The 417,254-nt window shown below is 45.1% G+C and overlaps 9 protein-coding genes, 1 long non-coding RNA gene and 4 other non-coding genes across 55 annotated transcripts; 7 read left to right on the top strand and 7 right to left on the bottom strand.

The window, feature by feature from the left end:
* Positions 1 to 6,572: 6,572 nt before the first annotated feature.
* On the top strand, positions 6,573 to 54,849 carry LOC105474359 (thiol S-methyltransferase TMT1A). 5 transcript variants are annotated; one of them, XM_071071718.1, is made up of 7 exons: positions 6,573 to 6,694; positions 6,958 to 7,099; positions 7,954 to 8,053; positions 8,620 to 9,504; positions 36,743 to 36,842; positions 43,367 to 43,501; positions 53,104 to 54,849. In XM_071071718.1, the coding sequence occupies exons 4-7, from the start codon at positions 9,007 to 9,009 to the stop codon at positions 53,166 to 53,168; spliced, it is 798 nt and encodes a 265-aa protein (XP_070927819.1). In that variant the 5' UTR covers positions 6,573 to 6,694; positions 6,958 to 7,099; positions 7,954 to 8,053; positions 8,620 to 9,006; the 3' UTR covers positions 53,169 to 54,849. The 5 variants fall into 5 exon arrangements, with proteins under 5 accessions (XP_070927819.1, XP_070927816.1, XP_070927817.1 ...); XM_071071715.1 differs by lacking the exons at positions 36,743 to 36,842; positions 43,367 to 43,501; positions 53,104 to 54,849 and adding an exon at positions 14,260 to 16,076 and having other exon boundaries at positions 6,586 to 6,694; XM_071071716.1 differs by lacking the exons at positions 6,958 to 7,099; positions 36,743 to 36,842; positions 43,367 to 43,501; positions 53,104 to 54,849 and adding an exon at positions 14,260 to 16,076 and having other exon boundaries at positions 6,603 to 6,694.
* A 1,324-nt stretch (positions 54,850 to 56,173) lies between these two features.
* On the bottom strand, positions 56,174 to 127,741 carry LOC105474356 (solute carrier family 11 member 2). 8 transcript variants are annotated; one of them, XM_011728968.3, is made up of 17 exons: positions 127,718 to 127,741; positions 88,240 to 88,311; positions 85,396 to 85,544; positions 82,324 to 82,449; positions 81,802 to 81,921; positions 76,740 to 76,846; positions 75,762 to 75,832; positions 75,591 to 75,658; positions 72,647 to 72,802; positions 71,466 to 71,624; positions 70,371 to 70,457; positions 68,893 to 69,012; positions 68,288 to 68,437; positions 67,692 to 67,765; positions 66,863 to 67,016; positions 64,446 to 64,499; positions 56,174 to 58,198 (listed from the first exon to the last, which is right to left on the bottom strand). In XM_011728968.3, the coding sequence occupies exons 2-17, from the start codon at positions 88,271 to 88,273 to the stop codon at positions 58,121 to 58,123; spliced, it is 1,707 nt and encodes a 568-aa protein (XP_011727270.2). In that variant the 5' UTR covers positions 88,274 to 88,311; positions 127,718 to 127,741; the 3' UTR covers positions 56,174 to 58,120. The 8 variants fall into 8 exon arrangements, with proteins under 8 accessions (XP_011727270.2, XP_011727264.2, XP_011727267.2 ...); XM_011728962.3 differs by lacking the exon at positions 127,718 to 127,741 and adding an exon at positions 106,724 to 106,982; XM_011728965.3 differs by lacking the exon at positions 127,718 to 127,741 and adding an exon at positions 104,882 to 104,987.
* Positions 88,545 to 88,607, top strand: LOC112425295 (U7 small nuclear RNA). The gene has a single exon (XR_003016365.1). It is a non-coding gene; the product is annotated as a U7 small nuclear RNA (small nuclear RNA).
* LOC112425287 (U6 spliceosomal RNA) lies at positions 91,631 to 91,738 on the bottom strand. The gene has a single exon (XR_003016357.1). It is a non-coding gene; the product is annotated as a U6 spliceosomal RNA (small nuclear RNA).
* On the top strand, positions 115,941 to 116,044 carry LOC112425286 (U6 spliceosomal RNA). The gene has a single exon (XR_003016356.1). It is a non-coding gene; the product is annotated as a U6 spliceosomal RNA (small nuclear RNA).
* Positions 127,742 to 128,260: 519 nt separating the features above from the next.
* On the top strand, positions 128,261 to 140,606 carry LOC105474358 (LETM1 domain containing 1). Of its 11 annotated transcripts, none has more exons than XR_003016347.2 (9): positions 128,261 to 128,414; positions 128,969 to 129,120; positions 131,999 to 132,114; positions 133,672 to 133,754; positions 135,725 to 135,911; positions 136,035 to 136,136; positions 136,241 to 136,393; positions 137,887 to 138,008; positions 139,541 to 140,606. XR_003016347.2 is itself a non-coding variant. In XM_011728970.2 (9 exons), exons 1-9 carry the CDS (start codon positions 128,293 to 128,295, stop codon positions 139,609 to 139,611), a joined length of 1,083 nt encoding a protein of 360 aa, XP_011727272.2. In that variant the 5' UTR covers positions 128,261 to 128,292; the 3' UTR covers positions 139,612 to 140,606. The 11 variants fall into 11 exon arrangements, 10 of the variants coding, with proteins under 10 accessions (XP_011727272.2, XP_011727273.2, XP_024646327.2 ...); XM_011728970.2 differs by having other exon boundaries at positions 137,912 to 138,008; XM_011728973.3 differs by having other exon boundaries at positions 128,262 to 128,307; positions 137,912 to 138,008.
* On the bottom strand, positions 140,021 to 164,734 carry LOC105474353 (cysteine and serine rich nuclear protein 2). 8 transcript variants are annotated; one of them, XM_071071714.1, is made up of 6 exons: positions 163,657 to 164,262; positions 159,965 to 160,053; positions 157,110 to 157,346; positions 154,191 to 154,450; positions 148,663 to 148,959; positions 140,021 to 144,524 (listed from the first exon to the last, which is right to left on the bottom strand). In XM_071071714.1, the coding sequence occupies exons 3-6, from the start codon at positions 157,258 to 157,260 to the stop codon at positions 143,601 to 143,603; spliced, it is 1,632 nt and encodes a 543-aa protein (XP_070927815.1). In that variant the 5' UTR covers positions 157,261 to 157,346; positions 159,965 to 160,053; positions 163,657 to 164,262; the 3' UTR covers positions 140,021 to 143,600. The 8 variants fall into 8 exon arrangements, with proteins under 8 accessions (XP_070927815.1, XP_011727261.2, XP_011727260.2 ...); XM_011728959.2 differs by lacking the exons at positions 159,965 to 160,053; positions 163,657 to 164,262 and adding an exon at positions 164,475 to 164,734; XM_011728958.2 differs by lacking the exons at positions 159,965 to 160,053; positions 163,657 to 164,262 and adding an exon at positions 164,365 to 164,495.
* On the top strand, positions 164,377 to 169,693 carry LOC139356761 (uncharacterized). The gene is made up of 3 exons (XR_011609156.1): positions 164,377 to 164,506; positions 166,930 to 167,032; positions 169,471 to 169,693. It is a non-coding gene; the product is annotated as an uncharacterized lncRNA (long non-coding RNA).
* Positions 169,694 to 176,181: 6,488 nt separating this feature from the next.
* On the bottom strand, positions 176,182 to 259,522 carry LOC105474352 (transcription factor CP2). 5 transcript variants are annotated; one of them, XM_011728947.2, is made up of 16 exons: positions 258,693 to 259,522; positions 231,531 to 231,575; positions 202,979 to 203,130; positions 202,053 to 202,129; positions 200,702 to 200,807; positions 194,974 to 195,080; positions 192,616 to 192,768; positions 191,031 to 191,141; positions 190,233 to 190,321; positions 187,874 to 187,922; positions 187,388 to 187,481; positions 185,673 to 185,763; positions 182,772 to 182,896; positions 181,584 to 181,726; positions 178,790 to 178,841; positions 176,182 to 178,000 (listed from the first exon to the last, which is right to left on the bottom strand). In XM_011728947.2, exons 1-16 carry the CDS (start codon positions 258,812 to 258,814, stop codon positions 177,966 to 177,968), a joined length of 1,551 nt encoding a protein of 516 aa, XP_011727249.2. In that variant the 5' UTR covers positions 258,815 to 259,522; the 3' UTR covers positions 176,182 to 177,965. The 5 variants fall into 5 exon arrangements, with proteins under 5 accessions (XP_011727249.2, XP_011727248.2, XP_011727250.2 ...); XM_011728946.2 differs by having other exon boundaries at positions 176,182 to 178,003; positions 258,693 to 259,521; XM_011728948.2 differs by lacking the exon at positions 231,531 to 231,575 and having other exon boundaries at positions 176,182 to 178,003; positions 258,693 to 259,520.
* Positions 252,479 to 252,585, top strand: LOC112425280 (U6 spliceosomal RNA). Its single transcript, XR_003016350.1, has one exon. It is a non-coding gene; the product is annotated as a U6 spliceosomal RNA (small nuclear RNA).
* Positions 259,523 to 273,453: 13,931 nt separating the features above from the next.
* Positions 273,454 to 307,179, bottom strand: LOC105474351 (POU class 6 homeobox 1). Of its 8 annotated transcripts, none has more exons than XM_071071704.1 (12): positions 306,879 to 307,178; positions 296,503 to 296,630; positions 294,070 to 294,164; positions 291,794 to 291,989; positions 287,069 to 287,190; positions 285,943 to 286,168; positions 285,164 to 285,417; positions 284,399 to 284,527; positions 283,234 to 283,437; positions 279,166 to 279,307; positions 278,432 to 278,600; positions 273,454 to 277,430 (listed from the first exon to the last, which is right to left on the bottom strand). In XM_071071704.1, exons 3-12 carry the CDS (start codon positions 294,115 to 294,117, stop codon positions 277,085 to 277,087), a joined length of 1,836 nt encoding a protein of 611 aa, XP_070927805.1. In that variant the 5' UTR covers positions 294,118 to 294,164; positions 296,503 to 296,630; positions 306,879 to 307,178; the 3' UTR covers positions 273,454 to 277,084. The 8 variants fall into 8 exon arrangements, with proteins under 8 accessions (XP_070927805.1, XP_070927806.1, XP_011727242.2 ...); XM_071071705.1 differs by having other exon boundaries at positions 296,503 to 296,610; XM_011728940.3 differs by lacking the exon at positions 296,503 to 296,630.
* Positions 307,180 to 328,224: 21,045 nt separating this feature from the next.
* On the top strand, positions 328,225 to 333,287 carry LOC105474347 (DAZ associated protein 2). Of its 2 annotated transcripts, none has more exons than XM_011728935.2 (4): positions 328,225 to 328,382; positions 329,802 to 329,920; positions 330,330 to 330,498; positions 331,833 to 333,287. In XM_011728935.2, exons 1-4 carry the CDS (start codon positions 328,370 to 328,372, stop codon positions 332,153 to 332,155), a joined length of 624 nt encoding a protein of 207 aa, XP_011727237.1. In that variant the 5' UTR covers positions 328,225 to 328,369; the 3' UTR covers positions 332,156 to 333,287. The 2 variants fall into 2 exon arrangements, with proteins under 2 accessions (XP_011727237.1, XP_011727236.1); XM_011728934.2 differs by having other exon boundaries at positions 330,330 to 330,575.
* A 1,509-nt stretch (positions 333,288 to 334,796) lies between these two features.
* SMAG (small cell adhesion glycoprotein) lies at positions 334,797 to 361,170 on the bottom strand. Its single transcript, XM_011728936.3, has 5 exons — positions 361,080 to 361,170; positions 360,794 to 361,015; positions 359,787 to 359,858; positions 336,192 to 336,269; positions 334,797 to 335,560 (listed from the first exon to the last, which is right to left on the bottom strand). The coding sequence occupies exons 1-5, from the start codon at positions 361,168 to 361,170 to the stop codon at positions 335,382 to 335,384; spliced, it is 642 nt and encodes a 213-aa protein (XP_011727238.3). The 3' UTR covers positions 334,797 to 335,381.
* An 11,441-nt stretch (positions 361,171 to 372,611) lies between these two features.
* Positions 372,612 to 413,068, bottom strand: LOC105474404 (bridging integrator 2). 2 transcript variants are annotated; one of them, XM_071071702.1, is made up of 13 exons: positions 412,830 to 413,068; positions 403,335 to 403,415; positions 394,886 to 394,940; positions 394,484 to 394,578; positions 393,825 to 393,920; positions 391,440 to 391,547; positions 391,036 to 391,121; positions 388,639 to 388,714; positions 387,392 to 387,474; positions 383,946 to 384,696; positions 380,688 to 380,768; positions 377,615 to 377,686; positions 372,612 to 373,102 (listed from the first exon to the last, which is right to left on the bottom strand). In XM_071071702.1, exons 1-13 carry the CDS (start codon positions 413,004 to 413,006, stop codon positions 373,073 to 373,075), a joined length of 1,791 nt encoding a protein of 596 aa, XP_070927803.1. In that variant the 5' UTR covers positions 413,007 to 413,068; the 3' UTR covers positions 372,612 to 373,072. The 2 variants fall into 2 exon arrangements, with proteins under 2 accessions (XP_070927803.1, XP_070927804.1); XM_071071703.1 differs by having other exon boundaries at positions 383,946 to 384,693; positions 412,830 to 413,066.
* Between the last annotated feature and the right edge of the window lie 4,186 nt (positions 413,069 to 417,254).

The following is a 417,254-nucleotide window of genomic DNA, read 5'->3' as shown; positions in this document are numbered from 1 at the left end:
TCCAGACTTTTCTATATCATTTTCTTCCTTTCTTTTTCATGGCTGTCTCCTATCCCTTCTTTGTATGCTACGTTAAGGGAGTTTTTACAGCCTGGGGAGATGATCTTCTTGAGTAAAGTTAGTAAGTGCCTTAGTAACCAGGAATGTAACTTTAAAAATGGCTGCTTCTGTGATTTCCTTGAGATGGGGGATTTCAAGATTTCAGTCTAAACTTTCACCTAGTAAGGGCATTTTTGACCCCCAGTAATAGGCATTCATAGCACTGTATGGGAGGATATTCCACCCAAAGTGAATCCCCTCCTCTCCATTTGGGTTTTCTAAGAGCTCAGCATTGACAAACTAATTTTCTTCTGCTGGGTGGCATATTATGGGGGTTGCCTATTAAGACACAGATATCTCTTTCTAACCTCTGCCTGGAAAGAATTTGGAGTCAGAGTTTTTACATTTCAAACCCTAGAGCACCACCAAATGGGATGGGATTTTTCATGGGGAGCCTTGTCAGTTCTTTGCCCAAAAACTCTGGTTCCCCGATTCCTTTCATTGTTACATCCCTCTGTCAGTGCTCAGGCCTCATGCTCTATTTGTAGACAGTAAAACTCCCCTTTCAACAGGTGGGAGGGAGCCACCCTTGCAAGACAGATTTTAGCCTCAGTGCTATCCCCATCAGATATTCTTACATTCTTCTGAAGCATCTGTTCTGCATCCAGCTATGTTGGCATCCAAGAAAGGGGTCTTATGTTTAAAAGTCAATTGGTCCCATTCTCTAGGAAGTCATAACTTTGCCTGGGTAGTAATAAGGGGGTGTAAGGGAAGGGTTAAAACACACTCCATTAAAGGGTCTTGCCCAAATTCAACTACTGCATAATCTCTCCCCAGCCCCTGGGGTAATCTGGAAGCCCTATTGGCCAAGTGGGTCTAAGAAACCAGCAGTATGGAGAGCTAGGGCCTCACCCAGATAAACATGACCTTTCCTGCTGACTAGCTTCTCCAGATCCATGGGTGGCACCTATCATGGTTGCCGGGACCCAGAGGAGATGGGAGGAAAGAGAAGGGGGATACCCCTTCTATCTTTCTCTCCACACAGGGTCACTCTGAAAGGAGGAGGGAGACTAAGGGACACGTTCTCCCCTCTCTTTCAAGATGGGTAATAACCCGTCTTTAGCCTGCGCTTCCCTTGAGTACAGCCTGGATCAGTGGAATTCCTCTGACCCTCAGACTCTAAAAATAGCGCCTCATATTCTTTTGTACTCAGGCATGGCCATCTCACCAAGTGCAGAACTGGGGGAGGCCTGGTCTCTTCAGGAAAGTGCTTTTTTTGGGGGGCGGGGGCGGAGTCTCGCTCTGTCACCCAGGCTGGAGTACAATGGTGCAATCTGAGCTCACAGCAACCTCTGCCTCCCAGGTTCAAGTGATTCTCCTGAATAGCTGGGATTACTGGTGCCTGCTGTCACGCCCGGTGAATTTTTGAATTTTTGCATTTTTGTAGAAACAGAGTTTCACCCTGTTGGTCAGGCTGGTCTTGAAATCCTGACCACAGGTGATCTGCCCGCCTTCGCCTCCCAAAGTGCTGGGATTACAGGCATGAGCCACTGCGCCTGGCTGCTCATTTCAATACTATCCAACAACTAGATATTTTCTGCAGGCAGGAGGGCAAACGGTCTGAGGTCCTCTATGTGCAAGCCTTCTTTGCCTTTTTACCAGTTTAGCTTTTGACTTCTCTCTCCCTATGCAAACCAGTAAAAGGAATAATAAGGATCGCTGTTTACATTCTCTGTAAAGTTTTGATTAATGAAAAAGGATTTGTGAGGTCAGTCTTAAGCTGTAGCCAATGTGGTGTGCTTTGCATGTCTTTCTGTATGGTTCTGTTAGAAAGAGGGGTACCTTAGGATGGAATGCGGCTCTAGAGCTCCGTAAGCCTGCTGTTCAAGCCTGCCTGGTAAACTGGTCAGTAACAAACTTTGCTGTAGGCCTCCATCTTGTTTTACATCCTTGGAAGTGTGACCTGTAACCAACCATGTGGCAGTACTTTGTTTTAATCTCCACCATTTTACAACGATGGCCCGAGTTCAATCCTGGCTTGGAGAATGAGTACCTTTGGGTTAATGTCTGTATGACTTTTGCCACTCGCTGATTCTCTTCCCCTCCATTAACAACTACTAGCTTCCCTTCTTAAATCTTCCTTTCTCTGAGTTGCCTTTAAAGGTTCTAGATTTTGTAAAAGTGTGGCCACCGCGTAGGTTCACCTTGTCCACTGCCTCTAAAGAACTGATTTATTGGGATGGGGGAATTGAAATGGAGAGGGGTGATTCATGTGGGGCTGGCTGTGCGGGAGACCACGGTTTTGTTACTGCTCTGGTCAGTCTCCCCAGGCATTCGGGGAGCAGAGTTTTTGAGGACAGCTTGGTGGGTGGGGAAGGCCAGTGAGCCGGGATTGTTTAGGTTAGAGATGAAATCACAGGGAGTCAAGGCTGTCCTCTTGTGCCGAGTCAGTTCCTGGGTGGGGGCAAGATCAGATGAGCCAGTTTATCAATCTGGGTGGTGCCAGCTAATCCATCAAGTGCAGGGTCTGCAAAATATCTCAAGCACTGATCTTAGAAGCAGTTTAGGGAGGGCTAGAATCTTGTGGCCTCCAGCTGCATGATTCCTAAACCATAGTAATTAATCTTGTGGTTGGTTTCTTGGTCCGACAAAGGCAGTCTGGTCCCCAGGAAAGGAGGAGGTTTGTTTTGGGAAAGGGCTGTTCTCATCTTCGCTTTGGACTATAAACTCTAAGTTCCTCCCAGAGTTAGTTCAGCCTATGCCCAGGAATGAACAAGGGCAGCTTGGAGACCAGAGGCAACATGGAGTTGGTTGGGTCAGATCTCTCACTGTCTCAGTGACAGTTTCACAATGGTGGTTTCAAAAGCTGCTTACCACCCCTTTGAAAATAGCTTGTACAATCATGGTTAAATCATAATCTTAATTGAGGCTTGTTGGTTTCACCTATGAGATTACTTTTGGTAAAATTCAAATGCCAGAAATCTTAACCACTTGGTGTGGCTAAAGTCAGGCAACAAGGGATTTTAAAGGATTTTCTTAAAGAGCACTCAGCTGAATTAAAAGTGGATATCCAAGCTACAGGCATATTTAAAAGGCCTTTATGTTTTTCTCTTCTTGGCTCTTGGTTTTCTAGAAAAGGTTTTTAATCAGTCACCTACGTTCTTCTTTTCCATTTTGTCTTGCCACTCTTAATGCCTGTATGAGAGGTCCCAAGATAACTTCTGATGGCCTGGGACTCCTTGGGAAAAACAGAAAAGGCTCCATGGATTCCATTTGGGGAGAAACCTCTGTTGTCCTCATGGAACCCCAGGAATCAGAGGCAGACAGATCCCTCTCAAAATCTGTTTTATTCTTCTCCAGAAACTGCATGCTTTTGATATAGGAGTTAAGAAGAATTCACATAGGCAGATGGTAAGGGTATGGGAGCCCTCGGTAAGGCTTTTCTCTTCAATGAAATCAGCCCCAAATCATTTTCTAAGAAAGAAGAGCCTGTAAAGTCGAGCTGCAGACATAGACAAGAAAGCTGGGAGCTTGCACAGGTGAATGTCGGCAGGAACTACAGACCAGACATGTTCAAGAGGGTGGTTCCATCTTCCCTTCTGGTGCCGATCAACTAGAAAGCCCATTTGCGTAAGATTAGGGTAGGGCAGCCAGCCTTCCCTGCGTGCTATGTAAATGTCATACCTGATCAAACCAATCTGTGAGCCCTACGTAAATCAGTCACCGCCTTCTCCAACCTGCTTATAATATCTGCTGTGGTCTGCCACCTACCCACTTTTTTCAGATCTCTCTCTCTCTCTCTCTCTCTGTTTCTCTCAAGGAGCTACTCTCCTCTCTCCTGTCTTCTATTAGGCTTTCCACTCTTCAACCCACCCACATGTGCCTGTATCTTGAATTTTTTCTTGGCCTGAGACAATGAACCCCAGTGTATATACCCCAGACAATGTAACCATTTCACTCTCCTAGCCCCGCTCTTAAGGGCCCCACTTGGAGGCCAATAATCCAATTAGAAGATTGGCAAATGAAAAATCTTATAATGACTAGATCCTCTGTCTGTGTAGCTATATATGTGTTGTGTATGATGTCTATAAAGAGAGTTCTGATTGGCTTAAAGAAAAATAAGCACTTAAATATGTTTTAAAGATAAAAGCTATCTTTTAGTTCACGTGACTTTAAGAAATAAAAATAGTTTTAAAGATAATTGGTACAAATGTCGTCAAAATGTAAATAGGTGTAAATCAACTAAGTCAGATACCAGGTTTGCTAAATGTTTCAAGGTTGTAAACTGTCTGCTTTACAACTCTGTAAGGCCTAGGGACGTACAAAATTAATCACGCCCCTGACTATATTGGAAGAAGTCGGACTTTATCTGCACCCAGTACACAATTAAAACAACTTACTAAGTTTTAAAGTTAAAAATTGCTAAGAGTTACCATTATAACATGTAAATGAGACTACTGAAAATAGATTTACATGCAAGGTGTGTAAGAACAGTAAAATGTGTTTGTGGTAAAAGATTATAAAAACGCATGGAAATGTAAATATTGCCTAGGGATAAAGGATTGTTTTGAAACCAATGTAAGGGTAAAATCTTGTTTTCTCTCCCTTGTATCAGATTTTCATGTAACAGTGAAGAATAATGAAAGATTTTCATTTGCCCGGTGGACAGACTACCAAGAAGAGGAAAGAAGACACGAGGCAAACTGTTTGGAAAGCTAAGTCTTCCTTCTTAATGAGTAAAGATTTTTGCCTTGTTTTAAAATTTTTGAGTCATCATTTTGGCAAATTAAATAACTTATGGTGACCTGGAACTGTATTTCATAACATCAAGTGTTTTAAACATCTAACATTTAACTTTTCACAATCAAACTTCAGTTTCAAAATTGTCTTTCCTGACCCCCTAGCTTTTCGATGCTGCAGAGGGCCCCTGAAGCCTTAAACAGGATTATTTAACACGCTTAGGTATGTGGAATTGCCAAAATGTTTAATCTTCTTCAGGTTATAGTTTAGTGAATATTGATATGTGTTCTAAAATTGTATGGGAGGTCTAAAATCCTAATGTCTGAGTACATGCTATCAATCAAAATTAAGGTTATGTTAAACCATTGTAAACCACAGAAATAACCATATTTGTCAATCGTGTTTTTAACTGTAACTACCCTAGAAATTTTATCATTCACAGACAATTGTCTTGTTTTAACCTTCTTCAAAAGACAGCTTACAATCAGCTACAGGACTTCAACAGCTGCTCTCACATGCACGTTTCTGATAACTCTGGAAATCGTGACACGGGAGTGAAGACATACACACTACCAGTTTAGATTCTTTAATGGTAGTAGTTTAATCAGATATTCTGGCTGGGCGCGGTGGCTCAAGCCTGTAATCCCAGCACTTTGGGAGGCCGAGACGGGCGGATCACGAGGTCAGGAGATCGAGACCATCCTGGCTAACACGGTGAAACCCCGTCTCTACTAAAAAGTACAAAAAACTAGCCGGGCGAGGTGGCGGGCGCCTGTAGTCCCAGCTACTCAGGAGGCTGAGGCAGGAGAATGGCGGGAACCCGGGAGGCGGAGCTTGCAGTGAGCTGAGATCTGGCCACTGCACCCCAGCCTGGGCGACAGAGCGAGACTCTGTCTCAAAAAAAAAAAAAAAAAAACAAATCAGATATTCTATGTCTTCTTGAATCAATTATGGTATTTTCAGTTTTGCAGGAAATTATTCAATTTATCCAACTCTTCAAACATATTAGCATAAAGTTGTGCCTAGTATTCTCATATAAATTTTTCTATAGTATCTGTACATGTGCCCCTTTATTCCTATTATGTCCTTTTTTTCTTGAAGTCTTATTGCTTTTTTTCATTGATATAAATTTACATATAAGTGCACAAACGTTAAGTATACAGCTTGATAAATTTTTACATATATATGTATGGGTGTGTATATACATATCTGTTTAACTTCCAACAGAATCAAAGTATAGAACATTTCCAATATCCTTAGAAAGCTATTTTGTGGCCTCTAAGTCAATAACCCCACAATGTCTATATAAGTCAGTTTGCTTGAATTTCATGTAAATAAAATGCTACAGTATGTACTTTTTTCCTTTAATCTGTAAGATTTTTATTGTTGTATGTATCAGTAGTACATTTGTTTTGTAGGGCTTTTTGAAAATTAAGTATTCTATTATTTGATTTGACCATTCAATTTCATTTTTATTATTTTTGTGAGACAGTCTCATCTCACTCTGTTGCCCAGACTGGAGTGCACAGGCACAGTCTCGGCTCACTGCAACCTCTACCTCCCAGCTTCAAGCAATTCTCATGCCTCAGCCAGGCTGGTCTCAAACTCCTGGCCTCAAGTGATCCGCCTGCTTGGCCTCCCAAAGTGCTGGGATGACAGGTGTGAGCCACGGCGCCCAGCCTAACAATTCAATTTCATCTGTCTCAGCTGGGCTTTGTGACCCAGGGATTGTTCTTTGCTAAGAGTTCCAGAATGCTGTCAGGAGCAACATTCAGGCTGTTTCCCTAAACAAAAACAAAAGGTAAGTGCAAAAGAAAAAAAGAAAAGAGTGTGTCACCAGAAAGATAATGATGTGGTCTGATTTGTAAAAGGACATATCTATAGCTGGAGATAAATGGCAAAGTTGTCCAGTCAGGTAGGTTTCCAAAAGTAGTTTAATTTTGTTAATGATTATGTCTGGGGGTTACTTTGGTACTTTTCTTACAAGCAAACTTTGTGGCCATAGGCCTTTCCATTTTAAAAAGAATAATTAAATTCTCTACAAAATTACTTTCATTTTCCTTTGCTGAGGGCTTTAGAATCTTCCAGTCCTGTGGAGTTGCTCAAAAACAGACAGAAGGGCAACCCGCTCGGGTCCCCTTCCACACTGTGAAAGCTTTGTTCTTTCGCTCTTCACAGTAAATCTTGCTGCTGCTCACTAAGAAAAAAAAAAAAAAAAAAAACAGAAAACAGGCCACAGACAGAAAATGGGCCACTGACTGCCTCAGGATTAGGAATGCAGAAGGGAGGATCACAATGGAGCGACAGGAATCTTTTAGAGGTGATGGATATGTTAATATGTTCATTTATCTTGGCTGAAGTGATGGGTTCATGGGTATATAGATATTCCAAAACTTATCAAACTGGACACATTAAATATGTAAAGTTTGTTATATATCAATTCCACCTCAAAAAAGCTGTTAAAAATGGAATAGATACAATATTTATAAAATACATGCAGGTTATAACAAATCATGAAGCAACAGAACACTCCCTATATCCACCACCCAGTTTTTTAAAGTAAATATTACTACTTAAAAAAAATTTTTTTTCTGTGTTCCCTAACCACCCTAAAGCTCAGGCTTTTTCTTTTCTTTTCTTCTTTTTTTTTTTTTTTTTTTTTTTTTTGAGAGATAGGGTCTCACTATGTTGCCCAGGCAGGATTTGAATTCCTGGGCTCAAGGTATGCTTCTGTCTTAGCTCCTCAGTAGCTGAGACCATGGGCACCCACCACTGTGCCCAGATTCAGGCTTTCTTGTAAAAAGCAGATGGATGCTTGAAACTATTTTCTGAATGCCTTTGGCTCCCAAATGTGAATATTCTGGAGAATATTTTTATCCAAATCAGCGGAGTAATCGAGTAGTTAGGCACATTTTGAAGACGGAGGCTTGTCCTTTAAAAGAAGGGCAGTCCACAAACTGACTTCCTTCAGCCAAAAAATTGTTTTAAAAGGGGGAGTGCAGCCCAAAACAGTGATTTTAAAATATCAACAAAAAGAGTCAAACTCTGTAAAATATTTAAAGAGATTTATTCTGAGCCAAATATGAGTGACCATGTCCTATGACACAGCCCTTGGGAAATCCTGAGCACATGTGCCCAAGGTGGTGGGGGACAGCTTGGTTTTATACATTTTAGGGAGACATGAGACTTCAATCAAACACATTTAAGAAATACATTGGTTCGGTCCAGAAAGGCAGGACAACTCGACGCAAGGAGGGGAGCTTCCAGGTTACAGGTAGGTTTTAAATTTTTCTGGTTGACAATTGGTTGAGTTTATCTAAAGACCTGGGATCAACAGAAAAGAAATGTCTGTGTTGCAATAAGAGTTGTGGAGGCTGAAGTTTTATTATGCAGATGAAGCCTCCAAGTAGCAGGCCAGAGAGCAGAGACTGTAAGTGTACTTAAGGTCTGCATTGATGTTAATGCTGGAGAGGTATAATGAGGCATATCTGGCCCCCACTTCCCATCATGGCCTGAACCAGTCTCTCAGGTTACATTTTAAGAGCGCCCTGGCCAAGGAGAAAGTCCATTCAGATGGTTAGGGGGCCTTAGAACATTATTTTTGGTTTACAAAAATAATCCTGTTGTTGAGTTATGAACACTGAGAGCCTCCGCCCAGAAGGTAAAAGGGAGAATTCTTGCTGACTGTGGCCGGGCACGCATGTCCTTTCACTTCCCTTTTTAGAAAAAAACCGGGTTTGGGCGGGGAAAGTAAGGGGGTTGTGTTATGATAAAAGGCTTGGCAGCAGTCTTCTGGTGTCGTTTGACCAGGCTCCACCCACGAATTCTGTTTTCTTTTAGAGGTGACTGGAGAGCCCGGTGGGGTGTAAGTACTCTGTGCTTATAAAACTCTAGCAGGAAGCTAGCAGTCGTCTCCAAACCCAGAGAAGGGGAAACAGGAATCGATTAGGAATAAAGGATTATAATCAACTTTCCTTCTGAGGAAACGCTGGGAACCTTCTCATTTTGCCTCATGAAAACTAAGCTGAATCGACTGCTGCCAAACATCTATTAATTAGGCAAAATAGGCCTCTTGCCCGTGCTTTGACTTTCCAGCACAGCCCGTTCTTTTTCTCCTCTGCAGCTGATTGGCTCTGGAGTGTGGCCAGAAGCTTCTCTCCCGCAATTAAAGGAGTCGGGTCTCTAACTGTTGATCTGTTTGGTTTTTCTTTTCCCTCCTTCTGAGCAATGGAGCTTACCATCTTTATCCTGAGACTGGCCATCTACATCCTGGCATTTCCCATATACCTGCTGAATTTTCTGGGCTTGTGGAGCCGGATATGCAAAAAATGCTTCCCCTACTTCTTGGCGAGGTTCACTGTGATGTACAACGAACAGATGGCAAGCAAGAAGCGGGAGCTCTTCGGCAACCTGCAGGAGTTTGCGGGCCCCTCCGGGAAGCTCTCCCTGCTGGAGGTGGGCTGTGGCACGGGGGCCAACTTCAGGTTCTACCCACCTGGGTGCAGGGTGACCTGTATTGACCCCAACCCCAACTTTGAGAAGTTTTTGATCAAGAGCATTGCAGAGAACCGACACCTGCAGTTTGAGCGCTTTGTGATAGCTGCCGGGGAGAACATGCACCAGGTGGCCGATGGCTCTGTGGACGTGGTGGTCTGCACCCTGGTGCTGTGCTCTGTGAAGAACCAGGAGCAGATTCTCCGCGAGGTGTGCAGAGTGCTGAGACCGGTGAGTGAAAGGGTGTGAAGAGGACTGGTTAGTAGCAGCCATTACCACAAAGGGCAGGCCTGTCGATTTTAGGTGGCAGAAACAATTTTAACATAAAAAGTAAACTACTAGAAAAGACTGTAGAATTTTTAGAAATCCTAGAGTGGGAGATAAGCTATAAAGAGAAAGATTGATAAATCTGAATATAAAAACTTAAAACTGCTATAAAGAAAAAAACTCCTGGCCGGGCACGGTGGCTCACGTCTGTATCCCAGCATTTTGGGAGGCTGAGGCAGGTGGATCGCTTGAGGTCAGGAGTTTGAGACCAGACTGGCCAACATAGTGAAACCCCATCACTACTAAAAATACAAAAATTAGCCAGGCATGGTAGCAGGCGCCTGTAAGCAGGAGAATCGCTTGAACCTGGTGGGGCAAAGGTTGCAGTGAGCCGAGATTGCGCCACTGCACTCCAGCCTAGGCAAGAGTGAGACTCCGTCTCAAAAAAAAAAAAAAAAAAAGAAAAAGAAAAAGAAAAAAACTCCCCAAAACAGTTAAAGTACAAAACAAGCTTGGAAAAAATATTTGCAAGGGATGATAGACAAAGGGTTAACTTCCCTCATGTTAGAAGATATTACGTGTCAATAAGATCAATATTTTTTCAATAAGAAAAACAAAAGGGAAAATGGCAAATAACAGGAACAGAAATGTAAACCAATTACAGGACAAAAAGTGCTCAAACTTAAAGAGTTAATTAAAGGAAGATATTAATTTTACCTATTATACCGTTAGGGACTTCTTTTAAGGTCAGTATAGTGTTGGGGTGGGTTTGGGGGACTGGACACCACCATACATATTAGAAGAGGTACCCTCTGTGGATGATATCTAATATCAAAATTTAAAGCACACATACTCTTTTATCCACATGCAAAAACTTATCCCACATGCAAAAACTTGTCCATACACAAGAATAGTAAGTAGCATTTGTAATAGCACAAACTGGAAATAACTGAAATGTCTATCAATAGGATGCTATGTAAGTGAGTTGTCATATTGTATAAAGGAACACTGTGCAGCTGTCAGAACAAGAAGAGTTATCTGTGCTGATGCTTAAAAATCCCCAAGAGATAATGTTTTAATGAAAACAAAAAGCAATCAAGCCACAGAATGTTAGGTAGAGCATAGGCCCACTGCGTGCCCATTTTGTGAGGGGGAGAGAGGATATACATGTATGTGTATATGTTAATGGAAATGACAGACAAGTAACTATTAACATTGGTTACGTTTTGGGAATGGGATTGGATTCAGGGAAAGAATTACTTTTCATTTTAAACCTTTCCATAAAGTCTATAATTCTTTATACCTGTATGTGGTTTTCACATATTACCCTTATTATTTTTAGCTAGTTTAAAATCGTTTTATATTCTGAACAAAGTTGAAGATATGGATAGCTTAACATTTGAATTTACTATTCTGGGGGAAAGGCATGTTTTGTAGTCCCAGTTTTTATTTTTTGTTGAGACAGGGTTTCCCTCTGTTGCCCAGGCTAGAGTGCAGTGGCACGATCATGGCTCACTGCAGCCTTGACCTGCTGGGCTCAAGCAATCCTTCCGTCTCAGCCTCCCCACCCTCCCAGTAGCTGGGACTACAGGCACGTGACACCACACCCCGCTAGTTTTTGTATTTTTGTAGAGATGAGGTTTTGCCATGTTGCCCAGGCTGGTCTCAAACTCCTGGGCCCAAGTGGTCTGCCCACTTTGGCCTCCCAAAATGTTGGGATTACAGGTGCGAGCCACCATGCCCAACCCTCAGTTTTATTTTCTAATAAAGGAAGTTTCTCAGGAATAAAGAACTTGGAGACAGGGTTTGGAGATAATCATACGATCCTGTCTTTGGCTCAATATCAGAGTAGTAAATAAAAAAGGACTGATTCTTATACCCAAATGCTGGGTTCTTATATCCTACGACTGGACACCAACTGGCACATTAGTAGATGTTTTGCTTACAGTATTACTAATCTCCCAACACTGCTGCAAGGCAGGTAATTGTTATCTCAGTTTTACAGTGCCAAAAATCAATTGACCCCTTAAAGGTATCACATTCATGATAGTCTTCCTTAGCTCTTGCCAAGCACCCACTCTCTGCTGGATATAACAAGAGAACTTGATTACATTTTCATTTAACCCTCTCAACAGTCCTCTAAAGTAGGTATCTTCACGTTAGGACAAAGTAACAGACTCAGAGAGATTAAGAAATTTGCCCAAAGTTACACAGCTAGTAAATTTGGCTCTCTTTAATGCAAATGCAGATATTCCTTTTTTTTTTTTTTCTTTTGAGACAAAGTCTTGCTCTGTCACCTAGGCTGGTGTACAGTGGGACGATCTTGGCTAACTGCAGCATCCACCTCCCAGGTTCAAGTGACTCTCCCTGCCTCAGCCTCCCGAGTAGCTGGGATTACAGGCACACACCACCACACCTGGCTAACTTTTATATCTGTAGTAGAGTTGGGATTTCACCATGTTGGCCAGGCTGGTCTCCAACTTCTGGCCTCAAGTGATCCACCCACCTTGGCCTCCCCAAAGTGCTGGGATTACAGGTGTGAGCCGCCATGCCCGGCCAAATGCAAATGCAGATATTCTTACCACTGTACCACAGTGCTTGTTACTGGGGTTTTCATCTTTCTGATTTCAACATTTCTATCACTTTTGCTGGCTCTTGTTCCTCTACCTATCTCCTCCCATTGGGGTTCCTTTCTTGGTGATGCAGGATTTTTGCTTCTTAGCTCAGCTAGGTCCGGGTTCTTGTCTCACAACCAGGAAGAAATAAGCACGTGAACATGGAAGAGTGAGTGGAGTAGAATTTATCAAGCAAAACAGAAAGCTCTCAGTAAAAAGAGGAGTCCTGAAAGCAGGTTGCTGGTTGCGCCCTTCGCAACTGAATACAAGGGCTTTTATGTAAAAGCTGATGGAGCTGGGTTCCCTGTTTGTAAAGGCGTGAATTCCTGGTGGCTCCACCCCCATTCCCCCAGCGTGCATGTGGGCCCTTAGTCCACTGCAGGCATGTTTAGGCAAGCCCCTGTGCAAGTTCCCTTATCTGCACAAAACATCTCGTGTAAGCATTTGTGGCACTGGTCAGAAGTTCTCCCGGGACCCTTCCCTACTGTCTGCCTAAAGGAAGCTGGCTAACTCCTTTCATTGGTTCATTTCACTTACATACACTCCCCAGCCATCTCATATACCTCCAAAATTCTCAAATACCACATATACACAGATGATTTCCAAATCTAAACATCTATCCCAGGTCTCTCTTCTGACCCCAAACTTGCATATCCAGCTGTCTACTCAGCAGTCTCCTGGATAGCTCAGAGGCACCTCTTAACATGTGTAAACCAGAGGGCAACACTGACCTCCCCAAACCTGCCTCTCCTCCTTTATGCTGCCCTATCCTATGAAAATTTTTTTTAAAAATCAGGGCCGGGCACAATGGCTCACGCCTGTAATCACAGCACTTTGGGAGGCCTAGGCAGAAGGATCACTTGAGCTCAGGAGTTTGAGACCAGCCTGGGCAATGTGGCGAAACTCTGTCTCTAAAAACAAAACAAAACAAACAAAACAAAAAAACAAATTAGCTGGGTGTGGTGGTGCGTACCTGTCATCCCATCTACTTGGGAGGCTGAGGCAGGAGGATTGCTTTAACCCAGGAGGTGGAGGTTGCAGTGAGCTGAGATTGTGCCACTGCATTCCATCCTGGTTGACAGAGCCAGGCCCTGTCTCAAGAAATAATAAACAAATCAGGAAATTCCAATTTTTCTATTCCCAACATAGGTCTTACACTTACCCATATAATTTGGGGGAACTCCATCACTAAACTGAATTCTGTCTGTAAACTCTGCCTGAGGGGCCAAGACTAGGATAGCTAGTGGAGGCCAAGAAGAGTGGGGCAGTTACCACGATTTTTTGAGTTGACTGTCTGGTCCTTTGCTCCCTACTCCCCTCAGAGGGAGATAGGTAGAAAACTTCTGGAGATGGCCCCACCCATAACATGTAATAACATCTATTGTGCCTGTGCTTGACCAACATTTATAGGACTCCTCAATGAAAGCAGCAGTTGCTAATTCCTACAAGCAGTAATTTACATTTAGCATCCACTGACTGAATAAAATACCTAATGACAAAATGTTATCTTGAATTCAGTAATGATTTTAGATGAATCAGAATTTTCATTAATCATATAATGTACATATTTGTGGAAATGGCACAAAAATTAAAAACACGGTTATTCAGTCTCAAGAGTGAGCTTAGTGTGGAGTGACTCTCCTGCTCAGAACTCGACGGTTCTCACAGGTTTGCAAGTCAGTGCCAGAGAACAGTTTTCTTTTTTTTTTTTTTTTTTTTTTTTGAGACGGAGTCTCGCTCTGCCGCCCAGGCTGGAGTGCAGTGGCCGGATCTCAGCTCACTGCAAGCTCCGCCTCCTGGGTTTACGCCATTCTCCTGCCTCAGCCTCCCCAGTAGCTGGGACTACAGGCGCCCGCCACCTCGCCCGGCTAGTTTTTTTTTTTTTGTATTTTTTAGTAGAGACGGGGTTTCACCATGTTAGCCAGGATGGTCTCGATCTCCCGACCTCGTGATCCGCCCGTCTCGGCCTCCCAAAGTGCTGGGATTACAGGCTTGAGCCACCGCGCCCGACCCAGAGAACAGTTTTCAAAAAATAAATTAAAAAAGCAGAAATGAAAAAATCTTTGAAATGTTTTTTTTTTTTCTTTCTTTCTTCCCTTCTCAGGGAGGGGCTTTTTATTTCATGGAGCATGTGGCAGCTGAGCGTTCGACTTGGAATTCCTTCTGGCAACAAGTCCTGGATCCTGTCTGGCCCCTTCTGTTCGACGGGTGCAGCCTGACCAGAGAGAGCTGGAAGACCCTGGAGCGGGCCGGCTTCTCTAAACTGAAGCTGCAGCACATCCAGGCCCCACTGTCCTGGGAGATGGTGCGCCCTCATATCTATGGATATGCTGTGAAATAGTGTGAGCTGGCAGTTAAGAGCTGAATGGCTCAAAGAATTTAAAGCTTCAGTTTTACATTTAAAATGCTAAGTGGTAGAAAAGAAACTGGTTTTTTTTTTTTTTTTTTTTTTTTTTTTTTTTGGCGGGGAGACAGTTTTGCTCTTGTTGCCCAGGCTGGAGTGCAATGGCGTGATCTCTGCTCACTGCAACTTCTGCCTCTGGGTTTAAGCAATTCTCCTGCCTCAGCCTCCCTAGTAGCTGGGATTACAGGCGCCCACCACCATGCCCAGCTAATTTGTATTTTTAGTACAGACAGGGTTTCACTATATTGGCCAGGCTGGTCTTGAACTCCTGATCTCAGGCGATCCACCCGCCTCAACCTCCCAAAGTGTAGGGATGACAGGCGTGAGCCACCGCACCCGGCTCAAGGTTTTTTTGTTTTGTTTTGTTTTGTTTTTGAGACGGAGTTTTCGCTCTTGTTGCCCAGGCTGGAGCGCAATGCTGCAATCTCAGCTCACCACAACCTCCACCTCCCGGGTTCAAGTGATTCTCCTGCCTCAGCCTCCCAAGTAGCTGGGATTACAGGCATGCGTCACCACACCGGCTAATTTTGTATTTTTAGTAGAGATGGGATTTCCCCATGTTAGTCAGTCTGGTCTTGAACTCCTGACCTCAGGTGATCTGCCTGCCTCAGCCTCCCAAAGTGCTGTGATTACAGACGTAAGCTACCGCGCCCAGCCCGAAACCTTTTTTAGGTAAAGTTGAATTCCGTCCTTAAAAGTTTCTGTTATATCCTAATTAGCCATTTTCTATTGTCTCCCAAAAAATTCACATCAAAAAAACAGCTTTGAACTCCCCCTTCAAAGGAAACAGTCGACTTTCATAATTAACATCTACCATTCTCCCCAAATCTTGTTTTATTCATTGGCTTGAAATTTTTTCCAATTGCTTTTTTTTCTTTTTTTTTTTAAAGGTTAAGAGCAGAGGTTTACTAGGCAAAAGAAAGAGAATAGCTCTCTGCTGCAGAGAGGGGTCCTGGAGAAATGGGTTACCCCAGTTGTCTTATTTAAATAGTTACCCATCAGATTTTAATTTCATCTTCTCTTTGAGAGCTTGGTGATAAGCAGTACTTACATCACTCAAAAGAAGACTTTGAAAAGGGAGTGGTGAAAAGGTCTCAATCATTTATTGATTGAATTAAGAAATACTAGCTAATTAAAAGTCCGAGTCTAAACAGCACAGAATTTTTCTTTTGGCTTTTAAATTGTGTTTTAAAAATAGAGACAGGGGCTGGGCATGGTGGCTCATGCCTGTAATCCTAGCACTTTGGGAGGCCGAGGCGGGCGGATCACGAGGTCAGGAGTTCAAGACCAGCCTGGCCAACATGGCGAAACCCCTTCTCTATTAAAGATACAAAAAAAAAAAAAAAAAATTAGCCAGGCATGGTGGTGGGTGCTTGTAATCCCAGGTACTTGGAAGGCTGAGGCAGGAGAATCTTGAACCCGGAAGGCAGATGTTGCAGTGAACCGAGATCATGCCATTGTACTCTAACCTGGGCGACAAGAGCAAGACTCTGTCTAAAAAAAAAAAAAAAAAAGAAGTAGAAACAGGGTCTCACTGTGTTACCTAGGCTGGTCTTGAACTCCTGGGCTCAAGTGATTCTCCCACCTTGACCTCCCAAATTGCTGGGATTACAGGCTTGAGACACTGCACCTGGCCAAAATAGCTCAAGTTTCTGAAAAACAAATCTGAACCTATTTGTTATTCTTAGCGTCACTAGTCTGGCTTTCAGAATTGACATACAAGGTTGCCACACCTAGTTCTGCCCAGTTTTATGTCTTTTATTTTTTTATTTTTTTATTTTTTTTGAGACGGAGTCTCGCTCTGTCGCCCAGGCTGGAGTGCAGTGGCCGGATCTCAGCTCACTGCAAGCTCTGCCTCCCGGGTTCACGCCATTCTCCTGCCTCAGCCTCCCGAGTAGCTGGGACTACAGGCGCCCGCCACCGCGCCCGGCTAGTTTTTTGTATTTTTTAGTAGAGACGGGGTTTCACCGTTTTAGCCAGGATGGTCTTGATCTCCTGACCTCATGATCCGCCCGTCTCGGCCTCCCAAAGTGCTGGAATTACAGGCTTGAGCCACCGCGCCCGGCCTTATGTCTTTTATTCCAGTATTCCACCAAAGTTTGTTTTCCTGCATTCCAGTTCTAAAGTCTTAAGATAAAGATTGTACTTGATACTTTAGTATATCCATAAAACTATTTGAGGCGGTTAAGGTTCTTGGGTTCATTTTCCTTATTACATTTTCCTTAATACTTTGCCGAATATTGTAGATTGTAGGCAATGAAAAAGCCCAGTATAATTAGGAAAACCTTGAATAATTAGGTGTCCTAGGTAAGAGTCCCTAAACATCAAGCAATCTGTGAGTCTGTAAAGAAATAAACAAATATTTTTTGCATTATTCTTACCTAATTCCACCTGTTTGAAGATGATTTCTTTGTTCTTTGCAACTATGGAAGCTGTGAAAATCATCACAAGTGCCTCTGAAAGCAAGTGTTAGGTTGGTTAGAGGGTTTAATATTTTCTGCAATGGTTTGTATGAATTTTAATGAATGTAGTATATTTTCTGAGATGATTTTGTAAAAGTACTATTTTCAATATCAAATCAACCAATAAATTCACATTTGTGTTAGAAACAGAAATATGGTTTTTATCTTTGCTGCCTTTGGTTTTCTTAATGTCTCTGGGAGGCTTTTCCTTCATTGTGGAAATTGTAGCTATTTAAACATGTAAATTTTTCTTTCTACAGTCAGGTAACTATAAACACAGCTAATAGATTTTACACAAAGCAGTCCTACAAGTATCAGAATGGGTTTTGAGAAGTTCAAGTCCATCATGTTATGTTTGGCTACTTTAAAAAAGCAAAAAAGTTCAAGTCTAAAGATCCCATTTGTTAAATCCACAGAGTGGAAAGAAAGGAAGCTTACTATTTCAAATGTCTCTTGAACATGAAGAGTTGCTGATGCAGTGAGTTTGAATGCACACCTAATGCTTCCTAAGCTCTGGAACATGAATCTCCTTCCTTCCTCTGTTATCTCCCCAGAATAGGAACCTCCTTAATCCACCCATCTCACTATTGGTCAGTCTAGTGATTGAGAAATAGGAAAAGCCACAGGTTGAAATGGTGAAATGTCATTACGTTGAAAGATAATACCAAAGTACAAAGTCCTAGGCATAGTCTTATCAATTCCCTCTTGTCTAAGTGGCGTGGCAAACATTATTGTCACTTTTCAGAGAAAACTGAGGTGTAGAGAAATAAATAAATGAAGTTTTTTACAGTCATTCCACAAGTTACTGAGCAAGTCTTAGAAGCCCCGACTCCCCACACCACGAAATCTCCTTTGATCATCATCGCTGCCCTCACACCTTCTCACCACTTTCCTCCTCGAGCCCAGAGAACACACATTTATAATCATTTTAGAGCCTGAGGAAACGACTTCAGCCTGTGCAAAAGGGAGAAAGAAAAAAAAGGCAAAACACATCCAGTGTCTTTTAGGTCCTATACTGGTTAGGAATCCTTTGATTCCAACTGACAGAATCCCAACCCAAATAGGCTTAAGCAGAAAAAGAACTCTACCAATTCCAATTAGTGAAAATCATATGGGCAGAAAGCCTCAGGCACAGCATGAACAGGGCTCGGAAAACATTACCAGGAACCAGATGATCTCTAGGGTCACGTCTGTCCTCCCCTCTGCTCTGTTAGGTAGTAAGTTGGTAGAAATGGCTCTGACCTTCGTGCTTCCAGGGCACAAGGCCAGTTAGAAAGAGCAAGCCTACTTTTTGTGGCCAGACCAGACCAATCTGATTTAACCTTTATGTAACAAAGTTGTGAGTTGTTTTTCAGTTGCCAATGGACCCTCAGGTCGTGTGCCCTGAGCACGCCCAGATGAACCAAGCCTTCAACCACAGGGGGAACCTAAGCTAAGTGCTCAGTCCAAGGATGGGGACTGAATTAAGACCGATCAGACGAGCTGTGGTATCACCCCATGGCAGGATCCACTCAGATCATGCCTCCCCGCATCACCTCATTGCAAGATCCAGTCAGATCATGCCTCATTACCCTATACTTATAAAACCTGATGAAGCCCTCAGCTCTGGGAGATACTGCTTTGGGAATAATCCCTGGCGTTATCCTTACTTGTTGCAAGTAATAAAATCCCTTTGCTAAATGCTCCTTGGTTGTGGTCATTGGGTTGAATTTGGAATGGATGCTAGGAAGGCACATAACAAATATCCATTATAAACCCGTTGCTGGATTTCACTGAATTTGGATCAGACCCTGTCTGTCTTCCTATGGGAGATCATATAGTACAATGCTTAGAACTCTGGATTTTCACTGGGATGACTGCTTGCAACAAAGAAAGTAAAAGACAAAATGAAACACTGACTTTGGCATCAAAGTGACGTCGTCAAGTCCTGGTTGTGTCATTGGTTGACTCTGTGACCTTGAGCAAGTTATCTGTTTTTTCATCTGTAAATGGGGGTATCTACCTAAAAGGTTATGCTGAGGAGTAAATGAAGCAATGCACTTGGCACTTAATATAGGTTGACTTCACTCAACAGATATTTATTGAGTGTCTACTGTGTGCTCTGCTCTTAGTGCCTGGCTTAGAGCCCTGAATAACTAGACATATCCCTGCCTGCATGGAGCATACAATGATGACAAATGTTTTCTATAGATGAGGAAGCAGCTCAGGGTGCCCAGAGAATGTAATCTGACCTACCCAGGGGGAGAAGCTCTGAGGCTTTCTTGAGGAAGTAACATCTGAGCTGAATTCCAAAGAATGAAAAAAGAATATTTCAGCCAACTAGAATAGCTCATGCCACAGCCAAGCAAAAGGAGGAAACATACTATATCCAAGGAACTGAAAGAAAGCAGGCAGGGCTGGGCACCAGAGCCTCAAGGGCAGATTCTAGGATGGTTACTATTTCCATCAGCTTCTTCCTAAATCTTGTTAAGACCCTAGGACAATGAGCCAAATGCTTATTTTAATGCCTGACACCCCCCCCCCCAAAAAAAGATACATTAGAATGTCTTATATTTATATTCTGAAACATTTTTTGTTCCCAAGTGTTCTAATATTTAAAATTGTTTCATCTGAATTTCTACATATTTCAAACTTGAATAGAAATTAAAGCAAATATTGGCCAGGCGCGGTGGCTCGCGCCTGTAATCCCAGCACTTTGGGAGGCTGAGGTGGGTGGATCACGAGGTCAGGAGATCGAGACCATCCTGGCTAACACGGTGAAACCCCCGTCTCTACTAAAAATACGAAAAAAAAAATTAGCCGGGCGTGGCGGCGGGCGCCTGTAGTCCCAGCCAGGAGAATGGCGTGAACCCGGGGGGCAGAGCTTGCAGTGAGCAGAGATCGCGCCACTGCACTCCAGCCTGGGTGACAGAGCAAGACTCTATCTCAAAAAAAAAAAAAAAAAAAGAAAGTAAAGCAAACATTGCATAATAGTTCCTTTTGTGCTCTTGATTGTACCATCAGCCTTCTCCTTTGGTCTTGCTTTAGAAAACACAGAACTTAACATAACTGAAATTCTTGTTTATCTGTTAAAGTAATTAAGAGTCTGATGAATCACAGCAAACCAGTATCAACGAAAGCGAAAAAGCAAACTGTTCAGTATCACTTTAACTCTCTCCATATTTAAAACCAGAAGCATTAGGCTACATTAAAAAATAAGAATTCCCTGTTGAACTATGGAGCCACTGGTTAATCCCAGTGCCAGAGAAACGGAGCAGAGGTCACGTGAACCAAGGGGAAGGAAATAATGAACCAGGCAATGTGCAAGGTATTATTTTGTTTCAGAAACTATCTTGGGAACCTGCAGATAACTACATGGAAACATATATATGAACTAGGAAAATTGCCATTCAGAATTTACCTTTGTTTTGTTGTTTTTTGAGACCGGGTCTCCCTCTGTGGGCCAGAGTGTAATGAGGTGGTGTGATCATGGTTCACTGCAGCTTTAACCTCCCAGGCCCAAGTGATCCTCCTGCCTCAGCCTCCTAAGTAGCTGGGACTACAAGCACACACCACCACACCTGTTTAATTTTTTTATTTTTAGTAGAGATGGGGTCTCACCGTGTTGCCCAGGCTGGTTTCAAACACCTAGGCGTAAGTGATCCTCCCTCCTCAGCCTCCCAAAGTTCTGGGATTACAGGCATTAGCCACCACATCCAGCCCCAGAATTTATCATTCTTAAAAGTAAAAAGCTTGATGGTCTTACTTGAGGCTACATGTTTCTCAATCTTTAAAAATGTATCTGACACTGCCTGGCACAGTGGCTCGTGCCTGTAATCCCTGCACTTTGGGAGGCTGAGGCTGGCAGATCACCTGAGGTCAGGAGTTCAAGACCAGCCTGGCCAACATGTTGAAACCTCGTCTCTACTAAAAATACAAAAAGTTAGCTGGGCATGGTGGTGGGCACCTGTAATCCCAGCTACTCGGGAGGCTAAGGCAGGAGAATCACTTGAACCTGGGAGGTGGAGGTTGCGGTGAGCCTAGATCCCACCATTGCACTCCAGCCTGGGCAACAAGAACAAAACTCCGTCTCAAAAAAAAAAAAATGTATCTGACACTGATGTCAATCTTCTCTTTGGAATAATCCTTTTATTCCATGTCCCAAATATCTAATAATTTCCATTTCTTAAGTATCTTCTTTCTGCAAGGCACTATTTGGATCTTGCTATATTGCCCAGGCTGGTCTCAAACTCCTGGGCTCAAGCAATTCTCCTGTCTCAGCCTCTCAAAGTGTTGTGATTACAGGCGTGAGCTATAACACCCAGCTGGCACTAACTTTTTAAACAATTATTTCACATAATACTTACAACTCTGCAAGACAGGGATAATTATCCCCATCTGACAAATGAGAAAACAGATTTTCAGAGGTTATATTTCTTGTCCAAGGCCATGCAGTGAGTGGCCACACCAGTGTTCCCGTGCAGCTTGCCCGACTCAGAAGCCCAGGCCTCCCTACTACACTGTATTGCTTCCCAAGATCGTCTTCTGAGTCCAAGACCTCCGTATTTGTCTCTTCCCTCCTCCACCATTTCACTGTGATGGTCTTCTGAGACTCATCTGTTCTGTATTATTCTATGTTCAATCCCTTGACCCTTTCTTCCACTCTTAGGTCATGAAAAACCACCTGTGAAGATTCCTAAACCTCATACTTTTGCCAATCCTTTGATATTTAGAATTTAACACAGCAAAACCAGAATACACTGTATCCTTCCCTAAATAAACAACACTTTCTAACTTCTCTACTATCTATGATTATTTCTGTATTATTTAAGGATCAGATAAAGTGATGCCCCTTCTACAAAGCATTCTCTGGCTATTTCAAGAAACTTCCTCTTTGAGAAATCTCTTTATCACTAACACCCAGGGGTGTGATTTCACATCACCAATCTCTTCTTTGTTTCTTCTACATGTCAGACACATCGCTTATTATACAGCAGGTGCCCAAAAAGTATTTACTGATTAAATCATCGTAAATACTGCCTTTTCTTCTGACAAGGATTTTTTTGGTGCTGCTTTGCTAGTCGGAGACCTCCATGGCTAGTGATGCCCCTGCCCAGGGCCTTACTCTGCCCTGGGCTTGCTGCAGGAGATACCTGACCCCCTCAGCCCAGCAGGGCTGCACTTGGCTTGTGTTCTGGCCCAGGTCCTGCAACTTTCTGTGGGATCTGTACTCAGCCCACAGCTGGGCCAGGCATGCCATGACCTGCCTCCAGCTTGGGCATTGGCATCTGCACGAGGGGAATGTGGTGACATCAGAAAAACTTGGAGGCACCATTGACCCTGAAGCCTCGAAGTGGTGTTACAGCATGTCACAGCCCTGGCTTGGGGAGCCCTTAGGTCTGGACTCCCAGAAGGGCCACAGCTTTTCTCTCCTTCTCATTGCCCGCAACGTGGCAAGCAGGAAGGGTGGCAGAAGGGTGGTGTGTGTTCAGTCCATTTGTGTTATAGCTCTTTCAGTCCCACCATTCGGTGGGTCCCAAGTTCTTGTCCTGCATCCAGGAAGAATGAGGTACATGGACAGCTGGAGGGTGAAGAAGGCAGAAGGGAGCTTCCCTGAGCCACAGAACAGCTCTCAGGAGACCCGAAGTGGGTAGCTCCTTTCCACAGGCAGGACATCCCATCAAGTGTGCAGCCCTCAGCACAGAGGAGACCCAGAGTAGGTAGCTGCTATCTGCAGGCAGGTTGTCTCACTGAGTGCGGGAGTCTGGCTGAGCCTGGGGTTTTCATGTGCTCAGAATGGAGGAAGTGCATGCTGATGGGTCCATGGGCAGCCATGCATGGGCCTGGTAAAAGCATTATCTGATTGGCCAAACGGTTATCAATGAAGTTCTCACTCTGAGTTGCAGATTCTACCTGGAACTGGCAGCCTGGCTCCCAGCCTTCTGGCTGTCCCTGGCTTGAAGATGGGGTTTCACTGGGTACCCACCCCTTCCAGCCTAGGAAACTGATCTGCCTCCCTCCGCCATCAATATGCCCTCCACAACGCCCAGGCTGTCTGTGCCGAGGGGTGCCTGCAGGACCCTTCCAAGCTTCCTTCAGCACCCCCATCCCGCCCCCAAACTCCTCCGTGTCCAAAGTCTGGAAGGGGCCCAGGTGGCAGAGGGCTGGCAGGAGGCTGGCGTGTCAGTGCCGCCCTGAGTGCATGCACCCCCTGCTGGGTTGTGACAGTGCTGGGGCTCGGCTACAACTTTGTTCCACACCAGAGCGAGTACTGGGAGTGGGTAGAGGCCAAGAAGCAGGCACTTCCAAGCCTGTGGGGGGAGGGGGCTTCCCAGACCTCCAAGAGAACAGGGATGCCCAGGTCCAGAGCTGTGGCTGGCCGGCTGCAGCTGTTCCCAGAAGCGCAGGGCTCCTGCCCCACCAATTCAGCAGGGCACAGGGCTCTTGCCTGTTCCCAGCCCCTGTGGGCTCTGCAGAGTGTGCAGCCCTGGCCATGCCTCCCCTACTGTAGCTGGCATCCTTGTAGCAGCCGCTCCAGATGGCCCACTACAACCATCACTTCTATATACCTCTCATTTGTCCCTTCCACTCCATTTCCACAGCTATCACCATCACCTTAGTTTGAGAACTAGTGCCTGGATAACCATTTGTATAAGTTGACCAGGGATGGCTGGAATGACAAACCAGTTGTGTGAGAACTTGCCAGTTATTGCCTACTCAAAGGATATGATAGGAAAGTAGGGAAGACACTAAGTCTAGATAAAATAGTAGAAAAACACTCCTTTTGCAACTGACTCAGTCTTCCTTGCCCTTCTTTGTCCAATTCACCCCACTAACATAGCACGGCAGAAAGAGAAGCCTAGCAAGCAATTTTCCCGGGGTACAAAGAAGTGGCTTCCTGGATAAGCACCAATATCTGATCTAAAGCATAGTGTCTAATACCTAACAATGCTACACATTGGTCTCCACACCTCCACACCTTCACTCCTCCTGTCTTCCTACTCACCATTTCCAGAATAAGGACAATCTTTCTTCAGTAACAGTTTATTTTTATTTATTTATTTTGAGACAGAGTCTACTCTGTCACCCAGGGTGGAGTGCAGTGGTGCGATCTTGGCTCACTGCAACCTCCGCCTCCCAAGTTGAAGCAAATCTCCTGCCTCAGCCTCTTGGGTATCTGGGATTACAGGCACCTGCCACCACACCCAGCTAATTTTTGTTTTTGGTAAAGATGGGGTTTTGCCACATTGGCCAGGCTGGTCTCCAAAACCTGACCTCAAGTGATCCGCCCACCTCAGCCTCCCAAAGTGCTGGGATTAGAGGCATGAACCACTACGCCTGGCCTTAAATAACAGTTTAATTTGGCTATTCCCACAACTCAAAATTATGAAAGTACCTACTAATGATAAAATCCAATTTAAGCTGCTCATCTCTGTATTTAGGGCTGTCAGAGCTGTCTCGACACTTTTGCCAGCTTTGTGGTACAGTGGAAAACCATGGGGTTTGAAGTCAGAACATTTGAATCCAGATCTCATCATTGCATCTCACTAATATCATTATTCACTTAGTAAAAGAGGACACCACCTCCTACATCTCCCAGGATTCTTATGAGGATGAAATGAGATAAACACAAAAGGTGCTTTGTAAACCACAAAACTGCCAGTGTTGAGCACTGGAACTTCTCCACACGGTCTCTCACTCTAGTCAAGGCCTGCTTCCTTAAGCATTTGTAAGAGGAGCAGAATATTTATTTTTCTATCAGAAAAGATATTTTACTTCTATAAATGTAGCCTTGAAATTCCAATCATCTGGATTTTTTTTTTTTTTTTAGGTTAGTCAAGTGAAGCAGTGGGAGTGGAGAAGGAACAAAAATCTGTAACTGGCTGTGATCAGTTCACTGTAAACACTACTGCACTCAAACCAACCCATCTGGATTATTATACATTATAATGTTTTCTGAAGATCTGGTGTATTTTAAAGACTTCTGTCATAAAAAAAAATAGTTGGCAAAATTCTATTTTTGCACCTAACAAAAAGTTCAGCCCCCTCATGAGAAGTACTTGCTTCAATTGCTACAAATAAGTTCCAGACAGACTGCTTGTGGATATAAACATGGTTTTCTAAATCTCTCTAATCTTGGCTCCCATCTTATCTGTCAAGCCAAACAGGTAGTATTAGAACCATAAAAGAAGCACCATCTGATTCATTCTATCTTGCCTATCAGGTTATGGGAACAGATTACTAAATCTAATCCCAGAGGAAGAGCTTCTTTGATCTTATTGTCCACTGAAGTTTAGAAATAAATCTAAAATCCTTACTAGAAAAACAAAGGCTTGGCCAGGTTTAATGGCTCACATCTGAAAACCCAGCAGTATGGGACGCCAAGGTGAGAAGATCACACGAGCCCAGGAGATTAAGACCCAACTGAGCAACACAGTGAGACCTCATCTCTACAAAAAAATTGTTTTCAAAAATTAGCTGGGTCTAGTGGCACATGTCTGTAGTCTCGCTACTCAGGAGGCTGAGGTGGGAGGCTTGCTTGAGCCCAGGAGGTCAAGGCTGCAGTGAGCTGTGATTAAGCCACTGCACTCCAGCCTGGGGGCAAAGTGAGACCCCATCTCAAAAAAAAAAAAGAAAGAAAGATAGAAAAAGGTTACAGGCCAGGCGCGGTGGCTCAAGCCTGTAATCCCAGCACTTTGGGAGGCCGAGGCGGGCGGATCACAAGGTCAGGAGATCGAGACCACAGTGAAACCCCGTCTCTACTAAAAATACAAAAAATTAGCCGGGCGCGGTGGCGGGCGCCTGTAGTCCTAGCTACTCAGGAGGCTGAGGCAGGAGAATGGCGTGAACCCAGGAGGCGGAGCTTGCAGTGAGCCGAGATCGCGCCACTGCACTCCAGCCTGGGCAACAGCGTGAGACTCCGTCTCAAAAAAAAAAAAAAAGAAAAGAAAAAGGTTACAATATTAAAATAAACAGATGTACATCTATATCTATAAATATAAATGATGTTGTTTACCAAGTAGCTTGCCAATGCATACAATCCCATCTGCCCCAATTTTTCTTTTCTTCCTTTTTTTTTTTTTTTTTTTTTGGAGATGGAGTCTAACTCTGTCACCCAAGCTGGAGTGCAGTGGTATGATCACAGCTCACTGCAGCCTCAACCTCCCAGGCTCAAGTGATCCTCCCACCTCAGCCTCCCAAGTAGCTGGGACCACAAGTAGCTGTGCCACCATGCCTGGCTAATTTATTTATATTTATTTACAAAAAACAGAGATGAGGTCTCACTGTATTGCCCCGACTGGCCTTGAACTCCTGGCCCTCAAGCAATCCTCCCGTTTCAGCTTCCCAAAGTGCTGAACCACCATGCACAGCTGAATTTTTTCATTTTTTGTAGAGATGGGGTCTCCTTATGTTACCCAGGCTGGTCTCAAACTCCTGGGCTCAAGTGATTCCCCCGCCTCGATCTCCCAAAGTGCTGAGATTATAACCATGAGCCACTGCACTTAGCCTGCCCCAACTTTTTAAATGGGAGGAAACAGTGGAGAAAGTGAACTATTAATACATTGTTAACCTGTCACTCCACATTTTTGCCATTGTGTTTTATTTTTTTCCTTTCATATTCTGGGCTCCTGAGTAAAATTCTATAAACATTGACCTTATGTTCACACAACATTTGGACGGCAGGTATGCCTAAAAATGTGAGAATTAGGTAAAAATGGTGCGTTCTAATGCCAATTCTTAACTCTTATGCAGGGAGGGGCGGTGTGGTCATCGACAGCCTTGAGAATCTGATGAAAGGTGTAGGTCCTCTCCCTAGAAAAATGCTCCTACAAATGAACGAACCATTTCAGGAGGAAACAGATAAAACAAAAGCTTGTCGAAGCATCTTGTTATCACTTCCAAAGCACCACATACAAAATTTTAAACTCAAAAGTCCCATTCTCTAAACCCAGTCTCCTAGCCTTTTACACCTCCACTAAACCCGATCCTCAACTTAGAGACTTCCAGTGCCTCCACTCTACCTGGTCTGTCTCTGGCTATCAACTCGCACTGATTCCCTTCTCCCGCCAGGCTGAACTACAGAGCAAATCAATTCATTATCACTCTCCTATTCATGCTCCCTTGTTTTTCTTTTTTGAGACATAGTCTCACTCTGTCACTCAGACTGGAGAGCAGTGGTGCAATCTCGGTTCACTGCAACTACCACCCTCCAGGCTCAAGTGATCCTCCCACCTCAGCCTCCTGGAACCACAGATGCGTGCCACCACGCTAGGCTAATTTTTTTGTATTTTTGGTAGAGATGGGTTTCGCCACGTTGCCCAGGCTGGTCTGGAACTCCTGAGCTCAAGCAATCCGCCCACCTCAGCCTCCCAAAGTCCTGGGATTACAGGCGTGAGCCACCACGCCCGGCCCATGCTCCCTTGTTCTATTGCCATACAAATCAGCCAATTTCTGAGCGAGCAGGGCCTTTTACCCCAAATCTGCTTCTTGTTCTATATTTTTTAACTTAGTGAGTGGCAAAACCATTTTTGTTACTGGAACTCAAACCGGAAACCAGGACACCATCCTAGCTCTCTCCCTCTCACTTACTGCCCACCAGTCAGATGTGGTCTCTTCCTTTCTTCCTCCATTGCTTCTGCACACAGCGCTCTTTACTTGGCTTAACTGGCCTCCAGTCTGACCTCTTCCAATCTATTTTTTATGCTGCTACCAGAACCTAAATAAAAAATCACTTCCTGCTTGAAATCCTTTCATGGCTTCTCATAGCTTTCAGATTAATTTTCAAAATATTTAATTTAAAATGCGAGGCTCGGCTGGGTGTAGTGGCTCATGCCTGTAATCCCAGCACTTTGGGAGGCCAAGGCAGGAGGATTGCTTGAGTTCGGGAGTTAGAGGCCAGCCTGGGCAACATGGTGAGACCTCATCTCTACCAATAAAAAATTAGCTGGGCATGGTGGTGCACACCTATGGTCCCAGCCACTCAGGAGGCTGAGGTGGGTGGATCAATTGAGCCCAGAAAGTTGAGGCTGCAGTGAGCCCTGATGGTGCTACAGCACTCCATCCTAGACAGAACCAAATGCAATTTATTTATTTCTTTTTTTTTTTTTTTTTTTTTTTTTTTTTTGAGGTGGAGTTTCACTCTTGTTGCCTAGGCTGGAGTGCAATGGCATGATCTTGGCTCACTGCAACCTCCACCTCCCAGGTTCAAGTGATTCTCCTGCCTCAGCCTCCCAAGTAGCTGGGATTACAGGCACCCACCAGCACACCCAGCTAATTTTTGTATTTTTAGTAGAGACGGGGTTTCACCATGTTGGCCAGGCTGGTCTCAAACTCCTGACCTCAGGTGATCGCCCACCTTGCCTCCCAAAGTGCTGGGATTACAGACATGAGCCACCACGCCCGATCAAGATGCAGTTTCAAATACAAAATCAAATAAAATGCAAGTATCTTGTGATCTGGCCCTGTTGGTCCTCAAGCTCTATTCTCCACACGCCTCCCTCATGCCTCGTTCTATACATAATACCATTTGTGCTGTTTGCCTCTGTGCATTTCCACAACAGTTATGCCCTCTGCCTGGAGTACCCATACCCTCCCTTCATCTGAAATTTACTAGTTCTCAAAAACATCCATAGTCTTCTCCAAAAATGCCTTTCTTAATTCTGCAGTTTATTAAGTGCTCTAGATATACTCCTGTAGGCCCATGCCTCTATCCTCTCGCCCTTCCAGGGGGCTCTAATGTTGGTTTACTCCTTTGCCTCTCTTAACTCTAAGTGTGTTGATGGCAACATACTTGTTTTATATAACATATCTGCAGCACTCAATCAATCTTTGTTAAATGTACAAATAATCCCAGGCATCTTGTAATTTACCTTCAACTGCCACAAAAGCCAAACCTTGACCCTCTCAAGTCACCCTACTCATGTCCATACTCCTCCCTCTCAACAGATGACTTCGCATCTCATTTCATAGAACAAAAAAATGAACCACTGAGACTGGAAATGTAAGAACCTCACAGATCCCCTCTCCTGACCTAAGGATGAGGTCTCCTCCCAGGCTCTGCAACAATACCCCTGGGCTCTTGATTCCTCTCTCCCAGGCCTGTGTTTTGCTGAGTCACACTCGTTTTGTATCTTCACTGTTCCCCTCTCCAGGAATTCCTTCCCCTGTGCTCAAATATCCTAAAATCCACACCTTCCTCCAGTAAAATCAAAACAAAACAATACACCAGGCCAGGCACGGTGGTTCACTCACATCTGTAATCAATCCCAGCACTTTGGGAAGCCAAGGAGGGCAAGTCACTTGAGGTTGGGAGTTCAAGACCAGCCTGGGCAACATGGCAAAATCACATCTCTACAAAAAATACAAAAATTTGCAGGGCGTGGTGGCATGTGCCTGTAATCCCAGCTACTTGGGAGGCTGAGGTGGGAGGATTGCTTGAGCCTGGGAGGTTGAGGCTGCAATGAGCCATGATCACAACACTGAACTCCAGCCTGGAAGACAGAGTAATACCCTGTCTCAAAAAGAGTGGGGGGGAAACACCCAAAAAACAAAGTAACACACCACAAAAAACTTAGTTTTACCTTCTCCTCAAGTTACTGCCTTCTCATCCTCTCTTCACTGTCAAATCTTTAAAAATGTTAAATCCGGCTGGGTGCGGTGGCTCATGCCGGTAATCCCAGCACTTTGGGAAGCCAAGGCAGGTGGATCACGTGAGGTATGGAGTTTGAGACCAACCTGGCCAACATGGTGAAATTCCATCTCTACTGAAAATACAAAAATTAGCTGGGCATGGTGGCGTGCACCTGCAGTCCCAGCTACTCAGGAGGCTGAGGCAGGAGAATTCCTTGAACCCAGGAGGCGGAGGTTGCAATGAGTCGAGATTGCACCACTGCACTTCAGCCTGGGTGACAGAGCAAGACTCTGTCTCAAAATAAATAAATAAATAAATAAATAAATAAATAAATAAATAAATAAAAACAAAGGCTTCATCCTATGTCTGATCTGTGTAATATTTGATTCTCGTGTTCCTTCTTAAGATGTTCTATTCCTGCAGCTTCTGGACACCATTCTGTCATGGGTCTTTCACCCCTCTACAGCTGCTCCACTTCTACTTCCCCAGTATTCCTTCCCTAGTCCTGGTTATTCCTGTAGACTTCTTTTTGTGGGAGTTCATTGGATCTGTGACTCATCCACCCTTTCCTATCCTGTGGGACAGACTGACTACACAGAAAAATGTTGGGCACCTGTCACTTGTATTAGTTTCCTATTGCTGCTCTAATGTGTTACCACAACCTAAGTGGCTTAAAACAACACAAACTTTTCATGTTACCACTCTGAAAGACAGAAGTCCAAAACGGGTCTCACTAGGCTACGATCAAGGTGTCAGCAGGTCTGTGTTTCTTCTGGAGGCTCTGGGGGAGAATCTATTTCCTTTTCCAGTTTGTAGAGACCACCTTCACTCCTTGGCACATGGTTCCTTCCTTCATTTTCAAAGTCAGCAGCGTAACATCTCCAAATCTCTCAACCTGACTTGATTCTCCTACCTTCCACCTTCTTGTAAAATCCGTTGTAATTACATTGGCCCCACCCAGATAGTCCAGGACAATCTCTCAACTCAAGGTCAGTTGATTATTAGCAACCTTAATTCCATCTGCAACCTTAATTTCCCTTTGCCATGTAATATAAAACACTCCCAGGTTCTGGAAATTAGGATGTGGACATTTCTGGGAGTGGTGAAGAGGCGATATTATTCTGCCTGCCACACCAGCTAAACCAGCAAATATATAAAAGATAATGGGACCTTCAGTGAGGCATCAAACTGGTCTAAAATAGACAAGATGAACTTAGCATGGTGGCAGGTGCCTGTAATCTCAGCTACTTGGGAGGCTGAGGCAGGAGAATCACATGAGCCTGAGAGGCGGAGGCTGCAGTGAGCCGAGACCATGCCACTGCACTCCAGCCTGGGCAACAGAGTGAGACTCTCTCTCAAATAAATATGAAAGACAAGATGAGAACAGTGTGAAATGGCAGAATAGTTGCAGGAAGAACTGAATGAGGAATACAAGGGAACAAAATACTGCCCTTACACTCTAGGTTTCAAAAAGAAAATTAGACTGCATTTTACAGAATAGCTCACATTTGTCTCTGACACATCTCCCCGTGTTAAAATTAAAATTTCTATTTCTGGAACCTTCCCTACATGATCACTTGACTCAGAATCCTTTGATGACTCTAAGCATATCTTCTAATCCTCCCCCAATCTCTTCACAACTTTAAAATTATGAAACCTAGCAAGTAAGTTTTTGAATATGCAAAATGACCATCATACATATGAAAATATGTTCAATTTCAGTCATAATACAAGAAATGCTCATCAAAATTGCTGTAAGGTACCATTTCTCACACATCAGATTGGTGAAAACTTCTAAAGTCTGACAACACGTTCCGTTGGGCAGGCTGTGGAGAAAGAGACACTTCCATAGACTGCTGGTGGGAATGCCAATACATGAAACCCTTGTAGGGAAATCTGGCAATGTCTAACAAAACTAAACTTTAATTTTCCTTTGACCCAGCAATTCCACTGCTGGGAATTTACCTTCAATAATATGAAAACACGGCCGGGCGTGGTGACTCATGCCTGTAATCCCAGCACTTTGGGAGGCTGAGGCAGGTGGATCATGAGGTCAAGAGATTCAGACCATCCTGACCAACATGGTGAAACCCTGTCTCTACTAAAAATACAAAAATTAGCTAGGCATGGTGGCATGTGCCTGTAGTTTCAATTACTTGGGAGGCTGAGGCAGGAGAATCCCTTGAACCTAGGAGGTGGAGATTGCAGTGAGCTGAGATCGCGCCACTGCCCTCCAGCCTGGCGACAGAGTGAGACTCTGTCTCAAAAAAAGAAGAAGAGATGAAAACACATGTGCACAAGGTTATTCCTTGGGACACTGTTTGCTGTAATGTCTCCAGCCTACATGCTCACTCACATCTAGGAGAGTACTTAAACGATGCTACACCCATACAGTGGAGGACTACGCAGCTATAAAACACAATGAGGAAAAGACCCCTAGGATGTGAAGTCCTCCACTCTCTGCTTGTAGATTTCCGATGCTTTCTTCAGGATCGTTTCCATTTGACACTTCTCTTGCATCTTTCTAAGGCCATCTGGGCTGGGGTCCACTTGTCCAGACTGTGTCGCTTCTCCCCCTTGTTCTTTTTGCTCATTGCCATGGCTTTCAGGAATTTTGCCTTGTCTTTGTCCTTTTCTTCTTCTGCTTGATCACGCTGAGCTCTGCAATGCCTTTCAGCTAAAGGGGTCCCTTCTGGACCTGCTTATAGGCTGTCATGGCACCGCCCCCCCCACCCCGCCCCACAGTTTGGTAGATAGACTGCCCTGATTATTTAATGATCAAATTGTCCCAGATTTTGCTATTGGAAGCCCCTTTAAGCTGGCTCCTGTTGTCTATTGATATGTCCCATTATTCTTTGAATGACTTTTTTTTTTGAGATGGAGTCTCCCTCTGTCGCCAGGCTGGAGTGCAGTGGTGTGACCTCGGCTCACTGCAACCTCTGCCTCCTAGGTTCAAGCTATCCTCTGGCCTCAGCCTCCTGAGTAGCTGGGATTACAGGCATGTGATACCCCACCTGGCTAATTTTTGTATTTTTAGTAGAGACGGGGTTTCACCATGTTGATCAGGCTGGTCTTGATCTCCTAGCCTCAAGTGACTGGCCCGTCTCGACCTTCCAAAGTGCTGGGATTAAGGCGTGGGCAGTGAGACAACACAGCCTAGGTAGCAGAACACCACCTAAGGCAGGAATGGAACATACACCTTGTCCCTTTCTGAGCCCCTTCCCCCAAAACCCCACTTACAGACACTTCTAATGTGTATTGCCAGGGCAGGTATTTCTAATCAATCATGGTTTTCTTTGTAAAGGAACCCAGACACAGTCTGCCTCATAACCCTCATCTCTGGGCTCCAAGCAGCCTCTTGTATTTACTCAGAGTTAGCACATCACCTGGAGCCTACTTGGCATTCCAGCCTTAAGGACACCTCAGGGGTGACAGGACCAAGGCAGAGCCCCAGTGTAAGCAGACATGGGTGCAGTCAAATGGGAGGGTCCAGATACCAGTGCTGACGGGCCAGGGTCTTCAATGGCCTACTTGACCTAGATGAGAATCAAACGACATGTGCTACTGGGAGAAACTGTCTCTGCTGATATAGATATTGAATGAATAACAAAGGCAGAAGAGAAAAATCAAGTATGGAGTTTGAGGTTGGCCTATGTAAACTACAGAATAAAGCAAAAACCAATTATTTTAAAATACAATAAAATATAAATAAATAATCACAGTGATGGATTATAAGCCACTGAATAAAATAGGAATGCAAGAATCCAAACTGATAAACGATTAAATAGAGAAGAAAGAAAAGCTATTCCTCATTAGAACACCTACTAATAAATGGTTTTTTGTTTGTTTTCGAGATGGAGTTTCCCTCTGTCACCCAGACTGAGTGCAGTGGCACAATCTTGGCTCATTACAACCTCCACCTCCTGAGTTCAAGCGATTCTCCTGCCTCAGCCTCCCCAAGTAGCTGGGACTACAGGCACGCACCACCACGCCCAGCTAATTTTTTTGGTATTTTTAGTAGAGATGAGGTTTCACCATGCTAGGCTGGTCTTGAACTCTTGACTTCAGGTGATCCATCCACCTTGGCTTCCCAAAGTGGTGGGATTACAGGCCTGAGCCACCATGCCCGGCCATAAGTGTTTTTTTTTTTTTTTTTTAAAGTGATTATTTAGGAAAAACACTATTTAGCAAACTAAAATTAATGGATTCAAGCAAGGATCATCAACGGACACTGAAATTAATGGTTAAAAGTCTGACAAATAACAGGATATTTGTGTAATATTAAAGTACCTATTCAGAAACTACTTATTAATTAAAAGCAGGAGAAAAAAGTGACCACAGTGGAGAACCAGGCAGACACCACGTTAATCCACATGATCAAACCAGTGGTGTGCTAGAGCCCACTCCTACCAACCCAGGAAAGGGACATTTCCCAACCTTGTGTTCCATGAAGACAGACCCTATTTAGAAACTGGCCATGGTGGGAATATTTACAACACAGAATGGGGCAATGGCAAATGCCACAGAACAGGGCAATATCTCCCCCTCCAGAGCCAACTGAGTTGTTAAACATTTATCAGCACCACACTGGATCAAAGTTAACCACCACCAGGCAATTCAACTTTCTGTGCCTCCTGACACTTCACACTAAGAAGAGCACAACATCATTTTTGTCATATTCTGCCCAAAATGTATGACCTCAATCTAGTGAGAAAACACGGAGGGGAGTCGGGGAACACGGGACTAGATTGAGAGGCATCCTACAAAATAACTGGCAAAACATCAAGGTCGGCTGGGCACGGTGGCTCACGCCTGTAATCCCAGCACTTTGGGAGGCCAAGGTGGGTGGATCACCTGAGATCAGGAATTGAGACCAGCCTGACCAACATGGTGAAACCCCACCTCTACTAAAAATACAAAAAAATTAGCTGGGCGTGGTGTCGCACCTCTGTAGTCCTAGCTACTCCGGAGGCTGAGGCAGAATTGCTTGAATCCAGGAGATGGAAGTTGCAATGAGCCGAGACTGAGCCATTACACTCCAACCTGAGCAACAAGAGCGAAACTCCGTCTCAAAAAAAAAAAGAAAATCAAGGTCAAGACAGACAAAGATGATTAAGAAGGTGTTTCAGACTAAAGGAGACTAAAGAGACAGGACAGCTAAATGCAATATATGATCCTAATCGGATGCTAGATGAGAAAAAAATTTTTTTTTTTGCTATTAAGGACATTATTGGGACAACTGGTGAATATGAATAAAATCTTTAGATTGAAAAACAGAATTATATCAATGTTAAATTTCTGATTTTGAACACCATATTATGGTTATATAATAAAAGAATGCCCCAAATGCATACAAAAGTATGTGGAAGGCCTAAGTCTGCTACTGTCAGGTGGTTCGCCAAAAATATTTTTTAAAGAAAGAAACATGTTAATAAAGGAAAATGCGGGTACCAGACACAGTTCTTTGTACTATTCTGGGTACTTTTCTGTAAGTCTGAAATTATTTAAACATGAAGTTACAAGGGAAGAGCCATGACCGCTACCTGATCCTCTGCCCTCATCTCTAGGTCCACCTGGCTGCAGTCGGAGGGAAGCAGTGAGCAAGGCGTTCTCCGAGGTCTCAAGGGGCCCCAAGGCTACGCGGTCAGAACAAAAGCGAAAGCGACGTCCACCACTGACCCACCTCAAGAGCCACAGCCCCACTCAGGTCTCACGCGCAGGCGCAGGGACTGGCCACAGGTGCAGCGACGTCACGTCTTTCCCCTGGGGGCGTGTGCAGCTCGAGGCTTTGCAGGAGGCGCACCTGCGATGGCCCCACCGCCAGGTGAGCCCAGAGGGCTCTCATCGCTTCAGCTGGAGATTCCAACTGCAGGGCGCGCACCTCCTCTGCCTAGGGCATGTTTCTGAAGGATGGCAAGAATCCTGGCCTCTGATGGCTATCTTCTCCCCTTCCCCTCCAAGCCCAGTGTTGTGACCCTGTGCCCTCTCTCCCCTCAATTTTGGGCCCAGGAGTCAGGTACTAAGACTCAGTCACAGAGAGAAGTCAGGAGCTCCCTCGTGAAGGCAGACTTTAGCAAATGCATCTTCTTCCAAAGCCTTAGTGTTTTTCTTAATGTTGGCTTCGAAAGCCTAGTTTGTGGCCCAGGCTGCTACTGGTGAGTTTCTGGCAGGGTGATGGAAATCTTGGCCAATACCAGCCGACCACTCCGCCAGCCCCCTGGGGCGTGTTTCTGGGCTTTCCCATTATCAATTAGTTGGAAATTGCACATCATTGTGTCCTGGCCTGACAACAAACACCTGTTCTGATCTACAGCCTCTTGCTGAAGGAACACCAGGAGATAGACAGCAGGTGGTGGGGTACGCTACAGGTATTGCGCTTCTTAAGCTTTTGTTTTCTGATGAGGCCTCATTCATAGGATGAAGCCGCTGTATCTGAATTCTGGGGTGAACACAATAAGTTGCACAGGGAACAGACTCAGGTGCTGCTAAATCTGTTGTGATCATAGTTGCTTTTGCAAGTTTCTTCGTTCATCTTATGTAGACAAGCCAGGCTAGACAAGGAATCCGTTGTCTAGCATAGCAACTGGCACACAGTAGGTACTTACTTGGTAAGTATCTGAATGACTTTATAATGCCCTGCACATTCTGCAGAGTTGGAGTGATCATTCTGCCGATACCTGTAAATCTGGAAGTATTTTTGCCTATGTTGGCACTGCCATACTTCTTTAAAATGATACTTTAAAAAGAAACTGTTCTTCAAATACAGTGCTTGTGGAAGAAGTCCTGAGGTTCCCAGTGATCTCAAATGCTGAGCAGTGGAAAGGAGACTGAATAACAGAATTATGATCTGTGTTTTTACTCTGTATTCATGAAATCTGATTATCATTTCCTCTCTCTATGTATTTTTTTCTTATCCCCTTCCCCTGCAAAATGAAAAAATTCTGTAGTGAAAAGTGTGAAGGAAAGACAATTGTTTATTTCAGTTGAGCAGATAGGCTTATCAAACAAATGAAGACAAAAAAACACATAATCAAGAGTATGATGGGAGACGAAAAACAAATTATTTTTAATGATTCACGGCAACCACATTTATATCCTATTGTTACTAGAGAAGAAAATGTCTTCAGATAACCAGTGGTCAGCAGAAGAGGATGAAGGCCAATTATCCCGACTAATCAGGAAATCTAGAGGCTCCCCCTTTGTCCCTGTAGGTAAGTACAAGCCTTGACTGGATGCGGAAAACTGTAGTAACACAATGATGCCTTACCCAGTGCCATTGAGGACTGAAATGTTTCTTATAATTGAATTTTTTCAGATAATTGAAGCTACCCTCCTCTAGGCATGTGTTGAACTTTCAGAATAGTTCCTAGCACATGGTAAGCCCCCAGTAAATGTTAGCTGTTATTTGAGGCATCAAATTTTATTCTATTTTATCCATTTTGTTAGAAGTCTACCTAAAAGTATTAGTTCCTAGCCAGTCAGATGGAATAGATTGAATGAATATTAACATTTCAGCCATAACCTAGGACCATCAACAGCAGCATCAGTTTATTATATTTAAAGCCTATTAGGGACTATTGAGATGCATATGTCTCTTTGTCTTGTAAGTAATCTAAACTTAAAGTTCTTACGTCTTCTGTTTATAAATTTTCCTGTTTCTTTCTTACTACTGGGCACATTAAAAACTTCTGCTTCCAGGCCGGGCGTGGTGGCTCACACCTGTAATCCCAGCACTTTGGGAGGCCGAGGTGGGAAGATTGCTTGAGCTCAGGAGGTGCAGGTTGCAGTGAGCCAAGATCACACCACTGCACTTCAGCCTAGGTGACATAGTGAGACCCTTTCTCAAAAACAGCAAATAAACAAACAAACAAAAAACCAAAAACTTCTGCATCTAATGTTTTTCATGTTCTGTGACACCAGAAGTTAGATACCGAAGCTTGAAAGAAGTGTGAGTCAATTCAGAGGAAAGCTCTGAGTAAAAGCCTGGACCTATCTGAACACTTGTGAGCATGAACTTTGGGGTGGTCGTTTTGGCTGCTCAGTGGCCGTCTGTGTTGGCTTCCTGGTGTGCTCCAGATGTTGAGTTTGATGGCAAAATAAATTCTGGACTAAAGAAGTGATACTATAATTAGGCTGGGCACAATGGCTCACGCCTGTAATCCCAGCACTTTGAGAGGCTGAGGCAGGTGAATCACTTGAGGTCAGGAATTCAAGACCAGCCTGGCCAACATGGTGAAACCCCATCTCTACTAAAAATACAAGAGATTGGCTGGGCGTTGTGGCACGCACCTGTAACCCCAGCTACTCAGGAGGCTGAGGCACCAGAATCACTTGAACCCGGGAGGCGGAGGTTGGGCTCAGAGCAAGACTCCATCTCAAAAAATAAAAAAGAGAGATACTATGATTAGATCACCTAGTGATCTGGACCCTTAGCTGTTTATCCTTTCCTCACACATATTTAGTATGTTTACATTTTCAACAAGTATTATGTGTATGTGGACTTAAAAAAAACCACAAAACCTAAGCACCAATATTATGTTATAAAGTCTGAGTTTTCTCTTTCTTCTCCATGGATGTATACTGCAGCCATACCTGTTTCCTTGTGTTCATTTTGTCTGGAAACTATTAAAATAATTTACTTAAATCTGACTGACATAAGTTTGCAAAAATATTAATTCCATAAAAATGTCTAAATAGGTACGTCAGATGTTCCCATTGTTACTGTGACTCTAGCAACTTCCTGTCATTATTTACATATCAAGAAAGAATCAAATTTTACTTTACAGTAATATTCTGTTTAGAAGTTTCATTTAAGACTTGTAATAGCACCCGTAAGAAATGGAAGCAAATAATTTAATAGTGATTTATCTTCCTTAGCATTTTTAACTAAAAAAAATTCAAAAACTCAATGCTACTTGAACAGATCACTCTAATGAACAGAGATTAATTAATGAACAGAGACAAAGAGACATATGCACCACTGTGCCTGTTGTACATTAAATTATTTTTCCAGAGACATTTAGGTGATTAAAGTGGAAAGATAAAAGTGTTTCCAGTTAAATTCAATTACAAACAAACTAGAGACACTATACGGAAAACAGTAAAGGTTCTGACTTTAATCTCTAAAAGAAACAAAACCAATTTAAGTAAGAACAGAACTTTCATTTGATTAAGGGAAGAGAGCCAAGTTTTTGCTAAAAAATAAATAATGATAAAATTTGGTAGGCTGGGCACGGTGGCTCATGCCTGTAATCCCAACACTTTGGTAGGCCAAGGTGGGTGGATCGCTTGAAATCAGGAGTTTGAGACCAGCCTGGCCAATGTGGTGAAACCCTGTCTCTACTAAAAATACAAAAATTAGCTGGGCGTGGTGGCGGGCGCCTGTAGTCCCAGCTCCTCAGGAGGCTGAAGCCGGAGAATCACTTGAACTCAGGAGGTGAAGGTTGCAGTGAGCCAAGATCGCGCCACTGCACTCCAGCCTGGCAACAGAGTGAGACTCTATCTTAGAAAAAAAAAAATTGGATATATATCATTGAATAATTTGTTTAGCTGTTGTCATTTTAACACTATCTACTATGTGTATTTCCCTGCTACAGGATGGAGGGTCCTATGCAGGTAATTTATAAAACATTTTTTATTGGTTATCTTAAGCAACTTCCATCATTATAAACACATTTGCATTGTTCAAAATCATCTTACAATCACTGTTAAGGTCTCTGCATGCATTATATCTATTTAAAGTATGTGTTGACAGATTATTTGGCTTTGCTTGTTTCACCTAACATATGTACATTTCTGTTTTAATACTCCCTACTCTTATTTATTTTTATAGCAATGGCAGTTTTTCTTCTGTTTGGGCCATTTGGGTTATTTGGGTTTTCCTCAAACATAGTGTAACCCTGAACATCTTTGTGTCATTTTCTTGATTTTTCTTTTGGTTACTTCCTTGGAGTGTGTTCCCAGAAGTAGAATTTCCAGAGCAGGAAGCATGTTCAGTTTAATATCATTTGTTATGTATTTCCAGAGTTCTTTCCAGAAGGACTTGGCTGAACTGACAGAGTTTTCAGGGTTTTACCTGTTTCCTCATGTGTCTACCATCATCAATTTTTTTTTTTTTTTTTTGCTGTTTTTATGTCTGTAGCACATTTGTCATTTTTATTTCATTTATTGTGAATCAGCCTATAATGTAATGATTTACTGATTCTTATTTCCATTTATTAAATGGATCATGAAAGAAGAAATATATCCTTACCCACCCATAGACACGCATATGCCAACATAGTTATTCCAAACATGCTATCCACATAAAAATTACTTGCTTTTTTTTTTTTTTTTTTTTTAAAGACACAGTTTCCCTCTGCCGCCCAGGCTGGAGTGCAATGGCGCAATCCTGGCTCACTGCAACCTCCACCTCCTGGTCTCAAGCGATTCTCGTGCTTCAGCTTCCTAAGTAGGCATGCACCACCATGCCTGGCTAATTTTTGTATTTTTAGTAGAGACAGGGTTTTACCATGTTGACCAAGCTGGTCTCAAACTCCTGACGTCAAGTGATCCACCAGTCTCAGCCTCCCAAAGTTCTGGGATTACAGGAATAAGCCACCATGCCCAGCCTGCATTTCTTTTTTTTAATTGACCCTTACATTTAGATTAAACTTTGTGTTTCTATTTACTAACAACAAGCATATGGAAACTGAAACTAAAAACATAATGCCGACCAGGCGTGGTGGCACTCGCCTATAATCCCAGCACTTTGAGAGGCCAAGGTGGGCAACCACCTGAGGTCAGGAGTTCGAGACCAGCCTGGCCAACATGGCAAAACCCCGTGTCTACTAAAAATACAAAAATTATCCAGGCGTGGTGGCACACACCTGTAATCCCAGCTACTCAAGAGGCTGAGACAGGAGAATCGCTAGAACCTTGGAGGTGGGAGTTGCAGTGAGCCAAGACCACGTCACTGCACTCCAGCCTGGGCAAAAGAGTGAGACTCTGTTTCAAGAAAAAAAAAAAAAAAATGGAGAGACCACTGTGTTCATGAATTGGAGGGGTGTGTGTGTATGTGTGTGTGTGTGTAGTAGAGGCAGGGTTTTACCATTTTGGCCAGGCTGGTCCCGAACTCCTGACCTCAAGTGATACTCCTGCCTTGCCCTACCAAAGTGCTGGCATTACAGGCATGAGCTACCGCGCCTGACCCTGTGTTCATGAGTTGGAAAGCACAGTATATTATTAAAGACGTCAATTCTCCCCAAGTTTATCTATAGGCTTAATGTAGTTCCTGTCAAAACCCCAGCAAGGTTTTGGTAGACATAGACAAACTTATTCTAAATCTTATATGGAAAGGCACAAGTCCTAGAAAAGCTAAAATAATCCTTTTTAAAAAAAGACAAAGTGGAAAGAATCACTCTGGCTGATACTAAGGCTGACTATATCGCTACAGTAATCAACACAGTGTGGTACTGATGGAAGGTCAGATATATAGATCAATGGGAAAGAACAGAGAACCCAAAAAAATAGGCCGGGCACAGTGGCTTATGCCTGTAATCCCAGCACTGCAGGAGGCTGTGGTGGGCGGATCACTTGGGGCCAGGAGTTCAAGGCCAGCCTGACCAACATAGCGAGACATCATCTCTACTGAAAATACAAAAGTTGTCCAGGTGTGGTGGTGCACGCCTGTAATCCCAGCTACTAGGGAGGCTGAGGCACGAGAATCACTAGAACCCAGGAGGCAGAAGTTGCAGTGAGCTGAGATCGCATCACTGCACTCCAGCCTAGGTGACAGAGCAAGACTCTGTCTCAAAAGAAAAACAAACAAAAAAAAGACACACACTTTTACTGTACAAATGTTTTCTCACTGTGTATTTTGTCCTTGTCATATTCTATTACCTCTACCATATCCTCTTTTTTCTTTCTTTTCTTGAGACAGAGTTTTGCTCTTGTTGTGCAGGCTAGACTGCAATGGTGCAATCTCGGCTCACCACAACCTCCACCTCCCAGGTTCAAGCGATTCTCCTGCCTCAGCCTCCTGAGTAGCTGGGATTACAGGCATGCGCCACCACGCCTGGCTAATTTTGTATTTTTCGTAGAGACAGGGTTTCTCCACGTTGGTCAGGCTGGTCTCCAACTCCTGACCTCAGGTGATCCGCCTGTCTCAGCCTCCCAAAGTGCTGGGATTACAGGCGTGAGCCACTGTGCCCGGCCCCATATCCTCTTATAGATGTTATAAATACACCATTCTATTTTCTTCAGTTTTTGTTGTTGTATTTTTATTTTGTTTTGCATTTAACTCTTACTTATCCAAAAATTGTTTTCAGGGTCTAGTGAGAAATACAAATCCAAGTTAGTTCTTCTCTATACCAATAAGTTGTACTTATGGCATTTATTAAATTATTCCAGTATCCGGGTTTTTTGTTATTGTTGCTTTGGTTTTTATTTTGAAATGAAGTCTTGCTCTGTCACTCAGGATGGAGTACAGTGGTGCAATCTCAGTTCACTGCAACCTCCGCCTCCCGGGTTCAAGTGATTCCCCTGCCTCAGCCTCCCAAGTAGCTGGGATTACAGGCACGCACCATCATGCCTCACTAATTTTTTGTATTTTTAGTAGAGATAGGGTTTCACCGTGTTGGCCAGGCTGGTCTTGAACTCCTGACCTCAAGTGGTCCACCTGCCTCAACCTCCCAAAGTGCTGGGATTACAGGCGTGAGCCACCATACCTGGCCCAGTATCTATTATCTGGCTATTTTTGTTTTGTCATGCATTAAGTTCTCAGTGTTTTAAATCTTTTTCTAGAATCTTTCCTATTTAGTTGATGAGTTCTTTGTTTCAGCACCAGTTACATAGAATCTTAGTTGTCACAGCAGTATATTCACCCCTTGACGTTTGTAGGAAATACAGAAATATTTGTATGGGCTTCTGAACTTTTCTAGAATCACAGTTCTTGCCAGAGTTATGCTTCTCGCGCATATATTCATACCTTTTCATCTCTCACTAAAGTTTATGGTTTCACTTTATATAGAAGAACAAATTTTTTCTCACTCTACTGAGTTTACTCCTTATTTGGTTACAGGAAGAGACGAGTCAAGCCAAACACTCAAAAGCTGTGGGCACTGAGATGTTGGGTTAGTTCACTTACTGGCTAAGTGACTTGCCACAGATAATAACATTGTAGCATGCACAGTTTGAAATCATTCCTCAGGAAATTACAACTGACTAGACAAGTTATTACACTGTATGGTTCTAATTTTCCTGGGAAGAGTCAAAACTGCAAATATTGGACCCAAGAATATTAAGGGCTCATTTTACAGTCTGGTAGATCAAATCCAGCTTGGTTCTTTGAAAAATGTTCTTTGCTGAGGTCTTTCCTGCTTATCTTCCAGGTTCTTATCCTGTAGACATTCTTTCATTTAACTCTCTAAGCACTTGAAAATTCTTGCCTGCCGTGTACTTAACCCATACTTTTTTTTTTTTTTCTAGAGACAGGGTCTCACTCTGTCACCCAGGCTGGAGTGCAGTGGTGCAATCATAGCTTACTGACGCCTTGAACTCCTGGGCTCAAGGGATCCTCCTGCCTCAGTCTCCTGAGTAGCTGGGACTACAGATGTGTATCATCATGTGTGGCTGATTTTTTATTTTTTGTATAGATGGGGTCTTGCTATGTTGCCCAGGCTGTTTTCAAACTCCTGGTCTCACACAATGCTCCTGCCCCAGCCTTCCAAATAACCCATACTTTTAAAATTCACAGGTATAGCAGGCTTTGTGTCTGTGGTGTCCTATGGTCTTTACAAGTTAAAGTACAGAAGAGATCAGAAAGTGTCAATTCATCTTATTCACATGAGAGTTGCTGCCCAAGGATTTGTTGTCGGAGCTGCGACTCTAGGTAACCTGCTTAATTTGTATCTTATGTTCAGGTGTCTTTGAGAGTATATTTATTTTATTCATTCACAATAGAAGATGAATATTGGGTCACAATGATATAATGAGAGAGGGGTAGGAAAGATTAATCTTCCCTTAGTTGAGGTTGTGGCCCAGTTGTGCGCTTAATTTTTTATGATTGCAGCTGACAAAAACTGACAAAACTCATGGTAAACAACTAGGGCAATGGGCTGTTCTTCTCTTTAGTGAAGGGAGTGGTGAATAGTTCCTATCCTATAACTCAAGAGCAGCAGTTACAGATAGATCACAGCCTATATTGTGGCCATGAGCCCCATCTCATGGCTAAGAGCAGCGATCATATTTCCCAGCCTATCTGAACAGCAAATGTAGTTATTAGATTAACTAGGAAGAAGACATTTTTAGAGCCCACAAATCTCAACTGCCTTCTTCTTTCCTTCCAAGTTTCAGCAATAGGCAAATCTATTTTTATTAGTCCATAAATGAAGCAAGACCTACCAGTCAAATCCAAAGAAAAGGTATAAAATTGTCTTCATTAAGTCAGGTTATACCCACAGCTAAATCAGATAGTTCTAACAAGAAGTCCATTTTAGGACCTAAAGTAATCTAAATTTGTTTATTCTACATTAATGAGAACAGGTCACAATATTCTTAGGTGCCCGTCATGCTGTGCAGAGTCGAGTCATCCTGCCTAGGTTGGAGATGATAGAATGATGGGCATGGGGCTTGCAAGGAAAGTTATATGGTAATAATCTTATTACTGTGAGCCGTAATGTGCTCCAAATACAGGAAGCCTTACTGCAAAGTTACAGTCCTCCTTTTCATCATTCAGCAAACATTTATTGAATGCCTGCTATGTGCCAGACACTGTTTAGAAATATGACTCGGTCCCTACCCTTAAACAGTTTAGTCTCCTTAGAAAGACAGACCAAGAAAGAAAGAAGACAATATAAAGTTATAGATGCCGTAACAGAAATAGCACAGGCTGGCCAGGCGCGGTGGCTCACACCCGTGATCCCACCACTTTGGGAGGCCGAGGCGGGTGGATCACCTGAGGTAAGGAGTTTGATACCAGCCTGGCTGACATGGCGAAACCCCGTCTCTACTAAAAAAAAAAATACACACACACACACACAAATAGCTGGGTGTGGTGGCACATGCCTGCAATCCCAGCTACTTGGGAGGCTGAGGCAGGAGAATCGCCTGAATCTGGGAGACGGAGTTTGCAGTGAGCTGAGATCATGCCATTGCACTCCAGCCTGGGCAACGAGAGTGAAACTCCATCTAGAAAAAAGCCAGGCGCGGTGGCTTATGTCTGTAATCCCAACACTTTGGAAGGCCAAGGCAGGAAGATCACTTGAGGTCAGGAGTTCGAGACCAGCCTGGCCAACATGGTGAAATCCCATCTTTACTAAAAATACAAAAATTAGACAGGTGTGATGGTGGGCGCCTGTAGTTGCAGCTACTTGGGAGGCTGAGGCAGGAGAATCACTTGAACCCGGGAGGCAGAGGTTGCAGTGAGTCGAGATCATGCCACTGCATTCCAGCCTGGGTGTCAGAGCAAGACTTCGTCTCAAAAAAAGAAAAAAAAAAATAGGACAGGTTGCTATGGAAGCACAAACACAAGGGAGTGGTATTTAACTAGGGCTGGGAGGCCAGAGGAGGCTTCTCTAAGGATGTAAACCATGTACTGAACCAAGAATAAGGAGGAATTAACTAAGCAGAGAAGGACCTCAGGATTCTAGGCAGAGGAAAAAAAAAAAGGCACAGAGGCCGGGCGCGGTGGCTCATGTCTGTAATCCCAGCACTTTGGGAAGCCGAGACGGGCGGATCACGAGGTCAGGAGATCGAGACCATCCTGGTGAAACACGGTGAAACTCCATCTCTACTAAAAAATACAGGAAAAAAAAAAAAAAAAACTAGCCGGGCGTGGTGGCGGGCGCCTGTAGTCCCAGCTACTCGGGAGGCTGAGGCAGGAGAATGGTGTAAACCCGGGAGGCGGAGCTTGCAGTGAGATGAGATCCGGCCACTGCAGTCCAGCCTGGGCGACAGAGCAAGACTCCATCTCAAAAAACAAAACAAAACAAAAAAGGCACAGAAGCATGGCGTGTAAGTGGAACTCTACAGAGCTTGGTAGGCGAATCAGTGTTTGATGAGAAAAGCAAAACTACTAGTAGTAATGTTTAATGAGGGATTTATTACAGGTATTTGAACTTATATAATTATGAGGCTCTTGCTTATGAATCTGGAGCTTGGGCCTGAAGTCAGCAGGGAAAGGAATTAGAAAAGAAAGGAAAGTAGGTCAGGCGCAGTGGCTCACACCTGTAATCCCAGCACTTTGGGAGGCTGATGCAGGTGGATCACAGATCAGGAGTTCAAGACCAGCCTGGCCAACATGGTGAAATCCCATCTCTACTTAAAATACAAAAATAAGCCAGGAGTAGTGGTGTGTGCCTGTAATCCCAGCTACTTAGGAGGTTGAAGCAGGAGAACTGCTTGAACCTGGTAAGTGGAGGCTGCAGTGAACCAAGACCGCGCTACTGCACTCCAGCCTTGGTGAAAGGGCAAGCCTCCATCTCAAAAAAAAAAAAAAAAAAAAAAAAAAAAAAAAAAAAAAAAACAGAAAAGAAAAGAAAGGAAAGTAGAAGCAAGGAAAATCCAGAACCTGCAAAGATGAGCTAGAACAATACACAGGACAGACTGGAATCCTTGTGGGTTTTCAGCCATCTCCAAGCCTCCACATTCACTGATGGAGATGAAATATAGAAAACATTCTGGAGCTGGCAAAGGGGTCAGGGAAGGTGCAGGAGAAAATTCAGCAGGAGCCTTGGTGGCTGTGCTCGTGATTGCTGACCCCTGCTAATAAAGTGAGCCAGCACATGAGCAAAACTGTACTGCAACAGTGTCTTCCAGACACAAGAAGAATTTGACTGCTGCATCATTTCCACCTTCTAAATCTCATGCAGGATGTCTCTTTTGCACTAACCCTGGTAATAAAAGGAAAGGAATTCTGGAAAATGCAGTTACAGGCTACTTCAGTTGACATAATACAAGCCTACCACTGTCCAGCCCTTGTCAACTTGACATCCATATATACCTCTTTTAATTACCCTTAACTTCCAAATAAAGACAGTGGCAAAATCAGCCACCCCCTGTGTATCCAAAAGCATGCTAGTTCTCTCCCAAAAGAGGATACAGAATCCCTTCACACATCTTTGGATGATGCTGATTCCTCTTTGAGCTGAATCACATTCTCCTTTGATATCCTGTGACTTAAATCCTGAGATATAAGGTTGAATCCTATTAACACTTCTTATGTTAGATGATAGGTAAACAGAAGTGGGGAATAGAAAAAAAACTTGGCTAATCTATACACAAATGCATCCATATCAAAATAAGGAAGAAACACTCCTAAATATCACAGTCTGTTTCTGCAGCTGGTCAGATGGTCATAGCTAGTATTATATCTATATTCATCCACTACACATTTCATATCCCTTTTGCTTTCAGCAAGTACCTTGGCTACTCATGGTTATTTGACTGGTGGGGTGACCCAAACCTTCATTCCTTCATGCCTAACCTGGATTATTAGGCATCCTGCCTGTGTTGGATTTAGTTTTCCATTGTCTTCCATCACAGGACATGGGAGTACCAAGAAGTGCCCTAAAAGATATAATGCATTCCAATTTCCCCTTGATATTCAGGTCAAATTAATATAATGAACTAAAGTGATGTCCTGTATGATGAAGAAATGATCAAGGACCCTGCAGACTAGATTATGACATAGGGCTGGAGAGTTCACAGAGCCCTGAGATTAGGCAGTGAAAGCATACTGTGGACCCTGCCAGGTGAAAGCAAATGCTTCTGATTATCTTTACTAAAAGACATACAGAAAAAAGCACTCAACCAGATTAACAGCTGCATATCAAAAGAAGATGTTATGTTGATTTGCTCCAGCAACAAAACCACATCTGGATAAGCAGAGTGACCACCTGATTAAGTTTATAGGAATAGTATCATTCTCCAAGATCCATCTGTCTTCTGCCAAATAGGCAAACTAAATGGGGATGTTTTAGGAATCACCACTCTGGTATCATTTTTCCAAACCTTTTTGTAGAGACAGGGTCTCACTATGTTGCCCAAGCTCAAACTCCTGACCTCAAGCAATCCTCCTGCCTTGGCCTCCCAAAGTGTTGGAATTACAGGCGTGATCCATTGCACATAGCCACTCTAGCATCTTTGAAGTCCTTGATGATGGCACTAATCTCTACAGTCCCTCTAGGAATAGAGTAATGCTTTTGTTTTACGTTTGCGGTTTTTTTTGTTTTTGTTTTTTGAGACAGGGTCTTGCTCTGTTACCCAAGTTGGAGTATAATGGCATGATCATGGCTCACTACAGCCCCAAACTCCTGGGTTCAAGCAATCCATCCACCTCAGTCTCTTGAGTAGCTGGGACTACATGTGTGCACCACCATGCCTGGCTAATTTTTAATTTTTTTTTTTTGTAGAAATGAAGTCTTGCTACATTGCCCAGGGTGGTCTTCACCTCATGGGCTCAAGTGATCCTCCCACTTCAGCCTCCCAAAGTGCTGGGATTACAGATGTCAGCCACCGTGCCCAGCCACTGGTTTACTATTTTTCCTTCCACTTGGCTTTTCCTACTATAACAGCCCTTACTTTGCAGGTCAGGGGACCAGTGTAAGAATTCTGACAGTTGATGAGTATGTCTATTCCAATTACACATTTCAGAACTGAGGAATAACAGATAGTGGGTTCAGAGACCCACCAGGCTTGACTATGAAGAAGACCCACAGCAAAACTCCATTAACCACCTGACCTCCGTAAACCCCTACTTTGACTGGTAGGCCACGCTAATTCTACCAAAGTAGAGATTAGTGTCAATTCAGAAGTAGGATTCAAAAATCCCCCATAAATGTGATTATTTTCCCTTCGTTGGTGAACAGGTGCCCTGGTAAATGAGCACAGGTCCCCTTTGGGGAAGGATAGAAGGAAGACTTATAGTATATATATTTTTGTCTGTTGAACTGGGTCTTTCCTTAAGGGGATCTGGCTCCCTCTTCATCCAAGGGATTTCTGGGCCTGTGAAAATGTCTCAATTCTAGGAACTGAGTCAATTCCTTGGCTCTTTATTGTGGTGACTTGAGTTAGACTTTTATTCACCAAACCTAGAGCTTTTCTGCTTCTGCCCATAACTTTCAGTTCTAGGGATACTATAATCAGTTAGCCAATGCCAAAGATCTCTGTGGCTTACTTACACTATTCTGATGATACTTAGGCTTTGCTGCCCATCACAACAATCATGCTTTCCTTGTCTTTGTCAATCAAATGCTACCACTTGACACCCATAGCCTCAGGATCCCATCATCCCCATTGAATTTAGGGAGCCCAGCAGTTCGCACTGTCATTTCTGGCATACAGAGAACAGTCACCACAGGACTCTTGCCAGCGCTACCCTGACAAATGTCTTTCTCACAACCTTAGTTTAAGGTGTGGGGAAGCAGGATAAATTCACCCTAACATACCTACCTCTGTGGCAGTTTCTGAACCTCAGCACTACTGACATTTTGGGCTGGATTATTCTTGTTGTGGAGGATCGTCCCATGCATTGCAAGATGCTTAGCAGCATCTCTAGTCTCCACCCATGAGAGGCCAGTAGAATTTCCTCTCACGTCCACACCCTCAGTTGTGACAACCAAAAATATCTCCAGACACTACCAGATTTCCCAGGGGAACAAAACTGCCCCTGGTTGAGAACCATTACTCTACCAAGGAAGTTCTGGCATTTCAATTTCATTTAGTGTAGATTACCTTTTGGTCCAAGTTTTGGTCATTCTCAGACAGGATAGAAGGACTGCTTCTATTGGCAAAGGAGTCTCACTAAAATGTTAAGTGTTCAAAGACCCATTTCATTGACATCTGCCACATCTTCCCAATTTTCAGTGTCCCACTACTTCTAAAGCAATGGTTTAACTTTAACAGAAGTGACTCTGTGAGGTTGGGGATTGAATTTGTACTGTGATGAGCCACTCACAGGATTCGGGAGGCCGAGGTGAGTAGATCACTTGAGGTCAGGAGTTCGAGACCAGCCTGGCCAACATGGTGAAATCCCATCTCTGCTTAAAATCCAAAAATTAGCCGGGCATGGTGGCGCGTGCCTGTAATCCCAGCTACTTGGGAGGCTGAGGCAGAATCACTTGAAACCAGGAGGCAGAGGTTGCAGTGAGCCGAGATCGCACCACTGCACTTCAGCTTGGGTGACAGAGAGAGACTCAGTCTCCAAAAAAAAAAAGAGAAATAGGGTCTTGCTTTGTCACCCAGGGTGAAGTGCAGTGGTGCGATCACGGCTCACTGCAGCCTCAAACTCCTGGGCTCAAGAGATCCTCCTGCCTGCCTCAGTCCCACATAGCTGGGACTACAGGTAAACATCATCATGTCTGGCTAATTTTTAAATTTTTTGTAGAGGTGGGGTCTCCCTATGTTGCCCAGGCAAGTCTCAAATTCCTGGGCTCAAATGGTCCACCTGCCTTTATTTTTTGTAGAAATGAGGGTCTCACTTCATTGCCCAAGCTGGTCTTGAACTCCTGACCTCAAGCAATCCTCCCACCTCAGCCTCCCAAAGTGCTGGGATGACAGGCATAAGCCACTACGCCTGACCTAATGGGTGATAATTTAAGAAACTATTTTGCTACTACATGCCATGGACTGTTAGCATCCTCTTTATAACTGAAAACATGGTCATTAATGCCTTTAAATCTAAACAGATCAGAGAACCAATTCCAGATAACCCAGAACCACTTCAGAGAAGCTATCATCCTGGTTCTGTTCCTCTGGAAGCACTTATAATTCCAAACTGTATCAGTCAAGATTCAGACAAGCAAAACTACCAGTAGTGATATAGAAAAAGCAATTTAGGCTGGGCGTGATGGCTCACACCTGTAATCTCAGCATTCTGGGAGTCCAAGGCAGGAGAATCACTTGAGCCCGGGAGTTTGAGACCAGTCTGGGCAACATGGCAAATACTCTGTCTCTACAAAAAATTAAAAAGTTAGCCAGGCAAGTCGCATGCACCTGTGGTCCCAGCTACTCGGAAGGCTAAGATGAGAGGATGGCTTGAGCCCAGGAGGTCAAGGCTGCAGTGAGCCTTGCTCGCACCACTGCACTCCAGCCTTGGCCACAGAGCGAGGCATCGTCCAAATAATAATAGTAATCATAAAAGAAGGAGAAGGAGGAGGAGGAAGAACGGGAGGAGGAGGAGAATGAGCAGGAGAACGGAGGAGGAGAATAACGGATTTATTAGAGAGATACGACCTTAAAACATTTTTGGAGTTGGCTAAACAGTTTATGTGAAGCTGTTGCTTATGTTTCTAATACTGGGGACTGAAGTCAGTAAGGCAACAGTTGGGAAGGAAAGATAAACTGGAATCTGCAAGGATGAGCTAGAACCCAAAAAGACAGAAGAGAACTTGAGTCAGACTCACTGCCTCCCAGCTTACCGTAATCTCCACTCCAGTTCCACCAATTCTCTTTTTTTGCGGGGGAAGACAGGGTCTTGCTCTGTCATCTGGGCTGGACTGCAGTGGCGTGATCACAGTTCACTGCAACCTCAAACTCGTGGGCTCAATTGATACTCCCACCTCAGCTTCCCTAGTAGCTGGGACTACAGGCATGCACCACTATGCCCAGCTAATTTGTTTGTTTTGAGATGGAGTCTCACTCTGTCCGCCCAGGCTGGAGTGCAATGACGCAATCTCAGCTCACTGCAACATCCACCTCCCAGGTTCAAGCGATTCTCCTCACTCAGCCTCCTGAATAGCTGGGATTACAGGCGCCCACCACTACACCTGTCTAATTTTTGTATTTTTAGTAGAGATGGGGTTTCACCATGTTGGCCAGGCTGGTCTCAAACTCCTGACCTCAAGTGATCCACCCGCCTTGGCCTCCCAAAGTGCTGGGATTACAGGCATGAATGAGCCACTGTGCCCCGCCCTAATTTTTTAATTTTTTTGTAGAGATGGGTCTCGCTATTTTGACGAGGCTGGTCTCTAACTCCTGACCTCAAGTGATCCTCCTCCCTTGGCCTTCCAAAGTGGTGGGATTACAGGCATGAGCCCCCACCACCCACCTGCGTTTATATTGTTTATAAATAAATGCACAGTTTGGCTGGGCATGGTGGCTCACGCCTATTAATCCTAGCAATTTGGGAGGCCGAGGTGGGTGGATCACCTGAGGTCAGGAGTTCAAGACCAGCCGGGCCAACATGGTGAAACCCCATCTCTACCAAAAATACAAAATTAGCTGGGTGTGGTGGCGTGCGCCTATAATCCCAGCTACTAGGGAGGCTGAGACAGGAGAATTGCTTGAATCTGGGAGGCAGAGGCTGCAGTGAGCCAAGATCGCCCCACTGCACTCCAGCCTGGGCGAGACAGAGAGACTCTATCTCAAAAACATAAAATAAGTAAATAAATACACATTTTGAGAGGCATGTTCAACATATTTACTTAGGTAAATTTGGAAAGTTTAGAGACCACCTACCTGTGCAATGTAGAAATCTCATACGTGAGGCCAGGCACAGTGGCTCACACCTGTAATGCCAGCACTTTGGGAGGCCAAGGCAGGCAGACCACCTGAGATCAGGAGTTCAAGACTGGCCTGGCCAACATGGCAAAACCCTGTCTCTACTCAAAATACAAAAATTAGCTGGGCATGGTGGTGGGTGCCTGTAATCCCAGCTACTCGGGAGGCTGAGGCAGGAGAATCGCTTGAACCTGGGAAGCAGAGGTTGCAGTGAGCTAAGATCATGCCATTGTACCACTCCAGCCTGGGTGACAAGAGCAAGACTCCATCTCAAAACAAAAAAACCCAAAATGTCATACGTACAATAATGAATATATGGGTTTCACACTCAGAAGAGGGATCTAATTTCAAGATCTGATGCCTTCATAACTGAGATGGGTATAGGCTGCTGGTGGTGGTATGTGAGTTGTAGTTTAAATCTGTAACTCCCTAACTTGCTTTTGGGTGTGCACATTTGCTGACATCCTTGGAACTCACTAAAGCAGCTCCTCTCTTTCTTACCCTATTCCTCCTGGCTACTTCCCCCTTTCTGCATGCCCCAGGACTCTGTGGAAGCCATACATACCATCTGTCTAAACTCACAGGCAATTCACCCACTAGATCATAAATCCCTAGAAGCAGGAAGTCGATCCATTCACCATTTGTTTTCCTCGGGATACTGAGTACAAGTAGAGACTGAATAAATGTTTGCTAATTGAGATGACTACTATTTTTATCTTAACATCTGGTCAAATTTTCCCACTTTCCTAACATTTCACCAATATTTTGGTGGCACAATAACATCATAAATTTAAGTTGATATTGATTTTAAAGGGCTCCTAGAGTTTTTTCTAGAGTTACTTGTATGATCCAAACCAAAAACTCATAGGAAGGAGGGCCTTTGTTTGTTTCTGTTTAAATTGTGGGCTAGTTTCATAAAAATACAACAAGTGGAAGAAATTCAGTGTTTGTTTCCCATGGATACTCAATTGATATACATCCTTCTTTTTCTAGGTGTTCTCTATTCTATGTATAAGGATCACATTAGACCTCGATTCTTCAGTGAGTCCAAAAAATGAAGCTACATGCTGGAAGCAAGGAAGACAAGAAGCTTCTGAAAACTATTTATTATGAAGAGTAAATTTTCAATATGTAGCCAATTTTACTACAGAAGTGTTACAGAATGCTCATAGCCTTTGTATTTCAAGTCTCAATGTTTTAAGAAGTTGATTTCCAGATCAACAATCATAAACAGTCAACTCAGATATCCTGTGTTGATGTCTTTCAGAACCTAGGGCATGATTTTCTGACTTAATTTTTTAAAATTTTGTAGTTAGTGGCAGAACATAATCTGCCACTAATCTGTCAAACTAATGATAATCTGCCAAACCAATCTAAAAAATTAATAGTTATACAATGGTTACAGAAGACTTCTCTTTTCTTTTTTTTTTGAGATGGAGTCTTACTCTATTGCCCAGGCTGGAGTGCAGTGGTGTAATCTCAACCTCCGCCTCTCAGGTTCAAGTGATCCTCCTGACTCAGCCTCCCGAGTAGCTGGGATTACAGGCGCCCGCCACCACACCCGGCTAATTTTTGTATTTTTAGTAGAGATGGGGTTTCACCATGTTGGCTAGGCTGGACTCAAACTCCTGACCTCAGGTGATTCGCCCGCCTCGGCCTCCCAAAGTGCTGGGATTACAGATGTGAGCCACTGCGCCCAGCCACAGACTTTTCTATATCCATGTTAAATGTGACACCCTATTCATGACTTAATTCTCCCCAAATAGGGCAAAGTAATTACGGTTTCATAAACTCCTTTTTAGAATGGGTAATAATTACATCAGAGGAGAATGGTCATGTTGTTACATAAAGTTGGTTCACCATTTTACATCTCATACAGAAACTTGACCATTTTACCACAAACACATGTTTAACATTTAAATATTTTTTATTCATTTTTAGACTTTAACGTATTTCTAAGAATACAAAGGTAAACTGCAAACAAATTTCTTTTTCCTGAGATGGCAAAAAGGATTTAGTCCAGAAGCGCTATTGCTAATGTGGTATGACACTGTAGAAAACACAAGAAACCAAAGCAGATGTTAAAGGTTAAGTATACCTGTGGCCTTTGAACTCCTCTCTAACTGCCCTCAGGGTCTAAAAAATTAACTAGGCTTTGCTGAAGACATAACTGCCTTGACTTAACCTTAATCCCAAAGACTTCAAGCCTAGGAGATAAAAAAAAAAGTCACTGAAATAAAATCAAGAATATATGCAAGGTAAGATGATTTCTGGTGGGTACTTCCTTTTCCTCAGTGTTTCCTGTAATGGAGGTTTACGCTGACAAGAAGGTGAAGTCCAGTATTTGGGGACAAGAAAGATGTAAGAATATATGAAAATATGTCTGCACTCTGGATATTAACCTACTGTTCTGTGTATTATATACATTTTTCTCCATTGGCACAGATAATTATTTTAAAAGTTGTCAACTGTATCCATCATGAAGCTCTTCTAGTGCTACCAACAAGTACATATATTTTGGTCAACACTGTCCTCTTTGGAAAATAGGCAAGGAAAGAATCCAACTGCTTTATTCCATTAAAGTAAATATTCCAGCAGCTGGATCTAATATGTTCCATTAAGGTCAGGAAAACTGAGGACAGCTGGCATAGAAATAACTCATCCTTTCATGTTGGTTGTGCAATGAAAAGTATTTTCTAACCAGGCTACTAGAAATATTCTACCTTCTCAATATGTACTTAGCACTAAAAATAGATTAAGAGTTTAATTAGAAACTAGCTTTTCTTACAAAACCCAATAGGTTCCACAATTTTGTAATCTTACTCTGAGAGAGCTAAAGTAATATATTTGTTGCTTGAAAAAAAGCAAAGTATTCATTTGTTAAGAGTAGCTATGCATGAGAACCTACAAACTGTGTTTAAATTAAAATATAAAATCACATTTGGAGAAAAGTTAGGAAGCATGCAGGATGTGAATTCACCCACTTCAGCTTGGGTAAAGTGGGAGGGTCACTGCATGAAGACCCTATAAACAGATAACATAACAATACTTGAATTTGCAAAAGACTTCCTGGGCAGAGTTTTAGTGGCCTCATGTTGTAATGTCTGAAATTGAGAAGGCTGTTTATATCAGCTACTAAAACCCCTGCCTCTCTTACCAATGAAACTACTTCATATGCCTGGATACACTCTACCTGCCTTTTATATTAGGCTGGCACACAGTTATGTAGCAGCGACTGCTCAGTAACAATTACTTAATTGTACTTTTTCTGACATTCTGTGTATACATTGTCAGAACATCCTTTTACAGATTGACTCCATAGTGTTGAATGGCAGGAATTAAGTGAATGCACTCAGGTTATTCTTAAGATTGAATATATTAATATCTGCATAAGTACACTTATAGTAATCCAGATTTATTTACCACAAATTGGAGAGTGAGTAAATATTCTTAACTTAGAAAAAAGCTTACCCAAGATTCACTCTTAGTTATCAACCTCCTCTACTGGCTTTGACATGATTCAGTTTGCTATGACATTTTCTGATTACAGGAGTTGTGTGACCTGAAGGGTACACTTGTAAACCTGTATTCTCTGTTCCTAGTAACATACAGTTAAGGACTGGTAAAGAGCTATAGAAATTCCATAAGTACTTAACCAACCACCTCACCTTTCTATGAGTTTCACAACAGGATGTTTTTATTTTTTACCTTACTTTCCCCAACACTCTCTGGTAATGAAATGACTGAGAAACAAAACCGCCCAGAGAGGTGGGGGAAACCCAACAAACTGGTTCATCTAGAGTTGTTGTCCTGTATAAAGAAACCAAAACACTAAAACTTATTTTAAGAGTCTCTTTTTCAAGTAAAAGCATATAATTGATGTTAATTCAGTCTCAATTTTAAGATCAGAAGGACTATAACCTGAGTTGCAGGGTTGGCTGCTCTTATTATCTGAAGTTTTAAGAGGCCCTGAAGTAGAAATGAGGAAATTTTAAAGTGTCATTTTAGAAATACCCCTGCCTCTTTAAGGGCCAAACAATTATAAACGAAGATAGGCAATGTCTGGATTTTTAAAAAAGTTTTATTGAAATGTAGTAAGTTCTAAAATACGGCAGAGAGGTCATATATTTAATGCTGAAAGGGGAAAGTGATGCTCAAAGTCACACAAAGGCTGCAGGATTTCTGACTCAACACCTTTGGGGCTAGAAAGAAATGAGGAGTGGGCTGGATGTGGTGGCTCACACCTATAATCTCAGCACTTTGGGAGGCCAAGGCCAGCAGATCGCTTGAGCTCTCGAGTTCAAGACCAGCCTGGGCAACATGGTGAAATCCCATCTCTACAAAACACACAAAAATTAGATGGGTGTGGTGGTGTGTGCCTGCAGTCCCAGCTACTTGGGATGCTGAAGTGTGAGGATGGCTTTAAGCCTAGGAGGCAGAAGTTGCAGTGAGCTGAGATGACGCCACTGCATGCCAGCCTGGGCGACAGAACAAGACCCTGTCTTAACAACAAAAAAGGCTGGGTGCAGTGGCTCACACCTGTAATCCCAGCACTTTGGGAGGCTGAGGCAGGCAGATCACTTGAGGTCAGCAGTTTGAGACCAGCCTGGGCAACATGGTGAAACCCCATCTCTACTAAAAATGTGATGCCTGTAATCCGAGCTATTCAGGAGGCTGAAGGAGGAGAATCACTTAAAGCCGGGAAGTAGAGGTTACAGTGAACTGAGATCACGTCATTGCACTCCCACCTGGGCGACAGGGCAAGACTCTGTCTCAAAAAAACAACAATAAACAACAACAACAACAAAAACAAAAAGAATTAAGGAAACAACTTCCTGTTTAGGAAGGTGGGTGAAAAAAAAAATCTCTACATGTAGGCAAGCAGTTTGTGATATGTGGACTAATCTTCCAAATCTCATTCTAGTACTAATCTCATGCCACTTGGTATAAATAGGTATTTTAAAGTGAAACGTTTAGCATTCCCTAGGAGATTCAACAATACAAATATTAGCCACTCCTAGAAATAGACTTTGGATCTAGAAATGGTGTTTGCTATGTTAATGGGAATAGTGGGAAGAAAATACACTGGCAGACTATACAAATATTAGAAGGAAGATAAATATCTTCACTATCTTATGTCAGGACTTACAAGTTAAATGTTAGAAGTTTCTTCTTTTTCTGCCTAAAACCTGAATGCCAGAATGAGCTGAGTTACAATGCAGCAGGGAAAACTGATCACTGGTTAAAGTGTGGTTTCTGGATCTTGTTACTGGGTATTAAAGCTCTTTGGCAAATGCCTTCATATCTGTTTAATGACTAGAAAACAATTCAAGAAAAGTGACAACAAAGACAATAATTACAAAACAGGCTGATAACCAGCGTTAACTATGATTGCCAAATAGAAGAAATGTTTTTTAAGAAACGATGTGTTAATATGATGTGTTAATATCAGTAGATACAAAGGATATAATCTGGTTGATTAAAATCAAAGTGAAATTTAACTGACCTAGTAAAATATCACTTTACAAGATAGTCAATTTGACCGGTTCATTGTGAAGAAGAGCATTATTCTCTTTCCTTTCTCACTTGTGATCCAGACAAAACAAATATCTGATATATCGAAACAATATTAAAAAAAAAAAGTACAAAAGCTCTATCAGTGTCATATAACCTTAAAACTCTACCCAAACTGAGTTGCTCAGGTTTACATAAATATATATACATATATATCTTTTAAATCCCAGAGTCCAAGACACAAGCCCATAGGGGTGTGTGGCTCTCAGAGGCCAATTGTTTAACTCTGGGAGTGTAAGACTGTTGTGAGGTGGGTGGTCTCTGACCTACATTTATAGCTGTCAGTTTTGAACACCCTTCCCATGAGGAAATCTTTGCCTTTTGTTCAAAACGTCTGAACAAAACTCACCTCTGAACTAACAGAGATGTTAACAGGACACCTGGCACAAAAAGGGCTTAGAAAAACGTGTTCTCATAGAGTCTCTCAGGCTGTCAGTCATCTAGACACAAGTGAGTCAGCATCCATGGCATTCAGAAGATAGAGTTCAGGCTGAGCTGTCAATCCCAGATGGCACTAAGGAAAAAAAGATGGAAGAGGGTTAGACTGATTTTCACGTATTTATTGCAATCAGCATTTAAGTACCTATAATTAGCACATCAATTTAGGCCTTTTTTCTGTACTGCTATGTTGATTTTTATTTCAGAAAAGAAATGGCTTACAGATACATACATGAATGGTTTCTGATATGCAAAATAACAGGTAGGAGCTGAAATAGTTAAGGACTAAGATGGTACCAAATGTCCTCAGCAAAATTAGCACTCTGACTATTCTTGTGTCACAGTCTGCCTCAGGATGGGTGCTGCAAATCAGGATAAGAACAAACATGCAGAATGCTTTTGTATTTTACTACTGTGTGAATTAGAAATCAAATTTCCAATGGTTTCAATCCTTAGCCCTATTATCCTTTGGCACTGGAGCAGAGAAAAGTCTTTCATTTAAAAAACAAAAACATGAAATGGCATGTACTAAGAGGGAGAAAGATGACCTATGGGTCCCATATGTTTGTCAGGCTGAATAAGAATCACCGAAGCTGCTTTTAAAACACAATTCCCAGCTGGGCCCGGTGGCTGATGCCTGTAATCCCAGCACTGTGGAAGGCTGAGGCGCGTGGATCACCTGAGGTCAGAAGTTCAAGACCAGCCTGGCCAACATGGCGAAACCCCTCCTTGACTAAAAATACAAAAATTAGCAGGCCATGGTGGCGCATGCCTGTAATCCCAGCTACTCAGGAGGCTGAGGCAGGAGAATCACTTGAGCCTGGGAGGCAGAGGTTGCAGTGAGTTGAGATTATGCCACTGCACTCCAGCCTGGGTGACAGAGCGAGACTCCATCTCAAAAAAAAAAAAAAAAACACACAATTCCAGACTCTGCTCCTAAAGAACCGAGTCTAGATGGTTTGTGTTGGGACCTGTGCGGTTATTATTTTTTTTGCAGAGACAAGGTCTCACTATGTCACCCACGCTGGAGTGCCAATGATACAATCTTGGCTCACTGCAACCTCTACCTCCTGGGCTTCAGCCTTCCTCCCATCTCAGCCTCCCAAGTAGCTGGGACTACAGGTGTGTGCCACCACACTCAGCTAATTTTTTTGTAGACAGGGTTTTGCCATGTTTCCTAGGCTGGCTATGAAGTTATTTCTTTTTACTTTTTCTCTTCCTCGAATACACCTTGGAACAACTTTGAGTTTCATTTTAGCCCTACTGTTATTACTTAGAGCTTTTATTGTTATCCTTTGGCACCAACAACCTCTAAGTTAACGCTGAATGCAGATTATAAATTTATTGGCAGCAACTATCCCTATTTTAGTATAATAGAAAGGTACTGGAGTTGGGTTCAAGCCCTTAACTCTACCATTTCCTACGGCCTTCAGCATGTCACATATACTTTTGGAGCCTTATTCTACTTATTTGTAAAATGTGAATAAATGCTACATTTGAAAATGCCAAGTACAGCCAGGCACAGTGGCTCACACCTGTAATCCCAGCACTCTGGGAGGCCAAGGCAGGCAGACCACTTGAGGTCAGTAGTTTGAGAGCAGCCTGATCAACATGGTAAAACCCTGGCTCTACTGAAAATACAAAAATTATCCAGGAGCAGTGGCTCACACTTGTAATCCCAGCACTTTGGGAGGCTGAGGTGGGTAGATCACAAGGTCAGGAGTTCAAGACCAGCCTGATCACATAGTAAATCCCCATCTGTAAAAATACAAAGATTAGCTGGGCTTAGTGGTGTGCGCCTGTAGTCCCAGCTACTTGGGAGGCAGAGGCAGGGGAATCGCTTGAACCTGGGAAGTGGAGGTTGCAGTGAGCTGAGATCGCACCACTGCACTCCAGCCTGGGCAACAGAGTGAGACTCTGTCTTAAAAAAAAAAAAAAATTAGCCGGGCATGGTGGTGAGAGTACTCAGGCGGGTGAGGCAGGAGAACTGCTTGAACCTGGGAGGCAGAGGTGGCAGTGAGCCAAGATCGCACCACTGCACTCCAGCCTGGGTGTCAAAGCTAGACTCCATCTCAGAAAAAAAAAAAAATGCCAAGTATACCAGTATACTATCTCGTGTTAGTCTTTAGCACATATATTTAACACATATAAACTGCCGTGTGTAACCTCACAGGCTTGTTGTGATGACTGTGTGAAGACAGATTAGACCAAATGATGCCCAAGATAAAACTATTTCCAACTAGTGGGCTAGGAAAACACTATATTACACTGGCTTTACGACATGGAAACAGCTCTTCAGACATCAGCTTGCTTAATTCAGGCTTAAGTAAATAATAGCAATTAAATATACTGACAATTCACTGAAGCCTTTCCCAAGTGAGCAACGGTGGTAGGCTTCTTCAATATGTAGTAAGCAAGGGTTGCAGTATTAGAACTGTGATGCCCACGGAGTGTCACTTAGATGACTTAGTTGATAGACTACCTTCATTGGAGATGTTTGTTATATTGTTCTGAGACACTGAGAAATGAGAATAAATGGCCTGGGAATGGGTTAAAATACTTCCACGGGCAGACAGCTAATACAAATGAGTGAACTTTTCAACTAGTAACTCTTGGCTATTGCTGGGATAGGACCATAGAGGACCCTGTCCATTCTCTACACTTGCCAAAAGCATTCGAGCTTACTTTTAAAATTCTGCACAGGGACCAAAATCTACCAGCTGGCAACTTCTGGCTAATGCATATTCTAGCACTAATCAGAGTATGAAACAAATGCTTCAGTGTGTTATGTTCCTTGTGCTGATAAACAATAAAGCTTGGCGACAACCCAACATGAAGGGTATACTACATATCATACAGGATAGTTTGGGAATGAAAACATGGATTCTGGAGTTAAGCTATGTGAGTTCAAATGCCAACTGTGCATTTCATTAGTAATGTAAATATGGGCAAGTTACTTTTGGCCTTCCAGTTGACTCATCTACATAGAGGCTGATCCTCTTGTTGTTACAAGGATTAAATGAGATAATACAAGTGTTCAGGCCGGTCTTAGAACACAGTACTGAGTGAGCCATTATACATTCATAAGCTAAGGGGCTGAGAGACGCTGACACATTTAGAATCACTGGTCCTACCAATGAAGAAGCAGAAGGTATTCCAGAGGGCGGAGCTAAAGGAAATGTTTCCAAACAGGATCCTCACATTGTTTTGCATCCTATTTTAGTTCTGAAATTAAATCCAAAGTAAGGAGAGGGCACTAAATGAGGAAGGACAACATGGAGAACAAAATTCTTCCTAGATAAATTCCACTGTGTTACTTACAGGGAAGGTTTACAACAGAGAAAGGGAAAATGAAGTTCTGGTGACACGCCTGGGACAAATCAACTGCTGACTCAAGTTTTCCTGTCATGTGTCTAGTAAAGTTCACTGTGCCTGAGCTCTGCCTTTGTTTTTAATAAATGATGGCAATATTTCCATTTATATCAGGCCCGCCAAAATGTTCCTTGATCTTTAAGCTAAACGAGTTTGGTTTCTCTTCAAATAGTAATTTTCATTGGCAGCACATATAGAATGTAAAAGTGAAACAGTGAAATAAACTATAGGTAGAAAATATTCAGCTTAGAGAAAAGCAGAATAAAATTTTTTTTCCCAAGTTTAAACATGGTAATGATGTGACCTTTAGCTATGTAAAACTATTTGACTAAGTGGGTAAAGGGAAATTAATGTCCTGGTATCTGCAATTAATCCAAGCCTTCTGAGGACTAAATCCATTTATTTCTCTATCCTTTTTAAGGAGAAAATCCTAACAGTGTGGACTTAGTGTGCCATTCCAGGTGGTAGTTGCTGGTTCAGTATTTTTGTATCAAAGTTGTTGAAACCCTATTAATAAATTATTTCAGGGTTAAAAAAATACCCAGGAAACCAAATTGGAAAAAGAAAATTTTTTTTAATTAGAAACCAAGTTTACATATGGTTAAATGGTTACTAAAAGCTCAGTTGTAACCACTCCTAACACCACTAGCAGAACCTCAAGGGAGCCAAGAGCTCTTCCCTTTTCCCTTGTTAATTTCCAGTATAATGTAGCAGCACAGTTATTTCATGTCACATTTAAGGAGAACAAGAATCAATTTATATAAAGTACAATTGTGTATCCTTAAACATTCCACATAAACACACTGCCAAAACTCACTGGATATGCTGGAATTGGATATGCTCACTGGATATGCTTAAATTTCTTACGTATTGTTTATTGCACCCAGAGTACTGGTTAAAATGCACTTTCTCTCTATGAGGATCAAATGCAATAAGGTATGAGGGTATTTTTAACACTGTGAAGTACACACATAATATTGTAAAATGCCATTTAATTGGAAGGAGTTTTCTATCATTGCAAGTCATATATATAACTTTTAAAAGAATACTAGCAGCTTTTACCTAGGCTCCTAAATGCTTATAAATCTGAGACTGACTGGACCCACCCCGACCCAGGGCAAAGGTACATTTTACCATATCATCTTTATAAATAATTTATTTTTTTTTGTCAGTTTGGCCTTTCCTACCGCAGCCAGGTGAGAGCTTAAGATGTCAGTCCCCAATATCTTCACAGAGCACCTTTATGACCAGTTTGGGGAATTACAACGGTAAGGGGAAGAGGCAGATATGAAGAGGAATGGTTAGGGGAACTGTCATTCATGACTCTGTGCTGTATTACTTGAGGGGCTAAGAAAAATGTATGGTCAGTGAAACACAGCAGTGTACCCTTAGATGCCTTATGACCATCCATCCAGTCTGTGCTTTTTTGACTGTGTGCAAATATCAGTAATAACGCTTTTGGGGGCTCAGATGAACAGAGAACGCCAATCAATCAGGACTCTGGAAGGAAAGCTCCAAAAACGAGAAGTCCTTCAACACCATTTCCCATTACTGTTCTCACCAAGTCAATGGCTGTAAAACAGTTTTGATTATTTATCTCCATCAAAGTGATTTGATTTGAGATAATCACACAATCTCAGGCTCGGTCTGAAAGTAAAAGCAGCAGCTTCATGCTGAAGACACCCATTTCCTCTGACTCCCGAGCTCCACCATCTGGTCTCAAGATTTCTCCCTCTGAGGAAACAGCTGTAGAGAGGCAGCCCAGTTCAGCCTTGCTGAGACAGTGAACTTTGCAACCATACTGACACCTACTGACTTGCGGAGAACGCTGAGAAAGACAGTGTGCTTTGCAACCGTTAAGTCCACAGCTCCTGAGATTGCCTTGCAAGTCATCTTGGGCGTGAAGCAGAGTGGTGCATCAGAAAAACATGACGATTCTGGTGAGAGGTGGCCTTTAGGAACAAAATAGACGGCTCTCCTTCCCCCTTAAAGTCTTTTCTCCCCACCCTCAACATTTCATGAGAACATCAGTTCATAAATACTACCATCTTTTTCTATCACCACCCTCCTGGAGAAGGAAAGTGAAGGTTTTACAACTACATGTGCTCAAGAGTAAATATCATCAGGAAAGCTCTACACTAACAGGCAGGTTATTAAGACTCCCAAGAAATCCTCATAAGCTTTTCAATCTGAGGAAAATCCTGAGAAGGTAGTTAGTAAGCACCACCTAGCGATGTGGTGCTAGGTTTTGCTAGTTGTCAGTTTTTCCCCTTCTTGTTTTCTCACCCCTCTTAACTTCCATTGAGAAATTAAAGTGGAAATAAGTTCAAAGAACCCTAAGCCTGATAGAGCAGGGTGTCTCTTAATTTTATATTTCATATGGATGAAGCTATTCTAATTGAGAATTTTGTATAATTAAAATAATTGAAAAGGTATGTATAAGGAAAATTTCTCAGCCTTTAAAAATCCATTACATTTTGATAAATAAAACTTGCATACTCATTCTGTAGTTTGAATAATAAAAAATGTATTACATTTTCCAATTTTTTTTTTTTAACATATAGCCTGGTTAAGAACCATGCATATCCTTGTCTCTCCCAAGGATAAATTGAGCTAGCCTTTGGGCAACTACTTAAGCACTTAGTGTTGGAATGACAGCAGCAAATGTCAGCTTTTCAAAGATCCCACCCTAGTCCAGTTCCAAGGTTACGAGGTCAGGAAGAAAAAAATAATTCCATCTTTCAAGCATACATGAAACAAAGTCTTTTCCAACCAACGGTTGAGTCATAAATGCAGTCTGTGCAACGGCACATACTTTTGGCTATGTTCACACAGTAAACCATAGAAACACACTGGCTCTGATGGCTACCTGCAGAAGACAGACTAATCCAGTGTTATTTAGTGTAGCCACGGGTGGCTTCTTCTGTCAGCAGGGCTTTAGAGATGCTTACCGTATGCCCACAGTCCAGGAAGGACATGCCCAGTGCAATCAAACATTGCCAACCCTGAAAGACAAAACATGGTCATCACTCACCAGGCTCTTTGAAAAGCCATGACTGCTCACACAGCACTTCTCAAATGCAAATCTGCTCCCTTCCTTGAACATCCAGCTGTGCCCATCTACCACCAAGGGTAGCGCAAGTCATTCTCTCAACCCCGCCCCCCTTTCAAAAAATCATCTGCCTTCCTCAACAAAGTTTGTCCATATTATTTTTAATATTGAATTTCTCTGTTCTTACTGCTTTGTGTCTGTGGTTTTCCTTTTTTTTTTTTTAATCTTTATCATTATTTTGCGTTTTAGAGACAAGGTCTCCCTCTATTGCTCAGGCTGGAGTATAGTGGTGCAATCATACCTCACTGAAGCCTCGAATTCCTGGGCTCAAGCAATCCTCCCTTTTCAGTCTCCTGAGTTGCCAGGATTACAGACGCACATCACCATGCCCAGCTAATTTAATTTTTTTTGTAGCGACAAGGTGTCTTGCTATTTCTCAAGCTGGTCTAAAACTCCTAACCTCAAGTAATCCTCCTGGCTCGGCCTCTCAAAGCACTGAAATTACACACATGAGCCACCTCGTCCAGCCTGTTGTTTGTTTCTTTTATCCAACTATAAGTTCTCGGAAGTCCACTTTTCCTCAGTCCTCCCCATGAGGAGGAGAATGACTAACAGACTAATACAATTGGTGTAGTCTCCTAAGCTGCTCTATGAAGTTCCTGTTTTGAAGCTAAACAGCAGTAATCTACTCTAGAATCAGCCCTCTCCTCTAAAAATAGGCCTTCAGGCCAGAGGCAGTGGCTCACACCTGTAATCCCAACACTTTGGGAGGCTGAGGTAGGTGGATCACCTGAGGTCAAGAGTTTGAGACCAGCCTGGCCAACATGGTGAAACCCATCTCTACTAAAAATACAAAGATTAGCCAGGCGTGGTAGCATGTGGCAGTAGTCCCAACTACTCAGGAGGCTGAGGCAGGAGAATTGCTTGAACCCAGGAGGCAGAGGTTGCAGTGAGCTAAGATCATGCCACTATACCCCAGCTTCGGCAACAGAGAAAAACTCTATCTCAAAAATAATAATAATAATGGGTCTTCAACAAGCTCATTAGCCTTAGGCTGACTGAGAACAAACTGGCACCTTCATATCCAATTTGCATTACGAAAGGATACCCCTAACTTCTACAGTGAATTTTTAAAAACAATTCCTGTCAAGGATATACTCAGTTACTTGGTTTTCCTTGAAGTTAAGTTCCTAGATCACAGGATCAGTACAGTCTTTGTGTGCCCAAAGTTTATCAGGAAGAAAAAAAGAAGAGATATATCAATCTAGGAAATAATTTTTCAACATTTACTGAAGTAATTTTCTCAATAAAGTATCTAACGTGTGGCACACTGGTGTGGGGAAGTGTTCTAGAGGTTAACAGCAGGTTTCCAGCCTCCATCTTTAGCCATTCTCTGCAGCAAAAATGATATAAATTCTGCTATTCCTTATCCCCAACTCCTGTGTTTTTTCAAAGAAACCTATACAGAACAGGGAAATGGATCTGTTGTTATTTTGGCTGTTTTTCATTAATATAAGCAATGTTAAAGATGATTTGGAAAATAGAGAATATATCTATAATTCTACCTTCCTACAACAAATTATATTGCCATTTTTATATAATTCTAGACTTTAAAAAATTTTTTTTATAATTGGAATATAAATTTTACATACTTTTTCATGTAGCTATAGTTTTATAACCACGATTTTTAAAAAATGACTCTAGAATGAGAGTCAAGGAAAGATTATCACTATTTACTTATTTGCTTGGACAGCTAGTAAGTGATGGAGCTGAGGGGGGCTGTGTGCCGCATGTGTCCCACCCCGAATCTCTAAATCACACTGCATGCCCCGTTCTCTACCTCTGTTTTGTCCTGTCCTCCATTCTCTGTACTGCTACCCTTCTTTTAGTTCCTCAAACATACTGTACTCTCTTGTTAGGAATTACTAAGAATGGAAACCACAGAAGTGACAGAAATTGAAAAAATGACAAATCTTCGTAACCAAAGTGAATTTTATGGTTAGAAATATTATTTTGTAAACAGCTGGATTTGACAATTTCATATAAATTGTCTCAATCACCTGGAGGTAGATTGTTATGTACTATTTTGGGTCTGTTCATTTCTCTTTTTTTGTGGAGATAGAGTCTTACTATGTTGCCCAGATTGGTCTCTAACTCCTGGACTCGAGTAATCCTCCCGCCTCAGCCTCCCAAAGTACTGGGATTATAGGCAAGAGCCACTGTGCCCAGCCTGGGTCTGTTCATTTCTGAATGTCAGTGAACTCCACCTCTACCATCCCTGATACCTATGCCCCTGCTCTTCCAGGCTGGACTTACCAAGTAGAACACAAAGCCCAGATAAGCCACGCTGACCACAGCAGCCACCACATACAATGCCACATGCCCTAGTTCCTGGACATAAACCACTACAAAGTACATATTGATGGAACAGATGATAAGGACCAAGATTCCTCCTGCAATCCGCCAGCCTCTGTAAAAGAAATTAGCACAGTCACTGGTGGAATAATCCAACTTGGCCACAGACAGAAAAGGAAACTGCATCCTGTGGAGTAAACAGGACGGGAATTAGAGGCAGTTCAAAATGAATGGAAAAACTGTTCTTAATTTGAAAAAAAAAAAAAAAAATGATTCTTCATAAGTCTAAGTTAAAATCACCCAAAGTTAGATACTGATAGGGAGAAAGAGCGGGGAAAAGACACCAACAAATAATCCCTAATATTTAAGTCCCTAGAGATGCAACAAGGCCTAGAAATGCAATGAGTCATTTTATTAATGTTCCCAGAAATGCAACAAGTCACTTCAGATACCTCATATCCTTTGAAGATATATATAAAAGGTACTAACTTACGCCTTTCTTGTTAAGATCATTTAACAAAGAATTAAGGTGCCTCAAACTTCCGTGGCTGAAGCTGAAGAGTTATGCTGTAAAAGCTGAACTTTCTTTCCCTTCCAAATGAAAGATGTGCTTTCTCTTCCTTTACTATATTCACAGTTTCCATTGTCTAAGCCAAAGAGGAAGCAGTTAGCAATCACCTCTCAAAGCATATCACTTCCCTCTATGTCTCACGTCTGACTGGCCTACTGCATGAAGATACCCTTTCCCCACATCAGCATCCCCTTTGGGAACGAAGAAGAGTACACTCACAGTCCATTGGCAAAGTCACTCATTACTGGCCGCAAGCTCGTAAATGTGAGGATGGGTATGAGGGCAAAGGGAAGCTGGAAAAGAAAGAAGATCAGATGGGATTACTATGGGTCCTTGTATCACCCTAGAGAACAGCACAATTAATGAAATGGAAACATAAATGCTGCCTCAACTACTCCATGAGAAATAATTACTCCTATCATCCCAACATGCTTTGGGCATTACACTGAATTCTGTAGAGCTGTCATTAAACTAGCACACAAACCGTTGTACATGACTTGTCTCTTTAACCTCCACAAGACCTAGCACAGTGTCCTATATGTTCATTTAATGTTTGCTTTGCATTAATGAACTACAATTTTGTGTTCCATGTGTAAGTAAAGCTCGTAGTTCGCATTCAACAGGTTTAAAAAACCAAACCATTTCCACAATCCTTTTAGATGCCAAGGATTTCATATACATTTACTGCAGACCACAACCATGCCTCTGCCTTCCTCTCAATATCCCCCCAGCACCCAGCTAGGCTTGGTACCTAAGGGCAGTACATAATGCTACCTGAATAACTAGGATGTGAGTTTCCTCAGCTTCCTCCTCACCTGTAAGCTCTGTAGAACATTCAGGAAGTCATTCATCCCTGTTAGATGCTCTACATCTTGGAAGACAGCAACAAGCAGAGTGGGGATGATGGCAATAGAGCGAGTCAGAATCACTCGGGCAAAGCGTGACCACTTTAGGTTCAGGAATCCCTGGAAGAAAACATAGGAGCAGGATGACTGTCTGCAACAGGAAACAAAAGTTTTGGGGAGGCTTAGGAGAGACCTCAGAAGAATGGGATTGAGAAGTGACAAAAGGGGCCAGGCTCAGTGGCTCACGCCTGTAATCCCAGCACTTTGAGAGGCCAAGGTGGGTAGATCACCTGAGGTCAGGAGTTCAAGACCTGCCTGGCCAACACGGTGAAACCCCACCTCTACTAAAAATACAAAAAATTAGCCGGGTGTGGTGGCCAGAGCCTGTAATCCTAGCTACTCAGGAGGCTGAAGCAGGAGAATTGCTCAAACCTGGGAGATGGAGGTTGCAGTGAGCTGAGATCACGCCATTACACTCCAGCCTGGGCGACAAGAGTGAGACTCTATCTCAAAAAAAAAAAAAAGAAGTAACAAAAGGGTTGTATTATCTCCCTCTATCCTATACCAGCACATACCTCCATGACAAACTGGCCAGAATAGGTTCCTGTCATGGTGGAGCTCTGTCCTGCAGCCAGGATCCCCACGGCCCAAATGTAGAGTGCAGCAGGCCCAAAGTAACATCCCAGCACAACACCCTGTGAGAGGCCAAGATAAAGGATATGATTGTGTCAATAATCTGCTCAGACAATATCCAAAACAGCGGCTCCCTGTGGCATTTCTCCCTTCTTCCTTGCTATGCACCACCCACGCCAAGTGCCGTGTTGGGCACTGTGCCAGTAGCTAGGCTCAAGTCCTGACCTCATTCTAGAAGCTTTCAATCTAAACTTTACTGGATGTTCCTTCGTTTCTCTGCCTAGTCCTTCCTCTTCTCCAAGCTCCTAAACCTCCATCTTAAATATTAAAAAAAAAAAAAAGAAAAAGAAGAGGTCTACACCACATTCCCCAAATTATATTCCTTTACACACTATTCTGGAAAATGGCAATAGAAGTACAGGGAAATATCAAATAAATTTGGGAAATGCTACACACCATATATTCTACTGTTGGAGGATCACAATGTAACCAGCATAAAAGAACTAAGAGACTCCCGTAAAAACACTTTACTAAGAACACTTTCTTGGGGCTGGGTGGGGTGGCTCACACTTGTAATCCCAGCACTTTGGGAGGCCAGGGTTGGAGAATCCCTTGAGCCCAGCAGTTCGAAACAAGTCTGGGCAACAAGGCAAAAACCCTGACTCTACAAAAAAAAAAAAAAAAACAAGGCCAGGCATGGTGGCTCACACCTATAATCCCAGCACTTTGGGAGGCCGAGTGGGGGTGGATCACCTGAGGTCAGGAGTTCGAGACCAGCCTGACCAACATGGAGAGAAACCCCATCTCTACTAAAAATACAAAAGTAGCCGGGCGTGGCAGCACAAGAACAAAACTCCGTCTCAAAAAAAAAAAAAAAAAAAAAAAGCTGGGGTGTATACTGCATCATTTTTTTCTTTTTTCTTTTTTTTTTTTTTTAAAGATAGTCTTACTCTGTCGCCCAGGCTGGAGTGCAGTGGCCCAATCTCGGCTCACTGCAACCTCTGCCTTCCAGGTTCAAGCGATTCTCCTGCCTCAGCCTCCTGAGTAGCTGAGATTACAGGTGCCCACCACCACACCCAGCTAATTTTTGTATTTCTTTTTTAGTAGAGACAGGGTTTCACCATGTTGGCCAGACCGGTCTTGAACTCCTGAGTTCAAGTGATCCACCTGCCTCAGCCTCCCAAAGTGCTGGGATTACAGGCGTGAACCACCGTACCTGGCCTGTATAATGCATTCTTTTCAACTGAGCCTCTATTCCTTCCCATTTAATCCAAAATGCTTGTCTGGTGTCTGGAGTTCTGAAATAAATGACACTCCAGAGAAGATATGCTCACATCTAAAGTGAAGTCACAAAAAAGACCAGATACTATGCTAAAAATATTGATTCAGGAACAAAGATCACAAATCCAAACATGCTTACCCCTTTGTAGATGTCCACAGCCAGTGTCGAGTTATCTTTAGGAAAGAGGCCAGCATGAGGACTGCTGGTGTTCGTACAGACTTCAACCTAGAACCCAAAGCAGTTCAAAAGCAACTTTTGTTTCAGAAGCAAGGACCAAATAAGAGCTTTCCTACATATCATACACAGTCATCTATGAGAGGTAGGCTGGAGGGAAAACATTGAACACTGGATATATGCTGTGATGTGGGCAGAGACTGGCAGCAACGTCATCTAGGATCTTCCTCTATAATCCTTCTACACCCACAGGTCATCAAAAATCTTCACTGAGTTACAGTGTGCATGATAATAATGTACAAACGCCGGGGTACTTTAAATGATTACAGGAGGAGAGGCTCTGAAGAAGGCTTCAGACATGAGAGAACATCCAGAATAGAATCCTCAGTCAAAGCAGACAGAGGAGTCAGAGGTTCCATAGATGGGAAACAAATGGTGGTCAAAACTACATAGGCAGTCCAGGCACAGGAGCTCACACCTGTAATCCCTATACTTTGACAGGCCGAGGTGGGCGGATCACTTGAGGTCAGGAGTTTGAGAGCAGCCTGGCCAACATGGTGAAACCCCATCTCTACTAAAATTATAAAAAATTAGCTGGGTATGGTGGCAGGCACCTGTAATCCCAGCTACTCAGGAGGCTGAGGCAGGAGAATCACTTGAACCCAGGAGGTGGAGGTTGCAGTGAGCCAAGATTGTGCCACTGCACTCCAGCTTGGATGGCAGTGCAAGACTCCGTCTCAAAAAAAACACTACATAGGTAATCAGAAATCAAGATTGATACAGAATTCAAAATGACAAGACAAAGTCTGTCATCGTCACAGTTTCTGTTTTCTGTTTGTTGACTACTCCCAAACAAAAGCTGAGAAAGAGGGTCCAGGCTTGGTTACCCCCATACTGTAGACTCTGACTGGTGCATGGTGATTTTGGGGGGCAGAGGTGAAGCTACAGATTATTTTTCCTGAACATTAACACTAGAAGGATGTATTTTCCTTCCCCATCCCATTGCAGTCTTCACTTTACCCTCATATTCACCACCACCCATAACCCCGGCTTACTCACCACCTGCTCATTGGTTTTCCCAAAAAATGCTTCAGCAAAGACTGAGACAACAAAGACGTTGATGATGAAGGAAACAAAGAGTGCAATGCAGGATTCAATAAAAAAGTACTTATTGGCTTCTCGAACTTCCTGCTTATTGTTCCGGTTTACCTGTCTAGACTAGAATGACAACAACAGCAGTCACTTTTTGACCAGTTAGAACAAGTTTCCTTATAACATTTCAGGAGTTTGGAGTCAGCTGAGAGATTTAGGGGACAAACAGTTGACCAGACAAAATGTGAGAGATCCAACACTCACCTACATCCTAGTTACTGAGCAATTAAGAACTTCATATCGGGGGAGAAAAAAGAACTTCATGCCCTTTCGTTGAACTGTACATTCCCCAAATAGGGAACAGAGACTAAATGACTACTGAGCTCTCAGTTACTCTCAGTGGCTGGAAGGACCACTGACCTATAAAAACAACCTGATTTCAGTCCTAAGGTGTGCATATCCCTATTTATAAAGGTTTCTGAAATGTCTAAGCAAGCTATTACATAATACTGATGGTAAAAGCCTGTTTGGGCTTCTTTACTCCTGACCTCCATAAGCCCACTTGAGCTTTTGAAATTTAAACACAAGAGACTTGATGCACTTCTGACATTTTATGAAAAACTTTAGTCCCAGCTGGGTGCAGTGGCTCACGCCTGTAATCCCAGCACTTTGGGAGGCCATGGCGGGTGGATCACTTGAGCTCAGGAGTTCGAGCCCAGCCTGGCCAACATGGTGAAACCATGTCTCTACTAAAAATAGAAAAATTAGCCAGGCGTGGTGGTGCATGCCTGTAATCCCAGGTACTCGGGAGGCTGAGGCACGAGAATGTCTTGAACCCGGGAGGCAGAGGTTTGCAGTGAGCAGAGATCACGTACTCCAGCCTAGGTGACAGAGCAAGACTCTGTCTCAATTTAAAAAAAAAAAAAAAGAACTTTAGTCCCACCTGCTTTATGCAGTTAGTAATCTCTGGTCAATCTGGTGATAAAAAATATCATCTAAGTATGTGGAGTTTATAAATGTCCAGCCTTGGAAAATACCTTGCTCCTTCAATGTCCTAACAATTGTAAACTAACTTTGTGTCCCTTGCAATTGAAGGAAAAGATCCCATGAACTGTCTACGAGGTGAAGGACATAAGGGCCTTGCTCACCTTGACTAAGGCAGAATGCAGGTACATGTTGTGTGGCATGATGACAGCTCCCACGATGCCCACAGCCTGTTCAATCTGTGGAGTGCGACAGCCTGAACAGGATGGTACGAACATGCCCTTGAGTACCTGGCTCTGGCTGGGTTTCACTGTAACATACTATATACCAACATAACAATGATTAGCCTTTACAGGAACGTGAAACAGGGGAGTAACACAGTACTAGGGAACAGTTAGCATCCCTTACCCCTTAAAACCTCTTCTTCTTCTTTCTTTCTTTATTTTTATATTTTTTGAGATAGGATCTTGCTCGTCACCCAGGCTGGAATGCAGTGGCATGAGCACAGCTCACTGAAACCTCAATCTCCCAAGTTCAAGCAATCTTCCCACCTCAGCCACCCAAAGTGCTGGTATTACAGGCCACCACACCTGGCCACAATCTTTTCTTCTGCAACTACCTAAGATAATGAGGAATACAGGATCATCATAGGACCAAGCAACATAAGGGGCTTACTACCAGGGGCCAGAGAATTCAAGACTGAGTATCCAGACAGTTTACATCACATCTTAGATATATGAAACATATGTGTATGATACGTAATTAATATTCTAAAGAAAGGGCTGGGTGTGGTGGCTCATGCCTATAATCACAGCACTTTGGGAGACCAAGGCAGGCAGATTGTTTGAGCCCAGGAGTTCAACAGCAGCCTGGCAACACAACGAAACCTTATCTCTACAAAAATTACCTTGGTGTGGAGGTGTATACCTATAGTCCCAGCTACTAGGGAGGCTGAGGTGGAAGGATCACTTGAGCCCAGGAGGAGGAGGTTGTAGTGAGCTGAGATTGTGCCACTGAACTCCAGCATAGGCAACAGAGTGAGACTCTGTCTCAAAAAAAAAAAAAAAGCCAGGCACCTTGGCTTACACCTGTAATCCTAGCACTTTGGGAGGCTGAGGCAGGTGGATCATCTGAGGTCAGGAGTTCAAGACCAGCCTGGCAAACTTGGTGAAACCCCGTCTCTATGAAAAATACAAAAATTAACCAGGCATGGTGGCAGGCACCCGTAATCCCAGCTATGTGGGAGGCTGAGGCAGGAGTATCGCTTGAACCTGGGGGCCAAAGTTGCAGTGAGCCGAGATCATGCCACTGCACTCCTGCCGGGGCAAAAGAGGGAGACTCCATCTCAAAAAAACAAAAAAAGGCCGGGCGCGGTGGCTCAAGCCTGTAATCCCAGCACTTTGGGAGGCCGAGACGGGCGGATCACAAGGTCAGGAGATCGAGACCATCCTGGGTAACACGGCGAAACCCCGTCTCTACTAAAAACACAAAAAATTAGCCAGGCGAGGTGGTGGCGCCTGTAGTCCCAGCTACTCGGGAGGCTGAGGCAGGAGAATGGCGGGAACCCGGGACGCGGAGCTTGCAGTGAGCTGAGATCTGGCCACTGCACTCCAGCCTGGGCAACAGAGCGAGACTCCGTCTAAAAAAAAAAAAAAAAAAGAAAAGAAAAAAGAAAAAGCTGCTAAGGGACTTGTGCACGGTGGCTCACACCTAAAATCCTAGCACTCTGGGAGGCCAAGATGGGCAGATCACTTGAGGTCAGCAGTTCAAGACCAGCCTGGCCAACATAGCGAAACCCCATCTCTACTAAAAATACAAAAAGTTAGACAGGCATGGTGGTACACACCTATAATCTCAGCTACTTGGGAGGCTAAGGCACAAGAACCACTTGAACCTGGGAGGCAAAGGTTGCAGTAAGCCAAGATCATACCACTGCACTCTAGCCTGCATGACAGAGCAACGCTCTGTCTCAAAAATAATCAATAAAAATCTAAAAATTAAAAAAGAATATAGAATCAATTTTTATTATCCATACTTAGCATATTTCTGTTCACCCACGTTCATTTAAAAATCACTTGATGTTTGCCACTAGTACGTATGTAGTAAGAGCTCATCCTTAAACACTCTCATATATATTTTTCCCCAGTTCAGGATTTCTCTTGGAAGCCTTAGGCCAAGAGGCATAATCGACCCATAGATTACATATATATATATATTTTTTTTTTTTTTTTTTTTTTTTGAGACGGAGTCTCACTCTGTTGCCCAGGCTGGAGTGCAGTGGCCGGATCTCAGCTCACTGCAAGCTCCGCCTCCCAGGTTTATGTCATTCTCCTGCCTCAGCCTCCTGAGTAGCTGGGACTACAGGCGCCCGCCGCCTCGCCCGGCTAGTTTTTTGTATTTTTTAGTAGAGACGGGGTTTCACCGTGTTAGCCAGGATGGTCTCGATCTCCTGACCTTGTGATCCGCCCGTCTCGGCCTCCCAAAGTGCTGGGATTACAGGCCTGAGCCACTGCGCCCGGCCAGATTACATATATTTTTTAAAGTTCAGCCAGAGCCAGACCAGTAAGCAGAAATCAGTTTATAAGAACTGTACAAAGAAAGGTGCTAGTACTACAAATAATGTTAGTGACTGTAAGGAGTTTCTGGGTTGAGGCACAAACCAGGAAATATCCAGGATATCTCACATAATTCATTAACTGTTTTAATATTGGGAAAGTTCAAGCTGCAATTAACATAAACCAGGATGAGCAAAAGCAGAACTCCTCTAAGTTAACAGCCAAGAATAACCCTGCAAACCCCTCCTTAATTAACCCTATCCATGGCTGTTCTGTTGTCAGATGGTCAACTTGGGACCAAGGAATCTTGTCTAGAAAGCCCTAAAATATCTAGTCATTTTAAACCTGGAAGTCCCTGCAGGCCTTTCTGCATACTAATGTTTGCTATGGATCATATTCCTTCAAAACTGGCCCAGGGATAAATTGGCTTTTGTTGATACACCCACTATAACTGAACCATACTAGCATTATTACTGTCTTTTATAATAAAAGGCTAAAAAAAAACCCACAAAAATTTATTTTAAGAAGCTAATGAATACCCTGTACCACTTGCCTCATATCCAAATGTGAGGGCCATAATAGTGATGAGAAAGCCAAAAAACGCTTCGAGCTTCCGTAAGCCTAAAGGAAAAAAGGCAGCAGTGAGCTCAGAGAAGGCAGACTTCCCCATCTGCCACATGACAGAGAGCAGCTCCTTCGACCCTCCCATTTCCATTCTCCTTACCATATTTGTCCAAGAAGAGAAATACAAAAGTATCTGCAATGGTGATGAGAACGCCACCCCACAGAGGAATCCTAGGTCAGAGATGAGATATGGAAGTCAGACAGAAAAAAAGGAAACATTGAAAAATAGTCTCTTCCCAACAGCTCTCCAGATAAAGAACACTTGGAGAAGCTAGGACTTGAGGGAGGAGGGACAATGGCAGAAAACAGGCCTTGGGTAAAGTAAGGTAACAGCATCAACTTAATTACATTCATTTAAACTTTAATTGAGAGCCTACTATGTCACTCTTAGGATACAAAGCTGAAAAGTGTGGGTCTTACCCTCATGGAGTTAGATGGATAGAATTTTATAGGATTAGATAGATAGTATCCAGTGGGGGCCGGGTGTAGTGGCTCACACCTGTAATACCAGCACTTTGGGAGGCTGAGGTGGGCATTCCTAAACCTGAGGTCAGAAGTTAGAGACCAGCCTGGCCAACATGATGAAACCCTGTCTCTACTAAAAATACAAAAATTAGCTGGGCATGGTGGCAGGCGCCTGTAATCCCAGCTACTCAAGAAGCTAAGGCACGAGAATTCCTTGAACCTGGGAGGCGGAGGTTGCAGTGAGCCAAGATCACACCACTGCACTCCAGCCTGGGTGACAGAGAAAGACTCTGTCTCAAAAAAAAAAAAAAAAAAAAGAAAGAAAAAAGAAAAAAAAAGATAGTATCTAGTGGGATAAAACAACATACAAATCAATAATTGCAATACAAAACGCCACACATTCTAATAAAGGTAAGCATAACTCATCATGGGAAATGGAAGATGTAGAGTCTACATCTACCAGGGGAGAAGAAATTGTTTCCAGAAAGATTCCACAGAAGAAATAACAATTGAGTTGAATCTTCAAACTTAAAAATGAATTGGGTTTTTGTTTTTATCTCTGCTTTGAAATCCAGCAAAACATTGATTACTTTCTAGAGAAAAACCCCCTCACCTTCCTACAGACAGAAGATTGATGGCAATGGCTGAGCCAATGACTTCTTGCATATCTGAGCCGATGATAGCCAGCTCCACCATCAGCCATAGGATGATCCGTGGGACCTAAACACCAAACAGTAGAAAGACATGGTTCTGATTAATCACTTCTAAAAAATTCCTCCACAATTTGGAATTCACATTTTGGCACTAAACCATAAACAGTCCTTTATAAGCCTCCAGACTAGAGAAGAAATACCAGAACATGCCTCCATTTGGCCAATCACTGCACTGTGGCTCTCAGCTGGAGAAGGAAAACTGTGCTACCACGTGGCAGAGCCTGTGAACGAAGGTCAAGGCAGTAATCTCACTTTTTTCTTTTTCCTTTCTACTTGAGAAGAATGTAATTTCCATTTAATTTCCTAAAAAGAATCCTAAAATTTTTAGAGGAGAATAAGGATGCTAATACGGTCAAAATATGGGTCAAGAAAGAATATTAAATGATTGCAGAAGAGCACATCTATCCTGACCATAGCTGGGAAGACAAAACAAACATGAAAAGGTTGGGGTAGGCGGGCACAGTGGCTCACACCTGTAATCCCAGCACTTTGGGAGACTGAGGCAGGTGGATCACCTGAGGTCAGGGTTCAAGACTAGCCTGGCCAACATGGTGAAACCCCGTCTCTACTAAAAATACAAAAATTAGCTGCGCATGGTGGTGCATGCCTGTAATCCCAGCTACTCAGGGGTCTGAGGCAGGAGAATCGTTTGAATCTGGGAGGCAAAGATTGCGGTGAGCCGAGATGGTGCCACTGCACTCCAGCCTGGACAACAAAGCGAGACTCCATCTCAAAAAAAAAAGGTTGGGGTCGACCAGGCACAGTGGCTCATGCCTGTAATCCCAGCACTTTGGGATGCCAAGACAGACAGATTCCTTAAGCAAAGGAATTTGAGACCAGCCTGGGCAACATGGCAAAACCCCATCTCTACAAAAACTACAAAAATTGGGAGCTAAATGGTAAGAACTTATGGACACACAGACAGAAACAACAGACACTGGGGTCTACTTGATAGGGGAGGGTGGGAGGAGAGAGAGGAGCAGAAAAGGTAACTATTGGGTACTGGGCTTAATATCAGGGTGATGTAATAATATATACAACAAACCCCCATGACACGTGTTTATCTATGTAACAAACCTTCACATGTGACTGCTCTGCCTACGGAATAGCCTTTCTTTACTCCTTTACTTTCTTAATAAACTTGCTTTCACACACACAAAAAAAACCTTCACAGCCGGGCACGGTGGCTCACGCCTGTAATCCCAGCACTTTGGGAGGCCAAGACGGGCGGATCACGAGGTCAGGAGATCGAGACCATCCTGGCTAACACGGTGAAACCCTGTCTCTACTAAAATACAAAAAAAATTAGCTGGGCATGGTGGCGGGCGCCTGTAGTCCCAGCTACTTGGGAGGCTGAGGCAGGAGAATGGCGTAAACCCAGGAGGCGGAGCTTGCAGTGAGCCGAGATCGCGCCACTGCACTCCAGCCTGGGTGACAGAGCGAGACTCCGTCTCAAAAAAAAAACCTTCACATGTATCCATCTCCAAACCTAAAATAAAAATTAAAGAAAAAAAAAATTATCCAGGCATGATGGCGTACGCCTGTAGTCCCGACTACCTGGGAGGCTGAGGCAGGAGGACTGCCTGAGCCCCAGTGGTCAAGGCTGCAGTGAGCTGTGATCATGCCACTGCACTCCAGAGTGGGCAACAGACAGAGCAAGACTGTCTCAACAAACCACCACCACAACAACAAAAAAGGTTGGAGTCACCTTTAATGTAATACCCAAGCAAGTGAAAAAGAACAGTATGCAAAAGGACTCAAGGGAAGATAGTTGGAATTGGGTGGCATATAACGAAGTTACAAACTAATCTGGCCAAACAATAGAGCTAAAAATCAAATTCAGTTATGCTGACTCACTGAAGCCAGAAAAAACACCTCCAGATAGCTAGGATTCAAAACATTTGTCAGGTCACCCATGGTAGCTCACACCTATAATCCCCGAACTTTGGGAGGCAGGCAGGAGGATTACTTGAGCCCAGGAGTTCAAGCCCAGGCTGGGTAACATGGTGAAACCCTGTCTCTACAAAAAATTTTACAAATAGCTGGGTATCATGGTGCATGCCTGTGGTCCCAGCTATTCAAGAGACTGAAGTAGGAAGGCTGCTTCTGCCTGGGAGGTCAAGGTTATAGTGAGCTATGATTGTGCCACTGAACTCTAGTCTGGGTAACAGGGCAAGACCCTATCTAATTAAAAAAAAAAAAAAAAAAAAAGGCCAGGCACAGTATCTCATATCTGTAATCCCAGCACTTTGGGAGGCTGAGGCAAGCGGATCACCTGAGGTCTGGAGTTTGAGATCAGCCTGGCCAACATGGTGAAACCCTGTCTCTATTAAAAATACAAAAATTAGCCAGGTATGGTGGTATGCACCTGTAATCCCAGTTACTCGGGAAGCTGAGAGAGGAGAATTGCTTGAACCTGGGAGGTCAAGGTTACAGTAAGCCAAGATCACACCACTGTACCCAAGCCTGGGTGACAAAGCGAGACTCGGTCTCAAAAAAAAAAAAAAAAAAAAAAAAAGAGAGCAGGCTGGGCGCGGTAGCTCACACCTGTAATCCCAGCACTTTCGGAGGCTGAGACGGGCAGATCACGAGGTCAGGAGTTTGAGACCAGCCTGGCCAACATAGTGAAACCTCATCTCTACTAAAAACACAAAAATTGGCTCAGCATGGTGGTGCACGCCTGGAGTCCCAGCTACTCAGGAGGCTGAGGCAGGAGAATCGCTTGAACCCGGGAGGCAGAGGTTGTGGTGAGCTGAGATCACACCACTGCACTCCAGGCTGGGCAACAGAGAGAGACTCCATCTCAAAAATACCTAAACAAGGCCAGATGCAGTGGCTCATGTCTGTAGTCCCAGCACTTTGGAAGGCTGAGGTGGGCGGATCACAAGGTCAGGAGTTTGAGATCAGCCTGGCCAACATGGTTAAACCCTGTCTCTACTAAAAATACAAAAATTAGCCAGGCATGGTGGCAGACACCTGTAATCCCAGCTATGCGGAAGGCTGAGGCAGGAGAAACGCTTGAAACTGAAGGCAGAAGTTGCAGTGAGCCGAGATCGCGCCACTGCACTCCAACCTGGGTGAAAGAGTGAAACTCCGTCTCAACAAAACAAAACAAAACAAAACAACAACCACAAAAACAACAAAAAAAGCAGGCCGGGCACAGTGGCTCATGCCTGTAATCCCAGCACTTTGGGAGGCCAAGGCTGGTGGATCACCTAAGGCCAGGAGTTCGAGACCAGCCTGACCAACATGGTGAAGCCTCATCTCTACTAAAAATACAAAAATTAGCCAGGCATGGTGGCACATGCCTGTAATCCCAGCTAGTCAGGAGGTTGAGGCAAGAGAATCACTAGAATCGCCTCACTGCAAGAGGCAGAGGCTGCAGTGAGCCAAGATCACACCACTGAACTCCAGCCTGGGCAACAGAGTGAGACTCTGTCTCAAAAAAAAAAAAAAAAAAAAATTATTATTACAAAATAAGCAACTATTAACATGTATGAAGAAAAAGAAGCTAGGCTTGGTGCAGCAGTTCATGCCTGTAGTCCCAGCACTTTGAGAAGCTGTGGTGGGAGGACTGCCTGAGCCCAGGAGTTTGAGACCAGCCTAGGCAACATAGCAATATCTCATCTCTACAAAAAAAAAAAAAATTAATTAGCTGGGTGTGATAGTCCTCGCCTGCGGTCCCAGCTACTTGGGAGGCTGAGGTGGGAGAATTGCTTGAGTCTGGGAGGTCAAGGCTGCAGTGAGCCATGATCACATCACTGCACCCCACCATGGGTGACAGATGAAGACTCCATCTCAAAAAATAAAAAGAAAGAAAAAGAAGCTAGAAGGATTATCAATTACCAAGGTTTTGTCTGTTTTTTAAAAATGTTACAGGTACATAGTAGCTGTATATAGTATCAGGCATATGGGATATTTTGATACAGGCATAAAATGTGTAATAATCACAACAGAGTAAATGGGGATATTACCAAGATTTTTTTATTTTTTTGAAAAGCAGATAAGGATACTTTTTGCTCACATCTAGGAAAAGAAACAAAACAAAAGACAAAGCTAAGTTAAAAATATCTTCCAGATATAGTGTTCATTCTTGCCTTAGGCAACGGTAAGAAAGGCCCAAAATGGGCCGGGCGCGGTGGCTCAAGCCTGTAATCCCAGCACTTTGGGAGGCTGAGACGGGCGGATCACGAGGTCAGGAAATCGAGACCATCCTGGCTAACCCGGTGAAACCCCGTCTCTACTAAAAAAATACAAAAAACTAGCCAGGTGAGATGGCGGGCGCCTGTAGTCCCAGCTACTTGGGAGGCTGAGGCAGGAGAATGGAGTAAACCCGGGAGGCAGAGCTTGCAGTGAGCTGAGATCCGGCCACGGCACTCCAGCCTGGGCCACAGAGCAAGACTCCGTCTCAAAAAAAAAAAAAAAAAAGAAAGGCCCAAAATGTCCAGAAGGAAGCTGTAGAGGACAGTGTAGCCCCCGGGGGGAAGGGAAACCGAAAAATAATTATTAGCAAATCCAAAGATCCTGCCACATATAGTTTGTAGTAAAAGGAAAAAAACTTACTTTTACAAAGTGATAGCAAAGTCAAACAAAAAAAGAAGATATATAAAATGCAAACTGATGGAGTACCATGGAGGTATGAATAAAAGTGCTTAAAGAGAGTATCCTCCTCCCTGTGGGCTGGGCATTGCTAGATACTGGAAGAAAGAGTGAATTGTAACACAGTTTTTCTAAGAAAACCTTCTAGGAAATGCGAGTCTTAAGTTAGATTTTGAAGGAGCGGGGAAAACATGGCCTGGCAGCAGGAGGAGCTACAGTATTTCCCTTGGTACCATCCGTCTTCAGGGCTACTGACCCCCAAGTCCTTGACTGTCTCACTATATCATGAGGCCAGCACATACTGCCAGACACAGAGATTTCTAAGGCATGAGTGAGAGACAAACAGGACAGTACATTGCTCACCTTGGGATACTGACGGTGGCATACTTCAGCAAGATGCAGCCCAGTGACCACTCCCAGTCTAGCTGCAAGCCGCTGGAGCAGCAGCCCCACAAGGGTGGCCAACAGAAGGATCCAGAGCAACTAAGAAGAACAAAATATCCTGTAACACTCATTGAACAACTGAGCTTTGTTTGTTTGTTTGTTTAGTTGTTATGCAACATGAGTGGTAAATACTGCATTCAGAAAAGAGCCCAGGTCAAGAATCAAATGACTTGAGTTTTATATCAGGTTTTGCACATGACCTGCTAAGTCACCTTGTACCTTTCTGAGCCTCAGTTTCTCCTATATGCAGTTTCTCCTTTGTTCAAGGAAACTATGTGGATAAAAATAAGATCAAATGGAAAGTACTTTACATATAAAAGCCACTGCCAATGAAGTATCTGCACGTAGCCCCTGAGGTTAGTATCCAACATGCAGGGTGGAGAAAAGGATGTGAGAGTGTATTGTGTGTTTAAAAGGACAGGGGTAGGAGTAGATGTTCACCTTAAATCCAGCCACTGCTCCAGACTGCAAATCGGATTCAATATTTCCTGGATCCAGGTAGGCAATGCTCATAAGAAAGCCTGGTCCGGTGAAAGCCCAGAGTTTACGAAAGCTAAAACAAGAGTACTATACAAGAGAGGAAAAGAGATTAAACTGAACATCACTATTGAACTACTGATCTAATTGATCTGTTATCACATATGAAGCAACAACACCAGCCTCACAAGAAAAAAGGATTTACAATGTCAGATATTGCATGTGTCCAAGTTTCACTTCCATTTCACCCACTTTTTATTAAGAAGCTGGCCACTTCTCTAAGTCAGAGCCCCTCCCTTACCTGCGGGTTCCATCAGCCTCTTATTCTAAAACTAGAATAACAGTATCGGTATCTCTGTGCCCAAACACTTCCCAAAAAGGACAAGAGCCACCATTTTAAAAAGGAAACAAGCCACGTGTGGTGGTGTGTGGTGTGTGCCTGTAGTCCAGCTACTCGGGACAGTGGGGAGAGCAACAAAAATAAAATGCTAAGCTTCCCCAACCAACTGAATGGATCCTCTTCTTGACCAAGGGCATTCCAAAGAAAACCTGAAAAACTAGTTCAGGCCATGATGGGAGGGAGAGGTCAGACAAACCTCATTATACCCCCTTCCCTTTGGAATTCTGACACCAATGACTAGCATTAAAACAGAGATCTTGGCCGGGTGGGCGCAGTGGTTCACACATGTAATCCCAGCACTTTGGGAGGCTGAGGCGGGTGGATCACCTGAGGTTGGGAGTTCGAGACCAGCCTGACCGACATGGAGAAACCTCATCTCTACTAAAAATACAAAATTAGGCAGGCATGGTGGCACATGCCTGTAATCCCAGCTACTTGGGAGGCTGACGCAGGAGAATCGCTTGAACCAAAGAGGAGGAGATTGTGGTGAGCTGGGATCGCAACATTGCACTCTAGCCTGGGCAACAAGAGTGAAACTCCCTCTCAAAACAAACAAACAAACAAGCAAAACCAGAGATCTTAAAACTGATAAAACACATCCCTTATAGCAATAACATGCCAAATTCCAACCAGACTCTAGCATACCATCACATGACAGATAACAGGCCCTGAAAGAAATCAAAGTATTTTACTCCAAAATATATGTCTTTGTATATTTTGAAATGACCCTGCAAAGCCATCTCTTATGAGCAAAACCTAGAATACGTAGAGAATCTCCTTCCCTTTCCAGGTCTTTTCCTGATCCAGGAGAGAATTAACTAGTAGTCTGGTACCTTTTTAAGTCTGATAAAAGACATTTACATCTATTTTCTCTGAAGCTTGTTACGTGGAGGCTTCACCTACATAATAAAAACCTTGGTCTCCACAACCCCTCATTTTAGACACTCCACAGCCCCTCATTTTACACCAGGTCTTTAGAAAATAACTCTTTCAACCAATTTCTTTTTTTATTTATTTTTATTTTTGTAGAGACAGGGTTTTGCCATGTTGTCCAGGCTGGTCTCAAACTCCTGGGCTTAAGCAATCCTCCCACTTCAGCCTCCAAAGTAGCTGGGACCACAGGTGTGCACTACCACACCCAACTATTTTCTTTTTTTTTTAAGTAGAGACAAGGTCTCATCATGTTGAACTCCTGGGCTCAAGCAATCCACCCACCTCAGCCTCCCAAAGTGCTGGAATTACACGCATGAGCCACTGCACCCAGCCTCAATCAACTTCCAAGCAGAAAATCTTTAAATCCACCTTTGACCTGAAAGGTGCCCCCTCCCCACTTCAAGTTGTCTTTCCTGATGGAACCGATGTACACCTTACATATATTGGCTGATGTTTGCCTGTAACTTCTGACCCCTAAAACGTATAAAATCAAGCTGTTACCCAACCACCTGTTCTCGGGACTTCCTGGGGCTGTGTCACGGGCCTTGGTCACTCATATTTGGCTCAGAATAAACCTCTTTAAATATTTCACAGAGTTTGACTCTTGTTTGTTTGTTTGTTTTGAGATGGAGTCTCACTCTGTCACTCAAGCTGGAGTGCAGTGGTACAATCTTGGCTCACTGCAGCCTCTGCCTCTCAGCTTCAAGTGATTCTCCAGCCTCAGTCTCCCGAGTAGCTGGGATTACAGGCACCCACCACTATGCCCAGCTAACTTTTGTAACTTTAGTAAAGACAGGGTTTCGCCATGTTGACCAAGTTGGTCTCGAACTCCTAACCTCAGGTGATCTGCCTGTCTCAGCCTCCCAAAGTGCTGGGATTCAGGTGTGAGCTGCTGCGCCCGACCTGTTTTGTTTTGGTTTTTGTTTTTGACAGGCAGTCTCATTTTGTTACCCAGAATGAAGTGCCATGGCATGATCTTGGCTCACTGCAACTTCTGCCTCCTGGGCTCAAGTGATCCTCCCACCTCAGCCTCCCGAGTAGCTGGAACTACAGGTGCACACCACCATGCCCAGATAATTTTTGTATTTTTTGTAGAGACCGGGTTTCACCATGTTGGCCAGGCTGGTCTTGAACTCCTAGGCTCAAGCGATCCTCCTTCCTTAGCCTCCCAAAGTGCTGGGATTATAGATGTGAGCCTGGGCCCAGCCAGAGTTTGACTCTTTTTCATCAACGAACAAGAGGAAGGATAGCTTGAGGCCAGGAGTTCAAGACCAGCCTGGGCAACATAGTGAGACCCTGTCTCTAAAAACAAAAATAAAAATAATGAGCCTGGCATAGTGGCATGCCATCTATAGTCCCAGCTACTGGGGAGGCTGAGGTGGGAGGATCACTTGACCCCAGGAATTCAAGGCTACAGTGAGCTATGGTTGTGCCACTGTACTGGAGCCTAGATGATGGAGCAAGATCCTGTCTGTAAAAAAAACATATAGATAGACAGACAGATAGATAGGTAGGCAGATAGATAGATATAGATAGATGTGTGTGTGTGTGTATGTGTATGTATATGTGTATATATATACAGTTTTCAGAGACTTCCAGCCAAAATTAGAGCTGAGGCTGCTGACCCTGAGCCATCCAGCAGATCTTTCACTCACAGGTTTTCCCCAGACCATAGTGCTCTCCTCCAAGGACCTGATACTAACCTCTTCCTCAGGAATGGAGATCTTCTCATTAAAGTAAGTGGCGAAGTACTCCTCTGAGTCCCCAGGGGACCGTGGAAGAGAGGGATTACTAGAGACAGGGTTGACAGTACCAAGACAGGCAGACTCCCCATGATCTCCAGAAACACTGTCTGAATTAACAGATTTGAAAATAAATTAGTAAAAAATGAACAAAATACACTAACAATTCATCCTTACTATACTGAAATTAAAATTAAATAGTTTAATACCTAAATGCACAAGAGACCAACCTGACTCTAGCTCAACTTATTTTGAATAGTTTATTTTTAATGTATATTTTATAATAAGTAATACATTCACATGGTTAAAAATTCAGGAAGTAAAAAATTTAGCCTACACTAAAAAAGTTATCTCCCTCCCCTCCCCCAGTCACTCAGCTCCCTAGATGAGTTTTAACTCACAATGGTTTTCCTATTTCCACACTTCTACTCCTACTTGGGAATTTTTAGAGCCATTTCATTTTCCTCTAAAAACACTGACATATGGGCTCAAAATATTACATTCCCAGACCAGCTCCTGGTAACCTAAAATCCTAGCTTTTAAAAGAAAAGAATTAGGCCCATCTAGCGAAATGTCCTCCCCACCTCCTATATTTGGTAGGACTTACTCAAAGAATTGTCCTTGGACATTATACCTCCGTCAGACTTCTCAAAAAAGGTGCAAGTTACAAAATCCTGCTACAATTCAGGCTAAACTCTGAAGCTGCAGCAAAACCACCAAGCAGGAACCCTTTGTACTCTGACTAAGGCTTGCAGTAAAGTGCCGCTGGTCACGGGGTACTGGCACCCTCGTGATGGCACGGCTCATCTCAGACTGATATCAGCGTTTCCCTGAGTTCTGCATTTTGCAGTCAATCTTTTTTTTTTTGAGACGGAGTCTCGCGCTGTGTCACCCAGGCTGGAGTGCAGTGGCACGATCTCGGCTCACTGCAAGCTCCACCTCCCAGGTTCACACCATTCTCCTGCCTCAGCCTCCTAGTAGCTGGGACTACAGGCGCCCGCCACCACGCCCGGCTAGTTTTTTGTATTTTTAGTAGAGACGGGGTTTCACCATGTTAGCCAGGATGGTCTTGATCTCCTGACCTCGTGATCCACCCGCCTCGGCCTCCCAAAGTGCTGGGATTACAGGCTTGAGCCACTGCGCCCGGCCTTGCAGTCAATCTTAAATACTGGGAAGCAGAACGTCTGGGAGAAAAGGGATAACCTGCCAGAAATACACAGAGGCTAGTTTGCTTCAGCCATCAAATGGCTATTTTGAATCACAAAGCTCTAATCTCTGCGTTTCCAATAAATCCTTAAAACCTCTAATTTAAACAAATAAGAGCTTTCTTCCTTCGGGAGCTGACTCATGTCATCTTAATTAAGCAGCTTTGAATTCATGAAGAAATTTATAGAAAAGGAACAGAAATTCCAAAGAAGAAGCTCAGATTTAGGAAGAAATAGTCAAAGCACTCAAGAAGCTCCAATCAAATACAGAGCGTAAGGTACTCGCCCTGTATTTTACCGCTCCATACACATCTGAAACACCAGGAAGTATCATGAGCAGTCAAAGCACACCAGAGGTTTTTATCCTGGGTCTGGGAATAATATTGTCCTTGTAAGCATTACTGCCAGAAACCAAATTACAACTAATCTTGGCTCAACTCAGAATTATAAAAAAGATATGAAGCAGGCCGGGCGCGGTGGCTCAAGCCTGTAATCCCAGCACTTTGGGAGGCCGAGACGGGCGGATCACGAGGTCAGGAGATCGAGACCATCCTGGCAAACACGGTGAAACCTCGTCCTACTAAAAAAACACACACACAAAAAAAACTAGCCGGGCGAGGTGGCGGGTGCCTGTAGTCCCAGCTACCCAGGAGGCTGAGGCAGGAGAATGGCGCGAACCCGGGAGGCGGAGCTTGCAGTGAGCCGAGATCACGCCACTGTACTCCAGCCTGGGTGACAGAGAGAGACTCTGTCTCAGAAAAAAAAAAAAAAAAAAAAAAGGATATGAAGCAGGTCTCTGGTTAAAAATCTGTTTTCAGGGCTGGGTGCGGTGGATCATGCCTGTAATCCCAGCACTTTGGGAGACCGAGACGGATGGATCACCTGAGGTCAGGAGTTCAAGACCAGCCTGACCAACATGGCAAAACCCCATCTCTACTAAAAATACAAAAAAAATTAGCCAGGCATGGCAGCAGGTGCCTGTAATCCCAGGTACTCGAGAGGCTGAGGCAGGAGAATTGCTTGAACCTGGGAGGCGGAGGTTGCAGTGAGCTGAGATAGTGCCACTGCGCACTAGCCTGGAAAACTAAAGCAAAACTCCGCCTCAAAAAAAAAAAAAAAAAAATTATGTTTTCAGGACAGGCACAGTAGCTCATGCTTGTAATCCCAGCACTTTGGGAGGCTGAGATGGGCAGATCACCTGAGGTTAGGAGTTCAAGACCAGCTTGTCAACAGGGCGAAACCCTGTCTCTACTAAAAATACAAAAATTAGCCAGGCATCGTGGCACGTGCCTTTAGTCCCAGCTACTTGGGAGGCTGAAGCAGGAGAATCACTTGAACTCAGGAGGCGGAGGTTGCAGTGAGCCGAGACTGCACCACTGCACTCCAACCTGGGCAACAGAGCAAGACTCCACTTCAAAAAAAAAAAAAAAAAAAATCCATTTTCATTTACAGCCTAAGTCACCAGATGGTGACTTTTGAATGGAATTGTTAGACTAGATGATGATAGATGATGACAAGAGGAAAAGTATGATAAATTTCTGTTACCAACATAAATCTAATTACAAATAAAATTAGGCAATAATACAAAGCAGTAAATTACCATCTGACATCTTCTGTTCAAGACCCAACACCATGGTGGATACCTGAGTGGCTGAATTCTTAGAATACGATTCTGGAAAGGAGAAAAGGGAGGGAGAAGAATTAGCAAGAACAAACTAACAAGTTCAAAACCAGCAGTTTGTTACTCTGTATGACTGAATCCTTACTATGAAAAAGAGTAATTCTTCTACTGAATTAGGTAACCTTGAAAATAATTACAGTTTTCAGATTATGACTGACAGATATTTAACAAAAATAGAAAAGCCTTAGTCAGGATTTTGCTGGCAAGACTTCAAAACCAAATTGAAGTGTTACAGCTCTTTTAGAATGTGTCTGGGCAGGGTTTCTGGTTTTCACTGTGAAACCCTTCACGGATGGCGAGGGGCGGTGGACAAATTGAACAGGAGGTATTTTAGTGAGACGGCAAATACCTTTTTTTTTTTTTTTTTTTGAGTCAGAGTTTTGCTCTGTCGCCGAGGCTAGAGTACAGCGGTGCAATCTCAGCTCACTGCAACTTCTGCCTCCTGGGTTCAAGTGATTCTCCTGCCTCAGACTCCCAAGTAGCTGGGATTACAGGTGCCTGCCACCACGCCTGGCTAATTTTTTGTATTTTTAGTAGAGACGGGGTTTCACCGTGTAAGCCAGGATGGTCCTAATCTCCTGACCTCATGATCCGCCCGCCTCAGCCTCCCAAAGTGCTGGGATTATAGGCATGAGTCAACGCGCCTGGCCAGGCAAATACTTCTTTAATTAGCATCTACACAGAGGCTGCTAGGCAAGTATCCAGTCTCTGCCTTTGCCTCCAAATTATCCCAAGTGTCTGAAGCCAGACACATTTCCCCCTATTTTATGAGAGTTTTTTTTCTTTTTTTTTTTTGAGATGGAGTCTCACTCTGTTGTCCAGGCTGGAGTGCAGTGGCACAACCTCAGCTCGCTGCAACCTCTGCCTCCTGGGTTCAGACAATTCCCCTGCCTCGGCCTCCCGAGTAGCTGAGATTACAGGCGTGTGCCACCATGCCCGGCTAATTTTTGTATTTTCAGTAGAGACAGGGTTTCACCATGTTGGCCAGGCTGCTCTCAAAGTCCTGACCTTGTGATCCACCCGCCTCAGCCTCCCAAAGTGCTGGGATTACAGGCATGAGTCACCACGCCCAGCCAAAGATATTTTATGAGTTTTTAAGGACAGAGATCTATAATTCTCTTTGGTCTAAAATATGTAATTTAAGTTCATGGTCAGTCTTCTAGAAAGGGTGGGAAAAAGCACCATACGAGCATACTGGTAGTGGAGAGCCACTATTTGGCAGCCTCAAATGTTCCTGAGAAAGTAAAGTCTACAGCTATAATGTTCCAGACCTCATTCCTCAACCCTCTGACAACTAGAAGAAACTAGTCACCCGCGGCCCAGCCCCTCCTGGGCTCTTCAAGAGAGCTGAAGCACCAGCAGGATTAAGCACAGTGTGCAGGATGCCAGCCTTTGTCTATAGGTCCTGTACTAAGCAACCTGCAGTGGGGTGGGTGGAGTCGGGAGTGGGGTGGAAGTTCCAGATGTCCATTATCCTGTTAAGTTTAATTGGGAGGGAGGATGTTAGCAAGCTCACTTGGGCACAGATCTATGGCATATTCTCCATTGAGCCTCACCAATAAGGCTATTTTTTTAAAAAAATTTTCAATCTTATTATTATCTACTTCTCAGTTGATTTCAAATTTAGAAAGGGAAGGACAACATAGTATTTATTGATAAGCCCCTCCTTAAATCCCAATAATAACTGTCCTACTGGAGAAGTGACGAAGCCTCGCTTAATGATATTTTACTGCTTAAATCTAGTCTTTTTTCCACCCTTGTCCCTTATATGTTGTTCCTACACGAACAATCTTCTACTTGCTGTTTCGGGTTTTGGGTAATCTTTCTATCTACCAACATATTCTGTACTTACAGAATTACAGAATTCAGACCAGAAAGGAGCTTTTTTCTTTTTAGGTTTCATCTGTCTTCTGGGGCTCATATACCACCACCTGCTAATTTGGAAAACATAATCCTTCCTCTCTAGAGTCACCAACGCCAAGTATTATATTACAACGGACAAGTAGCCATGTCTCTCCTGTCAGGTTTTAAGCCACTAGATGACTAAACATCAGCCAACAGCCCCCAATAATACTGACTAAATTCAACCCCTCTTTCAGTCAATTACAATAACACCTCTCCTAAAGGGGATTTACATATATGACCACTTAGAGTAGCAGTACTCACTTGGATTCCGATCACAGCACAGCCCCTTCATTCCCGGCAAAGGCTTTTTACTTTTGTTTTACATATAATTCTAATAAACTAATGTTATCAGGTTATTTTAACCCACAATAAATTGGAAACCACAAATCGGATCTGGAACTATGCATAGCTCCTCTAGGAAAAGAGGAACTTGGCACACTGAGGAATCAAAAAACTCAAGTACGTCAATTAGTCTTGGGCAATTTGGTATGAGGCAAACAATTCTTCCTTATAAGTCAATCAGTTCTGAGAATATTATTACAAGTATAACAACTCAAGTTTCCAATTGTGGCCCTGATCACAATGAGGTAAATGAATTAAATTGCTTTTTTTTTTTTTTGAGACAGAATTTCACTCTTGTCACCTAGGCTGGAGTGCAATGGCGTGATCTCGGCTCGCTGCAACCTCTGCTTCCTGGGTTCAAGTGATTCTCCTGCCTCAGCTTCCGAAGTAGCTGGGATCAAAGGTGCCCACTACCAAGCCCGGCTAATTTTTTTTTTTTTTTTTTTAGTAGAGATGGGGTTTCACCACGTTGGCCAGGCTGTAAATCACTTTTGTAATGATGATTAATATCCCGTTTAAGGCATTGGAAAATCAGCTGGGAATGGTAGTGCATGTCTGTGGTGCCAGCTACTGGGGATACTGAACTAGCAGGACTGCTTGAGCCTGTGGGTCAAGGCTGCGGTGAGCCATGATTGCACCACCGCACTCCAGCCTGGGAGATACAGCGAGGCCTTGTCTAAAAAAGAAGAAAAAGAAGACACAGAAATGTCTCATACATCTGAGGAAGATTTTTATCCAAAATAGGCAAAACAGTCCTTAAAAGTTTTTAATTTTTTTTGAGATGGAGTCTCACTCTGTCGCCCAGGCTGGAGTGCAGTGGTGTGATCTCAGCTCACTGCAACCTCTAACTCCTGGGTTCAAGCGATTCTCCTACCTCAGACTCTCGAGTAGCTGGGATTACAAGCACATGCCACCACATTCAGTTAATTTTTCTATTTTTAGTAGAAATGGGGTTTTGCCAGGCTGGTCTCAAACTCCTGACTTCAGGTGATCCACCCGCCTCGGCCTCCCAAAGTGCTGGGATTATAGGCATGAGCCACTGCCCCAGGCCAAAAATTTTTCTTTTAATATAGAACACTTCACAAATTTGCGTGTCATCCTTGTGCAGAGAGGCCATGCTAATCTTCTCTTGATTGTTCCAATTTAGTATACGTGCTGCTGAAGCAAGCACCAAAATAGGCTTTTAAAAGTTGTATTTTAAAAGCAAACAATTAAGGTAATAGTGTGATCTTCCCAAGATTGTAGTCTGCAAATATTTTTAGACAGAAATATTTCATGATAAAATGTTAAATAATTGGCCGGGTGCGGTGGCTCACATCTGTAATCCCAGCACTTTGGGAGGCCGAGGCGGGTGGATCATGAGGTCAGGAGATCGAGACCATCCTGGCTAACACAGTGAAACCCCGTCTCTACTAAAAATACAAAAAACTAGCCGGGCGTGGCGGGCGCCTGTAGTCCCAGCTACTCGGGGGGCTGAGGCAGGAGAATGGCGTGAACCTGGGAGATGAAGCTTGCAGTGAGCTGAGATTGCGCCACTGTACTCCAGCCTGGGCGACAGAGCGAGACTCCTCTCAAAAAAAAAAAAAAAAAAAAAAGTTAAATAATTATTAGTGGTATTCTAAGTTCATTCCTATACCAAGTACATACAGAGCTGTTCAAATACAAAAAGTTTCACTTCTCTCTGAAATCTCAAGAATGAATTATTTCAAGAAAGAAAACAAATTCTAGATTCCGGCCTTTCCAACAAAGCTTTTAGTCAGCGAACTACATGTTTCATTACAGTGCCTACAGAATAAAACTTGGGCTTGGGGTCAGACATGGTGGCTCACGTCTCTAATCCCACCACATTGGGAGGCTGAAGTGGGCAGATCACCTGAAGTCAGGAGTTCAAGACCAGCCTGGCCAACATGGGTGAAACCCCATCTCTACCAAAAATACAAACATTAGCCAGGCGTGGTGGCAGGTGCCTGTAATTCTAACTACCGGGGTGGCTGAGGCATGAGAATCGTTTGAACCCAGGAGGTGGAGATTGCAGTGAGCCAAGATCGTGCCACCACACTCCAGCCTGGGTGACAGAGTAAAACTCCGTCTCAAAAAAAAAAAAAAAAAAAATTAATAAAACTAGGGAGGGACCGGGCGCAGTGGCTCACACCTGTAATCCCAGTACTTTGGGAGGCTGAGGCAGGCGGATCACCTGAGGTCAGGAGTTCAAGAACAGCCTGACCAACATGGAGAAACCCCATCTCTACTGAAAATATAAAATTAGCTGGGCATGGTAGCGCACGCCTCTAATCCCAGCTACTCGGGAGGCTGAGGCAGAAGAATCGCTTAAACCTGGGAGGCGGAGGTTGCAGTGAGCCGAGATCGTGCCACTGCACTCCAGTCTGGGCAACAGAGCAAGACTCCATCTCATAAAAAATAAATAATTAAATAATTAAAAAAAAAAAAAAAAAAAAAAAAAAACTAGGGAGGGAATAGAAAGGGCCAGGCCAGTTATGCATAGCATTTAAGTCTCCATGAAAATTTATGACCCATATGGAAGCAGTAAGTTAATGTTAAGACAGTTTTGCTCTCCAGGGCTGTAGCACCAGGTTGTTTCAGTTACTTTGTCACATTAGGGAAAAGATCCAGAGTTAGGACACAAGCAGCCAGAATCAACCCAGCAACACTTTGATAAGTAACCATCACAATTACGATTAATACTGGTTTGATATTCTAGCTCACCCCTAACCATAAAGCGTCACCTTCTCTTAAACCCATTAAGTTTCTTCCTATTGAACAGCAATTGACAGAAAAAAAAAATGGCACTCATGGTTAAATGTAATATGACTATTTTATCCCATTCTCCTGCCTCAGCCTCCCTAGTAGCTGGGATTACAGGTGCGTGCCACCATGCCCAGCTAATTTTTGTATTTTTAGTAAAGACAGGGTTTCACCATGTTGGCCAAGATGGTCTCAATCTCCTGACCTCGTGTTCCGCGCCCCTCAATCCTCCCACCTCAGCCTCCTGAGTAGCTGGGACTACAGGCACATGCCAACATGCCTGGCTAATTTTGTATTTTTTATTGCGATGAGGTTTCACCATGTTGCCCAGGCTGGTCTCAAACTCCTGAGCTCAAGCGATCCACCCATCTCAGCCTCCCAAAGCGCTAGGGTTACAGGCGTGAGCCACCGCACCCAGCCTATTTTATCCCATTCTCTAACAAAAGTTGTAAGACTGGCTAGCTGTAGTTGCTCATGCCTGTAATCCTAACACTTTGGGAGGCGAAGGCAGGTGGATCGCTTGAGCCCAGGAGTTCAAGACCAGCCTGGGCAACATAGTGAAACTCCATCTCTACAAAATATACAAAAATTAGCTAGGTGGAGGCCGGACACGGTGGCTCACACCTGTAATCCCAGCACTTTGGGAGGCTGAGGCAGGTGGACCACCTGAGGTCAGGAGTCTGAGGCCAGCCTGGCCAACATGTTGAAACCCCATCTCTACTAATAATACAAAAATTAAAGCTAGGCACAGTGGCTCATGGCTGTAATCCCAGCACTTTGGGAGGCTGAGGCGGGCAGATCATGAGGTCAAGAGCTCGAGACCAGCCTGGCCAAGATGGTGAAACCCTGTCTCTACTAAAGATACAAAAATTACCCGGGCATGGTGGCACGCACCTGTAATCCCAGCTACTCAGGAGGCTGAGGCAGGAGATTCACTTGAACCTGGGAGGTGGAGGTTGCAGTGGGCCGCAATCGCACCATTGCACTCCAGCCTGGACGGCAGGGCGAGACACCATCTCAAAAAAAAAAGAAATAGCCGGGTGTGGTGGTGAACGCCTGTAATCCCACCTACTGGGCAGGCTAAGGCAGGAGAATCACTTGAACCCGGGAAGTGGAGGTTGCAGTGAGCAGATATCGTGCCACTGCACTCCAGCCTGGGTGACAAGAGCAAAACACTGTCTCAAAAAAAAAATTAGTTGGCTGTGGTGGTGGGCATCTGTAGTCCCGGGAGGCTAAGGTGGGAGGATCACCTGAGTCCAGGAGGTCAAGGCTGCAGTGAGTGGTGATCAGGCCACTGCACTCCAGCCTGGGTGACAAGGCAAGACCCTGTCTCAAAAAAAAAAAAAATGTTGTAAGACTGTTTTACAAGATAAAAATGTTAACAAAATTTTATTTTCTGTCTAAACTTTCAAAAGTCTACATATTCTTTGATCTAGCAATTTTACTCCTAAAAATGTATTCTTAAAAAAAAAAAAAAAGCAAAAAGTACTCATCAACGAAATATGTACAAGGATATTTCCCACAGCATTGTTTGTAGTATGAAAAGACTATAAACAACCTCAATATTAGTAGAGGACTGGTTGAATAAACCATGCACATTCATTGGACACAATACCATGCAACCACTATAAATAAGATGATCTATCACGTATTGATAGGAAACAATCTCTAAAATATTATATGTTGTCAAGTCAAAAAGCCAATTTGTTGAGCAGCATGTTATCATGTATGTAGCAAAAAGAAAAATGAGAAAACACACACGTACACATACAATCCCCAAAGGACACACCAAAAACTGGTAATAAAGGCCATCCCTGCGAGAAGGAAGGAGTAGGAGAGCCCAAATGAGGTCATGTGAAAGGAAAACCTCTCACTGAATACACACTGTATACCTTATGCACATAAAAAAAAGTTTTACCAGGTACATGTATTATTTGCCTTTTAAAAAATGTCAAGGTCATATAGATTCACTCAGCTTCTCAACAAACACTTTAGGGATGTTCAGTTGAACTCTCTGATAAAGCTTCTGCAATAGATAATCAGAAGTCTACAGCTGTCTAGTTGGCAGGTATTTACTGCCTTCAGTCTAACTTACTACTAGTTTGTTTTAGTGCCACCTAAATGCAAAATATTAAAAATCCCCTCTCAGAAAAGCATTCCTGACTCCTTAATTTGGCTTAAGTGGCTTCTCCACATTCCCTGAAGGCACCCACTGCTTACCACTGTCATTACTCTTACCACATTTTCTTGAAATCATCCATTCCTTGGTACCACTCTTACAACTTTTCTGCAAGTTTGAAATTACATGAAAATTAAGTTACCCCCCAAAACACATATTAGCTATAATAAATTCTAACATCTAATTAACAGTAATTCTGTATATTCGCTTAGCATTTATAAGAACTCTAGAAGAACAATTTGGGTAGCCCAAACCTGTTTTAAAAACTGCCCCTAGGCGGGGCGCGGTGGCTCAAGCCTGTAATCCCAGCACTTTGGGAGGCCGAGACGGGCAGATCACGAGGTCAGGAGATCGAGACCATCCTGGCTGACACGGTGAAACCCCGTCTCTACTAAAAAATACAAAAACTTAGCCGGGCCAGGTGGCGGGCGCCTGTAGTCCCAGCTACTCGGGAGGCTGAGGCAGGAGAATCTCTTGAACCCGGGAGGCGGAGCTTGCAGTGAGCTGAGATCTGGCCACTGCACTCCAGCCTGGGCGACAGAGCGAGACTCCGTCTCAAAAAAAAAAAAAAAAAAAAAAACTGCCCCTGGCCGGCCGGGCGCGGTGGCTCACGCCTGTAATCCCAGCACTTTGGGAGGCCGAGATGGGCGGATCACGAGGTCAGGAGATCGAGACCATCCTGGCTAACACGGTGAAACCCCGTCTCTACTAAAAATACAAAAAAAATTAGCCGGGCGCGGTGGCGGGTGCCTGTAGTCCCAGCCACTCAGGAGGCTGAGGCAGGAGAATGGCGTGAACCCGGGAGGCGGAGCTTGCAGTGAGTGGAGATTGCACCACTGCACTCCAGCCTGGGCAACAGAGCAAGACTCCGTCTCAAAAAAAAAAAAAAAAAAAAAAAAAAAAAAAAAAAAACCTGCCCCTGGCCAGGCAGGGTGCTTCATGCCTGTAATCCCAGCACTTTGGGAGGCTGAGGCGGTGGATCACTTACGGTCAGGAGTTCGAGACTGTCCTGGCCAACATGACGAAACCCCGTCTCTATTAAAAATACAAAAATTAGCCAGGCGTGGGTGCCTGTAATCCCAGCTACTGGGAGACTGAGGCAGGAGAATCACTTGATCCTGGAAGGTGGAGGTTGCAGTGAGCCGAGATCATGCCACTGCACTCCAGCCTGGGGAACAGAGCAAGACTCCATCTCAAAAATAAAATAAAATAAAAACTGCCCCTAAGAAACTTTGAAATACTGAATATTAATATATACAACTTAAACATTTTTTTTTAATCTACGGTTAAAACCAAAGTTTAGGCCGAGTGCAGTGGCTCAAGCCTGTAATCCTAGCATTTTGGAAGGCCGAGGCGAGCAGAGTTCGATGCCAGCCTGGGCAACACGGCAAAACCCCATCCGTACAAAAAAAATACAAAAATTAGCTGGGCGTGGTGGTGCGTGCTACTTGGGAGACTGAGGTGGACAGACTGCTTGAGCCTGAGAGGTTGTGACTGCAGTGAGCCGTGATCAGGGCACCCCAGCCTAGGCTACAGAGCAAGACTCTGTCATAAATAAATAAACAGTTTGGGTTTGAAATCATTCGTTTTTGTATAAAATTCCCCTATAGAGAATAAAGGTACACAAAACTATCTCACCAGTCTTACAGCTGAAAAGGTCTCCCGAAAATTAATTGTAAGGTTTAGAGAGGAATGTTTTTAAATACAGTTCGTTAATTCTTTCCTCCTTTTTTTCATCACCTTCCTCACCTCAATAAAATCAAAGACAACATTAAATACGGAAAGAACTTTCACAGAATCAGCCAAAAAGGTGTCTACATGGAAGTAACTGATGAAATAAATGCTAGCAAGAATGTGTTCAAGCTACATGGCAAAGCCACCTCTTCCTCTTGACACTGTTCAGTTCATTCTTCCTTAGGCACTGTTCAGTGCCAGAGACATGCTAGTGACAAAAGAGAAACTGCTAGGTGCACACATCAAGGCTTAGTGACACCCAAAGTGTTTATTAGAGAATAACAAATAATTCTGATCTTTTCAAAATTCTATTTGTCCTAAAGAAAATGAAAAGGTTTCTAGATTCTTCTAAAATTCTCTTTTCCCTAATGGTCTATTTCAAGGCCAAAGTACTTGACAGTTCTACTGAACCATTACTGTATTATTAACACAACACCTTGTTGTACCAGGCGCTCTTCATGAAGGTGGGCTCCTGCCATTTGGATGACTGAGAGTCAACAAAACTTTTTGAAATATTCTAGCAGTTCAAACAGAGCTAATTATTTTCTGAACCCTATGTATTTTAATGAGGAAGGTTATTATCACTTTTTTAAAATAAGAGATTATTACTCTTCCTCTATTTTTCCATTGTAGGTCATGATGAAGCAACATTTTGTGAGTCTTCTATTAAAAATATCCATCCAATTAGTTTTTTAGTTTATTTGTTTGTTTGTTTGAGATAGGGTCTTGCTCTCTGTTGCCCACACTGGAGTGCTGTGGGCATGGTCTCAGCTCACTGTAGCTTCAACCTCCTGGGCTCAAGTGATCCTCCCGCCTCAGCCTCCCTAGTAGCTGGGACTAGAGGCATGCGCCATGCCCCACCAATTTTTGCATTTGTTGTAGAGACATGGTTTCACCATGTTGCCCAGGCTGGTCTTGAACTCCTAGGGCCAGGGGATCCATCCACCTCAGCCTTCCAAAGGGCTGGGATTACAGGTAGGAGCCACCGTGCCCAGCCCAATTAGTTCTAAAACTCAATCTGCTCCCATTCGAGGTGTGGGGAAAGAAACAGCTTAGAATAGGCATGTGAATTTCCAAATTGTTCTTGAACGTGTAAAGTCTGGTATTGTTTTTTATCTTATGTTTTGAGACAGGGTCTTACAGAACAATTATTTACATATTTCCAGCCTCCCAGGCTAGAGTGCAGTTGCACAATCCTAGGCTCAAGCGATTCTCCCACCTCAGCCTCCCAAGTAGCTGAGACTACAGGCATGTATCACCACAGCTGACTTTTTATTTTTTTGTAAAGGTGGGGTCTTGCTATGTTACCCAGGCTGGTTTCAAACTCCTGGGCTCAAGTGAGGTATTATTTTTTACATTGGAGTAAGTTTATCCTGTTTTTCTCTTATTAAAATGAATTTGATATAAAATGATACCTAGAAAAAAAGTCAGGTTGAAGACTGATTATGTGTACTTCATGGTAAACAGTGAAAAGCCCCTGTGGTAAGCATTCGTTTTAGAAAAAGGCCTCAAAACTCTAATCCTCTCTATTCAAGTGGGTAATACTAGAATATCTTCAACCAAAAGCCACACAAACACACCCAGTTTATAAAGTACAAACAGTGCTGCTATTATACAATGCGCTTAACATGAACCAGTCTCTCTCTCTCTTCAGATACAGTCAGGCCTCTGTAACCCTGGGTTCCACATTTGTGGTTTCAAACAACTGCAAATCAAAAAGATTTGGGGGTTAAAAATGGTTGCTTGTGCCTGTACTGAACATACACACCATTTTTTCTTGTTATTATTCCCTAAATAATACAGAACAATTATTTACACAGCAATTACATTGTATTAAGTATTATAGGCCCAGCGCAGTTGCTCACAGCTCCCAGCACTTTGGGAGGCTGAGGCAGCCCAGAAATTTGAGACCAGCCTGGGCAACACAGTGAGACACTGTCTCTACAAAAAATTTAAAAATTAGCCATGTGTGATGGCCACATGTCTGTAGTCCCAGCTACTCAGGAGGCTAAGGTGGGAGGATCTCTTGAGCCCAGGAAGTCAAAGCTGCAGCGAACCGTGATTGCACCACTACACTCCAGCCTGGATGACAAAGCAAGACCCTGTCTAAAAAAAAAGTGGGAAGTGGGAGATTATAATTGATATAACTAATCTAGAGGTGATTTTTAAGTACATGGGACAATGTACATAGGTTAAATGCAAATACTACGCCATTTTATGGGGACTTAAGCATCATCCCAGGATTTTGGTATGCGTGTGAGTGAGGTCCTGGAACCAATTCTTTACAGATACCAAAGCGTACTTTGCATGCCCTAATAATAATCTCAAAATTAGAGACATCCTATGTAATTTGGAAAACCACAATTTTGGGCCAGGCACAGTGGCTCACGCCTGTAATGCCAGCACTTTGGGAGACTTAGGGAGGTGGATCATTTGAGGTCAGGAGTTCAAGACCCGCCTGGCCAACATGGTGAAACCCCATCTCTACTAAAAATACAACAATTAGCCAGATAGTAGCGGCACGCGCCTGTAATCCCAGCTACTTGAGAGGCTGAGGCAGGAGAATCGCTTGAGCCTGGGAAGCGGAGGTTGCGGTGAGCTGAGATCATGCCACTGCACTCCAGTCTGGCTGACATAGTGAGACTCTGTCTCAAAAAAAAAAAAAGACAACCACAACTTCAACTCAACACCAAATTTGCTGTTTCTCATCTGAGCTGGACTTCTAAGTCTGTTTTGTAGCTGAATGAAAAACGTGACATTGAGACCATCTTAAGATAAAGAAAAAAGAAAGGCCGGGCGCGGTGGCTCAAGCCTGTAATCCCAGCACTTTGGGAGGCCGAGACGGGTGGATCACGAGGTCAGGAGATTGAGACCATCCTGGCTAACACGGTGAAACCCCGTCTCTACTAAAAAATACAAAAAACTAGCCGGGCGAGGTGGCGGGCGCCTGTAGTCCCAGCTACTCGGGAGGCTGAGGCAGGAGAATGGCGTAAACCCGGGAGGCGGAGCTTGCAGTGAGCCGAGATCGCGCCACTGCACTCCAGCCTGGGTGACAGAGCCAGACTCCGTCTCAAAAAAAAAAAAAAAAAGAAAAAGAGAAAGTGGAGAAAATGTTAGGAAGGAAGAAGAGGAGTGGGGAGGAAGATGTAGGGAGGAATAGTACAGTTGATAATGAAACCAGCTGCCTGGGTGTCAAAAACGATAACAGTTGGGAGAAATGTGGCCAGGCTGTCAAGGAGTACTTATCTTTTCGACAAAAATATCACACATCAACCAGAGACATCAGAATTGGAAGGGGCTGGTACCCATTAAATACAACTCTTCACTCTCTCCCATCAGTGCTGTTGAGGTTTAACCAGCTTCCAAATCTCCCTGAATGCTCACAAGTCAGGGTCACTAAAGTCTTACTTCCAGTGACTATAGCTTCGTGTTTGTTCTTCCCAACTCTCACAGGGTGAGCTTCCTCTGAACTTCCTCCTAACCAGAAGTTTACAGCAGTGTGTTTCCTTTTGGGGGACAAACCTGGCCTCCTGATCTGACACCTCTATCATGGAACAAAATGCCAAGCTCTGTGGACAATTTCAAAGACCCCTTTCTACTTGAATAAGAAAATTCCCTATTAGACTGGCCATGGTGGCTCACACCTGTAATCCCTCAGCACTTTGGGAAGCTGAGGCAGGAGGATTGCGTGAGCCCAGAAGTTTGAGACCAGCCTGGGCAACAGAGTGAGAAACCCAGTCTCTATTAAAAAAAAAAATTACTTTTTTCAAAAAAAGAAAATCCCCTATTAAACCAGACTATACCTACTTCTTGCCTCAGAAAATATGTTTTGCCTTCACACTTAAGTAGCTTTTCTCTGACATATATGAAGAATTTTCATTAGATTACATTCAACCCATTTTTCCTAATGATGGATATTGGCTCCCAAATGATGCAGATTGACCTTAACAACTTTAAGTAAATATTGTCCTCAAAGTTTCTTTTCCTAAAAGCAAAGAAAAATTAAGACAACATATACTACCAGATTCTCCAGCCTTTAACAAGCCTCCTTTTGCTCTTTGAAACCTGGTAAAGTTTTAATAATTAACTTGTAGCTTTCTTCTTTCATCTCCTAGGAGTTTTAACAGCTATCAGCTTAGTAGAGATGAGACCAAAACAAACACAAACCTCATACAAAATGACTTACCGGCAATAGGCACCAGAACAAGACTAAAAACCCTAATTTGTTCCTTATGCCAAAAAATATAAATTACTTTAACTTGAAATTAGAAGTGGAAGAGAAGTTAGGCAATAAATATATTTTGGTCATTCCTGGCCAATTGTTTTATATTCCATTATGATTTCATTACAATATACTTTATTATATACATGTCATTTTATTGTATCTAGAATATTCCTGATGATGCCTGGAAGGCTCTTCTTTGTGTCTCAAGGGGCCAATTAATGTAAATTGCTCATTAAATGTTTGTTAAATTATAAAAAGAATAAATGGCAAGGCTGGGCAACAGTGGCTCATGGCTGTAATCCCAGCACTTTGGGAGGCCAAGGCAGGACTGCTTGAGCCTAGGAGTTCAAAACCAGCCTGGGCAATATAGTGAGAACTCAACTCTACAAAAAAATTAACAATTAGCTAAGCGTGGTGGCGCAAGCCTGTAGTCCCAGCAACTCAGGAGGCTCTAGTGGGAGGATCGCTTAAGCCTGGGACGTGGAGGTTGCAGTGAACCAATATTGCACCACTGTACTCCAGCCTGGCAAGAGAGCAAGACCCTGTCTCCAAAAAATAAAAATAAAGAATAAATGGCAGCCAGTAAGTGAGACCCGGTCTGCATCTTCTAATCCATTACATTCCGCTCATTCAAATGCCCCTACCTTTTTTCCCAGAATGTTTTACTCAAACTACAGAGCCTCATAGAGATGATAATAATGACAATATTAGGGCAGTAGACTTCCCTTTCTGCCTCAAACACACTCACTTCTTTAAAGGTGTCACTCCCATGCCTCTTAGGCAAAAACAGATTTCAAAGACATTGTCCTTCACTCTCACCAGGCCAACTTCCAACTTTAAATCCTAAAGAAGTATTAAACTGGTTGGGCACTGTGGCTGGCACTCATGGGCTCAAGACAGCCTGGGAAACCTAGTGAGACTCCATCTTCACAAAAAAATTTTTTTAATTAGTCAGGGGTGGTGGCATGCACCTGTACTCCCAGCTACTAGGGAGGCTGTGGCAGGAGGATCACTTGAGCCTGGAAGGTCAACCCTGCAGTGAGCTATGATCATGCCACTGTACTCCAGCCTGGGTTACAGAGCCAGACCTTGTCTTGGGGAAAGAAAAAAAGTCTTGAACTCTCTTATTCCAAAACTAAACAACTAAACTTATATCATCTGCACTTCAACTAAATTTGGCCAGCATACTGCTGCAGTAAGCAATTTTTTTTTCATAAAGTTTCTCATTTTCTGACTAGTTCCTAATAATGCTATGTGTATGAATAGCAGCTTCCTTGAAGGGAAGAATTAGAAGACAAAGCAGTCTTCCACTAGAGTATCCCAGATAGCACCACGAGAATATGAGAGGGCTTTTTAAGGTCATAGGAAGGACAGAAATCTGTCAGCAGACATTTGTATGTATGTGCATGGTGAGGAGGCAGAGAATAAAGATGTCTTTGATTCAACAACACTCACCCAAATACTTAGCACTGAAAGTCAAACAAGAAAGATCCGGCAGGGTCCAGTGGCTCACGCCATCCCAGCACTTTGGGAGGCCGACGCAGGTGGATCACTTGAGGTCAGGAGTTCCAGACCAGCCTGGCCAACATGGTGAAACCCCGTCTCTACTAAAAATACCAAAAAAAAAAAAAAAAAAAAAAAAAAAAATTAGCCGGGCATCAGGAGGCTAAGGCAGGAGAATCGCTTGAACCCAGGAGGCAGAGGTTGCAGTGAGCCGAGATCGCGCCATTGCATTCCAGCCTGGGCAACAAGAGCGAAACTCTGTATCAAAAGATCCTACTTTGTAGATATAATTCTCTAACTTTCACTGAATCATAACGGAACCAAAGCTGCTTACTAGCTTTGTAGAGTAATCCAAGGGACCACTGCTGATTTCCTAACAGTAGAGTAAGATTAGATTCATAAGAAGTTTCCCCATTCCTTAACAAGAAGTGCTGCCAGGCTACCCAGAAATTCCCCTCCCGAGTCCCACTGCTGCCGTTCCGGAAACATGAGAAACCAAGTATGCTGCAATCATGGACTTTTTAGTACTGGCTCCAAAATAAACTGCGAGGGCCAAGCAAGACTGTCAATGAACTATTGTCCAATGAAAAAATAAACAACCGAAGGTCTCAGGTTTCATTTACCTAACACAGGTATCACCATAAATGACCTAGTATAATGACAGTTTCCAACCGTATTTAATAAAACAAACACGCAGCAGAAATCCTTTAGTCACTTGTAACTACACTATACCCTCAGATCAAAGTTAATCATGTCAATGGAAAGTATAGGCCGGCGGGTTCCCTGGTGATAGGTCATGATACTCTGAGCAAAGAGTAAGTAATAAGGTTAGAATTCTTTAGAAGTGTTGAGGGGAAAGAAGGTAACAATAACAAAAACTCCACGTCAGGAACTGTTCTAAGTACTTTGTTGTTTATTAACTAATTTCATACCAACAATCCTCTAAGATTGATATTATCAATCCCCATTTTAAGTACGTGGAACAAAAGAACAAAGAGGCAAACAACTTGTTCAAAGATTTACAAAGCCAAGAAATTATGCGAACTGGTGACGCTTCGGGTTCCAGAAGTCAATGTATACATAGCTTCTCCAGTTTTCACCAACAGTGACTAAAATTGGGGCCAGCGAGTTTTTAGAAGCCTGTCTCTCCTTGCAAACTCTCCTTCCAGATAATTTTTGCTTTTGCAAGAGATGTCACATTTAAGCGGTAGCTTTAAAAGTGGGGACACATGAAACGAACGGCTGGGAGAGCCATCCAGCCCACTTACATATGTGCAATATTCCCCTGCAGAAAAACCCTGCTCATTGGAGCCTGGAATCCAGAGGGTCCCTGAGAGCTGCACAAACAGCCTTAAAAACCAATCTACCCACAACCACGGAACCGCCTATGCAGGCTATTCACACAGAAGGCGCTCCCTGGAAGTCGGTTAGGCTATAATGAGTCTTTTGTTGAAGCGGGGCGGCGGGAGGCCCCGGAAAGCAGCCCGGCCCCCTGCGGCGCCGACAAGGAGGCCCCGAGAGACCTTGCCCTGTGCCGGTCGGCCTCTTTCACGGCGTCGAAGCAGGTCAGCGCACCCCGACCACGGGCCGGCGCGCCATCCGGTGCAGCTGGGAGTTGGGCCATGTGTCCTAGGCCGCGGCGGGGAAGGGGCGAGACCCCCGCGACCGTCGGCGTTCCCTCCCTGCCCCCATCTTTGGGTCTTCCTCTGAATGTCGCTGCTCCATCAGTCCTGGACTCCGGGCCTGAGGCCCTCCCTGCCCACACCTCCCCTCACAGCCCCGCACGGCGAGCCGGTTTCGCATCCTAGTCCCGGACCTGACCCCCGACACGGGCCCTCGAGCCGCCCCGCGCCCCTCCCTGTCCGCGAGCAGAATCCGTGACCCCTGACCTTGCCTTCCCCTCACCTTACCAGGTCCGCAACCACCTGACACGCCGCCCCCGAGCTGACGGCTCCATATTCCGGGAGCCAGCGCCAAGCTGGCCAACGCCCTCCCCTCCCCGCGATTGGCCGATAGGACAGCAGCCGCACATCCCTATTGGTTGGAGTCCCCGCAGCGGCCGGGACGCGTGGCCCGCCGACTGAGGACCGAGGCTCCGCCCACGCGGAGTCTGAATGGGGCGGCCCCTGGGGCCCCCAGCGGGAGCTGCATGCTGCATAGTTGCTGCTTGCTCTGGCCAGAACCACACAGCCCGTGGGCTGGGGAGCTCCCGTCCGCTAGCAGTCTGGGGACAGATAAGATTCCTGCCCTAGTTCGCCGTGGCGCCACGTTAGGTACTGACAGACAAGCTACGAGGTATAGCTCTATCCTGTAAAGGGTAGCCAGACCAGGCGCGGAGGCTCACAGTTGTAATGACCAGCACTTTGAGAGACCGAGGCGGGAGGATCACTTGAGTCCAGGAGTTCGAGACCAGCCTGGGCAACAAAGTAAGACTCGGTCTCTACAAAAAATTTTAAAATTAGCCAGGCAAAGGCCGGGCGCGGTGACTCACGCCTGTACTCCCGGCACTTTGGGAGGCCGAGGCGGGCGGATCACCTGAGGTCGGGAGTTTGAGACCAGCCTGACCAACATGAAAAAACCCCGTCTCTACTAAAAATACAAAATTAGCGGGGCGTGGTGGCGCATGCCAGTAATCCCAGCTACTCGGGAGACTGAGGCAGGAGAATCGCTTGAACCCGGGAGGCGGAGGTGCGGTGAGCCGAGATGGCGCCGTTACACTCCAGCCTCGGAAACAAGAGCGAAAACTCCGTCTCAAAAAAAGAAAAAAAAATTAGCCAGGCATCATGGCGCCTGCCTGTGGTCCCACCTGCTCGGGAGGCTAAGGTGGGAGGATCACTTGGGCCTGTGAGGGGGAGGCTGTGGTGAGACAAGGTCGTGCCACTGCACTCCAGCCTGGGTGACAGCAAAACCCTGTCTCAAAAAGAAAGTATAGCCACCTGACAGGAACATTTCCTCGCGCCCCAAGAGCCACATCATAGTATCTGCTGCCCCACCAAGAGCACCCCACACCTGGGAGGAACCGCGACACATCAGCTAGTGCAGCCAGTTCCACCGCCTCCGGTGTCCTCCCAAGCCTCCGCAGCGAATTGTTTTCCTCCTTCTCGCCCAGTTGCCTCGATTCTCCCCAGACTTTATCCTACCTACCAAAGCAATCCCACTCTATCCCCAGTTTCAGCCTCACGCCTTCTTTTGTTCTGAAGATGACTGCCAGACTGGTGAAGAGGGAATAAATGGCCTAACAAATCACCGTAATTTTCTACAATGTCGTTTACAGCCACCAAAAACATTAGATTATCCCGCCACCCTCACTCCCCGACCCCCCGCACTGCTTACAGCATTAAAGGTAACGGAGCTTCTTTATTCACGTAAAAACGGCTAGGAGAAAATTTCATTAGTAAGAAAGTCTGAGAAATGAGGAAAGGAGTGTGAACGGCCAAGAGAAAAATTCAAATAAAGTGCAACGTAAAAACAAACTCGGGGACTAAAAAAAAAAGGCGGGGAGGGGCTTGCCTTCCTGGAGCAGGTTGTTTTTCATACAGAATTTCTCCTGGAGAAAAAAGAAAATACACAAATTAGTTCTGAGATTCTCGCTACAGTACATCTGTGGAGTTTCAGAAAGGTTTGATGAAGTTCCTCCAAACCAGAACCTTTCCTTTGGGAACTTCTATTATAACTAGAAAATAAAATTGCTAGAGCTGTACTTGTCACCCTTTCAGGTCTGCTCAGCTGGGCAGCTTCCCTGGGCTACTTACTTAGCTCACAGTGTGGCGCTGCCTCCGTCTTAAGCTGCTTCTTCCTCATGGTGCAGAACTAGTTTGACTTTCCCAATGCCAGCTCCTGCCTCTATATATGAAGACAAGTGCGCCTCCCTCAGTTAGATAAGGGCACTTTTGGGTGCTCTAAGCAACACAGCTTTCTAAAGACTGGCAAGGACTTTCAAGAGGCAAACCACGCCCTCCAAAGCCTAATCAGATTTCATCTTTGACCTGTGTGAAAAGAGAAGCATTATATATCTGCCACTCCTAGATATTAATTAATAATGTATTGAGTTCAAAAACTTTTATTCTAAGATTTCATCTCTGTACCATTTGGCAAGAGCAAGAGCAGGTGGCAAACCTGTGAGTGCCAGTGGTTGAAAGGGGTGGAGTAAGATAAATTGCTTCCCTTCTCTGCTCCTCTTGGAGTGAAGCTGGTTCAGGCTCCACAGGTGCACTAGGACTCTGCTCCTCTGAGACGTGAGGTGAAACCATTAACCCCAAGCCTGACAGTCCACTTGTATTTTCCGCATAGGTACGTGCAGCACTGATGCAATTATGAGGAGTCTCAGAGCGTGGGTGGAAATGCTGCCTGCTCTTTTATCCCTCGGGATCTAAAGGACCCGCTGGCTTCAGCCTGGTCAATCAGTGATCCACGGGCAGACATCAGAGCCACGCAAACTCCGGACTTGGTGCCTGATGAAAAAGAAAAAGAAAGGAAAAAAAACCCAGAGACTAAAAAGAGAAGTCCAGGGCAAGCCTAGAATTTCTCAATCTGGGAGGAGGGGAGCTGAAAGAATGGGGAAATTTTGCCTCAGGGAAATAACTTAGATAACAAGCCGCAAAAGAGAAGCATTGGGATGGGGTAAAAAGCAAGAGAGAAGAAAACAGTTGCTGCTTTCAGGTAGCAGGCAGTTTTCTAGTAGCTTTCAAGAAAATCTGCTTAGTACCATAAAAACATAATAGCTTAGAATGGAAAAGAAAGAAAAGCAGTAATCGATTCAAATAAGTCAAGGCAGGCTTCCAGCAAGTGGTTCTGGTTCTTACCTAGAACAACCATTGAATCTGGAGAAAGAATTATGGATCTTCTGCCCCGGGACCCAGATGAAAGGTCTCTTTGCTTCAGGGCTCTCTTAATCATGAAAGTCAAATAACTACAACTTGGCCTGTCTCCTGTCTTTGTTCTACATCAGGTAAGTTCCCCAAGGCAAAGCTGTCTCTGCAGATTGGGCTGGGGGCCAATTTGTTCCACTTGAGGGGAAAATAGAAGCACCTGTAAGATCACCCAGGAACTAAAGTCTCAGAAGGAAAAGGCCTATTTGAGTTCAGGAATTCTTACCCTAGGCAACATAGGGAGATCCCATCTCTACGAAAAATTTAAAAATTAGCTGGGTGTAGTGGAATGTGCTTGTGGAACATCCTAGCTTCTTGGGAGGCTGAGGTGGGAGGATCACTTGAGTCCAGGAGGTCAAGACTGCAGTGCGTCATGATCATGCCAGAGCACTCCAGCCTCTGCGACAGAGCAAGACCCTGTCTCAAAAATCTGTGTTATGAGTATCAGGTTTAGACTATGCCAAAGGTCATGTTGAGGTCCGGAGGTAGTGGATGGATGAGCAAAAAGAACACTTGGGGGGCCATAGACAGGTGAAATATGATTTTATTCAGCAGCAGCTCTCATCAACAGCTTTCTCACACTGTCTGCCCTGTCGCAGCTGCTTAGTCCGGCTCCCACACACAGTTGCGTGCCCCCTGCCTTCAGGGTCAGCAGCTTAACTCTCTCTGGGCACGAGCAAGCTGAGCTGTGTCCTGGCTCCCCTCTGTTCGTCTGCAAAAAAACACACTCCATTTTTGCCTTCCTGGTCCCTAATTTATACTTGAGTAACTGACAACATTAATTGAATTTTTATTGTGTACCAAACACTATATTTAACACTTCACAAGCATTAATCCTCATAGTAGGCTGGCACAAAAATTCATGCCTGTAATCCCAGCACTTTGGGAGGCCGAGGCAAGCAGATCACTTGAGGCCAGGAGTTTGAGAATAGCCTGGGCAACATAGCAAGACTATGTCTCTACCAAAAAAAAAATCCTCATAATAAACTAATGGGGCAGGAACTATTATTTATTATTATTCTCATTTTGCAAATTAGGAATCTGAGACTTAGAGTATAATTTGTCTAAGGACACAGCTAGTTAGTGGCAAAGCCAGGCTTTGAACACAAATCTGTTAGACCCACGAGCCGAGACTCAACCACCACACCGTATCACCTCCATCTTGTACACCTTAAACAATTTCCTTCCATTCAAAAATTGAGACAAGAACAACATAAGGTAGTCACAGAACAGAAAACTCCAGAAGTTCAAGACTGCCATGAACTGTGATCATGCTAATGCACTCCAACTTGGGAAACAGAGCAAGACCCTGTCTCTAAAAAAAAACAACTAAAAAGAAAACCTGTGGATTGTGGCCAGGCACAATGGTTTATGCCTATAATCCCAGCACTTTGGGAGGCCAAGGCGGGCAGATCACTGGAGCTCAGGAGTTCGGGACCAGCCTGGCCAACATGGTGAAACCCTGTTTCTACTAAAAATACAAAAGTTAGCTGCGTGTGGTGGGGGCTGCCAGTAGTCCCAGCTACTTGGGAGGCTGAGGCAGGAGAATCGCTAGAATATAGGAGGCAGAGGTTGCAGTGAGCTGAGATGGCGCCACTTCATTCCAGCAAAAAACAAACAAAACAAACAAACAAACAAAACAAACTGTAGGTTGCAACTAGTATATTTTTTCTTTTCTTTTCTTTTTTTTATTCTTGAGTTGGACACAGCAAGAAAACAGATGTATATTTATTTTTTGTAGAGACAGGGTCTCCCTATATTGACCAGGCTAGTCTCAAACTTTAGGACTCAAGGGAACCACCTGCCTTGGCCTTCTAAAGTGCTGAAATAAAACAGAATTTTTTTTTCTTTTCCCGAGACAGAGTCTTACTCTGCCACCCAGGCTAAAATGCAGTCGCGCAATCTTGGCTCGCTGCAACCTCCACCTCCCAGGTTCAAGCAATTTTCCTGCCTCAGCCTCCCAAGTAGCTGGGATTACAGGCATGTGCCACCACATCCAGCTAATTTTTGTATTATTAGTAGAGACAGGAGTTTCACCATGTTGGCCAGGCTGGTCTCGAACTCCTGACCTTGTGATCTGCCTGTCTCAGCCTCCCAAAGTGCTGGGATGACAAGCGTGAGCCACTGCGCCCGGTCAGAATTTTTAAAAAATAGAATAGAAAATATCAGAGAATGTCAAAGGCACTAAGGTAAGTGTTGTTTTGTGCAACTTTAAGAGTGTGTGCCTGTGTGTGTACGTGTGTACTGGGTTACTGTAAAATATATTTCTTGGCTGGACACGGTGGCTCTCACCTATAATCTCAGCACTTTGGGAGGCTAAGACAGAAGGATCACTTGAGCCCAGGAGTTCAAAACCAGCCAGGGTAACACAGTGAGACCCTATCTTTACAAAAAATAAAAAATTAGGCCAGGTGCGGTGGCTCACACCTATAATCCCAGCACTTTGGGAGGCTGAGGTGGGCCTATCTCTTGAGCTCAGGAGTTTGAGACCAAGTGGGCAACATGGCAAGACCTCATCTCTTAAAAAAAATACAAAAATTAGCTGGGAGCGGTGGCACATGCCTATAGTCCCAGCTACTGGAGAGGCTGAGGCAGGATAATCACTTGAGCCCGGGAGGCAGAGTTTGCAATGAGCTGAGATCGCACCACTGCACTCCAGCCTGGGCAACGGGAGTGAAACCCTATCTCAAAAAATAAATAAATAAAAATAAAACTTAGCCAGGCATGGTGGTGCAAGACTGTAATCACAGCTACTCAGAAGGCTGAGGGAGGAAAATCGCTTGAACCCAGGAGGTGGAGGTTGCAGTGAGCCAAGATCATGCCACTGCACTCCAGCCTGAGCGACAGAGCAAGACCCATCTCAAAAAAACAAAAAATCAGCCAGGCATGGTAGCCTGCTCCTATAGTCCCAGCTACTCTGGAGGCTGAGGCAGGAGGATCCCTTGAGCCCAGGAGTTCAAGGCTGCAGTGCACTATGATTGTGTACTTCACTCCAGCCTGGGTGATAAGGTGAGACCCCATCTCTTTTTTTTTTTTTTTTTGAGACAGAGTCTCACTTTGTCGCCCACACTGGGGTGCAGTGGCACGATCTCGGCTCACTGCAACCCCCACCTCCCCGGTTCAAGCGATTCTCCTGCCTCAGCCTCCCGAGTAGCTGGGACTACAGTCTTGCACCACCATGCCCAGCTAATTTTTGTATTTAGTAGACATGGGGTTTCACCATATTGGCCAGGCTGGTCTCAAACTCCTGACCTCATGATTCCTCCTCCTCGGCCTCCCAAAGTTCTGGGATTATAGGCGTGAGCCACCACACCCGGCCTGAAACCCCATCTCTTTAAAAAAAAAAAAAATTAGCCAGGCTCAGTGGCTCACACCTGTAATCCGAGCACTGTGGGAAGCTGAGGCAGGAGGATCCTTTGAGCCTAGGAATTCAAGGTTGCAGTGAGCTATGATTATACCTCTGCACTCCAGCCTGGGTGACAGAGTGAGACTGTGTTTCAAAAAAAAAAAAATTATTAAATAAAAAAAATATATGCCCTACCTCACATAATTGTGTTAAAATTGAGTGATATGTAAATACAAGATTATTTTATAAACTATAAAAATGTTCATAAGTCTTAGGTAAAAAACTGTATATATTATTAAGTAAACAAGTGAAATTCGATGTAGTAGAAAGTATGCAGCTAAATGTGCATTATATGATTTTGTTTTGTTGTGTTTTGTGATTGTCAGTGACAGAAACCCAATTCAAACTGCTTGTGTTCAAAAGGAGCTGAATCATTCACATAAACTGAAAAACCCAACAATACAGCTCACTGTAGGCAGGACTGAAGCTGGGGACCCAGATATCACCAGGCCACTGTCCACCTGTCCCTTTCCTTTTTTCCTTCCCCCCACTCCTCCTCCTCCTCTTCCCCACCCCCTCCTTCTCCTTCTCTTTTTTTTTTTTTTTTTTTTTTTTTTTGTAATAGGGACAGGATCTCATTTTGTTGCCCAGGCTGATCTCAAACTTCTGGCTTCAAGCGATCCTCCTGCCTCAACATCCCAAAATTCTGGGATTACAGGCTAGAGCCACTGTACCAGGCCCTGTTTCTTTCTTTCTATTTCTCACTCTCTAGTCTCTGCTTTAGAATCAGTGTGGTTTTGTTCTCAGGGAGGTTTCCCTGCATGGTAGAACAATGACCACCATCTGCACTGGGCTGACTTGATCCTTTTTCCTATAGTTCCAGCAAAAGTCCCAGGGAAACTTACTTGGGAGGCTGAGGCGGGAGGAACACATGGGCCCAGGAAGCAGAGGTTGAAGTGAGATCGCACCACTGCACTCCAGCCTGGGCAAGACCGTGTCTCAAAACAAAAACAAAGACAAAACAAAACAAAAAAGATGAGTAGTGTCCTAGCCTAGACTTCAAGAAGTCTTTCCAGACTAACACAGAAAGCTCTGCCTGCTACCTAGCTTGAGTCATGAGCCAGTCCCAAACCAAAAACAGTAGCCATGGGGTGCCTGGGACACAAGCTGATGCTTGGAGGCAGGGTGGGGTCAGCCCTGCTTGAGTCACCTAAACTGAAAAAGAGGTTGGTGGGGGAGTCTTCTCAAGGGGCAGAGTAAGAGATTCAGAATGATTACACTTTTTTTTTTTTTGAGACAGTCTCACTCTGTCACCCAGGCTGGAGTGCAGTGCCTCGACCTAGGCTCACTGCAACCTCCACCTCCCAGATTCAAGCAATTCTCCTGCCTCAGCCTCCCAAATAGCTGGGATTACAGGTGCGTGCCATCAAGCCTGGCTAATTTTTGTATTTTCTTTTTTGTTTTTTTTGTTTGTTTGTTGTTTGTTTTTTGAGACAGAGTTTCACTCTTTTGCCCAGGCTGGACTGCAGTGGCACGATCTCGGCTGACTGCAACCTCCGCCTTCCGGTTTCAAGTGATTCTGCCTCAGCCTTCCAAGTAGCTGGGATTACAGGCGCCCACCACCACGCCCATCTAATTTTTGTATTTTTAGGAGAGATGGGGCTTCACCATGTTTGCCAGGCTGGTCTTGAACTTCTGACCTTGTGATCCGCCCGCCTCGGCCTCCCAAAGTGCTAGGATGACAGATGTGAGCCACCCCGCCCGGCCTATGACGGTACTTCTAATGCTGAATAGGATTAGTCTGGAAAGACTTCTTGGAGTCTAGGACACTACTTATCTTGCTGTTAGTTTCTTCTGTTTAATTTTCTCATATACCAATCAATGCAGTAAGGATATATAACATATATGTTCATTTAATTCAGTTTCATTCACTTAACAAGTGCACTATTTGTAGAGGATCTACTATGTTCCAGGCACTGATTCTGGGCAGTGGGATATAGCAATGATAAAGACATAAAAAGTTCCTGTTCTCTGAAAACCTATATTCTGTGGGGCAGACAGATAACAACTAGTCAATAAGTATACATCAATAAGTACAGATCATTAAATTTTATTAAAAAACAAATTTAAAAATCAGGAAATGGAGCAGCAAGAGCTATAGGTGGGAGATCAGGACTATTTCAGAAGAGATGGTTAAAGACCTCACTCAGTGACTTTTGTTTTTTGTTTGTTTGTTTATCTTATTTTTTGAGATGGAGTCTAGCTCTGTCACCCACACTGGAGGGCAGTGGTGCGATCTTGGCTCACTGCAATCTCTGCCTCCCAGGTTCAAGCGATTCTCCTGCCTCAGCCTCCTGAGTAGCTGGGATTACAGGTGTGGGCCACCACACCTGACAAATTTATATATATATGTGTGTGTGTGTATGTGTGTGTGTATATATATATATATATATATATATTTTTTTTTTTTTTAGTAGAGATAGAATTTCACCATGTTGGCCAGGCTGGTCTAACGCCTGACCTGGTGATCCGTCCGCCTCAGCCTCCCAAAGTGTTGGGAATACAGGCGTGAGCCACCGTGCCCAGCCACTTTTCGTTTTGTTTTTTGAGACAGAGTCTCACTCTGTTGCCTAGGCTGGAGGGCAGTGGTGCAATCTCAGCTTACTGCAACCTCTGCCTCCTGGGTTCAAGCAATTCTCCTGCCTCAGCCTCCTGAGTAGCTGGGATTACAGGTGCATGCCACCATGCCTGAGTAACTTTTGTATTTTTAGTAGAGATGGGGTTTCACCATGTTGCCCAGGGTGGTCTTGAACTCCTTACCTCAAGTGATCCACCCACCTTGGCCTCCCAAAGTGCTGAGATTACAAGGGTGAGTCACTGCATCCAGCCCATGTACATTTCTTAATGAATATGTATGAAATATGTTAACCTTTTTTTCTACATTGAAACAATTTTTATGACAGTGATATTGAACCGCAAAATCCCTGAGGCCTTTCTAATATTGATCCAGCTAGGTAAGACATTTATGAGTCTTGTTGAATGTGCAAATGTATTTAAATTGAGAGTGTGGGTGGGCGCAGTAGCTTATGCCTGTAATCCCAGCACTTTGGGAGGCCAAGGCAGGGAATCACCTGAGATCAGGAGTTGGAGACCAGCCTGACCAACAATGGTGAAACCCCATCTCTACTAAAAATACAAAAATTAACTGGGCATGATGGCGAGCCCCTGTAATCCCGGCTTCTAGGGAGGCTGAGGCAGGAGAATCTCTTGAACCTGGGAGGCGGAGGTTGTGATGAGCTGAGATCACGCCATTGCACTCCAACCTGGGAGACAGAGTGAGACTCCATCTCAAAAAATAAAAAATAATAAAAATGAGAGCACTTTGAGGCAAGGGCTTCCTTTCTTTTATAGGAATTGAACACAGAGGAAGTTCAGTACATGGTGCTAGTGGAACAATGGGGGTACCACAGTGAATAGCAATACTGATGAGAGGGCTCCCAGGTGACCCTGCCAAAGTTGGGTGGGGAAAATTTTCCTCAAAGAGTTTCCTTAACTCTGTCCTTTTGCTCTAATTGCTGTGGACGTGCCAGGCAGCACAAAGTGGCTCCTGAGGGTGGTTCCTGCTGATGCTGGGTAAAGGTCCATTTATTGAGAGCTGAGTACTAACACAAAGAAAAACCTCCTCTGATTTCAAGCATTAGTAAGGCTTATGTTGCTTGGAGGAGAAAAAGCTCGGAGTGGGGCACATGTGTGGAGGATGGAAGAGGAGAGGATGGGAGAAGTCAGAAGAGACCCACCTTCCCTAGTTGATTGATGACAGTTTCCCTGAACTTGGAACCCCTGTAACAAATACATACTAAGCACTGCTCGTCACCCAGTGATGCCTTTATCCTTGAATTGCACTTTGATGTGTTTGATGTTAATTCTTTACTATCTACAGTAGTTCTAGATTGCTCTACCTTTTTTATTATTATATGGTTTGTCCTTTGCTTATCTGCTTTATTAATTTTCAGAGTATAACTTCTTAGACTATATTTGTGAATAATACATTCTAAATTTAGTTCAGTGTCTACCTTAATTGCCCATTGCAAGCAATCACTGATAAAAACTTTTCTGTTTTTTTTTTTTTTTTTTTTTTTGAGACAGAGTCTCACTCTGTCACCCAGGATGGAATACAGTGGCGTGATCTCAGCTAACTGCAGCCTCCCGGGTTCAAGCAATTCTCCTGCCTCAGCCTGCCGAGTAGCTGCGATTACAGGTGCATGCCACTATGCCCAGCTAATTTTTGTATTTTTAGTAGAAACAGGATTTCACCATGTTGGCCAGGCTGGTCTCGAACTTCTGACCTCAGTTGATCCGCCCACCTTGGCCTCCCAAAGGGCTGGAATTACAGGCGTGAGCCACCGCACCCAGTCTGATAAAAGTTCTTTGATGATGCTTTTTGATGACTGCAATTACAAAAATCAAAGGCTATTTCTTGGCTGGGTGTGCCCGGCCCTCCCACTTGCTTCTTTAAAGGCCTTCTAAGAACTATTCTAAGCCTGGGGCCTTTTGTATTCCCCTTCTCTTCAAGAAAAACACTCCGAGGGAGGAGATGAGAAGCAGAGTCCCAAAGTTGGTGAAGAATCACATAATGAGGGGCTGAAGTATTGGAAGACATAAAATGACAGGCAAAAATAAACTCCAGGGCAATTAAATATCTAAAGTTGTAAAAACAAAACAAAACAAAATACGAACCAACTTCAAAATTATCTGGTGCTCACTTTGACAGCACATATACTACAACTATAACAAAACAGAGATTAGCATGGACCCTGTGCAAGGATGACACAAAAATTCATGAAGCATTCCGTATTTTTAAAAAAAATTTTTTTTTTGAAAAGGCCGAGTACAGTGTTTCACACCTGTAATCCCAGCACTTTGGGAGGCCGAGGCAGGTGGATCACCTGAGTCCAGGAGTGTGAGACCAGTCTGGGCAACATGGTGAAACCCTGTCTCTACAAAAAATACAGAAATTAGCCAGGCATGGTGGCGCATGCCTGTAGTCCAGTTACTTGGGAGGCTGAGGCAGGAGGACCGTTTGAGTCCAGGATGTGGAGGTTGCAGTGGGCTGAGATTGCACCATTGCAGTCCAGCTTGGGTGACAGAGTGAGACCTTGTCTCAAAAACAACAACAACAGCAAAATTATTTGAAAAAATATATAGTATTTTTATAATCAACATAAAATTTTAACAATAAAATTATGAAAAAGCAGAAGTAAAAATTGATCATTTTGACTAAATTGACTATTATAAATATTTAAAACTACCATCTAAAAAACTTTTTTTTCTTTTTCTTTTTGAGACTCTGTCACCCATGCTGGAGTGCAGTGGCCCAATCACAGTTCACTGCAGCCTTGACTTCCTGGGCTCAGGTGATCCTCCCACCTCAGCCTCCCAAGTAGCTGGGACTACAGGCACATGCCACCACGCCTGGCTAATTTTTTCCAAATTAAACTGACAATGGTATTTGTTTCACATCTACAGGACTATCAATAATCTAAAATCCTGACCATTTTAAGTGTGGGTGAGGACGTGGAAAAATTAGGACTCTGATATCCTGTAAAACTGATACACCCACTTTGGAAAGCAACTTGATAATACCTACTCAAGTTGAAAATGCACTTATTCTTTGATCTAGAAAGTCTACTTCCAGATAAATGCCTTAGAGCATCGTTTTTCAATCCATTAGTGAGTCATAAAATCAATGTAGTGAGTCATGTCCAGCATTTTACAAAAATGAAATGAAATAGGACAGAATGCAACAGAGTAGGAAATAGAGTGCATATAGCAAGGGCAGGTATTATTTTGTAAAATTTTTATTTCATCTATGAACTGGGTCTTAATATAAAACATATTTCCATAGTGGTTTCAAAAAAAACCTCTAGGCCGGGCGCGGTGGCTCAAGCCTGTAATTCCAGCACTTTGGGAGGCCGAGACGGGTGGATCACAAGGTCAGGAGATCGAGACCATCCCAGCTAACACGGTGAAACCCCGTCTCTACTAAAAAATACAAAAAACTAGCTGGGCGAGGTGGTGGACGCCTGTAGTCTCAGCTACTCGGGAGGCTGAGGCAGGAGAATGGCGTGAACCTGGGAGGCGGAGCTTGCAGTGAGCTGAGATCCGGCCACTGCACTCCAGCCTGGGCGACAGAGCCAGACTCCGTCTCAAAAAAAAAAAAAAGAAAAAACACCTCTAAAAACATTCCTTAATAGAAACTCTCATCCATTAATTAGCCCTAGGAGACCTGTTGGAGGATATTCCCTGAAATGTAGTGTTTCTAATAATGAAACACTAAAAACAATGTAAATGTCAATCAGTAGCAAATGGATAAGCAAATTGGGGTGTATTCATGTGATGAAACACCATTCAGCAGGCTAAATGAATGAACTTGCCGGGCCAGTGGCTCATACCTGTAATCCCAGCACTTTGGGAGGCTGAGGTGTGTGGATCACCTAAGGTCAGGAGTTTGAGACCAGCCAGGTCAACATGGCAACATCCTGTCTCTAATAAAAATACAAAAATTAGCCTGGTGTGGTGGCATGCGCCTGTAATCCCAGCTACCCAGGAGGCTGAGGCAGAAGAATCGCTTGAACCCAGGAGGTGGAGGCTGCAGTGAGCAAAGATTGTGCCACTGCACTCCAGCCTGGGTGACAGAGCGAGACTCTGTCTTAAAAAATAATAATAATAATTTTAAAAATTAAGAAAATAAAATAAATCAATGAACTTAATCTAGATGAACAAATTATGAAAACGAAGTTAAGGAAACAAAGCAAGATGCAGGAAAATAAGTGCCACACGAAACAAATTACATGAATTTTTAAAACATTAAGAAATACCATATACCATATATATGTAAATGTTCATATCTATGTATATGTATGTGTGTATAGATGTATGTATGTATATATGTATGTGTGTGTAAATACATCATAGTCAAAGAATTAAAAGCAGACTAGGCCAGGTGCGGTGGTTCATGCTTGTAATCCCAGCACTTTGAGAGGCCGAGGCGGGCAGACCACTTGAGGTCAGGAGTTCGAGACCAGCCTGGCCAACATGGTGAAACCCCATCTCTACTAAAAATACAAAAATTAGCCAGGCATTGTGGCACGAGCCTGTAGTCCCAGCTACTCAGAGGGTGAGACAGGAAAATCCCTGAAACCCAGGAGGCGGAGCTTGCAGTGAGCTGAGATTACACCACTGCACTCCAGCCTGGGTGACAGAGTGAGACTCCGTCTCAAAAAATTAAAAAATTAAAAATTAAGAAAAAAAATGAAAGCAGGCTAATAAAAAAGCGATGCCTAAAGGGAAGGAGAAAGGGAGGAAAACAGGTATGATACTATTTTTTTTTTTTTTTTTGAGACGGAGTCTCGCTGTGTCTCCCAGGCTGGAGTGCAGTGGCGTGATCTCGGCTCACTGCAAGCTCCGCCTCCCGGGTTCACGCCATTCTCCCGCCTCAGCCTCCCAAGTAGCTGAGACTACAGGCGCCCGCCACCACGCCCGGCTAGTTTTTTGTATTTTTAGTAGAGACGGGGTTTCACCATGTTAGTCAGGATAGTCTCGATCTCCTGACCTCGTGATCCACCCGCCTCGGCCTCCCAAAGTGCTGGGATTACAGGCTTGAGCCACCGCGCCCGGCCTGGTATGATACTATTTATTCATTTTGGGTAGTGGATACATAGACGAATGTTACAGTGTTGTTATTATCCTTTTAAAACTTTTTTTTTTTTTTTTTTTTTTTTTGAGACAGAGTCTTGCTTAGTCGCCCAGGCTGGAGTGCAGTGGCGCGATCTCGGCTCACTGCAAGCTCTGCCTCCCGGGTTCACGCCATTCTCCTGCCTCAGCCTCCCGAGTAGCTGGGACTACAGGCGCCCGCCGCCTCGCCCGGCTAATTTTTTGCATTTTTAGTAGAGACGGGGTTTCACAGTGTTAGCCAGGATGGTCTCGATCTCCTGACCTTGTGATCCACCCGCCTTGGCCTCCCAAAGTGCTGGGATTACAGGCGTGAGCCACCGCGCCCGGCTAAAACATTTTTAATACATAAAAAAGAAATAGGATTAAGTGGGTTTTTGGGAATCAGGTTTTACTCTTGCTCAGAGAGTATCATAAAACTGTATTAACCATTGGTTATTAAAACCCTTGGCCAGGGCTGAGCGCGGTGGCTCATGCCTGTAATCCCTGCACTTTGGGAGGCCAAGGCGGGTGGCTCACCTGAGGTTAGGAGTTCAAAACCAGCCTGACCAACATGATGAAACACCATCTCTACTAAAAATACAAAAAGTTAGCTGGGTGTGGTGGTGGGCACCTGTAATCCCAGCTACTCAAGAGGCTGAGGCAGAAAAATTGCTTGAACCCAGAGGGCGGAAGTTGCAATGAGCCAAGATTGCATCACTGCACCTAGCCTAGGCAACAAGAGTGAAACTCTGTCTCACACAAAACAAAACAAACAAAAAAAAACCCTTGGCAGGGTTGGGCGCAGCGGCTCACGCCTGTAATCCCAGCACTTTGGGAGGCCGAGGCAGGTGGATCGCTTGAGGCTAAGAGTTGAACACCAGCCTGGGCAACATGGCGAAACCCTGTTTCTACTAAAACAAAATTAGCCAGTTGGGCATGGTGGTACATGACCTGTAGTCCTAGCTACTTGGGAGGCTGAGGCACCAGAATCACTTGAACTCAGGAGGCGCAGGTTGCAGTGAGCTAATATTCAGACACTGCACTCCAGCCTGAGCAACAGAGCAAGATGCTGTCTCAATAAATAAATAAAACCCTTGGCTGGGTTCAGTGTGGTTCATACCTGTAATCCTGGCAATTTGGGAGACTGAGGTAGGAGGATTGCTTGAGGCCAGGAGTTTGAGACTGACCTGGGCAACAGAGTAAGGCCCTGTCTCTACAAAAAACTTAAAACTAACTTAAAAGAAAATCCCTCTTTAAGGCTGGGCACAGTAGTTCACACCTGTAATCCTAGTCCTCTGGGAGCTCAAGGCGGAAGAATCCCTTGAGGCCAGGAGTTTAAGACCAGCCTGGCAACATGGCAAGACCTCCTCTCTATAAACAGATTAAAATACAAACAAAAACTCTTTCATTCTGGTATTTTCCGCCCAGTCCCTTGCGAAGAATAACTGTCCTGAATCAGCTTGTCAAATTTAGTGAATTAGTAACTAAAAGTGGCAAATCACTGCAGTTATTACCTCTGATACAAAAAGAAACTTTTACCTTTCCCTAAGGTTTCATTCCTCCATATCTTTTTTTTTTTTTTTTTGAGACGGAGTCTTGCTCTGTCGCCCAGGCTGGAGTGCAGTGGCCGGATCTCAGCTCACTGCAAGCTCCGCCTCCCGGGTTCACGCCATTCTCCTGGCTCAGCCTTCCGAGTAGCTGGGACTACAGGCGCCCGCCACCTCACCCGGCTAGTTTTTTGTATTTTTTAGTAGAGATGGGGTTTCCCCGTGTTAGCCAGGATGGTCTCGATCTCCTGACCTCCTGATCCGCCCGTCTCAGCCTCCCAAAGTGCTGGGATTACAGGCTTGAGCCACCACGCCCGGCCTCTTCCATATCTTTATACATACTGTTCCTTCTTTCTTCTTAGAAATGATAATCCCAGTGATACATGGGTTTGGGAGCTCCAATCTAGTGCCATTTATTCCCACTACTTGTCTCCCAAGCAATCTCCAATTGACTCTCCTTCAAATCTCAACCTACTTCAAATCTGACTTTTCTTCACCTGGAAGCACCACTACTGCCACCACCATCAGAATGTATAAATTTACAGCCAGGCACAGTGGCTCACACCTGTAATCCCAGCTACTCGAGAGGCTGAGGCAGGGAGAAGTGCTTGAACCCAGGAGGCAGAGGTTGCAGTGAGCTGAGATCACGCCATTGCACTCCAGCCTGGGTGACAGAATGAGACTCCGTCTAAAAAAAAAAATAATAATAATAATAATTCATGAATTTACTACTCCTTCAACTTTTTTTTTTTTTTTTTCTGAAGGAGTGAAGTGGTGCGATCCCAGCTCACTATAATCTCCACCTCCTGGGTTCAAGCGATCCTCCCACCTCAGCCTCTAGGGTAGCTGGGATTATGGGCAAGCACCACCACGCCTGGCTAATTTTTGTATTTTTGGTAGAGACGGGGTTTCACCACGTTGGTCAGGCTGGTCTCGAACTCCTGACCTCAAAAGATCTTCCCGCCTTGGCCTCCCAAAGTGCTGAGATTACAGGTGTGAACCACTGCACTCAGCTGCACATTTTAATATGTGAGGCAATGCCTTATGTATCCCAAGGAGAAAAACTAAAAGTTTTTGGTCAACCTTATATGAAGTATAAAGATGTCTACTTGAAACACCTACTTAGTGGAAAATGTAAGTCTAATATTATTTAGTAACATTTTAAATCACATATAAAACATTTATTTAGAAATGCTTTTTCAAATTTTATTTTATACAAATCATCAATGTCATCATCATTCAAGCCACTTTTATTGTTAACTAGCCCAGTTTGCAGAGCAAGACATCCTTACATACACCTAAGTTGAGGACAGTTTTTTTTTTTTTTTAGTTCATGCTGTTTGTATGTTCTTGGCTTATACAATATAATTTCTGTTTGTTTGTTTGTTTTTGAGATGGAGTTTTGCTCTTGCCCGGGCTGGAGTGCAACGGCGCGATCTTGGCTCACTGCAACCTCTGCCTCCCAGGTACAAGTGATTCTCCTGCCTCAGCCTCCCAAGTAGCTGGGATTACAGACATGCACCACCACACCTGGCTAATTTTGTATTTTTAGTAGAGACGGGGGTTTCTCCATGTTGGTCAGGCTGGTCCCGAACTCCTGACCTCAGGTGATCAACCCGCTTCAGCCTCTCAAAGTGCTGAGATTACAGGTATGAGCCATCGCACCTGGCATGTTGTTTTTTGGGTTTTATTGAAATGGATTCTGGGTCTGTCACCCAAGCTGGAGTGCAGTGGTGCTATCTCAGCTAACTGCAACCTCCATCTCCCGGGTTCAAGCGATTCTCCTGCCTCAGCCTATCAAGTAGCCGGGATTACAGGTGCCCGCCACCTTACCCAGCTAATTTTTGTATTTTTAGTAGAGATGGGGTTTTACCGTATTGGCCAGGCTGTCTCGATCCACCCGCCTTGGCTTTTCAAAGTGCTGGTATTACAGCATGATCCACTATGCCTAACCCTTTCTGGGTTTTTGTTTTGTTGAGATGGAGTCTCCCTCTGTCACCCAGTCTGGAGTATAGTGGTGTGATCTTGGCTCACTGCAACCTCTGCCTCCCGGGTTCAAGTGATTCTCCTGCCTCCCGAGTAGCTGGGATTACAGGCGTGCGCCACCACGTCCAGCTAATTTTTGTATTTTTGGTAGAGACGTGGTTTCACTGTCTTGCCCAGGCTGGTCTTGAACTCCTGACCTAAAGTGATCATCCTCCTCAGCCTCCCAAAGTGCTGGGATTACAAATGTGAGCCACCGCGCTTGGCCATATTCATTTAATAAATATTTAATGAGGCCCCCCTTGTGTGCCAGGGACTGGAATACAGTGAGCTTAGACTCCTGTGGGATAGATAGCCATGAAATGTATAGTGACACAGTTAATTAATTATGATCATGTTAAGTACGATGAAAAATAAATATAGCTAGCTACAAAGTGAGTAACAGGAACCTCAGTCTGTGGGGTTAAGAGTTTCCTGTAACAGAGTTGTTTATATACAGTGCAGCACTAACTCATATGCCCAGCCTGCCTGGGTTCAAATTCTTGACTCAATCTTGAGCAGATTATTGAACCTCATTTTCCTCATGTATAAAGTGGAGATAGGTCTGGCTTCGTGCCTGACACCTATGTGAACCCAAAATATCTGAGACAGGTCTCAATCAATTTAGAAAGTTTATTTTGCCAAGGTTAAGGACGTGCCTGTGACACAGCCTCAGGAGGTCCTGATGACATGTGCCCAAGGTGGTTGTGGCACAGCTTGGTTTTTCTTTTTTTTTTTTTTTTTTTGAGACAGAGTTTCGCTCTTGTTACCCAGGCTGGAGTGCAATGGCGTGATCTCGGCTCACTGCAACCTCCACCTCCCGAGTTCAAGCAATTTTCCTGTCTCAGCCTCCTGAGTAGCTGGGATTACAGGCGCATGTCACTGTGCCCAGCTAATTTTTGTAATTTTTTTTTTCTTTTTGAGATGGAGTTCCACTCTTGTTGCCTAGGCTGGAGTGCAGTGGCACAATCTCAGTTCACTACAACCTCCACCTCCTGGGTTCAAGCGATTCTCCTGCCTCAGCCTCCTGAGTAGCTGGGATTACAGGCATGTGCCACCAAGCCTGGCTAATTTTGTATTTTTAGTAGAGATGGGGTTTCTCCATGTTGGTCAGGCTGATCTTGAACTCCTGACCTCAGGTGATTCACCTGCCTTGGCCTCCCAAAGTGCTGGGATTACAGGCGTGGGCTACGGCACCCGGCCTAAGTTTTGTATTTTTAGTAGAGATGGGGTTTCATCATATTGGTCAGGCTGGTCTTGAACTCCTGACCTCAGGTGATTCACCTGTCTCAAACTCCCAAAGTGCTGGGATTACAGGTGTGAGCCACCGTGCCCGGCCCACAGCTTATTTTTTGTTGTTGTCTGTTTTGTTTTTTGAGACACAGTCTTGCTCTGTTGCCCAGGCTGGAGTGCGGTGGTGCAATCTCAGCTCACTGCAACTTCCACCTCCCAGGATGAAATGATTCTCCTGCCTCAGCCTCCTGAGTAGCTGGGGCTGCCACGCATGGCTAATTTTTTTGTATTTTTAGTAGAGACGGGGTTTCACCATGTTGGCCAGGATGGTTTTGATCTCCTGACCTCGTGATTCGGCCACCTCAGCCTCCCAAAGTGCTGGGATTACAGGTGTGAGCCAGGGCACCCAGCCGGAAACCTGAAAGGTTTGTTTTGTTTTTTTTTTGAGACGGAGTCTCGCTCTATTGGCAGGTTGGAGTGCAGTGGCGTGATCTTGGCTCACTGCAACCTCCGCATCCCGGATTCAAGCAAATCTCCTGCCTCAGGCTCCCAAGTAGCTGGGACTACAGGTGTGTGCCATCATGCCCAGCTAATTTTTATATTTTCAGTAGAGACGGGGTTTCAGGATGTTGGCCAGGATGGTCTCGATATCTTGACCTAGTGATCTGCCTGCCTCAGCCGCCCAAAGTGCTGGGATTACAGGGGTGAGCCACCGTGCCTGGCCACCTGAAAGGTTTTATTTTTTTATTTTTTTATTTTTTTTTATTTTTTGAGACGGAGTCTCGCTCTGTCGCCCAGGCCGGAGTGCAGTGGCCAGATCTCAGCTCACTGCAAGCTCCGCCTCCCGGGTTCACGCCATTCTCCTGCCTCAGCCTCCCAAGTAGCTGGGACTACAGGTGCCCGCCACCTCGCCCGGCTAGTTTTTTGTACTTTTCAGTAGAGACGGGGTTTCTCCGTATTAACCAGGATGGTCTCGATCTCCTGACCTCGTGATTCGCCCGTCTCGGCCTCCCAAAGTGCTGGGATTACAGGCTTGAGCCACCGCGCCCGGCTGAAAGGTTTTATAAAGAGAAATGACAAGCTTAGATTTGCAATTTTAAAAGCTCTCTCTGGCTACATACAACATGGAGAACTGGTTGGAGGGAAGACAAAACACATGGCAGGGAAACCAGTAAAGAGGCTGCTGTAGAAGTCGGGACCACAGGCTTGCAGCTTAGCCTAGGGTGGCGGCAGAGAAGACAGAAGGAAGCTGGCTGATTGAAGAACACCTAGAAGGTAGAACCAACGAGCCACGCGCGCGTGTGTGTGTGCGTGCGCGTGTGTGTACAGGGGCAAAGGGGGAAGTGGACTAAACACTAAATAAACATCTCAGGAAAGGGCTGGGTGCAGTGGCTCACGTCTGTAATCCCAGCACTTTAGGAGATCAAGGCAAGTGAATTGTTTGAGTCCAGGAGTTCAAGATCAGCCTGGCTAACATGGCAAATCTCTGTCTCTACTAAAAATACAAAAATTAGCTGGGTGTGGTGGCATGCGCCTGTAATCCCAGCTCCTTGGGAGGCTGAGTTGAGAGGACCACTTGAGCCCAGGAGATCAAGGCTGCAGTGAGCCATGATGGCGCCACTGTACTCCAGCCTGGGCGACACAGCAAGACCCTGAGAAAGAAGAAAGGAAAGAAAGAAAGAAAAAGACAGGGAGGGAGGGAGGGAGGAAGAAAGGAGGGAGGGAGGGAGGGAAGTAAGGAAGTTAGTTAGTTAGAGGAATGACTTGTGTTCCTGCCACATTCTTTCATTGCATGAAATGCCTTCCCCTCTACTCCATCTTTTCAGACACAGTTCCTTCCTATTTTATCCACAAAACTCTGATTTTGTCTCCTTCTTTCCAAGAGAGTTTCAGAATTTTAGAGCTGAACATTCTTGAGTAGTTGACATGACTCAGAAGCTACCTGAAGATGGCTGGGCACGGTGGCTCACACCTGTAATTCCAGCACTTTGCGAGGCTGAGGTGGGCAGATCACCTGAGGTCAGGAGTTTGAGACCAGCCTGGCCAATATGGTGAAACCCCGTCTCTACTAAGAATACAAAAATTGGGCTGGACGTGGTGACTCACACCTGTAATCTCAGCACTTTGGGAGGCCGAGGCAGGCGGATCACAAGGTCAGGAGATCAAGACCATCCTGGCTAACATGGTGAAACCCCATTTCTACTAAAAATACAAAAAATTAGCCAGGCGTGGTGGCAGGCACCTGTAGTCCTAGCTACTCCAGAGACTGAGGCAGGAGAATGGCGTGAACCCGGGAGGTGGAGGTTGCAGTGAGCCAAGATTACGCCACTGCACTTCAGCCTGGGCAACAGAGCAAGACTCCATCTCAAAAAAAAAAAAAAAAAAAAAAAGTTGTCTGGGCACGGTGGTGGGTGCCTGTAAACCCAGCTACTCAGGAGGCTGAGGCAGGAGAACCACTTGAATCCGGGAGATGGAGGTTGCAGTGAGCTGAAACTGAGCCACTGTACTCGAGCCTGGGCGACAGAGTGAGACTCTGTTTTAAAACAAACAAACAAACAAAAAAAAAAAAACACTACCTGAATATGGAGACCATGTGCTAGTTAATTAGTTAACTTTTTTGCGGGGGGACAGTCTCATTCTGTCGCCCAGGCTGGAGTGCAGTGGTATGATCTTGGCTCACCTCAACCTCCGCCTCCAAGGTTAAAGCAATTCTCCTGCCTCAGCCTCCCGAGTAGCTGGGATTACAGGCGCCCACCACCACACCCGGCTAATTTTTGTATTCTTAGTAGAGACAAGGTTTCACCATATTGCCCAGGCTGGTCTTGAACTCCTGACCTTGGGTGATCCACCAGCTTCGACCTCCCAAAGTGCTGGGATTACAGGCGTGAGCCACGGCTGTAATAGATAGAAAGATAGTCAACTTTCTATCCCGTCCACCCCATCTACTCAACTCTTGTGAAGATTCAGGGCCATCTTTTAAAACTTTTCCTCTGACTACACAAGTGGTACCGTCATTAATAACCTGTGCTAATATAAAGCTCTGTGACCTATAAAGCAGTATACATATGTGGGAGCTTTCACAGCTGTATTATCTTTGGATCCTCACAGAAGTCTTACAAAATAGGTACTATTATAAGGGAAATAAACTCAGAGCTAAAGTGATATATCCAAGGTAACATTCACTAAAACAAATGTCACTGCCAAGACTGAACCTATAACCAGGGAACCCACATGGGATGCTCTACCACCTTCCATGAAGAATAAATATTCATATATATCCAGGAGGACTGTTAACTCTTGGAGGCAGTTACGTACCACTTCTGGGAATCCTTCCTAGTTTCAAGTATTAATTTAGTCAAACATGTTTACTGAGCACCTACTATGTGCTAAGTATGGCACCTAGTGTTGGAGGTGCAGCAAGGAACAAGGCAGAGACGATACCCTCATTCTAGTTCAGGGAGCTGTCAAACAAGGACACAAATATATAAACACTGTAAGTGATAGATGCTATAAAGAAAATACAAGGCCGGGTGCAGTGGCTCACGCCTGTAATCCCAGTACTTTGGGAGGCCAAGGTTGGCGGATTACTTGAGGCCAGGAGTTCAAGCCCAGCCTGACCAACATAGTAAGACCCCGTCTCTACTAAAAATACAAAAATTAGCCATGCGTGGTGCCACGTGCCTGTAATCCGATACACGGGAGGCTGAGGTGGGAGAATCGCTTCAACCCGGGAGGCGGAGGCAGCAGTGAGCCGAGATCGCGCCACTGCACTCCAGCCTGGGCAACAGAGCAAAACTCCGTCTCAAAAACACAAAACGAAACAAAAAAGAGTAACATAAGAATAAGTGTGAAACGTGTCCTTTTTGCCGGCACTATGTCAGATTGGGTGATCACAGAAATCCTCTCAGAAAAGTAACATTTAAGTTGAGACAGAGCTTGGTCTTCGGTAGGTGCTTAACGAAAACCATTTTCCCACAAACTTAGTTCTGGAAACGACAAATAAAGGAAAAAGTGTACTTAGTCCGCACAGGGGCCGCTCCCAGGCCTCCAACCTTCGCCACCAGACTGTGACTGGAAAGTGGACAGTTCCGGCCTATCCACGCCGCCACCATTAGAGCGTGCCGCGGGTCCTCCAAGCCACCAGGAGGCGCCATGGCCTAGGCACTGGCAAACTGAAATCTGGTACCTAACACTCGAGGCACAGACGCCCCGAGTCTAGGCAGAACACAAGGGCGGCGCTAGGAAGCCCTGAGGCCCTAGGGAATCGCGGAGGGTCACCGGGCCCTTCAAGGAGAGGGTATCCTCCGTATCCTCCGCAACGCAAACCCACACCAGTGGCATAAGAACTCTCTCCCTCTGGGACACCCTGTTTCCGGCGCCTTTAAACCGGGAAGTACTGCTGTGTCCAATCCTGACCCTCCTTCCGCACTTAGTCTTTGAGTCCTTCCCTTTCCTGGCTTGTGCCGGAGCCAAGCAGGCTGTGGCTACCAATCAGCGCTCAGAAAAGACGCATGCGTCTTTGAACGAACGCAGCGTACAGTTAACTTTGACCCAAAGACAACCTCTTCTCTTCCGCTTCCCTTGCTGTGAAGATGGCGCTCTCCAGGGTGTGCTGGGCTCGGTCGGCTGTGTGGGGCTCGGCAGTCACCCCTGGACATTTTTTCACCCGGAGGCTGCAACTTGGTCGCTCTGGCCTGGCTTGGGGGGCCCCTCGGTGAGGGTCCTGTAGCAAGAAAAGCATTTTTGACGTTCAGGTTCTTTCAGTGTCTCAACCTTGCTTGCATTCTGTCTCTCAATTCTCAGAGTTCCACGCCTTGGCCCAGGAATTTTTATTCTTCTGCTCAAGATTCAAACTCCAATCCCCACTAGTGACCTGGCTTCCTGACCCTCTCTACTCTCAGTGCCCCATATTGTCTGCTCTCCCCGCGTGTCCTGAGCTCATCTTTCAGCCTCACTTTTTCGGCTCAGGTTTTACCGCTACTATCTTGATTCCACCTCTCTCTGACTTAGCCTGCAGTTCAAATTGTCCCACAGGCATTACATTTTCTCCAGAGTCATGCCCTGAGTTCGTTTCCTGCCTGGCCTTTGCCTGATTTGTGTTTCACAGTCTGAATGCCTATCTCTTCTTGACCCCAAGACCGTCCTTGGATTTCAGAAGTGTCAAGCTTGGGATACATTCTCCGAGACTCCTGCTTTACATTAGGGACTCAAGGCGTGAGGGAGCTTCTAGGACTGGTTCCCAGATAGTCTTTTTGATCTTCCTTGTAGGTCTTCAAAGCTTCACCTTTCTCCAAAGGCAGATGTGAAGAACTTGATGTCTTACGTGGTAACCAAGACAAAAGCAATTAATGGGAAATACCATCGTTTCTTGGGTCGTCATTTCCCCCGCTTCTATGTCCTGTACACAATCTTCATGAAAGGTAAAACGAAACTACATAGAAATTCCTGAATCAGCTTTTGGGCAGGGTCAAAGAGTTAGCATGAATAAGATCATTTGCAGGTTCTGCTATGGGGATGTGAGCCGAGATATCTTATATTTCATAAATGACTGCGCTTTAAGCTAATTCTTATAAATTAGCACTTCTTGAAAATGTTTCTAGAAAGATGTTACGAGAAACAACTTATGACAGCAACATGAGGGAGGGAGAATATAGGTATGTTCTCGTACTTTCTTAACCACACACCTGGCTATGGTAAAAAATTTTTGTCCTGCACAGGGCAGGGATCTGTGGCTGTACAGACCTGCCCTGTGATTTATCAGTTGACTTACCCATAGGAAAATGAGGTCTAACCCTTGTTACGAATCTATATTAGGTAGTATGTTGTAGTGGCAGTAGCACTTCATAATACTTGGTTTCCAAATGTTTTGGTTCAAATCAGAGATCCTTAGTTACTAGGAGATAATATGTATCGTGTCAAGTGTCTACTCTGGAGCCAGATTGCCTGATTCAAATCCCTGCTCATCACTGTGTGATTGGACTAATTAATTAATCTCTTGGTTTTCTTATGTGAAAAATGGGAGTAATGGAACCTACCTATTTATCACATGGTTGTGAAGATTTTAAAAATTGATACATGTAAAGTATGTAGAACAGGTCCTGATCCCTAGTAAGTGCCAAATAAATGTTAGGTTATTTTCATCTAAATGTTAGGTAACAATATTATAGGTTGGTGCAAAATAATTGAGGCTTTTGTCTTTCAGTGGCAAAAACCACAATTGCTTTTGCACCAAACCTATAGTATGCTCTATGCTTCTATCATAACATTATAATAAACTGCATTGCCAAATCTGAACATTATCATAATTATTACTAGCTTCATGGACTTGAAAAATTACTTATCCTTAATATGTAAAGTAGAGATAAAATTGGCTGCTTTTTCTGTTCTCGTGTAGATAAATAGGATCAAATGAGAAAAAGGGATGAAAGCATTTGTGTTTGTTTTTAAACCTTTTATTATTTATTTATTATTTTTTGAGAGTCTCACCCTGTCACCCAGGCTGGAGTGCAATGGCATGATCTCGGTTCACTGCAACCTCTGCCTCCCAGGTTCAAGCAATTCTCCTGCCTCAGCCTCCCAAGTAGCTGGGAATACAGGCACCTGCCACCACACCTGGCTAATTTTTGTATTTTTAGTAGAGACGGGGTTTCATCATATTGGCCAGGCTGGTCTCAAACTCCTGACTGCGTGATCCGCCTGCCTTGGCCTCCTGAAGTGCTGGGATTACAGGCGTGAGCCACCGCGCCGGCCAACTATTATGGAAATTTTTAAACATACACAAAGGTAGAGAGAATAGTGTAACGAACTTCCATGTATTCACCTCACTTCATTATCATAACTCATGGCTGCCAATCTTCATTTATATACTTGCCTTATGTATTATTTTGAAGACAGTCGATACATCATATAATGACATGTAAATCATTGATAAATATGAAAGCATTTAAAAAATAGATGCAAGAGGCCGGGCGCGGTGGCTCATGCCTGTAATCCCAGCACGTTGGGAGGCCGAGGCGGGCAGATCACCTGAGGTCGGGAGTTTGAGACCAGCCTGACCAACGTGGAGAAACCCTGTCTCTACTAAAAATACAAAATTAGCTGGGCGTGGTGGCACATGTCTGTAATCCCAGCTACTAGGGAGGCTGAGGCAGAAGAATCACTTGAACCTGGGAGGCAGAGGTTGCGCTGAGCTGAGATCGTGCCATTGCACTCCAGCCTGGGCAACAAGAGCGAAACTTCATCTCAAAGAAAAAAAAATAGATGCAAGAATTTTCATAGAATGAAGATTTAAAATGTAATCATAGAAATATATTGAACTAAACTACTTTTAAAAGTGTTCTAGGCTGGGCATGGTGGCTCACGCCTTAATCCCAGCACTTTGGGAGGCCAAGGCGGGCAGATCATGAGGTCAGGAGTTTGAGACCATCCTGGCCAACATGGTGAAACCCTGTCTCTACTAAAAATACAAAAATTAGCCAGGTATGGTGACGGGCACCTATAATCCCTGCTACTTGGGAGACTGAGGCAGGGGAATTTCTTGAACTCAGGAGGCGGAGGTTGCAGTGAGCTGAGATTGCACCACTGCACTCCAGCCTGGGCGACAGAGCAAGACTCCGTCTCAAAAAAAAAAAAAAGGTGTTCCAGGCCGGGCGCAGTGACTCACACCTGTAATCCCTGCACTTTGGGAGGCCAAGGCAGGTGGATTGCTTGAGGTCAGGAGTTCGAGACCAGCCTGTCCACATGGTGAAACCCCATCTCTACTAAAAATGCAAAAATTAGCCAGGCGTGGTGGCACACACCTGTAATCCCAACTACTTGGGAAGCTGAGGCAGGAGAATTGCATAAACCTGGGAGGTGGAGGTTGCAGTGGGCCGAAATCGTACCACTGCACTCCAGCCTGGGCAACAGAGTGAGATTCCATCTGAAAAAAAAAAAAAGATAAAAAAAGTTCCAGAAATGTGGCTGGGGAATACATAGGGTTAATTTAGCAAGACCTTCTGAAGTTAGGGAGCTTGATTTTTCAAAAGGAGTGACCAATGAAACAGAAGAGGGAGACCATCCCATAGCAGATTATAGAAGCCAAACTTAGCTAGAAGAGAGGCGATGTGCTAGGGGAGAAAAGGTTGAGAAAAGAGATTTGGGTTGACCTCAAGAGTTTCAAGTTACCTAGTTTAAAGCTTTGAATATTGTTGGGGAGGGGTGAGAGTGTTTGCATGTGATTGAACATGGAGTAGGAAGCTGTGGTTAAGATTTAAACTGGGATGACATCACACTCTGTCCTCTACTTTAATGAGGCAGGATTGCAGATGTTATGGGCTGATGCCAAAAAGGCTAGAAGAATAAAGACAAATATGTGGAAGCACAATATAAAGTTTCATCAACTTCCATACCGGGAGATGGAGCATTTGAGACAGGTATGGGCCAGGGGCAGATATCCAGAAGTTCATGGTGAGGTAATTATATTTAATCAAGATCTCAAGGTTTTTTCTTTCATTTGTTGTTCACCACTGATCAAGCTTTTACCCTTTGCCATGAGAACAAAATACTGAACTGAATGAGGCATCAGATCATTTGTAAGAATTGGGTTCATCCAGAGTTGTAGCCCTCCATAGCAAGAGCTCCACAGAATTTCTGGCACACTTTCTGAATGAAAGTTGTAAACACTAAAATCTAATTAGTTTCTGAACATATAAAAGTCTGCAAGGGGGCCAGGTGCGGTGGCTAACGCCTGTAATCCCAGCACTTTGGGAGGCTGAGGCAGGCAGATCACGAGGTTGGGAGTTCAAGACCAGCCTGGCCAACATAGTGAAACCCCGTCTCTACTAAAGTAAAGTACAAAAATTAGCTGGGTGTGGTGGTGGGCGCCTGTAATCCCAGCTACTCGGGAGGCTGAGGCAGGAGAATTGTTTGAACCTTGGAGGCGGAGGTTGCAGTGAGCCAAGATCAGGCCATTGCACTCCAGCCTGGGCGACAGGGCAAGACTGTCTCAACAAAAAAAAGTCCTCAAGGGCAGTCAGACACGGTGGCTCACGCCTGTAATCACAGCATTTTGAGAGACTGAGGTGGGCAGATCACCTGAGATCAGGAGTTTGAGACCAGCCTGGCCAACATGGTGAAACCCCGTCTCTACTAAAAATACAAAAATTAGCTGGGCATGGTGGCGGGCGTCTGTAGTCCCAGCTACTCGGGAGGCTGAGGCAGAAGAATTGCTTGAACCTGGGAGGTGGAGGTTGCAGTGAGCAAAGATCATGCCACTGTACTCCAGCCTGGGTGATAAGAGCAAAACTCCATCTCAAAAAAAAAAAAAAAAAAAAAAAAATGGTCTGCAAAGATCCAAAGGGCAGCATGAAAGTAGTATTTGGTGGTGACTTGATGGGTCGTTTTGAAGCTGAGAATAAGAATCTAGGACCCATTCCGCAGATCAGGAAGAATTCACTGAAGGATTTGGTATAATGTCAGGCTCTGTACTAGACATTATTTGGGATACAAAAGTAGATAAGTCAGAGGTTTTGTCCTCAAGGAACTAACTATCCAGAAGTAAACAGAAATAAAGTTGGGGACCACATGCAGTGGCTCATGCCTGTCATCCTAGCACTTTGGGAGGCCAAGGCGGACAGATCGCTGGAGGTCAGGAGATTGATACCAGCTTGTCCAACATGGTGAAATACTGTCTCAACTAAAAATACAAAAGTTAGCCTGGAGTGGTGCTCATGCCTATAATCCCAGCTACTCAGCTGACTGAGGCAGGAGGATCACTTGAACCCAGGAGGCAGAGGTTGCAGTGAGCTGGGATCACACCACTGCCCTCCAGCCTGGGTGACAGAGCAAGACTCCGTCTCAAAAAGAAAAAGAAATACATTTGGTCCTTTTTCTGGGCTGTAACAGAAGTTTACTGTACAGTGGGGTGGAGGGATTGTCTGTTGTATTAACTTATTTGGGTTCAAACTGCATCTGTGTTTATTTCTGCTTAGTTCCGCCAAGACGTCACCAAGTGTCTTTTCCTAGGTATTATTTCCATTCCACCTTTTGCCAACTACCTGGTCTTCTTGCTAATGTGAGTATAGACTTCCATCTCCCCAACATCTTGAAGATGTATCAATTTTTTAAAATTAATAATTACTTTAAACAGAACTTTTCATTTCAGAAGCTAGGTAGAGGTTATCAAACTTCTGCTCCAATCTTCTCATTATTCCAGGGTTCATAAAAGCCACTTAGGAAGACCTTGGTTACTGGAACACATCACATCTAGAAGTGTAGATGGCCTAGACTCTCCCTATCTCTTAGCTGCCCTGAGTCATGTGAAATAGATAGTGACCTTCTCCATCATCCCTAGAGGCAACAACTCAATCCCCGAGAGAGAGCACTTTTAGACTAATTTCTTTAGAAAAAAAAGTACATTTTGTATTCTGATAACATATTTTTATTACTTCATATCCAAAAATGACATTTCTAAACTGTGATCTTGCATGTCATTCATTATCTATTGCTGTATAACAAATAACCTCAAAGCTTAATAGCATAAAACAATAGTATAAATCATTTTCATGATTTTGTAGGTCCAGAATTAGGGCAGTGCTCAGGTGGGCGGTTGATTTCTGTCTTCCATATAGGGTTGACAGAGGTCCCTTAGTGATATTTAGCTGCTGAATGGACTAGTCTGGAAGGTCCAAGATCACTCTTATGTCTGGTGCCCTGGCAGGGATGGCTACATGGCTAGAACTGTGAACCAGAGTGCCCAGATGTGGCTTCTTCAGTATGGCAGTCTCAGGATAGTGGGACTTCTAACTTGGGAGCTCAGGGCTCCAAGAGTGAGGGATTCTACTAGTGAGTAAGAATCTACATGACTTTATAACCTTGTCTTGAAAGTCACATAGACTCACTGCTGCTCTGTCCTATTGATTGAATCAGTCACCTAGAATGAAAAAAGGGGAGGATGTAGACCTCAGCTGTCCATAAGATGAGTGCCAGAGAATTTGAGGTCATGTTTTAAAACCACCAAACATGTAGATAAATGAATTAAAAAACAAATCGTGGCCAGGTGCACGCCTGTAATCCCAGCACTTTGGGAGGCTGAGGCGGGCAGATAATGAGGTCAGGAGATTGAGACCTTCCTGGCTAACACAGTGAAACCCCGTCTCTACTAAAAATACAAAATATTAGCTGGGCTTGGTGGCACACGCTTGTAATCCCAGCTACTCGGGAGGCTGAAGCGGTAGAATCGCTTGAACCCAGGAGACAGAGATCGCACCACTGCAGCCCAGCTTGGGTGACAGAGTGAGACTTTGTCTCAAAACAACAACAACAACAACAACAACAACAAATCGATTGCCTTTTACATACTGTGTCCACATAAGGACTGTGCTATAGTTAGATTGTCAACATCACATACAGTGTCCAGGTCAGTCTGCAACTCTGTCCAAAGTATGCTCTTCACATGTTTTAGTTCAAAAAGAGTCATTATGTCTGATTGCTGCATGGCAGGCTATTCTGCTAGTCCTTCCTTTCACATCACATTTCAGTAATGTTGCTTGAAATTGTGCTTCAGTGTATCTTATAAACTTTGGTCTGAGAATCACTTAAGAAAAAGGACTGACTATGGTGGCTCTCACCAGTAATCCCGGCATTTTGGGAGACTGAGGCAGGAAGATTGCTTGAGGCTAGGAGTTCGAGACCACCCTGGGCAATATAGCAAGACCTCGTCTCTGCAAAAAAATTAGAAACTTAGCCAGGCATGGTGGCCTGTGCCTGTGGTCCCAGCTACTCAGTAGGCTGTGGTGGGACGATTGCCTAGTCTAGGAGATTGAGTCTGCAGTGAGCTGTGATCATGCCACTGCACTCTAGCCTCGGTGACAGGGGACCCTGTCTCTTAAAAAAAAAAAATTAAAAAAGAAAAAGAACACTGAGGTACGGAAAGAATGTCTTCATCTCTTCTTCCTAGTATTCATGTCTACCAAATGCTTTCTTTGGCTTCCTCTGAAAGAAGCCAGTTTCAGCAAGTGAGTTTGTGATTCTTTCTCCTTTCAGGTACCTGTTTCCCAGGCAACTACTGATCAGGCATTTCTGGACCCCAAAACAACAAACTGATTTCTTAGATATCTATCATGCTTTCCGGAAGCAATCCCACCCAGAAATTATTAGTTATTTAGAAAAGGTCATCCCTCTCATTTCTGATGCAGGACTCCGGTGGCATCTGACAGATCTGTGCACCAAGGTATTCCTGCAGTTAACCCTTCCTACAAATGTGGAATCTTGTTAGATTCAGTGTGCACCAAAACTAGGTGAGAGGGGTAGTTAGGACTTTCCTAACATCTACCAATCTCTTACCTCTTCCAAGATACAGCGTGGTACCCACCCAGCAATACATGATATCTTGGCTTTGAGAGAGTGTTTCTCTAACCATCCTCTGGGCGTGAACCAACTCCAGGCTTTGCACGTGGTGAGCACTTTGAGGGCTTCTCTTTTCCGTAGCATCACCATGTTTCAGATGTTTGCTTGAGCTCATACTATTTGCCTTTCCCCTCCTATGTGGTTGTGTTACAGAAAGCCTTGAGCCGGGCCATGCTTCTCACATCTTACCTGCCTCCTCCCTTGTTGAGACATCGTTTGAAGACTCGTACAACTGTGATTCACCAACTGGACAAGGCTTTGGCAAAGCTGGGGATTGGCCAGCTGACTGCTCAGGAAGTAAAATCGGTAAGAGCTTGATTGCAACATCAACCCTCAACCCTTGGTGTGCTTTCCAGCCTACAGCAGGCCAGAGATTTACAGGGGCTCCTTGTCTTGTTTGTTACATGGAACCCAACTTGTTTATTCTCTCACTTCATTTATCTATTTATGATTTTTATTTATTTATTTTGAGACAGGGTCTCATTCTGTTGCCCAGGCTAGATAGAGTACAGTGGCACAGTCTTGGCTCACTGCAACCTCTGCCTCCCGGTTCCAGTGATTCTCCCACTTCAGCCTCCCAAGTAGCTGGATTACAGGTGTGGTGTGTGCCACCACGCCCAGCTATTTTTTTGTATTTTTAGTAGAGATGGTTTCACCATGTTTGCCAGACTGGTCTTAAACCCCTGGCCTCAAGTGATCCATCCACCCAAAGTGCTGAGACTACAGATATGAGCTACTGCACCCAACCTGTTTGTTTATTTTTTAGTAGAGATGGGGTCTCGCTATGTTGACCAAGCTGGTCTTGAACTCCTAGCCTCAAGCAGTCCTCCCATCTTGGCCTCCCAAAGTGCTGGGAATACAGCCGTGAACCACTGTGCCCGACCTTTTTAAAAATTATTTTTTAATTAGCCAGGAGTGGTGGCACATGCCTGTAATCCCAGCTACTTGGGAGGCTGAGACATGAGAATTGCTTGAACCCAGGAGGTGGATTGCAGTGAGCCAAGATCGCACTGGGTGACAGAGTGAGACTCTGTCTCAAAAAAAACCCAAAAAAACAAATAAAATTATTTTTTATTTTTGTAGAGACAGGGTCTCACTGTGTTGCCCAGGCTGGTCTTGAACTCCTGGGCTCAAGTGATCCTCCTGCCTTAGCCATTCAAAGTGTTGGGATTACAGGCATGAGGCACTGCACCCAGCTTCTCATCTCATTTCTGTGTCTTTTTTCTCAATAAACTTAGCTAGGGGGAAGGAATTGCCCACAGTAATTTTGGTTTGTATTTCTTCTAGCACTTCAGAAAGCAAGGATACTGCAGTTTAGACCTACTATTTTAGATTATATAGGACTCTTTGCTTGTCATCTTGTCCATCACTAGTTTTCAAATTGCCATGAGGAAAGGCTTCTTGTGGGAATAAGATTGTAACTTTTTTTTTTTTTTTTGAGACAGAGTCTCGCTCTGTTGCCCAGGCTGGAGTGCAGTGGCATGATCTTGGCTCGCTGCAGCCTCCGCCTCCCAGGTTGCAGTGATTCTTCTGCCTCAGCCTCCCGTGTAGCTGGGACTACAGGTGTGCACCACCACGCCTGGCTAATTTTTGTATTTTTTAGTGGAGACGGGGTTTCACCATATTGGCCAGGCTGGTCTCAAACTCCTGACCTTGTGATCTGCCTACCTCGGCCTCCCAAAGTGCTGGGATTACAGGCGTGAGCCACCGTGCCCAGGGAGATTGTAACTTATTTAAAGGAGATTTAGGATTGTTTGTGGATTTCCATTTCCTTGGCATAATCACTCTGATTATTAAAGACCATTTCTCTTCTGAGCGGTATAGGCTTGTTATCTCCGTGGCCTGAATTCTACACATATTGGTGAAGATAGGTGTCGAACTTGGCTGGGAGAATGGCTGCAGATTTCCTGCAGCCTGAAAGGTAAAACACATTTCTGTGGTTATACCAGTAAAATCTAAGCCACTTTTATAATTCTGAGGTCATTTTGGAGTTAATTATGGAGTACTGTGAGACATACTGATTGAAAGGGCACAAACTCACATGCCTGCTGCATGCCCGGCAGGTAATGAAGTAGGCCATAAGAGAAGAGGGAGTAGTGGGGATGTGGGAACATAAGAGTGAATGCATGCTAGTGTGAATCAATTTTCCAACCTTGGCACTTTCTTGTGGGGGGATATCCTGTGCTTTTTTTTTTTTCTTTTTTTTTGAGACAGAGTTTTGCTCTTGTTGCCCAGGCTGGAGTGCAATGGTGCAATCTCAGCTCACTGTAACCTCCGCCTCCTGGGTTCAATTGATTCTCCTGTCTCAGCCTCCCGAGTAGCTGGGATTACAGGCATGCACCACCACGCCCGGCTAATTTCGTTTTTTTTTTTTTTTTTTTTTTGAGACGGAGTCTTGCTCTGTCACCCAGGCTGGAGTGCAGTGGCCGGATCTCAGCTCACTGCAAGCTCCTCCTCTCGGGTTCACGCCATTCTCCTGCCTCAGCCTCCCGAGTAGCTGGGACTACAGGCACCCGCCACTTCGCCCGGCTAGTTTTTTGTATTTTTTAGTAGAGACGGGGTTTCACCGTGTTAGCCAGGATGGTCTCGATCTCCTGACCTCGTGATCCGCCCGTCTCGGCCTCCCAAAGTGCTGGGATTACAGGCTTGAGCCACTGCGCCCGGCCTCGTATTTTTTTCTTTTTTTTTTTAGTAGAGACTGGGTTTCTCCATGTTGGTCAGGCTGGTCTCAAACTCCTGACCTCAGGTGATCCGCTGGCCTCGGCCTCCCAAAGTGTTGGGATTACTGGTGTGAGCCACCATGCCCGGCATATCCTGTTCTTATAGGTATTTATTATAGCAGTATCTCTAGCCTCTCTCCACTAGATGCCAGTAGCACCCCTTCACCCGCAGCTGTCACAACCAAAAATGTCTCCAGACATTGCCACATGTCCTGGGGGTGGGGAGGAGAGAGGCAGGACTGTCCCTGTTGAGAAGTACTGGTCTAAAGGCATTCAAACTCAAAACAAAAACAGTCTACTGACCAAACACAAAGCATATGAGGGTATGTATTAGGCTTATTGGCTCCTTGTTTAGGGTGGGTCTTGATGTGGTCTGGGCCTTTGGATGTTAGGGTAGGCCTCCTAATCTTGAAGCTAAGAAATGTCCGTAGAGCAGCAACTTCTACTAGAACAATCCCAAGGTGACTGGTGTTTAGTACCATTACCATCTCTGAAGTTTCTACTGCAGTCACATGAGAAATAGAGGATGAGTTGATATGAATATATAGTAGAAGGAAAGGAAGGCATGCATGCAGGGGCTGAAACAAAGAAGGGGAACTTTGAGAAAAATAGCTTCTTCATTCCACCCCTCCCTGTACTTGGCTTCCTGCCTCCAGGCTCAAGCCATATATAACAAGGCAGTTATAAGGCAGAGTGTTCCCAAGCCAAACCACTAACACTGTGGTGTTTTCAGAAACTGAGCTATCTCTCTTGCTGCACAACGTGGTCCTGCTCTCCACCAACTACCTTGGGACAAGGCGCTGAGTGAACCATGGAGCGGATGGCGTTGTCCTGCAGTCGCATAGTACCGCAGTGCAGGAACAAACAGCACTTGCCAGCGAAGTCTGTGTGCACTGTTAAGTGTGTGGGAGGGAGAGAGAGGAGCAGGGGCCATGGGCTTCACAGCATGGCACACGTGGGAACTGCAGACATTCCCTTCACAGCTAGAACTGAAACACACCCTCTTGTCAGGGGTGGCCCATGTGAGGTGTCATCCCATCCCCCTCATAATTACTAATAGCTGGAACTGGCAGCAGCCTTTACTGGGCTTTTACTGTGATGTGTTCAGTTCATGTCCTGGGAAGTCCGCTTTTGCCCCAAGTGGGAATCCTTATTTGGCTAAGGACTGATCCACTTCCATGTTACTTACATCTGTGGGTTTTTGTTGTTGCTGGTAGAGAATTTGTGGCTGGTGAGAACAGCATTTCTTTGGCTAGAGCACTCGTGTCCATGCATGTACTTCAGTGTTTCCCTCCGTCCTTTCTGATATGACCAAAAATCCAGTTGTTCTTTGTCCCCCTCACTGGCATGGGCTAACCACTTGTTTTTCAAACCCTTTGAACACCTTGACTTTTTTTTGATGGGTAACTTGCAGGAATATTCTATTGGAAAAGATAACAGGAAGTACAAGTGGTTCTTGACCCCTTCCTCAATGTTTCTAGCCTTCACTCTCCATTGTCTTTTCCGGGCTGTATTACATCCCCTGTGGATCTTCAGCGCTTTGCTGCCTCCACTGTGATGCAGCAATCCAACTGTAACTGACAGTGGCTGCCTTCTTTGGGCCATGGATCACACCTGTAAGGTACTAATTATTGCCCAGCCTGGGGAGATCAGGAGAGGTCTGCATCGAGTTAGTAAGTTGGGTTTAGCTTTTGTGTGTGCATCAGTGACTTATAGTTCTGTAATAACGTACTGTAAATGCATGAAGCACTGTTTTTAAACCCAAGTAAAGACTGCTTGAAACCTGTTGATGGAAATGACTTATGCATACTCTAATCATTTTGCTGAGTCTCCTTTTACAAGACTGACGTAACCTAACAAGTGGGGATTTAATTGGTTGGAATAGAACCTTCTGATGGGATGGAAGTTTTGCCGAAACTGATTTGAAGTTGATCTCCTTGCTGGACACTTTAAGATGGTAACAAGGAAAAGAGAATTTCATATAGTTAATGGAATGAGAAAATGGGAGCCCAGAGTAGGGACAGGGCAAAGCTCCAACAGACACAAGCAAGGCCTGCTTCAGCTGAACAGGTACACAAGGGCATGTGACCAATCCAGCTCTTGGTAGTCCAAAGAGAATATTCTATTTTTCCATCATAAAATGTTTCTATTGTTAACATTAATTCCTAACTGACCTAATTAGTTTTATAACGAAGCTGGAGAAGCATCCTTTTTCTAACAAGTAACTGAATTGTGGCCTGCCGAGACAAAGAGTAACACACCATTCTTTTGAATATTTCTTTAATATTACATTTAAATATTCTCTTTAAATACAGCATTATCACAATGTAAAGAACCTAAAGGGGAGAAAATTATTTTCAGAGAACCAGACAAGCTTTGGATTCACATTGAAAATACTACCTGTGTACAGTATGTGAGAAAGGAAATTGGAAAATAGTAAGAGTTGTGGTGAGAAGACTCGTTTATCTAGGCCTAGACCGGGGCTGAAGCTGCCTGCTTCTGTGATCAGAGGCCTAGCTTTCCCAGCAACCATGAGCTAGAATTCCGTCCAACTCAGAGAGCACCAGAAGTGAGATGGACTAGGTTGTAGAGAAGGCCTTTTGCTTGACAAGACAGTTAATGCTAAATGTTAATATTTAGCACTCAAAAGTTTGGGATCAGTGTGAATCACAACTGTAGAGTTAATGAAGGGGATAGACTTAGATTAAGAAACGACAGGTTTTCAGAAACATCAATTATCCTATGGGTTGGCAATGAGCTTAATAATTACAGATTCATATTCCTGGTTTGATCCCAAAAGCTAACGTGTTCCTCATCGTGCAGCTGGAATCTACTTCCTAGATTAAGCTGGAGCCTTCCTGCAGAGGCAATGTGCAGACCTCACCCTCCCCTTCTGACACAAACTTTGAAAAAGATTCTTTTCTCCATAAAGCCAAATTCCCAATTAAGCTTCAGTCCTGTGTTTGCAGGTACCAGTCTAAGGTAGGGGAGTCTAGTTCAGTTCTGGATAGCTTCGAGATCTCAGGTACTTAAGACTCTCAACTCATGAGGCTAGGGGATGGGGAGAGATAAGGATTTATGTACTTAAGTTCCCCTCCAAACTAAAACCAAGCAAACACTGGAACAAATAGGAGAGGCAGAATGAACTAAACAATGTATGTGTATTAAATACAAATCCTTTCAGGCTCAGAGTTTAGAGACTTCAGGGGTGAAATGCTTCTGCGACATACATGGTTTCTGTAAGACACCAGGGCCTTAATATCCCACAGAAAAGGCTTTATGAGGAAGATAAGTAGTGTCTCTCCCCAACACAGTTTTTCACTCTTTTGTGTGTGTGGTTAATAAACCATACCAGAAGTAATGTATGGTGTAAAGGATGCTTGAGAAGAATAGTTTTGCTCCCTACTGCCTCCATTTTAGAACAGAGGCAAAGATTGCTAATAAAAGGAAATCAGTGCTGTTCAATGGAGATCTTAGAACATAGGATGAACAGGAACCGTATTCCCCCTGATGTATTTGATTCAGAGGTAAGAACTGAATCAAACTGAATGAGTTCCATTCTATATGCTTCAAAGGTTATAATTAGAACTTGAATCCTTTGGAATCTGGGAATTGCATGTGGCATTTAAGAACTGGCGTGGCTTCCAATTTCTATACATCATCAAGATGGAGGGGTCCAATAAACATTTGTGATTCTTGGACTTGAACTAGAACAGTGTAAGAACTCTCTAACCTGGTATGTTGAAAACAACCATGAGGGTAGATACAGGAAAAAAAAGAACAAAAACTGGTTGGTGACCTTAAGATTGCCACATCCTACATTCCACTAAAGCTCAGATCTCACAAAGAGGGAAAAACCTGGGTGAAAAAACAAGCACAGCACAAATATGTCATCTTTCCAAATAGCAAGCAGTCTGTTCCCGCTGCCTCCTTTGGCCAGTTAATGCTCCACATAGGCCTCCTGTGGGATGGGTGAGCCCCAGCCGAAAGCTGCCTGACAGTGCTAGTATCAGATACGTACAGAAGGCTCAGGCTCTTTATAGCACATCCCCAGCCAATCCAGCTCTTTTTCTCCAAAGGAAAAAGGATGGAGGGAAAAAAAGACATAGACAAGTTTAACTCTAGTACTTAAGAACATGTGGAAGAAACAATTCAAGTTACAGACCAGGAATCCCCAGTGTGGGGAACAGGTCGGAGAACACCAAACATGTCAAATATTAACCTATTTACCAAATAGGGGATTGAAGGAAGGCAGGTTAAATTTTTGTAAATCCTGGAGATTTTGTACAGAAGCAGAGACCCTTCCACTCCCTCCTCCCGAGACTCGACCAGGTGACTTTCTAGTCTGAAGTATTATGACACACCAAAATGGGGTATCAGAATAGCCACCGAGAAAAATGAGCTTGTACTCTGCCTGGGGCTTGGGAGAGAAGGAGCTTTGCCGTGTTCTTCAAATTCTTGTGTTCTGGTCCCTACAGAAAGACTAGCTGCTTGAGTTACCCAGCTTCTCCTGTGAGATCCTAGTTCTTTGTTCCAGTGGCCCAGAAAGCTCAGTGTTCAGCACTATGCAGCTTTCTCTGCCCCAGGATCCCCAGATCAAGCTGGGGCTGGTCTCCTTGGTACTGTTTCCCTTTTAAAAAATACTCAAACAATCCTTTCCCACCCATTCCCCAAAGACCCCAATAAAATAACATGGGAGCAGCAGCTGCTTCTACAGTTTTGTTTTGAAATGGTGTTAGATAAAATAAGGGAATAAATAGAGAATGGGTAAGAGGCAGGACCTCTAGCCCCCGTCACACTGCCAGAGGGAGTTCTAAGGAAGAATCTTCGGGGGGCCGATCCTCATTCTGCTGGGAGGGCTTCGCCACCCCACAGCCCTCTTCATCGTCCGTGCGGAAGGGGAGGCTTGAGGGGGACCAGGAAGGGCGGAAGTCTTCATTTTCAGGCTCCTCAGGGTTACAATCTTCGGGCAGTAGCGCTTCTAGGGCGGGTGTTTTCCCCACCTCTGATTTACAGAGGGCAGTTGGGTCTGTGGAGCTACAAGCCACCAGTGAGGTAACAGGGAGAGAGAAGACATTCAGATCCTTCTCCTTTGGGAAAGAGGCTGAGCCTTCTTCTGTACCAGACTCTCCTTTCACTCCCAAGACTGGCCTCTGCTCCACTTGATAATAGACCAGGGGCCCACTGTTCAAGTAGGATGGGCTGTTCACCGCTGAGGCAGTTGGGTGGTCTGAGTTCTCGGTAAAACACAGGACAGAGGAGCCTGGGGGCAGCTGAGCCTGGATGAGAATGGGGGCTGTAAGGCCTGGGCACAGCTCTTCGGGGACAGCCAGGGGTTCCTCCAGGATGCACACACCCAGGCTCTCAATGCTCGAGTCCAGGCTGGCACTAGAGCCGCTGGAATCTTCTTCTGCCTTGAGCCGCTCCAGTTCCTCTGCACTCTGCAGGTGCATCACTGCTGTCTCATTCTCAGCAATGAACTCCTGGAAGTCCTGGGTCTCAGAGCCCTGTGCTCCTGTCAGGCTGCAACTGGCAGTGGGGGAGGGCTCCTCATCTGGGGCTGCTGGGCGGCTCACCTGCCGCTTGCTCTCCAGCTCCAGCTTCATAATGGTGTGGAGGTAATGAGTCCGGACCCGGATTGGATTAAATTCAATGCGCCCTGCCATGTTCCCACAGCCATCCCGGGAGCAGCCACATGGAAAGGACATGCGATCCACCTGAGCGGGGACAAGAAGGTTGGGGCAGATGAGACCTACACTCCTAACAATGGAGATAGGAGACATCAGTTGGCAAACAGGCAGTTGGGATTTGAGGTCTCCTTATAAGAAGAAAAGCAACCAATTCAAAGCATAGCATGCAGTGTGAGCTAAGAGAACACTAGATGGTAGTTATCAGACCACTTGCATTTCAATCCCAGCTCAGCCATTAATTAGTGGTGTGACCTCAAGAGAATCATTTATCTCTCTAGGGCTTTGTTTCCTCTTCCAAATAAAAAGTAGACAAAAATCACATCACAGGGTCCTTCCAGTTAGAGTCCACAGATACTTCTCTGAATGCTGATAGTTTTCACAGAGGAAATTTACAAGCCTCAGAAACTTTTTCAGAACTTAACCTGGTTCACTGAGACAACAAAAGGCTGGACCCAAGCCTATGGCCTTCTGCAATGACAGGCATGGGACAGTGAATGGAAGATCTTGCTACTTCAAAAAAATACATTCTGGGGAAACTAAGCAAATGTGCCTTAGTTTGCTAAGGTGCTAGAACGCAGGTTCACACAGTGGCCAATTTTTTAGCTACCTGCTTTATTTTCCCTGAGGGTTGACTAGTTTAGTTCTGAAGCAGTTGCCAAGATAATTAACTTACAGACCAGGGATATCTGGAAAGGAGATGCTTTCTACCTCCTTATCACTTTCGTATTCCAAACGGGAAAAACACATAAACCAAAAATAAAAGGAAAAATTAAAACCACAAGTAAGCAAGTAAGCATGTACAAATCACAATGTCTTTCTATGATACTGACTTACAGAAATCTCCAGTCCAGTTATACCACTTTTTTTTCCTTTGGAGATAGGGTCTTGCTCTGTCGTCCAGGCTGGAGTGCAGTGGTGCCATCATGGCTCACTGCAGCCTGCACCAATCCTGGGCTCAAGCAACCCTCCCCCTCAGCCTCCTGAGTAGCTGGAACTACAGGCACAAAGCACTACATCTAGCTAATTTTTTTTTTTTTTTTTTGAGACGGAGTCTCGCTGTGTCTCCCAGGCTGGAGTGCAGTGGCGTGATCTCGGCTCACTGCAAGCTCCGCCTCCCGGGTTCACGCCATTCTCCCGCCTCAGCCTCCCAAGTAGCTGAGACTACAGGCGCCCGCCACCACGCCCGGCTAGTTTTTTTTTGTATTTTTAGTAGAGACGGGGTTTCACCATGTTAGCCAGGATAGTCTCGATCTCCTGACCTCGTGATCCACCCGCCTTGGCCTCCCAAAGTGCTGGGATTACAGGCTTGAGCCACCGCGCCCGGCCCATCTAGCTAATTTAAAAGGTTTTTTTTTTTTTTTTGAGACGGAGTCTAACTCTTGTCACCCAAGCTGCAGTGCAGTAGCATGATCGTGGCTCACTGCAACCTCTGCCTTCTCGGTTCAAGCAATTCTCCTGCCTCAGCCTCCCGAGTAGCTGGGATTACAGGCACCCACTATCACTCCCAGCTAATTTTTGTATTTTTTTGGTAGAGACGGGTTCACCATGTTGGCCAGGCTGGTCTCAAACTCCTGACCTCATGATCCGCCCGCCTCAGCCTCCCAAAGTGCTGGGATTACTGGCATGAGCCACCATGCCAGGCCCTAATTGTTTTTTTGTTTGTTTTTGAGACGGAGTCTCGCTCTGTCGCCCAGGCTGGAGTGCAGTGGCGCGATCTTGGCTCACTGCAAGCTCCACTTCCCGGGTTCACGCTATTCTCCTGCCTCAGCCTCCCAAGTAGCTGGGACTACAGGCGCCCGCCACCACGCCCGGCTAGTTTTATTTTCGTATTTTTTAGTAAAGATGGGGTTTCACCATGTTAGCCAGTATGGTCTCGATCTCCTGACCTCGTGATCTACCCGTCTCGGCCTCCCAAAGTGCTGGGATTACAGACTTGAGCCACCGCGCCTGGCCGCCAGGCCCTAATTGTAAAATTTTTTGTAGAAATAGGGTCTCCTGGCTGGGTGCAGTGGCTCACACCTGTAATCTCAGCACTTTGGGAGGCAGAGGCGGGCGGATCATGAGGTCAGGAGATCGAGACCATCCTGGCTAACACGGTGAAACTCCGTCTCTACTAAACTACAAAAAGAAATTAGCCGGGCGTGGTGGCAGGCGCCTGTAGTCCCAGCTACTCGGGAGGCTGAGGCAGGAGAATGGCGTGAACCTGGGAGGCAGAGCTTGCAGTGAGCCGAGATTGCGCCACTGCACTCCAGCCTGGGCGACAGAGCGAGACTCCGTCTCAAAAAAAAGAAAAAAAAAAAGAAATAGGGTCTTGCTATGTTGCCCAGCCTGGTCTCAAACTCCTGGGCTCAAGCAGTCCTTCCACCCCACCCTCCCAAACTGCTAGTTACAGGTGTGAGCCACCATGCCAGGCCCAGCTGCATCAATTCTTAGGACTGTTATCAGGTGTGTGTGTAACAGAATAACTCATTATGGGACTTTGGTCTGAAAAGCAGTATCTGTCCAGATCTACCACAGGTATTTGTTACCCAGCTAAAAATAAAGGGTTAGGAGAAATCCAATCGCAAGGACTCAACATCTACACCCTCAGTAATTAAGTTCCAGATAAATTTCATTCTTTGGGATGGTATTGTCGTTTTCAACTGAAATGTGTCTTAAACTGTCCCCCATTAGAGGGCCAACAAGGGGCCAGGCACGGTGGCTCATGCCTGTAATCCCAGTACTTCGGGAGGCTGAGGCAGGCAGATCACCTGAGGTCAGGAGTTCAAGACCAGCCTGGCCAACACAATGAAACCCTGTCTCTACTAAAAATACAAAAGTTGGCTGGGCATGGTGGCTCGTGCCTGTAATCCCAGCACTTTGGGAGGCCGAGGCAGTCAGATCACGAGGTCAAGAGATTGAGACCATCCTGGCCAACATGGTGAAATCCTGTCTCTACTAAAAATATAAAAATTAGCTGGGTATGGTGGTGCACGCCTGTAGTCCCAGCTACTCGGGAGGCTGAGGCAGGAGAATTGCTTGAACCCGGGAGGCAGAGGTTGCAGCGAGCCGAGATCACGCCACTGCACTCCAGCCTGGCAATAGAACAAGACTCCATCTCAAAAAAAAAAAAAAAAAATTACAACAATTAGCCGGGCGTGGTGGTGCACACCTGTAATCCCAGCTACTTGGGAGGCTGAGGCAGGAGAATCACTTGAACCCGGGAGGTGGAGGTTGCAGTGAGCCAAGATTACGCCACTGCACTCCAGCCTGGGCGATGGAACGAGACTCCGTCTCATTAAAAAAAAAAAAAAAAAAAAAAAAGGCAGCCAAAAAGACATGATACTTTCTCTTTGACGTGACTGTGGTTTTAAGCTCTGCTAGGCCATGTCTGATCCTGAATTATAAAGCTCTGAATACTATTTTGATTTTTCAAAATTGGAATAAAGGTACTAAGAATAAGTGTTTGCAGATAGAATCTATAGGCCCGCATCATTCTCTAACTTTTTGAGACAGGGTCTTGCTCTGTCGCCCAGGCTGGAGTGCAGTGGCACATTCATAGCTTACTGCAACCTATGCCTTCCAGGCTCAAGTGATCCTCCTCCCATCTCAGCCTCCTGAGTACCTGGGACTACAGGCTGATGCTACCATGCCCAGCTAATTTTTGTATTTTTTGTAGAGATGGGGTTTAGTCATGTTGCCCAGGTTGGTCTCAAATTCCTGGGAGGCAATCTGCCTGCCTGCCTCAACCTCCCAAAGTGCTGGGGATTACAGATGTGAGCCACAGCACCCAGCCCTGCTTCCTTTTATCTCAAGGAATCAGTATTTAGGAAACAGTTACTAAATGTTACTAAAATTTTTTTTTTTTTTTAAGAGACAGGGAATCACTCTGCAACCCAGGATGGAGTGCACTGGTGTGAACTCAGCTCACTGCAGCCTCAACCTCCTGGACTCAAGAGATCCTCCTACCTCAGCCTCCCAAGTAGCTAGGATTAGAGGTGTGAGCCACCGTGCCTGGCCGTGTGCTCTTTGCTTACTCTGTTGATGGAGGAGGGTTGTGGAATTGGAGAGTGTTCACAGCCATAGGGAAAGCACCCCTAAATGGGCCTCCCATGTTCAGTGGCACCCACACCTCACCACGCTGACCCTGGTGTAGATATACTATCTCAGGCCAACTTGGACGGACCTGGCATTTAATCCCAGCCTGGCTGCAGGCACACGCTTCTGGGTCACAATACAGTCGGCAGTCACAACCACATTCTTCCCGTGACAGGCGGATGGCTCGAAGTTCTTGCTTCTCTTCAGCATCAATGCGGTGGACCCCAGAAGCCCTCAGCAGGGCCCGTCGCCGTTTGGTGGGCAGAGGCTGCAGGAAGAAGTAATCGTCCACCTCCACATTTTCCACATCAATATCTTCATCTGACACATCATCCAGCGTCAGGCCATCGGCCTCCACCGACTCCACTGTCCCATTCTTGGTCAGCTGCCAAGAGACAGGAAAGGTTAGCCTCATAGACATGAGTGGCATGCACCTCCTCAATGACCATCCCAGAGCAGCGCTGTCCCTTGAACTTTCTGCAATCATGGGAATATCTGTGCTGTCCAAAATGATGGCAGCTGCTAGCACATGTGGCTACTGAGCACTAGAAATGCGGCAACTGGAAAACTGTCATTTTATTTATTTATTTTTTTGAGACGAGTCTTATTCTGTCATCCAGGCTGGAGTGCAGTGGTGTGATCTTGGCTCACTACAACCTCTGCCTCCTGGGTTCAAGTGATTCTCCTGCCTCCCAAGCAGTTGGGATTACAGGTGTGAGCTACCATACCTGGCTAATTTTTTCTAATTTTAGTAGAGACAGGGTTTCACTGTGTTGGCCAGGCTAGTCTTGAACTCCTGGCCTCAAGTGATCCACACACCTCGGCCTCCCGAAGTGCTGGGGTCCGCTGTGCCAGCCCAATTTACATAATTTTAATGAATAGCTGTATGTGACTACTGGCTGCTATATTTACTAGCACCGGTCAAAAGAATAAATCCAGAGTAGGAAGATGGGAAATCTTATGCACCATGACCTTTCTGGGTCCAACCTTCTCAAAAACCCGTCTCATCTTCCCTCCTACACGAAAATCTATTTCCACAAACGTACCCTCCATTTCCAGACATGTGTCCCCTAATTTACGCTCACTTGCCTTCTAACACAGAGAGAAAAAGGTACATGACTGGATGATGCTTGGATATATAGAAAAATGTGAAACACCTTCAACTTGCACCCACTGCATGCAAAACTACGTTCTTGAAAAAAAGGGCACATCGAAGTGTAGTAAAAGGCTACCAGGTCTTCATCAATGAACCCAAATCCCCACAGTGTGAACAATTATCTGTGCATGCACTTAAAGAGCTCCATTTTACTGTCAGGAGAAAAAGCAAATATATTAACAGATATTAAAGAAAGCCCTTAGCTGAGAAAAAATGTATTCCTTCTCCTTTCTAACTTTTTTTTTTTGAGACAGGGTCTCACTGTCGCTCAGGCTGGAGTACAGTGCATGATCTCGGCTCACTGCAATCTCCGCCTCCTGGGTTCAAGTGATTCTCCTGCCTCAGTCTCCCAAGTAGCTGGAAATAACAGGTGCCTGCCACCATGCCCAGCTAATTTTTGTATTTTTAGTGGAGGCGGGGTTTCACAATGTTGGCCAGGCTGGTCTCAAACTCCCAACCTCAACTGATCCACCTGCCTCCGCCTCCCAAAGTGCTACAATTACAGGTGTGAGCTACTGCACCGGGCCTAATCCTTTTTTATTTGACTTCAGAGAAAAGCTGTATGTGAGGAAAGGTGGCATCAATAACACTGAGTGTACCAGGTACAGGCAGAAATCTGGGTTTTCTGGGCTGGGATGGATAGAGAGCCAAGAAAGGGAGTCTCGGTGGAAGGACAGATTGAAGACAAGCCGTGGCTGAAAGAGTTCTGAAAACTCACTAGAGAATTCAAGTAAAGAAAATGAGGCCTCATAATCCCTGGGGCTCTGGAAGCTGCTAGCAGGATGAAAGCCACATGACTGGAGCCTTTGGTTGATTTCATCAGACAACCACAGAGTAGAGCTGGTAAAGGGACAACTCCTGGGAGAGACGTGATGCAACAGACTTGGGTAATCAGCTACACACCTGGTTTTCTTGTTTGTTTGTGGGGGAGGCGGTAGAGAAATGAAAAGTAACGTGGGGCTTCTGGAGGTTCCCTAGTCAGTGGTTTCAGTACTAGGCAGGCCAACTACAAGGGCCTTTCTGTGGATCTCAGGATTGCTCCTGTCTACATCTCCAGGGTTGACCTCCCCCTAAGCATCCCCTCTCCTACTGTCCTCTCATAGGCAAGGGATTAGAGATGTAACACAAGGACATTCATGTAGATGTGAGAATTTAAATATCAAGATAGAAGTGGCATTTCACATCAGTGAGAAAAGAGTCTTCTAGTTATTAAATGGTATTGGAACAACTGGATATTTTCTGGGGGAAAAAAGATTCCCAATTTATACTGTTCATGATAATGAGTTCCATATGGATAACAGGCCAAAATACAAAAAATGAAAAAAAAAATTAGGAAAATTATGGTTAAAATTGCAGAACACCAAGCAGCTGCTGGAACAACCCCAAAGGAAGACAAACATGAGATGGTACATGAGAGATGCAGAATGTACATGTTTTGAAACCAACTGCCTCTCTTATAGAGGGCTAAAAACAGGCCTGGGGCAGTGGCGCATTACTGTTATCCCAGCACCTCTGAGAGACTAAGGGGGAAGAATTGCTTAAGGCGAGGAGTTTGAGACCAGCTTGGGCAACAGAACAAGACCCTGTCTCTACAAAAATTGGCCGGACACGGTGGCTCACTCCTGTAATCCCAGCACTTTGGGAGGCCGAGGCAGGTGGATCAATTGAGGCCAGGACTTCGAGACTAGCCTGGCCAAAGTGGCAAAACTTCGTCTCTACTAAAAATAAAAAAATTAGCCCAGCATGGTGGTACATGCCTATAATCTCAGTTGAGGGAGGCTGAGGCACAAGAATTGCTTGAACCTGGGAGACGGAGGTTGCAGTTAACCAAGACTGTGCCACTGCACTCCAGCCTGGGCAACAGAGAGAGACCCTGTCTCAAAAGAAAAAAAAAAAAACTACAAAAATTAACCAGGCGTGGTGGTGATGCAGCTGTAGTCCCAGCTATTTAAGAGGCTAAGGCAGGAGGATTGCTTGAGGCCAGAAGTTTGAGGTTACACTAAGCTATGATCAGGCCTCTGCACTCCAGCCTGGGTGACACAGTGAGACCCTGTTTCAAGAGAGGAAAAAAAAAAAAATCTCAGCAAAGAATAAACTAGCTAAGGTAAAGCAAGGGCTTCCTCTTGACATATAAAGATAAACCTGGTGCAGTGGCCCACACCTGTAGTCCCAACTACTTGGGAGGCTGAGGTGGAAGGATCGCTTGAGCCCAGGAGTTTGAGACTAGCCTGGGCAACAAAATGAGACCCCATCTTTAAAAAACCAGAGTGCTGCTGTATTAGATGTCATCACTGCTGGTGCTCACTAAACATCCTGCTAACAAGCAGAGCTCCTGTACCTGTCTTGGGTTTGCCTGGCTTTGTCCCTAGAATTCCTGTAAGTGGAGAACACAACAGGATGGTATACTGTTTTGACAGATCATTCCTCTGCCAGATTCAGGAGAGAGGAGTTTTCTTCTAGGGAAAGGAAGGAATGCCTTCAGTGCAACTGATGAGAACAGTGTTTATTTGCCCAGCTGTTGCTACAGCAGCTGGAAGGTGATAGGGTCAGTGATGGAATTCCTAAGACAGAGGAAAGGGAAGCCTGAATGTCATTCTAGAGTGAGAAAAACAGGTGTAGGGCTTTAGGAATAGTCTGAGGGAAGTAGACATAGAGCTCTCAGAGAAAGAAAGGAATGAGATGCTCTGGTTAGCCTACATTCTCTACCACCAGTTCTCCAACTACACCACATTCTAATGTGTCTCTCTCATGACTCTGGAAATAATGGAGCTACCTGTTTTAATATGGGTCAGTATGCTTTGGGCTCCAAAGAAACCTGGCCAGGCTTAAACTGGTGTTCTTCAAATTTGGAATCAGGATCTCTGGGGGAAATTGTTGAGAATTAGTAGAAACTATAGCTATGGGAATACCAAACAGTGCCAAGATAAAAAATGGGTGGCTATGGGCCGAGCGCGGTGGCTCACGCCTGTAATCCCAGCACTTTGGGAGGCCGAGGCAGGCAGATCACGAGGTCAGGAGATCGAGACCATCCTGGCTAACATGGTGAAACCACATCTCTATTAAAAATACAAAAAAAAAATTAGCCGGGCGTGGTGTTGGGCACCTATAGTCCCAGCTACTCAGGAGGCTGAGGCAGCAGAATGGCGTGAACCGAAGAGGCGGAGCTTGTAGTGAGCCGAGATGGCACCACTGCACTCCAGCCTGGGCAAAAGAGCGAGACTCTGTCCCCCCCCAAAAAAAAAAAAATGGGTGGCTATGAAGAGGCATCTAAGGTGGGTCTTTTCCCAGCCTCTCTCTCTCTCAAAGAGCTGGTGCTGTATCAGGTGGCAGGCATAGTATTATACAAGTCTAAATAACTATTTGATAATGCTGTTTGTATCTACAAGATTATCACGTAAGGGTGATGGGGGTTATAGAAACAGCAGGATCCTTTCAGAGAATGTGAAATATCCAAAACCTGTTCTGTGCATCCAGTCAAGGGACAATCATTTGACCAGAAATTGAAAACTGTGCTTCCTTGGGTTCCAGGGTGACAGACCTGAATGCCTGGACGTATTCACATTTTAAACCTAAAAAAAGAAAAAATTGGGGGAGGTTGGGCATGGTGGCTCATGCCTGTAATCCCGGCACTTTGGGAGGTCGAGAGGGGAGGACCACTTGAGTCCAGGAATTGAGATCCCATTACTATTAAAAAAAATACTAGCCAGGCATGGTGACATGAGCCTGTGGTTCCCAGCTACTTGGGAGGCTGAGATGGGCAGATGGCTTGAGGCCAGGAGTTTAAGCTGCAATGAGCTGTGATTGAGTCACTGCACTCCAGCCTGGGTGACAGAGAGAGACCCTGTCTCAAAATAAAACACACATACATACATACATACATACATAAAACTGAGGGAGGCAGTGGGGGTTTGGGAGGAGGAAATTTTAGGGAAGCCATTTTGCTATATCTAGTAGACTCCCCTGCCAGATAAAAAGAAGGGAGTCTCGGACTAAGATTTGATTCCAAATCTGAGATTTCTCATTAGAAAGAGTTGAAATCTCTATACCCCAAGGACAACAGTCAAATTAAAAGAAAAAAAAAAAAATCGGTCGGGTGCAGTGGCTCACACCTGTAGTCTCAGCACTTTGGGAGACCAAGGCAGGTAGATCACTTGAGACCAGGAGTTCGAGACCAGCCTGGGCAATATGGCAAAACCCTGTCTCTACTAAAAATACAAAAACTAGACAGATGCACACCTGTAATCCCAGCTACTCTTGAGGCTGAGGCACAAGAAATCGCTTGAACCCGGGGAGGCTGAGGTTGCAGTGAGCTGAGATCATGCCAGTGCACTCCAGCCCCCTGGGCGACAGAGCAAGACTCTGTCCCGGAAAAAAAAAAAAAAAAATCAATCAACCAACCAACCAATGAACCTAAATGGTTTCCTACATGGACAGCAGCAGACCCCAGACCCCTTAGGCACCTTCATTTTTTTGGCGTGGAGTTTCTCTTCCTTCAGGTGCTCACGCAGAATCTCTCGATGGTTCACCTCCTGTTCCTGGGCAAACTCACAGAGTGTGTAGCTCCGTACAGAGTTATGGCGCTGGGCCATGCCCAGTGAGCTACCACCCTGGCTGGGCACACTGGTAAAACCCTGGCGCCGGGCAAAGTAGTATACAGTCACCTGGTCAAAGCGTACATTCTTCCTCCGCAGCTGCTTCTGCCGCTTCAGGATGGATGTGGCTGAGAAGGGAGCACAGAGAGATGTTTTATTTATTTTTCTATTTACTTATTTATTTATTTATTTATTTTTGGCGTCTCGCTCTGTCACCCACGCTGGAGTGCAGTGGCGCGATCTCGGCTCACTGCAAGCTCCACCTCTCGGGTTCACACCATTCTGCCTCAGCCTCCCGAGTAGCTGGGACTACAGGCACCCACCACCACGCCCGGCTAATTTTTTGTATTTTTAGTAGAGACGGAGTTTCACCATGTTAGCCAGGATGGTCTCCATCTCCTGACCTCGTGATCTGCCCGCCTCGGTCTCCCACAGTGCTGGGATTATAGGCGTGAGCCACTGCGCCCGGCCATATTTGTCTATTTATTTAGAGACGGAGTCTCGCTCTGTTGCCCAGGCTGGAATGCTGTGGCGCCGTCTTGGCTCACTGCAGCCTCCACCCCCGGGGTTCAAGCAATTCTCTGGCCTCAGCCTCCTGAGAATCTGGGATTACAGTCGTGTGCCACCACACCCAGCTAATTTTTGTATTTTAGTAGTGACGAGGTTTCACCATGTTGACCAGGCTGGTCTTGAACTCTTGACCTCAGGTGATCCGCCCACCTTGGCCTCCCAAAGTGCTGGGATTACAGGCGTGAGCCACCGCGCCCGGCCAAGAGATGCTTTATTAACTCAGGGATGACCTGTTTGGGAAGCTTGCTCTCTCTCATCCATCTAGGCTCTCAACTCTTCTTCTCTAAACGTGCTCTCTATACCTAGAGAACTGTCTAATATCTGCAAATCCTAAATGCTCTTTCAGAAGGGACCTTGAACCTCAGCTGGTTCATACCACTGCCTCCAGACTGACTATACCTAAACAGATGACCACAAAATCCATTTTTAGACATCAGCTGGGAAGAGGATCTCTAGGTAATCTTTTCTGGATATAACAATCTATAGCTTGACTGTCCAATACAGCAGCTACTAGCCACATGCGGCAATTTCAGCTAATTAAAATTAAATAAAATTTAAAATTCAGCTCAGGCCGGACATGGTGGCTCATGCCTGTAATCCCAGCACTTTGGGAGGCTGAGGCGGGCGGATAACGAGGTCAAGAGATCAAGACCATCCTGGCCAACATGATGAAACCCTGTCTCTACTAAAAATACAAAAATTGGCTGGGTGTGGTGTGGCGTGCCTGTAGTCCCAGCTCCTCGGGAGGCTGAGGCAGGAGAATCACTTGAACCTGGGAGACGGAGGTTGCAGTGAGCCAAGATTGTGCCACTGCACTCCAGCCTGGGTGACAGGGCAAGACTCCATCTCAAAAAAAAAAAAAAAAATTCAGCTCAATTATACTAACCATATTTCTTTATTTTCTTTTTTCCTTTGAGACAGGGTCTTGCTGTGTCACCCAGGCTAGAGTACAGTGGCACAATCACTGCTCACTGCAGCCTCAACCTCCCAGGCCCAAGTGATCCTCCTACCTTAGCCTCCAGAGTAGCTGGGACTAGAGGTGCACGCCACCAGACCCAGCTAATTTTTGTATTTTTTGTAGAGACGGGGTTTCGCCATGTTGCCCAAGCTGGTCTCAAACCCCTGAGTTCAAGTGATCCACCCACCTCAGCTTCCCAAAGTGCTGAGATTACAGGCATGAGCCACTGTACCCGGCCACTAACCACATTTCAAGTGCTCAATAGCCACATATGGCAACTGGCTACTGTTGGACGATGCAGATACAGAACATTTCTATCGTAACAGAAAATTCCATTCGACAGCACTGATCTGCAGCAGGGGACAGCGAACTGTCAAGGGCCAGACAGTAACTATTCTAGGCTCTACAGGCCATGAGGTCTCTGTTGCAATAATTCAACTCTGCCACTGTAGCGTGAAAGCAATCACAGACAATGGGTATGACTGTGTTCCAACAAAACTTTAGTTTCAAAACAGGCATTGGGCCAGATTTGGCCCATGGGCAACCCCTCATATATAGTATCAGAAGTTCTTTCCCAGAACTAACAGACCCGTAAGAATTAAGAAATCTTGGCCAGCCACAGTGACTCACGCCTGTAATCCCTGCACTTTGGGAGGCTGAGGCGGGTGGATCACCTGAGTCCAGGAGTTCGAGACCAGCCTGGCCAATATGATGAAACCTTGTCTCTACTAAAAACACAAAAAATTATCCGGGCGTGGTGGCAGGCGCCTGTAATCCCAGCTACTCAGGAGGCCTGAAGCAGGAGAATCACTTGAACCCAGGAGGCAGAGGTTGCAGTGAGCTGAGATGGCGCCACTGCACTCCAGCCTGGGCAACAAGAGCGGACTCTGTCTCGAGAAAAAAAAGAATTAAGAAATCTGGATTTGCCCCAGTTGTCCAAGCAGCAAGCATTTATATCCTGCTACAGCTCAATTTCCTGGAACTCTCTGGGACTCTGCTGGGGGCAGGGTAGAGTCCTGGACTCCTTCTTCAATCTAATTTAACCCATTCTGGGAACCAGCAACCCACAACACAAGTAAAACCAGCTAGAATAAATCAGACTTCAGTCTACAGTATTAGAGAAATGAGGTCCTCCAAAGAGCAAGGAAAGATGATGATTAAGGGCAAATCCCCAAGCCACATAGAAGCTGCTTCAAGCTGCCATGGGTTCTACTGCTTGGGGAATGTGGGTATAGGCAGGGAGGGAGCAGCTTACTCACGTGTGAAGCTGGCAGTGGTAGGAGGATTGAGGCTGTCGCAGCTGTCAGCACTATCGCTGCTGGAGATCTCATCATCCGAGTTGGAAACTGATGAGCCCACATCCACATCATCAAACTTCCTCTTGAGACCCGAGCCCGTGAATGCATCCATTGGTTTCAAAGGGGTTTCCTTGGGGAGCCCAACAAGTTGGCCCCAAAGCCCCTGCTCACCACCAGCTAGCCAGGTACATTAGGATTCTGCCCAGGGAAAAAAAAGAATCAGCATTCCTGTCCCAAGACAGACCCCTCCCCAGTCTACACACACAGCTCTCTAAAGCACGCACCTCACCTAGCACTGATGTCTGCTTTCTCAACATTATGTTCTTTCTCTACTAGCTCTGGCCAACATTCTCCTACTTTCGTTTCTCAACAGCCCCTCCATTCTCAGTCACTCTTAGAATAATGAGATGGGTAGCAGCGGCACCTTTCCCAGTGGAGGGAAGGCCTTTGCTTCCAATCCAGCTGGGGTCTAGGCTTCATTAGCCCAGGAATCACAGTAGCTGCTCTTCTGATCACATAGGAAAGCTCTCCAAGGGACCAGTGAGAAGAACTTGAGATCAAAAACACAATTATCACTGCTACTTGTTTGGTTGGGGAAAAAAAAAAAAAAAAAAGGAAAAAAGGCAGAATTAGGCTTTGCCTAAACCAAGACTAGACCCAACTATTTATCTATTTTAGAGACAGTGTCTCACTGTGTTGCCCAGGCTGGTCTTGAACACCTAGACTCGAGCAATCCTCCTGCCTCAGCCTCCAGAGTAGCTGGGACTACAGGGCACGTGCCACTGAACCCGGCTAGACCCACTTATTTTTCCTAGTGATAATACAGCCCGGCATTTCCCAAAGTGCCTATCTTATGGTATTAATAGCTTTTACATAGAAATAGGACTGCTGTGTCAAAAGGGTTTTAAAAATTGCCTATAGTGGAACCTCTTAGAGGTTTTTAATATACTAATAAGGATGGTGACGTCTGAGAGAACACAGAATGCAGTGTTTCTACAAACCTGATTATGGAACCTACTGTTTCCAAGGTATTTTAGAGTGCAAATAATGCTTGGAATACACTTTGGGAAATACTGCTCCAGGCACTCAATTTTGAAGGACATTAGCAGTCAGGAAAACCCTTTACCCAGATCTTCACAAGTGTAAAGTGTCTCACCAGGCTTCTATAAAGGTCAAATTTGGTACCAAAGAATGGACCCAAGATTAGAATCTGCATGGCTTCAAAACCCAGAATCTTTCCCAATCTCATACTGCTCCATAAAATAGGCCTCATCTGGTCTGTCACCATCCTCTGTGCAAGGACATCGTAGCTTTACAATCTTTGCCCTCTATAAAGAAATCAGCAAGGGGAAAACAAATAGCAAGAGAAGTAACAATGTATTCTGGTTATATCAATATGGCAAGCAGTGTTGTTTTCAACACGCTTTAATACAACCAAGGAGGCTGAGATAGTCCATTTCCTAGGTACAAATCTTTTTCCTCCATCTTTGGATTTAAGTTCCAGAAGGACACGAATCTGCTCAGCAGAAATGCTGTCAGAGCGGGAGCCATGTGTGATGAGACACGAACCCTCCCTTGCCTCAGTAATGCCAGAATCTCCCCAGACTATGATCTCACTAGTTGCTAATTATGCAGCAGGAATAACAACACTGCCCAGAACGACAGGGCTGCATTACTGCAGAGCAGCTACCCAGAATATACTGTGGTGTTAAGAGATGCCTGCTACAGAGCTGTTTTTCTGGACTGTGTCTGTTGGAAGCAATTTGCCTGCTCTTGGATCAGCTCTACAAAGTCAACCAGACCTAATAAGTACCTTAGAGAAGGTATTTCCTAATCTATCCAGATTGCATCCAATTCTGCATTCAAGTCACGAGATGTACCTAAGAAACCTCAGCCATCAGAAGTCTCAGACAAGCACATTCCTGAAATAAATTTGGCCAGGGAGGGAAAAAAAAGAATCAAATATTTGATTAAAATTGTAATTAAATTAAAAAACATGCCCAAAGTATCGGTTCAGTTCTTCAGGTTACTGATCTTACCATCAGAGGTCACATTCTTAGGGCATGGTAAGAAAGGAGCAAGCCGGGGGCTTTTTATGGGTTAAGATTTTAGCTGGGTTTAAAGATATCCATCAACAAGAGGACATTTATGCAGCCCACAGACACATGAAAAAATGCTCATCATCACTGGCCATCAGAGAAATGCAAATCAAAACCACAGTGAGATACCATCTCACACCAGTTACAATGGTGATCATTAAAAAGTCAGGAAACAACAGGTGCTGGAGAGGATGTGGAGAAATAGGAACACTTTTACACTGTTGGTGGGACTGTAAACTAGTTCAACCATTGTGGAAAAGAGTGTGGCGATTCCTCAAGGATCTAGAACTAGAAAGACCATTTGACCCAGCCATCCCATGACTAGGTATACACCCAAAGGATTATAAGTCATGCTGCTATAAAGACACATGCACACGTATGTTCATTGCGGCACTATTCACAATAGCAAAGACTGGGAACCAACTCAAATGTCCATCAATGATAGACTGGATTAAGAACATGTGGCACATATACACCATGGAATACTATGCAGCCATAAAAAAGGATGAGTTCATGTCCTTTATAGGGACATGGATGAAGCTGGAAACCATCATTCTCAGCAAACTATCACAAGGACAAAAAACCAAACACCGCATGTTCTCACTCATAGGTGGGAACTGAACAATGAAAACACCTGAACACAGAGTGGGGAACATCACATACCGGGGCCTGTTGTAGGGTGGGGGAAGTGGGGAGGGATAGCATTAGGAGATATACCTGATGTAAATGATGAGTTGATGGGTGCAGCACACCAACATGGCACGTGTATACATACGTAACAAACCTGCACGTTGTGTACATGTAGCCTAGAACATAAAGTATAAAAAAAAAAAAAGATACCTATCAACAAACAAACTTCTCATTCCATTCTATTGTAGCAGGGAGGGAGAACAACTTGTGACTGAATACTTATGTTGGTGGGACTTTTTAGAGATAGAATTTACGGTGGCTCACGTCTGTAATCCCAGCACTTTGGGAGTCCGAGGCGGGCAGATCACCTGAGGTTGGGAGTTCAAGACCAGCCTGAACAACAGGGAGAAACCCTATCTCCACTAAAAAAAAAAAAAAAAAAATTAGCCAGGCGTGGTGGCGCATGCCTGTAATCCCAGCTACTTGGGAGGCTGAGGCAAGAGAATCGCTTGAACCTGGGAGGTGGAGATTGTGGTGAGCCAAGATCACACCATTGCACTCCAGCCTGTGCAACAAGAGTGAAACTGTCTCAAAAAAAAAAAAAAAAAAGATATATAATAATGTTGCCCACTGAATTTAATTTTGCCTCCCCACTTATCAGCCATATAATAAATCTGACTGAGCTGGCCGGGCGCGGTGGCTCAAGCCTGTAATCCCAGCACTTTGGGAGGCCGAGACGGGTGGATCACGAGGTCAGGAGATCGAGACCATCCTGGTGAACACAGTGAAACCCCGTCTCTACTAAAACTACAAAAAACTAGCCGGGCGAGGTGGCGGGCGCCTGTAGTCCCAGGTACTCGGGAGGCTGAGGCAGGAGAATGGCGTGAACCCGGGAGGCGGAGCTTGCAGTGAGCTGAGATCAGGCCACTGCACTCCAGCCTGGGCGACAGAGCGAGACTCCGTCTCAAAAAAAAAAAAAAAAAAAAAAAAAAAAAAATCTGACTGAGCTAAAAATCTGCTTTCTCAGAAAGGGTTTTAGGCCCACCTGAGTTGTAACTGAGCTCCAGTTAGTGCTGCTACTAGAAAAGTGGCCTTTGGCCAGGCACAGTGGCTCACGCCTGTAATCCCAGCACTTTGAGAGGCTGAGGGAGGCAGATCACTTGAGTCCAGGAGCTCGAGACCAGCCTGGGCAACATGGCAAAACTCCGTCTCTACAAAAAATACAAAAATTAGCTGCGTATGGTGGTGTGCGCCTTTAGTCCCTGCTACTTGGGAGGCTGCTACTTGAGAGGCTGAGAGGATCACTTGAGCCCAAGAGGTCCAGGCTTGCAGTGAGCTGTGATTGCGCCACTGCACTCTAGCCTAGGCGACATGTCAAGCGAGACCTTGTCAAAAAAAGGAGGGAGGGAGGGAAGAGAAGAAAGGAGGCAGGCAGGCAGGCAGGCAGGCTTTTTCCTCAGCCTAGAAACACTCAAGGATTTATGACTGGAAGTAAATGTCCACTCCTGTTCTTTCCTCAGATGTCCCCAGGATTCTGGTAGCATCTCCTTTGAATATTTCTCTCTAAGCCCCATATGAACTTGGGTCTGCTCCAAAATCATCTTTATTACTAGAATTCTCCACGGTCTTAACCCGGTTGCCCTCAGGAGTATCAGTTCTCTCTAGGTTACTTTTTGTGAGCTTGGATGCAGCAAGGATTGCTGGCTACTTGTTCTATTCTCCTCCTCCTACTTCTGGAATAGTGGTTTCTGGGCAATGACAGGAGATAGGTAAGAAAGAAAAAAGATGTGACACCTAGGAGAAAAGTATTTTCCTTAAGCTGTCTGAGAATAAGTAGAACCTATGGCTATGTGTGTAAATAACATGTATACTGACTTATGGTCAAACTCTTCCATTCACGTGGATGGCACTCAGGGAAATCCTCAAGGAGACTCCATTGCGCTCTTCACCCTACCCAGGCTGTTAGCAGCATTTTCTCTGACATTAGCTCCATTATTTTTTTAAAAAGAAAAAAGATCTATTATGTCCCAACAACTAATGTAAGATTAAATTTCAACCCAGCTCCCCTTGTCCAAGACTCTGATATGAACTTGACTTTTAGATAAAGATGTTCACTGGGCACCAAGAACAAACCTCCTGTTCACTTCCATTAGTGCCCTGAAGAAATCCTTCTTTGGGAGGCTGAGGCAGGAGGATTGCTTAAGGCCAGGAGTGCAAAACCAACTTGGCCAACACAGCGAGACCCTGTCTCTGTATTTTTGAAAAATTGGCCCGGCATGGTGGCACATGCCTGTAATCCCAGCACTTCGGGAGGCCAAGGCGGGCAGATCACTTGAAGCCAGGAGTTCAAGACCAGCTTGGCCAACATGGCAAAACCCCATCTCTATTAAAAATACAAAAACTAGTTGGGCATGGTGGTATGTGCCTGTCGTCCCAGCTACTTGGGAGGCTAAGGCGGGAGGATTGCTTGAACCCAGGAGGCAGAGGTTGCAGTGAGCCGAGATTGTGCCACTGCACCCCAGCCTGGGTGACAGAGCCAGACCCTGTCTCAAAAAAATAAATAAATAAAATATTTTTTTGAAAAAAGAAATCTTTCTTTGCAATAGTAACAGAATAGTTTCCATACTTTCCAATTCATCAAATTAATCTTTCAAGCTACAACCAGAAAAATCAGTCATTCCTACCTCTCTCAATTATTCATTGGTAGAGGATCAATGCCCGTGTTCAAGAGATACATTTGTTAAGTTTTAGCACCTGGGAATGCAGGTAAAAACTGACAGTTAACTGTCAAAATGACCAACTCAACAAATGCTTTTGGAGAAAATAACGCAACCCTCTTTAAAGCTTTTAAATGCCAGTGAAATGAAAGGTCAGTTGACACTTTCTGGCTACATGTCTAATGGTCTTTTCTCAAGGGTTTCTAGCTGAAGATTTCCCAATGGTATACGAAATAGTTAAGATCCAGAGCATAGAAGACATCAGGCTAGCACCTAATAAAGAGGTCTACCAGCATATATGTATTTTAGTACTAGATCTAAGTTTTTTTCAGGACTATAAGGATTCCTATAACCACCAAAACAAACAAATAAAATTAAAAAAAAAAAAAAAAAAAAAAAAAAAACAGCATATGTGAGACCAGCAAGAAGGACTGCCCAGGCAAAATTTTCTGGAATAATCTATTTGCAAAGTTTAGGTAATATGTGTCTTCTTAAATCAGTCCAAAGTAATAAGCTGCATCTCACAGGAGAAAGCGTCTTCACTTGACTGGAACCCAACCTTCTGCGAAAGGTCAAGGAATCACAATCTCCAGTAAGATGGTCAGGGCTACCATCTGTAGCTGGGTTGGAAGAAGGAAGGCTTGCTGCTGTGTTATGATAAACCTGAATAAAATAACCTGCCCTGTTTCTCCTTTTACAAGATACTGTAGTTTCTCAAATACTATGGATTTCATGGATCCATGTGTCTTTGTGATCACCAGGATCATGAACTTATAAAGCGCTCAAATGAAAACCCCTGGCTTAAGCCTGGTGTTTAAAGAAAGCCGTGCACTCACCACCCCCACTCCCTGATTTGTACCCATTCGCTAATACAAGGTTAGAATTTTCCATGCCTAAACTACCATCGTGTGGAAGACAGATCTTTGTGGGAACTGGAACATGATGCTGCATTAACTCTCAAGGATATCCAGTCATTTATAACACCGGCACAACCAACATCCTGGCTTTGCGGATTTGCAAGACAGAAAGCCAGTGAAGAAAAAATCTGAACTATGGATTTACCTTGAACTGAAAACTGCAGGACAAGGGGACAGTGTTGTCTTGTGGGGATAACTTCTAGCATTTCGTTTTGAAGAACAGTTTGTGTGTCACACTGTCACTCTCAACCCCTTTGAAAGGATGAATCAAGACCACAGCCCTAAAAGGGAAGGGTGGCAGTTGGCTGCGTGTTTGGGCCTATGAAAAAAGATCAAGCTAGCAACCAGGGCCACTGATGCTTTCATTTTCCCACACGACGCCAAAAACACGGGAGACATCAGGAACAGGAGCGAAGGGACATGTCAAGTCACCAGTTCCCTTTAATGAACACTCCTTCCGAACCCTTCAGCCCTCGGTCGACTTCCCTCTGATTCCTCCTAACCTTCCCGCTCATTCCAATCCTCTGCAGCCCCTACCCAGCCTTCCTCATCCCTTCCTGCCTGCTACTCACAAATTCCCAACCACTCCTCCCACATTTTCCTCTGTTCCCCCTCCCCTTCCTTCACTTTCCTCCATCCCACATCATTCTCCACTCCATTCCGAACTCAATCCTCATCCGCAATCCTGCAGGCTTCCAAGCCGTCCATCGGTCTCCCGCGAGCTGCCCCCGCAGTCCGGGCCCGCGTCCTCCGTGCCCCTCGCTCCCACGCCTCTTCCCGACTCGGTTCCTTCCCAACGGCACCCGACCTCCCCGCCCCCCGACCGCTCCCGTCCGAGCCTCTCGTTTCTGACCCCTCCATCCGCACGGCTCTGGGCTTGACCACTCCTCCACGGCCGCCCGAGGGCCGATCCCGAGAAAGGACGAGGCGGCACCCTCCGCCCCGCACCCCTAGGCCCATTACCGGCCCCGCCGCAGCTGCCTCCTCCCGTGATGGTCTCTGCCGCCCCCGCTGCCGCCGCCGCCCTAGCCCGGGTGGGAAGGAGGGAGGAGCGAGCGAGTCCCGGGCCCCGCGGCGACGGCCGGGGAGCTTCCAGGGCGGCAGGGCGGGGAGGGAGGGCGGTGGGCAGCCCAGCCGGCAGGCAGAGAGGGCCGGGCGGCTCCGGCAACTCGGGCGCCCCCGGCAGCAGACGCCCAGAACCGCCCCGGCTCCGGCTAACAATAGGCTCCGGCCGCAGAGCACTGGCTCTTATAGGCGCCGGCACGTCCTGACCGAGACCCGGGGCTGGCTGGGAAATGGAGTCTACGTGCCGGCTCCACACCCAGCAGCATGCCGGGAGTTGTAGGCGGTGACTGCTGCAAAGCCGAAGCCGGCGGGCAAACTGGCTCCGGAGGCGGCAGCTCTGCTGCAACCTTTTAATCGGGGAAGAGAGGAGACTCTCAGTTACAGATCTTAAAAAACGAATTCTCCTCCAAAGCTCCCTTTTCCTTTCGCCAGTACCACACGCCATTGGGAACATGATCCCGCCTTCTCCTCGCTCATGGGGTCTTAGTCTTCAGCAATATGACTTATTGCAGCCTGCCCAAGTTATAAAGAATCAAGCAATATCTTGAGTTATCTACTTACATGAGAAACTGCTTTGAGTGTTTTCTTAAAAAAAAAAAAAAAAAAAAAAAAATTTGCTGCAGGGCGCGGTGCCTCACGCCTGTAATCCCAGCACTTTGGGAGGCAGAGGCAGGCGGATCACGAGGTCAGAAGATCAAAACCATCCTGGCCAACACGGTGAAACCCCGTCTCTACTAAAAAATACAAAAATTAGGTGGCGGGCGCCTGTAGTCCCAGCTACTCGGGAGGCTGAGGCAGGAGACTGGCGTGAATCCGACATCGCGCCACTGCACTCCAAACTGGGCCAAAGAGCAAAGACTCCCTCTCAAAAACAAACAAACAAAAAATTGCCATGATCTCAAGTTTGCAAACTAACTTATTTATTTAAATAGACAAGGGGTTTTCGCCATGTTGCCCAGGCTGGTCTTGCACTCCTGGGCCCAAGCGATCCGCCCGCCTCGGCTTCCCTAAGTGCTGGGATGATACGCATGAGCCACCTTGCCCTTCCGCAACCTATTTTTAAGAAAGGGCACCGGACGCGGTGGCCCATCCCTGTAATCCCAGCACTTTGGGAGGCCAAGGCAGGCGGGTCATGAGGTCAGGAGTTCGAGACCAGCCTGACCAACATGGTGAAACCCCGTCTCTACTAAAAATACAAAAATTAGCCGAGGATGGTGGCAAGTGCCTTTAATCCCAGCTACTCGAGAGGCCGAGCCAGGAGAATAGCTTGAACCCGGGAGGCGGAGGTTGCATTGAGCCGAGACTGCGCCATTGCCCTCCAGCCTGGGCAACAAGAGCGAAACTCCGTCTCAAAAAAAGAAAAGAAAAGAAAAAAGAAAGGGGAAAACCAAGATTAAAAAGTCAAAAGTTGTATGTGATTTGCCAAGGACACATTGTCTTGGTTTCTTCTCTGTTGTCTTTCGCTTGAACTATAAGGCTCGGCAAGCTCTAGCTGCATTCTCTTGTCCCCCGCCCCCCACCACGCCCCCTCATTTTGTTCTGTCATCTTGTTTGCTTCTACTTTCCCCCTTCCATACTCTGCTTGAATACACTGGCCTCATTGCAGTTCCTTCAACAGGGCAATCATTCTCTTACCTCAAGGCCTTTTGTCTGGCTTCCACCAGCTAGCCACATACTTCCTCCCTCACGTAATAACTGCTCAAATGTCCCCATATCTGAGATCTTCCCTAACCATATTTCTTTTTGCCTGCATTAAGAGACAGGATCTCCCTCTGTCACCCAGGCTGGAGTGCAGTGGCGCGATCACGGCTCACAGCAGCCTCAAACTCCCGGGCACAAATGCCTAACCATATTTCTAAAATGGTGCTTCTCCTTAGTTTCTATCCCTGTGCCTTATATTTCTTGTTAGCATCCACCTGACGTATTTGTTTTTGTCTTGTCTCACCTGACTAAATTTGGTGAGAGCAAGGAATTGTTTTTGTTTACTGTATCCTCAGCACACAGTACAAATCCTATAGTTGACATTTAAGAGCATGATAGATATTTATTGGATAGATGGATGGACAGCAAGATTTAAACTCAGGTTAGGCTGATTCCAAAACCTGGTGCATTTTTCACTGCAACCAAGAAACTATGAAGCCAGATCCACTAGCTACCAAGCCATCTCAGCTTTAGAATTGAGAGGTTGGATGGCTTGGGAAAAAATGCTAAGAATTTCGGTTCTCTCCCCTAGGTGACATCAGAGACTCCAAGAAGCTAGGACACTACACTGCAAAATAAAAAAGCAGCAGATCAGAAAAAAGCAATCTTTTGGTAACATGCACTTATCATCTCCCTCTTTGCTGAAATTTAGATGCAATATAACAGTGATCAAGACCATGGATCCTGGAGCCAGACCGACTGAATATAAACCCCACTTCCTCTACTTACTAGTGGCATGACCCCAGGCAAGGGACGTAAGTTTTCTGCCTTAGCTTCCTCATTTGCAAGACGGGGATGACGATGTCCATGTCATTGGGTTTTGTGAAGATTAAACAGCTGATATATTGGAAAATGTTTACAACAGTCAGTGCTGTGTAAATGTTAGCTATTTTTAATCATAAGCTTTCTATTCAGTTGTGTAGAAGGTTTGGTTCATGATCCCATTCTTCCTGTACATACAGAAGACAAAAGGGAAGAGAAAACTATCCTAGACCACTCTATAAAATCAGTAGGCTAACAAAAAACCAGCCTAATGCCCATGTTGAGGATGCTAAAAAAAAAAAAAGTGTCTCATATGCTTACTCATCCAGTGTTCCAGCAGTCATGGAAATTCATCAGGGCACCATCAGCCCCAGTGACCAATGCATTAACCTCCATTGGTTAATGCCACCAAATTAAAAGATAGCCAACCCAAGGCTAGCACATCCTTTGAGAAGACAGCAGAATTCAATTTGGGAATAAGCTCTTGATCAGTTAAAAGATCATCTGGACCAGGCATGGTGGCTCACACCCGTAATCCCAGCACTTTAGGAGGCTGAGGAGGGAAGATTGCTCGAGCCCAGCAGTTTGAGACCAGCCTGGACAACATGGAGGGAGACTCTGTCTCAAGAAATTTTTAAAAATTAGCCAGGTGCAGTGGCATGCACTTGTGATCCCATTTACTTGGGAGATTGAGGTGGGAGAATCACTTGAAAACAGGAGGTCAAGACTGCAGTGACAGCTGTGTTCATGCCACTGCACTCCAGCCTGAGTGACAGAACAAGACCCCCCCTCTCTTTTTTAATTAAAAAAATGTAATAAAATAGAGATGGGGGTTCTCCCTGTGTTGCCCAGGCTGGTATCGAACTCCTGTGCTCAAGCCATCCGCCAGCCTCAGCCTCCCCAAGTGCTGGGATTATAGGCCTGAGCCACCACACCTGGCAGAGACTCTGTCACTAAAAATAAAAATAACAGGCTGGGTATGGTGGCTCAGGCCTGTAATCCCAGCACTTGGGGAGGCCAAGGCGGGTGGATCCCTTGATGCCAGTTCAAGACCAGCCTCGCCAACATGGCGAAACCCCATCTCTACTGAAAATAGCTGGGCATGGTGGCACATGCCTGTAATCCCAGCTACTTGGAAGGTTGAGGCATGAGAATCACTTGAACCCAGGAAGGCGGAGGTTGCAGTGAGCCGAGATCGCGCCACTGAACTTCAGCCTGGACAACAGAACGAGACTCTATCTTTAAAAAAAAAAAAAAAAAAAGGCCGGGTGCGGTGGCTCAAGCCTGTAATCCCAGCACTTTGGGAGGCGGAGACGGGCGGATCACGAGGTCAGGAGATAGAGACCATCCTGGCTAACACGGTGAAACCCCGTCTCTACTAAAAAATACAAAAAAAAAAAAAAAACAAACAAACTAGCCGGGCGAGGTGGCGGGCGCCTGTAGTCCCAGCTACTCGGGAGGCTGAGGCAGGAGAATGGCGTGAATCCGGGAGGCGGAACTTGCAGTGAGCTGAGATCCGGCCACTGCACTCCAGCCGGGGCGACAGAGCGTGACTCCGTCTCAAAAAAAAAAAAAAAAAAAAAAAAAAAAAAAGTTTTATTAGCCGGGCGCCGTGGCTCACGCCTGTAATCCCAGCACTTTGGGAGGCTGAGGCGGGCGGATCACGAGGTCAGGAGATTGAGACCATCCTGGCTAACACAGTGAAACCCCGTCTCTACTAAAAAAAAAAAAAAAAAAAAAATCATGTCCTGAGCAGTGTTTTCTTTTCTTTCTTTCTTTTTTTTTTTTCTAGTAGAGACAAGGGTCTCACATTGCCCAGGCTGGTCTTGGACTCCTGGGTTCAAACAATCCTCCTGCCTTGGCCACCCAAAGTGCTAGGATTACAGGCATGAGCCACCACGCCTGGCCCTGGGAAGTGTTTTATACTTTGGTCTTCAGCTATGTCTGTGTGTGAAGGTGATCTTATAGTCAGTAGTATCCTTAGATTATTGAGCTAATGAACAGGTGTATTCAGTATAAACTGTTTCACACTCATAATCCCTTTAAAACTCTCAAATAACCCTATGAATTAAGTATTACCTCCTTTTTAATACTTAATTCATAGGGTTAAGATGATAAAATTGAGGCTTGAAAGATGACTCTGTCCAAAGTCATATCCAGGAAGAGAAGGATCTGGGATTTGAATGCAGGTCTATCTGACACCAAAATATATACTGTATCAACTACCTCTTACCACCAAAAGATAAACCAGATCACACTCCCCAGAGAGGTGAAGAAAATTGGACAGAGTATATAATATGTTGACATTCTTAGAGAAAAAGAGTTAAAATAAAAATCTAAGGCATTGCATTTGTTTTTCTGAAAAGGAATCTGTAGACTTAGCCCTAAAGTTGTATGTTACTTCACTAATTTACATTTAATTATATTCCAGATCTAGAGAGACGAGCACCTCTTTGTGACTAATTCCACACTAACAAAAAGAGAACAGTATGTGTAAATCTGAGAAAAAGAGTGCCACAGCAAACTGAAAGCACAAACACCAAAGAAGTCATATGCGCCATTGCACTCCAGCCTGGACGACAAAAGTGAAACTCTGTCCTCCCCGCACACAAAAAAGGAAAAGAAAACAAGAATCTGCATTAATTAAAATGTGCACCTCATCTTAAACAAATCTAACATATGAAAACAGATTCGCATAATAGGTAAACCAGTTAAAACTCATGTCCCAAAATAGCATATCAGTAAAAAATAGTACAATAAGACAACAATACAATAATATTATTTATTTTTATTTTTATATTTATTTTTTTGAGATGGAGTCTCACCCTGTTGCCCAGGCTGGAGTGCAGTGGCACAATCTCGGCTCACTGCAAGCTCCGCCTCCTGGGTTCAAGCAATTCTCCTGTCTCAGCCTCCCCAGTAGCTGGGACTACAGGAGCCCACCACCACGCCCGGCTATTTTTTCTGTATTTGTATTAGAGATGGGGTATCACCGTGTTAGCCAGAATGGTCTTGATCTCCTGACCTCGTGATCCGCCCGCCTTGGCCTCCCAAAGTGTTGGGATTACAGGCGTGAGCCACAGCGCTCGGCCTATATTATTTTAAACAGCAAGTTCCCTTATAATTGATATTAATCCAATTGAAAACTTTAATTCATATACAACTTTTCAGTGTCTCAATTTGAAAATACAAATGCTAAGCCTACTTGAAATTTTCGGCCAGGCACGGTGGCTCACGCCTGGAATCCCAGCACTTTGGAAAGCCGAGGTGGGTGGATCACAAGGTCAGGAGTTCGAGACCAGCCTGGCCAATATGGTGAAACCCTGTCTCTACTAAAAATACAAAAATTAGCCAACCATGATGGTGGGCACCTGTAATCTCAGCTACTTGGGAGTCTGAGGCAGGAGAATCACTTGAACCCGGGAGGCGGAGGTTGCAGTAAGCTGAGATCGCGCCATTGCACTCCAGTCTGAGTGACAGAGCAAGACCCTGTCTCGAAAAAAAAAAAAAAAAGAAATTTTCAAGCAAGATAGATTTTAGCTTAGGCCTATGTTCACAAGGAACATTACAGGGGAAATGCTATAGAGAATGTGTGAAGAAATATGTGAAAATAAGGAAGAAGTGGAAATAGATGAAAGTTCAAGGTTGAAGATAAAATACAAGGTCACTGAAAGAAGCAGGAAGGAGAAATAAAGTCTGCAGAAAAAACAGTGCTGGTGACATTACTCCCATGTCACAAAGGGTATCTTTCCTAACTCACTCCATTTTGCAGTGGTAGGATATTCTTCCTCATCTAAGTTTTGGAGTTGGTATAATGAAACAAAAATTAATCACAAACTAAAAGTAAGCATTCTAGCAGGGAAAGCCTTAACTCACAACTAAAGAAAACAGAGCATTTACAGGAGAAGCAGAATGATGTAGGATTATTCCTAATGAAATAGTATATAGGCTGGGTGTGGTGGCTCATGCCTATAATCCCAGTACTTTGGAAGGCCAAGGTGGGAGGCTCACTTGAAGCCAGGAGTTCAGATCAGCAAGGGCCACATGGTAAGATCCTGTCTCTACGAAAAATAAATATTAGGGCTGGGCACAGTGGCACATTCCTGTAATCCCAGCACTTTGGATGGGCTGAGGTGGGAGAATTGCTTGAGCCCAGGAGGTCAAGGCTGCAGCAAGCTGTGATGGTGCCACTGCCCTCCAGCCTAGGCAACAAAGTGAGATCCTGCCTCAAACAAAACAAAACAAATTAGCTGGGTGTTGTGGCATGTGCCTGTAGTCCTACCTACTCCAGAGACTGAGGGGAGAGGATCACTTGAGCCCAGGAGTTCAAGGCTGCAGTGTGCTATGATCACACCACAGCCTGGGCAACAGAGCAGGACCCTGACTCTTAAAAATAAAAACAAAAAAAGAAGCTAAGAAAGAAAGAAAGGCTGGGCACAGTGGCTCATGCCTGTAATCCCAACACTTTGGGAGGTCAAGACTGGTGGATCACTTGAGGTCAGAAGTTTGAGACCAGCATGGCCAACCTAGTGAAACCCCGTCTCTACTAAAAATATAAAAATTAGCTGGGCATGGTGGCACATACCTGTAATCCCAGCTACTCAGGAGGCTGAGGCAGGAGGATCGCTTGAACCCAGGAGGCAGAGGTTGCAGTGAGCCGAGGTAGCGCCACTGCACTCCAGCCTGGATGACAGAGACTCTGTCTCAAAAAAAAAAAAAAAAGGAAAAAAAGAAAAAAAGAGAAATACATATAAATGAGGCAGCTAGGTGGGACAATCGTGCCATTCCCAGTGAGACTGGAGTTCTCATAAGACCCATGGGGGTCATAACAGATCAAATTCCTGTAGAGGAACCATCCCTGACCAAAGCAGCAGACCAATGACTCAGGAAAACGATAAAATGGTTCAATTTCAGTTCTCCAGTCCCCAAAAATCTGGAATTGTTAGGTTTGGCCGGAGAAAAAAGCTATAAGAGGGAGAGGCTCAATCCTGACTTCAAACATTTGGACTCTAAATTGCTTTCAAGACTGAATACCGAAGTTCTGTTCAGCCCTTCATGGTGATTTGCAAGACAGTTCAAATCTCTGCAGTAGATTTGAACTATACAAAACACTTTCTCAGAATATCTGGGGATACACAGGATTTTGAGAACACTCCTCCATTATGCATACATTAGAAATGGTTGGTGCCATTATCCCACACCTTCTTTACTTGCCAAGCTTCCCGCGGAACCTCCAACTCAGAGATCATACTCTGCCCTCACAACATACCCAGTACCTGGACTTCCAGGAATCAGAACTTCTGCCCCTTCATGTGGACCTTACTTTTTTGTCACGTCTTGGGTTGTCTTAAAAAAAAATTTTTTTTTAAATAGAGTTCATTTTTCTCTCTCTCTCTCCTCTCTTCTCTCTCTCTGTCTCTGTCTCTCTCGTACAGGCTGGAGTGCAGTGGCGCAACCTTGGCTCACTGCAACCTCCGCCTCCCAGGTTCAAGCAATTCTTGTGATCCAGCCTCCAGAGTAGCTGGGATTACAGGCATGCGCCACCACACCTGGCTAATTATTTTTTTGTATTTTTAGCAGAGACAGGGTTTCACCATGTTGGCCAGGTTGATTTTGAACTCCTGACTTCAGGTGATCTGCCTGCCTCAGCCTCCCAAAGCATTAGGATTACAGGCGTGAGCCACTGCGCCCGGCCATGTTTCCTCCCTTTATATGGCTTTTTAAATAAATCACTTACGTTGCCAAACGTTCTCATTGGGCCATAACATTGTACAGTCAATCTTATAAGTTAACGGCCACATTTCAGGTAGTGACTACTCACTCCTTAGAGTCCTGCAATGACTCCCCTCCCCTTTTATTAATATTTCCCAATAACTCCCTTTTAATTATCAATTAGGCTGGGCGCAGTGGCTCATGCCTGTAATCCCAACACTTCGGGAGGTCAAGGCTGGTGGATCACTTGAGGTCAGAAGTTTGAGACCAGCTTGGCCAACCCGGTGAAATATAAAAATATATTTCTCTACTAAAAATATAAAAATTAGCTGGGCTATACAGCAGCTTTTTCTACATGAAACCTATTATACTTCAAGGGAGTACAGGCAATGGTAAGTCAAATAGGATGCTATGCCTCTTCTCTAAAGGGCCTAGGCCCTCTTCTCTAAAGGGCCTAGGCCGGTATGGTGGGTGGCTCACACTTATAATCCCAGCATTTTGGGAGGCTGAGGCAGGAGGATGCTTGAGCCTAGGAGGTCAAGACCAGTATGGGCAATATAGGGAGACCCTGTCTCTACAAAAACATACAAAATTAGCTAAGTGTGGTGGCACACACCTGTAGCCCCAGCTACTTGGGAGGCTAAGGTGGGAGGATCGCTTGAGCCTGGGAGGCAGAGGCTGCAATGACCTGAGATGGTGCCACTGTGCTCCAGCCTGGGTGACACACACACACACACAAAAAGATGCATCTTCAAATATATGTGACCTAAATGGCATCCATACAGAATAAGCGGTTTTTAAAAAGAATGATGTAGAACTAAAAATTCTAATATAGTAAGATATTCAAGATATGCTAAATACAGAAATCAAATTGCAGGTCATTAGCATAACATGAGCCCATCTGAGTGTCTGTGTGTGTGTGTGTGCACGTGCGCGCACGTGCGCATGTGACGGGGGAAATTCTTTGCAATGATTACCTCTACAGAGTGGGACTAAGAGGTAAGGGGGTAAAGTTATACGATACTATTCTTTATAGTTTGAATTTATCATTTTGTGTATTACTTTCATAATGAAAAAGCTAGTATAAAATTTTCACTTAATTGAAAGGATTATTAGTGAACATATGCAATGTTTTAAAGCAAACTGAATAATTACAATGTTCTATCACTATGCCAGTTCTTACCAATTATACATCACTGGCACAATAAAAATTTTTTTTTGTAGCTAAAGAAAGCCTAAGGGAGGGGGAGGGATTGCATTGGGAGTTATACCTGATGTAAATGATGAGTTGATGGGTGCAGCACACCAACATGGCACAAGTATACATATGTAACAAACCTGCACGTTATGCACATGTACCCTACAACTTAAAGTATAATAATAAATAAATTTAAAAAAAAATAAAAAAGAAAAAAAAAAAGAAAAAAAAAAAGAAAAAAAAAAAAAAAAAAAGAAAGCCTAAGAGATTTTTCTGGTAAATTTAAGGATCTATAATTACAAAGTTGTATAAGTTCATTTCCATAAATTTGAAGACTACTCTAAAAAACCCTGACTTCAGGTAAAAATAGTTAAGTGTAATTTATACTCAATATATTAATGAAGGCCAGGCATGGTGGCTCATGCCTGTAATCTCAACACTTTGGGAGGCCAAGGCAGGAGGACTGCTTGAGGCCAGGAGTTCAAGACCAGCTTGGGCAACAAGGTAAGACCCTGTCTCTACAAAAAAAAAAAAAAAAAAAAAAAAAAACATTAGCAGGGCTTCGTGGTGTGTGCCTGTAATCCTAGCTACTTGGGAGGCTGAGGCAGGAGGATCACTTGAGCCTGGGAGTTTGAGGCTGCAGTGAGCTATAACTGTGGCACTGCACTCCAGCCTGGGTGACAGAGGGAGATACAATTCTTGTTTTGTTTTCTTTGATGGGGGTCTCACTTCATCACTTAGGCTATAGTGTAGTGGCATGATTCACAGCTCACTGCAGCCTCCAACCCTGGGCTCAAGTAATCACTGCCATGCCTGGCTAATTTTTTTAACTTTTTGTACAAATGGCGGGGGGGAGTCTCACTTTGCTGCCCAGGCTGGTCTTGAACTCCTGACCTGGCCTAAAGTGATCTTCCCATTTTGGCCTCCCAAAGTGCTGGGCTTACAGGCATGAACAACTGTGCCTTATCTATATATATATATAATTTTATATATATATAAATATATAAAATTTATATATATATAAATATATAAATATATATAATTATATATATATTTATATATATATAAAATTATATATATAATTTTATGCATCATTTGCAGTAAGAGTCACAAATGCACAGATTTGGAAGAAACCTTAAAAGTCACCTACCCTTGGGCCAGGTGCGGTGGCTCAAGTCTGTAATCCCAGCACTTTGGGAGGCCAAGGTGGGTGGATCACAAGGTTAGGAGTTCAAGACCAGCCTGGCCAACATAGTAAAACCCTGTCTCTACCAAAAATAGAAAAATTAGCCTGGCATGATGGTCTGCACCTGTAGTCCCAGCTACTTAGGAGGCTGAGGCAGAAGAATCGCTTGAACCCGGGAGGCGGAGGTTGCAGTAAGCCGAGATCAGGCCATTTAACTCCAGCCTGGGCAACAGAGTGAGACTCTGTCTCAAAACAAAAAAGTCACCTAGTCTTGGCCAGGCACGGTGGCTCACACCTGTACTCCTAGCACTTTGGAAGATGAGACAGGAGGATCACTTGAGCCCAGGAGTTCAAGACCAGCCTGGCAGGCAACATAGTGAGACCTCATTTATATATTTTATTTTATTTAAAAAAAAATTTTGTTTTGAGACAGAGTCTTGCTCTGTCACCCAGGCTGGAGTGCAGCAGCCTGATCTCAGCTCATTGCAACCCCACCTCCCAGGTTTAAGCAATTCTCATGTCTTAGACTCCCAAGTAGCTGGGATTACAGATGTGTGCCACCATGCCTGGCTAATTTTGTATTTTTAGTAGAGATGGGGTTTCACCATGTTGGCCAGGCTGGTCTTGATCTTCTGGCCTCAAGTGATCTGCCTGCCTCAGCCTCCCAAAGTGTTGGGATTACAGACATGAGCCACCGTGCCCAGCTTCATTTCTATATTAAAAAAAAAAAAAAAAAAAAAAAAAAAAAAAAGGCATCTAGTCCAACTTTCCTACCCAAACACCTAGACATACAAAAAATAAATAAATAAATAAATAAAAACCAATAGCAGCCTGCTGAGGAAAGAACTGAAGTTGAGTACCAGTACTAGGAATATATATGACAACCAGAAATGTCTCCTCCTCAAAATGGAGACATCTGGTAATCATTCACTAAAAAGCATTTTGGCGTAATATAACAAGTTGCTCAGGTAAGTTTTAAACAAGTCATTGACTTAATTTTCTGGTTTCAAAGTTTTCAATTTGTTTCAAACCAAGAGAAATTAGACCATGATGCAGACTGAGTTTAATGAACAAAAATCTCTGTATAAAAAACATTTAAACCTTATCAAATGCTTTAAACACACACACACACGCGCACACACACACACAAATCCAAATCCAATACACGATCTTAAAACATTATCTTTGTTTACCTCAACATAACCTGTAAAAGTATTTCCAGATAAAACTTTACAAGTGAAGAAAGAAAACCCATGATGTTACACTTACACACACACACAATCATTCTTTTTTTTTTTTTTTTTTTGAGACGGAGTCTGGCTCTGTCACCCAGGCTGGAGTGCAGTGGCGCGATCTCGGCTCACTGCAAGCTCCGCCTCCCGGGTTTACGCCATTCTCCTGCCTCAGCCTCCCGAGTAGCTGGGACTACAGGCGCCCGCCACCTCACCCGGCTAGTTTTTTGTATTTTTTAGTAGAGACGGGGTTTCACCGTGTTAGCCAGGATGGTCTCGATCTCCTGACCTCGTGATCCGCCCGTCTCGGCCTCCCAAAGTGCTGGGATTACAGGCTTGAGCCACCGCGCCCGGCCCACACAATCATTCTTAAGGAAGAACAAAAACGTGGTAAGAGTGTGAACAGGAAGGGAATGCATCTTTTTTTGTAAAGCTTATATTAAAAAACACAGCATGAGTAAAATAACTTCCTATACCAAGAGAAGATGCAGAGAGAGGAAACAGAAAGCAGGGATGAGACTAACTCATTAATAAATAGTTTGAGAATGTCATTCAAGAACAGTAAATTTGGGGAGTTACAGATAATCCCCAGTTGTCACCACCTCAAATTCTTTGATTCCGATAACTAATGACAATTAAAAAGCATATATGTGTTCATTTTTTGTAGGTCTTGATTTGTTCATTATTATTTAGGTGTGCTTTGTCTCTTTCAGTGGTTAATTCCTCAGTTCATACTCAGTGTTATGTCCTAGTTACCAGAAGGGCCACAGTAATAAGTGAAGTGAACACAGGTTATAAAGGGGCATTGGTGGTATGAGGAGGTGAATAAGGAGGGCCAGGTTGCCTGGTTTGGATTTCAGCATCACTGCCTGCCAGCTCCTGGCACCTAGCAAGCTACTTAGCCACTGTGTGTCTCCATTTCCTCAGCTTCGGTTGGGGGTCACTATAGCACCTACTTCAGACAGTGTGATTAGGGGGTTAAACAAGATGGTCGGTCATTCAAAAAATTTATCACACTGCCTGGTCAATAGATGTTAGCTGAAAATATTAGTTGTGGTATTACAGGGGAAACAAAAGGAAAATTCTGTCTCTGTATTTCTCCTCACTGATAAAGTTTTCAGGGACAAACTATGGCAAAAAGCAGAGATACCAGTACATTTGAGACCAGTACAAAGAGATTGAAGATCTAGTCTTATGAATATAGATACCCATTTTTATATAAGAAAAAAATTACATGGCTCCATATCACAAAATTTAAGATCTTCCTGTTAAACATCACACAATTCCCATCATCATTATGCTCTACATACACTCTAAATTATGTAGAGTTTCTACTGATATTCCACAACAACAAGTCCAGAAATTTTAACTAAGAAACAGCTGCAGAACTGCATGTTGGACAGTAATCTGTGTGTGCCACAAGAGCTTGGGCCAACACAAAGGACCAGGATTCTGCCTCCATGGCCTGGACTCCTCCACACATAGTCAGATGAGTCAGGTTCTTGCAGACCTTCAAATCTCCATTCATATCCCCCTTTGAGAGGGCCATTTTCAGAGGTGAAGGAAGCAGCAGCCACTGGGCACGAAACACCGCACTCCTACTTCAGTATAATATGATAGCTATCGTTGGTTTCTGCTGTTAAAAAGAGAGAGCGAATCATCTTTAGTCACCTCCAAAACACAGCAGGAGAAACAAGTATGGTAAGATTCTTGTGAGAAGGGGAAAAAAGGGAGGTGGAGGTTGCAGTGAGCCGAGATCACGCCATTGCACTCTAGCTTGGGCAACAAGAGTGAAATTCCGTCTTAAAAAAAAAAGAGAAAGGGGAAAAAAAAGAGCAGGACAAACAGCAGCATACTTACTCATTAGCACAGATTCCTTATAATAAATATGCATTACAAAAACAACATGCCTCAATTTCCTCATCTGCAATGGAAGATGGAAGAGAATGGCAAAAAGCCGGGCCAGGCACGGTGGCTCATGCCTGTAATCCCAGCACTTTGGGAGTCCGAGGTGGGTGGATCACTTGAGGTCAGGAGTTAGAGACCAGCCTGGCCAACATGGTGAAACCCTGTCTCTACTAAAAATACAAAAATTAGCCAGACAAGGTGGCATGTGCCTGTAATCCCAGTTACTTGGGAGGCTGAGGGAAGAGAATCACTTGAACTCGGGAGGTGAAGGTTGCAGTGAGCCGAGATCGTGCCACTGCACTCCAGCCTGGGCAACAGATCAAAACTCTGTCTCAAAAAAAAAAAAAAAAAAAAAAAAAAGGCCGACTTACAAAAAGGAACAATCTCTAATACTGTCACTTTCTTTACCCAAATATGGTTACTTTCCCTATCTCTCCTCAAAGAAGTATGTACTTTGCCTACTAGTAGTAAAGCTGTGAAACTACTTAGAGAAAGATGTTTGTCTTACTATTACCTTTCATTGTGTCCAGAACAAAACATGCTTCTTCCTGAAAGTTCTGTATCATCTGAAAAAAGCAAGAAAATTTGTGATTATTTAAATGAAAAATAATCCCTTTATATTCCTGTGTCCCTAAGGACTACATCCAGCGGGATTTAGATGGGAGGCTTTACAGGTCTCAAATAATGTATTTCTTGAGTATCTAGGATTGTAAAAGTTTTTTCCTCCCCTCCCCTGTTTGGTTTTTAAATATTAAAAAACTAAGCAGATTAGAACAGTTGTCTTAAAGCCTGGTATGCATTTCCCTGGGTTAACCCCAAGACTCTCCAAGGAGCACACAGACACTAATATACGCATACAGGAGAACTGACTTCCATGTCTTCAACTCCCATATGTGCTCTTTCCTAAAACCTCTTTAATTTTCCTTCCTCACTGTCCCTTCTCAAACTCCCTTCTCCCATTTTACAAGATAAAGGCATGAGTTTCACCCTCCCAGGATCCTAATAAGGTGCGCTGGCCCATGATGTGAAAGCTTCAGGTGGCAAAGTGGAATAGCAAAGGTGAACTCTAATATTAAACTAGGCAACAGACCCTTTTATGAGCCACATGGTTTCTAACTCTTTCCTTTCACCAGAATTAAAGAGTAACCTAATCACAAATTGTCATGTGATAAAGGATTCCAAATGATTTTTTGATAATATCACTATGTAATTTCTGGTATATAATTCTGAAGTATAATCTAATGACATTATCATTACAAAATTCCATCCATTCCTATCTATCAATTTATGTGACTCAAGTCCCTCAGCAATAATATCTAGAGGTGAAAAACAGAATGGAATTGATGCTGAAATCCTATGTCATTCTAGCAATCAATAGGCAGTATTCACCTACAAAGGAAATAATTATGTGCAAAGGTACGACTAGGGACTGAAACAATTTCATCCAACTCATTCATAGATATACCTGTAATAATATTATTCTTAATTTTTTTTTTTTTTTTTTTTTCTGAGACGGAGTTTCACTCTTGTTGCCCAGGCTGGAGTGCAATGGCCCCATCTCGGCTCACCACAACCTCCACCTCCTGGGTTCAAGGGATCCTCCTGCCTCAGCCTCCTGGGTAGCTGGGATTACAAGCACGTGCCACCACACCCAACTAATTTTGTATTTTTAGTAGAGATGGGGTTTCTCCATGTTGGCCAGTCTGGTTTCAAACTCTCGACCTCAGGTGATCCGCCTGCCTCGGCCTCCCAAAGTGCTGGGATTACAGGTATGAGCCACTGCGCCTGGCCTTTTTTTTTTTTTTTTGGATGGAGTCTCGCTCTGTCACCCAGGCTAGAGTGTGGTGGCACAATCTCGGCTGACTGCAACCTCTGCCTCTTGGGTTCAAGCAATTCTCTGCCTCAGCCTCCCAAGTAGCTGGGATTATAGGCACCTGCCACCATGCCCAGCTAATTTTTGTATTTTTAGTAGAGATGGGGTTTCACCATCTTGGCTAGGCTGGTCTTGAACTTCTGACCTTGTGATCCACCTGTCTCAGCCTCCCAAAGTGCTGGGATTACAGGCATAAGTCACTGCACCTGGCCGGCCCTCTTAATGTTTAATAATTACTTATTAAAACATGTAGCATATTTACATTATTTTAATCAACTGTATAATTATGATGATTCCATTCATAATTTTTAAATTTTTATTTAAAAACTTTGTTTCAAACAAATATAGTAGGATAATCAATAAAAGATGTTTGTGCATAAAAATATGTTACGGTAAGATGGCCAGGCGTGGTGGCTCACATCTGTAATCCCAGCACTTTGGCAGGCTGAGGCGGGTTGATCACTTGAGGCCAGGAGTTCAAGACCAGACTGGCCACATGGTGAAACCCAGCCTCTACTAAAAATACAAAAATTAGCCGGGCATGGTGGTGGGCGCCTGTAATACCAGCTACTTGGGAGGCTGAGGCAGGATAATCGTTTGAACCTCGGAGGCAGAGGTTGCAGTGAGCTGAGATCACACCACGGCACAACAGCCTGGGTGACAAAGTGAGACTCTGTGTCAAAAAAAAAAAGTTACAGTAAGATAAAATTCAATGGGGGAAGTAAATGAAAATAAGAGTTCCAGGAAACAGAGGAATAGTACAAGAATTCTAACTTAAAGGAAAGCACAGTCGTGTTTTGTTTTTTTTTAATGGATGGTGGTGGTATTAAATCATTTTTGCATTAAGATTACATGGGATGCAATTAGAATAATGATGTAACCATTTCACTTAGAAATGTCATTATATATGCCCAGAAATGACATCTTTTACAACTATTTAAACTTTAACAAAAAATTTTAAGTCAGCCTAAAAATGTGCATGGGAATATGTGGTTTTTAAAATATTTCAGGGCGGGGCGTGGTGGCTCACATCTGTAATCCCACCACTTTGGGAGGGTGAGGCGGGCAGATCACTTGAGGTCAGGAGTTTGAGACCAGCCTGGCCAACATGGCAAAACCCCGTCTCTACAAAAATACATAAATTAGCCGGGCGTGGTGGCACGCGCCTATAATTCCCACTATTCCGGAGGCTGAGGGAGGAGAATCACTTGAACCCAGGAAGTGGAGGTTACAGTGAGCTGAGATTGGGCCATTGCACTCTGGCCTGGGCAACAGAGAGAGACTGTTTAAAAAAAAATTAGGAGGAAAGCAAGCAAAAAGGTATGAAACCCTCTGATCTAGAAAACAGAACACTCTGCCCCAGGAGAACTGCTCTTGCTCCATGTGCTGACAAATTAAGCATCATCTGGTAATTCAACTGTACTGAAAAATCTACCTCATCACTGATGAGCACATGAATTCCTGTTGGCCCCTGCTTGTAAATCTGGCTGATCTGGCAAGGGGAAATGCTGAAAAGCTGAGCAATTTTTTCTGTCAATTCAACAGCTGTCAGTTCTTCTAGATAGATGGCATGGTAAACTGCAAAAGGGAGAGAGCAACAGGAGTCAGTACAAAGTTTGTCTGCTCTTACACATAACTTGATCACTAGGAATGTCCACTTTTCTGAAGGACTCAGAAATCAGACTGCCTAAGCTCAAACCCTGGCTCAACCACTTGCAGCTGTGTGACCTAGGGCACGTTATTTAACATCCCTAGGCCTCATTTTTCTCGTGTAAATACTAGAGATAACAGTAAAATCCTCCACAAAGAGGAGATATTAGTTGTAAATATTAAAGCATATAAAAAGTGTTAAGAATAGCACCTGGCTGGGCATGGTGGTTCACACCTATAGTCCCAGCAATTTGGGAGGCTGAGGCAGGGAGATCACTTGAGCCCAGGAGTTCAAGACCAGCCTGGGCAACATAGGGAGATCCCATCTCTACAATAAATAAAACAATTAGGTAGACGTGGGGTGCACACCTATAGTTCTAGTTACTCGGGAGGCTGACGGGAGAGAATCACTTGAGCCCAGGTGGTCAAGTTTGCAATGAGTCATGATTGCACCACAGTACTTCAGCCTGGGTAACCGAGTGAGACTCTGTCTCAAAAAAAAAAAAAGGCCGGGCGTGGTGGCTCAAGCCTGTAATCCTAGCACTTTGGGAGGCCGAGGCGGGCAGATCACGAGGTCAGGAGATCGAGACCATTCTGACTAACCCAGTGAAACCCCGTCTCTACTAAAAATACAAAAAACTAGCCGGGCGAAGTGGCGCGTGCCTGTAGTCCCAGCTACTTGGGAGGCTGAGGCAGGAGAATGGCGTGAACCCAGGAGGCGGAGCTTGCAGTGAGCCGAGATCGCACCACTCACTCCAGCCTGGGTGACAGAGCGAGACTCCGTCTCAAAAAAAAAAAAAAAAAAAAAAAAAAATAGCACCTGCCATATATTAGGAGCTCAATAAATGCTAGTGATTATTGTTACTTCTAGCAAACGCTAAATCTGCTGTTTGATAGTTTCCCATCATACATGCCCATAAGTTACCTCTTCACCTTTCTTCCTATCTGTCCTGGTGTGTCCAGAACAACCTACCAAAGAAAGTGCCATTTGAGTCTCCATCCTCCTGCTTCTGCTGCTGTTGCTGCTGCTGTTGTTGCTGCTCCCTCAACTGCAGTGACTCCTGACAAACATAAATGGTTAACCTTGGACGCACCATCCTAAGGGGAGGAAAAAGGCTAATTAGTCTTACATTCTTTATGGTAAGCACAATAAAAAGGGAGAAATTGTGTTTCTACATTAATCATATAGAGCAGATGAAAACTGGAAGCTCACTGGCCAAATGCAATTAATTTGCTATGTTTTATTAGTTCCCCAGTGGTAAGGGTTTTTTTTCCTTAAGTGGAATTAGTTCCAATATGAGACATCACATAAACCTCTGAACTTTTGGCTTTTCCTGAATATCTAGCAATCTTAGGCCTGCATTCTCACATGAAAACAATCAGCTGTTCTTACATAATGCATATATTCTTCACTATACCCCAGTCTTGACTGCCATTCATTTACAGTACCTGTATGTCCTCTATAGTCATTTGAGTTTGTGGCCTTTGGTGTAAAAGTTAGACATAGTCAAAATATAAAAGCCTTATGTCTTTTTGGGTCAGGTTCAAGATATACTTCTTACTAAAAAATACCAACACAGTAAACTAGATCATCTTATTTCTCTCATTATCTTCTCCTAACTAGCCTAAATCCTTTTTCTGCTCTTCTTAGAGAAAGGTATTCAACTACCTCTTGATCTGATCCTCTGAATCCTTCCAATTTCTAAACATTCTTTAGATAATATGCTTTAAAAAATGAAAGATCGGCCGGGCGCGGTGGCTCAAGCCTGTAATCTCAGCACTTTGGGAGGCCGAGATGGGCGGATCGCGAGGTCAGGAGATCGAGACCATCCTGGCTAACACGGTGAAACCCCTCTCTACTAAAAAATACAAAAAAGTAGCCGGGTGAGGTGGCGGGCGCCTGTAGTCCCAGCTACTGGGGAGGCTGAGGCAAGAGAATGGCATAAACCCGGAGCTTGCAGTGAGCTGAGATCCGGCCACTGCACCCCAGCCTGGGCGACAGAGCAAGACTCCGTCTCAAAAAAATAAATAAATAAATAAAATTAAAGATCAATTATTTTTCCCCAAGTCATCAATCCCTGATTTCCTTTCTTTCCTTAAAATTTTCCAAGCTTCAACATCCCTTATGATGTAGACAAAAACAAATATGACCAGACACGGTGGCTCACACCTGTAATCCCAGCACTTTAGGAAGGCGAGTCGGAAGGATTGCTTGAGCTCAGGAGTTTGAGACCAGCCAGGGGAACATGGCAAAACTCCGCCTCTACAAAAAGTACAAAATTAGGCGGGCATGGTGGTGCGCACCTGTAGTCCCAGCTGCTCAGCCATCTAGATAGGAGGATGGCTTGAGCCCAGGAAATTGAGACTGCAGCGAGCCATGATTGCATTGCTGCACTCCAAGCTGGGTGACAGAGCAAGACCCTGTCTCAAGAAAGAAAACCCAAAACAAAAGCAAACCAAAAATAAATACTGCGCAATCTGTTTTACTATGTAGTCACTGATTTGGTTCTGTTGCCATTGACCTAAATGCTTTTTTCATCAGTGTTACTACTACCTATTTAAAATTGTAAATCCCAAAAGAGGACCAAAAATTACCATGTATTTTAACAACTGCAGGGAGACACTTAAGTAATTACTACCCACATTTGCCTGGCCCCGTGGCTCATGCCTGTAATCCCAGCACTTTGGGAGGCCGAGACGGGCGGATCACAAGATCAGGAGAGCGAGACCATCCGGCTAACATGGTGAAACCCCGTCTCTACTAAAAAATACAAAAAATTAGCCGGGCGTGATGGCGGGCGCCTGTAGTCCCAGCTACTCGGGAGGCTGAGGCAGGAGAATGGCGTGAACCCAGGAGGTGGAGCTTGCAGTGAGCCGAGATCGCACCACTGCACTCCAGCCTGGGTGAAAGAGCAAGACTCCGTTTCAAAAAAAAAAAAAAAAAAAAAAAAAAAAAGAGGCCGGGCGCGGTGGCTCAAGCCTGTAATCCCAGCACTTTGGGAGGCCGAGACGGGCGGATCACGAGGTCAGGAGATCGAGACCATCCTGGCTAACACGGTGAAACCCCGTCTGTACTAAAAATACAAGAAAATTAGCCGGGCGAGGTGGCAGGCGCCTGTAGTCCCAGCTACTCGGGAGGCTGAGGCAGGAGAATGGCGTGAACCCGGGGAGGCGGAGCTTGCAGTGAGCCGAGATCGCGCCACTGCACTCCAGCCTGGGGCACAGAGCAAGACTCCGTCTCAAAAAAAAAAAAAAAAAAGTAATTCCCACCCACATTTAAGAATGACCACTTCTCCAGTTTAAACCAACTTGGGGCCTTTGCACTTGTTGTTCCATCTGCCTAGAACAGTCTCCCTTCCTGTGACTCCAGAGCTGCATCCTTCTCAGAACTCAGTTTAAATATCCCCTCCTTGAAGAGGTCCTTCCTGATCATATTCTGGGCACCCTATAGCCCACAACCTTGTTTTTTGCTTGTTTATTTGTTTTGTTTTCCTTCAAAACTCTTATCACTATCCACAATACTTATTTATCTTACTCCCCATGAGAAAGTAAAATCCCTAACAATGGGCACCCTCTTTTGCTCACCAATATATTAATATTCCCAGAGCCGACAATAGTACCTGGCTCATGAAAAGCATGATGAATTTTCATTGGAAAATTCATTCACCTGGAAATGAAAAATGGAATATCATGGGGAATTCCTTAGACAAAGTGCAAGAAAATATTTTTTTAAATCTTTATTTGGTACATAGCTGACACTTAAAAGAAATGTTTCCAGAAGGTGTATTTAGCTGTATAGAGTACTGTGAAGAATTCCTGAATTCAAATCCATTTGGAATCCAACCTCATTGATATTTTAACACTAATTACATACCGGCCTTTTAATGCATTAAAAAGTCTGATTCCATCTGCAGGGCCACAGATTTGGATCACATCATCTCTAGTTAATTTCAATAAATCTGCCCCTGGAATAAATATAAGAAAATGGATGATAAAGGCAAAGATTCTCTGTGTTAATGACTATTAAAATGGGCTCTATTATAAGGACACCTCATTACCAGAATGTTACAATCCATAATTTTCTTCATGGCATATAAGGCCCTTCATGACCTGGCTCCCACCGCCTCTCCCATCTCAATTCCTGCCAATTAACCTCCCCATTTAACCCTATGCTTTCATCATACTGATGATGTCTAATGAGCAAGCTGTTTTTTCTGCCTGAAACAACCTTCCACTATCTAAGCTGGTCACAACATGCCTGTAGTCCTAGCTACTCAAGAAGGTGAGGTAGGAGGATTGTTAGAGGCCAATCGACTGTTAGGAGTTCAAGACTGGTGTGGACAACATAGCAAGACCCCATCTCTTAAAAAAAAAAAAAAAAATCCTGGGCCAGGTGTGGTAGCTCACGCCTGTAATCCCAGCACTTTGGGATGTCGAGGCGGGTGGATCATTGAGGTCAGGAGTTCGAGACCAGCCTGGCCAACATAGTGAGACCCTGTCTCTACCAAAAACACAAAAATTAGCCGGATGTGGTGGTAGGTACCTGTAATCCTAGCTACTCAGGGGCTGAGGCAGGAGAATCACTTGAACCCAGCAGTTAAGAGGTTGCAGTAAGCTGAGATTGCGCCTCTGCACTCCAGCCTGGGTGACAGTGAGACTCCGTCTCAAAAAAAAAAAAAAAAAATCCTGGATTTACCTGATGTATCACACATGTTCCCTAATACCAGATCTTCCCACAAAGGTCTTACTGTCATTATCAGAACACTTATCTATAGCATCACAACTATTTATCGGTTTTTCAGAGTTTTATTTTGATTTGATTAGTTGTGTTTCGGTGCTTTTTTTTTTTTTGGACATCAGATGATTAATGGGCTATTTGATCAGGAATTATGCCTCATTCATTTGTGTATTCCTACCACATCAAAAAGTGCTAAATAGGCCAGGCACTGTGGCTCACACCTGTAATCCCAGCACTCTGGGAGGCCAAGAAGGGTGGATCACTTGAGGTCAGGAGTTCAAGACCAGCCTGGCCAACATGGTGAAACTCTGTCTCTACTAAAAATACATAAATTAGCTGGTATGATGGCAGGTGCCTATAATCCCAGCTAATCAGAAGGCTAAGGCAGGAGAATTGTTTGAACCCAGGAGGCGGAGGTTGCAGTGAGCTGAGATCATGCAATTGCACTCCAGCTTGGGTGACAGAGAGAGACTCCATCTCAAAAAAAGAACAACAACAAAAAATGCTAAATAAAATTGGATTGTGTAAATGAAATAAATTATAGTGATATCAAGGGGAAAATTTCAGACTACCTGCAAATGAAATACACATTTTAAAAAGTATTGTATGAAATAAGCATTTTTAAATTAAATTGAATTTAAACTAAAAGGTGTTTGTTTTTAAGTATTTCACAGCACAGCTGCAACTGGTGAGAAAGTCTTAAGGGTTCTATGAAATTCATTTCATCAGAAAAATGCAGTAAGATCTCTCATACACATATACACACACAACTCTCCCATGGATACCAGGAGGTCCTAGAATGCAAAGGAAAATCTCATGCTAGGGAAAACAAAAGAAAAAGAAAATTTAACCTGAGAAGTTTGTGAAAAGCCTTGTGAATGTAGAAAAACGATTTCGATGCAACCACTGCTGAGCTTCCTGAGGTGTGGTTGTTGGTAAGAGATTCTGAAAGGGAGAGAGTATTTTTTAGGTAACCAAATAGATTTGTCTGTTAACCCATTAGGTAACACATAGCCAAACACACCCACACAACCCCATACTCAGGCCTCGTTTGTGAAAGTTGTTTTCTCTTTCTCCAACCATGCAAGACGCTCAAGGAGTTCCATCCTTTTCTTCCCCACTAGACTGTAAGCTCCTCAAATGGAAGGGTCCTGCATTACTCGTTTCATATCTTTAGTCCCTAGCACAGTATCTGGTTCATAGTCAAAATTCAATAAATGTTTGTTTAATGAATGAATGAATAATACTCCCTAAAAGTTGGGCATTTCTACTGAATTGGACAGTCATCAAAGTATTACTAGACATTGTAAGTAACTGACATTCAACTTTAGACTTACATCTGTGACTGGAGGGGGTGGCTCTGGCTGGTGGTTTGGTGAACCATTTCTAAAGAAACATTTAAAATGAAAGTATGAGTCCATGACACATGCTGGGGCTCACTATTTCATTCCTCATCTTCACAATAAATCTTAAGCTAGAGATTTAAAAAACTCTGTGCTCTCTCATAAAACATTCTTATTCTTTGACCCAATACTTTCATTTTCTATTAGTTTAACCTAAATACTTTATGCGGAGTGGGAGAAATTATGTCATTAGCAACATTTTTTTATTATTGAGGAAACTGAAGAAAATATCAACATTTCAATAATGATAAATTATGGCATCAATAATGATGAGATAAATTATGGCATAAAAATATTTAACCATAAATTTACTAAGATGAAAAATTATGAAAGAATAATTATCAAGAAAAAAATTTAAAAATAAAATGAAAAATATCAGGATAAAAAATTTTATCAATACATTACTACTGTAGGAAATACACAAATATGCACACATACACAAGAAAAATACTGGAAGAAAATTTATGCAATGCAATTTGATCACACACATTTAGAATAAAAAAAAACTTTTTTTCTTTTTTTTTTTTTTTGAGACGGAGTCTCGCACTTTCTCCCAGGCTGGAGTGCAGTGGTGTGATCTCGGCTAACTGCAGGCTCCGCCTCCCGGGTTCATGCCATTCTTCTGCCTCAGCCTCCTGAGTAGCTGGGACTACAGGCACCCGCCACCACGCCCGGCTAATTTTTTTGTATTTTTAGTAGAGACGGGGTTTCACCATGTTAGCCAGGATGGTCTCAATCTCCTGACCTCGTGATCCACCTGCCTCCGCCTCTCAAAGTGCTGGGATTACTGTTGTGAGTCACTGTGCCCGGCAAAAACAATTATTTTTAAAGCAGCCTCAAAAATCGGTGCTGCCTAATTTATGATCTAAGGGTTATCGCCACACCCTCAGTTTTTCTTTTTCTTTCTTTTTGAGACAGAGTTTCACTCCTTTGCCCAAACTAGAGTGCAGTGGCATGATCTCAGCTCACTGCAACCTCCGCCTTCCAGTTTCAAGCAATTCTCCTGCCTCAGCCTCCCAAGTAGCTGGGATTACAGGTGCCTGCCACCACACACCGCTAATTGGGGTTTCACCATGTTGGCCAGGCTGGTCTCAAACTCCTGACATCGTGATCCGCCTGCCTCGGCCTCCCGAAGTGCTGGGATTGCAGGTGTGAGCCACCGCACTCAGCCTCAGTTTTTCTTTATACATTCTTTGTCTATGAATTGTCCCTCTTCCCTAATGCCTACTTTTATGGAAGAAAAGTTTCACCAGTATGAAGTACATGACAAAGAGAAGAGAAAAATTTTTAAACACAACTCTTAAACTCTGTATCATATTTGGAATTACCTATTAGTAGAATGTATCATCTATGCGGATGTTAAGTTTTTTTTTCTTTTATAATAAGATCTTCTTCCTTTTTTAGCCTTAGCTGCAAAATTCAAATTTGGTATTTGAACTTAGTAATTAACTTATCTTAGGGCCCTAGTTATATGTATTCCTTCTACAACTAATACCTACTTTTATTCTTAATTGTTACGTTTTAAATATTTAAGCTACCTTAATTAAATCCTTTACAAAGTAGGTCAGACATAGAGCCTAAATAAATCCAAAAACACAAACACTGCAACCAAACAATATGCTCACACGTTTGGTAGTCTAACTATTTCAAGTTTCAATATGGTTATGTGAAATACATGTTAAATGCTAGGACTATATAATACAGCTACTTTTTAAAATTGGAGTAAGTGTCTGTACCAACTTTCAATTATCTCTTATGGTAAAAGATAGTAAGGCAAGATTAAATGTATCCCATAAATAATTCCAAAACTTCATTTTAGCCATCATCTTCAAACTTATTTCTTCATTATCAAAGATTTGTAATAATTAGGTGTTAGAAGTATTCCTAACAAGTAACAAAACAAATTTTAGTGTTTGTACAATTGTTTCCAGTTCCCAAATCTGGTGCAAGTATGATCAGGAAGTGAAATAACCACAAGATGTGCAGTAATAGGGAGAGGCAAAAAGCCCAGATCATCAGTCCCTGAACCACTAACAATTGACCATAAATGCTACTTTCTAGTGGGGGGAAAAAAGAAGAGGAGGAGGGAGAGGGGAGAACACAAGGAGAAGAAAGGGCTATATAAAACTCTTTCAATCTTTTTCGAAGATACTCCAAATCTCAGTTAATATATAAATCCATCAAAGAACGACCAAATAGATGTACTTGACTTAAAAAGATCTTGTTTATGAACAGGTAATGAAAGAATACATATTTTGGACAAATATAAGCCAATTTTATTTCCCAGACTTACCCTTCCCCAAGAGAAAAACTGCTATGGGAACTGTTGAAGCCAGGTGATGGGGAATTATTGACATATGTGATCTCGGGCCATGGAGAACACTAAAAACAAAGGATAAGTTAGATAATGAACAAGCACATTTGACCCTAGGATTTGACTAAAACATTTTTACTTGAATAGCACATCTTGATTAGTAAATCTTAATTCCTCAGAGACTCCCATAAGCAATAGAGAACACTGCTTCTCTTTCCGCCATCTTGGAGCCTGTGGAGACCTGCTGGGAATAGGAGTTTTAAAAGGAAACATGTCTAGAAAACTGTGGTCCCAGGCCATTTTTGTTGGTTATAAGTGGGTTCTCCAGAACCAAAGGCAGCACACAGCTCTTCTTAAAATTGAAGGTGGTTTATGCCCAAGATGAAACTGAATTCTATTTGGGCAAGAGATGTGCTTAGGTATACAAAGCAAAGAACACCACAGTAGCTCCTGCAGCAAACCAAACAAAACCAGAGTAATCTGGGGAAAGATAACTTGGACACAGAAACAGCAGCATGGTTTGTGCCAAATTCTAAAGGAATCTTCCTGCTAAGGCCGCTGGACACAGAATCCATGTGATACTGTGTCCCTCAAGGATTTAAACTAATGAAAAGTAAACAAAAGTAGACTTGTGCTCTTGTTTAAAAAAAAAAAAAAAAGAGCGAGCAAGAGAGAGAATGTTGCTTAGGAGAAGAAAATTTTGACCAGTTTGGAAGTGATGAATTTTTAAGATTAAAAATTATGAACTGAAATTGTCACCAAAAGAAATCTTTTTACCTCTGTGAGTATGGTTGTCTCATAGGAAGGTTGATATTTCTCCTTTTCATGAGGTGTTCGTTTCTCCATTTTTTCCCTATCGGTTTTTTGCTTTCTGTCTGCACCTTTGGGCTGAAATGAGAAACATTTTGTTTTAAATTCAGGTACTCACCTTTTGACCCAACAATATTGCTTCTAAAAACTTAAATATTCACGTATGAAACAAAATGGTATGTGCAGTGATGTAAAGGCAAGACACATCACTTTTAAGTTTGAAAATAGGAAATTTAAATGTTTCTGCTTGATGGAGTTGAAAAGAATCCGATCTATAGCTACGGACATGGAAAGATCTCTAAAGCACATAGTTAACTGAAAAAAATCAAGGCTCAAAACATTTCAGATAGTATAATCCCATTTATGTGTCAAAGAAAATATGTATATAGCTATGTGTGTGTGTGTATAAAAGTATAGAAAGGAACTAGAAGAGCTGGGCGCAGTGGCTCACGCCTGTAATCACAGCACTTTGGGAGGCCGAGGCAGACGGATTGCCTGAGCTCAGGAGGTCGAGACCAGCCTGGCCAACGTGGCGAAACCCTGTCTCCATTAAAAATACAAAAAATTAGCTGGGCATGGTGTGTGTGCCTGTAGTCCCAGGTACTAGGGAGGCTGAGGTATGAGAATCACTTGAACCCAGGAGATGGAGGATGCAGTGAGCTGAGATTGCACCACTGCACTAGAACCTGGGCGACAGAGTGAAACTCCGACTCAAAAAGAAAAAGAAAAAGAAGAGGGAACTAGACGAATACATACGAAATTACGAAATTATGACAGTGGTTTCCTCGGGGAAGAGGTTGTCGGGGGGGTCAGCATCAGAGCAGTAAAGGGAGAATTTCAATGTTGCTCTGAATACTTCTGTATTATTCAATCTCTTACAATGAGAACATATTTATCCATGTAATAAAAATAAATAGGACCCTGGCTGGGGCACAGTGGCTCACACCTGTAATCCCAGTACTTTGGGAGGCCAAGGCGGGCAGATCACTTACGACCAGGAGTTCAAGACCAGCCTGGGCAACACAGCAAGACCCCCTCTCTACAAAAAATACAAAAATTAGCCCGGTGTGGTGGCACATGCCTGTAGTCCGACTTACTGGGGAAGCTGAGGCAGAAGGATTGATTGAGCCCAGAAGGTTGAGCTATGATTGCGCCACTGCACTCCAGCCTGGGTGACAAAATGAGACCCAGTCTCAAAAACAAATAAATAAGGACCAAATAAGAAAAGATCAAGTATGAATGTAACCAAAAATAGTCAATTTTTGTGAGCTTTACATGAGCTTGTAACTTCAATAGGCTTTAAGAGCTTTCAATGAGAATCCATGTTCTTGCCTCTAGCCCTCTTTTCCAAGTTCCTATTATCCTATGACCATCTCCATGTAAATTTCTTTACCAGGCATCTTGATAATTATTTCAATGACTCTAGCTTAGACTTTTTTTTTTTTGAGTTTTCAAAAAAATAAGACAAGTTGATTTTCTGACTGGGTGACTAATGTTAACATAGAATGATAAGGTAAAAGAATCCAAGGGCCAGCACATTGCTCAGGAATACCTTGAAAACTTTGATCTGGCAGCTGGCCGAGTGTAAGTGCTCAGTATATTCCCCGTTTTCATTCTCCTTGAAGGTATCTATTTGTACTCGGAATGGCACCCCCTTTTCTCCACCATGTTTCCTCATAGTGAACTCTGTACTAATACAGTGCACCTGAAAAGAATACATCAAGGCTTCAGTACCGCTAGCTAGCCAAACCAGTTGGCAGTATTTTTTTTAGCAACTATTAACAGCAAAACCTTTACTAGGCATTATGAATACCTACAAAAAACACTTCTCCTCTTTGTGATCTTGAAGAATTTACAATCTGATAGAGGAAACAGAAAAAACTTAAATGCTTTACAAATGCAAACAAAATACAAGTACAGATCTAATGCTAACAAAAGCTGCTGTGAGAAACTAAATTCATTAACTGCTTCAAAGAACACAGAGCTGGCCAGGCGCAGTGGCTCACGCCTGCAATCCCAGCACTTTAGGAGGCTGAGGCAGGCGGATCACGAGGTCAGGAGATCGAGACCATCCTGGCGAACACGGTGAAACCCTGTCTCTACTAAAAAATACAAAAAATTAGCCAGGCGTGGTGGCAAGCGTCTGTAGTCCCAGCTACTCAGGAGGCTGAGGCAGGAGAATGGCGTGAACCTGGGAGGCGGAGGTTGCAGTGAGCCAAGATCACGTCACTGCACTCCAGCCTGGGCAACAGAGCGAGACTCCGTCTCAAAAAAAAAAAAAAAAAAAAAAAGAGAAATGATTTCTGTTAAAGTTTCCTCAATTTTAGGGAAGATTTTAGAAAGAAGAGCCACTACCCAGTCTGGGAACATAGTAAATATGAAAGTTCACAGTAATAGTGGAGAAAAACCTTTGCTTGGCTACTGCATAAAGTCTAAGATTGGTGATTTTTTTTTTTTTTTTTTTTTTGAGACTAAGTTTTGCTCTTGTCGCCCAGGCTGGAATGCAATGGCACAATCTCAGCTCACTGCAACCTCTGCCTCCCCGGTTCAAGCAATTCTCCTGCCTCAGTTTCACAAGTAGCTGGGATTACAGGCATGCACCACCACGCCCTGCTAATTTTTGCATTTTTAGTAGAGACATGTTTTTGCCATGTTGGCCAGGCTGGTCTCAAACTCCTGACCTCAGGTGATCTGCCTGACTCAGCTTCCCAAAGTGCTGGGATTACAGGTGTGAGCCACGGCACTCGGCCTGGCGAATCTTAATAGACTTGTGCTCTTGTTTAAAAATTGACTACTCCACAAGATTATAACTGAAAGTCTTAAAATCATATATACAAAGTGTTAACATAGTGACTATCTCATGTGAAATACTCAATAAACTACTGGTTACTATAATAATTTTTTTTTTTTTTGGAGACGGAGTCTCGCTCTGTTGCCCAGGCTGGAGCGCAGTGGCCGGATCTCAGCTCACTGCAAGCTCCGCCTCCCGGGTTTACGCCATTCTCCTGCCTCAACCTCCCGAGTAGCTGGGACTACAGGTGCCCGCCGCCTCACCCGGCTAGTTTTTTGTATTTTTTTTTAGTAGAGACGGGGTTTCACCGTGTTAGCCAGGATGGTCTCGATCTCCTGACCTCGTGATCTGCCCATCTCGGCCTCCCAAAATGCTGGGATTACAGGCTTGAGCCACCGCGCCCGGCCTATAATTATCACAAATAAGGATTTTCAAGGACTCTACCCAAAGAACATAATCAGATACGCAAATCAAATTTTAAGTATAAAGATGTTCAAAATAACATGACAGATAATAGTAAAAAAATCAGGCCAATCAAGGCCGGGCATGGTGGCTCACACCTATAATCCCAGCACTTTGGGAGGCCAAGGTGGGCGGATCACCTGAGGTCAGGAGTTCAAGACCAGCCTGGCCAGCATGGTGAAACCTCTACCAAAAATACAAAAATTAGCCAGGCATGGTGACATGTGCCTCTAGTCCCAGCTACTGGTGAGGCTGAGGCAAGAGAATCGCTTGAACTGGAAGGCGGAGGTTGCAGTGAGCCGAGATTGCACCACTGCACTCCAGATTGGGAGACAGAGCCGAGACCCTGTCTCAAAAAAAAAATTATGCTGATCTAAATGCCAAATAATTGTTATGTAAATTATGGTACAACCAAGGAATGAAATATTATGCAGCCATTACCAAGCAATTTTGGGAGACACAAATAAATAAATTGGGGTATTAGAAGAGCAATTCAGAAACTCCTCAATGCTCTCAGGCACAGATTAAAGAGCCTGGGCTTGACAGTCAGGCTAGAACCCTGTAAAGATTTCAAAGTTAACATGTTTTGTCCTTTAAGAAATAAACTGGTAGTAAGAGATGCTCTTCAAAACTGGAACCTTATCTGCAGCGCCTTACCTGAATAAACACAGATGTCCTCTTTGCAGGGTCCCACAGGAACTCCACTGTATTGAGTTGAGTTGGATTAGCCCTAGGATCGATTATACCCACAGACATTGGGATATCTGAGAAACAAAATGGTAATCATTGAACAATTCTGAGGGCTACTCAGTTTTAAATGAGAAAGTATTGATTCTTACATTACTCAGCGTAGCTACTAAGATTTTTGTGTATCACATCCTAAATTTCTTTGTGTTTCTTTTTAGATGGAGTCTCATTCTGTTGCCCAGGCTGGAGTGCAGTGGTCAAGGGCTGGAGTGTAGTAGCACCATCTCAGCTCACTGCAACCTCCGCCTCCTGGGTTCAAGCGATCCTCCTGCCTCTACCTCCTGAGTAGCTGGGATTACAGGCACATGCCACCTCGCCCAGGAAATTTTTTTTTATTTTTAGTAGAGACGGGGTTTCGCCATGTTGCCCATGCTGCTCTCGAACTCCTGACCTCAGGTTATCCAGCCACCTTGGCCTCCTAAAGTGCTGGGATTACAGGCCTGAGCCACCGTGCCCAGCCCACACCTTAAATTTCTTCTTTGTCAAGGAAAATATTTGATTAGAGTAAACTTGGCTTAAGTACTTTGCTTCTCAGCACCTTTTCTCCTCTTTAAAAAGTTTTTAAAATACAGCAATTAAAAAAATTCTTTGGCCAGGCGCAGTGGCTCACGCCTGTAATCCCAGCACTTTGGGAGCCCAAGGCAGGCAGATCACAATATCAGGAGTTCGAGACCAGCCTGACCAACATGGTGAAACCTCGTCTCCACTAAAAATACAAAAATTAGCTGGCCGTGGTGGCACATGCTTGTAATCCCAGCTACTCAGGAGGCTGAAGCAGGAGAATGGCTTGAATCTGGGAGGCGGAGATTGTAGTGAGCCGAGATCGTACCACTGCACTCCAGCCTGGGTGACAGAGCAAGACTCCATTAAAAAAAAAAAAAAAATTAGGCTGGGCGTTGTGGCTTACACCTGTTATCCCAGCACTTTGGGAGGCCAAGGTGGGCGGATCACCTGAAGTCAAGAGTTCAAGACCAGCCTGGCCAACATGGCGAAACCCCGTCTCTACTAAAAAATTCAAAAATTAGCCAGGCGTGGTAGCAGGCATCTGTAATCCCAGCTACTTGAGAGGCTGAGGCAGGGAGAACTGCTTGAACCCGGGAGGCGGAGGTTGCAGTGAGCCGAGATCGTACCACTGTACTCCAGCCTGGGCGACAGAGCAAGCCTCTGTCTCAAAAAACAAAAAAATCATTTTTAAATTGACAAATAATAATTGTACATATTCATGGGCTATATAGGGATGTTTCAATACATATAATGCATAGTGATCAGATCAGGGTAATCAGCATATTCACTGTCTCAAACATCTGTCATTTCTTTGTGTTGGGAATGTTCAGTATCCTCCTTCTAGCTTAAAATATGGCAATTTAAAGGCAGTTTCCTTTTAATTTGCTAAAATCCTATTTAAGGTGGATTAAGTCTACACTATCATGAAAACTGTAATTTATAATCTGTTTCAACTACAGTTTTAAAATTAGTTTTATTGCCAAAAGCACATTAAGAGGATTGCTATTGAAGGGGTGCAGCAGAGTGTCTACATCAAAGTAGAAAGCATTATATCGCGAATGGAAGTGGGAAAATTTTAACATAAAGATTGATGCAGGCCAAGTGTGGTGGCTCACGCCTGTAATCCCAGCACTTTGGGAGGCCGAGGCAGATGGATCATTTGAGGTCAGGAGTTCGAGGCTAGCCTGGCCAACATGGTGAAAATTTACCTCTACTAAAAGCATAAAAATTAGCCGGGCGTGGTGGTGGATGCCTATAATCCCAGCTACTCAGGAGGCTTGTTACAAATGCATAACAAGTCATGAGAATGACTTGAACCCAGGAGACAGAGTTTGCAGTGAGCTGAGATCATGCCATTGCACTCCAGCCTGGGCGACAGACCGAGACTCTGTCTCAAAAAAAAAAAAAAAGGAAGGTTGATGCTGACTTACAAAGTAATCAAATAATCCTGTAACAGAGTGACAAATCTTTACCTAAAAGGGAAGCAAGAATTAATGGGTCTGAGTAGAACTTTTCTTTCCATTCCACATAGCAGATATTCAAATAGCATTCCCTGAGTTCTCCTATTAATGATCAGACTGGGGAGTTAAGGCCAGGTGATATGTATTACCAGAACTGTGGTATAACTATCCTACTATTTTGGCATCAATGATTCAAACAATAAAGCATCAAGTGGGTCCCACTCCACAATATTAGTTGTGTTAGATTTATCTTAAGGTCAATTTATCATACAGATATCAGGATCACTGCATGAGAACCAATGTTTTCTCAGGTAAAATTAGTAGTAGTTAATTTTTTTTTAACAACTATGTTTACCAAGAGGAGATTTTAACCAATTAGAAATCAGAGCTGCAGATACCAGGAAAAGTGACTGCATGTGTATTTGTGAAGATCTTTCCTTTATACCCTATGACTTAGGAAAAACAAATTCTACTCTGTGTGGCAATGTGGGAAGACAAAACATAACTGCAAACCGAGAGACGTAGCTTCTAATATCAGAACTCCCACTTTAGTGACTGGTTCTCAGGCACTAGTAAAATGACGGAACTTGGCCAGGCGCAGTGGCTCACGCCTGTAATCCCAACACTTTGGGAGGCCAAGGCGGGCAGATCACGAGGTCAGGAGATCGAGTCCATCCTGGCTAACACAGTGAAACCCCATCTCTACTAAAAATACAAAAAATTAGCCGGGTGTGGTGGCGGGTTCCTGTAGTCCCAGCTACTCAGGAGGCTGAGGCAGAAGAATGGTGTGAATGCAGAAGGCGGGGCTTGCAGTGAGCCGAGATCGTGCCACTGCACTCCAGCCTGGGTGACAGAGCAAGACTCCGTCTCAAAAAACAAATAACTAAAAAAAAAGGAAGGAACTTTCAGCATGCTGGGGAAAAAAGTCTGCCCCCCTTTACAAACGCATAACAAAATATCAGATCCTGAGCAGCCAAAACAATCTTGAAAAAGAACAAAGTTGGAGGTCTCATGCTTCACAACTTCCAAACTTACTATAAAGCTACACTTAGCAAAATAGTGAGGTATAGGCATAAAGCTAGACATATAAACAAATGGAATAGAATAGAGAGCCTAGAAATAAGTTTTCAAATATATGGTCAAATGAGTTTTGACGAGGGTGCAAGACCATTCAGTGGGGAAAAGAACAGTCTTTTCAACAAACGGTGTTGAGAAAACTGGGTATCCACATGCAAAAGAATGAAGTTGGGTCCTTACCTTGTACCATATACAACCATGAACTCAAAATGGATCTGTGACCTGAATGTAAGACCTAAAACTATAAAACTCGTAGAAGAAAACATATTGGAAAAGTTTCTTGGCACTGAACGTGGCAACGACTTCTTGGATATGGCACCAAAAGCACAGGCAATTAAAAAAAATTAGATAAATTAGACCACCTCAAAATGTAAAACTTTAGTGCATCAAAGGATAGTATCAATATAGTAAAAAAGCAACCCACAGAATAAGATAAAATATTTGCATGTGATGTATCTGCTATGGGGTTAATATCCAGAATATTTTAGAAATTCCTTCAACTCAATAACAAAAAAACAAAACAATACAATTCGATAATGTGGCAAAAGACTTGAATAGACATTTCTCCAAAGAAAAATATATAAATGGCGGGCCAGGAGCCATGGCTCACGCCTGTAATCCCAGCGCTTTGAGAGGCCAAGGCGGATAGATCACTTGAGGTCAGGAGTTCGAGACCAGCCTGGCCAACATGGCAAAACCCCCTCTCTACTAAAACACAAAAATTAGCTGGGTGTGGTGGTAGGCCCCGGTAATCCCAGCTACTCGGGAGGCTGAGGCAGGAGAAGCGCTTGAACCCGGGAGGTGGAAGTTGCAGTGAGCTGAGATCATGCCACTGTACTCCAGCCTGGGCGACAGAGGGAGACTCCATCTCAAAAAATAAATAAATCAGTAAATAAATAAAAATAAATAAAGAAAGAAAATATATAAATGGCCAATAAGCACATGCAAAGATGCTCAACATTACTAATCACCAGGGAAATGCAAATCAAAACCACAATGAGATACTACTTCACAATCATCAGGATGGATATTATCAAAAAATAGAAAGCAACAGTCCAGGTGCAGTGGCTCACGCCTGTAATCCCAGCACTTTGGGAGGCGAAGGCAGGCAGATCAAGAGGTCAGGAGATTGAGACCACTCTGGCCAACATGTTGAAACCCCATCTCTACTAAAAATACAAAAATTAGCTGGGTGTGGTGGCGCCTGCCTGTAATCCCAGCTACTCAGAGGCTGAGGCAGGAGAATCACTTGAACCTGGGAGGTGGAGCTTGTGGTGAGTTGATATCGTGCCATTGCACTCAGGCCTGGGCAACAAGAGCAAAACTCCGTCTCAGGAAAAAAAAAAAAAAGAAAAAAAAAAGAAAGCAACAAGTGTTGGCAAGGATTGAAGAAATTGGAACCTTTTTTTTTTTTTTTTGAGACAAGAGTCTCGCTCTGTCACCCAGGCTGGAGTGCAGTGGTGTGGTCTCAGCTCACTGCAAGCTGCACCTCCTGGGTTCACACCATTCTCCTGCCTCAGCCTCCTGAGTAGCTGGGACTACAGGTGCCCGCCACCATGCCCAGCTAATTTTTTTGTATTTTTAGTAGAGATGGGGTTTTACCGTGTTAGCCAGGATGGTCTCAATCTCCTGCCCTCCTGATCCGCCTGCCTTGGCTTCCCAAAGTGCTGGGATTACAGGCGTGAGCCACCACGCCCAGCCAAAATTGGAACCTTTGAGTACTGCTGGTAGATATGTAAAATGTGTAGTCACTGTGGAAAACAATGTAGTGGTTTCTAAAAAAAAAAATTTAAGGTAGAATTACCATATGACCCAGCAATTCCATTTCTGGATATACATCCAAAAGAATTAAAAGCAGAGACTCAAACACATATTTGTACATCCATGTTTATAGCAGCGTCATTCACAATAGCCAAAAAATGGAATTAAATTAAGTGCCTATCATGGGATGAATGAATAAACAAAGTGTGGTATATACACACAATGGAATATTATTCAGCCTTACATGGGAAGGAAATGCTAACGTATGCTACACCATGAACCTTGAAAACATTATGCTAAGTGAAAAATGCCAGTCACAAAAGGACGAATACTGTATGATTTCATTTATGCAGTACTTAGTAGTCTAATTCATAGAGACAGAAAGGAGAATAGTGGTTACCAGGGGCTGTGAAGAAGGGAGAATGGGGAGTTGTTTAACAGGTACAGACATCCAGTTTTGCAGATAAGAAAAGTTCTGGAGATGAATGATAGTGATGGTTACACAATAATTTGAATGTACTTAATGTTACTGAACTATCCACTTAACATGCTTAAAATGATAACTTTTATGTAACATATATTTTACCACAACTTAAAAAACAAAACAAAATCATCCTATAGTTGCTATGGAACTAAAGTGTTTATACTTTCAACTTCAATTCTGGTATCATTTTCACCTGTATTACTTAAAATTTTTTATGCTTAATAAATACTTTCAAGGTTTATACTAATTGAGCTTCACAAGCATATGAATCAAGGTAAATGTCAAATAAAGAAAACCAACTCTTGGTGCATAGCTAAAGGCATTTCCTAGGCAATAGATTCTCTTAACTCACCTATGTCAAGAATTCTGTCCCCAGGTCGGTTCCACCTCCAACCCTCTAGCTGCTGATGCTCAGTGTACTGTAGCCTTCTGTCATGGAACACCACACGGAATATACTCTAAAAGGATACAACCAAATCAGACGATAACAGGACCTCTTGAAAATCAGTGCTGACAAAGAAAAACTAGCAGGACTCACTGCCAGTTGGTTTCTAAACACAACCTAAAATTATTTTTCTTAACATCTGCTTCACTCTAAAACCCATACCATACTAAGTGCTATTTCAGGATAAAATTTTATAATTTCTCAGATATAATCTTTTATTTTTTTTTTGAAATGGATTTCGCTCTTGTTGCCCAGGCTGGAGTGCAATGGCACCATCTCGGTTCACAGCAACCTCTGCCTCCCGGGTTCAAGGAATTCTCCTGTTTCAGCCTCCTGAGTAGCTGGGATTATAGGCATGTGCCACCACGACTGGCTAATTTTGTACTTTCTGTAGAGACAGGGTTTCTCCATGTTGGTCAGGCTGGTCTCAAACTCCCAACCTCAAGTGATCCGCCCGCCTCAGCTTCCCAAAGTGCTGGGACTACAGGCGTAAGCCACCGTACCCAGCCAATTTCTCAGATATAATCTCTATAGTTAACTGGTACCATATTTAAAACTTGGCTTAAACTTCAGTCCGATGGTAAGTAGGCATAAAGGACTCCCATCTGAAGCATTGCTGCATGCCTCTTCTGTTACGCCATGGCTTATCTGGCTTAGTTCTTCAGATGTACATGAAAAACTCACCAAGTGCCCTGCTTGCTAACCCACCATACAACCTGTAAACACTGAGGGTAGGCAGAGCCTATTTCCATCAACTTTCCTTTTGTTACTTTTACTTTGTAGTAGTGTCTGTTAATTCCTCCCACCACCTATTGACAAAACTCCTGTTTCGATTGTGCTGTGAATTATCAAAATCCTGACTGTTAATCTAGACTAAGAGAACTGCTCTTCATCAAAGTAGCTTCTGTTTCCCTCGCTATAAGACTAAGTATCAAAAAAGACACTCAGGCTTCTCTAAAGATCTCAAGGAGGTTACTTTACTCCAAAAGAACTTCACTGAGCCAGGGGTGATTACCCTGGACAGGGAGTGGTAAGCGTTCTATTTCTGCAGCTCTGAAAAATTCATGTGAATAGTGGGGCCTACTCTGACCCCAAAGAAATAACACATCAGCTTACCACTCTGCCAACAAATTACGGCAGGCAAGAGATACCATCAAGCCCTTGGAAGCAAAAGAACATTAACAACAAAAACAAAAATTTAAAATCACAAAAGGATTAATAAAAAAAATTGTAAAGAAGAATGATTTATTCGTTTTACCTTCACCAATTTGCCATTAATTTCTGGAAGTTCTCCAAGTTTCCTATTGTCTAGCATTCGAATTTCATAAGACTGTCCTAGAAGAAAAAGTAATTACATATTATATTCATCACAAATTAACTTTGCTAGATTCAGAAAGAATAAAATTCAGTTGGTTGAATATACAATAGTATAATAATATTATTAGTATTAGTAACAACAACCAGAAGCCTTTACTAGATGTTCAGCCCTGTGCCAAGTATTGTCACATATTATCTCATTTAACTGATATACCTTTCTAAGGTATTACCAATCCCATTTTACAGACAAAGAAATGGAAACTTAAAAGAGTTTTAGCAACTTGTCCAAGGCCACACAATTGGTAAATAATAGAGCCAGGTAGAGTAATACTTCTCAGACAGTAATCAATGGGAGTGTCTAGGGAACATGATTAGGAAGAGGAAGCTGGGAACTAAAAATGGACAGCTAAGCAAAAGAAGCTAGTAACAGATATCAAGTATGACATTAGAACTCAAATCTCTGAAGTAGGACTTCTAGTTTGATAGGTCACACCAGAAAGATCTAAGTTTTTACATATAAGTGTACCTAATAAAACATCATAAATGGCCGGGTGCAGTGGCTCACGCCTGTAATCCCAGCACTTTGGGAGGCCAAGGTGGGCGGATCAGGAGGTCAGGAGATCCAGACCATCCTGGCTAACACGGTGAAACCCCGTCTCTATTAAAAATACAAAAAAGCACATGCCTGTGGTCCCAGCTACTCAGGAGGCTGAGGCAGGAGAATGGTGTGAACCCAGGAGGCGGAGCTTGCAGTGAGCCGAGATTGCGCCACTGCACTCCAGCCTGGGCGACTCCGTTGCAAAAAAAAAAAAAAATCATAAATACTGTAGGCCTGCAATAGTACTAATGAATGAGGAAGCATCTAACCTTGATTGAGATACGTTAGGGTTTCATCATGGAGTTTCACTGCTGGAGAGGTAGCAGCACAAAGCACATATTGAAAAGGCAGGATTTTATTCTCATTATCAGGAGGCAAACTTGACTCTTCTTGCTTAAAAATGGGCAATGCAAGGACATCACTAAAATAAAACAAATGACTCACATTAATATCTGGCAATGGTGCAAAGGCAGCTTTACTGTTAAATAATTTAATTGCAATGCTTTGGAAAGCCATAAACATTACTCACCTTGGTGGAGTTTCACCCCAACAATTCCATTTAGATTACCTGCTGTGATATCCCCCTGACCACAATAGTGTGGGTGATGACAGATATTCACTGCTAAAACCACTAAGTGTGAAAGAATGTTTCTAGGAATCATAGACAGGGGTTCCTAAAAGGGCTCTGGAAATTATAAACAGTGTTCTAAAATGTATAAATCTAGGACACTCAGTAATACTACCTGTATAACCATATCAGTTGATTTTCTATAAGGACTAAAATAACTTCTACAATTCCTTAGAAGCCACATGAAAAGGACAAATCAATAACGAGTATATATTTCAAGGTCATCTTACACTCTGTGGAATAACAACTAATAATGAGATGTTCCTACAAGCCATTTCCTCTAAGAAAAAGCTTTTTGTATCTATCAGTTTATCTAAACTTGCAAACCAAAGACATACATCCATCCTTTGTCAGTAGGAATGTAAAACCACACTCTCATCCTTTGTCAGTAGGAATGTACAATAACATAAACACTTTAGGAAAAGGTTTGGCAATTTTTTATAAAATTAAACATGCAGCCAGGCGCAGTGGCTCATGCCTATAATCCCAGCACTTTGGGAGGCCAAGGCGGGCAGATAACCTAAGGTCCGGAGTTCGAGACTCGGCTGACCAACATGGCGAAACCGTGTCTCTATTAAAAATACAAAATTAGCCAGGAGTGGTGGCACGTGCCTGTATTCCCAGCTACTCGGGAGGCTGAGGCAGAAGAATTGCTTGAACCCGGGAGGTGGAGGTTGCGGTGAGCCGAGATGGTGCCATTGCACTCCAGCCTGGGCAACAAAAGCCAAACTCCATCTCAAAAAACAAACAAACAAAAAATTAATTTAAAAAAAATTAAATTAATCAGGCATCTATTGACTCCAGCAGTTCCACCCATTGGTACTTATCCAAGAAAAATGAAAACATAAGTCCACCCAAGACTTGTTATAAATGTCCACAGCATAAAAGCAAAAACTAGGCCAGGCGCAGTGGCTCACACCTGTAATCCCAGCACTTCGGGAGGCTGAGGTGGGTGGATCACCTGAGGTCAGGAGTTTGAGACCAGCCTGGCCAACATGGTGAAACCCCATCTCTACCAGAAATACAAAAATTAGCTGGGTGTGGTGGTGCAGGCCTGTAGTTCCAGATACTTGGGAGGCTGAGGCAGGAGAATCACTTGACCTCAGGAGGCAAGAGGTGCAATGAGCCGAGATCGTGGCACTGCACTCCAGCCTGGGCAACAGAACAAGATTCTGTCTCAAAACAAAAACAAAAACAAACTGGAAAGAACCTAAATGTTCATGAGTAAGAGAACAGATGTACAAACCATGGTATATCCATACAATGGACTACTCAGTGAAACAAAGGAATGCAACATGGATGAATCTCACAGATATAATGCTCAACAAAAAAAGCCAGACACAAAGAATGCATAATGCATGGTTCTGTTTATATGACAGTCTAAAACAGGCAGAGTCGAAGAGAACAATGGTTTCCTGGTGGGGCAGGGGATGACTTGGAAGGTATATAAGGGAACTCTGTAGGGAGATGAATATGTTTTATACTATGATAGGTCTGCTACACGGTTGTAACTCTAACAGCTTATTTTTGCATCTCACTGTAAATGAATTTTACCTAAAAAAAAAATTTATTGAATAGAAGATGGGGAATAGGTAGAAGTAAAAATAATAAAAGAGTGCTAGGTGTGGTGGCTCACGCCTGTAACTCCACCACTTTGGGAGGCCAACGCAGGTGGATCACTTGAGGCCAGGAGTTCAAGACCAGCCTGGCCAACATGGTGAAACCCCATCTCTACTATTAATAGAAATACAAAAATTAGCTGGGTGTGGAGACACACACCTGTAATCCCAGCTATGTGGGAGGCTGAGGCACGAGAATCGCTTGAGCCAAGATTGTACCACTGCACTTCAGCCTGGGTGACATAGCGAGACTGAGTCTGAAAAAAAAAAAAAGATAAAAAGAGTAGTAACGTGTTGATGACTGTTAAAGCAAAGTGATGAGTATAAGAGGGTTCATCATATAATTCTGTTTACTTTGTATATGTTTGAAATTTTCCACAGTAAAGTTTTTTTAAAAAAAGAAAAAATATACATAGGCCACAGAGTACTTCTGGGTACAAAAGAAAAGGAACAGGGCACATGAAATAAAAGAAACAATTAAGATTCCCTTGGCCGGGCATGGTATGGCTCACGCCTATAATCCCAGCACTTTGGGAGGTCAAGGCGGGCAGATTACTTGAGGTCAGGAGTTTGAGACCAGCCTGGCTAATATGGTAAAACCCCATCTCTACTAAAGATACAAAAATTAGCCAGGTGTGGTGGCGCGTGCCTGTAGTCCCACCTACTCAGGAGGCTGAGGCAGGAGAATCACTTGAACCCAGGAGGTGGAGGTTGCAGAGAGCCGAGATCACGCCACTGCACTGAAGCCCGGGAGACAGAGCGAGACTCCATCTTAAAAAAAAAAAAAAAAATTCATCTAAAAAAAAAAAAAATCCCCCCCAGAAGATTAGAAGTCAGAAATCCAGCGATTTTTTTTCTTTTAAGACAGTCTTGCTCTGTCTCCCAGGCTTGAGTGCAGTGGCACGATCTCGGGTCTCTGCAACCTCCACCTCCCGGGTTCAAGTGATTCTCCTGCCACAGCCTCCCAAGTAGCTGGGACTACAGGCACATACCACCACGCCGGGCTAACTTTTGTATTTTTAGTAGAGACAAGGTTTCACCATGTTGGCCAGGCTGGTCTCAAACTCCTGACCTCAAGTGATCCGCCCACCTCGGCCTCCCAAAGTGCTAGGATTATAGGTGTGAGCCACCTCACCCAGCCCAGAGATTCTTAACATTCCCCATGTTCAAAATGGAATACATTCAAACCTTTACCTATAATTTAAATATTAAGCTTATAAAGAGACCAAAATGCTTCTTTTTAACCATTCACAGATGAAAAAGCAATTATTTATATGTACCTATATCCCTCACCAGTACACACATTTTCCCCAATACATCAGATTACAGGGTCACTACCTTCAGGCAAAGACACTATTGACAGAAAGTTGACTACACTCTTGTGAATTTTACAGACAATATTATAAATTATTACTGGAAAATAAAACAAGTAGCAAATTTTCTGATTATTGACTTCACACACAGGTATAATACAAATTTACTGGCATGAACACTAAAAAAAGGAAGGGTGGAAGAGAAGAAAATTTTTCTTTCTGTTGATATCTGAATAACAATAATATGTTATTATTTGAATCCAGTAAGACTTGATGCAAACCAGTTTTCATGAAACAGTTTTCTTTTTTTCTTTTTCTTTTTTTTGAGACAGAGTCTCCCTCTGTCACCCAGGCTGGAGTGCAGTGACACCATCTCGGCTCACTGCAGCCTCTGCCTCCTGGGTCCAAGTGATTCTCCTGCCTCAGCCTCCCAAGTAGCTGGGATTACAGGCATCTGCTACCACGCTCAGCTAACTTTATATTTTCAGTAGAGACAGGGTTTCACCATGTTAGCCATGCTGTTCTCAAACTCCTGACCTCAGGTAATCTGCCCACCTCAGCCTCACAAAGTGCTGGGATTACAGGCGTGAGCCACCGCGGCCGGCCTATGAAACAGTTTTCTCATCGTTAAAAAATATTTCAATGGCCAGAAACACAAAAGGCACTTTCTTTTCCTTAGGCTTTGCTCATATGAGTTAAGAGTGGAGACTGTTGAGGGAATCCTTCTTCCTGTCCATATTAATTTTTTTCCACGTGAAACATATTGTTCCCTTGAGACTATTTACAACTGTAGAAACAGAGTTTTCTAAAAAATTACTCTGTTCTAGTTTTTTATTTCTCAAGATCAGGAAGTTACCAGTGCTCTCATAACAAAAAGTATAAAAAATAAAGTAAAACACCACAAAACTTAACACAGTGTTAGCATTTGGAAGCCTTTACTGTCTTATCATTCTCAAATACATCACATCTGATGATTCTTTAAAAGATTAGTAAAGATTACCAGATATCAAGGCAAATAGGATTTTGAAACATAGCAACAGTTTAACCTTTATGAATGTAGGGTGGCTATTTTTTCTTCTCAAGTATCACTACCAACCAAGGTTAATAAACAGCAACCATTCCTAGTCTTCTCAGGATCATGTGGCATTACACCTAACCCATGACTAAGCAAAGGACTGTTATCTGGGGCTAGAATTCTAAAACTGATTCTCAAAGTTACCCCTAAAACTAACTCAAAACAGTACAGCCAAACCAAATACACAAGACTATATTTCCTCATCAGAGAGTTTAAGATCTATAAACCCCAAACATATTTCAATTATTCATAATCTTGCTACACTGCATTTCTTTTAGTCTGCTGTGGGAGCAAAAGTACCATTCAGTTCCACATTCCTAGAGATAGAGGCTAAAGGTCACTGGAAATACAATTCTAGGTCCCTATTTATACCAAAACAAAAACAAGTGCATCCAGAAAGAAATGGTTTTGGAAATCCAAGTCTGCTCTTCCTTAGAGGTGAGTTTAGATAAGGAAAACCCAAACCCATTCTGGTAGATTCTAAGTAGCTGTTGCCAATGTAAAATTTAACGTTTTATTATATTTTCTGATTGCTTTATGCATTTAGTTCATTTTTTTTTAAATTTATTTTTTATTTTTTGTAGAAATGGAGGTCTTGCTATGTTGCCCAGAGTGGTCTCAAACTCCAAGCCTCAAGTAATCCTCCCACCTCTTCTCCCAAAGTGTTGGGATCACAGGCATGAGCCACTGTGCCTGGATTAATTAATTTCAATGAACCGTAAGCTATTTGAAAGGAAGACTTCTCTTTCCTGTTCTTAGCAAATATTCACTGATATGATGTATACTTTTGTTTTGTTAAATAAAAACTATAGGAGGCCACTAAACTCCTATACTAGGCCCCAACAAAGCAGACTAAAAATAAAAATGGAGTCATCCATCTTAAGTTCTACATTGTTAAACCTAAACTAAGCTATCTTATCTTCTAAGAAATCAGGAGAGACAGAACACCTAATGTCCCAAACAGGACAGTTTAAATCTTCAAACAGCATGATAATGAAGTTCCCTCTGCTTTAATCCTCACACAAAAATAGTAGCCTGAAGTAGCCTGATGTTAACCAATCAGCCACTTTTCTTTTTTTCTTTTTTTTTTTTTTTGAGGGGGTCTCACTCTGTCACCCAGGCTAGGGTACAGTGGCGTGATCAAAGTTCACTGCTGCCTTCAATTCCTGGGTTCAAGGGATCCTCCAGCCTCCCAAGTAGCTGGGACTACAGGTGTGCACCACCATGTCTGGCTAATTCTTAAATTTTTTGTAGAGATGGGGTCTGATCATGTTGCTCAGGTTGGTCTTGAACTCCTGAACTCAAGCTCTTCTCTCTTAGCCTCCCAAAGTGCTAGAATCACCGGCATGAGCCACCTGGCCCAATCAGTTATTTTTTTTTCTTCTTCTTCTTTTTTTTTTTTTTTTTAAGAGTTCTGAAGTGATTTTACTTTTATTTCCTTCACTTTAAGCCAATTATGAAATTTCACCGTGATTTCTGGGGTATGGGGGGAAGGCGGTGTTTAAGAATCATCAGGGCTGTGGCCCAGTCGGCCTGCGGAGGTGCAGGCAGGGTGGGCCCTCATGGGGCAACCAGAGGAGCACGGACTGCCCTGCTGGCAGGTAGGTCATGTTCCGAGAGCGTGAGAGCTGTTAACGCAATGTCCTCCGCGGCTTCCAGTTTGCACAGCTCGATCAGGCCGTCCCCCGCCATGGCCAGTGAGTTGGCAATCAGCTCGGCTGCCTTGGAGTCGCCCTCAGCAGAGACCATGGCCGCCTTTTTCTGCTGCTCAGCCTTTTCCATCATAAATCTGGCCCTCTCTGCTTCCTGCTGAGCCACCTGTTTGGCTTCCACCGCTTCTGTGAACTCCTTCCCAAAGGTCAGATGTGTCAAGGACACATCGTCCAGGATGAGCCCAAATGGGGCTGCTTGCTCTGTAAGGTCGTTGCTCACCTGCCTGGAGACCAGCTCTCTCTGGGTGATTACTTCTCCAGCATCAAAGCGAGCCACCACTGACTTGAGGATCTCGGTCGTGATGGACGGCAGCACACGCTCATCATAGGCCTCTCCGATGCTGGTGAAGATGCAGGAAGCTGGCTAGCGACGGGCAGGAAGATGATGCGCAGTGTGATGTTGACATTCTGTAAATCTTTGCTACCAGTGATGACTGGTACATGATGTGGTGGAGAAAGGCAGTCAAAGATAATCGGTTTCTGTACCCACGGGATGAGAAAGTGAGTCCCTTCCCCTACCACAATGTCCTGTCATTTTTGTCCTGGAATCAGTCAAAGATGACAGCTCTGTGCCCAGCATCCACATTATATAAGGCAGAGTTCACATGCCTCCTGCAACAGCTAAGGCCAAGCCAAACTTACCATGGACTCAAACACTTTGGCAGCCATGTTTTCTTCTACAGGACCCTCTCGCACCTGCTTCCACTCTGACCTCCACATGAATCAATCAGTTACTTCTCTATTCTTCTCTCTCCCTCTCCCAGCCTTACAAGAAAAAGTAACTTTGAAAAGTAACTAATACACTCTGTTCTTTGCTTCTGCTTCCTTTAGCCCTTCTGTCTAACCTCTTCTGCTCAGCTCACTGGAACAATTACTGTATTTTATGGAATGATGTCTTGCTCAATTCTAGAATCACAAAGAAAGCCAACTGAGATCTTTTAAATTTGCTGTAATTCTATCCTTTGACAGGTTGTTTGCATTCACCAGAATACTCAGCACTATATACACTATAATCATTTTGGAATTTTTGATCTTACCCTATCTCTGATCAAAGTATAAAGATACAGAAATCACAGGCTAGGCGTGGTGGCTCACGCCTGTAATCCCACCACTTTCGGAGGCCGAGGCAGGTGGATCACTTGAGGTCAGGAAATCAAGACCATCCTGGCCAACACGGTGAAACCCCGCCTCTACTAAAAATGCAAAAATTGGCCGGCCACAGTGGCTCAAGCCTGTAATCCTAGCACTTTGGGAGACCAGGTGGGTGGATCACGAGGTCAGGAAATCGAGATCATCCTGGCTAACATGGTGAAACCCTGTCTCTACTAAAAAATACAACAAAAATTAGCCGGGCGTGGTGTTGGGCGCCTGTAGCTCCAGCTACTCAGCAGGCTGAGGCAGGAGAATGGCGTGAACACAGAAGGTGGAGCTTACGGTGAGCAGAGATTGCGCCACTGCACTCCAGCCTGGGCAACAGAGCGAGACTGTCTCAAAAAAAAAAAAAAAAAAAAAAAGCAAAAATGAGTGAGGCGTGGCGGTGTGCGCCTGTAGTCTCAGCTACGCAGGAGGCTGAGGCAGGAAAATGGCTTGAACCCAGGAGGCAGAGGCTTCAGTGAGCCAAGATCACGCCACTGCACTGCAGCCTGGTGACAGAGCGAGACTCCAATTAAAAAAAAAAAAAAAAGATATAGAAATCACACCTGTTAAAAGGATAAGTTGAGTATATGTTAAAAATGTATACCCCTAAATGGAAATCCAAACCTGAGCATGAAGGCATAGCAGAAAGCAATTGAGTGAAAGGAAGAGGAATAGAAGCAATATCAGGAGTGATCTTTCTTGAATGTAACTAAGATTCCACAAAGAGCTGCTTCACAGTCTCCTGAGGTATAAATTACCTTTTTGAGAAAGGGCAGCCCCTGAATGGTCTCTACTAATTCATAACTGTGGTTTAGCTTTCTTCCTTCAGGCCTACCAGCTGTTTGAGATGCCCTGTTCTAGAAAGAGCCTAGAAAAGGGAGAAGAAGAGGGTTGAAGAGTGTTACCTTGAGTAAGAAAGGCAGTAGATAGCATCTAAGGAACTTAGAAGCTAACTTGGGACAATAAGATGTCATGAACTTCAACTTTCCTATTTGTAACCCTCATTTAGCTTCCACTAAATGAGAATAAAGCATTTGAAACAAAAGCATACTAACATCCCTATGTCAGCTACAGCATGGAAGGGCAACAGCTGAAGAGACTACACTCTACTCTAAGGCCAGCTTCAAAAGAAAAAAAACATCCAGCAAACAATTGGCCATAACAACTTTAAGAAAATAGATTGATTTTCTGGGATTTGTGGGAAGGATGTAAGGTCAGATCAGGGAGGAGACCTGGCAAGGAGAGATGGCCCTGTGATTTTACCATAAAGCCAGTAATGATAAAAGATTTCTGCTACGGAAAAATCTCATACAACTAAAAAGCAGCATATAAGATTTTTTAAATTTGCCTTGCTAATTATTCTATCATCCAGAAGGTAGAAGAAATAAGTAGAATTATAACTTGGAACCTAATCTGAATAAGAAGAAATTGATCAGAAAAGAAGTAGTGGATGCCTCAAAAGAAAACAACCAAGGCAGACAGGCAGGCAGAAGGGCGAGGGGCACAGCTAGATGCAGCAACTAGACTCTGAGAACAGGCTTCAACCAGTCAAGGAGACAGGACCTAAGGCTGAAGTGCTAAAGACAGGACTTAAGTCTGAGGTGCTAAAAGGGAAGACAACAGGATTGAGGTTCTCAAAAATGAAATTCTGGCAATCTCACATTATTTAAGATAGATGGGGGAAAAAAGAAGAGGCTTATCTAAAGAGACTAGCTGGAAAGCTCACCAATCAACTAAGAATTAGACAGACATACACAACATATATAAAAAGAAAGAAACTATTTTTAAAAATTGCACTGATGTGTCATCAAGAAGGAAGCTGAAGCTGAAGCCCAGAATGTGCTGAGACTTGCAAAAAAGGTAAGGAAGACACAGGCCCACTCTTTGATGTAAATGGCATATTACTAATTAATATAAAGCAGAGACAGAACATCTCAATTCCTGTTTTTCTTCTATCTTTTCTGACAAGAAAAATCATCTTGAAAGTAGAAAGAAAAGAAGAAATATTAGGAAAACTAGATTACTGACCAAGATAAATAAGGAGACTGTCAAAGAGTGCCTATCTGTCTAAATGAATAAAGAATTCCTGGATGAATTCTACACCAGAGAACTTGAAGAATCTGCAGATGAGACCCATGAGTGACACTTTGGAAACCCAGACAAGTCTCATGATTCTAACAATCCCAAATATCACATTAGCTTTGTGTGTCTGCAGAAGCAATTTTCTTTTCTTTTCTGTTCTTTTTTTTTTTTTTTTTTTCTTTTTTTGAGACGGAGTTTCACTCTGTTGTCCAGGCTGGAGTGCAGTGGTGCGATCTCGGCTCACCACAACCTCTGCCTCCTGGGTTCAAGCGATTCTCCTGCCTCAGCCTCCTGAGTAGCTGGGATTACATGTATGCACCACCACGCCCAGCTAATTTTTGTATTTTAGTAGAGATGGGGTTTCACCATGTTGGCCAGGTTGGTCTCGAACTCCTGACCTCAAATGATCCACCCAACTCAGCCTCCCAAAGTGCTGGGATTACAGGTGTGAGCCACCATGCAGAAACAATTTTCAAAAAGAAAGGAGAATATATTCTCCGTACCTTATACTAGAGTTGATGTGATGTGCAGGACAAGCAAGACTGCAAAATAGGTTACTAAAAGAATAGTTCATTAATAAAAACTAGTATCAGGAACATCTCCAAACTCCATTTTCCTTTTTTTATATGGTTAGGCCAGCAAATGCTATAGGCATAAATATAGTATCTGGATTTCAGCAAGGCATAAAATAAAGTCTCTCTTGATATCACTGTGCAAAGTGAAAAAATATGTATTTTTTAACTTGAAAGTTAAGTGGCTTCACAGATAATTATACAATTGTACCTAAAGAGTTGCAGATAAATCTGGAAGAAGGCTCAGTAGTATGCAACGGGGTCCAGAGTAACCTGTCCTTTGCAACATTTTTTTATAAATGACTTGGATGAGAATATGGAAAGGAGGATGATCAAATGTGCAAATGACAGGAATCTGGGATGGGAAAGTAAACACCCTGTATGCCATTATCAACTTTTTAAGTAATTGTAAGTGGCTGGAACAGGAGGCTAAATTTAAGGGGATCATATTTAATAAGGATAAATACAAAGTCATAAGCTTAGAACAAAAAAAAACCCAATAAAAACAAAATGTCACAGGACAGTGAGAAATGACTAGGCTTTTAAAAAAGTCTATTTCAAAGACACAAACAGTATGTTACAGCTGCCAAAATCACTGATACCAGGTTTCATTAAAAGCAAAGTCTGAATGAAGAAAATGTCATTCTCTATGCAAATCAGACTACACTTGAATATACTTAGTTCTGAATGTACACATTTGAGAGGACTTAAAAAATCTAAGGAGAGGCCGGGCATGGTAGCTTATGCCTGTAATTCCCAGCACTTTGGGAGGCCAAGGCGGGCAGACCACGAGGTCAGGGGTTCGAGACCAGCCTGGCTAACATGGTAAAACCCTGTCTCTACTAAAAATACAAAAAATTGGCTGGTCATTGTGGCAGGCGCCTGTAATCCCAGCTGCTCGGGAGGCTGAGGCAGGAGAATTTCTTGAACCTGGGAGGCAGAGGTTGCAGTGAGCCAAGATCGTGTCACTGCATTCCAGCTTGGGCGACAGCGCAAGACTCCGTCTAAAAAAAAAAAAAAAAATCTAAGGAGAGAGATAAATAAGTGAGGTGACCTAAAGTCATGTCATATGTAGAGAAAGAGGATTGCTGAAGCAAAGAAGTCTTTTTATTTTTTTTTTATTTTTTTGAGACGGAGTCTTGCTCTGTAGCCCGGGCTGGAGTGCAGTGGCCGGATCTCAGCTCACTGCAAGCTCCGCCTCCCGGGTTTACGCCATTCTCCTGCCTCAGCCTCCGGAGTAGCTGGGACTACAGGCGCCCGCCACCTCGCCCGGCTAGTTTTTTTTTGTATTTTTAGTAGAGACGGGGTTTCACGGTGTTAGCCAGGATGGTCTCGATCTCCTGACCTCGTGATCCGCCCGTCTCGGCCTCCCAAAGTGCTGGGGTTACAGGCTTGAGCCACCGCGCCCGGCCGCAAAGAAGTCTTTTTCGTTCTATCCTGTAAAGAGATTTCAGTAGCTCAGGGTTAGATGAGCTGACCTCTTTAAAAGGGTCTCCAAATCAGTTCTATGGTTTTATTATTCTAAAAAGACTAAATGTTGTGAGACTGTTCAGGTATTAGAAGCTGCACTGGAAGGAAAATGGGCACAGGGAATCTTTTGGCAGGATAAAAATATTCTAAAACTGGAAGGAAAAAAAAAAAGCTCCATTGGAGCCAGGCACAGTGGCTCACACCTATAATCCCAGCATTTTGGGAGCCTGAGGCAGGAGGACTGCTTGAGACCAGTAATTTGAGACCAGCCTGGGTAAAAAATAAGACCCCATCTCTACAATAACAAATTTTTAATTAGCTGGGCATGGTACTGTGCGTCTGTAATCCCAGTTAATTGGGAGGCTGAGGTAGGAGGATTGCTTGAGCCTGGGAGGTTGCAGTGAGTCATGATTGTGCCACTGCACTCCAGCCTGGGCAACAAAATGAGACCCCATCACAAAAAACCTACAAACACAAAAACAACATTAAAAATAGTAGCTGTTGGCCAGGCGCAGTGGCTCACGCCTGTAATCCCTGCACTTTGGGAGAACAAGGCAGGTAGATTACCTCAGGTCAGGAGTTCAAGTCCAGCTTGGCCAACATGGCAAAACCCTGTCTCTACTAAAAATATAAAAATTAGCCAGGTGTGGTGGTGTGCGCCTGTAATCTCAGCTACTCAGGAGGCTGAGGCAGGAGAATCGCTTGTACCTGGGAGGCAGAGGCTGCAGTGAACCAAGATCATGCTACTGCACTCCAGCCTGGGTGAAAGAGCAAGACTCAGTCTCAAAAAAAAAAAAAAAAAAAAGCACTGGGCTGTGTTTAGGGATCCTATTTATTATTAGAAAATACTAACTGGCATATAGTCTCCTCTGATAGGAAATATCACTAGTTCACTGCCATTACAAAGTCCAAAGCATATTTTCCATCTGCTATAGAAGGCAGAGCCAAATGATAACTATAAAACCCTACATACTGGCTAAACCAACAGGCTTATAAATCTGTCTTAAAAAAAAACTGTCTCAAAAAAAACTGGCCAGGCATAATGGCTCACGCCTGTAATCCTAGTACTTTGGGAGGCTGAGGCGGGTGGATCACCTGAGGTCAGGAATTCAAGATCAGCCTGGCCAACATGGCAAAACCTTCTACTAAAAATATAAAAATTAGCTGGGCGTGGTGGCAGGTGCCTGTAATCCCAGCTACTTGGGAGGCTGAGGCAGGAGAATCATTTGAACCTGCGAAGCAGAGGTTGCAGTGAGCCGAAATTGCGCCACTGCACTCCAGCCTGGGTGACAGAGTGTGACTCTATCTCCAAAAAAAAAATTATTTGTACATTTGTGTACTTGCCATGACAAAACAAGGAATAGACAAACTATAATAAAATAAAATATAGATAACATCTAGGCATACTAAATCTTCTGTATACCAAATACAACAGGCCCATCAGTATAGCTTTGTTCTATCACAAACAATCCCTAAAAATGATATTCTTGGTTAAAGTTAAGATATAAAAAGGTTTTCAGTTCTCAGAGAACTTCTATATCTTATGAACATCCACTTGGCCAAAGGTGAACTATGCTCTCAGTATAATGAATGATACTCTCAGATCTTCTAAACTGTCTATGAACAAGCTGAGTAAAATATGTATTTCCTAAAATACCAATAACTCCCTTTAAAAATATTTTTTCCACTCAAGGTGGCCTTGAATAACTCCCCTTTTGAAAAGAAAACTTCAGTCATTCAAAGATTTATTACCTACTAAGTATCAGCTACTATTCTAACTATGAAAAATCACATTATCAATTTTTAAAAATAAAATTATTTTCTTTTCCTTCCTTTCCTTCTTTTCTTTTTCTGTCCTTTTGGTCTTCAGGGTTTCAGCAGCAGTAAATAAATGGTATACCTTTTTAAGTTCTTACTACTTTTTTAAACACAAAGTTTATGACATCATCTATTCTCTATTTTGTACTCACTTCTCCCTAACCAATTTACAACAAGTTCTTTTTCATTTATGCCTAACTTTCAGCTAAACACTTGCTAGATAGTTCCTATCTAACTGTAATAGAACAAATGTTAAAATAGAGGAACAACTGGTTGGGGGCAAAATGAATATAAATAAAATCTAAATAATCCAAAAGTAGTCTTAAGTTTTAAATATCATAAAAACCGCCCGAGATTTCATCACTAGGCTGCTAAATGTGACTTTGGTAGCTAATCTCCAAAGATGGTCTCAGATGACCCAGAGCTCTTTGTATTCACACCCTTTCGCAGCACGCCTTCCACACTGGATATGGGCTGGTAACTTGCTTTAACAATAATGTGGGAGAAATAACAGTGTGCAAGTTCTGGTTTAGGAATTAGTCTTTCTTCTTTTTTTTTTTTTAAGACAGAGTCTTGCTCTATCACCCAGGCTGCAGTGCAGTGGTGCCATCTTGGCTCACTGCAAACTCCACCTCCTGGGTTCAAGTGATTCTCCTGCCTCAGTCTCCCGAGTAGCTGGGATTATATGCGTGTACCACCATGCCTGGCTAATTTTTTGTATTTTTAGTAGAGATGGGGTTTCACCATGCTGGCCAGGCTGGTCTTGAAGTATTGACCTCGTGATCCACCTGCCTCTGCTTCCCAAAGTGCTGGGATTACAGGCGTAAGCCACCGCGCCAGAGTAGGTCTAGTCTTTAAGAAGGATTGCTAGCTTTTACTTTTGCGCTTTTGGGAACTCTGAACTGCTAGTAAGAAGTCTGGCTACTCTGCTGAAGCAACCACATGGAGTGGCTCAGTGGAGATGGGGAGGTCCTGAGGCTACACGGAAAGACAGCGAGCTCCAGCCAACCCAGTGTCCCAGCAGAGCCCAGCATTAAACATGTAAGTAAGCCATCTTGAATGTCCCAGCCTAGGCCTCAGAATGACTGCAGCCTCAGCCTACTGATTCCACATGAAGGAGAACTGCACGGTCAATCCATAGATTCATGAGAAGTCATTGTTGTTTTGAGCCACTAAGTTTTTGTGCGTGGTTTGTTATGCGATAAGATAACAAAGCTTCTAAAAAATTTCTTTGTTCTAAAACAAAACTTAATAGTAATGGTGAATGTGCAAAGGAAAATATTAAGTCAACCTTACTTAGAACAGTTCTACTAAAAAAAAAAAAAAGTGCATTCCAAAAGCCACTGTATGACGTTTAAGAAAAAAATAAAGCATAAAACTATCTCAGATTACAATATAACTCATCTGAACTTAAATTACCTTTTAAAACAATTTAATGCTATAAAACCTTTAACTACATTGCCAATAAAATATACCTATTTTCACTCTCTCTCTCTCTTTTTTTTTTTTTTTTTTTTTTGAGATGGAGTCTCGCCCTGTTGCCCAGGCTGGAGTGCAGTGGCGGGCTCTCAGCTCACTGAAAGCTCCGCCTCCCGGGTTTACGCCATTCTCCCGCCTCAACCTCCCGAGTAGCTGGGACCACAGGCGCCTGCCACTACCCCCGGCTAGTTTTTTGTATTTTTTTAGTGGAGCCGGGGTTTCACCGTGTTAGCCAGGATGGTCTCGATCTCCTGACCTCGTGATCCGCCCGTCTTGGCCTCCCAAAGTGCTGGGATTACAGGCTTGAGCCACCGCGCCCGGCTTTTTTTTTTTTTTTTTTTAAAGACGGTCTTCCTCTGTTGCCCAGGTGGGATACAGTGGCACAATCACTACTCACTATAGCCTCAGCCTCTTGGGCTCAAGCCATCCTCCCACCTCAGCGTCCCGAAGAGCTGGAACTACAGGTGTGTGCCACCATGCCCAGCTAATTTTTATATTTTTTGTAGAGATGAGGCTTTGCAATGTTGCCCAGACTGAGACTGGTCTCAAATTCCTGGGCTCAAGCAATCTGCCGCTTTGGCCCCACAAAGTGCTGGGATTACAGGCGTGAGTCATCATGCCTGGCCTTTGTTTTCACTCTTTGGGTAAAGAAACAGTGTTGGCTGGGCATGGTGGCTCACGCCTGTAATCCCAGCACTTTGGGAGGCTGAGGCGGGCAGATCACTTGAGGTTAGGAGTTTGAGAACAGGCTGGCCAACATGGTGAAACCCTGTCTCTATTAAAAACACAAAAGTTAGCCAGGCGTGGTGGCAGGTGCCTATAGTCCCAGTTACTTGGGAGGCTGAGGCACGAGAATCACTTGAACTGGGGAGGTGGAGGTTGCAGTGGCCTGAGATTGCACCACTGCACTCCAGTCTAGGCGACAGAGTGAGACCCTATCTCAAAAAATAAAAAAGAAAAAGAAAGAAACAGTGTTAAAGAATTTGAACAATATGGCCAGATCCAAAAATTAAGCAACTGGATAAGAAAATAAACAAAAAATGTATAAGAAACAGAGAAAAAAGGAGAAAATAAATGTGTGTAACAGTGTAGCCCCATTAAAGGAATGATGGGATGACTATCTTCTTTCCTCCCTCTTGTCATATACTCTAGTTTTGTAGCTTTCAACATCTTGAAATACCATTCGTATTAGGTAAGCTATTTCATATTCAGACCCAGTACACACATACATATATTTGTGCGTCTACAGAACTGAAAAGTTTCATGAAACAATACTTACTAATTTTGGTATTTTTTTTCTTTTTTGAGACAAGGTCTGGCTCTATTGCCCAGGCTGGAGTCCGGTGGTGCCGTCTCGGCTCACTGCAACCTTCACCTCCCCGGCTGAAGCCATTCTCCCACCTCAGCCTCCTGAGTAGCTGGGACTACTACAGGCATGCCACCATGCCCACCTATTTTTTTGTATTTTTAGTAGAAATGGGGTCTCACCATGTTGCCCACACTGGTCTTAAACTTGTGAGCTCAAGCGATCTGCCAGCCTCAGCCTCCCAAACTCCTGGAATCACAGGCATGAGCCACCCCGCCTGGCCTTGGTAGTCTCTATTTGACTTCATTTAAAATTTTACTACAGCCTGAAGTTTGGAAAAAACACTGCTCTAGTCTTTTGTGCCCCTTAGAACTTTGTACCAAATTAAATCAAGTTTATTTACAGTTCCTTTAACAGTATTTTTAAAACAAACATAATAAAAGACAAGTCTAAAAGATCATACTGTAATTCAGCTACTTAAGAACAGGAATAATATCTACTTAGATAGATAATCAAACAAATACAGGTTGAGCACTGTGCCTCATGCCTATAATCCCAGCACTTGGGAGGCCAAGGCAGGAGGATCACTTGAGCCCTGGGGTTCAAAACCAGCCTAGGCTGGGCGTGGTGGCTCACGCCTGTAATCCCAGCACTTTGGGAGGCCGAGGCGGGTGGATCATGAGGTCAGAAGATCGAGACCATCCTGGCTAACACGGTGAAACCCTGTCTCTATTAAAAATACAAAAAATTAGCCGGGTGTGGTGGTGGGCACCTGTAGTCCCAGCTACTCGGGAGGCTGAGGTGGGAGAATGGCGTGAACCCGGGAGGTGGAGCTTGCAGTGAGCTGAGACTGCGCCACTGCACTCCAGCCTGGGTGACAGGGCGAGACTCCATCTCCAAAAAAAAAACAAAAAACAAAAAAAAAAACCAGCCTAGACAACATAGTGGGACCTTGTCTCTAGAAAAAAATTTTAAAAATTAGCCAGGTGTAATGGTGTGCACCCGTAGTCCCAGCTACTCAGGAGGCTGAGGTGGGAGGATCACTTGAGTCCTGGAGGTTGAGGCTGCAGTGAGCCGTGACTATGCCACGGCATTCCAGCCTGGGCAACACAGTGAGATTCTATCTCAAAAACAAAAAACAACAACAACAAAAACATACAATTCAGGGCCAGGCGCAGTGGCTCACACCTGTAATCCTGGTGCTTTGGGAGGCCGAGGAGGGAGGATCACTTGAGGCCAGGAGTTTGAGACCAGCCTGACCAACATGTTGAAACGTTGTCTCTACTAAAAAGACAAAAATTAGCCAGGGGTTGTGGTGGGCGCCTGTAGTCCCAGCTACTCGGGAGGCTGAAGCAGGAGAATTGCTTGAACCTGGGAGGCAGAGGTTGCAGTGAGCCGAGATCATGCCTGGGCGACACAGCAAGACCATCACACACACAAAAAAACTACAATCAGATCCTGCTTTTTAAGTCAGAAAGTATTTAGAAATAAAATAGTTTTCAAGTCATCTTCTGCTGTATTTGTATATTATATTACTAAATTCAAGTCAGGAGTGTATGAAAGGCATATAAATAGCAGTGGTTCTCAATCTTAGCAGCTGCACATTAGAATCACCTGGGGAGCTTTAAAAAAATCCCTTTCAGGCCATATCCCGTGTCAACTAAATCCAAATGGGGAGGAGGGATTGGTGAGCTTAATTACTCAGTGCTATGTATTAATAAACTAAGAGAATGCATGGGTTTGATCTCTATGTCATCTAGAATGACCATCTTTTTATAGCAAGACTTGACTTTGCAGAGGTCCTCAGTGAGCCATCTTGAAACATTATCACAAAGGGTGAGGGTATTTGTTCAGGTCTACACATACCCATCACCACTACTGGGGTGAAAACACTCAGTCTGACATGGTCTCAGTAAATCCCTTCAAAACCTTTTCTTCTTTTTTGAATTCATCAAATAGTCTTTGAGCACTTGCTATGTTCTAGGCCCTGTTTTAGGTGGCAGGAATATAGCAATAAACAAGTTAAAGAAGGTTCCCTGGCCGGGCGCGGTGGCTCACGCCTATAATCCTAGCACTTTCGGAGGCCAAGGTGGGCAGATCATGAGGTCAGGAGTTCAAGATCAGCCTGGCCAACATAGTGAAACCCCGTCTCTACTAAAAACAAAAAAAAAAATTAGCCTGGTGTGGTGGTAGGTGCCTATAATCCCAGCTACTCAGGAGGCTGAGGCAGGAGAATCTCTTGAACCTGGGAGGTAGAAGCTGCAGTGAGCTGAGATCACGCCACTGCACTCCAGCCTGGACAATAGTGCAAGACTCTTAAAAAAAACAAGAAAAAGAAAAAGAAGGTTCCCTGACAGAACATAACATCATTGTCATCTAAATTTCTATCTCTTCACAGCAATACCATACTAAATTATTCAGCAAACCCCTCATGTTTTCTTTCTCTCCAGTTCACTGTCTTTACAGTATTAGTGATAATAAAGGAAGCATAAAGGAATTATTTTAAAACATATAGTAAAAATGATGTAACTTGAAAGGGCCTAGTATGCTTATAGCAGATGTTTTATGCAACTGCCCTGAGTAGCTTACCTCTATTCCCCTCCAGTTTCAAAGCAGGAACATGGAAACACAAGTGAGCAGTAGATAAAAACTACACGATAGCCTAGGTGCAGTTGTTCATGTCTATAATCCCAGCACTTTGGGAGGCCAAGGCAAGTCGATCACTTGAGATCAGGAGTTCAAAACTAGCCTAGCTAACATGGTGAAACCCCATCTCTACTAAAAGTATAAAAAATAATTAGCCAGGCATGGTGGCACACGCCTGTAGCCTGTAGTCCCAGCTAGTTGAGAGCCTGAGGCAGGAGAATTGCTTGAACCCGGGAGAGGAGGCTGCAGTGAGCCGTGACTATGCCACTGCACTTCAGCCTGGATGACAGAGGAGACTCTGTCTCAAAAGCAAACAGCAACAAAAAAAACTACACCATATCTGGATTTTATGCTGTCCCTGAGAGAGCTGTCATTTGATAGTCTTTCTCTGGGAATACTGGTTCTGGAACTGTTTCCCAGAGGTCAAAACAGGGCTTAATGTTCTTTAAGCACTTTAAGAAGTGCTTCCGGAGTACAAATATTTCTATTTCTTCAGCACGATTGAGAGATCAGTTTAGATCACTTGCAAGATACCAGATGTATCTCAAAGTTTGAGATGTACATCTCGAAGTTTACCAAAAAATGAAGCTGATTTCCCTTTTTTCTCCTCAAGTCTTTCAGTCTCTCACATTTCTACTCGGCTGAATTATTTGCCAACTACCAATTATTTTTATACCTACCAGAAATGTGCTTTTATTTTCCTTTAGCTTATAAAGTCACTAAACACATCTAATTTCTGCTAACCTTATTTATTTTGGAAGCTGAAAAGAAAAGTATCTATGTCAGATACAAATTTACTTCCAGGCAGTTTGTAAGATATTAAACATTTAATCAAAGAAATCTGAATCAGCAAAGCCCTACCTCAGGAGATTTACCAGATATAGGCCTACCTTCTTAGTTTTTTTCCATACATTATAGGATTAGCTCTTACCAGCCTACAAATCTCATTAAAACACTGCTAATTGAAAACATCACCTGTGGCATCATTAGTACTAGGCTCTTTTATTAAATTTCTGACATCACTGACTCTTTCCAGTTAGGCAAAAAATGGCAACTCACAACAATATTCATAGGTTAAATATTCAAGGGAATCTGACTATTTTGATATAGAAAATAGAACTCTCATTTAAGTATTCAAAGATCAAATGTCTATCATCATAGTATGGCATAACTGGGAAAACACCAACAGTTATTTTTTTTGTTTTGTTTTCTTGTGACTAAGGGAATCCACACTTAGCCCTTTATAGTGCTGAGCCTCAAAGCTTCTTTTCCGATCCAAAATGTCTACCAGCTCATGCTTTTCCTCCCCCTTGCAGTTAGGCTTCCATCTTCACTGGCAAGCATCATTATTACCTCTCTATACTTGGGAGTTCTTACGTCTTGCTCATCCTGTACTCCCTACCATGCCTGGCTTCAAAGTAGGACAATCTCTCTAGTCCCTCACTCCTCCCTGTACTGAAAGGCAAGCACAGACACTTTTCTGTGTTTTTATTTATTTATTTTTTTCTATTTTTCTTGTGTGTGTTTTTTTGGGGGTGTGTGTGTGTGTGTGTGTGTGTGTGTGTGTGTGTGTGTGTGTGTTTGAGACACAGTAGCACTCTGTTGCCCAGGCTGTAGTGCAGTGGCGCTATCTCGGCTTACTACAACCTACGCCTCCCGAGTTAAAGTGACTCTCCCACCTCAGAGGCGCGCTCCTGTAATCCCATGTAAACCATGCCTGGCTAATTTTTGTATTCTTAGTAGAGATGGGGTTTCACCACGTTGGCCAAACTGCTCTGAAACTCCAGGCCTTAAGTGATCCAACTGTCTCAGCCTCCCAAAGTGTTAGGATTACAGGCGTGAGCCACTGTGCCTGGCGTACTTTTCTGTGTTTTAAGGCTTTAATTGCCGATGACTCTTAGGAAAATCCTGAAAGTACCAGAATACTTAGTCCTATGAAATGGTAAATAGGCCCTAACCATCTCTTCTCTTTTATGCTCAAAGTGATAGGACTTAGGAACATTTCTCCTCCCTCAGACCATATTTCTTTTTTCTTTTTTTTTTTTTTTTTGTGAGACCAAGTTTCGCTCTTGTTGCGCAGGCTGGAGTGCAATGGTGAGAGGCTGGAGTGCAATGGCGTGATCTCAGCTCACCACAACCTCTGCCTCCCGGGTTGAAGTGATTCTCCTGCCTCAGCCTCCCAAGTAGCTGGGATTACAGGTGTGCGCCACCACACCTGGCTAACTTTCTATTTTCACTAGAGACAGGGTTTCTCCATGTTGGTCAGGCTGGTCTCGAACTCCTGACCTCAGGTGATCCACCCGCCTCAGCCTCCCAAAGTGCTGGGATTACAGGTGTGAGCCACTGTGCCAGGCCAGACCACATTTCTGATGAAGGCCTTGTCTCCTAAAATGGCCAGCAAATTCCCTAGAGATGTAACCAGTTAGATCTGATGATGCAATCAAAGCAGAAATGTTATTTGCCCCTTGTCTTTTATAGATAGAGAGTAAATTTGTGTTTCTGAGGATATGCAGAGCAGAAGACACCCAGTTTACTAAGCTTCAACCCTTCTCAGGCATGATAACCAGCTTTTTATCATTATCCTCCAATCTGTAGCCAGAGTAACTTTTTTAAAATGTAAATCTAGAAATGTTCCTTCTCTGTTTATAAAGTTTCAGCAGTTTCCCAATGTAATCATGACAAAGAGGCCGGGTGTGGTGGCTCACGCCTGTAATCCCAGCACTTTGGGAGGCCGAGGCGGGCGGATTACCTGAGGTCAGGAGTTCGAGACCAGCCTCAACATGGAGAATCATGACAAAGTGCTAACTCCTCAACATGGCTCCCAAAACTCTTCAGAACTGGGCCCAGTTTACCTTTTCAGTCTCATCTCTCACCATACTTCCCATTTCTCTATACATACGTATAGTGAGACTGCGTCTTGCTCTGTTGCCCAGGCTGGAGAGCAGTGGCGTGATCACAGCTCACTGCAAGACTCAAATTCCTGGGCCCAATCAATCCTCCCACCTCAGCCTCAGCCTCCCAAGTAGCTGGTCTATAGGCACACGCCACCATGCCTGGCTCATCTTTTAATTTTTTGTACAGACAAGGCCTCACTCTCCTGGCCTCTCAGGATCCTCCTGCCTCAGCCTCCTAAAGTGCTGAGATTACAGACAGGAGACACTGCACCTGGCCTCTTTTCCCTTTTTAAAAGATTCAGCAGACAAACTGCAGTTCCTTCCCCTGCCCCCAGGCCTTGGGGTCCACCTGCTCTCTTCTACCTCAACTCAACTGCTATGATTCATTTTTTGCACATAAATTTGCATTTAATTCATACAATAATGCTGTGAGGTAGGAGGAATTATCTCCTCCTCACCATTTTCCAACTGAAGGAACTGAGGCTACAGTAATTAGAAATGTTAAATAATGTGCCCAAGGTTACACAGCTATTAAATACTGGATTTATAAATGAATTTATTCATTCATTCATAAATACATTATGAACACTGATATGCCTGGAACTATTTCAGGCAGTAGGGAAATAGTAAGCAAACAAACTCATTTTATCCAAGTTTTATCCTGTTTATCACCACTCAATGCCTCATATTAAGTAGCAACTGTTTAAAACATTCCTGAGGGCAAAAAATATATAATCAAAAGCTCCCACTGAGTGCTCCAAAGATATTTCTAAAGGTGTTGCACTCTAACACTTATGCATGGATATTTGCACAACTCATACTAATGAAATGATAGTATCAATTAACTATGATTTCACTAAAAGAACCTGAAAAGGACTCAAAGGCCAGGCATGGAGGCTCCCATTTATAATCCCAATACTTTGGGAGGCTGAGGCAGAGGATCGCTTGAGCCCAGGAATTCAACACCAGCCTAGGTAATACAGTGAGACTCTGTCTTTTGTTCTTTTTTCTTCCTTCCTTCTTTTCTATCTTTCTTTCTTTTTTTTTTTTTTTTTTTTTTGGTAGAGATGGGGTCTCAAAATGTTGCCCAGGCTAGTCTCAAAATCCTGGGCTCAAGTGATCCTTCCACCTCAGCCTCCCAAAGTGCTGGGATTAAAGGCGTGAGCCACTGTACCTGGGCCCTTCCTTCCTTTCATCCCTCCTGTACACCCTCCCTTCTTTCCTTCATTTTTTAGAGACCAGGTCTCACACTGTCACCCAGGCTGGAGTGTAGTGGTGCTATCATAGCTCACTGCCACCTTGAACTCCTAGGCTCAAGGGATCCTCCTGCTGTAGCCTCCTGAATAGCTGGAACCACAGAGGCACACTACTGCAACCATCTAATTTTTAAAGTTTTTGGTTGGGCGCAGTGGCTCACACCTGTAATTGCAGCATTTTGGGAGGCCAGGGTAGGTGAATCATCTGAGGTCAGGAGTTTGAGACCAGCCTGGCCAGCATGGCAAAACCCTGTCTCTACTAAAAATACAAAAATCAGTCAGGTGTGGTGGCAGGCACCTGTAATCCCAGCTACTTGGGAAGCTGAGGCAGATGAATTGCTTGAACCCAGGAGGTGGAGGTTGCAGCAAGCCGAGATGGCACCACTGCACTCCAGCCTGGGCGACAGAGCAAGACTCTGTCTAAAAAAATACAAATAATGCCGGGCGCGGTGGCTCACGCCTGTAATCCCAGCACTTTGGGAGGCCGAGGCGGGCGGATCACAAGGTCAGGAGATCGAGACCACGGTGAAACCCCGTCTCTACTAAAAATACAAAAAATTAGCCGGGCGCGGTTGTGGGCGCCTGTAGTCCCAGCTACTCGGGAGGCTGAGGCAGGAGAATGGCGTGAACCCGGGAGGCGGAGCTTGCAGTGAGCCGAGATCGCGCCACTGCACTCCAGCCTGGGTGACAGAGCGAGACTCCGTCTCAAAAAAAAAAAAAAAAAAAAAAAATACAAATAATAATAATAATAAAATAATATTTTTTACATTTTTTTGGTAGAGATGGGGTCTCGCCATCTTGCCCAGGATAGTCTTGAACTTCTGGGTCCAAGCAATCCTCTCACCTCAGCCTCCTGAGTAGCTGGGACCAAAAAAAAAGAAAGCAGGGGGAGGTGGGTGAAGGACTAAAAGATTCTGCAATATAGCTGGTCTTTCTGCCCTAAGGCTAAATGAATTTCCAGATTTCTGTATGGTTCTTTTTATTATTTAGGTCTGTGTTGAAGTGTATACCTCTGCAGAGAGACATTCACTGGTCATTCTACCTAAAGAAGATTCCATATATTTTCATTATGGCACTTCTTTCTGAAATTTCCTTATCTGTCTGTTTATAGTTTCTTCTCTGTACTTCTCTCACAGGAATGTAAGCTCTATTCTTGCAAGGATCTTCTTTGTCTTGTCACCCTATTATCACCAAGACCTGGCCATCCTAGGTACTCAATAAACACTATTTTTTAAATGACTAAAATAATAATATGCCCATATAAAAAATATAGGTCTTTAGCTGGGCAGGGTGGCTCACACCTATAATCCCAGCACTTTGGGAGGCCGATGGGGGCAGATCACTTGAGGCCAGGAGCTAGAGACAAGCCTGGACAACATAGCGAAACCTCATCTCTACTAAAAACACACACACACACACACACACACACACACACACACAAAAAGCTGGGCATGGTGGCGCACGCCTGTCATCGCACCTATTCGAGAGGCTGAGGTACAAGAATCGTTTGAACCTGGGAGGTGGAGGTTGCAGTGAGCCAAGATGGCACCACTGCACTCCAGCCTGAGTGACAGAGCAAGACTCAGTCTCAATTAAAAAAAAAAAAAAAAAAAAGCCAGGTGTGGTGGCTCACGAGGTCAGGAGTTTGAGACCAGTCTGACCGACATAGTGAAATCCCATCTCTACTAAAAATACAAAAATTAGCCAGGCATGGTGGCACACACCTGTAATCCCAGCTACTCAGGAGGCTGAAGCAGAAGAATTGCTTGAATCCCGAGGCGGAGGTTGCAGTGAGCCGAGATTACACCATGGCACTCCAGCCTGGGTGACAGAGCAAACTCTATCACAAAAAAAAAAAAGAAAAAAAAAAGTCTTTATAATTAGGCTACTCAGCAAACATGATTGGGTTATACTGTAGATGAATAGTCAAGACAATGCTGCTACCATTTATTATCAAACCTGTATTGAGTACCTGGCTGTCTATGATCCCTGTGAAGAGCTCCTGAATATTCTTCTTTACGAGTCTGCATGTTACTGCAATTACTTCTTCAAGTACAATTTAATTAATTAAATCTCTCACACATTTTTAAGCATCTTCTTTCCCTATCAAACCTACAAACCTATCTGCCCTTGAAACTATCTTCTCTTTTGCTCCTGATGTAATGAGGGCTAAGTTCCTCCTCCTGGGAAAGGCTAATCCTTACCCACAGACTTGGAGCCCACTCCCTCTCAATTCTCAAGAACCTTTTTCCTCTGATTATCCCAATACATGTACCATCAATCTTCCTCTCTAGATAATTCCCATTAGCATACCATCACATTTGAGTATTTCCCATCTTATAAAAAGAAAGTCTTCCCACATCCGCCTTCAACTACTGCTCTACTTCTCTGTACCTTTCATAACTAAAAGTCTTTATATAAAGAATCTCTATTTCCTCACCTCCAATTCATTCTTTCAACCAACACAGTTCGGCTTTCACTACAACATATCATGGAAAGTAACTGTCATGGTCACCAGTGACTTCCATGTAGCCAAACTCAATGGTCACTTCTCTGGGCTCATCTTCTGTTTTCAGGAGCACTCAACACAGCTGTAACTCCTACATTCACCACTCTTTTCTCTGGATCCTGAATACTCTTACCTAATTTTCTTCCCACCTCACTGGCAACATCTTCTTAACTCCCCTGTGGCAACCCTCCTGCTCTACAAAACATCTGCACTTGATTTTTGGCTCTTCTCTTTCTACACTTTCAGATCTCATTAACTCCCATACATTCAAGTATCTCTTTATTCTGATGACTACCAAATGTGTCTACTAGGTCTAGACTTGTATATTGATTTGCATATTTAATGCCTACCTAACACTGCCTTTTTGTTGTCTCTCAGAGATATCAAATGGACCAAGTCCAATATAAAACTCTTGATCTTATTCCAAACATACCCAGCCTATCCCCCCTTCTCAGCAAATGTCAATACCATCCAACAAAATATTCAAACCAGAACTCTTGAAGGCATCCTAGATTGATCCTTTCCTCTTATCCTCATGTTCATTAGCAAGTCTTATACTTTTTTATCTATAAAATATATCTTGAATTCACATTCTCTTCAGTAGAGGATAGAAATTTATAGGACAGGCTCTAGAGGTAAGCTACTAGAATTTACATGACAGTAATAATTGCTAGCATTTATTGAGCACTTACTAGTTGCCTGACACTACCCTAATTATTTTACATATATAAACTAATTTAATCTTCATAACAATCTCACAAGGTAAGTACTACTATTATTACCTCTATTTTAAAGAGAAGCATGGAGAGGTTAAGTAATGTGCCCAATCCTGGTGAAGCCAGAATTCAAACCCCTAAGTTTGGTTTCAGATGTCACTATGCTAGGCTGTCTCTTAGAAAAAATAGACCAAAGATGGGGAGTTGAAAGCTATTCAACAGTCCAGGTAAAAAACAATGAGAATATGACACAGCAACGAAAGTACAGACACAAAGCAGACAAATACAAGAAATATTCAGATAAGACCTAAATAGAGAGTTACATTATGTTCAAGGATTGAAAGGCTGAATACATATGCCAATGATGTCAATTTATCCCAAATTCATCTATAGGTTCAATTCCAATAAATATCGCAATAGATTCAACTTGACAAGATGATTCTAAAAAACAAATTTTTTTTGAAACAGGGTCTCATTATTGCCCAGGCCAAGTGCAGTGGCATAATCATGGCTCATTGCAGCTTCAACTGCCGAGGCTCAAGCAATCCTCCCCCAACCTCAGCCTCCTGAGTAGCTGGGACTACAGGTGTGCACCACCACACCTGGCTAATTTTTTAATTTTTTTGTAGAGATAGGGTCTGTTTATGTTGCCCAGGTTGGTCTCAAACTCCTGGGCTCAAGCAATCCTTCCACTTTAGCCTTCCAAAATGCTGAGATTACAGGTGTGAGCCACTGCACCCAGCCATTCTAAAATTTCTATCAATAAGCAGAACCAAGAAAGGCCAAATACTCCGGAAAAAGAACGAGATGAGGGCTATGCCCTGCCAGATACCAACAATTACTTAAAAACTTTAGTAATTAAGACAGCATGGTATTGACACAGACAAATTAACCTATAGAAGAGAAAACAGAACCCATAAACTGACCCCACATATATAGAAATTTGATTTATGACAGCTGGTATAGTTGAGCAGTGGCAAAGATGGACTTTTCAATAAATTATGCTGGAAAAATCAGATATCTGGATGTGAAAAAAATGGAATTGGAGCCTTAGCAACACCCAGTACAAAATCAACTTTAAGACTAAAGTGTGAAAAGCAAACATAGAAAACTTTAAAAAAACAATATAGGAGAATATCTTTATGGCCTCAGCATAAGCAAGAATTTCTTAGACAACACTGGACAAGGTGGCTCATGCCTGCAATCCCAACACTTTGGGAGGCTGAGGCAGGAGGATCACTTGAGGTCAGGAGTTTGAGACCAGCCTGGCCAACATGGCAAAATGCCATCTGTACTAAAATCACATAAATTAGGCCAGGTGCAGTGGCTCACGCCTATAATCCCAGCATTTTGGGAGGCCAAGGTGGGTGGATCACTTAAAGTCAGGAGTTCAAGACCAGCCTGGCTAACATGGTGAAACTCTGTCTCTACTAAAAATACAAAAAACTAGCTGGGCATGGTGGCGGGTGCCTGTCTTCCTAGCTACTTGGGAGGCTGAGGCAGGAGAATCGCTTGAACCTGGGAGGCAGAGGTTGCAGTGAGCCGAGATCACACCACTGCACTCCAGCCTGGTGGACAGAGTGAGACTCCGTCTCAAAAAAAACACCAAATACAAAAATTAGCTGGGTATGGTGGTGCACACCTGTAATTTCAGCTACTTGGGAGGCTGAGGCAGAATTGCTTGAACCCAGGAGGTAAAGGTTGCAGTGAGCCAAGATCACACCATTGCAGTCCAGGCTGGGTGATGCAGTGAGAGTGTCTCAAAAAAAATTTTTTTTTCTTAGACAAGACTCAAAAATCATATACCATAAAAGATTCATTAATTATACTAAGAACTTTAGGCCAGGCATGGGGGCTAGTGCCTGTAATCCCAACACTTTAAGGTAGCTCGAGTGGGAGAACTGCCTGAGTCCAGGAGTTTGAGACTAGCCTCAGCAACATAGGGAGACCCCCTTCTCCACAAAAAATACAAAAAATTAGCCAGGCTTGGTGGTGCATGCCTGTGGTCCCAGCTCCTTGAGAGGCAGAGGCAGGAGGATCACTTGAGCCCAGGAGGTTGAAGCTGCAGTGAGCTGTGACTGCCATTGCACTCTAGCCTGGTCGACAGAGCAAGACCCTGTCCCTGCCCCCTCCCCACCAAAAAAAGAACCTTAGAACCAAAGACACATAAAGAGAGGGAAATGACAAGCCATAAACTGGCAGAATATACTGACTACACACAAAACTGACAAAAGATGAGTATCTAAAATATATTTGGGGCTGGCCATGATGGCTCACACCTGTAATCTCAACACTTTTGTAGATTACTCCATCTCTACAAAAAAAAAAAAATCAGCCAGGTATGGTGGCATGCCCGGCTGTTGTCTCAGCTACTCAGGAGGCTAAGGTAGGAGGATTGCCTGAGCCCAGTAGTTTGAGGCTGCAGTGAGTCAAGCTTGTGCCACTACACTGCAGTCTGGGTGACAGAGTGAGATCCTATCTCAAAAAAAAAAAAATTAATAAAATATATCTAAGATTCCTATAAATTAATATGAAAAAGGCCAAACCTCCCTCCCCCACCCCGTACCCCCAAAAAACTCAAATACTTACTTCTTAGGAGAAAACATCAGTGGCCCACAAACATATGAAAAGGTGCTGGCCTCATAAGAAATTAGGAAAATACAAATTAAAACCACAATAAAATACTATTCCACACAAAAATTACAACAGTGAACAAATAAAATAATGGCTAGGATGCAGAACCGAAACACCTGAACTCTAAGTATACTAGAAAAATAATTTAGCATTATCTTGTAGGAAGATATAGCAAGCTCATAATCCAACAATTCCATTGTTCCTACAATCCCTCTGCCTGGAATATATTTCTCCTCCACCTTTGCATGGCCAAATCTTACCCTTCTTTCAGATACCACCTTAGGAGGTAGAAGTAGTATTTCTATGTTCCGAATTCCTATAGCACTTCAAGTGCTTTTAGCATATTTATTTCCAACCTGTATCACATTTATTTATATACATGTCTTATCTTCTCTATCAAATTGTAAGCAAATGAAAGAAACCTGTTTGATTTATTTATATTCAGCATCTGCATATGGGAGCATATGGTGAAGACAAAGCTATAGAATCAAGCTGTATAAAACCAAGTACACAGTAGGCACTCAAACGTTTGCTGAATGATAAGAGTAAAAATCTGCTTAGTGACTGAGGGAATAAACTAGGATTTGCTGTGCATATAAAACATTAGGCGGGGCACAGTGGCTCACGCCTGTAATCCCAGCACTTTGGGAGGCCAAAGCAGGCAGATCACCTGAGGTTGGGAGTTAGAGACCAGTCTGGCCAATATAGTGAAACTCCATCTCTACTAAAAATACAAAAATTAGCCAGGTGTGGTGGCACATGCCTGTAATCCCAGCTACTTGGGAGGCTGAAGCAGGAGAATCACTTGAACCCAGGAGGCAGAGGCTGCAGTGAGCTGAGACTGCGCCACTGCACTCCAGCCTCAGCAACAGAGTGAGACTTCATCTCAAAAAAAAAAAAAAAAAAAGGAAGGAAGAAAATTAAATCATTGGTGAAAGGAAAACCAGAACACCAATTTGTGTACCCAAAGTCCCAAGTGTATTCTGTTAGGTTCCACTTGAGGCGTAGTGAGAGTCGACTATCAGCAACAAATGGAAACTACTATGAACAAGGCATAAAGGAGACCAGGATAGGAAAAGGTAGGGGGGTGGGGAAGACAGAAGGTGACAAAGTAGAGGGAAGGCTGGGATAACTGGCAAGCCACATGTAGCAGAATAAAACTGGATCCTCATCTCTCACCTTACACAAAAATCAACTCAAGGTCGATCAAAGACTTACATCTAAGACTTGAAACCATAAAAATTCTAGAATATAACATTGGAAAAACCCTTCTAGACACTAGCTTAGGCAAAGATTTCATGACCAAGAACCCAAAAGCAAACGCAACAAAAACAAAGATAAATAGATGAAACTTAATTAAACTAAAATGCTTCTGCACAACAGAAGAAATAACCAGCAGAGTAAACAGCCCACAGAGTGGGAGAAAGTCTTCACAATCTATACATCCGACAAAGGACTAACATCCAGAATCCACAAGGAACTCAAACAAATCAGCAAGAAAAAAACAATCCCATCAAAAAGTGGCTAAGGACATGAATAGACAATTCTCAAAAGAAGACATACAAATGGTCAACAAGCATATGGAAAAATGCTCAACATCACTATTAGGGAAATGAAAATCAAAACCGCCATGCAATATCACCTTACTTCTGCAAGAACAGCCATAATCAAAAAACTAAAAAAAACAACAACAGATGCTGGCATGGATGTGGTGAAAAGGGAACACTTCTGGGCCGGGCGCGGTGGCTCAAGCCTGTAATCCCAGCACTTTGGGAGGCCGAGACGGGCGGATCACAAGGTCAGGAGATCGAGACCATCCTGGCTAACACGGTGAAACCCCGTCTCTACTAAAAAATACAAAAAAACCTAGCTGGGCGAGGTGGCGGGCGTCTGTAGTCCCAGCTACTAGGGAGGCTGAGGCAAGAGAATGGCGTGAACCCGGGAGGCGGAGCTTGCAGTGAGCTGAGATCCGGCCACTGCACTCCAGTCTGGGCGACAAAGCGAGACTCTGTCTCAACAAAAAAAAAAAAAAAAAAAAAAAAAAAAAAGAAAAGGGAACACTTCTATACTGTCGGTGGGAATGTAAACAGTACAATCACTACGAAAAACAGTGTGGAGATTCCTTAAAAAACTAAAAGTATATCTACCATTTGATCCAGCAATCCCACTGCTGGGTATCTACCCAGAGGAAAAGAAGTCATTATATGAAAAAGATACTTGCACATGCATGTTTATAGTAGCATAATTTGCAATTGCAAAAATATGGAACCAGCCCAAATGCCCATCAACAAGTGGATAAAGAAAATGTGGTGGCCAGGCGTGGAGGCCCACACCTGTAATCCCAGCACTTTGGGAGGCGAGGCGGGCGGATCACAAGGTCAGAAGTTCAAGACCAGCCTAGCCAATATGGTGAAACTCCATCTCCACTAAAAATACAAAAATTAGCCAGGCGTGGTGGTGGGTGCCTGTAATCCAGGCTACTCCAGAGGCTCAGACAAGAGAATCACTTGAACCCGGCAGGCAGAGGTTGCAGTTAGCCGAGATTGTGTCACTGCACTCCAGCCTGGGTGACAGAGTGAGACTCTGTCTCAAAAAAAAAAAAAGAAGAAAAAAAAAAAGAAAATGTGGTATATAGGCCAGGTACAGTGGCTCACATCTGTAATCCCAGCACTTTGGGAAGCCGAGGTGGGCGGATCACTTGAGGTCAGGAGTTTGAGGCCAGCCTGACCAATATGGCGAAACCCTGTCTTTACTAAAAATACAAAAAGTAGCCTGGGATGGTGTCAGGCGCCTGCAATTCCAGTTACTCTGGAGGTTGAGGCAGGAGAATCTCTTGAACCCAGGAGGTGACAGTTGCAGTGTGCCAAGATTGCGCCGCTGTACTCCAGCCTGAGCAACAGAGCGAGACTCCATCTCAAAAGAAAGAAAGAAAGAAAGAAAGAAAGAAAGAAAGAAAGAAAGAAAATGTAGTATATATACACCATAGAAAATTACTCAGCCATAAAAAGAACGAAATAATGGCATTTGCAGCAAACTGGATGGAACTAGAGACCATTACTCTAAGTGAAGTAACTCAGGAATGGAAAACCAAACGTCGTATGTTTTCACTCGTAAGTGAGAGTTAAGCTATGAGGTCACAAATGTTTAACTATAATACAATGGACTTTGGGGACTCGAGGGGAAAGGATGGGAAGAGGTGAGGGATAAAAGACTATACACTTGGTACAGTGTATACTGCTCAGGCTCAGGAGATGGGTGCACCACAATCTCAGAAATCACCACTAAAGAACTTATTAATGTAAGCAAACACCACCTGTTCCCCAAAAACCTTAAAAAAAAAAAAAAAAAAAAAGTAGGGCCGGGCGCGGTGGCTCAAGCCTGTAATCCCAGCACTTTGGGAGGCCGAGGCGGGTGGATCACGAGGTCAGGAGATCGAGACTATCCTGGCTAACATGGTGAAACCCCGTCTCTACTAAAAATACAAAAAACTAGCCGGGCGTGGTGGCGGGCGCCTGTAGTCCCAGCTACTTGGGAGGCTGAGGCGGGAGAATGGCGTGAACCCGGGAGGCGGAGCTTGCAGTGAGCCGAGATCACGCCACTGCACTCCAGCCTGGGAGACACAGCCAGACTCCGTCTCAAAAAAAAAAAAAAAAAAAGTAGAAGGAAGGAATGGCAACACTGCTGCTTTGTAGGTTGTCTTCCATAATAAGAGGAGGGCAAGAAAAATGTGGGAAAGCAAAGAAAATTTATGAACTTACAGTAAAAAGGAGTAACAGCATAACTTAAAAGAATGAAGAAATAGATTACGTTGATAGATACATTTTTTCTTAAATTTTTTTCTTTTTTTTCCGAGATGGAGGCCCGCTCTGTCACCCAGGGTGGAGTGCAGTGGCACTATCTTTGCTCACTGCAACCTCCGCCTCCCAGGTTCAAGCAATTCTTGTGCCGCAGTCTCTTGAGTAACTGGGACTACAGGCATGCATCACCATGCTCAGCTAATTTTTTGCATTTTTAGTAGAGACGGGGTTTCGCCATGTTGGCCAGGCTGGTCTAGAACTCCCGGTCAGGTGATCCACCTGCCTCAGCCTCCCAAAGTGCTGGGATTACAGGGTGAGCCACCGTGCCTAGTCTTTAATTTGTTATAAGGTATTTTAGACATAAAAAAGGTAAAACAGTGTAACAAATGACTGTGTACACTCTAGGCAGCTTACAAAACAGCATTAATGGTTGAAGCCCTCTATATTTTTCCTCAGTTATATACCCCTCCAACTCCCAGAGGCAACATTATCCTGAATTTGCACTTAATCATTCTTAACATGTCTTTATATTTTTACAGCAGTGCCATCTTTTTTTTTTTTTTTTTTTTTTTTGAGACGGAGTCTTGCTCTGTCGCCCAGGCTGGAGTACAGTGGCACGATCTCAGCTCACTGCAAGCTCCGCCGCCTCCCGGGTTCACGCCATTCTCCTGCCTCAGCCTCCCGAGAAGCTGGGACTACAGGGGCCCGCCACCACGCCCGGCTAATTTTTTTTTTTCGTATTTTTAGTAGAGACTGGGTTTCACCGTGTTTGCCAGGATGGTCTCCAACTCCTGACCTCGTGATCCGCCCACCTCAGCCTTCCAAAGTGCTGAGATTACAGGGGTGAGCCACCGCACCGGGCCAGCAGTGCCATCTTTTAAAAAGTAGTGAAGTATGGCTGAGTGCAGTGGCTCATGCCCGTAATCCCAGCACTTTGAGAGGCCGAGGCAGGCGGATCACCTGAGGTCAGGAGTTTGAGACCAGCCTGGCCAACATGGCGAAACCCCTTCTCTACTAAAAATACAAAAATTAGTTGGGCGTGGTGGCAGGCACCTGTAATCCCAGCTACTTGGAGGGCTGAGGCATGAGAATCGCTTGAACCCGGGAGGTGGAGGTTGCAGTGAGCCAAGATTGCGCCACAGCACTTTCAGCCTGGGCGACAGAGCAAGCCTCCATCTTGAAAAAAAAAAGAAAAAAGAAATTTTTTTTTAAAGTAATGAATTAAAAATTCTTAATTTTAAATTTTAAAAAGTAACGGATAACTTTTGCAGCAAAACAGGGCGAATCTCATCTAAATACACTGTCCATCATAAAAGACTTAGAATGAAAGGGAAAGTAAAGAACAGTAACAACAGACCAACTCTGAGACAAAGAGAGAAGATTTGGAAGATGGACAGGTGATAACTGAAGTGGGTAGAAATGAAGAAAAAAGTACTGAAAAAGCACAGCGAACAACAACAGCAACAAAAGGGCAAAAATCAGTCTCAATAAAGAGACTTAGGTCTCAATGAAGAGAGACCGTTGCCTCAGGAACTGCTATAGTACTTGCCTTTTTTAACAAAATGGAGAGATTGGCCGGGCGCGGTGGCTCAAGCCTGTAATCCCAGCACTTTGGGAGGCCGAGGCGGGTGGATCACGAGGTCAGGAGATCCAGACCATCCTGGCTAACACAGCGAAACCCCGTCTCTACTAAAAAAAAATACAAAAAACTAGCAGGGCGAGGTGGCGGGCGCCTGTAGTCCCAGCTACTCGGGAGGCTGAGGCAGGAGAATGGCGTGAATCCGGGAGGCGGAGCTTGCAGTGAGCTGAGATCCGGCCACTGCACTCCTGGGCGACAGAGCGAGACTCCGTCTCAAAAAAAAAAAAAAACCCAAAAAAAAAACCAAAATGGAGAGATAGTGAGTTCATTCACTCAACAAATTAGCGCATACTACTTATTAGGCACTATTCTAACAGTAGGCAGAGAGCAGAGAACGAAAGAAAATCCCTTCTTTTATGAAGCATGAAGTTGGGGAGAGAAGCCAACAAATGAATTACACATCAGATGCTAGGAAAAAAATAAAGCAGAGAGGGTAAAGAAAGCAAGGAGTGCTGGTGAGGGGAAGGAGGCTCTTGCTATTTTACGTGAAGGAGATTGGAATCCCTCTCCAATAAAGTGACATGGGAGCAGAAACCTAAAGGAAGTAAGGAATATACAGGAATGTTTCGGGAAGAGTAACTGCAAATGCAAAGACAGTGAGGTGAAAGTGGAGCCCTAAGACCAGGTGTGGCTGCAGCAGAGCAAGCCGAGGAAGAGTATATAAAATGGCTGGAGGAGCAGACCATATGGATCCTTGCCAGATCTGTGGCTTTTATTCAAAGTGAGATGTGAAACCACTGGACAGTTTTCAGGAGAAAAGTAGCACAAACTGATGAACATTTTAAAGAAAGTGATCGCCGGGCGCGGTGGCTCAAGCCTGTAATCCCAGCTCTTTGGAAGGCCGAGGCGGGTGGATCACCAGGTCAGGAGATCGAGACCATCCTGGCTAACATGGTGAAACCCCGTCTCTACTAAAAACACACACACAAAAAAAACTAGCCGGGTGTGGTGGCGGGCGCCTGTAGTCCCAGCTACTCGGAGGCTGAGGCAGGAGAATGGCGTAAACCCGGGAGGCGGAGCTTGCAGTGAGCCGAGATCGCGCCACTGCACTCCAGCCTGGGTGACACAGCGAGACTCCGTCTCAAAAAAAAAAAAAAAAAGAAAAGAAAGTGATCATATAATTTATCACTAAAACAGGTACACCTTAGTGAGTGAAAAAGGGTGATATTAATAGTTACCTTAGGACAGTATTAACAAGACCTAATTTTAAAAGGCTTCTCTGTGTGTAAATCATTTTGAAGGAATTCCTCCTGGCCAAACCTGGAACACTGTCATCAAAATATATAGTGATAGAAGATTACAATGTATTTAATAAAGTAAGAATCTATGAGTCTATACTGATAAAAAAATAATAGGAACAGAAAACTCTTTCTTACAGTAGAAAGCCAACTAATAAATGTACAGGGAAGGTAAAAAGAGAAAATCACTTGGCAACGACCATAAAGATAACTGATTAGGGCAAGAATCATCTGAATGCTAAAATTAACAGGTGAAAGTTTGAGAACAGGATATTTACATAGTCACAAAACATCTCCCAAGACATTATTACAAAAGGCAAATGAATAACTTTATGAGGGAGAAAACTGGACCCTACCACTCAAGTAATATTGTCAGTAATAGGAGTAATAAATAGCATGTGCATCCTAATATGATACACAGAGAACTCAGCATCACTTCTTAGGTATTAATGCCCAACGTGAATAACCTGAATCTAACCACGAGGAAACAACAGACAAAAACAAATTGAAGGATGCTCCACAAAATAACTACCCTGCACTTATCAAATTGTCAGTGTCATAAAAATACAGACTCAAGAACTGTTCCAGATTAAAGGAGATGAAAGAAACAAGGTCATTGAATCAACACATGATATTGGATATTCTTTTACTATAATGGATATTATTAGGACAACTGAGAAAATCTGAATAAGGTCTATAGATTACAGCATTGTGTCAGTGTTAAGTTCCCGATTTTGATCATTATACCATAGTTATGTAAGAGAATTTCTTGTTTTTAAAAAATACAAACTGAAGTATTTAGGTGTTTGGGGTATCACATCTGCCTTTTACCTTTAAATCATTCAGAAAAAAATAATTCTGAGTGTGTGAGAAATTCTGAAAAAGAGAAGGAGAAAGCAAATATATTAAAGTATTATCCTTTGGGGAATCTAGGTGAAGGGTTTTCACAAATTCTTTGTAGTATTCATGCAAATATTATACAAGTCTAAAATTATTTTTTCCCAATTGCTTTTTATTGTGATAAAATACGCACAACAAACTTTACTATCTTAATCACTTTTAAGTGGACAGTTCAGTGGTATTAAGCACAATCATATTGTTGTACAACCATCACCATCATCCATCTCCAGAACTCTTCATCTTGCAAAGCTGAAACTCTCATACCCACTGAACAGTAACTAGCCCCTGGCAACCATCATTGGTGGTGATACTTTTGCAGCTAGCTGAGGGATCAGGACTAGGGCAAAGGAGAACTATTTGCATTCTTTTTGTTTTCCATTTTTAAAATTTGTAGTAAAATATACATAATAGTATGTTGGCTGGGCACAGCAGCTCAGGTTTCTAATTCTAGCACTTTGGCAGGCCAAGGCAGGGGGATGGCTTGAGGTCAGTTCTAGACCAGCCTGGGCAACACAGCAAGACCCCATCTCTCTAAAATTTTTTTAAAATTAGCTAGGTGTGGTGGTGCACACCTGTAGTCCCAACTACTCGGGAGGCTAAGGCAGGGGAATAGCTTGGGCCTAGGAGTTTGAAGTTGTGGTGAACTGTGATTGTGCCACTACACTGCAGCCTAGGTGACAGAGCAAGACCCTGTCTCGAAAAAAAAAAAAAAAAGTTATCATTTAACCTTTTTTTTTTTTTTTTTTTTTGTCTATATCAATGCTTCAATCTGTAATATTTTAACCTTTTTTTTTTTTTTTTTTTTGAGACGGAGTCTCGCCGTGTGGCCCAGGCTGGAGTGCAGTGGCGCGATCTTGGCTCACTGCAAGCTCCACCTCCCGGGTTCACGCCATTTTCCCGCCTCAGCCTCCCAAGTAGCTGGGACTACAGGCACCCACCACCACGCCCGGCTAGTTTTTTGTATTTTCAGTAGAGACGGGTTTCACCATGTTAGCCAGGATGGTCTCGATCTCCTGAACTCGTGATCCACCCGCCTCGGCCTCCCAAAGTGCTGGGATTACAGGCTTGAGCCACCGCGCCCAGCCTGTTTTAACCATTTTTAAGTATACATGTCAGTGCTATTAAGTACATTCACAGTGTACTTAACCATCACCACTATCCATTTTCAGAAATTTTCATCATCCCAATCTAAAATTCTGTGCCCATTAAACAAGAACTACTCACTCTCCCCTCTCCTGGTAACCACTACTCAACATTCTATCATTATGAATTTGACTACTTGAGGTATTTCATGGCAGTGGAATCATATATTTATCCTTTTGTGTCTGACATTTCACACATCATAACGTCCCAAGATTTATCCATGTTATATCACATATCAGAATCTCCTTCCAAGTCTGAATAATATTCCATCATATGTACATATTATATACATTTTATCTAGGTTGCTTCCACCTTTTGGCTGTTGTGAATAATGTTGCTAAACATAGGTGTACAAACAGCTGCTCAAGTCGCTGCTTTCAGTTGTCTTGAATATGTACTCAGAAGTGAAACAGCTGTATCATAATTCTACGTTTAGTTTTTTTGAAGAACCACCATACTGTTTTCCACAGTGAATGCACCATTTTACATTGCCACGAGCAATGCATAAAGTTTCCAGTTCCTCTACATTCTTTCCAACACCTGTTACTTCAATTTTTTACTAGCAGCCATCCTAAAGGCTGAATAATATTCCATTGTATGTACTCACAACATTTTGCTTATCCATTCATCCTTTGATCAATGGGTTATACCTATGAACATTAGGTACACAAATATCTCTTAGGGACCCTGCTTTCAATTATTTTGAGTATACATTAGGTCATCGTTATCTGATGGGGGGATCCAAGACTCCCATGGATGTGTGAAACCACAGAGAGTATCAAACCCCACGTATAGTGTGTTTTTTCCTATATATATATGTATATATCCATGGTAAAGTTAATTTATAAATTAGGCAGAGTAAGAGATTAACAACAACTAATAATAAAACAACCATAACAATATAAGTAATAAATGATATAACTGTGGCTGGGAACAGTGGCTCACGCCGGTAATTCCAGCATTTTGGGAGGCCGAGGCGGGCACATCACTCGAGATCAGGAGTTCGAGACCAGCCTGGCCAATATGGTGAAATCCTGTCTCTATTAAAAATACAAAATTAGCCAGGCGTGGTGGCAGGCGCCTGTAATCTCAGCGACTCGGGAGGCTGAGGCACAGGAATCGCTTGAATCTGGGAGGTGGAGGCTGCAGTGAGCTGAGATGGTGCCACTGCACTCCAGCCTAGGCGACACAGTGAGATTCCATCTCTAAATAAATAAATAAAAGTGGTCTCTCTCTCTCTCTCAAAATATCTTATTACACTATACTCACCTATTTTTTTTTTTACAGGCCACAGTTGAACTTGGGTAACTGAAATCTCAGAAAGTGAAACCTAGGATAAAGGGGAACCACTAACCTCCACAAGTAGAATTACAGGATCATATGGTGTGAGGATTTTTAGGTGTCAACTTGACTGATTAAAGGATACTTAGAAAGTGGGTAAAGCATGGTTTCTGACTATCTGTGATGGTGTTTCCAGAGGAGACTGGTGTGTGAGTAGGTTGACTGAGAGAGTAAGATCCACCCTCAATGTGGGAGGGCAACATCCAGTGGGCTGGGTGCCCGGATAGAACAAAAAGGCAGAGTAAAGGTAAATCCATTTTCTCTCCTGGGGCTGGGACACCCTTCTCCTGCCCTTTGATATCAGTACTCCAAGTTCTCCAGCTTTTGAATCCCAGGACTTACACCAGTAGCCTCTCAGGTTTTCAGGCCTTCAGCCTTGGTGTGAAATTTATGCCACTGGTTTCCCTGGTTCTGGGGCTTTGAGACTTAGATTGAGCCAATGTACTGGCATCCCTGGTTCTCTAGTTTGCAGATGACCTATCATGGCACTTCTTAGTTTCCATAATTGAGTAAGCCAGTTCTCCTAATAAATCCCCTCTCCTTCACCCATCCATCCATCTATACCCTACTGGTTTTGTCTCTGGAAAATCCTGACACGTACGGTAATTTTATTTTTAATTTTTGGAAGAACCACCATAGTTTTTCACATAGGCTGTGCCATTCGACATGACTACCAACAGTGTACAATGGTTCCAATTTTTCCATGTCCTTCTCAACAATTATTTTCTGCTGTTCTTGATAGCAGCCATCCTAATGGGTGTGAGGTAGTATCTTGGAGTTTTGACTTGCATTTCCCTAATTAGCAATGTTGAGTATCTTTTCATTTGCTTATTGGTCATGGTGTAAATCCTTTTAATCTACTGCTAAATCTGGTTTGCTAGCATTTTGTTGATGATTTTTACATCAATGTTCCTAAGAAATGTTAGTCTATAGGCCAGGCACGGTGGCTCACGCCTGTAAAGACAGCACTTTGGGAGGACGAGGCGGGTGGATCACTTTCAGCCTGGCCAACATGGCAAAGCCCCATCTCTACCAAAAATTTAGAAATTAGCTGGGCGTGGTGGCACATGCCTGTAATCCCAGCTACTTGGGAGGCTTTGGCACGAGATTCATTTGAACCCAGGAGGCCCAGGCTGCAGTGAGCCAAGATTGCACCACTATACTCCAGCCTCAGTGATACAGTGAGACTCTTTTTTGTCTCAAAAAAAAAAAAAAAGAAAGAAAGAACTATTAGTCTATAGATTTCTTATAGCATCTTTGTAGGGCTTTGGCATCAAGACTGTATTCATCCACTTTGCATTGCTATAAAGGAATACCTGAGGCTGGGTAATTTACAAAGGAAAGAGGTTTATTTGGCTTATGGTTCTGCAGGCTGTACAAGAAGCATGGTGCCAGTATCTGCTTCTGATAAGTACCTCAGGAAACTTTCAATCACGGCAGAAGGTGAAGGAAGAGCAGGTATGTCACATGGCAAGAAAGGAAGCAAGAGAGAGGGGAGAGGTGTGACACTTAAACACCCAGCTCTTGAGTAAACTAATATAGCAAAAATGCACTCACTACCATAGGGACCACACCAAGCCATTCCTGAGGGATACACCCCCATGACCCAGATACTTCCCACTAGGCCCCACCCACCTCCAACACTGCAGATCAAATCTCAACTTGCAATTTGGAGGGACAAATATCCAAACTATGTCAAAGATAATGCTGACGTCACAGAATGAATTAGTGAGTGTTCTTTCCTCTTCAGTGTTCTGAAAAGTCTGAAACAAGGCCGGGCGCGGTGGCTCAAGCCTGTAATCCCAGCACTTTGGGAGGCCGAGACGGGCGGATCACGAGGTCAGGAGATCGAGACCATCCTGGCTAACACGGTGAAACCCCGTCTCTACTAAAAAAATACAAAAATCTAGCCGGGCGAGGTGGCGAGCGCCTGTAGTCCCAGCTACTCAGGAGGCTGAGGCAGGAGAATGGCGTGAACCCGAGAGGCGGAGGTTGCAGTGAGCTGAGATCCGGCCACTGCAGTCCAGCCTGGGTAACAGAGCGAGACTCCGTCTCAAAAAAAAAAAAAAAAAAAAAAAAAAAGAAAAGTCTGAAACAGACTGGTGTTAGTTAATCTTGAAATGTTGATAGGGGCCGGGCGCGGTGGCTCAAGCCTGTAATCCCAGCACTTTGGGAGGCCGAGACGGGTGGATCACGAGGTCAGGAGATCGAGACCATCCTGGCTAACACGGTGAAACCCCGTCTCTACTAAAAAAATACAAAAATCTAGCCGGGCGAGGTGGCGAGCGCCTGTAGTCCCAGCTACTCAGGAGGCTGAGGCAGGAGAATGGCGTGAACCCGAGAGGCGGAGGTTGCAGTGAGCTGAGATCCGGCCACTGCAGTCCAGCCTGGGTAACAGAGCGAGACTCCGTCTCAAAAAAAAAAAAAAAAAAAAAAAAAAAGAAAAGTCTGAAACAGACTGGTGTTAGTTAATCTTGAAATGTTGATAGGGGCCGGGCGCGGTGGCTCAAGCCTGTAATCCCAGCACTTTGGGAGGCCGAGACGGGTGGATCACGAGGTCAGGAGATCGAGACCATCCTGGCTAACATGGTGAAACCCCGTCTCTACTAAAAAATACAAAAAACTAGCCGGGCGAGGTGGCGGGCGCCTGTAGTCCCAGCTACTCGGAGGCTGAGGCAGGAGAATGGCGTGAACCCAGGAGGCGGAGCTTGCAGTGAGCTGAGATCTGGCCACTGCACTCCAGCCTGGGTGACAGAGCAAGACTCCGTCTCAAAAAAAAAAAAAAAAAAAAAAAAGAAATGTTGATAGAATTCACCAGTGAAGTCATCAGGTCCAGAGATTTCTCTGTTGGGACATTTTTGATTACAAATGCAATCTCCTTATGAGTTATAAGACTATTTACATTTTCTATTTCTTAGTAGTTTAGTCTTGGTAGGTTTTGTGTTTCTAGGATGTGACCATTTCATCTAGGTTACCCGATTTGTTGGCATACAATTGGTTTATTAATCTTTTTCCCCAAAAAACTAGTCAAGTGCAGTAGTAAGGATGGGGGAAAGAGTAGAATAAGTTCTATCTGTAACTGACTGTCAACAATAAATTAAGATAATTCACTATCGGCCAGGCGCGGTGGCTCAAGCCTGTAATCCCAGCACTTTGGGAGGCCGAGACGGGCGGATCACAAGGTCAGGAGATCGAGACCATCCTGGCTAACACGGCGAAACCCCGTCTCTACTAAAAACACAAAAAATTAGCCGGGCGAGGTGGCGGCGCCTGTGGTCCCAGCTGCTCGGGAGGCTGAGGCAGGAGAATGGCGGGAACCCGGGAGGCGGAGCTTGCAGTGAGCTGAGATCTGGCCACTGCACTCCAGCCTGGGCGACAGAGCGAGACTCCGTCTCAAAAAAAAAAAAAAAAAAAAAGATAATTCACTATCTTCAGACCAGCCTATAATTGCTTATCGTACTCTATTATAATCTCTCTTTTTTTTTTCTTTTTTTTTTGAGATAAGAGTTTCACTCTTGTTGCCCAGGCTGGAGTACAACAGTGCAGTATCAGCTCACTGCAACCTCCACCTCCTGGGTTCAAGCGATTTTCCTGCCTTAGCCTCCTGAGTAGCTGGGATTACAGGCATACGCCACTATGGCTGGTTAATTTTCTTGTTTGTATTTTTAACGGGGTTTCACCATGTTGGCCAGGCTGGTCTCGAACTCCTGACCTCAAGTGATCTGCCCACCTCAGCCTCCCAAACTGCTGGGGATTACAGGCGTCAGCCACTGCGCCCAGCCCAAGAGACAGGCTCTGTCACCCTAGCTAGAATGCCATGGCACAATCATGGTTAACTGCAGTCTCGAATTCCTGGTCTAAAGCAATCCTTCTGCCTCAGCCTTCCAAGTAACTAGGACTACAGGCAGGTGTTATTTTTTTGTATAGACAGTGTCTCAGTATGTTGTCCAGGCTGGTTTGAGCTCCTGGGCTCAAGTGATGTTCCCAGTTCAGCCTTCAAAAGCATAGGAATTATACATGTGAGCTGCCATGCCCAGCCTACCCTTTCCATTTCTGTGGAATTGAGGGTAATATTCCCACTTTCAATTTTATCTTTAATAGTTCAGTAATTTGAGTCTTTTTTTTTTTTTTTTTTTTTTGAGATGGAGTCTCGCTCTGTTTCCCAGGCTGGAGTACAGTGGCATTATCTTGGCTCACTGCAACCACTGCTCACCTCCTGGGTTCAGGCAATTCTCCTGCGTCAGCCTCCAGAGTAGCTGGGATTATAAGCATGCACCACCATGCCCAGCTAATTTTTGTATTTTTAGTACAGACAGGATTTCGCCATGTTGGCCACGCTGGTCTCGAACTCCTGACCTCAGGTGATCCTCCCACTTTGAACTCCCAAAGTGCTGGGATTACAAGCATAAACCACTGCACCCCAACCCATTATAATATTTTTTTTATCCACTATAATCTTAATTTTTTTTTTTAGAGACAGAGTCTCGTTCTGTCGCCAAGGCTGGAGTGATGTGGCATGATCATAGCTCACTGCAGGCTCAAACTCCTGGGCTCAAGCAATCCTCTCACCTCAGCCTCCAGAGTAGCTACGACTACAGGCATATACCACCATGCCCAGCTAATTTTTCTTCTTTTATTATTTTTGTAGGGACTAGGTCTTGCTATGTTGCCCAGGCCAGTCTTGAACTCCTGAACTCAAGAGAGCCCCCCATTGCTAAAGCACTGGTATTACAGGTATAAGCCACCATGCCTGGCCTCCATTATAATCTCATAGGACCACTGTCATCTATGCTATCTGTCACTGACCAAAACATCATTATGCAGTACATGACTGTACTGAGCCTTTCACCTACCCTGGGCATGCACAATTACTTCTTATTCTCCCATCTATTTGGTTCCTATTGATCGTCCTAGTCATCAATATTTTGTTTGCTTGTTTGTTTTTTAAGACAGAGTCTTGCTCTGTCACCCAGGCTGGAGTGCAGTGGCACGATCTCGGCTCACTGCAACCTCTGTCTCCCAGGTTCATGTGATTCTCCCGCCTCAGCCTCCCAAGTAGCTGGGACTACAGGCATGAGCCACCATGCCCAGCTAATTTTTATATTTTTAATAGAGACAGGGTCTCACCATGCTGGCCAGGCTGGTCTCAAACTCCTGACCTCAAGTGATCCTCCAGCCTTGGCCTCCCAAAGTGCTGAGATTACAGGCATGACCCACCACGCCCGGCCCCTAGTCATCAATATCTGGCTCTCAAAAGGGAAAAAAGAAAAAAAAATGGAGACGGGGAGTATGGTGCCAGCCCTTTAAATCTCCCAGACATCAGTCAGATGCGGTGGCTCAAACCTGTATTACCAGCACTTTGGGAGGCCGAGGCGGGCGAATCACAAGGTCAGGAGTTCGAGACCAGCCTGGCCAACATGGTGAAACCCTGTCTCTACTAAAAATACAAAAAAAAAAAAAAAAAAAATTAGCCAGGCATGGTGGCGGGCGCTTGTAAACCCTGCTACTCGGGAGGCTGAGGCAGGGGAATCGCTTGAACTCAGGAGACGGAGGTTGCAGTGAGCCAAGATCGCACGACTGCACTCTAGCTTGGGCATCAGTGTGAGACTCTGTCTCAAAAAAAGAGAAATCTCCTGGACATCACTTTGGTGGTGGTAGTGGGGGGACTTGCAACAAAGTGGTGAGGTGCAACAATATAACCATTGCCTCTTTGCAACTCTGTGATCAAAAACAGCAATTCTTTCTTTTATTTTTATTTTTTTATTTTTTTGAGACAGCGTCTCGCCCTGTCACCCAGGCTGGAGTGTAATGGCATGATCTTGGCTCACTGCAACCTCCACCTCCCAGGTTCAAGCAATTATCATGCCTCAGCCTCCCAAATAGCTGGGATTACAGGCGCCCCCCCACCACACCCAGCTAATTTTTGTATTTTTAGTAGAGACGGGTTTCACCACGTGGGCCAGGCTTGTCTCGAACTCCTGACCTCAAGTGATCCACCCACCTTGGCCTCCCAAAGTGCTGGGATTACAGGCGTGTGCCATCGCGCCAGCCTCTTTTTTTTTAGACAGAGTCTCACTCTGTCGCCCAGGCTGCAGTGCAGTGGCACAAGTTCTGTTGCCCAAGCTGTAGTGCAGTGGTGCAATATCAGCTCACTGCAACCTCCACCTCCCAGGTTCAAGCAATTCTCCTGCCTCAGCCTCCTGAGTGGCTGGGGTTACAGGCACGCGCCACCACGCCTGGCTAATTTTTGTATTTTTAGTAGAGACAGGGTTGCACCATGTTGGCCAGACTGGTCTCAAACTCCTAACCTCAAGTGATCCTAACCTCAAGTGATCCACCCGTCTTGGCCTCCCAAAGTGCTGGAATTACAGGCGTGAGCCACTGCGCCTGGCCAGAAGCAGCAATTCTGATTGGAGCACAGATTTCTGAAATGTGGGTTTTTGTTCTTAGAGACAGGGTATCACTATGTTGCCCAGGCTGGTCTCAAACTCCCAGGCTCAAGCAATCCTTTTGCCTCAGCCTCCCAAAGCGCTGGGATTATAGGCACCAGCCACTGCACTTGATCCAGATTCCTGATATTTGGAAGAAATGGTCATTTCTGCCCACTTTAGGTTCCACAAACTATGTGCAAGCTGCTCCAGGAACACGTGCACAACTGCCTGCCATGGGGCTGAGGGATGTGGATGGGCAGCTGCTATTGTACTAAGTGCTGCAATTGACTGAAATTAACCAGTTAATTCCTCACAGTTGTAAGATTTCAATAAACTACAGAGTTCAGGCCGGGCGCGGTGGCTCAAGCCTGTAATCCCAGCACTTTGGAAGGCCGAGACGGGTGGATCATGAGGTCAGGAGATCGAGACCACCCTGGCGAACACGGTGAAACCCCGTCTCTACTAAAAAATACAAAAAAAACTAGCCGGGTGAGGTGGCGGGCGCCTGTAGTCCCAGCTACTCGGGAGGCTGAGGCAGGAGAATGGTGGGAACCCGGGAGGCGGAGCTTGCAGTGAGCTGAGATCCGGCCACAGCACTCCAGCCTGGGTGACAGAGCAAGACTCCGTCTCAAAAAAAAAAAAAAAAAAAAAAAAAAAAACTACAGAGTTCCAAAGGAGATGCATCAGACAGATTCTGCCAGAACAATTGTTATCTTGGTGGGGAGACAGATTTCTGGTACTTCCTACTTTATCATCTTCCCACAATCCTCTCCGAATTTTTTTTTTTTTTTTTTTTTTTGAGACAGAGTCTTGCTCTGTCACCCAGGCTGGAATGCACTGGCACAATTTCAGCTCACTGCAACATCCGCCTCTGGGGTTCAAGAGATTCTCCTGCCTCAGCCTCCCGAGTGGCTGGAATTACAGGTGCCCGCCACCATGCCCAGCTAATTTTTTGTATCTTTAGCACAGACGAGGTTTCACCATGTTGGCCAGGCTGGTTTCAAACTCCTGACCTTGTGATCTGCCTGCCTTGGCCTCCCAAAGTGCTGGGATTATAGGCGTGAGCCACCACGCCCGGCTGTGAATTTTTTTTTTTTTAAACTCTGCTTTTTCCATATTGAGAATGAAATTATCTTTTAAGTGGAAAAAATCATAGGCACTGGCACTTACAAAGGGTTCTTTCTGTGTAGAGAACAGATTGGATGAGTATGTGTGTGTGTGCGTGTGTGTGTGCGCGCATACACTGAGTCAGAAGGAAGGTTGGATCAACTAAATGGATGCTGAAAATTAGGGACATAGGTCATGGAAGATGATAGAGTAGGAACTCCAGGAGTTAGTACTTTCACCAAAACAACTATTGAGATGGCAAGAACTGCTTGAGGTGACTATTTTAGGACTCTGGGGTCTAATGAAACACTTGCAGTGTCCAGAAGAGTGCTTGATAAAGAAAAAAGTTGGTAAATTTTAGTGAATTTTGGCATTTGGAATAGCATCTATCATTCTGTAGCTCCCAGCCCTGTGGTACGCAACTGTTGAGATGGCAGTTCCTGTTGCAGCTTGCTGGTGCTAGGGTGGGAAATAGGGGCTTCGTCTGTGGGGAAAAAAGAGATCAGCCTGTTACTGTGTCTATATAGAAAGAAGTAGACATAAGAGACTCCATTTTGTTCTGTATTTAAGATGCTGTTAATCTGTGACCCTACCCCCAACCTTGTCCTTGCAAGAGACATGTGCTGTGGTGACTCAAGGTTTAATGGATTTTGGGCTGTGCAGGATGTGTCTTTGTTAAACAAGTGCCTGAAGGCAGCTTGCTGGTTAAAAATCCTGCCCGTCCCTGGGCAATGGAACATCTCTGTGTGAGACCCGATGGTATGCTCTGTTTACTGAGATAGGAGAAAACCACCTTACCGCATAAGGTGGGACTTGCTGGCGGGACTTGCTGGCACAATGATGCTAAGAGGTTTATGGAGATGTTTGCATATGCATATCAAGGCACAGCATTTTCCTTTGAACTTATTCATGTCACAGAGATCTTTATCCATATGTCTTACTGCTAATTTTCTCCCTATACTTTATTTTCTCCCTATACTAATTTTCTCTCTATACTTTGTCTCTGTGTCTCATTTCTTTTTTCAAGTCTCTCGTTCCACCTAACGAGAAACGCCCACAGGTGTGGAGGGGCAGGCCACCCCTTCATTTGTCCTCCAAAAAATTGAGGTTATGTGTTTCGTTCACTACTTTTGATTGCTGAGGAGCTGCCAGAGCGCTGGCCACTGTTTCACACATGCACACCCCCTGACTGAAGTTGCTTCCCTAGTGGCACTAGACAATTGAACTTAAAGAGAGAGAACACTCCTTTTTTCTTTATGTTTTCTTTTCTTACTGGATCTAAGCATTTAAGGAAATCTCTGTCAAGTCACTGAAAGACCACAGAGATAAAAGAACAGAGATTCAGTGACCACATGCAACCAGGTATACACTCTGCAAAGACAATCTGGAAAAGTCACTAAACAAATGCAGCTTTCATAAGTAACAACAGTAATCTCTAGGGAGGCAGTGGAATCTGACTTTCAGAGTTACCATATTACAGCACACAAAATGTCAACTTCCCAACAAAAATTTGCAAAGCAAACAAAGAAACAGGACTATATGGCCCATTCACAGGGAAAAAAAAAAAAGAAAAGAAATTGGTGGGAAACGGGGTGGCTCATGCCTGTAATCCCAGCACTTTGGGAGGCCGAGGCGGGCGGATCACAAGGTCAGAAGATTGAGACCATCCTGGCTAACATGGTGAAACCCCATCTCTACTAAAAATACAAAACATTAGCTGGGTGTGGTGGTGGGCACCTATAGTCCCAGCTGCTCGGGAGGTTGAGGCAGGAAAACGGTGTGAACCTGGGAGGCAGAGCTTGCAGTGAGCCAAGATCGCGCCACTGCACTCCAGCCTGGGAGACAGCAAGACTCCATCTCAAAAAAAAAAAAAAAAGAAAAAGAAATTGACAGAAACCACCCCATAGCAAGCCAGACAATGGACCTACTAGACAAAGACTTTAACTGTCTTAAATATGCTCAGAGAGTTGAAGGAAACCATGAAAAAAACAAACAAACAAACAAAAAACTAAAGGAAATCAGGAGAACAATGTATAAACAAGTAAGGAATATCAATAAAAATATTTTTAAAATATAAAAATGAATGAAATAGCAATTCTGGACATAAAGATACAAGAGCCAAAATAAAGATTTCACTAAAGGATTCAACAGCAGAGTTGAACAGGCAGAAAAAAGAATCAATGAACATGAAGAGAGAACTGAAATTACTTAAGCTAAAAAGCAGGAAAAAAAAAATGAACAAAGAAAAATGAACAGAGGCTGGGCACAGTGGCTCACACCTATAATCCCAGCACTTTGGGAGGCCAAAGTGGGTGGATCACCTGAGGTCAGGAATTCAAGACCAGTCTGGCCAACATGGCAAAACCCCATCTGTACTAAAAATACAAAAATTAGCTGGGTGTGGTAGCCCACAGCTGTAGTCCCCGCCACGCAGGAGGCTGAGGCAGGAGACTCGCTTGAACCCGGGAGGTGGAGGTTGCAGTGAGCCAAAATGGTGCCACTGCACTCGAGCCTGGGTGACAGTGCTAGACTCCATCTCAAAAAAAAGAAAAAGAGGCCGGGCGCGGTGGCTCAAGCCTGTAATCCCAGCACTTTGGGAGGCCGAGACGGGCGGATCACGAGGTCGGGAGATCGAGACCATCCTGGCTAACACAGTGAAACCCCGTCTCTACTAAAAAATACAAAAAATTAGCCGGGCGAGGTGGCAGGCGCCTGTAGTCCCAGCTACTCGGGAGGCTGAGGCAGGAGAATGGCATAAACCTGGGAGGCAGAGCTTGCAGTGAGCTGAGATCCGGCCACTGCACTCCAGCCTGGACGACAGAGCGAGACTCCGTCTCAAAAAAAAAAAAAAAAAAAAAAAAAAAAAAAAGAAAAAGGATTTAGCCATGGGGCCTACTGGGACACCATCAAATGTATCAATGGCTAAACCAACCTAATTAACATATGCATTACCTCATATGCTTCTCCTTTTTGTGGTGAAAACACTTAAAATCAACTCTACTCTCTTAGCAATGTTCAAGTATACAATATATTATAATAACTATAGTCCCCATGATGTATAAGAGATTTTCAACTAAATCTTGATTTTTTTTTTTGTGGTTGGGTCTCACTCTGTCACCCAGGCTAGAGTACAGTGGCACAATCACAGCTCACTGAAGCATTTACAACCCTAAATTTCCCTCTGAGGTTTTACTGCATCCCTTAAGTTTTGGTATGTATGTTTTCATTTTAATTTGTCTCAATGTATTTTCTTATCTCCCTAATGATTTCCTCTTCTTATTCATTTGGTGTTTAAGTGTGTTGTTTAATGCTCACTTCAGCAGCACATATACTAAAGTTGGAATGATTCAGAGAAGATTAGCATGGCCTCTGAACAAGGATGACATGCAAATTCGTGAAGCATTCTATATTTTAAACATTTCAGGGCTGGGTATGGTGGCTCATGCTTGTAATCTCAGCACTTTAAGAGGCCAAGGCAGGAGGATCACTTGATCCCAGGAATTTGAGACCAGCCTGAGCAACATGATGAAACCCTGTCTCTTTAAAAAATACAAAAATTAGCTAGTTACGGTACCAGCTACTTGGGAGACTAAGGTGGGAGGATTGCCTGAATCTGGAAGGTTGAGGCTACAGTGAGCTGTGATGGTGCCACTGCACCCCAGCCTGGGCAACAGAGCAAGACCCTGTCTCAAAATAATAATAATAATAATAATAATAATAATAATAATAATAAGGCCAGGCACAGTGGCTCACGCCTGTAATCCCAGCACTTTGGGAGGCCAAGGCAGACAGATCACCTGAAGTTGGGAGTTCAAGACCAGCCTGGCCAACATGGCAAAACTCCGTCTCTACTAAAAATACAAAAATTAGCCAGGCATGGTGGTGCATGTCTGTAATTCCAGCTACTTGGGAGGCTGAGGCAGGAGAATCACTTGAACCCGGGAGGCAGAGGTTGCAGTGAGCCAAGATCACGCCACTGTACTCCAGCCCAGGCAACAGAGCAAGACTCTGTCTCAATAAATACACAAATAAATAAATAAATAATAACAAAATTTTAGAAAGAAGGCAGGGTATGGTGGCTCATGCCTTTAATCCCAACACTCTGGGAGGCTGAGGTGGGAGGATCGCTTGAGCCCATGAGCTCAAGACATGCCTAGGCACCATAGTGAAACCCCCATCTCTACAAAAAATAAAAATAAAAAGAGAGATACAAAAAAAAGAGAAAGACCTTAAATCAATACTCTAACTTCAGACCTTAAGGAACTAGAAAAAGCAGCACAAACTGGACCCAACAAAACAGAGGGAATAATAATGTCTAGAGCAGAGATAAGTGAAATAAAGAATAAAAATAAGGCAGGTGCAGTACCTCACACCTGTAATCCCAGCACTTTGGGAGGCTGAGGCAGGAGGATTGCTTGAGGCCAGGAGTTCAAAGCCTGTGCAAAACAGTGAGACCCCATTTCTATGAAATTAAAAAAAAAAAAAAAATTAGCTGGGTTTGATGATGCATGCCTGTAGTCTCAGTTACTCAGGAGGCTGAGGTAAGTGGATCACTTGAGCCCAGGAGTTTGAGGTTGCAGTGCATATGATCACACCACACCACTGCATCATTCCAGCCTGGGTAACAGAGCACGACTCCATCTCTCAAAAACAAACAAACAAACAAACAACAACAAAAACCAAGAAGAATAAAAATAGTAGAAAGAATCAACAAAACCAAAAATCTGTTATCTAAAAAGATCAACAGAATTTACAAACTCTTGCTACACTGACTGGGAAAAAAAGAAAGAAGATGAAAATAAATAAAATCAGAAATGAAACCAGGGATCTTACTACTAATTTTACATAAATGAAAGGATTATAAGAGAATAATATGAATGACTATAAACCAGCATATTAGATAATTTAGATAAAACAGACAAATGTTTAGAAACATTAAAGTACGAAAACTGACTCAGAAAAAATTAAGTCTCAACAAACCTATAATAAGAGATTGAATTGTTAAACAAAAACCTCCCAACAAAGAAAAGCCCAGTATCACATGGCTTCATTGGCAAATTCTACCAAATATTCAAAGAATTAACACCAATCCTACTCAAACTCCTTCAAAAAACAGAAAAGAATGGAACACTTCCTAATGTTCTATGAGGCCAACATCACCCTCACACCAAAGTCAGAAAAAGATATGATAAAATTCAGGCTGGGCATGGTGGCTCACACCTGTAATCCTAGTACTTTGGGAGGCTGAGGCGGGAGGATCCCCTGAGTCCAGGAGTTGAGACCAGCCTGGGCAACACAGGGACACTTGGTCTCTTTTAAAAAAAAAAAAAAAGGCCGGGCGCAGTGGCTCAAGTAATCCCAGCACTTTGGGAGGCCGAGACGGGCGGATCACAAGGTCAGGAGATCGAGACCATCCTGGTTAACATGGTGAAACCCCGTCTCTACTAAAAAAAAAAAATACAAAAAACTAGCCGGGCGAGGTGGCGGACGCCTGTAGTCCCAGCTACTCGGGAGGCTGAGGCAGGAGAATGGCATGAACCCGGGAGGCGGAGCTTGCAGTGAGCTGAGATCCGGCCACTGCACTCCAGCCTGGGTGACAGCGCGAGACTCCGTCTCAAAAAAAAATAAAATAAAATAAAATAAAATAAAATAAAAAATGATAAGAAAACTATAAACCAATATCCCATATGAATATAGAAACAAAAATCCATAAGAAAATAACAGCAAACTGCAAACTGGATCCAACAATACATTAAAAAGATTATATACCATGACCAACATTTATCCCAGGAATGCAAGAGTGGTTAAACATAAGGAAATCAATCAATGTGATACACCACATTATCATCTCAATAGAGACAAAAAAGATATTTGAAAAAATTCAATACCCTTTTATGATTTAAAAAGAAAAACACTCAGCAAAAGCTCAAAGACACTATGCTAAGTGTATAAGTCAGTCACAAAAGGATAAATATATGATTCCACATATATGAGTTTCTTAGAGTAGTCAAATTCATAGAGACAGAAAATAGAATGAGAGGCTGGAGTGAGGGGAGATGGGAAGTTAGTGTTTAATAGGTACAGCATTTCACTTTGGGATGAAAAAATTCTAGAGACAGATCACAGTGATGGTTGTACAACAACGTGAATGTACTTAATTACACTAACCTGGACATTCTTAATGGGTTAAAATGATAGAATTTTATGTTTTGGGTATTTTACCACAATAAACACACACACACACACATATTCACCAAACTAGGAATAGAAGGAAACTTCTTTAACACTAAAACGGCATTTATGAAAAACTCTGAATAGGGCATGGTGGCACATGCCTATAGTCCCAGCTACTCAGAAGGCTGAGGCAGGACTGCTTGAGCCCCGGGAGTTCAAGGCTGCAGTGAGCCATGAACATGCCACTGCACTCCAGCCTGGGCAACAGAGTGAGACCTCATCTCAAAAAAAAAAAAAAAAAAAAAGTTGGCTGGGCATGGTGGCTCACACCTGTAATCCCAGCACTTTGGGAGGCCAAGGTAGGTGGATACCTGAGATCAGGAGTCAGACCAGCCTGGCTAACATGGCGAAACCCTATCTCCACTAAAAATACAAAAATTAGCTGGGCTTGTTGGCATGCGCCTGTAGTCCCAGCTACTCGGAAGGCTGAGGCAGGAAAATCGCTTGAACCCGGGAGGCAGAGGTTGCAAGTGAGCTGAGATCACGCCACTGAACTCCAGCGTGGCCGACAGAGCGAGACTCCATCTCAAAAAAAAAAAAAAAAAGTCAAGAGAATAGTGACAAGTACCTAACACATGATAAAAAGGATGAAAAAAACAAAAAAGCCGGGCATAGTGTTATGTGCCTGTAGTGTAAGCTACTCGGAACGCTGAAGTGGGAGGATCACTTGAGCCCGGGAGATAGAAGTTGCACTGAGCCGAGATGGTGCCACTGCACCCCAGCCTGGGTGACAGAACAGGACCCGTCTCAAAAAAAGAAAAGAAAAGAGTACTTAAAATGTTGGCACACTGTGCTCTTGAGAACTCAAAGTGATGTTTGAAAACTTACGCATTTGATTTTGATGTTGAAAAAACCGAAATGTGTAAATATGCGAGCCATTCTAATGTCTATGAAAACCACACGGCATGATTTGTAAAGCGCTCTTAATTAAATGTAAGATGGCACAGTATCAAGAGCATACGGTATTGCACCTAGTAGATTAACAAATGTTTGATGACGTTATATTTAATTATTTCCAGCCTAACCTCTGGTAACCTAAACAAAATCAAACTTTTTGCTGTGAATATCTTTACACAAGCAACAGCATAAAAAATTGTCAAATATTATGTCAGATGCTCATGTGTTAAGTTCAGGGTCAGGGCACTTACTTTCAGACCAAATTAACCTCTATTTTTACGCTCAGACTTATATAAACAAGGACAGTTTTGTAAAACCAAAGTTAAATTTCTCATGACTAAGAGGACTGCATGATAGAACATATAGAACTCAAGTTTCCCTGAAAATCACCAAAATATTTACATAAGGATAGTTTTTTTTTCCAATTTTTCTTAATTTTTAAATTTTGTTTGTTTGTTTGTTTTTCTTAAGAGGTCTCACTCTGTCACCAGGCTGGAGTAGAGTGGTGCAATCACAACTCACTACAGACTCAAATTCCTGGGCTCAAGCAATCCTTCCACCTCAGTGTCCTGAGTAGCTGGGGCTACAGGAACATGCCACCAGGCCAGGGTAATTTATCTATTGATTTATTTGTGGAGAGCAGGTCTTGAACTCCTGGCTTCAAGAGATCCTCCAGTCTCTACCCCCTCAAAGTGCTGGGATTACAGGCATGATTATTATTTAGAATAAGTCTTTATTATTCTAATTACAAGTAAAGTTTCCTGAAGATGCTGAAGTATTAAATTCTCCCTTTTTTTTTTTTTGAGACAGAGTTTTGCTCTTGTTGTCCAAGCTGGAGTGCAATGGTGTGATCTCTGCTCACAGCAACCTCCGCCTCCCGGTTCAAGTGATTCTCCTGCCTCAGCCTCCCAAGTAGCTGGGATTACAGGCGTGCACCACCACACCCGGCTAATTTTTTGTATTTTTAGTAGAGACGGGGTTTCACCATGTTGGCCAGGTCTCAAACTCCTGACCTTGTGATCTGCCCACCTCAGCCTCTCAAAGTGCTGGGATTACAGGTGTGAGCCACCATGCCCGGCCTGAAGTGGTAAATTCTAACTCATAATTTTACTTCAGTGAGGAAAGTCCACTTTGAATTAGCAGGAATAAAGGAACTTTACATAACTCTTAAAAGATCTCATTATCAGAATGAAAAATGCATCTACTTTCCCCCTAAAAAGCATCTTTCCCCTATGAACTTTTATAAACCCAATGAAAATGTTAAGTTCTAGTCTCTCGACTCACTTACTTAAAGTCTTATAATGCATTAGGAAACCCAATTATAGTCCATCTACCCCTAAGACGCAGCTGTTTCAACACTTCCATACAGGATTCTTGCACATCTATAAATGAAATAAACTATATTGGAGGAATAAACTAGCCAATGCATGCAGAAAGTTATATAGGCAGTAATGTTGCTTTCAAAGGAGTTTTTGTTTTGTTTTTCAAATGGAGTCTCACTTTGTTGCCCAGGCTGGAGTGCAATGGCACCATCTCTGCTGACTGCAACCTCCACCTCCCGGGTTCAAGTGATTCTCCTGCCTCAGCCTCCCGAGTGGCTAGGATTACAGGCCCGCAGCACCACACCCGGCTAATTTTTGTATTTTTAGTATAGACAGGGTTTCACCACATTGGCCACGATGGTCTCGAACTCTTAGGCCGAAGTGATCCACCCGTCTCAGCCTCCCAAAGTGCTAGGATTACAGGCGTGAGCCACCGAACCCGGCCGAAAGGAGATATATCATCTGTTATCAACAATTGGCTTGATACGTAAAGATCCAGAAGCATCGTAAGTTTTCTTCGTCACTTTTTCATTTCACAGCTTATGTTTTAAAAGTCAGAAATCCCAGAATTAAGTAAAGTCTTAAAGCAAGCTAGTGATAAGATATAACTGCACGGACTTCTTCATCAAGGACTTCCATATCTTTCCAACAAGAAACGAACGAATATTCATCATTAAGCACCAGCTCCCAATTTCCCAACTTCCTAGATAGCCTTCCTATGCTGTATGTAACCCCTTCTTCACATAACGTCAGACTTACCCCCACATACACCATCAGTCCCCAAGTCTCCAATGCACATGGGCACAAAAGCCTCTCAACATTCATCTGGTTGCTAATCAGGGACCACTCTTCCTTCTTCCACTGATCCTGCGCAGGCTTCATATAGCCTACAATCGCTTTTTCCATTTCTTCCACAACACTACTCAAAGCGACAAAGGAACAAGTCCCCTTTCCACAATCGTAGACAGTTTTTTAAAACTCTATACACCTCCTTCCCACTCAACCACTTTTCTTAGTCTCTATCTGCCTTTGTTATTCAGGTGTAGGGTCTGGGAAAATCTCACTCACCTCATGCTATAGGCACCAGCACCCAGTTCCTGGCCGATCCCGGACAGGCTAGCATCAAAGTCCTGCACCAACCCGGATTCAATCACTTCGTCGGCCAGAGGCAGCTTCAGAGCCCAGGCCATCCTGGCTCCTTCCTTGCCCCAGGAGACACTGTGTCTTGTACAAAGGCGCGGAGGGTAATTCTACCCAACAGGAGTAACACAGTAGAAAACTACAAACCAAGGTTTCCCACGGAGTGCCCACCAGCCACCCCCAAGCCCGACCAGCACTGCTCGTATAACTAATCTCCCGTATTCTTGGCTGCTAGTTCTTGGTTGCCCCAGGTTCCAAAATCCCCCCTGCTCAGGTCTCAGGAACGTGAGGACCCCTTTGCTCAACTACTGCAGACTTCCCAGAAGCAGCTCTGGACTCCCGCACTCCCACTCCTTAAGATACCCTCTTGAGAGTTCGTAGTGGTGGCTTGCTGCTTCCCAGACAGACCAGCAGCAGCCGCAGGAAGCTAGCCCGGCGCTCCCACGCTGCTTTTGCACCTTTTCCCCCGCCCCTCTCTGCTGGAGGCCCCCTCCCTCCCAGGGCTCGCTCTCTCTTTCCCCTCCAGGCCTCGCTTCCGGTCAGTCCCACGATCACTTCCGGTCACCCCCTCTGAACCCCACGGCTTAAAACCAAATCCAGGTTTCCGCTGAGCCGACTCCTTGCTCTCTGTAGCCCCCCACGGCTTGGAAACATGGAAGGAGAAAGTCCAGCACAGGCGTGAAACCTGGACTCCCCAGGCCCTTCCACCGCCCGCCGCCCCAGCGCCAACCAATCATGGCGTCCTCTTTCTTCGCCTGCCCGGCGAACATGACGTCACGCTGTCGCTCGCCTATAAACAAGAGACCTCGTCAGTCTCGGCAGCGATGATAGGCGGGCTGCGCCTCGGCTCTGCCCCCGAGATGGGCTGGGCGATCACCGAGAGGACCCGGCGTGCAAGTGTCCGGGTTTAAACGTCTGTCCGTGTAGTTACCAGAGCTCTGGTATCCGCTACCCATCAAGTCATCACCCTGAACCGTGGAAGGAGCCCTCCTTCTAGCCTTATGAACCCACTCCACCCCTGGCGGACTCTTGACTACTTCCCAAACGCTCCTTACGTGCGCGCGCTTGCTCCTGCTCATCCTCCTGTCTCCTTAAACTCACCTCTTCCGAGGTCGAGACCCTGCATAAATCCCACTTCCCTCTATATTCATTTTATCTTAGGCGTCCTCTCTAATGCAATTGAACAGAAAAGCATGAGATCAGTAAAAATGTGGTTTTTAGGCCGGGCGAGGTGGCTCACGCCTGTAATTCCAGCACTTTGGGAGGCCGAGGTGGGCGGATCACCTGAGGTCGGGAGTTCAAGACCAGCCTGACCAACATGGAGAAACCCCGTCTCTACTAAAAATACAAAAATTGGCCGGGTGTGCTGGCGCGAGCCTGTAATCCCAGCTACTCAGGAGGCTGAGGCAGGAGAATCACTTGAACCCAGGAGACGGAGGTTACGGTGAGCCGAGATCGGGCCATTGCACTCCAGCCTGGGCAACAAGAGTGAAACTCCATCTCAAAAAAAAAAGAAAAAGAAAAAGAAAAAAAGAAAAGAAAAGCTGGGCGCGGTGGCTCACTCCTGTAATCCCAGCACTTTAGGAGGCCGAGACAGGCGGATCACGAGGTCAGGAGATGGAGAGCATCCTGGCTAATACGGTGAAACCCCGTCTCTACTAAAAATACAAAAAATTAGCCAGGCATGGTGACGGGCGCCTGTCGTCCCAGCTACTGGGGAGGCTGAGGTGGGAGAATGGCGTGAACCCGGGAGGTGGAGCTTGCGGTGAGCCGAGATCGCACCACTGCACTCCAGCCTGGGTGACAGAGCGAGACTCCGTCTCAAAAAAAAAAAAAAAAAAATTGTGGTTTTTAAAAGGTGGTTGTGCTGGTATGGGGTGTTGGAATTTAAAAAGATCTGAAAATCAGAGTTTAGTCTGGCGTCTTCACTTATTAGTTTGGTGTCTTCAGAATAATTGCTTAATCTCACTGAGATTTAGCTTCCTCCTTTGTCAACGGGAGTAACTATATCTGCTCCACCTTCCTCCTTTGAGGATTGAGTAATAATGGCCATTGTTTATTAAGTATCAACTATTGCTAGGAATTTTATTACACTATGAGTAGTCCTCAAAGCAATCTTGGAATTAGAATGATAAAGCTAAGTATAATAACTCTTCTTTTATCAATAAGGAACCAAGGCTAAGCGCTTACATTGGCCAGAGCTAAATTGACATGCCAGATCCATGACATGGATTCAGAGCTGATTCCAAAGCCTGGCATTTTCCATTACAAGACATTGCCTTTATGTGAAAGTATTGGTTCATTGTTGTATTCCATTGCTGAATTTTTAAAAATCTGCCTTGACTTATACTTTTGTATATATCTGCTTCTCTCACTAGATTGATCTAAAGAACAAGGAATAGGTCTTTTTCAGGCTTGTGTTCTAAATATCTCCTACTATAGTTCCCGCATTCAATAGGACTTTTAAACATGTTTATTGAATTTAAAAAGGAATGAAAAAGGAATAAGAGAATCAAGAAAAAGAAAGAAGTTGACATGAAGTTGACAACATGTGCCGGTGTGGGGTGTTTCAGCCATAGGCATTTCTCTGAGGGCTCCGGGCTTAAACCTGCCGTCTTACCTTGGTAAGCCCTGGGATCCAAGTCTTGGCCCATTCTGGAGATATTCAGTATCTCTTCAAGCCATCTTTTCTTCCCATGAGCCAATTCTATCTCAAAATGTGTGACTGTGGGTAAAGGAATGGATCCTGGGCTCATAGACCACAAGAGAGATGTCACATGGAGATCTGAGGGCTCAAAGTTTATGGCTGTTTTTTTTTTTTTTTTTTTTTTTTTTGAGACAGTCTTGATCTCTTGCACAGGCTAGAGTGCAGTGGCACAATCTCGGCTCACTGCAACCTCCGCCTCCTAGGTTCAAGCAATTCTCCTGCCTCAGCCTCCCGAGTAGCTGGGATTACAGGTGTGTACCACACACCTGGCTAATTTTTGTATTTTTAGTAGCGACGGGGTTTCAGCATGTTGGCCAGGCTGGTCTCAAACTCCTGACCTCAAATGATCCACCTGGCTCAGCCTCCCGAAGTGCTGGGATTAAAGGCCTGAGCCACCATGCCTGGTGGTCAAAATCCTTTGTAAACTAGCATTGTACTTGGGGTATTTTAAAATCTCTCTTAGATAGAGCCATGCCTTGTTTGACCAACAGCTCCACCTCTAGCTGTATAACCTCAGGCAAGTAATCTTACATCTCTGAGCCTCAGTATTTTAATGCATAAATTAGTGAAAATAATACCTCCCCCTAAACTTGTTGTGAGTATAAAATGAGGTACCAAAATGCCACTAAAATAGTAATGATTCAATAAATGTTAGCTCCAGTCTCCCACTAGTAGTACACTTCTGCTTCTCTATTAACACTGGGTTGATTTTGTTATCCTATTTTAATAACATTAATTTACATTGTATAGTATGTTATGGGCTTGGGATTTTTTTGTTTCTTTTAGAGACAGGGTATAGCTCTATCACCCAGACTGGAGTGCAGTGGCCTGATCAGAGCTCACTGTAACCTTAAACTCCTGGGCTCAAGCAATCCTCTTGCCTCTGCCTCCCAAGTAGCTGGGACTACAGGTGCATACCACCATGCCCTTTGAGAGGGAGTCTCACTCTATCACCAGGCTGTAGTGTGGTGGTGGAGTCTCAGCTCACTGCAACCTCTGCCTCCTAGGTTCAAGTGATTCTCATGCCTCAGCCTCCCAAGTAGCTGGGACTACAGGCATGTGCCACCACGCCCAGCTAATTTTTGTATTTTTAGTAGAGACGGGGTTTCACCATGTTGGCCAGGATGGTCTCCATCTCTTGACCTAGTGATCTGCCCACCTTGGCCTCCCAAAGTACTGGGATTACAGGCGTGAGCCACTGCGCCCAGGCATGTTTTCTTTTCTTTAGTTTTGGTTTTGGTTTTGAGACTGGGTCTCACTCTGTTGCCCAGGCTGGAATGCAGTGGCATGATCACAGCTCATTGCAGCTTCCACCTCCCAGGCTCAAGCAATTCTCCCACCTAAGCCTTCCGAGTAGCTGGGACTAAAGGCATACACCACCACACCAGTTAATTTTTTATTTTTAGTAGAAATGGGATCTTACTATGTTGCCCAAGCGACTGTCAAACTCCTGGGCTTAAGCGATCCTCCCACCTCAGCCCCCCAAAGTACTGGGATTACAGGCATGAGCCAAGGTACCCAGTCTGTTATGGTTTTAATAGCATTTTATTATTTATTTATTTATTTATTTTTGAGATGGAGTCTCCCTCTGTTGCCCAGGCTGTGGTACAGTGGCGCGATCTCTGCTCACTGCAACCTCCACCTCCCGGGTTCAAGCAATTTTCCTGCCTCAACCTCCCAAGTAGCTGGGACTACAGGCACACGCCATCATGGCTGGCTAATTTTTGTATTTTTAGTTGAGATGGGGTTTCACCATGTTAGCCAGACTGGTCTTGAACTCCTGACCTCATGTGATCTGCCTGCCTCGGCCTCTCAAAGTGCTGAGATTACAGGTATGAACCACCGTGTCTGGCCTCAGTAGCACTTTAAAATACATTGTCTTGGCCTGACACCATGGCTCATACCTGTAATCCCAGCACTTTGGGAGGCTGAGGCAGGAGGATCACTTGAGCCCAGGAGTTCAAGATCAGCCTGGGCAATAGAGTGAGACCCCTTCTCTACAAGAAATTTTAAAATTAGGCATGGTGGTGTGCACCTGTAGACCCAGCTACTTAGGAGGCTGAGGTGGGAGGATGGTTTGAGCCCAGGCATTCGAGGCTACAGTGAGCCATGATTGGGCTGTTGCACCCAGCCTGGACAACAGAGCAAGACACTGTCTCTATTAAAAATAAATAAATCAAATACATCATATCATTTAATCTTCACAGAAGTTTTTGGTTTGTTTTTCAATATGAGGAAACTGAGACTCAGGGCAGAGTGGTCAGGATCAAGCAGAACTCTTTTTTTTTTTTTTTTTTTTTTTTTTTTTGAGACAGAGTCTCACTCTGTCACCCAGGCTGGAGTGCAGTGGCTGGATCTCAGCTCACTGCGGGCTCCGCCTCCCGGGTTTACGCCATTCTCCTGCCTCAGCCTCCCGAGTAGCTGGGACTACAGGCGCCAGCCACCTCGCCCGGCTAGTTTTTTTGTATTTTTAGTAGAGACGGGGTTTCACCGTGTTAGCCAGGATGGTCTCGATCTCCTGACCTCGTGATCCGCCCGTCTCGGCCTCCCAAAGTGCTGGGATTACAGGCTTGAGCCACCGCGCCTGGCCTGAACTCTTTAAAAATTGTCCTGAAAATTATTTTGTGACTCAGCAACTCCTTTCTTTTTTTTTTTTTTTTTTTTTTGAGACGGAGGCTCGCTCTGTCGCCCAGGCTGGAGTGCAGTGGCCGGATCTCAGCTCACTGCAAGCTCCGCCTCCCGGGTTCACGCCATTCTCCCGCCTCAGCCTCCCGAGTAGCTGGGACTACAGGCGCCCGCCACCTCACCCGGCTAGTTTTCTGTATTTTTTAGTAGAGACGGGGTTTCACCATGTTAGCCAGGATGGTCTCCAGCTCCTGACCTTGTGATCCGCCCGTCTCGGCCTCCCAAAGTGCTGGGATTACAGGCTTGAGCCACCGCGCCCGGCACAGCAACTCCTTTCTACATATATACCCTAGAGAAACTCTTCTACATACATACCAGGAGACTTGTATGAGAATGTTCATGGCAGCACTGTTTATGGTAACAAAATGGAATACAACAATTCTCCACCAGCGAAAGAACAGATACATTGGACTGGAATATAATATTATTGAGCAGTGAAAATGAATAAAGCTATACTAAACTGCATGAATAAATCAATCCTAGAATTGAGGGGGAAATGCAGAAGTCCTCATACTGTGTAATATCACCTTATAAAGCTCAAAAGTCAGCAAAATTAAGCAATTATCATTTAGGAAAGTATATAGTTGACCTTTCAACAACACAGGTTTGAACTGCACGGGTCTACTTATTTGTGAGTTTTCTTTTTTTTTTTTTTTTTAATTTTTCCTTTTTTGTTGTTTCTTGGTGTCTTCTAATATTCATGGATTGTCTTCCACCTCTGACACTTCTTTTTTTTTTTTTTTTTTTTTTTTTTTTTGAGACGGAGTCATGCTCTGTCGCCCAGGCTGGAGTGCAGTGGCCGGATCTCAGCTCACTGCAAGCTCCACCTCCCGGGTTCACGCCATTCTCCTGCCTCAGCCTCCCAAGTAGCTGGGACTACAGGCGCCCGCCACTTCGCCCGGCTAGTTTTTTGTATTTTTTAGTAGAGACGGGGTTTCACCGTGTTAGCCAGGATGGTCTCGATCTCCTGACCTCGTGATCCGCCCGTCTCGGCCTCCCAAAGTGCTGGGATTACAGGCTTGAGCCACCGCGCCCGGCCCACCTCTGACACTTCTGAGCCATCAAGACCAACCCCTCCTCTTCCTCCTCCTCCTCAGCTTACTCAATGTGAAGATGAGGAGGAAAGACCTTTATGATGATCCATTTCCATTTAATGAATAGTAAATATATTTTCTCTTCCTTGTGATTTTTAAAATATTTTCTTTTCTCTAGCTTACTTTATTATAAGAATACAATATATAATACATAAAATATAAAATATATGTCCATTGACTGTGTTATCAGTAAGGTTTCGGCTCAACAGTAGGCTGTTAGTAATTAAGTTTTACGTGAATCAGAAGTTACACTTGAATCTTCAACCATGTGGGGATCACCCTCACATTGTTTAAGGGTCAACTTTACATATAGTCCTTTCAAAAGGAATGAAATAAATACAATTCTAGTGATGGCCTCATCTAAGGAGAGGCAGGGGAATAGGTGAGGGAAGGAACTAGAAAATAGCTTCAGCGTGGCCGGGCACGGTGGCTCATACCTGTAATCCCAGCACTTTGAGAGGCTGAGGTGGGCAGATCGCATGAGGTCAGGAGTTCGAGACCAGCCTGACCAACATGGAGAAACCCAGTCTCTACTAAAAATACAAAACTTAGCTGGGCATGGTGGTGCACACCTGTAATTCCAGCTACTCAGGAGGCTGAGGCAGGAGAATCTCTTGAACCTGGGAGGCAGAGATCACAGTGAGCCGAGATCAGGCCACTACACTCCAGCCTGGACAACCGAGTGAGACTCTGTAACAAAGATAAAAAAAAAAAAAGAAAAAAGAAAAGAAAAGAAAATAGCTTCAGGTTGGGCGTGGTGACTCACGCCTATAATCCCAGCACCTGAGGAGGGCAGATCACCTGAGGTTGGGAGTCTGAGACTAGCCTGACCAACATGGAGAAACCCCGTCTCTATTAAAAATACAAAAGTAGCCAGGTATGGTGGTGCATAGCTGTAATCTCAGCTACTCGGGAGGCTGAGGCAGGAGAATCACTTAAACCCAGGAGACAGAAGTTGCAGTGAGCCGAGATCACGCCATCGCACTTCTGCCTGGGCACCAAGAGCAAAACTCCATCTCAAAAAAAAGAGAGAAAAAGAAAAGGAAAAAAGAAAGAAGATAGCTTCAACCATTCTTAATAGTTTACATAAGTGGAGTAGTGGGAGCATGAGTGATTGTTTCATCATTATGCTTCATAAATTACCAAAAAATTGTACTCTTGAATAAGTAACAAATATATATAAATTAGTAGCTGGTTCCTGATTCGCTTAGCTGGGATTTGCCTATAGTGATGCGTCCCTGCCGATGGAAACTGCACACATACAGAGCAAAAAATAATAGCTAATATGGCTGGGTGTGGTGGCTCACGCCTCTACTCCCACCACTCTGGGAGGCTGAGGCAGGTGGATTGCTTGAGCTGAGGAGTTCAAGACCAACCTGGGCAACATGGCAAACCCCATCTCTACAAAAAAATTAGCTGACTGTGGTGGTGTGCCCCCGTAGTCCCAGTTACTGGGGAGGCTGAGACAAGAGGATCCATTGAGCCTAGAAGGTAGAGGATGCAGTGAGTCAAAATCACATCACTGCACTCCAGCCGGAGCAATAGAGCAAGACCCTGTTTCAAAAAATAAATAAATAAATAAATAAATAAATAAATAAATAAAAACTAATAATAATGATAGGCTCATATTTACTGAGCTCTTCCTAAGTGCCAGGGCCTGCCTAGGTGCATTAGGTTTATTATCTCATTTCATCTTCACTCACCCCTATAAGAAAGGTATCCGTATTCGATTAGTTTCATAAATAAGGAAACTGAGGCTTAGAAAAATTAAATGGCTTGTCCATGGTCACCCAGCATGAGAGTGGTAACCCCACAGTCTAGGCATCTAACCTTCATGCTACACTCTCTCTGTGAGTGGTTATAACTTTAAAAAGGGCCGGGCACGATGGCTCATGCCTGTAATCCCAGCACTTTGGGAGACCGAAGTGGGTGGATCACCTGAGGTCAGGAGTTTGAGACTGGCCTGGCCAAAATGGCAAAACCCCATCTCTACTAAAAATACAAAAATTAGTCGGGTGTGGTGGTGGGCGCCTGTAGTCCCAGCTACTTGGGAGGCTGAGGCAGGAGAACTGCTTGAACCTGGGAGGTGGAGGTTTCAGTGAACGGAGATTACGCCACTGCACTCCAGCCTGGGCCATAGAGTGAGGCTCCATCTCAAAAATAAATAAATAAATAGCCAGGTGTGGTGGCTCACAACTGTAAGCACTCTGGGAGGCCAAGGTGGGTGGATCACTTGAGGTCAGGAGTTCGAGACCAGCCTGGCCAACATGGTGAAACCCCGTCTCTACTTAAAATAGAAAAATTAGCCAGGCGTGGTAGCTCATGCCTGTAATCCCAGCTACTTGGGAGGCTGAGGCAGGAGAATCGCTTGACCCCAGGAGGCGGAGGCTGCAGTGAGCCAAGATCGTGCCATTGCACTACAGCCTGGGCGACAAGAGCGAAACTCCATCTCAAAAAAATAAGAATAATAAATAAATAAGTAAACTTTAAAAAGATCTGCTTCACCGGGCGCAGTGGCTAACGCCTGTAATCCCAGCATTTTGGGAAGCCGAGGTGAGTGGATCACCTGAGGTCAGGAGTTCAAGACCAGCATGGCCAACATGGTGAAACCCCATCTCTACTAAAACTACAAAAATTAGCCAGGCATGGTGGCAGGTGCCTGTAATCCCAGCTACTCGGTAGGCTAAGGCAGGAGAATCCCTTGAACCCGGGAGGCGGAGGTTGAAGTGGGCCGAGATCACGCCATTGCACCCCAGCCTAGGCGACAGAGTGAGACTCCATCTCAAAAAAATATATATATATATATATGTATATATATATATATATCTGCTTCTTACCTATTCTTCCTTTCAGAGATGAATTTTGAAACTTGTGGAGGTGAGAATATTGAATTTTTAGAACATTGTGCCCACGAAGGAATATTGGATGAAGCATGTTTTCTCATCCACAGAAGAATAGTTCAAAGGGAATGGACTTTTAGAAAAACAAGGAGTAATCATATTAGATGTTTGGAAGAGATGACTGTGCCACATCCAGGAATATCAGGGAGCCCTATGCCCTGGAAAATATTTAGGAAAAGACAGACATGTACTTTTTGGAAGTGTTTGAGAATAAGTTTAATATCTGAACCAAAATAAACACTTCACAAAGGTCCTCCTTGCCACTTATTAATTCTAAAACCCACTGAGGTGAAATGAGAGGAGACTCCTAAGCCTCAGCCCCTCCCAAATGGAGTGCAGGTCAGCCTGGAGAATTATGCTGTTGACCCCAGTTCCCCCTTGGGAAAGAAGTCTTTACACACTGTTTACCCCTAGAATTCTGCGACTGGGAAAGTGGACTTTTCCCATACTCTCCCCTCCCCAACATAACTAAGAGTGAAATTGGAGTGCCAGGATGGGAGAGATTCCAGGAGCAGCCAAGAAGGCTCTGCCTCCAAGAAAAGACCACTAGATGTTCCCTTAGAAATCCAGCAACACTGGGCTGGGCAAGGTATTTCACGCCTGTAATCCCAGCACTTTGGGAGGCAGAGGCAGGTGGATCACCTGAGGTCAAGAGTTCGAGACCAGCCAGGTCAACATGGTGAAACCACATCTCTACTAAAAATACAAAAATTAGCTGGGCCTGGTGGCATGCATCTGTAATCCCAGCTACTTGGGAGACTGAGAGAGGAGAATCTCTTGAACCTGGGAGGTGGAGGTTGCAATGAGCCAAGACTGCCATTGCACTCCAGCCTGGGCAACAAGAGCCAAACTCCTTTTCAAAGGAGAAGAAAGAAATCCAGCAACACCTATCAAAAGATCAAATTTTTGTACCCATAAATTCATCCCGCAATAAAAATCTGCCTTCTATGACACACAATAAATCAGAGTACCTGTGGCACGGAGCTCCAAATTCAGTGTTCTGGATTGTTGAAGTTAAGGCTCATCATGGAGGGTTCACTTCTCAAGATTGGATCCTAAAACTGGATACCATCAAGATGGGACATAGCAGGGTCTACCCTGGTAGGTGGAAACATGTGGAAACTCTACCTAAAAGCTCAGTCTGGGTGCAGTGGTTCATGCCTGTATTGCCAGCACTTTGGGAGGCCGAGGCAGACAGATCTCGAGGTCAGGAATTTGAGACCAGCCTGGCCAACATAGCGAAACCCCATCTCTACTAAAAATACAAAAAATTAGCTGGGTGTGGTGGCAGGCACCTGTAATCCCAGCTACTTGGGAGGTTGAGGCAGGAGAATCATTTGAACCTGGGAGGCAGAGGTTATAGTGAGCCAAGATTGCACCACTGCACTCCAGCCTGAGTGACAGTGTGAGACTCTGTCTCAAAAAAAAAAATCAGAACATACAAACACAGCAACCTCAAGGTCCCACCCACCTCTCAGAGCCTGTATGGGGTAAAGTTAAGCACAAAAGCTTTACAGACAGCCTACCTGGGTTCAAATCCTAGTTTTGCTGTTCACAAAGCAGCCCTGAGTATATTCCTCATGCTCCATGTACCTCAATTCCCTGTCTGCAAAGTGGATATAATATTTCTTACTTTATAGAATTATTGTGAGAATTAACTGAGATGGTGCATGTTAAGTGCTTACAAGTCTAAACTGCTCTCACCAGTTTAGATTAGGTAGCCCAGACCTCATCAATACCAGCAGAGTGTCAGGGGAGAGGGACCTGAGAGGGAGATGTCATGAACCCTGCATTTTGACTAGTGATCAGTAAAGGTTAGCTATTATTGTTATTGGCAAGGAGGGCACCCTAGCAGCTGTCTTGCCTATCTCTTAAGACAAATCAGTTCTCTCAGAGGCTTGAGGGTTTGCATTCCCTGGGTCAGTACCCATTCATCCCCTAGCCTTCCCTTTTCACTCAAGTACTCAAGTCAGTCAATGTCATTGGGTTCCCCGGTTAATCAGTGAACATTTTCTTCCAGGTACAGGAGGAAACCATTTCCCAGGCAGGCTTTTTTGGGGACTGACCATCTGGCTTTAACTCTTCACCTCTTCCTGCCACCAACCTGTGAGGCCTAGTGTGGCTTCTCTGAAGGACCCTGCAGTTGAAAGGAAAGGAAATCAGAAGTTTTCACAGCCCCACCGTTCCACCTCAGGCTCTTCTCCTCTCTTCTCTAGTCCAGAAACCAGCCCATATCCATAAAACATCAGTTCTCCTGTCAGAGTCATCCACAACACAATAGACTTCCCAGGCCTGGGAATAAAGACTGCAGTCCCTTCATCCTCTAAAGCCTTCCTGGGCCAACGGCCAAGAGCCACCCTCAACTGGTCTGAGCCAGAGCTATCAGCTCCAACTGACTTTCCTGGTGGGAGCTGCTGGGAGCTGTCTCTCTCAGGTCACAGCCAGCTGCTGCCCAGATTCTATTCACTCTCACATTTCACACACCAAACCCAGCATAGCTAAGCTGAATCTCATAGTCCTGCTTTCTCCCAGGAACCTGAAATCAGGGACTCAGCTGTCATTATTTCCATGAAGGAGAGTGTATGAAATGCATTCAGTCAATCATCTGCCACTTATCAAGCACCTACTCTATGCCCCTAGCCTGCGTAATGAGGAGTCACAGCCCAGTGTGAATAGCTAATATCTACATAAGATATATGTAATATCTATGTAAGATCTATGCAAAAGGTAAGTGCTGGCTTCTGTCTGAATTTTTGCCCTGTTATTTCAGAGTACTGTAAAGCTCCTCTGATCTCTAAGCTTTGCATCAGAAGCTTAGACATTCATTATCTCCCTGGGTAGGGGTGGAGAGGTGGGGCATGGTCCAGAATCCAGCACAGTGCCCGGCTCAGGAATGTTGGTTTGGTAGAATCAAAGGTGATGTCTTGCTTGCTCTCACCAGTTTATTTTATTTTTACTTATTTGTTTTTATTTTTATTTATTTGTTTTTGAGACAGAGACTCTGTCATCCAGGCTGGAGTGCAGTGGCTCAATCTCGGCTCGCTATAGCCTCTGCCTCTCAGGCTCAATCGCTTCTCATGCCTCAGCTACCCAAGTAGCTGGGATTACAGGCATGTGCCCCCACGCCTGGTCAATTTTTGTATTTTTAGTAGAGATGGGGTTTCACCATGTTGGCCAGGCTGGTCTCAAACTCCTGACCTCAGGTGAACTGCCCGCCTTGGCCTCCCAAAGTGCTGGGCTTACAGGCGTGAGCCACCGCGCCTGGCTGCTCTCACCAGTTTAGATTAGGTAGCCCAGACCTCATCAATACCAGCTAAGTGTCAGGGGAGAGGGAACTGAGACGGAGATGTCATGAACCCTGCTCCTAGGAGGTAGACAAGCCAAGAGAGACTCTAACGACAGGTGTGCTCTCAGTTCTAAGCTCAGGTGACAGTCCTGGGGAATAATACAAAGTCTTGCTTACCATATAGTCACCTTTTTATAAAGTATAAGTCAAACTAACTATTAATGTTCTGGCTTCCTATCCTGATAAGTATACCTTTATAGTGACTTGGGAGACCAGGTTTGGATTTAGAACTCCTGGAAGTCCCATGCTAGAATGTGCCCCAGTTCTGGCCCTCAGCCCATTGGCTGCCTTCTCTTCCCTCTCCCCATCTTGCACTGCAAAGAACCCGACATACATGTGTAGACACCCTAGTCTACACATCCAAGCTCTGTCACCCTACTGTCTGGCAAACAGCTGCCCTTTGGCCACGGCTGGGCTGAATGTTTGTGTTTCCCAAAAATTCCTATATTGAAACTTAATCCCCAATGTGATAGTATAGTTGTCCTTCCATATCTGTCGGGGATTGGTTTCAGGATGCCTGAGGATACTGAAATCCACAGGTGCTCAAGTCTCTCATATAAAATGGTATACTCCAGCCTGGGCAACATAGTGAGACCCCATCTCTAAAAATAAAAATAAAAAAATTAGCCAGGTGTGGTGGCACATGCCTGTAGTCCCAGCCATTCAGGAGGCTGAGGTGGGAGGATCACTTGAGCCAGGGAAATCGAGTGAGCTGTGATCGCACCACTGCACTCCAGCCTGGGCCTTTGTTTTTTGTTCTCTGTCTCAAAAAACAAAACAAAACCCACCAAAAACAGTGTAGTATTTGCACATAACCTTCTGTGCACATCCTCTTGCATAAGATTATCTCTAGGTTACTTATAATACCTACTAATATAATGTAAACGCTATGTAAATAGTTGTTATGCTGTATTGACATTTTTTGTTTGTATTGTTTTTTATTGTTGTATTGGGGGGGTTGGGTTGTTTGTTTGGAGGCAGAGTCTTGCTCTGTTACCCAGGCTGGAGTGCAGTGGTATGATCTTGGCTCACTGCAACCTCCATCTCCTGGGTTCAAGCAATTCTTGTGCCTCCAGCCTCCCAAATAGCTGGGATTACAGGCATGTACCACCACACCTGATTAATTTTTGTATTTTTAGTAGAGACAGGGTTTCACCCTGTTGCCCAAGCTGGTTGCGAACTCCTGAGCTCAGGCAATCTGCCCACCTTGGCCTCCCAGAATGCTGGGATTACAGGCATGAGCCACCGTGCCCAGCCTGTTGTTGTTTTGGAATATGGTATTTTCCATCTGAGGTTGTATCTGAGGACGCAGACCCCAGGGATATGGAGGGCTGACTGTATTAAGGTGGGGCCTTTTGGGGTGCAATAAGTCAAGTAAGAATAGAGGGATTAGCTCCCTTATAAAAGAGGCCAAGGGAGCTTTCTTGCCCTTCCACCTTGTGAGGGTACAGTGAAAAGACACCTGTCTATGAGGAAGAGGGCTCTCATCAGACATCGACCTTGATCTTGACCTTGATCTTGGACTTTCCAGTCTCCAAAAGTGTGAGCAATAAATTTCTCTTGTCTGTAAGCCACTGAGTCTAAGGTACTTTGTTGTAGCAACCAGAGCAGACTAAGGCAGCCACCTCTTAGACCTACAAGTATGCACACCAACAGCACAGCTCCCGGAACCCAGAGAGGAGGGGTCCAGGAAGTGGGTTTGGCAGAGAATTCTGGGGCCCTAGGTATAAGAAGTGTGGTCTAAAAGGAGGCCCTGTGCCCTATAGGGAGGGTCGTGGTGGCAGGAGGATCCGAGCAGGGACTTCTGAAGTGGGAATCCGGAGTACTGACCCCTGCTTTCTTGCAATGGGATTTTCCAGGCTGCAAGCTGACAGCAAAGGCTGTCATTTCCCTGTCCTCTAACACTGGTTCACTAATCTCTCTATCCCGAGGAGTGAACAGGAAACAAACAGACCAGTACAAAAGAAAAAAATACTGTTTATTCCACACAACTACATCAAATGCTTCTTCCCCATTCTCCTCTCCCCTTCCCCGCTCCAGCCCTCAGGAAGCTTTGCCTGTGTTGGGAACAGTGAGGACCTCAGTGTTAGAGCCTGGTCCATGAGGCAGGAAGGAAATCTGGGCATGGGAAGGTAACTGGATTTCCAAGAACACAAAAATGTCAGGGTCTCGAATTCCAAACTCGTGTGTTCCTTAGTCCATTTGGCTGAGTTCTTTCCCTGGACTTTACCTGGATAAAATGCCATGGTTAGTGCAGGGTCAAAGGCCCTAGCTGATTCACCAGGAAAGTTTTGGTCTTTCTTCCATTTAAAACAAAACAAACAAAACCCCACACCGTTAAACCATTTCTGTCCATTCTCCTCTCTTTCCATAGTAAAGATGACACTAAACTCTGGCTTCAGTCCAGAAGATGTTTTCAAAACAAAATGTACACCGTCTCCTTTCAGAGCCTGATGCTAACAAGAAATAAAATAAACCCACCTCCTAGGTGAGAGGTTCAGGCCCCAGTTGCTTCCTGGGGGTCTTACACTGCGGGAGCAAGGGCAGAGATCATAGGCCAGCGAGCTCTGCTTTGGGCACACTTCAGGGACACCCTGCATCCCCATGCCTGGGGAATTCAGCCTACAAACCTCTCACTCCTGGTATTGTTCCTCCGAATGACCAGCAGAGGAGAAATGGTTTAGTTCTAGCTCAGCCTTGGGAAGACAGATTTAAATGAGGGAGGGGCTGAGAAAGCATGGCCAGGCCTAATTTAGACCAGTGGTTCATGATTGTTTTCCCATCATGACACAGGACAGATGGTGCCCTCCTGCACGTCCACCACCACAGACACACCCTGGATTATGTGCTATTCCCAGGGTGCCAGCTGTGACCCATTTGTCTCTCTCAAAAAAGAAAGCATACCTGAATGCAAGCATCTGAGCATGAAAACCTGCATCGCTATAGGTTTCTTTGTTTGTTTGAGACAGAGTCTTGCTCTGTCACCCAGGCTGGAGTGAAGCAACATGATCTCAGCTCATTGCAACCTCCCGGGTTCAAGCAATCTCCTGCTTCAGCCTCCCAAGTAGCTGGGATTACAGGTGTGTGCCACTACACCTGACTAATTTTTGTATTTTTAGTAGAGACAGGGTTTCACCATGTTGGTCAGGCTGGTCTCAAACTCCTGACCTCAAATGATCTGCCCACCTCAGCCTCCCAAAGTGTTGGAATTACAGGCGTGAGCCACCGTACCTGGCCTAATTTACTAAGTGTAAGTCACTGAATCCTTTTTTTTTTTTTTTTTTTTTTTGAGACGGAGTCTCGCTCTGTCGCCCAGGCTGGAGTGCAGTGGCCGGATCTCAGCTCACTGCAAGCTCCGCCTCCCGGGTTTATGCCATTCTCCTGCCTCAGCCTCCCGAGTAGCTGGGACTACAGGCGTCCGCCACCTCGCCCGGCTAGTTTTTTGTATTTTTTAGTAGAGACGGGGTTTCACCGTGTTAGCCAGGATGGTCTCGATCTCCTGACCTTGTGATCCGCCCGTCTCGGCCTCCCAAAGTGCTGGGATTACAGGCTTGAGCCACCACGCCCGGCCAGTCACTGAATCCTTTACAAGCTCTGGAACTTAACTATTCTCACGGAAAACTTGTTTGCAACACCCCTCCCAAATGAGTCTGTCATCTTACTGAGGCAGGTCAATAACCCTGAACTAGAGTGTGGAGCCTCTCTGTTGGAGACACGCTCTTCTGGGAAGCTGGGTCAGGCAAGCTGCCCACCTGCTTCCTCACCTCTGCTACAATCTGGCAGGCATGGTTTGTCCAAATGCAGCAGGGTGTGTGTGTGTGCGTGTGTGCGTGTGTGTGTGTGCACGCACACATGCTGCACATGCGTGTGCTAATTCAGCACACAACTGTCCTCCTCTCACTGGCCAGGCTACCAAGAGGGTGGCCACGCTGGCATTGCAGGGCCTGGGAGGGACCAACAGGAAGTGGGAAAGGAAACAGCATACCAGAAGCAGCTAGGCTAGGAGGTGGCTCTGCACCAGTGACTGACAGAGGTGGTGATGTGTCTCCACCTGATGGTCACTCCCTCAGGGTGGATCATGGGAGGTCCAATGGAGGCAGCTGTTGGAGACCAGCCTCTGTAAGGATACGAGTACTGAAGAGAGGGGTGCTTGACCACCGTGACTTGAGGCCCTTTAGGGACTGTCTACACCACAAGCCTGTGGTCATCTAGGCAAATCTCTGTTCTCTCCTGACTTCCTGGAGTTACATACTGAATTTTAGGGGCTTTCCAGCCACAGTGAGGCTGGAAACTTACTTAACAGCTTGGATGAGAGCTAACCCCCAAGGTACCACAGCTACCCTGTCTAGAGGCAAAACCCAACCTGATCTGAGGGTGCTCTTGGCTCGGAGGACACTGGGGGGATTGCTTACACATAGACATGGTCTGAGACTCGACAAAATGAGATTTCTCCTCCGGTATCCAAGGCTTGAAGTTACAAAGAAAATTAGAGTTAAGTCAGCTTCCACAAGAGACCTTCCCGGGCTCCATCATTTATTTCAAGATGTTGTCCTTTCCCCCAGGGCCTTGCTGTCTGGTTTATTGTTTAATTTGCTCCTTTTAAGAAAACCCTAGTATTGGGCTGGGAATGGGTATGAGGACAAGAGAAAGAAAGAGAAAGTCAGCATTCCTTTCCTTATTTTTCTCCAGAGTTGCCCGTTTGTTTGGGCAGTGGGATTTTCCAGTCTGCACATTTTCGTAACCCACATTTTTTTGTGGGAGGGATGGCCATTGACAGAGATTAGATTAAAATCTGAAAGAACAGCCTTATTTTCTAAATTCCCAATCTTCTGCAGACCCAGGACAACTCCACGACAGGTAGAGTTCACTGTTGCTTCCTTCCAACGTGGATTAAGAAAAGGTTCTGTTTTAGTGCAATTTTCCCCACAAAGGAACCAGGAAGAGGTGGGAGAGGAGATCCCATGTTCCAGACCCAGGGGTTTGAGAACCTTCTGACCTGGAGGTCAGGGCAGACATTTGAGTCTGACCTTCTGAGCAGCACATCACACTTTTTTGAATTTTATCTCCTGGGTCCTTTCGGCACGCCTGCAGGCAAAGTGTGGGGGCGGAAGGGCAGTGTGAGGCTGTGGTTCCACTGGATGAGTTGTCATACCTGCCACACTAACACAGAGGAGCAAAGGAGAAGAGAAGGTGGAAAGAGAACGCCATCAAAAGCAAGTGCTAATGGCCAGTGGTCCTTAGGAGCTGCTACAGCCCTGCCCCAAAGACGGAGTTTCTGGTTCCCCGCCAGAATTCACCCCTCAGAAACCATGCTGGCAAGGTGCTTCTCTAAGTGACATCACAAATCTTCTTCTTCAGAGCGACCAGCCCAGAGCCTGGAGCTCTCGTGTGACCCCCTCTGGCCTCCCCTTGTTGTGAGATGTGTGGGAGAAGAGGGACATTGATGCACATGCACACGGTGGAGTCTCATGACCTGGGGTGAGCACAGCTGCACGTGGCAAAATGACAGGTGCTGTCATGGCAGTGGCTGCAGCCGGGTGCCAAGGGAAACGGACAAAGTGCTAGAACACAGGGCCAGGGGCTGAGCCCTAAGGGATCTGAAAGACATTCAGCTTGCTGGTGTTCTTGAGCGTCTGGCGCCGATTGCAGAACCAGACCCGCACGACCTCACGGTCATAGTTGAGCTCTTTAGCAATTTCAGTGATCTCCTGGCCTGTGGGCAGTGGGTTCTTCTCAAAATAGGCATTGAGAGCCTCTATGGCCTGGGGGGTGAAGGAGGTGCGGCGTTTGCGTTTCTTGGAGGGCTCGCCTCCCACAAACTCCATCAGGTTCTGCTGGCCTTCCTGGTTCCGCAGCTCAGCTTCGTTCAGCCACTTTTCCAGCACCGGCTTCAGCTTCTGGGCACTCTTGGGTGTGATGTCCAGCTTCTCGAACCTGTGGGCAACCCATACCCAGGAAGAGGGAGTGAGAGCATCTTGGTCTCTTTGGCACACCCTGCACCGAAGTGCAGGCTCCATCCTCAAGGGGCCGCTCCTCTAGGGGCTGGTGAGAATGTACCCAGTGCTCCCCTCACCGCCTCCACCACGAGCCCTCTAGCTTGGCCAAGTCCAGACTCCTCAGACCCTCTGATGTGCCCGGTCCTAACAGGGAGACCATTCCCATGGCCTCGGCTCAGTCAGTAGTGGAATAATAATAGTGCAACTGCCTTACGAACCACCATTCTAGAACGTTCCCCTAAATGAATGAAGTTCTTTGAGGAGTCACCTTGGGAGGCCTCCAGTCACACTCCCATAGCAGCATCACTGACAAGTCAGGCTGCTCTTTCTGGCTGAGCTGGATGTGGCGACAGGATTATCCACAGGATGCTGAAGGCACTCTAAAGGTCACTCTAGCCTGACCTATGGAGCTGGCAGGCAGATGAAACCTTTCGGCCATCCCTGAGTCATGCGCTTATTCTTGTTTGAAACTCTATCCCTCCTGGCACCAAAACCAGTTTGTAGGCTGCTTACACAAAACTCAGCTATGTTACTTTATAGTCATGCCTTGTAAGAAGGGAGACGGGAGCATGATGAGGCATGGTAGGTTACAGTTAAGGGCCAAGATAGAATGGAAGTTCCCACTTTGGTGACTAATTTTATAAGCTGTACTCCTTTCCTGCTAGAATTCCTCGGTGCATTAGGGTCTTGGGTTCCTCAAAGAAGACCCATATTAATGCCCAGGATTAGAGGATAAACTTCAGAGGGCCTCAGAAGGACAGGGTCAGTCTTTGACTACCCAGGTGTTCACATCTACCCTTAAGACGGTCTTCCTTATCTGAAAACAGGCTGGAGCAAGGGGGCATATGGAAATGGGGCCAGTGCCCAGGTCCCCATGAGTGCCCGGTGGCACCAGGCAGCTGAGCAGGCCCTGATCCTGTCTAGGGCAGCCTTACTCACCGGCAGATGGCTGACTGGCTGTAGGCTGGACCTTCCGTTGCAGTCAGAGCCTGACCCACCTGGGTCTGTGTAAGGCCCAGGGAGAGCCGCCGGATCTTAAAGTTCTTGGCAAACTCCCGGATCTCTTCTAAGTTGATCCCATCCTCATCCAGACTTGGAGTATGTGGCTCTAGGCCAGAGGGAGGGAGCAGGGATGAGTGTGTAACATGGGAACCATCCCTGCTTATCTCTCACTACTCACGCAGTAGTGAGAGGTGAGGACACCTGGGAAAAGGCTCACGCACCTTCAAGACCTTTATCACCTTTGTCCCCGAGACAAGCAAGACTTGAAGAAAAGGGGCCTAAACTAACCTGTCCAGGGGTAAGGAGCTATTTTCAAGTTCTTCCGGCTCTAACTGCTCAACCTCCCCCACTTGCCTTAGGCTTGGCCCCAAACACACTTTTTGGTTACCCACATTCCTCAAATACTGGGTGAGAGACCATAGCGGAGACAGCCCATGGCTCGGCCTCTCTGAAAAGCAGCCAGCCAGCCAGCTCAATAGCCTCCACTGTCATCATGCCCAAACTCCACCTCCACAGGAATGGGAATGAAAAAGCCAGCCCCTCATATTGGGCCTCTGCCATTCCCCTTTGGACCCTAGGATGTTTATCAAGGAAAGTAGCATCTGAAGAGGTTGGGTGCCCAAATAAATGCCTCCCCCCTTCTCCACACTACTCCTCCAGGAGCCACTTACTGGACACCAACTGGCTGACGGTGGGGGTCTCTGAGCAGGTAATTGGGATAGGAGCAGAGGCAGATGGCTTGGCTGCTGGAGCTGGGCTGGCGATGACCACAGCAGGCTGGGGCGCGGTTGGTGTGGGCTGGATGGGCTGCACCTGTGTAAGGACAGACAACAAGCCTTTGCTGCCCTCTGCCAGGCTCAGGGACTTAAAATCCCTGGGTGGACCAGGGGCAGGGCAAAAACACACATGAAATCCTCACGCATGCAGGACATTCCCGCCTGGGCCTTATCATAAAGCAAGACTGGGCAGGGCATGGTGGCTGATGCCACCCAACACTTTGGGAAGCCAAGGTGGGAGGATCACTTGAGGTTGGGAGTTTGAGATCAGCATGGGCAATGTGGCAAAACCCTGTCTCTACTAAAATTAGCTGGGTGTGTTGGTGGGTGCCTGTAATCCCAGCTACTGAGGAGGCTGAGGCCGGAGAATTGCTTGAACCCGGGAGGCGGAGGTTGCAATTAGCCAAGACTGTGCCACTACACTCCAGCCTGGGTGACACAGTGAGACTCCATCTCAAAAAAAAAGCAAGACTAGAGGCTGCTTATTAACACCGACCCAACAACAGTGACTGAATTATACTAAATAAGCACAGCAACCTGCCCTACCAACCTGGAGCTTCACACCCACCTGTGACACAGGCAGGCGAGAGGCTCAGAAAGGTTCAGTACACTTGGCCAAAGCCCCAACAAGTGCTCATCCTTGGGATAGCTGCTTCCAAATCTCTGCTCTCAAAGATAGTCTCAACCTGATTTTACAGCCTCTCAGGCCCCAAATGTGCATGAACAGGGAAACTGGTAGGTGGCTTTTGGTATCTCTCTACCATGAGAGACTGTGCAGCCATTAAAAAGGAGAAGGTATACCTCCTACCTACTCTGATGTCTGAGTCATAGCCCTAAGTGAAAAATGTAAGGTGAAAATCAGTTTTGGCCAGGCGTGGTGGCTCACGCCTTAATCCCAGCACTTTGGGAGGCTAAGGTGGGTGGATCACCTGAGGTCAGGAGTTCAAGACCAGCCTGGCCAACATGGTGAAACTCTGACTCTTACTAAAAATACAAAAATTAGCCAGGCATGGTGGCATGCACCTGTAATCCCAGCACTTTGGGAGGCCAAGGTGGGTGGATCACTTGAGGTCAGGAGTTAAAGACCAGCCTGGCCAATACAGTGAAACTCCGTCTCTACTAAAGATACAAAAATTAGCCAGGTGTGGTGATGCATGCCTGTAATCCCACCTACTGGGGAGGCTGAGGCAGGACAATCGCTTGAACCCGGGAGGCAGAGGTTGCAGTAAGACGAGAGATCATGCCACTGCACTTCAGCCTGGGCAACAGAGTGAGACTCCGTCTTGAAAAATAAAAAATAATTAAAAAAAAAGAAAATCAGTTTTTATGGAATAATGCCTTTAAGAAATACATGTGAATTTCCAGAAAAACAAAATCTTGAGGCATATAAAGTGAGCTATCAAAAGAAGTTGTCTCTGAAGTTGGAATTAGAAGGGATTTTTACTTTTTTTTTTTTTTTTTTTTTTTTTTTGAGACGGAGTCTCGCTCTGTCGCCCAGGCTGGAGTGCAGTGGCGCGATCTCGGCTCACTGCAAGCTCCGCCTCCCGGGTTCCCGCCATTCTCCTGCCTCAGCCTCCCGAGTAGCTGGGACTACAGGCGCCCACAACCGCGCCCGGCTAATTTTTTCTATCTTTAGTAGAGACGGGGTTTCACCGTGGTCTCGATCTCCTGACCTTGTGATCCGCCCGCCTCGGCCTCCCAAAGTGCTGGGATTACAGGCTTGAGCCACCGCGCCCGGTCGATTTTTACTTTTTACATTACACAAAATATTAGAATTTTTGTAAAAATCATATATCATATTTGTAATCAGAAGAAACTATAAATATATGAAAGTATTTGGTATGTTTTTTTTTTAAAAAAAAAGCTTTCTAGGAAGTACAGATTTCTCCAGGATGGTCCTGTTTCCTGGATTCTACCCCTGGTATGTCTCAAGTCCATTGCTTCTTTATCCCCAGGGCCTTTGCCTTAGTTCAGAGCTCCTTGACTCTCCCTAGAGCTGTTTAAACCGCCTCACCACAGTCCAGTTCTTGACATCATATGAATAACAGGGATTTTTTTTTTTTTTTTGAGATGGAGTCTCACTCTGTTACCCAGACTGGAGTGCAGTAGCACGATCTCGGCTTATCACAACCTCCGCCTCCCAGGTTCAAACAATTCTCCTGCCTCGGCCTCCCAAGTAGCTGGGATTACAGGAGCCTGCCACCATGCCTGGCTAATTTTTGTATTTTTAGTAGAGACGAGGTTTCACCATGTTGGCCAGGCTGGTCTTGAACTCCTGACGTCAGGTGATCCACCTGCCTCGGCCTACCAAAGTGCTGGGATTATAGGCATGAGCCACTGTGCCCAGCTTATAACAGGGATTTTTTAAAAATGCATCTCTCAGCTGGGCACAGTGTCACATGCCTGTAATCCCAGCACTTTGGGAGGCTGAGGTGGGCTGATCACTTGAGTCCAGGAGTTCAAGACCAGCCTGGGCGATGTGGCAAAACCCCGTCTCTACAAAAAATACAAAAATTAACCAGGTGTGATGGTTCACACCTGTAGTCTCAGCTACTGGGGAGGATGAGGTGGGAGGATTGATTGAGTCTAGCAGCAGAGGTTGCAGTGAGCCGAGCTCATATCACTACACTCCAGCCTGGGCAACAGAGCAAGACCCTGGTCTCAAAAAAAAAAAAAAAAAAAAAAGCACATCCGGTCAGCCATTTCCTTGCTAAAGCCCTTCAGCATCAGCAGTTCCCTAGTACCTTACCTGATACTGGTAATTACAAGAAGAAGTACTGTTTGTTTTTCAAGTGCTTTCTGTGCGCCAGTGTTCATTGCCTATGTATAATATATCCTTCAGCATTCATAACCTTCTGAAGTTGGTACCTTTATGATCTCTATTCACAGATAAAGCTAAGAGGTTATTTACAAAACTTGGAGGTGCATGCTACATTTGTGAACCACTGGCCTTATTATCACCTGGGAATTTAGGAATGCAAACTCTTGGACTCCACTTCAGATCTACTGAATAAGAAACTCTGAGGTGGGACACAGGAATCTTCATTCCAGCAAGGCCTCCAGGGGATTCTGATGCACAGGCTTGAGAACTGCTGCTCTAGCATGTGATATTTGCTGCAGTTCTCTGAAGGTAGAACACTCTCACATCCAACTCATCCCTTTTTATTTTTAGAGATGGGGTCTTGCTATGTTGTCCAGGCTGGAGTGCAGTGGCTATTCACAGCCATGATCATTGTACACTGCAGCCTTGAACTCTTGGCCTCAAGTGATCCTCTGCCTCAACCTCCTGAGTAGCTGGGACTACAGGTGAGAACCACCACGCCGGCTTCACCCCTTTATGATAGTCCAATGTCCCTCATCTATGAAGTCTTGCCTAACCTCCAAGTTTGTCGAGAGCTTGGTTCTCTGGGGCCCCAAACCACCTTATTTGTGTGTCCCTGTGATAGTTTTGTCCCACTGACTTGTCTCCAATGCCAAGCTACCTAAGGCTAGGAGGACATCTTATTCATCTTTGTGTTTTCAGCACTTGGAATACAGTAGGCACTCAAAAAATACTCCTAGAATGAGAGTGGAGAGGTGGAGGGATGGAGGGGTAGAGGAAGCGAGTACAAAACTGACTTCCCAGGGCTTTTCAGGAAGATTGCTCACCCTAAAGCCGATCCTGGCCCAGTCTACTTTGACCATCACCTACCTCCCTGACCTTCTTAGAACAGCACTGGCCTCTGAGGGCACATATACATATTTTGGGTGTGTGTGAGTAGGGGGTCTCGTGAAGCTGTTTCCCTGGGCTGAACCTGGGTGGATACATGTGGGTTTTCTACTGTGGGACCTCCCCCACTTTAGGAGGTGCCCTGCTCTCCTAGGAGTTTCGGAAGATGCTGTCCTGCCTGGCAGTCTGGAGGGAAGCAGCCGGTGCCAGATGGCAGAGCCTGCGCCATGCCCCACCACCCCCAGCCCTTGTACCTCACTCTTAGCAGGGGACTCAGGTGTGCTTGGCTTCCGGACAGCCACAGGTGGAGGCAGGGGGCTGCTGGCCAGGGTCGCAATCACCTGGCCCTGGGCGTTCAACAACAGTTGGGGGGTCACAGCCTGGACCTGCAGGCTTTGGGCTGGTGCTGGGGCCGCCACACTAGCTGAGTTCACTACCCATGGAAGGGTTCCAATAACCTGGGAGGAAATAAGGCAGGGACCCCAGGTGTGAGGGTAGGATCCAGCTCCACCCCAGACCCAAATCCCCACACCGCCAGGGGAAGAGACTAATGGACAAATCCCTCAAGCTGCTCTGGCCTCAGTTTCTGCATGAGTAAAGTGCAGGATTCACACTCTAAGGGCTACTTCCTTTATTCCATCCTCAGAGCTGTGGTGGAGCAGGAATAGGTCTGGATGTGGATTCAGAGAGACCTGCCTTGTTCTGCCACATTTTAGCTGTGTGGCTTTCATTGCTCTGAACCTCAGCCTTCTGTCCTGTAAGATGGGAATAAAAATCTCCACCTGGCCGGGCGCGGTGGCTCAAGCCTGTAATCCCAGCACTTTGGGAGGCCGAGACGGGCGGATCACGAGGTCAGGAGATCGAGACCAACCTGGCTAACACGGTGAAACCCTGTCTCTACTAAAAAAATACAAAAAATTAGCCGGGCGTGGTGGCGGGCGCCTGTAGTCCCAGTCACTTAGGAGGCTGAGGCAGGAGAATGGCGTAAACCGGGGAGGCAGAGGTTGCAGTGAGCTGAGATCCGGCCATTGCACTCCAGCCAGGGTGACAGAGCAAGACTCCGTCTCAAAAAAAAAAAAAAAAAAAAAACCAAAAAAACAAAAACAAAAAAAATCTCCACCTAATAGATTTGTACTCCAAAGAAAGTGAGATGATGTATGAGAAAGCACCCATCATAAAGCCTGACCACAACATGGGTGCTCCGTAAATGAAAACCCCCATGTAATGTGAGCACCTCCAGGATGGTGGTGGGTACACCCGACCAGCTTCAGCATCGGCAGAAAGCCGCCACCGAGGAGATAGGAACAACAGCTTGACATCTGTTCGAGTTTCTATGACCCACCGCCCAAGTCCTGGCTGCCTTCCCCTGGCCAGCCTCTCCACAGTCCCCACCCTCCAGCCCTGCCTTTGGCCACTTGCCTGTCCCTGAGCATTGGTGAGGATCTGACTGCTGATCCCCGGCATGCTGGGAATGGCGCTGGTAATGACCGGAGCTGTAGTGAGGGACCCCAGGATCTGGGTCTGTCCCCCAAGGGAAGCAGCACTGATCTGTGGGTGGAGGAAGAGCCTTTCTCAGAAGCCGAGGGGTGAGAAGACCCCTGGGCAGAGGGAAGAGGACAGAGGGCATTGGGGTGGGTAGATGTGATGGTGGGCTTCAGGCCCATGTCTACCAGCTGGATGGTTTCCAGGGCTAGGGGCTGCAGGGGTCAGCGGGGAAGGGGGGGCCACAGTCATGGAAAAGTAACTCTGGTTAATCTTTCTGCCAGGGTAGAAGGGTCACACCTGAGAGGCTGATGTGATCCTAGCCATATCTAACAGCTCCCACTGCCAAGCCAGGAGCTACACTGGACAGACCAGCATAGAGCGGTAAGCTCTGGCTGCACCTTAGTGACAGCTCACAAGTTTTCAATCCCCAGACGTCATCCCACCCTCCAAGCCTGGCCCAGTGGTTCAGGTTCTGGAGAATGTGCCCAGACCTCTTGGCAGAGGTTATCTGCTTTTATCTGGGATGGACGGGCTGGCAACTGCAAGGAGAAGGCCTCAGAGGGAGCCCATCTCTGCTGATGTGTTGGAAAAGGGCTGTGTTCAGGGGGGCTCGTCCTCCACTGTGGGAAGGGTCAGTTCCACCCTTGGCCCATGATTCTGTCCATCCCTGGTCAGCCCTGGGTGAGGGCAGCAGCTTACGATTCCTGGGCTAAATGCGAAGCCTGCAGGCTGGACGGTGATCTGCGGGGGGGTGTCCACTGGCTTGGGGGTAGGGGCAGCAGCGGTGGCAGCAGTGGGTTGCGGGAGGATGGCAGGCGTGGTCTGCAGCAGCGGCTGGGTCTGGAACAGCGTCTGGGGCTGGACTGGTGGCCGGGGTTGGGCCGTTGAGGAGGCCTGTACTGGTGCGGCAGCTTGTACGGGTGCCGGAAGAGCGGTGTTCAGCACAGCAGCTGCTATGGAGCAAGGCAGAGACAGAGGTGCTCAAATGCCTAGCCACTGCCCAGAGCGCTCCAATCCCAAGGGATCTGGCACAAGAAGGAGAGGGGGTTGGGTCAGTGGGCACAGTGGGGCAGGCATCCACGATTCCCTTGATCCTTGAAGGGCTGGCACATGCCAGCATCTCTCATCCCCCCTCCCTGGGGCCAGATGTGTAGGTTCAAGAACCAGATGTTGAATCTTCTTGCAGTCCTTCCCAGGAGGCTGGCCATGGGGTGAGTTCTGGCGTAGGGGGAGAGGGGCAGTCTCAGACAGCCGGCTGAAGTAAGACAGGCCTGCAGGGCCAGCGTGGTGTCACGGCCTACAGTCCCGAGGTGGTGCGGCAGCTCTGCGGCCGGATGCCCAAGACACCGGATCCAGAATCCAGGGCGGCTGCCCTGGGTGGGCCGTGGGTTCTGAGTCCAACATGGCAAGCACACGTGCGGGGGTGTAGTGGAGGGTGGTGGGGGGCCTGGTGCAGTCCTGGGAAGAGTTGCCGTTACCTTGGAGACCGGCTAAAGGTGGCTTGAAAATTCCCCCCGTAGGAGAAGCAGCGGTCAGTCCTGGGAGGGCAGCCACGGTTGCTGTAGGAATTGTCCACACGGCCAGCCCCTGCTGACCAGCCACTTGACCTGCAATACTGATGGGGATAAGAAGAGGTTGAGTAACTGCCCCTGCTGGAACCATAACTCCTGTCAGAACTGTGGCTAAGTTTTCCTGAGTCAAGACCTGCAAAAGCAAACAAGATTTCAAAAAGAAAAGAAAAAATAAAAAATCAACATCGACAGCGCAAACACTGGGTCTCTGAGACCCAGCTGAGCACAAACAAAGCATTCTGAGGGCGATGGGGCAAAGGCCACATGAGGGTGGGGAAGAGCCAAACCCTAGCTGGAGGCCCAAACCTGAGGGGGTGCCTGGACTGACTATCCTGCCTTCAGAGAAATCACCCAAATCCAGGACAAGGTGGCCCTGCTCACAGGGTGGGAAGGGGGCACAGGCTTCCCCCACCACAGCCTGCTGCCTGCCAGGCCTTCTGCAGGCCCTTGCTGACAGGCCCTGTGCTTAGTGGCCAGGGAACAGGGAGCAGCGGCTGATGGAACCAAGTGGTCAAGGCCCCACAAAGGCCTCCGAGAAGTTTCTGATGGACCATACCCTTGGCTGGATGCCTGGGAGTCAGGGCATGTAGGGAAAGGGACAGGCAGCTCTGCATGCCTGCAGGATTCTGCAGGCAGCCTCTCACGGTCCTGGGGCCACTCCCTGGCTCTAAACGAGGACTCTGAACAATCCATTAACTCTTCCAGGCATCCACTGGAGGGCTGGCAAGGGTATTCATTCATTTAGTCATTCGATAAACAGAAACTCTGGCTGCATGAAAGAGTTAATGTTATGTCTGTAATCCTGGCTGGGTCCAAGAAGATTCTGCAAATGCAGATCCCTTTTTCCAAATAGGCCTGATATAGGCAAGGGTGAAGCTGGAGGTCCCTAGTAGGAGAGTCCCTCCCTCAAGCCATAGCCCCTTCCCTGTCCTGCCCCATGAAGTTCCCAGATTCCATGGCTTCCCCATGCTGGCTGTCCCATGCCTCGCTCCTGCCCCCAGCCCTCTGTCCAGCTCCCGAGGGCAGCCCTTACCTGGGGGGCAGCTTGTACAGCCAGTGGCGTCAGGGTCTGCGATGTCTGAGGCTGGCTTGGGGCTTGACTGAAGGTGGCAATGGCAGGGGCAGGGCTCGGAGGGATGCCCGGGGGTGACTTCACTTCACAAGGCATTGAGAGAAAGAAGGACAAGGAGTGAGCCTGACGTGAGTGGAGGGGTCACCACAGCAGTACATGACATCCCATCTGCAGCCTGAAGCGGTGACCCTCAGTCCCATGCTGCATTGCTGCATAGCCCAAGACCAATCATTGGTCTTCCCTGGCCCACGAGGCAGCTTCCTGAATGCTACGGTGGTGAGAATAGGAGGCTGGGGAGCCCTGTGCCAGCTCTGGAACGTAAGCCAACACTTCTCACATCTAGCTGAAGAAGAGACCCAGGTGAGTGTTAGCCCTCATTTCCTGGTCCTGTAAAAACTGTCACATCATCAACAGAGTGGCCTGAATCCCACACGCGTGTCAGGGAAGGTCAGAGCGAGAATGGATGGGAGTGGCTGTCCTTGGTTCATCCAGCCACTGAATCGCTGTTCACCCACCTCCAGGGTACTTTTGGTTGCAGCTGCTGGTTTGGGGAAGGGCAGGAGTTCCTGAAGGGCAAAGTCCTGGAAGCAAGAGTCCCTGAAAATCGGACAGGTCTGTGCTGCACTACAGGATCACAGGGGTTCTCCAGGTCAGCCAGCTTTTCTCTGCCCTTCCCTGAGGTCTAAAGTCATGTAAGCAGCTTCAACGGGCTTCTAAATGAACTTCCCGTGACCTCAGCTTTTTGCCTCCTCTTGGTACCTTAGCCTATGCAGGTACTGGGGAACCCCCACCAGGAAACTTCACAGCCATACAACAATGAGAAGAATGGTTATTATTTAATATATGGTGAGTTAAAAGGAGCCTAGGAGTTGAGTGATGGATATTCGACCAGATCAGTGGCTTCTTTTTATTTTAATGTTTTTGAGACGGAGTCTTGCTCTGTCACCCATGCTAGAGTGCACTAGTGCAACCTCTGCTCACTGCAACCTCTGCCTCCGGTGTTCAAGGGGTTCTTCTGCTTCAGCCTCCCAAGTAGTTGAGATTACAGGCACATACCACCATGCCCAGCTAATTTTTTTCTTATTTTTAAATTTTTTTTTTTTTGAGATGGAGTCTTGCTCTGTCGCCCAGGCTGGAGTGCAGTGGCACCATCTTGGCTCACTGCAGGCTCCGCCTCCTGGGTTCACGCCATTCTCCTGCCTCAGCCTCCCGAGTAGCTGGGACTACAGGCGCCCACCACCACGCCTGGCTAATTTTTTGTATTTTTAGTAGTATATTAGTTTAGTTTTCACTGTGTTAGCCAGGATGGTCTCAATCTCCTGACCTCGTGATCCGCCCGCCTTGGCCTCCCAAAGTGCTGGCATTACAGGCATGAGCCACCGCACCTGGCCAATTTTTGTCTTGTATTTTTAGTAGAGACAGGGTTTCACCATGTTGGCCAGGCTAGTCTCAAACTCCTGACCTCAAGTGATGCACCTGCCTCAGCCTTCCAAAGTGCTGGGATTACAGGCATGAGCCACCGCGCCTGGCCAGATCAGTGGCTTCTTAAAACTGCTGGGCATATATTTCTAGGCTTTAATCCAGGCCTGCTGAATCAGAATGTCCAAGAGTGGAGGCTAGTTACCTCGCCTCTCTTTTTTCCTTCAAAGCTCCCACTGTGATATGGCCAAGAGTGGGAACCACTGAATCAGATAACCGCAAAGGTTCTGTCCAACCCTGCAGTCCTAGCCCATGTTTCAACTTGGGAAGGCTTCAACTTCAACTCAGGACTATACTTTTCACAGCATACAATAACAAAACCTAGGTAGTTTAAGGAATTAAAGAGACAAGCACACATCAACAAAGGCCTTATGAAATAGTAAAAGAAAACAAAATAACAGATTTATCTCCTCTGTGGCGGGAAGACACATTTCTAACTACTGAAAAAAAAAATCAAGCGGGGTGCAGTAGCTCACTCCTGTAATCCCAGCACTTTGGGAGGCTAAGGTGGTAGCATTACTTGAAGTCAGGAGTTGCCAGACCAGCCTGGGAAACAAAACAAGAACCAGCTCTACAGAAAAAATAAAAATGAGTTAAAAAAATAAAACAGAAAAAAATCAGCAAACATAAGGAGAGTCTGAACATATGAAAATTTAAAAAACATTTTGTTGGACAAAATGTGACAAAACATAACAAGTAAGTGAGAAAATGGGAAAGTGACAAACATAAATGATGAAAGCTTACCCCCTAAAGAAGCAAAATATTCATTTTATTAGGGCATATTTAGTAGGACCATGGAGTCCAAGGTTTTACATACATTAGGGCTGCTATTGCTTCCTGCTGGACTGCAGAGAAAGACTAAAGGAACTCAGAGAACCAGCAACGATGTACCTGTTTCTCCACAGCACCACTCAATATAGTTTGTTTGTTTGTTTGTTTTTGAGACAAGGTCTCAACTCTATCACCTAGGCTGGAGTACAGTGGTGCAATCTCACCTCACTGTAACCTCCGCTTCCCAGGCTCAAGTGATCCTCCCATGTCAGCCTCAGGAGCAGCTGGAACTACAGGCACCTGCCACCACACCTGGCTAATTTTTGTATTTTTTGTGTGTGTGTGGAGATGGGGTTTTGCCATGTTACCCAGGCTGGTCTCAAACTCCTGAGCTCAAGTAATCTGCACGCCTCAGCTTCCCAAACTGCTGGGATTACAGGCATGAGCCACCACGCCCGGCCACCAATATAGGTTTTATCATTGCTTATTTATTTTCTGGCTTAACAGGCATCTCATACCTTAAAGTCAATTACTTTTCTTCTCATTGATAGCAAGATTTTATATTTTTCCATGAAATGTCTTCTCCTATGTTAATAATTAATTTCCCTTCAAAGAGAATTTTATTTCATTTCATTTCATTTGAGATGGAGTCTCGCTCTATTGCCCAGGCTAGAGTTCAATGGCACGATCTCTGCTCACTGCAACCTCTGCCTCCCGGGTTCAAGCGGTTCTCCTGCCTCAGCCTCCCAAGTAGTCAGGATTACAGGCGTGTGCCACCACACCCAGCTAATTTTTGTATTTTTTTAGTAGACATGGGATTTTGCCATGTTGGCCAGGCTGGTTTTGAACTCCTGACCTCAGGTGATCCTCCTGTCTAGGCCTCCCAAAGTGCTGGGATTATAGGCGTGAGCCACTGCGCCTGGCCTCAAAGGGAATTTTAGTAGACTGTCACACACAAAATTTTTTAAAGGACCAATACAAAAACATTCAAAGCAGCACTGTTTATGAAAATGAAAACCCAGACAATTTGACAATGGCCAAAACCAGAAGCAGGTGTGTGACTCTATGTCAGTAAAAGACATAGGTACACGAAATTACGTGGTGGTATAGTCTACCCTCAGTGGCCACAGCAATAAAAATATGTATGTGTGACAAAGACTGGATAGTAATTTAGAATGACACAAACCAATAGATTCTGTTTTCATCCTGGAAAAGTTTCCTGTTACTTAGTTTTGTTTTAAAAACAGGAAACCTTTCTTAATCCTGCACATCTAGAAAGTTCCCATCACTTTAAGCTGGCAGCTTAGGTGACACCAGCAAAATACCTCCCTTACCTGGTTGAAGATGACTAAAATTCCTTTATAAAGGAGGAGCCTTTTGCGAAAGGCTCAGACACACAAACTCCTGGAGAAGATGCACACTGCACAAACACTCAGGAAAATCATTGATTTAGGATCCATTTCTGAGAGTGAATTTGGGCAAGGAGCAGAATTAAGGCACCAGAGGAAATGAGATAGGAAGATGGATAAATGGGTGAAAAGCAAAGTGAGGGCATGGTGAATAAACCTGAGAAACTTCCCCTGTTTTCTGAAAAGGGGCTCCACTGCACAATGGCTATGCTGAATGGAAGGAGTGGCAGAGACGTAGGGTCCTTGTCTTCCCTGCCTGGTCTCCAGGGCACTGCCCCTTGGGAACAGGTGATGACCCATCCTGGCCTCAACATGGAAGCACAGCATTTCCAGGCTAGGGAAAAATTTTCGATCATGTCTCTTGTCATTCCTTTATCCAAAAAGGAAAGAAAATGACTAACGTTACTAGGGTTCCAAAGAACTTACACACTGATGTGAAGGTAGAGCAAGTAATGTGTGGCCATGCAGTTTTCTTGTTAAGGAGCTGTTGCTTTTCTGAAGTTTGCCTCCTCGTCTTGGCCCACCCCCACCAGTCCAGATCTCCAGTCAAGGGAAGCGGGAATGTGCAGCAGAAGTCAAGGGGCAATGAATTGGGGTGTTCTGGGGAAACTGAAAAAGGAGGCCTAAGGCTTCCTGCAAAAGGAGATGACTACTCTGCAAGGTGTTAATGAGGAAGACTGATGAGAGGGTGCCCCAAAGCCAGGGAGCAGTGCCTGATCCCCCACAGCTCATCGGGTTCAACTCCCACGTTCAACCCCCTAAGCTCAGTGCTACCAGTCTCCTCCCACCTCACCCTGATCCACCCCAGTTTAGGCCTGGAAGTGACTCAGACTAGAACTAAAACTCCAGAAACAAGGAGTGTAGAGTAGCCCTAGCAGCTGACCAGAGGCACAGGCTGTCCAGTGGGCAGGCGGACAGGACCCTAAAACCACCTGAGCCCCAGGGATTTGTGCTGGCTCCCCAGGGACCACAGGAGGCACTCAGCACTCAGGTGGAGCAGTACCAGGTGGGGGTGACGGCCTCGTACCAGTTGCCTCTGCAGAGGAGCCCAGGTTGTCTGGCCCAGCTTTACCAGCAGCTTGACTGGTTTCAGCAGGGTCTCCGCTCTGGGAGCCCTTGGCGGCCACACCCTCCAGTCCTTTGCTCTCTTCCTCAGCAGGGAGCTGGGCATCCACTCCGACTTCCAGCACTCGGATGGTCTCATGACCTGACATCACGATGACCTGCAAGCAGAGGACGGGGGGGGGTGGGGGTGGGGGCACTGTTGGGGGAGGGGCCAGTATAACCGCAGGGTTGTAGTTGCGGGAGAGAGGGGAGGGCATTTCGGGATGCAGACCTCCTGTCCAGAGGGCTGTGTGCTCTGTGAGAATTCCAGAGCCTGGGGCAGGCTGCAGCTCCCTGATTCCAGGGAAGGAGCTGCTGGAAGAAAGCAGGCCCTGGTGACAGGGAGAAGGGCCTGACGCAAGCTAGAAAAATGTCCCCCAGAGCCAAACCATTTGAGAGCTAGTTTCTCTTTGTTCCATCTCTTGGACTCAGTGCAGGGAGTGGTGGATGGCCTATCCTACAACTTGCAAGGATGTCCTCTTGGCAGCTAGGATCTTGGAACGTGGGTATGAGGGCTCCTAACACGGCATCCACAGCTTAAGTCGGGCCAGGAAGCAAATCCTTCTTCACTTCCCTTGAAATCATCTGAAAGTTCCCCAAAGATAAAGGGATGGAAAATGAATGCTCCACAATGCTGAGTAACTTTTATGGCCCATGGTTCCTTTTATTTCCAAAACTCTAGAGTAAAGGCTCAGGATTTCCTTGCAAGCTAAATTCCTAAAACAAGAGTCAAGAATCCTGAAGATGCATCCTCTCCCTCTCTGCCTGGCACCGCTCCTGGACTAGAGTTTTGGTTTTTTTTTTTTGAGATGGAGTCTTGCTCTGTCACCCAGGCTGGAGAGCAGTGGCATGATCTCGGCTCACTGTAAGCTCTGCCTTCCGGGTTCACGCCATTCTCCTGCCTCAGCCTCCCGAGTGGCTGGGACTACAGGCGCCCGCCACTACACCCAGCTAATTCTTTTGTATTTTTAGTAGAGATGAGGTTTCACTATGTTAGCCAGGATGGTCTCAATCTCCTCACCTTGTGATTCGCCCACCTCAGCCTCCCAAAGTGCTGGGATTACAGGCGTGAGCCACCGCGCCTGGCCTGACTGCAGCTTTTTATCCTATGGGTCTGTGGCTCCAGTCCTGCCACCTGCTGTGGGCATGCTCAGACCTCAAGGGCAATCTCCATGCATGAGTGATGCAGGTGGACCCTGAGCCTCCTCAGCACACTCGGTCTCCCTCCCCTGCCCAGATGCCCCACACTAGCTCTTCATCACCAGCACGGAAACCCTGCCAATTGGGCCATTTAAGAATAAGAGACAAAGTATGTAAATTAAACAGCTTTGTGTCAGGCCTCTCTGCATTTGGCCTGTGCCTGAAATCACTCTCACAACACTCTTTAAGCCTGAAAGTGGATCCAGTCAGAGGCTGTGCTGGAAAAAGTGACAATGTGACCCATCAGGAGAATATGAGATGAGTGAAATACATCCTACAAGCAGCTCTTGTGCTGCCTCCAGTTTGCCCTATGAGAGGCTTCACTCCAATTACGTTTTCAGAGAAATTCATCTTTTCTTTTCTTTTCTTTTTTTTTTTTTTTGGAGACGGAGTCTCGCCCTGTCACCCAGGCTGGAGTGCAGTGGCGCGATCTCGGCTCACTGCAACCTCCACCTCCTGGGCTCAAGCAATTCTCCTGCCTCAGCCACCCAAGTAGCTGGGATTACAGGCACCCGCCACCACGCCCGGCTAATTTTTCTATTTTTTGTAGAGACGGGGTTTCACCATGTTGGCCAGGCTGGTCTCGAACTCCTGACCTCAGGTGATCCACCCACCTCAGCCTCCCAAAGTGCTGGGATTACAGGCATGAGCCACTGTGCCTGGCCTTTTTTCTCCTTTTAAAAAATTATATAATAGTAATTTGCAAAAAAACAATTAGAAAATATGTGTAAGCAATAAGAAAAACTAAAGAGTAAATAAATTACCTGATGTTCAAAACTTCCTCCATGTAAACTTAAACATACTATGTACACTTTGATTTTAAAGTCACAGCTTCACTCCCCAAACCCAGACCCTGAGAAATCCTAAATGGCAAGTACCTCTGGACAGGTGAAGGGCGGTGAACCCTGGTAAGAAATGGACAGGGACAGGCCCTGTGGGGTCTTCCCACACCCCTCAGTCCATCACCCTTACTCCCCCTCTTCCCACCTCAGAAGATACCTGCTCATTGACAGTCAGAGATGCCTCTGACCCGGCTCCGGGATCCATGGTCACTCGTCAGGGTCGGGTGGGGTCCGGCCCACACCTAGCACATCCTGGGTAAGATGGGATTGGAAAGGCAAAGGGTGATGTAACACAGTGATACAATTTCTATACCATCTAGAAAAGTCAGAATAGAATCGTAGGAAGACAGAGAAGCTAGGTTCTCCCAAGTATCTGTAGAGGTAAAAAACAAAAACAAAAACAAAACAAACGAACAAAAAAACTAAAAACAACAACAACAAAAAACCAAAAAACAGGATTCTTTTTTTTTGAGACAGTTTCACTCTGTCACCCAGGCTGGAGTGCAGTGGCGCAATCTGTGCTCATTGCAGCCTCTGCCTCCTGGGTTAAACCGATTCTCCTGCCTCAGCCACTTGAGTAGCTGGGATTACAGGCATGTGCCACCACGCCAGGCTAATTTTTGTGTTTTTAGTAGAGACAGAGTTTCACCACGTTGGCCAGGCTGGTCTTGAATTCCTGACCTCAAGTGATCCACCCACCTTGGCCTCCCAAAGTGCTGGGATAACAGATGTGAGCCACTGCACCTGGCCAAAAAACAGGATTCTAAGAACTTTAAAGTGTTGCATTTCTTACAGCATCCTAGGAGAATCCACACTCAGAAGAACCAGGAACATCTGGGCTTAGGGTGAGGAGAGTAAAGAAAGGGCAAGATATCTGTCCCTGGGGCTTCCCCAATCCAATGGGAGACAGCACACCCAGCAGAACCCAATGGGAATCTGACCCTGACCCTCAGAACCTTAGACTTAGGTAAGGAGCAAGGGAGAAATCTGGGCAGACTTCCTGGAATAGATGGTAAAAACATAAATTAAAGTGCTCTCCAACTTTATTTATTTATTTTTTTTTGGAGACGGAGTCTCGCTCTGTCACCCAGGCTGGAGTGCAGTGGCCGGATCTCAGCTCACTGCAAGCTCCGCCTCCCGGGTCTACGCCATTCTCCTGCCTCAGCCTCCCGAGTAGCTGGGACTACAGGCGCTCGCCACCTCGCCCGGCTAGTTTTTTGTATTTTTTAGTAGAGACGGGGTTTCACTGTGTTAGCCAGGATGGTCTCGATCTCCTGACCTCGTGATCCGCCCGTCTCAGCCTCCCAAAGTGCTGGGATTACAGGCTTGAGCCACCGCGCCCGGCCTCTCCAACTTTAATATGCATGATCATCACCTAGAGCACTTAGTAAAAATGTTAGTATTTATATCAATTACAGAGTAGAGTGAGATTCAGTCTCAATAAATAAAGTACAGAGTAAAAATTTAAAAATAAAAATGTAAATGCAGACCCCTAGATCTTTTCCCCCAACTACTCTCAGAGTCTGATTCAATGGGTGAACATCACAGAATCAGCTCTCAGGTGACTCTATGATAGTGGCCCAAAGACCACAGTGGCCTGTAACAGACGAGGTGGGACATCCCAGATGGTAACAGCCTGCCCTGTGCAGTGAGGAGTGGGCAAAGCCCTCATGTGAGGACAGGTTGTCTGGCTAGAGCCACAAACCACAGTCATAAGAAATAAAGAAAACAGGTTGGGCGCAGTGGCTCATGCCTGTAATCCCAGAATTTTGGGAGGCCAAGGCAGGAGGATCACCTGAGTCCAGGAGTTCGAGACCAGCCTGGGCAACATAGTGAGGCCCTGTCCGTACCAAAAAACAAACAAACAAACAAACAAACAAACAAAAAATTAGCTGGGCATGGTGGCGCGTGCCTATAGTCCCAGCTACTCAGGAGGCTGAGGTGGGAAGATCGCTTGAGCCTGGGAGGCGGAGGCTGCAGTGAGCAGTGATTGGTGCACTCCAGCCTGGGTTACAGAACCAGACCCTGTCTCAAAAAAGAAAGAAAGAGATGATAGAGAGAGAGAGAGAGAGAGAGAGAGAGGAAAGACAATGAAGCGGTTAGACACTTTTATAGGAAAAAAAGCAATTAACATTTATTTTGAGTGCATATTGTATGCTAGACATTTTATATAACACAATTGCTTGCTGTATTACTCATGCCAACTCTGGGGGTGTGGGGAATGGGAGGCACTATTATCCCCGTGTTGCAGATGGGGAAACAAAGCCCAGAGGGATGTTCTGGATTCACCTTTCCTTTCTGCTATGGTCTGAATGTGTCTTTCCCCCCAAATTCATGTGTCGAAATGCTAATCCCCAAGGTGACAGTATTAAGAGATGGGGCCTCTGGAAGGTAATTAGGAATGGGATTAGTGCCCGTATAAAAAAGGCCCGACGCTGGGTGCAGTGGCTCATGCCTGTAATCCCAGCATTTAGGGAGGCCGAGGCAGGTGGACTGCTTGCGCCCAGAAGTTCAAGACCAGCCTGGACAACATGGTGAAACCCCATCTCTACAAAAAGTACAAAAAGTAGCTGAGTGTAGTGGCGCGTACCTCTAGTCCCAGCTACTCAGGATGTTGAGGCGCGAGGATCACTTGACCCCGGGAGGTTGAGGCTGTGGTGAGCTGTCTCGCCACAGTGTCTTGCCACTGTACTCCAGCCTGGGCAACAGAGCGAGACCCTAGTGTGAGAGAGATACTTTCACTCCTTTGACTATGTGAGGACACAGCAAGAAGGCTCTGTCAATGAGGAAGTGGGCCCTCACCAGACAACACCTTGATGTTGGACTTCCCACCTTCAGTACCATGAGAAATAAATTCCTGATGTTTATAAGCTACCCAGTTTATGGTATTTTGTTACAGCAGCCCAGACTAAGATAAATTCACATCCCATACAATTAACCATTTTAGCCACTTTAAAGAGAACCATAAGGCCGGGTGCGGTGGCTCAAGCCTGTAATCCCAGCACTTTGGGAGGCCGAGACGGGCGGATCACGAGGCCAGGAGATCGAGACCATCCTGGCTAACACGGTGAAACCCCGTCTCTACTAAAAAATACAAAAAAAAACTAGCCGGGCGCGGTGGCAGGCGCCTGTAGTCCCAACTACTCGGGAGGCTGAGGCAGGAGAATGGCGTGAACCCGGGAGGCGGAGCTTGCAGTGAGCTGAGATCCAGCCACTGCACTCCAGCCTGGGCGGCAGAGCGAGACTCCGTCTCAAAAAAAAAAAAAAAAAAAAAAAGAGAACCATATAATGGAATCTGGTGGATTCACACTTGCCACCATCACCACTGTCTAGTCCCAGAACATTTTCATCAACCCAAAAGGAAGCTCCATATCCACTAATAGTTATTCACCCTCCACTGCCACTGCCCAAGCCCTGGCAACTACTGATGAACTTTCTCTATGGGGTTCCCTGTTCTGGATATTTCATGTAAATGGAACTATAGAATATGTGACTTTCTGTGTCTAGCTTCTTTCACTTAGCATGTTTCCAAGGTTCATCCACATTGTAGTATGTGTCAGAACTTCATTCCTTTTCATGGCTGAATAATATTCTATTGTGTGGATATACTACATTTTGTTTATCCATTCATTAGTTGGTGGATATTTGGGTTGTTCTACCTTTTGGCTATTGTGTATTGTGTATTATGACTATTGGGTATAATTTTTTTTGAAAACCTGTTTTCAATTCTTTGGGTATATACCTAGGAATGGAATTGCTGGATCACCCCTGGGGTTTTAGCATCTTCATTGCTTGGCAGAATGTTCCCTGATCAACCAGGTAAGGAGAACCATGAGGTTCCTTCCCTCCTTTTCCTTCCCTAACCCCTCTAGAGTGGGATTCAAGGAGAGGGCAAGCAATTCCAGGTACCTAACAATTTGAAAAAAGAGGAAATGAGCCTTCCCCTTTCAGGTACGACGAGGGGATGCAGGAAGGGCAGAAGAATTTGCTGAAAGAACTGGTGAGCATCTACCTACCTCACTGGGGCTCTAGCCTCCTTCTTAGGTGATGTCTCCCCTCAGAATTTTTTTTTTTTTTTTCTGAGACAGGGTCTTGCTCTGTTGCCCAGGCTGGAATGCAGTGGTATGACCATGGCTCACTGCAGCCTCAAACTCCCAGGCTCAAGTGATCCTTCCACCTTAACCACCAGCTGATTTTTTTTTTTTGGTAGATATGAGGTCTCACTATGTTGCCAGGGCTAGTCTTAAACTCTGTCCCCCCAGATTTTGTACATGGTAGTCTTCCATGAGTTTTTCAGAGAACTTGGCAATTTACCATCACTTCTGGGTAGGAATTGGGATAAGCTATGAAAGTTGTTACATACAGAAGCCATTTGCAAAGAAAATAAGAGGAAGAGACAACACTGAAATGAAAGCTGCACAAGCTGAATCTGGGTGCATTATAGCTTGATATATACATTTCATGGGGAGAAGAGTTTTCCAATTCCAAAGGTCATTAGGTGTAAGGCAGCAGTAGCCAATCTTCATGGACAACAAGGCACCTGCTTGAGAAGAGCGCTAAGTCTGCTCACAGTCTCATTGTAGCCTCTGGCTCCTTGCTGCCAACCATGGCCACTCACAGGGAGTGGCTGAGCATGGGCAGGTGTCCACTTTCTGACTGTGTTATGAGGAGGATTCAAGTAGTGATAAGGCTTGGGTGATTCTGATATCCCTTCCACCCTTAAGATTTGATGAGCTATGAGGACCTGGGTCCTCAGTGTCTGGTCCTTTAAGTCAAAGGCAAAGTCAGTCCTGAGACATAGCCTCTAGCCACACCTAAGCCCACACCAACCCACCAACCAGATTTCATTCAGCCCACCAGAAACCCAGGCAGAGCAGAGTCCAAGACCTCCTTTGTCCCAGATCTCAGACTCCCTTGTCTCTCTCTGTCTTACCTTTAGATGGCTATTACACATGTATGTGATATCAACGTCTGACAAGCAGACACTCAGCATTTTGACTCTGAGCTGTGCCCTGCGTGTTCCCCTTGCTTGGGTCCTCTGGACCCAAGACCTAGAGGACCTAGCAGGTCCTCTGGACCTGCTGCCATCTCCTTGTCAGGAACTTCCAAATTTTTTTCAAGCCTCAGGCTGTGGCTTGGTTCCAGTGACCAGACAGCCATCTTCAGTTTGCTTTTTGACCATTTCCCCAATGACTGCATAAATAGCACATCTGGATGGCCTCCTTTAAGCCCATGATGCTATGCAGTGCCCACAGCCTGAAGGCCAGGGAGAAGAGACAATCAGCTGTCTGTTTCCAGAGAAGGAGCTCCTGTCCCCATCCCAGCAGTAGAATCCCAATACATACACACATCACAGCAGAGCTGCTCTGGTTAAAGCTGGGGAGGGAGCCAGAGCCCACCAAGGGCCCTCTCCTTTACCTTTTTTCTCCAGTGAGTTGAGTTTGAAAAACACCTGGATCAGGGCTGGCAAGGCACTCTGGCTGGCTAGCAAATGGCTCACTTATTTATCCCTTGCTTTCCTCGCTAACATCTAAAAACCCAGGCAGGGCTGGGCACAGTGGCTCACGCCTATAATCTCAATGCTTTGGGAGGCTGAAGGGGGAGGATCGCTTGAGCTCAGGAGTTTGATGCCTTCCTGGGCAACGCAGGGAGACTCCGTCTCTACAAAAAATAAAAATTAAAAAAACTAGCCAGGTGTAGTCATGCATACCTATAGTCCCAGCTACTTGGGAAGCTGAGGTAGGAGGATTGCTTGAGCCACAGAGTTCAAGGCTGCAGTGAGTCGTGATCATGCCACTACACTCCAGCCTGCACTCCTTGACAGAGAAAGACCTTGTCCCTAATAAATAAATAAATATATATATTTTTTAAAAAACCCGGCCGGGCGCGGTGGCTCAAGCCTGTAATCCCAGCACTTTGGGAGGCCGAGCCGGGTGGATCACGAGGTCAGGAGATCGAGACCATCCTGGCTAACACGGTGAAACCCCGTCTCTACTAAAAAATACAAAAAACTAGCCGGGTGGGGTGGCGGGCGCCTGTAGTCCCAGCTACTCGGGAGGCTGAGGCAGGAGAATGGTGTGAACCTGGGAGGCGGAGCTTGCAGTGAGCTGAGATCCGGCCACTGCACTCCAGCCTGGGTGACAGAGCAAGACTCCGTCTCAAAAAAAAAAAAAAAAACAAGCAGCCTCCGGGGTAAAAGGAACAGCGAGCGCTAAGGCATTTGCCTACCACCTGAGAATCGAAAGAGGTCCAGGGCCATGCAGGATTTTCAGTGGGGGAGAATGAGCTAGAGGACCTGGTTCTACCTGTCACTCTCCTCTGGAACTGCTTTGGGTTTAGGGCAACATTCCAAGATACCTAGGAGGAGGAGTGGGATATCCCAAACAAATCAGAACTCCCTAGAATAGTCTAAGATCCTAGTAGAAGAAATCCTGAAACGTCTTGCCCTTCATTTTTTTGTTGTTGTTGTTTTGTTTGTTTTTGTTTTTTGAGAAGGAGTCTGGCTCTGTCGCCCAGGCTGGAGTCCAGTGGCACAATCTCGGCTCACCGTAACCTCTGCCTCCCGGGTTCAAGCAATTCTTCTGCCTCAGCCTCCTGAGTAGCTGGGACTACAGGTGTGTGCCACCATGCCCAGCTAATTTTTGTATTTTTAGTAGAGACGGGGTTTCACCATATTGGCCAGGCTGGTCTCAAACTCCTGACCTTGTGATCCACCTGTCTCGGCTCCCAAAGTGCTGGGATTACAGGCGTGAGCCACCATGCCCAGTCAACCCTTCGTTTTTTCAACACATGTTTCAGTGGCTACTATGTGCTAGGCACTGGGAATTCAATGGGGAAAAACACATTTCCTACCTTTTCAAGAAATCTATAGTCCAGGCCGGACGCGGTGGCTCACGCCTGTAATCCCAGCACTTTGGGAGGCTGAGGTGGGTAGATCACCTGAGGTTGAGAGTTCGAGACCAGCCTAACCACTATGGAAAAACCCTGTCTCTACTAAAATTACAAAATTAGCCGGGGGTGGTGGAACATGCCTGTAATCCCAGCTACTCGGGAGGCTGAGGCAGGAGAATCGCTTGAACAACTGGAGGCGGAGGTGAGCCGAGATCGTGCCATTGCACTCCAGCCTGGGCAACAAGAGTGAAACTCCGTCTCAAAAAAAAAAAAAAAAAAAAAAAAAAAAAGCTATAGTCCAATATGGGAGTCAAGGAAATAAGAAGGTAACTACAATACAGTATGTTTAAGTGTCATGGTGGGTGAATAAAAAGCAGTAAAGAATCTACAGGAGGGACACCTAACACTTAATGCAGTATTTTTGTTTTTGTTTTTTCTTTTTCGAGATGGAGTCTTGCTCTGTCACCCAGGTTGGAGTGCAGCGGCACGATCTCAGCTTACTGCAGCCTCCGCCTCCCAGGTTCAAGCAATTCTTCTGCCATGGCCTCCTGAGTAGCTGGGACTACAAGTGTGCACCACCACACCAGGCTAATTTTTGTATTTTTAGTAGAGACAGGGTTTCACCATGTTGCCCAGGTTAGTCAAGAACTCCTGACCTCAAGTGATTCACCTGCCTCAGCCTCCCAAAGTACTGGGATTACATGTGTGAGCCACCACGCCTGGCCTGTAAGGCAGTTTTATGCAGTGCTTGTTCCCAGCGAGGCCTGTATTTCAGACATGAAATTTTATGTAAAAGAATCTTGTCCTATGTAGGAAAATGGAACTTGTATGGGATTCAGACTTTTAAATTCAGATCCATTTCTGGTTTTATTATTTTTTTTTTTTTCAGAGACAGGGTCTTTCTTTTTTTTTTTTTTTTTGAGACGGAGTCTCGCTGTGTCGCCCAGGCTGGAGTGCAGTGGCCGGATCTCAGCTCACTGCAAGCTCCGCCTCCCGGGTTCCCGCCATTCTCCTGCCTCAGCCTCCCGAGTCGCTGGGACTACAGGCGCCGCCACCACGCCCGGCTAGTTTTTTGTATTTTTTAGTAGAGACGGGGTTTCACCGCGTTAGCCAGGATGGTCTCGAACTCCTGACCTCGTGATCCGCCCGTCTCGGCCTCCCAAAGTGCTGGGATTACAGGCTTGAGCCACCGCGCCCGGCGAGACAGGGTCTTTCGATGTTGCCTAAGCTAGTTTCCAACTCCTGGGCTCAAATTATCTTCCCACCTCAGCCTCCCAAAGTGCCGGTATTACTGGCATGAGCCACCATACCTGGCCCATTGCTATGGTTTTCTTTTTTTTTAACTTTTTTGAGATGGAGAGTTGCTCTTGTTGCCCAGGCTGGAGTGCAGTGGTGCAATCTCAGCTCCCTGCAACCTCCGCCTCCCAGGTTCAAACGATTCTCCTGCCTCAGCCTCCTCAGTAGCTGGGACTACAGGTGCCTACCACCATGGTCAACTAAGTTTTGTATTTTTAGTAGAGACGGGGTTTCCCCGTATGGGCCAGGCTGGTCTCGAACTCCTGACTTTGTGATCTGCCCACCTCGGCCTCCCAAAGTTCTGGGATTGCAGGCGTGAGCCACCGCACCCGGCCTTTTAAATGGTGACTAGGCTGGGCATGGTGGCTCATGCCTATAATCCTAGCACTTTGGGAGGCCAAGGCAGGAGGATCACCTGAGGTCAGGAGTTCAAGACCAGCCTGGCCAACATGGGGAAACGCCATCTCTACTAAAAATACAAAACTTAGCGAGGTGTGGTGGCGGGTGCTTGTAATTCCAGCTACTCATGAAGCTGAGGCAGGAGAATCGCTTGAATCGGGAGGGGGAGGTTGCAGTGAGCCAAGATCACGCCATTGCACTCCTGTCTGGGAGACAGAGTGAGACTCTATCTCAAAAAAATAATAAATAAATAAATACAATGGTGATTACATAGGCCAGCCCTATGGGATGGTTATGATGATGATATAAGATCATATAAATGAAATGCTTAGCTTGACTCTTACCACAGTCATCTTCATTTTTATCTATATGTACATAGAGGTAAACAGAGGTCAGGTGACTTGACCAAGGGCACAGGAGAGTCAGGGGCAGATTCAAACTTCAAGGCTCTGTCCACCTGCCCCGGACCCCGTCCTCCTGACACCACACAGAGCTTCGTCTCAGGAAATGGGAGGAAGGCTGATGGGGACTGCTCTGGGCCCCAAGGCTCAGGACACACTGGAAAACAAGGATCTCAATTCTGCTCCACACTGACGCCTGCCCCCACACCCTGAACCATCAGCAGAAATAACAGTCTTGCCAAGCTATTGGTAGACCAGCTAGGCACACATAGGCCAGAGAAAGGAAAAAGAACGATGAGGTGACCAAAAAAATATAGGAGAGTAGAGTCAAGCGTAGTGACTCACACCTGTAATCCCAGCACTTTGGGAGGCTGAGGCGGGTGGATCACTTGAGGTCAGGAGTTGGAGGGCAGCCTGGCCAACGTTGTGCAACCCCATCTTTACCGAAACATAACAAACCCAAACAAATGAACAAATAAAAAATTAGCTGGGTGTGGTGGTGCAGGCCTGTAGTCCCAGCTGCTTGGGAGGCTGAGGCCAGAGAATCGCTTGAGCCTGGGAGGCTGAGGCTGCAGTGAGCCGAGATCGTGCCACTGCACTCCATCCTGGGTGACAGAGTGAGACTCTGTCTCAAAAAAGAAAAAAAGAAGAAAGAAAGAAAGAAAGAAAGAAAAGTGAAAAATGAAAAGTAGATATGTTCCTAGTAGACTGTAAGCTTCAGGAAGGCAGGGATCATGTCAGGTTATCATCATATCCCGGGTGCGTAGGATAAGATCTGGTAAATAACTCGGTACATGAATATGGGCTGAAAACAAATAAGATATGAGGTCATGTCATTGCCACATCACTTAGCCTCTTAGTATTTCCTACCTTTTCCCTCAAAACACACACCCTATTTCAAATGTTTTGCCTCCATTTCCAGTACTGGGGATACTTAAAAATGATTTCAAAGACGTGGTACAGGCCGGGTGTGGTGGTTCACGCCTGTATGTAATCCCAGCACTTTGGGAGGCTGAGGTGGGCGGATTACTTGAGGTCAGGAGTTCAAGATCAGCTTGGCCAACATGGTGAAACCCCATCTCTGCTAAAAATACAAAAATTAGTCAGGCATGGTGGTGTGCACCTATAGTTCCAGCTAGTTGGGAGGCTGAGGTGGGCGAATTGCTTGAACCCGGGAAGTGGAGGTTGCAGTGAGCCCAATATCGCACCACTGCACTCCAGACTGAGCAACACAGTGCAACCCTGTCTCAAAAAAAAAAAAAAAAAAAAGATTTCAAAGGTGTAGTATTGGGTTCTGGAGAACCCAGACCACACTGACCCCTTCCTAAAGTGCCCGTCCAATTTCTCATTCCAAGCCTTCCTCCCTTAGTCAGTTTCTCCTGCATCCCACTCTCTCTTCTGCCTCATGAACACTCATTTTGACACAGGGGGGTCAAAGGCAGTTTTAAAGGCAGAGGACACAGCTTGAATACTGCTTCTACTAGAGGTATTCCCTATAAGCCTCAGTTTCCTTATCCAAAATGGAACCAAATTATAGTAACCACCTCATGGGTTATTGTGAGGATTAAATTGATAACATTTATGGAAGGCACTTAAAATAGGGCCTAGCATGAAACAAACACTATATATGTGTTTGTTATTATCATTGCTATTATTTTGAACTGAAGTAAAGCATGCATATAAAAATGTTTTTTGTTTGTTTGTTTTTGTTTTTTTTTGAGATGGAGTCTCGCTCTGTCACCCAGGCTGGAGTGCAGTGGCACCATCTCGGCTCACTGCAAGCTCCGCCTCCCGGGGTCACGCCATTCTCCTGCCTCAGCCTCCCGAGTAGCTGGGACTACAGGCACCTGCCACCACATCTGGCTAAGTTTTTTGTATTTTTAGTAGAGACGGGGTTTCACCATGTTAGCCAGGATGGTGTGGATCTCCTGACCTTGTGATCTGCTTGCCTCAGCCTCCCAAAGTGCTGGGATTACAGGCGTGAGCCACCGTGCCCGGCCAAAAATGTTTTAAATTATAAAGCATTTTAAAAATGTAAAAGATAGCCAGGCACGGTGGCTCACGCCTGTGATCCCAGCACTTTGGGAGGCCAAGACAGGTGTATCACCTGAGCTAAAGAGTTCAAGACCAGGCTGGGCAACACGGTGAAACCCCATCTCTACTAAAATACAAAAAAATCAGCTAGACTCTGTCTCAAAAAAAAAGAAAAAAAAGAAAATGTAAAAGATTACTCTGATAATTTTATAGTGAGTAAATCTTGGGGACAAGAATATGAGCTTATCCCAAGTTCCTTCAAAATGCAGAGAAACCTCACATGAGCAAATTTTTTCTGACTCATTTTTCTTAACTGCCAGGTAGTACGTCCAGGAACAAAACAGAAGAAATGGCTACATAGACACACACTGACACACAATCACCCTATGGTATTACCTTGTTAGTTTTCATGTTTAGCATCTACTTGTCCACCCCCAAAATAAGAACTCCATGCTAGAAGCTTCGTCTGAATTGTTCAGAGCATGGCACTGAGTGGGTATTTCTGTTGAACTAATGAAGAAATGAAGTTCTACAGCAGATAAGCGGAGTACCTGGTCACAGAAGCATCACTTTGAGGACCAGGACTTGAATGAAAGTGGAATATATGGAATTATACCTCAGAAGGCCTCTGCCAGTCAGTGGTGGCTGTCTTAGACTGCTAAATAAGGGGCATGGGATACATGTATATGAACAATTGAAGACCAGCCCTCTGCTTTTGGAACAAGGAATTGGGGAAGGGCAAACGAGGTTAAAAATCTCTGCAAAGCCAGGCGCGGTGGCTCACGCCTGTAATCCCAGCACTTTGGGAGGCCGAGGCGGGCGGATCACAAGGTCAGGAGATCGAGACCACGGTGAAACCCCGTCTCTACTAAAAAAAAAATACAAAAAAAATTAGCCGGGCGCGGTTGTGGGCGCCTGTAGTCCCAGCTACTCGGGAGGCTGAGGCAGGAGAATGGCGTGAACCCGGGAGGTGGAGCTTGCAGTGAGCCGAGATCGCGCCACTGCACTCCAGCCTGGGCGACAGAGCGAGACTCCGTCTCAAAAAAAAAAAAAAAAAAAAAAAAAAAGTAAAAATCTCTGCAAAGAGCCTCTTTTCTTTGGCCCAGGAACGCGTCCTGAACTCTTCTGATTGCCCCCTGCCCAGCAGCAGAGACTATTCTGTGAAGGTTTTAGGCTTCCAATCGGGCTGAGTAGGGTATTCTGCCGCGAAAGTGGAGGTTAGAGGGTATGCTGGGAGCTCCCTTGGCCTTGCCAGGTGAGCTTGCCGAGGGAGAATGCATCGGGACCATTATTATGACTATTTATTAATAATAATATCGTTATTAAATATTTATGAAGTGCTCATGCTCTGCTAGAAGGTGGCTCTCCCATCACTGCCCCACCCTTCCAGCAACGCCTGGGTCCCTACCCCCGAGTCCCACCGGTCGTCCCGGAGTTTGTTCATTCGGGAGAACTGTGACAGGTCGCCCTGGCCGCTCCAGCTGGCCCTAACCGCCAGGAACCCAGGCGTCCGTGTTCTCCAGCGGGGCAAGGATCCGCTCCTGGTCGCCACTGGGTCTGTGTACAGAGCGTCCCCTGTGGTCCGTACCCCACAAGGGCTTCCAGGGGCAGAAACGAGGAGGGGCCAGGTTGGGGTTCCCCACCGGGTCCACCTGGCGGCCGCCCCCTCCGCTCCAGGTCCAGGGCGGCCCGCGGGCGAACGAGGGCGCGGCCCCCGGGTGTCCGGCCCCAGGCGGGCAACCGCGAGCTGTCCCGTTCCCGCAGCTCCCCGCCGGCCCGGCCCCGCATCCCGCCGCCTCGGCCCCGCGGCTTTTTTTCTCTTTATCATAAATATATAAATTATGCTAATTACGGGTATTGCATATTAACCAAACCCGAAACCTCCCCTGCCCGGCCCCCTCCCCCTCCGTGCAAACCCCTCCCCGCCCCGGACCCCGCTACTTACCGGAGCCCGAGCCCGAGCCGCCTTCGCCGCGGGTGACCGGCGGCCACCGATTAGAGATTCATCTCACAGCCCGGGCCAGGTGGCCGGGGCCGGGGCCACGGCGGCCGCCGCCCGCAGACAAAGAAGCCAGTGCGGCTTGGCTGGGCTCGGCTCGGCCCGGGAGCTGGTCGGGACCCGCCGCCGCCCCCGGGCCCCCAGCCTGGGCTGGGCAGAGCCGAAGGGCGCTCCACGGGCTACGCCGGGCGGAGTGGGGAAGGCCGGGAAGCGGGAAGGGGAAGCTGGGTGGGGGGGCGGTCAGGTATATATTTTTCTTCGTCCCCCCCTTCAACGACCCCCCCCTTTTCCCTCCCCCCCTTTTTTCCCTCCTTCTGCTACTTGGATTTTTTTAGCTGCTGCGTCATGAGCATAATTTATGCAAAGAGCTTTGCCGCATGCTGCACCGCCCGCGCCAGCCGCCGGGGGCGGCGGGCTGGGCTGGCGGTCAGGGAAGGGAGGGGAGCCGGGGAGCCGGGAGCGAGGGGTGGGGGTGGGGAGGGGACCCTCGGGCCCTGGCCAAGCGGGAGGTCCCGGAGGCTCTCTCTCCTGGGACAGGGATGGACGGTCAGTGGATCTGGTTACTCAGCCCCTCCAAGGTGCCGCGGAGGTGGTTTCATTTCGGAAGGTGCCTGAGTAAGAGCTGGAGTCCGGACTGGGGACCCTCCATGCCACATGGCCTTCAGCCGAGGGTTGGGGCGGTGACTCCCGGCCACCGCCTTTCCTCTAGGTAGTCAACTGTCCTCAATGTTGAAAGTCAAGTTTATGTCTATCCCTCCCTCCCTAGAAAGGCGGGGGAACTCCACATCGCTCGGCCAACGTGGAGAACCTCTGAACAGCTGTGCCCCAGCGCCAAAGCAGCGAAGGGTCCCAGGTCCCTCACCCGGTGGCGGCCGTGGGCTGTGTTGTCTAAAAGCAGCTCTCCGGCCTTGTTGTCCAAGTAGACAAGGAAATGTGAACAGAAAGACAAAGTTCAGTGGAATGGTGAAAAACCTCTAGCAGCTTCTAAAGGTAGAGAGGGGACCAGAAAAGGGATGGATGTGGGGGACTGAGGGAAAGCAGATTGGAGAAGTGGTGGACAAATGAAAGAGGAAAAAGTTGGAAGACCAAAGTGGAAGCGTGGGAATGAAGGGAGAAAAACTGGGAAGGAAGGAGGCTCTGTAAATCCAGTGAATGTGGATCCGAATACTGAGGCCACCTGCTGTCACCCTAGGCACCCCTTCCCATCCACCCCGTATTTGGTGGTCTGATGATAGCTAGAGGTAGATGGGTTAGAGGCAGTGTGAGAATGCAATTGGAGGCCTCAGTCCTCCCCGGGACTGCTCCGTAAGGCCTCCTGGTGGAAGGGCATTGAATGGCCCGGCCTCCTCGTTAACCTGGCCAGTGGACCAGGCTTGTATTAGCTTGCTGTTTCCATCTGGAAGTGAGCAGGCACTGCTGGCGGCGGATTTATGAGTAACCAATGTATTAGGAGTCAGAATACGTGAAACCAATGTATTAGGAGTCAGAATATGTGAAAAAACTGAAAGCTGCAAGCTCTATACAACTGTAAGGTGTCATTCCTTGTACAATAGTTTGAACTCGTTTTAATGGCCCTGTGAAACTCTCCTGCGTGGCTTGGTATTACACCTGTGAAACTCTACTACGTGGCATGATATTACAGTTCTTGGGATTTTTGTTTGGTCTGTAGTCCCTGTAGTCTCCCTGGACTGTGAATTCTTTGAGAGCACTGGTTGTGACTTACTCATGTTTGTATTTCCCACTACTCTTTATGTGAAGAAGGGGCTCAGTATTGCTGCTGAACTTTATCACATGAAGGTTGAACCTTTTAATTTATGTCACTTGGTTTGGTGCTACACATAGATAGATCAAAGGCTTTGGATAGCATGGATATCAGTGACAGTTTGAAGAAAGAAATATGATGTGATCAGAAGAGTTCAGGGAGACATACATAAAAATGTTTTTTTGTTTGTTTTTTTTTTTTGAGACGGAGTCTCACGCTGTTGCCCAGGCTGGAGTGCAGTGGCACGATCTCGGCTCACTGCAAGCTCCGCCTCCTGGGTTCACGCCATTCTCCTGCCTCAGCCTCCTGAGTAGCTAGGACTACAGGCGCCCGCCACCGCGCCCGGCTAATTTTTTGTATTTTTAGTAGAGACGGGGTTTCACTGTGGTCTCGATCTCCTGACCTTGTGATCCGCCCGCCTTGGCCTCCCAAAGTGCTGGGATTACAGGCTTGAGCCACCGCGCCCGGCCCATAAAAATGTTAATCATGGTTTTCTTTATATTGTAAACACTTCTGTATTAAATATTTGATGAGCATATATTACTTTTTGTTTGTTTATTGGGGCATAACATGTACACAGAATGTGTATACCTTGATAGATTTTTACATGTATATATGTACATGTGTGTATATATGTATATACACCTGTATATATACACACATACACATATATGCATGTATGTATATATACATATATACATGTACACACACACACACATATATATATCCATGTAATCCCCACCCAAAACAAGATACAGAGCCTTTCCAAGACCTGAGAGGATTCCCTTATGTTCCTTCACAGTCCATAAATTCCCAAAGTAACCATTATTCTGATTTCTGTCACCATGGATTACTTGAGCTGATTCTTGAACTTCTCATAAATGGAATCAGACAGTATACAATCTTTTGTGTTTGGCTCCTGTCACTCAACAAAATTTTTTTTTTTTTTTTGAGACGGAGTCTTGCTCTGTCGCCCAGGCTGGAGTGCAGTGGTGTGATCTTGGCTCACTGCAACCTCCACCTCCCGGGTTCAAGTGATTCTCCTGCCTCAGCCTCCCAAGTAGCTGGGACTGCAGGTTCGTGCCATCACGCCCAGCTAATTTTTTTTTTTTGAGACGGAGTCTTGTTCTGTCGCCCAGTCTGGAGTGTAATGGCGTGATCTCGGCTCACTGCAACCTCCACCTCCTGGGTTCGAGTGATTCTCCTGCCTCAGCCTCCTAAGTAGCTGGGATTACATGCGCACGCCACCATGCCCTGCTAATTTTTATATTTTTAGTAGAGATGGGGTTTCACCATGTTGGTCAGGCTGGTCTTGAACTCCTGACCTCATGATCCACCCACCTCAGCCTCCTAAAGTGCTGGGATTACAGGCGTGAGCTACCACGCTCTCAGCTAATTTTCAATACTTTTGGTAAAGGCAGGGTTTCACCATGTTGGCCAGGCTGTCTCGAACTCCTGACCTCAAGTCATCCACCTTCCTCAGCCTCCCAAAGTGTTGGGATTACAGGTGTCAGCCACCACACCTGGCCTCAACATATGTTTTTGAGATTCATCCATGTTGTTGATTGTAGAAGTATTTTTTTTTTATTGCAAGTGTAGTATTCCATTGCATAATTATACCACAATTTATCCATTCCATTATTGATGAGCATTTGGTTGTTGTTTGGGTCTCTTAGGAATAAAACTGCTATGAGCATTCTTGTACATGTATTTTGGTGAACATATGCACTTTTTTCTTCTGGGTAAATACTGAGGAGTAGAATAGCTAGGTTTGGGGTATATCTTTAGCTTTTGTCCATATTGCTAAATAGCTTTCAAACAAACCAATTTATATCTTTGTATGAAAGAGCAATGTATGAGAGAGTTCTGATTGTTCTACATCCTCACCAGTATGTGGTATTGGTAGTCTTCTTGCAATGAAAGTTTATTACTTTTTGGCTGGGCACTGTGGCTCACGCCTATAATTCCAGCACTTTGGGAGGCCGAGGTGGGTGTATCGCCTGAGGTCAGGAGTTCGAGACCAGCCTGGCCAACAAAGTGAAACCCTGTCTCTACTAAAAATATAAAAACTAGCTGGGCGTGGTGGTGGGCGCCAGTAATCCCAGCTACTTGGGAGACTGAGGCAGGAGAATTGCTTGAACCCAGTAGACGGAGGTTACAGTGAGCCGACACGGTGCCACTGCACTCCAGCCTCAGTGACAGAGTGAGACTCCGTCTCAAAAAACCAAAAAACAAATAAACAAAAAAAAAAGTATATTACTTAAAACAATTTTTTTTTTTTTGGCTGGGTGTGCCAAAGACCGCACCTGGCTTTTTTTTTTTTTTTTTTTTTGAGGCAGAGTCTCAGTCTTTAGCCCAGGATGGAGCGCAGTGGCGCGATCTCCACTCACTGCAACGTCTGCCTCCTGGGTTCAAGTGATTCTCCTGCCTCAGCCTCCTGAGAAGCTGGGATTACAGGCATGTGCCATCATGCCCAGCTAATTTTTGTATTTTTAGTAGAGACAGGGTTTCGCCATGTTGGCCAGGCTGATGTCAAACTTCTGACATCAGGTGATCTGCCTGCCTCTGCCTCCCAAAGTGGTGGGATTACAGGTGTGAGTCACCATGCCTAGCTTAATATTTCATTATTTTTATTTTAAAATTTTATTATTATTTTTTTGAGACAGAGTCTTGCTCTGTCACCCAAGCTGGAGTGTCGTGGTAAGACCTCAGTTTGCTGCAACCTCCACTTCCTGGGTTCAAGTGATTCTCCTCTCTCAGCCTCTCGAGTAGCTGGGATTACAGGCATGCACCACGATGCCTGGCTAATTTTTGTTATTTTTAGTAGAGATGAGGTTTCACCATGTTGGCCAGGCTGGTTTTGAACTCCTGACCTCAAGTGATCCATCTGCTTCGGCCTCCCAAAGTGCTGGGATTACAGGTGTGAGCCACTGCACCCAACCTATAATATTTTGTTATAGCAGCCCAAACGGACTAAGACCCAGCCATACTGATCCAGTTTCAGTTTCTTGAACTCCGAGCTCTTTCCTGCCTCATTGCCTCTGCCTGTGCTGTTCCTTCTGCCTCCTCCTTAGCCCATCTTTCAGGTCTTGCCTTATATATGGCTTCCTTCCTCAGAGACATTTTCCCTGCACTTCAGTGTTATTCTGTCTCGTATCACCTTCCTGTTTTCTTAAACACCATGCATGCTGATATATTTATGTTTATTTTCTTTTTTTTTTTTTTTTTTTTTTTTTGAGACGGAGTCTTGCTTTGTCGCCCAGGCTGGAGTGCAGTGGCCGGATCTCGGCTCACTGCAAGCTCCACCTCCTGGGTTTAAGCCATTCTCCTGCCTCAGCCTCCCGAGTAGCTGGGACTACAGGCGCCCGCCACCTCGCCCGGCTAGTTTTTTGTATTTTTTAGTAGAGACAGGGTTTCACCGTGTTAGCCAGGATGGTCTCGATCTCCTGACCTCGTGATCCGCCCGTCTCGGCCTCCCAAAGTGCTGGGATTACAGGCTTGAGCCACCGCGCCCGGCTTATTTTCTATTTAATATGTTTACCAAGTAGCCTATAAATTCCAAGGCAACAGTCTGTTTTGGTTTTGACTGGACATTTAGCACCAAGCCCAGTATCTGGCACACAGTTGATAATAATTATTTATTGAATAAATGAAGGCTCGGAAGGCTGGGGAAATGTGAGTGAAGGAGAAAAAGAAAATGTGCTGGGCTGAGAATCCTGTTGAAAAGTTTTATTTGGTCGTACATGGTGGCTCATGCGTGTAGTCCCAGCACTTTGGGAGGCCGAGTCAGGCATATCACGAGGTCAGGAGTTCGAGACCAGCATGGCCAACAGAGTGAAACCCTGCCTTTACTTGTTTGTTAGTTGAGACGGAGTCTCGCTCTGTCGCCCAGGCTGGAGTGCAGTCGCGATCTCGGCTCACTGCAACCTCCGCCTACCGGGTCCTAGCAGCTGGGACTACAGGCGCCCACCAGCACGCCAGGCTTTTTTTTTTCTTTTTTTTTTTTTGAGACGGAGTCTCACACTGTCTCCCAGGCTGGAGTGCAGTGGCCGGATCTCAGCTCACTGCAAGCTCCGCCTCCCAGGTTCACGCCATTCTCCTGCCTCAGCCTCCCGAGTAGCTGGGACTACAGGCGCCCGCCAGCTCGTCCGGCTAGTTTTTTGTATTTTTTTAGTAGAGACGGGGTTTCACCGTGTTAGCCAGGATGGTCTCGATCTCCTGACCTCGTGATCCGCCCGTCTCGGCCTCCCAAAGTGCTGGGATTACAGGTTTGAGCCACCGCGCCCGGCCTTTTTTTGCTTTTTTAGTAGAGAGGGGGTGTCACCGTGTTAACCAGTATGGTCTTGATCTCCTGACCTCGTGATCCTCCCGCCTCGGCCTCCCAAAGTGCTGGGATTACAGGTCTGAGCACCACACCCGGCCCCGTCTTTACTAAAAATACAAAAATTAGCCAGGTGTGGTGGCACGCGCCTGTAGTCCTAGCTACTAGGGAGGCTGAGGCAGGAGTATCGCTTGAACTGGGAGTTGCATAAGCTGAGACTGTGCCATTGCACTCCAGCCTGTGTGACAGAGTAAGACTCCATCTATTAAAAAAAAAAAAAAAAAAAAAAATTATATACTGGATGGCTTATAAACAACATAAATTTATTTCTCACAGTTTTGGAGGCTGGAAAGTTCAATATCAAGATGCTGACTAATTTCTTCTGAGGGCCTGCTTCCTAGTTCATAGCCATCTTCACATGATGGAAGCAGGCTAGGAAGCTCTCTGGGGTTCCTTTTATAAAGGTGCTGATCCCATTCATGAAAGCTCTGCCCTCATGACCTAATCACCTCCCAAAGGGCCCACCTAATACCATCACACTGGGGGCCAGAATTTCAATATATGAATTTCGAAGGGGACACAAACATTTGGTTTCTGGTAGGCTGGGACACAGCAAGAGGTGGGGAGAATTGTACAAAATGGGGTTGGAAAGGGAAGCAGATACCAAATCAGGTAGGCTTGGCCATATATACCTCTAATCTTTCTAATTGGATCCCTTCTAGCTTTGCAAACTCAAGATTTACCTCCTCCAAGAAGGATTCCTGTATAATACATACCACATTGTTCTAATTAATATTATTATTATTATTATTTTTTTGAGATAGGGTCTCACTCTTTCACCCAGCCTGGATGTAGTAGTGTGATCTTGTTTCACTGCAGCCTCAATCTTCTGGGCTCAAGCGATCCTCCTGCCTCAGCCTCCCAAGTAGCTGGGACTACAGGTATGTGCCACCATGCCTGGCCAATTTTTGTATTTTTTGTAGAGATGAGGTTTCGCTATATGTTGCCCAGGCTGGTCTTGAACTCCTGGGCTCAACTGATCTGCCAGCCTCAGCCTGCCTAAGTGGTGGGATTACAGGCTTGAAGGACTGTGCCCAGCCAATATTACTTTTTTTTTTTTCTTTTTTGAGATGGAGTCTCACTTTGTCGCCCAGGCTGGAGTGCAGTGGCAGGATCTCAGCTCACTGCAACCTCCACCTCCCGGATTGAAGGGATTGTCATTACTCAGCCTCCCGAATAGCTAGGATTACAGGCACATGCCACCACACCCGGCTAACTTTTGTATTTTTTTTTTTTTTTTTGAGACGGAGTCTCGCTCTGTCGCCCAGGCTGGAGTGCAGTGACCGGATCTCAGCTCATTGCAAGCTCCGCCTCCCGGGTTTACGCCATTCTCCTGCCTCAGCCTCCCGAGTAGCTGGGACTACAGGCGCCCGCCACCTCGCCCGGCTAGTTTTTTTTTGTATTTTTTAGTAGAGATGGGGTTTCACTGGGTTAGCCAGGATGGTCTCGATCTCCTGACCTTGTAATCCGCCCGTCTCAGCCTCCCAAAGTGCTGGGATTACAGGCTTGAGCCATTGCGCCCGGCCAACTTTTGTATTTTTAGTAGAGATGGGGGTTTCACCATGTTGGCCAGGCTGGTCTCGAACTCCTGACCTCAAGTGACCCGCCCACCTTGGCCTCCCAAAGTGCTGGGATTACAGGCTTGAGCTACTGTGCCCAGCCAATATTACTTTTTAAATTACATTATTGTTCCAATAACTTCACTTTGTAATTTATGGGCCATTTCCTCCCTCCCTTTCTTTCCCTTGCCTTTTCTTTCTTTCCTTTCTCTCTCTCTTTCTTTTCCAGACAGGGTCTTGCATTGTTGCCCAGGCTGGAGTGCAGGGGTGTGATCATGGCTTACTGCAGTCTCAACCTCCTGGGCTCAAGTGATCCTCCCACCTCAACCTCGAGTAGCTAAGACCACAGACACATGCCACCATGCCCTGCTAATTTTTAAACTTTTTTTGTAGAGGTAGGGTCTCCCTATGTTGCCCAGGCTGGACTTGAATGCCAGAACTCAAGTGATCCTCCTGCTTCAGCCTCCCAAAGTTCTGGGGTTACAGGTGTGAGCTACCACACTCAGTCCTCACTCAGTTTCTTAAGAATATATATTATTTACCTACTGGATGAATGACAGGGCCATATGTTTTCTTTCACCTGATCTCCTCCAAGCACCCAGCATATAAGGGATGCTCTGTTCACAGTAAGAGTCTTCTGGGCCCTGTACCTAGAAAGGTTCTGAAATCTTAACAGATAATCCCTGGGGTCCCCTCTTCCCTGGCATGAGAACTGAGCCAGTTCCAGGTCTTCAGAAACTTGTCATAGGGCAACCAAGTGTTACCAGAATCCATGTATATTGTCCCAAACACCTTCCTTATTTCCATAGTCAATCTTGTGCCTCCCCTTCTCTAACCAACAGATAAAAGGCATCTACTCCTGTTGCTAAGGCAATAAAGCTAGGGCATTCAGCAGGGGACTCAGGTTGGTCAGCAGAAAAAAAAACCTCTCAGCTGTGAGGAGAGGAAAGGGAGCAATGCATTTCTAAGGGCGAATTTTCATAAAACAACAAAGCAGATGTCAGTCTGGGCTGGTCATATTGAAGGCATGTGAAGAGATCGGGCCACGGAGGAGAAGATCCCTGATGCTGTTAACAATGCAAGGATATCTTAAGGTGAGAAGCCAGAGTTTTTGACAACTTATATGTGAGAAGGAGTATGCTTGTGCATGCTCCATTTTTTATAGAACTCCACCTCCCGCCCTGAAATGCATATATTTTATTCTATTTACTTTAATTTTAGCAATGATGTAAAACTGTATTGCTGGGCTGCTGTCACTGTCTCTGACAGATCACCCTACCACCTCAAAGGGTAAATATGGGTTTTTTTTTCATAATTTTTGTACAGTAACAAGGTGAGGAACATTTTAGCTCATAAATTATTTACTAAACCTCACAGGCATAATAGGCCGTGTGCATATTCATCAGGCTATCATCCATTATTCATAAGAAGTTCACTTCAACTGTTAGAAGAAAATGAGGTTGTTGATTGAAATGCTGAAGAAATGTAGGCTTTTGTACTCCCCCTCTTCTCTCTCTCATCTGAGCAAGTCTGGAAGTTTCCATCAAAAAATGATATTACAGGAAAAAAAATGTTATTCCTGACAAGTGAATATGTAGATAGAGGGAAAGCAAGCATAAAGTAGGAAATAAATGGGCAGAATCAACCACTATTCATTTAATTCAAATAATGTCCCCTGACCCCAGCTTGCACAGAGATTGTGCCCAAGGGGACTCCTTTCTTGCAATAAAAGATCGGCTTCCGCAAATCTAGTAGAGTTACTGCATATATATACTTTTTTTTTTTTTTTTTGAGACAGAGTTTCGCTCTTGTCGTCCAGGCTGGAGTACAGTGGCATAGCCTCAGCTCACTGCAACCTTCATCTCCCAGGTTTAAGCTATTCTGCCTCAGCCTCCCAAGTAGCTGGAATTACAGGCATCTGCCACCACGCCCAGTTAATTTTTGTATTTTTAGTTGAGATGGGGTTTCACCATGTTGGCCAGGCTGGTCTTACATTGCTGACCTCAGGTGATCCACCCACTTCGGCCTCCCCAAGTGCTGGGATTACAGGTGTGAGCCACTGCGCCCAGCCAGTTATTGCTTATATTAACTAAGATACAGGTTGTATTCTATGGCTTAAGAAGTATTTAGTATTATCTTCTTATTTGACCCTCACACCAAGTCTGTAAGGAATAATTTTCCTTTTTCTTTTTTTGACAGGGTCTTCTTACTCTGTGACCCAAGCTGGAATGCAGTGGCACAATCATGGTTCACTGCATCCTCTGCCTCCCAAGTTCAAGCGATCCTCCTGCCTCAGCCTCCTGAGTAGCTGGAACTTCAGGCACACACCGCCACGCCTGGCTAATTTTTATTTTTTTGTAGAGGCAGGGTCTTCCTAAGTTGCCCTGGTGGGTCTCAAACTCCTGGGCTCAAACTATCTGCCAGTCTTGGCCTCCCAAAGTGTTGAGATTCCCCCATACCTGTGGAATAATTTTTCAAGATGAGAAAACAGCCTCAGAAAACTGAGAAAGATAAGCAAACTGAAACTCACAAGTTATGTGACTTGTCCAATGCCGATAAGCTTATGAGAAACAGAACTAGGGCTGGAACCTAAACTTCCTTCCACATCCCATGTTTTGTTTATTTTTGTAGAAACGGAGTCTTGCTATATTGTCTGGTCTCAATGTAGGCTGGTCTCAAACTCCTGGCCTGAAGCAATCCTCCTTGCCTCAGCCTCCCAAAGTGTTGAGATTACAGGGGTGAGTCACCATGCCTGGTCCATATCCTGTATTCTTTTTTTTTTTTTTTTTGAGACAGATTTTCACTCTCGTCACCTAGGCTGGAATGCAATGGTATAATCTCGGCTCACTGCAACCTCCACCTCCTAGGCTCAAGTGATTCTCCTGTCTCAGCCTCTTGAGTAGCTGGGATTCTCCTGCCTCTGCCTCCCGAGTAGCTGGGATTACAAGCATGAGCCACCATACTTGGCTAATTTTGTATTTTCAGTAGAGACGGGATTTCACCATGTTGCCCAGGCTGGTCTCCAACTCCTCACCTCAGGTGATCTGCCAACGTTGGCCTCCCAAAGTGCTGGAATTACAGGCGTGAGCCACCACGCCCAGCCTACAACCGGTGTTCTTTAAATTCTGTCTTACTAAGTCCTCTGGATGGTAAAACCCACCACATGAAATAAAACACCAATGAGATACCTGAAATAACAGGTATTTCATTGTGTTCTCTATGAACCACTGATTTTATTTTCCTTTTTTAATATCTTTATTATTTCTGCGGAATACAAAAGCAATATACGCTTCAAAGCACTAAACGATACAAAGTTCTGTAGGATAGAGAATAACAAACGTCCCAGCTATGGACAGGCAGCATATGGACTGCCATGGCTGCCAATGTCTACAGCCACCTCCATTTCCATAGGAAAAAGTGGGAGATGTTGTGATCAGGTCAGACCCACAGATATAGGTTAAGATCTGGGCATGGTCACTTACTGGTATATAATGTTGGGCAAATCAGCCTCTTTAAGCCATCATTTCCTTATTTGTAAAATGGGGCTAATGCCTACTCTTGAGGTTTTTGTGTTAAGTGAGATAATATATATAAAATCCAGATGTCAGCATTTTCCTCCATTTTAAGGGTTACTTTTCTTGAGTCTATTTGAAGAAGTGGGATGGGAGGCAAGGTTTGTCTCATGCCTTTCCCTCGAGTCTTCTGCTTGACACTCTATTCCATTCTGCCTTGGGCCACTCACTTGCCTGCTGGTCACAGCCTAGAACTCCTGGTGTGGTTCCTCTACATGAAAGGCCCCTATATTCACAGTGGGACACAGGTCTGAATTCTTTGCATCATAACTGCACAAGGTTGTTCTTTACTAAAGTGTTGGGGGACAACTAAAGAGAATTACAATAGTGGAAAGTATTAAAACTTGGTGGGTTTTTGTTTTTGTTTTTTGAGACAGAGTCTCGCTCTGTCGCCCGGGCTGGAGTGCAGTGGTGCGATCTCGGCTCACTGCAACTTCCAACTCCCAGGTTCAAGCAGTTCTCGTGCCTCAGACTCCTGAGTAGCTGGGATTACAGGCATGCGCCACCACACCCGGCTAATTTTTTATATTTTTAGTAGAGATGGGGTTTCGCCATGTTTTGTTTTGAGACAGGGTCTTGCTGTCTCAAGCACCTCCTGGGCTGTCTCAAAGCAACTCCTGGGCTGGAGTGCAGTGGCGTAACTGCAGCTCACTGCAGCCTTGACCTCCTAGGCTCAAGCGATCCTCTTGCCTCAGCCTCCCAAGTAGCTGGGACCACAGGTACCCACCACCGTGCCCAGCTAAACTTTGGTTTTAACTTTCCCTATAATCGAAGTAAAAAGCTGCCAAGAAGTTTAATGTTTATTAGGGAGTGTCAGGTCTACCTTGGCTCCCTGTCCTCAGGTCTGCTTCCCTCACTAGGAACTCCTTTAACCCTCCATTCCTTCCTGGGAAGCCCCAGGCCCTGCCTCTCTCTAGTCCCCAGAAACACACTTCCCCAAATCTGACCCATTCAGTCTATATTCAGTCTAGATTCTGGATTTAAAGCTAGAGGGTTGAGAGTAAGTGAGTGACTGTGTGTGTGTGTGTGTGCATGGGGCCTGGTGCAACAGGGAGGTGGAACAGCAGCCTTGTGGGAATGAGCTTTGGCATATAGTCCCTCCAAGCAGGACCGTCTCGGGGAGGCTGGTAGTCCAAGTCCTGATCCCCTCCAGTCAGACTAAGACACAGATGAAGCTCTGCTCTTCTGAGTGCTCTGGATAACCTTTGGTCTCGAACTACCGGCCTCAAGCAATCCTCCTGCCCCGGCCCCCTAAAATATTGACATTACAGATATGAGCCACTGTGCTTGACCTTTTTTTTTTTTTCTTTTTAACTTTTTTTAGTTTTTAATTTTTTTAGAATCAGGGTCTCATTCATCACCCAGGCTGGAGTGCAGTCATGCAATTATAGCTCACTGCAGCCTTGCACTCCTGAGTTCATGCAATCCTCTTAACCCAGCCACCCTAGTAGCTGGGACTGCAGGCCTGTGCCACCATGCTTGGCTAACTGGTTTACATTTATTATGTACAGCAGTGTTAGTGCCTCTCCTACAAGGCTTGCCAGGAATAAGAAATGAGGGTACTTTTTTTTTTTTTTTGAGATGTAGTTTCGCTCTGTTGCACAGTCTGGAGTGCACTGGCGTGGCATGATCTCTGCTCACTGCAATCTCTGCCTCCCAGGTTCAAGTGATTCTCATGCCTCAGTCTCCCAAATAGCTGGGATTACAGGTGCATGCCACCACACCTGGCTAATTTTTATATTTTTGGTAGAGTCGGGGTTTCACCATGTTGGCCAGGCTGGTCTCAAACTCCTGACCTCAAGTGATCTGCCCGCCTCAGCCTCCCAAAGTGCTGGGATTACAGGCGTGAGCCACTGTGCCTGGGTCTAAGCCATATATCTTATAATAGCTGTTCCCTCAGTTACACAATGACTAGATAAAGCTTTGAAAAAGTTGCTTTAACAAGGACGGGCACAGTGGCTCACATCTGTAATCCCAGCACTTTGAGAGGCCAAGGTGGGTGGATCACTTGAGGCCAGGAGTTCAAGACCAGCCTGGCCAACATGGTGAACCCCATCTCTACTAAAAATACAAAACTCAGCCAGGCGTGGTGGCACACACCTGTAATCCCAGCTGCTCAGGAGGCTGAGGCAGGAGAATCGCTGGAACCCAGGAGGTGGAGGTTGCAGTGAGCCAAGATCGCACCACTGCCCTCCAGCCTGGGTGACAGAGAGAGACTCCATCTGAAAAAAAAACAACAAAAGGTTGCTTCCAAGAGTGACTGGATTCTTTCACAAAGCTCCACCTCCTTCTTTGGGCTGGGAAATAGGTTGTTTTGTCCTTCTGGTTACGTAAGAGCACAACATATAGTAGGTGTTGAATAAAGGTACATAAACAACTGTAGTCAACCTAATTAACTGGGACTAGGGTAAGCTTGTCCAGCCCTTGGCTTGCAGACAACATGTGGCCCGGGACAGCTTTGAATGCGGCCCAACACAAATTTGTACACTTTTTAAAAACATTATGAGATTTTTTGGTGATTTGTTTGTTTTGTTTTTAGCTCATTAACTATCATCAGTGTTAGTGTATTTTATGTGTGGTCCAAGACAACTCTTCCAATGTGACTTAGGGAAACCAAAAGATTGGACACCCCTGGACTAGGAGGCCCAGCAGGAAGAGTCACTATCATTCTGTGAGCCTTCACATCACAGCTTACCCATCTCCAGTGTGGCACTTACCAAGTGCTGCTGTAATTTTCCTTTTAGCATCTGTCTTGCTCAAGGCACATTAAGATTCATTAGCTGGGCACAGTGGCTCACGCCTATAATCGCAGCACTTTGGGAGGCTGAGGCAGGCTAATCCCTTAGCCCAGGAGTTTGAGGTCAGCCTGAGCAACATGGCAACACCCCATCTCTGCAAAAAATACAAAAATGAGCTGGGCATGGTGGTACGCACCTGTAATCCCAGCTACTCGGGAGACTGAGGCAGAAGGATGGCCTGAGCTTCTGAGAGCAAGGCTGCAACGAACCATGATCGTGTCACTGCATTCCAGCCTGGGTGACAGTGGCTCAAAAAAGTAAAGAAATAAATACAGCCTGGGCACAGTGGCTCACACGTGTAATCTCAAAAATGTGGAAGATCAAGGTGGGCGGATCACTTGAGGTCAGGAGTTGAAGCCAGTCTGACCAACATGGTGAAACCCTGTCTCTACTAAAAATACAAAAATTAACTGGTACTGTGGTGGCACCTGTAGTCCCAGCTACTCGGGAGGCTGAGGCAGGAGAATCACTTGAACCTGGGAGGTGGAGGTTGCAGTGGGCAGAGATCATGTCTGTGCACTCCAGCCTGGGTGACAGAGAGAGATTCCCTCTCAAAAAAAAAAAAAAAAATTCATTAGCCATCATACTTGGCTTTTCCCTTTTCCTCATCCCAACGTTATTATTTTTTTAAAAACGGCCTTATTGAGGTATAGTTGACATAAAATAAACTGCTCATGTTTAAAATATACACCGGGCCAGCCAGGCACAGTGGCTCACGCCAGTAATCCCAGCACTTTGGGAGGCCGAGGCGGGTGGATCACGAGGTCAGGAGATTGAGACCATCCTGGCTAACACGGTGAAACCCCATCTCTACTAAAAAATACAAAAAATTAGCTGGGCATGGTGGCGGGCACCTGTAGTCCCAGCTACTCAGGAGGCTGAGGCAGGCAGAAGAATCGCTTGAATCTGGGAGGCAGAGGTTGCAGTGAGCTGAGATTGCGCCACTGTACTCCAGCCTGGGCAACAAAGCGAGACTCTATCTAAAAAAAAAAAAAAAAAAAAAAAAGGTACACCCATGAAACCATCACTGCAATCAAGGCAATGAGTATATATTCATCAGTCCCAGAACTTTCCTATATTCCATTTGCAATCTCCCTCCTTCCCCTTCCGCTTCCCTTCACAGCAACCATTGATCTGCTTTTTATCATTATAGTTTGTATTCCTAGAATTTTATATAAATGGAATCCAAGGGGCACAGTAGTGCATGCCTGTAGTTCTAGCTACTTGAGAGGCTGAGGTGGGAGGATTGCTTCAGGCCAGTTCAAGACTGCAATGAAATATGACCATGCCTATGCAGTCCAGCCTGGGCAATACAGCAAGACCCTGTATCTAAAAAAAAAAAAAAAAAAAAAAAAATTCTATAGTATGTATTATTTTAAAAATCTGCTTCCTTTACTGAGCATGGATTATCTATGTTGTTTTGTGGATCCGTACTTTATTCCCTTCTACTGTATGGCATTAAATTTGTTTATCCATTTACCTGTTGGTAGAAATTTTCATTGCTTCTGATTTTTGGATATGACAAATAAAGCTGTTATAAATATCCATGTATAAGTCCTTGTGTACCCACGTGCTTTCACTACTCTTGGGTAAATACCTAGGAGTGGAATGGCTAGATAATATGGTATATGGATGTTTAACTTTTAAAGACCCTGTCAAACTGTTTTCCAAAGTGGTTGCACCATTTTATTCTTTCTTTTTTCATTATGACCAGTAGTTTGCCCTGACAGAGGTTGCACCATTTAAGATTTTAACCAGAAGTGTGTGAGAATTCCAGTTCCTCCACATCCTCTCCAACACTTGATGTGGTCAGTCTTCTTTTATTTATTTTTGTTTTTTAAAATTTAAACAGAGGTGGGGTCTCACCACGTTGCCCAGGCTAGTCTTGAACTCCTGAGTTCAAGTGATCTTCCCAAAGTGCTGGGATTACAGGTATGAGCCACTGCACCTCATCCAGTGTTAATATTAGCCATTGAATAGGGAAGCCAACATTGTTTTAATTTTTTGACTAGGTAAGCATTCACATGGTTCAATTTTTTTTTTTTTTTTTCTGCTCTTGTCGTCCAGGCTATAATGCAGTGGCTCAATCTCGGCTCATTGCAACCTCTGTCTTCCAGGTTCAAACGATTCTTCTGACTTGGCCTCCCAAGTAGCTGGGATTACAGGCACGCGCCACCACACCTGGCTAATTTTTGTATTTTTAGTAGAGACGAGGTTTCGCCATTTTGGCTAGGTTGATCTCGAACTCCTGACCTCAGGTGATCCACCTGCCTCGGTCTCCCAAAGTGCTGGAATTATAGGCGTGAGCCACTGTGCCCATCCTCAATTTTTTTTTTGAGATAGGATCTTGCTGTCATCCAGGCGGGAGTACCATGGTGCCATTATCCTCACTGCAGCCTCGAACTCTTGGACTCAAGTGATCCGCCCACCTCAGCCTTCCAAGTAGTTGGGACTATAGGTATGTGCCACCACGCCAGGTTAATTGATGTATTTTTGTGTGTGTAGAGATGGGGTGTCATTATGTTGTCCAGGCTGGTCTCGAAATCCTGGCCTCAAGTGATCCTCCTGCCTTGGCCTCCCAAAGTGCTGGGATTATAGGTTCAAATATTTTTAAACATCTAAAAAGTATATAGTAAAAAGTCACTTCCACCTTTGTTTCACATCTTCCACTCTCTCTCCCCTTTATGTAACCACTTTTACAGGTATTTTGTGTATCCTTCCAGAATTTCGTTACTCAAATTCTAATGAATATTCTTGGTTTTCCTACTCTTTGACATAAAAAGTATCATATTGGCCAGGTACAGTGGCTCACACCTGTAATCCCAGCACTTTGGGAGGCCAAGGCGGGCAGATCTCTTGAGGCCAGGAGTTCGAGACCAGCCTGACCAACATGGCAAAACCCCGACTGTACTGGAGATACAAAAATTAGCCAGGCATGGTGGTGCACACCTGTAATCCCAGCTACTTGGGAGGTTGAGGCACAAGAATCGCTTGAACCTGGGAGGCGGAGGTTGCAGTGAGCCAAGATCATGCCACCGCATTCCAGCCTAGGTGACAGAGTGTGACTCTGTCTCAAAATAAAATAAAAAATAAAATAAAATAAATAAATAAAATAAAATGTATCATTTAAGTATATGGTTTTGAATGTTTCCCCTTTTTATTTAAAGAACACTTTGGAGTACTTTCTCATTCTCTGTTGCAGCCACATAGTATTTTATTGTATGGATGTATCAAGATTTACTTTGCCTGTTTCCTATTGATAGAAATATGGGTTATTTATAAATCTTTTGCTGTTACAGAAAAGCTGCAATGAATAGCCTTATACATACGTTTCTCGTGAGTGCAAATGTATCTGTAGAATCACTCCCATTAGTGGTTTGTTTGCAAGTTTGATGGATATTGCCACATTAACCTTATAGGATTTGTACCAATTTTCACCCCCATCACCAATAAATTAGAATGCCTGCTTATCCACAGCCCTGCAAATAGAGTAATGTTAGCAAATGTTTGGATTTTTGCCAATCTGATAATGACATCTGCAGGGTTTAATTTGCCTTCTGATTATGACCCAGGCTGAACATCATTTCATGTGTTAGGGAGTCATTTGTTTTTCCTTTTCTGTGAACTGTCTGTCTGTAAATGTCATTTGCTATTTTTTTCTAATGGTTGATCATATTCTTACTGATGTCTAAGAGTTCTTTACATGCAGGAAGATTAGCCCTTTGTGATGTAAATTGCAAATACACTTTTCCAATTTGTCATTTGACTATATGGAGTTTTGACTTTGTAGAGTTTTTGTCCCTGACATTAGTCCTGGAACTAGTCCAGTTGTTTCTGCTTCCTGAATATTTCTAGAATCCCCCCATTTCTCTGTACTGTACTGCCTCTTCACTAGGCCAGTCTGCCATCATCACCCCTAAATGACTAAATTTGATTCTAACTGGTATCTCAGACATACCTCCACTCTTGCCCCTTCTCTAACCTATTCTATATTCTTTAGCCATCAGAGGGATTTTTCCTTTACTTTTATTTTTTTGAGTAGCCTCTGTCACCGAGGCTGGAGAGTACAGTGGTGTGACCACGACTCACTGCAGCCTCAACCTCCCGGGCTCAAGCAGTCCTCCCATCTCAACCCCTTGAGTAGCTGGGATCACAGGTGCGTGTCTCTATGCCTGGATAATTTTTTAGAAATTTCTTGCAGAGATGGGGTTTCACCACATTGCATAGGCTGGTCTTGAACTCTTGGGCTCAAGCAATCCTCCCGCCTTGGCCTCCCAAATTGTTGGGATTACAGGCGTGAGCCACTGTGCCCAGCCCAGAAGCATTTTTCTAAAATAAAAACACAGCCAGGAGCACTCTAGGCAACAAAGTGAGACTCTGTCTCTACAAAAAAATTAAAATTAGCCAGGCATGGTGGCAAGCACCGACTGTCCCAGCTACTAGGGAGACTGAGGTGAGAGGATGAACTGAGACCAGGAATTCAAGGTTGTAGTGAGCTGTGATTGCACCACTGCACTCCAGCTTGGGTGACAGAGCAAGACCCTCTCCCAGTCAAACAAATAAACAAACAAAAACAAGATCATATCACTTTCCTGCTTAACATTCTTCAGTGACTAACTTGTGCCCTTAACACAGAATCCAGTATCTTCATGTGGGATCTCACATGGGCTCTAAGGCATCCCCGCAAGGTTGGGCTCACAGTTCTTCAGCGTCATCTGTTTTTTGTTGTTGTTGTTGTTGTATTGTTTGTTTTGAGACTGAATCTCGCTCTGTCGCCCAGGTTGGAGTGCAATGGCGGGATCTTGGCTCACTGCAACCTCCGCCTCCTGGGTTCATGCGATTCTCCTGCCTCAGCCTCCCAAGTAGCTGGGATTACAGGCACGCACCACCATGCCAGGCTGATTTTTGTGTTTTTAGTAGAGACAAGGTTTCACCATGTTGGCCAGGCTGGTCTCGAACTCCAGACCTCAAGTTATCTGCCCGCTTTGGCCTCCCAAAGCGCTGGGATTACAGGCATTATTCACCATGCCTGGCTCTTCAGCGTCATCTCTTATCAGTTCCCTTACCAGTATGCTCTGGCTACACCAAACTGTTTCATGCCCTACCCCTCTCTAAGCCTTCTCACCTGTAGGCCTTTGCATAAGCAGTTCCCTCTTCCAGGAACCCTCTTCACTGGCTTAACTTGTTCTCACCCTTCAGATTTCATCTCAAACATCACTTGCATCAGGAAACCTTCCCTGACTATCAGAATAGAGGAGGTGCCTCACCTACGCGTTCTCCTAACACCTATGCTGTCTTTATGTCAGCACTAATCATACTGTTATGTGTTCACTCTTCTGTCTCTCCCATTAGGTAGACCATAAATTCCATAAGAGTAGGGATTATGCCGGTCTCTTCATTATGATTTCCCTAGTGCCTGTCACAGGACCTGGCACATAACAGGTGCTCAAAAAAATTTGTTAAATTAATGCAAGAAAGAATGTTTGATAAATGACCAAATAAACATTTTCATCTCATTGGGGAATCTACAAGAATGAAGAAAATGTCAAAGCTTGATCCCGTCCAAGAAAGTAGCTAGTTACTACTACTTTTTTTTGTAGAGACGAAGTCTCACTATGTTGCCTAGGCTGGTTCTGAACTCCCAGCTCAAGCGATCCTCCTGCCTAAGCGACCCAAAGTGTTGGGATTACAAGTGTGAGCTGTTGCACCCAGCCACCATTTACTTCTTAATTCCACCTGCCACAGAAAGCATTAGCCTGCAACTCTTTTCGTTTTTGTTGGTCATTTCATTTGGCTCTGCCCTGGTTTTCCCAATGCCCAGGTCCCTGTGACAAGCAAAATACCCAACGACCTGCAAAGTAGGCTCTGACCAATCCGAGGGCAGCTTACACGAGCAGGAGGTAGGCCCAGGAGAGTTCCTGGGTCCTAAGAGTTAACCCTTTAATCATTGGACAATGGAGGTGGAACTATCGCTTGAGGCCGGGAATTCAAGACCAGCCCGGCCAACACAGCGAGACCCCATCTCTGTATTAAAAAATGAATAGCACGCACCTGTACTCCCAGCTACTTGGGAGGCTGAGGCAGGAGAATCGCTTGAACCCAGGAGGCAGAGGTTGCAGTGAACCGAGATCACACCACTGCACTCCTGCCTGGGCGACAGAGCGACACTCCATCTAAAAAAATAATAATAAAATAAATAAATAAAAGAATAAAATATATGTATATATTTATTTTTTAGAAAGAAAGAAAACCAGCCTGGCCAACATAGTGAAACCCCTACTAAAATACAAAAATTAGCCGGGCATGGTGGCGTGCGCCTGTAGTCCCAGCTACTCAGGAAGCTGAGGCAGGAGAATTGCTTGAATCCAGGAGGCGGAGGTTGTGGTCAGATCGCGCCGCTGCACCCTAGCCTGGGCAAGAGCGAGACTCTGTCTCAAAAAAAAAAAAAAAAAAAAAAAAAAAAAAAATAAGAAAAGAAAAGAAAAGAAAAGAAAAGAAAAGAAAGACACTTAATCGCTGCCCTAAAGGATGCCTTCTTTGCCCTTATGGGTAATGAAGTTAGAAAGCAAAGCCATACATAGAGAAAAATAGGGGTACCATACAGGTCACCTGTAACAGGTGCTAAAAAAGGGCAGGGCCACAAGCACTCCATGGGGACTGCAGGTATGTCAGTTTCAGTGCCAGCTGTTGCGTACACGGAAAACATAACCCCTTCCTGTACGTGAGAAAAAGAAACGAACACGAGAACATGCCGACAGCCTGTCCTGGAGCAGACAGGGCGGCGAAGATTCCAGTGCAGGTCTCATCCAGGAAAGGATACATGTGAGCTGGAGTGGCAAAATAAATTTTAACAGAGCTGAAGCTTAAGTTGGGTTTGGTGGGGAGGGACGCATGATAAACTAAGGCGTGAGGAGCCGATTTCAGGCAGTGCGACAAATTTGCAGAAACATAAGCCCCTCGTGGAAGGTTGCCAAGGTGAGGTGACCTTGAGTGAATGCGTGTAGGCAGAGAAAGGTTCCAGGGAATGCTTGCATCGTTCTGCCGCCCAGCGTCCAACAGAGAAAAGATCCTGAATCGAGACAATACCTGCGTTTGGTTTGTCTCCAGCTGAGGGACACCGGTAGGGGGTGGAGGACGGGAACGAGCAGGGGGTGGGGCCAAGGCGAGTAGGCGGGACCGCGCCGACCCTCCCGCGATCGACTGGAGGCCGGGCGCAGAGGCGGAGTTTCCGGCGGCAGTGCCACTCGGGCGTCGGGTGACGCTAGGCGGACGGAACATCACGTGACACGGAAGTAGCTCCGAACAGGAAGAGGACGAAAAAAATAACCGTCCGCGACGCCCAGACGAACCGGACCCGCAGCCACCATGAACAGCAAAGGCAAGGACCGAGGGTGGCAGAGGCCGTCGGGGGGAGTACTGCTGGCCCAGAGTGAGCGGGTCCGGAGCCCAGGGTCACCAAACGCCAGGTTTGGGGTGGGCTGCGTCGCGCTCCTTGGCCGGCTGCAGTCCACGGCGCTGCGCCTGACGCCTTCGTCATCCCCAAATTACGGCTGCTTACTGCCTCCAGGCCCTTTCCTCCGTAAACTCTGTGGCGCAGTTTGGAGCTGCGGGCTCGGGTGGGGGGGGGGGGGGCTTGACATGATGGGCATCCGCAGGAGCAAATAGAGCGCTAGCGCAGGCATTCGCATAGGCCAATGGAGAGCCGGCGGAGGCGGGGCGCCGCGCTCCGGAACCCCCGGCGGGGCCCGAACTTAACTAGTGAGTTGCTGGAGTAGGCGCGTGGGCCGGGGCTGTGAGGTCTGTTTTCTCCTTCCCTTCGCACCCCCTCGCCCTTCGCTGACGGGATCAGAACTTATCCCCTTCTCTGTGGTTGTACCAGTGTGTCTGTCAGAACATGATTCCCATAACCCAGGAATAGGGTGAGGGGGGGAAAAAAGGAATAGAAAAAAAAAAAAAAAAACAGGCCGGGCGCGGTGGCTCACGCCCCTGTAATCCCAGCACTTTGGGAGGCCGAGGCGGGCGGATCACCTGAGGTCAGGAGTTCGAGACCAGCCTGGCCAACGTGGTGAAACCCCGACTCTATTAAAAATGCAAAAATTAGCTGGGCGTGGTGGCGGGCGCCTGTAATCCCAGCTACTCCGGAGGCTGAGGTAACAGAATTGCTTGAACCCAGAAAACGGAGGTTGCAGTGAGCGGAGATAGCGCCACTGCAATCCAGCCTGGGTGACAGAGCGAAACTCCGTCTCAAAACAAACAAAAAACCAAACATCATCCCCCGCTTTTCCAATGAGGACATTCCTCCTCAGCCCTGCACCCTTTTCCCGGTCTCACGGTTCACTTCCATCATTCACACCCTTTGTTTGGAAGTCGACCTTGAATAGTAATCTGTAAGGAAAATCAGAACTGTTAGCCACGAAGTCTGGGCTGGTTGTAGACAGGCTGTGGAGACTACCTAAAGCAGAGGCACCCTTGATAAGCCAGAACAGCAGCAGGCCAGAACCCCAGACCTGTCCTGCATTCCAGAGGGAACTTGTGCCCAGCTAGACTTAACCCCTTACTCCTGTGTTAGTAGGAGCAGTGAGCAGTGCCTTTCCTGTCCCGTCAGAATCCAGCACCTTCCATTTTAAGGGTGCAAAGACAATGCATATTTTCTTAGTTCCAGGAATCAGGCCCTCTGAGGCAGACTATTTGCAAATCCCCTTCCGCTTGCTCCCACTAGGTTAGCTACCCGGTATGACCTGTCTCATTTTGGTAGCTCTGTGTAGTAGGCAACCTGCATTTTTTTCTTGTCTTTCAGGTCAATATCCAACACAGCCAACCTACCCTGTGCAGCCTCCTGGGAATCCAGTATACCCTCAGACCTTGCATCTTCCTCAGGCTCCACCCTATACTGATGCTCCACCTGCCTACTCAGAGGTGCTTCCAGTTTGACAGACTTGAACTAGCTGAGAATACTCTTAGAGTGGTCCTTTAGTCCTTAGCTACGTCTGACTTCACATGTTTACTCTTCACAAATGCTCACATGAATAATCTACAACACTATATAATTTGGCAGTTTTTGTCGGAGTTGAAAGTACATTATTTGATGATTTTGTGTTATTTGGCACAGGCTGAGGTGCAGAAGATGAATTTGCATTCTGTGAGCCCAACATTAGCTATAGCAGGAAGTGATCCAGGAGAATATTGAAGGCCAGTGGCAAGGCAACTTGTATGATCTTACAAAAAGTATAACCTGCACAAGGAGAATTAAGAATTGGCTTATTAAAGAGATCTCAAATAGGAATGTAATCAAGTAACATTTTGCCTTCTCTTCTGCCTTTTCTAGCTCTATCGTCCGAGTTTTGTGCACCCAGGGGCTGCCACAGTCCCCACCATGTCAGCCGCATTTCCTGGAGCCTCTCTGTATCTTCCCATGGCCCAGTCTGTGGCTGTTGGGCCTTTAGGTTCCACAATCCCCATGGCTTATTATCCAGTCAGTCCCATCTATCCACCTGGCTCCACAGTGCTGGTGGAAGGAGGGTATGATGCAGGTGCCAGATTTGGAGCTGGGGCTACTGCTGGCAACATTCCTGTGAGTATGACCTCATCAGAAAGTGTTTGAGGGGGCAAAACTGTGGCAAGTGAATAGCATCTCACTGGGGACTGAGTTAACCTGATTCTTTTGTTTTCATGTCTATCGAGTCCTACTTGCTGCTTTTCCAGTTCATTTTGGTACACTGAACTGGTCTAGTAATGCTTCTTATTCATTCCATAAGCATTTACTCAATATTTGCCATCAGCATGGTGTTGTACTAGGAACCCTGATGATTAACAAAGTAGAATGTATATTATCCCTAGTAAGTAGCTTTTAGATAGATATTAACAGTGTTAGTTATCATTTTTTCCTACTTAATTCCCCAGTGCATGAGATTTAGAGCCCAAATGACTACTCCATAACTACATGCTAGAGATGAGGCGAATATGTGTCATTAGTGAGCCTTCAGTTATCCAGTAATTTATTCAAAAACTATGTAAGGGCCGGGTACAGTGGCTCACCTGAGGTCAGGAGTTCGAGACCAGGCTGGCCAACATGGTGAAACCCCGACTGTACTATAAATACAAAAACTAGCTGGGCACGGTGGCAGGTGCCTGTAATCCCAGCTACTTGGGAGGCTGAGGCAAGAGAATGGCTTGAACCCAGGAGGTGGAGGTTGCAGTGAGCCGAGATCACACCACTGCACTCCAGCCTGGGTAACAGAGCCAGACTCTGTCTCAAAAAAAAAAAAAAAAAAAGCTGGGCGTGGTGGTGGGTGCCTGTAATCCCAGCTACTTGGGAGGCTAAGACAGGGGAATCACTTGAACCTGGGAGGCGGAGGTTGCACTGAACCCAGATCCCACCATTGCACTCCAGCCTGGGCAACAAGAGCGAGACTCTGTCTCAAAAAAATAAAAAAAAAAAAACAAAAAAAAACCCGACGTAGGAAGCATGTGGGATTCATCCATAGACTGGCACCCTGTCCCTGTTTTGGGAATGTGAGTAGGGCAGTGGTTCCCTACCCTCCAAATGACTGTTGGTCTGGCCTGTTCATGTGCAGAAGCTAGCCACAGGCTTCCTCTTAGAGCTGGAACCCTTTGAATGAGTGGTAGGCTCCCTTTTCTCTTTGTATCTTTGGGTTCACATGAAGTATAGACCTACTTTAGAACTCAAATTGATGGTGGAACTAGCTCCTTAAAATGCAACTGGTTAGCACATTGCCTCATCCTAACAGGCCTCTGCTTCCCCTATGTCCCCTTCCCTTTGTTTATATTAGCCACTCTGTGCCCATTCTATTATATCCTTTCCTTTCAGCCTCCACCTCCTGGATGCCCTCCCAATGCTGCTCAGCTTGCAGTCATGCAGGGAGCCAACGTCCTCGTAACTCAGCGGAAGGGGAATTTCTTCATGGGTGGTTCAGATGGTGGCTACACCATCTGGTGAGGAACCAAGGCCACCTTTGTGCCGGGAAAGACATCACATACCTTCAGCACTTCTCACAATGTAACTGCTTTAGTCATATTAACCTGAAGTTGCAGTTTAGACACATGTTGTTGGGGTGTCTTTCTGGTGCCCAATCTTTCAGGCACTTTTCAAATTTAATAAGGAACCATGTAATGGTAGCAGTACCTCCCTAAAGCATTTTGAGGTAGGGGAGGTATCCATTCATAAAATGAATGTGGGTGAAGCCGCCCTAAGGATTTTCCTATAATTTCTCTGGAGTAATACTGTACCATACTGGTCTTTGCTTTTAGTAATAAAACATCAAATTAGGTTTGGAGGGAACTTTGATCTTCCTAAGAATTAAAGTTGCCAAATTATTCTGATTGGTCTTTAATCTCCTTTAAGTCTTTGATTTATATTACTTGTTATAAATGGAACGCATTAGTTGTCTGCCTTTTCCTTTCCATCCCTTGCCCCACCCATCCCATCTCCAACCCTAGTCTTCCATTTCCTCCCGCCAGTCTCCATTGAATCAATGGTGCAGGACAGAAAGCCAGTCAGACTAATTTCCTTCTTTCCTCGCACTTCTCCCCACTCGTCATCTTTTAACTAGTGTTTCACAAGGATCCTCTGAAACCCTCTCTGTGCCCCAAGCACAGATCCCATTACTTCTGCTTTCGTATCTCCTCAGGCAAAAGTGGAGGGTGCCTTATGGGCCCTCCTCATAGGTTGTCTCTGCATACACGAACCTAACCCAAATTTGCTTTGGTGCCAGAAAAACTGAGCTATGTTTGAACAAAGATATCGTGCAAAGTGTACTGTGAACAACAGTTGGTTTAAAATATGAGGGGCAAGGAGGAGGATGCATTTCAAAAGCTTGATTGATGTGTTAAGAGCCAAATTAAGAGGAGTTTTCAGATAAAAAATTGGTTACCATTTTTTGTCACAGTGTCTGATGCAGCCACTCATTCGGCTCCCCAGAATTCCTAGACTGGGTTAATAGGGTCATATTGTGAATGTCTCACTACAAAATGACTTGAGTCCAGTGAAATCTTATTAGGGTTAAGAATATTTCAGGGATCCTTAATGTTTTGATTTTTGTTTTCTGAAATTGGGTTTTATTTTATCTTATAATTTCAGTTCATCTAAATTGTGTGTTCTGTACATGTGATGTTTGACTGTACCATTGACTGTTATGGAAGTTCAGCGTTGTATGTCTCTCTCTACACTGTGGTGCACTTAACTTGTGGAATTTTTATACTAAAAATGTAGAATAAAGACTATTTTGAAGATTTGAATAAAGTGATGAAGTTGCATTACACCTCACTGCAAGGATTCTTTACTTAGCTTGTTTTTAGATTTCTTCTATATATATTTTATTTATATCCCATCTAGAATTCAGCTGGGTGCTGCTGCTGCTGTTTCCTTTGATGACACTTTGAAATAAAGGCAGGAGTACAAGCCTAAGACTTGACCATTTTCATGAATTCCATTCCAGATGTTCAACTTTTCATCATTTTACTCCCTAACCTCTTTCAAATTTTGGAATTTAGGACCTAAACTTAGAAATGAGGAACTATTGATTCTCCTAACTTGCTCTAAAGTTTGGCTTGAAGAAAAGTTTCTGGTATAGCAATTTGTATATGTTGAGGATGACCTTCAGTTTCTCCAATGTTCTATGTGGAGAAATACTGAAAACTCATAGAATCTAGCCTGTCAAGATAGATTCCTCAGCTTATTTATTTATTTAGTTATTTATTTTTGAGACAGGGTCTCCCTCTGTCACCCAGGCTGGAGTGCAGTGGCGCAATCTCGGCTCACTGCACCCTCTACCTCCCAGGTTCAAGTGATTCTCAGCCTCCTGAGTAGCTGGGATTACAGGCAACCTGCTACAACACCTGGTTCATTTCTGTATTTTTAGTAGCGACAGGGCGTCACTGCATTGGCCAGGCTGGTCTCACACTCCTGACCTCAAGTGATCCGCCTGCTTCAGCCTCCCATAGTATTGGGATTATAGGCAATAAGCGACTGCACCCAGCCAGATTCCTCAGCTCTTAATCTTAACTTGGTTGCGTTTGAGCTTGGACAATGGAGGCAATACATTAAGACTTCAAAGGAGACCTAGCTTAATTCCAAAGTGAACAACTCTTGGCTTGATTCTGAGGATACACTGGGAAAGGCAGTAGCTTGATTTTTCCTGGTTCCTTCTGTATATACATAGAAGGGATTCTAGGAAATTATGGCCCTTGCCAGGATGGAGGCTTGAACCAACTCATCTCCCAGGGTACGTTTATTAATTTATTTTATTTTATTTTTTTCCGAGATGGAGTCTCGCTCTGTTGCCCAGGCTGGAGTGCAGTGGCGCCATCTTGGCACACTGTAAGCTCCACCTCCCGGGTTCACGCCATTCTCCTGCCTCAGCCTCCCGAGTAGCTGGGACTACAGGCGCCTGCCACCACGCCCGGCTAATTTTTTTTTGTATTTTTAGTAGAGACAGGGCTTCACTGTGTTAGCCAGGATGATCTCGATCTCCTGACCTCGTGATCTGCCCGCCTTGGCCTCCCAAAGTGTTGGGATTACAGGCGTGAGCCACTGCACCCTTCCTTCCCAGGGTATGTTTCTAATGACATTACTCTGGAACAAGCTTTCCTGCACCATCTTTGTCTCAAATCCCTAAGATAGTTCTGCAAACTTCTAGAACTTTCCTAAGGTTCTTATTGCTTGGGAGAGAACACATGCAAAGGCATTAAATAGGGAAAAGAAAATGTCAAAAATGTTTAAGGAAAAATAAGTCAAAATGTAAAGGTAGTTACTTCTTGCACGTGAGAATCAGACTTCCGTAGCAATGAAAAATTTTATTTTGGATAAAAATCACGTAAGCATGAGGTTGTCGGGGAACACGGAAAGGAAGGGCTCAGATTAGGGGATATAGCACATTTATCAGGAGGTAAGATCTCCAGAGTCTCCTACCCCTCCTGGCCTGGCCTTTTACTGTGGTATCCAGCCTCTGGGAAGACCTTGTATGGACATTATCTCCACTGGGGCTATCACTAGGTAACCAGGTAGGGGACAGAGTAGAGCAGCCAATGGCCCTAACACTCTTTTCTCTCCCTTCAACCTGTGAAAAAAGATGACTGGGCACATACTCAGATGTCCCCTCATATAGCCCCATCTTTTTGACCAGTCACAAACACCAGCTCTGATAAGAGGGCCTGGTTAAAGATACCATAAACAGCTTTCTCCATGTCCCTGGTCCCTGGAGTCAGTGATGTCGGCATTTGGGACTGCGACCTGGCTGGAGCTTGGATTTGCCCACATCAATCAATGCTTCTCCCTGGCTTCAGAGAAAACTTTCCCATAATAAGCAGTCAATATGTTAGCGCTGGAGCCAGGAATAAGCTCCTTGGGGCCCGGGAGTCATTAGATGAAATATTCCTCCTTCTCCCTGCCCTTGGCCAAGTCACTCTCCATCTGGACGATGGCACTGGGCTCGCCTTCTGTAGGTTCATAGGTGACGTAGCTGCCTTTGTTCTTGTACAGGTAAAAGAAGATCAAGATCACAACCGAGAGCAGGGTGAGGAAGACCACGGTGATAACAACTTGGAAAGGAGAGGGAAAATGTAGAGATGTTTCAGGATTGAGGATGTCTCAGTAATTCCTGGAGTCATCTGATTTAGTCACTGTTTTCATAAAGATCCTCTTGTTTTCGTTAACTAGTGTCCACTTCCATCCAAACCATGTTCCCCCACCAACCCCAATTTCCATGGCACATAATAGCTGGAGTCTGCTGGTGCTTAAGTTAAGCTAAGGACACATGCTTTTGATTTCTGACAAAACTGAACTCCCTCCCAAACCAGTTCCTGATTCTTATAGAAACGGGAAGGAGGGAACAGGAAATGGCTTATCCTAACAGGAAGTGGTTTCTCTGATCCTCCCCCTCTTCCTCACTCACTCAACCAACCACATATATCCTCGTCCCTACCCATGTACTCGAGTGTAACGTCCGTATGCATATCTATTTGTGGCCACCTCCCAACCTGTCATTTACTGGTAGTGCCTCTGACAGAAGCCTCTGAGTCTTTTATAGCTCTGTGTGTGTGTGTGTGTGTGTGTGTGTGTAATATAACTTGCATGCCAGGGTGAGCCCATTAATGGATTTGGTCAGGCTCTCTCCGGAGAGAGATGCCCTTGATCCAGAAGGTCCCTTGGCATTGGCTCAGAGTCTATTACCTGCAATGAGTGCTGTGCTGGCTCCATCTTCTGGGGACAGGGCCTCAGTGGGCCGTAAAATTGGGGTGGTCATCAGTTCTGGAAAATGTAGAAAAGTGGAAAAGGAAATGGGGTGAATTCTTTTGTTTGAAAGCATATGTTTGGCTTTCAAATTTCACCACCCCACCTTCTTTGCTATTCAAAAGTTTATCATTTAACTTCTATAGTAAATATAAATAGAAAATCCTGGAGAATAGAGAAGAAAATAAACCACCACCCAAAGACAACATGTTGATGGATTTCTCCCTGCATAATATAATGGTTAAGAGTAGGGGCTATAGAGCCTGACGGACTGGGTTTCAAATATGAACTCTGTCCTTTACTAACCTGTATCGGCAAAATGGAGGTAAGAGTACCTACTTTAAAAGGTTGTTGTGACATTTAATAAGTAACTCAGTAAGGATAAGCCATTATTAGGAATGCATATTTTTACATAAGTGAGATCAAATGAGATGTATATGCGCATATATTTACATTATATTATATAGCATGTGCATTTTCTTGCAGCATTCTTACAGACTCTTTGTAAACATTATTTTAACATAATGAAATAGTGCTCCTCTCCTATTAAAAACCCTTTTCTACACTTCCAGGATAGGCCCTGCAATTTGAAAGGTTCTGAAACAGGCCTCTCCTCTACCCTAAAATAGATCCTGCACCCCCTCCTGCTACGGGTTTATTTATCCTTCAGCGCAAGAAAGTCCCACCCTAAAGTCATTACACCCAGGGACAGAACATGACAAAATGAGTGGTCTCCAGAAGTCCCTTTTAAGTGTTTACAGAGGAAGTCAGGAAGCCCTTCTGTTCTTTCCTATTAGCACTTTAATGTAGAGGTTACTGCAGGATAGAAGTCTCCTGGGGAAAACTGGCTGGCTGACCCTGGCATCACCCACAGCAGGCACCCCGACCTGACTGGCATCCCACAAATAGCAACACTCACCCACTGCCTCCTCTTTGCTAGGCCGTGTGCTAGATGAAAGGTCGAGCAAAATGGACACGGGCCAGCTTCCCAGGGCTCACCCTCCACAGCACCCTCCACAGCTTGCACGGTGAGGAGCTGCCGTAAGTGCACTTAGGAAAGTGTGCGGCCAAGGGAGTGTCTTCCAGTCTTCCAGCCAGGAGTGACCTCCCAAGGGAGGAATATCTGAGCTGGGAGCTGAAGCAGGGGTAAGAGTTTACCAGGTAACAGGGATGGGGCACATTCCAGGCAGAGAGAAGAGCCTGGGTCAAAGCTCTGAGACTGGGGGACTCAAAGGCCAGCGTGGCTGGAGCGTGGTGTGAGCATGACTCCTATCCAGTGCCTGACACATGCAGGTTTCCATCCACAGCAAGTGAAATGAGGGCATCAGTGGTGGTCAGGTGGGCCTGTGCTAAGAGGGGCCAAGACTGTTGAGGGGTCTTTCCATGCAGGCCCAGGGAAGCCTGATGAACCATCCTGGTCCCGCAATACAGAAAGCAGAGGCAGGCTGTGCAGAGCACTTCCCCTCCCAAGGCCAGGCCAAACCTTTCTCCACTGGTCCCCGCTCTTTGTCTAGGAATGGTAGTACCCTCAACCACTCTGGCCTTGGGCAAATGGTTACTGTGGTGTTTTTTATATATATATATATATATATATATATATATATATATATATATATATATACACACACACACACACACACACATATTCTAAGTCTTCATCCACAGTTCCTGGCTCCTAATTCCCACAGCCCGTTAGCCTTGTGTTAGGATGTGGGTGTCAGGAAAAGGAATCTCTCCGGCCTCTTCCTGCTCTTCCCTTCACCTGCCCCAAGGCAGGACTCTCATCTTCCCCTGCCTTTCCAATAGTGGGTCATAAGATCCTCATTCCAGAGGGAGAATTTGGGAAAGGAATGCTGACATCATGAAGCTTCCATTAAAAACCCAAGAGGATTGGCCTTAGAAAGCTTCTGCATAGCTAAACATGGCTGGGCATGGTGGCTCATGCCTATAATCCCAGCATTTTGGGAGGCCGGGGTGGCTGGATTTCCTGAGCCCAGGAATTTGAGACCAGCCTGGGAAATGGCAAAATCCCGTCTCTACCAAAAATAGCAAAAAAAAAAAAAAAAAAAAAAAAATCAGCCAGGTGTGGTGGTGTGGTACTTGGGAGGCTGAGGAATGAGAATCGCTCGAGCCCAGGAGGTGGAGGTTGTAGTGAGCTGAGATCGCACCACTGAACTCCAACCTGGGTGACAGAATGAGACACCATCTAAAAACAAAAACAAAAAAAACCCCAAAAAACAACTAGCTGAACATGCAGAGGTTCCCGGAGGGTGACACACCCAGGGAGGGCATGGAAGCTCCACCCCCCCCCCCACAACTCACCCTACACATGTCCTCATTTGTATCCTTTGCAATATCCTTTATAATAAACCAGTAAACATATTGTTTCCCTGAGTTCTGTGAGCTACTCCAGCAAATTAATTGAACCCCAAAGCAGGGGTTGGCAGGGGTGGGAACTCCAACTTGAAGCTGGTTGGTCACAAGTTTTGGAGGCCTGGACTTGGGACTAGTGTCTGAAGGGAGGTGGAGCCTTGGGGACCCAGCCCTTGACCTGTGGTATCTGACACTGGCTCCAGGTAGATAATGTCGGAATCGATGAGAAGACACCCACTGGGTGTCTTTTTGAGACAGAGTCTCGCTCTGTCGCCCAGGCTGGAGAGCAGTGGCGCGATCTCGGCTCACTGCAAGCTCCGCCTCCTGGGTTCACGCCATTCTCCTGCCACCTTGCCGGGCTAATTTTTTGTATTTTTAGTAGAGACGGGGTTTCACCATGTTAGCCAGGATGGTCTTGATCTCCTGACCTCATGATCCGCCCGCCTCGGCCTCCCAAAGTGCTGGGACCACAGGCGTGAGCCACCGCACCCGGCCTGGGGTCACAGAAGTCTTCTGTGTTAACTGTTATGTTGTGAGAGCTGAGGAAAAATGGTTTTAGAGTTTGTCTGGAACAGGTATACATTTTTTATTTCAGATGGAGTCTCGCTCCATTGCCCAGGCTGGAGTGCAGTGGCATGATCTCGGCTCCTCCACCTCCTGGCTTAAGCGATTCTCCTGCCTCAGCCTCCTAAGAAGCTGGGATTACAGGTGTGTGCCACCATGCCCAGTGAATTTTTGTATTTTCAGTAGAGACAGGGTTTCACCATGTTGGCCAGGCTGGTCTTGAACTCCTGGCCTCAAGTGATCCACCTGACTCGGTCTCCCAAAGTCCTGGGATTACAGGTGTGAGCCACTGTGGCTGGCCTATACATTTGATTCATTCATCCATTCTCATCTGTTACCCATAGGAACTATATTAACCAACATTGTAGTTCTACTGCGAAGATTAAATGAGAGAACATGTAAGCATCATAGAGTAGCTACTACTTAAATATTATTTAAGGTGACTTTGTTAATATGCTTAGTCATTAAAAGGGAAAGCTGGCCAGGCATCGTGACTCAGGCCTGTAATCCCAGCACTTTGCGAGACCAAGGTGGGAGGACTGCTTGAGGCCAGGAGTTTGAGACCAGCCTGGGCAACACGGCAAGACTCTGTCTACAAAAAAAAAAAGTAAAAATTAGCCAGGTGTGGTAGTACGTGCCTGTAGTCCCAGATACTCATGAGGCTGAAGTGGGAAGACTGCATCAGCCCAGGGGGCTAAGCCTGCAATGAGCCAGCACTGCATTACTGCATTGTTGGGCAACAGAGTAGTGAGACCCTGTCTCAAAAATAAATAAATAAATAAAAGGGAGAGTTGCTTTGGGTTTGAATCCTGCCTAAGCATATTACTAGGTGACCTGGAGGAAGTTCCTAAACCTCTCTGAACCTGTTTCTTTTTTTTTTTCTTTTTGAGATGGAGTCTTGCTCTGTCGCCCAGGCTGGAGTGCAGTGGCACCATCTCGGCTCACTGCAAGCTCCGCCTCCCAGGTTCATGCCATTCTCCTGCCTCAGCCTCCCGAGTAGCTGGGACTACAGGCACCTGCCACCACATCCGGCTAATTTTTTTATTTTTAGTAGAGACGGGGTTTCACCGTGTTAGCCAGGATGGTCTTGATCTCCTGACCTCGTGATCCACCTGCCTTGGCCTCCCAAAGTGCTGGGATTACAGGCGTGAGCCACCATGCCTGGCCTTTTTTTTCTTTCTTTCTTTTGGTAGAGACAAGGATCTCACTATATTGTCCAGGCTGGAGTGCAATGGTGCAATCTTGACTCACCGCAGCCTTGACTTCCTGACCTCAAGCAATCTTCCTGCCTTGGCCTCCCAAAATGCTGGGAACACAAGCATGCACCACCATGCCTGGCGGTACCTCAGTTTCTTGATTTGTGAAATGGGAGTGTGGTATACAGCTTCTGAGATGGCTCACAATGATTTCTGCCTCCTGGTATTGACATCCTTGAGCATGCCTCTCCTCTGGTATATGGGTTGAACCTGGTGACTTGCTTTTAACAGACTATGGCAAAAATGATGGTATGTAACTTCTGAGATTAGGTTATACAACACTGTGACTCCTATCAAAGGGAAGCTCTGAAGTTTATCTACCTGGTCATGACTTCATACCTTTCACCATGCACTTTCCTCCCCAAATCTCCCAGGGCTGCAATCCATCTTCCTACCATGGATCTAGAGTTCTATACAGTTGTTCCTAGTTTTGCTTTCTTTAAACATCTGAGAATTTAGGATGTACAAAGCATTGAGTAGATTAATGTATGTCAGAAGCTTGAAGATGAGTAATTTCTGTTCAATCACCAACAATAACTTACTTTGTACATTAGGCTGAGTGTGGTGGCTCACATCTGTAATCCCAATACTTTGGGAGGTGGAGGCAGGAGAATTGCTTGGGGCCAGGAATTTGAGACTAATCTGGACAATATAGTGAGACACCATATCTATTTTTTTTTTTTTTTTTTTTTTGAGACAGAGTCTTGCTCTGTCACCCGGGCTGGAGTGCAGTGGCGTGATCTCAGCTCACTGCAAGCTCCGCCTCCCGGGTTCACGCCATTCTCCTGCCTCAGCCTCCGGAGTAGCTGGGACTCCAGGCGCCCGCCACCTCACCCGGCTAGTTTTTTGTATTTTTTAGTAGTAGAGACAGGGTTTCACCGTGTTAGCCAGGATAGTCTCGATCTCCTGACCTCGTGATCTGCCCGTCTCGGCCTCCCAAAGTGCTGGGATTACAGGCTTGAGCCACCGCGCCCGGCCTCTATTTTTTTTTTTTTAAATAATATATGGAGGAGGCCAGGTGCACTGGCTCACGTCTATAATCCCAGCACTTTGGGAGGCCAAGGCAGGTGGATCGCTTGAGCCCAGGAGTTGGAGACCAGCCTGGGCAACATAGCCAGACTCCCATCTCTACAAAAAAAAAAAAGTTAGCCAGACATGGTGGCACACACCTGTAGTCCAGCTACTCGGGAAACCGAGGTGAGAGGATCACTGGAGCCCAGGAGGTCCAGGTTGCAGTGAGGTGTGATTGTGCCACTGTACTCTGGGTGACAGAGTGAGACCCTGTTTCAGGAAAAAAAAAAAAAAAAGGATAAAGGTGGGAGGAAACCAGATGATCACAATTAAATACAGACAGTTGTGCTACAAAGTGCTTCTTTAACATGAACTGGCTGACTGGTGATAGGTAACTTAGGGAATGATGTCAGTGTCATGCAGAAGTCATGTTAATTTATATGCAACTTCTTTATTTTCAGTTTATTTTCAGTTATTTATTCTTTACTTTTTAAAAAATTGAGCAGCCCCTAGAACCAAAAGAGGTTCAGAGGACTCCCCATCCTCTTTATACCTTTAATGTTTAACATGATCAAAAGCAAGCTTTCTCACAACTAGAGAATATTTTAGTCAAACAGGAAGACCTTAAGAAAAAAATTCTACAGAATGCCTTGCTGAGATGCAGCTATTGGTCGGTTTCCACTTATATGAAGCCATCGGGTGAAGCAGAAAGTGCAGATGAAGAAAGGTGCAAAGAAATTTACCTCAATATTTAAACAATGGCAAGAAGGCAGACTCTACATCAGATTTTTTTTTTTTTTTTTTTTTTTTTGAGACAGAGTCTCGCTCTGTCACCCAGGCTGGAGTGCAGTGGCACAATCTTGGCTCACTGCAACCTCTGTCTCCCAGGTTCTAGCGATTCTCCTGCCTCAGCCTCCCGAGCAGCTGGGACTACAAGAGTGTGCCACCACACCCGGCTAATTTTTTATATTTTTTAGTAGAAACAGGGTTTCACCATATTAGCCAGATGGTCTCGATCTCCTGACTTTGTGATCCGCCCGCCTCGGCCTCCCAAAGTGCTGGGATTACAGACGTGAGCCACTGTGCCCAGCCTATTATTATTATATTTGAGACCAAGTCTCACTGTCTCGCCCAGGCTGGAGTGCAGTGGCTTGATCTCAGCTCACTGCAACCTCCACCCCCTGGGTTCAAGTAATTCTCCTGCCTCAGCCTCCCAAGTAGCTGGGATTACAGGCATGTGCCACCATGCCTGGCTAATTTTTGTATTTTTTTCGTAGAGACAGTTTTGCCATGTTGGCTAGGCTGGTCTCAGACTCCTGACCTCAGGTGATCCGCCTTCCTCAGCCTCCCAATGTGCTGGGATTACAGGTGTGAGCCACCGCACCCTGTGAAGGACAATTTAAAAAGCATTATATCTGGAACAAGAACAAAGAAAAAGCTAGGCTTGTTTGGGCCTGAGGGGTCAGGCTGGAGGTAACAGAGAAAGCAGAATTCCCTCAGGCCTTTTCACCTCTGTCTCCTATCAAAGAGAATCATTTTTTTGTACTAAGGAGCAGTGGAGCCTTTGGGGACATGGGGGAAGTGAGCTCAACAGAAACAAAGAAACTCAGCAAGCACCAGACTGATCTAAAAGGACCAGATATGACAGCCAAGGGCACTGCAAGAACTTGTAAATGGGATTTCTGTTGGTGACACAGGAGCTTCTGAGAAAGAGAGAGGGATCTGGAACCTGAAGGGGCCATGGAAGGAAGGTGGATTCCGCAAAGAAATGGTGAGCTTGATGTGATTCACCAGCAAAGTTCTAGAACACATTATCACGGCCTGTTTGGAGGGCTCTGAACTTGAAACAGCAAGCATTAGAAGTCAGAATGGGACTACCGAGAGCAAGCTGGGTCAGACAAGCTGCACAGCCTTCTTAGACTGAGATTCTAGGTTCTTAGACAGGGAAATTAAACAGTTCAAAAAGAATTTACTGAGTGTGTACTCTATGCCAGGCTCTGAGCTTCTATCAGTGAACAACACAGGCAAAAACTCTTACCTTTAGAGTTCCTGCCAAGAGTAAACAGAATTACCCAGCAATCTCATTGCTGGGATGCTGGGTACGATCCCGCAATCCCACTTCCAGGTATATATCCAAAAGAAATGAATGGACTTCAACTGATACTTGCATATCATGTTCATAGGAGCATTATGCAATACCTAAATAAAAGGTAAAATGGACCGGGCGTGGTGGCTCACGCCTGTAATCCCAGCACTTTGGGAGGCCGAGGCAGGCGGATCACGAGGTCAGGAGATTGAGACCATCCTGGCTAACACGGTGAAACTCCGTCTCTACTAAAAAAAAAAAAAACTAGCCGGGCGTGGTGGCGGGCGCCTGTAGTCCCAGCTACTCGGGAGATTGAGGCAGGAGGATGGCGTGAACCCAGGAGGTGGAGCTTGCAGTGAGCCGAGATCGCGCCACTGCACTCCAGCCTGGGTGACAGAGCAAGACTCCATCTCAAGAAAAAAAAAAAGGTGAAACAAACAACCCAAATGTCCATCAATAGATAAACGGATAAACAAAATGTGGCATAAGCATATCCTTAAAGAGGAAGGAAATTCTGTAAAAAAAAAAAAAAGGAAGGAATTCAGACATATACTACAACATGAATGAACCTTGAGGACATGACACTAAGTGAAATAAGCCAGGCACAAAAGGACAAACATTCCAGTCTAGCCAACATGGCAAAACCCTGTCTCTACTAAAAATACAAAAATTAGCCAGACGTGGTGGCAGGTGCCTGTAATCCCAGCTACTCGGGAGGCTGAGGCAGGAGAATCACTTGAACCCAGGAGGTGGAGGTTACAGTGAGCCAAGATCGTGCCACTGCACTCCAGCCCAGACAACAGAGCGAGACTCTGTCTCAAAAAAAAAAAAAAAAAAAGGGACAAACATTGTATGATTCCATTTCTATGAGGTGCTTACAGTAATCAAATTCATAGAGACAGAAAGTACTACAGGAGATTGTAAGGGGCTAGAGAAGGGGAAAATGGAGAGTTAATGTTTAATGGGTATAGAGTTTTAGTTTGGGAGGATGCAAAAGTTCTGGAGATGCGTAGTGGTGTTGGTGAAGGTATAACAACGTGAATGTACTTAATACTGCTGGACTGTATACTTGAAAATGGTTAAAATGGTCAATTTTATGTTATGTATAATTTTACCACAATAAAAAAACCCTCTCTTTATACAATTTACATTTTTAGAGGGGGAAGACAGACAATAAATAAAATAAGGCCGGGCACGGTGGCTCACGCCTGTAATCCCAGCACTTTAGGAGGCCGAGGCGGGCAGATCATGAGGTCAGGAGTTGGAGACCAGCCTGACCAATAAGGCGAAACCCTGTCTCTACTAAAAATACAAGAATTAGCTGGGCGTGTGGCGTGCGCCTGTAGTCACAGCTACTCAGGAGGCTGAGGCAGGAGAATCACTTGAACCCAGGAGGCAGAGGTTGCAGTGAGCCGAGATTGTGCCATTGCACTCCAGCCTGGGTGACAGAGAGAGACTTCATCTCAAAAAAAAAGTAAAAATAAATAAATAAGTAAAAGGTATGCTATATTACATGTGAATTAGCACTATGTAGAAAAATAAGCAGAAAAGAGGCCGGGCGCGGTGGCTCAAGCCTGTAATCCCAGTACTTTGGGAGGCCGAGACGGGTGGATCACGAAGTCAGCAGATCGAGACCATCCTGGCTAACATGGTGAAACCCCGTCTCTACTAAAAATACAAAAAACTAGCCGGGCGTGGTGGCGGGCGCCTGTAGTCCCAGCTACTCGGAGGCTGAGGCAGGAGAATGGCGTAAACCCGGGAGGCGGAGCTTGCAGTGAGCCGAGATCGCGCCACTGCACTCCAGCCTGGGTGACACAGCGAGACTCCGTCTCAAAAAAAAAAAAAAAAAAAAGAAAAATAAGCAGAAAAGGGGATGGAAAGCTGGGATGTGGAGTTGTGGTTTTAGAGAAGGTTGTCAGGGGAAGCTTTACTGATGAGGTGACTTGAGTGAAGACCTAAAGAAGGTGAGGGAGGCAGCCATGCAAAGAGCTGATTGAAGAACATTCCAGGCAGAGGGGACAGCAAGTTCACGGGAAGGCTGTCCACAGCACTGAAAAACACCCCGGGGCCAGGCATGCTTGGCCTGTTAAATGCACAGCATGGAGGCCCCTGAGTGGCAGCAAGGGGGAGAGGAGAAGCAGAGAAAGTCAAGGAGGCCTGTACAACACAGGCCTTGTAGGCCAAGGTAAGGGCTTTTTCAGTGAGTGAGGTAGGAAGCTTTTACAGGTTTTTGGGCAGAGACTGATCAGATTTTTACTTTATTATTTATTCACTTAATTATTTTTGAGACAGGGCCTCAGTCTGTCCTCCAGGCTGGAGTGCAGTGGTATGATCATGACTCACTGCAGCCTCGACCTTCTGGGTTCAAGCAATCCTCCTACCTCAACCTCTGGAGTAGCTGGGACTACAAGCATGCACCACCACGCCTGGCTAATTCTGTATTTTTAGTAGAAATGGGGCTTCACCATGTTGGCCAGGTTGGTCTTGAACTCCTGACCTCAAGTGATCTGCCCACTTCAGCCTCCCAAAGTGCTGGGATTACAGGTGTGAGCTAGCGGACCCAGTCCCTTTTCCTAATTTCCATGACAGCATTAATTGCTTTTGCAGCAGCTCAGTGAGAAAGTGGTGGGATTCTGAATATAATCTGAAACAAAGACAGACAGGATTGGATGTGGGGTGGAGTCAAAGATGAAGGCATGGAGTTATATGAGAGGGGGAAGCCTGCGGGAGGAACAAATTTGGAAGAAACATGATTGCTTACTAGATATCAAAGTTCAGATGTTAAGACTAGAATTTGGAGGCGAGGTGCGGTGGCTCACGCCTGTAATCTTAGCCCTTTGGAGGCTGAGGACAGAGGACCACTTGACCTCAGGAGTTCAAGAGCAGCCTGGGCAACATAGTGAGACCTCATCTCTATTTAAAAAACAAAAACAAACAACCTCTCCAGAAATATATATAAAATACAGATATATATATGGTACTGGAGGTTGAAGTCATTAGATATTTAGGACCATAGACTGGGTGAGATCACCCAGGAGTAAGTGCAGATAAAGAGAACCCAAGACTGAGCCCAAGGAGACTGGGGAGTAGCAGCCAAACAGCTTTTGCCATGCAGAGATCATAAATGACCTTTACAAGAGAAGTTTTGGTGAAGTGCTGGATATAAACCCGTAATTTAGGGTGGGTTCAAGGAAGAAATGGAAGGAGAGGAACTGGAGGCAAAGTATAAATACATGCTTACACAAAATTTCTCTGTAAAGGTGAGCAGAGAAATGAGGCTGTGACTGGAGGGGAAAGGGAGTTCAAATTTGTTTGTTTTTCTGATAGGAGAAATGCCAGCATGTTTGCATACAGGTAAGAATGACTCAGATGAGAGGGACAACTGATGATGTACAAGAGTCCTTGAAGAGACGAGATCTAGAGCACAGAGGGGCTGGCTGCAGACAGCAGCAGAGACAGTGCCATTGGAAGGAGGAAAAGCAGAGTAGATGGGCACAAACGCAGGTGGCAGGTTGACGGTGGGGGTGGGAGCCTTTGGCAGTTCTCTTCTGAGAACTTTAATTTGCTCAAGAAAATAGGATCTTAACTGGGCCCAGCGGCTTGTATAATCCCAGTACTTTGAGAGGCCAAGGTGGAAGAACTGTTTGGGACCAGGAGTTCAAGACCAGCCTGGGCAACATAGTGAGACCCTATCTCTTAAATTTTTTTTTTTTTTTTTTTTTTGAGACGGAGTCTCGCTCTGTCACCCAGGCTGGAGTGCAGTGGTGCGATCTCGATCTCGGCTCACGGCAAGCTCCGCTTTCCAGGTTCACGCCATTCTCCTGCCTCAGCCTCCCGAGTAGCTAGGACTACAGGTGCCCGCCACCATGCCCGGCTAATTTTTTGTATTTTTTAGTAGAGATGGGGTTTCACCGTGTTAGCCAGGATGGTGTCGATCTCCTGACCTCGTAATCCACCCGCCTCGGCTTCCCAAAGTGCTGGGATTACAGGTGTGAGCCACCGTGCCTGGCCTCTGAAGTTAAAATAATTTTTTTTTTTTTTTTCGAGACAGAGTCTTTGCTCTGTCACCCAGGCTAGAGTGCAGTGGTGCCATCTTGGGTCACTGTAACCTCCCCCTCCCAGGTTATTATCTGCCCCTGGCCTCCCAGGTAGCTGGGATTACAGGTACCCACCACCACACCTGGTTAATTTTTGCATTATTAGTAGAGATGGGGTTTCACCATGTTGGCCAGGCTAGTCTTGAACTCCTGACCTCAGGTGATCTGCCCATCTTGGCCTCCCAAGGTGCTGGAATTACAGGTGTGAGCCACTGTGCCCAGTCTACCCATTCTAAAATAAGATCTTAACTGGGCCCAGTGGTTTGTATCTATAATCCCAGCACTTTGGGAGGCCAATGTGGGAGGATCGCTTGAGGTCAGGAGTTTAAGATCAGGCTGAGAGCAACATAGAGAGACCTCCATCTCTACAAAAAAATAAAAATAAAAATAAAGCAATAGCCAGGTATGGTGGCACACGCCTGTAGGTCCAGCAGTTTGGGAGGTTGAGGTGGGTGGATTTCTTGAGCCCAGGAGTTTAAGGCTGCAGTGAGCTATGATTGTGCCATAGCACTCCAGCCTAGGTGACAGACCCTGTCTCTCAAAAAATAAATTAATTAATAATTACAAAATAGGATGTAAGATAATCAGTTGAGAGTGAGGATGGGAGGGGCTTAAGGAGAACTGAAGGTGCTGCAAGAGTAGATAGCATCAGAAAACATCATAACATTATTTATAGGCCAAGCACAGTGGTTCATGCCTGTAATCCCAACATTTTGGGAGGCTGAGGGCAGGTGGATCACCTGAGGTGATGGAGGCTGGGAGTTTGAGACCAGCCTGGTCAACACTGTGAAACCCCATCCCTACTAAAAATATAAAAATTAGCTGGGCATGGTGGTGGGCACCTGTATTTCCAGCTACTCAGGAGGCTGAGGCAGGAGAATAGCTTGAATCCGAGAGGCACAGGTTGCAGTGATCCGAGATCACGCCATTGCACTCCAGCCTGAGCAACAAGTGTGAGACTCCATCTCAAAAAAAAAAAAAAAAACAAGGCCGGGCGCGGTGGCTCACGCCTGTAATCCCAGCACTTTGGGAGGCCAAGGCGGGTGGATCACGAAGTCAGGAGACTGAGACCATCCTGGCTAACACGGTGAAACCCCGTCTCTACTAAAAATACAAAAAAATTAGCCGGGCGTGGTGACAGGTGCCTATAGTCCCAGCTACTCCGGAGGCTGAGGCAGGAGAATGGCGTGAACCCGAGAGGCGGAGCTTGCAGTGAGCCGAGATCGCGCCACTGCACTCCAGCCTGGGCGACAGAGCGAGACTCCGTCTCAAAAAAAAAAAAAAAAAAAAAGATTATTTATAATATCCTTGTGGACAAGGTAGAGAAATACAGACTGGCTATAAGGCCTAAGTGAGGCAGTAATGGATTGTTAAGGGATGAAGTGATGCCAGTCTAGACAGAGACTCTTTCACTGGGGTTTAACCTTAGTCTTTTTGAATTGATATTGTTACGTCAAACCATGCGAGGGCCAAAATAAGGCCTTTATGTAATTCAAAATAAAAAATATTAAATAATAAAACAAGTATAACAAAGTCCAAGGCTGGGTGCAGTGGCTCATGCCTATAATCCCAACAATTTGGGAGGTTGAGGCAGGAGGACTGCTTGAGCCCAGGAGTTCAAAACCAGCGTAGGCAACATGGGGAGACACTGTCTCTACCAAAAAAAAAAAAAAAAATAGCTGATACTTGAACCCTGAGGAGGATTCAAGAGGACCACTTGAGTCTGAGAAGTTGAGGCTGCGGCGAGCCATGTTTGCACCACTGCATGCCAGCCTGGCTGACAGAGTGAGACCCTGTCTCAAAAAATACATATTGAACTTCAAATTCTTTGCAAGATTTTTTTTTTTTTGGTCTTATGCTTTATTGGTGCCTTCTACACAGGCTGAGCTCAATGCCCTTTGGGTAAAGGCAGATCCTGCAGACCCAGGGAAGATTCAACAATTTAAAAATTTTCTGTACAGATGGAGTCTTACTGTGTTGCCCAGGCTGGTTTTGAACTCCTGGGCTCAAACGATCCCCCTGCCTCAACAACACAAAGTGCTGGGATTACAGATGTGAATCACTGCGCCCAGCCCTGAGAAATTTGTTAAAGGCTTCAAAGCTGAGGGGCAACTAGTAAACTGATAAACATAGACACATTTCAAATGTCTAAAGAAACACACCAAATTGAACAAGATGAGAATTTAACACATTCCTTGCTCTTAGGTTCAGGAAGCCAACTACTCACAAAGAATGGGGAAGCTATGGCTTAGCAGCATCACATATAAAGTACTTACGGGGGGTCCCTAAAAAACCACTAACACTGGAAGGATATACTCCAAAACAGCAGCAGGAGTTACAGGTAGGTTGTGGAATTCTCAATGATTTTGATTTTCTTCTTTTTTTCTTAGAGACAGGGTCTTGTTCTGTCACCCAGGCTGGAATGCAGTGATATAATCATAGATGACTGTAACCTTGAACTCGTGGGCTGAGGCAATCCTCCCACCTCATCCTCCTGAGTAGCTGGGACTATAGGTGTGTGCCACCATGCCTGGCTAATTTTTAAAGTTTTTAGTAAGGCCGGGCGCGGTGGCTCAAGCCTGTAATCCCAGCACTTTGGGAGGCCGAGACGGGCGGATCACAAGGTCAGGAGATCGAGACCATCCTGGCTAACATGGTGAAACCCCGTCTCTACTAAAAATACAAAAAACTAGCCGGGCGAGGTGGCGGGCGCCTGTAGTCCCAGCTACTCCGGAGGCTGAGGCAGGAGAATGGCGTGAACCCGGGAGGCGGAGCTTGCAGTGAGCTGAGACCCGGCCACTGCACTCCAGCCTGGGCGACAGAGCGAGACTCCGTCTCAAAAAAAAAAAAAAAAAAAAAAAAAAGTTTTTAGTAGAGAGGGAGTCTTGCTATGTTGCCCAGGCTGGTCTTGAACTCCTGGCCTTAAGGGATCCTGCCACCTTGGCCTCCCAAAGTGCTTGGATTACAGGTGTGTGCCTGAATTTTGTTTTGTTTTATGTGCTTTCCTTTATATTCCAAATTTCTCACAATGATAAATAATTACTTTTATAATCATAAAAAATTTTAAATTACTGTTATTTTAGGCACCAGTAATATAAATATGGTCTAAAAATGGAGGCGACAGTACTGCTCTACTTTGTACCACTCCTAGACTGCTGAGTTCATCTGGGTGTCATGATTTCTTTTCTTTTTTTTTTTTTTGGAGACAGGATCTCTGCTCACTGCAGATCTTGGCTCGCTGCAACCTCCGCCTCCTGGGTTCAAATGATTCTCCTGCCTCAACCTCCTGAGTAGCTGGGAGTTACAGGCGTGCACCACCATGCCCGGCTAATTTTTTTTTTTTTTTTTTTTTTTAGATGTAGTCTCGTTCTCTGGCCCAGGCTAACATGCAATGGTGCGATCTTGGTTCACTGCAACCTCTGCCTCCCAGGTTCAAGCGATTCTCCTGCCTCAGCCACCCAAGTAGCTGGGATTACAGGCGCATGCCACTACACCCAGCTAATTTTTGTATTTTTAGTAGAGATGGGGTTTCACCATGTTGGTCAGGCTGTTCTCGAATTCCTAACCTCGTGATACACCCACCTTGGCCTCCCAAAGTGCTAGAATTGCAGGTGTGAGCCACTGCGCCCGGTCTTATTTTTTTTCTTTTTTTTTGAGACAGAGTCTCACTCTGTCACTCGGGCTGGAGTGCAGCGGCTTGATCTCGGCTCCCTGCAACCTCTGCCTCCCAGGTTCAAGCGATTCCGAGTAGCTGGAATTACAGGCACCCACCACTACGCCCAGCTAATTTTTTGTATTTTTAGTAAAGACAAGGTTTTACCATGTTGGCCAGGCTGGTCTCGAACTCCTGACCTGGTGATTTGCCCACCTCGGCTCCCAAAGTGCTGGGATTACAGGCATGAGCCACTGTGTCACAATTTTGAGGTGAGCAGGCAAACCATGTCAGATAAGGAAAGCTTGCAAGAGAAAGCCCAGAGAAAAAAGGGAGCCTAGAACTTAAATTCTGTCTTCTAATACGCCAAGGCATGACCTGTACAAGAGAACAAACAGCAGAAACTCGAAAAGACAGATGTCTCCCCAACAGAAGAAAGAGCAAAACTGGACAAAAGCAAGGCAGCATCTTGGAGAGAGAATTCTAGTATAGAATGGCTAGTTGAACTAGCTGAGCATCAGAACCCCTCTCAGCCTTAGTTTTTGAATTTTTATAAATGGAAAGTGTTCTATTAGAATTCTCATTGAAATCAAATTTTAAAATAAAAAATCCAGACATACTTAGAATGTCTATCTGGAGAGGAATGATGAAATAAATTATAGGCCATCCATTGTAGAAATAGTTGCTAAAAAGAATATGAGATGTACAATATTACTGGGAGAGGATAAACGGTTAGATGAAAAAAGCAAATAGCCAGGTGGTATATCTAGTAGGACTGCATCTTTGTTTAAAAAAAAAAAAAGTAAATTGGCAGGGTGCAGTGGCTCACACCCATAATCCCAGCACTTTGGGAGGCTGAGGTGGGAGGATTGCTTGAGGCCAGGAATTTGAGTCCAGCCTGGGCAACATAGCAAGACCCCTGTCTCTCTGTATATTTTTTTTAAGTAACTTTAAAAAACCCTATAAATATGCATATATATGTTTGTACATAGAAAAGGTCTAGAAAGTTATTCTCTGAGGGGCATGTATTACCTTTTAAACAAAATAACATGCTTGGCAAGGTGGTTCACACCTATAATCCCAGCAATTTGGGAGGCTGAGGCCAGAGGATCGCTTGAGTCCAGGAGTTCAAGACCAGCCTGGGCAACATGGCAAAACCCTGTCTCTACAAAAATACAAAAATTAACCGGGCATGGTGGCACGCTACCTGTGGTTCCAGCTACTTGGAAGGCTGAGGTGGGAGGATCACCTGAGTCTGGGAAAGTTGAGGCTGCAGTGAGCTGTGATTGAGCCACTGCCCTACAGTCTGGGTGAAATTGAGGCCCTGTCTCAAAAAAAAAGAAAAAAAGAACAAACAACAACAAAACAAACTAAGTTCAGGAAAGCTGGCATAAAAGAAGGAAATGGCTTATAGCTTTTCCTCCATTCTCTCCTGTTTCTACCCCATTTCTTTCCCATTTCTTTGTCCAAACAAAGAAATAATTATTAAATAGCACTACAGTCTTTCCAAACTTTCCCTGCTCAGGTTTGGAAAGACTGTAGCATCATTTTTCTTGTAAGTGGAATGTCAGGACAAAGGACCATAAGATTGAAGGCCCCACCCAAATCCTAACCAATAGCAAATGACCTTCAAGATCTATTCTGTTTACTCTTTTTTTTTTTGTTAACCCAGATACCGCCTGGCTTTCTTGTGGCCCTTGTTCCCAGGCTGAGCTAAATCTCTTATCACTGAGACATCAGATCTTTTGCCACCTGAGTCTGCCAGCCTACTTATTTGCTCTAGACCTGTCCAACAAAAGGTGGCTCCCCCAGTTCTTTCCATGGGAAGCCACACTGGAACTCGGCCCCCTTTCTTCTGCCTTCTCTTTCATGCGCACCAGCGAGTTGGGTGGAGTGAGACCTTGGGAGCAGTCCATCATGACAGAAAGAACACAGGCTTTGCAGTAAATCAGACTTGGCATAAAATCCTGCCTCTGCCATTACTAGCTGCATGACCTTGGGAAATTTTTTTAATTTTTGAAAATTTCGCAGTGGCTCATGCCTGTAATCCCAGCACTTTGGGAGGTCGGGGTGAGTGGATCACTTGAGATCAGGAGTTCGAGACCAGTCTGGCCAACATGGTGAAACCCCATCTCTACTAAAAATTTTAAAAATTAGCTGGGCATAATGGTGGGTGCCTATAGTTCCAGGTACTCCGGAGGCTGAGGCAGGAAAATCACTTGAACCTGGGAGGCGGAGGTTGCAGTGAGCCGAGATTGTGCCACTGCACTCCAGCCTGGGCGACAAGAGCAAAACTCCATCTCGGAAAAAAAAAAGGAAAAGAAAACTCCTTAACTTCCCTGAACTTCAGTTGCTCCTTCTGTAAAATGAGAATAAAACCTGTTTCACAGGGTTGTGGTGAGGAATAAGTGCAATGAAAAATGCTGCTTTGGGAGGCTGAGATGGGAGGATCACTTGAGGCCAGGAGTTTGAGACCAGCCTGGGCAATATAGCAAGATCTTATCTCTACAAAAAAATTGTTTTAAATAAAATAAAATAAAATAAAATAAAGAAAAATGCTGGCCGGGCGTGGTGGCTCACGCCTGTAATCCCAGCACTTTGGGAGGTCGAGGGGGGCGGATCACGAGGTCAGGAGATGGAGACCACGGTGAAACCCCGTCTCTACTAAAAATACAAAAAATTAGCCAGGCGCGGTGGCGGGCGCCTGTAGTCCCAGCTACTACGGAGGCTGAGGCAGGAGAATGGCGTGAACCCGGGAGGCGGAGTTTGCAGTGAGCCAAGATCGCGCCACTGCACTTCAGCCTGGGCGAGAGAGCGAGACTCCGTCTAAAAAAAAAAAAAAAAAGAAAAATGCTAAGTGTCTAATACAGGGTGAGGACAACCTAGGCAGTAGCTGGTACAATTATTTGGTGGCAAGAGATAAGCTTTACCTGGCAGGGTGGGCAAAGCCCACAAGGCACAGTTCCACTGCCCTACTTCCAATAGGGCTGACTTATGCACTAGGCACAACAGGCACAGTGCCCTGGGCCCACAATGCTTCTAAAGGCCCATGAAAATGTTTTAAGTGATTTTCATTTCTTTTATAATCAGAAGGAAGAGAACCAAAATTTTAGATCAAAGAAATATTAAGGTTGTTATGTGAATTACTAATTATAAATATTAATTATTATATTATCATATTCTTCCTTACACTGATAGTTGTAAAATATGATTTTTAATATTTTTTAAGTGAAGGAGGAGCCCACAAAGACAAAAGTGCCCAGGGCTTGGGAAAGTCATAATGTGGCCCTTACTTTCAAGGCTCCTGAAGGATATCTCCTCTAGGAAGTCTTTATAGACTGTATTGCTAGGTGTGATGGTGCATGCCTGCAGTCCCAGCTGCTCAGGAGTCTGAGGTGGGAGGATCCCTCAAGCCCAGATATTTGAGTCTGCAGTGAGCTAGGATTGTGCCACTGTACTCCAGCCTGGGCAACAGAGTAAGATCCCATCTCTTAAAAAAAAAAAAAAAAAGAGAGGCCAGGCGCAATGGTTCACACCTGTAATCCCAGCACTTTGGGAGGCCGAGGCAGGTGGATTGCCTGAGCTCAGGAGTTCGAGACCCACCTGGGCAACATGGTGAAACCCCATCTCTACTAAACTACAAAAAATTAGCCGGGCATGACGGCGTGCGCCTGTAATCCCAGCTACTCAGGAGGGAGGTTGAGGCAGGAGAATTGCTTGAACCCAGGAGGCAGAGGTTTTAATGAGCCGAGATTGCACCACTGCACTCCAGCCTGGGTGACAGAACAAGACTCAGTCTCGGAAAAAAAGAGAGACAGAGAAAGAGAGAGAGAGGGCTGACTCAATAATCAATTTAAAAAAAAATTTTAAAAAGGATATAAATATACAGCTGAACAATAACAAAACAGCTCAACTAAAAAATGGGACAAGACTTGAATAGACATTTCTCCAAAGATGTACAAATGGTCAATAAGTACATGAAAAGATGCTCCACATCACTATCACTAGGGAAATGCAAATCAAAACCACAGTGAGATACCACCTCACACACATTATGATGACTACTATTAAACAGAAAGTAACAAGTGTTGGCAAGGTTGCAGAGAAACTGAAACCTTTATGCACTGCTGGTAGGAATATAAAATGGTGCAGCCGCTGTGCAAAGCTGTATGGTGGATCCTCAAAAAAATTAAACACAGAATTATAACGATACAGCAATTCCACTTCTGAGTATACATCCCAAACAACTGAAAGCAGGGTCTCAAGAAGATATTTGTACACCCATGTTTATAGCAGCATCAGTCACAATAGCCAAAAGGTGGAAGCAACCCAACTGTCCATCATAGATGAATGGAGAAACAAAACGTAATATACACATCCAACGATATCATTCAGCCTTGAAAAGGTAGGAGATTGGGACATGCTACAGTATGGATGAACCTTGAGAATATTATGCTAAGTGAAGTTAGCCAGACACAAAAGGACTGTTGTATGATTCTACCTACATGAAGTACCTAGAGCGGTCAAATTCATATAGACAGAAAATAGAACAGTGTCTGCCAGGGGAGTGGGGAATCAGTGTTTAATGGGTGTCAAGTTTCAGTTTGGGAAGGCAAAGTTCTGGAGATGGATGGTGGTGAGGAACACGAATTACTTAATACAGTAGTCTCCCCAGGGCCGGGCGCTCGCCTGTAATCCCAGCACTTTGGGAGGCCGAGGCGGGCGGATCACGAGGTCAGGAGAGCGAGACCATCCTGGCTAACACGGTGAAACCTCGTCTCTATTAAAAATACAAAAAATTAGCCAGGTGTGGTGGTGGGCGTCTGTAGTCCCAGCTACTGGGGAGACTGAGGCAGGAGAATGGTGTGAACCCAGGAGGCAGAGCTTGCAGTGAGCTGAGATCGTGCCACTGTACTCCAGCCTGGGTGACAGAGCAAGACTCCATCTCAAAAAAAAAATACAGTAGTCCCCCCTTATCTGTGGTTTTGCTTTCCCAGGTTTCAGTTACCCGCGGTCAACTGCAGTCCAAAAACATTAAATAGAAATTTAATAGAAAAAGAAAATTCCAGAAAGGAACAATTCATACATTTTAAATTATGTGCCGTTCTGAGTAGCGTGATGAAATCTCACACCCTGCTCCATCCTGCCTGGAAAGTGAATCATCCTTTTGTATCCATGCTATAAATTATGCTTAGTAGTTGGCTGTCACAGTATCACCACACTTGTGTTCAAGTAACCCTTATTTTACATGACAATGGCCCCAAAGCACAAGAATGGTGATGCAATTTGGACATGCCAACAAGAAGTGCTTCCTTTAAGTGAAAAGGTTAAAGTTCTTGACTTAATAAAGAAAAAAAAAAAAGAATTGTATACTGAGGTTTCTAAGATCTATAGTAAATAAGGTATTTTAAGTGAGAGGGACCACTTTCACATAACTCTTATTACAGTATATTGTTATAGTTGTTCTATTTTATTATTGTTAATCTCTTACTGTGCCTAATTTATAAGTTAAGCTTTATCCTAAGTATGTATGTACAGGAAAAAACGTAGTACAGATGGGGTTCAGTACTATCTGAGATTTCAGGCATCCGCTGGGGCTTTTGGAATGAATCCCCTGTGGAAAAGCGGGGACTACTCCACCACTGAACTGCCTGCGAAAAAGTGGCTAAAATGGTAATACCTGTACTATGTTTATTTTACCGTAAGTTTTAAAAAAAAGAAAAAATGGCCAGGTACGGTGGCTCATGCCTGTAATCCCAGCACTTTGGCAGGCTGAGGCAGGCAGATCACTTGAGGCCAGGAGTTCGAGACCAGCCTGGCCAACATGGTGAAACCCCGTCTCTACTAAAAGTACACAAATTAGCTGGGCGTGGTAACGCACGCCTGTAATTCCAGCTACTAGGGAGACTAAGGCAGGATAATTGCTTGAGCCCAGGATTGGAGGCTGCAGTGAGCTGAGATCAAGCCACCGCACTCTAGCCTGGGCAACACAGCGAGACTTGGTCTCAACAACAATAATAATAATAATAAATAATAAAATTTTTAAAAATGTAAACAGTTCCGCTTTGCCGAGGTTCTAATCCCTCAGCTAGCTACCAAGGTATCGCCTTTTTTCCCTTGTGGGCAGGCTTATTCTGGAGGTCCTTTGCCCACCCGCTTCCTGAACATCCTCCAGGGTAAATTGTTTCTGTAGCTTCACACATGGTATGAGGTATTCTACCTTTATCTAGAGCAGATACACATAGAAAAGGTATTCCACCCTTCTCTAAGATACCTGCTGCGCCCCTTTGCCAGTACGAACCTTGTCCATCTTTCAAGGGCAAGACTCAGATCCCTTCCTCGCCTACTCATGAAGCCTTTGCTGACCCATTTCTCCCCACTCTCCGCACCCCCCCAAGTTTTTTTTTTTTAGACAGGGACTTGCTCTGTCACCCAGGCCAGAGTGCAGTGGCATGATCTCGGCTCATTACAGCCTCCATCTCCTGGGCTCAAGGGATCCTCCCACCTTAGCCTTCGGAGTAGCTGGAACCACAGGTGTGTATCACCATGCCCGGCTATTTTTAAAATTTTTTTGTAGGGACGGGGTTTCGCCATATTGCCCAGGCTGATCTCGAACTCCTGAGCTCAAACAATCTGCCTGCCTTGACCTCCCAAAGTGCTGGAATTACAGGCATGAGCCTCCACACCCGGCCATTTCTCTCTTTTATCTCTTTTCACCAGAAAACTAAAAGTCTGAATTGTGTGCATTACCAGTCACAGAGGACACTGTCTTAGACTTCCACTGGTGTTGTCACTCACCTGTTTCTACACAGTAAAAGCAGGGAATGTCTGTCTTAATGACAAATGTGACTGTGTATAGGAAGACAAAGGTGTATAGACCAACCATTGTTCCTCTCCCTAACTAGCACATGCTGAGAATAGTCAATAAATAACTGATAGTTTGGCCGGCCCAGCCTGATGATGAACTAAAAGGTGGGCATCCATTCTCAGAGTGCTGAGCAGTAGAGACCGGCCTCCACACACCTTCAGGGAACAATGAGGTTATGATGCTGGGTCTGTATCATCAGAGAAATGGAATTAGAAAGCCAGCAGAATCCCTTTCAAGGGAAAGATGGGTTTCTTTTTTTTTTTTTTTTGAGACGGAGTCTCACTCTGTCGCCCAGGCTGGAGTGCAGTGGCCGGATCTCGGCTCACTGCAAGCTCCGCCTCCTGGGTTCACGCCATTCTCCTGCCTCAGCCTCCCAAGTAGCTGGGACTACAGGTGCCTGCCACCTCGCCTGGCTAGTTTTTTGTATTTTTTAGTAGAGACGGGGTTTCACCGTGTTAGCCAGGATGGTCTCGATCTCCTGACCTCGTGATCCGCCCATCTCGGCCTCCCAAAGTGCTGGGATTACAGGCTTGAGCCACCGCGCCCGGCCGAAAGATGAGTTTCTAACAAGCACTCAGTACTAATAACCAATGTGACTGAGTGCTTACGAGATACTGCACATTCTTCTAGGTGTTTTATATGGGCTGTCTCATTTAATCTTCATAAATCATAAGATAGGTAATTTTTTCCCTATTTTGTGAATGATGAACCTGGAGCTTAGAGGTTAGAAATACTATCTTTAGCAGGTTTTTAAAAAACGATTTCCCTGTTATCTTTGAAGATTCCTTTTCCACATTTAACTATAAGGCTTTCTGCTACATTCTTTGCCATAGCTATAAATTATTAGAGGGATGAAAGTAAAGCCCTTCCTTTAGGCTTATAAAATAATCAGTCTTCCTTCCTTCCTTTCTTCCTTTCCTTCCCTCTCTCCTCCTTCCCTCCCTCCCTCCCTATTTTTTGAGATGGGTCTCACTCTGTTGCCCAGGCTGGAGTGCAATGGCACAATCTCAGCTCACCTGCGCCTCCTGGGTTCAAGTGATTCCCATGCCTCAGCCTCCTGAGTAGCTGGGATTACAGGTGTGAAACCATCTCTCTACTAAAAATAAAAAACTAGCCTGGCTAATTTCTTTGTATTTTTAGTAGAGACGGGGTTTCATCATGTTGGCCAGGCTGGTCTCAAACTCCTGACCTCAGGTGATCCGCCCACCTCGGCCTCCCAAACTGTTGGGATTACAGACATGAGCCACCACACCTGGCCTCTTTCTTTCTTTTGAATTAGAGATGGGGGTCTCACTATGTTGCCCAGGCAAGTCTCAAACACCTGGCCTCAAGAGATCCTCTTGCCTCAGTCTCCCAAAGTCCTGGGATTACTGACATAAAATCATTGGATAAACCGAGGTTACAAAGCTTTAAGTGGTAGTGAAGTCACCATGTCCATGTGACTTCAGATTAAAACAGTACTAAGGGGCACACTCTAGAGTTCCTGCTTCCTCCCAGGCCTTTCCCGTGTGAGACAGGCGGAGAGAGGCGGGAGTCTTCCCACCAGGGCTGAGGCTTCCAGGACTGGTCTGGGGAAGGGAATGTTGAACAATTCTTTCTCACTGGGATTAGGAAAGGCCTTCGCCTACCTCTCGGAGAAGGAGTGGTCAGGAGGCTGGTCATTGTCACTAGTGGTTGAGTTCCTTGGAGAAGAGGCAGATCTGTAGGAAAAGGGGCAAAGACAGGAATGCAGCGGGTGAGCCCCCGGGGCTTCGAGTCCTGGAAGTCCCAGAAACGCCTCTGGTGCCAGGTTTTCCCAAGTCCCTTCCCCTTTTCCTCTTGCCCACTTCTGGTTTCCCTGAGTATCTTCTCAGGCTCCAAGTACCAACGGCTCTCCACAGGAGCAGTCTGAGGCAACGTGCACTTTACCGGGGTGTTACCTTCACACGCTCTCTCCCGATCCTTTCAATGGGCCACCAAATTTACCTCGGAGATCTCTCAAGGCCTGAGAAAGTCAGGCAAAGGTTCGCAAATCAGCAGCGGACCCAGTTTCGCCAAAGCGCGGTAACAGGTACCCTAGGGTTCCACAGCTCGGAGTTCTGGTGACGCCATCCACCAGGTGTCAGGAGAGGGCCGGGAAGGTCAGGACCCGCGCCTAGGCTCCGGAGCGGATTGGGCGCAGCGCGGCAGCCGGGCCGGGACCGGGAGGCGAGGGCCGTGGGCCGCCTTCTGGCCCGCCTGGGACGCAGGGACGCCAGGCTGGCCGCCCCGTCCGGGCCTGCCTTCGCCGTCTAGGGCGCGGTCCGCGCACAGCCTGCCGAGCCTCACTTGGCTCCTGCCCGCGCCTCGCGTCCCGGAGACCCTCGACGCCCCTGCGAACGCAGGGTGGACGCAGCGGGCTGGGTTGGTCCTCGCCCCGCGGTCCCGCCCCCGTCCCCGCCCGGAGCCCCCGGCGTTACCAGCACCCGGCGGAGCGCGCTGCGCTGGGAGCGGCCGGTGCGCTGGAGAGCAGCGTTTCCAGCCGCCGCGACCCTCGGTCCCAGCGGGGCGCTGAGCTTCGGCCGCTCCGGGTTTCGGTTCCTGCCGCGGCCGAGGTGGCTGAGGCGAGTGTGGGCGACCCGGCTTTCCGGCGCCCCCGCCCTCCCCTCGTGCTCACCTTTCCAGTCCGACGGGCTGCCGGGGGAGGGCCGGCGCCGCTCCGCGCGTCCTTTTGAACTCAATGGGGGCGGGCACCGCGGAGTCGCGGAGGCCGGCAGAGGCCGAACGAGGACCCCGAGAGGAGGAAGCCGCGGGCCGCGCGCGGGGTTGGCGCAGAGGCCGGAGGGGGTGGGGGGCAGGCCGACGGGGTGGGACAGGAAAAGCGGAGAGAAACCGCCCTCTGCAGGTCCCCTCGGCTCCCCCGGGAGGAAAGGCAGCCTGCCCTTCTCCGATTGTCACTTTACTCTCCATCCGGAGCCGCTTCCTCTCTCGCCCCGAGGCTCGGGGTGGCGGGGGACCAGATTGGAGCCGCGGGCTAACTGGGATCAGTCCCATTTCCCTGGGCTTGACGTTCTCTGAATTTTTAGCTAACGTGGAAAGTTACATTTATTTGCATTTGTTTATCACGTGCTCACATAGGTCTGTGTCCCGAAGCTTGGCAGATGAGCGAACTTAGCCAGCACACCCCCGGCCGTGAAGCGGAAAGGTGAAGCGGGGAGAGCAACGAGCCTCTCCACCCCGCCCGCCCCCGGGTCTTGCCAGCTGGACGTTCTTGTGGGGCAGCACTGAGCAGCGGTTAGGAGTGTGGTGGACTTTGGATTCAAACAGCCTCAGCTCCTCTGCTTGCTAGCTGGGTGACTTTGGGCAAATTAACATCTCGAAAATCTGTTTCCTCATTCCTAAAATGCGGGGCTGAAAGTGATCATGCCTGTAAAGCCATCTCATATCCATGGTTCTAGAGCATGGTGAGCACCTCAATTTGAATAATCAGTGCCATGCTCTAGTTACCTCTTGAGTCACTCGTTTGTGGCAGGAAATGTTCCCAAATTAATAGAAGAATTCAGTGACTAAGAGGATGTAATAGTATATAACACAGGCACTGGAATCAGCTCTGCTGTGTGATCTTGGACAAGTTGCTTCTGTTTCATTTATCTGGGGCAATACCTGTCTGATAGAGTGACTGTCGGGACGAAATAAGTTAGTAAATATGTACTGTAAGGCATTAGAACCTTGCCTGGCACATAGTAAGTGCTCAGTAAACGCTAGCTCTTGTTATCTTGGCTTCCTGTTTAGGATTGAAACCCTTGTGATTATTCTTTCCCTCCCAGTGACAGACTTCTGTGCTTACTTCGCACTTCTGTGCTTTCTGTAGGTTTGTGAACCAGTATTTATACAGAAATACTTTCTATAGAAAGACAGGCATCATCAGATTGTGCATGTTAATCCGGGGAACAGACTGAAAGAGAAGGTCTCAGAGGAGAGAGGCATAAAGGGAGAAAACAAAACAAAGCCATAAGCAAAGCAAGAGTAGTTGCTTTTATTCCTAAAGTGTTTGTTATAAAAGAAACCAGAGGGCAGGGCAGTGTGGCTCACGCCTGTAATCCCAGCACTTTGGGAGGCCGAGGCTGGTGAATCACTTGAGGTCAGTAGTTTGAGACCAGCCTGGCCAACAAGGTGAAACCCTGTCTCTACTAAAAATACAAAATCTGCTGGGTGTGGAGGTGTACGCCTGTAATCCCAGCTGCTCCAGAGGCTGAGGCAGGAGAATCGCTTGATCCTGGGAGGCAGAGGTTGCAGTGAGCCGAGATTACACCATTGCATTCCAGCCTGGGCAACAACAGCATAACTCCATCTCAAAAAAATAAATAAATAAATAAATAAATAAGTGAAGAAATTCATTTTATGTAAATATATTGAGAAATATATGTAAATATATGCATGGGAAAATGCCATTCCAACCAAGAAAGGCAAAGAAAGTGACATGCTAGCTATGCATAAGTAACTTAATAAAAGAAAGGTGAGCCTGGCTTGTCCTCAGATAAGAGAATATCCAAGAGAAAAGGAAATTAAAATCCTAGAGGGCTAAATCCAAAAGAGGACAATTGCTGGCATTGACATACTTTAGCTGACCACCTTGATCATGAATTCCAGAAGTTGATATCGTTCTTGTACCTGGGTCTGTCTCTTTCACATTTTCTTTTTTTTTTTTTTTTTTTTTTTGAGACGGAGTCTCTCTGTGTCGCCCAGGCTGGAGTGCAGTGGCCGGATCTCAGCTCACTGCAAGCTCTGCCTCCCGGGTTTTTACGCCATTCTCCTGCCTCAGCCTCCCGAGTAGCCGGGACTACAGGCGCCCGCCACCTCGCCCGGCTAGTTTTTTTTTTTTTTTGTATTTTTTAGTAGAGACGGGGTTTCACCGTGTTAGCCAGGATGGTCTCGAACTCCTGACCTCATGATCCGCCCGTCTCGGCCTCCCGAAGTGCTGGGATTACAGGCTTGAGCCACCGCGCCCGGCCCTCTTTCACATTTTCTATTATGTGTTGAAGATTGTTTAGAACTACAGATTCAGCTGAGCGTGGTGGCTCACACTTGTAATCCCAGCACTTGGGGAGGCCAAGACGGGTGGATCACGAGGTCGGGAGTTTGAGACCAGCCTGGCCAACATGGTGAAATCCTCTCTCTACTAAAAATATAAAAATACAAAAATTAGCTGGACGTGGTGGCAGGCACCTGGAATCCCAGCTACTCAGGAGGCTGAGGCAGGAGAATCGCTTGAACCCAGGAGATGGAGGTTGTGGTGAGCCGAGATTGTGCCACTGCACTCCAGCCTGGGTGACAGAGCTACACTCTGTCTCAAAAAAAAAAAAAAAAACAGACAGACTCAGAGGCTGTCTGGCTCAACTGACTGACTCTACTGATTTGCTGTAACTTCAACAATTTCAACAGTTGTTAGTAATGTTCTCTCAATAAGCATCTTTTTTTTTTCTCTTTAAAATGTGACTGGCGGGGCGCAGTGGCTCACGTCTGTAATCTCAGCATTTTGGGAAGCCAAGGCAGGCGGATCACCTGAGGTCAGGAGTTTGAGATCAGCCTGGCCAACATGGTGAAATCCCCTATCTACTAAAAATATAAAAATTAGCGAGTGTGATGATGGGTGCCTGTAATCCCAGCTACTTGGGAGTCTGAGGCAGGAGAATCCCTTGAACCCAGGAGGTGGAGGTTGCAGGGAGCCAAGATCACACCAACCCACTCCAGCCTTGGCAACAGAGTGAGACTCTGACTCAAAAAAAAAAAAAAGGTAACCTTACACCTATAATCCCAGCACTTTGGGAGGCCAAGGTGGGCAGATCACTTGAGCCTAGGAGTTTGAGACCAGCCTGGGCAACATGTTGAAACCCTGTCTCTACAAATACAAAAAAGTTAGGAGTTGTGGCATGCGCCTGCGGTCCCAGCTAGTCGGGAGGCTGAGGTGAGAGGATCACTTGAGCCCGGGGGGTAAAGGCTGCGCTCCAGCCTGGGAGATACAGCAAGACCCTTTCCCCCCAACCAAAAAAAAGTAACCTTAGGGAGGGAGGTGGGGATGATTAATGGGTACCAAAAAAAAAAAAAAAAAAAAAAGAAAGAATGAATAAGACCTTAAGACCTACTATTTGGTAGCACAACAGGGGGACTATAAATAATAACTTAATTGTACATTTAAAAATAACTAAAATAGTATAATTGGACTGTTTTTAACACAAATGCTTAAGGGGATGTATACTGCATTCTCCATGATATGATTTTATTATGCATTTGCATGCTTGTATCAAAACATATCATGAGGCTGGGCGGGGTGGCTCACACCTGTAATCCCAGCACTTTGGGAGGCTGAGGTGGGTGGATCACGAGGTGAGGAGATCAAGACCATCCTGGCTAACGCGGTGAAACCCCGTCTCTACTAAAAATACAAAAAATTAGCCGGGCGTGGTGGCGGGCACCTGTAGTCCCAGCTACTTGGCAGACTGAGGCAGGAGAATGGTGTGAACCCGGGAGGCGGAGCTTGCAGTGAGCCGAGATAGCGCCATCGCACTCCAGTCTGGGAAGACGCCGTCTCAAAAAAAAAAAAAAAAAAATCTCATGCACCCCCATAAATATATATATATCCTATGAACCCACACAAATTAAACATTAAAAAAATAAAAATAGGCCAGGCGCAGTGGCTCACGCCTGTAATCCCAGAACTGTGGGAGGCCGAGGCGGGCGGATCACAAGGTCAAGTGATCGAGACCATCCTGGCCAACATGGTGAAACCCTGTCTCTAATAAAAATACAAAAATTAGTCGGGAGTGGTGGCACATGCCTGTAATCCCAGCTACTCAGGAGGCTGAGGCAGAAGAATCGCTTGAACCTGGGAGGCGGAGGTTTCAGTGAGCAGAGATCACACTGCTGCACTCCAGCCTGGCAACACAGTGAGACTCCGTCGCAAAATAAATAAATAATAATAATAAATAAAATGTAACCTTATAAGGTTTGCCGATACTTGATTTTTTTTTAATTTTTATTTTTTACTTTATTTATTTTTTTTTTTGAGACAGAGTATTGCTCTATCAGCCAGGCTGGAGTGCAATGGCGTGATCTCAGCTCACTGCAACCTCCACCTCCCGGGTTCAAGCAATTCTTCTGCTTCAGCCTCCCAAGCAGCTGGGATTACAGACATCTGCCATCGGGCCCAGATAACTTTTTGTATTTTTAGTAGAGACAGAGTTTCGCCATGTTGGCCAGGCTGGTCATAAACTCCTGACCTCAGGCGATCCACCCACCTCGGCCTCCCAAAGCGCTCGGATTACAGGTATGAGCCAGCACGCCTGGACTGATACATGATTTTTTTTTTTTAAGCTAGTCACATACCTCATTTTATTTTTTGAGATGGAGTCTCACTCTGTCGTCCAGGTTGGAGTGCAGTGTCTCCATCTCAGCTCACTGCAACGTCTGCCTCCTGGGTTTAAGTGATTCTCATGCCTTAGCCTCTGAAGTAGCTCGGATTACAGGTGTGCACCACCATGCCTGGCTAACTTTTGTATTTTTAGTAGACAGGGTTTCACCATGTTGGCCAGGCTGGTCTCAAACTCCTGACCTTGAGTGATCCAACCATCTCAGCCTCCCAAAGTGCTGGGATAACAGGCGTAAGCTACTGCTCCCGGCCAACATACCTCATTTTAAAAGTGTAGTCATACAGAAAAATAGGATCCAATACGCACATGCTCAGCCTCCAGTTTGGTGTAAAATAAAGACTATTGTAAGCAGTGTACGTATTATGCTCTCTGGTGCATGCTGTTTATCTGGATATGTCATGTCTCGAGTTCTCTGCATGTCTTACCTAGTCTGTCAGTATGTCCTTCAAACTGCTGGAGGGCAGTGACTGGAGAATGCTCTTGCAATTAATTCTATGTAGAGAGGCATACAGATAGATGATGAATGAAGCCTTGTGATGGTAAACTACCAGTGTTCTCCAAGGATTAAATGCTAAACCTCAGAAACTGCAGCAGCCGTCCTTTTGTCAACAGACCTCAAGGGGCCTCAGGGGAGGGACAAGAGACATTCATCTCCACCCAGTTTTATTGGCCTTCAGCCCCACCTTGTGCTGCTGCCAGGATGGCAGTCTTTCCCCTGGACGTTACCATTTTGTCAGGGTAAACAAGCTGTTCCCCAAATGGCACCATCCACCCTCGGTAAGCATACAGGCCGTTTCCCCTGCCTCCTTGGAGCCCTCAGTGGGGTTATATGCAAACCAAGTGCCAACCTCACAATTTAGTAAAATTTTCCACTTCAGGTGTGCCTCTATTGCAGCAGTTACTGCTTGTCTGCCCCACCAGACTGTAAGTCCCTAGAAGTCTCTGGCACATGCCAAAGAGGATCAGTCTCCTGAGGAGAGGAGGGAAAGCCCTGGAGAGAAAAGGGTTGAGGGCCTTGTGCAGCTAGGAGCCTCTGTTCCCAGCATTTCCCCTGTATCACTCGCAGCAGTGATTCTGAATGCCAAGGGAGTGGAATATCTTTATTTTATTTTATCTTATTTATTTATTTAATCTTTTGAGATGGAGTCTTGCTTGGTCACCAGGCTGGAGTACAGTGGCACAATCTCAGCTCACTGCAACCTCCACCTCCTGGGTTCACACGATTCTCCTGCCTCAGCCTCCCGAGTAGCTGAGACTACAGGCATGTGCCACCACACTGAGTTAATTTTTAATTTTTATATTTTTAGTAGGGACGGGGTTTCACCATGTTGGCCAGGATGGTCTTGATCTCTTGACCCTGTGATCCGCCCGCCTTGACCTCCCAAAGTGCTGGGATTACAGTCATGAGCCACTGTGCCTGGCCCTGGAGTGGAACACTTTTTAGGAGAGCCATGAAAAAGGACAGGCAGTAGGGCTTTTATAATTTGAAGAACAACTCTCCTCTCGGGGAAATGCAAGCACCTCTCCATTACTGCCGTATACAGTAGAGATCCTTTGAAGATGAAGATGATCCTTTTCTTTTTTTTTTTTTTTTTTTTTTTTTGAGACGGAGTCTCGCGCTGTCGCCCAGGCTGGAGTGCAGTGGCCGGATCTCAGCTCACTGCAAGCTCCGCCTCCCGGGTTCACGCCATTCTCCTGCCTCAGCCTCCCGAGTAGCTGGGACTACAGGTGCCCGCCACCTCGCCCGGCTAGTTTTTTTTTGTATTTTTTAGTAGAGACGGGGTTTCACCGTGTTAACCAGGATGGTCTCGATCTCCCGACCTTGTGATCCGCCCGTCTCGGCCTCCCAAAGTGCTGGGATTACAGGCTTGAGCCACCGCGCCCGGCCAATCCTTTTCTTTTTTCTTTTTTTTGAGACTGGGTCTCGCTCTGTTGCCCAGGCTGGCTGGAGTACAATGAATGGTGTGATCAAAGATCACCGCAGCCTTGACGTGGGCTCAAGATACCCTCCCGCCTCAGCCTCTAGAGTGGCTTGGGCTACAGGCATGTGCCACCACACCTAGCTAATTTTTTATTTCTTGTGGAGATGGGGTTTTGCTTTGTCACCCAGGCTGGCCTTGAACTCTTGGGCTGAAGCGATCCTTGAGCCTTGGCCTCCCAAAGCAAAGATGATGCTTTTTTTTTTTTTTTTGAGATAGTCTTGCTCTATTGACCAGGCTGGAGTGTAGTGGCGCGATCTCGGCTCACCACAGCCTCTGCCTCCCGGGTTCAAGCGAGTCTCCTGCCTCAGCCTCCTGAGTAGCTGGGACTACAGGCACCCGCCACCACACCTGGCTAATTTTTTGTATTTTTAGTAGAAGTGGGGTTTTACTATGTTGGCCAGAGTGGTCTTGAACTCCTGACTTTGTGATCTGCCTGCCTCGGCCTCCCAAAGTGCTGGGATTACAGGCATGAGCCACTGTGCCCGGCCAAATGATGCTTTTTAAAGAGTAACATCAGCCTGGCTATCATGGCAAAACCCCACCTCTACAAAAAACACAAAAATTAGCCAGGCATGGTGGCACGTACGTGTAGTCCCAGCTACTCAGGAGGCTAAGGTGGAAGAATCACTTGAGCCCAGGCAGCAGAGGTTGCAGTGAGCCTGAGATGGTACCACTGCACTCCAGCCTGGGCAAGAGTGAGCCCTCATCTCCGCGGTGGCTCAAGCCTGTAATCCCAGCACTTTGGGAGGCCGAGACAGGCGGATCACGAGGTCAGGAGATCGAGACCATCCTGGCTGACACGGTGAAACCCCGTCTCTACTAAAAAATACAAAAAACTAGCTGGGTGAGGTGGCGGGCGCCTGTAGTCCCAGCTACTTGGGAGGCTGAGGCAGGAGAATGGCGTAAACCCAGGAGGCGGAGCTTGCAGTGAGCTGAGATCTGGCCACTGCACTCCAGCCTGGGCCACAGAGCGAGACTCCGTCTCAAAAAAAAAAAAAAAAAAAAAAAAAAAGAGTGAGCCCTCATCTCAAAAAAAAAAAAAAAGAAGAAAAAGGAGTAACAGGATTAGATTTTAGAAAAAATGACTCCCAAGTATAAACATGTATTTCCAGCTCCTTAATGAACATATCTACTGGAACATCCTGCAAGGACTACAAATTCCTTGCATCCAGTGCTTGTAGGGGTCACCTAGGGTTTGTTTTATAGCTTAATCAAGGCATAACTGATGCACAGTAAATTGCACATAAAATATACAATTTGATAAGCTTTGATACAGTGTATACCCCTAAAACTATCACCATAATTAAAATTAAGAACATTTCTCGCTGGACGCAGTGGCTCACGCTTGTAATCCTAGCACTTTGGGAGGCTGAGGCAGGCAGATCACCTGAGGTCAGGAGTTTGAGACCAGCCTGACCAACATGGAGAAACTCCATCTCTACTAAAAATACAAAATCAGCCGGGCATGATGGTACATGCCTGTAATCCCAGCTACTCGGGAGGCTGAAGCAGGAGAATTGCTTGAATCCAGGAGCACAGATCGCGCCATTGCACTCCAGCCTGGGTAACAAGAGCGAAACTCCGTCTCAAGGAAAAGAAAAAAAAAAAAAAGAACATTTCTATCATCCCTCAAAGTTTCCTCATGCACCTTTAAATTCACCCTCCTCGGCTAGGCGTGGTGGCTCACACCTGTAATCCCAGCACTTTGGGAGGCCAAGGTGGGCAGATCACTTGAGGTCAGGAGTTCATGATCAGCCTGGCCAACATGGTGAAACCCCATCCCTACTAAAAATACAAAAATTAGCCAGGTGTGGTGGCGTGCGCCTGTAATCCCAGCTACTAGGGAGGCTGAGGCAGGAGAATTGCTTGAACCTGGGAGGCGGAGCTTGCAGTGAGCCAAGATAGCACCACTGCACTCCAGCCTGGGCAATAGAGTGAGACTCTGTCTCAAAAAAAAAAAAAAAAATTCATTCTCCTTACCATGCTCCCCTCCTATCACTGGTCTTCTTCCCGTCATAGGCACTAACATGTCTGGTAATAGTGCCAGTCACAGTTCGCCATTTCCCTGGCCATAGGATGGACATATCATGCAAACTGGGCCAGTTGAGTTTTCTCTAAGGAATGTAGATCTGGAGAAAACACAGTGGCAGAAGGTAGCAGCTGCTGGAGGGGCTATCCACATATTCTTGCTGCAGACATCTGGGGGCTGGCTCTTGTCCCTCTTGCAGCCTAGTTCTTCTTTTGGCTCTGTGAGCTGTCTAATATCAACACATCCTTTTTTTTTTTTTTCTTTTTTGAGACAGGGTCTCACTCTGTTGCTAGAGTGCAGTGGCACAATCTCAGCTCACTGCAACCTCTGGCTCCCACAAGCAATTCTCAGTGCCTCAGCCTCCAGATTAGCTGTGACTACAGGCTCGCAACACCATGCCCAGCTAATTTTTGTTATTTTTTGGTAGAGACGGAGTTTCATCGTGTTGCCCAGGCTGGTGTCAAACTCCTGGGCTTTGCCATGAGATCAGAAGCGATCTGCCCATGTCAGTCTCCCAAAGTGCTAGGATTACAGGCATGAGCCACCGTTCCCAGCCCCAACATATCCACTTTTTTTCAGTCTCGCTCTGTTGCCCAGGCTGGACTGCAGTGGTGCAACCATGGCTCACTGCAACCTCTGCCTTCCAGGCTCAAGCGATCCTCCCATCTCAGCCTCCCAAGTAGCTGGGACCACAGGTACATGCCACCAGGTGTGGCTAATTTTTTGTAGAGATGGGGTCTCACTATGTTACCCAGGCTGGACTTGAACTCCTGAACTCAAGCAATCCTCCGGCCTCTGTTTCCCAAAGTGCTGGGATTACAGGTGTGAACCACCACGCTCAGCCCCAATATATCCTTTATTACTTAATTTTGTCAGCTTGTTGCTTGCAACCAGAGAACCCATATAAATGTACTTCTTTCTGTGGTCACTGTTAGAGGGAAAGACACCACCAAGTTCTAGTCTCTCAAGCCTAACTTAGAATAATTCCTGGCCAGGTGTGATGGCTCGCACCTGTAATCCTAGCACTTTGGGAGGCCGTGGCGGGTGGATCACCTGAGGTCAGGAGTTCGAGACCAGCCTGGTCAACATGGTGAAACCCTGTCTCTACTAAAAATACAAACAGTTACCCGGGCGTGGTGGTGGGCACCTGTAATCCCAGCTACTTGGATGCTTGGGCAGGGAATCACTTGAACCAGGGAGGCGGAGGTGGCAGTGAGCCAAGACTGCGCCATTGTACTCCAGCCTGGGCAACAAAGCAAGACTCCATCTCAAACAAAACAAAACGAAACAAAACAAAAACACCTCAGTTTTCATCATGTGTCCCTTTCTGGCCCATCACTAAATCTTGCCCATTCTGCTCCCTGCTCAATAGTCTATCTCATTAAAGATCTTATTTTTACCCCCCTCATCATTATTTCCCTCGTTCCTAGTACTAGTACTCAGTGCTTGGTAGACAGCTGATGCTCAGTAAATGCTTGCAGAATGACTGAACTAATGGTGATATCATCACTTTAAAAACAAGAGCAAGGATGGAAGGGTTTTGGCATTTATGTGGCATTTATCAAGGTGGCAGGACTTCAGAGCTTTTTTGAAAATGTTTTCACAAATATTTTCATATAAAGTAATGATAGGACTTGAATCCAAGACTTCCTTTTTTAATTTTTTTTTTTTTTTGAGACAGTGTCTTGCTTTGCCACCCAGGCTGTGCAATCTTGGCTCACTGCAACCCCTGCCTCCTGGGTTCAAGCAATAATCCTGCCTCAGCTTCCCGAATAGCTGGGACTACAGGTGCGTGCCACCACGCCCAGCTAATTTTTGTATTTTTAGTAGAGATGGGGATTCACCATGTTGGCCAGGTTGGTCTTGAACTCTTGACCTCGTGATCCACTTGCCTCACCCTCCCAAAGTAGCTGGGATTATAGGTGTGAGCCACCGTGCCCGGCCATTTTTTTTTTTTTTTTTTTTTTAAGACAGGGTCTCCCTCTGTCACTCAGGTTGGCATGCAGTTGTGTGATCGTTGCTCCTTGCAGACTCAACCTCCCAGGCTGGAGTGACCCTCCCTCCTCAGCCTCCTAAGTGGCTGGGAGTATAGGTGCGCTCTACCGTGCCTGGCCTAGTTTTTAAATTTTTTGTAGAGATGGGAGTCTATGTTGCCCAGGCTGGTGTCAAACTCCTGGGCTCAAGTTATCCTCCCGCCTCAGCCTCCCAAAGTGCTGGGATTAAAGGTGTGAGCCACTATACCCAGCCCTTTAAAATTTTTTTTAAAAATAAGAGATGGAGGTCTTACCATCTTGCCCAGGTTAGTCTCCAACTCCTGGGCTCAAGCAGTCTTCCCCCGTTGGCCTCCCAAAGGAATCCAGGACTTCTGACTCCAAATTTCATGCCATTTCCAGGATATGATTTTTTTTTTTTTTTTTTTTTTTTTTTTGAGACAGAGTTTCATTCTTGTTGCTCAGGCTGGAGTGCAATGGCATGATCTTGGCTCACTGTAACCTCCGCCTCCTGGGTTCAAATGATTCTCCCGCCTCAGCCTTCCAAGTTGCTGCGGTTATAGGCATGCACCACCACACCCAGCTAATTTTGTATTTTTTAGTAGAGACAGGGTTTCTCCATGTTGGTCAGGCTGGTCTGGACTCCCGACCTCAGGAGATCCACCCGCCTCTGCCTCCCAAAGTACTGGGATTACAGGCATGAGCCACGGCACTCAGCGGATATGATTGTTATTATTATACTTTGTATCCTTTCAGTTTCATATCTTCCTCTCTTGCGCTCAGACCCTTACTCATATCAAGTACTAAACTGTAAACACTAGATCTAGCTCTAAAATGTTATTACCCCTTTCCAAGTGTATCTGCTTATCAACCAAAGTGGGAAGTACATGCTGGATTAAGGAGAAGAGTCTGTGGCCCTTGGTATCATAAAAGAATTACAGTCAGGAGTTAGGGTGAGCTGGGTGACTAAAGCTTTCTGAACGTGGGGCAGAATCAATAACTGTACCTAAGTGGAAAACGGTGTGCTGGGCTGGAACAATGCCCTGTGTCAAATAAACAATCCACAGATAGTCAGAATCAGACTTTATTTAACAATCTGAAAATGTGATCTTCTGGCTTTAAGTCTTGCAAAATGGGTCATAAGTCAAAGACAGATTTGTTCACTATCCTGAGTATGTGTGGTTATGTCTCTGCGTAGACAAGTGTCTGTGTCTATAGATACTTTTGGTTTTTATAGTGATTAAAGCTCCACTTTAGTTAATGTATAAAGTCTTATTCTAATAATGCTAAAACCAGAATTAAATATTTTCTGAATCTAATGTTCTCTTCTCCCCAGCCTGCCTCCCTCCATCCCTCCCACAAGGCTGCTCCTCCACCTTGATTAATGCCAGGTCTTTAGATAGCACCAGCATTCCCACTGAGAACCCAGGAACGGATACTGGCTCTTATATCCCTCTGACCTATACCCTCTGGTTGAAGAGCTTCTCTGGGGAGGCGTGGGGCAGGGGGAGTCTTGGCAGTTTCTCTTCAGAGTTGTGGATTTTCACTTGTAGACACCTGGAAAGTAAACATGATTGTGTTAGGTGTTGACCTGCCTTCCCACCAACCACTTATGGAGGGGTTAAACTCAATCTGCTTCTACTGAATTATACTTCATGTAATGCCACTGGTCTCTCTTGAGGGAGGCAATGTGAAACTGGTTGTTGGGATTATTGCAAGGACTTGTTGCAGATATTGTTCATTACATCATTCACAATCTCTTTAAGATGTTTCACAGGAGAATTTCCTTTTTTTTTCTTTTCGACACATAGTCTTGCTCTGTCTCCCAGGCTGGAGTGTAGTGGCACAATCACAGTAACTGTATGTAGCCTTGAACTCCAGGGCTCAAGTGATCTCACCTCAGCCTCTGAGTAGCTAGGACTACAGGCGCACACAACCATGCCTGGCTAATTTTTTAAAAAAAATTTTGGGCCGGGCACAGTGGCTCACGCCTGTAATCCCAGCACTTTGGGAGGCTGAGGTGGGTGGATCACGAGGTCAGGAGATCGAGAGCATCCTGGCTAACATGGTGAAACCTCATCTCTACTAAAAATACAAAAAATTAGCTGGGCGTGGTGGCGGGCGCCTGTAGTCCCAGCTACTCGGGAGGCTGAGGCAGGAGAATGGCGTGAACCTGGGAGGCGGAGCTTGCAGTGAACCGAGATTGCACGACTACACTCCAGCCTAGGCAACAGAGTGAGACTCTATCCCCCCCAAAATAAATAAATAAATAAATAAATAAAGAAAAATTTTGTTGTCTAGAATGGTCTTGAACTCCTGGGCTCAAGTGATCCTCCCACTTCAGTCTCCCAAAGTGTTGGGATTACAGGTGTGAGCCACGGCACCCAGCCTCTTTTTCATCTTAGTAGGAGTTGTTCTCTTAAGGAATGAGCATCATGAATTGGGTTAACTGATCAGGTTTTTCTCTTCTTGGATTTTAGAAAGTCTGGAACTAATTTCATGGTCATCCTTAGTAAGCTTATTTTATAGAATGCATTTTTTATACTTGCCTAATTCATGGCTCCATTTTATATCACTATCCTGTCTCATATAATTCTGAGTTTTTCTGCTATATGTTGTGTATATGTGTGTATGTTAATATAATAAACATATATATATGCAGTTCACATGCCACATAATGACGTTTTGATCAACAATGGACTCTATATACAAAGGTGGTCCCATAACATTATAATGGAGCTGAAAAATTTCTATTGCCTAGTGAGGTGGCTGCTATTGCTAACATTGTAGCCTTCATAACATCACAGCACAACACATTACTCACATATTTGTGATGATGCTGGTATAAACAAACTTACAGTGCTGCCAGTTGTAAAAAGTACAGCACATGCAATTATGTACAGTACATAATACTTGATAACAATAAACAACTATATTACTTGATTTTTTTTTTTTTTTTTTTTTTTGAGATGGAGTCTTGCTCTGTCACCCAGGCTGGAGTGCAGTGGCGCGGTCTTGGCTCACTGAAAGCTCCACCTACTGGATTCACACATTCTCCTGCCTCAGCCTCCCGAGTAGCTGGGACTACAGGCGCCTGCAACCGTGCCTGGCTAATTTTTTGTATTTTTAGTAGAGACGGGGTTTCACCGTGTTAGCCACCGTGTTAGGTTAGTTAGATAACCCCGAGTTATCTAACTCGGGGGTTCACCGAGTTAGATCTCCTGACCTCGTGATCCACCCGCCTTGGCCTCCCAAAGTGCTGGGATTACAGGCGTGAGCCACCGTGTCCAGTCACTTGATGTATTTAATATACTATGCTTTTAAAAATAATTTTCTATATATATTATTTTTGAAACAGAGTCTCACTCCATCACCCAGGCTGGAGTGCAGTGGCACAATCCTGGCTCACTGCAGCCTCCATGTCCTGGGTTCAAGTGATTCTCATGTTCTCATGCCACAGCCTTCCAAGTAGATGGGATTACGGGTGCATGCCACCATGCCCGGCTAATTTTTGTATTTTTAGTAGAGATGGAGTTTCACCATGTTGGCCAGGCTGGTCTTGAACTCCTGGCCTCAGGTGATCTGCCTGCCTCAGCCTCCCAAAGTGCTGGGATTACTGGCATGAACCACCACGCCAGGCCTACAATACTTTTTATTATTATTTTAGTGTGTATTCCTACTTATTAAAAAAAAAGTTCTGCTTATTGGCCAGGTGTGGTGACTCACGCCTGTAATCCCAGCATCCCAGCACTTTGGGCGGCTGACGCGGAAGGATCATGAGGTCAGGTGTTCAAGACCAGCCTGACCACCACGGTGAAACCCCGTCTCTACTAAAAATACAAAAATTAGCCAGACGTGGTGGCGCCACCGGCTGTAATCCCAGCTACTCAGGAGGCTGAGGTAGGAGAATCGCTTGAACCCAGGAGGCGGAGGTTGCAGTGAGCTGAGATTGTGCCACTGTACACTGTACTCCAGCCTGGGCGACAGAGAGAGACTCCATCTCAAAAAAAAAAAACAACAACAAAGTTCTGCCTATTAAAAAGAAACATTAACTGTAAAACAGCCTCAAGTAGATCCTTCAGGAGGAGGCGTTGTTATTACAGGAGATGACAGGTCCATTTGTGGTAGTGCCTCGAAGACCCTTCTAGTGGGACAAGATGTAAAGGTAGAAGACAGTGATATGGGTGATCCTGACCCTAGGCCAATTAGTATGTTTGTGTGTTTTTATTTATTTGTTTATAGATGGTGTCTCGCTATGTTGCCCAGGTTGTATTTGAACTCGTGGGCTCAAGTGATCCTCCTGCCTCAGCCTCCTACATAGCTGGAACTACTATAGGTACATGCCACCACACCCAGCTCTGTCTTAGTTTTTAACAAAAAAGTTTTAAAAAGAAACAGAAAAAATATGGAAAAAAAAAGCTTATAGAATAAGGACATAAAGAAATTTTTTTTTTTTTTTTTTTTTTTTTTTTTTTTTTTGAGACGGAGTCTCGCTGTGTGGCCCAGGCTGGAGTGCAGTGGCCGGATCTCAGCTCACTGCAAGCTCCGCCTCCCGGGTTCACGCCATTCTCCTGCCTCAGCCTCCCGAGTAGTTGGGACTACAGGCGCCAGCCACCGCGCCCGGCTAGTTTTTTGTAGTAGAGACGGGGTTTCACCGTGTTAGCCAGGATGGTCTCGATCTCCTGACCTCGTGATCCGCTCGTCTCGGCCTCCCAAAGTGCTGGGATTACAGGCTTGAGCCACCGCGCCCGGCCTAGAAAATTTTTTTTTTTATTTTTTTGAGACGGAGTCTCGCTCTGTCGCCCAGGCTGGAGTGCAGTGGCCGGATCTCAGCTCACTGCAAGCTCCGCCTCCCAAGTTTACGCCATTCTCCTGCCTCAGCCTCCCGAGTAGCTGGGACTACAGGCGCCCGCCACCTCGCCCGGCTAGTTTTTTTGTATTTTTTAGTAGAGACGGGTTTCACTATGTTAGCCAGGATGGTCTGGATCTCCTGATCTTGTGATCCGCCTGTCTCGGCCTCCCAAAGTGCTGGGATTACAGGCTTGAGCCACCGTGCCCGGCCATAAAGAAAATATTTTTTGGCCAGGTGTGGTGGCTCACACCTGTAACCCCAGCACTTTGGGAGGCCACGGCGGGCGGATCACCTGAGGTTGGGAGTTCAAGACCAGCCTGACCAACATAGAGAAACCCCGTCTCTACTAAAAATACAAAATTAGCTGGGTGTGGTGGCGCATGCCTGTAATCCCAGCTACTCAGGAGGCTGAGACAGGAGAATCGCTTGAACCTGGGAGGCCAAGGTTGTGGTGAGCTGAGATCATGCCATTGCACTCTAACCTGGGCAACAAGAGTGAAACTCCATCTCAAAAAAAAAGAAAAATATTTTTAATGGTGTAGCTTAAGTGTATAGTGTTTATAGTCTACAGTAGTGTACAGTAATGCCCTAGGCCTTCACATTCACTCACCACTCACTGATTCACCCAGAGCAGCTTCCACTCCTGCAAGCTTCACTCATGATAGTGCCCTATACAAGTGTATCACTTTTTATCTTTTATAGGTATTTTTACTCTAGTTTTCTATGTTTAGATACACAAATATTAACCACTGTGTCACAACTGCCTACAGAATTCAGTAAAGTAACATGCTGTATAGGTTTGCAGCCCAGAAGCAATAGGCTATACCATACAGCCACACATAATGACAAAATCGCCGAATAATGCATTTCTCAGGGCCTATCCCTGTTGTTGAGCAACACATTACTGTATAATATGACCTTTTTGTATTTTTAAAAAATATCTTAACCTCTTTAATTCCTTTTTGAAATAACTTGAGATTTAATTAAATAAATACCTAGAAGATAGGGCCAGTTTAAGGTCAAGTATAGGGAAATGGGCACAGAGACACCATGAAGTCCCAGTTCATTCTTGCTTCTTCTGGTTCCCACCTGCTTGACTGCCCTAAGGGTATGGTTCCCTGCTGGATTCCCCTTGTAGCCTATAGTGAAGATTCCAGCCTGTTCCCAAACCCCTGTCAACCTAATGCCCAATCTATTCTCTGTATATCTGGTCTTACCTCTTCTTGAGGTTCAGGTGCTGTGAGGTTGTTGTTTTCTGGTACCGCGGAGACTTGAAGCTGGTCTTGGCCCTACAAAGAGAAGAGTTCTGTCAGTAAGAGGTGGCTCAACCTTTCCAGCCTCTCAGCGTAGAAGTGTCTTCTGTGCCTTATACTTTACAAGGGTCTCAGTATTTGTACTATTACAAAGGGCAAAATACAATGTTGTTTCACCAGAGCCTGAAGGCATCGGGAAAGGCTTTCATCCATCCTCTTTTACAGATGAAGAAACAAGAAACTAAGATTCAAAGGGTAAAAAGACTTGCTGGGACAGGAAACCAGGTCTTTGGATTCCAGAGCTGTTTCCACGATCAAACACCATGTAATCTGTGTGACATGGTGTGGATGTGTATCTATAAGGGAGTGCGAGGTCTTAAAATGACTACCTGCCATTTTTAGATGAACCCTCCTCAAGAACATATTGCAACTCTCACACTTAAGTGATCCTAATCTATGACACGCAGTTAGGAGAAGCAAGTGGTAAAATGATTTCTTTGGGAAAAATTTTAGGTTCTGAGATGGGAACCCAATGTGTAGGAAGCCCGGTCTAGGCCATGTGCAGGGGTGCTGTAGTCCCAGCTCATTGAGAGGCTGAGGCAGGAGGATCACTTTGGGCCAGGAGTATCAAGGTTGTAGTGCACTATGATTGCACCTGTGAATACCAATAGCACTCCAGCCTGGGCAACATAGTGAGATCATCTCTAAAAATATAAATTTAAAAAAAAGAAAGAAAGCCCTGACTAGAAACTGCTATGCTAGGGGAAGACCCTGTGAGGTTTAAAACAAGTTTTTAAAAAATGAAATTTAGTTTACAAACTATAAAATCCATATTTTAAAAACAGAACCAATTTCTTTTTCATTTTTTTCTTTTTCTTTTTTTGGGAAGGAGTCTGGCTCTTTCACCTAGGCTGGAGTGCAATGATGTGATCTCAGTTCACTGCAACCTCTGCCTCCCAGGTTCAAGTGATTCTCCTGCCTCAGTCTCCCAAGTAGCTGAGATTACAGGCTCCCACCACCATGCCTGACTTTTAGTAGAGATGAGGTTTCACTCTGTTGGCCAGGTTGGTCTCAACCTCCCGACCTCAAGTGATCCACCCCCTCAGCCTCCCAAAGTGTTGGGATTACAGGCGTGAGCCATGGCACCTGGCCAACAGAACCAATTTCTAGCAATGTGATAGTCACTTGAAATTCCATGATTTCTCCTTCAAGGACATTTTCTTTCTTCTTACTCCCTCCTCCCTTTCCAGGTCATGAATTAGCTCAAAGGTGATGTTACATCACCTCCCAGAAAGTTAACAAAACGTTCCATCTCTCTGAGATGATTCAAATGGTAAGCAAGAACAGATTTTTTCCCAGTAATTTTTTTTCAAAAATGGCTATGTTTTTTCCCAGTTATATTTATATTTACCCATTTTTACATGTGACATGTCCATAATTCTGCCTGAGAGAAAATATGATTTATAATGCATCTGCAAGGGAAGTGAGCATACATAGGCTTCAGAGGATTGATGACACGAATAGGCTAGGATCTAAGATGCTCTAGTTGCTTAATTCTATAGCAAAAATATTTCTCCTTAGCTGATGAACAAAGCAGTCCCACCAGAGAGGCTAAAAGTAAGGAAGTATTATAAATCTCAGATATAAGGAGGAAGACACAGGGGAAAGGAAAGTATATCCTGTACCTCTTTTTCAGGGATGACAGTGTTACTAGCCTGTTTGTTAAAATGGTCAGAAAGAGTCTTGGCTCCTATAAACTCTTCCCTTCAAAAAGATTACTCAAAGAATGCAAGCTTGTTTTGTCATTCCCCAGAGGCAAACAAAAGGTCACTCTATTACTGTCTCCATCTAAAATCATATAATACATTATAAAACCAAACTGAAATCAATCCAACCACTGAGTTGTTCTTTTCAGTGCAGAAAAATGAGAAGTAGCTATACTTAACCTACTCAAAACTCTGCATTTATCCTGCGCTTATTCACTATCCACATGTCCTGCCTATCTCTCTCCATCGGCACAGTTGCCTCAGACTAGAACCCGACCAAGGAAAAGTTATTTTTATTATTAATTTAAAAAATATTTTTTTGAGATGGGGTCTCACTCAGTTGCCCAGGCTGTAGTGCAGTGGCGTGATCACGGCTCACTGTACCCTTGACCTCCCTGGGCTCAGGTGATCCCACCTCAGCTTCCCAAGCAGCTGAGGCCATAGGCATGTGACACTATGCCTGGCTAATTTTTGTATTTTTTGTAGAGATGGGTTTTTCCTATGTTGCCCAGGCTGATCTTAAACTCCTGGGGTCAAGTGATCCACCTGCCTCAGCCCCCCACAAAGTGCTAGGATTACAGCCACTTTGGGAGGTTGAGGCACTGCACCCAGATCTTTTCATTAAAATTTTTTTAAAGAGATGAGATCTCACTGTGTTGCCGAAGCTGGAGTGCAGTGGCTGTTCACAGGTGTGATCATAGCATACTACAGTGTTGAACACCTGGGCTCAAGTGATCCTCCCGCCTCAGTCTCCCGAGTAGCTGGGATTACAGCTTTGCACTACTGAGCCTGACTTAAGGAGAAGTTTTTTTTTTTTTTTTTGAGACAGAGTTTGCTCTTGTTGCCCAGGCTGGAGTCCAATGGCGAGATCTTGGCTCACTGCAACCTCTGTCTCCTGAGTTCAAGCAATTCTCTTGCCTCAGCCTCCTCAGTAGCTGGGATTTCAGGCGCATGCCACCATGCATGGCTAATTTTTGTATTTTCAGTAGAGACGGCATTTCACCATGTTGACCAGACTGGTCTCGAACTCTTGAACTCCTGACCTCAGCTGATCCACCCACCTTGGCCTCCCAAAGTGCTGAGACTACAGGCGTGAGCCACTGCGCTCGGCCTAGGAAAAGTTTTATATCTTGCTCTGTTAGGGCCCTCAGTGCTTCATGTGAATCAGGACTGAGGGCCTCTGAAAGATATACTTCTGGAAAAAGAAAAATAAATTTTAATATGTAAAAACAATAGGGCATAATCATGTAGATGACTTAGGCTTTTAGTACCTCTGAGGAGTCAACTGAGATAAGCTTATCATCCTCTTCCTTGTCTTCCATCTTCTTTGCCTCTCCAGGCTCTGAAGCAATCTGTGAATCAAAGTGAACAGTGGAGGAGAAAGTCCCACACCTTCCCATCCTGGGGGCCATCCCTGTGCCCCTGGTCCATATTAGCTCCTCTCAGATAGCAGGAGGCTCCTGAGGTAGCCTCGGTCAGACACAGGCAGTAGTAGGGTGGGATGACCTGATGAGCGCCAGATATCTCACACACTTCTCCCAGATACACACACGGCTCATGTGCTAGCCTTCTGCATTGCTCACGTCACTGCTGACTGCTCTATAAACTTGCAACTCAGCTCCCACTCCCTGTGCCCTTCCCTACTTAATTTTTCTTTGTATCACTTATCATTACTAGATTGTAATTTTATTTATTCTTTTTTTTTTTTTTTTTTTTTTTTTGAGATGGAGTCTCGCTCTGTCACCCAGGCTGGAGTGCAGTGGCGTGATCTCGGCCCACTGCAAGCTCCGCCTCCTGGGTTCACGCCATTCTCCTTCCTCAGCCTCCCGAGTAGCCGGGATTGCAGGCACATGCCACAACGCCGAGCTAATTTTTTGTATTTTTAGTAGATACGGGGTTTCACCATGTTGGCCAGGATCTCCTGGCCTCACGTGATCCGCCCACCTCAGCCTCCCAAAGTGCTGGGATTACAGGCATAAGCCACCGCGCCCGGCCCTTAGCTCTTAACATCAAGGAAAGAGAACTAATTCTTAAGGCGGCCCATCCCATTTTTTTTTTGGTCAGCCCCTTGTGTCTCCTTTGCCCTTCCACAATATTTTTTTTTCCATCCCATTTTAAAAATTGAGCTAAGTGTTGAAAGTTCCTCTTGTATTGATCCAAAATGTATCTTAAAAAAAAGTATACATGGTTTTTTATGCCTCTGCCCTCTGGAGTGTCACAGAACAAGTCAAATCCCTATATGATAGCCTTTCCATATAATGTGACTAGAATATGACTTGAGGCCCAGCACGGTGGCTCACACCTGTAAGCCCAGCACTTTGGGAGGCAGAGACGGGAGGATCACTGGAGCCTAGGAGTTTGAAACCAGCCTGGGCAACATGGTGAAACCCCATCTCTACCAAAAATACAAAAATGAGGCAGGCGTGGTGGTATGCGCCTGCAGTACCAGCTACTTGGGAGGCTAAGGAGGGAAGATCACTGGGGCCCAGAGAGGTCAAGGCTGCAGTGAGTTGTGATTGTGCCACTGCACTTCAGCCTGGGTGACAGAGTGAGACCCTGCCTCAAAAGAAAGAAAGAAAAAAAAAGAGTATGACTTGATTTACAGATCCTTCACAGAACTAGTTGCTCTTCAATGGGTTGGCATCTCTCAATTTTTTTTTTCAAAAGCCTTAAAAATTTTTTTTTGAGAAAGGGTCTCACTCTGGTGCTCAAGCTGGAGTGTAGTGGTGCTCACTGCAGCCTCAACCTCATAAGCTCAAGCAATCCTCCTGCCTCAGCCTCCCAAGTAGGGAGCAGCCTTTTTAAAAGACTGTCTTTTTTGCTTTACTTCCCTCTGTGAGTTCCTGCTTCTAGGTCTTCTCATCAGAGAAGACACACTCTGGGAATTTGCTGCCATTTTTTTCAGGGTCTATTTACCATAGTCACAGGTATGATGAAATGAAGTGAGACTCACCCTCCTGCCCCCACTAAAGAAGGTAAAGCTCAGGATTCCAACTATTGGTTCTTTATTGGTTTAAATTTATTATTTATTTTTTAATTTTTTAAATTTTGTGTTAATTTTTTTTTAACTTTTCCTTTTTCTTTTCTTTTCTTTGAGACACAGTCTTACTCTGTTGCCCAGGCTGTAATGCAGTGATATAACCTCGGCTTACTGCAACCTCTGCCTCCTGGGTTCGAGTGATTCTAGTGTTCTTGTGCCTCAGGTCTTCCAAGTAGCTGAGACTACAGACGCCACCATGCCTGGCTAAGTTTTGTATTTTTAATGGAGACAGGGTTTCACCATGTTGGCCAGGTTGGTCTTGAGCTCCTGGCCTCACGTGATCTGCCCGCCTCGGCCTCCCAAAGTGCTGGAATTACAGGTGTGAGCCACGACGCCTGGCTTCAACTATAGGTTCTTTATACTAGGAACTCCCAGAACTTGGAGGAAAAAAAATTAGTAAGAATCTGGTCATTAACACTACTAGAGATAAGCACCTTATAGAAGTCAATTACTGGCTGGGTGCGATGGCTCACGCCTATAATCCCAGCACTTTGGGAGGCCGACGCGGGTAGATCACGAGGTCAGGAGTTTGGGACCAGCCTGACCAACATGGAGAAACCAACCTGGCATGGTGGCTCACGCCTGTAATCCCAGCACTTTGGGAGGATGAGGAGGGTGGATCACGAGGTCAGGAGATCGAGACCATCCTGACTAACATGGTGAAACCCCATCTCTACTAAAAATACAAAAAATTAGCCAGGCGTGGTGGCGGGTGCCTGTAGTCCCAGCTACTTGGGAGGCTGAGGCAGGAGAATGGCGTGAACCTGGGAGGCAGAGCTTGCAGTGAGCAGAGATCGCGCCACTGCACTCCAGCCTGGGGAACAGAGTAAGACTCCGTCTCAAAAAACAAAACAAAACAAAACAAAACCAAAAAAAAAAAAGGTGGGGAAACCCCGTTGCTACTAAAAATACAAAAATAAGCTGGATGTGGTGGTGTGCGCCTATAATCCCAGCTACTCTGGAGGCTGAGGCAGGAGAATCACTTGAACCCAGGAGGCAGAGGTTGCAGTGAGCCAAGATTGCGTCACTGCACTCCAGCCTGGGTGACAGAGCGAGACTCCATCTCAGAAAAAAAAAAAAAAAAAAAAAAGCCAATTACCCTAAAAGTAGATTACTAAATTGCTATGAAGACATGAAACAATCCCCAGAATCCAAAAAGGTGCCCAAGAGTATTCTGACTATAGTAAAGATACCTACATGGAGGTTATAAAAGGATATAAAGACACTACCAGAGCTGGGTGCAGTGGCTCACATCTGTAATCTCAGCCAAGACAGGAGGATCACTTGAGACCAGTAATTCAAGACCAGCCTGGGCAACATAAGGAGACCCTATCTCTACCGGGGGAGGATCACTTGAGCTTGAGAGGTCGAGGCTGCAATGAGCTGTGATCACACCCCTACACTCCAGCCTGGGTGCCAGAGTGAGACCCTAACTTAAATAAATAAATAAATTAAATTAAATTAAATACCCAACCAGAACTACTCTTACCTGAGATGTCATTAAGGTGGGGGAAGTACAAAGTTCTTCGGGGTTCTGATTGTTCATGTTTTCATTTTCTTTGGCCTCAGGAGTTCTTACTGGCTTCTCTGGTGTTTCTGGATTAGGAGAGACCTCTAGGGAGGTCCGAGGACTTGGAGTCCCAGTCCCCAAGGAGGCCCTAGGGCTGGTGGGTGAACCCCCTCCAGAGGCTGGAGGGCTGGAGGGTATGTTCCCTGAGGAGGGCCTGGGGCTTGCAGTGGCTCTAGGTGGAGGAGGCCTACTAGGGGGTGCTGAGGTCCTCTGGAGAGAGGCTCTCTTCTTTGGTTGTTCGGATCCTTCACTTGCGGTGCGGGTTCGGAGGACTACTTCTGCGGCAGATGATGAAGGCTGCCCTGAAGGGCTCAGGGCTCCACCAGGTGATGGAGCTGGGGAGCTGGGGAGAACTTCCTCCTGGGACTTGACACTCTCAATGGTAAGAGAGGGCTGGGCCTGGGCGGGGCCACTGCAGGCTGGTAGAGGCTCTTCTTCCTCAGAGGAGCTTGCTTCAGATCCTTCCTTCTCTATTTCCTCATCTTCTAAGAGCTCCTTGATCTCAGAATTGTCGTCCCCCTGGGCTGTATCAGGTGCCAGATCTTCAGTTGCTGAGACAGATTCACTCTCACTCTTCAAGGAAAGTGTAGAGGGACTAGTAGGTGAGGTAAGAGGACTGGAGACCATAGTTGTTTGAACTGGGGGAGAAATGACTAAAGAGCGCCTGCTACTGATAAAAAAGGAAGGTGTTCAGATTCAGAATGGCTAAAAACCAGAAGCAATGTAAATATGCAAAAAAAAATTATGATGCATATAATAAACAGAATAAAGCAATTTAAATGTTAGAAAGTTTGCATAATTTACAATAACACTTACAGAGTGAAGTGAAAAAAGGCCAAAGTTTTATCTGTATTATGAACTCAATTATGTAAAACTATGTACAGAGAAAGAGACTGGAAAGAAACACTGCAAAATGTTAGCAAATATTTTCTCTGGGGCAAAGATTAATGGGTGATGTACTGTTGAACTACACAGATTTCATATTTGTGAATTACCTACTTATTTATTTGGAACCCCCAAATCAATTCTTGTGGCCCTTTCCCAGTCACTATTGGACATGCACAAGTAGAGAAGAATGAGTTGCCTGGCACATACTTTCCAGATGAAGTCTAACAAGACAACCATCTACCTTCTTGCTTCCGTTCTCAAACTGTAAACAAGTGTCCTTTCCACCATGTTTTCCTAACTTTGTGCTTTTTGTTGGTGATTTTGCTATTTAAAATGGCCCCCAAGCTGTAGTGCTAAGTGCAAAAATACTGTGATGTGCCTTCCAGAGAAAATACATGTATTAGATAAGCTTCATTCAGGCATGAGTTACAATACTGCTGGTTGTGAGTTCAATATTAATAAATTAATAATATAGATTAAATAAGGTGTCTTTAAACAGAAACTCACATAAAACAAGGTTATATGTTGGGTGGTTGATGAAAATTTTGTGATCAGGAGCTCACAGAAACCTGTGGTTTGATGTTCAGTGAGTGTGGCAACTTTATAGAACAAAACTACCCTGAACAAGAATCAACTATAACATTTATCAAGTACCTACTATGTGCTGGATGCCATGCTTATCCTTGAGCATCCAGGATTAGAATCTAGAATATATCAGCAAACAAAAACTTATATAGATCAATTTTTTTATAAAAGGTCAACAACCCAATTGAAAAATGGGAAAACGATATATAGGAAAGTCACAGAACAGGAATGTTAAATGGTCAGTAACACGAAAAGATACTCAAGGTAATTAGCAATTATGAAGCTATGACTTAAAACTGCAAAAAATATTCCGTTTCATACCCATGAGCTTGTAAGAATGAAGAAGTCTGACAATTTCACATGTAGTGAGAATGTGGACTCATGAGGGCTCTTACTCACTGCTGATGGGTAGTAAACTGGAATCATCACCTTGCAGGGCAATATGGCAATATCTCATAAGGGTCGAGAAGCCCCATGACATATCTTATGACTCAACAATCCTGCTCCAAGTATAGACCCTAAAGAAACTCTTGATAATATTCACAGGGACAAATGTAAAACTTGTTCATCACAACATTATTTATTATAGCAAAAACCTAGAAGACAACTCAAATGCCCCAAACTAGCAGGAGGATAAATAAATCATGAACTACGCATACAATAACAACTATAGAAAGGAAACAGCAGAGTTACTATAGCAACATGTAGCAATAATGAAAAATCTTATAAATAATACTAAGAGAACAAGAGAAGTTGCAGAACAATACATACAGTATAAGTCCATTTATATAAAGTTTAAAAACATGCAAAACAGCCAGGCATGGTGGCTCATGCCTGTAATCCCAGCACTCTGGGAGGCCAAGGGGGGTAGATCACGAGGTCAGAAGTTCAAGACCAGCCTGGCCAACATAGTGAAACCCTGTCTCTACTAAAAATATGAAAATTAGCTGGGTATGGTGGTGTGCGCCTGTAATCCCAGCTATTTGGAGGCTGAGGCAGGAGAATCGCTTGAACCCGGGAGGCGGAGGTTGCAGTGAGCCAAGATCGTGCCATTGCATTACAGCCTGGGCAAGACCCTGTCTCAAAAACAAACAAACAAACAAACAAAAAAGCAAAACAATATTTTATGTATGCATGTATGTGTGAAACAATACAATGTGTGCATGCTACATTTAGTATTACATTTAGTATTTATTTCCATGCGTGTTATGTGTGAAACATACATGCACACATAAAATAAAACAACACACATGGAAATGATAAATACTAAATGTAACATAGTGGTTACCTTTAGTGGGGTCAGAAAGAAAAAGTGAGTAGGGAAGGAACAGCTATATTTACAACATATTTACATGGCTATTTGTTATATTACTCTTTATACATTTAGTTATGTCTGAAATATTTAATTTTTATTAATTTTTTTAGAGACAGGGTCTTGCTCTGTCACCCAGGCTGCAGTGCAGCAACATTATCATAGCTCACTGCACCCTCAAACTCCTGCGCTCAAGTGATCCTCCTGCTTCAGCCTCCTGAGTAGCTAGGAGTACAGGTATGCACTACCATGCCTGGCTAATCTTTATTTTCTTTTAATCTTTTTTTTTGTAGAGATGAGATTTCACTATGCTGCCCAGACTGGTCTCAAACTCCTGGTCTCAAGTGATTCTCCTGCCTCAGCCTCCCAAAATACTGGGATTATAGGCATAAGCCACCATGTCTGGCCCTGAAATATTTAGTAAAAAGCAAAATAAATTATATAGGAGCATAGTATAAACAACAAACATCATCATGCACATGCACATAGGGACAGGTCAGGATTCTGGACTGGAGATGAAGATTTTGAATATGTTCACACATGGGACAAAAAAAGCAAAAGAGTCTTGGACGGTGCTCACCTTGACAGTCCCTTCACCACAAAGACTTTATTGGAATGTTGCTTCTCCAGTTTGCTCATCACCTCGTAGAGATTGTGGTTCAGCTACAGCCAGTAAGAAAGAAGGGGATGCTAGCCAACTGGGAACACGAGAGTGGCATATCCCTTCTCCCCTCCCCTTCAGACAGCTTCTCAAAATAAAACCTCCCCCTTTCAACTCTGATCTGAATTCCTCTTCATCTGTCTAGCATTAGAGTCCAGGATCCTGTCCCACCACCCCCTCTTCCTTGTCTCTCTGTGTTCTAAGTTCTGCCTCTTCCATCGGACTGGCAGCTGTCTCAAGGCAGGGTCCATAACTGATGTCTGATTTGAGGTTCCAGCTTCTCACAGGTGATCCAGGGAATGAATACTCATTTTTAGGCCGGGCGCGGTGGCTCACGCCTATAATCCCAGCACTTTGGGAGGCCGAGGTGGGCGGATCACGAGGTCAGGAGATCGAGACCATCCTGGCTAACACAGTGAAACCCTGTCTCTACTAAAAATACAAAAAAATTAGCTGGGCGTGGTGGTGGGCACCTGTAGTCCCAGCTACTTGGGAAGCAGAGGCAGGAGAATGGCGTGAACCCGGGAAGCGGAGGTTGCAGTGAACCGAGATTGCGCCACTGCACTCCAGCCTGGGCACCAGAGCAAAACTCCATCTCAAAAAAAAAAACAAACCTCATTTTTAATATTAACTAGGCAAATCACATGTTAGCCAAATAAACTACGGAGAGTGGTATGTGTAGCTGTGTGTGAATGTAACTAATGTTGTAGTAGCAAAGATCTTGGAATCCCAGGACTAGAAAAGACTTCATAAATTAGGTTATATGGCTGCCTGTCACTGAGAGGATTAGTCTTATTTAAGACTAACCACCTGAGAAACTGACTTGTCCTTAAACACTGCACTCTCCAGTCCCCAGCAACAATAGATAGAGATTTCACAATGGGGTTCCCCATTTTAATTGTTCCTTCCATAGGCCTAACCTCCTTTATTCATGCTAAAGCTGAAATTTGGATGCATTTACTCAGTTGTTAAGGGAGATGAAGAGGGCCCTCTGATGTGTTTTAATACAGTTAAATATACAATCAAGTGCTCTTATTTCATCATGAGATAGAAGTCAAAATCTGTGGTGCCAATATGCATATTTAAAGAAATTATGTAAGTCAAGGCTACCTTCATATTTACTACAAAACACACCCATGAGCCTCACTTGGCCAGATGCTTCTCACCTTGCTCATTTCCCTGTAGAAGACATCCCTCAAGTTGGAAATGTTTTGGAAGATGGTCACATAGCAGCCAATACGACTATTAGGAAGCAAAATAACAAACACACGGGTAAGGCATGGGAAAGGAGTTCTTTGTTTGAAATACAAGGTATGACCTTAAGCGAAAACCAGCCACTGAGGCTCCTAAAAGAACGCATCCCACTGGGCATGGTGGCTCATGCCTGTACTCCCAGCACTTTGGGTGGCCTAGGCAGGCGTATCACAAAGTCAGGAGATCGAGACCATCCTGGCTAACATGCTAAAACCCCGCCTCTACTAAAAATACAAAAAAAAAAAAAAAAATTGGCCAGGTGTGGTGGCATGTGCCTGTAGTCCCAGCTACTTGGGAAGCTAAGGCAGGAGAATTGCTTGAACCTGGGAGGCAGAGGTTGCAGTGAGCCGAGATCCCGCCACTGCACTCCAGCCTGGGAAATAGAGTGAGACTCCATTTAAAAAAACAAAAAAGGCCACCCCACATCCCACACTCAGGATGTTCTGGGATCTGGATTCATCAGAGCTAGGCCAGGAACACACCTGATTCTTAGGAGCAGGAAGGCCAGGGGAGATAATATCAGTTCAGGTTGACATCAAAGTTTAACAGTTTCATGGAGTTATCTGATTTGGGCTCTTGAAGAGCTGAGCAGACATGAAAGGGGTTTGAATAATTTTTTAAAGGGCTATATAAATATAAGGCCACCTAATTATAATTATTACAGTAAGTAATTATTCTTTCCCATTATGCAATACAGTACAACTTCTATGCCTGTATGTACATTAATGGAATTCTCCTGTAAGTGAATCAAGGAAATATACTTTTAAAGAAACCATATTGGCCGGGCGCAGTGGCTCAAGCCTGTAATCCCAGCACTTTGGGAGGCTGAGACGGGCGGATCACGAGGTCAGGAGATCGAGACCATCCTGGCTGACACAGTGAAACCCCGTCTCTACTAAAAAATACAAAAAAACTAGCCGGGCGAGGTGGCGGGCGCCTGTAGTCCCAGCTACTCGGGAGGCTGAGGCAGGAGAATGGCGTGAACCCGGGAGGCGGAGCTTGCAGTGAGCCAAGATCACGCCACTGCACTCCAGCCTGGGCGGCAGAGCGAGACTCTGTCTCAAAAACAAAAAAAAAAAAAAAAAAAGAAACCATATTAAATTTCATTTCTAGGCCAGGCACCATGGCTCATGCCTGTAATCCCAGCACTCTGGGAGGCTGAGGCAGGTAGATCACTTGAGGTCAGGAGTTTGAGACCAGCCTGTCCAACAGGGTGAAACCTGTCAAAAAATACAAAAATGGCCAGGCACGGTGGCTCACACCTGTAATTCCAGCACTTTGGGAGGCCGAGGTGGGCGGATCACAAGGTCAGGAGATTGAGACCATCCTGGCCAACATGGTGAAACCCCATCTCTACTAAAATACAAAAAATCAGCTGGACTTGGTGGCACGTGCCTGTAGTCCCAGCTACTCGGGAGGCTGAGGCAGGAGAATTGCCTGAACCTGGGAGGTGGAGGTTGCAGTGAGCCGAGATTGTGCCACTGCACTCCAGCCTGGCAATAGTGAGAGACTCTGTCTCAAAATAAAACAAACACAAAAATTAGTCAGGTGTGGTGGCACGTGCCTGTAGTCCCAGCTACTCAGGAAGCTGAGGTGGGAGAATTGTTTGAACCTGGGAGGCATAGGTTACAGTGAGCCATACTCCAGCCTGGGTGACAGAGTCAGACCCTGTCTCAAAATAAATAAATAAAATAAAATAAAAAATAAAATTTCAATTTTATTTTAATTAGGAGTCACATAATGTCTGAATACATGTATTCATTACAAAGGCTCCATCCTATGTACACCAATAAGTGACAATATAAAATATTCTGACCACAGTTCTATTATGCCTATCTTGTACAATAAAAAGAAAAAAGGATACAAATGGAGTTTCTGCTCAGATTTCTCTTTAAATGTGGAAAATTTGGCCGGGCATGGCGGCTCATGCCTGTAATCCTAGAACTTTGGGAGGCCAAGGCAGGGGGATCACTTGAAGTCAGGAGTTCGAGACCAGCCTGGGCAACATGGTGAAACTCCATCTCTACTAAAAATACAAAAAAAAAAAAAAATTCAGCCAGGCATGTTGGCACAAGCCTGTAATCCCAGGTACTTGTGTGGCTGAGGCACAAAAATCACTTGAACTAGGGAGGTGGAGGTTGCACTGAGCTGAGACTGAGTGTTACTGCACTCCAGCCTGTGTGACAGAGTGAGACCCTGTCTCAAAAAAAGGGGGGCAGTGTGGGAATTTAAATCTAAAACACTTTTATCTACCTACTCTCAAGGCACACAAGGTGCCTTTGCTTCACACAAGCAATTTCAGTCATTACCTATTATAAAGAATAGGCAGCTCCTCTAGTAGTTCTTGGTTCAGATCTTCAAACACAGTCTGGGCTTTGTTGAACTCTTCCTCTGCCTAGGTGGTAAAAGAGACAAGACAATCTCCCTCAATTCTGAACCCAGCACTACAGCATGCCCCCTTCATTCTCTGCATTTTTTTAGGCACTAGGCTTACTAGGAGCCATCCCTCTTCTTCCCCTGAGCATGCCCTCCCCAGCCTCAAGACTCTGACTATCCTTACAGCATCAGTGTCAGAAGAAACAGATTTCCTTCAGGACACTGGATGCTGAATTTATAATTTCCTATACCCACGTTGGCCCAGCCACCTCCCACCACCATGGGGAGAAGGAGAACAGGAAGAATTTACCAGTTTTTGTTGTTGTTTTTGCTTTACCTTGGCAGTCTTGGCCTCATCTTTCTTCTTGGCATTCTGCACTGCCTCCAGGTGATGTCGGGTACTGTCATAGTCCACGAGTTTCCGACCCCGCTTGGCAATTCTCTCCTGACCCAGCATAATGAGAAAGGGTGTGGATATAACTTTTTAGTGGCCAGGATGTAGGTAACAGAATACCAAACAGAGAGCAAGGTTCTTGGATCCTACTATCAAATTTCACTTTCGTTGTTTTTTGTTTTTGACTTTTTTGAGACAGGGTCTTGCTCTGTTGGCCAGGCTGGAGTGCAGTGATGCGATCTCAGCTCACTGCAACCTCTGCCTCCCAGATTCAAGCAATTTTTGTGCTTCGGCCTCCCAAGTAGCTGGAATTATAGACGTGTGCACCAAGCCCGGCTAATTTTTGTATTTTTAGTAGAGATGGGATTTCGCCATGTTGGCCAGGCTGGTCTCGAACTCCTGGGCTCATGTGATATGCCCACCTCGGCCTCTCAAGGTGCTGGGATTACAGGTATGAGCCACTGCCCCCGGCCCCAATTTCACTTTCTAATAGGGTTTGGTGCCCATGGGGTCTCCCTCAGTATCTGGGAAGAATGGGGGATTCTCAGAGGGAGATAGAGTCCTACAGAGCATGTGGAAATCTTTATTAATTATATATAGTATATATATATAATAAAATACATATATATATTTCCACCTCCACCTCCCCCTGTATTAAATTTTAATATTTCCTATGAACCCATTATAAACTGCTTCAGTCTCCAGGAGAAATGGCCTGGAGAATCACATGAAAGTGAAAGTCTGGATTTTTCGGAATGAGTCCCAAATCTGCCATTCATTAGCCTGTGGCCAGTGGCAAGGCACATCTCTTTTGGAGCCTCAGTAGCCCCATCTCCCCTTAAACGACTGCTATTTGAAAGATCGAATGCTGAATACAAAGTGCTCTGAAAGCTCTAAAACACAATAAAAGCTATAAATTACTATGACCACTGAAAGTCTACTCAGCCTTATCCAAACTATAAATTATACCAGTGAGAAGCAGACTATGTCATTGAACCGTTTCATTCTCTCAGTCACAGAATTTGAAAAGATCTTAGCGATTATCTGGTCCAGCTTCCCATACAATACATGAGGCTTCTCTATAACATCCAAGATAAGAAGTAGTTTGACTGCTGTTTGCACAAAGAACAGACAACTCACTATCTTTGAATCTATTTCATTTCATTTTTGGAAAGCTTTAACTATTAGGAACTTAAATCAGCCTCCCTCTAACTTCTTCCTCTGAATCAGCACAGTGCCTCATAGAGTAGGTGTTTAACAAATACTAGAGCTGGGTGCAGTGGCTCACGCCTATAATCCCAGCATTCTGGGGGGCCGAGGTGGGCGGATCACCTGACGTCAGGAGTTTAAGACCAGCCTGGCCAACACAGAGAAACCCTATCTCTACTAAAAATACAAAAACTAGCTGGGCATGGTGACGCATGCCTGTAATCCCAGCTACTTGGGACGCTGAGGCTGAAGAATCACTAGAACCCAGAAGGTGGAGGTTGCAGTGAGCTAAGACCACGCCATTGCACTCCACCCTGGGCAGCAGAGCAAGACTCCATCTCAGAAAAAACAAAAACAAAAACAAAACTAGCTGAATGAATAGATGAATTCTAATTCTGCTTTCTGGAACAGTTTAGAATAGGTGGAATTCCTCTTTTACCTAACAGACTTTCAAGTATTTGAAGATAACTATTTGATTGCCCCATGTTTCCTCTTCTGTACAATAAACATCTTTAGTGCCATCAGCTGTTTCTCATAGCTAAAGGGGATGCCTCTAACTTGGATCTAATTTGAAATCAGCCCAAATATAGCTCACTGAAATCTAAGTTTATTTTATTTATTTACTTATTTTGAGACACCAGCCTCTGTCACCCAGGCTGGAGCGCAGTGGCATGATCTCGGCTCACTGCAACCTCTCTCTCCCTGGCTCAAGTGATCCTTCACCTCAGTCTCCTAGGGTGGCTGGGACTACAGACACACACCACCACACTGACAAATTTTTTTGTATTTTTTGTAGAGATGGGGTTTTGCCATGTTGCCCAGGCTGGTCCTGAACTCCTGGGCTCAAGTGATTCTCCTGCCTCAGCCTCCCAAAGTACTGGGACTACAGGTGTGAGCCACTGTACCCAGCCTTGAAATCTATGTTTAAACATAAACTTCATACTACTTCCGACCTTATATCCTAACCTCTTGTCTAACCCTCAACCTTAATCTTTCTCCTAACTTACCCAAACTTCATTCTTAATTGAGCTCTAATTCTACTTATAATGCTTAACCCAATATGTTCTCTAACCAGGATGGATCATCCACAAGCTAACCTTGATTCTGTACATCGAGTACCTTAATTTCGCTGAACTGGGCAACGTAGTTTTCCATGGTCCTCACAGCCTGGTCAGCCAGTTTCTCCTCATAGTCTTCCCAAAGGAGATCATTATTCTGTGGGATAGAGGCAGAGGCTGGTGAAGGCTCCACTTCCCAACAACAACTGCCTACCAGGGAAATACCCAAATTCTCCCTGCAAAAACCTTCTTTTTTGTAGCACTGTATTTAGAATACCACGTTGGATTCCGGAGAATACAGAGGAAGAAAAGAAACAGCCCCTACCCCAAGGAACTGCGCTATGGGAGTCTGAACATACATTCAGAGATTACGATCAGGGCACAAGGTTAAAGCCTTGGACTCCAGAGTTTATATGGGAAAGTTTAAGAGTGTATGAACTTTGTTTTAAAAAACAACCCATCTTTATGAGGTAAAACTTCCCATAATGTTTTAAAGAGGGGAAGAGAGTCAAAATTAGAGGAATCCACAGATTAGTGAAAACTTGTTTTTACCTTAACAGTTGTAGCTTCTTCCTACCACCCAGTGACTGAGGCTATACAAATGCACAGTGTGAACTGGCTCCTTTGTTTTCCTATTTTCTTGGATAGAGAATCTAAGCTGAGGTTGAGATGCAAACAGGAATAAGTGCCAACAAGTCGTAAAACCCAAGCCACTCTTACCCCTACAATGGTCTTCAGCTCCTCATGACCGTCCCACTCGCTGTTGTAGATCTCCTGCAGGGTTTCTGACACTCTTTTTGAACTTTCATGCATCACTGAAAGGAGAAAATTCAGTCCCACCATCATGTTTCCCCAACAGTATTTGTTGTAATCACATGGGTGACAAATCAGTGGTTCCAATTCAGAAGGACAAACTCAGAAGGTTTAGGTTATGTAAGTGAGGAAAGCTGGATGGGGCTGAAAGGAAAAGTCACTCTTCCTCAGCCCACAAAGTTCCAGGAGTCAAGAGTAGACAAATGATAAAATGACAAAAACCTGGGGGTATGGCTGATGTTTTCCACCCCCAAACCTCTTAGTAGCTGTATAAATGCCCTCTGGATTCTCCCATGCTGCAATGCCCACCTTTGACTGCACTAAGGAAGTTCTTCAGGTCCTTGTACAGCTTGTAGCCTTCTGCCTGAAAGAGAAAAGTACATTTGGTGACTAAAGAGATTCATATTTCAAAAGATGCTCCAGAGGTCAAAGTCGAAAAGTAGGTTAAAAGCAGAAATCACACCTGGAATTTCTTCAAATATTCACAATTGTTATAAGTTAGCCTTTACTTTCTTTACCAACATGTTGTAGGTGGTCTCTTTTGTGTTAGTTAAGATAGGGGCTTGCTAAAGCTCCCATTACACTGGCATCTTCCTTCCAGTGAACAAGAGCCTATACCCAAGTTCCTCTTTTGAAATGTAAGTGTTCTCCATGTGACACTGCGATTCTCTGGCTTGCACCCTCCCCTCTGGGTAAAGTGCTACCATTTTCTGCAGACACCAGGCCTTCTTCTTTCTCTGAACCCCCACACAGACACTCCTCTCCCCCCGATATCCTTCTCTGCCTTGCCTCACTTTACCCTTCCCTTCCATCAGTCACCTGCTTTATGCTACTCCAAGTAGCCTCATCATTGCTTCTCCTGTTCCACCCCGAATGTCTTCATCTATAGCTCTATCTATCCCTGCTTCCATCTTTGCTCCTGTGCCTGAAATCTCATTTTTTAGCCTAGGAATCCCAAGTTCAGACAAGGGCTCCTCCTCCCTCTAAAAAAGGAAAAGAAGGTATCTTTTAGACTTGGAAGTTTAAATCTCAATCTGATAGATGAACTGCTTTTGTTATTACTCTGACAAATGTTCATTTAGCCTCTGCTTCTCAAATACTTCCAGGAACTGGAAACTAACATCTTGCCTGAGACAGTATCACTTGATTTTAAAAGAGTTCTGTTAAAACTTTTTCTGGCTGGGCGTAGTAGTTCACCCTTATAATCCCAGCACTTTGGGAGGCCAAGGCTGGTGGATTACTTTAGGTCAGGAGTTCGAGACCAACCTGGTCAAAATGGTGAAACCCTGTCTTTAGTAAAAATACAAAATATTAGCCGGGCGTGATGGCGCACACCTGTAGTCCCAGCTACGCGGGAGGCTGAGGTAGGAGGATCGCTTGAACCTGGGAGGCGAAGATTGCAGTGAGCTGAGATCAGATCGTGTCACTGTACTCCAGCCTGGGTGACAAAGCAAGACTCCGTCTCAAAACAAACAAACCAACTTTTTCCTATGAGTCTTGGGTTGGCCTTCTGTACCCATAGAGTAGATCTAATTTCTCTTCCACACATGCTTGAAGACAACTTGCATGTGCCCTTGACCAAGTCTTTCTCATAGATTTCCTCAGTTGTTCCTTATGGTGTTTAAACCCTCTTCCCATTTTGGTCTCCTTCCTATGTGTAAACTCATTTTGAAGAGTTGGTTGGGAATTTAAGGCCAGACATCTGACATTCTGGAAACTGACTTCAGGACTGTGGACTGTAGGGATGGACTGAGAGGTGCAGCCCACTTTAAGGGTACTCTATGGAGCCAGCCTACAGATCAGAGCAGACCAGTTCAGGGGATGTTGTACTTGAAAGCCAAGTTGCATTATTCAGTATACCATAAAATACTTGTGAATTTTTTCATTTGTTATTTGCTGTATTAATTACTTGATAGGCTATTGATGATACCAAAAGTATAAAAAATTATGGGGCCGGGCACAGTGGCTCACGCCTGTAATCCCAGCACTTTGGGAGGCCAAGGCAGGTGGATCACCTGAGGTCAGGAGTTTGAGACCAGCCTGACCAACATGGTGAAACCCCATCTCTACTAAATACAAAAAATTAGCAGGGTGTGGTGGCAGGCACCTGTAATCCCAGCTGCTTGGCAGGTTTAGGCAGAAGAATCACTTGAACCCGGGAGGCGGAGGTGGCAGTGAGCCAAGATTGTGCCATTGCCCTCCACTCTGGGCAACAAGAACAAAACTCCATCTCAAAAATAAATAAATAAATAAAAAATTATGGGAGAGGCCAGGCGTGGTGCCTCACACTTGTAATCCCAGCACTTTGGGATGCCAAGGCAGGCGGATCACAAGGTCAGGAGTTCAAGACCAGCCTGACCAACATGGTGAAACCCTGTTTCTACTAAAAACACAAAAATTAGCTAGGCACGGTGGCATGCACCTGTAATCCCAGCTACTTAGGAGGCTGAGGCAGGGGAATCACTTGAACCCAGGAGGCAGAGGTTGCAGTGAGCCGAGATTGCACCACTGCACTCCAGCCTGGGCAACAGAGCAAGACTCCACTTCAAAAAAAAAATTATGAGAAAAAAATGAAAATTCAGAAAATTCTATCTAGTGACAAAATTTTTCCTGTGGAAATCTTTGGGGAAAGGTCACTATTTACTTAATTTTAGCAGCAGAAAATTTAGGTCTACTTGGTCAAATCAAAGAAAACTGGACTAGTTATTTCATCAATTTTCTCACCTCCAGAGCTCACTGTTCTTTTTTTATTTTTTATTTTTTTGAGACGGAGTCTTGTTCTGTCGCCCACGCTGGAGTGCAGTGGCGCAATCTTGGCTCACTGCAACTTCTGCTTCCTGGGTTCAAGCGACAATTCTCCTGCCTCAGGCTCCCGAGTAGCTGGGACTATAGGTGTGTGCTACCACACACGGCTAATTTTTTGTATTTTTAGTAGAGACAGGGTTTCACTGTGTTAGCTAGATGGTCTCGATCTCCTGACGATGTGATCCGCCCACCTCGGCCTCCCAAGGTGCTGGAATTACAGGTGTGAGCCACTGTGCCGGGCCTCAGAGCTCACTTCTAAGCTAGTCCAAACTTTTGACCAAACATCAGATCAAAAGTCCCTCTCAAGGGGCTGAATGTCAGTTTGAAGAGACATGAGGACACAGTCCTAAAGGAGTGAAAGGCACTGTCAGAGAAGTACAGAACTGTGATTTGTGCTGTGTTAGAGCAAATAAGGATTAAGAGAACATCATATAAACAATCAAGGAAGTAGGCCAGATGAGGTGGCTCCAATCTGTAATCCTAGCATTTTGGGAGGCCGAGGTGGGCGGATCACTTGAGGTCAGGAGTTCGAGACCAGTCTGGCCAACATGGTGAAAGTCCATCTCTACTAAAGATACAAAAATTAGCCAGGTGTGGTGGCAGGCGCCTGTAATCTCAGCTACTCGGGAGGCTTAGGCAGCAGAATTGTTTGAACCATGAAGGTGGAGGCTTGCAGTGAGCTGCAATTGCGCCACTGCACTCCAGCCTGGGCAACAAAGCACACTCTGTCTAAAAAACAAAACCAATCAAGGAAGTGTCAGATGCTACAGAGATGTTAGAATGCAGGAAGAATTGGTAAAATTAACTGGATTTGGTAATGGGTCACTGGTGACCTTGAGAAAGCACTTTCAATAGCATAATGGAGACAGATTCAGTCAGTTAACAAAATTCAGAAACACTCAGCATCTACCAGAAAGGATATATCTCACTTCCTCCTTGCTTTCTCATGTACAGAAAAAAGCTTAGATAGCCTAACATGTTAAATGTACACAACATCGTTTAAACTTGAATAAGGGAGGAGGTAGAAGTTTGAGAATTTTGAAAAGGTGATAATCAAGATTTTAAAGAGCCTTGAAAAAGTTTTGGGGATTATAAAAATGAACAAGGCTTGGCTGGGTGCAGTGGTGCAAGCCTGTAATCCTAGCACTTTGGGAGGCCGAGATGGGCAGATCACGAGGTCAAGAGATTGAGAACATCCTGGCCAACATGGTGAAATCCTGTCTCTACTAAAAATATAAAAATTAGCTGGGCGTGGTGGCACATGCCTGTAATCCCAGCTACTTGGGAGGTTGAGGCAGGAGAACTGCTTGAACCCGGGAGGTGGAAGTTACAGTGAGCCGAGATCGCGCCACTGCGCTCCAGCCTTGGCGACAGAGTGAGACTCCGTCTCAAAAAAAAAAAAAAAAATTAAAACTTTTAAATTCTTTCCTGAAGGATAAAAAAAGACTCAATTTTTTACTTCACCATGAAAATTTTATTTCAAAAATAAATATAATAAAGTAATAAAAACCGGCAAATTACCTTGCACAGGCCGGGCGCTGTGGCTCACACCTATAATCCCACCACTTTGGGAGGCCGGGGCGGGTGGATCACCTGAGGTTAGGAGTTCAAGACCAGCCTGGCCAACATGGTGAAACCCTATCTATACTAAAAATACAAAAATTATCTGGATATGGTAGCATACGCCTGTAATCCCAGCTGCTTGGGAGGCTGAGGCAGGAGAATCGCTTGAACCTGGGGGCACAGAGGTTACAGTGAGCTGGGATTACACCACTGCACTCCAGCCTGGAATATAAGAGCAAAACTCTGTCTCAAAAAAAAAAAAAAAAAAAAATTACCTTGCACAATTTCTACAAATAAAATTCCTAATGTTTTCCCATTAGTTATCATATGACCTGAAAAATCAGATCAGTAATCAAGGTTACCGTGCATAAATGCAGTGTTCAAAACTAGGGGGTACTCTATCACAGCCCAGAAAATGAATGCTTTCTGCTTTCCACTGCAGCTCACAAAAGCCCAGTTCCATTTCTGTGTTTTAGGATCAAGCCTTTTAGTTACAAAGTTCTCCTTTATGCTCTTGCTCTTTCTTTTGAGAAGATGAAGTATGAATGTGAGAGTGTGTGTGTGTGTGCGCGCGTGTGTGTGTGTGGTAGTGGTGTGCAGTGGGGGAAGAGGGAGAATACAGGTCAGCAACAGGTATCATTTTCTTTCTCTGACCTATCTGTCCTCCCCTGGAATATCTCCAGGCTGAATAATCCCAACATCTTTCTCCTTTCCTGACAGACGTGACTCTCATAGTCTTGGGTTCTCGCTTGTCTGGGAGTCAAGAAACTTGGCTCTACCACCAACTAGCAAGTTACTCCACTTCTCTGCCTTCCATTTCTTCAACTATAAATGCAGGGTAAGGCCAGTTCTAGCTCTAAATCTTATGATTTTATCACTTCTGCTCTCTGAATCCTTGCCAAATTCTTGGCATTGCCATAAAGAGTCTGAGTCAGTCCTTCCCACCCATTATACAAACAGGCCCAACCCTCAGTTAATGAACCACTCACACCAGAAGCTTGTCCTGAGCAGTCAGGTGGACAGAGCTAGGTCTTAAGAGACTGGAGTACTGAGGATGGAGAAGGTTCTTGTCCTGGGGTTCCCTACTTTCTGGAGAAAAACGGACTCAGATACTCAGCAAAACAAGTGTAAATAGCATGCCCAAGTGCTGAAGTGATCAAGTATTGAAAGTGCTTGATTTAATGTAGATCCAGGAGGGAAAGATGAAGCTAGATTATTAGATTTGATTTTAAAGGTAATGAATTGGAAACAGCTGTCACTACCAGAAATAACAGGTTAAAGTGTTGCTTGAGGAAAATAATCTTTCCTATGTAATACACTCTGAAGAGAAGGACAAGGGGGAAGCAAGTAGAGCCTCAAATAAAAATTACCTATGGAAGAAATGTGATCAGAGCTGGGTGCAGTGGCTCACACCTGTAATCCCAGCACTTTGGGAGGCTGAGGCGGGTGGATCACTTGAGGTCAGGAGTTCGAGACCAGCCTGGCCAATGTGGTGAAACCCCATCTCTACTAAAAATACAAAAATTAGCCAGGCATGGTGGCGCACACCTGTAATCCCAGCTACTCAGGAAGCTGAGGCAGGACAATCGCTTGAACCCGGGAGGCAGGGGTTGCAGTGAGCTGAGATCATGCCACTGCACTCCAGCCTGGGCGACACAGCAAGATGCCATCTCAAAAACAAAACAAACAAACAGAAACAAAACAAAACAAAAAAGAAATGTGATCAGGAATGTGGGCAAGTGGCAAGACTTTGAAATTAGGCTAGGAAGTTTGGTATTGATAGGCTAAGCTATTAATAAAAAGTTTACCTGCAAGCTAACTGTGGGTGAGGGATAGGGCACATGACCAACCGGTTCAACTTCTGGAACACTCCACTCACACCTGTAATCCCAGCACTCAAGGAGTCAGAGGCAGGAGGATTGCTTGAGCCTAGGAGTTTGAAACCAGCCTGGGCAACATAGTGAGATCTCGTCTTCACAAAAAGAAAAAAAAAATCCTTGACCTTGTCCTTTTTCCTCCCGTGTGTCTTTGCCACCCCAGGTCCTCAGGTCAGACATGACTGTATTGTCACTGTCTTCCTTCTTAAACTAAGAGCCTTGAGGGCAGGCAGGTTGTCTCATTCATGTTGAAGTCCCAGCACCAAACACAGTTCCTGGCACTCAGCAGGTGGTCATAAAATATTTGTTAAATGAATTTACCAAAAAGAGAATTTCAAAAGCATATTCAATCAGCACTTCTTACAGGTGTATCATTCTCTCAATCAAGAAGTTTTTCCTTATTTATTTTTTTTATAGAGACAAGGTCTCACTATGTTGCCAAGGCTGGTCTTGAACCCCTAGCCCTTCCGCCTCAGCCTCCCAAAATGTTGGAATGACAGGCATGAGCCACTGCACCCAGCTAGAAGCTTTTCCTTATTCCCAACCTAACTCCATTTCATTTCTTATTTTCCCCCTTAAGTGATGTTTAAATGGTGGGCTTCCACAGGGAATTCTGAGGGGACTGTCCCATCGGATCTTGTTGTTCCTGATGGTCCTGCTTCATCTCTTACCTTTTCTACCTACACATCTGCTCTTAGAGAGAGGACAGAGGGACAGAATGGACCAAGAATCAGAAACCTTCCACAGTGGGTGTCAACTTACTGATTTTTCTTCTATTCATCCTGGAGTTGGAAATAGAACAGTAAGAAGAGTTGAGAAGAGGCCCAGGGAGGCCTCCTAGTGAGGCATAGTGAAAAAAGCTGCGTTTATGTCTAAATCCTAGCCCTGCAACTTATATGCTGTTACTTTACTATTAACATCACACAAAAAAAGGAGACAATCAGACTTTATGTGCCTCCTGATGGAAGAATACAGTAACACCTATTAAGTATTCTTGCCATCAAAACAAAAACCTGGCCGGGTGCGGTGGCTCACGCCTGTAATCCCAGCACTTTGGGAGGCCGAGGCGGGCGGATCACAAGGTCAGGAGATCGAGACCACGGTGAAACCCCGTCTCTACTAAAAATACAAAAAATTAGCCGGGCGCGGTTGTGGGCGCCTGTAGTCCCAGCTACTCGGGAGGCTGAGGCAGGAGAATGGCGTGAACCCGGGAGGCGGAGCTTGCAGTGAGCCGAGATCGCGCCACTGCACTCCAGCCTTGGCGACAGAGCGAGACTCCGTCTCAAAAAAAAAAAAAAAACAAAAAAAACACAACAAAACAAAACAAAACAAAAACCTGAATCTCATCAAGCCTCTAAGTCTATAAGCCATTTATAAAAAATATAGAAGACATAGGAACATATTAGACAGTATCATGGGAATTCAATCAGCAAAATATAGACTGTAGGAAACTGCAGGACAAACAACCTAGTATCATTAACAAATAAGCTACAAGAAGGGAGGGATTAGAATATAGATTAAGAGATATAACCTTAAATCTAAGAAACTTAAAACATGTCAGTGAGTTGCTGATTTAAACAAACCATAACAAAGTGAGACAGGGTCTCACTTTGTCACCCAGGCTGGAGTGCAGTGGCGCAAACAAAGCTTACTGTAGCGTCGACCTCTGAGACTCAGGCAATCCTCTTGCCTCAGCCTCCCAAGTAGCTGAGAATACAGGAGCACACCACCATGCCCGGCTAATTTTTGTATTTTTGTATTTTTTGTAGAGATGGGGTTTTGTCATGTTGTTGTCTAGGCTGGTCACAAACTTCTGAGCTCAGCACTTTGGCCTCCCAAAGTGCTGGGATTATAGGTGTGAGCCACCATGTTCAGCCTATTAATTTTTAAATTCATTTTTTTCTTTTTTCTTGATGTGGGAGCTGCTTTTTTTTTTTTTTTTTTGAGACAGGGTCTTGCTCTATTGCTTAGGCTGGGGTGCAGTAGCACAATCACAGCTCACTGCAAGAAAAAAGATAAATTCCTTTATTTTTAACTCTACTTTTTTTTTTTGAGATGGAGTTTCACTCTTGTCACCCAGGCTGGAGTGCAATGGCAAGATCTCTGTTCACTGCAACCTCTGCCTCCCGGGTTCAAGTGATTCTTCTGCCTCGGCCTGCCGAGTAGCTGGGATTACAGGTACACACCACCATGCCCAGCTAATTTTTTGTATTTTTAGTAAAGGCAGGGTTTCACCATGTTGGTCAGGCTAGTCTCAAACTCCTGACCTCAGGTGATCCACCCACCTCGCCCTCCCAAAGTGTTGGGATTATAGGGGTGAGCCACTGTGCCCGGCCGGTAAATTCCTTTAGTTCACCGAGGAAGGATAAGCAGCAGATCACCCTGTAGCCCTTAACCCTAGGGGGAGAGTGGCTTGGTGGGGATGTTTGCCAGTTTGTAGAACTTATTGTTCTTCTGCCACTCAGCCCTCTCCTTTCTTCTTCCAAGCTTCCCTCCCCTGCCCTCCAGATTACCTGTTGTTGGTAGAAGTTGTTAGCGCTTTGTTCAAATCGTTCATCTTTGGTTTCTACAGCTTTCCCCAATTTCTGCAGCACCTAGGGATATAAGTCAGAAAGGCCCATAAGGTTATGGTCAAGTCTCTCTTACCTGTTGGCCTCATATGACCCTGGCTTCAGTCAAGAATCTCACAACTGAAGGGCTGTGTTTGTTTGTTTATTTATTTACTTATGAGACGGAGTCTCACTCTGTTGCCCAAGCTGGAGTGCAGTGGCATGATCTCAGCTCACTGCAACCTCTGCCTCCCGGGTTCAAGCAATTCTCCTGCCTCAGCCTCCCGAGTAGCTGGGATTACAGGTGTGTACCACCACGCCCAGCTAATTTTTGTATTTTTAGTAGAGATGGGGTTTCACCATGTTGGCCAGGCTGGTCTCCAACTCCTGACCACAAATGATCCACCCGCCTTGGCCTCCCAAAGTGCTGGGATTACAGGCATGAGCCACTGCGCCTGGCCTGGAAGGGCTGTACTCTTACTGGACCAACAGAATTAGGAATGTAACAAACTGCTGAAAAAACAATCCTGTTTTGTTATTCTTTTCAAATTAGGGGTAGCTCTAGGGGGTACATAGTAGTGAGCTAGAGGATATATATTAATATAAAGCTCAGAAAAAATAAGGTATATGTGGCCGGGTGTAGTGGCTCACGCCTATAATCCCAGCACTTCGGGAGGCCAAGGCAGGTGGATCATCTTAAGTTGGGAATTGGAGGCCAGCCTGACCAACATGGATAAACCCCGTCTCTACTAAAAATACAAAATTAGCTGGGCATGGTGGTGCATGCCTGTAATCCCAGCTACTTGGGAGGCTGAGGCAGGAGAATCGCTTGAACCTGGGAGGTGGAGGTTGCAGTGAGGCAAGATTGCGCCATTGTACTCCAGCCTGGACAACAAGAGCGAAACTCTGTCTCAAAAAAAAAAAAAAAAAAAAGAAAGAAAGAAATAAGGTATATCTTTCTGAATGTCACTGTTATTATTATTATTATTTTATTTGAGACAGGGTCTTGCTCTGTTGCCCTGGCTGTAGTACAGCAATGCAATCACAACTTACTACACCCTCAACCTCTCTGGGCTCAAGCAATCCTCCCACCTTGGCCTCCCCAGTAGCTGGGATCACATGCTCACACCACCACACCTCGCTAATTTTTAAAATTTTTCTGTAGAGACAGGGTCTCACTATGTTGCTCGGGCTGGCTGAACTCCTAGGCTCAAGTGATCCTGCTGCCTCAGCCTCCCAGCATGCTGCAATTATAGGCATGAGCCACCAGGCTGGCTGGCATTGTTATTAATATTTAAAGTGGGTTTTTGAGAAGGAAGGAGGAGAGCATTATATTAAAACAAGTATTGATGAGAAAAATGTAAAATGTGCATGGCTTTTAAGTAAAATGTTAGCTTTGAAGACATTTTTTACTTGAGAGACTGTTTTCAACTATAGCCATAGGTTCCTCTAGATAGATGAGGTTAGAGAGGTTAGGCAGGGACATTTCTCTCAAGGGGGCTTTTGTGGAAAACTTTGAGAGGCCCCGATATAATGCATTTGGAAACTCAGCTACACCTGAATGCTATCCATGTATATCGCCTCTCAACTAGAAAACCTGAGAGTTAAACCATCATACTGATGTCAGTGCGAATGCAAAAGACATGTGGATGAATAAGACCCAGTCTCTATTCTAATAGGACACTCACTTATAAACAGGCAGTTACATGTAGTAAGAAAGCCCTGACTCTTCTGCCTATAACCCCCATCTTGGAAGGAGATACCATCATCCTGCCAAGCCCAAGTTAGAATCTCAAGAGTTGCCTTCAACTACTTTTTCATCCTTTTCATTGAATCCCTCGCCATGTCCATCTCTAGAAACCATCCTATTCCCCTGGTCTCACTGCCACAGCCTTAGTCTAGGCCCTCACCATTTATTACCTGGCCTGCTGCAATAGGTCTACCACACTGCTGCTCCTTAAAATATTCTAATGGTTCCCCATTCATTTGTTCAACAAATTTTTATTAAATGCCCAATATGGGCTGGGCATGGTGGCTCACGTGCCCAGCCTTGGGAGGCCAAGGCAGGCGGATCACTTGAGGTCAGGAATTCGAGACCAACCTGGCTAACAGCGTAACACCTTGTCTCTACTAAAAATACAAAACAAACAAACAAACAAACAAAAATTAGCTGGGAGTGGTGGCAGACACATGCAATTCCAGCTACTCGGGAGGCTGGGGCAGGAGAATCACTTGAGCCTAGGAGGCGGAGGTTGCAGTGAGCCAAGATTGTGCCACTGCATTCCAGCCTGGGTGACAGAGGGAAACTGTCTCAAAAAAAAAGAAAAAAAAAAAACAAGTCCAATATGTATCTTGAAGTAATAGTTCAAATTCTAGCATGCACACAGGTCCCAAGGATCGGACCCTGCATTAAGTCTCACCTCTCACACTCCTCCTTTCTGCAGGTCTCCTTCCCTAACACTTTTTTAGTTTCCTGAATACTGTTGCTTGTCATAGATGCTGGTCCCTCTTTCTAGAATGCCTTTCCCCACCTTGTCTGCCATGCAAGTATCTTACAAAACCCAGTTCGTACTCCGTATCTTTTGTGATACTTAACCACATCCACTTCATCCCATTGATCGATTATTTACTCCCTCTCAATTACTTGCAACTTCTGTATCTTGTATACAGTTCAATTATTGTTTTATTACTATTATTATTACTATTATTTTGAGACAGAGTTTCACTCTTGTTGCCCAGGCTGGAGTGCAATGGCACGATCTTGGCTCATCACAACCTCTGCCCCCTAGCTTCAAGCAATTCTTCTGCCTTAGCCTCCCGAGTAGCTGGGATTACAGGCACGCACCACCACGCCTGGCTAATTTTGTATTTTTAGTACAGATAGGGTTTCTCCATGTTGGTCAGACTGGTCTCAAACTCCCGACCTCAGGTGATCCGCCTCCTTGGCCTCCCAAAGTGCTGGTATCACAGGTGTGAGCCACCCTGCCTAGCCTGTTTTATTTTTTCTATTTGTTTATTCTCCTAAACTATAGGCTCCTTAGGTTTAGGTACTTGCTTTGCTCATTTAGATTTCTCAGTATCCAGGAATCAGATATGTGATAATTGTAACAGGAAGGAGAGTAAGACTGATATGGGACGGGATGAATGAGTGGAGCCTTGGAGTAGGATTTTGCTAGATTGAAATAGAGTATAGGGGCTGGGCGCAGCTGCTCACACCTGTAATTCCAATACTTTGGGATGCCAAGGCGGGTGGATCACCTGAGGTCAGGAGTTTGAGACCAGCCTGACCAATATGGTGAAACCCCATCTATACTAAATACAAAAAAGATTAGCTGGGCATGGTGGCGCATGCCTGCAATCCCAGCTACTTGGGAGGCTGAAGGCAGGAGAATTGGTTAAACCTGGGAAGCAGAGGTTGCAGTGAGCCGAGATTGCGCCATTGCACTCTAGCCTGGGCAACAGAGTGAAACTCTGTCTCAAAAATAAAATAAAATAAAATAAAATAAAAAGAAATAGAGTATAAAGGGTGGGAGTAGAAAGAGGATTCCAGTTAGAGACAACAGCATCAGCAAAATCATAGGAGCACACAGCTTCACGAGCTGGTTCAGCATGGCTGTTATGGGGAGTGGTGGGGAATGAAGCTAGAAAGGGAGACAGGAGTTTCATTATGAAGGGCTTTGAATGTCATGGAAGACTGCCCAGATCTGGGGAGTGTGGCACGTTCTGTGGAGAGACTCTGATTCATATCTCCACTCCTTTTTTTTTTTTTTTTTTTTGAGACAAGTCTTGCTCTGTCACCCAGCCTGGAGTGCAGTGATGCTATCTCAGCTCACTGCAACCTCTGCCTCACCGGTTCAAGCGATTCTCCTGCCTCAGCCTCCCAAGTAGCTGGGATTACAGGCGTCCACCACCACGCCTGGCGAATTTTTGTATTTTTAGTAGAGACGGGGTTTCGCCACGTTGGCCAGGCTGGTCTTGAATTCCTAACCTCAGGTGATCTGCACATCTCAGCCTCCCAAAGTGCTGGAATTACAGGCGTGAGCCGTCGGCCTGCCAGTATCTCCATTCTTAATCTAGGGAGTGTGTCTCATTCCTGGAGCTCTTGCTGTAGTGGATAAGATCAAGCACTCTGGAGTTAGACAGATATGGGCTCCTATCTTGGCCTTTCTACTTACTGACTGTAAGTCTTCAGGTAAGTCATTAAACCTTTTGAGCCTCAGTTTACAGAACTCCCTTTCCCCATTAGATAATATTTATCTCCTGGAGTTGTTAGGAAGATTAAATATTTTGCATGTAAATTGCCTTCTCAGAGCTGCCCTACAAAGAGCACTCAAGAGGTACTCACTGTCATTCTGTTTAGTTTTGCTCCTTTGCCTGTAAATGCTTGTATTTTTGGTTTGGCCATATCTGTTTGGTTTGGCCATATCTGTTTGTGTCTGTCTCTAACTGCACCTCACTTGCCACCCAGCCCTGGATGTGCAGAGTCTGCCATCCTCCCTGGCTCCACCCTTCCCCGCTAACAACACTGTCCTCTACCAGAAAGTTGCAAAACCACCTTGTTTAGTGGTAAGTGCAGCTCTTAACTTCCTTTCTGCTACCCCTCCCTTCCTTTGCCCCTAATTTAGTTCTTCTTAGGTAGAGAGGATAGAAAAAACAGAAAAGAGAAAACTCAGTCTAGAGTCAGTGTAGGAGATGACTGGGGCAGACCAATCTCCCCAGTCCCCAAAAGGCTCAAGGCCAAAAGACTTGGAGGGTGTGGGGTCAGGGGTGGAGGGTACTGAGAGAAACTTCCTCACCTTCAAACTCTGAAAGTGAAAAGGTGTTACCACCCTGAAACATACCCCCGTGCTCTGGGGCCAAAGTAATTTGTTGCCATAAGCAACAGGTACATGTTAGGGCACTTACACTATGTCATGGGTGTTCTTCCCAACGAAAGACCTTGAGGGAACAGGGTGTACAGATGCTAAACAGATGTTTGTTGAAACAATGAATAAATTCTACTTTTGGATCACTTCCTAATGAAAACCCATATAATGCTAATCCCTAAAATCCTGCTTTGAGAATTCTGTCCCAATTTACCTGGCCTGGCAGCTAAATTAGAGTATAGATATTTAAGGAGAAAGAGCAAGAGCAAGGCAAGAAAGTAAATGTGGCAAAATGTTAACACTTGGTGAATCTGCATGAAAAATATTCCAATGTTCATTGATTATTTATAACTTTTCTGTAGATCAGGGTTGGGGTGGAAATAGAGCTTTAAAAAAAATTACTACATATATCTTTGGTGGCTACAGTTCCTTACCATTGCCTCTCCGATAATCATTTATTATATTTTAGTTAATTCCCTTGATTGGGGTAATTTGCATAGGGCCTGGATATTTGATATTATAAAATTTTGCTAATATTTTCTCTTAGGTGCAGTAATTTTTTGTGGTTATGTAGGAAATTTTCTTTCTTTTTTTCTTTTTCTTTCTTTTCTTTCTCTCTCTCTCTGTCTCTCTCTTTCTTTCGAGACAGAGTCTAGCTCTATCACCCAGGCTGGAGTGCAGTGGCACAATCTCAGTTTACTACAACCTTCACCTCCCAGGTTCAAGCGATTCTCCTGCCTCAGCCTCCAAGCAGCCAGGACCACACGCATGCGCCACCGCACTCAGCTAATTTTTGTATTTTTTGGTAGAGATGGGATTGCGCCACATTGGCCAGGCTGGTCTCGAACTCCTGACCTCAGGTGATCTACCCACTTCAGCCTCACAAAAGTGCTGGGATTACAGGCATGAGCCATGACGCCTGGTCGGAAATCTTTATTTTTAGGATATATGATAAAGTAAGCTTTCCTTAAAAGGTCCTAATATACTTTTTCCAGGCTTTTCTCTGACCACTCCCTGTGCTCCAGCTGAGCTGTATTTCTCACTCCAGGCTCCACGCCTTGCTTATGCTGGCATTTCTCAGCTAGAATACTCTCTGACCACTTGTCTGAAAAACTACTAATCGTCTATAATTCCTATTTCAAATTCAGCCTCCACTATAAAACCTCTCGATTCTCCCCAATCCTTTTGTACTCTGAATTCCCATAGACCTGCCTCTCTCAGGTCAGTTATTTTATTATTATTTTTTTAACTAGATTGTAAGCTTTTGGCAAAGCAAGAGTGTCTCTTACCCCTAAATTCCCTGCTGGGTCCAGCCCAGTACCCTGAACAAAGGGGTTTTTCTGTAAATATTTGTTGAATTTAACCCTTTGGGATTTAAGCTGAGTAGATGTCAACAGAAGAGAAGACCAACAAAGGAGAGGTAAACAACGTCCCTTCTCAGGGGGATCTGAGAGGTTTGCCACAGAGAAATCACAAACAGATGGTGAAAGCAGTACTATAGTTGGAAACGAGAAGATGTATCATACTAAAAACACACACACACACACACACACAAAATAAAGTCAGCTTAAATTCAGTCTCATGTTGAGTTTGGGCGGGAAATGGAAAACAGACCAAGAATGTTTCATCCCTATTGTATTTAATGGTCACCAGACCTCCACTCCCAGCTTTTCAGAGGATGCCTGAACAAAAAGTTTCTCTACTCCTGAGCTTTGCTCCTCAGAGAGGATCAGGAAGTGGGGGAGGCACAGATGTGAGAGTGGCTTATCAGGAACGTTGTAAAGCAGCAGCCTCAGTGAGGTTAGGATTCAGAGGCAGGACACCTGGGTTTCAGTAACATTTCTGCTACCTACCAATCTCTTTTGAGCCTTGTTTCCTTATTTCTAAAACACAGATGTTAGTAACCTGCTTTTAAAGAGTTGAATAGATGAAGGGAGATGACATCGGTAGAATGTTGGCTCTGTAAAGGGAGAGATAATCACTTTATTTTATTTTATTTTTTTGAGACAGAGTTTCGCTCTTGTTGCCCAAGTTGGAGTACAACGGTGCGATCTCAGCTCACCACAACCTCCGCCTCCTGGGTTCAAGCGATTCTCCTGTCTCAGCCTCCTGAGTAGCTGGGATTACAGACATGCACCACCACACCTGGCTAGTTTTATATTTTTAGGAAAGACGGAGTTTCTCCATGTTGGTCAGGTTGGTCTCGAACTCCCGACCTCAGAAGATCCACCCGCCTGGGCCTCCCAAAGTGCTGGGATTACAGGTGTGAGCCACTGCACCCCGCCGATAATCACTTTTTTATATCCCTGTTTCTGGTCCATAATAGGCGCTTGATATTTGACACATATCGCTATTTGACACATTAGCTATTACTTATTATTCAGAAGATTACATCCAACTGCTTGCAGAAAAAGCAATAAGTGTTGAAAGGAATCCTTTCATTTTAGTGCAAATTTCTCCCTCTTTATCTTGCTCTCAATAACTTCCCAAGACTCAAGGACTGGCTTCAGGCTGATTGAGCTGAGCTCCCTTCCGGCATTCTAGGCCATTCCCACCTTATCCAAGTTCAACCTCTGCCTACCCTTGTGTCTAGTCTAGATTCAGAATATCTTGTTTTCTACATCAACTGGGAATTCCCCATGGCAGATTTGAGTTTGCTCCTCTTTCTCTACTTCCTCAGGGTTCAGGCCAGATGAAGCTGAGAGGCTGGTTCTCTCTTTGGGAAGTATTTGACTCTGAGTCAAATGTGACTCCTTTTCAACTTAGTGTTCTTACCATATTGAGTTTCATCAAGAGCATCAACCCTCTCATTTTACAGGTGCAAGATCTGAAGCCCAGAGCAAGACACTATTTAGCCAAGGTTTGGAGTCTATGCTTACAAAGGAGTGAAGGCCCAAAGCAAGGTCATAGTGTTGACAAGAGGCCAGATGAAGACAAAAGATGCAAGACTGAAATACAATCAACTGTATGTCTTTTATTTTTATTTATTTATTTATTTTTATTTTTTGAGACAGAGTCTCCCTCTGTTTGAGTGTGGTGGTGTGATCACTGCTGACTGCAGTCTTGATCTCCTAGTCCTCCCACCTTGGCCTCCCAAAGTGCTGGAATTACAGGAGTGAGTCACTGTGCCTGGCTGGTATGTCTTTTTATAATTACTACTATTCATGAGTGTTTTGTCTTTTAGGGCTTTTGTTTTGTTTTTTTTCAACCACAGTGTGGCCTTCTCCCCTCCAGTACCTCCTGCTCGCCTACACTGTTTCTAGCTAGACCTTCCCATAGGCCCTGCTCTCAGGTCTACCAGATTTGTAAGCCTTCAGAGAGGCTGAAACTAGGATCAAGGTGAAGTTAGGGTAAGTGAAGTAACAAAGTCTGGCAACACAAACTCTTTCCCTTTTCTTCCTCTCTTTCACATGACCTCAAATGATAGAAAAAAACCCTCCCTTCCATTGTGGTCTCTTAAAGTCAGGAGCTACATCTATATTCCATCAGTTTTCTGCTGATAAATCAACTCTGGAGAGCTGGATGCCTTTAAGCCTTCCCAGGGCTCAAACCAGTGCTCCACCTTTAGAAGATAATAGGGATATTTCAGTTGTTAAGCAGAGCTGTTCATCCAAATGCTTCTAAGTCCATCAGCTCTTAGAAAACCAAAACTTCTCCGTTGTAGAAGGTGGGTAGGCTTAATAAAGAGAGAGAAAAAAAGGCAAACCGAAACTCTATCTCAGGTCCTTCTTGTCTCTCTTCCCCCGCTCTTTCTTCTGGCTGACATGTCTTCCCAAACCGCCTTGTCTACTAGAGGGTTGGTAGGTGGAGAGCAGAGGTTCAGGTTAGAAGCAAAGAAAATATTCTGGACAGGTAGAAACAAAAATGCCATCAAAATGTGTAGAGAATGTCCCCATGATCTAGATTGCCAAGCAAGTAATAGATGGGCTATCTAAATGCCAGTTCTGGGGCAGGGCTACCTGGCACTAACCAAGGACACACTCTGAACACAGATGTGGTTCATCACCCTGGGAAGTGTACTCCCCAACGCCAAAGGAAGGGTACAAAAGCAGATTTGGGCTTCTGCTTACATCAGCCGAAACACCACCCAGAGGCCAGGCAGGGAGAGGTAGGGGGAGAACTATGCAAGATTATTCCAGCCTTCGGTGGGGGGTGCACGCTGGCATCCCGCTGCATCGCTGTCTTTGGGCAAATTGCCCTCTGAGGAAAATTACCCTTCAATTTCATCATCTGTCAAATACCAATCTTGGATTGCTAGCACAAAACTTGATACAAAGGTGGCCACCGCCGTCACTTCCTTTCTTTCACCTTTTCTGGGTCAGCCTGAGGGTTGTCGAAGGTTCTGCCAGAGACTGTTGTCTCCCCAGCTTCCCTCATCCTTGCCCAAGATCGGGTGGCGGTCTCCGACCTCTCTCCAATCTGCCAGTTTTCATGGAAGCCCACTCCTCGCTCCCGTTTCCCTGGGAGAGCGGGAGACCCTTCTCGTCAGCCCAGGCCCTTCGGGGCCCCTGAGCGCCCTGCCCACCCCTCCTGCCCGCCCGGGCTCGGCCTCGGCTCCTGTGGGCCAGACAGACGGCGAGGCCGGGCCACCTACCTTCTCCTGGGCCCTGCTGAACTTCTTCTGCACCTGCTTGGCGAAGAGGCCGGCCGCGCCGCCCGCCTTGCCCTCTGCCATCGTGCCGGCTCCCCGGGGGCCGCCGCCCTGGCCCAGCGCCCTGTGGTTTTCTGAGGCCCCCGAGGAGGAAGTGCGGGCTCCCAGCATGCCTCGCATCCGGCCCTGAGCCACTTTAGGCCGCCCCTGGCCAGCCCTGCGGCCCACCCCGCGGCCCACCACGGTCAGCCCGAGTGGGCCGGCTCCGAGGGCCGGGGCGGGGCCTGCCCTCAGGCAGCGCTCGCTCGAGGCCAGCTTCCGAGCTCCAGCCCCTGCCAAAAACCTCGTCCTCACTGAACCAGATCCTCAGCAGTGGGCCCAGACTCGTTCGCTCCGGAAAGCCAGTTCCCATCACGCTGAGCACTGGAAAGTAACTGCAACCTCAGGGTAGAAAATGGTGTGGGTTCCACTCAGCGAGAGGACCTACCCTATCGAAAACACGTTTAGGTCCTGTGAGTATGCATGCGAGGCCGCCATGTAAAGTGCGTTTCTTGTTCCAGGTGGCGGTGTAGGCGCTAAGCCTGAACTGGTAGGGATAGAGTGCAGAAAGCGGGCAGGACACCCGATCCTGGCTTGAAAGAGAGAAACAGGCCGGACGGACGCAGTGGTTCACGCATGTAATCCCAGCACTTTGGGAGGCCGAGGCGGGTGGATCACCTGAGGTCAGGAGACCAGCCTGACCAATACGGTGAAACCCCGTCTCTACGAAAAATACAAAAGTTAACTGGGCGTCGTGGCGGCGCCTGTAGTCCCAGCTACTCGAGAGGCTGATACAGGAGAATTGTTTGAACCCGGGAGGCGGAGGTTGCAGTGAGCCGAAATCGCGCCACTGCACTCCAGCCTGGGCGACAGAGCGACACTCCGTCTGAAAAAAAAAAGAAAGGGAGGAACAACTAAGCTGGAGATAGAAACAGGGTAGGGGGCTAGTTCTTAGGCAAGGGAATGATCGCATTGAAAAAAGGCTGAGGAGGATAGTATGGATGCCCGTGCCGGGGATGAAGAGCAAGTTTTTCTAGTTGGAGTACAGTGTACTGGATGGATGCAGAATGTGAGAATGTGAACACAGACAGATTGTGCAAATTGGGGTGGGGCTGTTGAGATGACAACTATTGTTTCTCTAGGGAGAAGTTCTCCAAAAAATTCCTCCCTGACCTGTTTGAGGGGATAGCTGGAGATTAGGACACTAGGCGTGGAGGAACCACGTACTCAGATTTTACAGTGCAGGTAAAATTTCTTCAAGGAAGGGAAGAAGGTCAAAATAACACTTCCTAAAGAGTGGGGGGGGGGAGCTGGGGGCCTGACACAAAATTAAAGGCCCTTGTATGCTATTGTGTTCCTCTTCTTTCTCCAAAACAGTCATTACTGCACTCAAGATCAACTGTGTAGCAGGCATTGCTGGGTGTTCTGAAACCAAGGATGAATAAAATGCAATCCCTGACCTTAAGATGCTTAATCATGTCTGGCCAGGCACCATGTCTCACACCTGTAATCCCAACACTTTAGGAGGCCAGGGCAGGCAGACTGCTTGAGTCCAGGAGTTTGAGACTAGCCTGGGCAACATAGCAAGACTTTGTCTCTGCTAAAAATACAAAAATTAATTGGGCATGGTGGCACACACCTGTAGTCCCAGCTACCAGGGAGGCCGAGGTGGTAGGATCACCCGAACCAAGGGAGGTAGAGGCTGCGGTGAACCCTGATGGTGCCACTGCATTCCAGCCTGGGCAAAGTGTGAGACCCTTTCTCAGTAAATAAAAAATAAATATTAATAAATACAAATAAATACATAAATAAAGATGCTTAAAGTCTCGAGGTGGAGATAGGTGGGTAATCAGGTGATTATAATGTAATGTGCTTAATTCATTTGTAGACATGGATACAAAATTTTCTGGCAATAGGTGATTAGGGTTTGTTTGTTTGTTTGGAGACAGGGTCTTGCTTTGTTGCCCAGGCTGGAGTGCAGCAGTGCCATCAGGGCTCACTGCAGCCTCTACCTCCCAGGCCCAAGTGATCCTCTCACCTCAGCCTTCCGAGTAGCTGGGACTAAGGTGCGTGCATGCCACCACTCCTGGCTACCCAGGCTGATCTGGAACTCTTGAGCTCAAGCAATCCACCCGCCTCAGCCTCCCAAAGTGCTGGGATTACAGGTATGAACCACCGTGCCCTGCCAGGCAATTAGGGTTTATTCTGGATATTAGCTTTGGTGATGCCCTGGAAGAGGCAGGGTGACAAAAATGGAAGGTCTTGATGTTGGATGGGGAGAAGTGGGGAGAAGCATGGAGAATAGCAGTACTGCGGGAACACTGAGGGGAGATGGCAGTGCTAACAGTTGTGTCACTGTCAGAAGGAGGCCAATACCTGTGTCCCTGCCAGGACTATATGGCATTCTCAGCAATGCAACCCAGCCACTGTCTCCTAAGAAACTCTGTTTAGTGCCAATATCTTGCAAACTGAAATTGATGGTCTCCAAATTATGTAGTGTTAGAGAAGAAACAACCTTTAGAAGTTAATTAGATAGGGAAATTCAGTCACAGAAAGGGCTGATGACTTGCCCACAGTCACCCAGCTCCTCAGTGGTGGAACTGTGATGGCAACAGACTCAGCCTCTTATAGCACACGGAGTGTTCTAGAGGCCTCTGCTGAGCCTGCCAATTCCAGGGTCTGTCCAGCCAGTTTCTCCTTCTGTAATGTTTAATATCCTAGTCCCTTTTGTCTGGTCTTCAGTGATTGACATGAAAAACTGCTTCTCATCCTTTTTAGCCTTCCCCTTTCAGTTCCCCCTTTGCTTTCTCATAGGCCACTCTAACAGACTGAGCCCTGGCCAGGATACAGCAGAATTATCAGTTTCCCAGTTCTCTGTGGTTTATAGAACCCTGGATCCGGTTGCCTATTTTAGTCCCAGCCTTGAAGTGCTGATTCACACTTAGCTTGAGGCCCTATGTTGTTGTCGCCTCTTCCTTTCTGTTCTGCCTCTTCCCCTCAACCCTTTCCTTTCTTTGTTTAGTATTTTCTCTTCTGTCCTTTTTTCTATTCTTAGCTCTCCAGTCTCCTTTTTTTTTTTTTGAGACAGAATCTCACTCTGTTGCCCAGGCTGGAATGCAGTGGCGCAATCTTGGCTCGCTGCAGCCTCCACCTTCCAGGCCCAAGCAATTTTCTCCAGTCTCCTTTCTAATTTGTCACTTTCTTAGTCTGCTGGTATCTGCCCTGCCTCCTAATCTTACACTTTTATCTCTGGTGTATCCTAGTAGTTGCCATCACCCAGAAACTTGGAGTGGGCACTCGTTTTAGGCACTAAAGGGGGAAACAAAAGAAGGATGAACCCACGGTCTACCTGGGAAAGTTAGGGCACATTCAGTCAGGAACTTTTTTTGTTTGTTTGTTTTGAGACAGAATCTTGCTTTGTTGCCCAGGCTAGAGTGCAGTGGCACGACCTCGGCTCACTGCAACCTCCGCCTCCTGGATTCAAGTTTTCCTGCCTCAGCCTCTTGAGTAGCTGGGATTACTACGCCCAGTGGAGTACCTGCCACTACGCCCAGCTAATTTTTGTATTTTTAGTAGAGACAGGGATTCACCATCTTGGCCAGGCTGGTCTCGAACTCCTGACCTCGTGATCCACCCACCTTGGCCTCCCAAAGTGCTTGGATTACAGGCGTGAGCCACTGCAACCGGCCCACTCGGGAACTTTTTTATTTTTTGAGATGGTCTTTCACTCTTGTTGCCCAGACTGGAGTACAATGGTGCAATCTTGGCTCAGTGCAACCTCCACCTCCCGGGTGGAGGCGCCCACCACCACACCCAGCTAATTTTTGTATTTTTTTTAGTAGAGACGCCCACCACCACACCCAGCTAATTTTTGTATTTTTTTTAGTAGAGACGGGGTTTCACTATGTTGGCCAGGCTGGTCACAAACTCCTGACCTCGGGTGATCCACCCACCTCAGCCTCCCAAAGTGCTGGGATTACAGGCGTGAGCCACCGCATCCAGCCCACTCGGGAACTTTTTAAAGCACTCTGTGCCTTCAAATATAGTAAATATCCACAGGAATAGGGCAGATGGACAGATTAGTGGATAGGTAGATCCTAAAGTAACCCAAAATGTATAACATAAAACTACTCTCACTGGGTTTGTGTTGTGGACTGGTAGAGGTAGCAGCAAAGGGAAGACCCTGCCCACAGATGTGGTGAAATCCAACTTGGATCCTATAACTGCATTTCTTCTAAATCAGTGGTCCCCAACTTTTTTGGCACCAGGGACCAGTTTCATGGAAGACAATTTTCCACGAACCAGGGTCGGGGATGGTTTTGAGATGATTCAAGGGCATTGTATTTATTGTGTACATTGTAATATATAGTGAACTAATTTACAACTCAC

Source organism: Macaca nemestrina, chromosome 10 (assembly GCF_043159975.1).
Source record: "Macaca nemestrina isolate mMacNem1 chromosome 10, mMacNem.hap1, whole genome shotgun sequence".
Lineage (NCBI taxonomy): Eukaryota > Metazoa > Chordata > Mammalia > Primates > Cercopithecidae > Macaca > Macaca nemestrina.
Note: the sequence above shows the minus strand (reverse complement) of the source record. Positions and strands in the feature narration are given on the sequence as shown.

Coding starts and splice junctions, on each gene's coding strand:
- LOC105474404 (XM_071071702.1), bottom strand. CDS start 413,006: ATGCGAGGCATGCTGGGAGCCCGCACTTCCTCCTCGGGGGCCTCAGAA. Junction 384,697..387,391: donor GTGGTGAAGGGACTGTCAAG/GTGAGCACCGTC, acceptor CTTTTTTATCAG/TAGCAGGCGCTCTTTAGTCA. Junction 377,687..380,687: donor TCTCAGTTGACTCCTCAGAG/GTACTAAAAGCC, acceptor TTCTCTTTGTAG/GGCCAAGACCAGCTTCAAGT.
- LOC105474351 (XM_071071704.1), bottom strand. CDS start 294,117: ATGGATCCCGGAGCCGGGTCAGAGGCATCTCTGACTGTCAATGAGCAG. Junction 291,990..294,069: donor CTCTGACTGTCAATGAGCAG/GTATCTTCTGAG, acceptor CTCTGCTTGCAG/GTCATCGTGATGTCAGGTCA. Junction 283,438..284,398: donor TCACCAATGCTCAGGGACAG/GCAAGTGGCCAA, acceptor ATTTCCTCCCAG/GTTATTGGAACCCTTCCATG.
- LOC105474347 (XM_011728935.2), top strand. Junction 329,921..330,329: donor CTCCACCTGCCTACTCAGAG/GTGCTTCCAGTT, acceptor TGCCTTTTCTAG/CTCTATCGTCCGAGTTTTGT. Junction 330,499..331,832: donor CAGTCCCATCTATCCACCTG/GCTCCACAGTGC, acceptor CTTTCCTTTCAG/CCTCCACCTCCTGGATGCCC.
- LOC105474352 (XM_011728946.2), bottom strand. CDS start 258,814: ATGGCCTGGGCTCTGAAGCTGCCTCTGGCCGACGAAGTGATTGAATCC. Junction 195,081..200,701: donor GGACAGAATTCTTGACATAG/GTGAGTTAAGAG, acceptor TTTGTTTCTCAG/ATATCCCAATGTCTGTGGGT. Junction 192,769..194,973: donor GGACATCTGTGTTTATTCAG/GTAAGGCGCTGC, acceptor TATTCTTTTCAG/GTGCACTGTATTAGTACAGA.
- LOC105474356 (XM_011728962.3), bottom strand. CDS start 106,772: ATGAGGAAGAAGCAGCTTAAGACGGAGGCAGCGCCACACTGTGAGCTA. Junction 67,766..68,287: donor ATGTTCTACAGAGCTTACAG/GTGAGGAGGAAG, acceptor TTTCTTTTCCAG/CTTCCCTTTGCCCTCATACC. Junction 64,500..66,862: donor TGGGCTTTGTGTTCTACTTG/GTAAGTCCAGCC, acceptor TTTGTCTTTCAG/GGTTGGCAATGTTTGATTGC.
- SMAG (XM_011728936.3), bottom strand. CDS start 361,170: ATGGGACTGATCCCAGTTAGCCCGCGGCTCCAATCTGGTCCCCCGCCA. Junction 361,016..361,079: donor GAAGCGGCTCCGGATGGAGA/GTAAAGTGACAA, acceptor GGGGACCTGCAG/AGGGCGGTTTCTCTCCGCTT. Junction 336,270..359,786: donor GACCACTCCTTCTCCGAGAG/GTAGGCGAAGGC, acceptor TACATTTTCCAG/AACTGATGACCACCCCAATT.
- LOC105474353 (XM_011728959.2), bottom strand. CDS start 157,260: ATGGATGCATTCACGGGCTCGGGTCTCAAGAGGAAGTTTGATGATGTG. Junction 154,451..157,109: donor TACCACTGCCAGCTTCACAC/GTGAGTAAGCTG, acceptor CTCCCTTCTCAG/CCACATCCATCCTGAAGCGG. Junction 144,525..148,662: donor AGGCTGGGATTAAATGCCAG/GTCCGTCCAAGT, acceptor GTCCCCGCTCAG/GTGGATCGCATGTCCTTTCC.
- LOC105474358 (XM_011728970.2), top strand. CDS start 128,293: ATGGCGCTCTCCAGGGTGTGCTGGGCTCGGTCGGCTGTGTGGGGCTCG. Junction 136,394..137,911: donor CTGCTCAGGAAGTAAAATCG/GTAAGAGCTTGA, acceptor TGAGCGGTATAG/GCTTGTTATCTCCGTGGCCT. Junction 138,009..139,540: donor GATTTCCTGCAGCCTGAAAG/GTAAAACACATT, acceptor TGGTGTTTTCAG/AAACTGAGCTATCTCTCTTG.
- LOC105474359 (XM_071071718.1), top strand. CDS start 9,007: ATGGAGCTTACCATCTTTATCCTGAGACTGGCCATCTACATCCTGGCA. Junction 9,505..36,742: donor TGTGCAGAGTGCTGAGACCG/GTGAGTGAAAGG, acceptor TTGTTACTAGAG/AAGAAAATGTCTTCAGATAA. Junction 36,843..43,366: donor CTCCCCCTTTGTCCCTGTAG/GTAAGTACAAGC, acceptor TAAAATTCACAG/GTATAGCAGGCTTTGTGTCT.